At 29.3% G+C, this 419,253-nt stretch overlaps 121 protein-coding genes across 121 annotated transcripts; 67 read left to right on the top strand and 54 right to left on the bottom strand.

The window, feature by feature from the left end:
* Positions 1 to 13,689: 13,689 nt before the first annotated feature.
* Positions 13,690 to 14,334, bottom strand: GO595_008440 (uncharacterized protein; the record flags this gene model as incomplete). The annotated part of the gene is made up of 1 exon (XM_067922015.1): positions 13,690 to 14,334. The coding sequence occupies one exon, from the start codon at positions 14,332 to 14,334 to the stop codon at positions 13,690 to 13,692; it is 645 nt and encodes a 214-aa protein (XP_067771206.1).
* A 4,280-nt stretch (positions 14,335 to 18,614) lies between these two features.
* GO595_008441 (uncharacterized protein) lies at positions 18,615 to 18,881 on the top strand (the record flags this gene model as incomplete). The annotated part of the gene is made up of 1 exon (XM_067922016.1): positions 18,615 to 18,881. The coding sequence occupies one exon, from the start codon at positions 18,615 to 18,617 to the stop codon at positions 18,879 to 18,881; it is 267 nt and encodes an 88-aa protein (XP_067771207.1).
* Positions 18,882 to 18,917: 36 nt separating this feature from the next.
* On the top strand, positions 18,918 to 19,547 carry GO595_008442 (uncharacterized protein; the record flags this gene model as incomplete). Its single annotated transcript, XM_067922017.1, has 1 exon — positions 18,918 to 19,547. One exon carries the CDS (start codon positions 18,918 to 18,920, stop codon positions 19,545 to 19,547), a length of 630 nt encoding a protein of 209 aa, XP_067771208.1.
* Positions 19,548 to 19,992: 445 nt separating this feature from the next.
* Positions 19,993 to 20,898, top strand: GO595_008443 (uncharacterized protein; the record flags this gene model as incomplete). The annotated part of the gene is made up of 1 exon (XM_067922018.1): positions 19,993 to 20,898. The coding sequence occupies one exon, from the start codon at positions 19,993 to 19,995 to the stop codon at positions 20,896 to 20,898; it is 906 nt and encodes a 301-aa protein (XP_067771209.1).
* A 422-nt stretch (positions 20,899 to 21,320) lies between these two features.
* Positions 21,321 to 22,931, top strand: GO595_008444 (uncharacterized protein; the record flags this gene model as incomplete). The annotated part of the gene is made up of 1 exon (XM_067922019.1): positions 21,321 to 22,931. One exon carries the CDS (start codon positions 21,321 to 21,323, stop codon positions 22,929 to 22,931), a length of 1,611 nt encoding a protein of 536 aa, XP_067771210.1.
* Positions 22,932 to 23,398: 467 nt separating this feature from the next.
* Positions 23,399 to 23,878, top strand: GO595_008445 (uncharacterized protein; the record flags this gene model as incomplete). Its single annotated transcript, XM_067922020.1, has 1 exon — positions 23,399 to 23,878. One exon carries the CDS (start codon positions 23,399 to 23,401, stop codon positions 23,876 to 23,878), a length of 480 nt encoding a protein of 159 aa, XP_067771211.1.
* Positions 23,879 to 37,962: 14,084 nt separating this feature from the next.
* On the bottom strand, positions 37,963 to 39,441 carry GO595_008446 (uncharacterized protein; the record flags this gene model as incomplete). Its single annotated transcript, XM_067922021.1, has 1 exon — positions 37,963 to 39,441. The coding sequence occupies one exon, from the start codon at positions 39,439 to 39,441 to the stop codon at positions 37,963 to 37,965; it is 1,479 nt and encodes a 492-aa protein (XP_067771212.1).
* A 39-nt stretch (positions 39,442 to 39,480) lies between these two features.
* Positions 39,481 to 39,882, bottom strand: GO595_008447 (uncharacterized protein; the record flags this gene model as incomplete). Its single annotated transcript, XM_067922022.1, has 1 exon — positions 39,481 to 39,882. One exon carries the CDS (start codon positions 39,880 to 39,882, stop codon positions 39,481 to 39,483), a length of 402 nt encoding a protein of 133 aa, XP_067771213.1.
* Positions 39,883 to 40,242: 360 nt separating this feature from the next.
* Positions 40,243 to 41,238, bottom strand: GO595_008448 (uncharacterized protein; the record flags this gene model as incomplete). Its single annotated transcript, XM_067922023.1, has 1 exon — positions 40,243 to 41,238. The coding sequence occupies one exon, from the start codon at positions 41,236 to 41,238 to the stop codon at positions 40,243 to 40,245; it is 996 nt and encodes a 331-aa protein (XP_067771214.1).
* A 698-nt stretch (positions 41,239 to 41,936) lies between these two features.
* GO595_008449 (uncharacterized protein) lies at positions 41,937 to 42,338 on the bottom strand (the record flags this gene model as incomplete). The annotated part of the gene is made up of 1 exon (XM_067922025.1): positions 41,937 to 42,338. One exon carries the CDS (start codon positions 42,336 to 42,338, stop codon positions 41,937 to 41,939), a length of 402 nt encoding a protein of 133 aa, XP_067771215.1.
* A 481-nt stretch (positions 42,339 to 42,819) lies between these two features.
* On the top strand, positions 42,820 to 43,554 carry GO595_008450 (Integrase core domain containing protein; the record flags this gene model as incomplete). The annotated part of the gene is made up of 1 exon (XM_067922026.1): positions 42,820 to 43,554. One exon carries the CDS (start codon positions 42,820 to 42,822, stop codon positions 43,552 to 43,554), a length of 735 nt encoding a protein of 244 aa, XP_067771216.1.
* Positions 43,555 to 44,247: 693 nt separating this feature from the next.
* On the bottom strand, positions 44,248 to 44,592 carry GO595_008451 (uncharacterized protein; the record flags this gene model as incomplete). Its single annotated transcript, XM_067922027.1, has 1 exon — positions 44,248 to 44,592. The coding sequence occupies one exon, from the start codon at positions 44,590 to 44,592 to the stop codon at positions 44,248 to 44,250; it is 345 nt and encodes a 114-aa protein (XP_067771217.1).
* A 1,260-nt stretch (positions 44,593 to 45,852) lies between these two features.
* On the bottom strand, positions 45,853 to 46,551 carry GO595_008452 (protein phosphatase 2C; the record flags this gene model as incomplete). The annotated part of the gene is made up of 1 exon (XM_067922028.1): positions 45,853 to 46,551. One exon carries the CDS (start codon positions 46,549 to 46,551, stop codon positions 45,853 to 45,855), a length of 699 nt encoding a protein of 232 aa, XP_067771218.1.
* A 5,616-nt stretch (positions 46,552 to 52,167) lies between these two features.
* GO595_008453 (uncharacterized protein) lies at positions 52,168 to 52,755 on the bottom strand (the record flags this gene model as incomplete). The annotated part of the gene is made up of 1 exon (XM_067922029.1): positions 52,168 to 52,755. One exon carries the CDS (start codon positions 52,753 to 52,755, stop codon positions 52,168 to 52,170), a length of 588 nt encoding a protein of 195 aa, XP_067771219.1.
* An 807-nt stretch (positions 52,756 to 53,562) lies between these two features.
* GO595_008454 (DDE superfamily endonuclease containing protein) lies at positions 53,563 to 54,726 on the bottom strand (the record flags this gene model as incomplete). The annotated part of the gene is made up of 1 exon (XM_067922030.1): positions 53,563 to 54,726. The coding sequence occupies one exon, from the start codon at positions 54,724 to 54,726 to the stop codon at positions 53,563 to 53,565; it is 1,164 nt and encodes a 387-aa protein (XP_067771220.1).
* A 331-nt stretch (positions 54,727 to 55,057) lies between these two features.
* On the bottom strand, positions 55,058 to 55,690 carry GO595_008455 (Clan CA, family C54, ATG4-like cysteine peptidase; the record flags this gene model as incomplete). Its single annotated transcript, XM_067922031.1, has 1 exon — positions 55,058 to 55,690. One exon carries the CDS (start codon positions 55,688 to 55,690, stop codon positions 55,058 to 55,060), a length of 633 nt encoding a protein of 210 aa, XP_067771221.1.
* A 1,915-nt stretch (positions 55,691 to 57,605) lies between these two features.
* On the bottom strand, positions 57,606 to 59,399 carry GO595_008456 (ubiquitin-protein ligase 1; the record flags this gene model as incomplete). Its single annotated transcript, XM_067922032.1, has 1 exon — positions 57,606 to 59,399. One exon carries the CDS (start codon positions 59,397 to 59,399, stop codon positions 57,606 to 57,608), a length of 1,794 nt encoding a protein of 597 aa, XP_067771222.1.
* Positions 59,400 to 66,378: 6,979 nt separating this feature from the next.
* On the top strand, positions 66,379 to 67,572 carry GO595_008457 (uncharacterized protein; the record flags this gene model as incomplete). Its single annotated transcript, XM_067922033.1, has 1 exon — positions 66,379 to 67,572. One exon carries the CDS (start codon positions 66,379 to 66,381, stop codon positions 67,570 to 67,572), a length of 1,194 nt encoding a protein of 397 aa, XP_067771223.1.
* A 266-nt stretch (positions 67,573 to 67,838) lies between these two features.
* GO595_008458 (Ras family protein) lies at positions 67,839 to 68,315 on the top strand (the record flags this gene model as incomplete). Its single annotated transcript, XM_067922034.1, has 1 exon — positions 67,839 to 68,315. The coding sequence occupies one exon, from the start codon at positions 67,839 to 67,841 to the stop codon at positions 68,313 to 68,315; it is 477 nt and encodes a 158-aa protein (XP_067771224.1).
* Positions 68,316 to 68,726: 411 nt separating this feature from the next.
* Positions 68,727 to 69,422, top strand: GO595_008459 (Bromodomain containing protein; the record flags this gene model as incomplete). Its single annotated transcript, XM_067922036.1, has 1 exon — positions 68,727 to 69,422. One exon carries the CDS (start codon positions 68,727 to 68,729, stop codon positions 69,420 to 69,422), a length of 696 nt encoding a protein of 231 aa, XP_067771225.1.
* Positions 69,423 to 69,808: 386 nt separating this feature from the next.
* Positions 69,809 to 70,993, bottom strand: GO595_008460 (DegT/DnrJ/EryC1/StrS aminotransferase family protein; the record flags this gene model as incomplete). Its single annotated transcript, XM_067922037.1, has 1 exon — positions 69,809 to 70,993. The coding sequence occupies one exon, from the start codon at positions 70,991 to 70,993 to the stop codon at positions 69,809 to 69,811; it is 1,185 nt and encodes a 394-aa protein (XP_067771226.1).
* A 533-nt stretch (positions 70,994 to 71,526) lies between these two features.
* On the bottom strand, positions 71,527 to 72,096 carry GO595_008461 (ribosomal protein L6; the record flags this gene model as incomplete). The annotated part of the gene is made up of 1 exon (XM_067922038.1): positions 71,527 to 72,096. The coding sequence occupies one exon, from the start codon at positions 72,094 to 72,096 to the stop codon at positions 71,527 to 71,529; it is 570 nt and encodes a 189-aa protein (XP_067771227.1).
* A 4,621-nt stretch (positions 72,097 to 76,717) lies between these two features.
* GO595_008462 (uncharacterized protein) lies at positions 76,718 to 78,376 on the top strand (the record flags this gene model as incomplete). The annotated part of the gene is made up of 1 exon (XM_067922039.1): positions 76,718 to 78,376. One exon carries the CDS (start codon positions 76,718 to 76,720, stop codon positions 78,374 to 78,376), a length of 1,659 nt encoding a protein of 552 aa, XP_067771228.1.
* Positions 78,377 to 79,375: 999 nt separating this feature from the next.
* GO595_008463 (AGC family protein kinase) lies at positions 79,376 to 80,695 on the bottom strand (the record flags this gene model as incomplete). The annotated part of the gene is made up of 1 exon (XM_067922040.1): positions 79,376 to 80,695. One exon carries the CDS (start codon positions 80,693 to 80,695, stop codon positions 79,376 to 79,378), a length of 1,320 nt encoding a protein of 439 aa, XP_067771229.1.
* A 1,367-nt stretch (positions 80,696 to 82,062) lies between these two features.
* On the bottom strand, positions 82,063 to 83,250 carry GO595_008464 (zinc finger MYND domain-containing protein 12-like; the record flags this gene model as incomplete). The annotated part of the gene is made up of 1 exon (XM_067922041.1): positions 82,063 to 83,250. The coding sequence occupies one exon, from the start codon at positions 83,248 to 83,250 to the stop codon at positions 82,063 to 82,065; it is 1,188 nt and encodes a 395-aa protein (XP_067771230.1).
* An 8,469-nt stretch (positions 83,251 to 91,719) lies between these two features.
* On the top strand, positions 91,720 to 92,505 carry GO595_008465 (uncharacterized protein; the record flags this gene model as incomplete). Its single annotated transcript, XM_067922042.1, has 1 exon — positions 91,720 to 92,505. One exon carries the CDS (start codon positions 91,720 to 91,722, stop codon positions 92,503 to 92,505), a length of 786 nt encoding a protein of 261 aa, XP_067771231.1.
* Positions 92,506 to 95,225: 2,720 nt separating this feature from the next.
* GO595_008466 (Glucokinase 1) lies at positions 95,226 to 96,344 on the top strand (the record flags this gene model as incomplete). The annotated part of the gene is made up of 1 exon (XM_067922043.1): positions 95,226 to 96,344. One exon carries the CDS (start codon positions 95,226 to 95,228, stop codon positions 96,342 to 96,344), a length of 1,119 nt encoding a protein of 372 aa, XP_067771232.1.
* An 85-nt stretch (positions 96,345 to 96,429) lies between these two features.
* Positions 96,430 to 98,232, top strand: GO595_008467 (ATP-dependent RNA helicase Hca4; the record flags this gene model as incomplete). Its single annotated transcript, XM_067922044.1, has 1 exon — positions 96,430 to 98,232. The coding sequence occupies one exon, from the start codon at positions 96,430 to 96,432 to the stop codon at positions 98,230 to 98,232; it is 1,803 nt and encodes a 600-aa protein (XP_067771233.1).
* A 6,491-nt stretch (positions 98,233 to 104,723) lies between these two features.
* Positions 104,724 to 105,398, top strand: GO595_008468 (hAD-superfamily hydrolase subfamily IA variant 3; the record flags this gene model as incomplete). Its single annotated transcript, XM_067922045.1, has 1 exon — positions 104,724 to 105,398. The coding sequence occupies one exon, from the start codon at positions 104,724 to 104,726 to the stop codon at positions 105,396 to 105,398; it is 675 nt and encodes a 224-aa protein (XP_067771234.1).
* A 9,792-nt stretch (positions 105,399 to 115,190) lies between these two features.
* On the top strand, positions 115,191 to 115,652 carry GO595_008469 (uncharacterized protein; the record flags this gene model as incomplete). Its single annotated transcript, XM_067922047.1, has 1 exon — positions 115,191 to 115,652. One exon carries the CDS (start codon positions 115,191 to 115,193, stop codon positions 115,650 to 115,652), a length of 462 nt encoding a protein of 153 aa, XP_067771235.1.
* A 1,016-nt stretch (positions 115,653 to 116,668) lies between these two features.
* Positions 116,669 to 117,691, top strand: GO595_008470 (nucleoside hydrolase; the record flags this gene model as incomplete). Its single annotated transcript, XM_067922048.1, has 1 exon — positions 116,669 to 117,691. The coding sequence occupies one exon, from the start codon at positions 116,669 to 116,671 to the stop codon at positions 117,689 to 117,691; it is 1,023 nt and encodes a 340-aa protein (XP_067771236.1).
* Positions 117,692 to 118,151: 460 nt separating this feature from the next.
* On the top strand, positions 118,152 to 119,006 carry GO595_008471 (Myb-like DNA-binding domain containing protein; the record flags this gene model as incomplete). Its single annotated transcript, XM_067922049.1, has 1 exon — positions 118,152 to 119,006. One exon carries the CDS (start codon positions 118,152 to 118,154, stop codon positions 119,004 to 119,006), a length of 855 nt encoding a protein of 284 aa, XP_067771237.1.
* A 785-nt stretch (positions 119,007 to 119,791) lies between these two features.
* On the top strand, positions 119,792 to 120,652 carry GO595_008472 (uncharacterized protein; the record flags this gene model as incomplete). Its single annotated transcript, XM_067922050.1, has 1 exon — positions 119,792 to 120,652. One exon carries the CDS (start codon positions 119,792 to 119,794, stop codon positions 120,650 to 120,652), a length of 861 nt encoding a protein of 286 aa, XP_067771238.1.
* Positions 120,653 to 121,351: 699 nt separating this feature from the next.
* Positions 121,352 to 121,624, top strand: GO595_008473 (Dynein light chain 1, cytoplasmic; the record flags this gene model as incomplete). The annotated part of the gene is made up of 1 exon (XM_067922051.1): positions 121,352 to 121,624. The coding sequence occupies one exon, from the start codon at positions 121,352 to 121,354 to the stop codon at positions 121,622 to 121,624; it is 273 nt and encodes a 90-aa protein (XP_067771239.1).
* Positions 121,625 to 123,840: 2,216 nt separating this feature from the next.
* GO595_008474 (RhoGAP domain containing protein) lies at positions 123,841 to 125,472 on the bottom strand (the record flags this gene model as incomplete). Its single annotated transcript, XM_067922052.1, has 1 exon — positions 123,841 to 125,472. The coding sequence occupies one exon, from the start codon at positions 125,470 to 125,472 to the stop codon at positions 123,841 to 123,843; it is 1,632 nt and encodes a 543-aa protein (XP_067771240.1).
* A 73-nt stretch (positions 125,473 to 125,545) lies between these two features.
* GO595_008475 (Ras-related C3 botulinum toxin substrate 1) lies at positions 125,546 to 127,105 on the top strand (the record flags this gene model as incomplete). The annotated part of the gene is made up of 2 exons (XM_067922053.1): positions 125,546 to 125,581; positions 126,542 to 127,105. 2 exons carry the CDS (start codon positions 125,546 to 125,548, stop codon positions 127,103 to 127,105), a joined length of 600 nt encoding a protein of 199 aa, XP_067771241.1.
* Positions 127,106 to 128,223: 1,118 nt separating this feature from the next.
* On the top strand, positions 128,224 to 129,072 carry GO595_008476 (putative tropomyosin; the record flags this gene model as incomplete). The annotated part of the gene is made up of 1 exon (XM_067922054.1): positions 128,224 to 129,072. The coding sequence occupies one exon, from the start codon at positions 128,224 to 128,226 to the stop codon at positions 129,070 to 129,072; it is 849 nt and encodes a 282-aa protein (XP_067771242.1).
* A 772-nt stretch (positions 129,073 to 129,844) lies between these two features.
* GO595_008477 (26S proteasome non-ATPase regulatory subunit 9) lies at positions 129,845 to 130,423 on the top strand (the record flags this gene model as incomplete). Its single annotated transcript, XM_067922055.1, has 1 exon — positions 129,845 to 130,423. The coding sequence occupies one exon, from the start codon at positions 129,845 to 129,847 to the stop codon at positions 130,421 to 130,423; it is 579 nt and encodes a 192-aa protein (XP_067771243.1).
* Positions 130,424 to 130,499: 76 nt separating this feature from the next.
* GO595_008478 (glycosyl hydrolase) lies at positions 130,500 to 133,112 on the top strand (the record flags this gene model as incomplete). The annotated part of the gene is made up of 1 exon (XM_067922056.1): positions 130,500 to 133,112. The coding sequence occupies one exon, from the start codon at positions 130,500 to 130,502 to the stop codon at positions 133,110 to 133,112; it is 2,613 nt and encodes an 870-aa protein (XP_067771244.1).
* A 953-nt stretch (positions 133,113 to 134,065) lies between these two features.
* On the bottom strand, positions 134,066 to 135,067 carry GO595_008479 (CAMK family protein kinase; the record flags this gene model as incomplete). Its single annotated transcript, XM_067922058.1, has 1 exon — positions 134,066 to 135,067. The coding sequence occupies one exon, from the start codon at positions 135,065 to 135,067 to the stop codon at positions 134,066 to 134,068; it is 1,002 nt and encodes a 333-aa protein (XP_067771245.1).
* A 1,173-nt stretch (positions 135,068 to 136,240) lies between these two features.
* On the top strand, positions 136,241 to 137,266 carry GO595_008480 (CAMK family protein kinase; the record flags this gene model as incomplete). Its single annotated transcript, XM_067922059.1, has 1 exon — positions 136,241 to 137,266. The coding sequence occupies one exon, from the start codon at positions 136,241 to 136,243 to the stop codon at positions 137,264 to 137,266; it is 1,026 nt and encodes a 341-aa protein (XP_067771246.1).
* A 7,540-nt stretch (positions 137,267 to 144,806) lies between these two features.
* GO595_008481 (60S acidic ribosomal protein P1) lies at positions 144,807 to 145,115 on the bottom strand (the record flags this gene model as incomplete). The annotated part of the gene is made up of 1 exon (XM_067922060.1): positions 144,807 to 145,115. One exon carries the CDS (start codon positions 145,113 to 145,115, stop codon positions 144,807 to 144,809), a length of 309 nt encoding a protein of 102 aa, XP_067771247.1.
* Positions 145,116 to 150,146: 5,031 nt separating this feature from the next.
* On the bottom strand, positions 150,147 to 150,869 carry GO595_008482 (14-3-3 protein; the record flags this gene model as incomplete). Its single annotated transcript, XM_067922061.1, has 1 exon — positions 150,147 to 150,869. The coding sequence occupies one exon, from the start codon at positions 150,867 to 150,869 to the stop codon at positions 150,147 to 150,149; it is 723 nt and encodes a 240-aa protein (XP_067771248.1).
* Positions 150,870 to 151,277: 408 nt separating this feature from the next.
* On the top strand, positions 151,278 to 154,142 carry GO595_008483 (putative cytosolic regulator pianissimo; the record flags this gene model as incomplete). The annotated part of the gene is made up of 1 exon (XM_067922062.1): positions 151,278 to 154,142. One exon carries the CDS (start codon positions 151,278 to 151,280, stop codon positions 154,140 to 154,142), a length of 2,865 nt encoding a protein of 954 aa, XP_067771249.1.
* Positions 154,143 to 154,257: 115 nt separating this feature from the next.
* On the top strand, positions 154,258 to 155,847 carry GO595_008484 (T-complex protein 1 subunit beta; the record flags this gene model as incomplete). Its single annotated transcript, XM_067922063.1, has 1 exon — positions 154,258 to 155,847. One exon carries the CDS (start codon positions 154,258 to 154,260, stop codon positions 155,845 to 155,847), a length of 1,590 nt encoding a protein of 529 aa, XP_067771250.1.
* Positions 155,848 to 157,763: 1,916 nt separating this feature from the next.
* GO595_008485 (leucine rich repeat / protein phosphatase 2C domain containing protein) lies at positions 157,764 to 159,275 on the bottom strand (the record flags this gene model as incomplete). The annotated part of the gene is made up of 1 exon (XM_067922064.1): positions 157,764 to 159,275. The coding sequence occupies one exon, from the start codon at positions 159,273 to 159,275 to the stop codon at positions 157,764 to 157,766; it is 1,512 nt and encodes a 503-aa protein (XP_067771251.1).
* Positions 159,276 to 160,347: 1,072 nt separating this feature from the next.
* On the bottom strand, positions 160,348 to 160,947 carry GO595_008486 (uncharacterized protein; the record flags this gene model as incomplete). Its single annotated transcript, XM_067922065.1, has 1 exon — positions 160,348 to 160,947. One exon carries the CDS (start codon positions 160,945 to 160,947, stop codon positions 160,348 to 160,350), a length of 600 nt encoding a protein of 199 aa, XP_067771252.1.
* A 2,385-nt stretch (positions 160,948 to 163,332) lies between these two features.
* Positions 163,333 to 164,592, bottom strand: GO595_008487 (tRNA 4-thiouridine(8) synthase ThiI; the record flags this gene model as incomplete). The annotated part of the gene is made up of 1 exon (XM_067922066.1): positions 163,333 to 164,592. One exon carries the CDS (start codon positions 164,590 to 164,592, stop codon positions 163,333 to 163,335), a length of 1,260 nt encoding a protein of 419 aa, XP_067771253.1.
* A 2,436-nt stretch (positions 164,593 to 167,028) lies between these two features.
* GO595_008488 (DDE superfamily endonuclease containing protein) lies at positions 167,029 to 167,862 on the bottom strand (the record flags this gene model as incomplete). Its single annotated transcript, XM_067922067.1, has 1 exon — positions 167,029 to 167,862. The coding sequence occupies one exon, from the start codon at positions 167,860 to 167,862 to the stop codon at positions 167,029 to 167,031; it is 834 nt and encodes a 277-aa protein (XP_067771254.1).
* A 5,653-nt stretch (positions 167,863 to 173,515) lies between these two features.
* On the bottom strand, positions 173,516 to 175,315 carry GO595_008489 (phosphoenolpyruvate carboxykinase; the record flags this gene model as incomplete). The annotated part of the gene is made up of 1 exon (XM_067922070.1): positions 173,516 to 175,315. One exon carries the CDS (start codon positions 175,313 to 175,315, stop codon positions 173,516 to 173,518), a length of 1,800 nt encoding a protein of 599 aa, XP_067771255.1.
* Positions 175,316 to 177,112: 1,797 nt separating this feature from the next.
* GO595_008490 (Histone H2A) lies at positions 177,113 to 177,514 on the top strand (the record flags this gene model as incomplete). The annotated part of the gene is made up of 1 exon (XM_067922071.1): positions 177,113 to 177,514. The coding sequence occupies one exon, from the start codon at positions 177,113 to 177,115 to the stop codon at positions 177,512 to 177,514; it is 402 nt and encodes a 133-aa protein (XP_067771256.1).
* Positions 177,515 to 179,748: 2,234 nt separating this feature from the next.
* GO595_008491 (uncharacterized protein) lies at positions 179,749 to 183,978 on the top strand (the record flags this gene model as incomplete). Its single annotated transcript, XM_067922072.1, has 2 exons — positions 179,749 to 181,045; positions 182,177 to 183,978. The coding sequence occupies 2 exons, from the start codon at positions 179,749 to 179,751 to the stop codon at positions 183,976 to 183,978; spliced, it is 3,099 nt and encodes a 1,032-aa protein (XP_067771257.1).
* A 1,019-nt stretch (positions 183,979 to 184,997) lies between these two features.
* On the top strand, positions 184,998 to 188,483 carry GO595_008492 (uncharacterized protein; the record flags this gene model as incomplete). Its single annotated transcript, XM_067922073.1, has 1 exon — positions 184,998 to 188,483. The coding sequence occupies one exon, from the start codon at positions 184,998 to 185,000 to the stop codon at positions 188,481 to 188,483; it is 3,486 nt and encodes a 1,161-aa protein (XP_067771258.1).
* A 363-nt stretch (positions 188,484 to 188,846) lies between these two features.
* GO595_008493 (Adenosine 3'-phospho 5'-phosphosulfate transporter 2) lies at positions 188,847 to 189,887 on the top strand (the record flags this gene model as incomplete). Its single annotated transcript, XM_067922074.1, has 1 exon — positions 188,847 to 189,887. One exon carries the CDS (start codon positions 188,847 to 188,849, stop codon positions 189,885 to 189,887), a length of 1,041 nt encoding a protein of 346 aa, XP_067771259.1.
* Positions 189,888 to 192,469: 2,582 nt separating this feature from the next.
* On the bottom strand, positions 192,470 to 195,385 carry GO595_008494 (zinc finger protein 36 family 3 protein; the record flags this gene model as incomplete). Its single annotated transcript, XM_067922075.1, has 1 exon — positions 192,470 to 195,385. The coding sequence occupies one exon, from the start codon at positions 195,383 to 195,385 to the stop codon at positions 192,470 to 192,472; it is 2,916 nt and encodes a 971-aa protein (XP_067771260.1).
* Positions 195,386 to 197,474: 2,089 nt separating this feature from the next.
* Positions 197,475 to 200,081, top strand: GO595_008495 (Leucine Rich Repeat family protein; the record flags this gene model as incomplete). Its single annotated transcript, XM_067922076.1, has 1 exon — positions 197,475 to 200,081. One exon carries the CDS (start codon positions 197,475 to 197,477, stop codon positions 200,079 to 200,081), a length of 2,607 nt encoding a protein of 868 aa, XP_067771261.1.
* Positions 200,082 to 200,468: 387 nt separating this feature from the next.
* On the top strand, positions 200,469 to 202,331 carry GO595_008496 (uncharacterized protein; the record flags this gene model as incomplete). The annotated part of the gene is made up of 1 exon (XM_067922077.1): positions 200,469 to 202,331. The coding sequence occupies one exon, from the start codon at positions 200,469 to 200,471 to the stop codon at positions 202,329 to 202,331; it is 1,863 nt and encodes a 620-aa protein (XP_067771262.1).
* Positions 202,332 to 207,901: 5,570 nt separating this feature from the next.
* GO595_008497 (protein RCC2-like) lies at positions 207,902 to 208,939 on the top strand (the record flags this gene model as incomplete). The annotated part of the gene is made up of 1 exon (XM_067922078.1): positions 207,902 to 208,939. The coding sequence occupies one exon, from the start codon at positions 207,902 to 207,904 to the stop codon at positions 208,937 to 208,939; it is 1,038 nt and encodes a 345-aa protein (XP_067771263.1).
* A 2,238-nt stretch (positions 208,940 to 211,177) lies between these two features.
* GO595_008498 (uncharacterized protein) lies at positions 211,178 to 213,388 on the bottom strand (the record flags this gene model as incomplete). Its single annotated transcript, XM_067922079.1, has 1 exon — positions 211,178 to 213,388. The coding sequence occupies one exon, from the start codon at positions 213,386 to 213,388 to the stop codon at positions 211,178 to 211,180; it is 2,211 nt and encodes a 736-aa protein (XP_067771264.1).
* Positions 213,389 to 213,806: 418 nt separating this feature from the next.
* GO595_008499 (small GTP-binding protein) lies at positions 213,807 to 214,391 on the top strand (the record flags this gene model as incomplete). The annotated part of the gene is made up of 1 exon (XM_067922081.1): positions 213,807 to 214,391. The coding sequence occupies one exon, from the start codon at positions 213,807 to 213,809 to the stop codon at positions 214,389 to 214,391; it is 585 nt and encodes a 194-aa protein (XP_067771265.1).
* Positions 214,392 to 214,770: 379 nt separating this feature from the next.
* GO595_008500 (heat shock protein 68) lies at positions 214,771 to 216,930 on the top strand (the record flags this gene model as incomplete). The annotated part of the gene is made up of 1 exon (XM_067922082.1): positions 214,771 to 216,930. One exon carries the CDS (start codon positions 214,771 to 214,773, stop codon positions 216,928 to 216,930), a length of 2,160 nt encoding a protein of 719 aa, XP_067771266.1.
* Positions 216,931 to 217,415: 485 nt separating this feature from the next.
* GO595_008501 (RNA polymerase II-associated protein 3) lies at positions 217,416 to 219,146 on the top strand (the record flags this gene model as incomplete). Its single annotated transcript, XM_067922083.1, has 1 exon — positions 217,416 to 219,146. The coding sequence occupies one exon, from the start codon at positions 217,416 to 217,418 to the stop codon at positions 219,144 to 219,146; it is 1,731 nt and encodes a 576-aa protein (XP_067771267.1).
* A 659-nt stretch (positions 219,147 to 219,805) lies between these two features.
* Positions 219,806 to 220,255, bottom strand: GO595_008502 (cupin domain-containing protein; the record flags this gene model as incomplete). The annotated part of the gene is made up of 1 exon (XM_067922084.1): positions 219,806 to 220,255. One exon carries the CDS (start codon positions 220,253 to 220,255, stop codon positions 219,806 to 219,808), a length of 450 nt encoding a protein of 149 aa, XP_067771268.1.
* Positions 220,256 to 221,000: 745 nt separating this feature from the next.
* GO595_008503 (Tectonic-1) lies at positions 221,001 to 222,371 on the top strand (the record flags this gene model as incomplete). Its single annotated transcript, XM_067922085.1, has 1 exon — positions 221,001 to 222,371. The coding sequence occupies one exon, from the start codon at positions 221,001 to 221,003 to the stop codon at positions 222,369 to 222,371; it is 1,371 nt and encodes a 456-aa protein (XP_067771269.1).
* A 242-nt stretch (positions 222,372 to 222,613) lies between these two features.
* Positions 222,614 to 223,030, bottom strand: GO595_008504 (histone H3.2; the record flags this gene model as incomplete). The annotated part of the gene is made up of 1 exon (XM_067922086.1): positions 222,614 to 223,030. One exon carries the CDS (start codon positions 223,028 to 223,030, stop codon positions 222,614 to 222,616), a length of 417 nt encoding a protein of 138 aa, XP_067771270.1.
* A 411-nt stretch (positions 223,031 to 223,441) lies between these two features.
* Positions 223,442 to 223,747, top strand: GO595_008505 (histone H4-3; the record flags this gene model as incomplete). The annotated part of the gene is made up of 1 exon (XM_067922087.1): positions 223,442 to 223,747. One exon carries the CDS (start codon positions 223,442 to 223,444, stop codon positions 223,745 to 223,747), a length of 306 nt encoding a protein of 101 aa, XP_067771271.1.
* Positions 223,748 to 224,155: 408 nt separating this feature from the next.
* On the top strand, positions 224,156 to 225,433 carry GO595_008506 (ectonucleoside triphosphate diphosphohydrolase 1; the record flags this gene model as incomplete). Its single annotated transcript, XM_067922088.1, has 1 exon — positions 224,156 to 225,433. One exon carries the CDS (start codon positions 224,156 to 224,158, stop codon positions 225,431 to 225,433), a length of 1,278 nt encoding a protein of 425 aa, XP_067771272.1.
* A 475-nt stretch (positions 225,434 to 225,908) lies between these two features.
* GO595_008507 (uncharacterized protein) lies at positions 225,909 to 228,995 on the bottom strand (the record flags this gene model as incomplete). The annotated part of the gene is made up of 1 exon (XM_067922089.1): positions 225,909 to 228,995. One exon carries the CDS (start codon positions 228,993 to 228,995, stop codon positions 225,909 to 225,911), a length of 3,087 nt encoding a protein of 1,028 aa, XP_067771273.1.
* Positions 228,996 to 229,404: 409 nt separating this feature from the next.
* GO595_008508 (Dynamin central region family protein) lies at positions 229,405 to 231,186 on the top strand (the record flags this gene model as incomplete). Its single annotated transcript, XM_067922090.1, has 1 exon — positions 229,405 to 231,186. The coding sequence occupies one exon, from the start codon at positions 229,405 to 229,407 to the stop codon at positions 231,184 to 231,186; it is 1,782 nt and encodes a 593-aa protein (XP_067771274.1).
* Positions 231,187 to 237,902: 6,716 nt separating this feature from the next.
* On the bottom strand, positions 237,903 to 239,090 carry GO595_008509 (uncharacterized protein; the record flags this gene model as incomplete). The annotated part of the gene is made up of 1 exon (XM_067922092.1): positions 237,903 to 239,090. The coding sequence occupies one exon, from the start codon at positions 239,088 to 239,090 to the stop codon at positions 237,903 to 237,905; it is 1,188 nt and encodes a 395-aa protein (XP_067771275.1).
* A 6,841-nt stretch (positions 239,091 to 245,931) lies between these two features.
* Positions 245,932 to 246,651, bottom strand: GO595_008510 (60S ribosomal protein L7-2; the record flags this gene model as incomplete). The annotated part of the gene is made up of 1 exon (XM_067922093.1): positions 245,932 to 246,651. The coding sequence occupies one exon, from the start codon at positions 246,649 to 246,651 to the stop codon at positions 245,932 to 245,934; it is 720 nt and encodes a 239-aa protein (XP_067771276.1).
* A 228-nt stretch (positions 246,652 to 246,879) lies between these two features.
* Positions 246,880 to 248,472, bottom strand: GO595_008511 (CCR4-NOT transcription complex subunit 10; the record flags this gene model as incomplete). Its single annotated transcript, XM_067922094.1, has 1 exon — positions 246,880 to 248,472. One exon carries the CDS (start codon positions 248,470 to 248,472, stop codon positions 246,880 to 246,882), a length of 1,593 nt encoding a protein of 530 aa, XP_067771277.1.
* A 719-nt stretch (positions 248,473 to 249,191) lies between these two features.
* Positions 249,192 to 249,698, bottom strand: GO595_008512 (Dual specificity protein phosphatase CDC14A; the record flags this gene model as incomplete). Its single annotated transcript, XM_067922095.1, has 1 exon — positions 249,192 to 249,698. The coding sequence occupies one exon, from the start codon at positions 249,696 to 249,698 to the stop codon at positions 249,192 to 249,194; it is 507 nt and encodes a 168-aa protein (XP_067771278.1).
* Positions 249,699 to 250,381: 683 nt separating this feature from the next.
* GO595_008513 (uncharacterized protein) lies at positions 250,382 to 251,314 on the top strand (the record flags this gene model as incomplete). The annotated part of the gene is made up of 1 exon (XM_067922096.1): positions 250,382 to 251,314. One exon carries the CDS (start codon positions 250,382 to 250,384, stop codon positions 251,312 to 251,314), a length of 933 nt encoding a protein of 310 aa, XP_067771279.1.
* Positions 251,315 to 251,362: 48 nt separating this feature from the next.
* On the bottom strand, positions 251,363 to 252,160 carry GO595_008514 (PAP2 superfamily protein; the record flags this gene model as incomplete). The annotated part of the gene is made up of 1 exon (XM_067922097.1): positions 251,363 to 252,160. One exon carries the CDS (start codon positions 252,158 to 252,160, stop codon positions 251,363 to 251,365), a length of 798 nt encoding a protein of 265 aa, XP_067771280.1.
* A 91-nt stretch (positions 252,161 to 252,251) lies between these two features.
* On the top strand, positions 252,252 to 252,836 carry GO595_008515 (Guanylate kinase family protein; the record flags this gene model as incomplete). Its single annotated transcript, XM_067922098.1, has 1 exon — positions 252,252 to 252,836. The coding sequence occupies one exon, from the start codon at positions 252,252 to 252,254 to the stop codon at positions 252,834 to 252,836; it is 585 nt and encodes a 194-aa protein (XP_067771281.1).
* A 96-nt stretch (positions 252,837 to 252,932) lies between these two features.
* On the top strand, positions 252,933 to 253,484 carry GO595_008516 (peptidyl-prolyl cis-trans isomerase; the record flags this gene model as incomplete). The annotated part of the gene is made up of 1 exon (XM_067922099.1): positions 252,933 to 253,484. One exon carries the CDS (start codon positions 252,933 to 252,935, stop codon positions 253,482 to 253,484), a length of 552 nt encoding a protein of 183 aa, XP_067771282.1.
* A 476-nt stretch (positions 253,485 to 253,960) lies between these two features.
* On the top strand, positions 253,961 to 254,815 carry GO595_008517 (uncharacterized protein; the record flags this gene model as incomplete). Its single annotated transcript, XM_067922100.1, has 1 exon — positions 253,961 to 254,815. The coding sequence occupies one exon, from the start codon at positions 253,961 to 253,963 to the stop codon at positions 254,813 to 254,815; it is 855 nt and encodes a 284-aa protein (XP_067771283.1).
* A 491-nt stretch (positions 254,816 to 255,306) lies between these two features.
* GO595_008518 (adenylate kinase 7-like) lies at positions 255,307 to 257,280 on the bottom strand (the record flags this gene model as incomplete). Its single annotated transcript, XM_067922101.1, has 1 exon — positions 255,307 to 257,280. One exon carries the CDS (start codon positions 257,278 to 257,280, stop codon positions 255,307 to 255,309), a length of 1,974 nt encoding a protein of 657 aa, XP_067771284.1.
* A 134-nt stretch (positions 257,281 to 257,414) lies between these two features.
* On the top strand, positions 257,415 to 257,861 carry GO595_008519 (ribose 5-phosphate isomerase B; the record flags this gene model as incomplete). Its single annotated transcript, XM_067922103.1, has 1 exon — positions 257,415 to 257,861. The coding sequence occupies one exon, from the start codon at positions 257,415 to 257,417 to the stop codon at positions 257,859 to 257,861; it is 447 nt and encodes a 148-aa protein (XP_067771285.1).
* Positions 257,862 to 257,931: 70 nt separating this feature from the next.
* GO595_008520 (anaphase-promoting complex subunit 1) lies at positions 257,932 to 262,038 on the top strand (the record flags this gene model as incomplete). The annotated part of the gene is made up of 2 exons (XM_067922104.1): positions 257,932 to 258,898; positions 259,757 to 262,038. The coding sequence occupies 2 exons, from the start codon at positions 257,932 to 257,934 to the stop codon at positions 262,036 to 262,038; spliced, it is 3,249 nt and encodes a 1,082-aa protein (XP_067771286.1).
* Positions 262,039 to 266,387: 4,349 nt separating this feature from the next.
* On the bottom strand, positions 266,388 to 267,092 carry GO595_008521 (ras-domain-containing protein; the record flags this gene model as incomplete). The annotated part of the gene is made up of 1 exon (XM_067922105.1): positions 266,388 to 267,092. One exon carries the CDS (start codon positions 267,090 to 267,092, stop codon positions 266,388 to 266,390), a length of 705 nt encoding a protein of 234 aa, XP_067771287.1.
* A 119-nt stretch (positions 267,093 to 267,211) lies between these two features.
* GO595_008522 (uncharacterized protein) lies at positions 267,212 to 267,814 on the top strand (the record flags this gene model as incomplete). Its single annotated transcript, XM_067922106.1, has 1 exon — positions 267,212 to 267,814. The coding sequence occupies one exon, from the start codon at positions 267,212 to 267,214 to the stop codon at positions 267,812 to 267,814; it is 603 nt and encodes a 200-aa protein (XP_067771288.1).
* A 3,137-nt stretch (positions 267,815 to 270,951) lies between these two features.
* Positions 270,952 to 274,929, bottom strand: GO595_008523 (intraflagellar transport protein; the record flags this gene model as incomplete). Its single annotated transcript, XM_067922107.1, has 1 exon — positions 270,952 to 274,929. The coding sequence occupies one exon, from the start codon at positions 274,927 to 274,929 to the stop codon at positions 270,952 to 270,954; it is 3,978 nt and encodes a 1,325-aa protein (XP_067771289.1).
* Positions 274,930 to 275,380: 451 nt separating this feature from the next.
* GO595_008524 (transmembrane protein 50A) lies at positions 275,381 to 275,839 on the top strand (the record flags this gene model as incomplete). Its single annotated transcript, XM_067922108.1, has 1 exon — positions 275,381 to 275,839. The coding sequence occupies one exon, from the start codon at positions 275,381 to 275,383 to the stop codon at positions 275,837 to 275,839; it is 459 nt and encodes a 152-aa protein (XP_067771290.1).
* Positions 275,840 to 276,187: 348 nt separating this feature from the next.
* On the bottom strand, positions 276,188 to 277,504 carry GO595_008525 (uncharacterized protein; the record flags this gene model as incomplete). The annotated part of the gene is made up of 1 exon (XM_067922109.1): positions 276,188 to 277,504. The coding sequence occupies one exon, from the start codon at positions 277,502 to 277,504 to the stop codon at positions 276,188 to 276,190; it is 1,317 nt and encodes a 438-aa protein (XP_067771291.1).
* Positions 277,505 to 277,740: 236 nt separating this feature from the next.
* Positions 277,741 to 278,175, top strand: GO595_008526 (uncharacterized protein; the record flags this gene model as incomplete). Its single annotated transcript, XM_067922110.1, has 1 exon — positions 277,741 to 278,175. One exon carries the CDS (start codon positions 277,741 to 277,743, stop codon positions 278,173 to 278,175), a length of 435 nt encoding a protein of 144 aa, XP_067771292.1.
* Positions 278,176 to 285,715: 7,540 nt separating this feature from the next.
* Positions 285,716 to 286,492, bottom strand: GO595_008527 (CAP domain-containing protein; the record flags this gene model as incomplete). The annotated part of the gene is made up of 1 exon (XM_067922111.1): positions 285,716 to 286,492. The coding sequence occupies one exon, from the start codon at positions 286,490 to 286,492 to the stop codon at positions 285,716 to 285,718; it is 777 nt and encodes a 258-aa protein (XP_067771293.1).
* Positions 286,493 to 289,997: 3,505 nt separating this feature from the next.
* GO595_008528 (cupin domain-containing protein) lies at positions 289,998 to 290,444 on the bottom strand (the record flags this gene model as incomplete). The annotated part of the gene is made up of 1 exon (XM_067922112.1): positions 289,998 to 290,444. One exon carries the CDS (start codon positions 290,442 to 290,444, stop codon positions 289,998 to 290,000), a length of 447 nt encoding a protein of 148 aa, XP_067771294.1.
* A 354-nt stretch (positions 290,445 to 290,798) lies between these two features.
* GO595_008529 (uncharacterized protein) lies at positions 290,799 to 292,022 on the bottom strand (the record flags this gene model as incomplete). The annotated part of the gene is made up of 1 exon (XM_067922114.1): positions 290,799 to 292,022. The coding sequence occupies one exon, from the start codon at positions 292,020 to 292,022 to the stop codon at positions 290,799 to 290,801; it is 1,224 nt and encodes a 407-aa protein (XP_067771295.1).
* A 556-nt stretch (positions 292,023 to 292,578) lies between these two features.
* GO595_008530 (Tubulin-tyrosine ligase family protein) lies at positions 292,579 to 294,655 on the top strand (the record flags this gene model as incomplete). The annotated part of the gene is made up of 2 exons (XM_067922115.1): positions 292,579 to 293,691; positions 294,554 to 294,655. The coding sequence occupies 2 exons, from the start codon at positions 292,579 to 292,581 to the stop codon at positions 294,653 to 294,655; spliced, it is 1,215 nt and encodes a 404-aa protein (XP_067771296.1).
* A 6,470-nt stretch (positions 294,656 to 301,125) lies between these two features.
* GO595_008531 (uncharacterized protein) lies at positions 301,126 to 307,885 on the top strand (the record flags this gene model as incomplete). The annotated part of the gene is made up of 2 exons (XM_067922116.1): positions 301,126 to 304,248; positions 307,217 to 307,885. 2 exons carry the CDS (start codon positions 301,126 to 301,128, stop codon positions 307,883 to 307,885), a joined length of 3,792 nt encoding a protein of 1,263 aa, XP_067771297.1.
* A 220-nt stretch (positions 307,886 to 308,105) lies between these two features.
* Positions 308,106 to 309,755, top strand: GO595_008532 (TBC domain containing protein; the record flags this gene model as incomplete). The annotated part of the gene is made up of 1 exon (XM_067922117.1): positions 308,106 to 309,755. The coding sequence occupies one exon, from the start codon at positions 308,106 to 308,108 to the stop codon at positions 309,753 to 309,755; it is 1,650 nt and encodes a 549-aa protein (XP_067771298.1).
* A 433-nt stretch (positions 309,756 to 310,188) lies between these two features.
* GO595_008533 (Ras family protein) lies at positions 310,189 to 310,770 on the top strand (the record flags this gene model as incomplete). Its single annotated transcript, XM_067922118.1, has 1 exon — positions 310,189 to 310,770. The coding sequence occupies one exon, from the start codon at positions 310,189 to 310,191 to the stop codon at positions 310,768 to 310,770; it is 582 nt and encodes a 193-aa protein (XP_067771299.1).
* A 455-nt stretch (positions 310,771 to 311,225) lies between these two features.
* Positions 311,226 to 312,680, top strand: GO595_008534 (uncharacterized protein; the record flags this gene model as incomplete). Its single annotated transcript, XM_067922119.1, has 1 exon — positions 311,226 to 312,680. One exon carries the CDS (start codon positions 311,226 to 311,228, stop codon positions 312,678 to 312,680), a length of 1,455 nt encoding a protein of 484 aa, XP_067771300.1.
* Positions 312,681 to 313,285: 605 nt separating this feature from the next.
* On the bottom strand, positions 313,286 to 315,616 carry GO595_008535 (B-box zinc finger family protein; the record flags this gene model as incomplete). The annotated part of the gene is made up of 1 exon (XM_067922120.1): positions 313,286 to 315,616. One exon carries the CDS (start codon positions 315,614 to 315,616, stop codon positions 313,286 to 313,288), a length of 2,331 nt encoding a protein of 776 aa, XP_067771301.1.
* A 3,009-nt stretch (positions 315,617 to 318,625) lies between these two features.
* GO595_008536 (small GTP-binding protein) lies at positions 318,626 to 319,243 on the top strand (the record flags this gene model as incomplete). Its single annotated transcript, XM_067922121.1, has 1 exon — positions 318,626 to 319,243. One exon carries the CDS (start codon positions 318,626 to 318,628, stop codon positions 319,241 to 319,243), a length of 618 nt encoding a protein of 205 aa, XP_067771302.1.
* A 169-nt stretch (positions 319,244 to 319,412) lies between these two features.
* GO595_008537 (AAA family ATPase) lies at positions 319,413 to 321,311 on the top strand (the record flags this gene model as incomplete). The annotated part of the gene is made up of 1 exon (XM_067922122.1): positions 319,413 to 321,311. The coding sequence occupies one exon, from the start codon at positions 319,413 to 319,415 to the stop codon at positions 321,309 to 321,311; it is 1,899 nt and encodes a 632-aa protein (XP_067771303.1).
* A 10,472-nt stretch (positions 321,312 to 331,783) lies between these two features.
* On the top strand, positions 331,784 to 332,677 carry GO595_008538 (Brix-domain-containing protein; the record flags this gene model as incomplete). The annotated part of the gene is made up of 1 exon (XM_067922123.1): positions 331,784 to 332,677. The coding sequence occupies one exon, from the start codon at positions 331,784 to 331,786 to the stop codon at positions 332,675 to 332,677; it is 894 nt and encodes a 297-aa protein (XP_067771304.1).
* Positions 332,678 to 332,910: 233 nt separating this feature from the next.
* On the top strand, positions 332,911 to 333,726 carry GO595_008539 (PSP1 C-terminal conserved region family protein; the record flags this gene model as incomplete). Its single annotated transcript, XM_067922125.1, has 1 exon — positions 332,911 to 333,726. One exon carries the CDS (start codon positions 332,911 to 332,913, stop codon positions 333,724 to 333,726), a length of 816 nt encoding a protein of 271 aa, XP_067771305.1.
* Positions 333,727 to 334,029: 303 nt separating this feature from the next.
* On the bottom strand, positions 334,030 to 335,624 carry GO595_008540 (CAMK family protein kinase; the record flags this gene model as incomplete). Its single annotated transcript, XM_067922126.1, has 2 exons — positions 334,030 to 334,935; positions 335,013 to 335,624. 2 exons carry the CDS (start codon positions 335,622 to 335,624, stop codon positions 334,030 to 334,032), a joined length of 1,518 nt encoding a protein of 505 aa, XP_067771306.1.
* Positions 335,625 to 338,390: 2,766 nt separating this feature from the next.
* Positions 338,391 to 339,158, top strand: GO595_008541 (uncharacterized protein; the record flags this gene model as incomplete). The annotated part of the gene is made up of 1 exon (XM_067922127.1): positions 338,391 to 339,158. The coding sequence occupies one exon, from the start codon at positions 338,391 to 338,393 to the stop codon at positions 339,156 to 339,158; it is 768 nt and encodes a 255-aa protein (XP_067771307.1).
* A 501-nt stretch (positions 339,159 to 339,659) lies between these two features.
* GO595_008542 (NADP-dependent alcohol dehydrogenase) lies at positions 339,660 to 340,751 on the bottom strand (the record flags this gene model as incomplete). Its single annotated transcript, XM_067922128.1, has 1 exon — positions 339,660 to 340,751. The coding sequence occupies one exon, from the start codon at positions 340,749 to 340,751 to the stop codon at positions 339,660 to 339,662; it is 1,092 nt and encodes a 363-aa protein (XP_067771308.1).
* A 635-nt stretch (positions 340,752 to 341,386) lies between these two features.
* On the top strand, positions 341,387 to 341,839 carry GO595_008543 (calmodulin, striated muscle; the record flags this gene model as incomplete). The annotated part of the gene is made up of 1 exon (XM_067922129.1): positions 341,387 to 341,839. The coding sequence occupies one exon, from the start codon at positions 341,387 to 341,389 to the stop codon at positions 341,837 to 341,839; it is 453 nt and encodes a 150-aa protein (XP_067771309.1).
* Positions 341,840 to 343,325: 1,486 nt separating this feature from the next.
* GO595_008544 (Histone deacetylase 1) lies at positions 343,326 to 344,546 on the bottom strand (the record flags this gene model as incomplete). Its single annotated transcript, XM_067922130.1, has 1 exon — positions 343,326 to 344,546. One exon carries the CDS (start codon positions 344,544 to 344,546, stop codon positions 343,326 to 343,328), a length of 1,221 nt encoding a protein of 406 aa, XP_067771310.1.
* A 4,345-nt stretch (positions 344,547 to 348,891) lies between these two features.
* On the top strand, positions 348,892 to 349,224 carry GO595_008545 (40S ribosomal protein S25; the record flags this gene model as incomplete). Its single annotated transcript, XM_067922131.1, has 1 exon — positions 348,892 to 349,224. The coding sequence occupies one exon, from the start codon at positions 348,892 to 348,894 to the stop codon at positions 349,222 to 349,224; it is 333 nt and encodes a 110-aa protein (XP_067771311.1).
* A 2,064-nt stretch (positions 349,225 to 351,288) lies between these two features.
* GO595_008546 (CAMK family protein kinase) lies at positions 351,289 to 352,888 on the bottom strand (the record flags this gene model as incomplete). The annotated part of the gene is made up of 2 exons (XM_067922132.1): positions 351,289 to 352,191; positions 352,274 to 352,888. The coding sequence occupies 2 exons, from the start codon at positions 352,886 to 352,888 to the stop codon at positions 351,289 to 351,291; spliced, it is 1,518 nt and encodes a 505-aa protein (XP_067771312.1).
* Positions 352,889 to 358,790: 5,902 nt separating this feature from the next.
* Positions 358,791 to 359,276, top strand: GO595_008547 (ribosomal protein L21e; the record flags this gene model as incomplete). Its single annotated transcript, XM_067922133.1, has 1 exon — positions 358,791 to 359,276. The coding sequence occupies one exon, from the start codon at positions 358,791 to 358,793 to the stop codon at positions 359,274 to 359,276; it is 486 nt and encodes a 161-aa protein (XP_067771313.1).
* A 36-nt stretch (positions 359,277 to 359,312) lies between these two features.
* Positions 359,313 to 360,263, bottom strand: GO595_008548 (uncharacterized protein; the record flags this gene model as incomplete). The annotated part of the gene is made up of 1 exon (XM_067922134.1): positions 359,313 to 360,263. One exon carries the CDS (start codon positions 360,261 to 360,263, stop codon positions 359,313 to 359,315), a length of 951 nt encoding a protein of 316 aa, XP_067771314.1.
* A 73-nt stretch (positions 360,264 to 360,336) lies between these two features.
* On the bottom strand, positions 360,337 to 360,936 carry GO595_008549 (40S ribosomal protein S8-B; the record flags this gene model as incomplete). Its single annotated transcript, XM_067922136.1, has 1 exon — positions 360,337 to 360,936. One exon carries the CDS (start codon positions 360,934 to 360,936, stop codon positions 360,337 to 360,339), a length of 600 nt encoding a protein of 199 aa, XP_067771315.1.
* Positions 360,937 to 361,682: 746 nt separating this feature from the next.
* On the top strand, positions 361,683 to 362,762 carry GO595_008550 (CMGC family protein kinase; the record flags this gene model as incomplete). The annotated part of the gene is made up of 1 exon (XM_067922137.1): positions 361,683 to 362,762. One exon carries the CDS (start codon positions 361,683 to 361,685, stop codon positions 362,760 to 362,762), a length of 1,080 nt encoding a protein of 359 aa, XP_067771316.1.
* A 1,868-nt stretch (positions 362,763 to 364,630) lies between these two features.
* GO595_008551 (leucine-rich repeat domain-containing protein) lies at positions 364,631 to 365,275 on the bottom strand (the record flags this gene model as incomplete). The annotated part of the gene is made up of 1 exon (XM_067922138.1): positions 364,631 to 365,275. The coding sequence occupies one exon, from the start codon at positions 365,273 to 365,275 to the stop codon at positions 364,631 to 364,633; it is 645 nt and encodes a 214-aa protein (XP_067771317.1).
* An 8,820-nt stretch (positions 365,276 to 374,095) lies between these two features.
* Positions 374,096 to 374,698, bottom strand: GO595_008552 (small GTP-binding protein; the record flags this gene model as incomplete). Its single annotated transcript, XM_067922139.1, has 1 exon — positions 374,096 to 374,698. The coding sequence occupies one exon, from the start codon at positions 374,696 to 374,698 to the stop codon at positions 374,096 to 374,098; it is 603 nt and encodes a 200-aa protein (XP_067771318.1).
* A 4,148-nt stretch (positions 374,699 to 378,846) lies between these two features.
* On the bottom strand, positions 378,847 to 379,722 carry GO595_008553 (arginase family protein; the record flags this gene model as incomplete). Its single annotated transcript, XM_067922140.1, has 1 exon — positions 378,847 to 379,722. The coding sequence occupies one exon, from the start codon at positions 379,720 to 379,722 to the stop codon at positions 378,847 to 378,849; it is 876 nt and encodes a 291-aa protein (XP_067771319.1).
* A 13,572-nt stretch (positions 379,723 to 393,294) lies between these two features.
* GO595_008554 (uncharacterized protein) lies at positions 393,295 to 394,224 on the bottom strand (the record flags this gene model as incomplete). Its single annotated transcript, XM_067922141.1, has 1 exon — positions 393,295 to 394,224. The coding sequence occupies one exon, from the start codon at positions 394,222 to 394,224 to the stop codon at positions 393,295 to 393,297; it is 930 nt and encodes a 309-aa protein (XP_067771320.1).
* Positions 394,225 to 402,563: 8,339 nt separating this feature from the next.
* GO595_008555 (uncharacterized protein) lies at positions 402,564 to 403,460 on the top strand (the record flags this gene model as incomplete). The annotated part of the gene is made up of 1 exon (XM_067922142.1): positions 402,564 to 403,460. One exon carries the CDS (start codon positions 402,564 to 402,566, stop codon positions 403,458 to 403,460), a length of 897 nt encoding a protein of 298 aa, XP_067771321.1.
* A 504-nt stretch (positions 403,461 to 403,964) lies between these two features.
* On the bottom strand, positions 403,965 to 404,513 carry GO595_008556 (HMG box family protein; the record flags this gene model as incomplete). The annotated part of the gene is made up of 1 exon (XM_067922143.1): positions 403,965 to 404,513. One exon carries the CDS (start codon positions 404,511 to 404,513, stop codon positions 403,965 to 403,967), a length of 549 nt encoding a protein of 182 aa, XP_067771322.1.
* Positions 404,514 to 410,982: 6,469 nt separating this feature from the next.
* Positions 410,983 to 412,245, top strand: GO595_008557 (Legume-like lectin family protein; the record flags this gene model as incomplete). Its single annotated transcript, XM_067922144.1, has 1 exon — positions 410,983 to 412,245. One exon carries the CDS (start codon positions 410,983 to 410,985, stop codon positions 412,243 to 412,245), a length of 1,263 nt encoding a protein of 420 aa, XP_067771323.1.
* A 298-nt stretch (positions 412,246 to 412,543) lies between these two features.
* Positions 412,544 to 412,936, bottom strand: GO595_008558 (ribosomal protein L14; the record flags this gene model as incomplete). Its single annotated transcript, XM_067922145.1, has 1 exon — positions 412,544 to 412,936. The coding sequence occupies one exon, from the start codon at positions 412,934 to 412,936 to the stop codon at positions 412,544 to 412,546; it is 393 nt and encodes a 130-aa protein (XP_067771324.1).
* A 351-nt stretch (positions 412,937 to 413,287) lies between these two features.
* Positions 413,288 to 414,304, top strand: GO595_008559 (uncharacterized protein; the record flags this gene model as incomplete). The annotated part of the gene is made up of 1 exon (XM_067922147.1): positions 413,288 to 414,304. The coding sequence occupies one exon, from the start codon at positions 413,288 to 413,290 to the stop codon at positions 414,302 to 414,304; it is 1,017 nt and encodes a 338-aa protein (XP_067771325.1).
* A 902-nt stretch (positions 414,305 to 415,206) lies between these two features.
* GO595_008560 (uncharacterized protein) lies at positions 415,207 to 416,046 on the top strand (the record flags this gene model as incomplete). Its single annotated transcript, XM_067922148.1, has 1 exon — positions 415,207 to 416,046. The coding sequence occupies one exon, from the start codon at positions 415,207 to 415,209 to the stop codon at positions 416,044 to 416,046; it is 840 nt and encodes a 279-aa protein (XP_067771326.1).
* Between the last annotated feature and the right edge of the window lie 3,207 nt (positions 416,047 to 419,253).

Here is a 419,253-nt window from a genome sequence, read left to right on the forward strand (position 1 = left end):
GGACCATATAAGGAAAAATTCTAAAAATGTAATATAACGATTTTTTCATCTTATATCAATATAAAATTTAATTAGCTGTCATATTTTATCAAAAATCTTAATATTACAATAAATAATAAGTACATCATTAGGCAGAGATATTGTTTATTTTTAATCGTAAGTATTACATTCAACCACCGAGATTTCTTGAAAAAAAATAAATTATCGGGGAGACCGTTTATGAATTTATCGTATAATCGTTTTCTATTCAATTTAGTGGACCCCACCTTTGAAGAAGATTTTTTTTCTTTGTTAAATTTGGATTCTTTGAATATTATATAATTTCTTCAAAAATCAATTTTTTTATAATAATATAAATAATGGTTATTATAATTATGATAGTATAATAATTTTATTTATATTATATATATCAATAGATTGATATATCAATTTTATAGATGTACAATAATTTTCCCGTTGATTGATGCATAATTTTTTTGATCTAATAACATATTAATTATATTAAACTTTGATTTTAATCTCTATATATGGACTAACATTTCTTCTTACATCATTTATATTATCTCTCACAGAAACTCGACTTATTAAAAATACAGATCACGATCGAAAGAGGGTGATTAATGTTATGCTTCAGAATTAGATTTGGAAATTATTCGAAACATTCAACACAGCACTTTTGAAAGCATCTAATAATGGTAATCTAGAAATAGTTAAATTACTTCTTGAACATTAAGGAGTTGATATTAAGGTTACGATCTATGTTTATTATAAAATGGGTTTAATCATTTCAAAGAAAAAGTGATTGAACCTCAAAATAAAACAAAAATATCTTCTTTAATAAACAATATTTTTCAAAATTTATAAATACATTTATTATGAAAATAGCTATATAATTTTATATCGAAATATTATATTCAGAATTTGAATAGGAAAAAAAAAATTAGTAAAATTGATTATTCATAAATTCGAACCTTTTTTTCCTGCTTATAGGATATTGATCTAAAATATTTATCAGATATTAACTTCAATCATTTCTATAAATTCGTTTTCGATATTTTTGATTTGGTGCGTAATCTGTAGTTGATATATTATTGTTTTTTAAATTAAGAATATTATCTTATTAAAGATTGTTTTCTCGAAGTTAATAAAAAAAGACATGTAAATAATACCATTAATTAATATTATAATTACATCAATTTATTTTCTCAATAATAATTTTTATAAAAAATATTAGTGAAATAGCTGAGACACTTTTTGAGCAAAGCTCAAAAAGTGGCTTTACTTGTCTTCCTATAAAATTGGTTTATAAACAAATTTTTTGTGTTTTATATATTATTTATTTCCAATATATATTATTTAAATCGAATGTTTAGCAAAATTAACAATGTAATGGATTTGTAAATAAGAATTTGTAAAAATAGATCAAAAATAATGTTAATATAAATCGTTTGTTAGTAAATACTATTAATGGTTATTCTATTGATGATTATGCTTTGAAAAATCATACTCATAATATTATTAATAATGATTTAACTATTAATGGTAGTCTTGTAACAAATCGTATTAACGGATATTATATAAAATGCGGCAAAACAATAAAAATGTATAATTTTCTCATATATCTCTCGTTACATATATAATTAGTGGCCAGTCTCCATGCGCTCCCAAAGCAAATCGAAAATATGTTTTATTGACAAATTTAGAATAATTTTTTTTTCAAAATTATATTATCAGATATCAGATATATAAAAACTTGAAAAAGCCAAAATTTATTATTAATAAAAAGACCCTCTTTCACAGCATATTGTTTTCAACACATTCATGGATGAAAATAAAATCAAAAATGTTTATTGAAGTCAAATTTGGTAAATTGACCAAGATTCACTTATTGTATCAGGGCTATTGTGTTCTCAAGCATTGCATTGAGAAGAATTTTCATATGTTTCGAAATTGTTTTGTTTCATCCAACACACACACATGCAAAACCTGGCTAGCTTGGGTAGCACCCTGCGCTTTAGCCTACGGCTTGCTCTTCGGCGCCTTGCGCCTCGGTGTGTTGGTTCGCTCCTTCGTCGCTACCATATGATACCACTATCGGAAGATGTCTGCACTAGATTTATTTGTTATTATTTACTGTTAATCACTATACGGAGATGTCGAAACTAGAATTTTTTTTATTTTTATATATAGGACATTATAATAGGACAGTCTACCTGGATAAATAAAAAGTAAATAGTTGTAGAAAGTAGAAATTCTGGAAATAGCAAAACTATCGAAAATCACTAAAAAACGGGGTAAATTTAAGGTTTGACACTATATTTCTGCTAATCATTTACGGAAGATGTCTACACTAATATTTACTGTTTACCCACTATCGGAAGATGTCTGTACTAGATTTATTTGTTATTATTTACTGTTAATCACTATCGGAAGATGTCGAAACTAGAATTTTTTTTATTTTTATATATAGGACATTATAATAGGACAGTCTACCTGGATAAATAAAAAGTAAGTAGTTGTAGAAAGTAGAAATTCTGGAAATAGCAAAAGTGGTGAAAATCACTGATTTTAGGTGGTTTTAGAAGCATTACCTATCATTTTTAATAGGTTTGACGTCAAAACACGCCATTTTAACATGAATACCTATCATTTTTAATAGGTTTGACATCTAAACACCCATTTTCGCAGTAATACCTCGAAAAATGACGTGAAAATCACTGATTTCAGGGATTTTGTAATTTCTATTTCCTCCTCGTGTAAAAAGAGTTTGGTTTCATCAATTCCGGGAAGACTGTCCTGTCATAGTGTCCTTTATGATAACATTAATTCTAAAAATAATTTTTGATCCAACGCTTACACTAACCCATATTCTTTTTTGAACTTTGAATAATATATTCTAACATTTTTTCCATCAATATCATTTGCATAAACAAATGCATAACCACATTTATTGAAGCAGATATTAAGTTTCCTAAATTTAATTCGGTTCCAGAAATAAAATTTATCTTCTTCTTCGACATAATAGTAATCGACAAAGTTATGTTTGCCGTATTGTAATATTTCAATTGAATCATTAGGTATATCATCAACATATTCATATTCTACGCCAAAATGCGATGATTTATTTAAATTATTTTTATTCGACGATACCCATCGAAGATTTTCAATTCTGTTATCTGTTCTGATATGATTGATGTGATCCACATATTTTTTAGTTTTTGGATCATCATTTTCAATGAACTGCAAAGCAATAATGCGGTGTTTTTGATACTTCTTGTTGTTTAAATGACATATAACATAACCTCCTATTGTGTTATCAACATGTTCACTAATAATTCTTTTATTATTTTTCCTACGGATTTGATGCGGAAATGATGTATTAATTTCATAATCATTATCGACGACACATTCGATCCAGTTTGATTCCATCTCTATTTCTTAGTCGTAAAAATAAAATATTTTTTTAAAATTAGAGTTATTTTTTTGATCCATCAAAAATTAATAAAAAGTTGAATGTTACATTTCAAATTGTTGTTTATCAGTTGTGTTAATGTTTGTGGAATCAGAAATTTTAATTAATTCTCCTTTAAACTCGTCAGGAATTGAAATATTACTGTTTGCTTTTCCAGAATAACTTTCTACAGATTTAAGCTTGCTTCCTACTTCATTCAATTTAGCAATCAATTCATCCGTTATTATTTTAATAATATCAGATCTTGCTGCCATAAATTTATTATTAGATTCTGCAGGAGCTATATTTACTAACTTCTTTTCACACACTTTTGCGAGAACATTATTAACAAATTTAATGTTAGCAGAGTGTAAAAGCTTTAATGTTCCGTCATAAAACTTTATTCCGACAAGAATAACGTGTTGAACAACATATTTCTCCGATTTCTTGTCCAATTTAATGTTTTCAGAGTGGTTATACTTAAATTCAACAGCAGCATAGTCTTGAACTTTGTACTCACTGATTAAATAGTTTTGGAATTCTTCCATTTACTTATTCGTAAAAAAATAATTTTTATAATATTAAAATAATGCGAAAAAATAAATTATCCGAAGTAGATAAAAAATTTGATGATATAGAAGAACAATTTTATAAAATTAGTAAAATTAATGAAGAAGTATTAAACAATGCATTAATTAAGCTCATTCATGATAGATTTCCATTTGCTCAGAATGGGATCAGTGCATTTATCGCATCAATGTCAAGCGGAAAGAGTTACACTTATTTAAAACTTGCTGCTCAGCAAGAAGTATTATTTCGAGAGCCTTTTTTTGAGCTAATAGTTATTTGCAGCACTAGTAATAAATTTGATGAAACCGTCAACACTTATAAAGAAGTAATTAACAAGAGTAAGCTCGTCGCTATAAAAGATACTCAGTTACTCGACTGGTTAAATAAATATATGAGACGAATATTAAAATATAATTCTATCATTAAATATATCAACAGTAATTTTAAGAAAACGAATGAAGAGATTGAAAGACTTTTTACAAAACATAATTTATATAATCAAAAGAAGAGATTAAAATATGTTGCCGAGAAGTTAGCAAAATACCAGTGGAGAACTTATTATCACCGTTGTTGGCTCATTCTTGATGACTTTGCATCACATCCGTTATTAAGAAGTAAAGAAACAGATTTATCTAGAATGTTAAAGAAGCTCAGACATTTTAACATCAATGTTACCATATGTGTTCAAACAACAAAGAGTATTTCAAAAGATATCAAAAGAACATTGTCAGATATAGTGATATTTCCCGGCATTTCAAAATATGATTTTTATGATCTCATGGAAGAATCACCTGCATCAATATTTGATGCGGATAAATTATGGAATGAATATTCTAAAATCACAGATCCTCATGCTAGATTTAACATTTACATTAAGGCTCGACGAGTAACTATTACACTTTCAAACAGTGTCAAACAAAAATAATTTTGTTGTTGTTCTCACTTAGTTCGATTGCTTTCGTTTTGTTCAATAGCGAATAAATCTTCATCCGGCAAACCTTGAACACTTATTGTAATATATAATGGATTCAATAAATGAACCTCATGAAGATTAGCATCAACTAATGTTAACTGTAAGTGTGATAGGTCATTACTGTTTAATTCAATCTCAAAATCAGCGTTCGACACTATTATCGGAAAGTTTGCAGAGAAGGAGTTATTAATTCTTAAAACAATTTTTGATATGTTAATGGTTTCATTTAAGTTTCTGTATGAACTTTTCCCAACATTTGACAATAGATATAAAACAGGTGTTGATAAAGTGTTTCCGACGCTTTCAGCAGTTATTTCATATTTTTCATTATAAGATGCAGGGATAGGAAGTACTTGTGAATATAGTCCGGATATCTGAATAATATTATATGATGCAGAGTCAATAGTAAAAGCAGTGTCAGAACTAAAGATAATTCTTCCCGCCTCATCGACTTCAGAAGTTACACCCGACTCTTGGATGAGTGAGTTTAACAGAAGTATGAATGTTTGTGAATTAAGATCGGTGTAGTCAGTAGTGAAATAATATTTTTTCCCGTTAATCTGTATAAAATCATCTTTTTCAATAACTACTATCGAACATTTTGTCGTTAATGACATAACAATCATTTTGGCAATTCTTGTCGGAGGTGATGGAAGATTAATGTTCATTCTGTTATAATGTGTAGCATCATAAGAAGATATTGTGTAATCAATTACAGCATTATACATTTTGTAAAAATAAAATTTTTATTTTATTAAAATGTCATTTGTTGGTGTTTGGTTATGTGTCATTGGAACAATATATGTTTCAAACTCTGTTGTAAGAACTTTATTAAAAGCTTATGAAATATTTAGTGTTGAAGAAGAAGTAGAACGCCAACGAGTTGGCTTGAGCTCTTCGAGCGAAGAAATGTCGGAAGAAATTAAAAACACTATGTACTCATAAAACAACAGTCTTTCGATAATTATATAAGAATACTGATTGAATAATAAATCGACAATATTTGGGATAAATGTTATTTTTGCCGTTAGTGGTAAAACGAATGTTAAAAGTGCTTCCGTCAGTAGGAGCATTATATAATACTGTAGGCTTTTCGTAAAAGTCTCCTTTAATTCCGATAAATCTCCTTTTTGAATCACTAAATGATGCATGGAACTCAATATATTCTGAGTTACAAACATTACGAAATACTCTTGTGTTTGAAGGATTTGAGAGATAATTTATATCAGTTTCATCTTGGTTAAGAAATCTTAAAAATTCTTTAGTATTTATATTAGTTGATGAAGCGTCAAATATTGAAAAATTAGCTGGAATTGACTCTGTATCATCACTTCCGACATAATCACAGTATATTGATAACATTCCGCTGTCATCATAAGTATAATGTAATCTATAGCTAGCAAATAATGAATTAAAGTCATTACATATTCCTGTCATTATCTCCAATAAAGTGTTTTGAGCCATTACTTGAAATGAAATTGTTCGCGGTGATGGCGACGTTCCTGAAACACTATCAGGCTTCACTACATTAAAACGTAACGATATAACATGAGTTGTCGGAATAATGTCTAGCCTCCTAACACCAATCGCTTTATTCTGTGAAAGACTTTCTAACCAACGCTGAGGATAACGGAATGTGTATCCGTTCTGTTCATTAAGTGTTTCATACTGATCAATGTCGAGATTTGTATAATTTTCTTCGACCGGAAGTTGTGATGCGATCGTGCTAAATTGATCTTCAGTTTTAAACATTTTTATTTTATTAAAATGTCAAATTCACAGTTTGAAAAAATAGAAAATATAGTGCGCGCGTTGATGAATAAAAATAGTGTTGTTTACAGTAATCACAGCAAAACATCCGACACTTTATCAAATGGTATTTGCACACTACAGATAAACAGTGTGGATAAAAGTATTGTTTTCACTTACGGAAGAAATCATGTTGTAATATCACCGTTAGATAATAGCATAAAAAATCTAAAGTATATCAATAATAATATTAAAGTTGATGATATACTTACTGGAGAAAATATAATGAAAAATGCATATATAATTGAAATGTTCGGTAATATAAATAGAGTTTTAGACTTATATTCACAATTCGTAAAAATCAATGAAGATAGTAATAATGTTTCAATTACAAATTTAATTATTGATACCATTAATGGTTATTCAACAGATGATTTTGCATTAAAAAATCATACACATGTAATAATTAATAATGATTTAGCTATTAATGGTAGTCTTGTCGCAAATTCCATTAACCGATATTATATTTCAAACAGTATTGGAGGAGGTTCTAATTCAACAGTAAATATTACATCAATCGCGACTATTAAATCAGATGGTGTAATGGAAGTTGGACAGTATATTGACTTTCATGATAATAATGATTTAAATAGTGATTATTCTTGGAGAATAAGAACTGCCGGCAATGTTATGTATTTCGGTAAACTTGATAATAATGATGGTGTTATTAGTTTCAATGGAATTGATGGTAATATAAATTGTATTTCTATTAATGATATACCTGTTAATAATTTTTCTTTAAATACACATACTCATAGTTATAATGATATTACTGATAAACCATCAACATTTACTCCATCATCTCATACTCATCAACCTGCTGATATTGTTCCTTATCAAAATTCTGTATTAAGAACAGGAAGATTTTTTAGATTTCGTTTTTCATAATAATTCAACAGAAGCACCAGGTATTTATACTTGGAGAATAGCATCATATGAAAATGAATTAGGATTTTGGCATATATCAGATGATACATACAGAAAAGCTATTATATCAAGTAGTGGTGGAGGTCAGATTAATAAAACTATTGTGCATAATGCGCCGATAGAAGAAGATTTAAGCAATTATACTATCGGTTCTTCAGTATTTATTAGCGGAAATGTTTATTCACTCAAAGATAAAAATTATGTGACGGAAACAACAGCAACAGATTGTATTCCTAGTGTAAAATCAACAGGAACATATAAAGAATTTATCGGAATATGTGTTGCAAAACATGCAGCAGGAGAAATATTTCAAACTGGTGGTAACATTAGGAGCGATGTCTCCGTTAATCAAGATACAATAGATTTTGCTTCACACGGTGATTATTATTTTAGTGTTACTGACTCATCAATATATAATATCGGTGATACTGTACTATATGATGGTTCAATATTAGATGATGAAACAGTACTGACGGGAAAAATAAATAAAATGATTGTTGAAAGAGTTACTGGAATCATTAGTGATACCATTATTGCTGTATTTAGTGATTAAGAATTTATAACGCTTCATTTATATACGGAAGAACATCATCTAATGTTGTTTGGTTTGTTTGTTCATGATAAATTATTTTTTGTTCTGCAGCGTCTACGCTTAATTGGCTTAATGTTTAAGTACTTCTTTGCTATATCTTCTGGCTTCGCTTCTTGTAATTCATTATATAAAATATATTCTAACATTTGATTCGTAAATCTTTCTGTTAATTGTTGAACTGCACGTATAATTTCTTCATCTATGTTATCAAAAATTTTATCCATCATTTCTTAATCGTAAAAAAATAAAATTATTTTTGAATTAGATTTATTTTTTTATTTTATATAAATGGAGTTATTAATTCCAAAATCTTTTTAAATGTTTGGTTATGAGTATGAGGCGGAAGAAGTAGAAAAAAGTTCAGCAGCAATTATTATTGAAAATATTATTAATATTTACGGTAAAACGAATGAGATAACATTTGTATTTGACAAAAACGAAACATATACGTTTGACAACTATGTTCATTATGTAAAAATTGAATATGTTTCATTCTCTACATTTGAAATTGCTTTTCCTGTTGATGTTATTATATGTGTGTCGAATAATAGCAAAAGAAAGATGTGCGACAAATATACAAAAGTTGTTTATAATACTTTTTACAGTACTTTTCGTAATGATTCCGGTAAGGTTATTAAATATCATGATTATAGATTCGAGTAACTCACTTGGCGGGAATGTCGAATCAAAATTATTTTTATTATTATATATAGGACTATATGACAGGACAGTCTACCTGGATAAATAAAAAGTAAGTAGTTGTAGAAAGTAGAAATTTTGGAAATAGCAAAAGTTATGAAAAATAGTGATTTTCATGGGTTTTTGTAGTAATTACTATCATTTTAACTAGGTTTGACATCAAAACATACCTTTTCTATACATTTTCACGTAATTTTAACTAGGTTTGACATCAAAACATACCTTTTCGCAGTAATACCTTAAATTTTGACGTGAAAATCATCGAAAACAGCAAAACCTCAATTGCTAATCCTTCCTCGTGTAAAAAGAGTTTGGTTTCATCAATTCCAGGTAGACTGTCCTGTCATATAGTCCTGTCATTAATTCCAAATATAATGTATCATTCATCTAAATCTTTTGATAAAAAGTATATTTCTTACCTTTTCGAGTTGCTCTTTTAGTAATAAATTTACCTTTCATGAGTTTACCGAATGATTTAGAATTAATAACAGTATTGTAAAAATCATTATAAGATTCCACAAGATCATTAACATCATATAAAATGTCTTTATCTATCGTATCGATCCATTCTACAGCTTTTACTAACTTAAATCCATCTTCTTTGAGTGATTTAGTTTTATTATTAATAATATCGTTAATGTCGACAATTTCATTAAATTGCTTCATAACCTTTCTAGCACAAACTTTAGCAGCTTCTGATGTATCATCTTCCGGTGGATCTGCTATCATTGCTGATTTATATACTGTTTAATTAATTGATTGATCGAAAAAGTTAAAAGACTTATTAATCATACGTGTTATAATGTTTAAGCTCCTGTCGTTAAAAATATTTTTTCTAACAAATGCACTATATTCTTTTAATGCCTTATTAAAGCCACTTGAATATTCATTTACAACACATTTAATAGTCTTTTTATGATCTTCATTAACACCTTCGACTACTGATTCGATGAAGAGCTTTCTCGGCTCACTAACACGTAATGTGAATAGTTCATCAATTTGTTCTTCTTCAGTTTTAATAATTCTTTATTCTTTTTTCTTCTCCTCAATCTTCGGTGGATTCCTTAACATCTCCTCAATTTCATTTAAATATTTCTTATTTTCTTGGATTAAATCCGCCATTTGTTCTATATTATGCATACGTGAGCGTATATAAAATAATTCTTCGTCTGCATTAATAAAATCTTTTAAACTTGTATTATTAATTTCATTTTGCAAACGTATGATTTCGCTTTTGTAGTTTTCAATAAGCTCAATAGTTTCAAGTTTGAGTGATTCCATGTCTCTTTTAGTAGAATAAAAAAAAATTATTTTTTTAAGATTAGCATTATTTTTTGAACCTTCAAAAATGAGTAAAAATAGCTGGTCGGAAGTCATGTTGCCATACCTTTTAATATAACGTGTGAATCACATAAAAATGACCCAAAAATCATTGATTTCAGCAAAACCTCAATTGCTAATTCTTCCTCGTATAAAAAGACTTTAGTTCCATAATTTCCGAAAAGACCGTCTTGTTAAATAGTCCTGTCATTAATCCCAAAAATTACACTTCCTTATACTATTCGACATAATATTTCTTCGATACAATCATTAATAAAATCAGAAAGCATATCAGACAATTTAATTATATTGAGGTCATATATTTCAGTTGTAAATAAGGGATTTGTTTGTAATTTTTCATGTACAACATTTCTTACCACATATAATTTATCAGTATCGAGACCAATTTCATTAAATATTGTTCTTGCAATATTGAGTGAAATATAATTCATTTAATAAAAATAAAAATTTCAAATTAACATCAGTGCTTTAATTGGATCAGCCTTATTCTGACAGTATTGTTTAAGTTTTGGCGTCAGATGATAATAATATGTTCCGTCAGCATGTTTGCCAATCCAACAATCAGCAGATTTGAAATATACTTCTGTAAATATGTGTTCAACTTTGAATTTTCCAAGTTCATTTCCAATAAAGCCTTTGTCTTTTTATAATAAAAAGTTTTCCTCCGACACTAACGCAGAATCAACTTCTGAGTAATAAACATTAACCATTTTCTTTAACTCATTCATTTTATCATTAAAGTTTTTTAGAACATTTCTTGCAAATTGTGGATAATAGTAATGTTCGACATAAGCGTTTACTGTATCGACAAATCCTGATATACCATCTTCATTATAAGTATATTTCAATACATAAGGTGCAAATGTTTCGGCATAATTATTTACATCATTCGTTCGCTTATGCTTAATATTACTGGGTTTCTTTATTGAAAATCCCCAACAACTGTTCATCAAAAACTTAATTGTCATTGCTAGTTTGTCGTTACCGTTAGCCTTTGCTTCTGATCTTTTCTGATATAATAATTCGATAAGTTCTTTTATTTTTGTATTCTCTCCGCTAAAGTTTCCATCGTCGTCAGGTATTCCTGTCGGAATATTTGTCATACTTGACATATAAGCACCATTAATATCTATATAGTATAACTTCTTCTTTAAATGTATTTTGCTCCATATAGTACGAGGAAATGCTAATTTACTTCGAATCTTTTCTGCTATATCTCCTGATAGTTCATAAACATTATCAAAACATCCGTATTCATACATGATCTTTTGCATTAGATCAGCAAATTTATAATACCTGGCAACATTAATTTTAACACCTAACGAATCAACTAAATCCTGCACTTCTTGCAAACGTTCATGCACTTCATTCTCTTCAGGAGTATATCCAAAAAATGACTTAGTTTGATTTACTTTCTTAACAAATGACGGTAACTCTTTTTTATCAGGAATAACAATCTTTCGGAAACTATTATATTTTTCACTCTTCCGCTCATAACTCCAACATAACTTGTTAAATGTCTTTTGATCTATTGGAACCAATAAATTTTCCTCTTTCATGATCTGTATTGATTTTTTAATGCTTATACCTTTCTTACTGAACGAATATCTCTCATCATCATATTTTAATAGCATCATCTTCCGCTGATGGTTCTTAAATCTTGGTTCTTTATTAATCCTTTCATAATTCTATAAATAAAACTCATTAACATTAACATTATCATACAGCATATAGTGGTCATCAATAATTATTAATTTTATCTTTTTATCGTACTGTTCGCCGAATGTACAGTGTATGCTACCAATCTTACAGTACACATTAATTTTTAACAGATCTGATATCTTCTTTAACTCACTGCGAGAAACAGTTCTTGTTGTAATAAATGATCTTCTTAACATGTTTATATCATTTTCTGAAAATAATTTACTCGCCTCAAATGCTTGGATCAAGCATGAATCATTAATTTTTTCATTATTTACCGAATTAAATATTCCGAATTTTGTTAGATCAATATTTGTTTTATTAATATACGGAAAGAATCCGGGATTAATTCTTTTTCCTTTTTTGAGATCTCTAAATTCAAAATGAATTGATCTAATGTTGAGATATGAGTCTAAAGCAACTTTGTTATAATCACTAATCTCTCTTCCTGTTTCAAATAATGATTGGAGAAAGTCAACAGTATTTCTGTTAGCATGAGCGTATTGTATTTTGCCGTTTTCATCAATGATTGTCATTCTGATATCTTTATTGATTCGAGGACCTATTTCTTTTAGTGCAAGCATTAGTGAGTATAAGAAGGAATCGACATTTCCGTCAAAATTCATTGTAAAATCTTTTTGCTTCATAAATCTAATCATTTTTTGAGTGTTCTGAAAAACTTCTTGCTGGAATTCATGAGTCTCATTTTTGAAATAATCATCTTGCTTATCTCTAAATCTCTCAAATGATGTTTTATACTTCGGTTCTTCGTTATCAATTGCCATATTCATATATTGCGGAAAATCATATTCACTTCTGCCGTGATCTATTCGATATCTCAACTGTATTAATGTAGATCTTTATCTTCTTCCTGTTTGTTCGTCAGTAACATTAATATGTGTAGTATTATTTCTATAAACAAAATTCTCCGGTAGTGTGTGACCATAACGTTCGAACAAGTCTCTAATTTCTTCTGTACTATATCTTTTCGGCATCCTTTATTATTCGTTAAAAAAATATATTAAAAAAAAATAGCTTAGTTTTTAAAAAATCATTTCTTTATATTCCTTCTTAGTAATATGTATAAGTTTATTTTTTAAACCATAAACCATTCCCTGATTTATAGCATCTGCTATATCATCTTGTTTCTTATATTTTTCGATATTATATAGCATTTGAAATGAGTTCCATGAATCAAAATGATCTCCTTCGACAAACTTTAAAAAGTTCCTAGCAATATTTACGCTTAATTTTTTATGAGCTATATTTTTCGTATCATATTCTAAATCAAGATATGTAAATTTTCCTTTTGTATCAAACAAATAGATTTGAGATGTAAAATTTAAAGCAAGAGTAATAATGCTATACATTAATTCCATAGCAACAGTATTTTGTGGAAATTGTTTTTCAATAACTACATCAGAAACATGATTCTTTCTAATAATGTTACCAATCAATCTTTGAACCAACCTGCATCTATCAACTGCATTATTTGGTTTTGATATATCAATAACATCAAAAGTAACAGCTGGATAAGTGATTATAGCATAAGCAAGATTCTTTACTCCAATATCGATTGAAAGAATTACTGGCATCTTATATAGATAGAAAAATATAAATTTTAACTTATTTATAGCTTATTTTTCCTGAAGACTTAACAAACTTCGAACTAATTTTACGTTCTGTTAAATACTCTACTACATCAGCGTATGAATACTTCAAATTATAAGTGTTTCCATCTTTTTTTACATAAATTTTCGAAACATAATCATACGAACTGCTTCTGCAACAACCTGCTTCTTGATCAGCTTTAAGTAATTCTACTTCTTCTGTATCACATAATAGCTGAATTAATTTCATTAGTTCATTTTCTTCAGCAGCGATAACATATTTATTAACTATCAGAGGATTATTTTCTACAATATCCAAACATAATACTGATGCCTGAATCAACATATCTTTGTCGTGAATTACTTTTTCAAGATTTGCAAGAGTTTCATCTGCTGTTTCAACACTTCGTTCTTTGATTTCCGAACCTAGTGAGGTTCGAGCCTCGGAGCTTTGCTCCCGGATTCCTTGAATCCCTGGCGAGACAGGTTCTTCTGGCGAGATTGGTTTAACATCCGGATAGCTAACAGGAACTCTTTCGTATGGATTGACCACAACATTAACGTTTTGATTCTGACTTTGTTTTGGAGAGTTAAGATTAGTTCCGACTTTTGCTAAAAATCTTTTCGAACATGAGAGAACACTACTTCTTGGTACTGACATTTTTTAGCAGATAAAATTTTGTTTTTATTACTAATTAAATGACTAACATTTTCGATTACATTAAAGGATTGAAATTAAATAAAGTCATCACGACTAAACAATTGCCCTTCATAGAAAACATATTCTTTTATGTTGAAAATCTGACAATATATAAATATGTTATTAGTGTTCGCCCGGAACCATTAAAACGAGCGAAACGTGTCGGATTAAAATTATTATATGATATTCATGACAACATTAATGTTACAATTAAAGAACCATTAGCTAATATTGCAAAAGGTAGATTTATTCTTATGTATAATCCAGGGAATAGTGAAATAACAATTGCTGAAGGTGAAGATAAAAATATATGTTAAACAATTTATTTTTACCTCGCACCTCCAGCGATGATTTGCTCGATACTAGCGTTGGTGATTTCAATTTGACTTCTACCATCCGGTTTCATCGAACGTACTATCAATAAAGCATCTTCGAAGTAAATTCCTGTCGGAGCAATATATGTTACATCTTTCATAGAAGTGTCGGCGAGTCGATCACCGAATAATTCAACTTGAACAGTTCCTGTAGTAGAAATGCCGCCTTGGAAATCTTCTCCTACACACACACACACACAGCGCTATGTGAGCTTCGTGCTACGCACTCGCTCCCACTCGCGCTACATAAACTAAAGGATGAACGGTGTAAACGCGATTGATTTTCATAAATCGGTTGGTTTTGATTGAAAGTAATTAAATATATTTAAATTCATGATGACATTTATTTTTTAAATGTGTGAGGCATGACAAACTAACTAACTAACTAACTAACTAAAAAAGTTATTAGCTAAAGGAAATTCGGAAAAGCTGAATGAGTTTCTCCATTTTAGTGATTTGACGTGAATATTGCATGTTTACTGGAGCTGATGATGATAACGGATGAGTTGTTGTTAATGCTATGTGGAAAGTTGTTATTAACTGAGGTTGTGAATGTAAAAAGTACCTTTTAATTTTCAAAGGTGATTTTTTAACCCTTTTTTTGAACCCTCAACGAAACGGAGAAAATGAGCATTTTTTGAAGGCTTTAACGCAAAAGTTGACGGTTGATATATCGGTAAGAATTTGTTGTTAATTCTCTGTCGAAAGTTGTAAATTCTATGTGGATTTTAGTGTTTGGAGCTTAAAGTTGTTATTAACTGAGGTTTTGAATGTAAAAAGTATATTTTAATTTTCAAAGGTGATTTTTTAACCTTTTTTTTTAACCCTTTACGAAACGGAGAAAATAAGCATTTTTTGAAGGATTTAACGCAAAAGTTGACGGTTGATATATCGGTAAGAATGTTAAAAAAGTATCATTAAATTTTCAAAGGTGATTTTTTAACCCTTTTTTTGAACCCTCAACGAAACGGAGAAAATGAGCATTTTTTGAAGGCTTTAACGCAAAAGTTGACGGTTGATTTATCGGAAAGAATTTAATGTTAATTCTCTGTCGAAAGTTGTAAATTCTATGTGGATTTTAGTGTTTTGAACTTAAAAAGTACTGTTTAAAATTAGCTTTAATTTTTTATTTTGTAAAATCATCCGAAAAATGTTAATTTACTTCGTTTCGTTGAGGGTTCAAAAAAAAGGGTTCACTTTTTTATTTTTTTAACCCTCAGAAATTTTGTGTCACTTTTCGAGTGTCACTTTTTGTGTAAATTTTCATATCACATGTCTGTGTCACTTTTATATAAACATTTCACATAACATTTCTGTTTTTCATTTTCACATAACATTTCCGAAAAATTCATTTCGCATAACATGTTTTTTCATTTCATATCACATGTCAGTTGATGAAAAATTAACGTTCTTGATAAAATCCGTTTACGCAAAATAAACGGACGGAGAAAATGACGGTTGATAAATTTGAACAACCGCTGAATAAGTAAGTTGTAAAAAATAAACTTTTTTTAACGGATTTCAAAAATTTTTTTTTAAACGTTTTTCGTTTAAAATTTAACGGAAATTAACGGACGGAGAAAATGACGGTTGAAGTTGTTGTAAAAAATATTTTGAATTATCATTTAATTTAGTGGCAAATGTAAAATTTTTTGAATTGTCATTTAATTTGGTGGCAAAACGATTAATAATTGAATAGGTACTGAAAATATTGGCGGGAAATGAATTTGAATGAGTTCTGAAAAAGTTTTTAAAAGTATTGAAATCTTAAAAAAAATCTGACACGCGTTTCTCGACACAGGAGCATTTTTTTTCAATGTTGTAAAAAGTAAAGTATTGAATTATTTTACAATGAAAAAAATTTTGGTGGTAATTGAACGTTAAGGATTAGAAATTGGCGGGCAGTAATGAGATTTGAATGAGTACTGAAAATGTAAATTTGAATGATGCTATCAATTAGTGTCAAACGTAAAATTTTTTTTGAATTGTCATTGAATTTAGTGGCAAATGTAAAAAATATTTGATGACGAATTTTATGACGGTGTTTATGACGAAGGATAAAGTGAACGTTAAGGAAGAACGTTAGAGTCGAACGTTAAGGAAGAACGTTAGAGTTGAACGTTAAGGTAGAACGAGTAAAAAAAGTTCAAAAATAAAATTCAATAGGTTTGGGAATCGAACGTAAGACATTAACAAAAAACGCACTGTACGGGAATCGAACGTAAGGCGTTCATTGAAAAAGTGAAAAACTGACATTGAAATTTTAAAATAAATTTATTTCGTTATGTGATAGTTATTTTCACATGATTTACATATCAAACGATTTCTTATTGTTTGTATTTTCCGGAAAAGTTATTTTTTCTCCTTCAAACTCTTGATTTTCAAGTGATTTCACATGAACGGATAAACTCACAAAACACTTTCGGATTTCCTTTAGCTGGTTTCATTTTTTAGTAGTAGTATTAGTAGTAGTAGTATTTTCAAAAAATTCTCTTTCAATTTCTGACTGTTTATGAGGAGTATTACCGCGGAGAAATGAAGCAGGAATTTCATCTTGATATGAACGTTGCCCAGGAACGGTAAAAAGTACTTTATACTTATTTGTTTTAGGATTAAATGATAAAATTGACTCAACAGAACCAACCCATTTACCAGGAATAGTTGACGCCCATTTAATATTATTTGGTTTATTCTTACCAATCGGTATTAGTTTGTATCTTGGTTTAGTAATTACTGTTCCGTCTTGAGCAATTAAAACGTACATATTTCCTTTCCGTTCATCAATTTTATAACATTCACGGCTGATTTGAAATCTTTTTTTAGTTATGCCATTATGACGCGGTAATATATAGCGTACAAAAGAGCCAACAGGAAGAATTAAATTCTTAATACATTTTTGTTTTTCAGAAGATTCTAAACATTTAAATATATATTCTTTTTCTAAATCTTTATTATCAAACATTTCTTTTTGGAGAACAACCGATGGCTGAATGGTAAGTATTATTATAAATATTCAGAAACTTTTTCATTCTTTCTGGTGTAATAAATGTGTATTTTTCATCATGTGATTGATGTTTAGATTTTTCCGTTGGAGTATTCATATCTCTTATTGTTCGCATGAATCTATCAATAATGCCTAAAGACGAATGGTTTTTATCTGATATTGTATGAACGGCAACTTTATTATCAGAAAGAAGTTTTAAATTATTTTTTTCAATAAATGCTGGTTCTTCATCTGACGTTAATTTTACCGGATGGAATTTTTCAATAAATCGTTTTAATGTTTCATGAACTGCTCCAGCTGACTTTGACATTAACGGCAGACAATAAACATATCTATTATTTGTGCCAATAAACACATGCCAATAACGAGGAGTTTTTCCTTTAGTATTATCGTATAAATCATGAAACCAACAATTTGGAACAGTTGAAAATATTTTTATCATATAAGGTTTTATATCTTTTGTTTGAATAAATTTATCTTTCAATCTTTTTGAAATTACTTTTTTAATTTTCTTTTCACTAACATTTGGAAATTTATTTTGCACGTGTTTTTTAACGTGACTGTAAGTTTTAAAATGTGTTTTGTCAATTTCTTTGTTAACGTTTAGACTCATTTAAGAGTTATTAAAACGTTTTTTTAATTATATTAAATGGGATTAGGTCGTATATTCGGTGGAATAAGAAAATTTATTCAAAATGCAGGACGACTTGTAAGAAAAGTTATTGATAAAGGAAAGAGAATTTACGGTAAGGTCTCGCCAATAATCAGTCGAGGAATTGAATTTGGTAAAAAGATTCCAGGAATAATTGATACAGTAAGAAAGCGTAAAGGAGATATAACAGATAAAATAGATAAAATAGTTGATGCCGTACCTGACGGTAAGATTAAAGACAAAAATAAGACAAGCAGTTGAAAAAGGCAAAGAAGTAGCCGATAGAGTAATCGATACAGGTCAAAAGATTTCGGATAAAACTCAACCTTGGATTCAAGCAGGAGGAAAAATTTATGGTCAGTTAACAAAACCAAAATATACCGGTGATGTGATACTTGGAGGAAGAAGATATGGTGCCGGTCAACCTCGACCCGCAGTGATGCCTTATGCTCCGGGAGATACTAAGTTTGCATCTTAAAATAAAATGAATTTTTCATTTTTTTATATTTAATAAATGACTGATACAGAGAATGAAGTTTTGAGTCACGAAACTGAAACAGAAATTGTTTTGGGAGAGGAAACCGAAAATGTTGATGAAGAAAAAACATCTGATGTTAAGATAACAAAGAAAGCAGTCTCGCCGAGGCTCGATCCTTCCAAAAGGTCGGTAAAAGATTTAACACAAGAAGAAAAAGAAATTATAATTGCTAATGCTAAAAAAGGAATTGAAAATGAATTCTTTGACGTCAAATTTTTCAAGAACGGTAACGCTAGAGTTATAGCAAAGAAATCAAAAACTCCAACGGTAAGTCAAAAAGTAATTAAAAACAACAACGACGGTAAAGTTTATTTATCAAACGACCAATTATTAATGGAGCATATAATTGAATTAAATTCAAGATTAGATAAATTAACAGGTAAGCATAAAAAGCTTAAGAAGAAATACAGAAGTTTAAAGAATGACATTTATATTGACTCAGAAGAAATTCCAACAGTTGAACAAACAAAGAATGAAGAACAAAATGAAGAACAAGAACAAAAGGAAGTTATATTTTCGTCCGAAGCTCAAGTTTCTGAACCTCAAGAACAAATTTATAACGTGCCGGTACAACGCGGATGGAGAGCAAGAGTTCAATATTTATAAATCAATATTTTTATTTTTATAAAATGACAAAGAAAGCAGTCAAACGTAGAATTAGAAAAACAAAGAAAAATGTTAAACGTGGATTAAGGCATCGACTAATTACTCAAGCACCAACAATTAACCCAAACGCTAGTGTTAGATCAAATATTCTTTCTTCACCGAATAATCAAAATTCCAATTCTGCTAGGTCACAGATGATGGCAAATTTACAAAATCCATTTCTTCCTGTTGCTTTATCACAAACTCCACAAAATATTAATCTTGACGCAATACATAATATGAGAAATCAAAACGATGTTCGTCAACAACAAATCAATGATACGCGAAGAGAGAAACAAGATGAATTAGCAAGAAAGAAAAATTTGGATGAACAAGAAAGAAATATGAAAAAAAGCAACAAAAAGCTGCTGAGGCAAAGTATAACGAAGAAAAGCAAAAACGTGAAATGGCAGAAAGAGAGATTGAACGTCAGCATGAATTAGCAAACAAAGCTCAACAAGAAACTGAACGTTACGCAAAAGCTTTGGCAGAACTTAAAAAAACTCAGTATAAAGGCGACATTGATTTATTAAAAGATCAAAACGCAACAATTCAAGCTCAATTAGCTGAAGCAAAAATGCTTACTATTGAACGCCAACATGAAATAGAAGCTAATGAACAAATGCGAATTAAAAGTAGCTTGCAACGTGAGTTAGAAAAAGTAAAGAATGAAAATGAAACTTTACAGAAAGTTTTAAATTCTGAAGATTATAAGAATGCAAATGAAATGCGAGCACAGACACAATATGAATTAGAAAGAGCACGTTATGAAAATGAACTATTAAAAGCTCAAAATGAAGCTAAAATAAAATTTGAACAAGAAAGAATTAAAAGAATAACAGCATTAACTCCGGAGCAATATCAGGCGTTAGATAGTCAGTACATGGAAAGCATTAATGGTTTGTATCAACAACAACTTGCTGAAGAAGAAAAACAACGACCTGGATTAAGAGCAAGAGCAAGATTTGAAAGATTGAAAGAAGCGGAAATTGAGCAACAACGAAAAACAGTTGATGAAGAAATTAAAGCACAAGAATTAGGAGCATATCAAACAGCCGTAGGACCAAAACCAGAAATAAGCAAGACGCACAAAGAATCGATTGTTAAGAACGCTAAGAAAAAAGTTCAAACAAAGGAACGTGAAAAAGAAATCAAAAGAAGAGAGGAATTACAAGCAACCGAAGAAAATAAAATAGCTCTTGATGCTGAATTAGAATATTTAAATTCTGAGGAACATAAAGCACAAATACAGAAAAATACAAATTTGAAAATAGCAACGTTACAAAATCAAAGAAAGAGCTCAAGATGTTGAGTTAGCGAATGAGTATACAAAAAAAAGCAATGGAAAGTCAAGCACAAATTGAAATACAACAACAAATGTTTAGCGGTAATCTATCACCGACAAGAAAAATTAGCAATAACAAATCAATTACAATCAGATATTGCACAACAAGTTGTAAATCAAAATAATCAAAGAATACAACTTGAATATAATATTGATGCTTTGATTAATTCAATTGGAGATGATAGATTTAATCAATTTTTAGCAGAAAATCAACATAAATATGCTGGATTTACTAGAACAAATAAAAGTCAATTAGCACCTGATTTACTACTTCAATTTTATAATGATTTAAGAACTTTTTCTAATAGAAGATCGTTACCATTAACAAATACAGTAACTGTTGAAGACTTAGATTCTAATTGATGTTTTGATTTTTTTATCACTATAAAATGTTTGCACCACAAAATCAACAACCAAATGTTATTGATGCAATGACTGGAAACCTTCAAGATTGGTATAATGAAGTTGATGAAGCAGTTAAAGCTTCTGAAATCATTCCAGGCAATTATGAATACACGACAGCTACTTCTTACGGCAATGTTGGAGACATAAACGAAGGAGATACAACATACGTTGACATTTTCACGGATAGATTTAAGATTATTGGTTTAGATAATTCATATATTACTTTAGAACAAGAAGTACCAATTACCGTTCCGTCACAATCAAATCTTTTGTTTAAAGAATATTATGTCGGTTATAAATGTTCATGCGATGCTATAGATCAATACAGAATTTATTCAAACACAGATAAAATTCAAGACGTTCATAACGCAAGGTATGAATGGTTCATGCTTTCTAATTCATTATCTGATGAAGCTAAAGCCGGTAATGATTGTTTCGCAACTATTGATAAAATCAGAGCTCATGATTCAATGGTTCCTGGCGTTTACTGTGACTTTAGCGCTATTACCTCAGCAAAAGAAGTTATAGTTAAGATTCCATTAAGAATTCCAATAAGTTATTTCTTGTTATTATTTAATATGCGATATTATCCTAACTGGAGCGGTAAGCTTTCAATCGAACTGATGCCTTCATATCAAAATATTGTTATTGCTCCTGTATGCGATCATGAATCATTAGTTGCTGCAAAAGCTGTAGTTGAAGGAGATTATTTATGCGACCTTGGATTTAGAAATGTTAATGAATCAGTAAAGAGTAACATTAAAGTCACGGGAACTGATACAAAAGTTTACGCAACAATGGATGCTCCTCAAAAATTTGTTTGCAATTCACAAATTACAAAAGATGTAAAAATTAAGCTTGCTACATATCTTTTGAAAATGGATGTGTTTAATGCACTTGCTGCAAAATATATTCAAGTTCCGATGCTGTTTCCGATTCACGTTTGCCAAATAAGAGATTTCACTCAACCGCTCGGAGATAATTTAACAGCCGCACCAACATCATTTAATACTGCTGCTACAATCGGATTAAAACACTGCGATACAATGTTTACAGTATTCAGAGAATCACAATATTCACGAACATGCTTCTTAAATCCTCAAATAAGATATAGTTTTAATATTGACGGTAAAATTTATCCAAGAGAAGCATACGAAACAGTTGATGATCCAAGAAATCTTAATATGCTTCTTGATGCAGTAAATCTTAATGGAAGCTTGCTGAGTTCTTTGTCAAAAGATATTAAAACTTCTGTTCAACCGTATTACTTCAAGAATACTTATAATAATACTGGCGTTAATACCCAAACACGAGTGTGGCACGGTAAAGATAACAGTAATTTCTTCATTGGATTACCATTTGCTGAGGGAGAAGATTTTATGGGTGGAATATCAACAACTGGGACGGTACAGATTGAATTATTTGGCGATCGTTTGGCAAATACCGCAATGAAAAATGTAAACTTTATCGCACCGACTGGAATTTATTTTGAAGATGCACTGTTGAAAGTTCGAGCAATGAAGCCTGACGGTAGAAGTCAAATTGAAATTACCAACGCATCAATCGAGCAGATAATTGCCGGATCGGCAAGATAAAAATATTATTGATTTATAAAATATTGTTTCGCTCCGAAGGAGCTCAGGCTCAGAGAGCCGTTCCGAATCTTAAGATTTTTTTATTTTTGTCAAAATTATTTGGTAATTCGTCTTCACCTTCAGCAACTGTAATTTCACAATTGCCTGGATTCCACATTAATATGAATCTTCCTTTTGCTGTATTTGGCATTGGCTCGTAAATCTTAACATTAATTCCACAATAGACATTATATAATGATTCCAAACCGAAACGTTTCGCTCTTTTAAACATTTCAGGACGTACAGCAATTACATATTTATATATTACGCAATCATTAATATAGAAATAAATATTTTCTATAAACGGTAATTGTTTTGTTGTTATCTTTTTATTTAATTTTAGATGTTTGATATAATCGAAAATATTTAAAGGAATCAAAGATTCTTCCATTTAATAACAGTAAAAATAATTTTTTATCACTTAAAAAATGTCAGTTCCTAAAAGTAATGTTTTATCTTGCAATCGAGGATTTCTTGCAAGAGTCGGAACAAATTTAAATTCTCCGAAACAAAGTCAAAGTCAAAACGTTAATGTTGTGGTAAAAGGAGTATCAAATCCTTATGAAAATGTAGCGGTTTATCCTAATGTTAATGCAACAGAAAATAATCCTGATGTCAAAGAACGCTCAGTTGAAACCGCTAATGAAACTTTAACTAATCTTGAGCAAATAATTCACGACAAAGATTTATTAATCCAAGCGTTAGTGTTATGTTTAGATATTGTAGAAAATAATCCTTTAATAGTTAATAAATATGTAATTGCCGAGGAAGAAGAGTTAGTTAAACTTGTTCAATTGTTATGTGATACTCAAGAAGTTGAGTTAGTGAAGGCGGACACCGACGCCGGATGTTGCAAAAAGCTCAACGTTAGATTATGTATCAAAAATATATGTAAAGAAAGACGGTAATACTTATAATTTGAAATATAATTACTCTGACGTCTGTGAATTCTTAAGCGAAAGAAAAATATCAACAAAATTTGTTAAGTCATCAGGAAAAATAAGTTATAAATAAATTCAGTCGAAACCATAAATTCTTTTGAATTTTGCATAATAAATCTGAACTTGTTTATTATTAATATCGCGTGCATAAACTAAAGCATAACCGCGCTTATCATAGCAAATGTTCAATTTTCTGAACTGCAAACCGTTCCAAAAGTAAAACGAATCTGTTTCATTGTCATAGTAATAATCCTCAAATAGATAATTGTTATACTCTCTAACTTCAATTGAATCTTCGTTAATTTCATCAAAATATTCATAATCTTTCCCAAGGTATGATGATTTATTTGAATTATTTTCTGATGAAGAAACCCAGCGGAGATTATTAATGCGAAAATCTGTTCTGTCATGATTAATATGATCTATAAAAGGTTTATTTTCAGGATTTGGTATAAATTGTTCTGCTATTATTCTATGTTTAAGATATTTTCTGCCGTTTAAGCGACATTGAACGTATCCGCCTCGTGTTTCATCGACATGTTCGCTAATGATTCTTTTATTTGATTTTCTTCTTATTTGAAACGGAAATTCTGTGAATATTTGATAATCAGCATCTGCAACACAATCAATCCAACTCATTCTATTTTATAGAAAATAAAAAAATAAATTTTTTTAAAATTAGCTTTAATTTTTTATTTTGCAAAATCAGCCGAAAAATAAATTTTTTTTTAGTTCATACTTATCAATTTCTTTATTGGATCACTTGAATTTTCACAGTATTGTTTTATTTTTGGCGTGCAGTGATAGTAATAACTTCCGTCTTCATGCTTACCGATAAAATTTTCGGGAGATTTAAAATACACTTCAGTGAAAACGTGCTCAATCTTGAACTTACCGAGTTCATTACCAATAAATCCTTTATCTTTTAGTAATTTAAAATCTTCCTCCGACACTAACGCAGAATCAACCTTTGAGTAATAAACTTTCACAAGATCTTTTATAAGATTCATTTTTTCATTAAAATTATCTAATACACTTTTTGCAAATTGTGGATAAGTGAAACATTCGACATAAGGATTAATTGTATCAACAAACCCTGAAATTCCGTCTGTGTTATAAGTGTATTTTAATACATAAGGCGCGAATTCATCAATATACTTATTAACGTCATTCACAAATTTATGTTTTATTACTTTTGGTTTTTGAATCGAAAATCCCCAGCAGCTGTTCATCAAGAATTTCAGCGTGATTGATAATTTCTCTTTTCCGGATAATTTGGCTTGCATTCTTTCTTCATATAATTTTTCTATTAGCTCTTTTATTTTTGTGTTTTCTTCTTTAAAGTTTCCGTTAGCATCAGGTAATCCAGCAGGAATTGATTGAACACTTGACATATACGCTCCGCATTGATCAATATAATAAAGTTTTTGTTTTAAATAAATCTTATTCCAAATAATTTTTGGAAAATGAATTTCAGATCTTATTTTATCTGCAATCTCTCCAGAAAATGAATATACATTATCAAAACATCCGAACTCAAACATTATCTTTTGCATTAATTCAGAAAATTTATAATATCTTGATACATTTATTCTATTCCTCAAATTTAATGAATCAATAACTTCTTGAAGTTCTTTTAATCTCTCCGGGATTTCATTTTCTTCTGGAATGTATCCAAAGAAACTTTTTGTTTGATTAACTTTTTTAGAATAAATCGATAAAGGTTTTTTATCAGTAACAAATATTTTTCTATAAGAGTTAAAAGATTTATTTTTTGATTTCTTATAACTCCATGAAAGTTTATTTATTGTTTGTTGATTCATTGGCATTAAAAGTTTATGTTGTATCATTAAATAAATCAAACTTCTTATACCCAAACATTTTTTAGAAAATGAATATCTTTTGTCGTCAAACTTTAATAACATCATTTTTCTGTTATGATTTTTAAATCTTGAATCAGCATTTATTTTATCATAATTCTTTATATAACATTCTGAAACATTAACTTTAGAATTTAGCATATAATGGTCTTCGATAATTATTAATTTTATTTCTCTGTTGTAATTCTCACCAAAAACCTTTACGCGTGTATGTTTGGTTTCTGGATAAAATATTTTGACTTCAATTTTGATTTTCAATAAATCAGAAATTCTCTTTAACTCACTTCTTGGAACAGTTCGCGTTTGAATAAAGCTCTTCAGTAATTCTAACTCTTCATCTTTCAATACTTCCGAAGCAATAAATGCTAGAATTAAACATGATTCATTTATATTAGAATCATTAACGTCTGTAAATATTCCAAATCTTCTTAAATCAATATCTGATGTGTTGATGTAAGGAAAGAATCCTGGATTTATTCTCTTTCCTTTTTTGAAATCTTTAAATTCAAAATGAATGGTTTTAATAAATAACATATGTTCAAATACAACATCATTTGTATCACCAATGATTCTTTCATTACTTAATCCAGCACGTAAAAATTCAACGGTATTTTTATTTGCATGTAAATATTGCTCTCTGCCGTCTTCATCAATTAAAGTCATTCTAATGTCTTTATTAATTTTAGTACCACATGTTTCAATCGCATACATCAAAGCAGAAAGAAATGTATCAATACTTGATTTGTTTTCAAATGTAAAATCTTTTTGCTTCATTAAATTTTTGGTTATTTTATTTGTTAAATTATATACTTCACGTTTAAAATCTTCTGATTCATTTTTGAAAAATCCATCTTTCTTTTTACTGAAACGTTCGAATGAATCTTTATTTTTCGGTTCATTATCACTTAAAGGAAGATTCATTAAATTATTAATTTCTTCCGGAATATATTCAGATCTTCCTCTTGATATTTTATATCTTAATTGATTAACACTCAATCTTTTATAACTTTGATGTTGTTCGTCATAAACTTCAAGCGGTGTTGAAGTATTTCTATAATCAAAATTTTTCGGTAAAGTGTATCCGTATTTTTCAAATAAACTTCTAACTTCTTTTTTGCTCAATCTTTTTGGCATTTTATCAAAAATAAAAAAATAAATTTTTTTTAAATTAGGTTTAATTTTTTTTTAAAATTTATTACTTATTTTATTTTTGTAGCATAAAGTGTATTATGAACGTTTGTTATTTTCCAATTTCCTGTTTCCTCAAGCATTCCTTTAATCTCATCTTTCCGAATCATACGCTTTTTAACTGCTTTCCACATTTTAACGATTGACATAACAGGAATTCTTTCTTTATTTGGAAAATACTCTTTAACAAAATCATTAATATTCTCTTTATCTTCTATTTCTTCAACTTCTTCTTGAATTCTTTTAATTTCATCTTTTAATCTTTCTTCTTCTTCTTTTCTTCTTTCCTCTATATCTTCAACTGAATATTCATATTCTTTCATTAATTTTTCACATTTAGCACATTTTAAAGAATGATACTTAGCATTGAAATTATAAACTTCAACCGAAAAATTCATTGAAGCTTCAATAACTTTATCAACATCATACATTTCAATATTAAACTCATTAAATTCCTTTCCTCTTATATCTTTATTTTTAATTCGCCAGCAATATTCGGCTAATACCTTATAAAAATCATCAATTATCTTTAATTCAGACCTTTTACGTAATTTTAAGGCATCAGCATTATATGTTAATGCTTTACGTTCGAGCGCTGAGTGATCGCAAGAAAAGGTTTGTGTTTTTCTGTTAATTTTTCTAATTAACGCTTTTATTTCTGTTGAATCACTTTTTTCAATCTCAATTTTTGGAAAACTTTTGACCGAAACATCAAGCGTTAATTCAGGAATGCTTACAGCAGGAATTGATTTTGCAAATTCTAAAATTTGTTCTAAATATTGTTGATTTCTTTCTAATTTAACTTCAACGGGAAGTTGATGATTTAAGATTTTATTTTTATATTCTTTAATAGTATTTGAATAATCATTTACTGAATCATTAATTATATTTTCAATCTTTATATTATTTAATTTAGTTAAGCATAAAGCAGACGTTTGATTTTCCGAAACAAGAGCAGAACAAGAATTTTTCATTAACATTTTTATAGAAATTAAAAAAATAAATTTTTTATAAATTAGCATTATTTTTTTAAAGTTAATTTTTATTTTTTTTTTTTTTTTATTTTATATAAAATGGAAAGATTTTTTGATATAAAGAAAATAAATGAAAATATTAACGAAGAAATAGAAACTGCAAAAATTCATTTAAATGAATTATATATTCATTTAATGACTACATTTATTGTAGAAAATGATTTAATAGAAAAATCACCATTAGAAATTTGTAAACAATATTTAGAAATTAACGAACCGAAGAATAAAAGAAGTAAAAAGAGTAAGAATATCATTGCAGAACAACATAAAAAAATAAATGAAGTGTTAATTTATGTGAATGAATCATTAAAAAGAATTCGCGATATTATTGCCGAAATACAGCTAACAGAGAATCAGATATAATAGCGGTGACTTTTCCAATAATCATATTATTTATTTTTGCCGTTAATGGTGTTTCGTCATCTAATATAGTTTCATCATAAAGCACTGTATCGCCAATATTATATTTTGATGAATCAGTAACTTTAAAATAATAATCTCCGTGAGTTGCAAAATCAATTGTATCTTGATTAATCGATATGTCTTGTTTAATTGTGTCTCCTATTTGAAAAATTTCACCAGAGTTATGTTTTGATGTACAAATTCCGATAAATTCTTTATAAGTTCCTGATGATTTAACACTAGGAATACAATTAGTAGAATCAGTAACTGAAGTATAATTATTATTATTTAATTTATATACGTTACCTGTTATAAATACAGGAGAGCCAATATCAAAATCATTTAATGTTAATGTTTCGTCTATCGGCGCATTATGCACAATAGTTTTATTAATCTGACCTCCACCACTACTTGATATAATAGCTTTTTCTGTATGTATCATCTGATATATGCCAAAGTACTAAGTCAGTTTCATATGATGGTATTCTCCAAGTATAAATACCTGGTGCTTCTGTTGAATTATTATGAAAAACGAAATCTAAAAAATCTTCCTGTTGTTAATGCAGATTTTTGATAAGGAACAATATCAGCAGGTTGATGAGTATGAGATGATGGAGTAAATGTTGATGGTTTATCAGTAATATCATTATAACTATGAGTATGTGTATTTAAAGAAAAATTATTAACAGGTATATCATTAATAGAAATACAATTTATATTACCATCAATTCCATTGAAACTAATAACACCATCATTATTATCAAGTTTACCGAAATACATAACATTGCCGGCAGTTCTTATTCTCCAAGAATAATCACTATTTAAATCATTATTATCATGAAAGTCAATATATTGTCCAACTTCCATTACACCATCTGATTTAATAGTCGCGATTGATGGAATATTTACTGTTGAATTAGAACCTCCGCCAATACTGTTTGAAATATAATATCCGTTAATGGAATTTGCGACAAGACTACCATTAATAGCTAAATCATTATTAATAATTTCATGTGTATGATTTAACGAAGAGTATTTATCATCATGATTATGTGTTGTTAATGAGTATTCATTATGATTATGATTTAACGAAGAGTATTTATCATCATGATTATGTGTTGTTAAAGAATATCTTTCGTCATGATTATGATATTTTAATGAGAATTCTTCAGGTATTTTTCCATTAATTGTTTCACAATATAAATTACCATTAACATTTAAATTATTATCAATAGTATCATGAGTATGATTTTTTAATGAGAAATTATCAACAGAAATATTATTAATAGAAATACAATTTATATTACCATCAATAAATATATCACTATTTACAATAAGTTCACCATTAATAGTAATAGCATTATTAAATTCTGTATGATTATGATTTAATAAAGAATATTTATCATCATGATTATGTGTTGTTAATGAAATATTATTAGTATCAATTCCATTAATACTATTACAACTAATATTACCGTTTCTAAATATACTTACATAATTGCCATCACAAACTTTGAATCTTAGACAAGTATCAATATTATCATCAGAACCTACGTAATGTTCTATTACGCTACAATCATCTCCATTAGGCAATACACCTATTTCCATCCTAATAGAATCACCCGGCATTGCATTAGTTCTATGAATAAACAATCCCCCATAAATATTTGTATCATCTGAATATTTACTACAATCAATATTGATATTACGACTTGCTGTCAATATTCTACATGAAATATCATTACCTACTAATAAATCATGTTTAATCTTAGTCCAATCGCCATATTCATTATATGATATTCCTGTTAAAGCCTTATTTATATCAGTTAAATTATCATTAGTTAAATATTGATTGTGAGTATGATTTGTTAAAGAAAAGTTATTGGTATCAATACCATTAATAGTTGTACATTCTATATTACCATTTATTTTTTAAATCTTGATTAATTGACGTGTAAATTTCATAAATATCTTCTTCTTCATTTGTTTCGACATAATCTTTATTAAAAGTAATACCTGTTAATTTATTGTTAATATTAAATATATCATTACTGATAACAGATAATTCATCTAAATCAATACCATTAATTGTTGTACATTCAACATTACCGCGACAGCTAAAGCTATCGGAGATCAGCGATCCATTAACCTTTAAATCTTGATTAATTGACGTGTAGATTTCATATATTTCTTCCTCCTCTTCATTAGTTTCTAATAAATCTTTATGATAAGTTATTCCTGTATAATTATTTAAATCAGCAGCTATTAAATAATTATCATGTTTATGATTAACGAAACGTTTATATATCTGACAATCGACTAATAAAAGACCTAATTCATTTGTTCTTTGACCTTTAGAGACGTCTTTATAATAATACTTCAAATTTTTAAATATAATATTCATTTCTGGGAATAGATTTATTAAATAATTATATTCATTAAATTCTTGGTCTATATCTTCAGCGTTTGGAACTTCTAAATCTTCCAACATTCCACCTGTCGATATATCATATTCATCAAAAAACTACTGATTTCAATGATGGTAACGGTAAATAACCTTTTGACTTCATAACATTAATCCCAAAACTATTATATAAAAATCCTGCCCACCCAAAATTTTTTATTTGACTTACAATTTGAGCTATAGTATATGCTGTATCAGCAGCTGTAAAAAAATGTATCTATTATATCAAATATACTATCAACAAAACTTTCTTTATATGTGGATTCACCGTCTTCTCCTGGAGGTCCCATTAAAATTTCTTGTATGTCTTCATCATCAATGATCATTTGTTTTGTTAAATAGTATTCTGTTTTTAATTCTCCATCATTATTAATTATACCATAAGTATGTCCGCTATCCTCTAACATGATACTATTACCATTAGGAAAATTTATTAATAAATTATTTTCAGTAATTCCTTCATCAGTAGTATTATCATAAGTTGATATACTGACTCCGTTTTCGAATGATATAACGTCTCCGGTAGATAAAATTCCGTCTCGAACTAAAGCTATTTCTTCTGTGTTAATATCATTAATCGTACCATTAACTATAAGATCTTGATTTATTAAAGTATATTTTTCAGTAATATCTTCTTCTTCTTCTTCTTCTTCATTAGTAATTGTTTCTTCATTATAATATATTCCTGTTAATTTATGATTAATACTTTCTAAGTTAGCATTAGTTAAATAATCACTATGAATATGATTTAACGGAGAGTATTTGTCGTCGTGATTATGCGTCGTTAGTGATATATCATTTGTAGAAATACCATTAATACTATTTACTGTTATATTACCGTTATTATTAAAACTAATTGTACTTCCACCTTTTGCTTGAAAACTTAATGTATCGGTTATTGCTCTAATTCTCCACGTATTATCTTTATTATAATCATCTCTATAATGAAAATCAATATACTCACCGACTTCCATGACTCCATCTGATTTAATAGTCGCGATTGATGGAATATTTACTGTTGAATTAGAACCTCCACCAATACTGTTTGAAATATAATATCCGTTAATGGAATTTGCGACAAGACTACCATTAATAGCTAAATCATTATTAATTATTTCATGTGTATGATTTTTTAATGCAAAATCATCTGTTGAATAACCATTAATGGTATCAATAATTAAATTTGTAATTGAAACATTATTACTATCTTCATTGATTTTTACAAATTGTTTATATAAATCCAATACTCTATTTATATTACCGAACATTTCAATTATATATGCATTTTTCATTATATTTTCTCCGGTGAGTATATCATCAACTTTAATATTATTATTGATATACTTTAAATTTTTTATACTATTATCTAACGGTGATATTACAACATGATTTCTTCCGTAAGTGAAAACAAATGATTTGTCATAACTATTTATCTGTAATGTACATATACCATTTGATAATGTATCAGATGTTTTTGAATGATTACTGTATACAACACTGTTTTTATTCATTAATGCTCTAACTATATTTTCAATTTTTTCAAACTGTGAATTTGACATTTTTAATAAGATAAAAATGTATAAAACTGAAAATCAATTTACAACAACTGCGTCTCAGTTACCGATTGAAGAAAATTATACAAATCTTGATTTAGATAAGTATGAAGTATTAAATCCTCAAAATGGTTATACTTTCCGTTATCCTCAACGTTGGTTAGAGTCTCCGTCACAGAATAAAGCTATTGGCATAAGAAGATTAGATATAACGCCGACCGCTCACGTTTTCTCATTACAGTTTGAAGTAACTAAACCTGAAAGCGTCAGTGGTTCTTCACCTAATCCACGTATCATTAAAAATTCAAGTTATGGCGCAAAATACTTTATTTGAAATTTTAACGTCAATTTGTAATAGTTTTAATAATTCATTTGCGAGTTATAGATTATCTTATGAATACGAAGACTCAGGCAATTTATATTTTGCTTGTACTTATGTAGGCTCGGATGAAAGCCAAAATCTTGTCGCAAAATTCGCGATTGTTGATTCAGGAAGTACTACATCTAATTTAGAAAGTTTTTTTGAAATTCTTAAATCAAGATGTAACGTCAGAAAGTATAAGTTATTTGTCAACTCAAAAGGAAGTAATGACTTTTAATAATGTTTGGAACAGAGAGTATTTAGAATTTCATGCTTCATTTAGTGATTCAAAGAGACGATTTATTGGCATCAAAGGTGATTTTTATGAAAAACCTACTGTATTATATAACGCGCCAACTGATGGCTCAACATTTAACATTAGATTTACAACAAACGGTAAAAATAATATTTATCCGAAATATTGCAGGTTTATTATTCAATTAGTATTTCTTTATAATTACAGAAAAACTGTTGTACTTTAAGAGTAAAGTGATCTTTTAATATCTTCAGGGATTTCTTTTTTATCTCCTTCCTCTTCGTTAAATACAACATATATTTTTATCATTGTATTTACGATTGAATTTAAAACGTAAATGGTTCCAATAACACACATCCAAACACCAATAAAAAACATTTTACATAAATTAAAATGTTAAAAAAGTATGTTAAAAAGTACCATTAAAATTTTGAGGTTAACTTAACCTTTTTTTTAACCCTTTTTTTAACCCTTAACGAATCGGATAAAATTAGCGTTTTTCGAATGATTTGACATGAATATTGCATGTTTGCTCGAGTTACTGAAAGGTTAACTTTTTGTGATTTTTTAACCCTTGAATTTTTTATATATGTTTTTCATAAATTTTTACAATATATAAAATGTATAATGCAGTAATTGATTATACAATTTCTTCCTACGACGCTGAACATTACAATAGAATTGACGTAAACTTACCGTCACCGCCAACACGTCAAGCAAAAATGATTGTAACGTCGCTAACGACTAAATGTTCTATTGTTGTTATTGAGAAAGATGATTTTATACAGATTAACGGTAAAAAATACTATTTCAATAATGATTACACTGACTTAAACTCACAAACGTTTATATTACTGTTGAATTCTTTAATTCAAGAATCAGGCGTTACGTCTGAAGTCGACGAAGCCGGAAGAATTGTATTTACCTCTTCAAATGCTTTTACAATTAATAATGCTTCATATAATATAATTCAAATATCAGGATTATACTCACAAATTCTTCCTATACCATCAACATTTAATGGTACAGATACATTTGAAATATTCGCTGAATCAGTCGGAAATACTTTATCAACTCCAGTATTATATCTTTTGTCGAATGTTGGAAAAAGTTCTTATAGAAATTTAAACGAAACCATTAACATTTCAAAAATCGTTCTTAGAATCAATAACTCTTTTTTTTTTTTCGGCAAATTTTCCGATTATTGTATCAAACGCTGATTTTGAAATTGACATAAATTCTAATGATTTGTCACATATACAGTTGACACTCGTTGACGCAAACCTTCACGAAGTACATTTACTGAATCCAATGTATATAACAATTTCTGTTCAAGGCATACAGGATGAAGATTTATTTGTCGGTGAGATTCAAAATCAAAAATGAATTTTTTATGAAACATTGTTTCCGAATCTTAAGATTCTTTCATTTTTTGATTTATAATAACTCTTCGTGCTTTAATGTGAATACTAAACGTACCGTGTGGGTCTTTCATTTTGCTATATTCTTTCCATAAAGAAAAAAAAAAAAAAACACTCGCTGGTGATTCCTTCAACAGATCGAAAAAGTCTTCTTGTCCAATACCATTAAATAATACAATATCTGACAAAGTTCTTTTTATATCTTTTGGTATACTTTTTTGTTGTTTGCACACAAATGATAACGTTAATATTAAAGTGTCTGAGTTTTTTAAGTAATCTTGACATCTCCGTTTCTTTACTTCTCAGCAAAGGATGATTAGCAAAATCATCTAATATCAACAAACATCTATGCGGATAAGTTTTCCATTGATATTTCGCTAACTTTTCAGAAATGTATTTTAATTTCTTCTTTGAGTTATTCAAATTATATTTCATAAATAATCTTTCTACTTCTTCATCCGTTTTCTTAAAATCAGAATTGATATATTTGATGATAGAATTATATTTTAAAATTCTCCGAATATATTTATTAATCCAGTCTAACAAATCAGTATCTTTTATCGCAACAAGTTTCGTTTTCTTTATTGCTTCTTTATAAGTATTTACTGTTTCATCAAATTTTGAGGATGTACTACAAATAGTTATTAATTCAAAAAACGGTTCGTTAAATAATACTTCTTGTTTCGCTCCGAGTTTAACGTAAAGATATGATTTCCCTGAACCCATCGGCGCTATAAATGCTGTTATTCCGTTTTGAGCAAATAAAAATTTTTCATGTATTGGTTTTATCTTTGCATTCTCTAAAATTTCTTTGTTTTGTTTTTTCTAATTTATCAAACAATTCTTCTATCTCATCAAATTTTTTATCTATATTCTCCGAATTATTTTTTCGCATTATTTTTTATTTATAAAAATAAATTTTTTACCGTTAATAAATGGATTCATTCCAAGATTATTTAATATCAGAATATAAAATAAATTACGCCGCTGTTGATTTTAAATAATATCATAATACAACAGTGAAGATAGACAAACCAACAAATAAACCTATACTTCATAATAATATTCTTGTCGGCGTTAAATTTTATGATAAGAATTTAAAACTTCTTGAATCAGTAAATTTAAAGTTTACCGATAACATTCTTACTAAAACAAATGAAAAGAAACTTGTAAATATTGCTCCTGCAGAATTAAATAATAGATTTATGAAAGCCAGAAATGACATCGTAAAACGAATCACTGACGAATTAGTCGAGAAACGTGAAGAAATCGATAATAGAATTATATCATTAAATGCATATATTGGTAATCAAAATATAGCAATTTCAAAAGAGTTTGAAGGAGAAAAAATAACTTTTCCGGAAAATACAAACGACAAGAAATCGTTTGATATGTAAATCATGTGACAATGACTATCATATAACGAGATAAATTTATTTTAAAATTTCAATGTCAGTTTTTCACTTTTTCAATGAACGCCTTACGTTCGATTCCCGTACAGTGCGTTTTTTGTTAATGTCTTACGTTCGATTCCCAAACCTATTGAATTTTATTTTTTTTTTTTTTTTACTCGTTCTACCTTAACGTTCAACTCTAACGTTCTTCCTTAACGTTCGACTCTAACGTTCTTCCTTAACGTTCACTTTATCCTTCGTCATAAACACCGTCATAAAATTCGTCATCAAATATTTTTTACATTTGCCACTAAATTCAATGACAATTCAAAAAATTTTACGTTTGACACTAATTGATAGCATCATTCAAATTTACATTTTCAGTACTCATTCAAATCTCATTACTGCCCGCCAATTTCTAATCCTTAACGTTCAATTACCACCAAAATTTTTTTCATTGTAAAATAATTCAATACTTTACTTTTTACAACATTGAAAAAAAAATGCTCCTGTGTCGAGAAACGCGTGTCAGATTTTTTTTTAAGATTTCAATACTTTTAAAAACTTTTTCAGAACTCATTCAAATTCATTTCCCGCCAATATTTTCAGTACCTATTCAATTATTAATCGTTTTGCCACCAAATTAAATGACAATTCAAAAAAATTTTACATTTGCCACTAAATTAAATGATAATTCAAAATATTTTTTACAACAACTTCAACCGTCATTTTCTTTGTCCGTTAATTTCCGTTAAATTTTAAACGAAAAACGTTTAAAAAAAAATTTTTTGAAATCCGTTAAAAAAAAGTTTATTTTTTACAACTTACTTATTCAGCGGTTGTTCAAATTTATCAACCGTCATTTTCTCCGTCCGTTTATTTTGCGTAAACGGATTTTATCAAGAACGTTAATTTTTCATCAACTGACATGTGATATGAAATGAAAAAACATGTTATGCGAAATGAATTTTTCGGAAATGTTATGTGAAAATGAAAAACAGAAATGTTATGTGAAATGTTTATATAAAAGTGACACAGACATGTGATATGAAAATTTACACAAAAAGTGACACTCGAAAAGTGACACAAAATTTCTGAGGGTTAAAAAAATAAAAAAGTGAACCCTTTTTTTGAACCCTCAACGAAACGAAGTAAATTAACATTTTTCGGATGATTTTACAAAATAAAAAATTAAAGCTAATTTTAAACAGTACTTTTTAAGTTCAAAACACTAAAATCCACATAGAATTTACAACTTTCGACAGAGAATTAACATTAAATTCTTTCCGATAAATCAACCGTCAACTTTTGCGTTAAAGCCTTCAAAAAATGCTCATTTTCTCCGTTTCGTTGAGGGTTCAAAAAAAGGGTTAAAAAATCACCTTTGAAAATTAAAAGGTACTTTTTACATTCAAAATCTCAGTTAATAACAACTTTAAGCTCCAAACACTAAAATCCACATAGGATTAACAACAAATTCTTACCGATAAATCAACCGTCAACTTTTGCGTTAAAGCCTTCAAAAAATGCTCATTTTCTCCGTTTCGTAAAGGGTTAAAAAAAAAGGTTAAAAAATCACCTTTGAAAATTAAAAGGTACTTTTTACATTCAAAATCTCAGTTAATAACAACTTTAAGCTCCAAACACTAAAATCCACATAGAATTTACAACTTTCGACAGAGAATTAACAACAAATTCTTGCCGATATATCAACCGTCAACTTTTGCGTTAAAGCCTTCAAAAAATGCTCATTTTCTCCGTTTCGTAAAGGGTTCAAAAAAAGGGTTAAAAAATCACCTTTGAAAATTAAAAGGTACTTTTTACATTCACAACCTCAGTTAATAACAACTTTCCACATAGCGTTAACAACAACTCATCCGTTATCATCATCAGCTCCAGTAAACATGCAATATTCACGTCAAATCACTAAAATGGAGAAACTCATTCAGCTTTTTCCGAATTTCCTTTAGCTAATAACTTTTTTAGTTAGTTAGTTAGTTAGTTAGTTTGTCATGCCTCACACATTTAAAAAATAAATGTCATCATGAATTTAAATATATTTAATTACTTTCAATCAAAACCAACCGATTTATGAAAATCAATCGCGTTTACACCGTTCATCCTTTAGTTTATGTAGCGCGAGTGGGAGCGAGTGCGTAGCACGAAGCTCACATAGCGCTGTGTGTGTGTGTCCTACTGCGAATGGCAATCCAATAAAGAAATTACTGTTGTCCTTACCGTGCCAAACTCTTGATTGAGTGTTGACGCCAGACGCGTTATAAGTGTTCTCATAATAATATGGTTGAACAGATGGTCTAAGATCTTTTGACAGAGAACTTAAAAGACTTCCGTTAAGATTTACTGCATCCAAAAGCATATTAATATTCCTGGGATCATCAACTGTTTCATAAGCTTCACGAGGATAAATTTTACCGTCAATGTTAAAACTATATCTGATTTGTGGATTTAAGAAGCATGTTCTTGAATATTGTGATTGACGGAATACTGTAAACATAGTATCACAATGCTTTAATCCTATTGTTGCAGCTGTATTAAATGATGTTGGAGCAGTAGTTGAGTTACTACCGAGTGGTTGAGTGAAGTCTCTTATTTGGCATACATGTATCGGAAACAGCATCGGAACTTGAATATATTTAGCAGCGAATGCATTAAACACATCCATTTTCAATAAATAAGTGGCAAGCTTAATTTTAACATCTTTTGTTACTTGTGTGTGACAGATATATTGCTGTGGTGCATCCATTTTTGCATAAGTTAAAGTACCTGATCCTGAAACTTTAATGTTACTCTTAACCGTTTCATTAATGTTCCTAAATCCAAGATCGCAGAGATAATTTCCTTCGACGACTGACTTTGCTGCTACAAGTGATTCGTGGTCACAAACAGGAGCAATAACTATATTTTGATATGATGGCATCAGCTCGAGAGAAAGCTTTCCGCTCCAGTTCGGATAATATCTCATATTAAATAATAATAAGAATAAATTAATAGGAATTTCTAACGGAATTTTAACAATAACTTCTCTCGCTGAAGTAATAGCACTAAAGTCACAATAAACTCCAGGAACCATCGGATCATGGTTGCGGATCTTTTCTAAAGTCGCGAAACAATCATTACCCGCTTTAGCTTCATCGGATAGTGAATTGTAAAGCATAAACCATTCATACCTAGCATTATGAATATCTTGGATTTTATCTGTGTTTGAATAGATCCTGTACTGATCAATAGCATCTGCAGAGCACTTGTATCCAACATAATATTCTTTAAATAATAGTCCTGTTTGTGATGGAACAGTTATCGGAACTTCTTGTTCTAAGATAATATAACTATTATCTAAACCAATAATTTTAAATCGATCTGTGAATATGTCGACATAAGTTGTATCTCCCTCATTAATGTCTCCAACATTTCCGTAAGATGTAGCTGTGGTATATTCATAATTACCTGGAATGATTTCAGAAGCTTTTACTGCTTCATCAACTGCGTTATACCAATCCTGAAGATTTCCAGACATGGCATCAATTACGTTTGGTTGTTGATTCTGTGGCGCAAACATTTCTAAGTGATAAAAAAATGAAATTGTCATGTTTGTTTATCAATTATTAGCCATTCCTTCTTGTTTACTCTTCATATCAATAAATTCTCCAAGATCTTTATCTAGTCCTTGTAAATATTCTACGGTAAGTTTAGTTGGATCATTTGATGCAGCATACTGATATTTAGGATTTTTCGCATAAAATTCATTCAATATTGGTTGAGGAACAATTCTATATTTTTCATCAATTGCAGCCTTTACTGATTGTAATGCTTCGGCGTGATGAGCTAAATTCTTTCTTGCTTCTGTTAATTGTTCTTCCATGTATTTAACTTGTGTAACCATCGACGCATCATTATTATCAAGCATATATTGTGCTTTTTGTTGAGCAACACCACTTTGCCATAATTCTTCTTTAGCTTTTAATGAATTATTTAATTCTTCAGTCTTTTTATCCGACATTATCTTTTGCTTTTCTGCTTCCACAATTTGATTTTGTAAAGAGCGATCGATTCCGGAGTCATATAATAATTAGCTGCTGCTTCTGCTTCTTGTTCTTGCTTCCATGATTCAAATTGCTTTTCTCTAGCTTTTTCTAATTGTTGATTTTGTTCGATAGCTTTTTGTTTCCTAGCATTAACAACAATAGCTTTTTGTAAATCACCTTCGGGATCTAAGAAATCATTATTTTTATTATTTTCAGTTACTTTACCTAATTCAGCATTTAGATGTATTTTTCGCATCATTTCTTTTTCCAGTAATTGTCGTTGTTCATCATATAACCTTTGGTCAAGCTCTCTATCTCTAATTGCTTGCTCTAGTCTAATATTTTCTTGAATAGCGGCAGTTAGAAGAAACAATTGTTTCTCTTTCTGCTTCATTTATTTTATCCATATCTGCTTGTGATAGTGCTGCTTGATACTGAGCTTTCAATTTCTGATTCTTTTCTAGTACTTCTAAGCGTTCTTCAACAACTTTTGTTTGATATGTTGCTAAATTTTTTTCGTGTTGAGCTTTAACCAATAGAGATAATCCTACTTCCCCCTGATATTTTTTCGCTAATTCTTGTGCTTGCTTTTTCCTTTCATTTAGCATCTTAGTCTTTGCCTCTAGTGAATCAATTTCTTTTTTAATCTGACTTTGATCTATTTCTGCTTGCTGTTGTTGAATATTAAATTCCATTTCTGCTATTGTAGCTTTCATGAAATCACGTTTGCTTTTAAGTTCATTCATATCAAAAGTATTCTTTAATCCAGCATACTTCTTTGTCATTTCACGGTATGTATCAGTAAGACGATTCGCTTCTTCTTGTTCTTGTTCAGCTCTTCGTAACTGTTTTTCTTGTTCTTCGATATGTTTTTCCATAATCTCGCGCTGTTTCTTTTCTTCAATATATTTTTTCTCGACTTCTTTTGTCGCTTTTTTCATCTTTTGTTCTTGTTCATCAAGATATTTTTTACGTGCGAGCTCATCATCTTTTTCTCTCTTAGTATCATTAATTTGCTGTTGTCGGAGATCATTTTGATTTCTCATATTATGAATAGCGTCAAGATTAATATTTTGTGATGTTTGGGATGAAGCTATCGGTAATAACGAGTTCATATTTGCTAACATTTGTGATCTTGCAGAACCTGAAGAATTATTGTTACTTGTCGGCATAATATTACTTCTTACACCGAACCTAGTGAGGTTCGAGCCTCTGGTGAGACTAGCATTAGGATTAATTGTTGAAATTTGTGAAACAATCTTATGTCTGACACTTCTTTTAACAGTTTTCTTATTTTTCCTGATTCTACGCTTGATAGATTTCTTAGTCATTTATTATTAAACAAAAACAAAAAATTATGCTTATAAATATGTTACTCTTGAACGCCAACCTCTTTGAGCTATTCGTGGAAGGCTTATTGGAACTTCTTCTTGTTTTGTTATTGGTTCCGCTTTTTATGGTAACACCTCTGGTGTTGAGCACTCCGTGCGAACTTCTTGTTTCGCTTGTTGTGGTGCATCTTCATCAACATCAACGTCTTCATAAATGTCATTCCTCAAACGATGGTATTTCTTTTTCAATTTCTTATGCTTTCCTGTTAATTTATCTAATCGTGAATTAAGTTCAATAATGTGCTCCATTAATAACTGATCATTTGATAAATAAACTTTTCCGTCAGAATTATTTTTAATTACTTTTTGACTTACTGTCGGAGTTTTTCCTTATTCGCTGTGACTCTAGCATTACCATTTTTGCAGAATTTAACGTCAAAGAATTCATTTGCCACGCCATTTTTAGCATTATTTATTAGAAAATCTTTTTCTCCTTTCGTCAGATCCTTTACTGGTTTCTTTGTGATATTAATTTCCGAACCTAGTGAGTTTCGAGCCTCGGAGCTTTGCTCCCGGATTCCTTGAATCCCTGGCAAGACTGGCTCCGTTTGCTCAGGTTCATCTTCTGTTTCAACAATTATTTCTGTTTCTGTTTCAGTCATTCATATTATATAAAAAAATAGTTTTCATATTTTATTTTACATAGGTTTTCCTGGTGTGATAACTGCTGGTTTTAATTGACCATAAATTTTCCCGCCTGCTTGAATCCACGGTTGAGCTTTGTCGGATATTCTTTGACCTGTATCTATCACACGATCAGCAATTTCTTTTCCCTTATCAACTGCTTGTCTTATTTTTTGTTTAAATTTACTGTCAGGTACAGCATCAACTATTTGATCTATTTTATCCGTTATCTCTCCCTTTCGTTTTCTAACTGTATCAATAATTCCGGGAACTTTTGTTGCAATTTCAAATCCTTTTTTAACAATAGGAGATATTTTACCAAAAATTCTTTTTACTGGTTGAGATATTTTGCGAACAAGTCGTCCTGCACCTTGAATAAATTTTCTTATTCCACCGAATATTCTTCCTAATCCCATTTAATACAATTAAAAAATTACTTTATCACATTAAAAATGAGTCAAAACATTAATGCTACAATTGACAAAACACATTTTAAAACATATCTGAGAGTTAAAGATATTGTCAAAAGCAAATATCCAGATGTTAAAAGCAGGAAGATCAAAAAAGTCATTAGCAAAAGAGTGAAGGATAAGTTCATTAAACAAAAACAAATTAAGCCATATATGATATAAATATTTTCAAACAGACCTGGAACTTGGTTTCATGATCTATATGATAACACACAGAATAAAAATCCTCGCTATTGGCACGTATTTATTGGTACTGATAATAGATATGCTTACTGTTTACCATCAGAGTCTAAATCAGCTGCAGCAGTAAAGGAAACATTAACAAAGTTCATTAATAAGTTTGATCCTGTTAAATTGACATCAGACGAAGAGCCAGCATTTCTTGAGTAAAAATAATGTTAAATTACTGACCGACAATAGCGTTCCGATGCATATAGTAACGGATAAAAATCATTCGACACTAGGAATTATTGATAGATTCATTAGAACATTACGTGATATGAACACTCTATCCGAAAAGTCTAAACATGAATCACACGATGAAAAATACACATTTATTACACCAAAGCGTATGGAAAAGTTTCTTAACACATATAATAACACGTGTCATACTGCTATTAGATGCACACCAAACGAAATGCTTAAAGATCCAGAAAAAGAGAAGAAATATATATCTAAATGTTTAGAAGCAGCGGAGAATCAACATAAAATTAAGGATCTTATTCTTCCAGTTGGTGCTTATGTGCGATACATTCTTCCGCGTCATGATGGAATAACAAAGAAGAGGTTTCAAATCTCCCGTGAATGTTATAAAATTGATGAGCGAAAAGGAAACATGTATACACTAATCGCACAAGATGGAACAGTAATGTCGAAACCAAGATTTAAATTAATTCTATGCAGTTCTGACGGATCAAAACCGAGTAACATTAAATGGGCTTCAACGATTCCGGGTAAATGGAATGGTAATGTCGAAAAGATTTCGTCATTTAATCCTAAAACTAACAAATATACAGTATTATTCAGTGTTCCTGGCGGAAAAGGATCTACAAGATCCATGAGCGCAAGCGAAACATATAAAGATACTATTCCAGCATCATATCTTAGAGGAGCTACACCACAAATACAATCAGAAGTGGAGAAAGAATATTTCGAACATTAACTGAACTGTCTGAAGAAATTTATTTTTAGAATTAATGTTATCATAAAGGACACTATGACAGGACAGTCTTCCCGGAATTGATGAAACCAAACTCTTTTTACACGAGGAGGAAATAGAAATTACAAAATCCCTGAAATCAGTGATTTTCACGTCATTTTTCGAGGTATTACTGCGAAAATGGGTGTTTAGATGTCAAACCCTATTAAAAATGATAGGTATTCATGTTAAAATGGCGTGTTTTGACGTCAAACCTATTAAAAATGATAGGTAATGCTTCTAAAACCACCTAAAATCAGTGATTTTCACCACTTTTGCTATTTCCAGAATTTCTACTTTCTACAACTACTTACTTTTTATTTATCCAGGTAGACTGTCCTATTATAATGTCCTATATATAAAAATAAAAAAAATTCTAGTTTCGACATCTTCCGATAGTGATTAACAGTAAATAATAACAAATAAATCTAGTACAGACATCTTCCGATAGTGGGTAAACAGTAAATATTAGTGTAGACATCTTCCGTAAATGATTAGCAGAAATATAGTGTCAAACCTTAAATTTACCCCGTTTTTTAGTGATTTTCGATAGTTTTGCTATTTCCAGAATTTCTACTTTCTACAACTATTTACTTTTTTATTTATCCAGGTAGACTGTCCTATTATAATGTCCTATATATAAAAATAAAAAAAATTCTAGTTTCGACATCTCCGTATAGTGATTAACAGTAAATAATAACAAATAAATCTAGTGCAGACATCTTCCGATAGTGGTATCATATGGTAGCGACGAAGGAGCGAACCAACACACCGAGGCGCAAGGCGCCGAAGAGCAAGCCGTAGGCTAAAGCGCAGGGTGCTACCCAAGCTAGCCAGGTTTTGCATGTGTGTGTGTATCCATCCTGATGAGTTATGGGATGACATGTGGTATGAAATGTCACCAATCTGTGTTATTTGGACCAAGTTAGTCGTTGCTTTAGCTATACGAAACAATGAAAGCTTGGTGCCTGCAAATATAACTGAGGCCATCACAGAGATCATAGTTTTTTCTGAATCAAGAACAATGATATTAACAGCATCTGATTAAATATCTGCCCATGTCTTTATGGAATAAGGCAGTATATGCCATGGTGTTTCATCACCGTTTATGATTCGATCTGCTGGTTTAGTTTCGATCAGGTTTCTCACGGTTTTCATCCAAACATCAAATGAAAATTTCTGCTGCTACGCCTGTTACGTTTTTTAAGATCAGATACAAAGTTTGGACTAAACATCACATCTGGGATGCAAGATTAATGAAGTCTTGTTTCTGTAATAGTATATCTTGTTGAATAAAATTCGTCTTGATAAAATCTTAAATTGATTTTTCTTCATTATCCGTGAAGACTTTATGATAAGCTGCATGAACAGACCCAACATATGGTATCCATTCCTTATCCATTTCACAATTGTGGTACCATCCACAGATTCAGGAATGTTATACTGTTTTGATAATCGAAGAATTGTTCCTCTGGTTTTGTTGGGAAAATGTTCAAAAATCTTACTACATAATTCTTTGTGCCTATAATAATCCCTGTGTAGAGACTTGGAAAATAGAATCTTTTGGGGTTTCAACTTGACGCTGAAGATTTTCTAAATCGATATAATGTATTCAAATTTTTACCATAGAACTCGCGAATTGCTAGCATTAATATTAATTCCTTCTTAGGACCTAGGGTAAAAGTTCGAAATTAAATATTTCCTTCCAATAGATAAAAAATGGGATTAGAGATAATAGTATTAGACTATGAATAGTCAAGAAAATCTGTAAAAAAACTCAAAAAGTGTATTTATGGTCATGCTCATCGAAGAATATTCATTGTATACATGATTGTAACTTTATTAAGCCATTTATAAAGATCCTTGAAAAATATTCATATTCAAGTACCAAAAGTATCTCAATAAAATGTAATGTAACACACCATCAAAAATGCGAAAAGATAAACGTACTTGTCTCCCGTTCTGAAAAATCCATCGGAATTATAAAATAATAAGCTTCGCGTTGTTTGATGAGCAAAGCAAACGAAAAGAAATTTTAAAATGAACTCATTGAGAGTAAATAAAGTTTTTGAAACGTTAACAGAATACAAAAATATTGTGTGCTAGTAAATAAGTTTATTCGTTAATTATAAATAAGCATATGCTTTGATAGAATGCGATGTGTTTCGAATATTCAATAATAAATAAATATTTTAACATTAAAGAATAAATTTATATATGATAGAAACAGAAAATAACAAATTTTTTACAAATTCAAATACATTAAATAGTTTTTTTCTTTTGCAAATCCACCGCAATTACCGATATGTTATCAGGGCTATATCTATGGTATGCTATATTTCTCAAATCGTAAGCCAATTCTGTCGGATTATCAGCCTTCATTGCAATTTTAGCAATTTCTTCATTCGTAATCAAATCGAATAATCCGTCGCATCCCAAAATCAGCCATTTATCTTCATGTGTTAACTCCAATTTCACTGTTGTTGGTGTTCTACCTATTCCAGGTATATAGAAATCGCCTAAGCATCGTGCAATTGATAGTGTTCCGCTAACTCTTCCTTTGAAAACTTTACCTCCTTCTTTTAATATTCGTTTTATCTCATTTTTGTCGTCAGGTTTGTGATCGATTGTTGCATGTCTAATTTCACCATTTTCTTCAATTAATAAAACTCGTGAATCGCCAAGATGTGAAATTATGATTTCATCATTAGACACTAATGTTAAAGCTAAAGTTGAACCATCTTTAACATTCATTTCTTTTAATTTCAGTAATATACATTCGAAAAATTGTTCAATGAATTTTTCATTGATTTCATCTTCTGCTAAATCACATGATTGAAAATATTTTATAATTTCATATGAACAAATCGTAGAAGTATAACTTCCGCCATGTCCATCAAATACACAAAACAAATCAAAGTTTGGAATTATATTAGAAAACACAACTAATGAATCTTCCATAGTATCTCTATGACCTTTAAGTTCTGCAAATGATACATATTCATTCTTTTGCATTAATTTATATTGTGGCGATTTAAATAGTGTTGGATTTGAAGTAACAATTTCTCGAATTGATTCATTAACATCTAATAATGTTATGTTTGTATATGATATATCAATACAATCCAAATGTATAAAATTATCTAATTTCATTGTTCCTGTTATTATTGGATTATTTGAGATTTTTATTGTATTAAGTAATATACAATCATTGAAATTAGGTAATATCGAGATTTCATTAAATGATAAATCAACTTCTTGTAATGATGGTAATGTTATTACGTTTGGAATTTCTTTAATTTTATTATATGATAAATCTAAAACAGATAATGTGTCAGATAAATTTTCTGGAAATTTTCGAAGTTTATTATGTGACAATAATAATTTTTGGATATATGGTAACTTGGGAATAGTTTTAAGTTTATTACCACATGAAACAAATGTGATTAAATTTGTTAATGTGGTTAATACAGACGGAATTTCTTTAAGATTACAATATGAACAATAAAATGCAGCTAATGTGTTTGGATATTCAAGTGGGATTTTTTCAATTGGATTTTCTGAAATGTTAATACATATTAAATTAGATTCGTGAAATGTTTTAGGAAGCTTCTTAATTTGATTCCTTGATAAATTTAAATGTGTTAATTTTGGTAAATGAAAAATTTCAGGAGGCACTTTTTTGAGGTGATTTTCACTGATGTTTAAACGTGCGATTTGTGACGATAGATTCGCAACTGTGATTTTGGAGATTTCATTTCGAATAAATGTGATTTGAGTACATTTATTTCGCATAAATTCTGGAATGTCTGTTAATTTATTGTCATAAATAAGAAAATGATCAAGATGTGGAGTATTGGATTTTTCAATATTAGATATTAAATTGGAATCTATTTCTAGATTCCTGATAGATGAAGGAAGAGCTGGAAAATGAGTAATTTTGTTTTTAGAAATCTTAAAAATTTTGAGATTAGTGAAGTTTTTAAGATTATTTGGAATTGACGTGATTTGATTTCGTTCAAGACATAGTTCAATAATTGTTTTAGGAACTTTAGGAAACTCAGTAAGAAAATTATTTGAAGCATCTATTTTTTTGATATTTGGAGCAAATTTAGTGAAATCTGGAAGATATCGTAACCTATTTTTGGAGACTTCTAGAATTTCCAAACTCGAGAAAACAATATCTCCATCAATTGAAACGAGTTTATTCATGTTGATAAAAAGTCTTGAAAGAGATGGAAGAATTCCTTTTTTGATTTTTTTGATGAAATTATAATCAAATATAATAAATTTTACATGATCTGGAATTTCAGGAATTTTTTTAATCATGTTTTGTGAAATATCAATGCCTTCTATTGAAGATGGTATATTAGTAATTTCCTTTATGTTATTATTGGATAGTTTTATTTGCTTCAGATTTTGAAAACGTGAAAAACTAATAGGTACAATGCTAATTTTGTTGCTTGATATATCTAAGATTTTTAAGTTTGGATAAGATACCAGTCTTTTTATAATTTTTTTTGGTAAAATATTGAGATTGTTATTGGATAAATTAATTTCACATACGCTTTCAAGGTGTTTTGGAAGATGTTTAATCTCGTTACATGAAAGATTTAATGTTATTAGGGAATTTCCTTTTTTGATTCGAAATGGGATTCTTTTGAGGGAGCATCCAGAAAGTTCCAACTCTACCTGCGAAGGTTGAAGAATTGGAAGGGAATTTGAAGTGCCCATATTTTTTCCTTTTTTCGAATTTTTTTCCTGTATTCAAATTTACGCAAGAATTCTGTTGTTTTGGAAAATTTGTGGGGGTTATTGTTAAAAAGTCGATTTTGACACCCATAGACACATTAACGTACTTTAAATCTGCTTCGTTGGGATACAAAATGAATTCATGTGCACAAAATTTTTTATTAGTTTGTGCAAAAATGAATTAGCTAATGGTCATATTTAATTAAAATATGCATAATTATTCAATTTATCGTTCCTTTATCGTTTCTTATTTTTATAAAAGCACCACCCACCCACACACGTACCTTGCAAGGCTAATAGCTACAAAACTATTGCTTTAATTATATAATGCTTCTATATTCTCATGAAAATATGTTTTATTTCGATATACAATGTTCTCATTGCAAGGTACAAATAGAAAAAAATTTTTAAATAGATTTCTTTTTCACATTCAGCAACCCGAATTTTTATTCACTTTTATTATATGTAACTTATGTTCTTGAATTTTTAATTTCAAAGTTTTTTTAAAAAAATTGGTATCAAATCAAAATGAAATTTTATTTATATTAAATATTTCAAACTTCAAAATGTGTAAACCAAATATTACAATAACAATAGAAAACCAAAATATTGAAATTCTATTAAATTTGTCTTTAAATTAAAATTATTAGTAATATGATTTCTTGCATATTGAAGGTTTTTCTACAAAAGTATGTCTTCATGAAATATTTTATTGTATCTAATAATTTACAAAGAAGTATATTTAACAAAAATGAAATGTGGCTTCCTAAAACAAATAAAAAATAAAAATAATAAATAACGATAGAATAACCTTTTTGATATTTAATAAAATTTTTTTAATGCCTAATCTCTCCTATGTATTAGTCATAATGCCCGATAGAAAAGCTATGTGTATAGGTATTAATAAATCAAGAATATTTAATATATCAACATTTATAGCAATGAACAAAATAGCTGGATATAAACTTTATTTATTTACTCCATCATGGATAGAATTATTGCCTGATTCAGGTAATGTTTTTTTACCATTAGAATTTACTCAGTTTAATTCTGATTATCGGTTACAATTTCTTCCTTCCTCTTATCCCCACTACGTCTTACGATTTTATCCAAAATGTGAATACAATGATATATTTAATATATGGAATATTGGAATAAATAAAACAGATAAAAATTCATTTAAAGATATTCTTAATGCATTTAACATCTCTTTTTGTTGTAAATTTATTTCTTTAAGCTTTGATATAGGGAATTTAAGTTTAACTAATTCCATTCTTTCTCAAAAGGATAAAATTAAAAAACAAAAAATATATTTAAACATTCATATAACGCAAAATGAAGCAAAACTTTTAAAAAGAAGAATTCAAATTCTTAAAGAAATTATAACTACAGAAGGAGAATATGTAAAGAACCTTCAACAAGTAACAGAAAATTTTACTGAACAATTTTTTATTGGTCATCATATTGATGTTAATATTTATCGAAGAACCATAAAATCTATTTTTGAAATATATCCATTGCATCATCAATTTTATAAAACACTTAGATCTGCTGGTGATGGAATTGAATCATCAATGGGTTCTTATTTTGTTGAATATATTCCATACTTTAAAGTTGCTGTACCACATGTAGCGAATTTTTCTTCTGCAAATCTCGAGCTTCAAGAACTTATGGAAACAAACAAACATTTTGAAAAAGCAGTTACACAAATGTGTATTAAAACATTTGATGGTAAAAGTGTTGATTCACTCTTGGTTACACCTGTTCAAAGAATTCCACGTTATCCACTTTTATTAAGAGATTTAAAAAATGCAACATGTGAAAACCATTGGGATTATACAGCAGTTTCTTTAGCTTATAAAAATATACAAAACTTAGTTCAAGAGATTGATAAGAAAACAAAAGATCAAAAGAATTTAAATACTATTAATGCATTACAAGAAAAATTCGGAAAAGATTATAATTGTTTTGCTATTGGTAGACAACATATTAAAACAATAGATACAACTTCATTAGTTCATCAAGATAAAGTTACACTTTATTTATTTAATGATTTACTTCTTTATCAAAATCAATCTAATTTTAAGGAATTTCAATTGATCAATACTAAATTTAAAAGAGATAATGAATCGATTGCTTTTTATGATAAGAGAAATAAGGTTACATTAACAATTTCACAAGAAATGATATTATTTCTAGAAAATTTTATAGTAACTAAAAAACAATATCTTATTAATAAATGTTCATTTGGTGGTTCTCTAAAGTGGATAATAGAAAAAGAAAATGGTCCTCCTCCATTACATTCACCATCAATGGTTTCAATATGTGAAGATTTATTTCTTTTTGGTGGAAGGATGGAAAATGGTTTAGCATCAAATGAACTTTGGTATTATCACAAAAATAAATGGTTTTTATTAAAAACTATAAATCCACCAAAGCCAAGATTTAATTGTTCATTAAATGCATTTGAAAATCAACTTGTAGTATTTGGTGGACAAGATGGAGAAAATGTTTTCTCTGATTTATTAATTTTTAATATAGCAACTTTAAAATGGGAAGAGATTACTAATAATAAAGGAAAACCTTCTCCTCGATTTGCACATGCAACAGCTTTATCTGAGAATCAATTATGGATTTTCGGAGGGAAAAATATCAATGAATATTTTAATGATTTTTATTGTTATGATTTTTCTATTGATAAATGGTATAATATTATTACACCAAAAAAGCCAGATCCACGTGCTTGGCATTCAGCATTTTGGATAAATGATAGTATAACAGGAAATATAAACTTTGCTATATTTGGTGGTGCTCATCAAAGAGCATATTGTGATATTTGGATGTTTAATTATGATTCTGTTAATTGGGAACAAATTATAACAAAAGGAGATTCTCCTGGTGTAAGATATGCACATGTATCATTAGTTATCGATAATAAATTATATGTTATTGGAGGAAAGAATATGGCTGAAGCTAAATTTATGGATCCATATACACTTAATTTAGAAAAAAAGCCTTATGTATGGTCAATATTACCACAAATAGATGAACCAGAAACTTTTGCTTTTGGTACAGGTGCATGTGTTAATAATCATGAAATTATACTTTACCAGAAAAACATGTGGAAAATACATTTATCATTTCCAAAAAATCAAGTTGAAAGGAAAGTTACTCATATTAAAAATAAATCATTAATTGAAAAAACATTAATTGCTTATCCTATTTATAATCCTAGAACTAAAATGGTTAGTACATCATTTAATCGGAATGAAAAATTTAATTTTGATATTATTTTTGATGAAAAAGAATTCCTTTCAATAATTCATAAAGATGAAAATCAAAAAATGAAATGGAAAAAGAAATTCTTACTACAAAATTGTGATGAAAAAATGGAAGATGAAACTGATGGTGGTATTTTATATATAGAAACAGAAATCCAAGAAAACATTTCACCTCAAATAATTAGTGAACCAGCACCAAAGAAACGACAAATAAAAATCCTCACTCCATTTAAAGAAAACAAAAATATTAATAAAAGTATTTTATGTGAGACTCCGAAACATAATCAAAACAAACCCAAAAAGTTTATTTATAGCCTTGACATTGATAAGAAAATCGACATAAATTTAACTCCTTCTGTTCGACCAAACATAGAGTCAAGAAGACAAATCAGAAATTGCCCAAGTACACCAATTTTCAGCGATAAGAAGGAAAAGATGACTCTGAAGGAAAAGATCGAATTCTTCCAACAGTTACAAACCGACAAAACGTAAAAAATTCGAAATAAAACATTTATATATATATATATATTATTAACAACAAAAATTATTGAGATGGATATGGATATCCAAGTTCTCTAAACCTTTGTTTAGTATAGTTGATGAGTGCAATCAAAGTTTTTTCTTGAAGTTTAGAGATGTCAATTACAGGTGTTGTATCAGCTAAATCAGCATCACTTTCATTCTCTTGGATGATGGCAGCCATAGATATTGCATCACGTTGAGTTTCTAACATTGATGCAGCTGACATAAATAATCGATAATCTTGTGGCTGAAGTGATTCTGTAACTGAATCTGGTGGTGGAACATATTCGTCTGATGAACTTTCAAGAGAATAAAAGTCATCATACCTCTTATAATTGGACTTTCGTTTTTGACGTTTGCCGCCGACACTTTTCCTGCCTTTGGGGCGCCCCTTGTGACCAATAACGGTCTCCGGGGCGGGTGGAAAATCGTCGGTGAGTTCCTGTGTCGAGACTGTTGGTGCTTGGACGATTGTTTCTTCTACGATTGGCGAACCTCCAAGCATTTCAATGTATTTGAAATAGGTTTCATTATAAAAATGTGGTTTATATTTGAATTGAGAAAGATTGATTTTTTCTGTTTGCTTGATTTCTTCATTTTTTGTTTGCATTAAAAAGATCGGGTTAAATGGGGTAATTGCTATGAAGTTAATGTCTGAATGTTTGGGAACAGTTGTATTTTGGAAGGAAGTCGGAATTTTACGATGATTATTGTTTGATCGTTTTGTCCTTATGTACGCTGACAAGATTCGCGTATATTGTAATGGTCGTCTATCAAGTAGTTTTTCGAATTTTGAATTAACTTTATCAAATTTTTCTTTCCACTTCTTAGTCGAGTGGGTAAAAACTTTATTATACTCCTTACTGAACACTTCTACCAGTCTGTTTGCAAGAATTGCTGAGAATGAATTTTTTCCATAAAATTCAGATGTGTTAGAAGCGATCAAAAGGAGTTTCTGGCGTCATTCAGTCAACTTAGTATACTTATTTAAAAGGAGATTTGTCCTAATTGTGGAAAGGTCAACAGGGCATCGAATATATTCATAATACTCACGATATTTTTCTTCAACAGGATATAGGAAAGGAATAGCGCATGGATGTTGGGTGATTTTATCCATAATATCAATTGCAAGCTGTAAAACTTCAGGGGTGAAATCCGACCTCTTCATCGATTGGCTGTAACGGCGTATTGAAAACAAAACTTCCGAGTTTCGGTTTTAGTGAAAATTCAGTACTTGATTGTTATCGTATTTCAAAAAAGTGATTCGTATCGTCTTTGTCATAACATTTGTCAAAATATAAGAATTCTCCTTGAGATACCCTGATGTCTTTCCAATTCGCGATTTTTACGACCGTTAAAAACCGTTTCTCTCAATATGAATACTTTCTGTCTGAAAGAAAATTAATGAATAAATGTTTTATTCATAGATTGACCAAGATTCTTGGATTATATTGGGTTGCAGGTGTTCCCATGCCCAAACCATGCATTGTGCTGCTTGTAATTTGGTAAATTTTTTTTCATTGTTTTGATTGTACTCTTTTCGAAACAGATAACGTGCTGTAGCCTTCAAACACCCGAAGACCCTTCGATCTAATGGTTGAAATTCATCAGTCATACCGGGTGGTATGAAATATAATTTAATCTTCAGAGTTTCTGCCAAATCGATAATTGATTGACATTTGTGGGCTTTATATGAGTCAAGTAACAAATGTATAGGATCTTCGTCATTGAAGTGTTGCCGGAGGAACAGTAAATACTCATAAAACGTTTCCTCAGTGGTCCATCCGTTTTCTGAGTGGGTGGACATGTGAGGTGAAACATCACCAATATGTGTTGTTTCTACAAGATCAGTCTTTCCTTTTGCTATAAAGTAAAGGGGAATTTTGGTTCTATCTGAACGTATGCTCGCCAGGACAGTTATCGATGCCTTCGGTGAAGAATTTAAGTTGATCGATATTCCATCAGATCCTTTTTCTGCCCAAGTTACCATACCATTTGGAAAACACTTCCAGCATGTTTCATCCACATTGACAATTCTACTATGATCAACAGAAGTAAGAAGGTTTTGTATTGCATCGATCCAATTAGATTTTTCTTTATCAGTCACATTTGGTCTCCTTTTAGGATGTGAAACTCTAGAAGAGAGATGGTTTCTCTTCTTAAAATCTGCGATAAATTGGTGTGAAACTAGAAAATCTTTCGTTTCTTTAAAATTAGTTATATCTTGATATTTTGTTAGATATGCATTCATAGCGATTATTATGAAGTCTTCATTGGTAAATACAAAACCTGGTTGTAAAAAACAACTGACAATAAAATCCTTAATTGATTGTTCTTCTATGTCTGTAAATATCCTATGACCACTTCCATGATCATTATTCCATGGCCTCCAAGCAGGATTATGCTTTAATTTATCTTTCCAGGATCTTAGTGTGGAATCAGGAATTTTACTTGTTTGTGCAATCTTAGAAATTCTTGGGTATCCTCTTGAAATTTGAGTTATAACACATTCGAGCATTGGCCTTTTTTTGTAATTCGTGTAGTCTTTATGGGGTTTTCCTGGAAATATATTGCTGTGCATTGTGGCCACACTAGGCCGTTTACTATTTTTTGAATACTATAAACGGTCGTAAAAATCGCGAATTGGAAAGACATCAGGGTAAATCAAATTTATTAAAAAATATGATTTTATTATTACATAAATTTTTTTTAAGATGTTTTCTATAATTTTAAGAAATAAAATTTTAAAGCAATTTTGAATTTATGATTAAATCAATGAGTTTAAATTTATCTAAAATCAGATTAATTTATAGAATATACATGATAAATAAAACATTTTTACATATTTATTTTTTATATATTATCCGATTTTAATTCCGATTTCGAAGTTGAAGTAATTCAAACAATAATTTTTACTGCAATTCGATGTCATCTATATCGAGCACATGGTTTATTACTTCGTCATCGATTTGGCTTGAATACATCAATGGTGACTTAGGAAATTCTGTCAATTCTTTTATGATATTTTTCGTTCTTTCTTCATTTGGACACTCGAAGCAAAGTAAAATTGACGGATTGAGCTGTGACATTTCCATCTTTTGGATTGGTTGAGAAAAGAAAGATTCGAATTGTTCTGACTTTGTTACAGCCTTCTGTACAACATGTGGGTCGAAATAAAACACTTCTTCGCTATCTTTGATGTCAACTACATAATATGCAGATCCACAATAACCGCTAACAATTCCTAGGTTCTCTTTAATTGTGAAGATATGCTTGAGGAATGGGAAAAGAAGTGGGTCTAATGTGTCTAATCCACACATAGTTGGAATCATAAGAAGAAGTGGATATGTTTTTTTGCTAAGAGCTTCAGGTTCGATGTTACAATCAAGGGCTACATATGAAGAAAGATTGTGACGCGTCATAATGGATGAAATAGCATTAGCAATTTGGGATGGTTTTCCCCATGTGCCAGGGTGAATACCAAATATGTTTTTATTTTCAAGAGATAAATTATGAATTGAGAATTGAGCTTTTAAGGTATCCATAAAAAGATGGAAAACAGTTTCGGTTTCAAATGTTTTTGATATTAAATTGGAAAAGCCATGCTCAACTCTTATAAAGTAGTTACAAAGGAATCCTTGGCAACATCGGTAACAACAACCCCATCCTTCATCTGATGTTAAATTTGTTGATGGAATTTGTTCAAATTCATTTCTATATGTAAACCTTGGTATTCCCATATAAGCTCCGTTTTGATTTTGATCATTGTTAGATGATTTAAAAAAAGAAAAAAAATAGCTAAACATTTGATAGAAGAAGTAAATTTTGCTTTACGCGTCACTTTTTTTGAATACGTTTATTGCTGAATCAAAGAATGAAAAATAGTGTCAAAACTTCGTGTATAATTATAGGAAAAATTACTTTCTTAAAATTTTCCAAATATTACCTTTATGATATCATTTCAGGCTGTTTTGATCTTATAATTTTTAAATTAAACTTAAATATCAAATATAATTTATGATTTTTTTTATTCACTCATACAGCGTTCCAAAGAAATCTATTCTGTTTAATGAAACACGATCATTAACCATATTCGTCAATCCTATGTACCGGTACACCTTCTGATTTTCTGTTTTCAATGTTTTTTCAGTGCACTGGTACCACCATCCATATGAATCTTCGAACTTGTGAATGGTTTCCCAATGCTTTTTGTCGTTAGATCCATTCAAAATCAATTTATCTAAACGACTTATACGTGCTATTTGTTGTGATAGAATTGAATATTCTGTGATAGAAATTTTTTTATCTTTGAAATCAAGTATAAGAGATCGATTCTGACTAATTACTGCGCTGGATTCATCATTTTCAACAATTTTTTCGATTGACAAACAACAATTTTGACAATTTATATCAAGTGCATTGATTGTTTCGTTACTAATAATATTTCCTTTTGTTTGCTCTGTTAAATAATTAAAAATTCCATTGAATCTATGAGTTCCATCAAATTTAAATTGAATTCCTGAAAACCTTTTTTCAAATATATCAATTGATTGCTTATTATTTAATGTTTTAATTGCAGGCCATAAAGATCGAATTTTGTTTTCTTCATTTGCAAGCGAATCCACAATGGCAACAAATTTATTCGAATTTTCCTCATTTAAATATTCACAATGGATAAATTTTAATAGAATGTAATATTCGGGATCTTGCTTCATTTTTTGTTCTATGAAGTTAAGTAACGATTTTTCACTTGTAATTTTGAGTTTGTCACAACTTAAAAATTTCATAAATTGTTCCATCGTAAAGTTTTGATCCTTAATTTCTTCAAAGTGAATAGCACCAAATACAATTTCTTTATCAATGCTTTGTCTTAATTTAGTCTTGATATTAAGTATATTTGATAAATGTTCTTTCGTCATTTCAAATGGTAAAATTGAAATTCAGAATTTTCAAGATATCCAAAAATGTTGACAAGCGGATCACCGAAACCAGTAATAATTATGGTCTCTCCTTGTATTAACATTTCTAATTTTTCCAATGCTTCATCAGTGACATCTTCATCAATTGAAAAAAATGTTATATCTGGATCTTGAGATCTAAGGTTGGAAACAACAGGTGATAAGAACTCAGCAAGTAAATCAGGAATTTTAAAAGATTTATTATTTTTGAATCTAAATTCGAAATTGTTATTGTAAAGCTTAAAATTAATTCGCTTTAATCCTTCTCCGGAAAGCGCGAATTTGAATCCTTCTTCACGACGATCCTTTTCTTCATATGGCATGATACCAGAGTAATTTTTCGACTCCATTAATGGAGATGTGTTTAAAAAATGCCGAACCTTTACATAAAAGTGACAAACTATTCAATAGTTTGTAAACGACTCAAAAAGTGAAAATATTTCATTATTATTTAGTCAGAAGTGATTTATTATCAATGTTTATAATATTTGTGGATATTCTATTAAATGAACCCGAATGAGTTACATTCTTGTATTGCGAATAATAGTTTTTCACTTAGCTCATTTTCATTTTCATATTCGGGTAAATCTATTGTATTAAAGCAAGTATGCGCAGCTGGTAATCTTTCCTTACCACCACCAGGTGCAATAGTTATTGGTTGCTCCATATCTTTAAAGAACTTAAATCCATTAATAGGTACTTGTGAAGAGCCCGTTACGAACAAAAGCAGTTTTGCCAAATTTTCATTGCTCCATTTTGAGATGACATTGAAAAAGTACTTTATGACGGGGTGGTCCGCACTGTACGGATAAGCATATTCACAATTTTGTTTCAAATCTTCGACATCAATTTCGGGTACCCCGCAGATCAACAAGTCCAATTCGTTCGGTGAAAACCGTCGAATTTCTTCTAATGGAATCAAAGCATAAAATCCATCGCAAAATGCCTTGATTTGACATGAAATTTGTTTCTTTAACCGATGTTCAACCATCAGATTAACAAACTCTTCTTTGTTTTCATTGGTGACCATAATTTCAGATCCATTTGGTTTAAGATCAATCGTACTATGGACTCCATACTCATCATAATCAGTAGTAAATTGCATTTCAAGAGGAGTTACATCATTATCCAACATCCATTTAAGAGATCGATGTAAAGTTTCATCGACATCTTCAAGATCTCGTAATGAAACAGGAGTTTGTAAGATATGCTTACAAAAAGATGTTGTTAAATGTGCGTCGACATTAACATTGTCTATTAAAGCTCTTGCTAAAATTTTTCCTGCAAATTTGAAATATTGAATATGTTCAGTATTAACATAAGATGCTGGATTTGGTTGATAACTCCGGCCATTAGATGAAGGCAAAAATAGTGCATAGTTTGCATTGAGTATTTCTTTGATTAACGATGTAAACCAGTCACGTCGCAAACCGCCAGCGTCAAAACCGTTTTCACCGACGAAGGAGACGTTAATGTGCTTAAGTAATTCATTGACTGGTGTATTGCCTAATCGTCTGAAGGAATCAGTTAGAATTGAGTCACGGCGAACAGTAATACGTAATTGACCAGGTAAAATTTTATCTTTCATTGCATCATGGAATACTGCAACTCTTGTCTTGAATGGTGTTAATTCTGGATATTCTAATAAGAACTTGAAGACTGTCTTCATCTTCTTTGGATCTTTTTCAATTATGTCATTAATCTTATCTTGGTTCTTAATGTATATCTCCCAAAAGTCTGGCGCTTGTGATGAGATTGATGGTGGTATACCTTTAATTTGTTGTTTAACTTGTGTATTATCTAATTCTATTGAATGAGAATCTGTTAATCTGATAGATTGTGATAAGTTACGTTTGGGAGCTAATGCGTTAAACAATGCACCAATGACTTCAAACGTTGGCTTTTGTATTGTACTTTGTAATAATTCATCTAATAACGATAACATCTGTGGTTGTCTTGTTGAAGCTATTGCTGGGAATCTCTTTAAGAATTCGGTGATTTCTTGTGAAGGTTGATTTGGATCAAATGATGTTAAAGCATTGTCAAATGAGATTTGAACATATGGCATTATAATTTCTCTTCTAGCTTCGTTTAGTTTAGCACATAAGTCTAATGCCTTTGGTATTAAGCTTGGATTCTTTAATAAAAAGATAAATGTTATAAAATGGATGATACGGTTTGGGGGCTCCCCATCGACTTTTGTGAACAGATTGGCGGTTAGTTGCAAAAGTGAAGTGTGCTTACGATTTTCTGAAGAGCAGATAACGTTCAAAACGGTTGGGGCGCAAATATCCATGAAATTAACCGAAAAGCTTTCATTTTTTGAAATGATAATCAAAATTCTTAACAAATTCTTAATACCGTTCTTATCGGCCTTTAATAACCTATTTGAAATTGTTTCCAAAATAGCTATAAGTGCAGCGCCATTCATAGTAATTTCTTTAATTAAAGAAACAAGAGAAGGTATTACAGTCATATTTATATTCATTTCCATATCAATTAAGTTTTCAAATAATTCACCTTGACAATATTGTAAAATTGTTAGGTCATCAACAGAAACTTCATCTTCATCTTCATTATTATTTTGTAATTTATTTAATTCTTGTACTAAAGGTATTAAAATTGAATAATGTTCAGGTAATAACAATAATGAAGAAGGCTTTTTAATATATTGTTGTGCCCACATAGGTTGATGAATTAATAATTTTAACATTTTAGCATTAAATTGTTGTGGAATAGGTGGCATTGAATGATATAACAAAGTTGACTGCAATTTGATCGGCAGCAAATTAAACGTATCCCTGTTAATGTTTGATGGCAAATACCCGTTGTAAACCTTTGTTTTTGGATGAGATTGAATTAATTCATTTTGGAACTTTTCAATTTGTGGCATTTGTTTATTGAATGCTTTACGTTTTTGATGCTCGAACAACTTTGTCTTTTGTAATTCTTCAATTGTCTTTCTTGTATCATTAGAAAGGTTTTCTAACACAGTACCGAATAAAGGAACTCTATAATAGTTTGATAATATTGTTGAAACATGATCGAAAGTAACTTCGAAAGGATTTTCTAATGATTGTAATTCCACAGTTATTATTGCCTTATTGTTGTCAAAATGATTCAAAATCCTATAAAAGATTGCAGTAATATTAAATATGATCGTGAAAATTGTATTCTTAAATTTCTCATTAATCATTTCACGCTTTATAATACTTAAAACTATTTCACTCCAAGAATATTTCAACAAGATCGAAGTCATAACAAATTGTTGTGTAACAACATTAAATAAAGAACGTAATATCACAATGAAACCATAAATTTGTGAATTCGTTAATTCGTCGAAATTCTTTTTTTCGAACATAAACACTATAAACTTATCCAAAATCTTTGGAGAAGACAAAGTCGAGAACAAAAATGTTAAAGCAGCAGCTGATTTCTTAAATAATTCATTATTCGGCTCATCATTAAAACATTCTTCGATACCTTCTAAATTATCGAATACTATATTGAAGACATCTTCATATAAATCATTAAATAAGAATGAGAATGAATTTGCAATACATTTTAACCAAGCGAAGTTATTATATTTCGGATCCATTTTAACATTATTTAATAATTCTTTAATTAGTTGTATATCTTTTTCAGAATTAGGTTCTAAAGGATCAGCTAATGCTTTTAATATGAATATATTTATCTCCGGTGGTTTATCATATAATTTATTTAATGCTTTAATGAACTTTGTATCATATACCAAATATTCTTGTGAAAATGTTTGTAATAATGAATTTAATGTAAATGAAAATCGATCATCGATTTTTTCTAACAAACCAACCAAATAATTAATAATTGTTGAATCATCGAAATATTTTAATAATAACAAATGCATTGTTTTATCTGTTTCAGGGTTTAATGAAGAAGACATTAATTTAATTAATAATTCATTATTTAATTTATCTTTTGGTAATGAATTCAATAATGATAACTTAATATTATAACTAATTGGCTTTGTAATAAATGGTAAAATTAAATTCTGTAATGAACAATTTTGTAAGAAGATACATAACTCATTAATATCTTTCCAATTCTCTTCTTCTGATAATTTATTTAATATATCATTAAATAATTCGACATTATCGAATTTTAATTTCGGTAATTTACAACATCTTCTATTTAAGAAGTTAATTATATTAATGTTATGATTATAATTATCTTTTCGAAATGAATTAATAATAACTTCTTGAACAACTTTTTGATCGAATATTGTTAAATTTAATAATTCATTACATTTCTCACATTCATTTGTATTATTTAAGAAGTATTCTAATAATCCTTGGCCATTCTGATTAAAGAAATCTTTGATATGAATTGGCAATTGTTTATTCTTAAAGATAAATCCAGTAGAATCATTAGAGAAATCATTAGATAACTTAAAGATGATACTAATTAAATTTGTAGGATTATATAATGGATCTTGTCTTAAATATAAAGGTATTAATATATTAATTAATTGGATGATAAATGTCGATGTTATTAATAACTTATTAAACGATGGATGCGATAAGTGTTCAATTATTGAATTGATTGAATAGGGAATACGTTTATTCGGATCGTTTTTGTTAAATTCTTCAATTATTAATTTCTCTATATCTAAAATAGTTTCATTATTTAAGATCCGTAATAAGAACTCTTGGAAATGTATTGAATCGAAGTTAATTAATAAGTTGAAACCTAAAGTTATAAAAATGATTTTTGTTTCCAAATTAATTTCATTGTTAAAATTGAATTCTTTTATGTTATTATTATTACCCATTGGTAAATGATTAATTATATATAAATAGACTGATGAATATAATGAAAACGTTTCTTCCAAGAAATCAATTTTAGGTTTAAATTCCTTTTTTTCAGTTCCATTCTCATCTTTAATATATTGAACAATTTGATTTAATGATTCATTACTTTGTTTCATTATTGGTAATCCTTTGTTGAGATCCAAAATGATATTATATCGTTGACATGCAATTGATAACCCATAAATTAACAATGGCGACAATTCGACGTAACTTTCTTTGTAATCATAAATCGCTTTAGGATCAATGAACAAATACCAAAACTCGTCACATGGAATAACTTTTATATTTTCGTTAACTTTATCAATGAATTTATGTAAATTTGAATGTTCTTTATATTGGTTCAAATGTTCTGGCTTACTTGACTTAATAATATTAAGTACAAAATTACACAAATATGAATTAGGGGGATAATTCTCTATAACCATTGAATTAATGATATCGTTAAACGTTTCACCAGGTACATTATCCATGAAACATGGTATAATATTATATAATTTCTCCTTAACGTTCTCGTTGGGGATTAACTTTGAAAACTTTAGCCAGAATTCTTTGGTACTCAAAATTGGATTGACAATTTTCTTGGTTAAGACGTTTAACATATCGGGGAAGTCAATTTTTTGTAAGCTATTCGATATCACTTCATCACTTAAATACTTTTGAGGTTTCGATAAAAACCGTAATGAAAAGACTGGATCATAGAAGTCATGCATTTCTGTCGCAAATTTGTTGGAGACACGGAAGTTATATTTCTTTAATGATTCCCACATTTCTTTGGTGACTTTGTCATATGTGATGATATCTAATAATTTCGAAATGTGAAAAAGTTCAATATCATATTCATTGCATTTTTGAAGAAACAGTATGCAATTGTTTTGGTCCTTACGATGAATGACTTCTTCATTTAAATATTTGGATATGGTATTAAACATATCTTTGGGTACAGTCTGCATAAGAAGTGTTAAGTCATCGTTCGTAAGGCTATGGATGAATTTGTTGTTGGTCAAAAGATCTGTTGGCAAACAATCAAATAATCCCGACTTCACGATCTTACTGAATAATGAGTCTAAATATACTGTGTTGACTTCAAATGAGTTCGAAAAGATAATCGGAGAAAACTTTTCTATGAGTTCTTTGGTTAAATCGGAATCTAATAATAAATTAATGATAAGAATTGGCTCGACGTCTGTCGGAATCGGAAAGTTAAAAAGAGTTCGTTCTTTGTTTTGTATTTGTTGGGTTAATTGTAGAAGACATTCTTGAATAAAGGATTTGTAATCTGGAAGTTTATATGTTCCTTCCATCTGAAGATAAGTCGCAATTACTTCGGTGCAAATAGCAATGCTATAAATGGACTTTTTAGATGAGCTATTGAAAAAATCTACAAATAATGGTGATATATCTTCCGGATATTTTTTGCAGCATAACGATATTAACGTTAATAAATCTCCAATACACTCCGTGGGAATTTCTTGTGAATTAGTTATGAATGAAAATATTTGTTTGATTAAATCAACAGCTTCTTCATTACTGGGTGGATCAGCAATAACATCGATAAGGGATTGCCTAATTCTGTCTAAAGGTGTTGCATTTTCAAAAGTAATTGATGACTCGAACAAGAATGACCTTTCCATGATTGTGTTTTACCCTTTCGGGGGTAAAAATCATCATTAAGTTTTAAGTAGTTTATTTTAAAAAGTTGATCAAAACGGATGGAAAAAAACTTACATGGTCACATGACGATAATATAAAATGAAAGAAAAAAATTTGACTGAAATATTTTCATTCAATACAAAAATAAACGGAAATGAAGATAAGAATCATCTAAAAAATGGATTCCCCATTCTCTTCAATATATAAAATTTATACAGACAATAAATATAACACAGAAAAATGTGAAAAATTGATTTCTCATTTTATTCGAATTTCATCAATAGATTCAGAAACATTTTCTTTACATGTAGTTGATCCTTTTTTTCCAGAATTTGTAAAAATTTGTTTTCAAATATTAATAAGAATACCATTTCCTTCACCATCAGAAGGAATAATTCCAACAATTTGTATTCAAATTTTACAATTTTTTTCCTTAATGAATTTTAATAATCCCATAGCTCAACAGATTATATCTGAAAATACACCTATTGATGTCCTTCCAGAAATTTTTTTCATAAAAAATCTGTCAAAAAATTATGAGATTATTGATCCTCAACCATCACATTTATTATCTTCTCTTAGATTTTTAAGTTCAATTTCTTATTCGCGATTCATCAATATCATGTCTAAAAAGGCATTAACTATATTGTTTAAAGCATTATTTTCAATCATTAAAGTTATTCCTCTTTCATCTTTAGCCATTGGAATTATTTCCGGTTTTTCATTTAACTCAAAAAGATGTTTTTTATATCTTAAAACACTTCCTAACATAACACATTACAAATCTGATTTTATCTCTTTTCTAACAAAAAATGATAAAAGCATTGTAATTTCAGCAATGTCGGTAATTACATGTCTTTATCTTAATGCCGAAGATGCGCCACAATTAATGAAAATTGCGATTGACGGACTTCTTCATCCTCCATCATCAAATTCAATTACAACAATTCAATGCACTCATTCAATTTTGGGTCTCCTCAATTATGTAAACATCACAAAAGGTGACGTAAAGAAATTTGTCGAATGTTTATTTAAATCAGATGGAATTCGTAGTTATTATATTTTATCTTTTTTAACTGAATTAAGCAAAATGGGTAATGAATTAAAACAATTTTTTATTAAGTATTCACTTCTTGCTCCAATTATTAATTATATTATTTCCAATGAAAATGATTTTGTTATCATAAATGGAACTCTTTTTCTTCAAACATTATTTGAAGATGATGAAAGAGTTTCATTTGCAGATGAAAATATAAATTCAGTTTTTGAAAATTGTTTACAAATTTCTATTTCATTAAATTCTCTTATAAAAATTGAATCTTCTTTAATTATCATTCGAATATTATTTCGTCTTAATGAAGAACAATTTATTAATATTTTGAAAAACAAAAAAGAAAAGATTTTAAATGCATTTCGAAATAATGTTGAAAACAAAAATTCGTTTATTTCGTTAAGCTTTTTTATGTTAATATATAAATATTTAAACATTTCAAAAGCGAAAATTTTGGAAATAATTAATAATAAAAAATTTATTTCATTAATTGCACATGTAATAACAAATGCAACAAATAAATCTGTTTTAAATGATGCAGTTTTTGTTTTTAAGCAAATTTTAAATGAAAATTCGAATTTAATTGTTTTGGAATTTTTGGAAATTAATAAACAAAAAAATGAACATAAAAAAATCTACAAAAAATATTTTGAAACATTTTCATTTTTTAGAATTGTTGAAAATGAAAAACTTAAACGAAAATATAAACAAAATAAATGTGAATTAGAGTTAATAAGAAAAGAATTTAATGAAAATAAAAACAATAAATTTATTCAACAAAATCATAAAAAGCAAAACAAAGAAATACAAAGAGAATTAAATAATAAACTAAATCAAATAAATGAATTACAAAACAATTTAGAACAAAGTAAACAAAATAATTTATCTTTAAAAAATGAAATTGAAGATAAAGATCAAATAATTAATGAACTTAAAATACAAATACAAAATCAAAATAAAGTAATAAATCAATTTAAAAATAAATTTATTGAAATTAATAATGAAAGAAATGAACTTTTAAATAAAATTAATGAGTTAAATAATGAACTTGAAACTACTAAAAAAATGTTAGAAAATTCAAATGTTATTATGTTACAAGAAAAGAAAAGTAAAATTGAAATAGAAGAAAAATTTAATAAAATTTTTGATGAATATAAAAAAACAAAAGTCTTATTAAACGAAAAAGAAATAATTAATGAAGAAAATAATAGAAAGTTAAGTAAAATGAAAGAATTATATTTAAATAAAAATAAAGAAAACATAGTAAATGAAAATAAATTAAAGAAATTAGGAGAAGAAATAGTTGAATTTACAAAACATTTAAATTATGAAAAAAAGAAAAGAAAAGAAACAGAAAAAAGAGAAAAAATGCTCGTGGAAAAAGTGAATAAGTTAGAAGCAGAAAATAGTGCATATGAAGCATTGTATGGATACATCAATAAGATAACAAAAAATAAATAATTATATGCGTCTGTTTAGTTTTTTCTTCAAGTGCAAATATAATAACAATCTAATACATAACATATAATTTCTTTGCCACAATTCATTCCATATAAATTATATTTCTTTGGCTTGTGTTGTTAAAGTCGCTTTGACAACACACAAACAATATATTAATAAATTATATTTAGAAATTAATATTTATTATAATATAATTGGTGTCGCTTCATAGTCAGCATCGCTCGTTACAACGATCAAAACATATTCAAATTTCGAGCCTCTTTATGTTTCCGCTTGTTTGTGCTGTTTCATTTGCTCTTCTTCTCCTTACATCCAAGCAACCAATCAACTGCGCATTCAAGATTCTTGATGGATTGAAATTTATTATCCTTTCAGATGATGCAATCAAAACATACCACATTCCTGATAAAGTCTTAGCCAAGAAATCAAAATCTGTCAGAAATGATCTTGTAGAATATTATCTTCATAGTATGACACAACAACTATTGGAAGGCCTTCCTTATCTTTCTGATTTTCAATATTTGTGGACAACATTTCTCACAGGTGTTGGTTCAGAAATTGCATGTCTTGTTCTTGGCTTGCTTCCCATCAAATCACTCGGTTCCCAAATCAACATGTTTTATTACGGGATGATAGTTATATTTATTATACTTATCCGTTTTGGTATTTCAACTTCCTTTAACAGGCGTCTCCATAGACGTTTTGCTGTTGGTTATTCCGTTATTGTAGCCATTATTATCTTCTTCCTTTTACGACAATTTTCGTTTGGTATATTTGAATTCCGACCAATTCTTTTATCCATTTGGGACGTCCCACCCATATTCCTCGACATCTTTACTTCTATTCTTGTTGGATTTATTGCGTATTCCCTTTCCACGCCAATGCTTTACGAACTTTTTATCGAGCGTCAAATCACAAACGTTCGCCGCAATATTCCTCAGTTCCAATTTGCGATTGAAATCTATCTTAAAGCTCAGAAATACGTCCGTAAGATCGTAGTGTCGACGTCTCGCTCCACTGTACTTCCATTTTTGATTCTCTTTTTGATGCAATATTTATATAAATTCGGATTCGACACTTATCTTACAATTGCATATGTAGTCTCAAGCATTGTAATATCGATAATGAATCTGAAGTGTGTACACACAAATGTGCAATTACTTACATTCACATCATTACATAGCGTGGCTGAATTTGACGAAAAGCGTTCATTTAACTCCGGAAGGAATGCGCAAGCATCGCTACAGAGGTCTTTGCTCATGATCCCTGTATCTGCAATGTCATTGTCGATGTACCCGATGATGAAAATCGTGTTAGCAATGACATACACAACAAGTTTCGTAATGAAAGGAGTAGTTAAGGAATTAGCAAGAAGAACTTCTTTGTTTGCAATGATGATAACAGATTTGGTAATGGCCGGAAATAAGATTTTCTCTGTATTTATGCCGTATGAGTAAACATAAATGTATTTGAATTTGGTGAGAAAGCATTTTGTAAAAAAAAGAATTAGAATGAAAATTAAGATCTTAATGATAATATTTTTATGAATATATAAAAGTTTAAAAATGAAATCGCTGATAGTGTAATGGTTATCATGTAGGATTGTCGTTCCTGTGATCCGGGTTCGATTCCCGGTCAGCGAGTTTTTTTGTTTTTTTTCCTGTAGAAATTTGAATGGAGTAATAACTTATTCAAAATTTTGAAAAATTAAAATTGCCAAAAAATGGATGACGAAATTCAATCACTAAAAGTAACAATTGTTGGTTTCATGGGTGTAGGAAAAACAGCAATGGCTTTTCGCTTTGTGAATGGAAATTTTGCTGCTACTTCTTCAACAATTGGTGTTAATTTTATGCAAAAAAAAATATTAATAAATGGAAAGACAATCAACATTTGCATTTGGGATACAGCAGGACAGGATGAACTCAGAACACTTGCACCACATTATTATCGCGATGCTTCAATCATAATTATTGTTTTTGCAGTTGGAGATCGAAATACGCAAAGTCCAATCAGCACTATTTCATTTGATGCTGCTAAATCGTGGTACCAAGAAGTTAAAGAAATAAACAATAAGGCTCTCGTTTGCTTATGCGGGAATATGATTGATCTTCAACGTAATATTTCAACAGATGAAGGTCAAAATTTAGCTGATGAACTCGATGGAATTGATTACTATGAAACCAGCGCGCTGAGTTGAGAAGGAATTGATGAAATCTTTGAAGAAACTTCAAGGAAATTCTTGGAGAAATCGAATGAAATTCCATTTCAAACTGAAATCAGAAAAGCCACCATAAATTTGAAACAAGAACCTGAAAAAAAAGGTTCCTGGTGTTGCAAATTATTTTGAAATAAACCATATATTTTCTCAAACAGATGAGTCATCTTAACAACCTTTTGTTGAGCATTCCATGACTTGAAATTTCATTATTCGAATTATCTTATTATTTTTTTTAGATCAAATTTTCGCTCTCTACGTCAATTCCCTGTAGTGGTTGAAGTGGTAAGTTTTAAGCTTAAAATACAACAATAGCATTATTTTTTTGTGGTAAGGTTACACTTCTTTAATTACAATCAAATAGCTATCGTTTGGGGGTGCCCCGATTTGTTAATGGATTCTGGAACGCTTACTCCAACCCAAAAAAATGCATGCATAAAAATTACAAATCAACTTCTTAGTCACCCAGGGTCCGAAATATTTAGCAAACCTGTTGAATCAAATCTTCCTAATTACTATAAAATCATTGATAACCCACAAGATTTGGGAACAATATTACAACGCCTCCAATCAGATGAATACAAATCAATTTCTGAATGGGAGGATGCTATTAATACAGTTTGGTCAAATGCGAAAAAGTTCAATGGAAAGAATTCTTATATCAATTTTATTGCTGAATATCTTTCCCACAAATTTCAAAGCTACAAAAAGCTGGTCGAAATTTTAAACCTTAATGATTGGATAATTTACTTATATGAATTGAAGGATGAATTTGATAAATTACTAGAAAATTGTCCCCCTTCTTTAAAAACAATCATTCCCAAGGCACTTGAAGGTGAAATTCCTTTGTTGCCTGATTTTACATCAAAAGATATGAACAATTTGATCGCTGCAAGTCAAATCGTCAACGATCCAATTGATGTCGAAAATGTAGAAGACATCATTCGTAAGAATGATCCCTCATTTAATGTTAGCGAAAAGGTACTTGTTGTTGATGTTAATAACTTATCAATAAAAACATTGCACGAAATCCGTGCATATTACCAAATGAAAATGGTCAAACTCGGAATGTCATATCCGAACAACTAATGCCTAAAAAATCTGTAAACATGCATTGTTAGAATTTTGGGATTAAATCATCTCCTGTAAACAAATCTATAAAATCAATAATACAAAGTTCCAAATTTTCTTTTTTCATTATATTCTTTATTGGAACATGATCCAATACATTCAAATATCATATAATAAAAAATACACAAATGTTTTTAATCCTTTTTACAAATTCATTTATATACTCGAATAAACTTATCCAAAGTTTGAAAGAATTTATAACTAAGTGATTTAAAAGATGATTCTAATGTAACAGTAATTAAATTCACTCGATGAAATCACTCATATTTTTACGATAGCAGATATTTCAGAGAAAACTGCGTTTTTTCAATAGTTAACATAAAAAAGTTGGTGCTGTCGGGCGTTTACTTGCTGTGAGCCTTGGCAAACTCGATCAAAAGGTTTGAAACCCTGTCAACGTCTTCTTCAGTCATACCATGGTGGCAACCTACGAGGAAACCTTCTTTCATGACTTGATCTGAAACTGGGAATGATTTCTTAGCTTCTTCTGGGAATGCGTTGGCATAGATTGGGTGTCTTAAAATGTTACCTGCCATTGTAACTCTTGTTTGAACTTGATTATCTTCGAGATACTTCAAGAGTTCGATACGGTCATCACATGCTAATGGGCATGCGAGCCAAAGGATTCTGCCTTCGAATTCTGGGAACTTATAGTACTTGGCAGCAACTGGATCAGCCTTAAGATTGCTGATATAACGGTCAAGAAGTCTCATTCTGAGTTCTTCGAAGCGTGGAAGCTTTTCTAATTGTGCAAGGCCAAATGCAGCGTTCATTTCGCATGCCTTGAAGTTGTATCCGAATTCGCAATAGAAGAATTTCCAGTCGTATTGGATGCCGCCTGGAAGAGTGTTGTTGAAACGTTCTTCGAATGCTTCTGAATTGTTACCAACGCGACCCCAATCACGGATTTGTAATGCACGATGATGCCAATCCTTGTTGTTGAACATAACCATACCACCAGTACCACCGGCTGTGATGATGTGTGAAGCATAGAATGAAACAGTTGCAATATCTGTTTCTGGTGTGTGTGTGATTGTATCACATGAATCTTCGATTAAGACGATATCTTCACGCTTCATCTCAACAAGCTTAGCCTTGAGCTCTTTCCAGTTGATCTTGTTACCAAGAAGATTTGGTATCATGATTACCTTTGTATTTGGTGTAACTTGTTCAAGGACTTGCTCAACTGTTGGAACATAACGATTTGGAGCAACATCACAGAAGCGAACTGTTGCACCATTTTGAACGAGTGGAGCTACTGTTGTTGAGAATGTGCAAGCTGGTGTAACAACCTCAACACCTTTTGTAACTCCAGCGCAGATAACTGCGAGCATGTTTGCAGAGCTACCACTGTTAACAAATAAACCGTATTTTTTACCGAAACGTGCTGCAATCTTTTCTTCGAACTCAGCTGTCCTTGGTCCGGGTGAAAGCCAGCCATCATTAAGGCAGTCAGCGACAGCCTTCATTTCTTCTTCGCCGTAGGCTTGCTTCATGTATGGTGCATACCAAACTTTCTTTACAGACATTTTGTGGCTTGTCAAAAAAGCGGTTACTGTGAGGTGGCCCCATCTGGCCATATTCAATGGAGATTTTGGTCGGATGATGTCATCTTTTTATCGCAAGTTTTTCTGAAAGTTAAACCCAATCAAAAAGCAATTTTTCATGAGAGCAATAACCGGGAGGTTATTTTTTCAGACAAAAACATCCGTTTAAGGGTTTAAACAAAAACATGTTTTTTGAATACTTTATTTGTTCATGGAATGCTGCATCTTTTTGTATATATTAAGGTAACCAGATTTAATTTGTTTTTATTCACGTAATTCTTTATGATTTAATTAACTTAAGTTACAAAATATTGCTTTTGGGAATGTCTTGAAATTTTTTTTATGATTTCATAAATCAATTATGTCATATGTCATATCCAAATTGAAAATATTAACAAAAACTGATTCAGACTGTGATGATACTTATTGTACAATAGAAATATTACTCTAATTCAATTATATATCAACTTTTTATTCTGATGAAATCTAGAAATACAATTAATGAATCAAAGGATTTACTCAACGATGTGTGTTTTCTCAGAGATATAGATACCATCGAGGAACTTACGAAGATCTTTGTTGTGGATGTGTGTGTGTTGATGGATTTGAGCACAAACCAATGAAACCTTATCAATGTCATTACCTTCAATCCAGATTTCTTCTTTTTGGTTAGGGCTATCCATTATTTTAACGCCTTCTGGAGCAGTTACAGATTTCTTTTCACGTTGACCCATGAAGTGAGTGAAGCTGAAAGAATCTTTGTTATCACTAATTGAGTGCTTGATTGGGAAGTGAGCTGTGACAAATCTCATCTTGTAGCGATATCCTTTTGTGACACCTGTAACCATATTCTTGATGTGACCGAAAAGTGTTCCAATGCGAGCAACAAGCTTACGGTTTCCGAACCAGCAACGAGCTAAAACAGTCTTTTCTTCAGCATTGTACTCAATATCAAGTTTGAGATGAGAAAGATCGCGAGTAAGGGTTCCGCGTGGGCCTGTAACTGTAACAACTCCAGACTTGATAGTGATGGTAACATCATCTTCAATTTTAAGGTGATCTTGATGCAAAACTGGACGTGGCATGTGTTTGCTAAAGGCCGACCAAACCGCAGTAACCGAAAGAACGTTAATACAAAGGGCGCCCCAAATTCGTCAATTGACGCTCGTCACTTTTTTATTGTTTGTTTTTACACTTTTTGTAAAATAATCAAATATTCTGAATATTCAGAAAAATTGAAAATAATCAATTCAAAACTTTCTGTAAGCGGTTTGATGCTTCGCGCCAAGTCGAAATCAGTTTAATTTTAATTAGGAATAACAATTTAGAAAAAGTAAATATTCAAGTAAGAAACAATTTTTTTAATGAAAAGCAAAACACTCAATTTTTTTCATGGTTAAGTATAACATGTATTCTCAATGCGACTATGTGCATAATCTAATATGGTATGTGCCTTCACTTCAAGCTCTCCTCCAAGTGAATCCAAAAGTTCCACAACACTTTCACAGCTCATTAAATAGTTACAAACATTTATTGAGTGAATGCATGCATTATGCAATCCATCAAGTAAGTTGCTTAATGGCTCCTCATCATCAAAATTGAAAACCTCTTCGAAAACTTCAAAAAACAAATCAGATTGGAAAAAAATTTCAACAACATCAGGTGGTTGATAAGCCAAAAAATTAGCAATTGCATAAATAGACTCATATTTCTCATTTGAGTTAAAGTTATAAAACTCATTTAAAAAGATTTCCATTATTTCCACAGTGTTCACATGTTCACAAAAACTGCCGTTGGCAAAACCGTAAGATAACATTGAAATAACCTCCGATTTGCAAGTTTCGTTGGATTTGTATTGATCGTTTGAATTTCTTTTCAATACGTATTGAATTAATTCAAAGATTGTTTCATAAGCTATCGGCGGAAAATTGACATCTTCCTTCACCAACAAAAAAGAAAAAAAAGAATAAACATTAACAGAAAACTCATCGTCAATCTTACCAAGAAATGAAAGCCTTTTGTAAAATGACGAATAAAGGTTAGAATCAAAATTATTAAAATATTCAGGATAATTCTTAATGACATAAACAAGACCACGAAGCGAATTTCGATATACATGTGGTTCTGTGTTTTCAAATTGAAGTGAAAAGATATCTGCAAATGTATATACGATATCTTTATTTGTAATAAATGGTATAAATGAAACCATAAGGGAGATATAATACTGAAGCTTCTGTTCGAGCATGTAAATTTTATCTTTTTTAAGTTCGAATATAAACGTAATAAATTCATAAAATTTCTCTGCATAAAATTCACTTAAATCATCACTATTCTCCAAAATATTGGAAACAGTTTCAACCACTAAGTCTTGTATCTCTCTTTCCATTTTTAAAAAGCCAGTAAATTGAAAATGTTGTATGAATAAGTTATTTATACAAAGTGCACATTTCGGTGGAATTGTGAGTATCGTTAATATAGTAAATACAAGTTTGCATGTTTCTGAATCGTCTAATGATGGTAACTTTGAAATAAGATTTGGTATAAAATTTGAAATTAAAATTGGAATATAATCAAAATTAACTATATCATTGCCTTCATTAGCAAGGATTTTTATAATATTTTTAAGTTGTTCTATTGTTAAATATTGATTATCTGTAAATAATTCTTCGGCAAGACGTTTAACAACCGGAAATTCGAGTTCGGGTTCTTTAATTTCCTCTGTTAATTTAAAATGTGAAAAAATTTGTTTTGGGGAAGATTTATAAGAAGAAATCAATATGAATATTAAAACGATCAATATTTCAATGGAATTAAAAATTCTCAAATATTTGAGTATAATAACCGCCCGGCCACTTTTTGCTGTTTGGAGATGTTACAAACCGAATTAAAAATCAAATACAATTTTTACTAAAAACATTTCACATTTCAACATAAGTTTTTTCATGGGGTTGTTTTTTGCTTAGAAAATTGATTGAGATTTTGTCTGAATGCTATTTTCTTTTCTTTAGGTAATTCAAAGAATGACTCAAAAGATTCTAACCATTGTAAAATCACTTTAGTCATTATCGTGAAATGGAATTCTTTTAATAGCTCTTGATCTTTCAACTCTTTTTTAGTGAAAAATAAATTATTTACTTCATTTAAAAGGTAATTAAACGTCGGCTGTTTTTCACAATATAAAAGACATTGAGTGAATTTCACCAATGCCGATACGAAGAGAACGTTATCGAGCTCGTCAATATTAACGTTAAATTTTGATGAAGTTATTCTGTTTGTAAACTCACCAAGTAATTGTAATGAGTTTTTATCACGTGTATTATAAAGGATTTTTTTCACGTCATTAAATAACTTAATAAAAAACTTTTCATGATCCATTTCAGGGAAGAATTTTTGGAAGTATTTTTTTAATACCGAAAACTTCCTATAAAAAATTGATTTCTCATCTTTTAGTGGATAGCTTTCTAATTTTATGTTCATATCTTTCACTAACATCACGAAGAACACAGTAAACATATGATATTTATCATTTAACCAAAACCAGAACTCACTTTTTATAATTTCGAACAAATTACACATCAAAAAAGAAGTCAATAAACAATGTTTTGCACAATATTTTTTTGTGAATTCATGCACGAACTTAATAAACAATTCAGGGTCCATTTTATCGAAAGTAAATTTCATTTCAATGATTAAACTATATACGAATTTCATCAAGAATATCTGTGGGTTTTTCAAGCATTCGTTTAAATCAAATTTCAAAACTTTCTTATCACCTAATAATAATTTGTTATATTTCAACCAAGTAACATAAGGTCTTTGATATTTCTTCATATAATTTTCATTTTTATCTTCTTCTTCATCATTGAAATTATTATTATCATTATCATCAAGTAAATATCGACAAAATTCACAGCTTTCATTCTCACAATCTTTCGACACTTTAAAATTCGTTTCTTTATGTTGCGTTAAGTTCATTGCAACGTTATTTATTGCAGATGTCATAGTATTGTCGGGATATAGAATTTCGATACTATGTAAAAGCATTACCGCTTGTTGTAAGACGCCTGCTGATTGTGGACAACTTTCTTCTTCATCTTGATGTAAAAACAATAGTTCTCCAGAAGCTTCATATTTGTTATATGACTTTTGTATGTAATAAAGCATAATATATCGCGAAATTATAATCACTAAAAAATATGATATAAATTGTATAATAAAATTAAGGTTAAGAGGTTCATGTGAATCGCCTAAAATTTGATTTCGATCAATTGAATATAAAAAATATAAATTAGGAAATCGAATAGAAATTCGGTGTGAATATATAATGTAATCATGTTCATCATACTTAATATTATATGTAATACGTGATGTAAGTTGGTACGTTTTGATGAGTTTGTGCCAAGATTTGTCACTGAGTTGAGAAACGTGTGGAAAAGACGAAAAATTCGTTGAATTAGTATTAGGGTGAAGTGAACCAATTGAACTCTCAATAAGAGCATGGCCATCATATGTCATAAGGATGCATTTGGTATAAGGATGTTCTTTTAGATGCTGTGATATGAGTTGACTTAAATCATCAAGATCAAATTCAGACCCTGAAAAAAGATATGAACCATTAATAGTGGTATTGGATTGACGGGCGTATGAAATATATGTTATGTTGTCTTGCATATGTTGCTGCCAGTATGGAATTGATGGATGATAAAATATAGATTTATCAAATGAAATCGATGTTCCTGAATTTCGAGGATTCCAATTGGAGTAAAAATTGGTGTTGCTGTTTAAAACTTTGGGGTTAGTTTCATTTGTTAGATAATATAAATCAAATGAATCACTTGTTTTGGATTGAAACGTTATCCGACAATAATGCCCATTGTTTGATGTTATATATGCTGACTTTGTTATTGGTGAAATCATATTATGAGTAGTATTTGCATAAATTATAAATTTAGAAATCTTATCAGGAAAACAATTAACAGAAATAGGAGGATCGATAAGGCTTGAAATAAATGTAGAAATTCTTTCATGTCGTATAAAAACTTTATTGATAATATCTGCAATAGCTTCTGATCTTTTAGAAATACTATTTTGAAGAATTTCTTCAATGTAATTTGATAAACGAAATCTAAAAACAAGCCATGGGGCGAATATTGCAATAATTAAAAAAAAAAGTATTATTAGTGATATTCTAGATTGTATAATTTTTGATCGTTTATTAAAGGGAATAGTGTAACATGAAGCAATATCACCATCATGTGCGATATTTTTAAGAAATTTTTTGATTGAATGATAAAAGCCGAATTGTTGTGATGGGTTGTGCAATTCTTATGTCACTTTTCTGATAAGAATTGCTATCGTTCGATCATGCTCCATGATTATGAATCGGAGAAAAGCAGTAGAAAATGTATAATTAATTCTTTTAAGATAATATTTGTTTCCTTGTTAGTTGTGTTCATATTGTTTTTGGTTAAAATCTATCAACCAATCAATATAAAAAATACAAGTTCAAATCCTTTCAAAGCAATTGCAATACCACAAATCGGTCAAGATGGAGAAAGCAAATCCTTTGTTTACAAGAAAAAATTACCCAAAAATTCTAATAATTGCGTTGATCGAGAACAATTTGACTATGAATTTTCTCGTATATTTGACGAACATATTGACTATGAAGCTATTCAGTTGCCGCATATATTAATAGTTGGTGGTATGACATCACTTGGATCTGCATTAAAGCGTTTATTTAACAAAAATAACATAACATATATATCCTTTAATGGAATTAATGATTTAGATTTTTCAACTAACGAATCTCATCGAATTCTTGACACCATTAATATAAAAGAAGCAATCGTTACATATCACCCACCACTAATACATCACACTAAATCCGATGGAATTGAATATTTGAACCAACTTTCCCTTAATTACATTAATGGATTAACGAGCTACTTCAAAACGAAGAAAATCAATTTTGTATTTGCTGCCAACCAACCCATTCCTTCTCAAGTCGCAGCTAAAGTAATACAAAATGGAGGCTCTGTCTATGAAATACCTCATATTGTTGATTCCAAAGCATTATATGACTTGGAAAATCCGATAATGCGAACTTTACTTGAGTGTAAAAAAGTCGGATATGCATATGTAGAATCACCAACTTCTTTACTTTATCATAGCGTTACCTCGGATGAAGTTGCTGAGCTTATTTATGAGCAATTACAAAGACATTTCAAAGCGCATATTGCAATTAGAGGATCAAAACAAACGAAAGCTGAAACTGCTATAAAAACCGCCCTTGAAGCAGCAAACATTTCAAATTGCTCAATTAATTTTGCTAACTCTTCTCATAAGCCATATTATCCTTATTATTTCCATTGGGTTGAAGTCTTAGGCAAAACAGCTTCTGCTGAAAAAATCATCAAAAACGAATTCGAAGATTTCAAAGCGGTTACCGATAGCGATGTATACCTCTCAATTGTTGTCACTAACCGTAATCACGGTTATTACAGCGGTTCTGAAGCAAGAGTCGAAAATTTCCTTAAATCAATCGATTATGGGTTGCAAAGAATGCCATTAGCTAATATAGAACTAATTGTTGTTGATTATTCTAACAATAACAATAAGCTTTTATCAGATAATATCAAAATTCCAAATCATCTTCAAGGAAAAGTTCGTTTTATTAAAGTTCCTGCAACAACACACCAAGCACTCGAAAGTAGGTTTAATGTTAAACAAGCATTTTTTGAATATGTTGCACGAAATATTGGAATACGTCGTTCACGAGGTAAATTCATACTTACGACTAACACAAATTGTATTTTTTCGACAGAATTTTTCGAACTTATTGCATCACGGCAACTCAATCCCGGAATCGTATATCAAAGTAAACAATTAAACATCAAAAAAGACGCCAATTATAGCATTGATGAGCTCATTACAGAATTACCCGAAATATGGACTCTAAACAAAATGAATATTTTTGATCATCCCGAATACGAAGATAAAATTTCGATAATTCAATCATGCGATGACCTAAACAACAAAACGCATCACACGCTGAATAACTTCCATTTGCTTTCGCGTGATCTATGGTATGCAATTCAAGGATATAATGAAATTCCATATAACAATGTCAACAGCAAAGTTTTCATGTCGCGAATAATGAAGCTGGTCAATGGTTACGTGCGGATGTACATGCAGCCGATGATTTTATATCAAACGGATGACGAGGGAATTGAAGAAATGCAAAATGAAAGAGAAATAATAAATGAGTACTGTTGCGACGGAAAATGTAAATCGTGTGGACCTTATTACGATAGCGACAATTGGGGAATGGCCGGCCAAGAGTTCGAGGAAATATTAAAATGATTTTATTTGAATAAATGATGTGCATACCCGGAAATTTAATTAAACTGTTTTGAGTCGTGAATATAAAAATTTAGATTTAATTGTTTTACGATTATTCATTTTCGCATTAAGAAGCAAATGAACAAAATCGAACGCATTTACACAAGCAAAATATGTAATATATGAAATACATTTACTCTGACCATGCATTCAAACATTAATTTTGTTAATTAACAAAATGGTTTGAATTAAATAAATAAAAAGTTTATTTATATCTGACTTATAAATTTTCCTTCTTTGAAATCGTCTGCAAATGGATCTTCTTCAATATTTGAATTATTAGTCCCAACTGAAAATGTATTATTTATTTCATTAATTTTATTATTATTTTCATCTGAAATATTCATTTTCTTACAAATCTAGTCACATCAATTGTAGACCAAACATTTTAATATTGTTCATCAATAAAAAACATGATGCTAAAAATATTTTATTAAAGACAATTACAAAATATAATTTCTTCATGAAAAAGATCTAAATACATTTTATAGAAAATAAATCCATTAAATAAAATGAATTTTGTTATTTATATCTATAGACTCATTGAAAACATGTCTAACTTGATAAGAATTCCATTCATAGAAGCTTTTTTCAACCTATAAAAAAAGAATACATATACATGCCAAGTTTAATAAATAATCATGAAATAATGAATTGTATTTGCCTTTTTGAAGACTCTATCGTTTAAAGTCCGTCGTTTTTAGCAACCTCCAATTCGATGCAATTATCAAAACCTTCTGCATTTTAGGCAACAAATACCTTCTAGTGCAAGGATCATTATATATTTTCCCAAGCAATTCTTCGTAGTTGTATGAAAGTAAACATATTTTCACGTTACTTCTATTCCTAAAATGACTTTTGTTGTTATTGTTCTAAATTCCTGTCATCAAATAATTTTTAATATAATTAGAATAACTATTTTATGTTTTAAAGACGAACTTAATACATATAATTTTATCTTTATTCATCTATAACATATGTGTTTTCCATTTCGAAGTCCGTGAACATATCTTGTGTTTCAGCACTTATCAACTCCGGATCTTCATAAGATATCATTGGACATTCGCTTGTGAATTCCTTATCGAACTGCGAAGTGTCTGTCACGTCGCTTAGTTTTGGCTTCCATTGCATTGGTATCTTCTTCATTAAAAGGTCATTCCAATCAATGCTTGCGAAGAATGGATGCTTCTTCAGATCTTCAACTTCATTTGGACCCGCTCCAAGTCTCTTCGCTGGGTTACGTTCCAAAAGCTTTGATATGAAATCAACTACTTCAGGAGATTTTCCGAAAGGGAATTCAACCGGATCGCATAAGATCGATCGATACATTTCATGGATATTCGGGCTAAAGAATGGAGGCACGCCGTAAAGCATTTCGTATGTAAGAACGCCGAGTGCCCACCAGTCAATTGTCTTATCATATTCCTTCGCAAGTAACATCTCTGGTGCAAGATAATCATGTGTTCCACAAAATGTAATCGCTGTTGAATTTTCTTCATTTATTTCTTTGGCAAGTCCGAAGTCTGTTAGTTTTAGATAACCATCTTCATCGATTAATATGTTCTCGAGTTTAAGATCTCGATGAATAATACCTATAGAATGAAGATATCCAATAGCTAAAACTAACTGTGCAACATATAGCTTAACGCGATGTTCCGGAAACTTTGCTTCCTTATGAAGGCGAGAAAATAATTCGCCACCAGGAACATATTCCAAAGCTAAAAATAACTTTGTTTCGGATTGGAATGCATATTTGGCTGGAGTTAAGAATGGATGATTAATTTTGGTTAAAATGTTTCTTTCTGTTAATGTTTTTTCAATCAGATTATGTTCGGCTAATACCTTCTTTGATAATGACTTCAATGCATAAACTTGTCCATCACTGTTATGTTTAACTAGTTGAACTTTCCCATATGATCCACGACCAATGACTTTGAGAACTGTAAAATCTGTGATCTTTTTTCCTTGAACTTTTTTGTGTTGCTTTATATTTGTGAATTCTTTGAGCCAATCTTGCGTTTCTTTTTCTGTTTTCAGTTGAAGGTAATGTTTCTTTTCGTTTGAATTAATGAGTATGATGTTCTTGCATTTATTTTTAATTATTGACATGATTTCTTTTGTTTCTTTGATGTTAATCTTTTTGATGATCTTGTGGCCTGGTTTTTTATAATAAATGAGTTCAAAACCATTTAGGACAAACCATCGCTTCTTCCATGTTTTAAATATCCCTCCACGTTTGTATCCATATCCTTGTTTGTAGATGCATTCATTGGAACTCATGAAAAAATATAAAAATTTGAATGAGATGCACTTCATTCGTCGTATTCTTTACAACACATCCCAAAAAAATTGTTGAATGGTTTTTTGTTTTCAATAAAATGATGGTCAGCGGCAGGTTTTCAATAGATAATAATCACACTTATTTCAATTTTTTTCTGGTGACTTCAGTCAAATTTGCAATCCGATCAAAAAGTTCGGAAAACCTCAACTCAGGTTTTTAAATATCTGCTGAAAAACTTGCTTTTCAAAACTTTCCCAAATGCAAGTTTTTGCGTGTGTGCTAATGTTATCAAAAAGCTGTACAAAACGAGATCTCAAATCCCACGGTTTTTGATGATTAACTATATTGCAACCAAGTATAGTATGAATCATATTATATGATTATTGATGAAACATTTCTACATTGATGTTTTTTGAGCAAAAATCAAACAACCATCATTTTTTGTAGATCTTACACTTAGGGTAAAATACACAAATACGACGTAAAGTATAGAAATCGTGACGAAAAATTAAAAATTGATTTGAAATCTGCAATTATTAAAATAAAAAAGTGATTGGTAGATAATAACTTCCATTAAATTTTCTAAAATCTCAGAAGACAGATTTTTTTTTAATTTTTTTTTCTTCATAAATTAAAGTTAAATTTAGACGATTTTTTAACATTGTCTTGTGAATTATTTTTTAAATGAAATATGTTTTCATAGGTTCACTATGTGTTATCGTGATTGTTGTTTGTTGGTTTAATATCAATTTTACCTTGAGAAAAAATTATTTGAACTTTTCACCTCAACCTTGAATATAAACGACTTATTACATTGGAAAAAATCATTATTAACAGCACTAATGTTTCTTAGTGATTGGCAACCTTATGATTTTAAAATAGCTTTGATATTCATTGAGGAAACATTAATTTTTTGAAATTCACGTACAATTTCAGACCGTTTATTTATCTGATCATGTCCTTGGGGTACCCGAACGATAAGAATCGAGTATGTTACAATTATTGAACAGGTTTTTTATCGTTTAAAAAAATTGACCAAACATTTATATACAAAACACCTAGCTTACACATCCCTACTCTACACTTAAAAGCTTGGAATGATTGACTAAAAGATCTTTTGTCTAATATCGATCCAATGTGCCTTTTTGGGCAAAGATCTTCCCAAGTTGAAAAACACTATTTTATATATTCTAAATAGAAATTAAGGAAATGATAAATAAAGTAAATGTTATGTTATCTTTTAAAACCAAGTGTGAATTATTTTTTAAATGTTTAAAATTTTATTATATATAATATTCCAAAAATTTAATTCAAAATGATAATATTTTATGATTCAAAAAGAACATTTTTTTACAAAAATAAAAAGTCATATAAAAGTATCTTCATACTCATCAATCACATCAGAAGATGCCTTCTTTTTCTGTGCTAACTGCAAATACCTATGGCTTTCTCTTGTCAATGTATGTTCCGATCCGGCTGTCACTTCAAACATTTGACTTGCCGATGCCAACAGTCTAAAAGCCTCTTTCCAATCCCCCACAACACACATCAACAAACCATTTGCGAAAATTGCCTGTGCGACAGCTATTTGTGTTTGTCCATGCATATCTGTCTGTGCACTAACAATTTTCTTTAAGATTTGCTCGGCCAACTTTTCCGTTGTCTCATTCCAATCGGAAGGAAGTTGTATCTCATCACCAGAAAAAACAGGACTTATACATTTTTGTAAAAATGGTGTCCAAACACTCAATACTTTCTCAAACATAGCAACGGCACTTTCGTTGTCACCTTTTTCAATGTAAACGTTCCCCATCAAAAACAAGCCAACTGATGTTTCGATGTGATCAGGACCTTTAAGTTGTGCAGTGAAATAGACATCGCCAGCAAGGTACTTGAGCGCTTTGTCGTATTTCTTTTGTGCTGCATAAAGCTTCCCAAAGTTTCGTGAATGTTGTGACTTAAGTGATGGATCAGCTTTGGGATGTTGTAATAAAATCCATTTAGCCTGACAGAGGTTTTCTTCGGCAGTGTCAAATTGTTGATCGGCTATGTTGGCTTCGGCTAATAAAAGATATGGTGGTACAAGTTCAAGTGCGTTATTACCATAAATGTCAGAAGCATAACGTAATGCTTGAAGCCCTGCTGTTCGTGCTAATTCGAGCTCGTTTTCATTGAGATGTTTAAATGCTTCTGATTTGCATATAGAAAGTACATGTTTTTTAGTGTTGGTTACTTGGTTGGCGCGTATGGCTCTTTCTTCTTGTGTGTTTAGAATTGGTGGAGTTGAGCGTAAGGCTGAAATATATGGACATATCTTGTAATGAATTGCTTTCCAATCTTTTTCTTGATGATCTGTGCAACAATAATATGTGCGTTTACATAAAGAACATTGAAGATGTGATTCGCGTGAACAAATTTCACAATAATAAGAAACACCTTTTGGATTTGAAAGGGGGTTGTGGCTATTAAGCTCTGGTCGATTATGCTCTGCAGCGAATTGTTCTGCATATTCTGGAGTAAGTCCGTTGAGAAGAGAATTGGAAATATCGATCATAATTAAAAACGTATTTTTTACAAAAAAGTGCGCATCTGATTTGTGTACAAAAAAGTGAATTTATATTTGGATTCTGTTTTATTTTTATAAAAAATTAGAATGTAATACGGTCATTTAAAATCGTTTTTATATTTATAAAACAAAAAATAAATAAATATGATTTTTATAACATATATCAAAGTTTTAAATATCAATTAATATTAACTATTGCACTTAAGAATTTCTATTTTTTTCATTATTTTTTGCAAGAGTACATTTGCTAATTCCAAATCATCTGAATCATCGTTCGACATTTTTTCAGATTCTATTATATTTTGCAGTACATTCATTATTTCAGTGTTTTCTAAAATTAAAATTATTTCTGTTTCATGTTGAGATAAAGAAGCAAATTCAAGAAAAGAGAACATGTTTTCAACAAACTTAGATATGTATTCCAATGTATTATTATCAGCCAAAAAATCGATCATTTCGCCCAACAAAAAGTTATTATCGATCATAAAGTCTATTACTTGCGGATTATCAAGGAAATTTACAAACAGATTAAAACATTGACATTTAACAATGAATGAAGTACCCTCAAACAAACTCATACTATCGTTAAAAGGCTTTGATTTTATTGTTTCGTCAACTAACATACCTTTAGTTTTCATATTTAATGAGAGAAATTTTAAAACTTTTTCTTGGAATAAATAAGAACGATTTAATAAATCAATTTCATTAAATATTTCGGATTGAACTAATGATAACTTATATCGATCATCTGCATAATTAGCAATAGCTGTAATAGCATCTAATGAATAAATTTGTATTTTTTCATCGGTGTTATTAATAAACGGAAATAAATAATCGAGATATTGCTTTTCTTCTTGAAAAAATTCAAAAACTTCACCAGGATAAAATCTCGTAATTCTTTGTATTCCTTTTATGGATTCTTTAAGAATACCTGAATTAGAATTAAGACCTCGACATAAATTAATTAATGAAATTTGTATAATTTTTCCAGGGATTTCGGAATTGTATTTAAAAAAAGTTGAAATCATTTTGAGACAAAGTGTAACAAGTTGAACTTGATCAAATGGTGAAGAAACATAAATATCTGATGATACAATCTCCAAAACATTGAATGGAAATGAGATAATAGATGTCATTAAAAGTTGCTGGTGAATGTCTTTTTGATGTAATATACAAATGAAATAATTAATAAGTTGAAATGTGATTTCTGGGAAAACATTAAAACTTTTTTGAGACTCGCCAATTAGATGAGCTGTAGTTTTGCTTGATAAAAAAATATGACTAATAAAAGGGTTCTTTTCTGTTGATTTCATTAAAAATAAAATTAGCAAAGGTATGTCTTGAACTTGTATATTTATTATCAAATCTTTGATTTCGTCAACTTTGTGAAGGTTTTGATAAAGATGAATCAAATATGAAATAAATTCATGATTATTTTCATTTTGTTTTGAAATTAAATCATCAATAAATTCATCATTTTCTGGTTGTTCTGGTGTCACTTCAAGCTTTTGTGTGGTTTTATTTTTTGTTTTAAGTTTATAACTTAGTTCCAATTGTTTGGCCGATAGATTCCACATTTTCTTGCCACAATGAAGTTAGGGATTGATACAAACTTTATCTTCAATGGATCCCTTGACCACAAGACTCTCAGAAGCGTAACTCAATATTTCATCTTATTTATTTTTACATTTAATTTTCTTTTTTTATTATTTCCAAACTCAATTACAAAAACAGATGAAAACGGATCTATCATTAACATATCAAATGTTTCCATATTTGCACAACCTTTTTTTATCAAAACAGACAATCCCATTAATTTTCAATTTTCAAATTCTGAAAAAGGAATAGAAGTTTTGCCTTCTAATGGCATTATTAAATTTTGGAACACAAATAAAGTTGAATCTATCAATTTAACCAATTCATTTCAAATCAAATTAAATCATCCCTCATTTGGAATTTTATTAATTATAATTAAATTCATTTTCCTTGTAAACATTATCTCATGTACTGTTTTTTCTTATTTAATACCTACTTTAAAACCTATTCGTCCGACAAATATATTTTCCATTATTTTTATTATTTATCGTATTTACATCATTCACTTTTCCTACACAGCTGAGTCCTTTTTCAACTCGCTTTTTTGGTGTTCTTTATCACTTTTATCGATTTATCAACTTCGACCAATTTTAAATCGATCGATACATTTTCTGTTACTTCTTTATATATCTATTTTTTCTATTACATTTGTGTATTTTTATTCGATGGTTCATCCTACCTCTATATATTTTGGTATAATTTCATGGTCTGTGTATCCAATTTTACTTTTATGCTTTTATGGAATTGGAGATATTTCGACGCGATCAATGAATTTATATGTTAATTTTGGTTGGAATTGTTTTATAAATGCAATAATATATTTTTCGTCATTGATGAGATGTAGTAGTAATAATATAATTTTCGAAACATTAGATGTGTCTTCTTTAACAGTGTTTATATTATTGCAAATAATTTATATAATTGGAATACCTTCAAAAAAGGTCGAGAAACAAGTGGAAATATCAAACACAAAATATAAAATAGATAATTACTTGAACGTGTTGGAAGAACGTGAGGCTGAAGAAGAAAGAAAAGATGGTGCTGCTTTCGAATAATAATATAATAATAAATTTTGTTGTTTTATCCGGTCAAAATAAATAAACAGATTTTATATAATTTTTTAATAAGTTTTTGTATAAAAAATTATGAAATATTCGAATATTTTTATTCATAAAATGTCTAATTTTTCAAAAATGAAACATGATTTGAAAATAATTTTTTTGTTTAATTATAAAATATTCTCATTTATTGTTAGATAACAATATATAATCACATATTTTACATAATTAAAATTAATATCAAAAGAAATTTTAGACCTATTAAATACCAGTTTTTGTAAAATGATATATTTTTCTTTATGTTTAAAAATGTGAACTCTGTTCTTCCTAGAAGAAAACAAACATAAATTTTGTCAAAAACTTATTTAATATAATTAATACATTTTATATCAAGTAAAATTTATTAATATTTTTGATTCCGAATTCTATTTCAAAAGAAAAACGCTGCGAACAATTTTAATGGCAAACTTCATTATTATTTTTTCAACAATCTTTTCGCGAGAAAAGAAGAATTATTTGATGAAATTTAATAGATACATACGTGATGTATTATTTTATTTAAAAAAAGATAAATTCTTTCAAAAACTCAAACATTTAGCACTGCAGTACGAATATAATTTTCAGCAAAATGAATTCATAAAAAGTAACTTTTCTTACTAAAAGGATTTGAATTATAATTTGTAAAAATAATAAATCGGTCAAATGAAAAACTATCTATAAATTGAATAAAAACAAAAACGATTTACATTAGTTTATCTGATCAAATTATCAATTTAAAAATGATTCCAAACAATTGACATTAAAAAACCAAATAAAAATCAACTATTAATAAGGAACAAAAAAATTACTACCAGGATTCATTGATTCTTTTTATTTTCATGAATTTTCAAATTTCGAAATTATTTATAAACTAATCTTTTTATTTTGCAACAAATTACGTTAAAAGCATTAACGTTACAAACTAGTTACATTTATTTTATGTTTAACTCTTGCAGAAAGGAACTAAGCTCATTTTACATTTTATACTTCGATTGAAGAACTAATTAAATGCAGAACGATCAAAAACGATTCATATTTTTTTGATAAAAATATGTTTTTTATGAATTACAGTTAACGAATACATCATTTTTAATAAATTTAAATATTTTATTAACGAACGAAGTTATAGCAAGCACAAACAATGTGTAAAAAACAATGAAGAAAAGTTCGTTTTTTGCAAAATTTCACATCACATATCTCATTGGAATACAAAATTTCACGAGTTTTTTCCCATGAACACCACAAATGTTGTAGGGGAAACTATTAATACAAGCACAATCAACACTACAATAAATCAGTATGACAATTTTTTTAAAAAATTTGGAAAAAATAATAACATAATCAAAATATATCCTTTCCAAAATCAAAAAGCACAAGAGTTGGCAAATCAGTTTTTCCAAAAACAGAACACAATTCTTTTGGATGAAACTAGATTTGCTAAATTTTCAATAATTCCAATATTTATTTTGCTTATTCAAAAGATACAAAAAAAGCAAATACCATTTCTCATTATTACTAATGTTACTGAAATAGATAGATGGAATTTTCAGATTAATAAATGGGCAAAACTTGAATCACCTGTACATTTTCAAATCACTACACCAGAAGAATTTATGAACATTCAAAGCTTTCGATGGGGATCACTAATTTTTGATTGTCAATCAATAAATTGCGATATTTCCAATTTTAATTTCAATAATATTATTCAAATTTCAGATGGAAGTGAACAACCACAAGAAACAGAATTTTCCACCATAACAGTTACTGATCAAGATGTCATTGACTCAGAATTTATAGAAGAAGAAATCCGAGCTTGTCCATTAACATCACAACAAAAAGAAAACATTGATGATTTATTCACATCCAACATCGCCAAGCTTATTCAATGCCAACAGTCGCCAAATCAACGCCAAAGTATGTTTCTTCTTGAACTTATAAATCAACTTGAAAATACATCAAACATCAATACCAAAGGTTCATGTAAATTTGAACATATCCTTGACCTCTTAGTACCAGAAGAAATCGCACGGAAGAAAATAGCCCTAATTTTTCCGAGTGTTGAATTTATGAAGGATTTCAATTCACAAGTCACAAAATTTCGAAATTATTATTATGTCATAGACAACACTATTAGACCCAAAAAATTCACCAAAATAGTGAATAAAGTTAATTCGATTAATGATGAACATTGTGTTGTCACAATTTCATATGATGACAAATTTTTAGGATCAGTGATTTCACAAATAAACTTAGACACAATTATAGTCACAAGTTCTCGATTTAATCCAATCAGTGTTTTCCCTGATATATTAAATTGGTATCGAAAAGCTATAAATCCTTTAATATATCGATTTATTACACGGAATTCAATTGAAGAAATCATTTTTAATATGTTTTGGGACGATCGTAAAATATCTGACTTTGAATCCATGTCAACCGAAGATTTGAATTCAATTCTTATTAATTCCGCAGTCCTTTATAATCGTAAACAAAACTCTAATTTAGAAATAAAACGAATTTCTTATTCAAATCATATGCTGCCGTTTAAAACCGCCGAAGTAAACCGCACAAATTTTTGGCAGGATTACAAAGACGCGCATAACGTTCAAAAGCCGAAAAAGGAAAAAACAAAAAAAGTTATTTTACCAACGGAAAAAAAGGAGAGTAAACCCAAAAAGAAAGCCACTTCTAAAACGTCTGTACAACAAGAAAAGATCATTCAAGATATTATTGAAGACAAAAATGAAAAAGCAAAAGTAATAAAGCCGACAAAAAAGCAAACGACACCAAAAACAAGTTCGGAATATTTATGGAAAGGGCGAGTTGTTACATCATTTATTAATATATTACATGATTATGGATGTCTTCGCTGGGATAAATTTAAAGATTTCAATCGCCCTATTCCAGAGATCCGTAATGTAGCTGCATTTATCATCTCTAAAATGGGCGGACTAACGAGTAATTATCCGAGTATTATGAAATCGTTTCAAGTAGAGATAACGACCAAGTCATATGTTCGAATTGATGATGTTATATGTCGCTTACAATATCATTTTGATAAATTTGACTTGTTAACATATTTATCAGATGTTGAAGCGATAACAAAATTATCAGAACTTTCACCAAAGAAATATACTGATATTAAACTTATGAATATTACTGAAGATGATCAAAAATTGTTATTTAATGTCTATAAAAATGGACTTTCATCGATATCACAACAGAATAATTATGAAGAAATAAAGAAACATATAAAAGAATTACTTCAAGTTTCACAAGATTTAAACAATGAAAAAGTATTAACATTACGAGATCATATAATTATTGTCCAAAACTTACAATATTATGGGTTTACTACTATTGAAGAATTTAAAGATCATTCCAATCTTTTACATTTAAATACCGAATCCCTACAAAATTACATCAATTTAATATATGAATTTTGTGATAATTTAACACCTTCAACACGTAAAAAAGAAATATCGACAAAATTAATTTCTCAATTAACAATTTATACCCAAAAGAAAATCATCAAACGAAAACTTTTCTTTGAGAAAATACGAGAAGAATATAAAAACATTGAAAAATATCCCGCAGAAGATCTCGAGTTTCTAACTGCGTTAGCATTTCATGGCTTTTTAACCACAAAGTTATCATCAGTCTTCCAAAAGACATTTGGTAAAGATTGTAGTGAAGCCAAAATATATTCACGAATCAAGTGTATATTAACTGAAGATGGAAAATGTGAACGAGTTGAGCCGAATTTAGAAATTACATATGATAACATCAAACAATTGTTACCATTTCGTCTTGATGTTAATCATATGTTAATTGATATCGGAATCATTAATAATGATAACCCGAACTTTTATAATGATTTATACTTATATCCAATTGGGTATAAATGTTGTTGCGTTTGTATATCCCCATTCATTAAGAACTTAATGATTTGGGTATTAGCTGAAGTCGTCGATAATAATGGAAAGCCTTTGTTTAAGGTGACCCAATATCGAAACGATTTTAAGTTTTGTTTCCAAGGAAATGACCCGAATGAACCTTTCAAAGAATTACGAAACTTCGTAATGAAAAAATTCGCAGCGTTCATACCGCCAATGGATGGGCACGAAATGTTCGGCTTTACGACGCCAGCATTTCATCAGATATTGTTGAGCATGGATAACAATGTGATGGAACCTAAAAGAACATTTAGAAAGAAGTTCGAAGTAATTAAAAGTTGGCCGGTGATCGGTGCAAAGGAAGTGGACCAGAAGATGTACCAAAAGAAGAAAAAGGAAAATGAGGTAATAAAGAAAAGAAATGACCCGATGAGACCGCTGATAATAGACTTCTCGAAACTGTTCAAACAAAATGATGAAAAGAAAATAGTGACAATGCGTCAGTATCAACAAAGCTTTAGTAAATTGGTGGAAAGACATATGATATGGGATAAAGAAGATGATATGTGTTTGCAATAAACGAATTGTTTAATGACTCATTTCAGATGTTAACGCATGAACATTTACATTTGCGATTTGGCGATTTTTTTGGTTGACTAATTGCAGGTTTGGATAGAATTATGGGACATTAAAGTCACCTTTAAATCATGTCTTTACTATGATATAGAAACATTATTTATATGAGGATTTATTTAAAATTAAATAAAAATATTGCTCATGAAGTTTCTGAAATATTAGAATTTTGTTTAGATGTTATAAATGAGGAAAATCTTATTATTAGATAATATATCTTTTTTGATTAATCCGAATTATTTGATAGAGAATCTAAAAACGATTATACAAAAATAGCCGAATTTATTTTTAAGCTAAGTGCTAACGAGAATTCAGATTTTGGTAAGCAATAAGCAAATTTTTCAAAAAATGATATCATTTAAAATGAAATCGATTTGAAATCTTACTCAAGGGGTTTCTTAGCATATCAATTTATTATTATAATGCCGAAACATATTTTATACAGACCTGATTTTAAAATTGAAAAAAATATTAATAATGATAATAGTGTATGTGTCTTGCATTTACTTGAATAATTTTTTTTAGATTTGTTAACACTATTAAAGTTATGATTTTATGAAATGTAACTATAAATCTTTCTTCTAACAGAAAATATTTTTCTTAAAATTTGCTTTCATTTATAAAGCATCGAACACATATATAAACATTAACATAATATACTGTAACATATTGCTTAAATAATATTTCACTCTTTCAAAATAAGTTCTGGTGAGATGATTAATGTAAATCCTCTGTGTTTCAAAAATTTGTTCCAGCAATTAATGTATAAAAGATAAGTTAATATTTTATAAAAAATTTTAAATTTAAACTTTAATTTGTCTCATTGCTTTTTGATTTTTTTTGGATATAACATTCACAGCATTTATTCAGAAATAGAAAATATGTTAATGTTACTCAACTTTATTATAAGAATTAATTGTTGTAGAACATGTTTCACCTTTTGTAAATAATTATTTGTTTAATTGTCATTTAATAAATAATTTAATAGTAGAAGTACTACTATGCAATGGAGACAATTTAAAGATAATCATTTTCACTCCTAGGTTATCCAAATATTTTAATATTCCAAATAAACAAAAACATTTCAAATGATTTTTTTTATTTCCAATATACAAAGTAACACAAATTTTTTTTCCTGAAAGTTTAAAGAGACGTTGGCCAAATTTGAGAGGTTTTGAATTACGTTTGAAAATTTTAATTTGTAAACATTAGAAAAAAGTGTTTATAAATTTGGTATGGAGTTCATTTCTCATTTCTTCGGGAAACAGATTTCTTCATCAGCTTCTTCAATTGACAAAGAACCACTGGTTATTAGTGAACATCAATTTTCCAATGAAGATTATCAGTTTCATTTCATAAATACAACAATATCCAAATCAGCAGATTTTTTTGAAATTTTAATTGAAAACCTAGAAGTTGTGCTAAATCTTAAGAGCGAGGAATGCTGTGTTGACAAGATCAAAAGTATTTTTGGTTCATTTCCAAATTGCAAAGTCACGATAAAATCGTATTCAATCTCTACAGCTGAAGTACCCAACAAACGCCACCGTTCCACTGCCATCAAATCACGTGTACAAGATGGCCCTGCTAACAGAGGCTCATTTCCAGCTGGGCATTCGTATCCACCTGAAGATGAGTGGAGCCTTGTCTTCGGGTGCCCATTCTACAACTCATTTCCATCAGTTAAAGGTCTTCCAATTATTCTTCTCAAGGGAGATGCAAGAGTATCAATTGGCGGGAAGAAAGTTACAACAATGTTTCTTGCACTTGTTCCATTGTACCTCGTGTTCTATGAATCCGAAGCATCAGCAAAGCCGATCAGTGCAGTTTTCTTAAGTAATGCGAAAATTGAAGTTGAATCAAATTGCTCATTCTCAGTATCAAAGTCAGGAAACAAATACGAAATAACGTTTTCAAAGATACAAACAATGCAAGAATGGTCACAAAAAATATTATGTATAATTAACAATGCAGCGTCTGATTTGGAAAAGTGGAGAAGTAACATTGTAGCTAGTCATTAAATAAGTCACAAAATTTTTATTTTTATGTACACACAAAAAAATCCTTTTTTGAGATTTTAAAACACTGAAATAAGTAAACAGACTTAGTGAAAACATCGCCAACTTTTTGATTATTTAAATGGTCATATTTAACGTTAAATATGTATAAAAAAGAAGTATCATCATAAGTTATATTTATTCAACTTGAATGCCACCAATTTAAGCAATGAACATAACTTTTGGTTCATTCGAAGTTTATTTTTATCTTCACCAAATCAAAAAATTTACATTTTCTTTACAATTTATGTGTGAATTTCACTTGAATTAAAACATCAATTTTTTGATGTCATAATTAAAATTTAAGTTGCATCATTATGAGTGAACATTACCCGAAAACAAGTGCAACATCATTAAATATTTCCTCTGATACAGAAACACTTTCCATGAATTCAAACAAGACCTGAATATCTTCGCCTTCCAGCCAAAATTTAACATCGGGGATTTTTTTAGCTGAAATAACAATTGAGTTGAATATCATTTGGCTTGTTTCCCCTTCTGAAAAGCAATCCAAAAACTCCAATAGAAACTTCACCAAATTATTCTGATAAATGTATTCAACGTCTTCAATAGTACCATTTATTAAGCAAACGCATAATAAATTTGATACAGATAACTTCAATTCAAAATTTGCATTTTCCAAAATCTCGGTGATATTAAGTGAAAAATTAACGCGAATCAAAAGCGAAATACAAAAAGGAATTTTTTGCGTAATTTCCTTAAAAAGCATTAAAGTAATTATTTGGGTACATTGGAATTCACTATTTAGAAAATTATAAACAGATAAAAATGACTGCTCTGTTCCCATAATTCCATTACCGAAATAATCAATTAAATTTTGATCTTCTGTAAACGAAACCAAAAGATATAACAAGTGAAGAGAATAATAATGAACATTTTCATTATTCGATATCTGCAAAAGATTCATTGATATATCGAAAATTTTTGGCGATATAAAGTTTCTATCATTAATAATTATTCCACATATTCCTTTTAATGACATAGAATATGAATCGCTTATCATTTGATCGAAAATATAAAAATACGTATTTAACATTAATTCGCGGATTTGAATTGTCTTCATTTCATCACAAGAAAGTGTACAAAGCATTGAAATTGTTGATAATGTTTTTATCGCCGATGAAATGTGATCTGAACTCGAATGAATGAATCTACACAACAACAGTACAACTTTTTCAACAATTAAAACTTGGCCAAATTCAGTGGGTTTGGCGTAAAGATTTGAAAAAATGTCAAAAACATAACTCTTTGAAATGTCATCATAGAATTTGAATGATTTATACATTTGACTGATGACACTTTTCTTAAGACACCATTCACAAAGTTTGGTCGATTTGGAAGTGAAGTTGAAAATCGTTTCTAAGTACATATGAAGATATTCAAAATTACAATCTTTTTCATCATTATCAACGCAAAGAAAACGTGATATTCCCTCTATTATGCAATTTTGACGAATAATTGTTGAATATCTACGAAATGAAAATGCAGGAGAAAATTGATTAATTCGTATAAGGACTTGATTAAGGCGTTCAAAATCAATTTCATCCTGTGAGTGAAGGTATTCAAACTCATCGCAATGATATTGAAGTTCTTGAATTGGATAATCAGATGGATTAAATACGCCCTTTGGAACATTACTAGCGCTAATACTTTCGGGTTGAAAATCAAGCAATGTGCAAAACAGCGGTGGGGAAATCGGTGTCTCCTTATACCCTTCCATAGGATATGTTTGATGTGATTTTGGAGGATTTAATTCCTGACGATGGGAATATGAAGTGAAGTTGGTTCATGTGGGGAACGTTAAGGCAACAATATCATTTTCATCAGAGTAAATCTTTTAGCATTGATATAATATTTTTTTAAATTATATTTTATATGCTCTATTGAAGTAGTGCAACAATTACAATAAAAACGAAAATCAAAATGTTATTACATTTGACAAATTAAAAATATTTTTAGTTTTGAATATTTCGAGGTGAGAAACAACAGAAGAATCGCTTGGAGTTAGAGAGGAATTCGTGAGGACATATAAGGCACGAGATATATTAAGTTGTTTCAAATAATTTCGGAAATTAAAATTATCTATCGATCTTATAATCATTACTTTTTGGTTTTATGTTTATGTTTATAAACATATTATTGATGTAATAAGTCGAATATTGCAAATTTTTCGATGGTGTTTTTTTTGAAAGTGCAAAAAGGTTTTTTTTATCACGCCACTTTTTGAAGCATATGCTGTCTTAATTTTTTGAGATCACTTTGAATATTTTGAGTTAGATAACCTCAATTATTCTGTCCGATAACGGTTATTTGAAAGGATGAAGCCCGCATAAACAGTGATATTTTATTGACTATTACACCAAAAAGACATTAAACGCATTATTTCTTTATTACAATATCACTTTATGTTATGCGCTCATAAAGCACAAAAATCTATCAATGGAAAACAACACTCAGGAAAACTTATCCCTGTAATACCATAAAAAAAGTAGCGCTTTTGATCGTTACTCACATATTTTTATTCAAAAAATTTTACAATAAATATCCATTTTTTCAAGGGCTTTACACCAAATTGTATAGGGTCTTCACCTGTTTACGCCACGAGCCAAGCAAAGTCATTGAAAAATTGAGAGAAAGACGGTTGACTTGAACGGCTCACATTCATGTTTTCCCAAGATCTCCTTAAGACTATGCTTTCATGGCCGAAAGCCAACAAGATTCCAATCTGCATTGGATGCGATGTCGGTGGTTCAGGAATCCGTGTACGTATTAGTAGCTTTCTTGACAAATCAAAAATTCTTGATCTTCCACACGCAAAGGCACAAAGCACAAAAGACCTTCTCAACATTATCGAAGAACTTAGAAAGTCATTAGATACAGCTATTCCATTTGAATGCAAAGGTGCTTCAATTGCTGTAGCTGGACCTATTACAAATGACACTGTCGTGTTCACAAACTGGCCTGGTCATCCTTCTGAAAGAACACTTAAGCTTACACACCTTCCAAGTGAAATATTCCCACCTAATCGTTCAGCATTTCTTAATGATCTTGAAGCTGGCGCTTATGGCGTTATTGCTGCCAATGAAGCAAAGATTCTTGAGGACCACTTCGAGCAAATGTGGCCTGAGAAAGCTCCAACTGGCCCATTAGTATCTCAAAATCGTACAGCAGTTCTTGCTCTTGGATCTGGCCTTGGAGTTGGCTTAATTATCAACACACCACTCCTTGGAAAGCCATTTGTTCTTCCAACCGAACTTGGACATCTTCAAATTCCGATAGTTGGTCATAATCATCCCGACCGCAAATATGAGAAACAATTATTCAAATACATCAGCGATCATTATTATAACGGAACTGACACCATCGAATACGAAGATATCGCTAGTGGACGTGGATTGGCATTATCTTATCAATACATATTCAAGCGCGACACAGGAAAGACACTCCCATTGGAATCCCTCAACGGCGGAGACATTGCTGCTCTTGCCCAAAAGGGAGATGCACAAGCCAAAGAAGCTATGTCAGTTCAAACTCAAATTTTACTCCGTTGCGCTAAAGCAGTTGCTACCTCTCTTTCATGCGACTCAGTTCTTCTTGCTCTTGATAACCAAGTAAAGAACAATTATTTGATGCATGAATATAAAGACAAGTTATGCAAAGAATTCTATCAATTCATCCGTCCTGACTGGATGAAGAACATTCGCGTTTATACTCAAACTAAGATCCTTAACTTCAACTTAATGGGCACAGATTACATGGCCCATGCACTTGCAGAAAAGTAAAAAAAACCTCCAAAGTTTATATGGTTTATTTCTATCGGCGTTTTTGAAATGTGTTTTGAAATTTTGGTCAATGACCATAGACTAAATGAGAAGAAATGACATAAAGAAACAAAGGAAACAACAAATCAGAGAAGAGTTCAATGCAGAAGTGGATGAAATAAATGATAGATTAAATCAAATAGCTAAAAATAATTATATTGATTCGGATTTAACAGACGAATTTGACTCTTTGCCAATTCTTAAATCAACTAAAGAGGCTTTAAGAGCTAAAAAATTTGTAAAAATGAGCCCTATTCAAAAACAAAGTTTATTGTTCTCTTTATGTGGAAGAGATGTTATTGGTGCTGCAGAAACTGGAACTGGTAAAACTTTGGCTTTTGCAATACCGGTAATAGAGGTGCTTAAGAAAAATAAATGGTCTTCACATTCAGGTCTTGGTGCGATAATTATTTCACCAACTCGTGATTTGGCAGCACAAACTTATGAAGTTATTAAAGGATTAATCCCTGAAACTGGCCTTAGTGTTGGTCTTGTAACTGGTGGTCTTGATTTTGAGCGTGAACAAGCAGCTCTTCCACAACTCAACATTATGATTGCAACAGTTGGAAGACTTAAAGAACACATGAACAGTTCTGTTACTTTTAATGCAGACAATCTTCAAATTCTTGTTTTTGATGAAGCAGATCGTTTACTCGGAAATGAATTTCTTAAAGATATCAAACAAATTGTTAAAGAACTTCCACGAAACAGACAAACGTTGTTATTTACAGCCACTGCCAACAAAGCCATCAAAGCTCTTTCCAAGATATCACTTCAAAGTCCAGTTCAAGTCTTAATAACAGAAAAACGTGAATCCGCAACGCCTGATAATCTTCTTCAATTTTACACCGTTGTTCCTATTAGTGAGAAGTTCAACACGTTATTTTCTTTTCTTAAGTCACATAAGTCAAATAAAATGATTGTATTTTTAGAGACCATTAAAATGGTACGATATGTTTATGAAGCATTTCGTCATCTTAAGCCAGGGCTTCCATTATTACACCTCACGGGTAAACAAAGCTCTGAACTCAGATTTACAACGTGTAAAGATTTTGCCAAAAAAGAACGAGGCGTCATTTTTACAACCGACGTAGCCGCCCGTGGCTTAGATTTCCCGGAGGTTAATTGGGTCATCCAAATGGACTGCCCCACGACGATAGAGACTTACATCCACCGCGTTGGCCGTACTGCGCGTTTTTACCAAGGTGGGAAGGCTTTAATGTTTTTAGCACCATCTGAAGTCGGTATAATCCCAAGGCTTGCTGATGCAAAGGTTGACATCAAGCCAATTCAAATTCAAGAATCAGAATTAATTAATATCAAACCTGATTTAGTTGACATATTAGCAAAGTTTTCAGATGTAAAGCACCTCGCGATTAAAGCTTTTACAACTTACCTAAAAAGCGTTAAAAGACATAATGACGGAGAAGTCTTTAATTTCGATGAAATAGTTAAACAAAAAGATGAATTTGCTAGGTCATTTGGTTTGCTTGGAACACCAGTCATTTCAGTAAAATCAAAATCAAACGAAATAATTGAAATGCCAACCAAGCAAAATGATGAAAATGTAGAAGAAAATGACATATTTTACACTGTTGTTGATGATGATTTAGATACAGAATTAGGTGAAAAAGAAGAAATTAAACCTAAAACTTTAGAATACATTGGATCAGATTGTCCAATTTCAGAAGAAGAATATCAAAGTTGGAGAGAATACTTAAGGAACCTATTCAAGGATCAAAAGAATGTTAATAAAGGTAAGTGGAAAGGAAAGAAATCAGAAGAAACAGAAGAACCCGAAAACATAGAAGACGAAGCTGAAAGACTATTAATGCAACAACTTGAATAAAATAACATAAATATTTAAGTTAAATGTTTTTTATTCCTAATATCCGAAAATCTTCCCACTAAATCATATGGCAAGTTTGATCAAACTTACAGTATTAAATGTCAACGAATGATAATTCTTGTATTAACCCACACTTTAGAAGAATATGGAGCGAAACATTCTAACGTCTTTGCTGTGTTTATCTCTCGATTTTTCATTTATGGGTAAATATATTATTTGCTCTTGAACATATGTTATTTAATGCCAAAAGGGTTTTTGTGAATCCGGATTTTACACAAAAGCTTGGACACAATATCTGATCCCACACCTTAATTAATTAAACAAAAAGAGGATAAAATAAAATATTCAAAATCATGTTTTTATATATAACAAAATATTATATAGAAAGTATTTTTTCGGACCGGTTCTACTTTGATAACAAGTGTAGAAATCATTTGGATTTTTTAGCATGTCTCTCTGTAATATGAATTTGGATTCCCAACGTGCAAAATATAATAAAACTTTAATGCAAAAATATATAAAATTTAATATGAAAAGAGCCAAAATAAAATAAATTCTTAATAATTTATTATAAAATTAGTTTTTATTATAGCCAATTATCTTCATCTTCTTTAACAATATTTGCAACTAAATAATTTACATTTTCATTTTGTATTTGATGTTATTGAATCTTTGAAGTGTAGTTTTGAATTCCAATAATTATCAAAACAAATACAATTGATCCACAAATAATTCCGATTAAAGCTGATATCGTAATTCCATTCGATGGTTCATTTGAAACATAACTTATATGTGTGTAATAATTCCAATAATAATTATAATATGTCGAGTAACAATTGTGTAATCATAAATATTATAAATAACGAAAATGATTTCGTTTGTGTCTCATAAATACCAAATGAATGCGTAAATGATAATGAAATTGTTCATTTATACGAAAAGGATAACGTTATATCACTTTGAAGCGATTTTGTACATGTATTCGACTTCGTAAAAATGTTCAAATTAGTGTATGTATTCGATCTGATAAATGTCTTTGAATCTGAAAATTCTGAGTCTTCAATTAACTGAACCGAATGATTTTTATTAGTTATGTATGATGAAAACTATTAAAAGAAGAAACCACAATATCTCTTTTTTTATTACCAAAATGATAGCTGTACAGAATCATTTTTTCTCTTCTCATTAAAAGTAACTACATTTCCGCAAGATGTCACTTACATTGTCATCATAATTTTATGATATTTTGTTCATTTAAAACACGTTACACAATATCTCATGTGCACTTTCATTTAAAATTAATATAAAGTACTTTATTTTAGTATTATTAATCAAAATTAACTCGTTGGAGGTAATTACTTTAACCCCAAAAGTTCAACAACATTTAGTAACCCAATTTAAAAATGTTCAATCAAAAAAAATTAATGCGTAAAATAGCATATTTTTCTTTGACTTGCTTTAAATGGATTACACGAAAGTGACACACATTAAGTGAAATTCACTTATGAAATATAAGATGGCGACACGAGTAACCTATATTTCTCTAAAGCATTTTCGACATTTGGTAACATATGACCTGAATTTAATCTCCAGAATGTTTGCACGATATTTTGTAAGAACGAAGTTCTTGATCTTGGTTTAGTTTCTATTTCCAAAGCAAATATTTCGAATGCCTTTATTACACAAGGATCAACCTCATCGAACAAAGTTGCCTTTCTAAGGATTGCAGCAGCTTCCATTACGCTCATTTTCTCTTTATTTAAAGGAATAACTTTTAGAATTAAACCTAAAGGTAAAATCACTTGATAAAGAACGTTTTCATTTTTAACGTTATTTGCCAAGTCTGCAAAAATTTTGTACAACTTTTTCAATTCCTCTTTTGAAAGGGCGTGTAAAATCAATTGAATCATTTCTCTCAAATACCGCAACAATTTCAATTGCATCGGCACAGATAAAGTATCCAAAATGCCAACCGAAAGTTCAATCAAATTGATAGCATGGTTTGTTTTACATTCAAAGAAAGGGCTTACTAAGAAAAAGTAGAATGAATTTCCAAGGAAATCTTCTGTTGTAATATCAGCAGAATTTAATGAATTTATGACAAGATTAAAGTTTTCATAAATCAAAGGTAAAAATGATTCGATAACTAAGAAAGAAGAATTTGTTAAAAGGCTTAAAATTGTAGCGAAAATTTGTTGTGAAGTTTTTTGAGTTTCTTTAGCTTTAAATAATAAATTTCCGAGAGAAATTAAATTATTTCTTTTTATTTCCATTTCTTTACAATACATTGGAGAGTTCAAAGGTAAACAAGTTGATTCTATGATCAAAATATAAAATGTTATAATATCGATAATACCAGTAAAGTTATAATTTGTAATGTTTTTGAAATAAGGAATGATAAAAGTATTAATAGCCATATCAATAGTATTAAAGAATAAAGAATATTGTAAAAATGAAATCTCGGAAAATAAATTAAAAATTTGTTTCCGTATTAAATTACCATTTGGTAAAGATTCTGCGTTTTTATAAAAGAATGTAATTGTAGGCTTTAGTCGTTGTATGTTAATACCAGTTAATATATGTAATGAAGGTAAACAAACAGCGTCAACAGTTTTTGTTGATTGATATGAAATTATTAGAAATGGTATTAAGAAATCATTTTGGAAATATAATGAATCATTACTATTCCAATATGATAATGACATTAAATATCCTTGCATGAAATCTGATAATACTATTGCAATAGATTCTGTTAATTGTTCTTCAAATAACTTATGATAATATGGACTTAAATATTGTAATGAAATCGGTCCAATGATTTGTGCAATTAATTTCCAAAAGATTCGATGTGATGAATCTGAATATGCATCAACTTCATCTGTGGAAATAATCCATGATTTTAATATTAATGGTAATGATGTTAATAACGTTGGACAATTCGTCCAAAATTCTTCGTGAGTTATATCGATTTCATTCGAATATTTGAAATATCCATTACTTGGTAAATCAAATATTTCGATATTTTCATCATAAATAAAATTATTTCCTTCATTTTGTATCGTGGAAATAATTTCTGGTACTGTTAACTCTTTAAGTTGTTCATCATGTTTATCATCAATTAATAGTGATGGTAACTCATTAACTTTTATATCTTTTGTTATTTTCTTTTTAGTTTTTGTTGATTTTTGTTTGCGCTTTATAATGACACATAATGCAGCATTAGCTTCTGATGAAATAATTTCTTCTTCTGATTGAACTTGTTCTATTAAATAATCAATAAGTTCTTGTGGTATATTAATTAAATGTTTTAATGATGCTGCAACTATATATACTACAGACATATGCATAGTTCTATGTGTAAATGATTCGTCTTTAATTAATTTGATGATTTTTTGTAATAAATCTTCCCAATGTTTAGAATGTTCTTTAGGTATTCCACAAGGAAATGAACATTCAACAGCAGAAGATACAAAAGTCCTTAAATTTTCAAATGTTTCTTGTTCATCAACATCGAAATGTGAACATAAATGATATAATATTTGACATATCATTTCATCCCTTTGATATATTAAGTTAAATATTCCATGATAAGTAATGAAATCATTTAATTCATCAATTGATATACTCATTAATTTAGGCATTGTTTCTTTCAAACATTCGATAATGATTGGTTGATATTCATTAATAACTTTATTTGTGAAAATACATGCTTCTGTACGTAATGAATGATAAGCTGAAAATCCTAATTGAAATATTTTTTTAACAAGTTTCTTAATGTTTTCTGTTACGGGAATAAAACATTGGAATCTTCGAACTTTCATATAATGTGAAAACTTAAATATTAATTCAAATCGATTATAACCTTTACGTACTGGTGATACACCAAATAATGATTGAATAAATAACTTAGAAAACTTATTAACTTCAAATATTTTCGGTAAAGAAGAAAAGAAATAATTTGCTAAACACATTGATTTCCTTAATATGATTTGATTATCAGGGAAATCATTCATTAATCTTAAAATTACTTCACATGTTTTATCTTTAAATTCATTTCTTTCTTGGATTAATTCCTTAATGAAATATGGGGATTTTTGATATAATATTGGAATAGTTGTTATATCACCATCACTTACATAAGGAATACACATTAATACACCTGATAATGCTTTAGTACTTTCTTTTAATGTCTCTATTATTTCTTTAGAATCATTTGAAGTTAAAAGTTTATCAAGAATTGGATAAAATAAATATAATGAATAAAAATTGGCAGCTGTTGGATGTTGATAAAATTCATATTTATAATCTTTAAGTAACTTAGGATTATTAACTAATGGTATAACATTTACTTTAGTTGTTGAAAATGGTGATAAACTATTCGTTATAGATTCCCATGCTGCTTTTCGAATATCTCTTCTTGAATCCTTAGTAAATGATGCTAAAAACTCAAGTGGCTTTTTTAATTCATCTTCATTTTGTGAATATATTGATATAAATGATCCATATCTAAATATTAAATATTTGATTTCTAATAGATCATTAGTTTTCTTTAATCTCTTCTCAACTGCTGTAATTAATTTTTCTTGAATTTCTCGTTTCGCATGTAAGAAATATGATGAATAAATTTTCCCTAAAAAATTACAATGCATTATTGTAGAATCAGATAAATAAGTTAAAAGTAATGGTAATAATACATCGAAAATCGATTCTTCAGCATTTGAAAAAAAGACTTCGAAACCCATTTGATATATATTATAAAATGATAAATCAACAGTTGCGAATTTATCATTTAATGAAGGATATGAACGTCCTGCATCGAAAAATGCAGTAACATATTTAATTGCCAAGTTTTTTAAGTCGATATGTTTTAATTCATTTGGTAATGTTTTAGAATCGAATGAAAACACAGAAAATAATGCAAAGAAAAATGATGCAATTGGTGTTTGTAACTCAGGGAAATAAAATATAGTTACAGCTAATTCGAATATTTGTTCGAAATATTGTACAAATTGTGGGAACTCTTGTAACCTAATTATTACAGCAGTCATTACATACCACCCTTGTTTAGCTATCGATTCAGCATCTGTTAAAGATATCCATTGTAAAGCTAACTCGAAATATCGTGGAATTGTTGTGGAATCAATTTCATTTACTGTTCGTACAAATTCAACTAATGGTAATGATCGTGATGACCCATAAAAACATAATGATATAAAATGACAATCAACTATAGGCTTTAAAATTAAATGGATTTCTTCTTCTGTAGGATATGAATCATTTGGAAATAAACTATCTTCATATGAAAATTCACGTATATATTTCTTGAGGGAATTAACTAATGCTTCTAAAAAATCAATGATGTTTGAGTCATATAATGATGATGGCTTAGAAATGCCTTTCATTCGAATGATCTTAAATATAGAGGTAAATTGTTCAATGGCTTTAGAACGTGTTTTAGGTGAAAGCATTAATAAGATTAAACATTGAGCTAGCCGAACAATTAATGTGTCTTGATTTGAATTACCTTCTAATAATTCAAACGTTTTCTCTGATAATGATAAATCTGTGTTGATATTATCAAGAAAAATATAATTAAATGTATGCATAACATTAGGTAAAACAAAATTATAATCTTCATTAAAATTGTTTTCGATGACTTTTTGCAAAAGTGCCAGGAGACCGTTTATTACAGGCGTGGATGAAAAATCTGTAAACATTGTGTTAAAAAGAGGAATGAGCTTGGTTACATCAAATTGGACAGATGGAAAGAATCGTGCAAAGATAGTAAGTTGTGTTTTATAGTTATATCCATATGTGGATATTTTTGGAAGCATAAAATCAATGATCTCATCAACTGAATCTTTTGTAAAGTATTTGGAAATGTAGTACGTGTACTCTAAAACTTCAATTGAAGAACCATCTTTTAAAACTAATGGTGTTATTTCTGATTCAAAATATAAAAAGTTAACAAAATCATACATCTTTTTCCATGATAATGTTAAACCTGGAATAGGTCTTTGTAAACTACAAAAAATTGATTGCATAACAGTAAAACATGCAATTTGTGTTATGTAATCTTTAACGGGAAAAGTGGTGCCAATTTCGAATAACAATTCAATAACTGGTTTTCGAAGCTCTTCGGGATATTTTAATTGTTTTGGAAATGTTGATTCAATTTCTCTTAATAATTTGTAAATGGTTACAAAATCATTATCATTAAAAGCTTTTTTTGTTTCTTTTAAGAACCAAGACCACATATCAAATGCCTTTTCATCCTTCACTGCATAAGGAGGAGGGAGGTATGATAATGGGCTTTGGCTCCTCATGGATTGATGAGCTTCCATTTGAAATCCGTTCAAACAAACTCCGTTCAAAAAATTGTATATAATACGTTTATTTTCATTCATTAATTTGGGGTGCCCCTATTTGACTTAACAAAGAAAAACGTTAAGTCATTTCATTTTTTATTCAAAATTTTCTGTCAACCCCAAATGAAAAAGGCAAAGGCAATCATTTTTGATTTCAATGGAACTTTGTTCTGGGACACGGAAATGCATTCTGAAGCATGGATAAAATTTTCTACAACAATCAGAGATAAACCTCTTTCAAATGAAGAAATGAAATTATTAATTGGAAAAAATAACAAAACAACATTAGAATATATAAAAGGATCACCTGTCACAAAAGAAGAACTGAAGAATTGGTCAGATCAAAAAGAAACATGTTATCGTGAAATTTGTTTAAACGATAAAAAGAATCTTCATTTAGCACCAGGGGCAGAAGAACTGCTTGAATATCTTAAACAAAATGATATCCCCAGAGCAATTGCTTCAATGGCTGGTGAAGATAATATGAAATTTTACCAAGAAGTATTTAATTTAACAAAATGGTTTCCTCCTGAAAACATAATATATGATACTGGTGATATCCCAGGAAAGCCTGACCCAGCAATATATCTCAAGGCTATACATACTTTAGGTGTTGCACCTGAAGATTGTGTAATTGTTGAAGATTCTGCAAATGGCATTGAAGCTGCGCATAGATCAGGCGCATCTGTGGTCTTTGCTATTGGTCCTAAAGAAAAACATGAAGAACTTACCAAACTTCCAGGTGTCACAAAAGCAATTTCCAATTTTACTGAAATTGACCATTCAATATTCCATTGATAAATATGAAATAAAAGAAACTTGTTTTTAATGTAATCAAAAATAATTTAATTTTGTTAAATTAATTATGCACATTTTAAAATTTCATTCTTTCCTGCTTTTGCTTCATTATATTTATTTATTCTATTCTTATCGAATGAAAGTTCAATTTTTGAAATTCATTAATGATAAACCATTTTTTTTTCTTCTTCAAAATCGCTTTCTTTATTATTTTTTCTTCAAAAAAAGTTATCTTTTCGTTGTGCAGTACTAAATTTTTTTTTGTAATAGAAAATCAATAAATAATAAACATGATGGTGGTGATTAATTGATTTGTTTTTTGAAAAACAATTAGTTACTTTTTTATCGGTGCACAGAAATATTGTGAACGTCAGTTTTTATATAGTTTTATGCCTGGAACAAGTCGAAGCAAGAAGACTATTAGAACTCAAAACAACTTAAAAAGTAAAAATAGACACCTAGAGAAAAGAGATCATGAAGAACCCAATAGCCAACACTTTAACTTCAATTTGCTTATTGAGCTTGAGAGAATTATCATTAATTTAAATGAAGGAAATATTGAATCGTCAATCGAACAAACACTTAATTTATTTGACGAGAAGTTTCCATGCACGTTTAATTCTGTAACGAGCAATTTAGTTTATTCTTCATTTTATTCACAAAAGAATACAACTGATATTTTTTTAAAATATTTAGAAACACTTCAAACAAAACAAGAAGAAATTAAAATAATCTTACCAAAAATCATTTCAGTTTTTACTCGTTATATTCGTAATATCAAATCACAAGAAGCATATTATTTAATTGAGAAAATGATAGAACGAAATTTAATTGATTCGAATATTACAAAGGGTATACAAACAAAATATTTTGAACATTATAAAAATGGCATGCAAAATTTGAATATACAGTCCTCGTGGAGTTTTCATTCATTTTATAATGATCCAATAGAAAATAACTTTTTCAAGAATTATAATAAACTTTCAAAGAATAATTGGGAACTTCATAAGCAATTAATTAACGAAGGAGTTAATCCAAATGAAATTGCAAAAATAATTCGAAAAGATGAAATCGAAAAACTTCAAGAAAAAACATCACAAAATGATTTTGATTTTAATCAAAAAATTGAACCATCACTTTATGAAAGATGTTCTTTTGTTAATCAAAGAGATGTTTCATTAATTGATTATGCAGCTTTCTTTGGATCTATTAAATGTTTTAAATATTTGCTTATGAATGGTGCAAATGTGGAAAATACAGGTAAATATGCAGTTGCAGGTGGAAATGTTGAAATTGTTCATTTGTGTGAACAAAATCATTCATCATTTGAAGATGCATATAAAACAGCAATTGAATTTCATCAAATTGATTTATTCAAATATATTTATGAGAATAAATTAGAAGAAATGTCAAAAAATTTAACTGATTTAGGATGTTTATGCGTTGACTATGGAAATTATGAAATTCTTTTGTTTTTGGAAGAAGAAGGAATGGAAATCAATAGAGATATTTTTCAAGTTTCAGCAAAAATCGGAAACTTATATCTCGTGATGCATTTTCTTCAAAAGGTAGAAATTCCAAATGATATTTTATTTGCATGTTTCGAATCAAAAAACATCGAACTTGTTAATTTTGTTATGGAACAAAAAGGAATTGATATTAATGCTAAAGATATTTATTTGTTTTATTTAAAATTTATTTTAATAATTTTTTATTTCAAAATAATATTTGGAAATTATTTATATTATTTTATACAGCACTTATTAAAGCATCTGAAAATGGATACACTGAAATTGTAGAATTAATTTGTAAGAAATCAAATCAAATCGAAGAACTTATAAGTGCAACAGAAAATGGTAAAACAAAGAAAGTTATATCACTTATTCAAAAAGGAATGGATATTAATGTTAAAGATATTTCTTTGGCTTATTTGCATTTGATTTTTTTAATATGATATTTTAAAATAATATTTGGAAATTATTCAAATTATGTAATACACCACTGATTTGGGCAATTAAAAATAATAAAATAAAAACGGTTCAAACTCTTCTTAAACAAAAAGGAATTGATATTAATGATAAATATATTTATTTGTCTTATTTAAAAATTATTTTAATAATTTTGCATTTCAAAATAACATTTGGAAATTATTTAAATTATTTAAAACAGCATTTATGTATGCATCTTCAAAAGGTCATTTAGAAATCGTTGAATTACTTCTTAAACAAGAAGGAATTGATATTAATGCTAAAGACATTTATTTGTTTTAATTAATATTTATTTTAATAATTTGGTATTTCAATACAACATTTGGAAATTATTTAAATTATTTAAAACAGCACTTATATATGCATCTTCAAAAGGTCATTTAGAAATCGTTGAATTACTTCTTAAACAAGAAGGAATTGATATTAATGCTAAAGACATTTATTTATTTTAATAATTTGGTATTTCAAAATAACATTTGGAAATTATTTAAATTATTTAAAACAGCACTTATGTGGGCATCTGAAAATGGAAATATTGAAACAGTTGATTTGCTTCTTGAACAAAAAGGAATTGATATTAATGCTAAAGACATTTATTTGTTTTATTTAAAATTTATTTAAATAATTTAACATTTCAAAATAATATTTGAAAAAAATTTAAATTATTTAAAACAGCACTTATGTATGCATCTGAAAATGGTCATGCAGAAATAGTCGATTTACTTCTTGAACAAGAAGAAATTGATATTAATGCTAGAGATATTAATTTATCATATTTTGGGAATATTTTAATAATTTCGTAATTCAAAATAATATTTCGAAATTATTCAAATTATTTAATACAGCACTTATATGGGCAAGTAAAAAAGGTCACGTTGGAGTAATCAAATTACTTCTTGAACAAAAAGGAATTGAGATTAATGCTAAAGATATTGATTTGTTTTAAATTATTTTTATTTTAATAATTTTATATTTCAATATGATAATTGGAGATTGTTTAAGTCATTTAATACAGCACTTATAGAAGCAACTAGAAATGGTCATACAGAAGTTGTTAAATTACTTCTTAAACCGAAAAGATTTCTTCATATTGATATAAATCATAAAAACATTGTTATCTTTTATTTAAAGTTTGTTTTATTTTTATAAAATTTGATAATATTATTTGAAAATTATTTAAATTATTTATGAGAGCACTTGACATAGCATTTGACAATGGTTATACAGATATAATTAAATTGCTTCTTGAACAAAAAGGAAGTAATGTATATAGTAAACACATTTATTATAATAATTTGACATTTCAATATAATAATTTTAAATTATTTAAATTATTTAACACAGCACTTATACGTTCAGCTCAAAAAGGTTACACAGAAATCGTTAAATTGCTTCTTGAACAAGATGAAAGTGATGCTAATAACGAATACATTTATTATAATAATTTGACATTTCAATATAATAATTTTAAATTATTTAAATTATTTAACACAGCACTTATAAATGCAGCTCAAAAAGGTTATACAGAAATCGTTAAATTGCTTCTTGAAAAAGATGGAAGTGATGTTAATAACGAATACATTTATTATAATAATTTGACATTTCAAAATAATAATTTTAAATTATTTAAATTATTTAATAAAGTACTTAATATAGCATTTGACAATGGTTATATAGATATAATTAAATTGCTTCTTGAAAATATAGGAAGTGATGTTAATAACACATATATTTATTATAATAATTTGACATTTCAATATAATAATTTTAAATTATTTAAATTATTTAGTAAGGCACTTGATAAAGCATTTGAAAATGGATACATAGACATAGTTAAATTACTTCTTGAACAAGAAGGGGTTAAAGTTAACACGAAAAATATTTATTTATTTTATTTAATGTTTATTTTAATAGTTTACTATTTCAAAATAATATATGGAAATTATTCAAAATATTTGGAACATCATTTATTATAGCATCCGAAAATGGTAGTATAGGAAGAATTTTATCACTTCTTATGTCTAAGGGAATTGATGTCAGTACGAAAGGTATTTATTTGTTTTATTTAGTATTTATTTTAATAATTTGATATTTTAAAATAATATATGGAAATTATTCAAATTATTTGGAACAGCACTTATTTTAGCATCCAAAAATGGTCACACAGAAATAGTTAAATATCTTCTTAAACAGGAAGAATTTGATGTTAATGCGCGAGATATTTGTTTGTTTTATTTAAAATATATTTTAATAATTTTATATTTCAAAATAATAATTTTAAATTATATAAATTATTTAGTATAGCACTTGATATGGCATTTGAAAATGGTCATACAGATATAGTTAAATTGCTTCTTGAACAAGAAGGGGTTAAAATTCACATTAAAGTTGTTTGTTTTGACATTTCAATATTTAAAAATAATATATAAAAATTATTTAAATAATTAGAAGCAGCACTTTTCCAAGCAGCTTCAAATGGTAACATAGAAAGAGTTAAATTACTTCTTGAAGAAGGAGTTGATGTTAATGCTAAAAGTATTTATTTGTTTTATTTTATATTTGAAAATAATATTTGGAAATTATTTAAATTATTTGGAACAGCACTTATGAAAGCATCTGAAAATGGTCACACAGAATTAGTCAAATTACTTCTTGAACAAAAAGGAATTGATATTAATGCTAAAAGTATTTATTTGTTTTATTTATTGATTTAAATAATTTTCTATTTCAAAATAATATTTGGAAATTATTTAAATTATTTTGGACAGCACTTATGTTGGCATCTCAAAATGGTCACACAGAAATTGTTAAATTACTTCTTGAACAAGAAGGAATTGATGTTTATGCCGAACACATTTGTTATAATAATTTCATACTTCAAAATATTATTTGGAAATTATTTGAATTATTTAGGACAGCATTTAGTATTGCAAATAAAAATGATTACAATGAAATTGTTGACTTAATTAAGGAAAAATCATCAAATAAAAAGAAATGATATCCAACTTTTTGCTTGCATAAATAATTTATTCATAATAAACATAAAAACATATTTAATTTTATTTAATTAACTATTCAATATTCATTCAGTGTTTTAAATTTATATGATTTTTTTTGAATTAGTAAGTTAGCATAATATAAATCACCACTTTTGTTAAACTTTCATGTATTAAAAAATTATATTTAAAAAAAAAATTAAACGATTTCATAATGCTTCATACTTGAAAAAAATATACTGATCAAGAAACTGAGATTGATTTACGGATCTTACGCCACTTTGATCCACATTTATACTTTTCATTCGAAATTAAAAAAACAAAAAAATATACCATCAAAATCTCGAACCTTAGCTGTTTGATTGGGGTGCCCTAATATTTGGTATTGTGTAAGTTCAAAAGAAGTAATTTAAATGCTCAACTTAAGATAAACAAACAAATGATATGCCATATTTGAAAAAACATTATAAATAATCAAATAATAAAATATTTTATTGAATATCTCTAAAGTTTTGTGTTAAAAAACACTTTGGTAGAGAAATATAAGTGTGTAAAACTTTAAATTTCAGTTTCTATATTTCCTCAAAATATATTTTCCAATTTAATAATTCATTTGTGTTGTGAGTGTAACAACATTACAGTGTTCTATTTTTTATGTATAAAAATTTCAAATTAATTTTATTTGTAACATAACATTAGCTTTTGATAAATGTCTACATTTCGATTATATCTGTCAATTTACATATTTCTATTAAATTTATTTTCTTTAAAATCAACTGCAAATGGGTCATCATAAATATCAGCAAAATTCATGGAAAAGTTATTCATTGAAAATGTACTTTCATTATTAACATTTACATCATTCGTACTTTCTTCATCATTAATTTGTTTCTCCGATGATAACTGTTTTCAAATTGGTACAAGATTTAAATGCAGAAGTTTGTATGGAATAAACTGAATTCGGAATTACAATATTTGTCAATGATGAACATGATTGAAATGCATAACCTCCGATTGTTTGTACATTATTTCCAATAGTAATTGTTTCTAATTTAGAACAACTATCGAATGAATCACTATTAATTGTTAGAACTGAATCCGGATTTACAATATTTTGCATTATGCATTTATAAAATGAATAGGTACCAATTGTTACTAAACTTTCATCTAAAGTAATTGTTTTTAAATTATAGCAATTATAAAATGAATATGGACAATTGTCAATACATTATCACCCATAGTAAGCGTTTCTGATTTATAACAGTAATTAAATGCATAATTTCCAATTGAAATTACTGAATCTGGAATGACAATACTTGTTAAAGTAGAAGCACGATAAAAAGAATATCCTCCAATTGTTGTAACTGTGTTCGGTATTTCAAATGTTTTCGAAGTTAATTTTTGAGGATAACATACAATTGTAGTAAAATCTTTATTATATAGAATGCCATCATTAACAGTATAATAAGTGTTTTCATCAGATACCTCAATTGTTTGAAGATTTATGCAGTATGCAAAACAACCTTAGCCAATTGAAGATACTGATTTTGGAATGAAAAAGGTTGTCATATGACAACAGTAAAAAGCCAAATTTCCTATTGTTGTAACACTTTCACCAATAGTAACTGACGATAATTGACAATTATAAAATGAATAATTTCCAATTGTTGTAACTGAATCTGGAATTATAATATTTGTTAATGATGAACATTGAAAAAATGCATAATTTCCAATTATTGTAGCAGAATTTGATATTTTAATATTTTTTAATGCTGAACAACAATAAAATGAATTACTTCCAATTGTTGTAACAGAATCTGGAATTACAAGATTTGTTAATGATGAACATTGAGAAAATGAATAATTTCCAATTGTTGTGACTGAATTTGGAATTACTATATTTGTTAATGATGAACAAAAATAAAATGAATAATTTCCAATTATTGTAACTGAATTTGGTATTACAATATTTGTTAATGATGAACATTGAGAATATGAATTACTTCCAATTACTGTAACTGTACTTGGAATTTCAAATGTTTTGTCATTAAAAATCAATGGATACCAAATAATTTTTGTACAATCCTTATTGTAAAGAACTCCATTATTTCCACTACACTAATTATTGTTTTCATCAAATACATTAATAAATTGAAGTTTAGAGCAATATGAAAAGACACCATCACCAATTGGATTAACTGATTTTGGATTTGTAATACTTATTAATGAACTGCAGTATTGGAATGCATAATTTCCGATTGATGTTACAGAATTTAGAATTACGAGTCTTTTTAATGATGAGCACCCATCAAACATAGAATTTCCAATAGCTTCAATATTTTCACCAATTGTAACTGTTTCTAATCTGGAACAAGATACACATACAGAAATTCCAATTGATGTTACAGAATTTGGAATTACAATATTTGTTAATCCACAATCTTCGAACGCATTATTTCCGATTATTTTTACATTATTTCCTAAATTAATTGATGTTAATGAAGAATAAGAAAATACATAATTTTCAATTGATTCAACCGAATTTGGAATTGTGATATTTAGGAAAGAACATTCGCTTAATGCATAACTTTTGATTGTTATTATACTTTCCCCTAAATAGATTGTTTCTAAACTATAACAACTACAAAACGTATAGTTTTCATTTACTGTAACTGAATTTGGAATTACAACATTTTTTAATGATGAACAATCATAAAATGCATAAATTCCAATTGTTGTAACTGTATTTGGAATTGAAATAGATGTTAAAGTTGAACATGAATAAAATGAATAATTTCCAATTGTTGTAACTGTATTTGGAATTGAAATAGATGTTAAAGTTGAACATGAATAAAATGAATAATTTCCAATTGTTGTAACTGTATTTGGAATTGAAATAGATGTTAAAGTTGAACATGAATAAAATGAATAATTTCCAATTGTTGTACCTGTACTTGGAATTTCAAATGTTGTGATAGATGTCCCCCCTGGATAACAAATTATTTTTGTACGATCTTACTAATAAAGAATTCCATTATTTCCACAAAAATTATTATTTTCATTAGATACATTAATAAATTGAAGCTTACTACAATATGCAAATATTTCATCGCCAAATGAACTTACAGATTTTGGAATGAAAATATTAGTTACCGATGAAGAACAAAATGCATAACTTTCAATTATTTCTACATTATCACCAATGCTAATTTCGTATAATTGTGTGCAATAATAAAATGCATAACTTCCAATTGAAGTAACAGAGTTGCCAATATCAAGCGAAGTTAATAAAGACCATTGGCTGAAAGCTATATTTCCAATTTCATTAATTTCACCACCTATTGTAAGATGAATTGTTATATTTTTATATGTGTCTCTTTCATTATATTCTTAAAGTGTAGAGATAGAAAGAGTATAAGTTGATACAGTATATGTATCAAAGGAGTGTGAGAAAAATAATATAAACAACAAAGGAAAAATGTTATGGTATAAATCTTTTTTGCAAAGAATTATCTGGGAAATAAACTTTTTTTTATTTTTATGAAAAGCTCTACAAAGATCATCAAAGGTAAGGTTATTTGTGATATGATGTTAAGTTTTTCTGTCTGATTTATATATGTAAAAAATTTAGATCTTGCATTAAGTTTAAACATTTGCTGTATTAATGAATTTATTGATATTGATTTTATTGGTAAGTATATATACAACCATAGAGAAAAAATGGTTGTTAACTAAAATTCAACAAAAGCTCATTTCAAGTTTTTAAACGTGTTTTTTCATTTCAAACAAAATCAAAAGCAATCAGAAAATTTAAAAGAAAATTAAACCGTGATTATCGGCAAGAAAAACTAAGTTTTATTTTTATGGTCATTATGAGATCATTAAAAAACACCAAAAAGGCATTTTAGTGTTAATGTCATGATAAAGTAAAACTTATATTCGTTCAAATTATAGCTGTATGATAATATGACAAATAATTATTTAAATATTTTAATATGATTCACTTTGAAACAGTCTTGCAAGTGAACCACTTTTACGTTAGAAATAATTAAAACATGAATTTTAAAATATATATTTTAAATTTTTCATTACCAGGCCCGATTATTTATTTTTTTTTTATACTATTTGGTTTGATGTATTTAAACTTTTATATACATCAATTTTATGTTAACATTATAAATCACTTATTTTTAATGAATTTATTCTTTAATATTTTAGAAATTTGTACTCTAGAATCACAAGGTTTCTTTCCAGAAAATCAGAATAAAGCATATAGTTTACATGCCATTTCACCAAATTTACAAGATCCTAGTGCTCTAAAACAATGTGTACTTAATTAAGTATCAAGATTTGTTCCATTAGATATTTATGAAAATAATTGGTTTAAACAAGTATTTAATGATTTGGAAAAACTAAAATCGTTGTCAAAAAATCCTTCAGATCCTATAAATTACGATGAAGCTAAAATAATTCATGATTACTTATTTTATCTAAAACTTACTTCAAGCTTCGATGATGAACTTTTCAATGGGAATATCACTGATTATTTTAAGTGCACATTTTATAGTTTTACAAGAGGATTTGATAGATTAGCAAAAACAGGATTTACAACAGTTTATAAACCTTCTAAAGATTCTACCTCAACACTATATAAGAAGAATACTCATGTTTCAACAAGATCATTTACATTAGTTCACTCTTCTTTTGAATCAGTTTGTAATCGTGATGTACCTATAATATTTAACATTACTACAAAAAGGAATTTGAAAATAATCAAGGATATAAATAAGAAAGATTCAAACACAATGATGTTCCCTCCAGCAACTCGCTTTGTAGTAACCAAAGATCCATATGATTTGATATGCGTAATTGTTGAGGGGCATTTAATGTGCCGTAGTTATACTGAATTTTATTTGTTTAACCCATTTAAAGTAACAATTGTTGAATTAGAAGAAGTTGATGAAGACTATGGTCCGATTATTTATGAAGAACGTCATACACAATCTCCTACCAAAACAACACCAAAAGAGAGTACACCAGTTTATACAACCGGATTTACATCTGAAGAGCTGAACTCTGATGAATACTCTGAGAATCACCATGAAGATAATCCAGAAGCCCCTGAAAAAGAAGAAAAATCTGGTTCAAAAAAAACATATATAATTGTTGTTCCTGTGCTTGCGATAATTCTTATAGTAATTGTGGCTTTCATTATTTATTTCTGCAGGAAATCTACATTAAAAGATACAAATACACATCAATCGATGTAATGATAGTAAGAATTTCAACATTAATTTCATGAAAATGAAAAATTCACAAAATAAATAAAAAAAAAATATTATTAATAGTAAAAAATATTATTAATATTATTAATAGATAATATGAAAGCGAAAAAAATGTAATGAACATAAATAATTTATTAATATTTTACAGAAACATTAATGAAATAAAGATAAAACATTTTGATGTTTTGCTATTTCTTGTGCAACTTCATTATTTCCATTTGCATATGCAAGCAAGTGAATTGCAATGCCTCTCTAACCATGGAATTCCATTGGTAAAAAATATACATTTACTGCCAAAAAATCAATTAATTTCATACAAAGCGCATTACCGAAAGCATTAGCGACTTCATCTGATTTCATGGGCATTAAAAATGTTTTCCAAATGTTAATTAATTCCGATATATTTCCTTTTGATATCAAGCATTGTTGGTAATAATGTTTGGAATGGGAACTGACAACATTTTGAAGAATAATTTAACTAAATATTGTATAGATAGAAAAAAATGCGTAAATAATAATAAACTAGTCAAAATCGAAAAAGTTCGATACGCCCAATTCTCGAGAATTTTGATTGGTTTATCGATGATTTTTTAATAGGTTATTTGGCCAGAGCCGGCACATTAAACGGCGTCGGCAGTTATTTCCTGCTTATTAATAAACGTACAACATCATCTCACTAACTAATGAACTCGAAGAAATTCATCGAAATTCAAATAAAAATTACACTCCAATAGATGAAGAAATTGACGAATATTTAGAATGGATTGAAGGTGATCCAGTCAAAGATCGTGATCTTCGCTGGATTGCAATTGAATCCTTGAAAGTTCCATTACCAGAAGGTTGGAAAATATTCCCAAGGAAAGATGGACAAGGTGATCCATTTTATTATAATACAAAAACTCGAGAATCATTATGAGATCATCCTCTTTTTTGCGTACAATTATTGTGAAGTGTTTTTTAAGTAGTTTCTCAAAAAGTGGATGTGAAACCACTCCCTTGTGATGAAGTGCGTGATTGATTGTGATCCAGGTCATGACGACATGGTAGCTATCATGCTCATGGTTTATTCACCTTCTCTTTCAATCCAATACATTTCCACAACACATGGAAATCAAACTGTCAATAAGACATATATTAATGCAAGACGCACTCTTAATCTTATTCACCGTGCAGATAAAATTCCTGTTTATAGAGGGTACGCTTCACCTTTGATTCGTGAAGGCGTTGCTTGCCCTGAGATACATGGAGAATCTGGTCTTGGTGGAGTTGATTGGAGTGAAATAGATTCTACAATGCCACGCAACCCAGCGCTTGACATTCTAGGGTATGCAGATGAAACCGAACTTAAGCCTACTGATTTCTTTGCTCATCTTCATCGATTAATCAGTGAAACGCCCGATAACGAAAGGTTTCAAATTGTCACTACTGCTTCTATGACCAACATAGCGCAATATCTTCGTGTCTATCCCGCAGATGCTTCAAAAATGAAAATCAGTTGTATGGCAGGTAACTTCAAAACTGTTGGCAACATTCTTCCATTTTCAGAGTTCAATGTTCTTGTTGATCCAGAAGCTACTGACCTAATTCTTAAGTCAGCGGTTGAAATGCATTTCTCCGCTCCACTTGATGTCACCCATACAGTGCTTGTGACCCCATCAGTTCTATCCTCGATCGAAGCAGCCACGAAAAATCTCTCACCGAAGTTCTTTGGTTTCATTCGCGATTTATTATTTTTCTTCACTGACACATACAAGAACGTTTTTGGCTTCAAATCGCCCCCTCTTCATGATCCTGTTGCTGTGTACTATCTTTTGCACCCAGAACAGTTCGAATGTGTGAAATGTCATGTCGACATCGAAACAAAGGGCGAATACACATATGGCGCATGCTGCAGTGACTTGCTGATGAAAAAGAAAAAGGAACCAAACGCAATAGTTTGCTTAAGATTAGTCAATGGAGGAATCGAAGAATTCTGGAAAACAGTTATCGGCGTCTGGACTGATATTGCAAAGGAAATTGCATAAAAAGATTTAGTTGTTATCTATTTTGAGTCCAAAAAATGCATTTGAAAAGACTTTTGTTTCCATTTTTATTGTTTGGAATTCATGATAAGAAATGATATTTAATCATTCATGAAATATTTCGATTTAAATCTAAAAATTAATTTAGTATTTAGATGGTGTTACAAATGAAAATATTTTAATAATCTTTGATTATTTTGAAAAACATCAATAGTAACAAAATAATTTCAATGAATGGCGTTTCTTATTAATTTCTAGAAAGAAAAGATAATGGAAATAATTAGGTGTAGCAAAAGAGCAAATAAATTTTTCTGAGATATTTATTTTAAACTTATAAAAAAATGTTTATCTACATTAAATATTTGATATCATACTTCAAACTTTCGAGCAGAAGTCGCAAAATGCTTTTCAACATGTGATTTCATAATAAAAATGTAAAAGAGAACGTTTAAATTGAATGCAGATGGAAACGTTTCCAGCTCCAATTGCTCCAACAAGAAAGAGAAAGAGAAACAATGCTGCAACAAAAAACAACAAATGGAGTGATGAAGAGGATGAACTTCTTCGAAAAATTGCAAGTTCTCAAACAAATATAGATTGGAAACTCCTCAAACCACAATTTCCCGGGAAAACAACACAACAACTCTTTGAAAGATGGACAAAGGTTCTTGATCCCAAATTAACAAAAGGATCTTGGACAAGACAAGAAGATGAATTTATCATCAACTTTGTTTCTAAATTCGGATGTAAAAGTTGGACAAAACTCGCCACAATGCTTCCAGGGCGGGTAGGAAAGCAATGCCGAGAAAGATACATGAATCATTTAAATCCAAACATTCATCATGGTCCATGGACGCCAGAAGAAGATCGGCGTCTTTATGCTCTTCATGAAAGCTTTGGTAATCATTGGACTCAGATTGCAAAACAAATGCCAACTCGTGGAGAAAATATGATTAAGAATAGATGGTATTCAGTTCTTTCCAAGAAAACTCCACAAGAAATGAAACTCACAGACAACAACAACGTACCCGTACAAACTATAGGTACCGTTGTTCGATCAAATGAACCACTTCCAATTCCAATACTTGAAGATACTTCACAAAATCAACCAATGCATTTTGGAACATCACAAATGTGTGTTACAGGTTCACCTTTTGCGTTATATACACCTAATTCAAAGGCAACGCCAATGTTAAATCATTGCGATGCCGATAATCAAAAGAGTTTATTCTCTTCACCAACAAAACCAAAGGATTCCACTTCAGCTTTATCTGAAAATAAAGCTGAATTTTTGAATCTCTTTGTTACTAATAAATAAAACTTTAATTTCTGGAAATCTTTAAAAAATTGGTTTTACTTCCAACATAAATTAAGTACATGTTAAAGCATTTACATCATTAAGAAATTGCATTTTTCCTTAAGGCCTACACCTTTTTGTTGAGAAAAACAACCAGAGGACTTTTTTAAAATTTTTATGATAATTTATTTATCATCAGGGAATTATTTTATATTATATTATATTTTCTTTTTATATCTTATAATGAAGTTTAAAGTGTTCTTGTTTGTAGTATAAAATATTTAACTTTGCTTTCTAATCGAAAAAATATTGAGATGATTGTTTTTATGTATTAAAAAAAAAAGAAGAGAATATAAGTCTTTTTTAATGAAATTTTGATAAAATTTCAATATGATAACGTATTAAAGCAATTTAAAAATAATGAAAGTTAATACCTCTCTTTAGAGTTGAAAAAAAAAAAATGATTTTTAAAATTTTCGTTTTACAAATAATCTCCGAAAAGGTGTAATTTCTGAAAAATCTTTCGCATCTTTAATCCGTCAGAAGATAAAACTTTTTCTTTGTATTATTCGGTTTTTCAAGTAAAGAAAAACAGATTCACCCCACATTACGACCGTTTACTCCCCAGAATTTGTCTAATCAATGCCACAAAAAACGAAAACTAACGTATAAACGGCAAAATTTCCAATTGAATAAGCCTAAAATCTTCCACTTTTTCATGCACGTAAAGTCAAGAAATATCATTATTCAATTCTTGTGGTCATTCGCGCGTAAACCATTATAAAAGTCAAAAAGTGTCCTTTTGAATGATGACGGATGCTCCTCGTCAACCTACGCGTGGCGCCGATTTTCGCCCGCATCCAGTATTCTGGAATCGCCTCCCCAAAGAAGATCAAGTTGAGTTTGCCCGGCTTCGAACTCAACTTCACCAATACCAAAAATCGTATGGGAAAGATCCAAGGGTTGTTACATTCCGTAAGGAACTCAATGCAGTCTTGAACTTCATTGAGCGCGATGAAGCTCATCGCGAAGAGCGTAGCATTCTCACCGGAATTGCCTTTGCTGGTCCATTTATCTGTGTAAATACAAGACTTCTCAAGCAATTTTTGGGAAGATGCAAATCATCCATCAATGGTGGCTTTCAACAAATGGGCTACGTTGCAATTCGAACCAAAACTAAAGCCAGGAATTGCATTGTTGCTGTAATGCACTCACTTACATCTGAGCCATCACTTCTTCGTCAATGGACTGTTCGCGGCGCGTCACCAAATGCAGAAATATGTTTTGTTTCTTCTTTTCCCATGAATTTGTTACCTGAAGTCACACAATCTGATCTCAACTTAGATAATCATACAAATACTTCAGTGCTTCAATCAACAGCTCTCCGTAACGTAGCAAGACCAAATTCAACTGTTCCACCAATTGCTTCTTTGGATCAAAAACCGAAATTCGCAATATATCAACCATCAAAGTTCATCCCCGAATCTTACTCAGTCGAAAGTTTATCTGCATTCGATGATACTGAATGGAATATCTTACCAGAGCAGGAGCAGGATTCATCATGGGAAATTAATGATCTCTCAATTGGAGGAATTCCTCGATCTGTTTCCACATCAATGGACTTTTGCGGTGATTGGCTTAGGATAACAAATGATTGGGCAGCTTAGGATATAAATATATTATTACAAATTATTGTGCTCAATTATTATGTCGAGGAGTATTAATACACGCGGTAACGCGGTATTTTTTTATTGTAGTGTGTTTTGAGAAAATAGAAAAAAGTAATTGTGAAATTGATATTCAAAATTTGTATATTTGAATATCAGTTTTATTCATAGTGAGTTGGAATATGGGAAATTGGATTAGCCTATGTGTGTTTATTTATTGAGAATGTTTATGAAATTGAAACTTTATTATATTGTTTCAAGTCAAATAGTAATTTCAATATGAGAAAGAATAACCGAATTTTGCTTTGATCAAAGCAATTTAATTAAATGGATGATGCCCTTATGTTTTGAGTTATAATATATAATGAATTGATCATTTCATGTCATACGAAACGACTTATAGGCTGGTTGTCAGTGGTTTGCTTTTTTCTCTGCTGATGGTCTAAAGAATTTTAGATTTTTAATAGAGATTATGAATTTCAGAATGAGACATTTTATTGATTTGCTGAGCCTTAGTTTTAAGGGATCAATCAAATCGTTTGTTTGTGTTTAATATGAAGATGTTAATATCTTTTTTCGGTTATTGTTGCTTCGTTCGTGCTCTTCAGCGTTGGTTTCATCCTTTCGGCTCCTTCCAATTCACAACAAAACCGCTTTTTTTAATTGAAACCGAAAAATTTCTTATCATTTGTGTGCAGGATGGCTCAGGACCGCCGTGCAGTCGTTAAGAATGTTGATATGTCCGATGAAATGCAAGCTGATGCAATTGACATTGCAACACAGGCTTTAGATCGTTTCAATATTGAAAAGGATATCGCAGCTTATATCAAAAAAGAATTCGACAAAAAATATAACCCAACATGGCACTGCGTTGTTGGTCGCTCTTTCGGTTCTTTCGTTACACATGAAACAAAGCACTTTGTTTACTTTTACATTGGTCAAGTCGCAGTCCAACTTTGGAAATGTGGTTAAATCAATAAATAATTATATTCCGTAACGAATTTATAATTGTGTGTTGACTCTAAATTTATTTGAAATTCATTATTTTTACACTCTGTAAATTTCGAAATTATATTTTTGAAAAAATCATCAACTTTCTGATAAATTAAAAATTTCAGATATCTATATTTTAAACATAAAAGGAGCGTTTTATTAACAATTTTAAATCTGTACGGATCTTTCTTTCTGAAAGAAGTAACTTTCACTTTTTGGATTGAATGCTTTACTGGTATCGTGCATTTGAATGATTTACAAAGCTTATTCATCGGCTTTTAAAATTTTTTCTCGTTATTATTTCTTGTATTGCTCATTGTTAAGTTACAGGATAATCTCTTATAAACTAAAATAAATAAAAAATAATGATCTTTTTACACTTGAAAAATTTGCAACATTTATTCATCTTTATGATTAAAATTTAGTGTATTTAACCATTTTTTATTTAACCAAAACAAATTTTCAATATTTTTATTCTTCAGAAAGAATATCCAAAATCTTTTGAGCCAAAATATTTGCATCTTCATTTTCGATTGACAAAATTGAAGCGAAAACGTCGAACAAACCAAATTCTCCGAATTTATTTATAACTAAACTCAAATCGCCGTCTGTAGAAATTTTAGTGAGTGCATTTTCCAAAGAAGTTTCCATCAATGCGATAGAACCTGTTGAAAAGTCACATAGAGATTGTAACACTATCAATGAAACATCTGCTGTTAGATATGTCATTAATGTTTCGGAGTTCGGTGAACACGAGAAGGAATTATTTATGAAAATAAAAATACGTGTTTTTAATTCGAAGTTCGAGTTTTCATACATATTAAGAAGGATTTCTAAAAGAGGAGTATTAAGATAACATTGCAAAAGTGTTTTAGATTGAAATATTAAATATATTAAAATCGTTATAAGTGTACATTGGTTTTCAACACAAATTCCTTCATACGAAAGCAACTTTATCATTTTAAATGATACCTCTTCTAAATTAAGACAAATAGGACCATAAACACTAATAAAAGGATAATATAGAATGTTTTGAAATGTTATGAGTAATTCATATGAGAAATGTTCTTTATCAGATAAATCATTAGGAGTAAATTTCGTGAAGAAATTGTTCATACAAACTAATACCATAGGTGGCGCAAACTCTTGCATATAATCAGGATACCTATCGATAAGTTTATAGACAATATAACATACTTCTTTTAAAAATGGATTAGACTGATGAAAAAAATTAGGAATTATAGCCGAAATATTCGATGTTTCATCTTTTGTATAGTTTACATATGTGACAAAATGACAAATAAAGAAAAGTGCAGTTTCACAAACGCTTTTATGTTGTGTTGAAAAATTGGCTCTCTTTACGCAACGCTTTATGAATTTGTGTCCTACAAAGTTACAAACATCAGGCGGCGTTTTAAACATAAAATTTGCCATAATGATTGAAACATTTATGAAATAACTAGAACTTGATTTAAGTAAATTTTCAAAAATCCCAACAATTCCTCGAGAAAAAAAATTTTTCTTAACTTCATTGTCGCTAATAACATTGAGTATTATACCAAAAACAATGTTTTTTGTCTGAAATTGTAAATCTGATTGAATAAGATCAAGCAAAATTGAGCAAATTTCCTCTGAAAAAATCATATGATAATCCTCTCTTGGGGTAGATGTTGATTCTTGCAGAGAATTTAGGTGATATGCTAGTCCTTCTTCTGGCATTTGGTTAAATAAAAAATCAAAATTAATTGGTTCAATATTTCCGTCTTCGGCATTTTCCTGGCTTTCACTTTCCGTTCTAAGTTTACGTTTGAGTGATAATTTGTCAGGAAGAAGTTTATAGTGTAAATTCAGTTTTTAGTCGAGATAAATAAACGGTCGAATCCAAACAACGCAGATTCAAAAAAAAAAATTCTTTAAATTTTATATATTAGCTCATATAAAATAATCATAAATACGCTAGTAAAAATGTAAACCATCAATACCTTCTAATGAATGTTTTATATTGTAAAACATTTAACAAAATAAAAAATTGTTTCTTTTTGTTCCATAAGTAAAAGAAGAGTTAAACTGAAACAAATTATAATTTTGCAATTTTCTGCATAAGAAAGTCCAAATATATTAAATTACAATGACTAAATCGAATGCAAAAACAAATTTCATTTCTAACTAAATTTTTTACAATTATTTACACATGTTCATATGCAATACTTCTTTGGAAGTGGGTATACATCGCTTGTCCTCCACATCTTGATCAGTCCTGCGATAAACTTTGATGCCGCCACCGCCAATTTCGTATTCAGCGTCGGGTCGTCTGATTTTCTGATTAAGTTTGGCGCAAATACCATCGCCAGATCGGACACGTTCATATTTGTTTTATCTGCGGACTGCGCCATTTCCTTTAGGAACCCGACTAAATACATCAAAACGTTTCTATTAATTACGTCCATTGTATCCGCGAATTCAACGTATTGATCTCTTCTTAATGAGCATAACTTTGTTGTAAGTTCGGCATTAATTAAATTTCCTGTGATGTCTTTAAACCAGTTTTTATATAATGTAGCGACATCATGTACATGTGCTTCTTCTAAAAATGAAAAATCACGCATGTTGGCTTGATGTATCATTTGATCAACTCGATTCATATTTCCTGGTAATCGAAAAATTCCTTGTGATTCGTGGCACTTTTTGTTAACCATTGAAATCGTCATGTAATGTAAAAAAATTGGAATTGGTAAATTAGGATGATTTTTATCTTGACTCCACATCATTTCTTGAAGTGAGACTCCAAATTGGATAGCAGAGTCCTTGTAACTCATTGGTAAACTATTTACTAATGAGGGCGATATGTCAGAATATGGGAGTGACATACCAAGTGAAAAACGCGAAATGGCGCGGATAAATGTAAAAAGTGCCAGCTGCTTGATGTCATGGCTCATCGCGTTTTGGACGATTTTTGCTAAATGAGTACGGACAAAACGAGTGATGTTTGTACTAGGAAAGAAGATAGAAACAACGGCGGTGAATAATTGAAGGGTTTTAAGCATGGCATCTTCATGATTGTTTTCATTTGTTTGTTTAAGGAGTTGAAGATATGCTTCGTCTACAAGTGATGCCTCTGATTTAACAAGATCAATGAAATATTTAACAGTGCCAGGAGTTTGACGTGATGGTCGAACACCTGAATATTTGAGTATGGTTTTGAATAGAAGTATTGCTGATTTTGTGGTTGACTTACCAAGTGATTGGCTGATGGGAGATGTAATGGGAGTGGTTTGAAATGTTGGAGATTGAGCTTTTTTAGCTTTGTTGATAGCACGGAAAAGAACACTGATATCACCACCAAGAGAATCAGTTTCAATTTCCTGGGGATAATAAAGAGGCTTCCCATTGTGCGTTGTGAGTTCTTTGATTTGACTCCCAGAAAGACTATTTTCACGTTTAACTCGAGGTATTCGAACAGATTGTCTAGAAGCTCTGTTAATTCGATGCGGTGCTGTGATTTCACTGTTTATATTAAAGTTAACTCTGCCTCTTAATATGTTATCATCATCTGATGCTTTAATTGGTTTATTATTTGAAAGAACTCTTCGTCTTGTTTGCGGAAGAGAATCATCACCTATATCACTTTTCCTTTCTGGTGATATGTATGTTGTTTTAGTCCTTCTACGATTATAATGAGGATGACGATTTACATATTCTTTGGTCTCTGGATCAATAACTGTGGCTCCTTCAGGGTACTCCCATGTAGATGTATTCGTTTTTGGATCGAAGTAAAATACTTTTCCGGCTTCACCTTTGTATTGATAATAAACTTTAATCTCTTCCATTTTGGGGAAAACCGTTAGTAATTCAGTAAACCGCTATTTTCAATACTGCTTTTTGATAGCTTTGTGAACAGGGATGGCTTCAAACCGTAGTTTGGACAGAAACTCAGAGGTTATAACTTTCTTGGGTTTTAGTGATGAGTTCATTTCCTGAAAAATCTTCGGAGTTTACTATATTTGGTAGATCACCATTATTCTAAATCTCGGAAATATTTCACATGTTGTCGAAGATTTGTTATATAAGAAGCAAAATTTTCGAAATTGAATAAATATTTTTTTAAAATCCTCAATGGAGATCATAGAAAAAAGATATATATTTGCTTCGATATTGTGTGGATAATTTTATCTAATTATCGTCCAAAACTGTAATACTTTACATTTAACTGATTTATGGATAAAAGTAAAAGATGTCACTTTTTTAAGATATTTTTTGCATAGCGATTTAGTTAAGAAAAGATATAATAAAATAGAAAATGAAAGTTTATTAATATCCTAATTATACAACATAAGAACATGTGTTTGATGATCATTGTTATATAAGAAAAATATGGTTTGAATTATTTAATTGATCAACGTATTGTCATAAATAAAAAAGTTTAAAATCAATAAAAGTTAAATAGAATATATTGCTTAGCGTTTTATTCATTGGTTCCTGTTCTAGAACAGAGTTTTAGAGTTGGTCTTTGTTTACAGCGTTCAAATTGAATTGAATGGTCAACCCGAGGTTTTATACAAGTGAAAAAGTGATTTTAAGATTACTTTTTGAATCGAATTGAAAAAAATTATTTGTTTTATACAGAAATTTCATAGGTCCAAATAAAGGGTAAAAAATAAAAATACCTTAATATATTCAAGAAAAATATCCAATTAAACATAATGAATATAAATTCATATGTGACTTAATTATCATCATCCATTAATATTTATGGTAATTTAATGTGTTCTTTTAAATAGAATCCATTTTATTTTCTAAACTTCTTGTATAAACTTAACCGAAACAAAAGCCGAAAAGTGACTAATAAACATCCATGGCGATTTGCCAAAAGCGTATCCTTATTTTCTAATTCTAGAGGTTAAATGTGTTATTGTAGGCGATGGTGCTGTTGGGAAAACTTGCCTTCTTATCAGTTATACGAAAGATGAGTTTCCAACCGAATATATTCCAACAATTTTTGATAACTACGCAGCCAATATTGAAGTCGGTGGAGAATCGGTAAGCTTGCAGTTATGGGATACTGCAGGTCAGGAAGATTATGCAAGACTTCGACCTATGTCATATCCTGATACCAATGTTTTCTTGTTAGCGTTCTCTGTTGATTCAAGAACTTCCCTTGAAAACATCACAAACACTTGGTATAACGAAGTTCATCAAGCAGTTCCAACAGCAAAGATTATTTTGGTCGGAACCAAAGCTGATCTTCGTCAAAAAGGTGGACCAAATCTTGTTCAACCCGAGCAAATTGAGAAAGCCAAGCAACAAATTCAGGCAGTTGAGTATATCGAATGCTCTGCTTTAACTCGGGCTAATGTTAATGAATTGTTCAATACAGCTGTTCTTTGCGTTCTTCGTCCTAAGGGTGCAAAGAAAGGCAAATCAGGCAAGAAGGAAGCTGATGGAAAGTGCAGCATTTATTAAACCAGGCTCATTTTACAATTTTTTTTGAGTTATCCTCTATCAATGCTTCGAAGCATATTACCAGCAATTTATAGTTTCATTATTCCAACTCAAGAACCCAAACCACTTACGATGGCGCATTGGTCAGCGGTGTTAGCATTCAAAAATTGAATTGAAAACAATCGTTTATAGTCGAACACACAATTCAAATTATCTATCGGCTAAAGAGCTTCTTCCAAATTTGGAGGAATAAACACTAAATCCAATAATAAAATTTCATAAAATGTTTGTAATTTATAAACAGATAATTGTTGTAAAATCTCAATTAAAATTTTACAAAATTTTTTAGAATGTTCTAAAATAAATTTTCAGCATATTAATAAAAATATTTTATTTATGATTTTTTACATAGAAGGTATCTAGTTGATCAAAGGCAATTGTGTGAATTTTTATATACCACTCATACTGTTTTATTTTTTTTTTCAAAAAAAAAAATTAAAAAAAAAATAATAATTATTTAACATGTGGTAATTTTAATCAATTATCATATTCATAACTTAATATAGTTTTTTATATTAACATCAGTTTCCAATAAATGCTGATAATATGATTCGACTCAGTTTCCAAGAAGAAATACGATACGTTAATAGAATACGTTAAAAATATTTTTTATGGGGGAAACTCCATCCAATAAAATATTAAAACAATACAAAATTTATGGAGACACAAGCCCTAGAAAGCAACAATTTGAGGTTGAAGTTAATTTCGATATAACACCTCAAAATGATTCAGATTTTTTAATTTATCAAATGCTCTTAAACAAATATAGAAAGCAAACTTCCTTTTTTACTTGGAAAAATAAGTATTTGGAAAGAGAACAATCAAATTTAGAAATCGATGAACTTCGTGGAATAAAAGAACAAAGTGATCGAAATGCATCGCACGAAGCTAAAAAGATGAGAAAACATTTTTTATATCAGTATAATCAACTTGCAATTCGTTTATTAAATCGACTCAAATTATCACGACTTTTTTCTCGATGGCTTTTTAAATACGATGTAAGCAGACTCTTACGCATCCAAAAATCAATTTCTCTTCCTATTTACCATCGTAAACTCAAAGAAAAATCACTTCATCAAATGCAATCAGAATTACTCCACTCCGCAATTTCGAATAACTTATCTATTTCACGAATGCAATCTCAAATAGCCAGTAGTGACAAGCTTAGGGAACTTATTAGCAAACTTAACCAAGCGGAAAAACAAAATTCCAAACTCGAAATCACAATTAAGTCCAAAGAAACAGAGCTTAATGAACTACAATCACGTATCCAAATGACCACCAATGAAAATTATGAAACTCAAAAGCGACTTAAATCACTTAAGAAATCTACATATCAATTACAACAACAACTGATTGAATCAGAACAACGTTATCAAGATGAAATTGCACAATTACGAGCGCAAAGTAATCTTCAAAGTCGGGACTCCAAAGATGAGTTAGAAAGCATTGACAAAGAACTTAAAGAAAGAAAAGAAGAACAACAATTAATTGATGATTTTGAGAATGTTGCACAGAAATATGCTGACTTAGAACTCCAAAAGCAACAAGAAAAGTTAAATTCGGCACAAAACATTATTCAACATCTGAATGAGTTATTACAAAAATCCGAAAAAAAGACATTAAAATTAAATCATATTAAAGATACTATGGAAAACGAATTGAATAACCTTAAAATTAAAAAACAACAAAACGAAACATCAATTTCTACTTCAAAAGTAATCGATAATGACAAAGAAATACACTTAAGAAATTTGATTAAAGAAACTCAAGAGAAGTTAAAATTAGCAACATTAAAAATAGAGGTACAATCTGAACAAATTAAGAATAAACAAAAAGAAATTAACATGTTACAAGATGAAATTGGAATTTATAAAAGTCGAATCATTGAAATACAAAATCAGTTTTTGAGAAAAAATAAACCATAGAAACACCAACAATTTACTATACAAAATATTTTGAAAAGTTTACGCAAGTTTCAATTCGGATTTATCGTACCAAATTAAAACAGATGAATCAGCATCAAAAACGATTGCTTTGTTGTCATTAGAAATAGTTATCATCTCAACTTCCTTACCTGATGACGTATAATACTTTGAACCTGTTTCAATGTCATTTTTTATGATTTCATCATCTTGATAAGAAATTTGTTTGCGCTTTTTTTCTGTTTTATTATGCTTTTTTAAATATGTGTCAGAAAAAAATTCTTCGTCTTCAAGTAATTCTGTAATATTTCGTTTGGTAGAATTGATAATTGAGAAATTAGGTTCTTTGATTTCATGAATTTTCTTATTACGATTGTACTTTGGAATATTTTCTTCTCCACTAGTTGTAGATGAAGAAATGAAATGATATTTTACTTTACTTTTTTTGCTCTGTTTCTCATTTTTTGTATCATAATATGAAATATCAAGACTTTTTCTTTTATTTTCTCCTTTGCTTTTATTACCCATTATATCCATAAATACTGGTTCTAAACTTTGTTTTCTTTTTGGATTATTTTGTACATCCGTGCTTAAATGTTGATTCTCAATATCTTTCCTATTTTTTTTCTCCTCAATTATTTTATCTATTGCAATTAAAGCAGGGTGTCTTTTCCCGGTATTCATATTAGGTTGTTTTGATCTGAAGTTAAGCATCAAATTTATCGGGGTGCCCCGAGTTAGTTGGTCAGAATTAAAAACAACAAAAAAAATAAAAATGAATCCACAAAAACAAATTCTTTTTAAATCAGCAAACATTTTATCTTCAGTACGTGACTCTATTGATAAACAACTTCTTCAAATTAAGGATTATTTGGAATTAGCAGGTGTTGGATATCGTGGTAAATTAATTGACGATGAAGGATATCCACTTCCTGATATTGATCACTATAAGGTTTTATCACAAAGACAACATGCTGCTCGACTTTTAAATGACCGAAAAAGAATAGAATTCATCATTGATAATTTAACACAAACAGAGGGAAACACAGCAGACGGAAATCCACCACTATATCTTGAGTTGGAAAAACTTAAGCCATTCTCAATTATTGATGAAGTTCATTCAAATTCCCCAGCAGAAAAAGGTGATCTACGAAATGGTGATTTCATCTTACAATTTGGTGATGCCAAAAAAATGTTTGACATTCCAAAGCAGATTGTTGAAGGAAATCCTGTTGTTGTTAAAATTTATCGAGTTGCACCTGAGGGAAGAAATATCATAGAAATCACAATTACACCAGAAAAATGGAGCGGACAAGGACTTGTTGGAGCCCATCTACTACCCTTTATCGAGTAAATATTATTTCAAAAAAGAGGTTAGTATTTTTCATATCACATTTCTTTCAATTATATTTGGTCGCATTCATTTTTAGATGTGGTTTTTGGCTTTGATTCCACTTATAGCTTCAGCAGACCACTCTAAGTTTCGGACATGTGCTCAGTCTCCATTTTGTTCTCGTGATAGATATTTAGAGAAACAGAATTGGACAATCATACCAGATTCTTTTAAAGAAAAAGGTAATGTATTTGAAGCGTTGATTAATGATGGAGCCTACAATAACAAGCTTAAGTTATCAATTTATTTCTTGGAATGCAGTGCTTTCCGTGTTCGAATTGAACCAGATACAAAGGAAAGTTTCCCACGCTTTGACTGCGTACATGAACCCACTGTCATCAACCAAAATGAACTTAACAAACATGTTAAATTTACAGTTCAAAAAGAATCTGATAAAATTATTTTGAAAACTGAGCAACAAACAGTTGAAATTATTATTAACCCGTTTTCAATTGTAGCCTATGACAAAGAAAACAAAAGGATTACACTTAATGCAGAAGATAATGCAGTTTTTGAAACACACAGATCTAAAGAAAACAACCCAAAACTCTTCGAAAGTAGTTCATTTGGTGGCCACACAGATTCGTTCAAGAATGGACCAACATCTATAGCTCTCAATGTTGATTTCCATGCACCCGGAGTTAGAATTAGTGGTCTTCCATCTCATACACTTCCAGTTACACTTGAACAAACGTATAATGTTACAGATCCTATTCGATTTTTCAACACAGACATTAATAAATTTGAAGTTAATTCAGTGATGTCAATGTATGGTGGAATCCCATTCCTCATGGCCCATGCCCTTAATGGTTGTGATGGCGTTTTCTGGTGCAACCCAAGTGAAACATGGGCAGATATCACCACTGACGGTGTTAAACGTGTTCGTTTCATGTCAGAAGGCGGTTACATTGACACTTTTATCTTCTTTGGTACACCCCAAAAAGTCGCCGACACTTTTACACGACTCACGGGGCGCCCCCAACTTGCTCCACTTTTCTCACTCGGTTTCCACCAATGCAGATGGAGTTATATGACAACTGATGAACTTCTTGAAGTTGATTCCAAACTTGATTCTTCTATTGTGCCACATGATGTACTTTGGCTTGATTTGGATCATACTGATAATCGCAAATATTTTACTTTCCACCCAGCCAACTTCCGAGATCCACATAAACTTCTTGATGCTCTTGCCCATAATAAGCGTCGGTTGGTTGCACTTGTTGATCCACATCTTCGCGCTGAAAGAAGTTATTCATTTTACAGTGAAGCTGCAGATAAAAATCTTCTTATTAAGAATCCTGATGGTACTAGTGAATTTGTAGCTAACTGTTGGCCAGGGAGAAGTGTATGGCCTGATTACCTTAATCCAGAAGCACGAAGTTGGTGGGAAACGAATTTCTATTACACCAAATACAAACAGAGTAAGTCAAATTTGCATGTTTGGAACGATATGAATGAAATTTCTGTCTTTGATTCAAGTGAGTTAACAGCACCACGTGACTTAATACACTATGGTGGAATCGAAGAACGTGAAGTACATAACATCTATGGTTTATTAATGATTTCAGCAACATACACTGGACTTGTGAAGCGAAATGCCGATGCAAATGAACGACCGTTTATTTTAACCCGATCATATTTCGCAGGTGCTCAAAAATATGCTTATGTATGGACAGGTGACAATACAGGTGATTGGCAAAACCTTGCATCCTCAATTCAAATGGTTATAACAAGTGGGTTATCCTCAATTGTATATATCGGCGCAGATGTTGGAGGATTTTTCGATTCACCAGATCAGAACTTACTTTCAAGATGGTACCAAGTTGGTGCATGGTTATATCCATTCTTTAGATGTCATTGTCATCATTTAAGTGAACATCGTGAAATTTACTATCTGAAAGATGGTTATTTTGATGTTGCAAGAGAAGCAATTATAGATCGTTATAAGCTTATACAATATTGGTATACATTAGCAAGAGTTGCAAACTTAACTGGTGAGCCTATTGTCAGACCTCTTTGGTGGGAATTCAACGAAGAACGTTTCTTTGATGTGGACGATAAGGCTATGGTCGGAAATTCACTGCTTATCGTCCCATTTTTGAATGAGCAACTTCAGAAGATGACCGTTAATTTGCCTAACGGTCGCTGGTACTTTTACAAGACACTTTTGGAGGTAAAATCGAATGAAATAGAAATAGAACCTGATAATGGAAGAACACCAGTATTCATTCGTGGTGGATCAATAATCCCAATTAAGGGTATCATCAGAAAATCTACAGAACTTATGTTTTGGGATCCATTTACATTAATTATTGCACTTGACGAAAATGAAAGGGCTGAAGGTAGAGTATACGTAGATGATGGTAACACATTCGACTTCATGAAAGGAGATTATTTGGATAAGAAATTCACATTTGCTGATGGAAAGTTAAAATCACAATTTAACGACGACGTTTCTCCTAAGAGTGCATTTGTATCCAAATATGATGTTGTCATCAACAAAATAATTATTACAGGAATGAAAAAGACACCTACAAAAGTTGTTGATTCCAATAATAATCAATTCGAATTTGATGTTTCAGATGGAGTTATCACAGTTCATAATCCTAAGGTTCAAATGAAAGATGATATTGAAATTACATTTCTTTAAAAACTCATTGAAATATTTTGTTTTTTTGACTAAAATTCTTTTTAGGAGATAGCTAAGGCAATAAATTATTATAGTATAATTATTATACTAGTATTCTATGAAATTCTTTTGGTTAATTCATTTGGAGTGCGTCTTGAAAACAAAGCTATTTCTGTAAGAATGACTTGGTGTCATAATGGGGTTATGTAATTTTATGAGGTTTTATAAATAGAAATCAAGAATTTGATGAAAAATATAATCGCAAAAAGTCCTCTCAATTAATAACGCTAACATGACACCACTTTTTGCTTGCTTCGTCTCAGAAATAGTTTTCACAAAAAGTGGAAATTAACTAATGACAAAGCGTGGTAAACTGTTGTAAAAAAATCGATAACCATTCAAATCAACCTTCTGATATGCATAATAAGAGTAAAAAAAACCTATTTATCCCTTCCAGTTGATCAATTATCTCAAGTTATGTGGATCTTTATATTTACACATTTATACACAGGTGATTATAATCATCTCTTTAGATATTTCCCATCCGATCATGAGATAAAATTAATTTTCGTTACCAATACATTTCACTGTTATACAATTTTATACCACCAATTTTGAGTTCAAATATATTCCAATCAAAAAACCGCAATTTTCAAAGCATGTAAAATCTGGTATATTCAAAATGGGATTTGACATAAACATCAAAAAAGTACACTTTTCACAGCGTTTTTCCTGACATTTTCCTATCAAAATTGAATACTTAAAAAAGTACATAATAACAAAATCAACTTCAAAGCAAAACACACAGCTTACAACATCAGATTATTATCATCATTGGGATATCACACTAATCATAGAGTTATACCTCTTTCGCGATTTGTTTGCCAAAGTTTGAATTACATAATTACATCATTCAAATCAAAACAAATCACAAAGATCAAACAATAGTTGCTTATTTTTATCTATATCTTTATTTATATAAATGTCATATGAAGTCTAGAATTCGAACGCATTTCTCTTCCAAGTGTCATATAGGATTTAAGGCTTCTTCTCTTTTCAACAATCTGGCTATCAGAAGAAGAAGCAGGGACTGTAGATTTACTTCTCCTATGTGCACCTGTTTGCAATAAAGATTCTGCTTTATGCTGTGTACATAACGAGGAGAAGCTATGTTTCTGTATATTATTAAAGATAGGTGATTTCAGTAGTTTCGAAAGTGGTTCTCGTTTCAATGGGTTAACAGCAGTCATCGAACGAATCAACTTACAAAACTCAGGATCGGCATATGGCGGAAATTCCAAGAAACCGATCTTGATCGCCATCTCTAACTCACCGTCGTTACAAGAGCCCCATGGAAGTCTTCCAAAGGCGATACTATAAAATGTTATTCCAAGCGACCAAATATCGGCCATAAATGGATCTGTGTTTTGATGGGAAACAATCTCTGGTGCCATGAATGGACGAGAACCAGCATAACTGTTTATGATCTCGCCTTTTTCTAATTGTCTGCTTAGACCAAAATCTGCAAGTTTAGGCCTCCCGTAGTTATCCAAGAGAATATTTGCGGGCTTAATATCTCTATGGGCCACGTTTTGTTCATGGCAATGTAATAATGCTTTTAATATTTGATAACAATAAGAATAAAGTTTTGGAGGTCTGATTGGACCTTCTTTCTCAACAAGCTCCTTCAACGAACCTCCGCTACAATACTCTAGGACGATGTATAAATTTGCATGAGGTTCATCGAAAAAGAATTCGTACATTGATATAATATTTGGATGACATAATCTAATCAACGTGGTAACTTCGTTAACGGTATGGTCTCCATAATTTGCGTCTGGGTGAGAAATTCGTTTGATACAAAAGTCTTGATTATATCTATCAGATCTCACAAGGAAAACACTGCCGCAGCCACCAGCTCCAACGAACTTATTATAGTGATAGTGATGTTTTGGAAGCAAATGCTGGATTTCCATGAGACTGAGTTTTGAGGTTGGTTTTGCTAGCATGCTCATGATTTGTTGTAATATATTGAAAATTTATCAGGCCATAGAAAAACATAACCGAATCCAGTCAAAAGTTATCCTCAAATTATTTTTGAGAGGATTTATGTTTTGGTCGGATTTTGGGTACACCCACATAAATCTTTTTGAGTGGCGTTGTTTAGAATTGTTGTAACAATTTTTTTTACGAGGCTGGCAGTTATTTCGTTTTTTTTTTTTTTCAATTTGAAACAATAACTACAAAACGTCTTCATCGTTTCTTGGAACGACAAGCAAAAAAAAAAATGCCTTCGATGGTCGCTTTATGTTTCCCCATTATTTATAGCTTTTTGGCGATGTGTTTTTATGAAAGAACTGATTAATTTGTACTTGTCAAACTATATTTGAAATTGATTGCAATCATTAAAAATCATCGATTCTTCAAATTATAGATGTATTAAAACAATGTTCAAACATTTAAGCAAAAATTTGTTCTGATGAACTATTCAAATTTTAATTCTTTCCAAACAAAAAATATTTTTTCAGCAATGTTATTGTTTCTATCGAATGACATCATAGAACAAAGCCTAAAAAGGATGTAACCACCGATTTGAAAATATTAAAAAAAAATTAAAGTCATAAATTTCATATGAAATCAAGAGGAATAAAGCAAAAAGTTCATTCTTATCATTAATACGTTGTTTTATTTCCTTTAATTTCATAGTTTCAACATGATAAACAATTAGGAAATTTCAATATGATGTTTCTTGCGTCTTTCGTCTCTATTTTTAAGTCATCATATCCTTAGGCTTATGATTGGTTTAGTGTTTTATTATCATGAAATTTCAATTTGTTTATATTTCTTCAAGATATCAAAGGGACTTGATGTCGTGACGAACGTAGGCGTTGCACTGTCACTTTAAAGTCATTAACGGTGAATAAGTGATTGATCGATTCGTTCAGCTTGAAATAGAAATTTTTTTTGAATGAATAATAGCGCAACTAATCCATTGAAAAAGCATAAACACCAAATTTCAGAGGTGATCATTCCAAATACCCTTTCAAAAGCATAGTCGACTATCAAATCAAAATTGAATAGAGATTGAACACCGATCAATCGAAATTCAAAACAGCAAAATAAAATCTTGAAGCATCACTTAGCGTACCATGATCCTGAATCAATCACAACAAATAAGTGTAACAGAGATTCAACACGTTTTTCCTGAACATCATTACCAATATAAAAAGCCAATCGGTGCTGGTGGAAATGGATCAGTATTTCTTGTAAGTTCTGACAAATACCACCAGGACTTCTGTATTAAAAGAATCCCTCAAAATTCTTCAACAATTGACGAGGCGAAAAACGAAGCTACAACTTTAATTCGATTATGTCATCCAAATATCATTTCAATGTATGAATTCTTTTTCGATGAAAACCACACTAACCTATATATAGTTCTTGAACATTGTGGTGGTGGCTCTTTAAAGGACTTAATTGATAAAGAAGGTCCTATTAGACCCCCAAAACTTTACTCATTTTGTTATCAGATATTGAAGGCATTGTTACATTGCCATGAACAAAACGTTGCACATAGAGATATCAAGCCAGCAAACATTTTATTAGATAATTATGGAAGACCAAAACTTGCTGATTTTGGTCTTAGCAAACGATTTGAAAAAGGAGAAATCATCAATAGCTATTCTGGCTCTCTTCCTTATATGGCACCTGAAATTATATGTCATCAAAACACAGATCCGTTCTTAGCCGACATTTGGTCACTTGGTATTACGTTTTATCAAATTGCCTTTGGGAGGCTTCCATGGGGTAAATGCAATGAAAGTGAATTAGAAATTGCAATCAAAATCGGATTTTTGGAATTTCCTCCTTATGCTGATCCCGAATTTTGTAAACTGATTCGCTCTATGGCAGCTGTTAATCCACAAAGAAGAGAATCGATCCAATTACTTCTTCGGTCCCCAATATTTGACAATATACAAAAATATAACTATATATCTCTTTTGCCATCATATGAAGATCCGTCACCAAATGGCTTCCGAAGAAGATCTTTACCTGGACTTATATCTTCAGTATCTCATAGCAGACTTCTTAGGTGTAAAACTAACAAGTCCTGCTTACTGAAGAGGCCAGACTTAAAGTCAAATCCAGCTTTGCGTAAGACATTTGTTACATAGCACAAATATTTGTGTTTTTGAATAATATTTCGGTCTTGCAAAATGTGATTAAAAAAATAAAAAATATTTATATATATATATATATTTAAAATTATTTTTTACTAAATTAATGAATGTTATATTGAGAAATAATTGATTTTAAATCACCGCTGAGAGGACGTTTATTTATTTTGCTTATGAGTTTGGCCGGCTAAATTCATTGTGAAAAATGAGAGATGAATATTGAAAATAATTGAGACGAAGCAGATTTTGTCAACAAAAATTTTTCAATATACTACATTGAAATTTCGTCGCAACGCTGGGTTTTCAATTGATTTTTGAGTGAAAAATCTTGTAAATCGCCAACAAATATTTGTTTAGGACGTTCAGCTCAAGTCATAAAATTTGTCAATTAAAAGAAATTCTTTTCACAAGCTTGATCAGGCGTTGTTTTTGAAATTTCCCATGTCATTAACGGTTTTCAACCAATGTGTATGTTGGGGGATCTTACCTCTATTTAAGATCGAGATTCAAAAGAAGAAGAAAAAATAATAAACATATTTGATTAATTGGCTCATCAAATACATGTGTTTCTGAGTTTAAATATTATTAGTTTATCATTTCAAATTTTCTTCCTTTTCTTTAATTAAAAATGTGCATATATCAAAAAGAATTTGAAATAAAAAATGAGACATATATTCTTCAGTGCCTAACTCATATTTTACATTTGGAATAATTAATGCCAATTAGAAATAGCAATAAATGCTGTGTTTTCATTTAATTTTACAAAAATTATATTCGTTCAATAAATTTGTCTTCTATATAATCATCTGCAAATGAATCTTCTTCAACATTTGATATGTTTATTCCCGTTGTAAATATATATACTGTTTCATCTTCGTTGTGTTCTGAGTTTTCATTTTCATTTCCTTTTAATTTCGAATACGAATTAATAACATAATAAGTAATGTTACTATTATAATGATTACAACAAGCAATTACCATGATAATTGTCGTTTTATTATTATTCATTTGTGAATTACTTGTGCAAAACATTTTAAAGAAATTCGAATAAAAATTGTTATGTGCTGTTTAAATAGCAATTGAGGAATTCCTTTTCAATATTTAATAATAATGAATTAACTATATATAAAGAAAATGATTTTGTTCGCATTTTATAAATAGTTGATGAATGTGTAATTGATAAAGTATAATTAAATTAATATGAAAATGATTTTAATACATCATTTATGTGCTCAGAAAATAGATTTAACACCAAATGCAATTGAATTATTTTTTTTACATTTGATTGCTTTAATATATTCGATTGTATAAATGTATTTGAATTAGTAAATGCATATGTTGGATACAAATTCCTTCCGTATAATTTTTACCATATAAATTTCCAAATGTTGCGTTTTCATATGTTGTATATGTTAACACTTACCGTAATTTATAAAAATGCATTCATATCAATATCTGGTTATAAATTTTCACAATAATCGATACATTGTAGATTATAACAGTCCGAGAATGCGGGACCTCTAATTCTTTTAATTCCATATCCAAGTGTTAATATCATTAAATTTGGACATAATGAAAATGCATAACTTCCAATTATTATTACTGGATTTGAAATTGCAATATTTTTTATTGATTAACAGAAAGAAAATGCTGAACCACCAAATGTCGTAATAATTTTCCCAAAAATAATCTTTATATTTTAACGAACATTCATGAATGATAAAGTAATTACTTAATAAATTTATTGAAATCAGTTTATCTATAAAACTAAAGTTATGAATAAAACACAAATAAAATAAATTTAATTAACATTTTATTTCAACCATTCTTCTATATTTTTGTTTTCCACACCTGCAATATGAAAAAGATTTTCAATTTCTTTTTCATTTAATAAATCTTCTTTCAACTTATCTGCAAATTCAGTCCATTCATCGACAACTTTTGGTCCGTTTTCCCTAATTTTATTAAAGAATTCATCATTACAAATCAAAACATCTTTTTTCTCATGAATCAAATTATGCATTCTATCAATTATAATGAAAAACATCAAACAATTTCGCATGTTAATATCGAATTTTAATAATTTTTTCAGATAATCAAGTTTTAACTTTATCCATACATTATAACTCATTAACCAAATAGATAAAACTAATAAACTTTTTATATCAATTTCATTATTTTTAATTTGATTTTCATATTTTTCTATTTTAGTTTCATCAATTAATACACAACCAGCAAAAATTAAAAAAGGCCAAAAAGCAACAATTGATTCAAAAGAACCACCACCGAATTCATAAGGAATTATTTCATTATTAGAAACAATTATCAAATGTTTTTTTAAGTCATTAAATATAATCTCAAAATACTCATTTTTTCTCACATTATTAAACCCATTAATGAATTTCTTTAATTCATCACAATACAAATTCATAGGAATCGATGAATTCGGTATCGGGAAAATACTATTACAAGGATGTTCACAATTCCTTAATAAAGCTCTTTCCCATTCACTTCCATTTTCATAATTTAATGCGTTTTCAATCATATGACAAGAAGGATGAATAAACACGAAATAAGTTGCAGTATTGGAAACATTTGTAATTTTATCCAAATGTACATATACATATATGCCAAGTAATTCATTAGGTAATGATTCATATCCTTCTTTACATATACAACATTCCCAAACTTGCTCTTTAAGTTCATTAATTTGTTTTAGTAATGAATTTGAATTTATCAATAAATTTGATTTATGAATTATATTTTCTTTTTGTTGTTGCGCTATTTCTTTGTTATGTTTAATTTTTTGTTCTTTATAATTATCAATAAAATCAATACAAATCGATGGTGGCATTTTACAACTTTTAATAACTTCTTTAGCAAATTCTCCAATTGATGCTTCAGAAGAAAGTTCTTCAAGTTCGAAAAATGTTTTTAATAAATAATAATCATCTTCAACAAAATATTGTTGCATTAATGAATTACCTCGAACTGCTCCTGAAATAAGTTTAAGTATAAAAGGTAATGATGGAACTTTAGATGAATTATTCCATTTCTCAGATTTCTTACCTATTTCAAGTGGAAACAATTTCATTATATATGAAAATATGTTTATTATAAATGTTTCATTAGAAATTTTATTGCGAAATTGATTTCCTTCATTTGAAATAGGTAAATAAAGTAAAAACTCAGAAAATATATCTAAGTAATAAATATATTTTGAACTTTCCATTTGATTATTTTCAAATTTTATTTTGAAAAATGAAATTATTTTATTGATAATTTCATTGTCACTTAAAATGTTTGCCAATATTAAAAGTATTTCTTTATTATTTTTTACAAATTTTTTCGAATTTGTAATTAAATCAAGTATAAAACTTATAAATTCGTTTGGATTCTTTATAGAATTTTTATTTTCTTTTATTAATTCATATATTATTATAATAATATTTTTTGTTAATTTCTTTGGACAATTTATATCTTTTGATAATCGTTTTAAAAGATTAAATAAATATATAACACCATTAATATGAATAATTTCCATTTTGTTTTCTTTAATATTTATAAATGCTAAAATCATGTTTATAACTTTTTCGATTAAATTTAATTGATTTAATTTATTTAATTCATCAAATAAAAGTTTAAATCCATTTGATTCACATAATACTATTGAATAATTAAATTCGATTTCTAAATTATCATTTTGAACTTGTAAATGATTTATCATTGGTTCTGTTGCTTCTCCATCTAAACCTTTAATTCTGAATATAACAATCATTGGAGTATTGCCATAAGATTTCATCCAAATTTGTTTATAAACATCTTCAATTTTCAGATTTAATGATATAATTTTATTATCAACAAGTAATTCACATGAATTCTTTTCATTAATTAATGATTCCATTTTAAGTATTTTACAAAATTTTATTTTGATATCATTAAATATATTACCAATTTGATTTGAATAAATGATTTTTTGTGGTAAATTATTCGGAATATAATCGATTTGTGTTAATGATTTTTGCATTATTAATGGAACATTTAATGTTTTCTTTTGTGTAAAAATTAACTCATAAATTTCAGTAATAACTTTTGGTGGATTTAATTTAATTGATGAAATATAATTTTTTAATGTTATTTTTTGGCCATTAATATTCGAAACATTAAATGTTTCATTCTCTAAATGATTCGCAATATTAATTTCAGGTTTTATTAATCGATTTATTAAAGATTTTATGAGTTTTATTGTATCATTAATGAATTCAGATGAAAAATTATTTACATATTTAAGTTGAAAATATGAATTTAAAATTATTGTAATTAAATTTGGTTTATGTAATATTATATATCTTAAATAAAGATCATATTCCAATAAAAATGAAATAAATTTAATATAATTATACGATAACTCACCAAATGTTGAATCAAAAAATATTTTATTTTTTAAAGTTATTATATTATTAACTTCATTTAAAAATAAATTTATAATTTCATCAAAAAATTGACTTTTAATTATTTCTCTTTGTTTATTTTTATTAGTTGAAATTAAATGCAATAAAATATTAATTAAAACAGATTTAAATTCATTCTGTTTATTAAACAAAGAAAAAACAAAATCATAAATTTGATTGTAATGATTTTGAGATAACTTTGAAGTCATTTTTATCAAATCTATTATATAATTTTGTATTTCATTTGATTGATTTTGTAATAATAATTTAAGAAAATTCTCATTTAATATTAATGTAATTGGATCAATTTTTGATGTTTTCTTAAAGAATAAACATTTCTTTAAAGTAACAGAATCAGAAATAATTAATTTTGATGTAATTATTGCTTTAATAATTGGAGAAAGATAAATTAAAATAGAATTCGATGAATTTATTAACTTATAACATGCATCAAGTAAACATTCAAATCTATATGATTTAAAATCATCATATATTGTTCCAGATTTTGAAATCAACTCAACAAATTCTATTGATATATTTGGTAATGAATTTATAATAAAATCAGAAATTTTATATAAACATCTTATATCATAAATAGAGATTTTATATAAAACATTACAAACATCATTAGAAAACTCATCATTTTTAAAGAAATCAATTAAAAAATCAACAAATGAATTAGGGAACATATTTATAGTTGTGTAATTTATGATTTTTTCTAAATAATAAAAACAATTATGAATATATTGATACATACAATGAAAACAATTATTTATTTCATTAGGTATTAAATTTATATTTTTATATTTATATATAGAAATTCTTAAAACTTTTAACTCTTGAAGATTATTTATTAGTTGTTGATAAATATCATTTTGATTTATGTTTTTATAAACATTTAAAAGTTTTTCTATTTCTTTTTGTTTTTGATTACACTTTATAATTTCGTTTTTATAATCTTCTTCATTTGTAATTAAAAAATTCGATTTTATTGCAGATACCATAAGTGATGTCTTCAAAAAAGGCGATTTCCCACACCATTTACAAAACAATTGATTTATATATGAGTTATGACATTTAATATATGGATCTATAGGTTTATTATCCCAAAAATCATTATAAACAATTTTTAATCTCGTTATATATTGTGGGAATTTCAAATGTATTTTAATTGATCTTTTATCTTTTGGTATATAAAATGTTTTAAGGAATTTCATATCTTCATTTATATAAATTGAAATTCTTCTTAAACTTCGAGCTTTTGATATTTGCGAATAACCCAAATAAATCGATTTAATAATTAAAGGAAACTTAAATTTAATTAGTTGCTCATTATTAACCGAAATTACTTTTGATGAAAAATCTTCAAGTTTAAAATGAGTAAAATGTTTTTCTTTATTAAAACAATTTGTACAAATATTTTGAACAATAAAATCGTTTTTATTATTATTTTCTTTTATTTTATTATTAGTATTCATTATTGAAGTTATTAAAAAGTTAATAATATCCGAGTTTATATATGATTCAAGAAAATAAAAGAATTCGTATGAAATTGATCCATATTTAATTACATTTGTTAAATGTTTTTTAATTTGTTCAATTGATAACTTATTTTTTTGTAATGAAATTAATTTTAATGTTTTATTTCGAACTTTTGTTGAATTATAAATCAACAAATTTAATACATTTTCGGGTTCTATCAATTGATAATTTAAATTAATTAAAATATCAATTGATAATGTGATAATATAATAATTGTCATATGATTTAAATAATTCCGAATTTATTAATTTATCGATGATATTACCGAATGAAAAGTTTTCTTTAGTAAATGTTGTTTCGTTTTTAGAAAAAAATTTTAAAATTTGCAAATTTTTTGTTAATTTTTTATTAATATCATTAATTGATATTGTGAACATTTCGGATTCATCATAACATTTAATAATACTTTTCGATATCTTTTCAAAATGAAGTTTTTTCAAATTTTGCTGAAAGTTTTCAACATCAAAATTATTTAATGATTGGAAAAAAAAATTCTCTAAATCTTTTGATAACATGATAACATGATCATAAAATATATATATTTCTGATTCAAAGGTATTAATTGAGATTTTTGATGATGTATATAATGAATTGATCAGTTTTAAAATGGAAAACGTAAGAATAGTTTTTGGTTCTGAAAATAAATCTGAGACTGGTAATTCAGTAAGTGGAAGAGGGGATAAATATTCGAATAGTAAAGGAACAGAAAAATCCAATATTGAAATTTTTATTTGTGGAATATTAGAATTATCAATATTCAATAAAGTTTGTAACCGAGATATTAATTCTAGTGTAATATAATCATCTACATTTATTTTGTATTTACTTAGAATTTTGGATACTGCAATGAGAATTGCTGATAAAAAAGGAATTGAAAAAATATCTGAAAGATTTATTTTACATATAATTTCAAAATAACTGTGTATTACAAATAGTGTTTTCCCTATTTCAAGCTCAGGGTCTTTGGATATTGTTTTTAATGTAATTGAATTAATGAGATAGATCCATTTATATGAATTTACAGGAGTCATTTCGCTTTCAGACATTACCCTTGACAATGGTGAAAACAAAAATATTTCTCTAAGTGATGTTAATGCATAATTCTCATTAATTGCATTGCAAAAGAAAATCGAATTTGCTGCTTCAAAAAATACCTTATTTTGATCATGTGTAATAGAGGAAAGAATTTGTTCAATTGGAGGTGTTTTAATTTCTTTGCTCTTTTCCAAAGAGCAAAACTTCTTCATTTTTGTCCAACAATAAACGCCATAAATCCAACTTGAGTTTGACTTTGAACCACATACCTTTAAGTTAGCATTTTAATCATTAATGCTTACCAAATTTGCAAAACATAGAATTGATTTTTTCAATTTTGAAAAAAGTATTTATGCAAATCACAAATTTACATAATATATATTATGTCAAATCAAAACTATAGTTGTTCATTACCTATATCAAATCGTAAATACATTTTAAGGCAATTAATGCCTTAAAAAAAATATAAAGTTAAAATAACACCAATTGTATCCAGTCAAATCATTTACTTAATCGAAGAGATCGTCAAAGCCACCTGTCATTTCAACAACTTCTTCTTCTTCCTTCTTTTCTTCTTCCTTTGTTTCTTCAGCAGCACCTGTTGAAGCACCACCAGCTGGAGCAGCGCCTCCAAGTGCTCCTCCCTTAACGAGGTCAGTAACATTGTGTGTCTTGAAGTATTCTGCAAAAAGATCAATCCAATATGATTCAAGTTTTACTCCTGCAGTTTGGATGAGCTTGTTGAGTTTGTCACTTGTAATTTCGATTCCGTCATCGTTGAGAATTAAAGCAGCATAGACAACAGCGAGTTCAGCCATTTCCAAAAGGCCACACAAAACCGCCAAAAATGCAAACGAAGATTCTCAAATTTCGAGGTGTAATTTTCTTAAGGGCACCCTTGCTACAAACGGTCGCCGCCGAAAAAATATTGTTTTATGATTCAATATATTTATAATTTTATATTGTAAACACAAAAAATTTCCATAATTATAATAATTATTAATACTCTTTGTTAAATATTAAGCCATTTCAATTTTAATTTTCTTTATGATAGATAAGTAATTTCACTTTGTATTAAAAAGTTGGAAAATCTCTTAATTGCATTTTTTAGAATTATATGATCTGGATTCGACATTTTATCTTAGAATAGAAAAATCATGGATATTCTTTTGATATATTTTCGATTGATTCTGCTATGTAATTTTAAATTACATGAGTATAAATATTTATAATTTATGAAATGAAGTGATGATGTTTTGTTTCGTTATATCACTTATAATTATTCCTCTCGCTATTTATTTTTAATTTTTTGTGATTGAATCATTTTTAATCGTTACTTATTCAACGAAAAGCCGATTTTACAAGGTTTACATATTTTCCTCTCATTTTTCACCCTGAAACTGCACTTTTTGTTGTTCACTCTTGTTAGCAGCTATGCAAAGGAACACTCATTCAAATATCTTCCCAGTGAACGATGAATTTAAGCGTCAATCAGTCTACATGAAAATGCTCATTAAACTAGAACAAATCATATTTAATATCACAAAAGCAAACCTTAAACGCTCTGTTCGACATACATTAAAAATATTTGATTCAAATTATCCATCTTCATTTAATTTTATCATCAGTAATTTGGTTTATTTTGCATTTTTATCACTGCGGAATGAAATAGATATTTATTTAAATTATTTTGAATTACTTCAAAAAAAAGAAGATTTAAACAAAAATTATCTGAAAATAATTGAAATTTTTGCCAAATATATTTCTAAAATTAAATCACAAGAAACATATTATATAGTTGATCATATGATTAATCGAAATGTAATTGATTCTAATTATTTTCAAATTATTGATAGTTTTTCCAAGAATTACGAAGAACTTTCAAATAATGATTGGGAACTTCATAAGCAATTAATTAAAGAAGGACATAACCCAAATGAAATTGCTAAAATAATTCGAAATGATGAAATCGAAAAACTTCAAAAAATTTCATCACAAACAAATTTTGATTTTCATCAAAAAATTGAACCATCACTTTATGAAAGGTGTTCATTTATTAATCAAAAAGAAGTTTCATTAATTGATTATGCAGCATTTTTTTCTTCAGTTAAATGTTTTAAATTTTTGTTAATGAATGGTGCAAATATAGAAAATACAGGTAAATATGCAGTTGCAGGTGGAAATCTTGAAATTATTCATTTATGTGTACAAAATCATTCATCATTTAAAGGTTCTTTGGAAGCCGCAATTATTTTTCATAGAAATGATATCTTTAAATATATATTAGAAAATCAATTTGAAATATTGAATGAGAATAATAGTAATTTGTTAAACACTTGTATTTATAGTGGAAGTTATGAAATTCTTTCCTTTTTAAATGATGAAATTGTGAAAAATAGTGAGTTTGTTATTAATAAATCTGCAAGATTTGGTAACTTGTATCTTGTTGGATATTTTCTCCTCAACTATCAAATTACTCAAGACATTTTAATTAATTTTTTTAAATCAGAAAATTTTGAACTTGTTAAAGTTGATTTTAAACTTGCAGATATTGATATTAATGCCAAAGATATTCATTAATAATGTATAAACTTTTTTTGAATAATTTGATATTTTTAGATAATATTCGGAAATTAATCATAATATTTTATACACAACTTATGATAGCATCTCAAAAAGGTCGTACAGAAATTGTCAAGTTTCTTCTTGAACAAGATGGAATTGCTGTTAATATTAGAGACATTTATTTTCCTTGTTTCGAATTCAATATAATAATTTCAAATTTTTATGTAATATTTGGCAATTATTTTAATTATTTAAAACAGCTCTTTTTCATGCATCTGATTGTAATTCTAAGGATATAGTTATATTACTTCTAAAACGTAAAGAAATTAATGTTAATATTAAAGATATTTATATGCTCTGTATAATATTTATTCAAATAATTTTCTATTTCAAAATAATATTTGGAAATTATTTATATTAATTTGGACAGCACTTATGATAGCATCTTTAAATGGTCACACAGAAATAGTCAAATTACTTCTTGAACAAGAAGGAATTGATGTTAATTCTAAAGATATTTATCTGTTTTGTAAATATTTTATTTTAATAATTTTATATTTCAAAATAATATTTGGAAATTTTTTACATAATTTAAAACTGCAATTAAAAAAGCATCTTTTCACCATCATAAAAATATTGTTAAATTACTACTTAATTATAAAAAATCAAACGATAAAAAATCCCACAAATTTTTTTTTTACTTTTTTAACGTTTATTATAACGATTTAATAAATAACAAATTTTTGTTGAAGAAAAAAGTTACACATTTTACATCGATTTAACGATCAAAAATGGTTTGATATTTATAAAAATTAAAATATTTGGAAAATTTCACAGACAAATCATATTTATCTTCCATTAATTCATTATAAATCAATGTATTGATATAAATTTTGATTTTCTAACAATTTTGATGTGAAACCTTCTGCTTGCACCACATTATGAATTCTAATTTGATATTTACAATAACATATAAAAAAGTTAAATTTCTTCGTGTGATAAAATTTTTTAGAAATTTTGTACTAAAAATCACTAGATGCATAACCAAAATAACATTGTTTATAAGGTGATTTTTATATTTTGTGAAAATTTTTATTTATTTCTTGATGTAATTTTTATTTTATTCATTGTAAATATTAATTTGTATTATTTTTGTGTTTTTTATTAATAATAAATATTTTTTAAATAAAAATTACCAAATTAATTTACATTTATTCTCTAAAAATTTCATGTTGCTTTTCCGTTCGCGACTTCGCAATAAAGAAGTCGATTACTGTTTGCCAGTCGTATTATATCAACAAATCCTTAAACATATCCGGCGATATAATTTCTCTCAAGTACGGAATATAAGTAGTGAACTTAATCAAATGGATATAGATCGCCATTTTCGCGGAATTAATTTTCGGCTTTTCATCCAACAACAAATGTCTAAACTGCAACAATTCGGAGAAACCCTCTTATGGATATTTGTCCATTGTAGTTACCACAAAACTAAACAATGCTAAATCACGACCATCTTTTGGCAAATATATCAATTCATTCACACATTTTATCACTCCATGAATTTTTTCACATAAAAATATGAGAACACAAGCAGTATACTCATAATCAAAAGATAATCGCGTAGGATGAAACCTAAGAATGTTATCGAAAAGCATTAATCTCAAAAGTGTATTCGGAATTTTCTCAACATCATAATGATCAAATAAAGTTTTCCACCAGACAAATAATCGTTTCGCTTGGAAAGGCATTGAAGCTGTATGATGTGCTCAGATATGTATATCTTGTAATAGCTTAGAACTTACAGCTTCTAATTATTAGCTTCTAATTTCCATTTTCGTGTGGAGTTCATAAAGATGATTGTGATATAGTTAAATAACATATTATATATTTTACTATTCGGATATTTAACTTTTAATATCTTAACACCACTCAAAGGAATATCAAAAAATAACCAAAAAAATATCGACGCCCATAAAAAAGAATATGGCAGAATCTATGTCAGGAGACTCAATGCATATATAATGGCTGCAATTGCTCAAGATTTTGATATGCAATGTTTCGATGGCGGTATGTGGAAACAATAGTTGATTGTGAAACGCCAAATTATAAAAATTTCAAACATTCAATCATGACTATTTCAAATATGATTGAACTTGAAAGGCTTATATTTGGTTTAACGGAAGAAAATTTTCTGGCAAAGGTTCAAGACACAGTGAAAGTATTCGATACAAATTTTCCCAATACATTTAATATTATTGCATGCATCAGCAAGAAATGGAAATTTATATCTAGCCAAGTATTTCCTTCAAAAAAATCAAATTCCAAAAAATATTTTGCCATTTGCTTCAGAATCAGCAAATATTGAACCTGTGAAATATGTTTTAGATCAAAAAGGAATTGATGTTAATGCAAAAACCATTTATTTGAATAATTTAAAATATGTTTTCATAATTTAATATATGTTTTAACAATTTAAAATATGTTTTAATAATTTGAAACAGCACTTCATATAGCAGTTAAAAATAATAATATAGAAATAATAAAATTACTTTTAGATAAAGGAATTGATGTTAATGCAAAATATATTCATTTGAATAATTTAAAATATGTTTTAATATTATTATACAGCAATTCAAATCTCACAACAAAAAGGTTATAACTTAATTGTAAATTTGCTTCTAGAAAAAAGTACATATAAAAATTCTAATTCAGAATCTTCTTCTCTGAATGTCACTTCTTGGCTTTCGATAAATCATGAAAGTAGTTTTACAGATGAACAAAACCAACTCAAATTTCAAGTGTATAAAGAAGACAATAAAAAGGAAAATATCAAAACAAAAGTTATCATCAGCACGCAAACTTATAAAAATCATCAAAGTCACAAAATACATTGTGATATTTTACTTTTGAAGAAATATATTCATTGAAGGACATGTAAAAATAATGTTGTAAAGCGACTTGTAAAAAATGTCAACCAAAATAGTACATGACAACATGGCTCTGGATAATTTTATTTTTTATAATATCAGCGATAATTGAAAAATATAATTTTTTGACTATTCATTATGTTTTTGAGAACAAAAAAACTGTAAACTGGTTGTAAAAAATTAGCAGCATTTTTTGATCGGTTTTAATAGAATCACGTTCAAAAAGTGGAACCGATACTGCCGATTTTTTTCCACCAGTTTATTTTCGGTTTAAGTAAAAACACGATTAAATAGCTACCAAAAAGTGGATTAAATGAGGTGTTTATTGTTTCATGTCACCTGTGTTAATTCTTCTTATTCTTGTTGATTATCTTCTTGTGTCCAAAGCGAAACGTTATCACGAAGAAGTTGTAAGATCATTGTAGCTTCGGAATATGAATTATCTGAATTTTCATCAACAATTTGACTACATTCATTATATGTTTTTTGTGCGAGTTCAATAGCTGCTGACTTTTGCCCAAGTATTTCGTAAAGGAAAACAGAATAGTTGAGAATAAGACCAAGGGACGTTGGGCGACTTGGTGGAATTTCATTCTTTGAAATTTCCATAGCATTCTCATAGCATTCCTTGGCTTTGTTAGCAGGCTCGTCCTTTTCTGATTCGGGTTTTGCTTCACAAATATAACGGTAATAATCTGCTTTGAGTTTTTCAAAGAATACACGTGACTCTGGGGTCTTTGCAGCTGGAAGAAGCTTTTGATCAACAAGAGTTATAAGTTCATTGCAATACTTTTCGAGTTCTTCGAGAATTGTCTTTTTATAAGCTTGAAGCTGTTCAACACGTGCTGAGTTTCCTCGACTTTCTTCATGGTCAACAATGGCATTAATCATACGGAGGCCATCACGACGGGATCCAACAACATTCTTATAGGCAATAGAAAGAAGATTGCGTTCATCATTATTTAATTCTGGATTAAGCTCAATTGCTTTTTTCATTGCGTCAACCATCTCTTGATGGCGTTCTGTTTGGTCATATAGTTGAGCCATAAAAAGGAAAGAGTCTCGATCTGATGACATTAAGATGTGAAATAGGTTACTTTTTGAATTAATTCTACAATTGTGGGGAATCTTTGAGAGAAAAATTTACGGTTAACATTGAAATCGATTAATTGAAAGGATTTAATGAATTTCCAGAAGTTTTCTGAAAACTAATCAAAAAAAGCCAAACACTCAGGCCATAATCAAAGTTGTATATTACGTTCCTCTCAGCTTGGTTACACATGCTTGTTAAAACAGTAATGAAAAATCTTGAAAACAAAATTGAATAAATTATGATTTAAAAAATTTGAAAAACCTAGAAGTTATCACATTTGTATAACACATATATGTGGGGATATTTATCATTAATTTAATTAAATTAGTTATTTTCCTAAACACACAAAAAAAACTAAAATTTGATTGGGGTGCCCTTAAGTTAAGCTGCTGATGTCTGCAAAAGAATTTGAAGCTGCTCTTTTTGAACTGGTTTATAGTAAGTATAATACTGCAGACCTTCTTACTACTTTAATTTCACTTGAACAAGATGTTGACAATTTGATTTTTTCTCAGCTTGATTTAGATACAATTTCATCATATTTACATAAAATTTACACAGTTCAAGATACAGGAATTAGATCATGCATCCTCAGAATATGTAGTAATATCGAACTTTTTTCTCCAGAAACAATTACAAAAAAGTATCATTTTGATTATTTGATTGCACAATCGTTAGATCAAAGAACACAAATCCAAAAAATAGATGATGAAAAATATAGTTCATTTAGGTACATTTCATTACTCCTTCGATATCGCAAAGAGTTACCAACATCTATTCTCAGAGGTCTTGTTTCATTATATCAAAAACAAGGGAACACGTTTAAGTCTCTTATTGTTGGATATCTTGGCGAAGCTATCTTAATTTGTGATAATATAAAAGAAATACCAGAAATTTTTCAAATACTTGTTAGTTACCTCTCTGAATATGGTTGCCAACATATGTCATCCTTGATTGCATATGGTATTGAGAAGCAACTTCCCATCATCAAAGATAATTGTTTTCTTCTACCACTTTTATCACCAATTTCTCAGCTCAAACCATCAGATAAACTTGAGTCATCATGTAAAGCACTTTCTTACTTACTTAGGACATGGCCAGGACTATTATCTTTTGGATTACAAAATGATGCAATTCATGATTTAGTAATGTGTATCCCACATGAAACAGATGCTGTCATCAAAATATTTCGAGACCTTCTTAAGATTGGAGGGAACACAACAAGTATCACCGACGGTTTTAGCGGTTTATGTCTATCGGCACTTATTCGTCTTGGATTTATAGAGAAACTCAATCAAATTGCATCAACAAAAACAACAGCAGCCTCATTCTTAAATGAGCTCCTTCCATGTACAAGTCATTCTGGAGTTTTTGGCGTTGACCTTGCTCCTCATTCATTTAATACAACAATATCATCAACAAATGTTCCAAATTCACTTTTATTTGACCTTTCACAAGCACTTGGGTCATCACATCAGCTTACAACTGTTGTTGGTTTTACTTTACCATCAGATACAAAATTATGGGATTGGTCACAAATCCTTGTTCTTTTAACTGTTGTTTTACCTCATAATGATGCCGAAGCTCAATCAGCCTCGGCTAAGCAGCTTTATTCTCGACTTTTCCAATTTTTCAGCGGAACATTTTTATCTACATCACCTGGGAAATGCGCTACTATGATTGAACCCCTATTTGCTCTTATTAAGCTCTTGATGCAAAAAGGATGGGGCGTTCCAATAATTGAATCTAATACTTCCTTCAAACAAGCAATGCTTCAAACTCTTACTTCTTTACAAGGCAATAATCCAATTGATAATTCTTCTCCTCAATGGGCTCTTTTATGTTGTGTTACATCTCTTTTGTCAGATGGCAATGGAATCTCAATACTTTCTCGTTGGGGTTTTCATCAAGTTCTTCAAAGCCTTGGTTCCAAATGCACTAATATATCACTATGTAAGACAGTATTAGGTCTTCTAAAACTTTATCCCGAAGCTGATCTAGCAATTCCTGTCTTTTGGACTTTTCTTTCATCTCCCAGCAATGAAATCCACAAAATAGCTATCGAAGAGCTCAGGCGCAAAAGACAAACGACGCCAAATTTCCTATTAAGCGGCTTCAGAGGCCTTTTAATGCCTCACATCAAAGAATTAACGGTCAACAATGCTCTTGACAAACTTCCATTAGCCATTAATCTTTTAGGAGAGATCATTACAACTGATGATCAAGCATTATTAACTATAGCAACAGACAAACAAATGCATGATGTATTACGTCAGCACTCACACATTATGTATTCATTACTTCTCTCAAAGAAAGTAGCGTTTTCGATTTATCCAATTGACGATGAAATTCATTGGTGGATGGAAACTGGGAACGTTAAGTACTTAGAGGTTTACGATAGAGCAGTTGAATGCACTTTTGAGGGTAACCTCTCCGTATCGTTCACGCATCAACCATCTATTATCGACGTTAACGGCTGCACTAAAGCACCGCCTCATATCTTTGGACAAGTCTCTCAAACATCTACAGGAATCGAAAAACTAACTCCGAAAATCCCAATCCTATTGGAAAGAATTAAAAGCAAATCATTAAAACAACAAAGAGCAGCATTTTTTGCACTTGGACATTTTGCATCTGTACCAGAAACAATAGAAATTGTAAAAGAAAATGATATCGCCGAGAAATTGTTCGAATCTGCATTAAGTTCTCCTTCTTATGTCTTGAAGGGAACACTTATTGCATCTCTTTCTTTATTTGCTCAATCTACATATTTATCATCAGTTTTACAGAAACATAATTGGGAACTTTTCAAGTTTGGACAACACCAATGTGTTATCCCATGCGATCCATTCCATTCATTTGAGCCACCAGCAAAACTAACTCTTAATCTTACTCCTTTTGAAGATATTAAAGGTTATAATGATATAACAACTCTTCTAAAACAGATGGCGAACTCACTTCTCTCCAAGAATGCACGAACAAAACTAACTGAGATATATCGAACAAGAGGGAAAGAGCTAGAGAAGAACGATTTGGCATTGTATGCCCATTCGTTAATGAGTTCCTTTAATTTTGCGCCAGAATCTCGAGAGTTCATTAGTTATTTGTTCAAACAAACACCATTAATGCCGATGATGAAGAAAGAATATGATAAACAATTAATAGATCAAGTACGAGCAAAGATAAACGAGCTCCTTAGTGGAAAGTCTGTTCGGTCGTTTTCAGAAATACGGACTTTGAATAATAAACAGAAATAACTATGTGTAAAAAAAAACGAAAGATGTGATGGGACATTATCAACAAGTTAGTGCCACTTTTTATATTTGAAAAGTAATAAACGTTCTGCGTCACTTTTTTATTTGGCCACTTTAAATGAAAACAGCAGGCGTGAAGCTTTTAGATTCACAAGCTGATGAAGAACGTGGTGAAATTGCACGTATGTCAGCTTTCGTAGGTGCTATGGCAATTTCAGATCTCGTAAAAACAACTTTGGGTCCAAAGGGTATGGATAAAATCCTTCAATCTCTTTCTCATCAAGAAGCAATTAACGTCACAAATGATGGTGCTACAATTCTGAAATCAATCGTCGTGGATAACCCTGCAGCTCATTTAATCGTTGAACTTTCTCAAGCTCAAGATAAGGAAGTTGGTGATGGTACTACATCAGTAGCTGTTTTAGCTGGTCAACTTCTTCATGAAGCTGAAGGTCTTGTTGACAAAGGTATTCATCCACAAACTATTATCCAAGGTTGGAGAGCAGCTGCTAAGGTTGCTGTTGAAGCTTTAGAAAAGTCTGCTAAGACAAATGAAGCAGATCCAGCCAAATTCAGAGAAGATCTTCTTAAAGTTGCAGCTACCACACTTAACTCCAAAGTTTTAGCCATGGAACGTGATCAATTTGCTGAAATAGCAGTCAGAGCAGTTGAACGTCTTCGTGATCCATCACGTCTTGATGCCATTTCCATTGTTAAAATCCAAGGTGGAGCACTTCGTGAGAGCCAACTTGTTGATGGCCTTATTCTTAAGTGCAAGTTTGGTGTTGGACAACCACACAAAGTCGAGAATGCCAACATTCTCATTGCAAATACATCCATGGATGCCGATAAGATCAAAATCCAAGGAGCCAAGATTGAAACCGACTCACCAGATCAACTCGCCAAGATCGAGACCGCCGAACGTAAGAAGATGATTGACAAATGCGAGAAGATTGCAGCGCATCATCCGAATGTTTTTGTCAACCGCCAACTGATATACAACCTCCCCGAGGAATACTTCACCTCTCATGGCATCAACTCTGTTGAGCAAGCAGATTTTGCCGGTGTTGAGCGTCTTGCCTTAGTTACTGGCGGAGACATTGTCTCAACGTTTGACACGCCGGAAAGTGTCAAACTCGGACATTGCGATTGCGTTGAGACGATTATGATCGGCGAGGATAAACTATTGAAATTCTCCGGTTGTAAGGAACCAGCCACGTGCACCATTGTGCTTCGAGGTGCCACTGTTCAAATGCTTGATGAAGCAGACCGTTCTATTCATGATGCGTTATGTGTTATTGCATCCATGATGAGTGAAAAGAGGACTGTCTTAGGCGCAGGTTGTAGCGAAGTATTAATGGCTGATGCTGTGGAAACAGAAGCAAAGAAGACGCCAGGAAAAGTATCACTTGCTATGGACGCATTCGCAAGAGCATTAAGACAGATCCCAATGATACTTGCACAAAACGCTGGTTTGGACGCGCCGGAAGTTGTTGCAAACATTAGAGCTGCTCACGCACAAGGCAAGACAACGTATGGATTGGACATTAACGGAAGAGGCGTAGCAGACGTCGAAAAGTTGGGAATTACAGAAAGCTTTAAGGTCAAGAGACAGATAGTCATATCTGCAACTGAAGCAGCAGAGCAGATATTGAGAGTGGATGAAATTGTCAAGTGCAAACCTGCACCTAAGCAAAAGGGACGTTAAACATTGAAATTTTGATTTTATTTTTCGAAGCGCATTTCGTTGTTTGAACTTTGTGCTGTTCTTAAGAACTTCCAACAATTTTTTTGTTTTGATGTGTTCCAACAGAAGAAGAGTTCAATTTGGATAAAAATGTTTATTTATATATTGAAGGTGAGGGCCTAAGGGAGGAAATCTTTGTTGATGTAATATGACACGGAATTGGTGCTGTAATAATCCAAAATGAAGAGGAGAAAACAAATTTTATAAAAATTTGACGGTTATTGTAACGATACAGTTAATTGAATGAAAATAAATGCAACTGGTCAATATTGAATGGAAAAAAGTTTTATGCAACTCAATTTTTAATGCACCTCACAAAACCCAAACAGCTTTGATTGAAATTAAATGGTCATTATAAAAAGCTGATTGCAACTTTGGGTCAAAAAATGGAATATTCTGAGATTCAACAACATGTTTTATATAATGAATCACCTTTCAAGAAAAAGAGGAAAACATTCTCAGCTGAAGAGGATCAGAAACTAATGAAACTCGTTCAAAAATATGGAATAAAGGATTGGGAATTTATTTCATCTAAAATTAAAACTAGAAGTTCCAGACAATGTAGAGAAAGATGGAAATTCTATTTATCGCCAAATGTAAACCGTTCCCCGTGGACAGTTGAAGAAGATCATATATTATTTATAAAATATAATATATTAGGTCCAAGATGGTCTGTCATTTGCAAGTGTTTTAATAACAGATCCATTAATAATGTCAAAAATAGATGGAATTCAATTATTCGGAAGATAAAAACATTGAATCTGGATGTGAAATCAGAAGAAGACTTTTTTTATTGTGGAAGGTTAATAACCAAGAATTCGCCTAATACTCCAAAAAATATTGATGAAACTAATAATATTTTGACAGATGAGCAAAAGGAAAATGATCCCCAATTTGATCCTTTGTGCTTTTACCAAATTCATAATTTATTGAACCAGCTTTCGGAATCAGCTTTATAGTTCGTCTCTTCAATAAACATGAAAATACTTTTAATTATTTGAAATTCAATTGGAATCGGTTAATAACTTGTGAAAAAATTTCTTGGTTCATTTATCTTCTGGAATTTGAATAATAACTGTGTCTGACGATCAAGTTTTTCATAACATTACAAACAAAAACGGTTTGTGAAATTGAGAAAGAGAATTCAAAACAACCGTGGCCGAAGTTTTAAATTTTCTTTTTGCCATTGAATTTAGAGATCCAGAAAAGCCATTTTGCTGATTCAGAATATAAACTTTGAACCCTTTCATCAATATTTACAATAACGTACTGCAGCAAAATGAGAAAATTGCAATACAAACATTGGAAACATATTAAAAAAATTGATTTGTAATTGTTCATTTCAAATTCTTTCATTATAAAATCAAATGAATCACCAAAATACCAAAAAAAGAAAATTGTTAACAACATTTATCAAAATAATTTCGTATTCTTTCCCTTATAATGTCTTAAAATAATATCTTATGCTACTTATAAAAGTTTTGATTGATTTTAGCAAAGCAATCACACATACAAAAATATAAAATTTCCACGCAAATGGTTAGGTCTGAATAAATGGCGAAATTAAACTAATTTGTCAAAATTTCAATTTTCCTTCAAGAATTTATATGACTATCCTTTCAACTACTTCGTGCATGCTTATGAGAAAAAATTTACATTCTCTTTCAGATTTTGAGATAATTTTATTTTTGGTCCTAAAGAATCTCCTTGAAACATAACAACAAGTCACAACAGCTTTAGATAACAGCAAAAATCTCGATAATTCGAATATATATACAGCACAAACCCTTCACCAGTCTCGTGGAGTCCTATGACAATGTTGTAACAAACCCAAAATCGAAATCATTTTCAAATCTCTAAAACTTTTTACAAATAAATTATATATCGTCAGTGAAGTTCACCACAATCACTGATATTGAGTCGTGGCTTCCAGCAGCGAATGCGTAGTCCTGCAAAAGCTTCGCCGCTTTCACAGGGTCCTTAATTTTACGTACGACGTTTGCCACCGCTCCAATGTCTATATAGTCCCACAGACCGTCACATGCCATCACAACGCTCACGACGTCATTCGGCAATTCTTTCACCTCCACGTCAGGTTTGTCGTACATTCCATCGCAGCACCAGAAATCGCCGAGTGACCGCGAGACGCACAGTTTCCCATCGACGCGCCAATCGGGTGTCACTGCCTTTTGTTGGTCCTTCATTCGATTATATTCAATGAGTTCATATGGACGATGTGGACTCGTGAGCCATTCCGCGCTATTACTACGTACAAGAAGCGCAAGCGAATCTCCAACATGACCAATGACGACGCGATGTCCTTTTACAGCCATAACGACGGCGGTTGTACCATCTTTAACTGCACGTCGTGATAATTCATCATTAACCATAGCAAAAGAACGCTTCATTGCCTTCTTAACAATATGTGTGTCCTCATCAAATACAGTTCCGACTATTGGGCCAAGTAATTTTGAAAATGTTTCGGCACTAATATATGCAGATTCATGACCTGCATGACCATCAAATACACCAATATAAGATATATCATCAATGGTAATGCTCATGAAGTTATCTTCATACTTTGTCGAATGTCCTGATGTAGCTGAGCATCCAATATGATCACTTAACTTATCATTGATAAGAGTGGGGATGTTAAGGAAATTGGTGTTGGTACGAAATACACGCGATGGCCGAAACAGTGATGCTGGAGCAAGAGCAGTCTCGAGATCACTTTGCATTCCATCGGCGGTTTTTTGATGAGTTTCATCGTTTAACGGTTTCATCTTTTCGTTTATGTAAATTGCAGAAACAAAAAACACCGCAATCCATTCAATGGAAGGGGATATAGGCGGGATAACAACAGTGGAACAAAAGGAGACATCAATGTGCTTAAGTGAAGAAGGAAAAGCTTCAAAAGCCATGGAATAATTGAATGACGCAATCAACGTTTGAAGTTTAATCGGTAATAAGAGACGTGGTGTTATAAGTTGGTTATGAGATATATCAAGGATCTCAAGACGCTTCAAAGGTGATAGATCTCGTGGAATTCCAGGAATTACATTATGTGAAATTTCAAGATGCCGAAGCATAGGAAACCTAAAAAGAAAGGAGGGGAACTCAGAGATGGCATTGTACGAAAGATTAAGCATTGTAAGTCGTCTTGAGGATTCAAATGATATGCTCGAGATTGAGTTGTTCGAAAGATTTAATGAGTCAAGAAGTGGTAACGGAGGGAACGAAATATGTCCAAACAAACCGCAATGGGATAAGTCCAAAGATGTGATTTGATGTGCATTTATTGTTAATTTTCCGCGTATTTTGCAATAACTTGCATCAATGACTGAAATGGTACAGTCGGGAATTGTAGAAAATGTGTTTAATCTAAACATTAACTTTTGTAAATTTTTGGGCAGAATTGGAATGTTCATAAAATCATTTCCAATGATAGAAAGTGTTTTCAATTTGTGAAAAACAGAAAAATTTGGAAAGGATTCACCGAGATAATTCCCATCAAGAATCAATGTTTCAAGTGAATTAGCAAACGTTGGAATTCCAAAAGGAAGTTTTCGAAGCCAACATGCTGATAAATTCAATTCATGCAAAGATGGCAAGTTGGACTCCCATAGTGGGTCAAGTGATTCAAATGAATTTGATGATAGATCGAGTATGTTTAAATTTTCAAGAGAACGTATCCAAATAGGTATTTCCAAAAGAGAACATCGAGAAATAGAAATCGAGTGAGCTTCTTTTATTTTGTGAAATTCCTTTATAACGTCGCGGGGCCCAGAAATGTTGACATCGCACATCCAAAATCTTCAAAAATTGGTCGACCATATATAAATTGAAATCAACTAAACGGTTTCACTGCATTTGGCATTTTTCTGCCTTGGATAAGAAAGCATTTATTGATCAAACACATTTATACAGTCAGATACATTTAATCCTTCAATATAATTTGATTTGACATGAAACATCCATATTTTTTTTTTAATTCGATTATAAATTCAATAATTTTATCATTCCAAATTACACTTTCTATGAGCATTCAATAATATGAACAATTAGAAGTACAAACTTAGTTTTCCTGCAAAATCCGTAATGGTTTTGAAGTTTACGACCAACAGCAACAGTAGAACCAGTACAGTTGAAATCAAGAGATATAGGAGAACTCTCCTTCAAAACATTTGGTTCAACTTTGCGGAGAAATTTGTAAATATCTTTCTCATTAACATTGTTTCATTGTGAGTTCTAGAATAATTAAATCCCTTGTGTCAACATGAAGCATGTAAAAATTATGACATTAATTGGACAAAAGAATACCCAAAGATTCAAGAGATATTCCATGAATTTAATTAATTGTCGAAAAGAAAAACATATCATATGTTATTATGAATACGCATCACGACACTATTTGTTTTTACTTTTTTAATCTGCAAATATTAACATTATTTTACTTATAAGTTAATTCGGAACTAAATTGTCTTCAACCATTTCATTATTTACATATGGGTAATACTGAGTTCCCTGTGCATATGCTTGTTCTTCATTGAAATAAGGATTATTATAGTTTTGATCAGTTGGAATAGTTACAGCTGATTCACCTGTGGGTTTTCGATTAGACATACGGGCATTGGCTCTTTCAATCGAATCTTCTGTTGGATCAGGGCAACAGCAACAACAACATTCTTCACTCGTGCACCTAAAATATGGTGTCTGACAGATACACGATGGTTTTCCGCAACAAGTACATTCCTCTGCAGTAATGTAACAACAAGATGGACAACAATTATAAAATTGCCAACCAAAACGAAACCATAAGTAATCAATACAATTTCCTTCACAACATGGACACGGACACCACCTCTTTGAATCAGGACAAATGCAATGAATAATTGTGTTGAAAAATTTGCAAATCATGATAATAGGAACGAAAATGAGCATCCAAGGTGCGGCGCCTATAGTGAATATTATGACATAAGAAACACGGAAACACAAAGGGATGTCGTTTACATCTAGAGGTTGATTTTGAACTTCTTTCTTCTCATTAATTTCAGGCTCCATTTCAATGCTTTTTAACTGTCATTCCTAAAATGCGGTTACTCTCAAATCCCTCTCAAAAAAAATTTTCAATGCACATTTGAGCTTAAAATGGAAATCATTTATCCAATTGGTTGAATGGACGACTCTACCTCATGCAAAGTGATTGTTATTGGTTCAAGCAAAGCCAAAAAAGTAGCCTTTTTACTTAGAGCATTTGATTCAGAATCTCCATCTACAATTGGGGTTTCTTTCAAAATATACAAAGCAACCATTCGTGGCAAGCAGATCGCAATGCAAATTTGGGATACAGGATTAATCTTTCATGAAAGATTCCAAATTTGGAACAATAATCCCTACGTACTTCCGTGGTTGTAGAGCAATAATATATTTATACAAAACAACATCCAGAGAAACATATGAAGCAATGATTGAATTTATATCTAGTTCTCAACAATATATAACTGATACAAATGTATTTCAATATGTTGTTGCATTTACTAAAAATCAAAACAAAACGCCACAAGTAATCCCAGACGAGGGACGCCAAATTGCAACTCGATTTAATGCCACATTTTTAGAGGCAACATTTTTTGATCAAAGAAGTTGCCAAGGAGTTTTCGATAAAGTCGGATTGGATGTACTTCAACAAATTTTTGGACCACTAAAAGACGAAAACGAAAAAGAAAAAGAATTATAAATGAAATTTAAATCAAATCAGAAGCAAGAAAAGCAAAAACAAAAACCAATGCCACCGCCAAAACAAAACAAGACTGACGGTACTAATAACAATGAAGGAAACAATGATGGAAGAACAGAAGTTTGTTTCATTCAATAAATTGATCATATTTTATTTTAAATTAAATTTTGGAATGTTATCTTTTTGATAAAATTTCATATGTAGAAAATAAAAGACTATAGCTGTGACATGATATCATTCCCATCATAGCACTCAAAAAGTTTACTGATCGGCAATTTATTCATTCAAAAAGTTGTGACAAACTTCTTTTTATGATTCAATTACGTAATATTATTCTAATTTCATGTGTTCCTGTTGATGTTATGTTGATTAGTATTGTTGTCTTTTTGTGGAAATTCTTTTGAAATATTAAAATTTTTATGTATCTAGAAATTTTTTGGATCGATGGCTTTTTCAGTCCAAATTGCGTTGAATTCTTAGTATATTATTAAAACAGATTTCAATTGGCAACTTGACATTTTTTGAGTACTGGCAACTTTCGAAATGGGGCAGCCCAAAAGCATTTTGTTTCAGACTGCTTGATGCAATGTAAAATCACTGTTTTTGGGCAACCCTTTGTTGGCAAATCTGTATTAACAATGCGGTTTGTTCGAAGTTACTTTGAATCAATATATGAACCAACAATTTGCGATAATATGCAACGCACTATAACAATTAATGTAAAAAACCTTGAATTCAGTATCACCGATATAGGTGGTGAAACTGAAATAGGGCCTTTTAACATCAAGTATGCTGAATTTTTTATTATATGCTATTCTATTGATAATCACTCTTCTTTTGAAGCGGTAAAAGGAATCTACATAGAATTAAAGATACAAAAGGTAAAAATAAATTTAAAGTTGTAATTTGTGGGAACAAAATCGATCTTGAGGAAAATCGAGAAGTCACTACACAAGAGGGAACTACTCTTGCCAAGCAACTCGGAGCTTATTTTTTCGAAACATCTGCGTTTAGTAATACTAACGTCGAAGAACCATTTATTACACTTGGAAAAATTTACATAAAAGAAAAAGAAAAGGAAGAAAAACTAGTACCACTAAAGTGGTAAAAGGATTTCTTTAAACTATATTTCAAGGTAAGTGAAGGTAAAAATTTCTCTTCAGGACGTGGTAAATCCCTCTGATTAATTTATTTATTTATTTTAATATTTCATTTGTTTCGCTGTAAACAAAAATAATTTTCATGTCAAAATAATTTTTTTTTTTTTTTTACCAAATCTGAAAATATTGGATACAATTCTTCGGTTGGTAAGATGCCTAAGCAACTTCATAGCACTGATAAGTATCCATGTACCAAACAAAGGAAAAATAATAAATGCTTATTAAATGTTTCTATAAGGTTCAATTTTAGTTTTCACATGCTTATAAATAAAAAGAATAATCTTTGTGAAAAGGGAATTTATTTCCCTAATGTACAACTATATATAACGAAGTAAAAACATATTAAACATAATTATATGTCCCATTGAAACCATTTTAACATTGTTGAGTAATGTTATGCATACATTTGTGATATATAGGCCAATGATTATGTAATATATTACACACACTACAACAATTGTATAGGACACATCTTATTAAACATTTCTCATTTTAATGCAAAGAGAAAATTTGCGTAATATTTAGTACAATCAAATTTACTTATATCATTCATTCCTGGAAAGTGAATGGACACGCAGCGCCAGTTTCATTTTCATCCTCATTCCAAGGCTCGTTTATATCAATAATTTGTGCGCCGTTGATTGCACTTTCCACCATTGCCTTCAAGTCCAAATTCTTTTCGCCTTCTTCGGCATTATTCATCGAAGGTTTTGTTGCCACGTTTTTAGGCAACATATGCGAGCAGCAATCGCCGCCGGGCAGTATGCTTATGTCATACGTGCCGATTTCTTTGGCCCTTTCCATGATTTCTTCTTTGCAGAAGCCTAAAAGTGGCCGCATGATAAGCATCGGCTGAATGACGCTTTGGATAGTCGTCATACTTTCGATGGTTTGTGACGCAACTTGACCAAGGCTGTCGCCTGTCGCAAGTGCTAAGCATTTATGCTTTTCGGCAATTTCTTTGGCAATACGCATCATCAAACGTCGATATAACGTTATGCGCAATTTCGCAGGAGCTTTCGTGGCTATTATTCGTTGGGATTCTCCAATGGCTACGGAATAAAATTTGGTTGGTCCGCCATATAATGATAATTGTTGGACGATTTTCCGGATTTTAGAAACAGAGGAACGCCATTCGCCATAAGGTGAAGAATGGAAATGAATATATGTGACACTGCAACCACGACGCATCATTAGCCATGAAGCAACTGGACTGTCAAAACCACCACTTAAAAGACATGCAACATGACCGCTGGTGTGGATTGGAAGACCTTTGGCACCTGGAAGGCGTTCAGTGTAGAAAACAAATTTGTCATTAAGAATCTCAATTTTGATGGTGAGCTCAGGTTGAGTAAGATTAACAGGAATGTTAAGACCTTCATGTACAACAGTCCCTATTTCTTTGGAAACATCTTGGGATGTAAGAGGATAACGCTTATCTACACGTGATGTTTCAACACGAAATGAATTTATGGGATGTTTGTCAAGAATTTCTTTGACGTTTTCAATGACTTTGGATTTAAGAACTTCAACATCTCGTGAACAGGATATACAATGACCATAATTTGCAATACCAAATATTCGTGGAGAAACTTCTGCAAGTTGCATTTCATACTCAATTGGAACAGTGACAAAGTGACGTCCAGTAATTTTTTCGATTTTGATGTTCTGAACACCAGCAGCTTTTAATAATTGACGAATGTTTTGAGAAAGAACATCTTCAAAGTGGGCCCTATTTTTACCTTTCAAAGAAAGTTCATGAGGGTGATAAAAGAATGTGACTGTTTGGGTGTGCTCTTCTTCTTGCATTGATTCGTTTGACCAATGGATTTGAATCAATAAAACGCCAAAACGACCGTTAATATCAGTGCCCGTTTAATCCTCAACAGAAGAAAAAAATATTTTTTAAATATTGTTTTATTAGTAAAATAAACAATTTCTTATAAAGTATTTATAAAATATTATCTACACTTATGGAAACCGAATCCACCACATGCAGTTAAGATAATCAAAAAAATAAGAACAACAATTATTAAAGAACCAAATATACACCACTTATATTTTTCAAAACAAAGCATCCTTCTTACTCTAGCTGCTTCTCTATGGAATGCTCTGGAAGAATCTCTAAGAATTTCAGCTTTCTCTTCCATTACATTAAGCTGTTCACCACGAACAAAAGCATTTGTCAAATTCTGCGTCATTTGTTCTTGTGCTTGATTCAGGTTTTCTTTAATCATTGATAACTTTCTTGAGTTTTCATTGTTAAAATTATGAATTAACTCTGCAATAATAGCATTACCGAATTCGAGATTTTTTGAATCCTCGGTAAACATGTATCCATCATTTCCATATTTTTGATTCCATTCTCTTTGTAGCTCTTTGAGGAATAAAATTCTTAAATCTTGATTAATTCCTTTATCTGAAAGACAAAGAAATGTTAAATTGTTTATATCTGTGAAAGTTGCAAAAACAAAATCACCTTGTTCAACAATGGAATAAGGAATTTTTGGATTTACATTTTGAAGAATTTTAAGTGCTATTTTCTTGTAATTCCCAGAAAGAAGTGAATACTCAGCAAGAGGAGTAACATTATATGCAACTAATGCATAATGAAAGTTGCAATTCATTTAAGATTTTAATAAAACACTTTTGCAATCGGATTATAATAATTTTTGTTTAAAATCTTTAAATTTACTGTATCATATTTTATTTTAGAAAAATAAAAATACAAAACCATGTCCAAAGATGTTTAACCTGATTTCAATATTTTTATGATGTTTAAAATAAAAAATTCAATGTTTTATTTATATTTACTGATTCCATCTATCAAATATCAAGTTTAAAAAAAATATCATTTTTATATAAAATTTTTTTTATTAATGAATCCAGAGTATTGACACTGAATTTATAACAAACTATTAGAATATACATATCTCTTCATTATTTAAATATAAATTTGGGTTATGAGAGGATTTTATGTTAATTTGACTGTTTCCTTTAGTTATATGATAAATATCGATATTTATTGTCAAAAATAAATCATTCAATTTTGATAAAAATATGATCGGTAAATGATATTTGGCATTTTTGCCAAAATTGTTCTTTCAGTGCATTTTAATCGTCGCAGCCAAAATGGGAAATAGCTCAAGTAAAAGCAAACCAAATACTGAACAATCATTTCATTATTCTTCAACCAAGCTTATGCAATATTTAATATCTCTTGAAAAAATTATTTTTGATTTAACTGAAGAAAACATTATCGAATCTGTTGGTGCAACCATGAAACTGCTGAATAATGATGATACATCACCTTATTCAAATTTAATTCTCAGTCGAATTATATATTCATCAATTCTTTCACAAATGAAAGATTTAAATTTGTATATTGATTTTATAAAACAAATTGAAATCAAAGAAAAAGAATTAAACAAAAATGAAAATGAATTATTTAATAGATTTAAAGATTTTCTCTTAGATATTAACTCTCAAGAATCATATTTTATTCTTGAAAAAATGATTGAAATGAATTTAATTTCATCGAATTCAGTTAAGAACAAAAAAACTTTTTATTTTGCGCATCATTTTGCAAATGAACAACCAAATATTTTACAATATCTTTACAACTCTTATAAATATCACAATGAAAGCTATGAGGAGCTTAAAATAAATGATTTTGAGCTTCATAAGAAATATGTTAAAGAAGGTGTTAATCCAAATGAAATCTCAAAAATAATTCGAAATGATGAAATAGAAAAACTTCAAGAAATATCATCACAAAGTGATTTTGATTTTAAACAAACAATTAAACCATCACTTTATGAAAGATGTTCTTTTATTAATAATTATGCTTCATTAATCGATTATGCAGCATTTTTTGGCTCAATTGAATGTTTTAAATATTTATTATTGAATGGTGCAAATGTAAGTAAAACAGGTAAATATGCAGTTGCAGGTGGAAATGAAGAAATTATTCATTTATGTGAACAAAATCATTCATCATTTGAAGATGCATATGAAGCAGCGATTCAATTTCATCGAAATGATGTTTTTCATTATCTTTATGATAATAAAGTTTTAGAAATTAAAAATTCTGTTACTAAACTTATTGAATTATTTTTAACCAACAAATTTATGAATTATGAAATACCCTGATGTCTTTCCAATTCGCGATTTTTACGACCGTTAAAAACCGTTTCTCTCAATATGAATACTTTCTGTCTGAAAGAAAATTAATGAATAAATGTTTTATTCATAGATTGACCAAGACTCTTGGATTATATTGGGTTGCAGGTGTTCCCATGCCCAAACCATGCATTGTGCTGCTTGTAATTTGGTAAATTTTTTTTCATTGTTTTGATTGTACTCTTTTCGAAACAGATAACGTGCTGTAGCCTTCAAACACCCGAAGACCCTTCGATCTAATGGTTGAAATTCATCAGTCATACCGGGTGGTTTGAAATATAATTTAATCTTCAGAGTTTCTGCCAAATCGATAATTGATTGACATTTGTGGGCTTTATATGAGTCAAGTAACAAATGTATAGGATCTTCGTCATTGAAGTGTTGCCGGAGGAACAGTAAATACTCATAAAACGTTTCCTCAGTGGTCCATCTGTTTTCTGAGTGGGTGGACATGTGAGGTGAAACATCACTAATTTGTGTTGTTTCTACAAGATCAGTCTTTCCTTTTGCTATAAAGTAAAGGGGAATTTTGTTTCCATCTGAACGTATGCTCGCCAGGACAGTTATCGATGCCTTCGGTGAAGAATTTAAGTTGATCGATATTCCATCAGATCCTTTTTCTGCCCAAGTTACCATACCATTTGGAAAACACTTCCAGCATGTTTCATCCACATTGACAATTCTACTATGATCAACAGAAGTAAGAAGGTTTTGTATTGTATCGATCCAATTAGATTTTTCTTTATCAGTCACATTTGGTCTCCTTTTAAGATGTAAAACCATAGAAGAGAGATGGTTTCTCTTCTTAAAATCTGCGATAAATTGGTGTGAAACTAAAAAATCTTTCATTTCTTTAAAATTAGTTATATCTTGATATTTTGTTAGATATGCATTCATAGCGATTATTATGAAGTCTTCATTTAAATACAAAACCTGGTTGTAAAGAACAACTGACAATAAAATCCTTAATCGATTGTTATTCTATGTCTGTAAATATCCTATGACCACTTCCATGATCATTATTCCATGGTCTCCAAGCAGGATTATGCTTTAATTTATCTTTCCAGGATCTTAATGTGGAATCAGGAATTTTACTTGTTTGTGCAATCTTAGAAATTCTTGGGTATCCTCTTGAAATTTGAGTTATAACACATTCGAGCATTGGCCTTTTTTTGTAGTCTTTATGGGGTTTTCCTGGAAATATATTGCTGTGCATTGTGGCCACACTAGGCCGTTTACTATTTTTTGAATACTATAAACGGTCGTAAAAATCGCGAATTGGAAAGACATCAGGGTATTTGACTTTTTACTTGAACAAGAAATAATTGATATCAATGCTAAAGTTATTTTTTTAATCTAAATAGAATTTTTTTCAATAATTTTGGATTTCAAAATAATATTTGGAAATTATTTTAAACATTTGAAACAGTTTTTATTTTGGCATCTAAAAATGGTTATGCAGAAATAGCTAAAATACTTCTTGAACAAAAAGGAATTGATATTAATGCTAAAGATCTTTTTTTGTTTGATTTAATATTTATTTTATTAATTTGATATTACAAAATAATATTTGAAAATTATCTAAATTATTTAAAACAGCACTTATGGAAGCATCTAAATTTGGTTATACAGAAATAGTTAAATTACTTCTTGAACAAGAAGGAATTGATATTAATGCTAAAGATTTTTATTTGTTTAAAATAAAATTTATTTTTATCTTTTCTTATTTCAAAATAATATACGGAAATTATTTCATTCATTTTGCACAGCATTGATGTTAGCATCAGTGAATGATAATATAGAAATAGTAAAATTACTTCTTGAACAAGAAGGAATCGATATCAATGCAAAAAATATTAATAAGTTTTATTTAATATTTGTTTTTTATATTTGACTTTCCTAAATAATATATGAAAATTATATAAAATATTTGAAACAGCACTTCAAGGAGCTTTTTCAGTTGGTAGACAGAGAATAGTTAAAATACTTCTTGAACAAAAAGGAATTGATGTTAATTCTAAGGATATTTGTTCATTATATTTAAATTATATTTTAATAATTTTATATTTCAAAGCAATATATGGTATTTATTTAATAAAATTCAAACAGTACTTATGATTGCAACTTTAAGAGATAATATAGAAATAGTTAAATTACTTCTTGAGCATGATGATATTGATCTTAATATTAAAGATATTTATTTGTTTTATTTAATATTTATTTATCCTATTTAAAATATATTTTAATAAATCTATGTTACATAATATTATATGGAAATTATTCAAAATATTTTGGACAGCACTTTTATATGCATCTGATAGAGGTAACTTAGAACTAGTCAAAACACTTCTTGAGTAAAAAAGAATTGATATTAATTCTAAAGATATTTAATATTTTGATATGATATTTATTTTAAAAGCTTTATGTTTAAAAAGAATAATTGGAAAATGTTTAAAATATTTGATACAGCACTTATGATAGCAACTAGAAATGGTCACAAAAATATAGTTCAAATACTTCTTGAACAAGAAGGAATTGATATTAATGTCAAAAATATTAATTTGTTTTGGTTAGTGTTAATTTTAATGATTTTTAGACTCAACATAATGTTTGAAGATTATTCAAATTATTTTGTACAGCACTTATAATTGCATTCGAAAAAGGTCATATAGAAATAGCTAAAATACTTCTTGAACATAAAGGAATAGATATAAATGCCAAAGATATGAATTTACTTTATTTAATAATTATTTTAATAATTTGATATTTCAAAATCATGTTTGGAAATTATTTCGAATATTTCGAACAGCACTTGTATGGGCATCTGGGTGCGCTAAAGGAACCGCCCGCAATTGAAAGGAATTGAACATATCGGATTTTCCCGATAGGTTTTGTTCGATTTTTAATCGGCAAAAGGTAATTCCTCGTTGTAAAAAAACGATGGGAAATTTCAATGAAAATAATTCAATTAAAAATGCTTAACATTTATGACAATGATTTTTGTGTGGATATGGTATGTGTCATGGTGATTTTCAATAGTATGTGTCAAAATGTTATCAAATATTGTCAGAATAAATGTATTACACTCAAAAAGTATTAGAACAAACGAATCACATTCAAAAAGTGTCAGAATAAATGAAACACAATCAAAAGTGTCAGAATAAATGATTCACATTCAAAAAATATAGGAATAAATGGATTTAAATTTCCAAGCAATAAGCAGTCTTATAAGTCAAGGATTTCATCCTCTATATATTACTCAAATTACAGGTGCATCTTTTCCTCGCACAGAGATCGTTACTTGCAAAAAATGCCAGAAATATATGAAATTTAACATACAAAATATGAATTTTAGATGTACAAATCGATTATGTTTCACAACAATTCATGCTTATTCTCCTTTCCCTTTTGAATCAGTTAAAGCTGATATCAATAAAATTTTATTTATATTCGTTTGCTTTTGTGCCGATTTTTCGATTCACACTACCCACGAGGTTGTCGGAATGTCAATGCCAACAATTATTCATTGGTTTGACATCTTCCGACAAGAAATGATAAGAAAAAATTTAAATGAAATGACAAGCAATCCTTTAAAAGATCATGTGCAGATCGACGAAAGCGTTTTTACAAAACGTAAAAACCATGTGGGAAGAATTGTCCCACAACAATGTATATTTGGAGGTTGCGATGGGAACAAAGGAGGAAGAGATTATTTTTTTCCTGTTCCAAACAGGAAGAAAGAAACTCTCCAACTTATTATTAAATTAATGATTGCTCCTTCATCACTTATTGTAAGTGATGAATGGAAATCATATTCTTATTTAAATAAAGATTCTTATTCTCATTTAACAGTAAATCATTCTCAGAACTTTGTGGATCCTCAAACTTTAGCACATACACAACGAATCGAATCTTTATGGGCTGCGGCAAAACTTTGGCGAAGAAAAAAAGGTTACTCAGATAAAAATAAATTATCTGATTACCTTCACGAATTTTGTTTTAGGGTCAATCATTAAAGAGATTTCGGATATATTTGGAAAAATCTTTTCAGATAAAATTAAACATTAATTAGAAATTATTTTTTTTATTTATTTTATTATTATTATTATTATTATTATTATTATTATTATTATTATTATTATTATTATTATTATTATTATTATTATTATTATTATTATTATTATTATTATTATTATTATTATTATTATTATTATTATTATTATTATTATTATTATTATTATTATTATTATTATTATTATTATTATTATTATTATTATTATTATTATTATTATTATTATTATTATTATTATTATTATTATTATTATTATTATTATTATTATTATTATTATTATTATTATTATTATTATTATTATTATTATTATTATTATTATTATTATTATTATTATTATTATTATTATTATTATTATTATTATTATTATTATTATTATTATTATTATTATTATTATTATTATTATTATTATTATTATTATTATTATTATTATTATTATTATTATTATTATTATTATTATTATTATTATTATTATTATTATTATTATTATTATTATTATTATTATTATTATTATTATTATTATTATTATTATTATTATTATTATTATTATTATTATTATTATTATTATTATTATTATTATTATTATTATTATTATTATTATTATTATTATTATTATTATTATTATTATTATTATTATTATTATTATTATTATTATTATTATTATTATTATTATTATTATTATTATTATTATTATTATTATTATTATTATTATTATTATTATTATTATTATTATTATTATTATTATTATTATTATTATTATTATTATTATTATTATTATTATTATTATTATTATTATTATTATTATTATTATTATTATTATTATTATTATTATTATTATTATTATTATTATTATTATTATTATTATTATTATTATTATTATTATTATTATTATTATTATTATTATTATTATTATTATTATTATTATTATTATTATTATTATTATTATTATTATTATTATTATTATTATTATTATTATTATTATTATTATTATTATTATTATTATTATTATTATTATTAAAAAAAGGATGTAACAATAGGTTTACTTAAAATTCTGAATTTTCAAAGAAGGAATATCATAATAAAGAAATCTTTCATTTGATTTATATAATTTGATATTTGATTTAATGAAAATTATCTCTCATGTATTTTTATTTATATATATTTATGATTAATAATATGATTAACACAATATGATTAATAATATGATTAACACAATATGATTAATAATAAACAAGATACGATTCATTTATTCTGACAATATTTGATAACATTTTGACACATACTATTGAAAATCACCATGACACATACCATATCCACACAAAAATCATTGTCATAAATGTTAAGCATTTTTAATTGAATTATTTTCATTGAAATTTCCCATCGTTATTTTACAACGAGGAATTACCTTTTGCCGATTAAAAATCGAACAAAACCTATCGGGAAAATCCGATATGTTCAATTCCTTTCAATTGCGGGCGGTTTATTAGCGCACCCGGGCATCTCTAAGGGGAAACACAGAAATTGTTAAATTACTTCTTGAACAAGAAGGAATAGATATTAATACCAAAAATTTTCCATTTTATTTAGAGTTATCTTTTAATCTATTAAGCGTTATTGTACCGATCGTCGACGATAGATAAACGTTCTCATTGAGAAGATCGAATGAAAAAAAATTGATCAAAATCATATTCATCATCATTAGGATCGTCATGATGAACACTATTTTCACTGTCTATGGGCAACACAAAATCATGATGTCGAAAACCTTTCTTCCTCAAATAATTCCATCTGTTTTTCAAGTACAGGCCTGAACGCCCAGGAAAATATTTTGCCAACTCATCCCAGTATTTCCCACATTTATTAACCAAATTCATCAATTGTTCAGTCTCTTCGGGAGTGAAAGGTTTCTTGTTTTTTAAGTTAGGTCTTAAGTGATATACATATCTTTCTCTACACTGCTTACCAGACCTTTTTAATTGAGCAGCAATCAGATACCATTTGACTTCACCGTACTTTTTTACGTGTTGAATAAGTTTATTATCATCTTCTCGATTCCATCTTCCTTTGGTAATTACTGGGTTAAGCACCTTGCTCCATCTTTCTGAGATTTGTTTTTTTGTTTTGTTTTTAAACAAAGGATTTATAAGTAAAGCTGCAAAATCAGGAACATCTTTTTTACTCATATATTCCTTAAGTGCCTCATCTTGTTCTGGTGTCCATTTATTTGGTGGTGAGTTTTCTCTTGATCGTATTCTCCTTAGATCAGATTGTTCTTTTTTCATAATAATATTTTTGTGAAATATATTTTGACGCTCCGGCATTTATATTAAACCGCCGCCATTCAAAACCAAATCATGTCAGAATATGCAAATATTTTGCACTTAACAAATGCCAAATATCACATCAAAACAAACGGTCAAATGCAAAATGAAGAAAAAGAAAACTTCAGATTAAATTATTTGCCAGTTATTGTTTATTTATTTAGCACTTGGCGATGATTTGTTCTGAGACAGCGAGTAATTCTGGAGCAGCATGGCCGATTGTTTCAGAGAGGTACTTGGTGTTATCTTGTGCGAGGACCTTAACGCGTGCTGGGTCGATCTTCATAACAGCTTCGAATTGTTCCTTAGTGTAGTCGAGTCCGTCCCAGTCGATATCTTCGTAAGCTGGGATGTAGCCGAGTGGTGATTCGACAGCGTGTCCTGTGCCTTCGACGCGGCGGATCATCCAAGCGAGAACGCGTGCGTTGTCACCATATCCTGGCCAGAGGAACTTGCCGTCTGCTGACTTGCGGAACCAGTTAACGTGGAAGACTGCTGGAACTTTGCCCTTTGTGATCTTCTCCATTTCGAGGTAGTGCTTGAAGTAGTCACCCATGTGGTAGCCGCAGAATGGAAGCATGGCGAATGGGTCACGACGGAGTGCGCCGACTTGACCTTCAGCAGCTGCTGTTTGTTCTGAACCAACTGTAGCACCGAGGTAAACGCCGTGTGCCCAGCTTGTGGCTTGGAAGACAAGTGGGATATCGTTCATACGACGGCCACCATAGATGAAGATGCTGATTGGAACACCTTCTGGATTTTCCCATTCTGGGTCGATGCATGGGCAGTTGTGTGCTGGGGCTGTGAAACGTGAGTTTGGATGTGCTGCAAGACGTCCGCAGTCTGGTGTCCAGTCGTTACCTTGCCAGTCGATAAGATGTGCTGGCTTTTCTTTGGTCATACCTTCCCACCAAACATCGCCATCATCAGTGAGGGCAACGTTTGTGAAGATTGTGTTGTTAGCGCATGAGTCAAGTGCGTTTGGATTTGTTTCGCGGGCTGTACCTGGGGCAACACCGAAGAAACCATTTTCTGGGTTGATAGCACGAAGTTGGCCTGTTGCATCTGGTTTGATCCATGCGATATCATCACCAACTGTGGTAACCTTCCATCCCTTGTTACGGAGGGCTTCTGGTGGGATAAGCATGGCTAAGTTTGTCTTACCGCATGCTGATGGGAAGGCTGCTGTGATGTATTTCTTGTTGCCTTCTGGTGTTTGGATACCAAGGATAAGCATATGTTCGGCGAGCCAACCTTCATCTTTACCAAGTTTGGAACCAATACGAAGGGCAAAGCATTTCTTACCAAGAAGTGCATTACCACCATAGCCTGAGCCGAAGGACCAGATTTGACGGGTTTCTGGGAAGTGTGTGATGTATGTGTTTTCTGGATTGCATGGCCAAGCAACATCCTTAACGCCTTCCTTGAGTGGCATACCAACGGAGTGGACGCATGGGATGAATTCGTTATCCTTTTCGATGCATTCGAGAACCTTTGGTGAAACGCGGGTCATGATACGCATGTTGACAACAACATAAGCTGAGTCGGTGATTTCGATACCGTTCTTGGCAATGTTAGAACCGATTGGACCCATTGAGAATGGAATGACATACATTGTACGACCTTCCATGCATCCATCATAGAGAGCTGTAAGTCTCTTTTGCATGTCAGCTGGTGCTTCCCAGTTGTTTGTTGGTCCAGCGTCTTCTTGCTTTTCGGAGCAGATGAATGTACGTTTTTCAACACGTGCAACATCACGTGGATCAGAGCGGAAAAGATAGCAGCCTGGGCGCTTCTCTTGGTTGAGTTTGATGGCTGTGCCTTTGGCAACCATTTCATCGAATAACTTCTTGGCTTCTTCTTCGCTTCCATCACACCATTGAACGTTCTTTGGTTTGCAAAGTTCAGTCCAGTGGTTGACAAAGTCAATGACCTTTTGGCAAGTTGTATGTTGAGACATACGAAATAAGTGATTTGACCACTCCTTTCTTTGATCAAGGATTTGAAGCACTTTTAATCGCGCCCTCAGAATTAGTGGTTCTAACCAATTCAAATTTTTTTTACAACAAATATTCAAAATGGTGACCAAAGTAACCGCTGTTTTCAAAGAATTTTTGAGAAGCGGTGATCTGACGAAACAACCCCTTACAAATTGAATGGTCGTAAAATTACATTTTGAAATAAACAACCGTCGTCATAAAATGAGAATTTTTGGGCGAAATCAGCGGATAAATTTATTCTTGGATGGCTAGTACCTTATTTGCATTGAAGTGGGGTTCGGTAGGACAGGCTGAAGTGAAATTACACTGTTTTTTCGCGATGATAAAAAGTTGCAGAATTATCACCTCCCACATCGTAGCGGTTTTTTGAATGCTCACTCGACCATACCGATCAATTTCAACACAATTCTAATTAGCGTTGGTGATAAGTATTCAATCAGAGCAAAACAGTTCGAAACTACTTTTGATCGTTTTAAACAGAAACTTTCAAAAAGTTGGATTGGGCCTTTACAGGTTTCATTTTGCCTTATCCATATAAAAATTCATCTTTTCTAGAAAAGCAATTATTATCTATTAAGAAAATGAATAGCGCATGGAATTTAGTAAAAGAGCTTATGGTTATTTTGTTTTGAAAAACAAGCATTCCAATTTCTATCATTTACATAATGAATTTTTTAATCTGTATTTGGAATAATAATTTTTCAAAGTTATTTAAACTTAATTCGATATGTTCTCTTGTATTTTTAAAATCAAAAAATAAAAATAAATTTTAGTACATTTTAATTTAAATCTCTTCAAACGCATGCAAAAAACATGGAATTAAAAATCCAATAAAAAGAAACAAAAATGGTAAAAAACATCCACGATCAGGCTTCGGTTCTTTCCATCCATTATGAACATAAGATCCGCCAAAATAAAAAAACATACCCAAGGCTACCGAAGAACAAACAGCAGAAAATATTTTCTGGAATTTGCTATTGATGTTAATTGGAACAGCAATTAAAATAGGCTCTATTAAATCTGCAATCAATGATAATGTCCAAAAAATATAATTGGGTATTGGCATTATAAGCATAAGTTTTGACATAGAATATGTTTCAAAAAGTTTCAGAAAAGGTTGAATACAATAATACGAATTAAATTCATCTATTGATGATAATGTAGTCAATAACAAGCCATCAGAAATGAATAACAAAACCATGGATATGTAAAAAAGGATGTATTGGATACTATCTTTGAGGACAAATTGAGAATCATTTTTACTTGCATTATCTTGATTGTCATGACTTAACAATGATTGTGTGGAAATTTCAGGTTCAGGATTTTGGATTGCAAGATTGTCGCGAATGAAATTGAAAAGTGTTAAAAATGTAAAAACAAATATAGATATTAGCATTGAAAAAGGATATTGACTATATTGATTGATATGCTCTGAAGAAGGTGCTAATCTTACAATGCTAATTGATAAAAGAAATCCACCAATAAACAAACTATTTAAATCTGAATATTTAGATTCTTTGACAAAAAAAAATCCAAAAATTGAACCTAAAACACCTTCAACAAGAGAGGCTGCAGCATATATTATTTTTGCCCAAGTTAAATTAATTCCCATTTTTTATAAATGCCAGAGAGTTTTTAAGGCACCCCCATTAAAATTATATGTCATTTTAGACTCAACAAAATTAAATGCAAAAAATGTTTAGTTTTCGCGGCGTTTTTTGGGTTTGATTTCCCCGCCAAAAACATCATTTTTCTAAATGCCAGCAAAGAAAGGTGTTAAGAAGACAGCCACAAAGACAGCAGTTGATGGAGAACGTGCTCATCCAAAGACAAGATCAAGTCGTGCAGGACTTCAATTCCCAGTTGGTCGTTTACATCGTTTCCTTCGTGAAGGTCGTTATGGAGATCGTGTTGGTGCAGGCGCTCCAGTCTTCATGGCAGCAGTTCTTGAATATCTTACAGTCGAAGTTCTCGAACTTGCTGGAAATGCAGCTCGTGATAACAAGAAGACTAGAATTTCACCACGTCATATTATGCTTGCAATTCGGAATGATGAAGAATTGAATCAACTTCTTTCCAACATTACAATTGCATCAGCAGGTGTTGTTCCACATATCCACAAGGTTCTTCTTGGCCAAACTAAGAAGAAGGAAGAATAAATAAATAAGTATTTTGTTTAACATTTCTATGTTTTTAATAAATCAATTTTTTTGTTGATGTTGACTTATTCATCAAAAATAAAGGTATTCAGCTTCTTTTGTTTTATGAAAAACTTTAGTTAATCTTAAAAAATTAATCAAAACTTATTATATCCAATTATTTTTACTTAGAAACAAAAAAATTATTTATATTCTTATCGATCATTACTTTTTTCTTTTTGTCTACTTGCACTTTCCTTATTTGCAGATTTATATTTTTTCATTTTTAATTCAGCTTCCAATTTTACAATTTTTGCTTCTTCTTTTTCTAAATTAAATGATAACATTCTATTTAAATCTCTTAGATTTGTTATTTCGAATTGTTGTTGACTTATTTTTTCCAAATATTGTTTTTCATGATTCTCTTTCTCGTTAATTTTTACTTGATAAATTTGTTCAACTTGAGAAACTGATTTTGCTTTTTTTCTTTTATAATCTTTTTGTATTTGAGTTAATTTATTTTGATAATCATTTGAAATCTGATCTATTTGACTTTGTAATTCAATCATTTGTTGGTATATTTTCTTTGTTTTCTTTTTGTAATTATTTAATTTTGTATTAAGTTCTTTTTCTTTTGCTTCAAGAGCAGATATCTTTTCATTTAGTTTTACAATTTCATTTTGTTTTTCTTCAATTATTATATCTTTTTGTATTAAATCTTTCTTTTTTTCATTATTTTCTTTTCTGATTGAGTTTATTTCTGTTTGACTTTCATTTATTTTTTGATTAAAAATTTGAGATTCTGTTTCATATTTTGAATTAAGAGTTTCATAATTTTGTTCTAACAAAGTAAAATCTGATGAAACTTTACTTTGTTCTTCTTTTATTTCCTTGATAATTTCTTCTTTTTGAGATAAAACTAACTTATGATGTTTTTCAAGATTATTAATTGTTTCAATTTGATCTTTTATTCTCTTTTCTTGTAACTTTACATATTTTTTCAGTTGTTTGTTTTGTTGAACAGTTTCAATTGTTTCTGTTTCTTGACGAGAAAGCATTTCTTGAATCTCCTTAAGCTCTATAACTAATTGTTGATTTTCATGTTGTGTTGTATTGATTTTTTCGATGTATGCTTTTTTAATTTTTTTTAGTTTTGAATGGAGTTGTTGATTTACATTTTGATTTTCTATATTAATTTTATTTTGTTTCTTAATGAGTTGGAAAAGAGAATCCAAATCTTTGACATCAGGATATCCAGATTGATTAATGCTTTGGAAAAATTTATTCAAATTTCCGGAAATCTTTCTATGTTTAAGTAAAGATTGTCTAAGGGAGATGTTAATTGATAATTCTGATTTAAACATATCAAATAGTGTATTTAAGACGGCTATTGAAGCTGTTTCTTGAGTAGGTTTATTATTTAATTTGGAAATAAATTCTTCAATATTCTTCGATTCTTTCAAAATGGCATCTTGAAGTTCCGAAATTTCTGTATCTGAGAGAGAATAATTAACATTTGATTTGAGGAACGAATCTCCTTGGATTTCTGATTCCATGAACAGATTAAGAATTGGCGGCAAAAAGTGGTACCCGTTTAAAACCCCGTTAAACAAACGAATTTTGTACACCCTAAATTTGAGATGTGTTTTGATAGTTTTACGAAAAACAGTAAATAAAAGTGATAACAGAATGACAAAATCCTAAATTGTTTTTCTAATAAAAGGACACTTCTTCTTCATATGCTATCTACATAGCAATATAAATTTCTAATGATTTTTCTACAAATTCCATGATTTTGAGAAATGTGACCCATAACATGTTCTGCATTTTCGAGTGTTATTTGTTGAAATATAAAAAGATAATAATAAATCTTCGTCTTTTGGTCATTTTGCCATTTACGTGTCCCTTTCAACGGAGATCACACATTGCACAAACTTAACCGTTTCACATATCCACTTTTTGATATAAATGATAGGAAATGAAGTGTATTTTTTGTCAAATATTTACTTCAATTTTTATTTTGATTTATTTTTACTTAAGCCAGAAATTTTAACGCTTCGTTTAGTGTCTAAGAAAACAGAGCAGAGACGTTATTATAATAATTATGATGAGATATTAGATAAAGTTTAGCAATGCTATGATGTAAGGCAAAAAGATTTGTTCGATTTTCGATGACACTTTTATTTCAAAAAATGAGCGGTTATCTCATGTATAAGAAAAGTTTTATCAAAAAGTTTCAAATATCTGAAGCTTAGATGGAAAAAGAGCAACTTTTCGAACAACTCACGACACTTTCAAGGGGATTTTTAACGAATTCTAAAGACCCTCTTCATGATTATTATACTCATGAATACGAAAAACTCAGGACGCATATTAATTTAATTGTAGCTTTGAAAATCAAGTTCAAAGATGCATTTTCTTTCAATTACACAGAAATAAATGTTACCATAAAGCGGTCATGTCAACATCCAGCAAATAAAATCTCTACACAATTTTTATCTACTAGAATTGCAATCCCAATATTAAGTGCCATACCTCCAACAGCTGAAGAAATGGAAGACATCCTTACCTTTGCAGGTGCTGTCATTTATTTCAGTGAACTTCGAGAAATAGCTGCTCAATTATTTAACATTCTTCTTAAGGCGCAACCAGCCAAAACGACCGAACACCTTTGCAAGAACATAACACAAACATTGAACGTACAACAACAGTCGACAAAATTAAGCAATTATATATCACTTTTAAGTTTATTAGATTTTGGTGATAATAGTGAAGCTATTGTAAAAATAATCTCACTTTTATTACCACGCGCTTCATCATATCTTAGTAATAAGGATTGTGCCGCACTTTTTACAGCTTCAATAATTCAACCTCTTGTATATTCTGAATTTGAAATTGACTCATCAGTATGCAAAGAATGGTATGACGAAATCAAGATAAGTAGGTCCAAACATGTTAAAGATAAAGATATTTTGAAAAGATTAATTTCTCTTTCAATAGCAGTCCATAGTTCATCCTTACTTGCTAAATGTGGCAAACACATACCTATTTTATCCGAAGGATTCAAATTCCCTGAATTAACTCGACCAATTCTTCATTTAGTATATCGAATATTATCTACCAAAGAAGAGAAAATTGTCAAAGATCATCCAATTGAAGCTGTAATTAATCGTCTTCCTGTCTCAACCCTTGCATATCCACAACTTATGTGCAAAGTATTAGAACAATTTGCAGCAGTCAAAGAAATTAATGAACAAGCACATTTTGAAGCACTCTCCAAATCCGACTTCTACGAATGTCTTATCTATCATAAAAACATTACTGACACTATGCGGAAGAACTTGATTTCACGTTCAATTCAAACATCAAGATTTGACATTCTTGCAAAAGTTGTCAACGGCAAGACGATAGAGTCGGTTATTCCATATTTTTGTGAACTTTTACAAAACGGGTTTTCGACGCATAAACTTGTCAAACATATTACAAAAGATCCAAAGAACATTGTGACATCGATTGATGTTATATTCAACAAAGTTCATTTATTTAATGATCGTCAAGCAGTTCATGTATTGATCTTTTTAACTGAATTAATATTATATGTCCGAAACTTAATTGAAGAAAATGAATCAGATAAATTGAAAGAAATAATTTTGAACATTAATATAATGCAATGTAATGTATTAACCTTTTTGTTCTTAATGTCAGCAAGTGAAACAATTATATTATTAGCAGAACGATTTGCACAATCATTATATGAATTATATATTTATGTTGTTGAAGATTATGAAACTAAAAACATCTTTGAAATACCAATCTATAAATATATATCAACATATCCAATCGAGAATTTCAAGAAGATATTTTATCTTCCACAAGAATATTATGTTCATAATTTTGATCCATCTAATAATACTATACCTAATTCAACATTTTTCATATTACTTAGAGATCCGAATTATTGTTATTTCTTATATCAATTGTTTTTAGAAGTATATCAAAAATCGGAGAAATTTAAAGAAGAAATTAACAAGAAATTTGCTGATCCTAAAACTGAGTTTTTACCTATTAAATGTTATGGTATTGTATCAGGTTATTATACTGAATATATACCAATTATTGAACAATTAATACAACATAATCATGCAACAACTATATATTCAATTGTATTTGCGAATGAGAATTATTTAGAAGAAATTGTTAATCAAATTTCGATATCAACAAAATTAACAAATTCCGAAAAATTAATTATATATCGAACACTTATCCAAAAATTGGATTCAATGAATGAACAAACTAAGACTAATATGAAAATATATAAACAAATTATAGATATATTATTAAATGATTCAACAATAATCAAAGAATTCATTTCGACATTAAAGCCTTCGATTCCAGCATTAAATTATATATTAACATTAACTAAATGTTTACATAGACTTAAAAATTATCAACATAATGAAATTAATGATATTTATAATTCGATCATTGAAGTTATTGAAACTAAATCGAATGAATTAGAAACAATAAAAATTGTAGAAACAAATTCAACTGATAACGAAAATAATAATAACAATAAAGAAACAACTGAAATAGAGTCATTAGAAACTAAAGATATATCATTATCACATGTAATATTTGCATTATTTATTGAACTTTCATGCGCTTTAGCAAATTCTGATTCAGGGTTTGACTTAAAGAAATGTTTCTTCACATTAAATAAGATAATTCATAATATATCTATACCAATCTGTATTGAACAACTTGAATCATTATTTGCAATTGCATCTAAACAACAATTTGTGTTTGTCGAATGTATTAATTCTATACAACTTACTACATTTGAGAATTGTTATATTGTTGGCTATTTCGCTATTAAGAATTATGAACTTATTAAAACTGATAGTCATTTAGCATTATCTATAGCGTTAGCATTAGTTACAGATAATTGTATCTTCCCTAATTGTACTGACTTATTAACACTTTTAAGTCAAATACAATGGACATCAAGTTCAAAGCCTTCTTTATCTAGACGTAGATCAGCAGCACGAGTTCGAAAGATACCAACAGCACAACAACGTACGCCAGAACCAGCAGCGAATTCTAATCAAATACCGAAAGAAAATGCGTCACGTTTTATTGCAGGTACAGTTTTGAACTTAACTGATGTCTTTATCAAAGTTGTTGTCTCGATAATATGTTCACCAGGTATTACACCAGAATTATGTGAAAAGTTTGTACAAGTATTAATGCCATGGATTAAGAACCTTAAGTTAACATCATCATCAAAGTTTCGATATTTGTTTGATCCATTCTTCTCTAATAATTGTACTGAACATGTTCATTATTATATTATGAGGACTATTTTCCCAATATTTGTTGATTCACAAGAAATGATCTTAAATGAATTCTTTAGACATAATTGCAAATCAAATGATTACTTAATATTTTATCAATTCACTGATTCGAAAGATAAATTAATACAATTTTTAGAATCTAAAATTTTACGATTACAAAAAGTCCAATTCTTTATGCAAGTATTACGACATTTACAATATTTAGGATCTGAAGAAATTACTGATTCCAAACTTTTAGCATTAATGTATCCATTCTTTGATAATGAAGATGAAAGTATAATGAAATGTGTAACTAACATATTAGAAAAATGTGGTACTGATAAACCATCATTAAAAGAAATCTTTGAGAAAAAAGGCGAAGAATTCGAAAATGAATTTTTATTAAATGTTATATCATTTTTAGGATATAAAATGGATACAAATGTATCGAATATCTTATTTAATTATGCTAAAGAACGTGCGAAACAATTCACAATCGAACATATGAATCAATATATTAATACAATGAAAAGAAAGAAATGTCATTTACAACTTCTTACACAACATTTCTTAAGTTTGTATACATTAATTAATGAAGATATTAAACCAATAATTTATGAATTCGCAAAATTCTTAATCCAAACTGATCATAACGAAATATCGAAGTTAGCTTTCGATATATTAAAAGAAAAAGATGGCAATGATAACTTAATCTTACAATGTATTATTAGAGGAACTTTAACTTTCGATGAAATTGAACCTTATGTTAAGCTTGAAAACTTAAAGAAAAATTACGTCTTTTGGTATAAAATGTATAAAGATATGGAAATTAATGAAGAAGAATTCCCTGAAGTTGATGATTTATATTGCGCAGTGAAATACGGTAGCGAAGAACTGTTGCAAAAAATCGGTAATATAATTCCTGATTTAATTAACAAAGGATTTAGAATACAATACTTGTTGAACTATTTGTTCGATATAGATAACTTGAACATATCGAAAATAGCGCCAATATTCATCGCAATACCGCCTCAAATTTACTCGTTCCCGAAGACTGGACTGGAGAAGCCAGACTTGACAATTAAGTTGAATATTGTCTTGATTAAGTCAAGAGAATACAGAGACTTCATTCATAAGTTTCAAATAAATTAAACTTGAATTAACTCTTGATTAAGATAATTTTTCACATTGTGTGACATCTCTAATAATGGAATCGATTCATATTCATATTTCATATTGTGTGACATCTTTCATGATGAAATCGATTCATATTCATATTTCATATTGTGTGACATCTCTAATAATGGAATCGATTCATATTCATATTTCATATTGTGTGACATCTCTAATAATGGAATCGATTCATATTCATATTTCATATTGTGTGACATTTCTAATAATGGAATCGATTCATATTCATATTTCATATTGTGTGACATTTCTAATAATGGAATCGATTCATATTCATATTCCACATTGTGTGACATCTTTTATAATAAATTGAATCATGTTAGTGTGAACTTAACAAGGAGGACTCTTCGAAAAATCAGTTTCCTACGGAAGAAAAGCTATGATTGTTTCACCTGTTGGAAACATTGAAGAAAACTACACACAGGAACAGGCATTTCATCATATGATGAAATCATGTTTTCAGGAATGTTTGGAAAATTCATTGCTGGTGGTATCACTCCAATTAAACCATACTCAATCTTTGAAACAATGATTATGCCACCTGAAAAATGCCTATGAATTGAAGAAATTCAAGGAAATGTTGATGACGATCGAAACCAGGAAAATTATCAAAATCCCGTGGGTTGCACAAGCAAAGGAAGGAATGCCAGATTCTGCTGTTCTTGTAGCAGAACAGAAATTTTGATATCAAAAGCCATAAGTAAAAGATCTATTATAACTTTCTTTTTTAGTGATATTTTTTGATTTATTCCAAGATGACCAATTTGGTACTTAAAATTATTTTATGGATAAATATCAACTACAGCAAAAACACTTTTCGATGTGCTTTTAAAAGTCGAAAAATATTATGGAAATATGAAAGCATTAAAATTCATACCTAAAACGAAGAAAATATTATTGAACATGATAATTATCTAATTGCATAACACCGATAAACAACGAAATGTGATATGAAAAATAAATCGGTGTAACTAGCTATTATGTTTTGCTTGCTTTTTTTCCTCGCAAAAATATTAAACACGAAGGAATATTCAATGCCAGCAGATACCGAAAGCGTAGATAACAAATGGATTGAAATGGCATCAATAAAAAATAATAGAGGTCACACCAAAAAAACAATTCCTCTTGATGATCACAATAACGATGAAGAACAGGCAATACCCATAAAAAGAAAGCGCATTAAAGAACTCGAACCATTAAAAAAATCAAAATTTAATTTTTATAATGATGAAAGTGAAACCAATGAAAACGAAAGCAATCTCGAAGAAATACTCAGAAAGAAGGCTTTTGATTTCAAACCAAGAAAGAGACAAATTGGAGAAGAAGATCCAAGTGACATCATCAACAAAATCAAAACGCAAAAATTTAAAAACGATGAAATAGCAAAATTTCTGAAAATGCAAGAACGAAAAAGACGTAAAGATAAGAGGATGCTCAGAAATTCATTATTAAAAAATCGAAATATTAGCGAAGATGAATCCAAAAAAGATAAATTTATAAATGACGTTATAGGGGAAAATGAAGGAGAAAATGAAAAAGAAGATAATATTCGTAGAAAAGGCAGATTTGTAAGAAAAGACGATAAAGAAAATGACACTTTTGTAGTAAAGAATGAAATTAATAAGGAAAATAAAGAAGAAAATGAAAATGAAGATAACATCAGTGGTAAAGATGCAATTGGAAAAGATGATGACAATGAAAGCAATGAAAAAGATGATAACGCTACTAGTAAAGATGATTATGGCAGAGATGCAATTGGAAAAGATGACGAAGGAAAAGATGATAAAATTTATGAAAAGATTGATAAAGAAAAAGAACAAAAAATAAAAGAAAAATATGGAAATGAATTAAATAAGGAAGAAGATAATAAGCAAGATAATGATGACAATGATAGTAATGAAAAAGAAGATAATGTTATAAGTAAAGATGATTATGGCAGAGACTCAATTGGAAAAGATGACGAAGGAAAAGATGATAAAATTTATGAAAAGATTGATAAAGAAAAAGAACAAAAAATTAAAGAAAAGCATGAAAATGAAGAAAAAGAAAATGAACTAAATAAGAAAGATAACAATAAGCAAGATGATGATGATAATGACGGATCTGATAATGTCGTTAACAAAGATGAATATGGAAGAGATGCAATTGGAAAAGATGACGAAGGAAAAGATGATGATAAAAAAAATAATGTTGTCACAGGTAAAGATGAATATGGAAGAGACGCAATTGGAAAAGATGATGAAGGAAAAGATGACATAATTAATGAAAAGATTGCAAAAGAAAAAGATACAATGAAAGATGATGAAGCTAAAGACAATGAAGAAGCTTTAGGAAATAATCTAAAAGATAAAGATGAAAATGAAATTAAAGAAGATAATGTTGTTAGCAAAGATGAATATGGAAGAGACATTATTGGAAAAGATGACGAAGAAAAGTTTAATAATAAAAAAGATGATACTGTTGCAGGTAAAGATGAATATGGAAGAGACATTACTGGAAAAGATGATGAAAAAGATGACGGCAAAGATAAGGATGATGGTGATGAAAATGAAGTTACAAAAGATAAACAAATTAGAAATTTAAAGAAGGATGAAAAAGATGAAAATAAAGAAACAAAGAAGGAAAACGATAAATATGAAGAAAATGATAAAGATAATAAAGAAGAAGAAAGTGATAAAGATAATAAAGACAAAGAAAATGAAGAAACAAAGAAAGAAAATGATAAAGAAGAAGAAAGTGATAAAGATAATAAAGACAAAGAAAATGAAGAAACAAAGAAAGAAAATGATAAAGAAGAAGAAAGTGATAAAGACAATAAAGACAAAGAAAATGAAGAAACAAAGAAAGAAAATGATAAAGAAGAAGAAAGTGATAAAGATAATAAAGACAAAGAAAATGAAGAAACAAAGAAAGAAAATGATAAATATGAAGAAAATGATAAATATGATAAAGAAGAAGAAAGTGATAAAGATAATAAAGACAAAGAAAATGAAGAAACAAAGAAAGAAAATGATAAATATGATAAAGAAGAAGAAAGTGATAAAGATAATAAAGACAAAGAAAATGAAGAAACAAAGAAAGAAAATGATAAATATGATAAAGAAGAAGAAAATGAAGAAACAAAGAAAGAAAATGATAAAGAAGAAGAAAATTTCAAAGAAAAGAAGGGTGACGATAAAGATGATGAAAATGATAAAAAAGAAGTAATTAAAATAAATAAAGAAGATGAAAAAGATAAAGATGATACAGATAAGGATGTTGAAAGCAAAGAAGAAACAGTTGAAACTAAGATAGATAATGACAAAGATGATAAAGATAAGGATGATGAAAACAAAGAAGAAAGTGTTGAAACAAAGAAAGAAGATGATAAAGATGGTGAAAGCAAGGAAGAAACCTTTGAAACAAAGAAGGATGGAGATAAAGATAAAGAAGAAGTCATCGAAACTAAGAAAGAAGATGATAAAGAAGATAAAGATAAGGATGATGAAAGCAAAGAAACAGTTGAAACTAAGAAAGAAGATGATAAAGATGGTGAAAGCAAGGAAGAAACCTTTGAAACAAAGAAGGATGGAGATAAAGATAAAGAAGAAGTCATCGAAACTAAGAAAGAAGATGATAAAGAAGACAAAGATAAGGATGATGAAAGTAAAGAAACAGTTGAAACTAAGAAAGAAGATGATAAAGAAGACAAAGATAAGGATGATGAAAGCAAAGAAACAGCAGAAACTAAGAAAGAAGATGATAAAGAAGACAAAGATAAGGATGATGAAAGCAAAGAAACAGTTGAAACTAAGAAAGAAGATGATAAAGAAGACAAAGATAAGGATGATGAAAGCAAAGAAACAGTTGAAACTAAGAAAGAAGATGATAAAGAAGACAAAGATAAGGATGATGAAAGCAAAGAAACAGTTGAAACTAAGAAAGAAGATGATAAAGAAGACAAAGATAAGGATGATGAAAGCAAAGAAACAGTTGAAACTAAGAAAGAAGATGATAAAGAAGACAAAGATAAGGATGATGAAAGCAAAGAAACAGTTGAAACTAAGAAAGAAGATGATAAAGAAGACAAAGATAAGGATGATGAAAGCAAAGAAACAGTTGAAACTAAGAAAGAAGATGATAAAGAAGACAAAGATAAGGATGATAAAAGCAAAGAAACAGTTGAAACTAAGAAAGAAGATGATAAAGATAAAGAAGAAAAAGAGGAAGAGACTATTGAAACAAAGGAAGAAGACGAAAAAGATAAAAATGATAAAGGTGATGGTAAAGCTGAATTTGGAGAAAAAAAGCAGAAAACAGACGGAAACACATTGAGCAGCACCACATCTGAATCAAGTCAATTCACTGCTATAGTGCTAGTTCTTGTTATTATCGGCTCTATTTTTATATTTGTTTATAGAAAACATAGTGTTAAGCAAATTGATCAAGAAAACGAACCACTTCTTATGAACGAAGAATTTTCATAAAATTTTAACGTTAAAATAATTTTTCCAATGCATCGATGCATTCAAATTTCAATATGCGATCGCTTTTGAGTCAAAGCGCAACTTTTTCATACCTAACGGCCCCAAAAAATGGCGGGCAAGCCATAGCTGTTATTTTGGCAACCTTTTTTGGGTTACTGCGTTCAAAAATTGATTTTTTTTGTAAACTTTATAAACGACTGCAGAGCTCACAAATTCCTACAGAAAAAGCTCGCTAAGAAAAACGATACCGATGGGTAAACCTTTTCAAAAGCTCTTTTTTCAGAGGAATTGAATAGCTGCTGGATTCCAAAACCCGTTTTGCCAACTTTTTGTACAAAAAGTTTGGCCAGGCTCATTCTGCTCATGGAAGAGGAAGTATTCTTCTTTGGAATCAACATTTCATCTTGGCCTAAATTGTTCATTCTATTGTTCGGTGCAGTTGGAATATTCGCTACCTTTCTTTTCCATGGATTTGCTCATGAAAAATTATGTTCGCCAGATTATTACGGGTTTTCAGAACCATTATTCCTGACCTTTTGTCAGCTTTTTGGCTATGCATCGCTTTCGTTTCCAACATTGTTTAAGATTATATTTGGAAAAATGAAATTAAGTACATCATTTAAGCATTACGTATTTACATCACTCTCTTTAATTGCGTCTATGCTTCTAGCCAATGTTGCTGCTCTTAGACTTAGCTATCCAACAGAGGTATTATTTAAATCATCCAAATTAATTCCTGTCATGATTGGAAACATAATTTTTCTGAAGAAAAAGCCAAAAAACACTGAAGTTATATCTGTCGTTTTCATTGTTTCTGGGCTTATTGGCATTTCTCTTGCCGATGTTCGAGGTCAAAACAGATATGATAATTTAGGTATTGTCGCTGTTCTTACATCGTTAGCATTTGATGCAATTGCTTCAAACCTAGAGGATAAAATGATGTCTTTTTATAACGCTTCTCAATCAGAATTGATATCAATAATTTATAGTCTTGGCGCTTTAATTATTGGCACGTTTGCCATTATTACAGGTCAAATGTTCAGTGGCATTCGAAGGTGCATTGAACGTCCTTCAGCCATTTTACAGTTATTATTATTTTCAATGCTCGGAGCCGTTGGAATTCAATTTGTTTATCTCATAATGAAAGTCTTCGGCTCTCTTACAACAGTTATGATCACTTCATTACGTAAAGCTCTAACTGTTTGCCTCTCATTTCTTCTCTTCAAGAATAAGCAGTTCACTCGCTGGCACCTTTTCTCTGTTCTTTTGCTTGCAGCTGGAATGCAGTGCAACATAATAAACAAGGTAACGAAGGGAAAGAAAGTTGAAGATCCTCCTGAAATACATGATGAGTTCAAAAACTCGCCTTTAATGCCAGTTGAGTTTGAAGAAGTTGGCAAGTAGCGGGAAATGTTTATAAAAATAAATGTCTATCTTGAAATAATAATTTTTTTTGATATGAAAATATGGAAAGAAAAACCAAACAGACATAGTCAAATTGTTTATCATCAAATTATGAAGAAAATAACAAAACAAAATAATATTTCATTTTTATGGTCAAAACTTGAACTATTAAGGGAAATAATATTTAATTTAGATAAAGAAAATGTTTTTAAAAATGTTTCAATAAATGATATATTTGAAATAAATTATCCATTTTCTTTTAACTTAATTATATGCCAAATTATATATACGGCATTAATGTTACCAATAAATAATTCTGAATTCTATTTAAAATTTATTAAGGAAATTCAAATTTTTGAGGAAACAAATGAAATTAAATCCAAAATTTTTGATGTTTTAAATAATTTTCTTATTCATACTCATACACCAGAATCATCATATCTTCTAGAGAAAATGATTGAACATAATTACAGTGAACCCAAATTTGAAGAAGACAATATGTTACTTTCATATCTTAAACATCGATTTAATATAAAAAATTTAAATTTAAGTTTAGTTAATACGCTCAACATCTCTAATGAAAGAAAAGAAAATTTAGAAGATCTTTCAAAAAATGATTTTGAGCTTCATAAGAAATATGTTAAACAAGGTGTTAATCCAAGTAAAATCCTTGAAATAATACGAAATGATGAAATCGAAAAACTTCAAGAAATATCATCACAAACAAATTTTGATTATAGCCAACTTATTGAGCCATCATTTTATGAAAGATGTGAAATTATTAATCATTATTATGTTTCATTAATTGATTATGCAGCATTTTTTGGCTCAATAAAATGTTTTAAGTTTTTACTTATGAACGGATCTGAAATAAAAAATACATTTAAATATGCTATTGCAGGTGGAAATCTTGAAATTATTCATATATGTGAACAAAGTCATTCATCATTTGAAGAAGTATATGAATCAGCAATTAAATTTCATCGAAATGAAATCTTTAAGTATCTTTATGAAAATAAAACTGAAAAATGTAATAATTTAGAAGAATTAGGAAAGTTTTGTATTTTATATCATAATTATGAAATTTTATCATTTTTAATCAAAGAAGGAATGATAATCAATGATGTTATTATCAACGAATTAGCAAAAAATGGAAATTTGTTTCTCGTTAAATATTTTCTTGAATTCAATCAAATCCCAGAAAATATAATAATTTTTTCGATACAATCAGGAAACATTGAACTTGTGAAATATATTACAAAATCAAAAGGAATTGATATTAATACTAAAGATATTCATATATTTGATTTGATTTTTATTTTAATAATTTGAAATTTTATAATAATATTTGGAAACTACTTACATAATTTAGTACAGCACTTATGATCGCATCGATATATGGTAATATAGAAATAGTTAAGTTACTTCTTAAACATGAAGAAATTGATGTAAATGCTAAGGATATTTATTTGTTTTACTTAATTTATATTTTGATAAAATAATTTTTCTAAGCAATATTTGATAATTGTTTAAATTATTTGGAACAGCACTTATGTATGCATCTGTAAACAACCACAAAGAAATCGTTAAATTACTTCTCAAACAAGAAAAAATTAACGTAAATTCTAAAGATATTCATTTGTTTACTAAATTGTTTGCAATATTAATTTTGGATTTCTACATAATATTTGGAATTTACATAAAATATTTAGAACAGCACTTATTTTAGTATCTTTAAATGGTCATACAGAAATGGTGAAATTACTTCTTAAACAAAAAGGAATCGACATCAATGCCAAAGATAATCATTTGTTTCCCTTATTATTTATTTTAATAATTTTGGATTTCTATGTAATATTTGGAAATTATTTAAATTATGTGGTTCAGCATTTAATTTAGCAACTCAAAAAGGCTACAATGAAATTGTTACTTTGCTTGAAGAACAAGAAGGAATAGATAAAAGTATGCGATGTTTATTTACTTTATTGAAAATTTATTGAGATAATTTTGTTTTTAAAATGCTGTCTTATGTTAGTTCTTGTTAAGGAAAATCTTTCAACGATTAAACTTTTTATTGAAAGTTTGTTTCAAATGAAACTGTTATTAGAAGTTATTCTCTTGTATTGATCAATCTACCTCAAGAAAATAAAAATTTTGTTGTGCGGGAGTTTAAGTTATATCAATAAAACAAAATAATATTTATATTTAAATGTTTCTTCTCATGAAATTCAGCTTATTCACTAAAATTCCTTTTTCAGTTGTTATCAAAACATTTTCCAAAATTTACATTATGAACAGTTATTTAAATTTATTTACTCGAACAAACATAACAACAGATTTGTTTTATATGAATTTTTATATTTCCTCAAAGTTTCACCAATTATTTCTGCATAATGATATAGTACGGTACTTTAAGTGATATTAAAACAAAATAATATTTGTATTTGAATGTTTCTTCTCATGAAATTCAGCTTATTCACTAAAATTCCTTTTTCAGTTGTTATTAAAACATTTTCCAAAATTTACATTATGAACAGTTATTTAAATTTATTTACTCGAACAAACATAACAACAGATTTGTTTTATATGAATTTTTCATATTTCCTCAAAGTTTCACCAATTATTTCTTCATTTTTTGTGCACCCGTTAATTTTCAATTTATTTATTGCCGCATTTATATACTGCGCGAAGAATTTTCTCTGTTCTTCTTTCGCGTCGCATGCAATTCGTAAGAAGTTTGCGATTGTTCTTTGCGAATAATTTTTGATTTCTTGGAACAGCACATTTTGCTGCACATTTTTAATATATGCAATAACAGCAGAGACATCGCGCGTTTCGACGACATAATATAATTTGTAGTTTTCATTATTCTGTGTCAATGTTTCCTGCATCTGCTGTATGTTGTAATTTATGGTGTTAACCGCCTTAAAAATGGCTTTGAAGCGAACAGTGGTACTTTCGATGAGTTGCGCAGTTTGCTTCGATTTGGTATCAAGCAGATTGTTGAGTTTGAGCTGCTCTGAGGACACGTTGCGAGAGAATTGCGTGTCATCGATGGTGCGCATCGAGAACAGGCGAGAAACTGAATAGTTCGCATTGGGGCTGCGCGGAAATGGAAGCGCGCTGGAAATGGCGCTCTGGGAAAGAGTGAGAACAGGAGGAGGGCGCAAGCTGATGCCTTGCTGAGCGAATTCACTTGGACGCGAAGAGTCTGGTGGTGCGCTGGCATCAAGTGGCTGAGCGGATTTGAATGAAATATCAATTGGTTGTTCGAATCCTGGAGGTGCATTGGCATTAACATTTTCAAATTCCGGTGGTGCATTGAAGTTAACTTGTTGTTCGAATCCTGGTGGTGCATTGCTATTAATTGGTTGTTCAAATCCTGGTGGTGCATTATCATTAATTGGTTGCTCAAATCCTGGTGGTGCATTATCATTAACATTTTCAAATCCTGGTGGAGCATTTTCATTAACTTGTTGCTCAAATCCTGGCGGTGTATTATCATTAATTGGTTGTTCAAATCCTGGCGGTGTATTATCATTAACATTTTCAAATCCTGGTGGAGCATTTTCATTAACTTGTTGCTCAAATCCTGGTGGTGTATTATCATTAACATTTTCAAATCCTGGCGGTGCATTATCATTAACATTTTCAAATCCTGGCGGTGTATTATCATTAACATTTTCAAATCCTGGCGGTGTATTATCATTAACATTTTCAAATCCTGGTGGAGCATTTTCATTAACTTGTTGCTCAAATCCTGGTGGTGTATTATCATTAACATTTTCAAATCCTGGTGGTGTATTATCATTAACATTTTCAAATCCTGGCGGTGCATTATCATTAACATTTTCAAATCCTGGTGGAGCATTTTCATTAACTTGTTGCTCAAATCCTGGCGGTGTATTATCATTAACATTTTCAAATCCTGGTGGAGCATTTTCATTAACTTGTTGCTCAAATCCTGGTGGTGTATTATCATTAATTGGTTGCTCAAATCCTGGCGGTGCATTATCATTAACATTTTCAAATCCTGGTGGAGCATTTTCATTAACTTGTTGCCCAAATCCTGGTGGTGCATTATCATTAACATTTTCAAATCCTGGTGGTGCATTATCATTAACATTTTCAAATCCTGGTGGTGCATTATCATTAACATTTTCAAATCCTGGTGGTGCATTATCATTAATTGGTTGCTCAAATCCTGGTGGAGCATTTTCATTAACTTGTTGCCCAAATCCTGGCGGTGCATTATCATTAACATTTTCAAATCCTGGTGGTGCATTATCATTAATTGGTTGCTCAAATCCTGGTGGAGCATTATCATTAACATTTTCAAATCCTGGCGGAGCATTATCATTAATTGGTTGCTCAAATCCTGGTGGAGCATTATCATTAACATTTTCAAATCCTGGCGGTGCATTATCATTAATTGGTTGTTCGAATCCTGGTGGTGCATTATCATTAACATTTTCAAATCCTGGCGGTGTATCATCATTAATTGGTTGCTCAAATCCTGGCGGTGTATTGTTATTAACTTGTTGCTCAAATCCTGGCGGTGCATTGGGATTAACACTTTCGAATCCTGGCGGTGCATTTTCATTAACTTGTTGCTCAAATCCTGGCGGTGCATTGGGATTAACACTTTCGAATCCTGGCGGTGCATTTTCATTAACTTGTTGCTCAAATCCTGGCGGTGCATTTTCATTAACTTGTTGCTCAAATCCTGGCGGTGCATTACCAGTATTTGTTTGCTCGAATCCATTTGGTGCATCATTTTGCTGCTGAGATGCGACAGGTCTATAGCCACTTTCAAATCCTGGCGGCATACTACTACTGCCAAACTCATTTGGAACATAACCATTTTCGAACCCAGGCGGTGCGCCATTTTCCTGTTCAGACATAACTGATGCGTTTCTACTTCCAAATCCAGGCGGAAAATTGGGTATTCGTTGATACGGTGTTGGTTGCTGGAATTCGTTGGATGGATTTTCAAATTGTGGCGGCGCATTACTATTTTGCTGAAAACCATTTGATGTTTTACTTTGCAGTACATATCCAGATGGAGGACCATTTTGTAACTCATGTGCAGATGGAGGACCACTGTGGAGTTCAAAACCTGGTGGTCGATTATTATTTTCAAATCTTGGTGGAATGGCCTCAGGCTGTTGGAAGCTAGATATTGAAGAATTTCTTTGTTGGTAGTTGCGTGGGATGCTAACAGGATCAAACGCAGGTGGCGCATTTAATTGCTGGAAGCTCTGTGGGGAATTGTTAAACTGATATTCTTGTGAATTTTGAGGAGCATAATTATGTTGCATATAAAGAGAACTGCTATTCGGCTGTTGGAAACCATAGGGAACATTATTATATTGTTGATAAGATGTAGGATTTGAATTAAATTGTTGATATCCGGAAGGTGTAGTACCAAACTGCTCAAACCCCTGAAGAACCACAAATGGTGCACCACTTCCATTTTGAATAGGATTTGGAGACATAAGATAAGGGTTCATACTTTGTATCAAGCAAATGTAATAACCGTAAAACCGTTTGCAATCTCCGCCAAGAATATGATACGAAAAGTCATTGCTATTTAGGGCTTAAACCCAGTCTTGACTTAGCTTACAAAAGGAATCATTTTTACTAATTTGAAGTTCTCTAAGCCCAAAAAATTTTCAATCTTAAGCTCAAATCAAGTTCCAACAGAAAGCTGAAAACGATAGATATTAATAAACAGACTCAGTGAAATAAGTATTTACTTTTTGATTATTTAAATGGCCGTATATGGTGTATGTCATATTTTACTTCAATGAAATTTATATGGATTTAATTGGTAGATTGGACGAATCATGATTCGTTCCACAACTATCGATTTATTCAAAATTATATCGTAAAATAGAAAAACTGTTAATCGTTTTGCTAAAATTTGTATATTAACATAGTTTGATTCAAAAGTGACGTTTGGGGATCAATAAATATAGGCAATGTCAAAGCTAATTTTTATGCTTAATAGCAAGAAAGCGCATTGTTTCATTGAATTCAACAAAAAAAAAAAAAAAAAAAAAATCTGAAAAGCAAAAGTTTATTAAGAATTCTTCAAGTAATAAAAATAAACGGTTCTCATTGAATTGCATTCGATCGTAAACGACTTTAAGTCCAACCAATTATCTTCTCAATTTATTAGAAAATCAAATTATAAAATTTATTTTTTGTATTCTAGGCGTAAATTGAGACATCACATTACTTATCCATATGCACATGTATTCATCTTACGTAATTTTATTGATATTTCGAAAATTTGTTTTTTTGTTTGTGTAAAATATTGAAACTTGAATTTTGTTTGTGTAATCAGCCGACCAAATATCATAATTCGGCTATTTTGAACTCAAAAGACAACTTTTTCAGAGCGGGGTTTTTCATTGCTCGAATTGGTCATTCGTTTGTTATAGGGCGTTAAAGATCTCTGTTTTAAAACTTTTAAAATTTTATTTATAGTTTTATTACAATTAATATTTCTAATATACTCTTTAGTATTTCCCGATTTTAGTCATACAAAATCAAGATATTTTCATTTTATATTTTTGGTTTAATCCAAAATCTTAACAAAAAGCAAAAAAAAATTCTCAGAAAATCGAATTAAGCTTAACCTAGGGAAAAAATAATGATAAACATCGGATTTCTAAAAAAAAAAAAAATGATTTTCATGCAATTTGAATAACTGATCAATTGATTTTGTTCAGCTTACATTTACATAATCCCAATGAATATCAGTAAAAAACTACTTTTGTAAAATTCTCGAAAAAAACATAACTTAACTTACAAAAAAGACAATAACTTAAGTTTGTTGTTATCTGAACTCTCCTCAACGAATAGCTTTAACAAATTTCAAAGAGGTACTTTTGACAGCCCAAGATTTTCCTCCTATTCAAATAAGAATGGTCATTGAAATTTCAATGTCAAAACGTTGGATGGCTCCCAGAAAATTTTATTTGTCAGTATAACAAAAAAATTGAAATTACTTTTTAAATTATGGGTTAAAAACGAAATATACGAAAGAAATATATAAGCTATCGCTAAGTATTACCAACATCAATGTAAGAACAAATTATCTCAAAGCTGAATTTTGTTTGAAACAAAAATTAAACATTTAGAATCGGTTATTATCGTTGTGTACTGAATAAAAATGGATAACATTTTAGCCGAATAAAAATTTTTGATTAAGGTAATAGCCTAAATTACCAAGAGCACATCCTATATGAAATTATTAATTTATGTGTGATGAAATAATATTTATCATTTTTTTATTAATGATTTGTAGATAATGTCTCATTCTAAATTACATATATTTGTATATGTATATTAAATAATGTAAAATGTATTGTAGGTCATATATCGCCTTAAATCCTAATTTTTTGGGACATATTTTTTTTGTTAGAACAAGGATTATATAATTCAAGTAGCCATAATCACAAATAACAAATTTTTGAGCGCCTTTTTGTATTTTATATCAATTATTCAATTCATTCTGGGGGGTTTTTCATCACAAAAACTTGGTGCACAAACCATCGTAAGGGTTTAGAAAACAAGATGAGATTTTTCTATTGTTTACAAAATCATCCAAAAAACTTGAAGGCGTTACACCCAGACAATCTCTCTAGCAAGCAACTAAAAGAAATATGCCAAGCTATTTCAGGAAGACAACGCCAGTTGCAATTAACAAGTATGGCAAATATTCGATACGAAGGAAATAAATATTTTAATGGTGCTTACGCTTTAACAGAACACATGCTATTCCTTCTTAAAAGTGGCTACCGTGGCAAACTAACACATTTAGCAAGCATACATATTCTAGATATCAGCCAAATCGAAATTGTTTCTAAAGTTAGAATCAATATTCTTTTAAAGAAAAATAGCACACCAGTAATCGTTGCAACTCGCACTCTTCATAAACTTGTTACATCTATTTACAGAAATTATTATTTAGCAACCTCCTATATTCCAAGAAGTAAATTCATCAAATTCACAGGAAACATCAGTCTTATCGATCCATCAGGATCTTTTCCAGAAATAGGTCATATTCTATCACCATCACAAGCTTTTCAATTCACATATTATGCGTTATGTACATATTACAATGTTGATTATTGTCATGAACTTGCACAAGTCTTTCATTGTAATCTTATTTATGGCAATGCAATCTTTGATCTAAATCTTGTACCACTTCGAATCTTTGATCCAAGTTTAAGTTCTGTTCATCTTCGTCCATTCTTTACAGCCCTTGTCTACTGTCCCTATATCCAAGGGATCAAGTGTTCAAATCGAGATCGCCCAGATCTTTTATTATCTGCATCCAAATTATTCTCAAGAAAGAACAACAAGATTTCACTTTTATCACTTACACGTTGTCATATTACACTTGGAGCCAAATCCTTAGCATCCAATGTTGAAAATCTCAAATTGAAATATATTGATTTATCATATAATCAAATTGAAGACATTCACCTATTTATCTCTGTCCTTGACCGATATCCTACAGAACTATTCTATTTAAACCTTGCTGAATGCCGTTTAAATCTAGAATCCACCAAAGCATTATTTCATGCATTAATCGTTAATCCAAAACTATGGAAACTTGCGTATCTTAACATTAAAGGGTCAGTAGTTACTAAAGAAGTTGCCGAACTATTTGCAGATTGGATGCATACATTACATGAGAATCATTCTAATATATATTTACGATATTTAAATCTTGGGAAAATTAGTTCTGGATCAGGAATGATCTTTGATTCATTATTAAATTATTCATGTCCACTTGAGACGTTATGTATCAGTGGTACCAAACTTAATGACACAAAGCTACGAAAACTTACACGTTATATTCGTAATGGACAATATATTAAAGAAGTTGACATAAGTAATACTGGAATTAATTCCGAACAAATCATCATCGCTATTGAAGCAGTTGGAATGAATACGAATATTAAATCAATGACATTACATATGAATGCATTAAAACTTAATGGTAAGAAACTGAACAAAGTAATTAAAGCATTTGAAAAACAAGACTTATTAAAATGGGTTGGATTATCATTTGAAAACAATGGAATGAAACTTAGTGACTTACAAGCATTATTATGTTTATTAAAACGAATGGGTAATTTAATGGTGTTAAACATTGGTGGTAATTTCTCACCATCATCTAAAGCATTAATGATTGAGTTAGGTAATTTATTAACAATACCACGTCTTAACACATTATCATTACGTGGTAATATGACCAAATTCATTAACAACAAACATTTACATATTTTTGTTAATGAAATATTACGTAAACCAGATTTAAAGCTTAACTTAGATATAACAAATAATGAATTAAATAGTGAAGGTATTCAACAAATATGTAAACTTATAGACAACAACAAATTATTTGGACTTAAAATTGAAGGACAGCGATTTTCATCATTTAATGAATTATTTAAATTATTTGTAAGTATTATCCAAAATGATTCGATTGTATCATTTTTATATCCCAAGAAAGATGTTAGTACATTATTAACCAAATTACCAACTAAAGAACGTCGTCAACATGTCAGTAAATTATCGATATTAGAGAGTAAATTATATCGAAAGATAATCCGTAACCAATCGAACAATCGAATGCATTCTAACTTCTCATTAAAAGAAATCCCAGAACTCGATGACATGATAGATAAAATGACAATACAAACTAACAAAGCATTACATGAAACAAATCCATTTTTACATTCAGCAATTACATTAATTATCGGGTTACCTTTGCCATTCCAAAGCTCAAATCAGCCAACGCCTACACAAGGAATTGAAGAAATAGAAGACAGAAATCTTTCGTTCTATGAAATACCAACAACTGTTTATAAAGAACAAATAGAAACCGGATTCCAAACGCCGCAATTCTTATCATTATGTATGAGAAGGCCTGGACTAAGTGCAAACAGAAGTAATAACTACTTGGTGAGATCAAATAATATAAATATTTATCAGCAAAAAAAACAAACAACAAATTTGTTCCAGCCAAGTAACTTCGTCAATATACAACACGACCAGAACTTGGACTTCTTCGATAGAAGCGAAAGCGACACAAGTTCGTGCATCAGAATGGACGTTTCATCCGGAAGTAGCTTTAAGTGTCAGAACTACTTCGATTACGAGGACTGATGTTAATTAATATACATATATATACATACATATACATAATATGTTTTTAAATATTAATAAATTTGTGATTTATTGCATTATATGTTTTATAAAATTATTTTGATGAATGAAGTCGCACTCCAAAACGTTTTCAGATTTGTGAAACATTTCACACAGCGATAACCCAATGAATGAATGTTTGTTCATTATAACATTTTTCAAATTTGAATTTACATTAATTGTTTGATGCAATTTAGGTATTAAAATGGTTATTTCTGTCTTTGAAAAAATGCTTTATTTTATGAATAAAAACATTCTAATTGAATTCATCGTTATTTAAAAATATTTAGAAACAAAAGTTTTCATGATGAAAAAAAGTGCCCAAAATAGCCGTTATCTAAATGGGGAATGAGGGTGACGGTTTCAAAGCCATTTATAACAGTAAAGCTCAAAGAGAGTTACTCCTCTCAAGAAAGAATGGTAATGATGCCAAAGACGTTGGAATCTTTAAAGAAACAAGGTCAAATGATTTTTAGATCTCCAAAACCAATACAAACAATTTACCTAGAAAGTGGTGAATTGGTAAGGAATATAAGTGAAATACAGCCAGGATCAGTGTTAATGTTATCAACAAAAAAAGAAAATCAAAATCAAGAAAATACAATTAATGATGAAGGAATATTTGATAATTTTAAGATGTTTACTCTTCTTTCAGATGATTCTGATCCAGATGATAAATATAAATTATCTAATACAAATGAACTTTCATTAAAATCATTTAAAACCAACTCAGATCAAGACTTACTAGAGAGTGATAAAAGTAGAGATTCAAATGAATTTGCTTTTGATCTTGATGAGGAAGAAGATTTTATCTCATTTCCTAAACGTGAAAATTCTTCTGATAATCGTACCCTAAGCTCTAGTTTCAACAAAGCTGAAGCACTTGCTTTTCGTAATTCTTCATCTGATGAAGAAGATTCATCAAACCAAGAATTGAATAGTTTACTCAATTCAATTCTTGGAGCTAAATTTTTAACAAATGATTCAAGTTTTATAGAATCAACACTTCGAAATTCCAAAACAATATCATTTTACAAAAAAGCTAAGCTTGAAGAAAAGCATCAACATCAATTTACATTTCAAAATTTGTTATCACATTTTCCCAAAATTAACAAAGACAAACTTACACTTTATCCAGAACTTATGACGCGCGTACAATCGATTGTATCAAAACGTCGTATAATTACTCCAGGATGTGTTTCTTATCATTTCAAAGATGTAATTGTTGGTCCACGTAATTCCGGCAAATCGACATATTTATCACTTATTACAGAACAATTTCTTCAAGAGCTTATTGCAGTTAACACACTTAATCAAAATTTCATTTTTATTTTTGATTCCAAAAAATTATCAATTTCATTTTCCAATTTTACTGACTTTTATTTGAACTATGTCCATCTTATATTAGATTTTCTTCATGTTCAACGTCCAGGGATTCAACAATATTTAGATGGAATAATCAATTATTTCACATCACTTATCCAAAATGAAACACTTCCAATTTTGCCCAAACAGCTTCTCACCGACGAAGATTTTAAAGTCTCTGCTAAGCTTTTGGCTCGAATTGGAGAACAAATTTTCCAATGCTATAACGATCCGACATCATTTGAACCATTTGTCACTAATGTCATATTACTTCCAACATTAATATCATCAGCATTTGGTTTTTTATCTGTTCATTATATCATTGATAATTTTGAATATTTAAATTTTAAAATTTCTTCATTTGAACCATTTGTTGAGTGTAATGAGACAATAAATTTATTAGACTTTTTTGAGTATGCTATAAGTGATTGTTCATATTTAATCACATATGAAAACACAAATTATTTCTTTGATTTGTTTAACATGAAAAAGGAATTGTTGAGAGATGTTGAGTTCATTGATGTGTTTGGTCTAAATGGTGAGTTTTATGGTAAAGATAAATCATTTGTTATTAAGTTCGAGAGTGATCCAATGCTATATAAGTTCGATGTTAAAGACTGTAATGGATGTGCTGCTTTTTTGGCGTTTTGGGAAGAGGTGTGTGAAGAAATCGATGAAAATAATTGTAATTGGAAAGTAAATGTCGAAAAGTTTAATGAACAACAATTGAAAGTAAAGGAATTGTTGGAATTTATATTAAAAAATGTTTTCGATGACGTGGGGAATGAGATGTCGAAAGTAGTTAGAAGACCAATTGTTGAAATACATCCAATCACAAATGTTTAATAAATTATAAAATATGTTTTTAAATTATTTTAATCTAATTTGATAAAAGAATAAAAGGTGGAAAAGATCTTAAAAAATTTGTTATTAAACAAAGCATTTGATATTTAAATATTATATTTGTTCAATAAATTTGTCTTCTTTAAAATCATCTGCAAATGGGTCTTCTTCAACATTTGATATGTTTATTCCCGTTGTAAATGTATTTACTGTTTCATTTTCGTTGTGTTCTGAGTTTTCATTTTCAGTTATTTCCTTTTTATTTCGAATACGAATTAATAACATAATAAGTAATGTAACTATGATAATGATTACAATAATAACACAAACAATTACAATGATAATTGTCGTTTTATTATCATTCGTTTGCGAATTATTTGTATAAAACATTGTAAAGAAATTCGAGTAATAATTGTAATATGTTGTGTAAATAACAATTGTGTAATTATAATAAATGAATTCCGTTTCAATATATGAAGATGATGAATTAACTATATATAAAGAAAATGATTTTGTTTTTGTTTCATAGATAGTTAATGAATGGGTAATTGATAAAGTATAAGTCAATAAATATGAAAAAGATTTTGATACTGCACTTATGTACTCAGAAAATGAATTTAACTCTGTAAATGCAATTGAATTATTTGTTGCATTTGATTGAGTTAATGAATTTGATCTTGTAAATGTATTCGATTGACTAAATGAATGTGTTGGAAGTGGTTCGCATGTTCCTTCTGCGTTTTCTTTATCAACATCTAAATTTCCAAATTTACTTCCTACATATGTTGAATATGTGATAACACTTGTTGATACATTATAAAATGCATTTACTCCAATATCTGGTTCTGAATATCCATAATAATAAATACATTGAAGTTGATAACAATTACCAAATGCTGAACTTCCAATTTCTCTGATTCCATATCCAAGTGTTAATGTCGTTAAGTTAAAACATAATGAAAATGCTGAATTTCCTATTGCTGATACTGAATTTGGAATCGTAATGTTTTTGATTGATGAACACAATGAAAATGCTCCACCACCAATTGTTGTAACATTTTCTCCAATTATAATCGTTTCTAAATTAAAACATGACATAAACACATAACCTCCAATATTTGTGACTGAGTTATCAAAATCAACTGAAACAACTGAAGGCCATCCTGAAAATGCATTACTTGGAATTTCATAAATATTTTCACTGATAATTATATATTTCGATATATTTTGATATTGAGAAATTTCATTAAATTCATTTGAATTTATGATTGTAAGTGTTAAATTATCTTTATTATATATTTGATAAGTATTCATGAAAAACATAACAAAAACATGAATATATACAAAAATATTTTCAGTTTTTTTCTTTTCTTTTACTTTCAATGTATATTTGGTCGTTGATATTTTCTGAACTGAAATTGTGTTTTTCTGATAAAATTTGATATAAATAACCGGAAATGTCATTGAAAAAATGACGGTTAAATGAAGTAAAACATTCAAAATATTTGGTCCTTCTTCGTTGTCGTTTAGAATCATAAAAAAATGTGAGAATTCACGTTTAATAGGAGATATATCTTCATAAGATTTGTTGAGAGTTTCTTCAATTATGCCATTTTTGACAAATATATCAATATCAAAGTATTTTTTCAAAATGTTTGAAAAATATGTTCTTTGAATTTTTTGTTTGTTATTAAAATCATGATGTACAATTATTGTAGATTCATTATTTGGTAACAAATTTAAAAGTAATTCATTGATAAACAAAACTTTATAATTATTGTTAAATCTTTGAAATTTTTTGTTCATAACTTCATTAATTGAAACATCCCTATCACATTGGTAAGTCAACCTCTGCTTGTTTTCGTGGTTTTGTATTTTTAATATTTCTTTTTGAATGATATAAGGTGTAATAAGCTTTGTATCGGTTATCAATCGTTTCATCATGATCAAAATGCTGAACAAAAAAAAGATTTTCATGTTTCAGCTTGCAATATATATATAGACCTTTACCAAATACACATCGGCCATCACAAAAGTTTAAAATCTCACGGTTAAACTCTAAAAAACCTGTTGTTATATTGTCGTTTTTCAATCCAGTTTTGAGGTATTAGAATTGATCTTTTTAAGACGACAATCAAAGATAAGGCTTTAAAACATTATGAATACACTTTTAAATAACATAATGAATATATGTTATAGAACGGAATTTATGCTTTAATTTGATATGTCGTTCATGTATCTAAGATGTTCTCATCTTCATAAAATTTATCGTTTTTTATCGACATTGGAAATTCGGCTATTTCATGTTTTTAAGTTTATTATTTTATTTAAAATAAACATAACATAAGAAGTTCTTCATCTACGAATGCTTTTCAATGCATCTTTGATCTAAATAATAATTTTTGGCTTTAAGATTATTGAATCAAAGTAAAGAAAAGATCGTCCAATTTCATTTAATCGTCCAACATTTAATGTTAATGTAATTATAACCCAAAATTATTTTGCGTTGTTCAACAATACTAATTTTGTTATATTAAAAGGCAGTAATAATAATTATATATCTTCAAAATTTAAAATATATAAATAATTGAAATCATTAAAAAGTCAAAACGATATTATCGTTAATATGATTTCATTTTATTTTATACAACAACAAAATAATTTGTATATAAAAATTAAATTAAAAAATTTTATTATTACACAGTTTATTCATAGCCAATTGTCTTCATCTTCTTTCACAATATCTTCAACTAAACTATTTACTTCTTCGATTTGCTTTGTACTTGATGTCGTCGTATCTTTGAATTGTAACTTTGATTTCGATTTTTCTTTCTTATTATTACTTTTCACTAAAAATATAACAATTCCAACAATGACCAAAACAAATGCAAATGATCCGCAAATAATTCCAATCAAAACATTTGTCGTAATTCCATTTGTCGAATTTTCATTGGAAGTGTAAAACATTGTAAAGAAATTGGAATAATAATTACAATAAGTCGAATAAATAACAATCGTGTAATTGTAATAAATAAATTCTGCTTCAATATATGAAAATGTCGAATTATTTATATATAATGAAAATGTTTTCGTTTTTGTTTCATAAATAGTTAATGAATGTGTAATTGATAATGTAATTGTTAATGTATATGAAAATGATAATGAAATATCACTTTGAAGTGATGCAGTAAATGTATTCGAATTAGAAAATGTATTCGATTGACTAAACGAATTTGATTGTGTGAGTGTATTCGATTGACTAAATGAATGTGTTGGAAGTGGTTCGCAGGTTCCTTCTGCGTTTTCTTTATCAACATCTAAATTTCCAAATTTACTTCCTACATATGTTGAATATGTGATAACACTTGTTGATACATTATAAAATGCATTTACTCCAATATCTGGTTCTGAATATCCATAATAATAAATACATTGAAGTTGATAACAATTACCAAATGCTGAACTTCCAATTTCTCTGATTCCATATCCAAGTGTTAATGTCGTTAAGTTAAAACATAATGAAAATGCTGAATTTCCTATTGCTGATACTGAATTTGGAATCGTAATGTTTTTGATTGATGAACACAATGAAAATGCTCCACCACCAATTGTTGTAACATTTTCTCCAATTATAATCGTTTCTAAATTAAAACATGACATAAACACATAACCTCCAATATTTGTGACTGAGTTATCAAAATCAACTGAAACAACTGAAGGCCATCCTGAAAATGCATTACTTGGAATTTCATAAATATTTTCACTGATAATTATATATTTCGATATATTTTGATATTGAGAAATTTCATTAAATTCATTTGAATTTATGATTGTAAGTGTTAAATTATCTTTATTATATATTTGATAAGTATTCATGAAAAACATAACAAAGTTTTTTTCTTTTCTTTTACTTTCAATGTATATTTGGTCGTTGATATTTTCTGAACTGAAATTGTGTTTTTCTGATAAAATTTGATATAAATAACCGGAAATGTCATTGAAAAAATGACGGTTAAATGAAGTAAAACATTGAATTTAGATGATCGCTCTTCTTGAATAAAGGAAAAGGATGAAAATCCCCAACGTATTACGGATGTATAACCGTGAGATTTGTCCAGGGTTTGTAGAGGTATATCTCTTTTAACAATTATGCTGGTTTTAATGTATCTTTTTGTAACAATTGGAAAATCTGATTTTGAAAATTTAAGCTTGTTATCATAATTACCATGTCCTAATGATGCACATTTGCTGTTAGTCATGTGGGTTAAAAATAAATGGTTTATCAAAACTTTGTAATTATTGATAAATATATTAAAGTTTTTTCTCATAGTTTCAAAAATTGGAACTTCAGCATAGTGTGGATGAGTCAGCTCTTTGCTGCTGTTGTTGTTTGATATATGTAATATTTCTATTTGGGGGAAAAATGATGCCTTTAACATTGTGTCAGTTCTATATTGCTTTGCTAGATTCGAAACGACAAGTAAATGAAGGATTTTCATGCTTCAAGCTGAAATATAGTTGAAGACTCGTACTAAATACGCATCGGCCAATACAAAAGTTAAAAATTTCACGGTTAAACATTAAAAAATTGTTGTTTTATCGGAGTTTTTCAATTTGCCCTTAAAACCTTTGAAGCAACATTTAATGATAACAAGAAAAGAAATGCTCACAATGCAGCACGACCACTTTTAAATAACATAATGAATACGTGCTATAGAGCTGAATTAGAGCTTCATTTTGGTATGTAATTCATGTCGTTCCATTTTACTGTTTGTATAAAAATGGAAGTTTTTAAAAAGTTAAACAAATCTCTCCGTTTTGCCAACAATTTTTGATGAACTGATGTGAACGAATGAATAAAAATAATCATCTACAATATGTTAACAAAGAATTAGAATTACTTGAGAAATTATTTTCTTTATCTTTAATTTCTTGGATTAAAAAAGATTTTGTATTTTTTCTTCATCATAAATTTGTATTTCTTAAAAGAATTAACTTGATGTTTTTTAATATAAAATAAAGCTTTAATTAATAAAACGCATTTCTTCAAAATTTAGAATGCTTTATGTGTTCAAAAAAATAAATAGATTAGAATATTTTTGGAGTGAAAAATACTATATAATAAAAACGATACTGTTTCTAACTATAGTTGTTGCTAGAAAATGGATCAAAATGAATACATCATACTTTGAAAAAAATGTATGTCAATTGTACATTACTAACATAAAGGAATAAATGTGTTGTTACATACAAAATTCTTCAAATTGTTGAACATTTTAGCAACGTATAGATTGGATTAAGAACCCAGATTGAGATCATGTGATTTTGAAAAATATTTTTCAAATCATGCACTTGACATATTCAAAAGTAATGGTTTTACGTTTGTGCAACATGAATAGATAATCGGCGGTATAAGAAATTTGGTGTGCTGAACAAGGGATTTTTTTTGAACGTTTAATCCCTTGGATACTATCGGCTTTATGAAAAATGGAACAGACTTTGTCAAACAATATCTTTTTTCACATGGTTTGTTTATGTCTAAATAACCGTAAAATTGCTTTTTATCCAAAATAATGGATCAATCCCCAAATTCATTCACTCAATATGGAAACTCAAAGGAACCACAAATAATAAACCTCAAAAAAGAGTATGGATCGATTATTTCTGGATCTTCTTCAGAATCACATTCAGTAATTATTCTCGAAAAAAATATAAGTCTTGCAATCGGGGATAACAGCAAACTCCAACTAGGTATAGGAAGTACCGAAAGTACTGTAAATGAATTTACTCCTGTTAAATTGGAGCAAAATTTCAAATCTGTTGCATGCGGCCAAGATTTTACTGTTTGGCTAACAACAGAAGATAAGCTTTTTGGCTCAGGTCTTTTATTCACACAGAATAATATTCCAACCCAAATAGAGAATCTTACAGCAAAATATATAGCATCATATAACAAATCTTTTGCAATTATTTCTGATGATAGTTCAGTCATTTATTGGCCTGATTTAAGTAACTTTTCATCTACCATTACTCAGCATTTTGATTCAGAGCCAAAAACGGTTTCTATCGGTAACGGATTTGTATCGGTTTTACTTGAAAATCACACTGCTTTTATCATCAAAGAAGACAGAAATATTTCACCCATTATAGTACCATCAATTGCACTTAAAGGCGGTAATTTATTTAATGAAGTTAAAAGTTGTGCCAATTATACAGCTGTTATCACAATGCAAAAAGAGGTTAATATATTTGGAACTCTTGGTGAATACCATCAAAAAAGGTCATCCATTCCAATCTTTGATGATGAGCCTCTGCATGTATTTACTTTTCCTGATTATTGCATTATAATTGATACTGATTTCAGAACGTATTCGTTTGGCAAGAATGATTTTGGACAAATGGCAATTAGTGGAGTCGACAGATGCTATCAAGCGATTGCAACAGAGTACAAGTTTCCTGTTAAAGAAGTTTTCGGATCTTCAAAATCATCATTTTTCGTGCCGTTGATATTAAATAGAGATCTGGTCAAATATGATCCTGAAGACTTGATAAAAAAGAAGAAAAACGATGATTTGTCATTAACAATTGAACATGGAAATCATCGAAAATGAAAGTTGCTTTTTTATTGGAATAAAAATCATATGGGTTACTTTGTTTATGTTAAAATTTTAACAAAAAGAAATGATTTTTGACAATTAGAGCTTAACTCTCGACATAACATTATTTAAATGATAAAAATGATGTTTAAAAGCACATTTAATAAAATCATTTATAAGGAAACTACTTCCAATTACATTAATAGGTTTTTCCTAAATTGAATCAAAAAAAATACGCTCAAATAATATAGGAGTTCCTTAATAAATCTAACATTGAGGAAAGTTTACAAACATAAAATAAGTAATTTTTAGTATGGAATTTGCTGCAAAAAAAAAAAAATGTTCGTCCTTTAAAATATATTAACGGTCCCAAAAACGTTAATATCATTTTAATTTGTCAATGTTTGTTCGACACATTTCTGAAAATGAATGATAACGAAAACGACATTTCACCTACATATTCTCGATCATCACATCAAGGACAATCTTTTAATTCATGGCACCCTACAAATGTACAGCCTAAGTACTCTGCCATTTCAAAGCAACAGTTTTTCCTTGAGAATAATTCAAAAAATGTTGATAACATTCAATTACTAACAACAGAAAGCGTCTTCCGGGAAATGTGCCCCTGCTGGAAACCAGCACCACCTGGTACAATCTCTATTTTTGAAAATCAAAATTAAATAAAACTATACTTTACGTCAATTTTCTGTTATTCCAAGCTTTAAGTCTTCAACCTAAAGTGGCTTAAACAAAATACAAATCATGAATTTTATAAGGTCTTATTAAAATAAATTTATTTAAATGCTTTTTAAATTTAAGTTACAATATCATAAGATGTCTTCATTTCATGCGAAAGCTGTGTATAAAAAGAGAAATGAATTATACAAAAATAACAAAATAAGGAAATTAATATTCCGAGATAAAACACAGCTTTTCGAACAAGCTATGAGCTCACATTACATGCTTCTTTTATTTTATGATTAATATGAAACCAAGTAAGAAGTTTGGTTTGGAAATGATATCATTTCATCGAAAAAGGGTTATTAAATATTTTTTCGAAATATTTGTGTCATTAAGTAAAAGTATGATTAAAATAACGCGAATATCACATAATGTTTTATTGTTTTACAACATTTGGAATTGTTTAATGTTCGAAACATCTTTTCTTTTATTTTACGGTTATCATTCAATTCGAATACTTTTTCAAGTATTTACTGTAATTTCAAATTATTCTGCCGTTTAAAATTTTACCCACAACCCCCTTGTAAAATGGAAGACCTCAGGGGCGGAACATTTACTATATCTCCATCCCTGCTTGGAATGAAGATCAACAAAAAGAAGCTCAATATAAAACCAAAAGAAATAGAACAGACTTCCAACATAATTCCACAAATTTTATTTAAAGGAACCTCTGTGTACGTTAATATCAGTGATGAAAAATTAAAAAATCAGGTGATTCATGTAATGAATAATGTTGGTGCTAGCATCGTCGAAAATTCCATGTTTTTAGCAAATATAATAATTTCTGAGAAAAATATTTCTCTTGGTGATCTCCCAAAATCTGTTGGCAGTAGAAACATAGCTGGCCTCTCAGTACTCCCAAAAGTTGTTTTACTCAAACAAATCCCATGGGTTTTGGAAAGTCCAAATTTTGTCCATCAGGAAATTATCCATACAGAACCAGAAACACCGGCTCCTAAAATACAAGAAATAGGGGCCAATCCACAACGGTTAGTTATTTGTGATACATTTCATAAATATCGACCCGACATTTTAGATTTTACCAAGCGGCAATATCCTAAAATTTATATACAGAAAACAAAAAATCCGAAATATACATATTCACCATTCATTCCTATTCCATTTAATGTTGATGCAGTTGTAGAGAAAATCAATGATGGATTAGGCAAACCAGTGATTACAAATGAAGGTCCAAATGATCATGGCTACTGTGAAATATGCCAGACGAAATTTGAATCCGCTGCTGGCCATCATGCATCCTTTGATCATAAAAGGAATGCAGGCAGCTATGCGTGGAATGAGTTTGATGTCCTTGCCTCTATCCTTTTCAAGAAATCTTGTTTTTGCGAAACGCAAACGAAAATCACCAAAATAAATTTGTTTTGAATAGTCAAATCTTTTTCACATGTGTAAACAATTCAAAAATGCGTATCGTTTGTATCGTATTCAGAATAATTCAGAACGAAAAAGTGGAAACAGTTCACTTCAATGTTTTGTTTATTAAATTGTTCATTCTTCATCATGTTTGGATTTCTTGGATTCAGAAGAAGAAGAAGATGAAGAGGATGAAGATGAAGAGGACTTCTTCTTTCCTTCATGGTCTGAAGAATCCTTCTTATCTTCATGATCTGATGTGTGATTTTCCTCTTCGGCTTGGCGTTGTGCTTCTTCTTCCTGAAGGCGCTTCTCTTCTTCCTCTCTCTTTAATCTTTCCTCTTCCTCTTGACGGAGTCTTTCTTCCTCTTCTTTCTTTAATCTTTCTTCCTCTTCTTTACGAAGTCTTTCTTCTTCTTCCTTTCTTAATCTTTCTTCTTCTTCTTTACGAAGTCTTTCTTCTTCTTCTTTCTTTAGTCTTTCTTCTTCCTCTTTACGAAGTCTTTCTTCTTCTTCCTTTCTAAGTCTTTCTTCCTCTTCTCTCTTCAGTCTTTCTTCTTCCTCTCTACGAAGTCTTTCTTCTTCTTCTCTCTTTAGTCTTTCTTCCTCTTCCTTTCTAAGTCTTTCTTCCTCTTCTCTCTTTAATCTTTCCTCTTCTTCCTTTCTAAGTCTTTCCTCTTCCTCTCTACGAAGTCTTTCTTCTTCTTCTCTCTTTAATCTTTCTTCTTCCTCTCTACGAAGTCTTTCCTCTTCTTCCTTGCGTAATCTCTCTTCCTCTTCTCTACGAAGTCTTTCCTCTTCTTCTTTACGTAATCTCTCCTCTTCTTCCTTTCTAAGTCTTTCCTCTTCTTCTTTACGTAATCTTTCCTCTTCTTCCTTTCTAAGTCTTTCTTCTTCTTCTTTACGTAATCTTTCCTCTTCTTCCTTTCTAAGTCTTTCTTCTTCTTCTTTACGTAATCTTTCCTCTTCTTCCTTGCGTAATCTCTCTTCCTCTTCTCTACGAAGTCTTTCCTCTTCTTCTTTACGTAATCTTTCCTCTTCTTCTTTACGTAATCTTTCTTCTTCTTCCTTTCTTAATCTTTCTTCTTCTTCCTTGCGTAATCTCTCTTCTTCTTCTCTACGAAGTCTTTCCTCTTCTTCTTTACGTAATCTTTCTTCTTCTTCCTTTCTTAATCTTTCTTCTTCTTCCTTGCGTAATCTCTCTTCTTCTTCTCTACGAAGTCTTTCCTCTTCTTCTTTACGTAATCTTTCTTCTTCTTCCTTTCTTAATCTTTCCTCTTCTTCTTTACGTAATCTTTCTTCTTCTTCCTTTCTTAATCTTTCCTCTTCTTCCTTTCTAAGTCTTTCTTCTTCTTCCTTGCGTAATCTCTCTTCCTCTTCTCTACGAAGTCTTTCCTCTTCTTCCTTTCTTAATCTCTCTTCTTCTTCCTTTCTGAGTCTTTCTTCCTCTTCTTTACGAAGTCTTTCCTCTTCTTCCTTTCTTAATCTTTCCTCTTCTTCCTTTCTTAATCTTTCCTCTTCTTCCTTTCTTAATCTTTCCTCTTCTTCCTTTCTGAGTCTTTCTTCTTCTTCTTGACGGAGTCTTTCTTCTTCAGCCTTGCGTTGCGCTTCTTCGTCTTCTTTATCATCATCATCAGATGAGGAGGAAGATGAAGAAGATGAAGAACTCTTCTTTTGTTCTTCAGCTTGACGCTGTTCTTCTTCTTGACGAAGTCTTTCTTCTTCCTCTCTCTTTAATCTTTCCTCTTCTTCCTTTCTTAGTCTTTCTTCTTCCTCTTTCTTTAACCTTTCCTCTTCTTCTTGACGACGTCTCTCTTCTTCTTCTTGACGACGTCTCTCTTCTTCTTCTTGACGACGTCTTTCTTCTTCTTGACGACGTCTTTCTTCTTCTTCTTGACGACGTCTCTCTTCTTCTTCTTCTTGACGACGTCTCTCTTCTTCTTCTTGACGACGTCTTTCTTCTTCTTCTTGACGACGTCTCTCTTCTTCTTCTTGACGACGTCTTTCTTCCTCAGCTTGGCGTTGAGCTTCTTCTGCTTTATTTCCTTCATTATCTGAAGAAGAACTCTTCTTTTCATCTTGTTTAACTTCTGGAACCTCAGCATTTCTTGTTTCTACGTTTTTAGCTTTGTCTTTTGATGAGGATGAAGACGAGGACGATGAGGATGATGAGGATGAGTGATTCTTCTTCTCTTCAACTAATTCCTGATTTTTATTTTCGACATCGGATTTTTGATTTTTCTCCTTTTCAGAATCACTTTGTTTTTCTACAACTTTAGGTGTTTTTGTTGCACGTGGAAGTGTTTGTGCACTTTCTCGCCCAACTTTGGATGGCCCGCAACCCATACTTCTTGTGGTCAGAACCGTTACAGTCAAAATTGTGTTGAAATGACTTTTTGAACATGATTGAAAAAGCTTTTTTTCAAAACCTGATCTTCTCGTCCCAAAAACAAACGTTAATATTAACCTGATAAATTCTTAAACCGGCTTGCATCTATGTTCAAAGATTTGAGGAAAGAGGTTAACGTTTAAAAGAATTTGAGTGAATAATTTGTTTTTTTTTCAGAACTTAAAATCATTAATTTCACAATATATTAGTACTTCAAATAATAATGGCTACCATAGCTAACTATCAAAAATTTGTCTTTTTAATATTAATTCTATGCTATGGAATGGAAATATTTAGAAAGATTTGTGGAAAGAAAATTTCCGATTGGTCCAATCAAAAAGTTGATCTTGAAATTGGGGTACTCCAAATAGAAGCATGGACTTGAAAATTGTTTTATTAGGCTCTGCATTTGTTGGAAAAACATCTGTTGCAAATCGTTACTGCAATGGACAATTTCAGGAAGAAACCCTTTCTACAATTGGTGCTGGATTTTTCACACATTCATTAAAAATTAATAATATCGAAGTAACAATGATGCTTTGGGATACAGCAGGAGAAGAAAGGTTTCGATCAGTTGCTCCATCTCTTCTTCGCGGAGCAAATGGACTTATTCTTGTTTTTGATCTTACATCAAAAGGTTCATTTGAAGAAATTGATATATATATGGATATGTTTCTTGATGTTTGCAAAGTCGACATGAAACAAAACGCTCCCGTATTACTTCTTGGAAACAAAGCTGATTTGCCAAAAGTTGAAATTTCTGATGACGCAATTGAAAGATGGAAGAGCAAAAATAATGTTGAACTATACTACCCTGTATCTGCAAAGACAGGGCAAAACATTGAAGTTGCAATTGAAGAATTGGTCAAACAAATAATTATTCCTAAGAATAAGCCAGAAGAGCCACCAATACAAATATCTTTAACTGTTGAAGATGGAAACAAAAAGCAATGTTGTTAAAATAATGATATAGTATAAGGTTTTTACTAGAATTAAACTTTTTTTGTAAACATTTTATGCAAATGATCCTTCAAAAAAAAAAAAAAACATTTACACCTTTAATTTCATTAATGTATAATAAATTATGATAAAAATTTTTTTGTTTCTTGTTAAGAAGAACGTTTGATGATAAGAGAGACCGTTAAAAAAATCTAGATTTCAAAATAAAATTAATATTTTGAAAGAATCATTTCCAATTGGTATTGATCTTGGCACAACATATAGTTGTGCTGCTGTTTTCAAAAACAACGAAGTTAAGGTTATACCATTTATAATTAGTGACACAATTCCATCTATTGTTTTTTTCTCCGGAGACAAAATATATGTAGGGAAAGCAGCAATGGCACATTTATCCGATAATCCATCCAATGCTCTCTTTGATTCCAAGCGTTTAATTGGTAGAAAATTCAATGATCCAGCTATTAAATCAGATATCAATCATTGGCCATTTAAAATTACACACGATCGATCAGGCCGCCCAACATATCGAATTGAATTTCTAGATAAAACCATTAAACTATATCCCGAAGAAATCTCCTCACTTATTATATCTCAAATCAAAGAAAATGCCGAAAGCTATCTTCAGGTGCCTGTCACTGAAGCTGTCATTACAGTTCCTGCCTATTTTACTGATTGGCAGCGACAATCCACCACTGATGCATGTAAGATAGCCGGGATCAATGTATTACGTATTATCAATGAACCAACGTCGGCAGCCATTACCTTTGGTTATATTAACAATTTTATTGGGGAACGTTATGTTTTAGTATATGATTTAGGTGGAGGCACATTTGATGTTTCACTCTTAAAAATTGGCAATGGCAAATACAAAGTCATTGCTACTTCAGGCGATACACATTTAGGTGGACAAGATTTTGATAATCGTCTCTTCGATTATTTTTGTGAAGTATTTCGAAAGGAACATAAAGAAGACTTACATAAATCACCATCGGCACTTCAGCAATTACGAATTGCATGTGAAAATGCGAAGATTAACTTATCAGAAAGACTTGAAGCAACTGTGTATTGTTCGCAACTATATAATGGCCATGGTATCTTTACAAGGATTGAACGAAAACAATTTGAAGAATTAAACAAAGATTTATTTGATTCGACATTAAACATAGTACAAAAACTTCTAAATGATAACCAAATAAATAAAGATGAAATAAATGACGTAATATTAACAGGAGGTTCAACTAATATACCATATATCATTAACATGTTAAAGAATTATTTTGGAGATAATAAAATAAAAAGAAATTTAACATCAAATATAAGTCCTGATACTTATGTGGCTTCAGGCGCTGCTATTCTAGCTGCGATAATTAAAGGAAATAAGTCTCAACGTATTAGAAACCTCGTTGTAGATGATGTAACGCCAATTTCTTTGGGAGTGAAAATATACGATGATGAAATGGATATAATTGTTCCATGTAATACACTAATACCTACACAAAAATACAAATATTTTACAAATGAAATCGATAACCAAAAAGAAATTTGTTTGGAAATTTATGAGGGTGAAAGTAAATATGTAAAGGAAAATAAGTTATTGGGAAGTTTTAATATGAAATTGCCGCCAGCAAAAAAGAATTCGTTACAAATTAAAGTGATATTCAATATTGACGAAAATGGAATTCTAAATGTTATAGCTGAAGAATTGTCAACTGGAAAAAGTAAAGGAATCGAAGTCAAAAGTAATAAGGGAAGGCTTTCGGATAACGATATCAAGAAAATAAGTAAAAAGGAGTTGAACAAGCTGAGAGACGTCGACGCGAATAAGAAAACGAAACCTAAAGCGGAAAATGAAAATATTGAACAAAATCAACAAAATGACGAACAAAATGAAGATAATATTCAAATGCAAAACACTGAGCATAATACGAAAGAGGAACAAAATCAAAATAATGAACAAAATGATCAAATACAAAATAATGAACAAAATGATCAAATACAAAATAATGAACAAAATGATCAAATACAAAATAATGAACAGAACGCAAAAGAGGAACAAAATCAAAATAATTACCAAATACAAAACAAGGAAAATAATGAACAAATACAAAATAATGAGAATGAAAATAATGCTACAACACAAAATAATGAAAATGTTCAACAAAGGCAAAATGAAGATGATACACCAATGCAACGCAACGAACAGAATAAGCAAAATCAAAGCAACGTTCAAATACAAAATGATGAACATGTTCAACAAAGACAAAACGAAAATGATACTATAAACCAAAACAATAAGCAAAATGAAAATAGTAAACAGAATGAAACTAATGAGCAGAATAAGCAAAATGAAAATGAAGAACAAAATCAAAGCAATATTCCAAATCAAAATAATGAAAATAATATACAAAATGCAAATGAAGAGCAAAGACAAAACTTTGAACAAAAGCAAAATGTTGTTCCAGCACAGAATAATGAACAACAGCCGCTTTACAATGAAATTCCAGGCGATAATCCCAATACTGATTGCATAATTTTCTAAAAATTATATTAATCCTATAATTATATTTTGTTTATCATAAGGAAAAATTCATAATAAATTCATATTATTAAATATTTGGCCATGTTTGACTTCCTTTTTCCTTTTTCTGATGCTTAACATGGTATATTCCTGAAATAATTTGTTAAATAAGTTCGAATTTTCCATTTAAATTTTAAAATCTTTGTTAAAAATTTGAGAAAATACATCCCATCATAGTATTTTTTTTACAGTACAATTTTAAAATTATATGATGTGTATGTTGTATTTATATAAAATTTCTGGATATTTTAAAGAAAATGAAAAATTTACATCAACAAATGATCTATTGAATTCAATAAAAATTTGATATTCACACATATTTTTAATGCTTTTAATATTATTGAAGTTGTCTACATGGTGGATACATATGTTCAAACAAAGAAAAACAGCAACAAAAACAGGGATCAAAAACCGTTAACGTATACCAGACCACATAAGAGGAAAAAATGTCTTTAGAGATTCAGAGGATGATTAGAGATCAAGCAAATGAGACTCGTGATGAGCTCAATCAAATGGTTTCATGGGAAGAAGAAATACAATTACGTGATGATCAATTAATTGCACTAGCTCAAGAAGGAAAGTTTGGATATACTCCACCAGAAACAGGAAGACTTAAAAACAGCACAGGTACATCCAGTCAACCAAAGAAAGTTCAAATCCTACCAACTAATGAAGAAAAAGAGCAGCCAGTTAAATCTAGCGAGCATAAACCCTCACCTGGCAGAGGCTCAGCACCACGTAGCTATGAAGATTGGAGTAAGTTGGACGCCAAACTTAAACAAGCAGAAAATAATGAAGATTCTGAAGATCCAAAAGAAACTGCCGAAGAACATAGAGTGAAGGGCAATGACTACTTCAAAAAGAAAAAGTATGAACTTGCTATCAAAGAATATACAGCTGCGCAAAAACTTGATCCCTCCAATGCAATCTATTTCAACAATCGTTCTACTGCATACTATCAAATATCGAACTTCACTGAAGCTGAGCGTGATGCCACAAAGGCAATAAGCCTTGATCCTCGATATACCAAAGCATTTGTTCGTCGTGCTCTTTGTCGCGAAGCACTTGGAAAGCTTGAACTTGCATTACAGGACTTCGAAAGTGCGAACGAATTAGAAAAGGGCATAGATCTCGTCAACAAAAAGATTCGCGATCTACGGACCAAACTCGGAATATCAGCAGACGGCAGAATACGACAAGTCAACGAGCCAAAGGTATCCATCATCGAGGAAACAACCAAACAGGATGTGCGCAGCAACGAAAAAGAGAAAGCAGCTACAAAATCAAAAATTGTCATCGAAGAGGATAAACCAATTTCCAAACCAAAAATTGTTATTGAGGAAGATAAGCCACTTAACCCAGCCAAAGTTGTCGTTGAAGAAGATAAGCCACTTAAGCCAGTGAAGATCGTTGAAGAAAAACCAGCTAAAGTTGTTATAGAAGAAGAGAAGCCAGCAAAGGTTAGCATTGTTGAGGAGAAGTCACCTAAAGTTGTTATAGAGGAAGAGAAACCAGCTAAAGTTGTTATAGAAGAAGAGAAACCAGCAAAAGTTACCATTGTTGAGGAAGAGAAACCAGCAAAGGTTGGCATTGTTGAGGAGAAACCAGCTAAAGTTGTTATAGAAGAAGAGAAGCCAGCGAAAGTTAGCATTGTTGAGGAGAAGTCACCTAAGCCAGCTAAGGTTGTTGTTGAAGAAGAGAAGCCGGCGAAAGTTAAAATTGTTGAGGAGAAGCCGGCGCAGCATAAGGAAGCCGCCAGGCCGCAGCGCAAGCCGCGCCCAGAGAACATCAGAGTGCAGCACCCAGAGCTTAGTTCGCCACGCAGCAGCGGCGGTGCCTCCACAAGTAAGAAGCGCTACGGCGCGTGGATGACAATGATGCAACGCGACTTCCAGCCGCGCCTTGAATCTATGGAACCTTCTGAGATAAACCGATCGTTGGGTTCTGATATCAATGCTGAGCTCATTCTGAAGATACTGACAGCGCTAAGGAACATTGATCAACACAAAGCATTCGAATTTGTGGAGCAAATAGGAAAACACAAAATGATAAAACTCGTGTTCCTCGACAAGAATAATATGAAACTAATTAACCCAATTGTGATCGAAATCATTGAAGATTCGGGAGAAGACGAAGCGAGAAAGAACTCTGTGCGAAAGATTTGGAAACTTGATTAAACATTTGTTTTCAGCTCATTAATCGTTTCTTGTAAAAGAATTTCCTTTTAATACAGTTCGATAACTATAATCAAATAAATATCCCTATTATGTTATAACATTATTAGGATTGTATCACCATCTGTACACAGATAATCGTCTTTACTTGATATTTTTCGATAATAAATAATTGATTTTCGAATTTATCCCAAAATCTGGTTGTATAATATTAATGAATAATTATAATTTTGAAATTAGATTTACTTGAAGAATTTAAACTACAATACAACAAAGAGTTTTGATTATTTTTTATACCCTCCAAATGATGATAAACTTTTTTTTTTAAATATTCTTTATATTTACATAAATGTATACTTAAAAAATGTAATGAAAACAAAAATAAATGCTTAGTAATTTTTACTTAGTGAATTTTGGTTCAGTTTGAAGAAAATAGGTGTATAAAAAAGAAATTATCTTATTGTACAAAAACATGAATTTAAATTATCATATTCATGATAACTTGTCAATTCAAACTATATAAATAATGTACCAGAGTAAAGAATCTTCTTTGATGAAATTTATATACTCTTTGCTGACATTTAATTCTACAAGTCTAAATGAAATTTAGGAATTATGTTCGATGCACTCAAAAACATAATAAATTACTGCCTAATTCATTTTTATTCGGTAAATTTTGGTTCAGTTTGAAGAAACTCTGCATCATGCCCAGTTTTAAGTGGTTCCTTATTTTCTTTAGTTTGGATACATATGATAACCAAAGGTTCAGTTCCAGTATTCTTGTAGCATCGACTAGCTCCTGTACCAACACGGATAACAGATCCTTCTTCGATTGGGAAAACAGTGTTATCAACTTGATATTCTCCTTTGCCTTGAATAACAATATATACTTCTTCATTTTCTTTATGAGAATGGAAAAATGAAAGTTGAACACCTGCAGGAATGGATGTATATGAAATTTCAGATCCTGTTAAATGAAGAGCTTGTTGCAAGAAAACTTTTCCTGGAATTGGTTGTCCAAAACCTGTGAAAACATATTTTTCGATTTCAGATACTGGACCTACATTGACAGCAGTGTAATTGCTTCCTTCGGAAATTGTTTTGATCGACATTAAAAATAAAGTGAAGTTATGACTCTTCGTTCATGATTTGGAAAGTGTGCTATATTTTTTCAAAAGTTTACGATTGGTCGGATAATCGTTTTGAATCAAAATTTCTATAGTTTATCACGCTTTAAGGGGTTGTTTTCTTTGAGCATATCGTTTATATTTTTTGTGATTATAGTCAAATATTTATTTCTTATATACACATGATATTATTTAAAAGATAAAATATTTAAAGTTATGGGAAAATAATTTTTATTAATATTTTTTTTTTTAATGATTCTAAAACATTTGTTCTAATTGAAGTAACTGAGACACTAATTAAAGCTTTAATTGATGATGTCCATTGAGAAAATTTTCAATTTATTTTTTTTACCTTACTGACAAAATAAGTGCAGGTGATAAAAAATTGTAATCAAACTATCTTTTAAAAAAACATATCATTATTCATGTATAAGTAATTAAGAATGCAATTCACACATCTACGTTATGTTTTATAATTACTAAAAACAAGAAAAAATTATCTGTATTATCGATATTCAAAAATTTATATTTTTACAAATTATGTAAATTTCCATTCCGTGTTCTTATAAAAATATCAAAATTTAATAGTTCAACATTTCAATGTTTTAAGTAATTTTTCATGTTTTACTTGAAAGTTGTTACCAGTTTTTCTTTTTAATAGGCAAAAATAATTGATAGATTTTAAAAAGTCATTATTATTTTTACACAAAAGAATTAACGTTTAAAACAGATGTTAGTTTTTTTCCTTCCTTATTCTTTTTCTCTTGGACTTGTTACAATAGAAAAAGATATGAATCTAACAGATGAGTCTCTATACTATCAGACAACTTCTGATAGAGATCCAGATAGTACAACATTTATAATAACAGAAAATACAGATTACGGAGAATGCTCATGTGATGTTACTAATCAATGCGATCCTAATTGTTGTTGTGATCCAGATTGTCCACAAAATATTCGAAATAATTTTGAAAAATGTTTACCTCAAATATCAACAAACTCAATTCAATTATGCTCCGAACTAGATGACGATCAAGAAGGATCACTAGCACGTTGGCTTGTTCGCACAATGCTATGTGTTCATAAAAATAATAATCCTTCTCCAGGTGATTACTATGTACTTACACCAAATTCTATTAGCGACCCACGAGCAGTAAATTCAGAAAATGTTCAATATTCATTTCGTGATATATTTACCACACAAACCATAACCACAGTATCACCTTACAATAATCTCAATCAAAATGTTATTCGTCGTGGATCTGATGGATATTGTGAGTCTCAAGCAGTTAGGTATCTTGAAAGTGTTTCTGAAAGCTGTATTGTTCCAACAGGTATGACAGAAGATTATTGTTTGAATGTTTTGGGTGGTAGCAGCTTTAGTGGATCATGCACTGATGCAAGGACATCCATATCATGGAGTAATGCAAGCTACACGACCCAATCCGGAGCCGGCAACTTCGCTTTTGTTGATTCGAGTTCTATCGGAACGGTTTCTGAAGGTGATGTGATACAAATCAGCATTCAATGGGCTACAAATCCGAATGCTGTTCCTAATACTAATGCTGGATATAAGTTTGGTGACACTGTTGTCACAGGGTCTTCTGGTATTGTTTTGACAGGGCCAAATTCGAATGGTGAATGTGAACAAGGAAATGTACCACTTCAATTTGGTTTAAGCAAAGAATTTTCTTGTAATGTTCCAACAATTGCAGCACAAGGAATGGATTTTTCAAATACAGATTCACCTTTCTATTTTACATATACAGAATTTAATCAGATTCCAAATCAGAACATAGCAAAAGCCATTAACATTTCTCCAAACATTACAGATACATTACAATACTCTTTGGTTTCGCATTTGGTTCAGGAAATTTCTGTCTTTTACAAAGCTGCTGGTTTAAAATCGAATCCACAGTACTACATCGAAGAAATGAACGTGAGATATTACGCATCTTCATCAAACAATGCGTATGCAGGAAATTTAAACTCAACAAAAGTTACAACTTCGGTTTTATTTTATGAATATCCAAATGATGTAAACACAAATCCTCAAAGCAGTGCGAACAAGCTCAAAACATGGACACCATTTGATCAATAAATTGTAATTTTATAATTATATAATATCAACATTTTCAAAAAAAAATTATTTTGATAATAAATTTCTTTTATAAAGCATTTGTTGAATCTCTTAACCCTTAAGAGAAGACTCCCTTGTAGAGGATACAGGTTTTTCTTTGTAAAAATTAATTGTATCTTAACGACCGTTTAAACGCAAAAATCAAAAATCTGAAAATTGAGTTTTTACATAAAAATTCGAATGAATAAAACAAAAATTTCCTTTTAGTTACGTTCTCCACGGATTCTTTGGGCAAGTTGAACATCACGTTCCATAATTGTGACACGGTTAGCATGGATAGCGCAAAGGTTTGTATCTTCAAAGAGACCTACAAGGTATGCTTCGGATGCTTCTTGGAGAGCTGCAATAGCAGATGATTGGAAACGAAGATCACCACGGAATCCAGATGCGATTTCACGAACAAGACGTTGGAATGGAAGCTTACGGATAAGGAGATCTGTGCTCTTTTGATATTTACGGATTTCACGAAGAGCGACTGTACCTGGTCTGAAACGATGTTGCTTCTTAGCGCCTTGTGAATCAACAACTGGTGTTGACTTACGAGCTGCCTTAGCACCGAGTGACTTACGTGGAGTCTTACCACCAGTAGATTTACGAGCTGTTTGTTTTGTACGAGCCATTTATAATTATGATAAATAATTTACGGTTTTATGGCGGCAGAAAAAGTTTGCTTTTTTTAATGCCATTTTAGTCCATGTTAAATTAAATGAAATTTTATTTAAATGAATTGCAAAAAAACAATGGAGTAAAATGACATTTATGATGTTTTGAAAAAAGCGCGGGGTTATAAATGGTCGAGAAACCCCGCCATTTTTATTCAATTCATGAATTTTTTCTATTTCAAAATATGGCGGACTAAAATGGCTTTTGTAAATGACGTTTTAAACCCCGAAAAATTATATGAAGATGATTTCAATTGAAAAGATTAAAAATATAGACTAAAATGACATTAAATGGTTCTCACTTTTTGATTAGAAAAGGCGCCTAAATTGTGATATTTGAAATGAATGAGGATGAAAATCATTTATTAAATGTCTGGCAGAGGAAAAGGTGGTAAAGGTCTTGGTAAGGGAGGTGCTAAGCGTCATAGGAAAGTTATGCGTGAAAACATTCAAGGTATTACAAAGCCAGCCATCAGAAGATTAGCTCGTCGTGGTGGTGTCAAGCGTATTAGTGGTGATATCTATGAAGAAATTCGTGGTGTTCTTCGTCACTTCCTTGAAAATGTCATTCGTGACTCAGTTACATATACAGAACATGCAAGAAGAAAGACAGTTACAGCAATGGATGTTGTATACGCTCTTAAGCGTCAGGGCAGAACGCTTTATGGTTTCTAAGTTATATTTTCATTTAATTTTCTTAAAATCGTTTTTCAAATTTCCTTTTGTTTTATATTTATGAAATGGTTACCATTGAATACGTAAAGGAATTTTTTGGTCTAATGGAAGAAGAAGAAGAATAAGCAGATCCAGATTGAAAGCTAACACACAAAAATTAAGTAAAAATGCCGATTTATAGATATAATTTTTTTCAATGTTACTTGTATTGAAATTATTAAGAATCATACTTGTGTTGAAATAAACAGATAATAAATGAAGAAAAAACGTAATGCGATAATTTGAAAATATATTCGTTAAGGAATCGCAACAAGAATAAAAAAGAGCTTAAAGGAGTTCAGCCAACTTAACACAAAAATTGTGAGTTGTCATCGACTTTTTGTTTCGAATTGTGGGGTTTTCGAGGGAATGATCCTTTTGCTCCTTGTAAGAGCAAAAGTGATTAAATATGCTATTATGGTTGATGCTGGAAGCTCTGGAACAAGAGCTCATATTTACAAATGGGAGAAATCAAAAGGAATTCCAAATGTAAATCCAGCTCCAAATCGAACGAATGGGTGGGTATATAAAAGCAAAATACCACTTGCAAAGGCACACAAGAATTCATCAATCATTGAATTTATTTTCAAACCAATCATCAAATTTTCAATGAAAAGAATTCCACCAGAGAATTATCCGACAACACGAATTTTTGTTTTTGCAACAGCAGGTGTTCGGCTTTTATCAGAAGAAGATCAACTTCGTGTCATTTCACAAACATACGAATATCTCCAAAAAAATTCACCCTTTAAGTTAAAACCTCGTTACGTCCAAGCCATCACTGGTGTTGAAGAAGGCATTTTTGGATGGTTATCCGTCAATCATCTTCTTGGGAGATTAACATCTAAATCCACAATTGGTGCACTTGATATGGGTGGTGCCTCCAGTCAAATCTCATTTCGTATTAAAAAGCTCAGCGGCTCTCCAGATGAGCATACAGTCAATCTTGGTAATCATCATCGCATCACAATTTTTTCACATTCCTATCTTGGTTATGGTGCCAATGAAGCACTTAAAACAATAACCAATTATCTTGAAAGTCATGATAATCACCATAATCCATGTTATCCCGTCAATTATTCTGGTCATCATAAATTATTCAATTTTAGTGGAACTGGAAATTTTCATGAATGCACACAGTTAGTTGAAAGTGTTCTTCTTTCTCAACCTGAGATCACTGATGTTGTTGTTCCCAACGCTACGAATGAATACGTTGCAATGGCTGCGTATTTCTATTTGAACGATTTTCTTAAACTTCGTTCGAATTCGACTTTAAGTGAACTTCGGCAAAGAACTACTGAATTCTGTTCGAGAGATTGGGAAAGTATTGAACGGGAATATCCACATAATTCGTATGTTGTTAATTATTGTTGGTACGGAATTTACCAATGGAATGTTCTGACGAAAGTTTATCATTTTAATGATAACACAACAAATGTTATGAAGATAGATAACATAGACGGAGTGGACCTAAGTTGGACAATCGGAGCAATGCTGAAAGAAGCGTCAAATATTGAACTCGATGATAGAAATTTCGATTTATTTCCTTTCATAGCAATGAACGCATTTCTAGCTGTAAATATTATTGTTAAGATAATAAGGAAAAGTGCGCTGTGCAGGAAGAAAGGAAGCAACTTCGACGCGTAGTTTGTAAAGGTTTTTTTGTTTTTGTAACATTCTTTTCCCTCATCAATTACTGATTTGTGATTTTTTCACACTTTTTTAAAAATCATTATTGTTTCTTTAAAGTGGTTGCAGAAAGGTTTCCCAACGATAGAATCGAATGAATGAAAAATCATCGGATTTATATTCAAAAACTGAAGTGTTTGGGGTCCCAACCACTTTAGATTCATAAGTAAAAAGATTTATTGACATATGCGTTTGAAAAACATATGAATAACTTTATACATTTAACTCTACTTGCACCAAATAAATCTTCTTGTCAATTTTTGATTTATCGCGTCCTTTCCGATATAAAAATTCTTCAATTACACAAAATTTGATGAAATAATAACAAAATGAAAAAGAACATTAAAAGAGAACGAACCAAAATTTGATTCATGCGAAAGAATTCACACCAAACAAAACGTTTCACAGGTACTTTTTATTGCTCTGTGCTCACTCATTTCTTTGACTTGCCTTCACCGGCGTCCTGAGCTTTCTTCGAGTTATTTTGTCCACTCATCAGTATTGTTGCGTATATTGACCTAATCAACTGGTAAGACACAGCCTGCTCCAAAGCACCGTAGTCAGCGTAGTCAGAGCACCTTACGAACAAGTCGGCCAGTATCAGCATATTTGATCCCGGGTAGTTCACTTTCTTGTTCGACTTGAAGTGTTCCATACCGCATTGAATACTTTTGGCGAACATTGTGAAGAAGTATGCGTACGCGTCAGCCGGTGCCTTAATTTTGTTTTGGTATAGTGCATAAGCTATGAACACGTCCAATACTCTTGATATCAAATGTGAGTTATCTTTAATAGCATCATTCGAAGCGTCATAATCGAAACATTCCCAATATTGTAATGAGAATAATGACGCTATGATAGCTAAGAACTTAAACTTACCATCATTACTATCACCGAATAAGTCAATACCATTTAAAGATTCGTTAATTATATTCATGAAATTATTATCTAAATGTGGTTTAACACCTGAATTATTATTTGTTGTATATTCATTAATCATAGAACGAACTTGTAAAATAGAACCTAAGGTAATAATATTATGTAATAATCCTTCTGGATCATTAAATGATGGATAAGATACTTCTGATTTAACACTATTCGATAATTTATTTAATGTTTGTGCTAATTGTTTAATCTTTTCACCAATTGTATTATTAATTGAATCAATGATTAATGAACATCCTTCTTTACCTATTAATGCTTGTAATGATTGAAATGCTGGTTCGGATATATATTGCGCAGGTGATATATTATCTTTACCTGGCATTGGTAAAAATGCATCTTGTGAATTACTATAAAAACTAATTGGTATTAACTTATTAACAATAACACCTGAATATGCATTCCTATACATTTTAACAAATGCTGATTCAACACCATCTGATAATGTATGATAACTATTATATAATGTAATTGGTAAACTCATTGCTCCACTTGAACATACAACTTGCATAATCCATCGTGCTGTTTGTAATTCACGTATAACTTCAACTGGTGGATGTAAATGTTCACTACTAAACATTTCAACCATATACATTTGTAAATCTTTACGTAATTCTTCTGGTAAATTATGTTCTTCTCCACAGATATTAACTACTCCAATTTCTTGTGCTATCATCATTGAATATCCAATTTTACGTGTTGTACTTGCAATTGGTAATATTTCTTTACGTGCTTTGTTCGAACTTTCATTACCTAATGATTGTGCTTTATCACTCATTAAATTATTAGCTAACATTTGTTTACGTAATTTCGCATAATGTTCATTTTGTAATTCATCACATAAATCTCTGATTGAATTTGAAATTGTTTTATATAAGACTTGATAATGATTCTTTAATGTACTTGGTAAACTACGAATTTCTGATATTGATGCATTATCCATTGAACAATAATGTACTAATAAAATTGCTCCAATGTTATAACATGATTCATTAAATTTAGTATCACCTACATATTCAGAGATTTGATTAATATGAGCCCAAAATGTAGATATCTTTGATATTTGTAATATTGTTAAAAATGTGTTTTGGAATAAATTCATTCTAAAGTATACACCTGAAAGTAATCGTAATAATGGAACTAAATGTGAAGCTCCATGATTAATTGAGAATCTTCCAAATGCTGTAAAGAGACTATAAATTAAACCTAATAACTTAGATAAGTCATATGTAGTACCTTGATCATATTGTGCTATATCAATAGTTCTCATTGCTGCTATTAACATAGTTAATTGATCATAAATCGATTGTGATAATGTAAATGAATGTGCTAATGTATCAATATAAGGTGCATCAAATTCTCGAATATTATAGATAACAAATCGTTGAATATCTGGTATAGACTTAAGATAAATAACGGTAAGTTTGCCATATAAATAAACTAATTCCGAGATAGAATGATTACTACTTGGTAAGTTAGGTTTAGTAGCTTTAATACGAAATGCATTCTTGATTTCAAAACCTGCAAATCCTAATAATGAAAATGCTACTCCAAATTTGGTACTTAATAATGACGCATCGACTTCAGATGCTGAAATAAAATCACGAATAAGTACAGAGATCTTAAGTCGCTTGTTTTCTTGTGTTGGCCGAATCTTTGAATAATCACTTTCTGCTGTTTCAACAAATGATGTATCAAATTCAAGTTTCTTGTTCTTCTTGAATAAGTTCCATAATGTCTTAAGTTCGATAAAGATATCGCCACATAATTGGATAGATAAACAATACTTATAGATAAGTTGGAACGCTTGGCCAAGTTGTTGATTAAGTGATTGCATTGAAACAAAACCAAAACATAAGAAGAAATCACAGATTTCACGAAGATGAATCATTGTAAGTTGATCAATTGTAAGAAATGTATCGCTGTTGTTATATTTTGGTTCTTCGGATAAGGTTAACTTATCCCATAAATTGGATGTCGGATGTCCAATGATAAGAACTATGGACGGTGTAAAGGTGGAAAGCAAATTAAGTATTGGCTCATTAAGAAATTGAAGCTCTGATTCAAGTGACTTGACTGAAGATCTTTCATGAAGAAATTTATCTAAAAGTTCACCATTAGGATCAGTGCCCTTAGAAACAGCTTCAAGTGCCCACCTGTAAAGATTTACAATGGTTGTGAAGTCATCATATTGTGTAAGTAAAATATGTAATTTAACATAGGTGTTGTAAAGTTGAATAAGATTAAGAGTAAGTGGATATCTTTCAACAAAGCTAATAGTAGGTGTTTGGTTCTTACATAATTGAAGGGTCTTTAAAGCTAATGCTTGAAATTGACGGAAGTGTGCTAGAATAGTGTAGGGACGTTGAAGTGTGTTGTAGGTATCACCTGACTTTAAGTTTCGAGGTGCTTGTGGGATTTTCTTAGATTCAGGTCGGAATTTTTTCTGAACTTCAGAGGTAAGGATGCTCTGAAATTCGGATGTACCAAAGGACTTGATAATGTCATACATACCTGCTAATAGACGCTCACCATGCTTATTCAGTTCGATGAGACTTTCAAGTTGGAATTCTTCCATTTTGTTTGAAAAACCGCAGAGGTTTCATACAAAACACGTTTGCCACCGATACGGGTTCAAAAAGTATATTTTTCGCAAAAACCGCTGTCAAATCATAATAATTCTAGCTAATTGTCTCCGGACTTTTTCCATTTTATAATGGAGAAAAACATCAATATAGCATAAATAATCGATATATATTTTAATAACATACTAATTTAATGTTACTATAATTAATATTTAACCTAAATAAAGACTTGAATCATTGAAGATGTAAAAAAATGTTTTAATATAATTTAATTAAAAATAATATTAAACATTTGGACATTTGACGTTTTTATTTCTTTATTCCCATGATTTCATGAAGAGAATATGAGAATTTGGTAATGGCTAATTTTATATCAACGGTCCGTGTCAAAACCGCCATTCGATGCAGACGCTAATTCCTGTTTTAAACAAATTACAGGATGTGTTCGCTAGAGTTGGTAATGACTCGATTAATCTCCCTCAGATTGTCGTTGTTGGTTGCCAAAGTTGCGGTAAATCTTCAGTTCTTGAATCATTAGTTCAAAAAGATTTCCTTCCACGTGGTTCTGGAATTGTAACACGTCGTCCTCTCATACTCCAACTTAATCATACTAACACACCTGAAGAATATGCTTATTTCCTTCATCTTCCAGACAAAAAATTTACGAATTTCGATCTTGTTCGTAAAGAAATTGAAGATGAAACTGAACGTGTATGTCATGATAAAGGTGTTACTGATGCACCAATTAGTCTTAAAGTTTATTCACCTAATGTTTTAAATCTTACATTAGTCGATCTTCCAGGTTTAACCAAAGTAGCAACAGAAGGACAATCTCATGATCTTCCACAACTTATCCGTAATATGGTGCTTAAATATATCAAACCTGAAAATTCAATAATTCTTGCAATATCACCAGCAAACTCTGATATCGCAAATTCAGATTCCCTTCTCATTGCTAAAGAGGTAGATCCACAAGGTGACCGTACAATTGGTGTTTTGACAAAACTTGATATTATGGATAAGGGTACAAATGCACGTGACATCCTCACAAACAAAGTTTATCCGCTTAAGTTAGGCTTTATTGGCGTTGTAAATCGTTCACAACAAGATATTAATTCTAAGAAACCGATGAGCAAAGTACTTGAAGAAGAACATCGATTCTTTGTAACAAGTAATGACTATAGAGATATTGCTGATGTTAATGGTTATCCATATCTTGCAAGTACACTTAATCAGATTTTGATGAAACATATTAAGAAACATCTTCCAACCGTTCATAATGAAATAAATGAATTGTTAAGACGTAAGAAAGCTGAGCTTGAAGGGTATGGTGAAACATTTGGTGATAATGTTGAAGAACAACAAATGCTTTTATATAAGATGATTGAACATTATTTGTCTATCTACAACTCATTATTGCTTGGTACTTCGGATGAATTAAGAGCTACAGGTATCGATGGTGGTTATTATTTGATGAGTTATCTTGTTAATGATTTCCCTGCAAAGTTAAATACTATTCCATTACCGACTACTATGAAGAGAGAAGATGTAGCTAACATGATTGAAGCTAATAGTGGCATTCAAAGGGCATTGTTCTTCCCCGAGGCAACATTCACACGGTTAACGATCGAATATATTGAAAAATTGAGAGCCCCTTCAATTGAAGCCGCTGAAATGGTGCACCACCGTTTGATGGAGTTACACGAAAAAGTGCACCTTGCTGAGTTAGATCGATTTCCAAAAGCGAAAGCTCTTTTATCGCAATCTATCTTAGACATTGCCAAAGAAACACTTGAGGAATGCACATTATTTATTAAGGATTTCATTGATACACAAGAAGCATATATTAACTCTGAATATCCAACATTTAAAGAAAAGACAAAAGCGCATTTACAAACTGGATCATTACAAAGTAATGTTGAACTTCTTCTCGAATTATCTGAAAGATATTTCTTAATTTGTCGGAGAGAAGTTGAAGATCAAATTGCAAAAGGAATTCATCGAATTCTTATTAAGCAATCAACTGAATACTTAAGACATGAGTTATTCAAGAGACTCGTGTTGAAGCCAAACCTTACAGAGGATCCGGAAGTAGCTGCAAGAAGGAAGAAATGCGTCGAATTAATCAAAGCGCTTAAGGAGGCATCGAGCATACTTAACGAAGTACGTATGACAAGAGTGTAATCAGTAAACAGTTTAACGATATAATATGTTATTGAGTTGTGTTAAGTTTTTATTTATATATTTTGTTAACGCATAAATTCATTGTCGAATCGAAACAAATTTAAGTTTTGGTGTCAATACTCTCGTTTACGAAATTGTTCTTTCCTCGCCTCTTGTTTGTTAATACTTTATAAAATTAGAAAAGGTGGTTGAAAACTTAACTATACGAGCTATTATATATAAAAACTTATGTAGTAAAGTTAAGTTATACATTAACCCTGTTAAACTTTTTTAAAAGTTAAACTCTATTTCCACAGTTTATTATATGCATTAATGGTTTTGTTTTTATAATCAGTGAATTTAAAAGAGAAGTTATAATGTTTGCATTGATCAGGTTTTATTTTGTCTTCATGATATCACTAAAAATATGATCTTCTTCTTTCTTTTCTATGTTCTCATACATTATTGAAAAACTTTTCACAACTTCATCTACACTTTTTGCTTGCTTTGTAGCATCTGGTCTGTTTTTAAGGCAAAGGCCAGCTAATTTTGGAGTAAAGTCAGTTAATTCTCTGGCTATTAAAACATATAATAGATGAATATCTTCTTGAAATGGTGTAGTCATAAAATCACTAAATGTTTTTATTAATTTTATTGTTTTGGTGGTAAAATCATTTTGGTTTTCTTCAAAAAATCCTATAAGTAAGTTGCATTCGTTCTCTACTCTTTGTTTAAAATTAGAAGGATTCTCAACTTTAGTAAAATAACTACATATATAATGTGGAACAATATTTTTACAGAAAATATTCATGAATTTATGAAAAAGAGGTTCTAAAAGATGTGAATTTATATTATCTATGAAACCATGAATTTGTTTAATTTTATCTTCAAAGTCAATTCTAAACTTTTTATATTCCCCGATAATGGAATAATATAAAAGATTATAAAGAGAATTTAATCCTTTTTTCATAATGATCAGCCATACTTGAAATAGTTTATTTTCTTGCCCATTTACAAAAATTTCAGGACTCTTTTTTAATGCTTGTTGAATTATTTCTTTTGCATCATAAGAATTATTACAAATAGCAATCAAATAACTACGATTTTTGATTTTATCTAAAGAATTAGAGAAATCAAATAATCTTTCAATTAGAATTTCAATAAACATCTTACCAATATCATCAATGATATTTAGTCCTGATAATTTAACAAAATTATATGCATCTTCAGCTCTTTTCATAAGATCCATTGGTGCAGGTGTCGTTAAAATTCCATTTCTTTTTTCTTCAATGGAATTAATATCCATACTTATGATTCTCCTTAAGAATTCATTATATTCATGAATAACCATTTTCTCAAATAAATTTATTAAATCGAAAATTTGATTCTCAAAGTTATTACTTGTTTCAAAACCAAGTAAAACTTTCATCGAACATTTTATATCTTTCATAAAGTTTATAAGAGATAATAAAGAAAAAGAAGTTAAAGTATTATTATTACGAAGTTTCTCTGTAATGTTTATGGTTTCTTCACTGAAAAAATTACCAATAAGATCAAAAATTTTTAGATCAGGTGGAAATGCATAATTTAATTTTTCTATTTTTTCAGAAAATTCATCTAACACTTCAATAATGTTCTTAAGATTTTTATCAAGTTCACTTGTGTTTGCTTCTTTTAATTTTGATTCAAACAATTCAGAAATAAAAAAATGGAAATTTTCTGTTATGAAGGATTGCTCTCCATTTGAAATCAAAATCCAATTTGACCTAATTAATTGATCAATACTTGGTGGTTTATTATTTGAAAATAATACCTTAATTTGAAAACGTGCATTAGATAATATTTGTTCCTTATTTTGATGAATTGAATTAAATTTAGATATTATAAATGGTATTAATGATTGATCAACAACTTTTTTTAATAGACTAGATTCAAAGTCAAGTAGTGATTGAATTGTTAAGTAACATTTAATCGATGTGTTTTTTGGATTTTTATGGAATAACTTATTAACAGCATTGATATGAGAATCTACTTCACAAAGATTTTTATAAAATTCTTCTGTTTGATTTAGTTTTTCCCAAATTTGGGAAAATGATTTTAGTTCATTATATTTTTGTATGATAGATAATTGCTGTATTTGTTCTTTTTGATCATTGATTTCTTTCATGAATTTCTTTATTTCAATAAGAAGATTTTTTGCTTTTTGTAGATTTTCAATCCCATGTTCAACTTTCCGTATGTAATCTTGCACGCAAATTTTAAGGAAACTGAGTTTTTGTAAATGTTTCTCATTTTCTCTCTGTTTATTTACTTCTAAAATCTCAATATCTGCTTCGTTTTTTAATTTTTTTCTAACAAACTTATATGCCTTATTTATAGCATCTTTTTTGGCCTGTTCGAATTTAGCTAGATATGATTCAAGTTCTTGATCATTCATATTTACATTAGTTTTTTTTATGAGGTAAATTAATTAAACAAAATATTGTTCCTTTAATAAAAATTATTAATGATTTTTAAAAGGTTGCAATCAAACAAAATTGTATCTATTTGATGATATAATGTAATTGTTGATAATTTGAATTAACATGTATAAAAAAACTTATAGTTACTTGACATTGTAATTTCTAGTTTGATTTTGATTTTATTTAAAAAATAATATAAATAAAAGTTCTTTTTTATTTTATCATTAAAATTATGTCATATTTTTTATTAACATCAATTCAACTAAACATTCTTGGAGGATATATACAAAAGAGAAATCAAGAAATTATTTACAATCGCAGATATGAAATGTGTGTAATGCCACGTTATCTAGAGAGATTTGGTATTGATGGTTCAGGTCAAAAAATTGCTATAATTGACATGGGAATTGATTGGCTTCATACATCATTTTATGATGGTATTTCACCTGGGTTTAATCAAGTAATTAGAAATCATCGAAAATTTTTATATATTTGTACAGGATATTTTGATTCTCATTCTTTTGTTAGGAAAAATGATCCCATATATTTTAGATTAATTTTTGGATATGATAACCATGGAACAAAAGTTGCATCAGTGGTTGCAGGAAAAGCACATAATCAAAATTCACGAGCTGAAGCATTTAATGGTGTTGCACCTAATGCAAAAATTTTATTTTTACAGAATGAATATATTTGTAATCCTAGAATACTTGAAAAAACTCTGAAATTTATTGAATACAATATCGTATCTATTAGTTTAAGTTATGATACTGTAATGTGTGATTTTGTGTGCAGAAAAGATTTGCATAATCTTGTTTCTAGGTCTCCCCAAATTTTATATGTAACATCAGCTGGAAATCTTTGTAAAAATGAACGTTTTTGTACTCTAATATCCATTTCAGATAATAATAATATCCTTACAGTTGGTTCTCAAAATCAAATATTTCGTTATAATAAAGTTGATTTTTTAATTACATTGTTTCAAGATGAAAACGTAGAACCAATAGAAGCACAAGAAATAATAGTTAAAAACGATCGATTTAAATATTATCAAGCAAGATTTATTTTAGTCGAAGCATCTTGTTTACCAGAATTTTGTAATGGAATGGAAATATGTGTTTTTGTAGTATACCAGAGAAATAAAGGTGAATTTAAACGAAAAATTAACGAAGTTATTAATCTAAATTATAAGAATATCCTTGTATTTAATATAAAACCAGAAAAAATGCAACAAATTGCAAGCGAATTTTATAGGGAAATACTGAATAATGTTTGTTTTATATTATGTGATAATATTAATATTTACAATTTTATAGGTAAAGAAATAATAATTCAAAAAAAGATTAGAAGTGTACAATTAGTTGTTGATAAAGTAGTGCGTGCACATTCATCTGGAATGGGTCCATCAATTACTGGCATAAAAAAACCAGAAGTAGTTACATTAGGAAGATGGATTCATGCAGCTTCATCTCAAATTGAAATTGCTCCAAATCATGGTAGTGATTATGTTTATTCAAGATATCATAATTTTATTGCATCTTCAGGAACATCTTATTCATGTGCAGCTGTTTCTGGTGCAGCTGCACTTATTAGACAATATTTTACGGATGAAATGTATTTTGAAGGGTATAATTTCAAACCTTCAGGTGTACTTCTTAGAGCAGCAATTATTGAATCAGCTGTAAGTAATAAAGGAATAAGAACACCAGATAATAAGATAGGTCATGGATCTGTTGATTTATCAACACTTCTTCCAGTGAAAAGATTATCAAATTTTGGGCTTCGAATATGTAAAGAATTAAAAATAACAGGGAAAAAACATTATTCAGCTAAAATAATATTGACAAAAAGAAGTTCAGATTTAAAAGTAACATTATCATATATGGATAAATTTTTTGAACGAGAAGATGGTTTTACTAAAAACATTCCAATATATTATGATTTAGATTTAGTTGTAGTAGATCCAAATAGAAATGTATATTATGGTAATCACAACAAAAACAACCAAGAAGAACATTGCTCAACAAATGAAAAAATAATTTTATTTAAAGATAATAATGAAGTTATCGAAGGTGTTTATGAAATTCATATATTTAGTAATGAGAATTGTGAAGATACAATTTGTGCAGTGGTTGTTACAGGACCATTTCCTCATAACAATATTAAAATTAATCCAATAGAACTAAAATTTATTGAAGATCACACATGCATTTCAGAAGAAAATGGTAAATGTATTGAAGGAATTATGGAATGTAATGAAGGTTTTAATGGAAACCTTTGTCAAAACAAGATACATGAAATTAATCAGCATATATTTGTATGTGATCTTGAGCCTTATGAAATTGGCTATTATTATATAAAATCCAATAAATTAGATCCAACTATAATTGAAGTTACTCTTATCAATGAAGAAGAAGATCAGGAAAATTCACAGAACGAAATAATCATGTCTAATATAACAGTATGGCTTTCATACAAAAATGAAATCACATTCAGCCAATTTTTATTTGTTAATGCTTTGCAAACCCCTGGGGATTTAGCATCAACAGGTGAAATAAATAGTGAGATTCATGAATACATATATATCATGATTTTTAATAATCAAAATACAAAGAATAGGTTTAGCTTTTTTACAATTCCTAGTCTTGAAGAAAGTTTTGAAATATGATTTTACTAAACTTATTATTTTAATTTAATATTTTTCTTTTGGATTTTAGCATCAACCAAAATTTGAGCAATTCACAGAACAGTTTTATTGTAGGGAAGAAAGAGGATGAAAAAGCAAAAACAGGGGTTTTGTTTGCAAGCCGATATCGGCCATAAAAAAGTACGTTTAAAAACGATTGTTTTCATCACAAATTTATCAAAGGCAATGGTTTTCAATTTTCAATGTGGACAAAACATATCGGCAAATTACTGTACGTTAAGCTTCATTTCCCGAAAAATGAGTTGCATTGAACTAGCCAAACGACTTGCAAACAAAAGGGTAAGTTTAAGTCCCGCTTCTTTTTCTCCAGCACCAAAAAAATATGAAAAAAATAAATCAAGAAAATTATCAATTGAACCCAGATCTATTATTTCTCCACCCAAACAAAAAATATTTTCATCTGATGAAAACAAAGATAACAACAAACCAACCAATACAGTATTAAAGCCTGTAATACGTCTTCAAGAAAAACATGATTACATACCACCATTTAGTAGAATCTTTACAGATAAGAATCTTTATCACTACTTTAAGAAGTACATTACTGAAAAGCGATTAACATCTGTTCTTGCATTTTGTAAGTCCGTCAAAAGGTTTAAAGAACAGTTTTATTCAAAAGAAGGAAAAAGATATTGTCGCTTTCAGAAAATTTATGAAAAGTACAATAAACTCCCATCACCCTACGTAAACACAGAATTGTTAGATCATGGAATGACTATGATTACACCAAATTCATTTGATAAATGTGTCAACTTAGTTTTTAAAGTTCTTCAAGAGAAAGAATTTAATCAATTTCTTGATTCAAGGCATTATATCAAATGGATATTAAAATATCATAACACAGAAATTTACTAAAAATTTACCATGGTAACTTTTTTGAATATAATCGTTTGTTGCGATATATTTTATTGATTATTTTTAATGCACAACTCTTCTTTCTACTTTTTTTGTTGGGGTTCCCCTCTTAATGATTTAAGTACCACTGTTACTGGTGGCAATGCTTTAGGTACATCTGTCACTGGTGCTGCTGCTTTAGGTACCTCTATTACTGGTGTTGCTTTGCTCTGTTCTGATTCTGTAGATTGTACACTTTTACGTCTTCCTCTTTCTAGGCCTTTCTTGTTGTGTTTCTATTTCTGGTGTCGCTTTGTTTTTTTCTGATTCTGTAGATTGTACACTTTTACGTCTTCCTCTTTTAGGCCTTTCTTGTTGTGTTTCAGTTACTGGCGTTGATTTATTTTTTTCTGATTCTGTAGATTGTACACTTTTACGTCTTCCTCTTTTAGGTCTTTCTTGTTGTGTTTCTATTTCTGGTGTCGCTTTGTTTTTTTCTGATTCTGTAGATTGTACACTTTTACGTCTTCCTCTTTTAGGCCTTTCTTGTTGTGTTTCAGTTACTGGCGTTGATTTATTTTTTTCTGATTCTGTAGATTGTACACTTTTACGTCTTCCTCTTTTAGGTCTTTCTTGTTGTGTTTCTATTTCTGGTGTCGCTTTGTTTTTTTCTGATTCTGTAGATTGTACACTTTTACGTCTTCCTCTTTTAGGCCTTTCTTGTTGTGTTTCAGTTACTGGCGTTGATTTATTTTTTCTGATTCTGTAGATTGTACACTTTTACGTCTTCCTCTTTTAGGTCTTTCTTGTTGTGTTTCTATTTCTGGTGTCGCTTTGTTTTTTTCTGATTCTGTAGATTGTACACTTTTACGTCTTCCTCTTTTAGGTCTTTCTTGCTGTACTTCTATTACTGGTGTTGCTTTGCTCTGTTCTGATTCTGTAGGTTGTACTCTTTTAGGTCTTCCGATTTTCCGTTTTTCTTGTTGTGTTTCTATTACTGGTGTTGCTTTGCTTTGTTCTGATTCTTTAGATTGCACACTTTTACGTCTTCCTCTTTTAGGTCTTTCTTGGTGTGGTTTCTCTAGTTTTGGAAAATCTGTTGCTGATGCCACTGTTTTAACAAGTTCTAATATTGTCTTATATACATCTGTCATTGATATCATTTGGGTTTCTTCTGATTCTGTAGATTGTACACTATTTCGTCTTCCTCTTTTAGGCCTTTCTTGTTGTGCTTCCATCACTTTAAGTTCTTCTTTTTGATCTTTTGTAAGTACTTCTCGCTTTGGTGATTGTGATCTTAGCCTTTGTCTCATTTTATTTTCAACTGGTTCAATTTCTTCTTTTGGTGATTGTGATCTTAGCCTTTGTCTCATTTTATCTTCAACTGGTTCAACTTCTTCTTTTGATGATTGTAAACTCTGCTCTTGATTTCTTCTAACCGGCTCAACATCTTCAATAGGTTCAAATTCTCCAACTGGTTCAAAGTCCTCATTTTGTTCGTCTTCTTCCTTTGATGATTGCGAACTCTGCTCTTGATTTCTTCTAACCGGCTCAACATCTTCAATAGGTTCAAATTCTCCAACTGGCTCAAAGTCCTCATTTTGTTCGTCTTCTTCCTTTGATGATTGCGAACTTTGCTCTTGATTTCTTCTGGCTAGCTCAACATCTTCAATAGGTTCAAATTCACCAACTGGTTCAAAGCCCTCATTTTGTTGATATTCTTCCTTTGGTGGTTCGTCTTTTTTCATTTGGTTTGCTTTTTCAGGATTTTTCACATATTCAATTGTCTGACATATTAATGGACTCATGAAATAAATTGAAGCTGGTTGCGCGCTATCAATTGTACTTTTCATAAGAGGTAAAAGGGCTGGTCTAAGTTCAGGTTGTCTTTCAAAAATTGCATTTATAATCTTTAAATTCATAAAATCAGTAATTTTAAACGACAAATTCAACTCTCCTATTAACAATCCTTCTTCAATAGCTTTTAGCAACAAATTTGAATATTCATCATAAAATGATTTCAAACATTCTTTAACACAAGAATTTGCCAAATGTGACCTATTTGCTTTATCCCTAAACATATAAAGCACTTGAATACCATGGACAGTACCAAATTTTGATCTTAATATTGGCACCAAATCATCCATAGAAATATTTGTTATTAAACTTTCATTTAATACTAATACATGATGAATAGTCATTAATAACCATTCAGAAACAACTTCATTTTTTGAATATTTTAGCATGACGAAGAAATCTTTCGTATGCTTAATGGCCGTTAAAGGTGCAATGAAACAAGTTTTTTCGATTAATTCACAGTAACAGTCACAGTATGAATCCTCTTGTTTTAAAGCAGCTTTAGCCGATGGTATAAAAGACATTAAAATATGACAAATTACAGGTTCATCATTTATTTGTGGAAGTTTTAAAGATTTGTCTAACACATGCCTTTGAATGTAATTTTCTAAATTTTTGTTTATTTTTGGCATCAAAGCAAAAATTGTATTTTTAGCAGATTCACGAACATAATCATTTTCATGAAATAAAGAAGGTATTATAGCATCATATAATAACGTATCAATAGTTTTATTAGCAAGCTCAATGTTTATGTTTTGTACAATATTATCAGTTATTGAAATTGTTTCTTTTTTAGTTAACTCTAAATAAGGTTTTGATTCTTGAATAATTTCATCCCAAACTTCCATAAATTCATTTGATTGAACATATGCTTGGTAATTGTTTTCATCATCTACAAAATTAGAATTATTTATTATTGTAATTAATGTATCGAAAGCATTTTGTAATTTATCATATTTAATATTATATTTAGTTTTTCCATATGTAAGAAGTCTAAATGATCGCAATAAATAATCAGAATTATTAATAAATTGTTGTTCAAAAGAATTGACTAATTCAATAAGAAAAATGTATTCTTTTTTAGTTGTTAAGTTTTCTAATGATTTATATATCTTTTTAACAGTTTTATATTTAATATTTTGCGAAAATAAAACAGGTATAAATTCCGCCGCTTTTTTAGAATAATTTGCTATTTTAGTAATACCTAAATTCATAGAATATTGAACAAATTCTTTAAAATAATTAGGAAATTGTGCCATATAACCTTTCATTTTTGGTACCCACTCAATAAGGAAATCAGAATCTGATATTATAATTGAATAAAATATATTTAACATAATAGAATAATCTGTTTTAAGATAAGTTGAAAATACATCATATAAATTCGATGTAGAAAATATATGATTTGGCCATTCTTCATTAATTTTAATATTAATATTAGTTTTAATTTCATTTGATATTTCATAATTTTTAGATTTAAAGTTATTTTTTTGATATATTAAGAAAACAACTGAATTAAAACATGTTGAAGGTATACTTGATATATCAATAATGTTAAATTCATTTAATTTTTTTCCAATTTGAATATAGTTATTATCTTTCATTATTATTGTAAGAAATTCTTCAGATTTAATTTTATATGTTAACCCTTTAAATATATAACAAGAATCATTCCATTGAAAAACAAAAGGAAATTCAAACAAATTTTTTTCGTCACTATGTGATATATGTAATAAAATACAATCATAACTTTCTATGTCTCCGTAAACTTCACTATTCATTTCAAACACTTTTTGTAAATACATGTTTTTGTTTAAATCAATATCAATATATAAAAATCTATCTGAGAAATTATCTTCAAAGTCGAATAAATTAAGAAGTTGTGGAATTGAATCTTTTTCATTTAAAAATAATGTTTCCATTATTCTTTCATTAGAAAGAACTTGATTAAAATCGATATAATCGTTAATAGAATATTTAAGTTCAACTAAAAATTCTTGAATGCTTTTAATGAAATCAGATGGTTCATTTATATTAAAAATCCAGTCGAGAAATACTTCATTATAAGCAAAATGTTGAAATATTTGTGGTATTATTGAATCATTTGGAGCATTTTTAATATTATTTATAATAATTTTCAAATTATTCGTTATTTTAATTTCATTATTCTTTGGTAATATCATTAATGAACTTGTTAAAATTTCTATGTTTTTAATTGAATCGTTTTCTAATAAGTATCTTAATGCTGCATTCCTTGATTCAACTGAACGACAAAATGGAAAATTAAAATCATCTAAAGAAGGTGGTCCAAATAATCTGTTGAAAACTATTTGTAAAATATCTTTATTAGGTTTAATATTTGATAATAAGCCTATAAACGTTTGATCAATTTCATTTTCATGAAAAGGTTCAAAAGGTTTTAATTCGATAAAAAAAGGTTCAAATAGTTCTGATTTTATATTTTTTGCTTTAATATGCTCGAAAAATTCTTTTGTATTACTTCTATAGTTTTCTTTAACAGTTAAATGAAGTAATTTAAGAAAAATTTGTTCTGGTATTTTCTCTGAAAAAATATTTAAAAATGTTTTCTTAATAATTAAAACATTTGAATCAATAATACATTTTTTACATAATAAAATTGGCAGTTCATTATAAGATTGTAAAATAGTATTTAAAGCTTCACAAATTATAGCAATATCAAGATTATACATTTGATAATTACAAAGAGCTGAATACATTATTGGTTCTAAATATTCACTATTAAAACGACTTGGATATTCAATATAATAATGAAAAATTATTGGAAGCATTCGTTTCGTTTCTAAAAAGTCAAGAATTGAGAAAGATACCATTTTCCCAACATTATTAAATAATTTTATTACGTTTTTATGAAAGTTTCGATCTACTAAAGATAACACTTGTAATAACATTTGTCCTTCTTCAGAAAATATATGTGTATTATTATAAAGAACTTCAATGTAATCTGCGCTTTCTAATAGTTTACAAAAAAATGGAATTACTTTTTCTAAAATTTCATTATTTTTATCATTTTGGCTTTTTTGATATACAAAAAATTTTATTGATGAATAAAAAGTAAAATTAATCGATGCTAATGTATCATTGTATTTTAAAAGTTTCATGTTTTCATTATAAATTAATAACTCATTTATTGGTTTATGAATTAAAATCGAAATTTCAGAATATAAATGTCGCATTGAATGAAAAGGATGAAAAGATATGTTAAAGCAATGTGAATTCCCTTCAAACTCAACAGTTATTATTTGGGAATAACAAAATGATTCTCTTGCTCTATAAAAGTCTGCTTCATATAGACATTCTTGATATATAATATAACAAATAGAAGTAAAAATTGACTTATTTTGATCAAACATTTTTATCATATCTAGACATAATTTCGCCATAAATTTTGGACTCTCTGTAAAAACAAATCTTAAACATTTTGCAACCCATTTTGAATGTTTTGGTTTAACTCCATCGTTAATAATTTTTTTAATTAACTTCTTTACTTCTTTCTTTTCAATATATTTTAAAATTGTATATACAATATTAGGTACAAAATCATTAATTGTTGAATAATCTAATTGTAAAATATTGTTAATTAATTGATTGGGGAATTTCTTAAGCTTATCGAAAAAGTGGTAAACAATTGAATAAAAATGTATGTCGAAAATATTATAATTCACTAAATTAATATAATAATTGATTTTACTTAAAATAATTTCCTGACAAAGTTTCGTTGGAAGTGCATTTAATAACTTAATTAAAACATCTGTAATTTCATGATTATAGTTTTTAAAAATTGTTAATCTATCAATAAATTGATAAACTAATTCTTTACATGGAAAATTTGCTAAGAAACTTCCAATTCCATAAATGTTTAATTGATTATCATCTAAATCAATTAAATCTTTCAAATGTTTTAGAATTATTCCATGAATTTCAAAATTCGGAATTTTTATCTTTATATCAAAATTATAAATTTTTAATAAATGATCTAAAACATCAATAGAAACACTATCATTTTGCATTCGATGAATTATAATTAAATCGATTTTAGGATAAAATGTTCCAACTTTTAGAAATTCTTCAACTATATCTTTATCTATATTTTGCTTTTTGATAAGAATCGCAAGGATACATTCACCGCATAAATTTGGTAATTCGTTTGATAATAATAATAATGAACTTATGTCTTTATTAGTAAATGGTGAATAAATCTCAAATTTACTTAACCGATTACAAATTTTTTTAACTAAACTTAATGACTTTGTGGTATTAATTACATTAATTAATCCAATTTTGATTAATTCCGCATATTCAAAACGTGTGATTGTAAAAATATACATAATCGAATCAAAACATTGGAATTTAATATCATCATTAGTTTCATCAGATCTTAGCATGTTAAAAAATGCTTGAATTATATCTTCTTTATTATCAAAGAATTGAAAAAACTGAGAATAAAAATGGAGAAAAAAATTTGGTTCTTGGAAATTAGTGCTTTGAAAGATGTCAAATGTGGTTTTGTAGAAAAATTGAATTAATGATTTAACCAGTGTGTTAGGGATTTGGCGATGGACAATTAAAAAAAGTTCCAAAATTAAATTTATCTGTTCAAAAGATATTTGGCTTGTTTGAAATAATGTTTCAAATTCTTGGAAAATGTTGTTTTGAAGTAACAATTGAATAAGGTTAATGTATTGATTTTTGATGGGAAAATTGTCCCCTTGGTTTTCAGTTATATTTTGATCTTGATCAACAACAGGCTGAGTTAAACTCATCATTGGCCTAAGAAGTGAAATTATAGCTTCTAAAAATGGTGGTGCAAAATTATGTTTTTCCAAATTTCTTATCAAATCAACATAAAGATTTTGGATTTCAAGGACATAATCATTCACATCATTTGTTTGAAGCATATGTATTATTAACAATGGTATTGTTTTAAGTGTAAATTCATATTGAATTTCATTTTCGTTTTCATTTTCATCCGAGTTTAAAATTTGAGAGAACAATTCATGTAAATTACTAAGCGTGGAAGAAGCATCCTCTTCATTGATATGGTTGAGAATTTCTTCAAGGCGCGGAAGTTCGCCCATTTTTTAACGGCCTATAATTGAATTTTTTTTGGTAAAGATCCAAAACTCAAAATATAAACATATGAGAATTATAAACATCAAAACATGTTAGAAAACGCTTGTAGCAGAGAATGGTATGCTATTTATAAATTTTAGAATATCAAAATTAATAAAATTTAGAAATTAATTTATTAATTAATTACATATATCAAATATGTAATTACAAAAATTTAAATATTTTGAATTGATGTTTTGTATAAATCACATTAACATTCATGATACATAAATTTAATCGAAATAAAATGATTTGGAAATTTCGCGGTTTTTTTCATTCGTGTAAAGTTGTCATTTTTATTGTAAAGGGAATTTTAATAGACCAAAATTTTCAAAAACAATGGAGAAAGAAGAGGCTTTAAGCCTATTATCAGAAACATTTTTTACAGTTTTTGATATAATTCAAACAGATACTATTGATGAATTAATTGGAATCACAGAAACATATTCTAACTTTTTCATTATTTTAAAATTTGAACAATTCAATGTCAATCTTCCATTTTTTATTTTCTTAGCAGATGCTGCTATTCATTTTCATGCTACTGATTGCTGTCAATTTCTTTTAAATCAATTACAATTTCCATCTGATGAAGCAGAAGATTTAATTATTGAATTTCCAGAACTTCCTGAAGAAATTGAACAATTTCTAAATGAAATCGGGAAAGTTGGAACAGAACCAAATTCATATAAATCAATGTTTGATTGGATAATTAATTCTGATTTTGATCTTGAAACAGTTCCTTGCATACCATTTGATGCTCTTTACATTGCTGCGCAACTCAACATTTATAGTATTATTCGTTATCTTCTTAATGCTGGGTGTAATATAAATCAAATTAGTGTTGCAAATGTTTTTTTATTTTTTAAACAATCATTTTCAATGGCGCCGTATTAAAGAATGATAAAGAATTGCTATCTATACTTAAAAAATATAAAGTTCCACAAGTAGCTGATGGTTTTGGTATTTTTTAATCTTTTTTAAATATCCACTTCATTGTTCTATTAAGACTAAAGATCCCGAAATTGTTAAATTTCTTCTTGAGATTGGTGGCGATCCATCATGTAAAGATTCCAATGGTTACACACCTCTTCATTTGGCTGCAAAGAAAGGGTGTTGTGCCATTGCAGATATATTAATCGGTTATGGTGCGCCATTAGATGAAATAGATAATGGCGGCCATACGCCAATGCATCTTGCTGCTAATTTCGGTCAAGTTAAAATGGCTAAACTTCTGTACGAAGCAGGAGCAAAACCAGACGTTTTGGATTTCGAAGTTTTTTTGACGTTTTTGATGTTTGTTTTTATGTTTTAGATCCCCAATTAATTATGCATACTTAAGGAAGAAGAAAGATTGTTTGTCGTTCTTTCAGTCAATAGGAATGGATAATGGAAATATATACTTCGAAAATAAAAAGGAAAAAGGAATTCATGGGAAAAAGAAAAAAGAAAGAAAAATACAATCTAAGCCTTATTCATAAATAATGAATTGTGAATTTCTATTTTTGCTATTTCCTTTTAAACATTTTTGATGGAAATTCATACATAAGAAAAAAAGAGCAACGACCAGATAAATCATGAAAAAGTGGGAAATTGAGAGATCTACGTAAAAATTGAAGATTAGCAAATTTAAAAGTTTCCTTATCTTTAAGTTTTACTATGGTTAACCAATAAATATATTTCTTTAATGACTTATGACAGCTGAAGATCATATGGAAAAAAAATTGATGATGTCAAAATATTAAAATTATTGATTGTTTAGATCATACGAAGAACGAGTTGATCGATGAGGTTTTCACGATTGCCGTAATCACCACCTTCGACGTAGTGGCGACGTGGTTGACGGAAACCACCCTTTGGTGTGTTGAGTTGGAATGGCCAAAGGAACCTGTTAGCAACAGTGAAGTTTGGTCCACATGTGTAGATTTCATGTGCAACATCTTCAACTGATTCGATACCGAATTTACCTAATGTTGCATAAACGATATCATTAGTTGAAAGTGGAAGACGTTGTCCATTGACGTTAGCATAACCGCGCTTGAAGATAAGTTGACGAACAACTTCTGGTGATGGATATCCATATGCAACATAAGATTCAACGCGCTTAAGCATTTCGAGAGTAGCCTTGTTGATGCGGATGAAAACGGCATTGAGTCTTTGACGAAGGCGGAAGAGTTGGAGGATTTTGCGTGTTCTTGGGTCAATTCCGTTAAGACCACGGATACGGATAACAAGAGCAACCTTAGCTTCAGCTGGGACGTAGAATGCACCTTCGGCAGCGGCTTTGTTCTTAGCTTCAATGATTGCCTTTTCATTAGCAACAAGTTCTTGTGCGTATTTCTTGGAACGTTCTAAGATGCGATCAGCACGTGCTTTTGCTTCTTGTTCAAGAACATCACGCTTCTTAATGTATTCTTCAGATTCCTTTTGTTTACGTTCTTGGATCTTACGGAGAGTTTCAGGCAATGGCTTTGACATTAGAAAAAGGCAGGACCAAAACCGCAAATAAACGGTCGCGGTGTTTATGAACCGTTTAACTCATTGTCACAAACAAATACGTTTCAAGTAAAAGAATTTAAGAGTTAAGAGATTAAACAGCAGAAAATGTTAAATTTCCTTTAAATTCGATATGTTAAACATTTTGTTCATTAGAAACAAAAGAAAAACCAAATTTCTGAACCTGTCACTTTTATTTGATGTTTTTATTTAATTAGTTTTCATATTAAAAGAATTTAATGTTGCGATTGCTTGTTGAGTTCTATTGCTTCTAAGTTCTAATGCTACCTTTGTTAGTACAACTTCTGGTCTATTATTAAATTCCTCTGCTTCCACAGCCTTTTTCTGGAAGTTAATTAACTGTTCCTGGGCCTTTTTAATATCATGCGACGCCATATACACATGTGAAAACGTCACAGTATAAATCGCAGACTCCTCTTTTTCCTTCTGGATGTTGCTTTCGATCGGCAACCTCGCCAAGATTGCTCTTGCCTCTGTCGAATCACCGATCATTGCCAAACCTTGCGCCGCGTACATTTTCGCCAAGAATTGTTTTTGTTGGTCAACGTTAATCGAAGTATACACAGCTTTACCCATTTCCGCAGCTCTTCTTCCATCGCCCAACTCCAAAGATATGAAAGCGTTCAATAACTCTGCACTTCTTTTAACATTTTCGAGTTTGCTATTATCGTTACATAATGCAATAGCATTTCTCGTACATTTTTCGGCAAATCCTAAGTTCAAATCCGGGATATCGATCGGATAACTTTCGAATAACCGATAATCCGTTTGTGGTAACACTATAAATGTTCGTGTTCCAGTCGACATTCGCTTTGATATCACCGGATTATATTGTTTTTCTTTCCGTAGTTTCGAAACGCGCTTTTTATAGTACATGACACAACATTCCGCTAATCGAAGCCATAAATATGGAAATTCTGGCATCGTTGAAATAGTCGCGTGGAGAAATCGAAACGCTTTCTTAGGATTTCCTTTCATTAGCAAAGATAATCCGACGTTATATGCGATTTGTTGGTACGGATGTGTTAATTCACTTGTGGTACGTGAGTTTAATGCTTTAGAAAAGTATAACATCGCCGAAGAAAATCGCTTTTGTAGCAGCTCGTGAACGCCTCTGTTGTTTAAGAGGGCAGGATGGAATTGATCAGTTGTCGATTCTAAGATTGGGACATAGCGTTGGTCGCCAATAAGAAGAGCAGCGTTTGCAATGGGAATCACTTGCTTGAGGGGGAGCGTGACGCGATTTTTGGAGTCTTGTGAGATATTTGAAGATTCGACAATGCGCTCAAATATGGGTTTGGACTCTTCAATCGGAAGTTTGGAGGATTTGGAGACTTGAAGACGTAATTGATGGAACTGAATGTCTTCGGTGATTCGAGATAAGAAATTCTCATCACTAATTTTGGGAAAGATTTGTTCACGAATGGATTCTGGCGTAGGAAAATTCGCCTGGAGAAAAGATTCCGCCTTTGGAAGGAATTTATCTTCTCCATGACGAATTGATAATTCAATACCAAGTAAACAAATACATGTCATTATAACTACATCAATAGTATCCGTGTGTGCTAAAAGTTCGTCCAAAACAGATACGCATTCTTTGATATTACCGATCGAAAAATTTATTAAAGCTATGTGATAAAGAAGAAGATTGAAAGATGGATGTGTAGACCATTCACTGGATGATTCTGAACGGATTTGTTGAACAAATGATTCTAAAAGAGGAAGAGGATTTTCTCCTGACTTAAGAAATTTGGTGGTAGCAAGGTTGTGTCTTTCTTGCATGGAGAGGTCTTTGGTGGATTCAAGTAAGGAGATAAGTTCATCATATTTTTGCCCATAAAATAGAGAAGGGTGAGATTCAGTCATTGATAATTGATTTCAATCGCTTTGTTCGAATAAGAAAAAGTGGCATTTTGAATCCAAAAAATCTATAGATACATGTTTACTCATAATTTCTTTTTTTGAAGTTTTGCTCGTTCAAGCTTTCGTGGCTGAGGAACAGAAGATGAAGTTGGGACACGCTTGATCTGTAATGGATGATCAATAACTTCATTTCTTTTTGTGGCCGTTGTTGGACGAACCCTTGAAGGTGACTGTGGTGGTAAAGTTCTTTTTCTCTGTACAGGAGATTGTGCACTTCGAGAAGGTAAATCTTGCTTTTTAGATTTTGTTGGTGTTTTAGGTTGAGCAGGAACTTTACGCTCCACTTTATGCATAGATGCTTCATACTTCAAAAGGAATTGTTGCTGTGGTCCAATGATACTTCCAGGTCTGCAAATGCGAATCCACCCAATTGCTTCATGAGCCGTGAATCCAAAGTTCTTTATTAAATGACATCCAGCTAATGTTCCACTATGAGTTAGTAATTCTTATTAAATAATCAAGAAAATCTTACATTTAAATATTTTAATTTTCATAAAACGGTTATACACGTTAAGTTGATTTTTTGAAAACTTTATTCAATTTTCACGTGAATAACCGTTATTATCAAATCAAAAAATTTAATGTAAGATTTTGATGATTTTAAAAACATACGTTCTGCCAAGTCCTGCTTTACAATGGAGAGCAACAATATCATCTCCTTCTATAATATTAAGGAACTGTTGTAAAATCCCTGGTGGTGGATTTGATCCATCAGGAAAGAATAACTCCATATGCTTAAAACCAGCTTCTTTAAATATGTTTTCATCATATGTTTTGTTGTTTAATCTAATTATAACAGTAATTCCTAATTCTTTAAATGTGGGAACAATATCTGCAGGCGTGCAAACACGAAATCCTTGAACATAATTTGTAGGATAAGGTGCTGCAAATGCCAAAAGTTTATTTGGGATAATCCAATTCATATCGCCATTTTCAATCATTTCTTTTTCAGCCCAACTATTTGCATCAAATGTTTCAAAGTTGTACCATTTTAATGCAATTGCCTTTTCAAGTCCTTTAATACATGAAATTACATGTAAATCAAATGTTGAAAATAATGGTGATGCATCACGATAAGGCTTCATTCGAAATTTTAACGTAGTAAATGGTTTGTAGGCTTCAATAGATGGGAGTTGTAAATGAATTAATCGGAATGATGCTGCTAAAAGAACAGCATTTGAAACAAATTGTGGAATTGTTGAACAATAAAGAATTATAATACAATCATGTTGAGATAAATATGATAACGCCATGTGAACAAAATTATGAATCTGTAGGATTGATAACGGTCCAAAATCAGAATAAAAAGGTTGATACATGAAATTTGGATCATGATCAATTGAAAAATAAAATCTCTTATCATTGTTTTTTGGCTTAGCGGGTGTTACCAATAGATAAAACCGATTTTGAAGGATTTCATATGTGTTTAGGAAGGATTTCATTTTTCCTTTTTTAACGTATATTTTTCAAAAACCCAAAATCGGGTTTTCTATGAAGTGACTTTAGTCATTATCAAAATCAGCATTCACCCAATCTCCTCTTTAATCTTTTTCTCTAAAATGAATAGAGCATATACCCATATGCTATTTTTTTTTTTTTTAATTTCTAATAATTAATTATTAGCAATTTAAAAAAAATAAAAAGGAAATATTTCAAAAATTGAAATTCTTGTATAATAGTTGTTGAGTAAACAATGAAGTTTAAACTTTAAAATGATTTAGTGGATGCAAAATGCGGTTTCGAATTTTATAAAAAGTGCTAGCTCATAATGTCTAGAATTATAAAACAGCTATTAGAAGCAGAAAATCAAACAAACGAACAGCAAGAATGCTGGGTTATAATAGCTGGAAATCACGGTGTAGGGAAATCGCATTTAATTGAAACATTTTTCAAATCAATATCAAACAATACACATATTCAACCAGCAAAATCTACCTTTGGATATGAATATACTGTCCTTCAGTACAACGAAATAACTGTTAATATTTTTGAATTTACTGAAATTGATTTGGAACATTGCGAAATAATTTCTTCATTAATACAAGATCATGCATCAAAACTCTGTATTCTCCTTCTTTTTGACATTAATCATTTAGATGTTATTGATGCAACAATTAATAATTTACTTATTCCAATGTACTCATTTCTTGCAGGGCTTGATTCATCGATTCAAGACTCTTTTGCAAAATACCTTCAAACACTATTTACTGATGAACCCATTTCAATTCCATCTCTTTCAAATAACTCTGGTGTTCCTTTCTTTTTTGTTGGAACAAATCCAGAAGTATTAGATGATTTCGACGATATACAATTTGATGGAATTATAAGTCATTTACGTAAATCAGCACTGGAATATACTGCCGGTGTTGCCTTAAGTAATTCAAATTCTCTTCTTTCAGCAGTGGTTAGTTGTGCAACTCGAACTCCATTAGACAAAGAACTCCGAACCAAATTCTGTGATAGAAGCGACTATTTCTTCCCTCCAGGATGGGATTCATCTGAAAAGCTTGCAGATATTGAAAGCTCACAACTTCCCAAAGAAAAGCAAGAAGAAGCAACATCAAAAACCGTAACGATACAGAACTGGCAGTCGTTTTTGGAAACATTATCAAAAAGTGGTCCTCGGGAATCAAGGCACCCTGAAATTGCTAAGAAAGAAGAAAATGAAGAAGTTGATTTCCTTGCACAATTTGAAGACTAATAAAATATTACTGTAACTTGCCTAACACATCTAATGAATTTTATTAATTTAAATTTCATCTTCAAACGAAAGAAGAGAAGTTTCATACTCATCACCCTCTTCTTCATCTTCTCTTTTTCTCTTTTGCATGAAAATTCTTTTATGTTGATTTGTATAGAAAATAAATCCAATGCCAATTCCCAAAATAGCACCAGAAACAACATCTGAAACATGATGCATATGATCTATAATGCGAGTTGCAGAAACAGCAATGGCAACAAAAAGAGGGATCATACGAACAAGAAGAAACCATAGTTCACTTTTCTGGAAAAATCTGCCAAGGAAAAGATACATCCATGTGCCAGCTGTAAATGACATGGAAGCATGCCCACTTGGGAAAGAGAGACGAGAGTCTCGTTTTGATTTGGCAGGTCCTGTGCATTTGTGTAGTTTTTGATCATATTGACAATAGTCAAAAAAATTTGGTCGTGGACGTGCAACAGTAACTTTAAGTGCTTCTGTAATTAAAAATGTGAGACACATTGCCTGTGCAAAACTCATACCAGAAAATGCAAGCTCCATTTTTCTTGGATAAATTATTGATAATAAGCCAATAACAAAACATGGTAAAACAATAATAATTAATCCAAGAACTGGAGTTGATAATGTTTCACCCACGTATTGATATCTTTCACTGAAATTTTCATAAAAAACTACCCCTTGTTTTGGTTCGATTGATAAAGAAATGATTACAGAACAAACACCAAGGCATGCAGTTACAATCCATTCTGGGAAGTTTTCAAGAACTGAACGCCAAAAATATCCAAATTCAGAAGAGAAGCTTTTTAGTAATTTCCATCTGTCCATTTATCTTGTGTTAAACGGTCAATCTGACTTTCGACCGTTTACCGTTTGCAGAACGGTTCTGAAAAGGTTCGCCAATTGTCAAGAACCTTTTATGCAAGGTACACGTCCACTTGTCTTTGTGGGTCCATCAGGAATCGGAAAAGGAACAATCGAAAGAAGGTTGATGGAAGAACGTCCGGGAAAATTTGCTTTTTCTGTTTCTCATACAACTCGAGCACAAAGACCTGGCGAAAGAGATGGTGTTGACTATCACTTTACTACAAGAGAAAAGATGGAAAAGGAAATTGCTGAAGGAAAGTTCCTTGAATTTTGTGAAATTCATGGAAATCTTTATGGAACTTCATATGCTGCAATTGATAATGTTACAAAAAGCGGAAAGATTTGCATTATCGATGCAAATATCGATGGAGCAATCAGCCTTTCTAAGACCAATTTAAATCCATACATCATTTTCTTAGCTCCAACATCACTTGAAGATTTAGAAAAACGTCTTCGTGGAAGAGGAACTGAAACCGAAGAAGTTATTCAAATAAGGATGAATACTGCACGTACTGAAATGAAACGTCTTGAGGAAAATCGTCAGTTGTTCAATTCGGTCATTATCAACGATAAAATTGAAGACACTCTTGCAGAAATCCATAAGATAATGGACGAAATCTATGGAAGCAGAAAATAAATCAAACTTTTGCCATGGTTTCCATAACGATTATTTTCAACACAATTTCGTGTTTTTTGACAGTTCGAACGTTAACTTTATTTGGTCAGACAAAAAATGCTTGGCTTGTTCCTTGCGATTGCTGCTTCAGAACCAAAAGTGACTCATAAAGTATTTTTCGACATTTCCATTGATGGAGAATCAGCTGGTAGAATTGTTATTGGTTTATATGGAGAAGTTGTTCCAAAAACAGTTGATAACTTCCTTCACCTTTGCCTTTGTGACAAAACTGATGAAAGTGGTACCAGCCTTTGCTACAAAGGAAGCAAATTCCATAGGATCATTCCAAACTTTATGATTCAAGGAGGTGATTTCACAAATGGTGACGGAACTGGTGGTTTGTCAATCTACGGCCGTAAGTTTGAAGACGAAAACTTTGAACTCAAACACGATTTTCCAGGTCTTGTCTCAATGGCAAATGCAGGTCCAAATACAAATGGAAGCCAATTCTTTATCACAACTGTTAAGACAGAATGGCTCAATGGCCGTCATGTCGTTTTCGGACGTGTAATGTCTGGAATGAAGATTGTTCGTATGATTGAGGCGCAAGGAACTCAATCAGGAACACCGAAGAAAGAAGTCGTCATTACTCAATGCGGCGAACTCTAAACACTTAATAACATTTGTTTTATTTTTAATAATGATTTTTCAATAAATATATATTTTGATTATTTAATAACAAATATAATTAGAGTAATTTACACTGAGGTCTTGTACAGTACAAATGAATATATTTTATACAATTAATAATATTTATGATATCTTCTCCAAAATTATTTTCTTTCCCTATCATTGAAAAGCATTCGCTGTAGCCATTAATCTGATATTAAATAAATTCTAAAAAACAGTTAAATTCGTGTGGAATCAAAGCGATGATAAAATTGGTCCCACACTTCTAAAAATTTGTAAACATCACAAATTATCTAACTTTTTGACTGCCGATCGATCTGATTTCAATGTACGTACATGAAAACGAATTTGAATTGAAATACCATTTGAAACCAATGCTGTCATTTTGTCATTAATTTGAACTGAGGCATGTTCAATATTTCAATCCAAAATGACATGAAGGCGGTTTTGCCAAAATGTTATTTGCATTACTTGCATTAAGGTCTTTAACCCTTAAACCAAAGTCCAAATTACCGCCTTTTACTACTGTTTATTATCCAAAGCCAGTTTTCCCATTAAATGGTGAAGAAAACAAGCTCAAGGATGTTCTTGACAAGATCAAAGACATTGTTGACAAAGCAGACCAAATCGTTGATATCATCAGTGGTTCAAATGACGACGAAGAAGAAAACAAATTCAAGCTTAAGAAAATCCTCAAGAAGGTCACCACCATTGTTAAGACAGCCGACGAAATCGCTACAGTAATCGGTGCTGCTAATGATGAAGACGAAAACAAACTTAAGGATGTTCTTGACAAGATCAAAGACATTGTTGACAAAGCAGACCAAATCGTTGATATCATCAGTGGTTCAAATGACGACGAAGAAGAAAACAAATTCAAGCTTAAGAAAATCCTCAAGAAGGTCACCACCATTGTTAAGACAGCCGACGAAATCGCTACAGTAATCGGTGCTGCTAATGATGAAGACGAAAACAAGCTCAAGGATATCCTTGACAAGATCAAAGACATTGTTGACAAAGCTGATCAAATCGTTGATGTCATCAGTGGCTCAAATGACGAAGAAGAAAACAAGATTAAGAAGACATTGGAAAAGATCAAGAAACTCGTTCACAAGGCCGACCAAATTATCGATGTCATTTCTAATGATGATGAAGAAGACTTAGAAGTTGAATACGTATTAGAAGAAGCCCCAGAACTCGGAGAAAACAAGTTCAGACTCAAGAAGATCTTCAAGAAGCTCGGCAAGGTTGTTAAGGTTGTCACAAAGGTTGTCAAAATCGGATCTCAAGTTATCTCCAAGTTCAACTGAATCATTCATTAATAAAAGTAATGACTGACACCAAATTTAATTTTATGATTGTATTTTGCTTAATAGAAATTCCACATGTTAATGTACTTCATCATTTCTCGAATGTGTTTATATGTAAATTTTTCGCATGAGTTCGTATGAATAAATTGTGCTAAACGTTTGTAACTTCTTATGATACATAAACACTTTGTTGTGCTCAAAGTCCATCGATTTTTGCACGTTAAGTCCATTTAATGTGTTTTTTAAATCATCATTTTGCCAAAAGATTAACATGATGTTTCATGATGACTCTTTATCTATATATAAATTATTACAAATTTATAATAAGAAAAAAATTTTTATCATGAAGTTATTCTCAGAAAAAGCCTTATCATGAGTACAACAGGTATGAGCACAGCTATTCTGAAACATTTTATCAAAATGGAATTTTTCTGTTGACCATAATAAATTTCATTAAAATGTTAACATTTATTCTTCAAATATACACAATATTAATGTTCCTCTTCTTCTTCCTCTTCTTCATCATATCCATTTTCTGGGTTCAATTCCTTCATTAATTGCTTCTGTTGTTCCTGTGTAAGCTTTGACCCTAAGAAGCATCCCAATATATGTATTGGGTTTTCGGGCATTTCCTTGATCAAGAAGCATAATCCTTCTGCTAATGCCGGCGCGACATTTGAAACGAGCCAATCTCTTTGTGGCTTAGAGAACTTTGATAATAAATGCGTTTCTTCTTGTTGTACGATTTGTTGTTGTGCGTTGGCTAACATTTCTTTTTCTTTTCTTTTAGCTTCTTCTGCTTTTTTCAATTCCATTTCGAGTTTTTCCATTTTTTCTTTTTTCAATTTGTTTTGTCTTTTTAGTTCCTCAGTATCCCTTATAATTAACGAAGGGTTTTTACCGAAGTTATGTGGCTTACCAATAAACTTTTGTAGTATTTGAATTTCGGTACTTTGGAATTTTTCTGTATTTAATGTAATAGCTCTAATTGAAGTTTGTTGTTCAAAAGCATCAAATAAATTCTTTTCTCCAGAAGAATTTACAGATCTATATTGGGAAAGTCTATTTTCAAACTCATCCATATTACCAATGCCTAACATTACAGAAGGATCTTGTCTTCCACGCATACGTAAAAATGAATCATTTGCTTCTAATTCGATAAATATATGCGGCCAATTATCACTTTCAAACCATAGCGCTTCAGCAAATCCATAATTCGATGGAATCCCATCAAGTATAAATCCTTGATTCCGACATGGAATATCTCTAATTTTCCATTTTAATAAGTCTAATAATAAATTAGGTGATATTTCGCCATTTATTTGTTGTGAAAATTGATCATAATAATTATCTTCATTACGTTTCGCTTCAGATATTAATGAATCAACATTTATTAAAGGTAATGAATATAAATTAGATAAATGTGAGGCTAAATATGTCTTACCAACAAGTGGTGGTCCACTTATAAGAATTCGAAGTGGATAAAGTTTATGATTTTCAATAAATTCTTTCTTGGTTTTGTTTATTGTTGCTACAAATCCAAGTTCATTTGTTGTCTTAACACGACAAAGTAATTCATTTATAGCACGAAGATTTAATGATAAATAATCAATTAAATGAGATGTTAACCATGGAATTATTAACGCTTGGCTTGGAGAAAATTGTTGGATTTTTCCATCAGAAAATGCATTTGATATACATTCAATAATATCTTTAAGTTTACAATTCCCATTATCAACAGCCATTACATAGCGATCTATCATTTGACCTTGAAGAGTGGATATTATAAGTTGTGCAAGATCATGAACATGAATCATTGGAATTATATTATCACCTTTCCCTATAAGTGGTAAATTAGTACATGAACTTTTAAAATTAATGGATTCATAATATTTTTGGTTCCAAGCGTATTTAAATAATGGAAAAAGTGTTTCTTCACCAACCCCATATGGTATACCACAACTCATTACATATACTTCAATTAATGGATTATCTCTGGCTAATTTGTTGGCTTGGATTTCTGTGTCATATTGAAGCTTAAAGCTAGGTAGAGGTTTTCTTTTTCTAAAGTCATCACCTGTTAGAGGAATTGATGGTGATGTATTTGTAAGTGCCCATGTCATTAATGTTGATATTAAAATTATTTTTACATTTGTAGTAATATTTTCAAAACATGAAAATGCATTGATTGCAACATTAGGATTTTCTCTAATATCAAATATGAATATATTACATAAAGCAAATGCATCATTAACAGAATCCACTTGTTCATATTTTGGAATAGGATAATAATTTGGTGTCATAAAAGCAACGGGTTTAGTTGTCGTTCCAATAACATTATATTTTGCATCAATTAAAGCAGAAACAAGATGTCTTCCAAGATAAGAATCTGCATCTTGAACAAATACACTTGGAAGTGCTTGTACATCTAGGATATTTTCTTGTTTGTTTTCATTTTGTTCCATTTAACACAAGAAATAACGTATTATACCCCCAAAAAAGAAAAAACGGGTTAAAAAATTTAACATAACAAAATCATGGTAGTAAAATGGCATTTCTAATTATTAAATTGACAAACTGAAGCAGCTAAACACTTTAAATGAAGATTGTAATTGGATGTGACCATGGAGGCTTTGACTACAAAGATCGCATTGTAGCTTTACTTAAGTCCCTTGGGCATGAAGTAATTGACGTTGGTACCAACGATGGAACAACAAGTGTTGATTATCCTGATTATGCTGAAGCAGCTGCAAAAGAAATTGTTGAAGGCCGTGCCGAGCGTGGAATTTTAATCTGTGGAACAGGAATTGGAATTTCAATTGCTGCTAATAAAGTTAAAGGAATCCGTTGTGCTGTTGTTCATGATCATTACACAGCTCAACTCACACGCCAGCATAACGATGCTAACATGATTGCCTTTGGCGCTCGTGTTATTGGAATTGAAGTTGCATATGATATTGTTAGAACATTCTTAACAACTGATTTCGAAGGTGGTCGTCATGCAGCTCGTATAGCAAAGATTACTGCCATCGAAAATAGGCAATAAACAAGTTAACTTCAAAAAAAAAATGGTTTTTTTGTCTAAAATGGCCGTTTAAAATATTTTCCAAAGACAAATGATAAGAAATGTTGGTCCATTTAAACCTTTTGGGGTTGATAAGCTTCCAAAATCAACGAAATCCTATAAAGTTAAACTTCATAATGATGGAGATGAATTATGTTGGTCTGAAAATGAAATCATTTGGTCAAAATTTCGATGTCTTTTACATCAATTAACACTTCCAGGTGAAATTATTGATGCAACAATATGTACAATTGATAAAGAGCGATATTTAGCTGTTTTATATCAAACTGGATTAACATTATTTTCATATTCTGGTGAATCTTTTTTAATTCCTCTTCCTTTTCAAATTGCAAAAATATTTCCTCTACACAAATCTTTGTTGCTTTTCAGATCACCAAATTCTTCATTAATACATTCTCAATATTCAGACTTCCCAGTTCTCTTTACACTTTTCCATGTTCTTGAAGAGATTCGTCCTGTTGCTTTTTCTACTCCTAATATTTCTACGCCACTTCCAAAGTATACAACAATTCAAACTCCAAAAACATTTGGTGATTCCTTTGCTGATTTTGAAAAAGATTTATCATATATCACAGATTTAGGCTTTGTTCCACTTCAAGTTTCAGATCAACGTGGTTATCTTCTTTCATATGCAAATGATTCAATATCAATTTGGAAGTTAAGAGATGCAAATCGAAGTCGTGACTTATTATTTTCATCGCCTCATTATATCCGTTCGCCTTCAATTTTCTCTCCACCTGCTATAAAACCATATCTTTACTCACCAACAACAGATGCTCGAATAGAAATTAAGTCAACACTTGAAGGGATTCCACCCGATTTATATATGGAAATGATCTATGAATTTAATCAAAGTGAGCCAACTAATTGTTCATTTATAGATATTTCTGATGGCAATAAAAAAATACTTTTATTTTTACATAACCATAAATTAATTGGTTTAGATATTAGTTATAATAATTCGGATAAAATACTTTTTACAATTGAAGAAGTTGAAAGTATTTGTCGATTTAAAGAATTGATGTTTTTTGTTGTTTATACTGATAAAACGCTTGTTTTACATGAAGAAGAACATGCAATTATACATTTACCATTTGAAAATGTAAAAAATATACAAAAACTTGGAAAACGATTCATATGTACATTTACAAATAATACATCGACTTCATTTTATTTTGACTTATCATTTAAACCAATTATTTATTCATTATTAGAAGTATTACATTTATCTTTATCATCTGATAGTTATGCAACACTTATACTTTCATTAAGTGAAGCTGAAGCACTTTCTGATTACTCTGTATTTGTACCTGATTTTATAAATCTTTTAACAAGTTTAGTTGAGAAAGAAGAAATCATTAAATTTATTCATTTAGCACATTTATTATATGAAGATATTCGCTTACAAAAAGATAAAGAAGAAGAACTCAAAATGTTAACTTCAATAATGATTCAACTTTCACAAATTGTCGAATTACCACAATATATATTATATTATTCACTTCATTCTAACAATGATATTAACATCGAAATTAATGACTTTAAAATAAATTCTATTTCACAAGAAGTACCTAATATTATTGAATATTGTTGTAAATGTATTGAAGGTAAACGAACTGAAGAGTTTAAGAAAATATTTCCACTTTCTAAGAAAATCATTGATATTTTTTCATTGATATATAAAGCTAATGATGTACGTGATATTGTTGTAACTACAGCACGTTCAAAATTAACATTAAATGAATTACAAAATATAATTCCAGGAATTTCAATTCTTTTAAAGAAAGCATTTAAATCGACTGCTAATTCACCACCATTAAATTGGCCACTTGCAGCTTATGAACTTATAGGAAGAGAAGATATTTCAACGTTATATAAATATATTGAAAATGAGAAAGTCAAAAATATCATTGATTTCTCACAACCAGATTTACGATTTTTAGAAGTAGAACGATTACTTCAATCACATATACCATTAACTATAGATGTCGAAAGACCAAATGGTACAGATGATATACAATTCCAAGCAATGCTTATAGAGAAACTTGGGATTCTATTAGGGAAACAATGGTCATTATCTATCGGAAGAGGATTATTTAATTTTAATACATTTGAACCATTGTCATCACAAGTCCTTAAATTTGATACATTAAATAATTGCGGATTTACAGATAATGCAATTGAATTAAAACCAGATGAAGAATTCCTTAAACAAGAAAAATTAGAATGGCCACAATTTCATAATGGTGTATCAAGTTCATTAACGATTATTAATGCTGATAATTCATGGATATTAGATACTATAACAAAAGAAATTAATCCACAAACAGCGGGCGCATTATTTGGATTTGGTATTACAGGTTTATTAAAGAAAGTTTGGAAATCCGAACTTTATAATTATCTTAATTCGAATGAATTAAAAGATATAAATATAATTGCGACATTATTAGGATTAGGAATATCATATCGTTCCACAAGAGATATATTAATTTCGAATATGATAACACAATATATACCAGAATTACATCAATTTAATGATGACGATGAAGAGATTTCACCATTAATTCAATCATCAGCAATTGTAGGAATTGGATTTCTATTTGAGTCAAGTTGTAATCGACATTTTACTGAAATATTTATGAATATGTTACAAGAAAGTTCACTTATGGAAATCCCTACACAACCATTATCACTTGGTATATCAATAGGTTTAATTAACTTAGGTAAAGGTGATAAATCAAGTGTTTTAAGAGATAACAGAGAAAAACTTTGTGAAATTTTTTGTGGTAATAAATCACTAGATGCAGAAAGTGAAAAGATTATAACATTTGGAAATTCCGACTTTTTTTCGATTGCACCTTCTTCTATGTTTTCATTAATTCTTGGATATCTTCGTACTGACTCTGAACATGTTAAAAAAGCGTTATCATTACCTGAAGATTCAACTTATATTAATACATTAGTCCCTGATATAGTATTAATGAGAACTATGGGATCATTATTAATTGATTCCAAACCTGAATCTGCATTAAACTTTTGTGTTCCTAAAGGACTTGAACCTGAAATCCTTACAGCAATGGTAACAGGCTTTTCTATTGCTTGTGGTGTTAAATATGCTGGAACACTTAATATCAAAGCATTTGAACGTATAATGACAATAGCGAAATGTTTAAGTTTATTAGAGAAAGAACCATTTGATTTTAAGGATTGTAATGTATTATATCGCGAACAATGTTTATCAATTGTATTAGTTTCTTGTTCATTAATTATTGCAGGAACTTGTGAAGTAGATTTTTTACGTTTTGTTCGATTTATTAGACGTAGACCAATCTCAACGACATTAACACAATATAATTTCGGATTTCATATGATGTTATCTATGGCTATAGGTATCTTAAATCTTGGTAAAGGAAGATATACAATCGGAAGAAATAATTCACAAACAGCAGCAATATTAATTGCACTTTATCCAAGAATTTCAAGATTTATAGAAGACAACGATTTTTATTTACAACCTTTAAGACATTTAATTTCTATTGCAGCTGTTCCACGTGTTTTAGAAGTACGCGATGTATTCACTCAAGAGATATTACATGTAATGGCTCATGTTATATTAAAAGATGGAACAGAAGTAATTATGAATACACCACATGTTTTACCGCCATTCGAATTAATTAAATCAATTGTAATCGATGATAATAAATATTATAAAATTAATTTCGAACAACTTGAAAACGAAGATAAAAGACCAATTATTTGGGTGAAGAAATTAAGTGATGAACACGTAAAAGAAAAATTGGATGTGGAAAACTTAAGAATGGTCTTGAAAATGAAAGAAAATTCATTGCTATCGACTAAAAATGAAACAAATAATGAATATGAAATACAAAAATGTAAAGTTGAAATTGATTGTGATGAAATAGGGAATAAAATCATGGAATTCTTAAGAAGTGATTCCGTAAAAGAAAGAATTAATATGTTGAAGGACCATAAATTGAAGAATTTTTTGCTGTTTTATGCAATTGATCCTTCTGCAAAAATATCTGATGTAAGAAAGTTTGATGATGATGCAATTTCTTTTTTAATGCCTTTCATGAATGAAAAGGAAATTTTGGCTCTAGAAAATTCAAATATATAGTTATAACATGTAAAATGAATAATATAATTTGTTTTTTGTTTTTCTTGAAGAATCAAATTGTCAAAATATTTTTAAATTTCAATGTAAATTTTTGTCATTGATATTCAAAAAGCTATATCATTTGAGTGGGTTTGGCCAATATAACTTTTAAAAAGCATTAATATAACGTATAGTATTCAATGTTTTATTCAAATAACGTTATTTGGCAAAATTTTATATTAATGACAAGCTAAAATTTTGGCAAAATCACCATTAGAATCATTAAAATGTCTGTCCAAGGAAACAACAATCTTTGCAACGAATATCCTTCAAAGGCAAAAAGTAATGATCCAAATCTTAAATTACTTATATCACTCGAAAAGATTGTTTTTAACTTGAATGAAGGAAATTATGATTCATTGCTTCAATTGACCTTAAAGTTGTTTGATTCAAAATTCCCAAATGTATTTAATATGGTCATCTCTAATTTGATTTATTATGCATTTCTTTCAAAAAATGGCAATGGCGATATTTACATAAAATACTTAGAAGATCTTCAAACAAAAGAAAAGGAAAATGAGATTTGTAGAAGTTTAAATTTATTACAAGATATATTTGAAATTTTCGTTAATTGCTTATTACAATATAAGTCACATGACTCATATTATTTAATTGAAAAGGTGATTAAAAACACTCTTGTTCATCCAGGTGTTACACAAACCATTGATTCTAAATATTTTATGCATTATCAAGATCAAGAACATATCAGAGCTTGGTGTTTAAAAGATCGAATGGTGAAGGAAGTTCATGATCATCTGAAAGCGCTTTCAAAAAACAATTGGGAACTTCACCGTCAATTAATTGACGCCGGTATTAATCCAATTAAAATTAGCCAAATAATTCGAAATGATCAAATTATTCCACTTCAGACAGCATCATTAAATCCAAAATTTAATTTCAATCAAAATATTAACCCATCACTCTATGAACGACATTCTTTTATTAATGAGGAAAAGGTCAAACTCATTGATTATGCAGCATTTTTTGGATCAGTTAACTGTTTTAAATTTTTACTCTCGAAAAAATCCAATGTAAAGTACACAGGTAAATATGCAATTGCTGGTGGAAATATGGAAATATTTAAATTGTGCTTACAAAATCATTCATTGTTTGAAGATGCTTATGAAACAGCAATTAAATTCCATCGATATGACATCTTTAAATATCTTTATAAAAATAAAATAGGAAAAGAAGAAAGTGTTAACGATTTGGCACGTATGTGTGTCCAGTGCGGAAACTATGAAATCTTATCTTTTTTGGAAGAAGAAGGATTTAAACCTGATGAATCATTCATTAGGGAAACAATAAAATCTGTAAACATTCATCTTGTTAAACATTTCATTAATACCATATAAGATGGGTAAAAATGTTTAACATAAAAAGGAGTGTAAAAACAAGAAAACTTTTATGTAACTAAAATATATTAATAAAAATACAGTGTATATCCTAAAATACATGTTTTTAAGTAAATTTCTTCATCTATTTTTCCTATATTATATTCCTAATTTATCTTATGAAGACTCAAGAATTTTTTTATGATAAAAATAACTTATTTATAAACATCATGAAACTTATGGAGTTGTCAATTAAAAAATTCTCAATTAGAATTTGAAAATAACTCACTTTGTAGATGGAGCACCAGCATGCAGATTATGTATTTTCTTCAGATAAATGCTCTGTTATGTTTCAATATTTTATAAATATAATGAATGATCTTATGTAAAAATAAATACTTCTGGAATTGATCTGGGTGAAAATAATTAGCGACTTTATAAATATATATATATATATATATATATATATTGCTCAAAAAATCAAGAACTTGTCTTATAATGGCAATAAAGTATATTTGTTAGGTTGCCATTAATTTTTAACCACATTTTTACAATAAGGAAATCATAATAAATTATCATGATTTATCGGAATTAATATTTTCGAATATGATTCTTTTATATAAGGAAAAATGACTGAGAAACAATTTTATATCAATATCAATCAGAATGTTATAATGAATTTATGTTATATATTTATTTTCTGGGTAATACATTCAAAAAGTGAAAAAGTAAAATTTAGAAAAAGTGGAAAGTCCAGAAATAAAACTAACATGAAAATTTAATAAATATAATGTCACTTGTCCTTAATTAAAAACAGGTGAACTTTTGATTATACCTGACTAGTGGAATAAATATATTAAAATAGATTAATCTTCAAAAATATGATTGAGATTGTACAAAAAGAAAAGATGGGTTAATGATGATGATCTCTTGTTAGGATGTCAAAGCTTTTATTTTATATTAATTAGTAAACAAAAGTGGAAGAAGCAATTCTGAAATCAGAAAAATCATTTAACAAAGTCTGTCTGATGATCATACCAGAAATTTCTCTGGTTATTAAAACTTTTTAATATGTTTACATGGAATAAAATCGAGGTGCTTTCAATTTCACTCAAAGCTTTATGCAAACAGAACTATATCCCCAGAATTTCCAATTTTTCATGTCTCCATGGATATATTTTAATTTTATGAGCTATAACCTTTTTTTCTAGTGCATGCACGCATTTTATCTCATTTTAGATCATTGCCAAAAAATATGTTTTATGAAAAATCAAAATATGTAAATAAACTTGATGCAAGAAATTTCAACTTATTATCTCATCGTTATTCTCATCTTATTTCTTTTGGTTCAATATGTAACCATTTTAAATTAATTGATATTTTAACAAATTTTCAATCTAAAAGATACACACTTTCAATATTTTTATTAAATAAAAATGGTTTTTCTTATAATTCAAGTCGAGAATTCTCATTTCAATTGATAACAAACATTTTTTATTCTTTTCTAATTCTCCAATATTTGTTATTTTTATTTTCATTTTACTATTTGTTAAAATGAATTTTTTTTCTACATCAAAAAAAATTATTTCTCATAAAATTTTTTATTTTTTGTTTTTTTACTTTTTAACATTATCATATGAAACATTTAATGATACAACATTGAATATAACGAATATGAATGAATATAATGAAAGAGATTTATATCAAACTGAAACAAAACATCTTATTATTTCAGGTATTGAAACGATTGGAAGTTGTGCATTCTCTCAATGGAATTCATTGATTTCAGTTGAAATTAGTGAAACAGTTAAAACGATTGGAGATCGAGCATTTTATCATTGTTATGCAATTGATACAGTTTATATTGGGGAAAATGTTGAAGAAATCGAGAACAATGCATTTGAACTTTGTGAAAGATTATCTAATATTACAATTCCGAAATCAGTGACTTCAATTGGAGAAGCTGCTTTTGCATTATGTAAAAGTCTACAATTTATTTACGTATCGAAAGAAAATGAACATTATTCAGAATGCGATGGAATTTTTTATGATAAAAATATTACAACAATACTTTGTTATCCATCAGGAAGATCGAATGAAACATTTGAACTTCCAAACACAGTTATTACTATTGGAAATTATGCATTTCAAAGAAGTTCTTTATTAAAAAATGTTATCATTTCAGATTCAGTTCTCACGATTGGTATTAGAGCATTTCAATATTGTTCTAATTTAGAAACAGTTATTATAGGGGAAAATGTCAAAACTATTGATACATTTGCATTTTTATCAAAATTTACAATAATTGCATTTCTTTATTGAAATGCATTATTTTAATGAATAACATCATCCAATGATCAAAATTTTTCTGATTTTTATTATAAAGAGTATACATTAATTTCATTAAAATCTTTTTTTTCATGTTTTTGATATCTAAAAATGTTGCTCAACTAGGATAAAAAAAAATTATGATAAGTATTGGACAAAATCAAAAAAAATAAAATAAAAGATTTTTAAACAATGAATAAATAAGATGAAATAACAAGATTTTATACAAAAATGATCAAATGAGATATGGATTATAAAGTGACACTTAAAATATGATTAATCAAAATACATTAAATGAATGAACAAGATATATGAACAAAAAGAGATCTAAACAATGAACAAAATGATCAAAAAATGATTAAATGCAAAACAAATTAATAAACAAGATGGGTTAGTATTCTATATAAGCTGTTCCAAATGAGGAAATAAGTATCAATTCCCCTTGTTTTGATCCGCGCGAGCGGACGACCGATAAACGTTGATCACAACTTTTTGAATGAATAAATTGCCGATCAGGGTTCAACTTTTTGAATACTATGGTAGGAATGATGATGTCGTGGAACAGCAATAGTCTTTTATTTTCTACATATGAAATTTCATCAAAAAGACAACATTCCAAAATTTAATTTAAAATAAAATATGATCAATTTATTGAATGAAACAAACTTCTGTTCTTCCATCATTGTTTCCTTCATTGTTATTAGTACCGTCGGTCTTGTTTTGTTTTGGTGGTGGCATTGGTTTTTGTTTTTGCTTTTCTTGCTTCTGATTTGATTTAAATTTCATTTTTAATTCTTTTTCTTTTTCGTTTTCGTCTTTTAGTGGTCCAAAAATTTGTTGGAGTACATCCAATCCGACTTTATCTAAAACTCCTTGGCAACTTCTTTGATCAAAAAATGTTGCCTCTAAAAATGTGGCATTAAATCGAGTTGCAATTTGGCGTCCCTCGTCTGGGATTACTTGTGGCGTTTTGTTTTGATTTTTGGTAAATGCAACAACATATTGAAATACATTTGGATCAGTTATATATTGTTGAGAACTAGACATAAACCCAATCATTGCTTCATATGTTTCTCTGGATGTTGTTTTGTATAAATATATTATTGCTCTACAACCACGGTAGTACGAACGTAATATTGATCCAAATCTTTCATTTCCTGCAGTATCCCAAATTTGCATTTTGATCTGCTTGCCACGAATAGTTGCTTTGTATATTTTGAAATCAGCGCCAATTGTAGTTATATATGATGGAGATTCCGAATTAATTGGATCAGTTGCTCTAAGTATAAAGACTGTTTTCTTGGCTTTGCTTGAACCAACAACAATCACTTTGCATAAAGTCGAGTCATCCATTCAACCAATTGGAAAAATGATTGCCCTTTTAAGCTTAAATAGGCATTGAAAATTTTTTTTGAGAGGGATTTGAGAGTAACCGCATTTTAGGAACGACATCGTTAAAAAGCATTGGGGAAATGGAGCCTGAAATTAATGAGAAGAAAGAAGTTCAAAATCAACCTCTAGATGTAAACGACATCCCTTTGTGTTTCCGTATTTCTTATGTCATAATATTCACTATAGGCGCCGCACCTTGGATGCTCATTTTCGTTCCTATTATCATGATTTGCAAATTTTTCAACACAATTATTCATTGCATTTGTCCTGATTCAAAGAGGTGGTGTCCGTGTCCATGTTGTGAAGGAAATTGTATTGATTACTTATGGTTTCGTTTTGGTTGGCAATTTTATAATTGTTGTCCAAAATCTTGTTGTTACATTACTGCAGATGAATGTACTTGTTGCGGAAAACCATCGTGTATCTGTCAGACACCATATTTTAGGTGCACGAGCGAAGAATGTTGTTGTTGCTGTTGCCCTGATCCAACAGAAGATTCGATTGAAAGAGCCAATGCCCGTATGTCTAATCGAAAACCCACAGGTGAATCAGCTGTAACTATTCCAACTGATCAAAACTATAATAATCCTTATTTCAATGAAGAACAAGCATATGCACAGGGAACTCAGTATTACCCATATGTAAATAATGAAATGGTTGAAGACAATTTAGTTCCGAATTAACTTATAAGTAAAATAATGTTAATATTTGCAGATTAAAAAAGCAAAAACAAATAGTGTCGTGATGTGTATTCATGATAACATATGATATGTTTTTCTTTTCGACAATTTCTTAAATTCATGGAATATCTCTTGAATCTTTGGGTATTCTTTTGTCCAATTAATGTCATAATTTTTACATGCTTCATGTTGACACAAGGGATTTAATTATTCTAGAACTCACTATGAAACAATGTTAATGAGAAAGATATTTACAAATTTCTCCGCAAAGTTGAACCAAATGTTTTGAAGGAGAGTTCTCCTATATCTCTTGATTTCAACTGTACTGGTTCTACTGTTGCTGTTGGTCGTAAACTTCAAAACCATGACGGATTTTGCAGACAAAAGTTCCATCCGTATTATCCAGTCATCATTTCTATTGGACATTACACATATATGATGTTGGCAATCATGTGATTTCAGATTTCATATGAAGTCGTTTATATTTCAAATGTTTCAAATATTGTAATTAAAATTTGATATTTTTTATTTGTAATCAATAATTTATTCATTTAATAACTGCCTACATATTTGAATCAATTCCTTCTTGTTCAAGAATTAATTTTGTTATTTCTATACGACCATTTTTAGATGCATACATAAGTGCTGTCCAAAATATTTTAAATAATTTCCAAATATTATTTTGAAATTCCGAATTATCTAAATAAATTTCAAATAAAACAATTAAATATCTTTAGCATTAATATCAATTCGTTTTGATCAAGAAGTAATTTGACTGTTTCTGTATAACCATTTTTAGATGCGTACATAAGTGCTGTTTTAAATCATTTAAATAATTTCCAAATATTATTTTGAGATATCAAATTATTAAAATAAATACTAAATAAAACAAATAAATATTTTAAACATTAATATCAATTCCTTTTTGTTCAAGAAGAAATTTCATTAATTCGAAATTTCCTGACTCTGATGCACAGATTAAAGTTTTCTTTTGAAGTTTATATTCATTCATAAAATATTTCACTAAAAAAATATTCCCAATTTTTGCTGTTTCATTAATTATACTTTTTTAAATTTTGACTTTATATTATCTAATAAAGATACGAATAAAGAATAATTATCATTTTTAATACATTCAATTTCTAATTGAGTGAATTCTTTAATTTTAAGCGTTTTGTTCTTATAAAAATATCAAAGACATTATTCCTATGAAATTCTAAAGCAATTTCATGAACTCGGTTAAAAGAACATTTATTTTCTTCACATAAATGAATGATCTCTATATTTCCACCTGCAACTGCATATTTATCCACATTAATGTAGCTTTTACAACTTTTTTATTAACAAATGAAAATACTTCATAAAGTGATGGTTCAATTATTTGGTTAAAATCAAAATCTCTTGTGATGAAATTTCTTGAATTTGATCAACATCATCAATACGAATTGATTTAATAGATTAACAGACATGGGATTAGTTCCTTCTTTAATAAGTTGTTTATGTAATTTCCAGTTATCTTTTTTAAGATCTTCAATATTCATTAAGAAATTTAAATTTGTTATATCAAAAGAAGAAATTAATTTATTTAATCGATTAATTTTTGTTTCAGTATAATGTGTTTGTATAATGTAATATAGTTATCTTTTTGGTTCATTCATATGAACTCATTGATTCAATTGTTTATTATTAAAGTGCTATTTGAAAAGTTGTTGATCGTTCGTATTCAAATAACTTTTTGAAAGATTAAAACAATTAACGTTGGATAAAACTAAATCTGTTTTTCCAAAGTCCACTGATGATGAATATGTTGACTCATGGTACAAATTAATATCAGACTTAACTTTTAAAACATGGATATTCCATTTGAGTAATGAAGAAGGATCTCTTCTTCAAAGAGTGATAAATTGTACCATTTACAATAAACCTGTTCACCCTGAAGATAAACCAGATCTAGATATTTTTGTATCCAAAGTTTCCAACTTTTTTGATCAAATCAAGTCAGAATGCCTACCAGGTTCTGGATTCTTCTTTCGTCTTGGAAGACGCTCTCCTAAAGATGCTGTATTTTTCAGCAAGCTTGCAACTAAGCGCTTTCAAGACCTACTTTATGCAAAATATCTTACTGAATATAACACTCTTAATCTCCAAACTCGCGAATCTAAGATTTTATGGCTAAACCAAAAGCCCACTATGAAGGATCTCTTTTACATTAGTGAATGCGACAACAAAGCTCTCAGATGTCAAACTATTGAAGAAATGTTTGAACTAATATACAACAGTGAACGTGTTTTTTTTGATCTAAATTATGAATTGGAGAAAGAAAAACCGAATTTCACATTTAACTTTCGACTTTGGGACGATCGTTTACTCGATCATCTGGAATTTCGAGGTTTTGTCTATCATCACAAGCTTTGTGCCTTAACGCAATATGATAATCGACAATTCTTTCGAGATATCTATGATTCTAAAGAACTTATTCAAAAATCGATTCAAGAATTTTATGAATCGAAAGTCAAACCAAGGATTGATATTCCTAATTCTCCATTTTTAGAAGGATCATATGTTATTGATTTTGCTATAGTGTTTGAGAGTGAGAATAAAATTGATGTGGTTTTAATTGAGATTAATCCTTTCCAAGTTTCAACTGTTGCATCTTTGTTTAATTGGAAAGATGACATCGATGTGTTAACTGGGAAAAAAGAATTTGAGTTTAGAATAGTCGAAAGCAAAATAGAGCCTGAGTATATCCATTTTAGTCATGAGTTAAATGAGTTAAGAAATCAAGTAAAAGAAAGAATCGTAAATGAAAACAAATCGTTTTTCGAAAGATGGGTTACATGGAGAGATGATGCAAAAGTAATTTAAATAAAAATTGTCTTCACGCAGCTTAAAATATTTAATTTTTTCTTTTGATAAAATAAGTCATTAAATTCCATTCATTAAAACTACTATCAACAAATATAATTTTTTGTTAGTTTTGTTATCAATTAAATTTTTAAATTTTAATGTATAATATCAAATATGAAATCCATACATTATAAAATCATAAAAAAATTTTGGTATGTAATAAATTTAATTCTAAATTTTTAATTTCTAAAATTTTCATTTTTAATATTATTTCATTGTTTATATAAATTTAATCAATTTCCATCGTTATCGTCAACATCTATATCGCCAATTTCGTCTATTTCTTCGTCGTCGACATCGTCATATTCTTCGTTTCCTTCGTCTACATATTCCGCGCCAGCCTTTTCATAAATCTTTTGTAGCTCCTCTTTCTTCATGAACCAACTTAAGTCTGTTCCATTATTGCGCAACTCTTCGAGTATCGCATACGCCTCTTTGTACTTTCCCAACTTGACGCTTGCCTTCACGAGTATCATGTATACGTCGTCTTGTCTCATGAACGTCTCCAAGTTTTGTATCTTCAATAATTCGCTTGCGATTACGATTGCTTTTTTAGGCTCATTTTCGATCAAACTTTGTGCTTGTAAATATTTTTCGATTAATTTGATTTTCTTTTTTAACACATTTATATATTGTTCTTTGTTCTTCATGTTTTCGACGTTCATAATTAACTCCAAACCTTTCTTCATTAAGTCTAATCCAACTTCATATTCTTGATATTCATCAATTTCAACTTGAGCAGAAGCTTCATAAAAACGCCCAAGTTTATCTAACGCGTTTGCTTTTTTATATAGATTTACTATCACATTAAATAAAGTGTCGGATTTTCGTGGATTAAATGTTTGTAAATAATTTGCCGCTAATATATAAGTTTCACGTTTTCGCATTAAATTCGCAAATTTTATGACTTTGTTAGTGTCGCCAGAACGTATTAATGCTTTCATAGCTGATAAATGATCTTTAAACTTAACATATAATGTAGCGGCAGTAGTAAAAGCACCTTGTTGCTCACATAATGAAGCAAATCGTTTCATGATTTCAGGATCTGCTTTTAGTTCGGAAAGTTCTTGTATGATTGAACTTTGTAATTTAATATTATGTTTGTTACATAAGTCAATGACTATATCGAATTGTTGTGCTAATGCATAACATTGTGCTGCTTTAGACCATCGTTCACTTTCCATGAAATATTTTCCACAACGTAATAATATATTAGTATCTGTTTTGCTTGTTAAATTATCGGAGATTTCATCTAATGCATCATATTGTTTCATTGTGAAACATAATGCTAACGCTCGATTTAATCTTCCTGCTCTACTATATAACAAAATTGCGTTTTTTGCTTCTTTTTGTTCTTCAAACCAACGCGCAGCTTTACAAACTAATGTAGAAGGAGCAGAGAATGATAATGATAATATATCATCAATCATTTCATATTGTAAAGCGATATCCATAGCTTGTGAGAATTGTCGTGCTCGTTTAAATAATTCGATAACTTCATGTTTCATTTTGTTGACATCTATTTGTGGTACTTCATTTCCTGGCTTTGAATAATAATCAATTCGTTTCATTAAGATACGTGCATAATAACATATTACACTTCTTTGGTTTGATTTCTTTACAATGGTTAATGCTTTATCCCATTCTCCAATACAACAATAAAGTCGTATGATTTCACGTTGATTATTAGCTAAGTCATAATATTCGATTGCTTGTTCATATTGTTTATGTGCTTCATAAAATCGGCCAATCCAAACAAATAATTTAGGATGGATTTCGGATGGATTATGTTCAGTTATATAATTAAATATTATCTTTAAATCATTAGCTTGTAATGATAATCGTGGTAATTCATTTTGTATTGTCCCAGACATTTCATATTTCTCAATAGCTTCTTGAAGTTCTCCTCGTAATTCTAATGATCGCGCATTATTATAAGCCATAACTTTTAAATGAATTCGATCTGATGAATTAACAATATTCATAGCTTCTTTCCATTCACTTAACGATTCATAAATATTTGCTAATAAATCAAATCGTCGCTTATCTTTAGCAGCTGATTTAGCTTCATTATATAAACCTAATTGTGAATCTACAACTACAATCGATGTAGTTTCATCCGAATCTTCTTTCTTAGCATTATGTAATAATAATGCTGAAGCGCCATCTTCCATTCGACCAAAACATAAATCAGCTAAATCGATTCGACGACTTTGTGCACATGTTTGTGCTAATGATCTCCATGTAGCTTTATTATCGATACCACGAATCGAATTAAATGCGGAATCAATATCACCAGTAGCTAAATGAAAGTTTAATTCCATTATCGCTTTTTTAGATTGTTCATCAGTATTATCTAATCCTTCAAATTGTGGTAATATTGAAGATGAAGGTTCATTATTTGATGACTTTGATTCATTATATATCGAAGTATAATATATTCGTGGAATTATTACTGTACAAAGTTTTTTGCCATCTTCAATTTGTAATGTTGATTGTCGATATGTATCTAAATTATCTGCAACAAATATCGGATATATTATCGTCCCAGTCATTGTAGATTCGAAATTAGGTCCATATGGAATAGTTTCAATACAAAGAAGTCGTGGATCTTCTGTATCCCATAAATGTTTTGTAGGAATTCGTCCTTCGAATTGTAACGTAATAATTTTGTCGAATTGTGGTGAATGTAAATATAAATTCGTGGAAGGTTTCCAAATACCATTTTCATATATATCAATTGTAAATGAAATAGAAAATCCGCCACATGATAATGAGATTGATCGGATTCGAAATTCATTTTCAGTTTCAAGTTCAAATGTTTTGTTATATATTAGTTTCGGTGTACGTCGTGAAATATCATATAAGAAAATGTTGTTGTCGGTACATAAAACTATTAAATATTTCCCATTAATTTCCATATATTTCGATGTGGAATTTCCTAAATTAGTGGTTTGCTTAATTGTGCCTTGAAGATTACGACATTCTAATGAACTCTCTTTACAGTCATAAACTTCTTCCCCACTTAAGCTAACAAGTGAAGTTTCTAGTGAAATGCGTGAAAATGGTACAAGACCACCCGACCGAATTGTGAATATTTCAGTATTATTTTGAGTAGAAACTAAAACATATGATCCACTAATACTAGCACGCTCAACTGTTGATGAGATTTTAATAGGTTGTTGATTCTTCATCATTATTTGATCAGGAGTTGGTTGCCAAATAACTGCTTCGGAATTTACCATAACCTTAAGATCATTGTGACGGAATATAAGGGGACGACGACCAGTACAAATTGCAATAAATGATAATACATATGGTGACCATGTAGCATTTTCAATTTGAAAGCCACAATCCGATTGATGTGGATTTGACCAGCCTACACGACTGATAAGTCCTTTCATAGTACATTTCCATGATATGATTGAGCCTTCTTTAGTTGTTGCATATAATTCAGCGGATATGTGGTCGAAGTGAAGTGAAGTGATTTTGTGCGATTGGGGTGCCCTAAGAATGTGAGTTTCATCATTTTGAACGTTCCAAATATATATTGCGTCATTAATTGAATAACATAATACATCATTACGAATGGCTATACAAAATGGTGGATCTCCAGCAGGAAGTTTAACATTTGATAACTTATTATTTCCTGGTGGAAAACTAAATTGTGTTAATTCATTTTCTCCATGAATAATAATTAGACGCCTAGTAGAAACAGATGAAAAAAGATAGTGAATTGGTAGTGATAACTTAGATATTTCTGTTAAAGCATTGCTTTGATTTTCAAGTGAATATAAAGTTCCATCAGATGATGTAATATATGCAAATGGCATTTCTTTTGGTACCCATTGAGCAAATTGAAATGTAGTGTCTGGCTTGCTTGCTTTAAATAATGGTAAAATCATTGAAGAACAATCCCATACACAAATGTTTCCATTTTTAGCTGTGGATAAAAGAATTGGTGAATTAGGATGCCATTCTAGCATATTTACTGGACCTTTTAAAATATTTTCTGAATCATATGTTTGTCCCTGACTCCATAATGTAATACATCCATCAGACCAACCAATGGCAAGATATCGTGATGTAGGAGACCATGAAATTTCTGTTGCTTTCTTACTTGGAAGTGTATTTAAATATATTTCATCACCATATTTATTGTAAAAATGTACCATATTGTCAGCAGGAATGATTGCACATATTTCATCCATGAAAGACCATTTTAATTTCTTATATGAAGCAATGCTGGTTAGATCTGAGCTGACGAAAGACATTCCTTTATTAACGTTTATTTTAACGTTCTCAGGATGATGAAAAACAAATTCATATAAAAAATAGAATAATGTTCATTATATGTTACAATTTCCATCATTTTTAGACTATATGAAAAATTTTATGATAGTTCATGACAAATAGAAAAAGAGTATTTTGTGAAATTATAATTGAAGGAAAGATAAAAACAAAGCATTTGTGAATATTACTAAAATATATTATATTAGTACTCAAACCCTTCGTAAAAAGTTATAAATGTGGCTTGAATATTCGAAGTTAAAGTTGTTTGCATTATTATATAGTCAGAAAAACTTTTATATAGTTTACATATATAAAGCGTTAGAGTTCAACTTTTTCAGAATATTATCACCGTCTAATCGGAATTTTGCGATGGTTGTTGTTCGAAATGTTGTTCTAACATCATTAGTTGGATTTTTATTTGCAGCTTCTTGGTGGGTGTTCGTTGACGGTGTTTCTCTTTCTGATGTTAATAATTCAGGAACAGGCCCATTCTGGCTATATTGTCCAGGAATTCTAACCACAATAGGATTATTTTTAATAAGTAATCTTCCAACATATATGTTTGCCAAAGAAGATACTGGAGAGGAAACAACTGTTCTCCAGAAGATAATTTTAGTTATTTCTGTTATATGTCTATTTGGCGGTGTAGCTGCTGGTATATGGTTGAATGCTTCTAAGAAAGTTGATCGCAGTGATTCTTTCAAAAAATGGCGTGCAATTGCAGCTTTAATTCAATCTTGTGTAATTACCCTTATTTCATTTGCATGGTGTTACTTGTATGTAGATCCAGAGACTGCACCATACAATGCCCTCACAACACCATTTTGATTGTAATTAATTGTTTTTAAAATATAATTAAAATCACTTAAGTGACTTCTTTTTCTCCCTAAATAAAAACCTGTCATCTCGTATCGAAACTCATTTTCAGTTCATGCCTTTAGATATTATTTTGTTTTAAAGATTTCTTTAACCTGTATTTTTTTCAATTTGAAATAAAAATGAAATCAAACAAAAATAATATAACATGAGATAAAATTTGGTTATTTCGATAAACATGGAAAAGTAATTCAAGCAATAAAACCAAATTTTTCATTACAAAGCAAAACATTTGGTTCTGTCAAAAAAAAGTTTAGAACAATTCTAACTTTAACTACAAATACACAATCATGAAAATGATTATTTTTTGATCAATTTCTTCCTTAGTTCCTCATTTCCCCTCTTTAACGCGTCGACTCTTTTTTCCATATCCAAAATTTTCTTCATTAATTCTCTATTTTGGACCAATGTTTCCTCCAACAACAACTCCTTCAACTTAAACTCTTGTAACCCCAAAACTCTTTTTGTTGGTGTCATTCCCAATGCAATTCTTCTAATTTCATCATCTTTTTCCTTAATTTCATCATGCGCGAGTGTGATTGCCTCTGTCAGCATTTCGATTTTGTCCTGTAATGTTTCGTTAACAGATTTCGCTTTGTTAATTTGTTCTTTTAATTCAAGATCAACACGTGATACAAGTTCATCATCGCCATTCTCTTTAATGTTAAGAAAACGACGTCGACTTTCTTGAATACGCTCATTAAGTTCGGAAAGTGCTTTATTTGATTCGCGCTTTGTTTCTTCAAATTGAAGTTCAAGCGATTGAAGTGTATGCTCTTTATCAGATACTTGTTGGGAATAAAGAGGCTTGTTAGTGCGGATCTCGGAAAGCTTAGTGAGATATTCTTGTTCATTAGCTTCGGTTTCTTTCTTGCGAGATTCAAATTGTGACTTACTAGATTCTAATGTTTTGGTAAGGTTTTCGATCTCTTGGTTGGCTTCGCTGATGCGGAGAGTGATGTTTTTGAGTTTTTGTTCGATTTGTGTGATGTTATAGGATTCTTCTTTAATTTGCTTGTCAAGAGATTCGCCTTGAACTCGTAAATTACTGACTTCCGCTTCGGTCTTAGTAAGGATTTGATCATATTTTTTCTTTTGGGATATGAGAAATTGCTTTTGTGAACTGAGATCTTCCAGAAACATTAATACTGGTCGAGTGTGCTTGAGAAATGTAACAACTGGAGCAAAGCGTTTCGATTTTTCTTCTAATTTTTCTAGTTTAGCGGATTTGTTTTTATAACTGGTATCATATTCTCGGTATAATTGACGAAGTTTATTGATTTCTTCATCGGATTGATTTGTAGTTTTTGTTACTTCAGTTATTTGTTGTTTAACTTCAACAATTTTTTCTTCAATTATTTGCTTTTTCTTGGATGTATTTTGAGTTGAAGAAGATTGAATTTCTTGTAATTTTTGTTCTAATTCTTGAATCTTTTTTGTATATGTTTCTTGCATTTCAACCCTTTCGTTTTCGATACTTTCAAGTTGAGATTTATATTTTTGAAGTTCTGGATCTGACTTCTTAAGAGCTTTTAGTTCTTCATTTAGTTGATAATTTTTTTGGCTTATTTCCACAAATTTGTTTTGGAATTCAGCAAATTTTTCGTCTTCAATCATTTGTTCTGCCAGCCGATAAAAAGTGCCTTTATACGTAAACATATCAAAAAGTGCTATGGTTTTTTTCGGTGGTGAGTTCTATTAATCTATTAATGGAAACCGTTTAAGATTCACCGGATTCGACCGTTAAGAAGCGGACATTTGGGAGCATTTTTATGCCCTCTCAAATTTCAAACAAAAAGCTCATATCGTAAACACTGAGTTTTCACAACAATAACCGCTGGGATTTCTGTCAAATGAATACTCGAAACATTGTTCTGTCTGCTATATGCGGACTTTTCTTTGCTGCTGCATGGTGGATCTTCATTGATGGAGTTTCAGTCGTAGATGTCAAAGATCCTGATCAAGGCGCTGGTCCATTTTATTTGTATTGCCCAGGCATTTTAGCAACAATTGGACTCTTCTTAATGAGTAATCTCCCATCATTTATGTTTTCCAAAGAAGATACAGGTGAAGAAACATCCCTTTTACAAAAACTCATCCTTGTTTTATCAGTCGCTTGTATGCTTGCAGGTATAATTGTTGCTATTTGGTGTTATGTAGCTAAGAAAGGTGACCGTGACACAGGCCTTAAGCAATGGCGTGGTGTTAGTATGATTATACAATCAATTGTGATTTCATTAGTTTCATTCGCATGGAACTTCTTTTATAAAGATCCAAATGGCTTCTAAACAAATAAACATGATGAAATTCATTACATATTTCCTTTTTTGTCTGACAAACTATTATGTGTTTTTTTTGGAATCAGGTTAATTGCTCAGAAGGAAAAATCAATGTGAAGAACTATTCTTCATAGCCAATATTAAATTCATATAATATTTGCAAATGTTTGTATTCTGTACTCCTTTTTTCAAGCTTTAAATCTTTGTAAATAAGGATAAAAAAACCGTTATTGGGTTCTAAAAAGTGCCAAAAAGTTTCAAATGCTTTTTTATTCATAATAAAGATTTGCTTTAAAATACATTTTGCACTTTAATGTTACTAATTTCATGATTGTAAATTTTAATTTTTAAAATCAAATACAAAAACATTTTATTTATAACAATTTCTCGTAAATTTCGATGATTGTCTTCCTTTTATATCTTTTTTCGGAAGAATTAGTTTCGGTTTATTAATAAATATCATTGAACTTTTTGTTCTTCTTCTATTTCCTTCTGGAATTAGAGCCAACGAATTTATTTCTCTGCTCTTTATATCGAAGTTATCTCTCACCACCTGTGGGTTCTGCACGAATCCTCCGCCCAAATAATTGTTTAGCGGCGCCTCAGTTATGAACCAATTATTTGATTTATCTTTTTCTTCTTTTACGACTGAATAATTTTTCAGCTTTAATTCGACTGTATATTCAGTACGTAAAAGTAATTTCTGTTTTATGTTTGATACATTTTCGATTTCATTTTTGACTTCGTTTTCGTTTTGTTCCAAAATGTTTTTCATTTCTATCATTTCTTTTTCTTTGTTACTTAAATCTTTTTTATATTGTTTAATATATTGTTCAATTTGAGATTTGGTATATTCCGATTCTTTTGGTGTCTTTTGAAGTTCTTCTTTAAGTTTATCTTTGGTCTCTTGTAACATTATAAGTTTTCGATGCGCTTTGTCTAATTTTCTGGTTAAGATCGTTTTATATTTTATGCTTTTGGTATACTCGGGATCAACAGATTCAAGGACATTCCATCGATGAACATTTCGACGAACTGCAAATTCATTAATTAATGAAGATGTTTTTCGTTTTTCAAATGTTCGCTCATTTAAAATATTTTGCATTTTATATCCAAGAGTATTAAGTTTATTTTTTTGAAGTTCTAATTCATGCATCTTTTGGTTTAATTCATTTAAGGTTTCAAGTGAATTCTTGATTTCATTTGTTTTATCATTGAAAATTTTCGAGCACTTTTTGATAAACGATTCATTTGTCTGAATTTGAGATTTGATGTTCTCCAAATTCTTTGTTTGCGAGTTAAGGTTATCGTGAATAGTTTGGATGTTATTGTTAAGAATTTGTCGATCTTTGTCTTGTTGGAGTTTTTCATGTTGAGACTCAATAAGAATTCGATTTAATATTTGCATTTCAGCTTGCATTCGACTGATTGATCTTTCTGTTTCTTTGATTCCTTTTTTACATCTTTCAATGGTTATATCAAGATAATTTATTTCTTGCTTACTACTGATGCTATCAAAATGTGAATCAATTGTTTTGTTCATTGTTTCTTTAATTTTTTCTTTTGTTGCATTTACACTATCACAAAGATTTGCATAATCTGTACTCAATTTCTTGTTTTCCTTTTCAACAGATTCAAATTGTCTTTTGTAATTATTTCGTTCATCTCGAAGTTTTTCAATAAAACGTAATTGGTCTTCATTCTTTCTTTGATATATCCTTAGGACTTCTTGATTCTTTTCGTTTTGTTGATTTGTTGCATCAATTATTTCTTTTGTTACATTATAATTCACTTTATTTTGTGTGATTTCTAATCGTTTTTCCTCAATTTCGTTGTAAAGATTTAAAACGGTTTCTTTCATGTTTTGAAGTTCACTTTTTGTGGACTTTGTTTGATTTTGAATGGTTTCCGAGATGCAATTTATGTCTGAAGCATTCTTCTGTTCCTCAATTATCTTTGCATTTTGAGCAGAAGCCTCAACATTTATCGCACTAATTTTGCGAGATTGTTGATGCGTTTCATTTGTACTTTTAGTTATCTGGTATTTGATATCAAAAAGAGTAACTTGAAGCTCCTTCATTTGCTTCCTATAATTCGATTTTTCTTTATTTATTGCTTCGAGTTCATTTTTTGCTTCAATTGACTTTTTTTGAAGATCTTCATGTTCATTTTGTATGTGCTTAAGTTCGCTATTTAATTCTGAAATTATATGTTCACTGTCATCAATTGACTTTTTTAAGTCATTACAAAGGTCAGACTTTTGATTTACTGATAAATTAATTTTTTCTGAATATTTTTTTCTGTTCACAGATTTGGAATCAATGTTACTTGAGTCCTTCCTGACAGTCGTGAGTGTATTTATAACTTGTGAATATGTTTGTTTGAGTGTTTTGTTCAGTTTCTTTTTTTCAGATATTTGATTTTGTAGATTTTCAATATCTTTTTTAAGTGTTTTAATTTGTGGCTTTAGCTCCAAAATTTGATTATATGTCTCTGTGTTCGTTTTTTTGTAGTCTTCTATCAACTTATCATTTTGAGAATCATTATTAGAAAGACGAGAAAATTCGGATTTAAGATAATTACATTCTCCCAACGAAATTTTTTGTTGGTCCTTTAAAGTGGAGATTTGCGTTTTATAACGAGAGATTTCTTGATTTGCTTGATCTCGTTCTTTAATAAGATTTTGGATGTCTTGATTTGACCCAAATGAAGTTTCATCTTTACCAAAAGAAAATACTTCGCCATGAGAAACTTGTTCTGATAAACTTGAAATTTGTGATTTTAATGAATTTAAAATATTTTTAGCTTTACTTTCGGATTGATATGAAAAACTAACAATTTTAGATGCTTTGTCATATTCTGATTTTAATTCATTAAGAACTTCTTTATCTTTTAAAGTTACATCTGTGATTGCTTTAATTTTCATCATGTTGACTTGTAATTGAGTGTTTAGTGAATGGCAATGATCAAACAATTTAATGTTTTTGTGATAAATTTCTTCAAAAAATTGAAACATTTTATTGAATCCATTTAAATATAAGTGCCCCGGTGAATCATCCCTAAAGGTTTTATTGATCTGTTCGAATAGTGTTTTAATTTCTTCATATGCATCCCCCTCTTGTAAATCAGTGGGTACATCATTTTTCATCCAAAACTCCCCAACGTATTTTGAAAAGTGACATTTAACGTACTTAAATTTTTTTTCTATTTGAGCTCACAGATAAACATAAAATATTAAATAATGCAGGATTACTTAAAACTTAATTCACACACATTCTCCTTTGCCAAACGCTTTTTACATAAAATTTATCACCTTGATATTATGTTATAATTTTCATCAAATCAATTTGTAATATTAAAAAAAAAATCATATAAAATCTAATTATTAAATGGTATTTTATATTTTGGGTTCAATATTTCTTAAGCTTTGAACCGAATTAATATAAAAGTTTGTTTTTTTCCGAAAAAGTATTGTTATAATTTCATTCTTTATATTCAATTAATTTTATTTAATGCTATTGATTTTCTTTTTCTTACAACTATCTACTAACATAAGTGAAGATATGGAAGCCTTATATAAAAAAGCTAAAGCAAGTCGCATGATTAATCATGAAATTTTATCAAATGAAGATATTTATCATGTTGGCTTTTACAATATGGGATGGCTTTCATTTTATCTTACACATGAAGCGCATGGTCCTTCAGCCATTGGAGTTGATGGTTTTTCCATAAATTCAGATGAAGATTTATTATGTGTTATTAATGGTAAATATATTCTTGAAGATCATGTATTTTTTGTTGGTGAAAAAAAGCAAATATTTAAAATTCATGAAGTTTATACGAAGTATAAAAAAGGCAGGTTTTTTAATGTGTCAGTTGTACGAAACGAACTTGAAATTTTTGCAAACCTTAGAGTAAAAGCAGTTACAAACTCAAATTATGATTGTACCCATTTTCAAGATCTTGAAGTTTGTAATTGTAACGTAAATCTTAATTGGGATTTAGAAAGGGATAAACCAGGAATAATTTATAATATTTCTGATGGAATCGAAATTTTGACAGGAGCAAGAGGTCATGCTCATATGTATTTTGATGCTAATTTTCAGCCATTTCCTCCAACATGTTGGATTGGTTATGATGCCGGAGTTTTTGTGAAGGCAGCTGTTGGAATTCGAATTGAACAAGAAATTAATATACCATCCATTGCTTTACCTTCAATTACTTTTACAATTTATGGTGGCCATTTCAGTGTTTTTGGTTTTACAGTTGAATTAGGAATTTTTTTTGTTATTGATATTTCTGTTATTGACATTAAAATACTTTTACCAAAACCTATTGAAATTATTCGAGGCATAGAAATAATTGTATCTAGAACAGGTTACTTTTCACTTAAAGGAGATCATATTTATCATCATACAAATCAAGTCCATCCATATTCATATTCAAGTATCAAACCAAAAGAAATTTTTGAATTTATAAAAAAAATTGGTATAACATTTACTCCTGAAGGTGTATTTTCTCTTAAAGCAAGTTTAGAATGTGGGAAAATTCAATCAGAATTGTTGATAGGAATAAAAGTTGATATAAAATTCACATTTTATGCAAACGTAGAAATGTGTGTGTGTCCATATATATATGGATCAATTGAATTTACAATAACTCCTTATATCCATGTCATACCTTTAACAGTATGGAATCTTAAAGTTATCCCGGAATTGTATCATGAATGGAAAATTGAAATCATTAAGACTGATCCCACTTGTTTATTTTCATCGAAAAAAGCAAAAGAAGGGAAAAATGATCTTGTAAATCTTGATTCAAGTTTAGCATATATTATACATCCATATAGCATAGTAATTTCAAATGGATATATCGTAACATTTTCTTTAATTGCATTTGATGAAAAAGAAAAATATGCAGAAGCTGATTTTGGCACATTAATAGGGAAAGGAAATGATATAATAAAAACAACCAGAAAGTTAATTATACGTAATCTTGATAAAATGCCAAGTTTACAATTTAAAGGTACATATAAAACAAGTGCAAATTCAGAAAGTTTTCAGTTCACATCTAATCCTTTTATTTTAGAAGTTTCTACTGATGATGTTTCATTTGAAGTTGTTCCTCTTGGTTCTGGAATGTTGAAAGTAGATTTTAAGATTGAAACAGCAAATAGTGTTGAAATATTCAAGGAATTCTCAGGGAATCAACAATCTCAAATTGCATTTAAGCCATTTGTTCCTCAATCTGCTCATCTTGGACTTATCACTCATGATATTGTAGATAAAAAATATTCAGCTTCTTTACTTGATTATGATTTTTATGATGAAACAAGTGAAATAGGGAAAGGAACATTTGCTGCAAGAAATGAAATGACAATTGAAATAGTTTCACTAATACAAAATATATCTCCAAATCTTGCTGTTGATATGAATTTTAAACTTATTGATAAAGGAGTAGAAAAAACTCTTAATACTTTTCATTTAATATTATCTAAAGTAAATAATGAATATAGTGCAGAAGATTTAGGGATTGAAATACATGATATTATTGAATTCACGGGAAAAAATGCAACTATCCAATTAGAAATTAGTTTTGCATCATGTAAAAATACATATTTCATTAGACAAGAACAATTAGAACAAGATGAAAAATTTGATTATGATTTTGGTGATAATGATTTTCTGATAACATTACATATTGAAAGACGTATTCCAAATGTTGTTTTTACACTCCATCAAAATTTTACAGAAAATGACAGAGGAATTGTATCACGTGTTTATCATTGTCAAGACAAATGGAAAAATGTTTCCGTTAAAGTATTGGTTGAAATGCAAGATTCAGAACAATATGGAATTTTATTATATGATACAATTACTTTACCTCAAGGACAAACAATTGCTTGTATTATTCAAGCAGAAAGTTTTGTACCACTTTGTTCTTCAACAATTATCAATGAAGATCAATTTCTTATTGTATTAAAACCAGATTATACTCTTTTTAATTATAATTCAATTCATATTCCATTTAGAAGAAAAGATGATGAATCCAAAAAATTCGATGCAACTTTATTAACGATTTTTACTACAAGTAAAGATACCAAATGTAATTTTGGTTTTGTAGCTAGTACAAATGCTAAATTTATTGGTTGTTTTGAAGGTATAGAAGTTGGAACCAAAAAGATATTTGAATATAAAATTCTTGATCTTTCAAACACATTATACCCAGTACAAATTTTATATGGTGCAAAAGTAAAATGGATATTTAGATTATTTGATGTATCTAAATATCCAATGAAAGAATTTACAATTGCTCCATCTTTAATTGACTTTAAAGATACATCAACCGAAGCTTTTATAGAAGCAGATATTATAAATTATTATGCAAAATATAAACAAAGTCAATTAGGCATTATATGTGCACGTTGTGATAGAATTAAAGTACAATATGAAGGTAATAAAGAAGAAATGATTGATAGAGGACGTGATAAAAAGTTTAGTTTTACTCCTAAAATAAATGGTGCCGTTGTAGTTTTTGCAATGTGTCATAATGAAATAAAAAAATTATGTATATTTAATCAATCATTTAAAAAAGATGGGGTAGCACTTCTCAAATATAAAACAATCGATGGAGTACATGAAGATAAAAGAAAAAATGAAGATCCTAAAGATTTTGATAATGGGATTAAATATCAACTTATTCATAACAAAGTTGATGCAACTTTATCTAAAAATTGGGAAGGCAAAATAGTTAGAGTAGCCAGAAATATTAAACCAAATAATGTTAGTTTAAGTTACTATTTATTTAGAAATTATTCGATAAAAGTCTCCGCAAAATTTGGAGATTTAATGATTCCATTTAGTTTGAAGAAATTTAATTTGAATATAGAAAAATCATTCGAAATATTGGGGTTTAGGAGAACTGGAAAATTACCATTTTTCTTAATATGTTACGTAAATACAAAAGGTAACATTATACTGTTAAAAGATTTTACACTAGATAAATCAAAAATTTTGTTGAATAGACTGAATGAAGTTTTTGATTTGCCAGAAGGACATATATTAGGTGCATCATACAGTATGGAAAAACAACTAAGCGTTTTATGCATTGTGCTTATTGTACTTGGTTGCTTGCTTGTTTGTGGAATTGGCGTTGGTGTAGGTGTATGGATTTACATGAAGAAAAGAAGTAGTAGAAGTGATATTAATTTAGGTGATTGAAATTCAGGATGGTATCGATACCAAAGATTATCATAATAAAAAAGTGATAAGCAAGCATTCAAATTTATTGTATCGTATTGTACGATAGTATTCATATTTTCATCAAAAAAAATAAAAATATCTTGTGAAATATGATGCATATTTATGTTTAATCATTGATACCTATATATATTCATAAATGTAAATAAAAATAGGTATAATTTTTTTTAAAATAAAAATGTTAAAATTATTATGAAATGGAAATTCCAAATTTTTTTTATAAATATATTTAAATACAAAACAATTACAAAAATCCGAAAGTATTATAAAATTATTTACAAAGAATCTGGTTAAATTAGTGCAAAGAATTGAGTTCCATACCAAAGATCTCCACGATGTGAGAAAGCACATCCCATCTGGTTAAAATTGCCGAGAAGGTTCTTCCTATGCGGCGGGGATTTAATCCACCCGTCGACGAGGGTTTGGATTGGATTTGGATATCCTTGCTCATATCCAACATTTTCGCCAGTGGAGAGAGCCGAGGGTACTTGTGAAGACCTCTCATTGAAACCATCATGTCCAAGAGGCTTTCGGCCGTTCAACATGTCATCAGTATGTGGTTTTGCAATTTCGGATAATCTTTTGGAAAATTGAAGAGACCATAGTCCATTTTCTCTCCTAAACTTGTTAACAAGGTCAAGACAAAGTTGGTCTTCTTTGCTTCCAACCTCTTTCGAAATAATTATTGGTGGTGGACCTATCCCTCTTTTAGGACCTTCATGAGGTTTATAAATTGCTCTGTGGTATATGACACCAGGGCCAAGTCCAAACCCGCGTTTTGGACCCTCATGACCAATAAAACTGATTGATCCATCTGCATTTTTTTGTATAGGTACAACATTGTGCGTATGAGGTTTTGGCCTAGAAACAGTTATTGATGGTTTGAGAGGAGGATATACAGGGTCTTTATGTTCTGGTGGTTTTCCATGTCCTCGAATTGGTCCTTTTCCATTTCCAATTTTTGTTGTTGCGTAACTTCCAACGCCACGCTTCGGACCACTATTTGGGTGGAATGGAAAATTAGCGGTGGCTCTTACTGATTGTGTAACAGTAAAGCGTAGAGTCATTAAGTTGGGTGAATCCCCATAAAAACCGTTGTAAAGTATTCAATATTACGTATCGCAACTTGTTCAATCTTCGAAATTTGTTTCATCAGGAAATATAAATTGAGATTCTGTCACTATATCTGGTTCTTCTTTTGAAGGTTCTTCGTTTATTTCTTTGTTTGTATTATTCAGATTTATTTCATTTCTAATGTTATCAGGAAATTTTAGGATAGGAAAATCATCTACGCTTATAACTTCCATTTTGATTTCGTCCTCTTTGTTTAAGTTTTGCATTCTCTGGGAGAAATCATTAAAATCTTTCGAAATATTATCTCTTAATGACTTCATCTGATTACTAACAGAAAAATTTAATTTTCGGATCTGGTTCTGATGTGATTCTTCATTGTGTTCCAAATGAAATGATTTAGGTTTTTTGACATTGAAATCAAATGAAATTTTATGAATTGCTGGTGGGGATTCAAACTGTTGTTCTGGTTGTGGTTTTATGTGTGTTATTTGTCTTTGCTCTTGAATTTGCGAACGATTATTTTTGGAGTTTGGAGATTGTTCGTTGAACGAAGTTGCTGTAGGTTGGTTGCCATCACTAAATAGGTTTGATTCCATTATTTTTCTTTTGTTTTGGTTTGCAACTTCTTGAGAGTGCATCCTAAATAAACGTTTTTTGGCGAAGTGCAAAACAAAAACAAAACATTGTTTTTCTATAGACCATTGAAGCTTTGCTAAAAATATTTAACTATTTTAAATGATAATATTTTAATTATTTAAGAAATCTTTTCTTAATGCAAATATTTGAAGATAATAAAATAATATATAAAAACAAAAAGTTGAATAGAATAAATACTTCACTTCTTGGTTATTGAAACATAAGTAGATTAAAATCAACTATAATTAGAAAAGAAGATAGAATCCTTGAAATAAAAACTTTCAATTTTTACTCACTGATTTTGAATACGTAATTGGTCGGAACACACCAAACAAATGGGGTTCTCAGATGCTCTATTGTATCCATTTCAAAAATGGTTTAAGCCCACGCCAATTCACACTCCATTCAGTACAATTCGTTTACCAAACACTCTTATTACAATGTTAATACTTTTTACCTCATTCATTATTATTTGTGGTGGATTTATTTTTTGTCATGTCCGTGGAATGCCAATGGTGGGTTATGTACGTGATCGCTATGGAAAGCCAGTTCCATCATGGATCGATCTAAACTCTTTAAATAACCAATTTTTAGCAGAAGGTATTATTGCTTCTCTTATGTTCTCACTTACAGCCGCATCTTTGATTGCTGCAATTTATTCCTTATCCCGACCTAATGATAGGAAAGAAACCGATTTTGAATCATTTATTTCAAAATTTGCATTAACTTCTCCAATTTGGTGTTTATTTTCTTATATGATTTTCCATTCAAAGATACCTAGTTTCATTCCAAAATTTAAAGCTTAAATAAAAACTTCACAGATTCTTATTTTCTATTAAATTTTTTCAATAATTAAAAAAAAAATATTTTACTTTTTTGGATCAAAAAAGTATCAGCAAAATGAACTTATTTTGTTTCTTTAGCTAATTGGTAAATTAGAAACATTTTGTTTCAATCCCAAATTCCACGATAAACCTGAACAATGTAACCCAGTGAAAAACATTTTCCATCACCTCTTCCTCTGCCAGCCATAACTCCACAAAAGGTTCCCTTATTGTATTTACTTCTTGTGATAATGTATGATATTGTGGATTGATAAAAAACATTTACTCCTATTGTAGGTTCCTTTCTTCCATTGAAATAGAAACATTCCAAAGAATAACAATATGAAAATGCATAATCTTTTATTTCTTTTATTTTTCCCCAAATATATACTGAATATAACTGTGTACAATATGAAAATGCATACTCACTAATGATTTTTAAAGATTTTGGCAATGCAATTTCATTTAATGATGTGCATCCTTGAAAAGCTGATGATCCTATTTTAACAATATTTCTTTTAAAATATATAGTTTTTATATAAATACAATCAAGAAATGCATAAATATAGATTTCTTTTATACTTAGAGGAATAACAAAATAATCTAGATTTTTTCCTTGAGGAAAACGTACTAATGTTGTTCTATCTTTAGAATAAAGAATACCATCATTATTATTCATGTTTGTATAAATTACATTATTTTCACTTACTTGAATAAACAATAAAGAATAACATTTTAAAAATGCAAGTGGATGAATAAATATATGAATACTTTTTATAATAATTTTTTCCAACTTAATACATTGTTCAAAACATAACTTATCAAGTTGTTCTACTGACCTAGGGATTTCTATTGTTTTAATTTCTGTGCAGTCATAAAATGTCTGTGGTTGAATATTTTTAACACTTGTTCCAATAATGAATGAAGTTAAACTTATACAATTCTTAAAAGCTGAATCACCAATATATTCTACTGAATTCGGTATAATAATATTTGATACAGCGATACAACCAGCAAATGCCGCTTCTCCAATTGTCATTAAATTTAATCCAAAAATAATTTTTCCTGCTGAAAAACATGAATCAAAGGCAAAATCTCCAATACTTAATAACGAATTTGGAAGTATAATTTCAACTAATTCTATACAATTAGCAAAAGCCTTATTTTTTATTGTAAAAATATTGATTCCAAAATTGACTCTTTTTAAACCTTGGCAGTTTTGGAATGCACTTTCCTCAATTATTTCAGTAGAATCCCATATTGTTACACTTTCTAAAGATCTCCATAAATTAAACGCATTTGTCCCTATAACAAATACACCTTCTCCAATAAATAAATTTTTATAAAAATAGTTCTTATATAGTCCATGTGTGATTTTTGGGACATTTGAAATAACAAGATCATATGAAAGAGCATGCTTCATTAAAACATAGAGTATAATAAAGAAAGCATGAACATTCATATTTAAATATAATATAAAATCTTAGTACACTCAATTTCTACGAAAGTCCTAGCATATCTTGATTTACTAGCAAACTCAATTTATATAACTTTTTAAAGAAAAGTAATAAAATTAGATTATTAAATCATAGAATTATAAAAAAAATCAATTTAATTGACATTACAAAAGTTTTACGTAAATAAAGAATGCCCTTGCCAATGTCATAATGTTTGATATCAAAATATGATTTTTTTGATTTTTAGTATATACTTTAGAGACAAACACTATAAAGATAATTCGAACTTAAAGAAGTTATATTATATATAAGTTTACATTAAATAATATTAATTTAATTGTAAATAGGTGTATAAAAAAGAAATAATCTTATTTTACAAAAACATTAATTTAAATTATCAGATGCATGATAACGTGTCAATTCAAACTATATAAATAATGAATCAGAGTAAAGAATCTTCTTTGATGAAATTTATATACTATTTGCTGACATTTAATTCTACGAGTCTAAAATATATGAAATTTAAGAATTATGTTCGATGCACTCAAAAACATAATAAATTACTGCCTAAATTATTTTTATTAGGTAAATCTTGGTTCAGTTTGAAGAAACTCTGCATCATGCCCAGTTTTAAGTGGTTCCTTATTTTCTTTAGTTTGAATGCAAATTATTACCAAAGGTTCAGTTCCAGTATTCTTGTAGCATCGACTAGCTCCTGTACCAACACGGATAACAGATCCTTCTTCGATTGGGAAAACAGTGTTATCAACTTGATATTCTCCTTTGCCTTGAATAACAATATATACTTCTTCATTTTCTTTATGAGAATGGAAAAATGAAAGTTGAACACCTGCAGGAATGGATGTATATGAAATTTCAGATCCTGTTAAATGAAGAGCTTGTTGCAAGAAAACTTTTCCTGGAATTGGTTGACCAAAACCTGTGAAAACATATTGTTCAATTTTTGATGCTGGACCTACATTGACAGCAGTGTAATTACTTCCTTCAGAAATTACTTGAAGAGACATGCTCAAAATGATATGAAACTTCAAATCTTCACCATCAACCAAAAAACAATCAATTTTTTCAAATGTTTACGATTGGTCGGATAATCGTTTTGAATTAAATTTTCACCACTTTACTTTTTCAAAATAGAATTGGGGAACCGTTTTATTTGAGCGTGAAGTGGAACACGACCATATATATATACTTTCAAAAACACAAACGTGCCCCTAAAATTTGATCAAATGCAGTTAATGACTTTTTTATAAGTTATCTGGTCGCTGCTCATTTTGGTTCTTCAGCTTTATTTGGACAAATTTATTCAGAGTTAAAATCCATAAAACAGTTCTTTACTCACACCTAAAACCATTTGACGCAAATCATTCAAATTCCCAATTCATGATTGCTCCAAAAGCCATTGCAATATTCGCCATATATAAACCTGTTTTTGAGTTAACCTGATTATGAGTACTATACTCATTAAAGAATTCTACAATTTCAGGCAAATTTGGAATATCAGCCAAGACCAAAACCAGAATCATTATAGGTAAAATATCTTCTTGTCCAACTTGTACAGTAGGTCTAAAATCAGCCAAAGAAGTTTTCACATGAGCTCTCACGTACATAATTCTAACCAATTCCTCAAACAAAAAATCGTGTATATTACATATTATCCTAAAAAGTTCATCTGGAATACATGCAAATGGTAACATGTTACATTCGGAAACAGAACGACGATATAATCCGGGGCATAACGTCACAGGTGTATTAAACGACCCTGGAGGCATGAATTTCTCTTTTGACCCAAATCCGGAGCCCGTTAACTTGCGTAATTTTGACACTTGTGTTAAAAATTGACTGTTAACCGTCGGCGTTGGGAATAATGGGTGAGTTAACATGTAGCGTTGGTATAATGCGCGAGAACAAAATGCTGATATTTGTGGAAGATCTTCAGGGATACTATATTTGTTTCGAAAATATTTGACACATTGATCAGTAAAGGCAACAAATTGAGCCCAGCGTTGACTGAGATCTATGGTCGAGTAGAATTGTTGTAAAAAGGTTTCAAGTTCAGGATCACAATTGAATATGGCTTCTTCAAATGCATATTGGAGACGCCATTGAAAATCCATGGTTTGAGAGTCACGATCATACGGTGTGGAAGCAATAAGCTCTTTGATCATATTACCTTTGTCAACATTACGTGGCATATCAAGAAGAATATCAGATATGTTAAGAAAGGTTCGTGAACAATATTTTTCAAACTTGGGTTCGTTGGGATGTTCAGTGAAAATAAAGAGGATTTTGCGTAGCTTTAATTGAAAATTATGAAAATAATAATAATGGTTCATGTGTTGAATAAGTTGTTTGAGACTAGTAGAAACTTGGTCTACAGAGGGGCGCTGGGCATTAGTAGGGGAAAAATATTCAATGATAGTTCTAGTACAATGCGTCATTGTGCCAGGAGTAGATAATTGTTGAGATGCTGAATCTTGTTGATTAGAGTCTGGTTTACGTTCTTGAACAGGCTCTGGTTCTGGAATTGGGATATTTGGAACTGAAGCTTCAGCAGAAGGGTCTGCTTGTTGAGGAGTTGGATCCATAAGGTTTGACATTAACGGTTAAACGTACAATTAACAGTTTTTATAGAAAAAGTTGTTTCTCATTGAGAAATTCTCAAGCTGTTTAAATCTTAGAATGAAATATATTCTATCTAATCATATTAATTTAGTTAACATCAAAATTAGATTTTGAAATCAATCAATTAACTCAATTTGATAATATTCTTAATACTTTCCAAATAGAAATATCTAATTCGAATAATATTTTATTTGCAAAAATATGTACAAACATACGAAAAGTGTTAGTTGGAATGTACATTGAATAATAAATTTTTATTGATTTGCCGTAATTTATCGAAATTTGAAAATTTTCATTCCGTTTTTTCATGTTTTTGATAGAATACCCATTCTATATTTATAAAGATGTTATTATGCGTTTTTAAAAAAATTATGAATATTTGCCTCAAAATTTCTTCCAACTGTAAAAGTGGTCAATTTTTCCAGGAGTAATTTATTCAATTTTCTGAAGTTTAATTTGAACTTTTGATAACTTTACATCATTCAAAATTACACCTTCAAATTACATCAGACAAAAGCCATGGAAAAACTCCAAGCAACAAACGGAAAAGTTTTGTTTGCTGTTGTGAAACAGGCATTACGTCTTTCCGGAATTGAGTACACAAAAGCTAATCCAAATGCAATGTTGGTTTGGACAGATACAATGAAGGTTGATTATTTTCAGCAAATGATGCCATGGCAAGTTATAAATAGAATCCCATGGGCTCGAACAATGTGTCGCAAGGCACCATATGTAAGACTTATCTGTAGGACAGCAAAATATTTTCCGAATTTATATGATTTTATCCCAAAATCATTTATTTTACCTCTAGAAAGAAATGAATTTCATAAGGCATACAAAGAATCACCAAAAAAATACATTTATAAACCAGATAAAGGTGCACTTGGTCATGGAATAAAGGTAATAAATTCCGAAAAGGAAACTCCAAAATCACGGCATTTAGCTGTAATTCAGGAGTACATAGATTCTTTTACAATTGATAACAAAAAGTTTGATCTTCGAATATATGTTCTTATTTTATCAGTTAAGCCACTTACAATCTACGTGTATCGTGGCGGTGTAGCACGCTTTTGTAGTGAAACTGTTGATACCAATTCTAAATTCTCTTTACTTACAAATACCGCAGTTAACATCAAAAACCCAGATGCCATTCCCGACAAAATGACCCAAATGTTGTCTGATGTTTTTGAAAAGCTTAAACAAATGGGTTATGACATTGATGCTCTTTGGGAAAGGATTGACAGGGCTATCGTTCTATCGGTCATATCGGCCTACGGTTTCCTGTCAAAATTCGAAGATGAAGAATGTCCTAATCTTGGGTATTCACGATGTTTCCAAATTGTTGGCTTTGATGTATTGCTTGACAAGCAACTTAAGCCATATGTTTTAGAGATTAATTTCCGACCATCGTTAAAATGTAATACTATGAATTCACATACATTAAAACAGAACATGTTAATGGATGCACTAAAGATCGCAGCGCCATTGATGCCATTGCAAAGGCTTAAGGAAACAACGGAATTTCCAACAGATGCAAAAGAATTCAAAAAATTCATGGAAAATCACAAGGATACAATACAACAAATAAATGAGCTTAGAGCTAAAAACGAAATCGGCAATGGTTTCAAGAAGGTGTTCCCTAATGATAATTTTCCAAATTATCAAACGGTTCTAAAATCAGTCATGAACATGCCAAACATTTCAACTTGTGATTACAACTTACCAATATCGTAATAATTTTTTGTTCGCTCTTTGTATTTTGACACGAATTATAATAAATGTTATATTATATCTATCGTTTTTAATTCAATGAATAATAATCGTTTTGACTGAAAAATATCTATCGTATTGTATAAGCTTCATCATGACACCGCCCCAAAAGCAAACGGTTTTCGATTATTGGCAAAAATGGTTTTTGTTCTTTCGGAATAATTTTCTTTATATAAATTGGTCAATTTTTTGAGGGTCAAATTTACCAACCCAAAATAGATAATGATCTAATTTAGTATAGAAATAATTTATATCCATACCATTCAATCGATCCAAAAGGGCTAATGATCTACGCAAGGTGTTTATGTTTTTTTTATGAGTTAAGAAAAGTGTCTATGAAGAGTGTCACTTTTGCGTCCATTTTCAACCTCCAATTCGAATTTAGCAATTATTTTTTTACTTGACTCTGTTGTAAAAAAAAATCACATCGCCATATATAAAAATTAATATATTATTTTATCTAAATCATATTTTTTTCATAAATTATATAAATAAATAATATTCCAGATCATAGATATAAATATATAAAAAACAATAGTATCACACTTTTTCATTTCAGACCTTAAGATTAAGGAATTTGTTGTTGGGGTTACGATGCAAAACCCAATAAAATATTTTAAATTATGATTAGTTTATCAAGAAATTTCACCAATTATTGGTGAAAGCATTTTTCAATGAATAACGATCGCAACCGGCCGTCAGGATGGTGGGTGGGGTGCCCTAGTGTGGCATTTCCTCTGTTTTTCCTCAAATTTACTATCGTTCAAAACCGCAAAACGCGCTCAGAGCCGATGTTGGTTATAAATTAATGTTTATCTCATTATAAATAGGATGTATCAAGATATGTTCAAATTAACTTTTTATCACATATATGTACTTTATAAAAATATTAATATTTTTATATAAACTCTTATTAGTCTGGAGATCATATATTGAAAAAGAAAACAAAGATAATAAAAAATGCCAAATTTAAAATTGTCAAATTTATTCTCAACCTGATGCTTTCTCAATACCAAAAAGAATTTGTATCATTTATTAAATGGCAAATCGAACAAAAAATATTTGATATTAATGGTAAATATGTTTCTCATGAAGATTGAATGTTTAATATTTATTTTTGGAATTCATCTAAAATTAATGAAACAGCACTTCATTGGGCAACACGCCAAGGTCATTCTGAAGTCACAAAAGTTCTTCTTGAACAAGAAGGAATTGATATTAATGCTAAAGATATTTATTTGTTTTATTTAAAATTTATTTGAATAATTTAGTGTTTCAAAATAATATTTCAAAATTATTTAAATTATTTTTTACATCACTTATATCTGCATCTAGAAATGGTCATACAGAAATTGTTAAATTACTTCTTGAACAAGAAGGAATTGATATTAATTCTAAAGATATTTATTTGTTTTATTTATTATTTATTTTAAATAATTATTATTTCAAAATAATTTTTGGAAATTATTTAAAATATTTAATACAGCTCTTATGGGAGCATCTTATAATAATCATACAGAAATTGTTAAATTACTTCTTGATCAAGAAGGAATTGATATTAATTCTAAAGATATTTATTTGTTTTGTTTGATATTTATTTTAATAATTTATTATTTCGATATAATATTTGGAAATTATTTAAATTATTTGCTACAGCACTTATGTATGCATCTAGAGATGGTTATACAGAAATAGTTAAATTACTTCTTGAACAAGAAGGAATTGATATTAACGCTAAAGATATTTATTTATTTTATTTAATATTTATTTTAATAATTTTATATTTCAAAATAATATTTGGAAATTATTTAAAATATTATGGACATCACTTATGTGGGCATCTAAAAAAGGTTATACAGAAATAGTTAAATTACTTCTTGAACAAGAAGGAATTGATATTAATGCTAAAGATATTTCTTTGTTTTATTTAATATTTATTTGAATAATTTAATATTTCAAAATAATATTTGGAAATTATTTAAAATATTTAAAACAGCACTTATTAGAGCATCTAAAAAAGGTTATACAGAAATAGTTAAATTACTTCTTGAAAAAGAAGGAATTGATATTAATGCTAAAGATATTTCTTTGTTTTGTTTGATATTTACTTGAATAATTTATTATTTCAATATAATATTTGGAAATTATTTAAATTATTTGAAACAGCACTTATTTTAGCATCAAAAAATAATGATATAGAAATAGTTGAATTACTTCTTGAACAAGATAATATTGATATGGATGCTAAAGATATTTCTTTGTTTTATATAAAGTATATTCAAAAAATATGATATTTCACATAAACATTTGGAATTACTTATAAATATATAAAACAGCGCTTATAATAGCATCCGAAAACAAAGATGCAGATATTATTCAGTTGTTTGTAAACAAAATTCGACAACAGAAATGTAACCACATAATAAAATTAAACGATTCTAAAGGATAAAAGAGGAAATATTTAATTATTGCAATAAACATTTTCTAAATTCACTTTGTTTTAATACATTATTATAGACTCATGTAATTTGATTGATATAATGTGAACCAAAACTTGATTCATTGAATATTTTTATCATACCCCTTTGCTCTCACAATTCACCTTTGTTCCATAGTTCTAATAATTTTCACAACAAATATTGTACATTTAGGGGAAAATTTTTTTTACATGATTTTTAAAAATCTAATATAAATAAAATGTAGTATAGTAGGTAAAAAACAAAGCACCAAAATTTCGAAAACCAATTTTGAAAAATTATTGACATTTGAGACTTTGAAATTTTGTACAATTATGATAATTTTAATTTTCCATGAAATTTTGTTTTTGGCTTGCTTAATTGATATAAAAAACTTTTTCTAAATATTGTTAATGAGTATTTTGATTCTATTATAGTGAAACTAAAAATCATTTAAAATTAAAAAAAAATATCATTCAAAACTAGGATGTATCAAAAATATAACTTCAAAATCATGAGTTTTATTATTACTATGATTGAATTGTATCAATACATTCATGGCATGGAGATAAAGAAGAAACAAATATCAAAAAAACACGTTATTTAGGCTTAACGTACAAAAAGGGTGAATTATTTCATTATATGATTTGCAAATAATTTTTGTAAAAAAATTATGAAAAATGCATTACAGAGTATTATTAATTTAATAGCAGCAAAAAAATTATTTACTATTCATAATATTTTTTAACTCTTAAAGTTGAATGAAGGTCTATTGAGTACACCTTATTATTTTCATTCCAAAAATACAAAATATTTGTTCTTGAGTCGAAGCACATCGTTGCTACTGTTTCCTGTAACTCGAAATCATGTAATGTTTGGACAAATTGTCATAAATGCAAATCATGGTAATACTAAATCATCACTTCAAGCAACTTAAATCTGTACAAAAAAAATTTTTTTAAATAGATTCACACTTGGTTATTTCCTTACATCAACTTTGATTCATATATTTATTTTCAATGCATATTTAACATATAATTCAATAAAAATGAAATTGAGAATGCACCAAAACAACAGGGAGCAGAAAATCAATTCCGATCTTAAAATCTTTCAAAGTCCTTATACAATTAATTTTTCTCAACATTTTAAACAGAAAACAAAATAAAAATACAAAATAAAATTATATTTTTATTTATTAAAGTTAAACATTCGAACAACATTATTAAATGGTTGGAATATATTGAAATTATGTTGTTTATCTTGAAATGGATAAATTTGGTTGTGAGAAAACCAACCAGCGTTCTTGAAATTTGCATTTTCTTTGTTTTCTTGAATATTTTTTTTTTCTTGTCTTTCCTTTTTCTTACCACTTGGAAATTCATTCTCATAAAATGCATGAACAAATTCAGGGCTTTTGCGTGATGAATGTGATTCATAATGTTTGAACGTTGGGTTCCTATAATCATTATATTCGTGATTACTTAGTTCTTCTTCACTTTCTATTTCAAATCTACATAAGTCATCAAGTGCTGTTCTAAGAAAGTGACCAAATAATCCATCTGTTATTTTAATTCTTTTATCTGTGAACGTAAAACCTTCGGCTAAATTGTTAGAATGATGACATATACATCCATCTAAAAGTGGTGATCATCTTTGATCTAATTTAGGTGTTACCCTTTTTTTCTGCAACCTATGAATAGAATTTATAAATCTTCTAATTTTCTTTTGCAATTTTTTGCTAAAAAATTGAATTCGAAATTCTATATTATATACAAATGACAAATGAACAAAACAGAATTTTTTCAATTAGAATTCAATCGCATCGATTCTACTTTTTGAATACAAAACCGTAATCACGGTTTTTAAGCAAAAATCTAAAATGGTGGAACTGGATGAACACATTCCTGAATATCGCATTAATATTAAACCATCAAATGTTTTAAATGAGGAAACACAGGAAATAATGGAAGGATATATAATAGAAGTATTGAAAATAATTGATATTTCTCAAGATGGACAACTTACTCACATGTATAAAACTGTATTTGAACAAGTTGTAACTCCATTTATTTATACTATTAGTGAACAAAAAGCAAATAATATTCATTTATATGAAATTTTGCAAAAAGTTCAAGCACAAATAGCATACCAATTAACCCAATTAAAAACTGATTCTAGTCAAACACCAGAAAGCAATGAAAATAAGAAATTAAGTGAACAAAATATTGAAACCGAATTATCAAGAGGATGGAGTTTATTTATTCCAGAATTTGGAGAATTGTTAATTTCACACGATGGAAATATTGTTTTGGACACGCAATTAAAAAAATCCATTCAAATTAATGCTCCAAAACAAGTAATTTTATATAATACAAATTTAACACATATTGAAATTGAAGCATCATCTGTACTTCTTATTGGAAAGACGAAGTCGACAATTAAATCATTAGTTTTTAAAGGAAATATAAAATCTCCAGAATTAATTAATACTTTATTTATTGAACAAGAAGCTGAACTAACAATCGAAAAAATAATGTTAGATAATGTGTTTTTGTTTAACTTTGGGAAACTTAATATTAATAATATTGATTTAAATAATGGATATTTATTTAATATTGGAACAATTAAAACTTCGGATAATACCATTTTTAAAGATATATTATACTTTTATAACAAAGGTATAATAGAAATCTCAAAAAAGTTAATCATAGGAACATCCACAATTTCTAACGAAGGTATTATCAAAGGATCAATTTTAAAATTAATAACATCAGAATTATTTAATAATCAAGGAACGTTAGAATTAGAAAATAATTTAGATATTGTTGGATATGATATAATAAATCATGGTAAAATAAATGGCAAAACTGGAGAAATAAATATAATTTCTGATGATTATGTACAAAATGAAGGTGAAATTATTGCTTCAAATGTCAAATTCCATTCTAAAGAAATTAATTTAATAAATGGAATCGTTGCAGGACAAGTGTTTTATGGTAAAGGTAATAAAATAACAAATAAAGCAAATATAAACTTTCAAAAAGGAATTATCAATGGAATATTTCTTAATATTTCTCAATTAACAACATTTGAACACGAATTAGAATTAATTGGGCCTCAAACAATGATACAAAATTCATCAAATGGTATAATTAAAACATCTGAAATTATAAGTAATGCAATTATAGGATGTATAGAAAACGGAACTTTTAATTCTAAAACAATTAATATTAAAAAACATTTACAAATCAATAGTAAATTACCACAATTAACAAAAATAAAAATATTTTCAGAAGCAAAATTATTAATAAATCAAACATCTGAAGTACCTGAATTAACACAAATAGAAAATGAAGGTATTACATGTATATTATCAAAGATTCCCAAATTATTTATAATTAAAAATAGTATAACAGGTCATTTACAAATTAAAACAAATTCCATTTTAACTAAAATTAATGATCTTTTTGGATTAAAAGGAAAAATTGATATTTCTGCTTCTTTACCTAATCTTACGAAATTAAATTTATATTCTGGTGCAATTTTTTCAGTATGTGCAAATGCAGATTTTTCGAATTTAAAAGAATTAAATGTTTATTATGGTGCAAAATTTTTAGCTGATGAAAATACAAAATTCAACGGACTTAAAATATTAAAAAATTCTGGAATAACAACTTTTAAAACGCCATTAATGAATTTAGAAGTTATTAATAATGAAATAAATGCTGACTTACATTTGTTAGATCGAGTTCATATAAGAACAGATTTGATAAATAATGGGAAAATTTTATTTAGACATAAAGATGATTATAAAAATTATAATGAACGTGATTTGTTTATAGGAAAACACTATATTGGAGGTGAGAAATCTATTTTGAAATTTGAAAACAAATGTAATATTTCATGTGATTTTATAAATAATGGAATTATATATTCTCTTCAAAAAATGGACTTCCTTTACATCCCACCAAAACTTGGAAAATTTGTTTGTGAAGAAATATCATTTGAAATATCTGAAACTTCATTAAATTTTGATAATTTTAAGCCAATACTTAGTGGAGGGAAGAATTTGGAAATTATTGCAAAAAATGGAGTTAAATTAATAAATTCAATCAATTGGAATGTTAATTTATATATTGAAGCGCCATCATTAGAAATAAATTCAGATTTAACAGTAATATCATTAACAATAAAAACCCAAAAATTCAATAATACAAAAACTATATCAGCAAAACATTTTATTAATATTGAAACAAATGAATTTACAAATACAAGTGGCCGCCTTCAAACATATGGAGATATTAATATAGAAGCAAAAGGAAGATTTATAAATACAGGTGGAGGAAGAATTGAACATAATAAACCAGAGATAATATATTATTCAACATGGACCAATTCGAGATTAAATAGACAATCTCAAACAATATATAGAGATGTATATTATCCAAATTTATCCTTAGCTGGAGTAATAACATGTGGTACTTTTATGAATATTATTTCAGGTTCATTTAATAATAGTTTTGGAATAATAAATTCTTCAGATGATTTAAATATTAAATCATCAGGAGAAGTACGGAATGAATGTGGCTTAATTTATAGTAGAGGATCAACAACAATAAATGGGACAATATTAAAAAATGGATATAGAAAAGGAAGGCAATTAATTAGTGGTGTTAATCCTAATGCCCCAATTGAACATATAACAACTGAGTCATTATCCATTTTAGGTTTAGTTAGATATAATAGAAAAGGTGTTTGTTTTGGAGATGTATGTTATAATGGAAGAAGAATGACTATCGATGATTTTATGAATAATTATCCAACAAAACTTCAAGAATTTATGGGACTTAGTCGTTCTGGACATAATCGAATATATGTTCCTTGTAGTAGAGCTAGCTTTTGTCCACCGGCAGGTATTTATAAAGCAGGTGAGGCCAAACATGGAGGTTTATATCTTGGTGGAGAACATAAAAAAACTTATAAAACTATCACTGGATATCAATCTCAAGTTCAATATTCTACAGAATCGAAATATCCTGGATATATATTTTCTTATGGTGATTTAAAAATATGTATGAAAAGTGATACATATTTAGGAACTATAGTTTCGAATGAAAATATTTATATTCAAGGAGTTTTACAAAAGTCAATTAATCATGCTGATCGAGGATTATTAATAGCTAAAGGAAATGTAAATATTGAATTACGGAAAGCTGCATTAGAACAATTAGCAATACAATCCGAAAATATATATATTAAATTAATCGAAGAAATGATAATTAAAGGAATTATTGAACCGGTTTTAATGCCAAGTGGTCAAGTAATACAACTTATTAATCTTCGAAAGTTAGGAAATCAAATTGGTTTTCTTATAGATGAAAAAACGTTTTCCGAACAAGGAATGAGATTTACTTCTCCAACTGGATTAGTACCAATTTCTTCAAAACAATATAATGAAGGATTTTCAATATATAAAACTTCTGAATCTGGTTTCATTAGTTATAAACCTGAAACAAAATATTTCATTCCAACTCTTCAATCAGGTATATTAAGTCATTTGACTACTTTAATATTAACACCTCTTGAAGGTAGAAATATATTATTAACAATTGATTTAACAGGAAAATTAAAAAAACAAGGATCGAAAATATCTAATTTATTTAGAGGTATGAAAAACATTGTATTACCTGATGGAAATCCAGCAATTTTGTTTGATAAAAGTTCAAATCCAGATGTCGAAATAGAAGCAGAAGGAGAGAAAATGTTAGTTCCATTATTTGATCCTTATTTAATATGTAACACTATTTCTAAGTTGAAAAATATTATTAAAGCTCAACAATTAATTTCTATTCATAATCTAGAAAATATACATTTAGCACCTGGAAAAATCAATTTAGAAAGTATAGATTTTACATTAGAATCAGAAAAAGAAATTCGAATTGCATCTGAATTCACATATTCTGATTCTCATTATAAAACAGGAGTTGATCCTGTCGATATTGAAGTTCCTGGTACTTTTATTGCATCAGGTAAAAAAGGAGTAACACTTGAAGGTGCAAATATTAAAGCTAAAAATATACAAATAACAAGTTCTAATGGTAATATTATTGATTTAGAAATGGAGTTAGATCCAACTCTTACTTTTGGTAAACAAAATTGGGTTAGAGAACAAAAAACAATAACATCATCTCTAAAAGCAAAAGATAATATACAATTAAATGCACCTAAAGGAATTATAGATCAACATGGTACTAATTTAGAAGCTGGAAATGGAGGAATAACTTTTGAAGCACAAAAACATATTATTAATCCTGCATATGAAAAAAGTGAAATTGCACATTGGGCTAAAAGGACATTTACTTGCATGAACTTTAACACACCTAAAGGAGCTAATATTAAAACATCAGGAACAATTATATTTAAATCAGCTGATACTTCTTTAGTTGGTGCTGAAATAATTGCAAATACTATTAGTAACCCAAATGATGGCGATTTTTCAATCATTCCTGCATATGGTTCACAAAATAACTTCAGTATGACATATAAAAATGGTGGACTATTTGGTCTTGGAAAATCTTCTAGAAACATTTATGAAACTCGAGATTTGATTGAAAGGGCACAAATAATTACTGATCATTTTGAATCTATAGGTAAAGGGACATGTGTTTTTGAAGGCACAATTATTAAAGCTCTTGATATGTCTATTACGAAAAATTTGATTGAAAAAGCAGCATATTTACATAGTAAGAGTAATATTGTTCAACATTCTTCAGGATTTTTTGCACCTAAAATTAAAGGTGATCCATTTATTGAAGCATTAAAAGGTGTTGAAAACATTATAAGTTTTGGAGATGCAATTCCAACAGCTATGAACATTATTGGTACTGGAGCACAAACATTAACACATGCTTTAACATTAGCAAACATTGCGAAAAATCCAAATCCGATAATAGCAATATCACAAATCTTTTTAAATAGATTTGTTACTGGTTTTGTATATAATAATTCTACGACAACTATTCAACGAAAAGAAAGTCAACCAATACAAAGTCAAGTCGAAGTTGGAATTCTAAAAATTAACAATGATCGTACACATCTTGAAGGAATATGGAAAGTAAATAAGGCAAGTATTGAAACAGGAAAAATAACTTCAGATTCTCCAAAACATACTATTGAACAAAGTTCTAAAACAAAAGGATTTAATATAAGTTTATCACCAATAGCTTTTATAGAAGCTTGTATCTCTCCGACTATTGGAACATTACCAAATATATCAGTATTTGAATCAGAAGTTAGTTTTGATCAAACTAATCATTCTAATATGATTATTGAAGCAGGAGATTTATTTATTCGATGTAATGATGCCATATTTAGAGGGTCAACAATACGTGCTAATGTAATTGAAATGTTAGTTTCAGGAAATTTGACTATTGAAACTATTAAAGATTTGTTCAAAAGCGAAAGTAATAATACACAAATTTCAAGTAGTTTATCATCTATAAATAGTTTAATTCAAGGAGTTAAAGTAGATAATTCTATATTAAATCCAAAGTTAGGAGTTGTCCCAACAATTCGTATAGCTGATGAAGAATGTTTACAAGAAAGAATTAATAAAGTATCACAACTTATAGGAATCGAAAAATTCTATTTGAAAGTCGGTGAACTTCTATATAATAAAGGAGCAATTATTAGTGATGGTGTAATATCTGGAAAACGTATCGATGAAAAAGTTGATGAAAAAACTGAAAAACATCAAAAAGTTATTAATCCATGTATTGGTGAACTTGTAACAATGATTGGACAAGTTAATGAATTTAAAGAAGTTCAACAAAAATATATAACTCAAAGAGTATTAGAAGGTGTTAATAGTGAAAATGCTATTGAAGAAGCTAATGAAATCACCAAAGAAATTGTTGATAAAGTTTCGACTTTCATTAAACGCCTTCAAGAAACAGAGAAAAAAGTATCAAATGAAGTTAAAGAAATTGTTGAAAATACAAAAGAAGTAAAAGTTTCAGATAATATGAATGAAACACATATACAAACAGAAATCTTAAAATGTTGTCATATAAAAGAATTCGAACAAATGCTAAAAAATACACATTATGAACAAAATAAGGTAATTGAAGAATATAAAAAGTTCAGTCAAACATTAAAACCAAAATTAAAGAATTACTTCACTGAAATTATGAATACAATTGGAGATTTTTGTCATCATATTAATGACCATATACAAAAAGCATATGAAATTGGTTATCTTTATATGTATTTAGATGATCCATTAATTGATGAGTTTAATCGAAATGAAATCAAAGAATCAATAATTAATAGAGAAATATCAGATCGAAATAATAACTTAATCGAAAGTGCTGAAACATTATTATCTATAATTGAAATTATAGGAATTACTAAATGTAATTTTTTAAAGCCGACTATTAAAAATATGAAATTTACTCAAATAACTAAAAATGTAAAACCTGTTAATAATACATTACTAAAAGGTGAAGGAAAATTTGATACTTACGCAAAGTTAAAAAAATGGAACAAAGAAAATGGAATTGTTGGAATGGAAGCACATCATATGACATCTAAAAAACATATGCAAAAATTAGGAATAAATCCAAACGATGCTTATGCTATAAATGTACCAAAAGAATTACATAGAAAAACTAGAACTTTTGGAGGAAGAAATAAAATAGCTTCGAATTTACCAAATAGGTCTGAATTAGCTGCTGATGTATTCGACTTGAGGAAAATATTAATAAATGAGGGTAAGTATAATCAGCAATGGAAGGAAATACTAATTAATTACACAAGAAAACAAAAGGAATTATTCCCTCAGATTTTTACGAAGATAGGAAAATAAAGTTGGAAAAAGTTTTGTAATTTGTATGAAAATGATATCATTTTCATGTAATAAATCTTTAGCTGTAATAATTGTTTTTTCAAAATCTTTATTGAAATTGAATTTCCAAATTTTAACTTTTATTGAAATGTTTTTTCAAAATTTTTTTAATTTAGATATTCTAATTGATATGAGCGGACACTAAATATACATTACTAATTAAGAAATATGTTTAAATATTTTTTAAAATGAAAAAAATTTGCTGTCGTTTGCCTGAATAAGTCACTTTTCTATCGGAATTATAAAAATGAATAGACTCGAAACTCTTCGAATGTTGGAGCAAATTGTTTTTAAATTAAATTATGATAATATTAAATTATCAATTCAATCGACCTTAAACATACTTAAAGAAAACAATTTTTTAAATACATTTAATCTAATTATTTCTCGATTAGTTTATTCTTCGTTTATTTCTCATATAAACATTGATTCATATTTGTGTTAAATATTTATACAATTTGCAATTAAAGGAAGATGAAATTAAGAAGAATGTTCCCAATCTTATAAATACTTTTTCCAAATATTTACTAATGTTGCATCAACAAGAATCATACTACCTTCTTGAGAAGTTAGTAGTGGATTAATTGACGTAAGCTTTGTTGAAAATACAGGGACGTTTTATTTTGATCATCATTTCAAAATGAGAAATGGATTTGGTATTAAAGTCCCTTTTTATTCTGAATTTACTAGAAATATAAAAGAACTTTCAAAAAATGATTGAGCACTTCATTAGAAATTAATTAGAGAAGGACATAATCCAAATGAAATATCAAAAATAATTCGGAATGATGAAATAGAAAAACTTCAAGAAATATCATCACGAAATTATTTTGATTTTAATCAAATAATTGAACCATCACTTTATGAAAGATGTTCATTTATTAACAATTGGAAAGTTACATTAATTGATTATGCAGCATTTTTTTCAGCAGTTAAATGTTTTAAATATTTACTTCTGAATGGTGCTAATGTAGAAGACACAGGTAAATATGCAATTGCAGGCGGAAATGAAGAAATCATTCATTTATGTGAACAAAATCATTCGTCATTTTCAAAAGCATATGAAACAGCAATTAAATTCCATCGAAATGAGATCTTTCATTATTTTTATGATAATAAAATCGGAAAATTTGAAGGAGTTAAAAAAATTCATTTATCCTCAAGTGGCTGTGGTCCAGATTATTCTTATCACCTTCAATCTTATGTTCCATATATTTCTAATTCTAGAAATACCAATGATTTTCATTTGCCTAACACATCTAATTCTAATGCATCTGGTTTTAATTTCTCTAACATATCTTCACTTCAATCAATTTTATATTACTCCTGATCTAAATAATTTTACTAGCAATTCAGTTGAGGATAGCATTTTTTTTCTTGGTAAAAAATGTATAAAACATAGCATTTTCGAAATTTTAGCCTTCTTAGAAAAGGAAGGGTTGAAAACGGATGTTCTTTTAAAAAAAATTGATTGACGTATTTAAGATTTAAAACTTTACTAAAAACATTTATAACTTTGCATACAAACTGTTTTAATTCACTTTTTTATTGGCTGATTATTTTGCCTTTTTAAGTGAACATGTTATTTTTTAACACTTCATAGATGAATTAAATGGAAATTCATCCAAGCATTACCAATAATTTTTTATTGGATAACTGTTGCTAAAATAGTTACAAATCAAAGGCAAAAAGTGCGACTTCAAGAAATTTCTTGAACAAATTTTATCATGTTCAAATAAAAAAATAAATTTAACATTGGAACAATTTTTAATTTCAAATATATTTTGATACATTAGAATATCTTAATTATTTATTGAGTTTTGTATTTCTTTCTAAAGACGAAGGGAAAGCATATATAAAATTGAGGCAAAATGATATTGTCTTTGGTCTAATTGTATGAAAAGGTGAAATTTTTCACAGTTTAATTGAAAACAGATTATCTTTCGTTTTGATATCAAAAAGTTGAAATTTACAACCAACAAGCCGCCTCATTTGAGCCCGCTTTTTGAATTAAATACAGCGATAGGAACCACTTTTATCTCAATTAAAATCTCCCATTCAAGAGCTCACCCAGATGGAAAACGGGAACATTGGCAATATGATATCTGTGATAATAAAACCGGACTCATCACAGAGCAAAATTGTTAACGTTAAAAATACGGATCCTATATCAACATTATCAAATTATTTAGATAACCCAGAAAAGAAGCATTTTTATCTTTACAATCAAAATCTTGTTTCGCCTGCTTTCTCGTTCGGGTACCATGGCATTAAGGATAATTCTGAAATTGAAGTTTTCACAATACCTGGTCCCAAAAAGAAAATTCCTGATAAGTACCAAATGAAAGTTGTCAACTACCCAACACTGAGTCAACTACGTGAGTGTAGCAAACAATCATTTCATCTCTTTGGTCAAAAGCCAGATTTTGAGTCTATCCAAAGAATCGTTGAAAATATGACAAACCCAGACTACATCAATGAAGCCGCCAAAATCCATGATCAACACTTTGACAAGATCGAAGGTAATGCTCCTTGTCATCGGAAATTAATCAACCGATTTCTGAATTACGATGATACAAACGAAACACAAACGCTTGGAATCAAAAGCAATTATACAGCAGACACACCTAGCGAACCCTCAAAAGATGCACTTCCATGTTTTTGGAAAGAAAGATGGAAAAAACTCGATCACTAGATACTAACAGATGATTGTGTGTTTGTAAAGAATTATTAAAATCTTTTTTATTTATTCGTCAAACCAATTTACTTTGATGAAAAATTAATTTTTTTTGTGTAAAAAAAATTGCACTTTTTTGTAAACCATGAACTGAATGCGACCGTTAATTATTTTTGAAATGTCAACAAAAAGAACTTTTTTCCTAAGCACAATTGAAATGGCTGTTGACACGACTATTATGAACAAAAGGGTTTCTGGTTTCTTGTGTCTAATACGTCAAAGCAATAACTTTCAATTAATTTGGTCACCATTTGATCCATCTACAGGAGAATCAATTTTTCAACCAATAAAAATTCCCACCACTGATCAATGGGCTAAAAATGGTCCCTTCATATTTGATTGTAAGGAAGTTTTTTTCATTCAGTTCAGTGAAAATCCATTAACTCTCACAATATTCCGAAATAATGAAGGAAACCATACTTACCTCATACCAGAATCAGAGTTTATATCGGTAGTTCAGCTAGTTGAACAACTTATTCTTAATGGTATTGCAGTTCCATGTAAAGAACCTTCATATTCCCTTGAATTTTATAAGCGATGTCGCGAAGGTGTTTATTCATATACTCCACCTCCACTTAAACTTAATTACAAACCATATACCACACTTTCTAATTTCTGGTTAGATGTTCATCACTTTTTCACCGAGCTCATGATATATTTAGATTCCAGTGGTACCGTACCTCTTGATACCGACTTTCCATTAGCATCCGCTGCACGAGCCTGCCATGAATTAGTTATGAATGAAATCAATGATTACTTATCAAAAGTTCCGCAGTATACCCAAATCACCAAATCCGAAATTCCAACTTTATTTGATTCCAATGGCCGTCTTATTGATCCCGAGCTTTTTTTACATCGCGCATATCATTCCGGAATAGAGCCCTCTGCGCTTCCTGATCTGTTACCATTTGTCTTTGGGGTCTATTCATATGATTCCACTTCCGAAGAACGTGAAAAAATACGCGCAGACCTTCAAAACGAATTTTCTATTTTGAAGTCACAAGTCGAATCGAAACTTCCGATACAAATCCAAAACAGCAAAAAGACAACTGACGATTATCGGGTCATCTCACACGATGTTGCGCGTACAGATCGAGGACTTTCATCCTTTAAGAACCTTAAAGGAACAGGTCCGAAGATCTTAGCTGAACTTTTACATGTTTCAACACAATATGATCCAGAACTTGGTTATTTGCAAGGGATGAATGATCTTTTTGTTCCGATAATGTTATCATATATTCCATTATGGAATGATGATAGTGAGCCCATAAACGAAAGTGGGGAAATCATTGATTGTAGTAATGTTCTATATATCATTTTTTGGTGTTTCCAACGAATGTTAACAAAGACTAAACAATTGGAATTACTTGCGGACGTCACTGAATGCTGCAAGAAAAGGGCCGCAACTGTTATACATTTGTTATCATCTGTATCGCCAGTCGCCGCGATTTGGATGAGGAATAGAGGTATGCAAGACCTGCTATGGTGCTATTCCGATTTCTTGCTGATGTTCAAGAGAACGTACGCTGACGTGTGGAGCGTTTGGCTTAAGTTTAGCTGCTCACTAAAGCCGGACAAGTGGCTGTGCTACTTCACGTGCGCAATGATAATCGCGTGCTTCGAGAAGTTGACGTTGGAAAAGGATACGTCGCTAACGGCAATGATGGACGCATTCCCAAAAAGAGTGAGCGAAATGGACGTGGAAACTGTGGGAAGCATCGCGTTGTGGCTATGCGAAAAGGTACCGCTGCCTGACGACGAAGAGATTGATGACGGAGATGAGGAAATTGAGAAATTCGACTTCTTCGAGGCATTATGCACAAAATAATTTTTGATATGTTTTTTTGTTTCATTTATAATAAACATCGATTTTGGTATAAATTTTCTTTTGTTTTTAATGTGAAACAATGCAATACGATCACAAAATATAAAAATATTATTTCTACTGCTTCTAATAGCAATTCGTGGATTGAAAGAGAAATGAAATTAGGATGATCATCATTCATAAATAAAATTTGTTGTTTTCCAAACGATAATTTGCGGTTATTTATTGTGAAAAGTGCAGAAACAATCGTTTTTACCAAGAATTTGACGGTTATTTGACTCTTAAATTCTTGTCAACCATTCAATTGGTTTTTAGAGAAAATGACTTCAATTGGAGTAAATCACTCATTTAAATTTGCCCCTTTTTTGAATGGTTTATTTTAACAGCAAAAAATTGGAGAATGCAAAGCCAAACAGTCCCATCATATAAAATCGTGATGGTTGGATCATCTACAGTCGGAAAATCTTCTATCGTACAAAGGCTCGTTCAAGGCGATTTTTCAGCAGACGGAACAACAACTTGTGGTGCTGATTTTTATACATTTACTTGTCCTGTTCATGGAGAAAACGTAAAACTTATGATTTGGGATACAGCAGGACAGGAACGTTTCAGAGCAATTTCTAAAAGCTATTTTAGAAACGCAGTTGGAGCAATTCTGGTTTTTGACATAACAAATCTCTCGTCTTTTGATGACCTTACTTCTTGGCTAAGTGATTTCCAAAGTTTAGCCTCACCAAATGCTTATGTTCTTCTTGTTGGGAATAAGGTAGATCTGGAAGAAAGCAGACAGGTTGGAGCCCAACAAATTAAAGACTTTGCAGACAGGCATCATTTAGAAGTACTCGAAACGTCTGCGCTTCGAGGAAAAAACATTCAAGAAGCATTCACAAGATTAGCTTTTGAAGTAACAGCACGTGTAAACAATGGACAAATTATAATTAGTCAGATGCCAAACAAAGCTACACAGCCCACTCTTTTTGTAACCGAGCCAACTAAAAAAAACAAATCATGTTGCTAAAAACAAAATTTCTTTCATTATTGCGCTATTACAATTAAACAAAAACTTTTTTACAAAACCTTTTAATATTTTTTTCTGATTATTTCCTTCTTTCTATATTCCCAAAAAAATTTTTATCATTGTACTTTTCTGTGTAAAGTATTTAATTACTTCGTTAATAAACGTTCTACCAGATGAATAGAAGCGAATTTGTACAGAAGCTAAGCGAAGCAGAAAAATTTTATAAAGAAGGAGATCTACAAGAAGCTAACCGCATACATGGTAACATTCTTAATCCACCACTTTCTTTTTATTCTCTAACTGCACGCTATTCATATCTAAGTTGCCAATTGATTCCAAGATTACCACAACTTTCCATGAGGTGGATTGATGAATCTTTACGGTGCCTTTCACCAAATTATTTTCAATATATTCCAGAAGAATTTTTCCAAAATTTTCTTGATGTTTTTTTTAAAATGGATGAAAATAATTTTATTCCATCAGGAGGTTTTTTTAATGTTACAGAACATAGTTTTCTTGAAACATCATGTTCGTTTGTTACTGATAATGTTTTTGAAAATGAAGATATCAATATTATCGTTGATATTACAAATTTAATTCCCAAGTTTATACCACACTGCAAATTTTGTGTTCGTCTCACGAGTCTTAATACTAAAAAAGATACAAATGATAAAAACATAATATTAATTGATAATGAATATGATATTTGTTCATACCAACGCCTTCGCATTCACCATTCATTTCGTCTTTCTGATTGTCAAGACTACTGTGTTGATTCTATTGGTCTCGTTCTTAACAATTTTACACTTTTCTTCCCCAACTTAACGTTCTCCAAACTTGCACTCAAGACAAAACGCAATGACTGTATTTTAACGACCAATCTTCCACCTGTAGGGATTGTATATATTGCCACGCCCATCAAACTTATTTTTAACACAGGCGATGAAAAAGATTATGATATAATTATTACATTTCACTGTTCTAAAGGGATTATTACCTTCAGTAAAGACAAGTCCGATGTACTCCAAACACATATATTACATATTTCGGAAGCGCATACCATATATGAATATGATTTTTTTGTTCATTGTTATATACCTGGCCAAAACACAATAAACGTTGAATGGTTTATTCGCCGTGACTCCAAAGATTTATATTTCACTCGACAAGATTTACCTCTTGAATTTGTTTGTCCATTTGTATTGCGTAATTCTATCTATGACATGTACCATTCAATTGTCTATAATGAAAGCTACAAAGAAATCCATTCATTACACACGTCATCAGATTATTATCTCTTTAATGAATTCAAGATGAACATTGGCTGGAAAGTCAACATTCTTTCGTTTGAAATCCAATCGAAAAATGACGTTGTCAATTACATTGATACATTTATTGAGTTACCATTTGAGCTTGAGTCGAATGATGAGTTTTCTGTTATGAACAAATTTCATATTAATGGAACAAAACTTAATAATATTGATCTTGGTAATATAATCATAACATATAACATCGACTCCGACAATTATTTAGGCACACATAAATATATAATATCATTACCAAATGTCCCAGTTGTTGAGCAAGAAATAATTGTGAAACTCGATTTCCCTTCGTCAGGTTCACAGTTCGAAATGTGCGAAATGTTTTTGGAGTTAACAAATGTGAGCAAGTTCCCAATCGAGGCTGTGTTCGAGATATGCAATAGCCAACACTTCGCAATATTCGGTATAATGAATACACAAATTTGTTTGATACCGCAGCAGCCTTTGAAAGTGAGCATAAGGTTCTTCCCTTTGACACACGGAAATTTGGCTTTCCCAACAATATCATTGACTGCAGCAAATAACTTAAAGAAGTGTTTCTGGAATTCGTCGCCGTCGTTATTCGTAAGTTATTCAACTGCTTCTTAAATAAATAAATATAATATGTACGGATTTGGAAATGTGTTTTTATAATTTCGTTTGTTGAAATATAGTTTTGTTTGGTTTACTATTTCATATATAGGAATATTAAAAATTATATGAATAATTAATTGATGATCTAATAATGTCAAAATTCATGCCGTGTATATTTTCATATAATTTACTAGATAAAGATACTTTTTTGATTTTTTTTTTAAATATGTTTCTGTCTATATTATATACACAATTGTGTAATAATATAATGTTATATTGACATTTCAATATAATATGATGGTATGAAGTTCTATCTTTTTTTTTGATGAATAAATAAATATTTATTTCCTTTTCGCTCTTATTTATATAAGTACTCTATATGATACTTAATCACCTATTTAAGTTATTTTATCTTTACTCCGAACATTCTTTGAATTACTTCAAAAATGGCATTTGTCAAATACAGACATAATTTGTTGAATCCTTTATATTGTTCAAATGAAGTCAATTTGTGTACTATAATTTGATCAATGAATTAAAGAATAAATTTGTATTTTTGATTGTGAAAAAAATAGAACGTTGTGAATGAATATTCTTTAAGTAAAAAAATGAAAAATTATTTATTTTTGTTGTTCAATTGTAAAGAATCCCCAAACCTCAACAATATCTGCAGCAAACACCGGCTCTCCCGCCAAGAATGTCTGTGCCTCTGTACTTCCGGGGTTGAATCCAATTCCGTATGAATTTTCGATAGTTGCGCTGCATTGGTCGAAGTCATCAGCCAATATCAGGTCGTATTTACCGAATGTCAATGTATCCTTTGTTGCGTATAAGTTGCACGAGTCCTTAACTCTCGGCTTATACGGAATGAAAGCGTCTTGTGACACGCTAAACAAAAACGAGTTTCCTCCGTGACCGAAAGGAATTCCGTCGCAGTTCCATTTAGCAGCAGCGAATCCGCCGAATATGAATTCTCCTTTCTTAATCAAAACAGCAGTGATACCAATGCCGTCAATCATCTGATGCATTTTCATTATCGACCTTCCATCTCTTTCAGTGGAGAACAACAAATGCGTTTGCGGTAATGCTCTGAATGGGAAACATAAGTATAATGCCTTACATTGCGCTGGCGATGTCAATATTGCGCTTTCTTGGAATGGCACGAAGTTAAGTTGTTGCCCCTTTTGCTTATTCTTCTTTTCGCGGCGTTGCGCTAATGCTATTAACGATGTATACTCGGGACCGAAATCACTTTTACGTTTCATTCCGGAGATGCCACTTGAAATGTTCATTTGTTGTTCCTCTTTAGCTTCGGAAACATTCGCATTACTAACAATGTTTTCACTTTGCGTTTCTTCTTTCTTAGATTCAGAATCAGAGTTCTTCTTATGCGGCGTTCGCTTCGGTGTTCCATCGGCTTTCTTCGTCCGCTGCTTTGTTCCTTTCGATTTTTCTTCATTGTTATGCGTTTTCTTTGTTTTCGTTTTGCTCTTCTTTGGTGTACTTTCAACTTTTGGTGGTGGCGGCGGTGGCGATGAAGATGAGAAAGATCCGGAGCTTTCTTCTTTAGGTGGAGGCGGCGGAGGTGGCGTTTTCTTTGGCGTTGCTTGCGCCACTTTGAGCGGCGTCTTAGGTTTGATTGGCGAGTTACGCGGCTGTTCGGTTGGCGCTACTTCGAGGCTTCCGAACACGCACAAGTCGCCTTCGACGCGTAAGTCGAGTGGCAGATCAGTCACTTCTTGCATCGCGCCGACAACCATTTCTTGGCGATCGAAAGCACGAAGGAACGCAAGTGGACCCGAAACAACTCGATGCAACTCAATGAACTTTTTGATGTTGTCGAGTTCTTCTTTTTTACGGATCAATTCAGTGACTGTTGAGCGAACGATTAACGCTTTACCACCTGCAAGTTCACGCGTTTGCGCTATTGCTGCTTGTGCTATGCGCATAATTTCATCTTCGACACTTTGCTGATTGTCTAAGATTGATTGCAGTTTATCCTCGGCAAGATGAAGCTTCTCCTCAATGATTTGCTTGCGACGGGTAAAGATTGGGTCGTCTTGTTTCGATGCTTCAAGTGCTTCGGAATAAGCGGTTTGAATTGGAATTAATGGATGAGATGCAGCATCACCTTTAGAATGCGTTCCAGTCATTTTACACTTGAAGCAAACAGGAGCTTGACATTGTGGACAATAATATGAAACACGTGTGTCGCCATGTAATGGACAAAATTCAATTACTGAACGTGCTTCGGAAAGAGGAATACGTTGGTGACGTTGAAGGATTTTGTTCTCTTTATGGGATTCAGTGTCACATTTTGGACATAGTTTGGCTGAATCATTGACACACCAGATTGTTGCTTGATTCTTTCCGCAAAGATCACAAGTGTCATCATCTGGATGAGCTTCTTCAAGATTCTTGCCACCCTCAAATCTTATAAGGTTACATGTTTTGATTTGAGATGAATTAAAAATTACATAATCACCACGATCTGAAATACAAAGTGAATGATAGCCTGGTTTGAGATTAGAGGAGCTGGGAGGATCTTGACAAAATGTGGGTTCTTCATCAGCAGCTTTTGTAAATTGATAATTTAATGTATTACCTAAAGCAATTGTAAGCTTAAGAACTTCAATTGTAGGCGCATTTCGATCAATGTCGAGACCACCAACAAGAAACTTGAGACCTTTCTTTGGATCAACTTTTATGCCTTTAGAAGAGATTTCAGAAACAGGTTGAGAAAGTTCGCTTGTTGGAACAAAAACATTTACAAGATTTTCTGGCTTCATACCTTGGCAAAATGACATAAATTGAACAGCAATATGAGGATTTGAAATATCATATGCTTCACTTAATACCATTCGAGGCGCGTTAAGTTGTATTTGTAATTCATATTCGATAAGCCCAAATTCTTCGGAAAGCGGAGAAAGAGGAACCAAAGGAGCAGACATTTTTTTAATTATAAACGTCTGCAATCTGTTCGTTTATTATTTCAACTTTTTCAAAAAAATAATGTTCTTAATTTGATTAATCAGAAAAACATAATATACTTTAATCATTTTAAATTTTTTTCTAATCTAAATATTTCAAGTCCCAAAAATTTCGTCACATGTGAATAGTTTTCTGTTGGGTAATAAAATTAACAAAAATAAATATACTGTTTCTCGCTCTACAAAATTTCTTTATTTATTATTTATATGTTTCACTTAATTCTATTTTTATATATAATATTTTTTATTGTGAATTATTTAAATACTATAAGCACAACAATTATTGCAATAATTAAAATTATCATGACAATCCAAGAAATATAGTTTCCCGCTGTGATTTCTTCATATTCTTTCACCTTTGATGTTGCTTTATTTATTTTACTATTTGTTTTATCAATCTCATCATTCATATCTTCTATCATTTCAACTTGATCTTTAACTTCATTTCCAATATCTTTTGCATTTTCTTTTATAATTGCTGTTGAATCAACTAATTTGTCAATTCCTTGATCAATTTGTGCATCGATTATTTTATTTTCATTATGTATTTGTTCCACATTAGCAGTCATATTATAATATAAAAAAAATTTATTTGTTTTTTATTTAGATAAATTATTTTTATGATAAAATCAATTATTTATTCAAATTTAAGATTTACATCTGATGATAATTCAAGTTCAGGAAGTAAATCTTTGATTAAATCATTATCAAGTTTTCTATGTTGTATTTCATTATCTTCTTCTTCCTCAATTAATTTCGAAAGCTTAGACAAATCCGAAACATCAAATGATATTACATCAGTATCGAAATTTAAGTTCGAAATATTTTCTTCTTGATTTTCATTTTGTTTTATTTCTTCAGAGGAATTTAATGAATTCTTTTCGTTAAGCATATTCCTAACTTTAGAATCAACTGAATTAATTTCATGGATTTCTTCTTCAATATTAATAATATTTTCCATTTCATTTACATCTTCTTCACCTCCATTAATGTTTTCGTTGTTAAATCTTTCGTTTACATCTTCTTCAATATTAAACATTCCATTAATGTTTTCAAAATCAAATTTTTCATTTATATCTTCTTCAATATTAAATGTTTCATTTATATCTTCTTCAATATTAAATATTTCATTTATATCTTCTTCACCATTAAACATATCATTAAGTTCTTCTTCTTCTTCAATAAATTCGTTTCCAAATTCTTCTAAACAATTTTCAGCTTGATAACCAATCATAAGTTTTTGTTTTTGAGGTTTTTCTTTCTTTTTTGATGAATCTGAACTTTTATTTTGAATCTTTTCGAATTGATTTGAATCATCAAATGATGATGAAGAAGAATCAAATTGTTTCGAATTTTGGAACGTTGAACTCTTAAATGATATGGACTCAGCTTTGGAAAGTTCAGATGTTTTACTTTGTGGCGTTGAAAGTTTTGATTTCTTGCTTTCATGTATCGAATATTTTGATGATGCTTTACTTTGTGGTGTTGAATGTTTTGATTTCTTATTTGCTGATGTCGAATGTTGTGATGTTAAACTTTCTGATTCCAAATATTTTGGTTTTTTATTTTCTAATATTATTCGATTTGTATTATGATTTTCTTTTGATGAATATTTTGATTTTTTACTTTCTGGTGTTGAATGCTTCGATACTTTACTTTGTGGTGCCGAGTGCTTTGATTTTTTACTTTCAACAATTGAATGTTTAGATGATTTACTTTCCTTTGTTGAATGTTTTTGCTTTTTGTTTTCTTTTAGTAAATATTTGTCACTTTTCTCATTTGTAGGAAGAGAATTTGACTCATAAAAAATATCAGATGACGAATTGATGTCTATATAATCAAGCATCCTCTTAGTAAAACCATAGATTTTTGATGTTTCGTCTGAAGATGTGGAAGATTCTGATGATAATGCTTCTGATGTGGAAAAATCTTCATCAGAAAATGAAGACAAAAAATGCTTGCTATGACTTGTGATAGAAAAATCAGAGGAGCTCGAATTCGAAAGAGAAGAATATGAATTTGAATCATACTTTTTGAAGTGAAAACCACAATTCGGACATTCTATTGTAGAACTTGATGAATCTGACTCGTAGTGATAATGTTGTTTTTTGTATGTGCGAAAATCATCTGAAGAATCAGATTTAAATGAATATTTATTTGTGCTTTTATGTTTTAAAAATGGATTTTTTCTCTTTGGCTTGTATGTATCCCATTTCTTTGTGCTTCTTTTTTTTGGTTTGTATGATGAATCTGATGAATAATCCGAATAATATTTATTTTGATATCTGTCATTGTGAACATCGCTAGAACTATCTGAGTCTGATATGTTTATATGGTGTGATGCTTTTCTTTTTGCATAATTTGACTTTACCTTGTTGTGTTTATAATTTGATTTTGGAACACAATGGAAAGGTGATTTAGATCTATCAAGGATTTCTCTAAATGCCCTAAGTCGTTCTTTTATAATTTTAAGTTGCTTTGCTACAGAAGGATCCATGGTTAGAATCCAAGGTTTCGTTTACTATTTTTTCTATTGTTTATGATGAAGCAAAGTAAACGGCCTCAATTTTTTGGGCTAGAAAAAAACGGTCTCAGGGCAAACCGCTGTAAAATATCACCTAAATATAGAAAAAACTCAAAGATCTTTATAGATTTAGATCTAAAAGCTTTTCCAGGAATGACATTCAACCCTTAAAAAGATTTTGTTTAATTTTTAGTTAAGCAAAAGCTTGTAAATTAACACTTATTAAACATCTTCATGAAAAATTGTTCTTTTACTATGAATCATATTAAGGCTGATTATTAATTAGAAGCATGTTTGAATTTTTTGTATTATTAATTTGCTTTATGAATTATAAAACTTAAAAAAAGCCCACCGAAAATTTTCATTACCCGAAAAGTGCTGACGTAAACTAGTCAATCGATTTTTCATTTTTCTATACACGAACAAACCGCCTTCAAAAAATAATTATGAAAAGCTTAAGTGCAAAAGTTGTGCTTCTTGGGGATACATCAGTTGGAAAAACAGCACTTCTTACTCGTATTGTTACTGATACATTTGATGAATCCATTACACCAACTGTTGGTGCTAGTTATTCATATAAAACAATTGAAGTTGATGATAAAGAAGTAAAGTTCCAAATATGGGATACTGCTGGACAAGAAAGGTATAGGTGTCTCTCTCCAATTTATTGTCGTGATGCTCAAATTGGACTTATTTTATATTCAATAGATGATAAAAAGACATTCGAAATCATCGACTTTTGGGTATCTAGCTTAATTGAAAATAGTGGCAGCAACGTACTTTTGTTTTTGATTGGCAATAAGAGTGATCTTCGTGAAACAACACCAGAAGAAAAATGTGTCACTCTCCAAGAAGGAATGGACAAAGCAGAAGAAATCCACGCCGGCTTTTATGAAGTCAGCGCAAAGACAGGGAGTGGAGTCAATGAACTTATTCAAATGGTTGCACAAGTATTTGTTGAATCAAATCAATCACACAACAAATCAAAGACATCAGAAGAAGCTGTTGGTGTTGACATTGCAAACGCAGAGCAAAACAAGAACAAAGGTTGCTGCGGAAAATGATTGCATCTTTCAATTTAATAAAACATTATTTTGAAAAAGCTATGCTAACCATGATTATATTTCATTTCTAATGCTATTAAAATGTTTTACGAATTTAAGTTCCATTTTGATGATAATGACGATCAATTTTCGAGGTGCCCTAAAACGTTTTTTTTCGAGGTCGAGAAAAATGGAAAATACACAAAAAGCAGTTGTTGAATCAATTATCAATAAGTATGCACAAGAAAATGACGGAAGAGTTGAATTTGGCGCTGCCTTTGAAATGCTTCGAAGAGAAAATCCAAAATTCAAAATTGGAAAAAATAAATTCGAAATGGTTGCTAGGCAAGTTATACAAGCAAATGGATACAAGATTTTTAATCCAAAGACTGTTCCAAGACCTCCACCTTTGTTACCAAGATCTCCATCACAAGAATTACAAAAAATTCAATCATCACCGCCTGAGCAAGAACCCATTATCCCAAGGTATTCATATAAAGATGTTGGTGGTCTTGAATTTCAAAAAGCATGTTTATGGGAACTAATTAATACTCCAGTTCAACATAAAAATCTTTTTGAACTAATTGGTGTTACACCAGAAAAGGGAGTCATTCTTCATGGTCCTTCTGGATGTGGAAAATCATTATTAGCCGAAGCAGCAGCTGGTGAATTTTCACAATATGGCCTTAAATTCTTCAAAATCGCAGCAACAGAACTTATTTCACCAACCAAAGCGTATGCTGGTCAAACAGAAGGACGCATTAAAGCATTATTTAAAGTTTTACAGAATTCATCTCCTGCACTTCTTCTTATTGACAACATCGAAATAGTCACCAACAAGAAAGGATCATCTTCTGCTCGAATAGTTTCTCAACTTTGTTACTTTATGGATGAAGTATTTTCTGATATGACCAAAGATGTCTTTATTATTGCCACCACGAATCATATTGATGACATTGATCCAAGTCTTCGTCGTTGCGGGCGCTTTGGGAAAGAAATTTCGATCGGATTACCAGATCAAGCTCAACGTCTTAGCATCTTTCAAACTCTTGCAGCCAAGGTTAACATTCATCCTGAAGTCAATCTTGATCTTATTTCACGTTACACTGATGGCTTTGTTCCTGCTGACATCATTTCGTTAGTCAAAGAAGCCGGCGTAACCGCCGTCAAACGTCTTATTCACAATGAAGAAGAAGTACAATCAATTACAATGGAAGATTTAGTCAGTTCTATACCAAGAGTACAACCCACTTTACGACGTGAAGGCTTTGCAACATTACCGCCAGTTTCATTTGACGAAATCGGAGGATTAGATCAAGTGAAACAAATATTACGATCGTCAATTATCGATGCAATTAATAACCCCGATGTCTTTGCGCAATATGGACATCGCCCATCATCCGGAGTTGTCTTATATGGGCCACCAGGCTGTGGCAAAACACTTTTAGCACGAGCGCTTTCATTAGAAGCTAATCGCGCAGCTTTTATCAGTGTTAAAGGTCCCGAATTACTTAATAAGTATTTAGGAGAAAGTGAATCTGCAATTAGAGGCGTATTCCAACGTGCACGTGATAGCGCTCCATGTATAATATTTTTCGATGAGTTCGACGCTATTTGTCCACGAAGAAGTGAGGATTCGAATAACCAAGCTGCTTCTCGAGTTGTAAATCAATTGTTGACTGAAATGGATGGCGTTGAAGATCGAGGACGAGTTTTCGTAATCGGAGCTACGAATCGATTGGAATTAATCGATGAGGCGATGCTAAGGCCGGGTCGACTTGATAAGAAGATACAAATCCCAATGCCAGATATGGAAGCTCGAAAAGATATCTTGGATAAAATCATCAAGAAAATCCCTTTGTGCGAATCAATAAATACAGAAGAAATAGCTGCGAAATGCGAAGGATTTAGTGGCGCTGACTTGGAATCGTTGAAATCAGAAGCAATAGAAATCGCAATTAGAAATTCAAAGGAACATGAATGGATTCCAGTAAATCAAAGTCACTTTGATGAGGCTGTAGGCGTAATCATAGAATCTAAAATGAAAGTTAATGCTAAGCCAAAAGTTAAAATTCCTTTTATTGAATAAATATGAATATTAAATGAATGATTCAGATCACTAAACTTCCATTATATAATGAAGGTGTTAACTTTTTTATGCTTGTGATGGCGATCTATAATGTTTTAGTCTTGTTACTTATGATAATGTTTATTATATTTATGGGAATAATGGACACCAACAATAGCAGGATAGAGAAAAGCTCCTAAATTTGTGGAAATTGAATTCGTCACAAAGTTATCGACTTTTTGAATTCTCTCAAATCGAATATCTATCAATTTTGTATTTTGGGACACCCTTAGGCATTTAAGATATTGGAACTTAATATAGTGGACGCGGAAAAAGTCCCATCCATTCAAATTTTACATTTGAATAACTATATATTTAGATTTAAATTAAAATTTTTATTCAAACAAAGAAAGTAATGTGTAAAATATAACTTTACGTTTTTTTCAAATTTATTAGATTTTAATTTTTGATTAAATTGACCTTGATTAAATTTTTAAAAAGGGGAAAATTTATTAAGGAAATTACTCACATAATTGAATTTTATATAGCAGTCTTACTTTTTTATCAAAAAGAAAATAATTGTTCGAACAATTATTAATAGAGAAAGAAAAGACTCTGACTGGACAAAAACAAATTTGATAAAACTTTTCGAATAAACTATGCAGATTATATAATGAGGTCAGAAAATATTTCGACTTTACATTGCTACAATTAATTTATATGGGGAATAAAGAATTATTTCACAGACTACCAGATTATATAAAACATGCAATATATTTTGCTTTTGAAATTTACAACAGGATTATTAGAAGATTTACCAAAGGCTTTATCAAATCAGGTCGGAACATTACATCATGAATGAATTCAGCTATCAAAAAGTTACTATTCGACGTTAACCATACAAAAGTGGATCCACACTTTATCATCATGAATAAATTTATTCATTATATTAAAATCAGGTTTTTATTAATCATATATGTAACTATGTATGTATATATATGATATATTTATAATATAAAGATCGTAGGATGGCCGCTATATACGTATATGCAAAATCGCGTTTAATATATAGTATTAACGAGAAAAGTGACAATTGTACCAGGTCTAATAATTGTTGAAGAATAAAAACAAATTCTTGACCAACTTTTTCAGTACTTTACTCGATTACTGGTCAGAAAAAAAAATTATACCACTTTTGCTTACGAATAATATAAATATTACAAAAATAAAATTTTTTTGTTTTACTGCTTAGATTTTAACTGTGATTTCTTCAGCTGCTTCGATCATGCTGACAGAAGTATATCTTTGGTAGCAATCTGAGAGCCAACGTCCCTGCCGCTTGCGGCCGGAAATTTTATAAATAAATCTTAACAACCCAGTGCGAACCGAATGTTTTTAATTTCAAGAAATTTTAATTTTTCTAATATGATTAGTGCAAACTTTTTTTTAAATTTTAATAATATACAAGTATCCCCGAAGTACAATAGTACTTGAATTAATTTTTAAATATTTCAAGTTGATGCAAAATAATATAATAATAAATAATTTCCATATGAAATCTTATCTAAAAGCTATTCATAAAAAAATTTGAATAATTATGATATTAAATTTTATGATAGTTTATACAATTTATTTTATATTTCTTCGATCTTAAATCTCTAAATTAAATGATATTGTTTTATAGAATAATGAGAAGATACAAAATTTAACAAAATCCAAAATAATGATGAAGAATTCAAAAATTAATAAAGATATAAAAGCAAAACTAATAAATTATAAAAGTTTGGATTTATTTTTTCTCCAATTAGTTTATATCATTTTACTTGCTCGAGCGGCTCGAAATTAAATTTGAATTAATGGACGAATAAATATTATCCAATCAGCTCATATCGTTCTCAAAAACAATTTCAGAATAGAGCTATCTAGAAACTGTGGTATTGATAAATATTCGGAGAAATAGAGAAATCAACATCATTACATTAAATGTTAAATAAGTCGAAAAATGTAATATATTTAGAATTTGAAAGCACATGAGTAATATGAGATAAAAGGAATTGATAAATGTATCTCAAGCCCGTTATTTAAAAATCATTTGCTAATTAAATTTGTTCATAAAATTATTAAATCAGATTGGACATTTTTCGAAAATACAAAAAATAAAAAAAAATGCAATTGATAAATTCAATCGTTTTTCAAAAAAAAATTATATAAAAAAATGGATCGTTTGTTACAAGATTTTTCAAGAATATGTATATTCAGAAAATATTTTATTAACTATTGAAGAGTAGTGTAAGCGAAAAAAAACTTATGAAAAATGAACATCATCCTTAATGAAATCAAACCAAACTTTATCTATTTCACAGAGGTATCATAATAAATATAATTTTGTAATTTATTTTAAAAAAATTTGTAAATTAGTTTAATTTAATGATTTTTTCGAAATTCTCGAAATATTGAAATATTTTTATTATTATTGAATATTTTGGTTCATGTATTATCAAATAATAGTAAAGTTGAAATGGAATTTAAAATATAAAATTTTACACCATGTTTAATTTTTTGTTCATATTATATTATTTCGATTTGTTACGAAAACCTCCACAATGGTATTTTAAAATTTGAAGTACCATTAAATAGAATATAATCGATATTTCGTATTTATAACAGTTTTATCAAAATTCTTTTGTACATTTTAGAGAAATTTCCCATTTAAGCAACAACAAATTTCAATATAATGATGTGACATGTGAATTGAAAAATATTTTTGAACATCACAAAAACATGAAAAAATGATTTAAATGAAATTAATGTACACTCTGTATAATAAAAATCAGAAGAATTTTGATTATTGAATAAATTTATTCATTAAAATAATTCATTTCAATAAAGAAATGCAATTTTTGTAAATTTTGATAAAAATAAAAAATTAATTGAATTTATTCAATTTAGAAACATATATTAAATAATTTTTACAAAAAACAATTATATTATATCAACAAAAATGAACAAAAGTTTGTGGCAACATGTTTCTTCGTGATAATGCAGTTTTTGTGTGCAATGTTAACTTTTTGTAAGCATGTTCAAATATTTAAAATCAAAAAATCAAAATATCCAAAAAATATACGAATGAATTCACTTATAGACATGTGATATAGGGTTTAATCAATATGTTCATTAATGAATATATGAAAATATTTTCGAGTTATATAAAAATTCCATTGTGTAATTTTTCGCTTACACTACTCTACTATCGATTATTAATTAGGTTGTATGAGTATATCATTAAAGTATTTTGAAATTTATTATATCATTTATTCAATTGAATTAATAAATAAATTAATTTAAATAAAATCAAGATTTGATCTGCTTATACGGAATAAATAACAAATCACGCTTTTATGAATAAATTTCAACAATTTTATTTCTTAGCAAACCAAGAATCACTTAATTTGGCTGCTATTATCATCGAAATGATAGAAAAAAACAAAGCATGGAAATCCAAGACACTTTTTGGATATATATAACGTATTTTTTGAGAAAAGGGTAAAAATTTGATAATATTTACCATCATTCAAATTCGCTCCTATCGTCATTTATCGTTGTTGATATCGTTCAATGTAAACTATGCAAAAGTCGATTTTTGGCACTTTTTGGAATTAAAGAATAGATTTATCTTGTGCTAATCAAGATATAATTCTTAGTTTTTATTAATCATAGATGCAATTATGTATATATATTATATATCCATAATATCAAGATTGTAGGATGATCGCTATATACGGTGGGTGAAAATCGCAAGTCGAGTTTAATATATAATATTAACAGAATTTTTGCAAGTGCCGAATGCACGAACGGTTTTGATCGTCATGCATTGAAAAAGTGAAGCTACACTTGAGTAATCAATAATACTTCTTAAAAAAGATTCAATACTTTATACCGAAATTGAATAATTTCTAATGTTTTCTTTCCAAAACAGACTTAAAATAATAAGGTGTACTCAATAGATTTCCATTAAACTTTAAGAGTAAATAATACTATGAATAGTAAAGAATTTTTTGTTGTTATGTATTTTTCATCATTTTTTTCACAAAAATTATCATCAAATTATATGAAAATCATACAATGAAATATGATATAAAATATTCTATTCATCAGATTTTGATTCTTATAATAATATTGATCAAATTTCATGTGTTAATGATAATGTATGAAGACAAACTGAATTTAGGAAATTTTTATTTCAATATTTAAATATTACCTCTTTTATCCTTGAGAATCTTTTAATTTTATTATGTCGTCACATTTATGATGTTGAATTTTGTCTGCAAATAATCGAATAATTTCTGCATTTTTCTTTTCTGATGCTATCATAAGCGCTGTTTTATATGTTTATAAGTAATTCCAAATGTTTATATGAAATTTCATATTTTTTAAAAATATTTTAAATAAAACAAAAAAATATTTTTAGCATCGATATCAATATTCTCTTGTTCAAGAAGCAATTTAACTATTTCAGTGTGACCATTTTCAGATGCTCTAATAAGTGCTGTTTTAAATAATTTAAATAATTCCAGAATATTATTTTGAAATATTAAATTATTAAAATAAATATCAAATAAAACAAATAAATACTTTTAGCATTAATATCAATTCCTTCTTGTTTAAGAAGTAATTTAACTATTTCTGTATCACCATTCCAAGATGCTAAAATAAGTGCTGTTTGAAATAATTTAAATAATTCCAGAATATTATTTTGAAATATTAAATTATTAAAATAAATTTCATTTTTAGCATTAATATCAATTCCTTCTTGTTCAAGAAGTAATTTGACTATTTCTGTACGACCTCCTTCAGATGCCCAAATAAGTGCTGTATTAAATAATTTAAATAATTTCCAAATATTATTTTGAAATATAAAATTATTAAAATAAATTTCAAATAAAACAAATAAATATCTTTAGCATTAATATCAATTCCTTCTTGTTCAAGAAGTAATTTAACTATTTCTGTATGACCATTCCAAGATGCTAAAATAAGTGCTGTATAAAATATATTAAATAATTTCCAAATATTATTTTGAAATATAAAATTATTAAAATAAATTTCAAATAAAACAAATAAATATCTTTAGCATTAATATCAATTCCTTCTTGTTCAAGAAGTAATTTAACTATTTCTGTATGACCATTTGAAGAAGCTAACATAAGTGCTGTTTTAAATAATTAAAATAATTTCCAATTATTATTTTGAAATATAAAATTATTAAAATAAATTTCATTTTTAGCATTAATATCAATTCCTTCTTTTTCAAGAAGTAATTTAACGATTTCTGTATAACCATTTTTTGAAGCTTTTGTTAGTGCTAAAAATATTTAAAAAAAAATTTAAAAATTTTTATGAAACGATGAAATATTTTAATAAAAATCTAATGAAATAAGCAAACAATCTTGCTAAAATCAATGTATCTATTGTTAATTAAATAGTTATAAAGTTCCACATTTCCAGAAAAACCCGAAATTTTCAAAAAAATCAATAGGAATATGATTACTTTGGAGAAAATATTGAGTAATATATAAATTCCCTGTTATAATTGAAGCAATGAGAATATTTTCATTTATTTTCATTCCTTCTTTAAGTAAAAATGATAAAAGTTCATAATTATCATGTAAAACACATTTTGCTCCTAATTCTTCTAAATTCTTAATTTCTTTTAACTTATTATCATAAAAATATTTAAAGATATCATTTCTATGAAATTCTATTGCTGTTTCATATGCATCTTCAAATGTTGAATGATTTTGTTCACATAAATGAATAATTTCTTCATTTCCACCTGCAACAGCATATTTACCTGTTTTATCTAATTTTGCTCCATTCATAAGTAAATATTTAAAACATTTAACTGAAGAAAAAAATGCTGTATAATCAATTAATGTAACATTTTTATGATTAATAAATGAATATCTTTCATAAAGTGATTTTGGAATTGTTTGATTAAAATCGAAGTTTGTTTCTGATGATATTTCTTGAAGTTTTTCTATTTCATCATTCCGAATTATTTTAGCAATTTCATTCTGATTTATTCCTTCTTTAACATATTTCTGATGAAGTTCCCAATTATTCGCTTTAAGTTTTTCAAGGTTTTCGGAGAAATATTCAGAAAATTGATAACGATGGTTTAAAACGAAATGTGCTTTAAAATGTGAAAAAAATAAATTTTTCATATTTATAGTAATCGATGAGTTAATTAAACCTTTTTCAATCAACTTTCCGATAAGATAATTAGATTCTTGTGAGTTATTTTTCCGAAGGAATTGAGAAAAAATGTCAATTATTGAAACTTGATTTTTATTTTCATCTCGTTCAATTAAATTCAAAAACTCAATAATTATATCTATATTTTTCAGTCTTGTTACAAACAAAGTGTAAAATGAAACGGCAGATGATCAAGTTGAATGAATACGTTCGTGAATTATCATAAAATTTGCGTAATGAAGAAACAGATGTATCAAGATTGTTTGTATTTATGTTATAAATTATTTCTGTAAGTGCAATTAAGTCTGGAAAGGAATTTATCTTTGATGTACTCATTCCAATGCTATTAAATAACACTGAAAAAAATTTTAATGGACATGTGATATGAATTTATATATAAAATTATAATAAATAAAAACATAGAATGAACTTCATGATGAAATCCATTCATATATTTAATTTTATTTGGAATACTTAAATTTTCATTATTCATTAAAACTTTATTATCTTTCTGCCATCCCAAAGGCAGCTCATCATTTATCTCATATACTTGAAGTTTTTCATTAAAAAATATTTCATTATTCAACCAAAACGCATCTATCTTGCCCAAATCTTTTTATGAAAATCTTCTGAATCTTCTCTTATCCCTTTCCGAAGGAAGCAAAACCTAGTTCAAAAAGTTGAAAATCCAATTTTTTTTCAAATAAAAATGACGGTTGAAAACCGCTACAAATGATGAGATTGGAACAATTGCTAAATGAAACTTGTCCGATTTCAGGATATGTAAGAAAAAATAAATTTTTACCATTTATTATATTCATTTTCCATTTTAGATCATATCCATTCGAGTCTAATAAAAAACATATCTGCTAAAATTATTATTAGAAAAAATATGATATATTAAATTAGATCGAATAAAAAAATCGATTTGAATAGTAAATTCTCATCTACTTGATATTTTAATTATACATTCTCTAGTTAATAATTTGTCTTATTTTGGATTTGATTTTTGCCGAAAGCAAAAATCAAATCCCAGGTTAAAAAAAGAAAGTTAATCTTCAATTAATTCATACAGTTCGAGAACAAAGGGGTTCACAGCCAAATTTGAATAGTAGGACGAATAAAAATCACACAATTATCTTATATCGTTTCCGATAACGAAATCGTCAATGAGGAAATATTCTATTCTAGAATATGTAAAATTACTCATTATATATTATGAACTACAAATAATTTCTGTTGCCATATATAAATTACCGATTATAATATATTTGAAATCTGAATCAAAAATAAATTAATTTTACAAAATTTGAAATGAATAGCATAAAATAAGATTTTAATTATGGTTATTTTGCTATCGGCGAAATACAAATTTGTAGGTCAAAAAAGAATAATAGTAAATTTATCGTTCATGAATTACATCGTTATTGGTTAACGATCTATTCGTAGTCAAATTTGAATAGAAGAACGAACAAAAAACATTCAATCAGTTGAAAAAAAAAATACGATAAGATGAGGATTTTGTTATGTGACATAAGAATACATATCGGGAAAAGATGAATACACAAGATGACTGATAATTTTTCAATTGATTTTAAATTATCATGCGAAAAGGAAAAAAGTACCGTTGAAATAATTCAATAATAAAAAAACTGTTATTATATTTAAAAAAGTTATCGTTAGATAGTTTTGTATCGTTTGTACCAATATATGGCCGAATGTGCTTTCACATATCGAAAATAACTTATATACGACAATTACATGAATATGCCATCAATATATTTGAAATTTTTTGAGTTTATCAATATTTTCGATAGATTTGAAAAGAATTTAATATCAAAATTATATATAATCAAATAAAATAAGTAATATTTCATCATTTCCCAAATAATTTCTGAATTTTCAATTTCTTAATATATCAAGATATTATTCTTAGTTTATTATTAATCATAGATGCAACTATGTATTTATATATTATATATTCATAATATCAAGATCGTAGGATGATCGCTATATACAATTATAATCCGATTATAAGTTATTGATATCATTTTACATGTTCAAGCGGTTCGAAGTCAAATTTGGATGAGTGGACGTATAAAAATCACTCAATCAGCTCGTATCGTTCTCAAAAACAATTTTAGAATGATGGTGGTATTGAATCATATTCGGAAAAATAGAGAAATCAACATCATTACATATATTGTCGGATAATTCGAAAAATGTAATATATTCAAAATTTGAAAGCATATTAGTAATATGAGATAAAAGGAATGATAAATGTATCTCAGGTCTGTATTTCATAGATAATTTGCAAATTGTATTTGTATCGATATTTATTCAATAGAATTGAATATTTTGCTAAAATTGGAAAATAAAAATAAATAAATAAAAAAAAATCATCAAATAAATTCAATGATCAAGAATCGTTTTGTTCAGAAAAAAAAATATCGTTTGTTTTAAGATATTTCAAGAATATGGACTTATACAACTATTTTATCGATTATAAACCATTAATCAGGTTAAACAAGTACATCATTAAGGTATTACGAAAATTATCACATCATTCATTTTTTTTTATAAATTCATAAATTCAAGAAAATCAAGATTTCATAAAATTATTTGGGATGAATAACAAATCACGATTCTATGATAAAATATCAATACATTTAGTTTCTAACAAACCAAGAATCATTTAATTTGGCTGTTGACAAATTACGATGGTGTAAATAAATAACGTATCTTTTCGAGGAAAGGGTAAAATTTTGATAATATTTACCATCATTCAAATTTGCTCCTATCGTTACTTATCGTTGCTTCTATCGTTCGATGTAAACCATGCAAAAGTCGATTTTTGGCACTTTTTGGAATGAAAGAATAAATTTATCTCGTGCCAATCAAAATATAATTTTCAGATTTATATTAATCATAGATGCAACTTTGTATATATATTATATATTTATGATATCAAGATCGTAGGATGATCGCTATATACGATGGGTGGAAATCGCAAGTCGAGTTTAATATATAGTATTAATAGATACTACTCTTCAAGTTTCCTTGAAGTGTCACTTTTTAGAAAGAAATAATTTTAAATTTAATAAGAAATTTTATTAAATGATTGATATTTTCCTTCGGAATCTTATTAATCTTCACTAAATCCAGTGCGAACCGAATGTTTTTAATTTCAAGAAATTTTAATTTTTCTAATATAGTTAGTGCAAACTTTTTTTTAAATTTTAATGATATATAGATACAGATCCTTCAGTTGAAACTAAACTGATGTTCAAAAATGGGGACTACTTTTGATCGTTTTTAACAGAAATACCATTCAAAAAGTTGGATTTGGTGTAACCAATTAAAGTTTAATTTAAATTCAACCGTTTTTTATTCAGAATTTGTTTCAAATAACCGCGAAAATTGAACGCTTTTGGCGCCAAAAGGCGGACCACCCTAAAAAATATGGAGGTGAATTTGATTAACACACAAAACCAAAACAACGATGAATCACAAAATGTAAAGCTAAGCAAAGAAGACGTGGAAATGCTTCAAAAGATTACACTTTCAAATGTTTTGGAATATATGAAAAATAATCCAGATCAGTTTTCTACTTTTCAAAATATTAACCAGATTTTCGAACAGATTTGTGCTTTGACACCCAATGAAGATAGTTACTTTCAAACAATACTTGCAATTTATGTGTTTCTTGGTCAAAAATATTCTATAGCAACAATTTTAAATGCTTTGCATCAATCTGCAGGTAATGTTAAAAAAGCAATACAAAAGCTTTTGCAAAATACATACAGACCTGATGAATCATGCGACTTTTCATATTACAAAATATATTCAATGCCAAAAAATGATATTGATGCATATTTTTCTATTAACTAAAGGCAAACTTGTTTTTCTTGCTTTGTTAAATTTGGTGAAGGTTCATTTTATATATGTATATATATATACATTAATGAAAAAAAATTCTTAATTTTATCCGAGTGGAGTGCGCTGTTGATACCAGCGCCAACCATGGTTTGTATTCGGTTTTAAGATGGTAAATATCTTTACTTCTGGATAAATTTTCAGATGAGAAAGAATATATTTCTTGCAACTTAGAATTTTCATATGTAAGCATGTGGCGAATAAATGCAAACAATAAATTATTGCTATTTTATCTATATCCTTTATCGAGCAAGCATCAAGCAATCCTTTTTGGGAAGCAAACAAAGTTATTCAATTCCCAAATGTTTGGACCTTCTGATTACTCTTCTTCTGAAGAAGAACCACCAAAACCACATCAAAACATACCTCCACCAAAAGCTCCTCCAGTGAAACAGATCATAAATTATCAACCACTCGTTGTAGCAAAGCGCGGTATTTCTTCAGAACTCCGCATCTTTATGAAAGACTTTCTTAAATTACTTCCAGGTGCTCAACGCGAAAAAAAGTTTAAAGGTAATCATCTTGTCACTCTTAATGATCTTGCAGACGCACATAATTGTAATAGCATAATTGTTTTCGAAACTCGGCATTCCAACGAAAATTATATTTGGTTTTCTCTTTCCCCAGGAGGTCCCACAGTATGTTTTTATTTACAGAACATTCATACTACTGAAGAACTTCATCTTATTGGAATTTGTTCAGATCAAACTCGTCCCTTAATTTTCTTTGATCCAGCGTTTGATAGTGATCCCTTCTATGGAGTTACCAAACAACTTTTCACGCGTATATTTTCGGTTCCATATTCATCATCCAAAATTGTTGTTGATACAGCTATCTCTTTCCACATTGCAGATGACCGTATATGGTTATCTCGTTACCAAATCTCATGGAATGGCGATAATGTTACCTTATTTGAAGCTGGTCCACGATGTTGCATGTATCATGTCCTTGCTCTTTCAGGATCATTCTGTGGTCGCCAAATACACAGAAATGCTAAATTTATTCCACCGCACAAACTTAAGAAAATTGTTGAAATCGAAAGAATGAAAAGGAACATTGTTAAAAAGCCCGTAATTGATCCTGAGTCGGATGCTAAGATGAAAATTGCAATTGAGAACAAACTCGAAACTAAGAAAATCAAAGATGCTAAAAGGGAAAAAAGGAGGCAACAAAGAGAGAACAAAGAAAATGAATAAATTATATATAAAATTTCATTATAATACATAAAATTTTGTTTAGCATTTTCGTGAAATAATTTCCAATGTGCTTTAAAATCGTTTCTGGAGGATGAAGGAAATTTATGCCAATGTTTTTGAATGTTTTTTCTTCTCGTTTTTGCACGATCGAAATACACTCAAAATATCAATGGTTTACTGATGTTTGGCGGTTAAATGTTTTGAATTATTTTTCAACACTTTGCCAGCAGATCATGAAACAAAATTGGGGCTTCTACAACGAGGAGCCTTTTGATTCTGTTAATCAAGAACAACAAATCTCACTTTTGCCATCCTCTCTTAGAGACATATGGGATATCGACTCTCCAATTGAAACATCTCGAAATAGATCTCAAATGGAATTCCCTTCTTCAATTGGACAAAATTATCATAATAATAGAGTTATACCATTTTCAGAATCAGCACCACCAATGCAATATATGGACATGCCTCAACAATCTTACGAAGATATGGCATTTACTGGAGAAATAGAGCCTGAAGGAGGACCTTTAAATTTGAAATATTACCAAATTCAGTTTCACCCATTTCGTACTGTAGTTTTTAAGGCATCAGATACATTGTCACTTCAAATTGGAGATTACGTTCTAACTGAAGCTGATAGAGGATTTGATGTCGGAAAGATTATCAACGAAGTTCCGAAGCCTCCTGCACGTGATTTAAAGTCTGCAAAGTTTATTGTTCGCAAAGCAGTACAAAGCGAAATTTCTCAATTACCACAAAAAGCAGAAAGAGAAGCCAAAGCAATGGAATTATGCCAAATCAAAGCTCGTGAAATGGGTCTCCCAATGAAAATCACTGGAGCTGTATTCCAATTTGATGGAAAAAAACTCATTTTTTATTACAAAGCCGACTGTTATGTCGATTTTCGTAACCTTGTTCGGTCTTTGTTTAAAATATATGGTACAAGAATTTGGATGGTATGGCATGATGGAAATACACCTGTAAATAACTCGTTCATGGCACAAGGGCAGAGGACACCGATGCACAACAACGGTTTACATTTTCAATAAAATACAATTTACGCTGCATTCAAAACAAAAGCTTTTTCAACAGATTTACATTCAAAAATTTTCTTTGTATGTCACATTTAACTTTGCCCTTTTCATTGAATTTATTCAATTTGAACTCATGACACTGTCACTTTTTACCCAGAAAATCACCTGAACTGAAGTAACGTTCATAAATTATAAATAAAAAGACGAAGGAAGTCTAAATGCATTTCGCGGCCGATTTTTTCTTAATTTTTCATGTATTACCTACAAATGATTTTGCATATCTAAAACACCCAATTCAATTACATTATTTTCATTTATTTATTGCCTAATAATTTGCAATCTCTCATCAATTGCTTTGCCCATTTCAGTAATCAGCAAATCGAACGTATCAATTTCTCCATGTACCAGTGACACCACGACTTGTAACATGTTCATTGCCTCAAACGAAGCGGTTATCGTCACCAGCAAATCGGGCACCAATTGCCTTGCAATGAGGCACAAGTCGTCGGGATGGAACCACCTAAAGTGCAGCCTGTTGAGGAGGTTCTGGAACAGGTCCATGAGCTCCTCGGGCCGAAGTTCGATGTCAGTTAACCGCTGCTCGTAGTTAACGGCCGTGTACGGAGAGAAGTCGCCAGCCCAATTTGGACGCTGCGCGAGTGACTGCGGCGATTGGAAGCTTCCAATGGAGCCAACTTGTGTGCGACGATGGAATTGATCACTAGTTGCATGTAATGGACCAAATTGTCGTGGTGACATAAGAAAGACGCCAGACTCGGGTTGGATGCCATAGTCTGCGGGTACGTCTTCATCGTCTGACCATGGTAAGGAATCTAATGATTCATTTCGCTTGTACATTTGATAGAAGACTTTGGCACTGGTATGGCCGGAACAGAGAAGTTCCTTCATGGCTTCTTCATCAGAGTTGTAGCCGATGCAACGAAGGATATTGATTATTGTTTTATCGATTAAACTGGAATCAATCGGTTCGGACATACTAATGATAGGTAATGGTGTGGGTACTGTGTAGGTGGATGGAAGATCCATTAAAAAGGCTGGGTGAGTTTTGATTTGATCAATTTTGATACGATGATTTACATCAACAGTAAGCATCTGAGAAATAAGATCTTGGATTTCTGGTAAGAAATTGGGCATTTTGTAGTGGCCGAGTTTGACTTTGGCAAGTAAATTGCGAATTGAATCATCATCAAAAGGAAGTCTTCCCTATGTGTTAGTCAAAATAAACGCGTTCACAAGCTTCGCTTAACGAAGCTGAAGCTATTTAAACGCTAAAAACATACTGCAAGTAAAGCATATAAAATTACACCGCAACTCCATACATCAGCTCCACGCCCATCATACGGCTCTCCGCGGATGACTTCTGGTGCGGCATAATGTGGTGAACCACATGATGTCTCGGCAATATTTGATCGCATCCATCGAGCAAATCCAAAATCTGCTATCTTAACGTGATCAAACTCGTCAAGAAGAATGTTTTCTGGTTTTAGGTCTCTGTGGCAGATACCATGCTTATGAAGATAATCTAAACCATAAATGATTTCTCTGAAAAACATCATTGCTTCTGGTGGGTTAAGGAACCGCCTTTTAACTAAATAGTCAAAGAGTTCTCCATGAGGTGCATATTCAATAAATATGTATAAATGATGTGGAGATTCACAAACTTCGACAAGCTTGAGGAGATGTGGATGGTTTAAAAGGCGCATCAATGCTACCTCACGATGAATCTTTCGCTCTAGATCAGGCTTGATATCAAAACTTGCTTTTCTGATAATCTTAACTGCAACTTGTTTGTTTGTTTCCTTATTGATAGCAAGCTTCACTTTTCCTGTTGTTCCACTTCCAAGTGTCCTTCCGAGGATGTAGCCGCCAACTTCGTGTGTTCTTTCGTTCATATCGTAAGTTTAGAATGATGAAAGCCGATAGAACGCTTTGAAATTTGAATGACGATAACAACTTTGATGATATTGAATAGTGTAAACAACTTCTTGTCAATGGAAATTTTCCTTCGTTTTCGTGTGAATGTTCTATATTATCCATAAAAATTCACCGTGTACTCATTTTTTTAATAATGAAAGATTTCTTATAGATAAATGAACAACAGTGTTATTCCTTTGAGAGCTTATTTGTCAGGAAATGATAAAGACGTGTGTCAATTTGAGTGAAAATTTTGGCGGGATCTCACTTTTTGAGTTTAAAACGATTAAAACACCGTGAAAAAAAGCACTTTTACGATTAATCGTGCGACTTAAAATCTCTTAAGAATTTTATTGATATGCTCTCAATTTTCTGTGTGTAAATGGCCCATTAAAATGATAGTAAAGTCAAGTGACTTAACGTCTTTTTGGACTCGACAAATTTGAAAATTTAAAATTCATTTCTTGTTGTCGAGATCTATATGAAATATTTTCGTTACCAAAAAGTATTGAGCCTTTCGTTATTTTTTTGGTTGTTTTTAATTCAATAAAATATTTTGGTTATGTAAATGAAAAATTTGGTAGATTTCTAAAAATACACGAAATTTTTATTTAGTTTTATTGTAAAATAACACTATAGTATATATTACATTATAACTTTAAATTTAATATAATATCATGCTAACGTTTTGAAGAAAATTGGAATTTTCCAAAAAAATTTAATCAACGATTATACATATCATAATGTCATGAATACAAATTGTTGTCAGATGTTATGTAAAATTAAGGTACTGTAGATTTTTTTATTTTTAGAATTCCTTCTTATATAATGATTTCAATGTAGATCTAATTTTTCCATATTATCACATTTTGTTCTGAAACATTATTCATGTGGTTGAAAAAACATAAAATATTTCCTTAAAAGGGAAGTTATAAAAATCGCATTAACCCGGAAAAACTGCATTTTTGCGCTCTTTCAATTGTAGAAGTAAACGGTTTTTTAACAGGCAAATGTTTGAACCTCATATTTATGTTGTTGCTCCATCCGAATATTCATCAGGCATAACTAAAGTAATGAACTTTTCCAAGCCAAAAGAAATCTCAGGTTTACTTGAAAGTAGCCCAAAACAATCGTTTCAATTTAATCCAAAAATTGAGCTTGTTCAACAACCACAAAATCTTGATGACACAGCATTTTCTCCCTATATTATATTAAACTTTTTTTTATGTTCCAGTAAAGGAGATTTTACTCGTAATCACATGAAAGAAATCGAAACCTTTAATCAAAATTACTCAAGGCCTCATATACAGATTCAAGCAATTTTTATATTTGATCCCAAAAAGCTTAAAAGCAAGACTCTTTTTGTGCAATCCAGCTCTTTAGTTCAACATATCCAATCACATATTCCCAATCTACAAGTTCTTTCCATAAAAGGCCAAGGCAATCCTAAGAAAGCTGATATGCGCAAGATATGGCCAGTTTTAATTTCACAAATAATCAGCATTTTCCATAAGCGCATCAAAGCCTTAAGTCCAAATTTGCAAACAGAAATTACACTTTCTACTTTTCAAAACTCATTACGTCTTATCAAGATCTATAATCGGTTATCATTAACAGTTGAATATGTTACAATTGTATCATACACAGAAGAACTTATAGAGAATCACCGCAATGTCTTTGAAGACTTTGTTGACAATAATTCACTTACATATTCTTTTAGTTTTTCCAAAGGGATTGATCAATTTACGGACGACTTTATTCTTAATTCCAAATGTGAATATAACATTCGTTACTTTTTATACAAGTGGAAACTTCAGTCGTATATCGATTCGAATGATTTTATTAAAGCTGTACAATATTCAACTCGATTTCTCTTTAATATATCGATGCTCATCAAGCAAAACATTATAATGTCCGAATTCCAATACAATTTGTGGTTTACAACAGCATTACAACAATTGATAAAAGAATGTAAGAAATATAATAAGAAAAACGATTATGAAATCATTAAGAATGAAATAAATTTACTCGAAATATATTGTATACAATTGGAATCAGTTAAAAGACAATTGGATATAGGAAATACCGCAAAAGAGAACAGTAATTACAATTCGATAATAAAGAAAATTTCTTCTGACAAAAAATTCGAACTTGAAATGAAATCAATTTTATTAAAACTAATTGACTTATGTTTAAATAATGGATTTAATAGAAAAGCAGCAATTATAATGCAGAATTATATTAATTATGATCACGAAGATAAAAATAATTATAAATTGGAATTCATTAAATTGTTCATAAAATATAAAAATTGTAACTTAATTAAGAAAATATCAAAATCTATAATTTCAAATTTAAATGCTGAAAATAAAATTAATTTATCACTACAAATTTTATCAGATGAAAATTTACATTCGTATCATAAATTTGCTGCTAATGTTTTATCACAATTGTTTTCTGATTATACCGAAAGTTCAATAGATTTGAATTATCCGATAGATATAACGACCAAAATCGATTCAAATGAGTACGTTAAGGGTAAGAAAATAGAAATTAACGTTCACCTGAAATGTCACTTTAAATCGAAAGTAACTGTTCCTAAATTTGATATTGTTTTCATATCTTTAGAAACTGGAGATTACGAATACTTAGAGTGTGGAAGTCAAATCATTTCTAAAGGGAAAAAATTTAAGGCTATAGGCTCATTTAAGAAATCTGGTAATTATCTTCCACATTGTATCCGAATGAGTTCCAACAATATTGTCATTAAGTCACCACTTCCTTCACCTCAACAACTTATTACTATTAAAGAATCTCCACCACCATTTTCATTTAAACTTATCACGCCAAACTTCTTTTTACCCAAACAATGGCAGCCATTTACCATTTTATTCGACTTTGTACGCACAGTTAAATCCTTAAGGTTATCTATTAGTGGAGTATCATTTGAAACCGCATCTTTAATTGATTCCCAAAACAACATGATCAAGCCCAACGAATCCTTTGAGTTCGGGAAAATCGAGTCCGGCCAATATATTATGAATGTTCCTATTCAGCCATATCATTCTGGCAATATGTTAGTCAAAGGATCTGTTCATCACATAACAGTTTCGAAGTCAATTGACTTCATAGTTGCTGACTTTTTGGATCTAAAGCTTCTGTTTAGTGAGCGTTCCATGATATCACAACTGAAAGCATTTGTCAAGAAAAGTTCTAACATTAATATCACAATCGAAAACATCGAATTCTTTAGCGACGAAAACGACAGCATCCAGTGCGAGTCAGAGGGTATTCCATGCGCACTGTCGCGCACAGTTACAAACGCGTTGTTCTTCTTGGAGAAGAAGCCAAAGTTCGCAGAAATAGAAATTAAGCAAAAAGAACAACAAACATTCAAAATCAAATTGGGCGTGGAAACAATCGAAAGCGAAAACATGGAAAATGTCGAAGAAATTGTGGAAATGGATCACGCGCCTTTCACTATAGTGGTACCAAACGATTATGTGCTTTAAATAGATATTATTTATATGATGTTAATAAAATGATGTTTTACGTTATAATTTTAATGTTTTCATTTGTCAATTGCAACTTTCGACGATATGAACTTTATCGCAAAGTGCAAACTGGACTACATAATGTTGTTTGGATGCAAAATGAAAAAGAAATAAATAAATGTTAATATTATTTCGTTTATAAAGAAAACAATCGATAATCCAATGAATTTCCTTTTACATGAATGTTTTTGAGAATCAATATTATTGAGAATTGCTATGATACTTTGTATTTTTTTTTTTAATAAATATAAAAATAAAATTATCTCTTGTTATTAATGGTATTATTCTAGATTTTAACTACTAATTACAATCACAACAAAATATATATTCATTCTATTAATGTCCACTACAAGGTGAAACATAATTGTTTAATGAATCGTCAAATATAACTTTTAACTATTACTTTGATTATATAAATTTCAAAAAAGAAGAATTTTCGAACTTATTTCTTCTTTATTTCTAATCATCGTATGTAATTTCAACGACTGGTTTGATCAATTCGGCTGGCTTGTTCTTCATGAGCATCAAAGCATCTTCAACCTTTTCAAGTCCTTTGAAGCGGTGAGTGATAAGCTTTGTTGGATCGAGTTTTCCAAACTTAATTAATGAAGCCAATTTCTCCATTCTAACTCTACCGCCAGGGGTCAGACCACCATGGATGTGCTTGTGGCTCATTCCAACACCCCATTCAATACGTGGGATATTAACATTTTCACCTTCGCCAAGGTAATTAACTGATCCAATTACACCACCGGCCTTAACCATTTTAACAGCTTCAGCGAATTGATCACAATCACCACCAGCAATGATAACCTTATCAACACCCTTACCGTTGGTAAGTTTAAGAACTTGGTCAACAATTGGACCGTTCTTATAGTTAACAATATCAGTTGCACCATATTGAATTGCAATATCGCAACAATGCTTACGTGATCCAACGGCTAAAATACGTGATGCGCCCATCATATTAGCGCCTGCGACTGACATTAAGCCAACTGGACCAATACCGATAACACATACAGTATCACCAAATTTGATGTTGGCAAGTTCAGCTCCATGGAATCCGGTTGTAACCATATCGCAAAGCATGACTGCTTGCACTGGTGTGATTCCTTCTGGAATTAATGCAAGGTTGTTATCGGCCTCGTTAACATGGAAATATTCGGCAAAAACGCCGTCTTTGAAGTTCGAGAACTTCCATCCGCCAAGCATGCAGCCTGAGTGCATTGGGAATCCTTCTTGCGCTGCTCTGCTGCCCCAATCTGGTGTAATTGCTGGGACAATAACTTTGTCGCCTGGTTTGAAATCTTTAACAAGTTCACCAACTTTAACGATTTGGCCAACTGCTTCGTGACCAAGAATCATATCATGACGGTCACCAAGTGCGCCTGCCCAAACTGTGTGAACATCTGAGGAGCATGGGGCTAATGCAAGTGGGCGAACAATTGCATCTAATGGTCCGCATTTGGGTACCTCTTTGGTGATCCAACCTGTCTTACCAATGCTAAGCATGGCAAAACCTTTCATTGTCTTTGGAAGTTCTTTGTTCATTATAAAGTGAAGTAAATTTGTATCAATTATTCGTTATAAAATCATTTTTAATAGAACGATCCACTTTTCTGTTGGATACATCGGTTTTGACCTTTTTGATTAAGGGATACGGGTTAATTGAAATTGCATTGAAATTTTCTGTAGGTCGATATCATGCTGTGTGTTTTCTGGCTCTGAAAAAAAATTATCGCAACAGTTTTAAACATTTTTATTCTGGTGACATCACTTAGTTCAAACAGGCTGAGAATTTCTTGAAATCTATTGTTAAATTTTTACAATCTTGGAATAGCTTTACAAAAAAAAAAAATTCTCAATTAATTTAAAACTTTATGTCAATAATATCATTCAAGATATCCTTTGGTTTGGTAAATATATTTTAACAAAACATAAAAATATATATAAATATCACAAAATTGTGATATATATTTTTCTTTAAAGAAGCCAAAGGTAATCATAGCACATTTACTGAATTTCAACTGAATATTAATGAATGGGAAAATATATATTTTTGTTAAATGAAATTAAAGTGTGTTCCATGCAGACTAATGAACAGTTTAAAATTTGGCTTTTTATGGAGCACGTTAAATCACTTCATTTAAATTGAATGACATACGTTTATATATAATTAATTCTCAATGACTGTGTGCGATTGTTTCTCTGATAAGCAGCTAAAAACATTCCAAAAGGCCTTCCAGAAAACTGACAAAGATGGAGATGGGTATTTAGCTTTGAAAGATATCAAAAAAGTTTTTAAATTGCTTAAAATTAATACATCATCTGAAGATTTAAACAATATAGTTTTCAGAGAATTTAGGCAAGGAGAACAGAAATTCGATGTTATTGATTTAATTAGGATATTATATTATTATCTTCGTTATTCTGATAGTCAAGAAGAATTAGCACGGGCATTTGCTGCTTTTGATACTGACCATGACGGGAAAGTGTCAGTTGATCTTGTTAACCAAGTACTTTCCAACATAAACAATCCTCTTTCTAAAGAGCTTATTGATGAAATTCTTGGTTCATTAGATACCAGTAATGGACTTGTTGACTATAAAGAATTAGCAAATAAACTTAATCCAAAATAAACAATGAGTTGATATTTTTTATTATAACAATATTGTTATATTCTTTGAATCAGCAAATTCCTTTGAATTCTCTCTCTCTAATGGCAACAAATAATTTTCATCTGCTTCTTCCATTTGATTGCTTGATGAAGTTTCTTTAAAGAATAAGCATGAAAACAAATAGATAAGGTAAAGCAACAATAAAACGCCAAGCACAACACATCCAACTGTGATGTAATAAGGTTTAAGGTTAAGATTTCCTAGTTCTTCTGAGTTTTGTATTCTTTTTCCTTTATGAAAATTATCAGGATGATTTTTACAACATCTTAATGAAGCAAAAATTAAAAGAAACATTTGACTTCGTGATTTGAATCATCAAAAATATTTTATTTACCTCCCCCAAAACCGAACAAAAAAGTCTTCAAAAAATTAAATATATTTTTAGAAAAACACAAAAATAAAACATAAAATGATTTTATTTATGAATTAAACATTGTTTTGTGGTGATATCAAATTTCGTGCATATTCTTCGCCATTGATATCGGCAATTGCTTGTAAAAATTCAAAAGGAAGACCAAAATGATTGAAGTCGATCATTAGTATTGGTGGAATTGTATTATATTGTATGGAATAATGAAAATATTTATGAGGCGGAAGAATACTTAAAAAAGAATGAAAACATTCTGTATTTAATAAAGCATGCATTTGTTTGACAATATCATTAAGATTAGATTGTCCTGCTAGAAATTCTTTCATAACTTGTGAAAACCTTGTGGGATTTTGAATATTTTCGACTGTCATATTCATAAATGAATATATTTTTTCTGGAGTTACTTTTTCAAAGTGATCAATTAATACTCTGTAAGCAATACGTATGGCTATAGAAAGTGGTGGCGGTAATAAATTAACAATTTTTTGTAATAAATTAGGATCATCCAAAAACAAAATAGAAAATTCAAAACAAAAACGATCTGTACGGTGAAACATAATATACCTATTGAGAACTGTTAATATATGATTTTCTAATCGTGAATTACAATTTACAGGACAATCTGGAAAGAGCGAATTCCAGATTGAAAAAATAGCTATTGATTTTTCTGGGGAACTATCCTCAAATGAGTTTATAATCTCTTCTAATACTCTTGCAAATAATCTTTGGGAAGGCCATTTTTCTTGAGCCATTTTTTTCAGACATTAAAATCCCAGAAATCATCTGACAAAGAAAAAAGTAAACAAAAAGTCGAATTTCATATTGTCTTTTTTGTGAAACAGAACATCAAAAGTGACAATAGTAAACATCAGAATTTATCATCCGATAACACTTTTTGTACACTGTCCATAATGTTTTTCATTATTCAACAATAATATTTTATATCAATTATTATTCTGTAATAACCAGTTTTTTTGAAATTAAGATTTTTTAATTCATTATATTTTTCTTTAATTTTCATTTTTTTTAAATCAAAACTAAATTAATTTAATTTGATTTTATCTATTTTTTACATATTTAAATCTTTCCTATGAAAGTATCTCTTTGGTTTATTTCAATATCGCTATCTGAAGAATCTGAATCAAACAAAAATGATGTTTCGTCATATTTTTCAAATCCGCCTGATGGAGGGTATGGTGCTCTTCTTATATTTTCCATCACTTCCACTTCTATATTATGTAGTGATTCTACTGTATTCATATTTTCCATATTTGATGGTGATATATTAAGTTTATAATCTGGTCCGTAATAACCAAAATAATCATTATAAGGAATATTATTATCAATTTCAACATCTAACAATACACTTGTTTCATATGCCCAACATCGTGATACATTTCTAACTGTATATCCTCCACCTCCAGTAACAAGCATTGGAATTCCAAAACTCTTAACGTACGCCACACAATTTGCATGGCCCTTAACGGTCAAATTGAAGCACCCCAATCTGTCGCCCGTTAAGGAGTCAGAACCGCACTGCAACAGGATAGCGCCTGGTCGATACCAATCAATTAGACCTTTTATAACTGGTTTGAATATTGCTGAATAACTTTCGTCATCCATGCCATCCTTGAGAGGAATATTACAAGAAAAGTATTTTCCTTTTCCAATTCCTATGTCATCAAGAGCACCTGTTCCTGGAAAGAAACTACCATATTTGTGAAAAGAAACTGTGAGAACACGATCTGTGGTATAAAATGCTTCTTCAACACCATCACCATGATGAATGTCAATGTCAATATACATTACACGTTCATAATGTTCAAGTAGTTGAAGAATCCCGAGAACACAATCAGCAACATAACAAAAGCCACTTGCAGCGGCTTTCTTTGCATGATGAAGACCTCCGGCCCAATTAATTGCAATTTGTGTTTTACCTTCATTAAGAAGTTTAGCACCTGTAATGGAACCACCTGCAGATATCTGGCAAAACTCAAAGAGACCGTAAAAAACTGGTGAGTCCTCACTTATATCGAACTTTTCACAGAATCCCACCATTTGGGAAACATTTTCTGGTGTTGCAAGTTGTAAAAATTGAATATATTCATCAGTATGATATCGAGTCATATCCGTAGCTGTTGCACGTTCAGGTTTTATCACTCGCATTTTTGGGAATAACTCGTATGCAAGAATTAAGTTATGTGTCATTCTAACGCGATGTGGCTTCATAGGATGATATGAGTTATAAATAAAATTCCCAACTTCATCATCATATATGTACGTAACCTTTTTAGCCATGGAAATCAATTTTTTTTCAGGTGAAAAAACTAAGGAATGTTTGGCCAGATAATAATTCAATATTCTTCATTTAAACGGCCACTGATTCACAACAATTGATTAATCTCATAGAATATTTTGTGAATAGGATAAGTTTATTAAAACTTTTTATTTTTAAGTTTGTTTTAAAACATCATAACAAATTTCTTTCGCCTTTTGGAGTTTCATTTCGATTTCATCACAAATTATTTTCTGCATATTTTCATCCAAATTTAAGAAACTAATAATTAAATCCAGACTAAACATTACTTGGCAATTCACTTCAAAGTTATCATGTACAACAGTTCTATTTGATTTTGTTGATAAGTTTCCGATTGTTATCATTTTCATTTCGAGTTGTTCATATAACACTTTAAATTTGTTTGGAATCTTTAATGAAACAACTTCTAAATATTGACTTTGTTCAGTGCCAATTATTACTGCGTTTTTATCTTTAAGCGCAACAATTGAACTAACGTTTTGACCAATTGCAAACGCTGAAATCATTTGCAAATCGGAACTTTCGACGTTTTTGGTATCTCCGATTTGCATTTGATATAAATTACCAAATAAATCGACGCAAAATATATCGTCGTCGATTAATTTTATTTTGGAAAAGCCTATGTTAAAAGGGTTTCGAGCAATTTCATTAAATTTGTTGGAATGTTGATCATATTCATATAATATTATCGATTGCAGCTCATCTGCTATAGCTATAAATAATTCATCGCATGATATTGATGATGTATACCCTTGTGTACGTAAATTCGTGACTATTTTTAATTGGATGTTTGTAAATGATATTATATCAGCTTCATATAATAGAACTTCATCATCATAACCAATTAATATCATTTCTTTAAATGACATTATACAAATCGGTTGTTTTTCTAATGGCAATTTATATCGAAAGATAAATTTGTCCCATAATATTTCATACAAAATTAACGTTTTGTCATATGCAATCGCAACAAAATGTTTATCTTTTTGTTCGATGGAACATATGCCGGAATACATTTGAACATCATTGATGACAATTGTTGAAATCGGATTAGAAAATGGATTTTCAACAATACTTATGATAATGTTTTTGTTGTCTTTGATTGTAATTACAAAATTAATTCTATCTGAAAAATGAATACACTCTAAAATATCAAATTGAATATGTTCTTCTTCAATAGTTTTCTTGAACTCATTCGAATGACATAATACTAATGTGTCGTCCTTGATAAATAAAAATTGGCCTTGATAAAAAGAGGCATTTGTAAAGTTCTCAAATGAAATGCCTCGTATTGAATTTGGATTAACGATAACAGGTTTTTCGCCGGTTATTAAAACATCGTCTTCTTGTAAATAAACTAGTGAATTATGGGTTCCGTTACAAAAATATTTGAAAGGTTTATTATCTGAATTGATAGGATAAAAGCAACAATGATCAAATGGTTCAATAACAACCAAAAAATCATTAGTAAATAACATTGATATTGCAGTAACACCATTAATTTCTTTGGCTAAGTCTCCACTTTCAATATAATAAATATATATAGTATTTGATGACCAATTTGAAAATGCAATATATTCATCATTAACTGCAATAATATTAACTATTTCATCCAAATCAAAATTACTTGTTTCTTCAAACGCTTGTATATCATAAATCAAAATCGAATATTTTTCATTTTCTTTAATAGCAATCGCAAAATTAGATTTTGAAATTGACGATGAGATAATGCATTCAAAATTTTGAGTGGGTTTGTTCGAATGCACAACTTTTGTTTCGGTTATTTGAATGAATAAATCATTCAAATCGTCATAGAAAAAGTTAATTGTTGGCTCGTTTTGAACTAAGAAATCGTTTTCAAGTAAAACAATTTCTTCATTTGAAAATTTCATTAAAGAAGTTTGATTATCATAAGTAAAAATTATATTTTCATTGTTAAAAACCCAAGCGTTTTTAATTCCAGGAATTATTGTTCTAAATAATTCCGTAAATTGTAAAGATTCCCTTAAAATATGTAAATAATTTTTTTCGCAAACTCCAACGCATTCATTGTTACTAACTTCTGTTATTGATCTAACAATTCCAGAGTTAGCCAAAATTGGTTTTGTTTCTGCGTAAAAATTACAATATTTTCCTCTTATTGATATTAAAGATGATTCGCCAGAACGTGAAATCGATATTGCGTTAAGTTCATTTTCTGTTGATAATAAAGCAATTGGTGTATTCACTTCTCCAATTCTTGCAAGTGTACTACTATCACTTTTAAAATACGTAAAGAGATATATATTATTCGAACAATCTGCAACTAACACGCGTTTATCAGATAAAAAAGTATATTTGTCTAATGGATCTGATGTGAAGATTGTCGCACTGTACTTTTTAATGTTAGTGCATGAAATAGGTTCAATATGAATCGAAGATGAAGTAGTAAAGACATAAAGTGAACGATCTCTAAATATGATCATTTTATATGAATCTGGTGGAACAAGTAATGAAATATATGGTTTGGGAGGAAGTAATTTTGATGAAGTGTCGAGATCATAGATTTCAAGGCGTGTGCCACTATTATATGATTCGATAAGAAATGCGATACGTGGAAATGTTGAAGAAATATCAATAAATCCAAAATCACGAATCGCTTTGGCATTAACAGAAAAATTAAATGGAATCCCAAGTTGAGATATTGTGTTAATATAAAAAATTTGAAATTCATTCTGTATTTGTATGAGAAAATGTGTGGATGTAATACTATATTTAAATGGTGGACTTGTAACACAACAAACAGAAGAACCCATGCTCCCATGTTGTACTGTAGTAATTTTTCCTGAAATGTTTCGTAGGACAGAAAATCGTAAATCTGAAAATATTAATAAAATATTATATTGAGCGTCACCTAATGAATGAAGTGGGACTATATGGGAAATGTTTCCAAATACACTATATTTATAAAGAAAATTGAAAGTATCATTTTCGACTGAAAAAAATTCAAGTTCAGACCCTTTTGCAATAACAAGTGCATTCTTTTGATTATCTAGGATAGGAATAATTTTAGCGTCTGAGATCGAATAAGGAGAATTAATTGATAGAACGCCCAGACACTCCATATTGTTGGGGTGCTCCGTTTTTTCCGTTAAGTAAATTTACTAGACTCTATAAAGTCGCCAGCAGTTTCACAAGCATAGAACAATTCACATATACACCTTTGTTAGTTTTTTGTCGAATATCTTATTTAGGATAAATTAAAAATGATGCTAGAATTATTGTGATTATTATTCATGAAATTTACAATATTTGAATGTCAAATCAAACTTAAGAGAAAATGCAATCATTGGGTGGTCAAACACTTCTTTATTTAAGTTATGATAATTAATATCAATTTAATTAATATCAATTATTTCAAAACATTATTAAATAAGTTATTACAAATCACCTTTTGACTGATTTATTTTAACGTTTTGTTTGAATATTGTTTTATTTTCGTTACTCGTAAAATTAAATTGATTGAGATTTAATACAATACTTATTTCCAAATTTAACTTTATCAAAAAAGCATCTAAATTAAGATTTATTTTGATAAGCTTATTTGTATAAGAGAGAAAAGATTTTGCAAAAAGATTCGATTTTTTCATAACCGTTTAAATTGAGGAACTTTGTCAGCTAATTTCAGCAGAAATGCTTCCTGATCTTTATTTACCAAGCGGGCCTCAGCTTGCAGTTTCTGCATTTCTGATGGATTTTATTGTTTTAACGATTTTATTCACCATTAAAAAAATTCCGGAGATTGGAAAAAAGAAAAGGAAAAATCAAATAATGGAACAATTGAAAAATATAGATCCAAGGGAAAGGTTCAAAGATTATACACTTCTTAAGCGAGAAGCACATGCTATTGATGTTTCGATAAAATCATTTGAATTATGTCCTGTTTCAAGCGTAATTAGAACATTTGTCTTGCCTTTTTTGGCGTATCAAAAGGGAGTTTGTTTTTTCCCTAAAAGATTCTGGTTTCCTATTTCAGGTGCGATTGATATTTTCTCCTTCAACGATGTTATTGAAGTAAGTTTTCTTTTCTTTTGGAGTGCTATCACAAAGGCCAATTCTAGCTTGTTCAATTACCTTGATTTACTGTTTTAATAAAAAAGAATTAGATAGAAAATTTTATAACAAAACGCGTAACCTAAAAAATTTTGAAACTTTCCATATCCATTTAATGATGTTTTATTCATGAATTAACAAATATTTTTGTTTTTATATTCCTTCTCCCCATATTTAAACGTTCTCCTTGTAAATAACCGCTATTATAACGGTTGTGGCCGCCCTTTTAAGTAGATGCCACAAGTTAAGAAGAAGTGGACAAAGACAACAAACAAGGAAAAGAGGGATTGGGCAACAGTCCTTCTTTCCGAAGTTGCAGAAGAAATCGAAAAGGCTGTTCCACGTAGCAAACTCATCACACCATCTAAACTTGCAGATCGTTACAAGATTTCCCTTACAGTTGCTCGTCAAGTTTTAAAGCAACTTGAAGCTGATGGCAAGATTGTATGCTTGATCAAGCATTCAAAGCTTGTTGCTTATGGTCGTCCAGCCGGAGCCAAGGAAGAAGTTGTTGAAGAAGCACCAAAGGCTGAAGCAGCACCAAAGGGCAGAAAGGGTAAGAAATAAATGATTTGATGGTATCAATTTTTAATTTATATATAATTTCACTTTTTAATTTCTGAACATTGGTAATCACTTTCATTTTAATTTTGATTTTATACCAATTTTGTTCTATTTAACAAATGATAAAATGAACAACTTTCTTATAAGAATTTATATAAATGTGATATTATCAGCTGAATAAAAGATTCATAAGATATTAATTTTTTTTTTTAAAATAAATATAAAGGAATGATATCAAATGCAGAAAATATTTCCTGTTTATAAGATATATTTTCAATATATTTTATAAATAAATTTATTTATACTTGATACTGCTATACACTATTATAAATTTAATGTGTTATAACACCATAAACAAAACAATTTAATTATGTAAACATTGAAAGAAGAAATCAACAAAAACACAAATATTTATTTATAACAACTCAATTTATTGTTATGTGCCAAATACATTTCGCTATTTCTACAATGTATACAGCAAATATTTTCATTTGCTTCATATTCCGATGTTAATATTTCGTGAAACATTGGATTACAAAGTTTTCTTCTTTCGATTTTATTTGATTTAGTTACAATAAAAATAGAATTTTCATTGCATGAAATGGATTTAATTCCTTCGCTGACTTCAAATTTGTAAATTTCATTTAATTCATTTTGTAATTTATTAAAAATACAAATTTCATTAATTCCAAACGAAATTATAATGAAAACTTCAGTAAGAAATATCTGAATTGGCATAATATCAAATCTATGGGTGGAAACAACTTGAAATGTTTCAATGGAAATATTATAAAAATATTTTCGATTTGTTATAGCATATATCGAATTTGTAAATTTATCATAAACAATGTGATTAACGATTCCTTTAATGTTAGTTGTAGTGCCAATTAATGAAATTTCTTTGTTATGAAGAATAAAATATGATATCTCATTTTGTTGACCAAATGCAATATCAACATTTTTTTCAGAAATTATTGCATAACTATTGACTTTTAGGTTTGGTATTTTTTCTGGACTAGTTGTGGGTGGGCTTGAAAGCAATAATTCATTTTTTGATGATAATATAAATAAATAATATTTTTCGTTTTTTACAAAAAATCTCGGTAAAAACAATGGCTCCGCGTAGCTGGTAATTGATGTGATGGCAAAAGAATCAATATTAATAATACCAATTTTTCCATTTGATGATGTAATTGCAACTAAATTGTCGTTAGAGTCAATGCCTGTGATACGATCAACATCGGGTAGAAAAAGCATAGTATGCAAAATTGGTTTTAATGAAAGAGTTTGAGAAATATTATCGATTCGCCGATTAAATTCATTTATTTGTTGAAAAGCTGCAGCTGAAAAATTGTTTAATGTTTTTTCTATTGATTGCATTTTATCTTGAAATTTGTTCATCATTTTTTTCATTGATTTGCGAGAGTCAGTAATTTGATTTTTAAATACTACAAATGTATAGCACTGATGTTCAAGCAAATCTTTTATTTGTTGAATTTCTTCTTCTTTTTTATTATTAAGGATTTCCTGATTTTTAAAATCTGTTTTAATTTGGTTAATATTCATTGTTTGACTTTCTGTTTCCATGTTTGCTATCTCATTTGCAGTACGGTTAACCTTTAATGATAAAAGTGGTGACACTGGTTGTGGTAATTGCTTCATTCCATTTTTATGTGAACGTTAAATAATTTTACGTTAAAATGTTCAATTCAAAAGATTATTAACTCTAATCAAAAATAAGCTTATCTTAAGGTATTTAAAACATATTGCTAATTATTCGAATCGCCAAGTAGATAAAAAGAGCAATTATTATGCCAATTTCAAGAATTGCACATCATTTGACATTTATTTTTTAAAATAAATATTTAAGGGTTGTTTATCTCTGTGTATTCTTCACCTCCTTGTGAAGTTAGGTCATGTTACAATATTAAAATTTTTATAAATGCAAATTTTAAAATCATTCTGATTACACTTTTAACATAATCCTATATTTTGGAAAAGATTCATTGACTTATAGATAAAAACGCATTTTGCACACCTCTTATTTATTAAAAAAAAATCATTTTCTCACAATTCGATTTCAAGATTTGAAACCTCTTCAAATAAATTTGATACTAACTCAGTGAATTCCTTATTATCTCCGTTATGCAACAATGCTGTTAACTTCACATCTTTTGGTGAAAAATATTTTCCAACCAAACTCAAGTACAACGATCCTGAATTACTTCTCACATACATTGTCATTGGATCTGGATGGAACCATTGATGTTGCATGTCGCCTAATTTATTTTGGATCGTTGCAAAAATTTTCCATGTCGAGCGACCGTTTATGTCGATTTTCATTTCTCTTAAAACTTCTGTCACTGGAGCCTCGCCGAGCGCCCATTCAGGTCTGTTAGCAACCGAATACATCTCATAAGAAGACACAGGAACCATTTTTCTTCTCCCTTTGGAGAAGGGTCCAATTGTCTTGGTTTTCAATTTATTAGCATTAGAATCAATGATGTTTTTGTCAACTGGAATTGTTTTGTCAATTGTGGGTTGCGGAGGACCTGAAAATGCTTGTTCCCATGGAAGAGATTCAAGGTCAAGTGTACGATTAATCATCGAAAGAAATACTTTAGCAGTTGTAAAGTCAGGAGACTTCAGTTGCGTTTCAAGTTCATCATCAGAGAATCCAATATGTGAAAGAATGTCTAATACTTCATGAGAAAGTGTACTAGGATCAATAGCCGGACTGAATTTTGGAAATGGAACAGGTGTAGGGACAATGTAAAGTGGATCAATACCTATGCGAAAGGCTGGATGTGCTTTGATACCTTCAATAGTAATACGTTTTGCTGGATCAACAATAAGCATCTTTCGAATAAGGTCCTGAATAGAAGCAGGAAATGGCGGCATGTCAAAGTGTCCTTTAATGACCTTTAAAAGAAGACTTCGAACAGACGTGTCATCGAATGGTAAATAGCCCTATGTGTTAGCGGTTGGAAATAAACGTCTTCCGATCGGAGGACGTTAAGAAACATACTGCAAGTAAAGCATACAAAATGACGCCGATACTCCAAATGTCTGCGATTTTCCCATCATAAGGATGGCCTTTGATGATTTCAGGAGCAGCATAATGTGGTGAACCACAAGCCGTTTCTGTGAGGTTTGACTTCACCCATCGAGCAAATCCGAAATCTGCAAGTTTGATTCTTGTGCATGAATCAAGTAGGATGTTCTCTGGTTTTAGATCACGGTGGCAAATACCAAGGCTATGGAGATATTCAACTGTGCAAACAATTTGTCTGAAAAATTCAATAGCAACACTTGGTTCGAGATGATTATGTGAAACTAAATAATCAAATAATTCACCTTGTTCAGCATATTCCATAACAATATAAAGATGTCGTTGGCTTTCGAGAACATCAATTAATTTGAGTATTCCTGGATTGTTAACAATTTTCATGAGAGAAATTTCGCGTTGAACCTTAATTTTTAGATCTGGGCTTTGTAAAAATTCTGATTTTGGTATAATCTTAATTGCAACTTCTTCACCTGTTTCTTTATTTACTGCTAATTTGACTTTACCACTCGAACCTTCTCCAAGAGTATGTGAAAGAACATAGTGTCCAATTTCTACTTTCTTTTCGCTTGGAACAAGGGGATCAGAACGAGAATCCATCCAAATGACTTGTTCAGGCGAAATGCCTTTTTTGAAAATGCACATTGAATATTTTCATAGAGCATTCAATATGGCTTTTTGAAGACAAGATAAAAAAATGATATTAACGGTCATCAATTTTCAAAACTTTATTCACTCAAAAAGTCGGATACGTCAAAATATTTTGAGATGGCTGTAATTATTTTTAACGTCCTCTATCGTGTTTATATCAAGTAAAGTATTTGATTTTCATTAATTACTTTACAGAAAAGTGATATCGAAACAAACTGAGTGGGGAAATAATAATTTCAAAATTAACAAATGAACAAATTTTGTATATCAAAAACAATAATAAATGACCCGGAGTGCTGGTATATTTGGTAGGTATGAAACGACTTCAAGAAAAATTTTAAATAGCATTCATTCCAATTTAAAAGTGACAAATTCATATTAATACAAATAGATAAAGTTACTTAATATCAAGAACAATTCTTTGTTGAATATATAATTTTTAAATTTTTAGAGGCAGAAGAAGAATTATGATAATTTTAAAAAAACAGTTACATAAATATAAGAAGAATAAAGTTCATATCTTATTTTAGATCAAAAGAGGATAATCAGATTTAGTGTGTAGATAAAATGCTTGACCAATTTTTGTTTGAATATTAATAGTCGTAGAAATTCATATTTTAATATGAGAAATTTCTCAACTTTTTGAGAGGGGTGACAATTGGATTTGAATAGAAAACGATTAAAGGGACCCATTCGAATAAACCACTCAATTAAATTTCTGTCATTTTTTATCTGCTAACAATAAAAAAAAACGAAAAATCAACCAAAAAACATTTTTAATGAAAATAATAGACTGCAATTATTGCAGTTTTAATAGTATTTTTAGTAATTCGTAAAAGAAGTAACAAACAAGTCAGCAGTGAAATAAGTTATGTTGAAGAAATAGATGCTGAACCATAAAAATGATGAAAAATTAATAATAAAAATTAGTTTTCATTTCACTATTTTTCCTTTAATTTTTTTGAGTGTAAACAACATTATGAATGGTGTTGATGTAAATGTTGCGCTGAAACATGCAGATGGAAATTCAGAGTCATTCATTTATGCGAATAAAATCATTCATTTGATGAAGCATATGTAACTCAATTCCAAACCAATTTGAAGTTACTAAGATATATTTAAGATATAGGAATCCACCAACCCCACAAAAATTTCCTTCTTAAGCCATAAATAGACACTAGATCAAAAAATGATGGATGATAATGTGCAGGCTCAACGAAGTCTGCATTTACTTTTTGATCATTTAAATGGCTATATATAACACAGCATTTTTCAGGAGGTTTTTGATAAGTTTACGTGATAAGTGGCATAAAAGTCCCCCTTCTTATCAATATTAAATGCGCATTCAAAATTTCATACGAATTGTATGGCTCACAAAAATCATTTCGTAGCGCGCGAAGCGAGCCAACATAGGGGGCTGAAGAGCCCGAAATGCCCTTTATGTTAAAAGAAAAGGTCGGGATCAGTCCCGACCGCATTATAATATACCTACCAATATGTCATATATTAAGAAAATATCAAAAATAAATCGTCATATTGTCATTTATTATAACGTATTTCATTTTTATGGAAGTCGAAAAAAGAGCAGTAATATTTTTTATGAAACGAAAAGGCTTTAAACTTAGCCAAATTAAACAAGAGTTAGATGATGTTTATCACCAAGATGCACTAAATATTAATACCATAAAATTTTGGCTGCATCAATTCAAATTAGGGAGATCTGAAATAACGAATATTTAGAGTCCAGGAAGACCAGTACTTGATTTCATTGATTCATTGATTTTCATTGATCTCTTGTTTCCATACTCATCTATTCAGCTTTTGTTTCTCAATCAAATAATGAAAATATATATATTAAATATTTATTAACTTTAAAAGAAAAAGAAGATGAAAAAGATAAAAACAAAAGTGAAACTGAAGCTAATCTTGTTCAAATCTTTTGTGAATATTTACTGAAAATAGTAAAGCAAGAATCATATTTCTTTTTTTTGAAAAGATGATCGAAGAAGAAATAATTGAACCATCTTCAGTGATGAACATGAACACATTATATTTTTCTCAATATAAAACAAGAGAAGAAATAAATGATTTGGAGGACAAAAATCCAGAACCACAAATTATTAAAGAATTCATCTCAGCACTTGATGAATTATCAAAAGATGATTGGAAGCGTCATATGCAATATGTAAAAGAAGGAGTTAATCCATTAGAAATTGCGAAAGTACTTCGAAATGATGATTTAGAAAAGCTTCAAGGAATATCATCACATAATGAATTTGACTTTAATCAAACAATTGAGCCATCACTTTATGAAAGATGTTCATTTGTTAATACTAAAAATGTTTCATTAATTGATTATTGCGCATTTTTTGGATCAATTAATTGTTTTAAATATTTACTTATGAATAATGCAAAATTAGATAACACAGGTAAATATGCAATTGCAGGTGGAAACTTAGAAATTATTCATTTATGTGAACAAAATAATTCATCATTTACAGAAGCATATGAAACAGCAATAGAATTTCATCGAAATGAAATTTTTCATTATCTTTATGAAAATAAAATTGGAAAATTTTCATCTTCAAACTTTTCTTTTACAAAATCGAATTCTGATATCGAAAATCAAGATAATTGTAATTTAAGTGGAGAAAATTTAACATATCTTGGGGAAAAAATGTATAAAGTTTAATAATTATGAAATCTTCATGTTTTTAGAAAAAGAAGGAATGAATATGAATAATGAAATTATAGAAGAAATAGCATCAAAAGGAAATACATTTGTAATAGAAAGTGACATAGAAAGTCAGCAAATTCCAAAAACAATTTTACCATATTCAGTTAAATCAGGAAATATAGAAATCGTAAAATTAGTTTTAGATAAAGGATTTAATGTGAATGCAAAAACTGTTTATTTAAATAATTTGTAATATGTTTTAATAATTTGAAACAGCACTTCATATAGCAGTTAGAAATAAGAATATAGAAATAGTAAAATTACTTTTAGATAAAGAAGGAATTGATGTTAATGCAAAAAATATTCATTTTAATAATTTATAATATGTTTTAATGATTTGAAATATGTTTAAATAATTTGATATATGTTTTAATAATTTGAAACAGCAATTGCAATTGCTAAACAGTTGGGTTTCAGAGAAATAAAACAATTACTCAGTGAAAAAGGTGCCATTTAGTTTAGACTTTGGTAAGTGTTCTAGATTTTTTGATAACTTGCACGATTACCACTTATCAGAATGGTTGACTGATGCGTTTAAAAAGACTGTTTATCTTTTTAAGATTTTAGTAAAATAAAAATATCTCTTAATTGAAAGTTGATGTTACTCCGAAATAGCTGTATATTTAAATTATTTTTATATGGAAAATCTCTATTTTTCCATAACTATTAAGTTGAGAATCAATGATTATTTTGAGAAGAAGATTTTTTAAACTTGCGCAAAACATATAAACCACAGAAAAATATATCCTAAAATACATTATATTTTTGCATTGATATCTAATTACTTTAAAAATTAATCAGATTCTTTTTTAATGTTTGAATTTATATTTTATACCTTATTTTATTCATTTTATTTACTATCAATTTTTATTTTTAATTTTTATTTATTGAACTTTTTTATTTAATCATTTTTTTTCATTCTCTTAACGGTCGCTCGTTATTTTATTCTTCAATTTCCTATTATTTAAAATTCTTCGGCACTTTATTAAACCTTGTTGTATTGATCTTATACTTCAAAATTTTGGGGTGTGTAACATTTAATTGAAATTTCGGCATGAGAGACCTCATAGAATTTTTGGAATTGATTTACGCTCTGTTGGCAGGTAGCCGAAGTTTAGGCGCCATTTTCATTTTTGAGGTGTGCAATCATCATTTACTTCTCCATCTAATCATCAGTTACTTCCTCATCTAAACAGCAGATAATTTTCATTCTAGATCACCAATGAGAATTATAATGACCGGTATATAATTTTGAAAAAAAAAATTATTTTTATTTTTAACGAGCTTTTTTACTATTTAAGGAACTTTTTTCGGCTTTTCCCCAACATTCAATTCTAAAATGAGCTATGTTTTCTGTAGACACTGTTTCTTCTTCCATTAGCCCCCATTCATAAAATGATAACATCGCAATATCTATTGCATTCATTTGATTAATCCCATCGATTACTAACATCTATTTTGTGTTTTCGGTGGTATTCAGCAGGGTTTTGTAAAGAATTTGAAACTTCTGCCCTGTCAAAGTCTTCTTCAATGATGAACAGGAAATTATTTTTTTTTTCTTTTAATGAAGCTTGTTTCTTCATGTTCTTCGAGTTCATTGATCAGATCATGACAAGATCTTGTCTCAGCAGCTGAGTCAGTAATAGTTTTTAGATATGAATTTTTTCTGGATGTGATGAATGGCGCTTCCAGATTTGAGAGGATGAACCTATCGATGTCTGGATCGAAAATTCTTCTAATTTCTAATAATTTTAATAAGATATTATAACAAGAGACTTCGAAGTACATTTATATTTTTTCGGATAAATCTTTAATAAACATTGTGTTTTAAATTCAAAAATTATCCATTTTAATAATCTTAATTAATTTTGAAAAACTCTTGAAAATCAAATTTGATCCCATAATAAAATTCATTAACTGTTATCTACATTTGATTTACTATGGGGCCAAGCTCAGACAGCTTTATATGGTTTTTCCATGTATTTGTATGTTTTTTTTCTTTAAATTTGGGTGCGGGGGATATATACATAACACTCTTCATTGTGGTTTATTTGTGTAGTAGATTTTTACAAAGATGAGCACGAAATTTCCAGATATCTTTTTTGGGTAATGAATTCTCCTCATGAGATTTTAGCATTAACTTCGATGATGGAAAACATTAGATAATCAGGAAGCTTTTTAAAACCACAAAATCGAATTTTTTATCCATGTTTTAACCATCATAATGTATTTTTCTTTCTGATGTATTTCTGTTATTGGTCACAGGAACTTATTAGAAAAATGACACATGGGAAGCCCCATAATGATAACGATGGAAACCGTTGATTTTTATAAATTTATAAATTTTGAACGCAATTAATTTCAATGAAACAATTTACTCATTTCGACTTACTCCATAAAAAAATATTAATGAAACAATAGAGTAAACGAAATTAATTTCATTTACCATTTATATATTATTATTACGTAATGAAGAATTATTGAATATAACAATCTTCTTAGATAAAAAAATGACAAATTTTTTGTACTTTAAGGATGCAATATTTTAAAATCATTCATATTATCAAGATAATCTATTTTTCGAGATACAATCAATTGAGTGAATTTTAATCGTTTTTCTCATTTCGAAAACTTATTTTAAATAATACAATCTGAGGTGCGCAGGTTTTAAATGCTAATTTTGTATACATATTAAATTTAATATGCATGCAATTGGATAATAAATGAAAATGCTATTTTTTTTGAAATAAACACAATCATGAAAAATGTTGTTTAGGAAAAACATAAATATCTTCATTAAAATTTAAGATTAAATCAACCTTTAGTTTGAATTTCAATACTATCTTACCAAAATCAAAAAGATTATATCCAAATATAAAATAATTCATTATTTTAGTAACTCGTTTATCTTAATTGAACAATAATATTATTAATTTTATTATATTTTAATAATAATTTTTCATGAATATTTTTAATAACATCAACTTTAGCAATATTAAACTTTTTTTGTAATTCAGATGGACTTATATTATGTAATTTCTCAATACTGGCTTGTGGTATTTAATTTGGGGTGCCTTTTTAAACGTTTTTTGCGGTTTGGCCGTCCTTTTAAGAATGGGTCATACAGCCGGTCTTCGTTGGGGAACACGCTATCTCTTTGCACGTAAGTTCAGGAAACACGGAATGCCAGCTCCATCCCAACAACTTCGTACTTTCAGAATTGGTGATATTGTTGATGTTCATGTAAACTCAGCTGTTATGAAAGGTATGCCACACCGTCTTTACAATGGCCGTACAGGAACAGTTTGGAATGTTTCACCACACGCAGTTGGTCTTTTAATTTATCGCCGTGTCAATAATCATATTGCTCCAAAGCGTATCTATGTTCGCACAGAGCACATTCAACACTCAAAGTGCAGGGATGATTTCAAGAACCGTGTTGCACAAACCCAAAAGCTTAAGAAAGAAGCTAAAGAAAAGGGAATCAAACTCGACAAATCAGCTTTGAAGCGCCTTCCAGCCCAACCAAAGGAAGCCCACGTTGTGAAACCAGAAGTCATCAAAGCTGTTTGCTTCACACCATTCCGTGAAACTTGGTAAAAAAAATAATTTTTAATTAATTATAAAAACAAAGCCTTATGCATTTGGGAGCTTTCCAACATCTGTAAATTGCATTCCATCTTGTATGATAAACATTTGATCATCTTCCTGATCATTTTTAGGAGCTTGATCATTTGCACCTGTTTTTCTTTTTCTGCTCCCTTTTCTTGTTTCAGGGGTTGCTTTCTCATGAATCCATTCCTTTTTAAGGTGCTCTGAGATGATTTCGATACTTCGACATGGAATAACGTATTTCTGAATTTCGGCTGGGGTCGAAAATCTCTGTGCAGCAACTTGAAGTAGTTCTTCTTCTTCTAATGTCCACGCATTATTTATGCCAAAAATAAATGGTCGACCTTCATCAGCAAATGGAGAACCTTGAAGAAGATCATTAAATAACGGAGCTTCAACAAGATCATCTAAGGATTTGCCTTTCAGAAAGTGGTCAATAATTTGGTCTGTCAAAATGATGGATGATTTTTTTGGATCACCAATTACAGGAACAAAAATGCGTCTACTAAATAGTTTGTTGAGATAATCAGTGGCTTTAATAGAAGATTTAAAAATTTCATTAAATGAGTATATTTGTGCAAGTATCCCATTAAGAATGGTATCGCTAGATGCACAAAAAGATGCGAATTTAAGAGAACGGCAAAGCAATGCAAAGTGCATACGACATTGGTGTCGTAGTAATTCCCATTGAGGAAGAGTAAATTGGGATCCAGGAACATCTTCAAGTTTAGGTAAAGGCGTAACAAAAATCTGGCTTGTTGGAATACGTGTGCGATCTTCAAGTCTTTTCATAACAGCTGATAAATCAAGTGAAGATTGATTCTGTGTAGTTTCTTGAGCATCTATTGAGACGTCAATATCATCTTCATCATCAGTTGCATCATCAGGTTTATATACTTCATCATCTGAAGACGACGATTCCTCATTCTCATAATTTAGGAGGAATTCGTAGAAAAAATTCTCTTCGCCGCTCATTTCTATGTAGTGTCAAAATAAACACAATTTTTGAAAAATTTACATCATGTAAAATATTCAAAAGGAAATTCCTTTATTTCTTGCCCTTCTTTGATACACGAGCCATGTAGAAATCGAGTTCTTCACCTTCAAGGATATAGCCATCAGCACGACCACATTGACCTGGGCGGGAAGCAATTGCTGCAAGAACACGTCCTTGATCGAATTGTGAAACTAAGTTGTTAGCAAGTGGAGCTTCGTTAGCAAGCTTCTCCCATCTTTGCTTAACTCTTTCGCTAACATTTGCTGGTTTTTCGTATTGGGAACGACCAAGTCCTTTACCATAATGGCGTTCATACCATTGCTTGAATGGAGCAGAATCAATAGAAACAATGGATCCCTTTGTAAGTGTGTTTGTACGGACGAATTCGTTATCAGATGGATGATAAACTGTGGAAAGGATACGTGTCTTACGTGAAACGTTTTCTGAGGCCCATGAAAATGTGCCATGATCAAGACGAAGAGCTCTGCGCTTGTAGTTACCACCACGTGTACGAACAAGGTGGATTCTCTTTTCACCGATACGTGTGTTAGCAGCTGGACGACCAACAGCATGATTACGCTTGTTACGCCAGGCAACTGAACGTGCACCTGACTTTGCGCGCTTGAGATCTCCCATACGTGTGATACCCATTTGTAAAAGGAAGGACCATAACCGCCAATATTGTTACGACCGTTTATTTCATATTTTCCATTTGCAATGCCATGTGATTTTTGGGTTGTATTTCCCTTTTTAAGGTTTATTTAAAAATGTATATAAAAGATTATAAAAGTTAATATTTGCTGACTTTTAGATACACTTTACAATCATCAAATTTAATTTCAAAAATCACATACATTTAATATTGTCATAAAAATATTTAGCTTGCTAATGCTAAATAGGATTGTTACTCCAATAATATGAGAAAAAATTGAATTAAATGTTACATAATTATTCCTTAACAAAAAATAGATTATCAATAAATATATGCTTTTACTGACTTGGTGATTCACTTAATTATATTATGGAGAAAATACTTTGCTTTTTTAATTATTCATTTAATTTCGAAAAAATATGCGAGAATAACTCAAAAGATATATATAGAATAATTGTGTTTTGTGTTTAACACAAGGTATAGCTCTGAGATATGCTTTCTTTTTCATATTTTTTGAATTATTTCTTCAATTACAATCAGTTTATATTTTCATACAAATTTTGATTGAGAAAACACTTTTTCTGGATAATATATTACTTTTTGAATTCGGTGTGTTCAAATTTATACTTTTTCTTTTGGCCGTACACATTATTCTATATGTATCGGCTTTTGGTCAAATTAATTTTCATTTTTTCAAATGTTATCCTCAAAAGTGACAAATATCTTCTTCTGATAAATTAAAGCAATGCAAAACAATCAAAGTTTCAGCTTACAACAACTTGAAGCCGAAACGCAAGGACGCTATCATTTTATAAAATTTCTCGGGAGAGGTGCCAACGGAATTGTTTTTGAAGCAATTGATAAAGTTACAAATCAACATGTTGCTGTTAAACGAATTGAACGTTTGTTTGAATCTACCCTAGATGCCAAGCGTACACTTCGTGAAATCAGAATTCTCACTCATCTTCGACATGAAAACATTACAAATCTTCACAATGTAACAACACTTCCTTCATTTGAAAATTTCCGTGTCATCATCATGGTGATTGATCTTATGGAGACGGATATGTTTAAAATTATTTCCAGTCCACAGCCATTAATAGTTGATCATTGGAAGTATTTTATTTACCAGTTATTGCGTGGTCTTAAGTACCTTCACTCAGCAAACATTCTTCACCGCGATCTTAAACCTAGTAATCTTCTTCTCAATGCCAATTGCGATTTAAAAATATGTGATTTTGGTCTTGCTCGTGTTTCCGATCCCAGCAATGGCTTTGAATATCTTACAGAATATGTTGCCACACGGTGGTATCGTGCTCCAGAAGTACTTCTTAACTATGATAAATATGGGTTTGCAATGGATATGTGGAGTGTCGGTTGTATTTTAGCAGAACTTATTCTCCGTCGTGCCTTATTCCCTGGAAAGGGTACAATGAACCAATTAGCTCTGATAGCAGATACTATTGGATCTCCAACTGAGGAAGATTTGGTCGATTGCACAAACCCAAAGGCTCGGCAGTTCATGCAAAGCTTGCCATTCAAGCCAAAGGTTCCGTTCGGGCTTCTGTTTCCTGGGCTTGATCCAGTAATTGTTGATATCCTTGAAAAGATGTTAACATGGAATCCGAAAAAAAGAATAACAGTAGAGGAGGCATTAGAGCATCCTTTCTTACAACAGCTTCATGATCCTTTCGATGAACCGGTAACATTTCCACTGGATGAATTCGAATTCGAGTCATCAGATCTAACCCTGCATGATTTGAAGGTGTTGCTGTGGAACGAGGTTCTGAAATTCCATCCAGAATTTAAACAAGTTTCTGGTTAGAAGCAAACGATTGCGTTGGATGGGTTGTAAAAAATAAGAAACAACTTTTTGATATAAAAATACATAAAATATTGAAAATACAAACAATTTCGTAGAAAAATTAAACGCAATAACGTTATTTGTATTCAATTTTATGAATAAAATGTCAGACTCAGCATTTGCAAACACCAGTATTTACAGAAATGAACAAGATGAATTTCATATTTTGAAAGTGAATTTAGTGAGAAAATTTGTTTAATATTAGAATGAAGGTTTGTGCATTTTGGTCTTTGGTCGCCCATAACAATGTTAATGCTTAATCAATATGTTTATATGTGTTAGTATACCCTTTCTCCTACTACATGATTCTTTGATCATCTACACAAGCTAAATAAACAAATCATATTACCTCAAAAAGTTCGAATTTCTGCTTGTTGATTGATCAAATTTATTATGCAAAGGAAATCATCAACAAAAAGAGGATCAAATACATACATTAAATACATTTATCAATCCAACTATTTTATGTGATAATCGCAGATAATAAATTATTGCAACTGAAATATTAATGTTTCAATAGCATATTTAATATCTCAATTGTTACAAACACATAATCTTTGATAAATGTTAGTCCAATATCTGGTCAATATAATGAATATGAAATGCAGTTAAATATATAATATTATTACAAATTTCGCATCCCAATGTTATCAAATGTTATGACATATTGAACGCAATCCACAAAAGGACAATGTTTCATTATATATTCAAATGGAGTTATGTCCAAACTTAAATATCACTGAATTGTGTGAAAAAGACAAACTTCAAAAGTGTATTTATATTTCTAAGGGCCTTAAATATCTCCACGATAACAACATCATTCATCGTGACTTAAAGCCCTCCAATATTTTTATTGGAAACGATGGTCTTCCAAAGATCATTGACATTGGCATCTCATCATTTAATATGTTCATAAGTGACGATGCCATAAAAAGTTCGACTCCACTTTATGCTTCTCCGGAACATGAAAAAAGGAAAAGCTGAGTCCTAAATTTGATATTTATAGCCTTGGAATCATTTTCCTCGAAGTTTTTTGGGTCATTTAATACTCAAATATCGAAAATGAAAACTATAAAAAAACTTAAGGAAAACGGCGAAGCGAACATAAATACTGACGAAAAATTAAAATCACTTATCAGGAATATGACTGATAAGGATTCAAGCAAAAGACCAAACGCTGATGAAGTAATCAGTGCACTTGAGTCTTTGCTTTAAAATAAATAAATTAATATGAAAAAAATTTAAAAACCAATTAATTAAAGAATACAACTGGATAAAGAGTGAGCAAAATTCGGTAACATCAAGTTCAAAACATATGGAATAAATATTCAAGAAATTACTAAAAAAGTTTAAATGTTATTTTTGTCAATTATATAAACATTAAAATTACATAAAAACGAAAATTATTTCACGAAGTCATTGACTCATGTTTAACATTTACAAAAGTTCTTTCTGTTTAAAGTAATGACACATTATTATCATTTTTATATCCATTGGTCCTGATCTTTCAGCACGAGCACATTATATTCCTGATTTACTTTATCTGATTTCATATCGCTTCCGGTTGAATTTTTAGGTTCGAATTTTACCGCTGTTGATTTGCTGTTACTTTTCTTTGATATCTTTACCAGAAATATGATAATTCCCAAAATCAGCAAAACTGCAACCACCGCGCCACAGATAATACCTATTAAAGACTTTTGAGAAATACCTTTTTCAACAGGATTTATGATGTCGATAATTGTGAAGAAATTCGAATAAAAGCTATATAACGTCGAATAACGAGTTACAATATATTCATAATAAATTAAATCTGTTCCGACTCCAATTCAAGTCAACACATATGAATAAGAATATGTGCCAGAAATTGTAACAGTTTCAGTAATGGAATATGAATTCGTAATCGAAAGTGTGAGCGTTACATTCGAAGGTAATAATGTATTCGACTTCGTAAAAGTATTCGACTTAGTGAATGTATTTGACTTCGTTAATGTATTAGACTTGGTAAATGCATTCGTAAATGTGTTTGAGTATGTGTTCGATCGTGTGAATGATTGCGTTGGTGGGAGACATTCATCAATTACTGTTCCTTTACTGACATTTATACCGCAGAATGTTTGGCCCCTATATGAATCGATTGTCATGACACTTCTGATTAAATTATTATTATCAAATACATTCGATGTATTCGTTGGGACTGTTTCCCCATAATAAAAAATACATGTGAGATTGCAGCATGATGAAAATGCTTTGTCGCCAATTGATGTTATATTGCATGGAATTTCGATGTTCCTTAATGAGATACAATTACAGAATGCATTAACACCAATTACACTGACATTTGTTGGGAATGTATATGTTTCGTTTGTTTTCCCACATGGATAACAAATAATTTTGGTGACGTTTTTGTTATATAAAATTCCATCTTCGTTATAATTGGAATAATTTGTGTTTTCGCTTGAAACTTTAATCATTTGAAGATTAAAACAAAATTCAAATGCAGAATTTCCAATTTCTGTTACTTTGTTTGGAATTGTAATATTTTCTAATGATGTGCAATTAGAAAATGCATAATTTCCAATTATTTCTACATTTTCTCCAATAAAAAATATTCTCAAATTAGAACATGATGAAAATGCATAATATCCAATGGAAGTGATTGATTCAATCATTTTTACACTTTCCAAATTATTCCACTCTGAAAAACTATTACCTGTAATTCCAGTGACATTACCTCCAATAATAAGAAATTTTGTTTCGTTTTTATATAGCGATATATTGCCATAATCTGTTGAATTGGAAATAGAAAGTGTTTTAGTTGAATTGTCAAAAGTTGAGAAATAAAAATGAGAAGAATAAAAGCTTGAATTCTTGATACTCTTAAAATAATATGATGAGGTTTGATAAAGTACTTCAAAATTGTTGTTCTTTTTTGGTGTGATGTAAAAGGTGGTAACCTATCGTTATTCAGCCCGACCAGATCTAAGCTAAATATAAAATGAAAATATCTCGAAAATAAAATAATAATTTTTAATATGATTTTAAATAAATATTTTAATCATATTGTGTTTTGACATTTTATATTTTAATTATATTTTCGATTAATAATTGTGGGAAAACTAATATTGAGAATATTGAATGCAATAGATATTTTTCACTCATTTTTTGTTAATGATGATTTGAATGACTTCTGAATTCCTCTCAACCATTTTTTCCATGCAAAATATAAATATCCATGTTTATGTGTAAATTCATGGAATATTTTTAATATTTCATTTTCATTATGTTGAGTATACTATTGTTTGAAATTCATATCGATTTAAATCCAACATATAATGATTTGTGACAAAAATACTCTTAATACATATCTGGTCTGACGCCCTTAATTGATATATGTTTATTTTAACAATATAGTTAGGATTTATCTTATCTATTGTTTCCTATTATAAAGTGCAGAAAAGGAAAATAAATTAAATTCGCTCAGAGATCAAATGTGAAAAGTAAGGTTGGGTTCTGATATATCAGATAAGATTTGTAATTTCCATGAATTTGTAATTTCTATAATAATTACTGCAGTGACAATCCCAAAAATCAAAAAAAAAATTCTTTATAAACTTACTTTCTCTCTTTGGTGTGGGTTCTTCTGGACAATCAATAGGTTATGGTTTATATTGCCCAACTGGTTCTGGATCAACTTTAGGATAATTTTCAGGAGGATTTTCTGGAGGATATCCATGAGGTGCATCTCCATTTATTATTGGTCCATAATCTTAATCAATTTCTTAAAGATAAATAAAAATAATGTTTTCTTCTGAACATTGAATATTATTAGAAGACTTTTGACAATTTAATGTGCATGGATTTTTTGTTATCTTAATGTGTGTTGCAGGCTGATACATTCATCTTTATTATTAAAAAAATCTTTTACTGTTTTCATATTCATTTTTGCTTATTTTAATGACATAATTAGGCTTTTCATTCTAAATTGAATTTAAACTTGATGACACTAAAGTGATTATTCTTGTTGCATTAAAAAATAATATTTTGGCGAATTAATATAGAGGAAATAATATAATTTTCTTTGAAAACAGCATGATTTGACTCGATCTGTTATCAAAAAAAATCATATCACCATAAATAAAAATTAAAATATTATTTTATTTATATCATATTTTTTTTTTAATAAATTCGATAAATAATTAATTTTCCAAATCATAGATAATATAAATATATAAAAAAAACAATAGTATCACACTTTTTTATTTCAGACTTTAAGATTAAGGAATTTGATGTTGGTTATAAATTGATGTTTATCTCATTATAAATATAGGGGGGGGGGAATCGGATTTAGACGTCGTAACGGTCGCTATGTTCTCAATTATTGAATAGTTTATTCTCTTAAAATTATTTAATTTTTTTATGCAATGCCAAATTGCTCCCATCAAAATTAGTTAAAAAAATTGAATTGAGATAAATGCCATTTTATACCCATAAAAATTCTATTATAACAGAATTGTGTTAGAAAATAATATACGAAGTATGTATTAATATATATGAGAAAATTATGAATATTAGAAATTTATTTTATTCAATATTACAATAATTTATCATCAAATAAATTTTTTTATAATTTTATTCCCTGATGAGTATCAACATCAATGTTGAAAAAATCTTTGTGAAGTAGCTATTTGAATGCAAAATGATCACATTGTGAACTTTTTGAAACCAAATTTGGTCAGATTAAAAACAGATCTGTTCAATTCCTTGGAAAAAATTCAATAATATTCACACAGAAAAAGTCGTCAACCTCTGCCTACCACGTATATGAAAGAGAATGGCTGAAATTAAAAACTAAATCACAAAAGTTTTGAGTTACACATGAAAGAAAGATTATAAACGCAAAAAATAAAACAAGAATTTCACAAAAATTAAAAAAATTTTTGTAAACAATGACTAAAATGGGTGTATCAAAATGATTAAATTATGCGTCTATATGAATAAGTGAAGGTTGGATGAGACGTACGAAATGCAAATTAAGATGTATCAAATGAATAAGTGAGGCAAAGTGAGCAAATAAGATATGCCAAATCAAAAAATTAGAACCAAATGTTTAAATAAGATGTACTAAATCAAAAAACAAGAACCAAAAATTGAATAAGATGTACAGCTCGTTGCAATTGATTTTATATAGTGTGCAAAACTAAATATCTCAAAAAGTGACGCGTGCAAAAGTAAATCTCCTTTACTCAAAACAAAGTAGCTAACCAGACAAACAGAATAGCCAAAAAGTGACGTTTGCAAAACTGAATATCCCAATTGCAAAAGTAAATATCCAAAAAAGTGACGCGTGCATAACAAAGTAGCTTGCAAAAAAAAATAAATATTAAATATTTGTGAATAAATATTAATGTATTTTTATTTTATCTGAAATTTTTATGTCACAAATGAATTCGTCTGCACAATCGACTTGGGGAACCAATGATAATTTGGAAAATGTTCCTAATGGTATTTTTAATTTTGGAAACACATGTTATCTTAATTGTTTTTTACAGATGATATTACATTGTCCTCCATGTTCAGAAACTATCAAAAAAATACTTGCATCAGATTTTAGTTCTACAATAAAATTCGAAAAATTATTTGAAACATTGAACAATGAAAAAGATTATTCAACTGAATTATCCGATTTTATTAACACAATGTCAGAAGAGTTTTCGATTAATTCAAATAGTCAGCAAGATTTCTTTGAAATTTTTAATTTAATTATTGAGAAACTCCCCAAATCAATCAAAAATTTATTCATCACTTCACTTTATTTTGTTGAAAGAACAAAAAAATCAAATGAAAAATTAAAAACAAATACGACAAATTATTTTATTTCAGAAATTCCATTATGCTCGAATAAAAAAAGCAAAGAAAGTGTGAAACCATTATTAGAAAAATATTTTCACACAAAAAACATAACAGCAGAAAAAAAAATTTATGAAACAAAGTTAATCACAACTCATTCCAAAATTATAATATTTTCTATTGCACCTTTAGATCAAAATTGGAATTTTGATAATAGCCCTTTTAAAATTAATAGAATACTTAGAATGTCTAAATTTAGTTTAGATAATTTGAAAACAAAAAAATTTGTTTTACGTGGAGTTATATATCATTCAAATAATATTAACCCAGGGCATTATACAATTTGACTTCTTATTAATCACAAATGGTACTATTTTAATGATACGAGTGTGAAACATATCAATTCTTTAAATGACATTGATGATGAACTAACATTACCAAGTTTCGATGAAATGTGTATTGTTGGTTTAATTTACGTTAAATCAAAAAATTTGGATGATTTTTATCCAATGGTTTGGGAGTTAGAAAAATGTACTAATTCAATTCAAAAAATAGATATTAATAATTCAAAAAATGGAGTAGAGACAAATTCATTTCCACATGGAAGTCTTGAAGTATTAAATGTCAAAGTTAAAGAAAATATACAAAGATATATTGAAAATGCGTATTCATTAAGAAGTTTAGTAGTTCCAATCAGAGAAATTAAAGCAGTACAATTCAATTTTACACCATCCAGAAAAACAAAAAAAAGTTCAAATACAAATAAAACGAAAAAAGTAAATACAAATGGAAATGAAAGGGGAAAAAAATTATATGTCAGAACTACAATTGAACAAAGAAAAAAATTATTGGATCTATTCAATACTTACCATGATGATCAAACTGTATTATGATATTCTGCTAATACAGGAATAAGAATTAATAATTGTAAAAGATTATTGAGAAAAATTCGATCAGGAGAGGATATAATAACTCAAGTTCATAAGGGTGGATAGAAGATTCAAATTGATTACGAATATGGAAAAATATTAACTTCTTCTCCCAAGAAAAATCCTTTTATGAATTAAAAAGAAATGGCTGCTGACTATAAAAAAGCTAAAAATGAAGATATTTGTCTTTCTACTATTCAGTGATACATTAAAAGAAAGCAATGAATGATAATTTACCGGGTTCTTATATCAAAAAGGCACAGAAAAGAACACCTGCCGCGAACACACCGGAAAATAAACAAATAAGAAAAAAGGCATGTAATAAACTCATGTCCTACATTCGAGCAGGATATGATTGGGTGTGTGTTGATGAAACATCATTCGAGGTGGGTTACGTCGATGTAAGAGGTTGGGGTGAAGGATCATTAAGATTGAAAAATTCTGAAACTATCAAAGGATTACATGGTACTGCTCTATTCGCAATTAGTTCGACTGGTATGCAATATTGTTTTTCATTAGAGGATTTGTAACAGGTGAGATATTTGAAGCTTTCCTTAAATATCTACTCAAAGAAATACATTTTACAGAAAATATTGTGTTTTGGATGGACAATGCATCAATTCACAAACATGCTGAAGAAATGTTAAGTGGAACAAAGTAGTTTATAATGCTGCATATTCTTCAGATTTAAATCCAATCGAAAATGTAATAGGAATTTGGAAAGAATTAGTTCGAAAAACAGTGGTTAAATTCGATGATGAATCAGAAATCATAGCAATTGCTAGGGAAAAATTTTATTGATGTTTTTACTTCATTTTTCCATATTTTTGAATTGAAATCACTATCAAAATACTTAATCGAATTCTATTTTATTATGAAAAAAATTTTATGCCTATAAAGTCACCATTCACAAATTTAAAAAATGAAAAAAAAAATTCAGATTAATTTAAATAAAAATGAAAAAACAAAAACGCCGTGATACGAACCAAAAATGGCCAAATAGGGGACAGATAACGTCCCTATTTCCCGCCCAAGTAGCCTAATCAATTAGACTACTACACTATCAAATAAATTGTAAAATATGTATAATATAACGTTTGATGTACATTACACATAAAACTCTGTAAATATATATTTAAATTATATATAATGCATAATTCATGCAATGAATTTTTGAATGATTAAAAAAGTGACGAGAAATATTATCATCACAAATAAAGCAGAAAGAAGTGAAAATATTTTAATTGATGACTGTTTCACAATACTCAGCTTGAATTAAGTCGTATTCCCTACAAACTTTAGATGAATAATTAAAAAACAATTGATTTATTTATCAAAATCCATATGTCCTTATTTTGTGTTGTAAACTGCTCAAATTTGGATATTTAGTTTTGCTAGCGGGATACCCTGTTTTTCTGCCTGTTCGTAAACCTTTCAATATTGGGTATTTACTTTTGTCTTAGGGGTATTTTGTTTTGCACGCATCACTTTTTCGATACTTTGTTTTGAGATCAATGGATTTACTTTTGCATCAGGAGTAATCGGTTTTGCAGACGGTTTGTAAACTTCTCAATTTCGGATATTTTGTTTTGCTGACCTTATAAAATCAATTGCAACGAGCTGTACTAAAACAAAAAATAAAAACCAAATGATTTAATAAGAGTACTAAATGGAAAAAAATATGGATGTTTATCAAGATGCATGCATCCATGATGGCCAGTGTGGTTTGGGTTCATTTTTACGGTTCATATCAAATACATTGTTCAGCCCAGGCCGACGACCGTTAAACGATAAAACTTTTTGAGACGGCTAGTTCTATCGTTTATCGTTCTGTAATGTGTTCAAAAAGTTCTATCGTGTATTTAGTTTTAATAAACGGTCGATAATATGCCCAAAAGAAATACGCGGGGTTTTTTTTAGGAAATCATTTGGCGCGGAAAATAACCGTTCCCTGAGAACGTTACGACGTCTAAATACGATTCTCCATAAATATAATGTATCAAGATATGTTTAAATTAACTTTTTATCACATATATGTACTTTATAAAAATTCTAATATTTTTATATAAACTCTTACCCGACTGGAGATCATATATTGAAAAAGAAAACAAAGATAATAAAAAAATGCCAAATTTAAAAGTGTCAAATTTCTTCACAACCTGATGCTTTCTCAATACCAAAAAGAATTTGTATCATTTATTAAATGGCAAATCGAACAAAAAATATTTGATATTAATGGTAAATATGTTTCTCATGAAGATTGAATGTTTAATATTTATTTTTGGAATTAATATAAAATTAATGAAACAGCGCTTCATTGGGCAACACGCCAAGGTCATTCTGAAGTCACAAAAGTTCTTCTTGAACAAGAAGGAATTGATATTAATGCTAAAGATATTTATTTGTTTTATTTAAAATTTATTTGAATAATTTAGTGTTTCAAAATAATATTTCAAAATTATTTAAATTATTTTTTACATCACTTATATCTGCATCTAGAAATGGTCATACAGAAATTGTTAAATTACTTCTTGAACAAGAAGGAATTGATATTAATGCAAAAGATATTTATTTGTTTTATTTAAAATTTATTTGAATAATTTAGTGTTTCAAAATAATATTTCAAAATTATTTAAATTATTTTTTACATCACTTATATCTGCATCTAGAAATGGTCATACAGAAATTGTTAAATTACTTCTTGAACAAGAAGGAATTGATATTAATTCTAAAGATATTTATTTGTTTTATTTAATATTTATTTGAATAATTTAATATTTCAAAACAATATTTGGAAATTATTTAAAATATTTGGAACAGCACTTATTTTAGCATCTTATAATGGTCACACAGAAATTGTTAAATTACTTCTTAAACAAAAAGGAATTGATATTAATGCTAAAAGTATTTATTTGTTTTATTTTGGATTTATTTGAATAATTTTATATTTCAAAATAAAATTTGGAAATTATTTAAATTATTTGATACAGCACTTATGGATGCATCTAAAAATGGTCATACAGAAATAGTTAAATTACTTCTTGAACAAGAAGGAATTGATATTAATGCTAAAGATATTTATTTGTTTTATTTAAAATTTATCTTAACAATTTAGAATTTTAAAATAATATTTGAAAATTATTTAAAATACCCAAAACAGCACTTATGGATGCATCTCAAAAAGGTCACACAGAAATAGTTAAATTACTTCTTGAACAAGAAGGAATTGATATTAATGCTAAAAGTATTTATTTGTTTTATTTTGGATTTATTTTAATCATTTTGGAATATTTCAAAATAATGTTTAAAAATATTTCAAATTATTTAAAACAGCACTTATAAAAGCAACTTCAAAAGGTTATACGGAAATAGTTAAATTACTTCTTGAACAAGATAATGTTGATATCGATGCTAAAAATATTTCTTTGTTTTATTTAAATTATTTTTAAATAATATGATATTTCATATAAACATTTGGAATTACTTTCAAATATATAAAACAGCGCTTATAATAGCATCAGAAAATAAATATGCAGATATTATTCAGTTGTTTGTAAACAAAATTCAACATCATAAATGTGATGACATAATAAAATTAAAAGATTCTCAAGGATAAAAGAGGAAATATTTAATTATTGAAATAAAAATTTACTAAATTCAGTTTTTTTCCATACATTATTAATAACCCATGAAATTTGATTAATATTATTATATGACTCAAAATTTGATAAATAGAATATTTTATATCATATTTCATTGCATAATTTTCATATAATTTGCTGATAAATTTTGTGAAAAATAAAATGAAAAATGCATTATAGAATATTATTCATTTAATAACACCAAAAATTATTTACTGTTCATAGTATTATTTACTCTCATCATTATTTATGTCATTTTCATTAATATTATTATTTTATTATCTTCAATAGTTGTGGTTTCTATTGAATTAGTTGAATCTGAATTTATTTGTCTAAATGATTGTAATCTTGATAATGCTTCTGTTTGATCATGTAAATCATATAATAAAGATGCCATTTGATGTTGATCAAAATGTTTATTCGGTCGTAATAATTATGTCTCCAATCTAAATATAATGTCGATGATAATTTCCAATGTTGTTCTTTATTAATATTAATACTTAGTGAATAATTAATTCCGAATTCTTGTAATAAATATTTATATATCTTTTGTATATATTCTTGACTATGTAATTATTTAAATGTTGTTGTTTAATGGCAGATAATAAAATATTTAATTTAATTCTATAACAAACAATAAAAACACATTTCATGAAAATTGAATATAAAACAATCGTTCATTATTCAATTGTAAGTCAATTTCCCTATAGTTTGTACATTAATAAAAATGTGTTCATGAAATTTAACAATTTAATTAAACTCAACAAAATCTTTTTTTCTTTACATATTAAAATTATTCATAAAAACAAAACAAACCAAAAAAAAAAGTTTTATTGCAAAAAAGCAACAGATAGATTATATAATATATAAATAATTAGCAGCATCGCCTCTTATCATTCTTGTCTTCTTCTGTATTTTCTTGTTGAAACAGGTTATTTGAGAGAACAATTTCGTTTGAAATATAAGCCTTATACACTTCGCGCGCAACAAGTTCGAAAGCTTCAGTTACATTTGTATTACTTTCTGCTGATGACTCTATGTATTTAATGGAATAGGAATCTGCTAAATCTTGAGCTTCTTCAAGTGTAACTTGTCGTGAAGATTTGAGATCAACTTTATTCCCTACTAACAAAATTTTAACGTTAGTTTCGCAAAGGTTTTGAGCACCATTGATCCATTCACTCATGGATTCAAATGATTTGTGATCAGTAATTGAAAATACTGCAAGTACACCAACTGAATTCCGATAATATGATTTTGTGATTGCTCGAAATTTTTCTTGGCCAGCTGTATCCCAAATTTGAAGGCAAACATCATTATCTTGAATTTTCATATTTTTTGTTAAAAATTCAACACCAATTGTTGGATTTTTCTCGCGGTAAAATTTGTCTTCGCAAAGGCGAGTAACAAGTGATGTTTTGCCAACACCACTGTTTCCAATAAGAAGAAATTTGAAGGTTGGAATTCCTTCAGACATAAGCGTTTTTTGACAGTATAACCGCAAAGAATCATAGTTTAAAACGGTCGCCAGACCACTTATGTGTTGTTCAACGACAACTCCCTTTATTGAATTTTTGTGTGAAAATTTCTAATTTTGAATCAAAACGGTTAGCAATTAACACTGCTCAGAAAGCTCCGAGATGAAAATTTATCTGTAGAAAAAAATGGTAAGATAATCTTACAGATGAATTAGACACTAATACACATGATAGTCGTTATAGAATGAATGCGACAAGCAAAAAATACCAAAACAAAAGAATTCACTATTTAAATTTTCTTAAAAATAATATTATCGATTGATTATTCATTATTCGCTTTGTCCTTCAACTCTTTCTAGTGTAGTTGCCCTTTTATGTTAATATTTTTTTCCTAATTATGATATATTACAAAAAAATAGACATAAAAATTATACAAATTTTTCATGCATTTAGCTGAATTTTTAACACAAAGTCAAATATTTTTTAATATGTTTAGAGGTTTTCCTTTTATTTAAATCTAAATAATAATCAATTTTTTTTACAAAAAAACTGTTTTGTATTGTTTTTTACCTTAAGGTAACATAATAAGCATACCATGCTGTTAATTTATATCTATTTGGAAATTTTTTTCTATAATTTTTTTTTCAAAAATAAATTGACTTGGTTTGTAAAAACTAACGTACAAAAGATGGTTATAAAAAAGTCGCTTAGCAATTTTGACAATCTCTGTTTGAGGTCGGGATCGATCACAAAAAGTGTAAAATCTTTGAAATTTGTATTGGCAAAGAACCCTCCATGCATTCAAATTTGTGATAAAAGAAATTTTTTAAAACCCTTCAGCAAAGTGGATGAAATCAGTTCCACTCAAGACACTCGCACAAAAAAAAATTTCCCAGCTATACCTTGCAGTATCGGATCCTCCTATGTACATTAGTGTTGAAGGTTTTCATTATGATGAAAATATCAAAGCAATTGTATACCAACTTGAAATTGGAATTCTAAATTCTCCAGCACAAACGGTAACCCTCCACCATGTAAATGTAAGATATTCAGTATTATGTAAATTTGACAGAGAAATTCGGAAACAATTTTGTAAATATAAATATTTACTCCCTTTCCCTCCTAAAAAAATTTGTGGAAACTTAGACCCAAAGTTTGTTGAGAAACGAGCTGAAGCATTACAGAATTATCTCGGAGATTTAACTAGAATTCCTGGAATTTGTAAGAACTCCTCTTTTCTTAATTGTTTTTCATTACAATCGTACGAGTTTGATTAAGATAATAGAAATATAAATAAAAATTTTAGCGAATATTTTTTTATTTTACATCACATGTCGTACTTATGGAGACTGAATCGGATTTTATTACTCAATTCGAAAACAGAATTTCAAATTGGGCAATACCACTAGATAATAATATACAATTTGTTGGATATGACTCTCCAAATACTAAACTTGAGAAAGAACCAATATATCAATCGACATTTAGATATCAATCTTCAAAAGGAATACCAACAGGAACAAGATTTAAAATGCAAGATAAACTTCAGGAGTTGTATATTGCTTTACTGCCAAATGATGAATGGCTAGCTAAAGAATTAGCAAAAGAAAGCGAACGCGAAATATTTGATAATAGTTCAACAGTCACATTCTACACAGCTCACATGAATGAAAAGTATAGATCTCTCCGTTACCTCAAAGAATTTGAACAAAAAATCTCAAATCATTAATCATGTTAATAAATGTTTGAATACTTTCATATTTTTTTTTATAAATTTTAATAAAATAAAAACAATTTAATAACAGATTTCATAAAATTATAAAATTCCAATGTATTTCACAACTTCGTTAAAATCGATTTTGATTTTTGTTGAAGAAACCATTCCAAATGAATTTTCAACAATCATCACACTTTCGAAGCATATTATTAATCCATTTTCATCATGAGTTTTCAATAACATAGCAGCTTTCGACATGTACATCACCCACACTTGGGCATAACCTTTTTGTAAACCTTTGATTACCAATTTTGACAATTTTTGTAAGTTATTCAAATTTGTTTTTTCTATTTCGTCTATTGAAGTTTGCAGCTCGTTCATTTCGTCTGTGTTTAATTGTACATTCACAGGCACATTTCTCACGAATATCCAAATATTTGGGATATCTTTTGAAGGCAAAAATCCGCTAAGTAAGAATCGATTAAAATTCGAACAAAGTTCCGCAACTAAAACATTTGAGTTTTCGAAATCCGAATCTTTTTTGATTTTTGTTATAATTCTTTTTGCGATATCTTTAATCAATAAATCGAATCTTCTTTGGAAGTTGAAAGCAACGAATTCTTTTGGTTGGAATATTGTTTGGATATTTATATTTTCCAGTTTCTTAATACATATAATGAAATTATCAAAAAACAAAGGCGAATTTATCAGTGCATCTTTTGAATAATTTTTGTTTTTCCATTCGAAATCGATGAAATTTAATGTTATAAACTTTGAGAGTTTCTTCGCCATTATTAAACGCGCAAAGAAAGTACATAATATATCTCGATTTGAATCCATTTTAAGCCTTGGAAAACATATGTTAAAAGTTGAATTGTTATTTGCAAAGTTACGAATTTGTTTTTCAAGTTGAATTGTTTCACTACCGAAAAAAATTATCGAATAAATATATGAAATTATTTCATTAAATTTCGTGTTGTTCTTACCATTCAAACGTGAAAATTCGGCAATCATTTGCATGAATTGTTCGATTATGTTAATTCCATTATATTTCCTTTGTTCAGAATTAATTTCATCGGTAAATATACCAATTGATTTCGCAAGTTTGAAATGCGTTTTATTGATCGTAATGGAATCAAAATATGATGAAAATAACGTTTTGGAATCTTGCGTTAAGAATTGTAATTCTTCGGATGTAGAAAAATCAATTTCATTCTGTTCTTGTTTCGTTGGCGTTACTTTAATTATTGGATTTTCGATAACAATTCCATTCTTAAGTTCATTTAACGCATTCGCTTGTTCAACATCTGGTCGAATGATTTCAGTAGTTTCAGGATCGACTGGAACAGTTTGAATTGTTCGATGTTGTGCAAGATTTGGAAATATAATTGTTCGTTTTGTAGTATCTGTGATTCGAACTATATTTAAATCTGTTGTCGCTTTCTCGGGTACATAATAATTAGCTTGAGGAACATACTTCTTAACACATAATGGGATGTCACTTCTGAGAGGAGAAGGAATGGAGACGAACGTTAAGGGGAATTCCCATTGAACGTTAAGATGAAATGTTGGCAAATTAGAGGCTTGTCTTGGCTGGAGATGCGTACGACGAATTGGAAGTAAGAGACGGAGAAGAGAAAAGTCCATACATGTAAAAGAATAGATCATTTCATCAAATGTCATAAATTCAATTAAGTATTGACGATTTGGAAGACAAATTACAAAAGATGTGAGATGTGCAATATTAGGATATGTATTTGGTTCAGTTGTGATAACACGAACGTTGTGATTAAAATCAATCTGTGCCAGTTTTGTGTTTTTTTCTGATTTCTTTCGAATTTCAATCATATGTTGAGTGACATTAATTTGGCAATTTTGAGGTCGAGATGAATCAAGATTATGAATATTACAATCAAAAGTTGCATCAAACCATTCGATTTTATTATCTTTAACTTGTTTTTTCACATTTCTGATGTATTCTAAAACACCATTTTTTGCATCAACTGTTTGGAAAGATAAGAAATATTTCGTATTAAGATAACAGTTAGCTGGAATTAATTCAATGTCTTGTGTGTTTGGTAATGAACAAATAAAATAATGTGGGAGATAAATCACAAGTTGTTTTGCTATATCGCCTGGTCTAACTGCAAATAAAAATTGGCCAATAAACTCCACTGTAAAAATATCATTTATTTGATTATATTTGATACGAAAAGTTGATGTTTTTGATAAACACGCAAATGTCGGGAAAGCTTTCTCGAAAACATCAAATGATATATTTTTTAGACCGAGGAAAGTAGAAGACATTTGCACGTTTGGCAATAAGTCAAAACGATCAAATAATATTCAAATGATTAAATTAATTTTTACAACTTATTAGCAAGAGATATGGTTATCATAATTAAAAAAAATCAGCTTTCAGCCTTTCTTTTACTTGAATAAAGGCAATGCATTCAACATTCTTTGAAGTTGAATTTCAACAATTGGAATATGTTCTGCAAGAGTCAGGCATACAATCTCGCAAACGCTTTCAATTCCTCGGATTGATTCTACAACTTCAGCAATCTTTAATCCGTTTGGTTCGGTGCAATTTGTCATTCTGCACTCTTCTGGATCAAGAACATCAACGTCAAAGTGAACAAGGACTTTCTTTGCTCCTGTTGATCTCAACCAATCATAAACAGCAGATGGGTTACTTCTAAATTCGTCAGGAGATAAACTTTTCAATCCAAGCTCTTCCTTTCTTTTCTCTGCACCCCAAAGTGATCTCAAGCCAACCAAGAGAGCTCTGCTTGGAGGAACTCTACCTGGAAGTGTATCGAGAAATTGTTTATCACCTATGCCAAGGACATGACCAAGAGCCATGGCATGGAAACCAGCATATCCTTCGTTTGGACAAGTGATGTCAGGATGCGCATCATACCAAATGATTGCACATTCATCTTTGTACTTATTTGAAAGCCAGCTAAAAACTGGTGTGCTCACTGCACAATCGCCTCCAATCACACAGACCTTAGCTGGTTGCTTTTCGTCAAGGATTTGGAGAGCTTGTTTAAGTTGTCTAAAGCATGCACCTCTTGCATATATACCATCAACTGTTGCCATATCTTCCTCTGTTTCTGTGTATGGAACAGGAACTTCTGCAACGGGGCCTGTTGGAGGGGGAGCTAATAATGAGATGATATCATTTCCTTGGAAATAACCATGCGTAGCTTCCATAAATGTCAAATATTTTTCGGAGTATTTTGCCATATCCGGTCCATATGCGCCTTGCCATTGTTTGTACTTCAATCTCAGAGTCTTCATTTCAAAAAAATGAAAGCTTTCAAAATTGAATGCGTTTTTTCGCATCACCTCACTTTAAATTATCGTATGCCAAGTAAAGCAATCAAAAGGTTTGATTTCTGGATTTTGAATTTTAACCACGTTTAAAAAAAAACAGTTATTTTACATTCTTTGTGTTCAATTATTTATAAGTGAAAAAATGATAACACTCTGGATAATGCTCATGTGCATGTCAATTTTAGTTTGTTAAACCGATGTTTTTTAAAGTATTGATTATCATATAGAAACTTTTAATGTTCTTATATTCACATCTTTTACATACATGAATTGGTTTTATCTTAAGAAGCCATGTTCAATATAATACTCTTTATTATTGTGGAATCCTGATATTGCAAAATATAGTGTAAATGCAGGAAATGATGGAAATAATATTGATTTTTATGGTGAAGATCCATTAAAATTCTATTTTTAGTTCCAAAAGTAAAATTATTTGATTATATACAACCTAATGATTCTGATTTAGCACGAATTATATTAGCAATTTCGAAATTTGAATGTCTCAATGCATGTTTATGAGCTGTTTCAAACTATTAAAATTGATACCAAATATTATTTTAAAATGTGAAATTATCTTAATAAATTTTATCTTTAGCATTAATATCAATTCCTTTTTGTTCAAGAAGTAGTTTGACTATATCAATGTAACCATATTGAGCTGCATTCATTAGAGCTGTATGAAAGAATTTAATTAATACCCAAAACTTTTAAAAAAACAAAAAATTATTGAAAAAAAAAACAATAAACGTAATAAACAAACATTATCTTTAGCATTAATATCAATTCCTTCTTGTTCAAGAAGTAATTTTACTATTTCTATGTTACCATTTCGACAAGCATTCGTAAGTGCTGTTTCAAATAATTTGTACTGATTCCAAATAATTTTATCAAACATAAAATTAAAATAATATATTTTTTATAAATTAATTAAATATCTCTTCCATTAATGTTAATTTTTTTGTAATTAAGAAGTAATTTAACTATTTTTAGTTTGCCTTTCCTCGTTGCTTCTTGAAGTTCCCCCATAAATAACATGAAAGGATATTATATTTATCATATTCTTTCTGACTAAGAAGTAATTTTACAATTTGATAGTTTCCATTTCGAATTGCCAAAATAAGAGCTTTATGTAAGTCAAATGCTTTTTTTTTCAAGAAGTAATTTAACGATTTCTATGTTACCATTTCGACAAGCATACATAAGTGCTGTTAAAAATAATTTGAATAATTTCCAAAAATTATTTTAAAAAATCAAATTATTAAAGAAAATTCTGAATATAAAAAATAAATATCGATAGCATTAATACAAATATCTTTTTTTTTAAGAAGCAATTTAACTATTTCTACATTACCTTTCTTAGATTCTAACAATAATGGAGTTTCAAATATTATAATTAATTTCCAAATATAATTTTTAAACATAAATTTTAAATAAATTTTGCGAAAATTAACATCAACTTCTTTTTGTTTAAGGAGGAACTTAACAAGTTCAGTGTTTCCTGATCTAATAGCTAAAAGAAGAACATTTTTTGGAAGTTCAATCTTTCCTAAAACATATTGAATGATATATAAATTTCCGATTTTTGCTGATTCTTTAATAATATCATCATTAATCTTCATTCCTTCCTTTAGCAAAAATGAAAAAATTTCATAATTATGATATAAAATGCAAAATTTCCCTAATTCTTCTAAACTAAATGGTAATAATTCGGTATCTGCACAACGGTCATCAATAAAGTTTTGATTTTCATATAAATTTTTTAATTTATTTTCATAAAGATATTTAAAAATATCGTTTCGATGAAACATAATTGCTGTTTCATATGAATCATCAAATGTTGAATGATTTTGTTCACATAAATAAATAATTTCTTCATTTCCACCTACAACTGCATATTTACCTGTGTTTTCTACATTTGCATTATTCATAAGTAAATATTTAAAACATTTAACTGAAGAAAAAAATGCTGCATAATCAATTAATGTAACATTTTCATGATTAATAAATGAACACCTTTCATAAAGTGATGGTTTAATTTTTTGATTATAATCAAAATTCATTTGTGATGACGTTTCTTGAAGTTTTTCTATTTCATCGTTTCGAATTATTTTTGCAATTTCATTTGGATTATGTCCATCTTTAATTAATTTCTTATGAAGTTCAAAATGATTCTCCGATAAATCATAATAATTTCTCTTGGCTTCTTTATTAAATTTTGTGCTTAATGTTTGTGTAAAATCAGCGTAGAGAGTTTGATATCGCCAGTTATCATTATATTGCATAAAAAATGGTGAATTTTTTCTTCTACAAATTTTGTATGAAATCATATTTTCAATAACCATTTGATCAAGAATAAAATTAATTCCATTTTTAATAAAAAATTTATTTAAATTTGAAGCAAAAATTATATTGAACCGAAAATTGAATTTATGGGAAATTTGTTTATGAAGTTCATTTATAAATTGCAAAAGTAAATCTATATTATAATTATGTGATATATAAAACAGAAATGAAATTCTACAAATTGTATAACAAAAGGAATATGAATTATTTTGATCAAAAAGTTTTAAGACTTTTTCAACAGTTAAATCAACATTACCTTCTTTTAAGTCAAATACAATGTTTTCAAGAGATAAAAGAATTTTCATGCTTTGGTCCCCATTTACTTTTGCAAAGCAAGACATTTATGTTTTCGCTATAAAACCTTTTTAATTCAAATTTTGTCTAAAATTTCTCACAAAAAGTTAATTTAAGGGGCGCCCCTTTTCATCTCCAAAAAGTTTACAAACCCTTCACAAGTTATTTACTAAATGCGCTAAATACTACAACAGAAGTTCAACCACATTAGCATTAAGTTATGAAGGACTCGAGCAATTTTGTTTAATATGTTTCAAGGCTTCTGATTCTAATGAATGCGACATCAGAAGTATTTCGTAGTGCATTGCAATTTTCGATAATATGTTTGTGATTTCTTGATTACCAAAATTTGTTGAATTTTCCCAACTTGGTGATATGATAATACTTGGAATTAAATATAGTAAAAATACAAATAAGGAAATTAAAGCAAAGGAAATAAATTAAAAACAAATGTATATCGATGTTTAGCATAGAAAAAGTTACTGAATGTTTTCCACCTTTTTTATAATGTTCGTAAAAAAGTTAATAAGAATTTAAAATATCGCAATAATAAAACAGATGAAAAACAAAGTTTCAATGATAATGGCATCTAATTAGATGCGGATATGATGAAGATTCTTCGTGAAACTGTACTGAATAATGAAACAGATACATAATTTATTGAAGAATTACTCGAATTCGATAAAAGAGGTTGACTTGTACTGAAAGAAGAGCAGAAGAAAAATCAAATTAATGAAAAATGATGACGAAGAAAGTGATGAATCAGATGGAGTGAATGAAATAACTGTACATTAATTAAGAAGAGAAAATTGAAACATAAAGAAAAGAAATGCGCATTCGTTTGGTTTGGAACATCCCATCCACAGATCCCACTTAATGAATTAATTATTTAACACAATAAAACTTAATAAATCAATTATATAACTTAATGAATCAACACTTAATTGTTATTTAATTTTATTGCATTCATTAATAATGGATTCAACTTTGCTTTCACTAACTAAAAATCAAGCAGCTGTATGAAATGATAATTTTTTTGACTCATTGAATTCATTTTTCTCACTAATTAATTTAACTATATCTATATGATACATTAACAATGCGCATAAGAGCTGTTCTAAAGTTTTAAAATGATTTTCATATATTATGTTTAATAGAAAATTATTAAATTACTATTAAATTAGTGATTCTAATACTTACATCAATTCCTTATTGTATAAGAAGAATTTCAACTATCATAATGCACTATAAATAAAATAAATAAATAATTAATAATTTAGGTTTTTTCTATATACTAATGAAAACCCTACTTAAAATGTATATGTTAAATATTTTTATGTTTTTATTTTTTACAAAGTTTGTGTTGTGATTTTTTTTTTGCTTTTTACAATAAACGGCCGCATATGCAGACCAAATTTTCTGCCTTGATACCGCCTATTTTTTCAGGGCAAAGAGATTTGGATGCAACAACTAAAGAATCTATCTACTTCTGGCATTCATTCTTTTTGTTAAAACCCGAATTTATTGTTGTCCAAAATTCATTAGCCTCTAATTATTCCTTAGAGGCAATTCATAAATTCATTAAAATATGTCTACACACAATAGCCTCGAGTGATCAAACGCAAGTAGCCAAACTAAAAAGAGCTAATGCATCTTATTTACTTGTTCAAATTTTTGAATCTATATGGTCAAAAATTCGATCTGGTACATTTGGCGTTGATGCTATTAATTTTCTTTGCAATATTGATGAAGCCAATCAATTTTTTGATGAGTTCATATATTCAATCTTATCTACAAAAGACCCTGAACCAGTTCTTGTTTTATTATCTTTATTATCAGCTACTGGCGACATTGAAACCAATGCACTTGTAGACTTCTTTACAGAACGATGTCATGAAATCACCAATTATTGTATGGTTCCATCAGATCTTCATCTTCTTTTATTTTCACTTTTATTCCAAATCAACCGTCCCAATGGTCCTTTTACACAAGAATTCAACACCACGAATCATTCAATTTTGAGTACATTTGTTACAAATCTTATTTCACGTTCATCACAACTTTATTTTCTATGTCGTCCACAAAAACCTCAAAGTGGTTGGTTCATCTTTAAGAAACCACCAACAAATCCCCCCACAGCTAAACTCGGGTTTCTCGATCCCAGTGACTTTCAGTTACCCGTTTATTTTTCACTTTTTGAGCCGTTTATTGACGCTGGGATTTTGTGCTTTTATGAGTTTTCACTTGTCGAAAACAATGATTCCACGTTAATATCAGCAATGCTTACTTTGTTTTCTCATATAATAGCTTCGTCTTCTACACCACATTCAGGTGATCGACTATTAATGATGTTAATTTCAATATCATTTTTATTCGATAAAAATCCTTCAGCAATATCATTACCATTCGATTATACTCAATTTCGTTCATGTTTTAACACACTTGTTAGTGAATGTAAAGAATGTTCAATCGGAGCAATGACACTGGAATTAATATCTTGTTTATTAGAAAAAGAACCACCAGTAACAGAAATTAGTCCAATAATAGGGCGAATTATATACCAAATTTTATTTATAATGACACAATTTCGTGGTACGCATAATGTATCATGGCATAAATTGTTTGAGAGAATTTTCGGCTTTTGTAAAAAAGTTATGAGGAGTGAGTGTGCGTTTAATAGCTATGTGATGGCAATTATTGCCGTTTGTACTTCGTTTAGAGCCGCACTTTTTAAGAAAGATGACGGATTTATAGAACTGCTTTGTGCTTTAGCGAAGAATCCTTCGATCGCTTTAGCGTTTTGTGAGCCTATAAATTCATTATCAAACTCTGCGGCGTTTATAAAGAAATGTAAAGATAATGTGGTGAAAATTGTGGATGGAATGAATGAGGATATGGCCGAAATGCAATTTGCCCAAATGGAAAATGCATTAAAGGATATGAAAATCGAATGTGTGAAACATGAAGAATTTCCTGAAATTGAACCACAAAATGAATGTCCAAATTATACTGAGTTTTTGCATGTGTACTCTAGGCAACATTGTGAGAATATTAGAGCTTTGTTACATTATACAATTTCCCATATTTAATAAATATTTCTTTCTCTCCACTTTTATATTTGAAGTAAAAAAGTGACCATTAGCACTTTTTAATAAATAAACGTATGCAAAATGTGGGATCAATATGCTCAGCAAATGGGATATTTCTCGATTCCACAACAAACTCAAAATTGTATACCAACAGAAGTAATTGATTGGGACGTAGTTTCATCAATAGATCCGGAATTAATTAAAAAAACAGGTGATTTAACAAAGCTTAAGCCATTTTTATCAAAATTTGTTGGCGCTAATCTTACTGCATATGATTCTGTAATTCTTAATCATCCATTAGCAGTTCGACTATGTTGTATTCTTCAAGTTGCATTACAATATATGAGTGATGTTCAAGTGCAGCTTCAAGAAAAACTCACACAAAAAGAAAGTGAAGTTACACACATAACACGAGAAGCCATTAAGTATAAAGCAGCATTTCAAAAAGCAGACAGTTTACTTAAGTCTCAAATCAAATCATATGAAAAATGTCCAATTTGCATGAAAAAATTCATAAACATAGAACACTTAGACAAGCATATAGAAAGAAAGCATTCCGAGCACAATGATGAATGGAAATCCATCAGAAATAAAAGGCCTGGTCTCAAATTTCAACAAAATACTCGCAAATACAACAAAGCAGATGTTGAATTATTGATGAAAAAAATCGAAGAATTACAAAATACAATAAGAAAAGACCGAAACAACAAAAATCTTAAATCACAATTATTTGATAATCAAGAAGCATTGATGAAAACAGAAGAAATAGAAAGCGAAAGAACAATGACAAAGCGAGGGGAAATGCAGCAACTTCTAAACACTGCAGCTACTGATCTCAGCATGACGATCACCGCATGGCGACAGCAAAAAAATCCGAAACCTAAAGTAAAGAAAACATTTAACAAAAAAGTTACAAATGTCGACGAAGTTATAAATGTTGCAAAAGAATTTTTACTGAGAGAGAAAGAAGTGTACACAGAGAAATTAATAAAAGACACAATGTTCCAAATCGAGATGCAAGTAAAAAGGAGACTTCAAAGCATTGAAACTAATGCAAACGTTGATGATCTCAATAAAGAGTTAATTGGAGAATTTAATGGAAATTTGTCGCAGTATAAATCACTAAGACAAATGATAAATCATAAGATAACAAATGGTTCGTGGGAAACGCAAAATAGGAAAAATGTTTTTAAACCAAATCCTTTGAGAGTTAAACAAAATCAAGAAAATAATTTTAAAAAGGAAATTCATGTTCAATATGATATGCCAAAAAAGAGTGAAACATGTAAAAAGAAATGTAAAAATTTGAATTGCATAATGAAACAACGAGAAAAAACAAAATATTCAAATAACAATTCGATGTTTAAAGAAAGCTTTGATGAATTCAATAGAGGGAATCCTCTGCCAGAAGATGGTTTCTTTGACGGTAAATGGCTTGACACTAGCGATTGAAAATAAATTGTTTTTTTATTTTTTTTTTTTTTAGGAATTTTTTGTACATGATATGCTTGATCATATTTTCTTGTTTATTTCGATATATATAATAGATATTTTTGTTAAAATGCAATAAAATTTGTGTTATTTTGTTTATTAGTTGTGAAACCAATTATTTAATAAATTTTGACAAATTATTAAAAAATTTTGATTTGAACAAAAATTCCAAATATTCTCATTCTATTTACTTAACAATTAATACAATATTGAAAAATTATATACTTATTACTCATAACTTTTACAATAATTGCGTACTTCATTGTTTTAATTTTCTAAAAAAATTAAGAATTTATTTCAATTATTTTGGCAAATGTATATTGACTTTCATTTTATACTTTTTATTTCCTTTTAATTTATTACTAATAATTTCTAAATTATATTTTTCTTTTTATCAATTATTTTTAAATAAAAGAAAAGGTGTTTCGGGAAAATATAATAACCGAATAATTAAAAATCATTTATTTTTACAATAGCAAATTCATCTTTTACATATATAAACACAATATTAATTTATTATGATTATACTATTGTTATTTATTCGGATTACTATTCATTTTATTCAAAATTTTATGTTATTTTTGATCAACATATTCCAAAAATCAGTGAAAAAACATATATTTATATTATTATAGGTGTTTTAATAGGAATAATAATTATTATTTCTTTACTTGTTTTATTAATACGCATTCGAAATAAGAAAAAATCCAGTGAAGAAGAAACAAATATTTTTAATGAAAAAGAGACAGATCAAAATAACTTTTCAATAGAATATCTACAAACTAATATTGAAGAAGATCCATTTGCAAATGACTTTAAAGAAGATAATTCTCTTGTTAAAATATGATTATATAAATAAAACATTTAAAGTAAGCCAATATTTTTAAATTATTTGAGTTTAAATTCAACTTTTGATTTCTTAAAGAAAGAAACATTGGGTATCCATTCAAGTACTTTAATACTTTTTATTGTAAGCAGAATCAAAAGAACTAATTAGCTAATAAAGCTTAATCTCGAAATTTTTTATATGAAATCATGTTAGTTAGCAAAGATATTTCCAATTTTATGTTTCTTAGCACCAACAAAGTAAAAATTATGAAAAAATAAAGGAGCTGCAGAGTAATCCGTTTACAAAAAACATAAACGAATTTTTGTAATAACAAATTATAACGTTTTTTTGAGGTAAGCCCCAACCAAGTGATGAGAAATAATTTTTATAATAACTTTACAGCACAGCGCAATCAATGGGGGATGGGGACAAATCCAAATTTTCGTACCAATTCTTCACTGAATAATACAGATATTTTAAATATTGAAGATATTAATGTTGAAGAATTTTTGCCTTGGATAACTAATGAATTAAAAAAATATACCGACAAAAACTTCCTTCCACGAATTATTCTTGGCCAAATGAAAGGAAATGAAGTCAGTTACAGCAAAATATATGAAACTCTCAATGTATATTTAAAAGAAAACACATCAAATTTTGTTTCAAATCTGTGGGGATTGCTTATTGATGCCAAGTACAAAGAAATTAGAGAACCTCCAAATTTTTTAGCAAATACAAGAATTTCATTTCAACAAAACCTATCTCCATACCAAAATCCATATCCAAAATCATACCATGATCCACCTCCACTTCCAAACCCATATCCAATCAATTCATATTTACCATCAGACAATTCTTTTATACATAGGGATGAATTTAATTATTCCAAGCCATCCCCCACCACAAATTTTCTCAGATCACCATCTCCTCCGAGGTCCCCTCCACGTCACCATCGGAGATCGCATCACAAACATCATAAACATCATCATAAGCATCGAAGTCGCGATAACTCCGAACAAAAACATGTTCGTAGTTCTTACTCTGATAGCTATAGTGAAGAAGACAGACCACAGCAAACATCAGAAATCGATAAAACTTCGAATTATTTCGAATCCAATCTGTCAGATGACGGTGCAAATGTTAAACAAATTCAAATTAACGCAAACAAAAATATTCCACAGCAAAAGACGCAGCAAACATTTCCAAGTATAAAACCTCAAAACATATTCACAAATTATAAACTCAACGAAAGAAAACAAATTAAAATTGATTTGGACAATGACAATAATAAAGGCAAAGAAAAATATCATTCGCAATCTGAAAATGAATCAGAGAGTTATAGTGACGAAGATCAAAAGTTTGATTATGACATTAGAAAGCAGAAAAATTTACAATCAGAAAACTACAATAAACAAGCTGATTATCGTATAAATGAAAGTAAATATGTCAGTGAATCTGATAGTTACAGCGACGATGTTTCGCAACGCTTTAAAAACAGAAGCTCAAAGAGTAAACATAAGCACAAACGAAGCAGAAGAAATCGCTCTGAAGCCGATAGTGATAGCGAAGACATTTCTCATCGCTCAAGAAAAAGCAAAAAATCTAAAAATAAAAAATCAAAACACAAACAAAGCAGAAGAAAACCTTCAGCAGCGCAAAATGTAAATTATAATATTGGAGAACAAAGGCGCTTTAAATCAGATTCCGATGACTATGATAGAGAAAATAGGAAATATTCACCAGAACAAAAAAATATGAAATATGATGAAAGTAAGCAAAGAAGATTTCGCTCTGATTCCGATAGTTATGAAGAAGAAATTCGAAACAATGCACATGCAACAGAACAAAGAAGTATGAAATATAATGCAAACGAACAAAGGCGTTTTCGCTCTGATTCCGATAGTTATGAAGAAGAAATTCGAAACAAGCCGTATGCAACAGCGCAAAACACAAATTATAGCGCTAATGAACAAAAGCGTTTTCGCTCTGACTCTGATAGTTACGGAGAAGAAATTAGAAGTAATAACAATGATAAATCTTCTCCAGGACAAAGAAATGGAAATTATAATGCGAATAACCAAAAGCGCTTTCGCTCTGACTCTGATAGTTACGGAGAAGAAATTAGAAGCAATAACAATGATAAATCTTCTCCAGGACAAAGAAATGGAAATTATAATGCGAATAACCAAATGCGCTTTCGCTCTGACTCTGATAGTTATGGTGAAGAAATGAAAAATAAAAAGCCTTCGCCAACGCAAAGAAACATAACATATAATGATGTAAATAATCAAAAACGTTTTCGCTCTGACTCTGATAGTTACGGTGAAGAAGCACGAAAAGTTAATCCAATAACTTCAATCGTTTCTAATGAGTTTGATTCCAACAGTTCATATGATTACAGTGGCGATGACATTGATATTGGCGAGCGACGTAACTTTCAAACGAGAGAATACTTTTGGCGTTCAAAAGAAAATATAAAAGAACCTGCGAAAAAAGAACATAAAGTGCATAGGCGACATCATCATCATTGCAGCCGAAGAAGGCACTGAATATGAATTTAATTTTGTAAATAATTTTTTTGTTTTATTATATAAAATAAATGTTATTATTTATTAATAATTTCATTTATTATCAAAACAAAAATATTTTTATATGTTTATTAATTAATATCAAATTATTCATAATAAAAAAGAATGGAAAGCAAGTTATATATTAAATAAACTTATATAGTTAATTCCGATGTTTCATCATCAGAATCATTAATCAAGTTATGCCCTTCTAAAAATTCTACATCTTGGAAAAGTATATTCATTATATGGAGTCTTAACACAATATGTACTATTATTGCGATCAAAGGAATTATTGTAAATGGGAACGAGAAAAATCTTAAAATAAAATCAAATGTTGAACCATATAATATCCAAAACCAAATAGCCACAATATAAAAAGCAATTAAAATCAATAAATTAAAGATTATAGGAAGATGAATAGGATCATATAACATTGAAAAAGCAGCTTCAATTATATTCATTGGTCCATATAAATATAAAATAGCAAACATTATACAAAAGATATCGAAATTAAATTTGTTATTGGCAACAATTCCATATAACCAAACAAAAGAAATTTTTCTTTCAACATAGAAAAATGAATATGGAAGACAAAATGTCCATATGATAAATATTCCAATCATAATTTGTACCCATATTGGTAAATGCTTTAATCTATAGCCTGTTAAGACAGGACCCAATCCAATACAAACAGCCCAATAATAATTTCCTTCTTCATGATCTTTGAGCCATTTTTCAGCATGAAAGAACAAAGTATTTATTGACATAGGAGTAATAAGTCCATATAATACCATAAATTCTTTTATTGCGCATATCAAAAATGCTACAAGAAATGCATTAACTACAAAATCAGTGGAAACTTTTTCTTTAAATGGACCAAAATCTTTTCCGATCGTAAAATGAATTTCTGTTTCTAAATCTCCTCGAATAAAAATTGTATGATCTCCTTTAGTAAAGTTTATATCACATGAATATAATTTTGCATTTTTTACATCTCTGGTGTATTTTAAAGTACAATTGAAATCACCAGAAACTGTGAAATTTTTTGTTGTTGAATTTGAAAATGATAAAACTCTTATTTGATAATTTCCTTCTTTTGGTATATTGTTTTCATATTGACTTGGTGTTGGAAATGTTACAAATGCAGGCTCTGGTATTGAGCCATCCACTCTATGTATAGAGAGGTGTTTTTGGTCGACTAAAATCAATGTAAATACACCAAAATCTAAGGAAGCACTTGAAGTAATTTCTAAAAGATTTGGACGATAATGTTTTGTTTCGATTTGTTTAGGATGTGAATGACCAACCAAAAATGCAGTTACATTATATTTTTCCATGATTTCATGATGGTTAAGTTTTGTTTTTGATTTACCAAGAGATAATACTAATGGGGAATTGAAATGAGATAAAACAAAAGTTGCACTGGCATTTTGATCTACTTTTTTAAGTTCTTCTTCAAGTAAGTCAAGCATGTTACCTTTAACTGTTCTTACATAACCTACTACAGCTGGACCAAAAGGAGGATTTGCAGGATTCCATGAAATAACATTGATTCCACTTTTATTCCTACTAAAAACATTAAAATCTGATTTTTTAACATTTGTATATTCAAAAGCTGGTGTTGAATCAGTAACATCAAGAACTCCAAATAGATCATGATTTCCTATTACTTCTACATATGAATCCTTATCTAACCCAGATTCATTTATCATTTTATGATATTGATGCCAATCATTTATTTTTTGTCTAACTTCAAGAGGCATTTTTTTACCAAGACAATTATCAACTAAATCACCACCGAATAAAGTATATGTGGGCTTTAAAACTTTTGAAATATATTTCACTAAATGTATTGTTCTATTATTTTCTATTGGATATATATCATTTAAATGTAAGTCTGTAATATGTGCAACCCAAATAGGATCTGAATTTGTATCCCATTTTTCATATGTTTTTGAAACAGGTATTGTAATCTTTGATGGTAGTTTAACACTAAAGAGGATAACGAATAGGATAACTGAAATAAATGTATAAAAATATAATGATAGTATTCTTGCTATCTCTTTCATAATTTAAGAATGATATATCATTCTAAATCATTTAGTCAAATTTATTTAATTTTCGTAAAACAAATTTGAATAACGCTTCTCAATTAGGATAAAATATAAATTATAGAAAAACATTACGGTCTTTTTAAAAAACTTTAAAAAAATAGTCACACACTTCATTCAAAAATTTCTCAATTTATGATATAACACAAGTTGTTTATTGTAAATTAAATTGAATAAATTTCATAAATTTTTGGTCAAACATTTGTGCAGTATTCAAGTAAAAAAAGGATTTATATAGTATTGGAATTTCATAGTATTACTTTTAACATTCAACCATTTTACTATTTTACATAAAACTTTATTAACATGATTTTTTTTTTTATTAATTTAAGACATATAATGGAAAAAAGTAGAAAAATTATTGTCCTTTGATGAATAAATGAATAATATCCCTTGAGAGGCATACCAATGTTTCAATCACTCAACAAAATTTCATGTTACTGAACATAATCTCAATTGGTATAATTTATTTCAAAATCATTATTCAATTCTTCTTTTATAATTTAAATAGAAATTTCACATTCTTTAACATTTATCAAAGTTTTAAAAAACATTTTCATCGAACATTTTTTTATTTCATTTCATTAACCAATTCTTCTTTTATAATTTAATTTCACATTAACAATTCCTTCCGATACTTCAACATTTATCTTCAAAGCTTCAAAAACATTTTCATCGAACATTTTTATTTCATTTCATTAACCAATTCTTCTTTTATAATTTAATTTCACATTAACAATTCCTTCCGATACTTCAACATTTATCTTCAAAGCTTCAAAAACATTTTCATCGAACATTTTTATTTCATTTCAGTAACCAATTCTTCTTTTATACTGCGCGTACTCGTTCATGTGTACCACGAAGTACTCTGGTGGGAACTCGTCTACTATTCCCGCGTTTGCTTCGTCCTTTTTCCTCAGCGCCTTTAGACCTCCGACCGCAGCGTGTGCGTAGAAGTCGAATTCGCTTTGCTCCTTTATCACAATCTCTTCGCTCTTCTCGTCGATATCCTTTATCTTGTTCCAGTTTTCGTTCTCCGCTTCGTACGGCTGAATGATCAAGTTCTTTATCAGCTGTCTGTTCTCGTCCAAGTCTTCGTACGCGTCGTTGAGCAGTGGGTACATTGGTATTATCGACCCGTCGTTCTCTAGGTCCACTTCTCCTTGCGCGAGCGTCTGCGCGGGTATCGTTTTGATGACGTTTTCGATCCGCGTCGTGATTTCTTGAATCGGAATAACTTCGTCCTTAAGCTCATATGGAGGAGGAATTGCTTGAATTCGTTCGTCGCTTTTGTCATTGGTGACATTACCTATGACATATAATAAGTTGTACGAATGAATAGTACCAATTTTACATGCAAACCGAATGATGTCATTGTAGGACGAAAGTATGGAATTATGATCATGGTAATGAAAGAAGGCAATGACAACGGAAAAGACAGAGGTATAGTTGGCCTCAATTTCATCCGAAAGTATGCCAACATATAATTCGCCACATTTGAGTATTAGCTGTGGATACTTGTGGCAAAGGACTTTGGAAAGAGAATCAAGAAAATCAGATGGTTGTGTTGAGTTAAGATTGTTGAATGTATTGGAAAATATTTTTTGGATTTCAGAATCAGAACCAAAATCAACATCGCCTAGCTTCTTACCTAAGTTTAAGGCATAGCCCATGACTTCTTCATCAAATGAAGATGAATATGGATCAAGCATATGATAAACACAAAGTGATGCAAACATATTTGGGATAAGTAAACAAATGGCTAAAATTTTGGTCTCAATGTTATCAGTTGGTGAGAAATATTTAGCTATTGAACCTAATAATTTCATTGCTTGTAAAGGATTCTTCTTAAAACTAAGTAATCTAGCAATAACCTTAAAATGATCTTGAATCCTTAAATCATTATGTATAGCATTATAAGGAATTAAAGCATTAATTATATCAAGTGCGATTTTTGTAGCTCCATCGTTTTTATAATGTAAATAAAGGAAAGGAAATGTGAACTGAAAAATGAAGTTACTTAATCTAAATTGAATGAGCTGTTTAATTTCTTCAGTTTTTGTAAACTTAAGAATACAAATCAAAGAAATATTTGTATAACCTGATACAATTTCATCAGATTGATCCAAACGATTATTCGAAATAATTGAATACAACGAATGCATTATCGAAGGAATTTCCATACCATAAAAATGTAATAACGGAATAGAAGATAAGATATAACCACTCTTAGTAGCTAATTTCAAATCACCACATTGTGTTAACCAATTTAATGCAATTGAAGCCCATTTATCATTTAATTCAGAAGAAATTTTATTTAATGAATTTGAAAACATTTTTGTCAAAATGGAAATTGAAATTTTGTCAACGTAAACTTCAGAAAAAGTAAATTTCGACTTATCGTTCAGTTTTAATGGAATTTTCAATTGATTTGAGAGGTTTAATACAATTTTGTGAATGGTTAAATAATGCGGAAATTCTTCATCATCAACATAAATCAATGAATAATTTAAAATTATATGCAAGAATGGGATAATTGAATTAAATTGTGAAGATATTAATTCATTAATTACTGAAAGAATACATGAAACAGAAGAAATAGGCACGACATAATTCGGGTTATTAATTTTCATATATAATTCATGATAAACCCAAAACGAGAATTGCATTGGTTGTATCAAACGAAGTATAAATATTGAAGAATACTCCTTTGATAAGAAGAACAATATTGTCTTACAAGCATCTTTATATTTTTCTGCGTAGAAAAACAATGAATTTAATAAGTAATCGAAGTTCGATTTATTTTTTGATAATTCGACAAAAAATGTACCGAAGAAAGATTGACTTTTTATGGATAATTTATCGAACAATGACAACAAATGTGAAATCGTATTTATGTTATATTTAGTTATATTAATATGTTGACCGATATAAGTTAATATTATTAAATTCTTTTCGATTTCAATTGATGACAAATTCTCGATTAACCAAATTAATGTTTCGAATAATGAATCAATGATAAATGGTAAATTTATAGTGATTTCATGTATTAATTTCGATATAATTTCATTGGTAGGTGAAAATGTTTTGGACATAAAATCATTTTTATTAGATGAAAACATTTCATTTAAGATCGAAATCGATATTAAATTATTTGGCTCAATTAAAGTCGTAAATACACAACATAATCGATGTAATAATACATATGATAAACTTCGAATTTCTTGATCATTCGAATTTAAATAATAAAATGATAACATGAATAAAAATCCTCTTTTCTTAAATGTCTCGATATTAACTTTTTTATCATCTTCAGTTAAAACGAATTCTTTAGTTATATTAACTTGATCGAAGTTATAAATTTGATCCAAATTAATATATAAGTTACAAATTGCTTTAAAATATTCATGATGACCTAAAAATGATTCTTTAACAAATGAGTCGAATAAAAATGGATGATTTAATAAGATATAATGTAATCGATTATTCTTAATACATAATTCTTTTAACTCATCAGTAAAAACACATTTTTGATCAAAAATCGGTGCACATGATATTAATTCGAGTATTGCTTTAGTAGTATTAATATCTTTTTTATTATTAATCTTTTGTAAAAATGATAAAATCTTTTGGCGATGATTTATATTAAAAGATCCTTCAATGAAACATAAGAATGGTTGATAATTATGAAATGATAAATTAATACCAGGATCAAACTTAGCTATAGATAACGAACAAAATAATTGGACTATTAATATATAATTATTCATTAATTTGTTTTGTAAATTATTTAATACATTGATATTCTTTTGTTTATCATTGTTTTGTGTTGAATAAGTTTCGAAATAATGTAAAATGTTTTTCATGTCATTAACGATTCGACAAGAATAACAAATCATTAATTGGAAATTAGGTAATTTTATCATATAAAGTAATATTTTCGAGATTTGTAATAATGATTCAAGGATTTTAACTTTCGTTGGATATTCAATGATAGTTTTAATTTTTTGTGATAAATATTCGAAAAAGATTACTGATGAAGATATCGATGTACAATCTAAAAACGTATATAAAACTTGTTTTGCCCAAGTTTTCTCTTTAGATTCTTTATTTAAATATAATGAAAGGATTGGCACCAAATTATTTTGTATGAATTTTATATCTAATTCTAATTTCGAATTTAATGTATTAAATTTTATATCAGAATAATCTTTATATAAATTAGACTTTGAAAGTTTCGGTATTTCTTCAATCATTCGTTGATTACGTTCGATTGGTGGAAATTGTAATCCACAATGCATAATTATTAAAGTTATCCAATGTAATGTTTTATTAAAATCAATATTATTATTTTCATTAGGCATATATTTAAACTTATCTAAATTTATGTCTAATAATATTTTACATGTTTCTTTAAATGATATTTGTGATAATATATTTAATACTTCAATAAAATACATATTAAATAACTTATGACATGAACAACAACAAATATCATTAAATGTGAAAAATGGTAAATCATTTTTATTCGAAGGGAAATGAGATTTAATTCGTAATAATATAATATTTTTATGTGATTCAATCTCACTAAATATTGTAATACCATATTTGTTTTGATAACAGATTTCTTGGAATCGATCGATTATTAATAATGTTAATTTACGTATTTCTAAATATGGTGATTCGATTGTAAAGATTAATAATGCTTGAATTTCATTAACAAAATCAGTAAATGATTTAAAGTCGCCATATTTAATAGGTAATATTTGTAACATTAAAAGATGATATAATAAATATAATAAAACAAATACATTTTCGGCTTTCGTTATCTCATAAATTGTTTTGATGATTAATTTAATGATTTGTATTCGAAAATGTTCTTTTTTAATATATATAAATTGAAATACATATAATGAAAAATTAGAAATACATTGTGATGATGAATAACATGAATTTATTAATTTAGGTAATATAATAGTTTCTAATTCTAAATCAGTAACAATTTCAATGATTAAACATATTAAATTTATTAATGACTTATCTTTTAATGTTGGTTCAATGTTTAAATTTTTGGATGTTTCTAAATTTATTCGTTTAAATGTTAAATTAAATTCTTTTAGTTTTTCATTCATCTTTTGATCAGATATTTTTAAGTTATTAATTAATTGTAATAAAAAATCATCATTTTCGATATTATATATTGGAATTAATTTATTTGGACATTTATTAATATATAAAGGCGAAGTAGAAAATGCATATTTTATAGGTTCGAATTGTATTTTATTAAAAATCGTAATCAAAGTCGGCTTTATTAATGTTAATATTGTATGAATATCATCTTGTAATTTCTTTTGTGTAATTTCGGTATTATTTTTTAATATGTTATCAATGAAATTCAAATTAGGATTAATGATATTATTTAACATTATTAATAATGGAAATATTTGTTCTAATTCATTATAATTCGTATATTCATGAATGATATTAAATAAAGAACTAATTTTTCGTGATGCAAAATTTAATAATATCGATGATATTAATGGAATTGTTTTATTATTAACTTCAATTTTGTTCATATAATTAAAATATATTTTAACAATTTCTTCTGAATTAATATTTAATAACATCGTAAATTCTTTTGTGATATCTTTCCGATGATTAAATGATCCAAAACGCCAAAACATTGAATCAGCATCAAATTTTCCACCGCGAATTATATATAAAAAACATTTAAGTTTTGTTTGAGTTTTCATTTTATTGCTTTCAAAGATTTTAGATATAAAATGTTTAACTTCATCAACAGTTAAATTCTTATGTTTGCCTAATAAAATCGCTTTGATTTCGTTGACAATGTTTTTGCAATCACTGCCTTTAATATGTTTACAAATGTTTTGAAATTCTTTGGATTTTTCAAATTCATTTGAATCTTCCAATTGGAAAATTAAATATTTTAATGAACATAATAATGATTTGATATGTGGTTTCTTTTTGGAATTAGATATGGCTTGGAAATATAATGAAATGCATTTGTTAACTTTACTCGTATCGTCGATTCGAAGATATCTGAAAAAATTTCCAATTAATGAGATGTTTGGTGGATTCTTTTGACTCATTTTTGTGGTAAAAATTTGATGGATGGTTGAAAAATCATTAATTGATAATAATGATATAATAACTGAAAATTGTTTGGATATTTTTAACCATTGATTTGAAAAAAAAGTGGAATATTTCGGATCTGTGACTTCTAAATTGGCATCAAGTAAAAGAACAATGGTTTGTAAAAGTAATGGGTTTGAATATTTTCCTTTGATTAATGTTAAAACTTGAGATACAATATCACCAAATAAATTACATGCACACACCTTAGCAAAGCTATTATATATTTGGTTATCTCGATTTGAAACAACGATTTTTAAGAAAAATTGATCATAAAATGAATGATTTGAAGCAAATGGTAATAAAGGAATTAAAGATTCAATGGCATCATAAGGTGATGGGACTGACATTTGAACAATTTTGTTAATTTGATATACATAGTTATCATTGTATTGAGGGAAATTTGAAGATAAACGAGCTTCTTTTGCTGTTGATTTTGTGACCAACTCAGTTAGAGAGTTACAAAATAAATTACTAAGTTGATCAATCATTGTTGGAATAAAGTTATTGTAAATTCCTAAAGCTTTGCTTTCTCCCATCTCTTTTTAAGCGACCGTTTAAATCATTGAGAGATTTTTAATCGTAGTATTGAAAAAACTGTAAAAAATATCCCAATCAAAAAGCTATTCTCTTTATGAAAATTCCACAAACAAAATCTTATCTTTATTAATAAAAACAATCAATGGTAACAATAATTTTTCCTTGTGAATTTGTTTCCGCAAAAAGATATGATAAAAGGACACCTTTTTTTCAATGAATAAAAAATTTGATTTATGACTTTTTTGGTTGTTCTGTACTTGAGATCAATATCATTTTATGATATTTTTTAATTTCTTCAAAGTTTTTTAATTCTTTTTGAAGCTGATTATTTTCTTCTGTTATTTTTTGTTTTTCTAATTTTATAGCATTTAGTTTATCTATCATTTCATGTGTTTTTTGTTCTGCTTCTTTCATTTCTTGTGATAAAACTTCAAGTTCATTATTTAACTCTTGGATTTTTTTAGTGTTAATTTCTTTCTTTTTTTGATCATTTTTTTGTTGTTTTTGATTCGATGATTTTATGGGTTTAGTATCTAAAGGTTTAATGACAGGAGAATCACCTAATGAAGGTAAAACATGAATTACTTCATCATTTTCTTGTTGTTTATTTAAAATTTCAAGTTCTACTTCAAGAGATTTCAATTCCATCGTTAATAATTTCGATTTTTTTCTTTTTTCATGAGAAAAATCAGATCTCTTCTTTGCATCTTGTACAAGTTTAATAATTGCATTTGAAAGTTTTTCTATTTCTTTTCTTTTATTATTAATGTTTTGAATAATCGATTTATGTTGTTCTTCAACTTTATTACATGATGAAAAATATTTTTTTGCAATTTTAGAATATTTATTTGTTAATTTTTCTTTTTCATTTTCTAACATTTCCACAAAATTAAAATTTTGATCAAATCCATTTTCTAATTCAATAATAATTTTATCAAATTTTTCATTTTCATTATTTTTTTCATTAACTAACTTTTGTAATTTTTCTATTTCACATGCTTTTGCATAAATCATTGCTTTAATTAATTCTAAATCTTTCGTTAATCTTTCTTCTCTACAATCAAGCTTTTTTTGTATTAATTGTACAACAATACGTCTTTCATCTTCGGTTCGTTTTTCTTCTTCAGCTTTCTTTTGTAAATCATTTATTTCTAAATCAAGATTTTTTAAATCATTTTGAGCAACATCAATTTTGGGTTTTAAAGAATTAGTCTTTTTAGGAGTTTCTTCAATTGCTTTCGTTTCATTTTCTATTCTGTTAATTTCGTCTTTCATGTTCCTTTCAATTGATCGAAGCGCACTTAATAATTCTGTTTTCCTGGCTTCAAGTTGACGAAATTTGGTTTCTGTTTCTTTCCTTTCTTCTGATTGTTCTAATTCGACAGTAGAAATTTGTTTTCTTGATTCTGCATTGATTTCACATACTAATCCATATATCATATTTTTTCTTTGTTCTGAATCATCTAACCTTTGACGTATAGATTCAAAATCAATGTTGTTTGAAATCAATTGAGGTTTATTATTTTGGATTTCTTTGATTTTTGCAATTTCAAATTGTACTTTTAATAAACTACCTTTGATATCATGCATTTTTTCTTGAATTTCTTGGTCTCTTTTTTCTAAGGATGTGACTTTTTCGCTTGATTGATTAAGATATTGTAATGTTAATCTCGATCTAGATTTTGTTGCTTCTATTTCTGTTAATAATATGTTAATATCCCCATTAAGTTTCTCAATTATTTGATCTCTTTTCGTAATGATATTATAATTTGTTTCATATTCCTGATGAAGATCTTTAAATTCAGAATTGAGTGAATGAATTTTATTTTCTTTTTCCTTTAGTACAGATGCTAAATTTTCTAATGGTGATTGAATAAATTGTTGGGGATTATTAGAAGGCAATTCTTCAGTCACTTGAAAATCTTTAGAAGTATTAACGTACAAAATATCAACGAAAAAATCTATATATTCTCCGAGAAGAAAAAGAAATAAAAACAATCCATTTTCATTACCATCCGATATTGAAATATTTGAAATCCGAAAAGAAGATGATACAGACAATATTGATAATAAAGAAAATCTAAGGCAAACAACTCTTGTTCAACGCGCTGATAATATGAAGCCACGTGTTCCTGGTTATCTCTCACTGAGCAATCATCACTCAAATCATGCAAGTCGACTCCAAAATCGATCTGAAACAACATCAACTACAACAAGTCATGAAGGATACGCTGCTAGAAGGCAAAGGATAACTGAATTTATTGCACAAGAAAGGCAAGTTTATATACTTCAATTATTGATAAATAAAAAATTATCAGAAATAAAAAGATTAAGCAAAACAATGGAAACAGAAGAAGAAAAACTAGCTAATAGAGAATATACAATCGAACAACAAGCAAAACTTTATAAAAAAGAAACATCTCAACTTGAAATAGAAATCGCAAATGCTCAAAAGGAATTAGAAATCACAGCTCTTAACAAAAGTAATTTATCCAAAAAACACCGAATGACGAAACAAAACATTGAAATTCTTCAATCTGAGATTTCACAAAAAGAAGAATTACTTCAAACGTTTCAAACTTACAAAAATTTTTTACGTTCATTTGATACAAATGATAAAGAATTACTCCAATATTTTAATACACCATTAGTTCTAATTGATGAATTAGATAAAATTAAATCCCATAATTTATTTCTTTTACGTAAACTTGATGAATTTAATGAAATTGATTTTGATAATTTTTCAAATATTCAAACACAAATTTTAGAAACAAAAAAATCAATTAAGACAACAAAAGAAAATCTTGATAAATTAAAATATGATGATAACATAGATGTTATTAATCCACAAATATCAAATAATATTGATAAAGAACTTCAACGTATTTCTTCTTTAGTTAAAAAGACTTATTTTAAATGCTTTGATAAAAGTACAGATTTTTCTGTCATTACAATGCTTCAAAACTTAGAAAATTCTCTTGAAGAAATGTACAAAAAATTAAAAACAATTTCACCAACATTTATAATTGAAAAGCAAAATAAATTTGATATAGCTAGAAGAAATGAAAAACGTAAACTAAAACAAACACAAGAAATTAAAGAACAAAGAATAAGAATGGAAAATATAATCGAAAGATCAAAAAAACCAACACCAAAAAAGTTAAATAGACCATTAGTACAAAGAATAACTCCTTGTAAAGTCAAAAGAATTGATGACTCAAAACAAAATGCAGTAAGGAAAGAACAAGAAAGATTAAATCAATTACTTTACGGAGATTTGTTTGAATAAAATTTATATGAAAAAAAAATATTTTTGAAATCAAAATGAAAAATCAAACCGCTTTGAGGGGTAATTTTTACCCTCTGAATCAAGCCAACTTAAATGGATAAAGTCTTCCAGATTGCAGATGAAGGAAAAGGATACCTTGCAGTTGAGCGATCTAGAAAGATTGTAAGGCAGCTTTTAAAAGATAAAAAGAATGATGACGCAATGCTATTTCTTATGAATCTTTCAAGTCATCTTATCAAGAAAAATCAACATCATGCAGCTGCAGTTTGTGCAAACCGTGCTATTCGTATTTTCCCACTTAATTCACCAACAATCAGAACTTATTTAAAGATTTTATTTTTCCAACTTGTCGAACAACTTGCTGTTCCAGCTATAGCATGTCCAGAATTCTTCCGTTACTGCAAGAAGCTTAGTTTTATTTTCCAAGACAGCCAAGAAATGATTTTAACCAAAGAAGTCGAAATTTCTATTGCTGCAGGATTTTATGGATATGCTCAATCCTTTTTGATCAATATTCTTTTCAATCACAAAGCTGATTCTACAGAGAATGCCACAGTCCAAAAGACCCTTCAACAATTATCCACATTATTAAATCGATGGATCAAAATCTATACCACCGAAGACATTAACTCGCTTGTACCACAGTATATTGTTGCTAGATGCATTTTAATGATCGCTTCCATCAGACTTCATGGATTAGATTATTCATATTATCTTTTTAATCTTCTTGACAAAATCGATGACCCAATGCCCACAGTACTCAAACAACCACTCGTAAACTTCTCTAGGCTCTACTTGAAAGGTCTCGAGTTCCGATCTGAATCAACATTAAAATTTTTGATTGGAAGATACAAACCATTACTGCTATACGACAACGAAATATCAAGGTGGTGCACAAAGTCGAGAAAGGTTCAAATGCATGTGGACAGAGATGGAGATAATTCCGATTTAGAAGGATTGATGGGACTTCTTCGCGGATTAAGACAATAAAATCGTAAAGTTTTGATTTTGTATTTGCGAAGTCCTTTATATTATTTGGCAGAAACAATAAATCATAAAAATTGCTCAAAGCTTTTTTTCATTAACAAACTTATCCCAACATCTATTCATGACAGAGTGATTGAGCGTAATAAAAAGACATTTTTATTTAGAGTTCTAACAGTTGATTTTTTCTACAATATTTTATCATAACATCCCACACTAACAGGCGAACGTTTATACCAAATTGACAATATTCTCTATTTTTTCATTAATAACCATAAGTAATTCCACGATAATTTATACAATGCTTTTTTAATGTAAAATTAAAAGGGTAAAACGAAAATTTTAATACGAATATGTTATCCAATTTTTCACTATATTAATACCTTTGCCTCTAAATGTGCAGTTATTTTCTAATATAAAATATAAGGTTTTGGAGCAAATATTTGTTTTCTTACAATTAGACAAAATTCCTAGAAAATTTGTTTTTAATTACTAAATTTAAAAATAAAATTATTTGGCATCCTGTGTCAACGAATATGCAGGATTCATCGTACTGTAGAGTGTTTGCGGAATTCCAGCCATCTGTGGGATTCCGACCATTCCAGGCATTTGCTGCATTCCATTCAGACCAGGGTAAAGACTCATTTGTGGGTTTTGAATCATTCCCATGTGCATCATTAGCATTGGATCGTAACTGGAATTATTCTTTGTCAAAAGTTCGTTCAAAGCCCTCTTCCTGCGTGCTTTCCTATATGTATAATTTGGATGATTTATCTTAAACTCTTCTTGAAGCTTTGCAGCTTGTTGCTTATATTGAAGTTTCACTTCATTTGATACTTCCTTCCACATTTTGCCGAGTATCTTACTTATTTCAATGTTTGATAAGGTTGGATTGTTCTGCCTAACTTCTGCTCTCATTGCTTGAGAATATAGGATAAATGCATTTGGTGGACGGTGAGAATTATCTGCTTCATCTATAGCTGATGATGTAACAGTGGCGCTTGGTTGTTGAGGTTGCCAAACACCAAGTTGTTCAACTTCTCCTTGATTTGCAAACATAAAAATGATGTTCAGTTAATCCCGCCGAATTTTAAAATGTCGTTTTGCTCCCACAACTGCTAACTGACATTGAAAATAATTCAAAAAGTTTACTTTTGTATAAAACCGTAAATGAAAAAAGCCAAAAAAACAGCGGCAGAAAAGTGCTATTCGAATAGGTCAAGTGATTTAACGTCTTTTTGTACCTGACGTACTCGATGTTCGTTGTTCCTGAACTTGATCCAATATTATTGTATTAAAACGTAAAAATATGACTCTAATTAACATTTAACTTTCAATTGAAAATACCTTTTGCCTATATCGAGATCAAATTAAAATATGTAAAATTACATTTGATAGATTTATAAAAATACATCAGATTTTTATTTAGTTTTATGAAATAAAGCACTATAATGCATTGCATTATGTACTTACATTTTATGTGATTTCATGCTAACTTTTTGGAGTAATATAAAAAATTAATGAACGATTATATACCTCAGAAAATCTTCGACGGTTAACAAGGTTTTTTTCTACCTAAACGGTTTCTCAACATTTTGAATGATACGTATCAGCCAAATATCAATTGTAAAACAAAAACAATAATTTTTCCAAAAATGGTCATATGAGTTCTTTTGATATAAGTAAACAAAATTCCACATTTTTTTTAATAGTAATAATAAGTTAGAATTTATGAAAAAAAATTCTACAATTCTAATCTTGCACACTTTTTTTTATTTAAGGATTATCAACCCTTTCCCTATTGCGTGCTTGATGAGGTTGTTGCAATAGATGAAGATTTTTAATGAATTATAAGCACAACAAACTCATTAATTTTGAGAATTCTCTTTCTGAACAAGTGGGTATTACTACACTTAAAAATAAAATTGATATATCTTCATATAAAATTGGTTTACGCATATGATAATAGGTGTTTTATATATATATATATATATATATATATATATAGACTATTAAGAATATATAGACTATACAAATTGAAAAGAATTCAAATACTTTTGTTTCATAATCTTATAAAGTTAAAAGCGAATGATTTTTAGTGAATATTCAAAATATCTAATTTATAAAAAATGAATTACTATTAAATAATAAGATAAAAATTAATAAATAAAAGAAAATTTTATCTTAATAAAAGAATGAAAAAAGAAAAAAATTAAGAGTAGAGAAAAGAGAGAAAATAAATAAATAAATAAAAAAACGAAAAAACAGGTAATCATATTAGTATATGGATGAATTCGCAGGTTGACATGATATAGGGAAAAAGTGGGTAAGTAAAACATTAAATTATTAATAGATGAAATGTAAAAAACACAAAAATACGAATTTTGAAACAAAAAAATCATAGTGAGGGTGAAAATCGGATTTGAATAGAAAACGATTAAAGGGCCCCATCTGAATAAAAAAATGAGTGTAAAAATGTTAAAAATATATAAAAAAAAATATCAATAACATTCGGTTCGCGCTTATTGGATAGTTTGATAAATGGGCATCGGCAAGCACTGAAAGTGAATTTTGTTTCAAGGCCTTTACATATTAGTATTCCTGTAGCAAATTTAATGGGAACATTAGACTTTTTATATGTATTTTAATCGTCAATCCCGATGAAATAACTGCCGACACAAAATTGAATGTATTTATCATTACAAATTTTCATTTGAGAATTTTGAATTTTAATGCTTATTTTGTTCATTATTCATTCATCTCAAATTTTCATAGAAGAAAACAACACGCTAGTTGTCAATGCAGCTGATATTTCACAAGGAACATACAAACAATATCAAGACAAAACAGAATTTATTAATTTTGTGGATGATGTCAATCTAATTGAGAATTCAGCATTTAGAAATTGGCCTGCGTTAATTTCTGTAATAATTTCAAATTCAGTTGTTACCATTTCAGATTTCTCCTTTTATTCATGTAACGAGTTATCAATGATTACACTTTCAAATTCTGTAAAATCCATAGGTATTTCAACATTTCAAAAATGTACTTCTCTATTAAATATCACAATTCCAAATTCTGTAACATCTATTGGTTCTTCAGCATTTCGAGAATGTACTTCTCTATCAATTGTAACGATTCCAAGTTCAGTGACATCTATTGGTTCTTCAGCATTTCGAGAATGTAATATTGATATCATTGTTTTACCAAATTCAATAACAAAAATTGAAAATGAATTGTTTTATTCTTGTCCATTGACCTCAATTACCATGAGTGATAATGTTGAAACAATTGGAGATTATGCATTTTTTGGTGTTGGTATTGACACAGAAAATTTCAAATTTCCAAAATCATTAAAATCGATTGGATTTTTTTCTTTTGGCTATTGTAGTCACTATTCACTTATATTTAATGATGGATTGAAGACAATTGGTGATTCATCATTTAATTCATGTTATCACTTAAAAACAGTTGTAATTTCAAACACTGTTACAGAGATTGGATCTTATTCATTTTATGATTGTCATTCATTAGAATCTTTAACCATTGGGGAAAATGTTGAAACCATTTGTGAAGAAGCATTTTCAAATTGTAATTTAACTGAAGTCATAATACCCAAATCAGTTAAATTAATTGAAAACAATGCATTTTCTTGTTATAGTCTTGAAAATATTAAAGTTTCAATTGAAAATAAATTTTATTCGAATTATCAAAATGATGGAATTCTTTATAATAAAGAAATAACTCAAATCGGATATTATCCAAAACGAAATAAAAAAGAAACTTATGAATTTCCTAATACAGTTACTTCAATTGGTAATTTTTCATTTTTTAAATGTTTTTTTAATAAAATTATAATTCCGAATTTTGTAACTTATATTGGTTATTATGCATTCGGATATAACCCTAATTTAACAGAAGTTATTTTTGGAGAAAATGTTAAAATAATTGAAAATTTTGCATTTTCTACTTGCAGATCATTATCTAAAATTAGAATTCCTAATTTAGTTACCACAATTAATGAATATACATTTAGTTGTAATTCTAATTTAACAGATGTTATTTTTGGAGAAAATGTTAATATAATTAAAGAAGCTGCATTTTCTTTTTGTAATTCATTAACTAATATTACAATTCCTAATTCAGTTACTGTAATTAATGATTTTGCGTTTTCTTTTTGTGATTCATTAGTTAATGTTAACATTCCTGAATCAGTTACTTTAATTGGTGAATCAGTATTTGATGAATGTTTAAAACTTCAATTTATTAATGTATCAAAAGAGAACAAATTTTATTCTAACAATGATAATGATGGAATTCTTTATAACAAAAACATTACACAAATTCTTTATTATCCACCTTCAAACACAAAAGAAAAATTTGAAATTCCAAATTCTATAATTAATATTAATGATTATGTATTTTATCAATGCACAAATTTGAAAGTGATTATTATTGGTGAGAATGTTAAAACAATCGGAAATCATGCTTTTAGGAATTGTACTTCATTAACAAATATACAAATTCCTCATTCAGTAACATCAATTGGTCAATCATTATTTTTGCATTGTATCAAATTAGAAACAATTATTTTAAGTGAAAACATTGATAAAATAGACGAAAATACATTTAATTATTGTATCTCATTAACAAAAATCGAAATCCCAAATTTAGTAACGTCAATTGGTATTTCAGCATTTTCATATTGTTATAATTTAGAAACAATTATTATGAATGATAACATTACCCAAATTGATGATTTTGCATTTTATAATTGTATTTCATTAGTTAATGTTAACATTCCTGAATCAGTTACTTTAATTGGTGAATCAGTATTTGATGAATGTTTAAAACTTCAATTTTTTAATGTTTCAAAAGAGAACAAATTTTATTCTAACAATGATAATGATGGAATTCTTTATAACAAAAACATTACACAAATTCTTTATTATCCACCTTCAAACACAAAAGAAAAATTTGAAGTTCCAAATTCTATAATTTCAATTAAATCTTTTTCTAATTCTTCGTATTTAACAACAATTATATTAGATAATAATCTGCGAATAATTAATGATTATACATTTCATAATTGTCGTTCTCTAAAAGATATTGTTATTCCTAATTCAGTTATAACAATTGGAAAAAATTCATTTCAATATTGTGCCAAATTAGAATCAATTAAACTCAGCGAAAGTTTAACACGAATTAATGAATTTTCCTTTGATTCATGCGAATCATTAAGAAATATTATAATTCCTGAATCAGTTTCTCTAATATTTCCTTATGCATTTAGTTACTGTGCTCAACTTGAAACTATTTCTATTCCAAAAGGGTGTAATTCGTATTTATGATTATTCATTTTTACGGTGTTCAAATATTAAATATATAAATGTATCTCAAAATAATAATAAATTTTCTAATTATCAAAATGATGGAATTCTTTATAATAAAGATATTACAAAATTATTATTATATACAACAGGATCTGAAAATAATGCATTTATTACACCTGAAACAGTTCAAATTATTGGAGAATTTGCGTTTTATTCATCTCAAAGTCTTTTCACTTTAACATTGGGCGAAAATATAAAAACAATTAAAAGTTCTGCATTTCGTAATTGTATTAATATGAAATGTTTATATTTTCATGGTGTTAATGAACCTAATGTTGAATGGGATGCATTTCTAAATGTAGGAACTGACATTGTTATGGTTCCAAATAATTACGTAGACTTCGGAAGTTTTTCTTTTTTGAATGTTTTAAGGGGTGAAATTGCTGATGGTTGTCCAGATGATAAAGTTATTACAAGAAAAAATAATATCACTGTAATTATTGTTACTGTAATTTGTTCTATTTTTGCTGCGTGTGTAATTGTTGCAATTTTGATTGTGGTTGTTAGAAGACATAGAAACATAATTGATATAAAATCATTATCAAGTAATCCTCTAATGTCTCATGATGCTTATAAATAAAAGTTTTTAAATATTAAAAACATTTAATAAAAAAGTATTTAGTCTGAGAATATATTCTTTTGTATCTTCTATATAATAACTCTACAAGAGATCTTTATAAAGAGTATTAATACTCTTTATTATAGCATTATTATATAGAACTCAGAGAATATAAATATACAAGTATTCCCGAAGTACAATAGTACTTGAATTGATTTTTAAACTTTTCAAAATGATCCAAAATAAAAGATAATATATAATATCCATATGAAATTTTTTATAAAAGCTATTCATAAAACATAAAGTATAAATATGATATTATAATTTTATAATAGTTTATAAGACTTATTTTATATTTCTTCGATTTTATATGTCGAAATTAAATGATATTGTTTTTTTTATAATAAGAATATATAAAATTTAACAAATGCCAAAATATAATGAAGAAGAATCTAAAAATTAAAATAGATATAAAAGCAAACCTCATCATTTATCGAAGCTTGGATTTAATTTTTGCCTTCTGCAAAAAATAAATCCTAGGTGAAAAATATATGAATTTTTTCTCAATCATTTTACATGCTCGAACGGTTCGAAGTCAAATTTGACACACCTGAGTGGACAAATAAATATCACTCAATCAGCTCGTATCGTTCTTAAAAACAATTATTGAACAAAGCTAGCTAGAAACTGTGGTATTGACTCATGTTCGGAGAAACAAAGAAATTAGCATCACTACATAGAATGTCAAATAAGTTTAAAAATGTAATATATTTGAAATTTGAAAGCACATGAGATAAAATGAATTGATGAATGTATCTCAAGACATTATCTTAAAAATAATTTGCAAATTGTATTTGTATAGATATTTATTCAATAAAATTGAAGATTTTGCTAAAATACAAAAATTAAGAAAAAAAAATCAATGATTGAGAATCTATTTCATCAGAAAAAAATGTATCGTTTGACCCAAGATATTTCAATAATATGTACTTACACAGAAACTATTTTATTTTTTATAAATCATTAATCAGGTTAAATAAGTACATCATTAAGGTATCACTATAATTATCATATCATTCATTTTATACATTAAATTCATAAATTCAAGAAAATCAAATCATATAATAATTTAAAATTTGTAACAAATCACGATTCTATGATAAAATTCCAATATTTTTATTTCTTAACAATCCAGAAATCATTTAATTCGGTTGTTTACAAATCACAATGATAGAAACAAATATATAACGTATCTTTACGAGGAAAAAGTAAAATTTTGATAACATGTAACCACCATTCAAATTCGCTCCTATCGTCACTTCTATCGTTCAATATAAACCATGCAAAAGTCGGTTTTGTCACTTTTTAAAATGAAAGAATAAATTTATCTCGTGCTAATCAAGATATAATTCTTAGTTTTTTATTAATTATAGATGTAACTATGTATATATATTATATATTCATAATATCGAGATTGTAGGATGACCGCTATATACGAATTGCTGAAATCGAAAGTCAATTTAATATAAATTTATTACAAAATAGAAGCCGATCAAAAATGACGGCTAAATTTCAAATGATGTTTTTTGGGTTGTTCCAAATATTCTGTAACTCTATCACACCAGATCTAACACCTCCGTTTTACCCAAATAGTAAAAATCGAATTGGATATTGGGATATTGGTGGTGCTGCAATTGTTGAAGAAGATCACATTATTTTATCACCACCAATACAGTATCACAAAGGATCAATCTGGAACACATTACCAACACCATATGGAGAATTTAGTATTGATTTTAAATTAAGAATTGACGAAGGAACAGGTGGCGGTGGTTTTGGGATTTGGTTTATTGAACAACATGGTGCTTCAGGACCTTTATATGGAGGACCAGAAAAGTTTCGTGGTGCAGCTTGTATTGGTGTTGTTTCCCCTGTCAATCAAGAAAACAAATTAATGTTAAAATTATCTATTTTTCAATCCGATGGAACAATTTCACACAATACCATTAATCAAAACAGTGACTCAGATTCAACTATTTATCTCTCCAAAGAACCATTTGTTCTTCGTCTTCATATTTCATCAACAATATGTGTATATAATTACACTGACTCCAACAATCCAATTCTTCTTATAAATAAAACCCTTACAGTTGATCTTTCCAAAGCCTGGTTAGGCATAACAGGAATGTCCGATGAATTTACATCAAAAATTGATCTTCTTTACGCTAAGTTCGATACCAATGAATATATTAACCAGCATTTCTTAAGCAAACAAAAGCGTGCTGAAGGTCAAGATCCGCGTGTGAATCCTCAAAAGAAATCGAATTTGAGGAATCCTTCTTTTTCGATTATGAATCGCGAAATCGATTCGTTTCGCATCAAAAGTGAAAACGATAAGGAAATAATAAACGTACTCGATGTTGTTGACGAGTTTGGGAAAGCCATTTGCGAAATAGCAACATATGGTGAACTTAACTCTTTTGTTGATAGAACACTTGTTCCATATGTACAGAATTGGCATCGAAGAACTTTCAAAATCGTGGAAAGTGTTCAAAATGCAAAACAAATGATGGGAAAAGCAATGAATCAAACAAATGCTTTACTGTACATATTCAATCATTCGATTTATGAAATGATGGAGAAATCTGAACGGAAAATTGGAAAACTTAATGATTTACTCAATGATGGAATGAGCGAAGATAAAGAGTTTGTAGAGAAAATCGAAGAAGAGGCACAACCAAAGTGGGTTACATACGTCAAATATATCTCTTTATTGGAAGTTGTTGGGATTCTTTTGTTTTTCATATCAACAAAAGTAACACAAAAATACCAACTTTAACATATGTTTTTATATAATAAATGATAAAGATTTTAATGTATTCATTTGTAAATTTGTTGTCATAAAATTGTAAAAATATTAATAAGTTAAAAGAAAATTAAAATAATAAATAAGAACAATACACAAATGTTGCTTTGCCATATAATCTTATTTTAATCAAAACGAAAAAATATTTTTTAGCAATATGCAAAATTTTGTGTATTGGAATTCCATTTCCAACAATGGCATTTTATGATAAATGTGGTTTACTTCATTGAACAAAAAGAAGAAAAAGAATTTGAAAGGGAAAAATGTTGATTTAGTTCTTTGCAAGTTGTTCCTTGACGAGTTGAGCGCGTTTGGCTGCAAGCTTTGCGTGCTTGAAACGTTGGAAATCATTCATCTGAGACTTGGCAGCAGCGGCCTTAAGGTTCTTTCCCCATTTTGTTTCTTCAAACTTAGCAACTGCATCAGCATCCTTAACAGCAGCAGCAACAGCTTCCTTCTTAGCAGCACGTTCGATTTTGACTACGATGTCTGTGAGTTTGAGGCGTTTGATAGGGATCATTTGACGTGGTTCGTTGGATCCAATAACATCGATCATAACGCGTTTGTCGTCAACGATATCAACTATGACAGCAAGTTTGTCAGCAAGTGGTCCATAAGAAACAAGAGCAACGCGACCAAATTCAACAAATTGTGTATAAGGCATCCGAAAGGAAGGCCAAAACGGTTTATTTGAAAATTCCGAAACTTTGTTTGGAATGCCTTGTAACACTTTTTGTGTAAATTAAAAGTGTCAGACATTTCGATCGGTAGATCAATCATCAACTTTTCAAACTCATCAATGGATAATCTTACATTGTAATTAGAATAAAAATTTTATGGCGTAAGTTTTTTATGCATATTTTATAGATGTTATCTCCAAAATATTTTAAACACCGATTATGATTACGGTGAAATTTTCACGAAAACGATGGATGACTTTTTGAACGAATCCCACTTTTTGTATGCTTTGGTGTGTGGCTTTGGCGGTTTTAATTGGTTTGAAGTGACATTTCAAATGAATATCTTCACCAACAAAAAAAAGCAAATATGCCAAGAGGCATCAGCTGTTTATTCCGGCTTAGTATTATCTGTTGAAGGAAGAAGAGCATATGCAAAGTCATGGTCTAATATCGGATCAACTGCTTGTGCAATGTTGATTTCTCAAATCCCTGAACTCAAGCCAAAGTTCGAGGAAATGAGACAAATTTTCAATAACATAGCTGAAATTCACTATAAGTTAGCTGATGAAGAAGAAAGAGCTTCTGAAGATTTCAGAGATATCATTGAAAGATTTTCAGTTGTTTATCGTGTAAACGAAGAATACATCATACGTAAGGAGCAATACATTGATGCAAACAAAAGCCTTGAGGCTGCGCATAAGAAAATCGAAGTGGAATCAAAGAAACCGAATTATGAAAAGAATCGTGTGAAGTTCGAACAACAACTTGAAGATGCAAAGAAGGGAAAGACTGATGCATTAAGGCGTATCAAAAGGAAAGTTGTTCAATTAGCAAATACAAAACATTTATACAATAAATTCAAGGTCAGAAGAACTAGGGAAGGTTTCACACGATATAGCAATGCTCTTAGAGACGCAGCACAAAAGGAAATCCGTATGCTTGTTGAGCTTCGAGATCTTCTCAATAATTTGAAAGTTAATGATGCTGGAACAGCTAAAGCTGTTGAAGAAGTTATTGAAAAGCCACTTTCTGAAGTTGCTCCACCACCAAAACCAGTTGAAATTCCAACTGAGATTAAAGATCCAATTGAGATTCCTGAACCAACTCCAGAGCCTCAAGAAGAGGAATCCATCAAAGATGAGCCAGCAGTTCAAGAAGAATACTATTATGAAGATGGAAAGCAAGTTCAAGAGGAAGATAATGAGCAGAATAACTATTATCAATATAATTATGAAGAGCCACAAGCAGAACCAGTTCATGAAGAACCTGAGGAGCAAGTCGAGCAGCCCAAGTCCAATTATGATGACTACCCATCAGGTGTGACGCCACCTTTATTTGATGACTTTGACTAAATCAAAAGTTTATCAACGATTTCCATCGTTTTGTCACTTTTATGACATGTTGAGTGAAATAATGAGAGTTGAAGAATTTAACCTTCTTTTGGGTGAATTCGTCAAAAAATACCAATTAGATGGATGGGAATTAAAAAACGATCAAAACGAATATTACGCTGTAAATATGAGAAGACCTGTTGCAATTGATAAAAATGAAAATCAAATATTTGCAAATTATTATATAAATTTGGACCAAGTATTTAAAGTGCCTGTATTGAGTGCTACTTTTTATAACGAAATTGGTCATCAGTTAACTCATGATGAATTATTAGAAATTATTCCAGAAAAATTGGATTTAGGCGCAATATCAGAAAGGGAGCATCAGATAACTGGAAAGCCTGTTTTCTTTATTCATCCTTGCAAAACTGATGATTTTATCAAACCATTTGTTGAAAAAGGTGCCTCTTATTTTCATGTTTGGATGGTTAGGTATGGGCCTGTTTTTCTCTATCGATTACCTTTCTAATTCTTTGTTGATTTTATATATATAAATAAATCATTTTTCAATTTTTCATAATCAGCAAATTAACCAAATTGATATCTCAAACTTACTTTATTAAACATCATAATTTGGGTTATTTCTTAGAACATCAAAAAATTTGGCTTAACCAATCATCTGCCCAGATAACGACAGTTTTTACAACCAATTATATTTTACAACAAAAAAACCCTTCGATTGAAATTGCAAGTCACTTTTACCACAGTTTTGAACGGGCATTCAAAATATAATTGTTTACAAAACTTCATGGCACTTTTGAAACGTCACTTTCGATTATTTCACTCAAAAAGTCCTGCGCCAAATTCCCAGTAAAAAAAAAACTGTTTTTTTATAGGTATTCAATTATACAATACAACGTTGCATGACTGAAAGCAGAACTGCACCAATCCATGATATCAACTTTTTGCTCAATAGCCCAGCAAAGACAAGAAGAACACAACAGGGAGGAGCACATAAGGTTGTTAGATGCCAACCGACCACAACAAAACGTAATTTTTTATTTCCATTAGTTAGTGCTTATCCACTCTCTCAAAGTACTCATCTTTTCGACCTTACTCCTGCCCCTATTTCAAGTGCTGCTACAAGTAGTGAAAACGAAACAAACATTTCGTTAGTTTCTTTAAGTTATACAAGAAATGTTGTTGCATCAATGCCAAGGTTTCAAATACGAAAGCCTATCAGTGAAATGACATTCGACGAATTTATAAATGATAGCTCAATTACCATTAATCCATATGAATTAGGATTTATTCCAAAAACTGCATGGGAAAACGAGCAAGTACCATTTGGCAGCATCGTATCTTCCTTTTTCCGCAAGCGAAATTCATCACAAACCAAATTTACATACAAATTATACAACGCATTAAAGCTTAGCGAGAAGATGCCAGAGTTTATTCCACACATTGGAATCGAATGGGCCACAGATACCATCATAAGAGTTCACAGGGAAGCGTTTGCAAGGCTTCTTGGAGTTAAAACCATTGAAGGAAGTCTATTCCATCAGCAAGGAAACTTTCCTTCACATGGATTTACTGAGTTATCTTTTAGAGATAGTGACAATTTATCGAGAGCTCTTAACTGGGGCCCAGCTGATCTTTCTGTTGTAAGATTTGTTACCCATTCTACAGGAAAATTCACTAAGAATTCCACCGAAAAAGACTTAAAACTTTGTAAGTGGACTAGAGCAGCCACTGCAAATTAATATGTTTCTAGAAATAAGAAATAAATCATAAATTTTGTATTTTTTTCCAACGATCTCAACGCATTATTTCCCACAAAAAGTTTGGTTATTTTTTCAATGGAAGAGCCACGCTTTTGAAAACAAATTTCATTAAATTAAATGCGTGGAAATTGAACTGTCATAAAATTGCTTTTTCAAAGGATTTCTATGCGTTACTTTGACGATGAATCCCAACACAAAATCAAATAACCGGTACCGTAAAGTCATTCAAATCCCACGTCATAAAATGCAACGTTCACACAAAAAAATTTGCATTCAAAAATTAAACGTTTTTTTTGGCAAATAAATTCTTTTATTAATTTTTTTTCAAGGTTTGTGTTATGGTTCTTGATATATCTTCCTTACCATCTTTCTCAAAAATCTCACAAACGAAATTTCGTTGGAACTCATTAAAAGGATACATTATCAAAATTTGTGTCATTGTATTAATTTCTAATGCTTCAATCAAACCATTCAAACAATTCACGATTTCCTCTGTAACACTTTCTTTGTCCTTAATCCTTTCCATTAACAATGCAACGGCCATATCGAACTTTGCATTTGAAATGTAACATTGCATCAAAGGAATCAAAAATTCGTTTTCTATTTTCTCGTTATTATCAAACGAATTATTTATTATCCATTCGCATTGTTCATAGTTTTGGTTTTTCAACAAAATGTTTATTATGTTTAAAATGATATTTTTAGGAATATTTTTCAAATTTGTTTTATGTATAGTTTTAAAGAACGAATTAATATCATTAATGTTTAAATATGCAATTGCTAAATCCAAATAACGAATTGGGAACATAAAATCTTCGAAAATCGAAGAAAATATTATACAATCGATTGGTTCAAGTGAATGAAGAAATTTCGAGTCATATAAAAAATATGAAATTTGTTCTCGAAAAGATTCGAATGAATTAAATGGAATCATTTTCACTTTTAAGTATATTTCGGAATTAACAAATTTATACATTGTATAATATATTAATGAAAGTGTATTAATTGAAGCCTTATATTTAATTGTCATTTTATCCATTGGAAACACATTAAAAATTGTTAACAACGTAAATATTTGTTTAAAACTTTGTGTGATATAATCTTTAAATAAAATGTGTTCAATATATAACGATTTAACAACTTTCGTTTCATTGTTTTTATTGATTTGTAATGAATTAATAATATTTAATATTACACTTTCATTTAATATATCATTTTCTGTGATTTTATATGTTACTTTTCGTATGTTCGTCTTTAAATCTTCATTAATATTAACATCGAAATCTTCGAAGACTTTTTCAATTGTTTTTTCGATTTCATTTGTTTTGTTTTCTTGGAAGAAATACGAAATAAATTTTGTATCATCATAAATAAATAATTTATGCGAAGATTCAATAAAAATTTTAGAAGTTTCATTAACATTTTCAAGTTCAACTTTGCCAAGAGAATTTATAAGTTGATAATTATAAACGCAAAAATATTTAACTTGTTCCTTAGATTCAATAACATAAATATGTTCATGAGTTCCATAGGCAGAAATAAATTTGGAATCATGAAGATCAAGCGTACAATAATAACCGGGGGAATAGGAATCTAAAAAATATAAATTCGAGTCAATCGAAATTAATACAAATCCATCATCAATTAAGGTAAGACTGGCAGATTTGATGGGGATGTGATTAAGAAATTGGCTTCGGAAGATTGAATCCTTTTTGGTATCATAAAAAACAATCTCGGAGTTTTGATATAAAACACATATAAAATATTCCATGGCTATAAAACTAATTATAGGTGATCCACGGGATATGTTAATTGATTTCGGTTTGGAATCTGTGAATATTTTAACCTCTTTGTCATTGGCTAAATATAATATGTTATTAAAACAATCGGCTTTTGTGTAGTTTGTGTATTTCCATGGTTTTAACTCAAACCCCTCATCTGTGTAATGAATAATTTCCCCATTTGTTGTGAAAATATAACAACTCGATTTATTTGTAAAATTATCGGTGCAAATTAAAGGAAAAAAATTTGTACCAAAATCATAATCAATGCATGAATTGTCTGTAAGGGAATAAACTGTGAAAATATTTGGCTTGATTTCGAAGAAGTTGAGAATTGATGAATTTATATATTGTGGTTTTATTATAGGATCAAATTTAATCAAGCGTGAATGGTTGCTTAGATTTATATTGTTTACTAGTTTTGTTTTCTTATTTTGAAATAGATCAATTTGCATTTTAAATTTTAAACGGTCGATAATCAAGCAAGTTTTGGCATTCAGCATGGCGAACTGTTTCTTCTTCAAGTAACTTTTATAATTTAATTTAATTTATTGACAATATTTGGATCAATGAAATCACAGCATTGCGTAATTCAATAATTTCTGCTATAATATCTGTCTTCCTTTCATCATTAGCAAGCTTTTTCTCTTCATTTAATGACTTGTATTGCAGGATAACAACATGTAATAGGTAATTTAGTGAATTGCATGATTTTAACAGGCAATAGGTGATTTAATTTCTTGTTTTATGTTATAAAAAAAATTTTACTTAAATTTGTTGATATTAAGTTATTTCGAAAGTAAAAAGTATTTTAATAAATTTATAAAATGTGTTCAAATCGCATTGATATTAATTTTAGAACCATATTGAAAAAAAGTAATAAAATGCTGTAATTTTTATTTAAACTAAAAACTGATGATTTCAGCTTCGCAACCTTTATTAATTTCTTTTTCTTTATGAATTAATTTAACTATTTCTATGCGCCAATTTGAAGATGCATAAATAATTCCTGTAAAAAATAATTTAAATAATTTCCAAATATTGTTTAGAAATATCTATTTTCATCTAATTTTTCTATTTTATTTTCATAAAGATATTCAAAGATATCATTTCGATGAAACATAATTGCTGCTTTGTATGCATCTTTAAATGATGAATTATTTTGTTCACATAAATGAATGATTTCTTCATTTCCATCTGCAACTGCATATGTTCCAGTATATCTTACTTTTGCACCATTCATAAGTAAATATTTAAAACATTTAACTGAAGAAAAAAATTCTGCATAATCAATTAATGAAACATCTTCTTGATTGTTAAAATCATATCTTTCATAAGGTGATGGTGAAATTATTTGATTAAAATCAAAATTTGTGATGATATTTCTTGAAGTTTTTCTATTTCA

This window comes from Histomonas meleagridis (genome assembly GCF_020186115.1).
Source record: "Histomonas meleagridis strain 2922-C6/04-10x chromosome Unknown contig_68, whole genome shotgun sequence".
Taxonomy (NCBI): Eukaryota; Parabasalia; order Tritrichomonadida; family Dientamoebidae; genus Histomonas; species Histomonas meleagridis.